Here is a 418,342-nt window from a genome sequence, read left to right on the forward strand (position 1 = left end):
CTTTCGGACCCCCCTAAGCGGTGTTCTTTTTTATACAAAGTCAGCTTATTGCCCCCACAATCCGGGTCCTCGTTTTACCTACCTTGAAAGGATGGAAGGCTGGGTCAACCTTGAGCCTGGTGAGATTTGAACTTACAGTAATTGCAGGCAGCTGGCAACTAAGTGCTACTTTAACAGCACTTAGTCCACTGCGCCACCAAGGCTCTTAGGAGAGCCCGCCGAAGCTGGTTGCTGCCGGAGCTGGCCAAACCGCACTCGCCTGTCAAATTGCACTTATCGCCCCTGTCACACTTTGAGCCTTTCTGCATTTGTGCCTTTTGGAATCTGTAGCAAGAACTGGAAGCTAAAAACATAGGAAGAACGGTTGCAGGAACTGGGCACGGCTAGTCTAGTGAAGAGAAGAGAAGGACCAGGGGAAGACGTGATAGCAGTCTTCTAATATTTGAGGAGCTGTCACAGAGGAAATCAACCTATTTTCCAAAACATCTGAAGGCCAGACGAGGAATAATGGATGGAAACTGTTCAAAGAGAGGTTCGGCCTAGAAATAAGGAGAAACTTTTTGACAGTGAGAACGGTCAACCCATGGAACAGCTTGCCTTCAGAAGTTATGGAAGCTTCAACACTGAAAGCTGTCAAGAAGAGACTGGAGTGCCATCTGCCAGAAATGGTGTAGGCAGGATCTCCTGCTTGGGGGTGAGGGGGTGGGACTAGATGACCTACAAGAGCCCTTCCAACTCTTTTATTCTGTTAAACTTTGCTGTCTACTCCACTGCCAATTTTTATTCTGTCTACCTTTATCACCTAAGAGGGTTTTTATATGTTTAGGGGTTTACCTTGAAGAAGGCAGAGTAAAAAGAAAATGCTGCTTTTACATACAGGGAAATGGAACAGAATAGATATATAGTTTTACTGTAAGTAAGAGTAGACTCAAAGAAATTTGCAAAATTCACATCTTCAGAAGAGAATAAATTAGTTCAAAGATTATGTCTTCTGCCTGGAGCAGTGTGGCAATATGTTTTTCATGTGGTTTGTGTTTTTATGTATTGCTTTATTTCATGCCCAACTTGTGTGACAGGTTTATTTCTGGTTGTATGGTTTTCCAAATTCTCACTTAACCCAAAAGCATTTGACAGTTGCCAGTGGATATATAGTTTCTCACACTTTGTCGCTCATGACATCAAGTGCAAAATCTGTTGAGAAGTAGCAGGTAGGCTCAAAGAGGCATCTAGTGATAGTTTCAACTGATTCAGGCAAGCCCTTTCATTTTCCAGTCCCTGGTCGGCCATCTCCAGAAAGAGCTGGATACAATATTATACTGTAAATGCTGCACTTCCCTGGCTTTGAACAGTTTAATGCAGGGGTGTTAAACTCGATTTCATGGAGTTTGATCCTGAGGGGCCAGATGGGCATGGCTAAGATAGGTGTGGCCAGCTTGACATCACTCATGTTGGAGGCACCTGTGGTGGCCTGAGCGCTTTGCCAGTGAAAATGAAGCTCAGGAAGGCCATGTGTGGCGCTCCTGAGCTCTGTTTTCATTGGCAGAGGATTGCAGGAGGCTGTTGTAGTTGAAAACGGAGCTCGGGAGGGCTGCGCGCCGGCCCTCCTGAGTTCCGTTTTTCGCTGGCAGACACACCATGGGCCAGTCCTTCACTGTTTCCAGGGTGGCCCTGCGGGCCAGATCTAAGCACCCTGCGGGCCAGATTCGGCTTGCGGGCCTTGAGTTTGATACCCTGATTTAGTGCAAGTCATAAATAGCACAATAGGGGTGGTGGTGGGAACAACTCTCCATCCAAAACTTTGTAGAATTTCTCCATCCATGTAGAAATTCAATGGTTAGCCTTTGTTGCCCATAATTTTTTTAAAAGGGAAGGAAGAGAAGATAAATATTAAATAAAAATCTTATGTGTGATTCATCTTCCTGCATGACTCTGATATATTTTCAACTTCATTCAACTTGGATTACAATACAAGATTCAAAAGTCACAACTGCTTAGCTGTTATACACTATTTTTCCAGATATCTACAGCTTTCAAGTAAGGCTGATCTTTCCAGATTTACCATTGTTAATTGCTGAACAATAATCACAACGTTGATTACAGGGTTACACCACTCATAAGGACAGAATTTGTACTGCTCTTCTTTACTAGGGATGCTTCAGAGGGGGGCAAATGTGTGTCTATTGCACCAGTCAAGGTCCGTTTAGGTGCATAGCTCAAATGGAGGTAGCAAAGAGCAGCTTCTGTGTTTGTTATCTTATTCGGTCTTGCTCTCTGTCTGGTCTGAACAGCTCTGCCTAAATTTTGCCTGTCACTTTTTCTAATCAGCTAACAAACTCGGACACAGAAAAAGCCTAAGTTTTATTTTTTGTATTAACAACTACTGTATACTAAGGGTTAACCACTTTCATCAGACAACCCTACTATGAAGGGCAGCTTTGCAATGTCTATGCTGGCTGACATGTGTTTTGTTTCCTTACTGCAGACAGCAAATGGGCAGGACATTGTTTACCTGCAGCTTTTTACATTGGCTAACTGTAAAATCTTCATTGATTTATTGAGCACCTGGAAAGGGGGATTACTGAGAACATTGGTATGGTGGCATGTAACAGTGAAGAAGTCAAAGCTGTTGGGGGAAAACCCCTGCATAGAAATGGGTTATGACATGTTTTCTTCTGAGCCTTGAAAGAGCATATTCTGGGCTGCTGCTGTCAGCATTGGCTTGCGAATAATAGAATATCAGCCTCTTTCATGTAACTGCTGAAGAACTTGTTTTGCAACCATAAAAAAGCTTTGTCTTTTTGCTGACAGCAGCAATTAGTGCAAGGCTGCAAGCTAAAATATAATTTCTTTGGAAATAATTTCATTTTTAAGGGATAGGCTCCCCAAATAGCGAGTTATTTTAGGGTGCAAAACCTCTGTTTATTCAAAGGGTACTTAAAATAATTGTGAAAGCATGCTAGAGAATGATTTATTAATAATTGCATTGAGCTACATAAGATATAAAAGGTCTTCCATTAATGCGACTGTTTTATTTACTTGTGATGCTCAATCTTGTATGTTTACATACAATTAAATCCCTAGGTCCAGACAGTATTCCCCCAAGAGTCCTTGAAGATGAATTTCTGCTGTTTTCAGAAAGTCTCTCACCACAACTCATGACATACTTAGCTTTCATGGGATATAACAGAAGACAGGCTAACAGGTGGTTAAGAAACAGGAAACCGAATAGAAATAAATGTGTATTTCTCACACTGTTGACATGTGCAACGTCTCTGTCACATATCTAACATGCTTTGAAGGGGATGACTTCCTGATAGCAAATGCAATTGGTCCTTGGTTTATTCAACAACCATTCAGACTTTGAATATATCCCATTGCCATTCTGCTGCTCAAGGAGGTGAAAGGTGGCTTAGATATTAAAAGTGTTGAAGTGGAGTTTGCCCTCTTATTTCATTACAAGTTCTCTCTCATGGACAATCAAGTACATGGAGGAGTAGCCTTGGAATTACATAACCCTGATCAACAATCTGCTCAGCTCAAATGTATTGTTGAACCATCCCTTCCCATCCAGTCAAGTTCTGTTCCTGTTATGGAGTTTTAAGGAAGCCCTGTATCAGGTATTCAAAGTCACTTTATTCAAGGTATTTTAAAGATAATATTCACCTATTGATTGAGCAATATAGTAGTTGATGTCTTGGAATGGGAATGATAAGTCCAAGATCATCCCACAAGGTATTTGCTGTGTTTTTCAATTGGTGTGTTTCATAGCAATTAATACAAATTACAAATAACATACAGTACTCTACAGCTTGTAGATTTATAATATAAAATTCCCAGACAAAAGGAATGGGGATTATTATGGAGGAAAAAGCAGAGTTAATTACCAAATTCTGTATATATATAGTAATTTGGAAAGCAGACCTGGAGCTCAATCTTCAACTCCTTTCTAGAGTAAACCTTTTTACAAAGCTCAGGTAAAATGCCAAATAGAACTGTCTCCAGAACCTAAGGTGGGCCAAAATATTTTATAGGATCCAATTTGGGTCAGTCATACAGAATTAAGAGATTTAGTCTTTCAGGCTATCAAACTCATGCTGGAGCCTATCCTCAGATAACTCCTCTCTCACCAGAATGTGTGGGAGAGAACATTCCTCTCTCACCAGAATGTGTGGGAGAGAACATTCCTCTCTCACCAGAATGTGTGGGAGAGAACATTCTGGTGAGAGAGAAGTTCCCTGAGGATGGGATCCAGCATGAGTCTAAACGCTTGGAAAACTAAATCTCTGGTTCCAGTGACCAATCCAGATTGGATTTTGCAACATTATCCTGGCCTTCATTAGTGACAATATTTTATCTTCTGCAACAGAAAATTCCATAAGCATTTGTGCTTGCAATCTAAAATGAAAATAAATCCATAAATTAAGTAAGCAAAAGTTCATTGCAGTTCTACAAGGTCTGTTTCATAGTAAGGTAACTCTTTTGCTCTGGCCAATCTTAGGGTCAGCTCTGTGTCTGTGCAAGATGGGGGGTGGCTGGCTACTCATTCCTCTCCCTCTTATGTGGGTGTTGAATTGGAAGGTTATTAGGCAGTTGCAATGAACCAGAAGTCACATTCCTTACTTTTTTCCAGAATTTTCTCATCCCATCTGTTAGACCCACCCACCCACCCACCCAACTAACTAACCAACCAGAAAAAATAATCCTCTGTTCAACTTTAGTGTCCACATATAATATTTGGTGTCATTCAACATGTAGAGCATTTCAACAGGGAGAAGGGAATACACATTTTCTGTTTAACATCTTTTACAATTTCAGTTATATCACTGTTGGATTTTTGCCTCTTTCCCTCTCCTTCAACTTTTTGGAAATCTCAGAATCTAAGCTTCGTTTTTAATATTTGTTTGATTGCTGTCTTCTATGAGTTGAAGAAACAATATTAAAATTGTTTTCCTCAAAATCCAATTGTATACTACTGAAATCATGAATTTCAGTCTTTATATTTCTAAGGACATCATCTGAAAGCTTTTCTCAGTATAATTTCACCAAGAGCCTTTTTTTTTTTTTTTTAATTTGATTTATATGCCGCCCTTCTCCGGAGACTCAGGGCGGCTTACAGTGCGTTAAGCAATAGCCTTCATACTTTATACACTAAAATACTATATATTTTATACAAAGTCAGCTTATTGCCCCCACAAACTGGGTCCTCAATTTACCTACCTTAGAAAGGATGGAAGGCTGAGTCAACCTTGAGCCTGGCAAGATTTGAATTTACTTTAATTGCAGACAGCTGGTGTTAAATTACAGTGCTTAGTCTGCAAAGCTATCCAGGCTTCTTGGATGCGCCTTGGTGGCGCAGTGGACTAAACTGCTGCTGTTAAAGTAGTACTTAGCTGCCAGCTGCCTGCAATTACTGCGAGTTCAATTCTTATCAGGCTCAAGGTTGACTCAGCCTTCCATCCTTTCGAGATAGGTAAAATGAGGACCCGGTTTGTGGGGGCAATAAGCTGACTTTGTATAAAATAGAACACCGCTCAGGGGGGGCCAAAAAGCCCTACTAAGCAGGTATATACAAAAGTATGAAGGCTATTACTTAATGCATTGTAAGCTGCCCTGAGTCTCCTGAGAAGGGCGGCATATATAAATTGAACTAATAAATAAATAAATTTAGAAAATTTTAAAAATATTTTCAAGTGAAACTTGTCATTTTCTCTCCCTCTTTTTTTCTTGACTACTCAGCAAACATATATGAATCTCTGAATTGTTGTACAACTAAAACCTTTCCCATTCACTCTCCTAATTGCTAACTTCCATTGTATGTATTTTATAGAGAAAAAACCAAGAAGAACAAGCTGAATTTGAGCAGACTGCAATTACCAAATCTGGAATCCCTGTAATATAGCTGGGAATTTGGGCTGATGCAGTTACTTCTCTATCATCCATCCATACCTTTAGGCTGAAAGGAGCAGCTGTCTTAGCCAATAGCTACCTAGTGGCAGGAAAAGGACTATGTTTGTATGTCACTCTGGTAGGCTTTGCTTAAACTGCTGTAGAAGATACTATCTTGCACCCAATTAATTGGGAAGATTCAACTTTATTTTTTACTGTTCAGCTGAAATGAAATCTCTGTCTATGTAGTTTACTATTGCAAATGTGAGCAAAATGTAGATTGCTTCTCAAATCAGTTCTTTATGACAGACAGGAATACCTATCTGTATTCCTGTCTACATTACATTACAATCTACATTACAGTGTTAATTGGAAAGGATTATCTATCTATCATCTATCTATCTATCTATCTATCTATCTATCTATCTATCTATCTATCTATCTATCTACCTACCTACCTACCTACCTACCTACCTACCTACCTACCTACCTATCATCTCCATTTCTTTGGGTTGTACAGTAAATGATTTTATCCAAAGCCCTGTTAGTAACTGGAATTGGTGATATCTCTTTCCAAAGAAAATTGCACTCTTTTAAACTCTTTTATATAGGAAATAGTGGCAGTGTGGTCATAATCATAGAGAGCAGAGAGCTATTAGCAATAGATTCCAATTTCCATGTAATACGTAATGCTTTTTCAATTGCCAGAGCCAAGGCAAGAGGCTATAGGAGAACAGCTATAAATTTATTGCCAACTCATTGAGTCTACCTTTCATATATTCTGAAATCAAGATTCAGATCAATCATATTTTAATATTCTTCACAGTCTTGACCTGAAATGATTTTGCTGTGTATGTAATTTAAGATTTAGATTGCATCCATGTCTGATAAAGTCAAGATAAACTGGACTTAAAAGCACTGTAAGATATTAACTGCAACAGTTTTCAGTCTTAATATTGAAACTAATATTGTAATGTCAGTACTAAATTGCAATAGGCATGAGAAACGAGTGGGTTGATGTGTATTAACACATCAGTGCATTAACTTTATATCTGCTGCTAAGTATTATTTTGGGATGGTATTTTGGGATGGCACAAAAGGCTGCAAGAAATATGGTTGGGTTAACCAACATCATTAACTTTGGACTATTTGTACTTCAGGCAAAGGCATGCTGAAAATCTTTGCTCCAACAGGTTATTATTGCCTTTGTGTTGCAAAATCTTTTGCATTACATGTTTGCTGGCTTTATACTTACAGTATTTTGATCTCTTGTAAAGGTGGTAAGGGGACCAATGGGTTGGGCTGGAACCTGATGATGATATATTATGGAGTAATAAAACTTCGGGGTAATGTTTTACAACATCAAAAAAATCATTGTTTCATCAATCCTTAAAAAGTGGGAAATGCCAGCACTAATCGGCATTTCTTTTCTCCTTTCTTTTTGCTGATTTATGTGCACTCCTTAAGTAGAACCAAATGGCTTGAGGAAACAGTCAATGGAGAGAAGAGGTCTGCCCCAGGGCCCCTCTTGTGTGGAGTGCCTTGGGGCTCACGTCTCTTTCCACTCCTGTTTAACATCTATGTGAAGCCACTGTGTGAGATAATTTTATGGCATTGGGTGAAGTATTATCAATATTCTGATGATACTCAGCTTTATATCTCTGCCCTGGCTGGCCAAATGATGTTTTGGAAGTTCTGTCCCAGTGCCTGAAGGCAGTGGGGTCTAGCTGGGAATAAACTTGCTTCAACAACCCTAACAAGATGGAGTGCCTTTGGATATTGGAGGGTCCTACATCTGGTGATTTCCCATCCTTAGTTCTGGGATGGGATGGCACTATTCCAGAGAGAACTACAGTAGTATGCAATTTGGGGTCCTTCTGGACTCATGGCTCCAGCCACAGTAGGTGACCGTCATGACTAAGGATGGTTTTCTACAACAACTTGTTATGCACCAGTTGCATACTTTCCTGGATGAGGAGGCAGTGGTCATTCATGCTTTGACCATCTTCTGAGTGTATTACTGCAGTGAGGTTTACAAGGGGCTGCTGTGGAAGTATATCCAGAAGTTTCAATTGGTCCAGTATGCGACAGTGGAGGTAATTATGGGTATGCCTCATTAGACCCATGTCACACCTTTGCTTCACCAGCTCCACTGACTCCCAATTTGCCACTGAGTACAATTCACGTACTGGCTATTTCCTATATTGCCCTAAATCAGGGGTCAGCATGTGGAGCTGCATGTGGCTCTTTCATCCCTCTGCTGCAGCTCCCTGTTGCTGGTCAGACTGGTAGAGGAAAAAGGATGCAGCGCTAGGCAGAAACTATGATGGGGGAACCGGACTTCCGGTCAGCAGAGGGAAAAGGATGCAGCTCTAGGAGGAGACTATGATGGGGGAACCGGACTTCTGGTCAGCTCCAGAATTGAATGGGGGCTTCCGGTTAGGACCTTTGTGGCTCTTTTGAGTGTTTAAGGTTTCCGACCCCTGCCTTAGATAGCATAGGACTGACTTACTCCCATTGTTTGTATCCATCAAATTAGGTCTGGGTAGAGGGACAGGATCTGGGTCCTGTCAATTAGGGATTGTCCTCTAGTGAGACTTGGAAAATTTGTCCTTATATAGTATGTCTGCCCTCTGGATTAAAAACTGCCCAACCTTAGGTTGGACCTGGCCCTGCTCAGCTTTCAGAAAGCCTTCAAGTTCTTGTTGAAGAATGATGTCTTCAGCAGCCCCTTTGTGTTTAGTTCATTTTGATATGTATTCTTTATATTGTATTTAGAATGTGAGATGTTTTCAGAATATTTTCTCTCTTTAGTAGCTGGGCTGGTATACTTTCTTTCTCAGCTGCAGTGCAGGAGAAACTGTTCTGAAGATACCATTCAGCTGGAAATATCAGAACTCTGCAGAGCTTGGAGGTGAGTAATTTTCCCATTACAGATAATTCTTATCTCTTCATGCTGACTCCAGCATGACATCCAAGAAAATCCTGTAAGAAAACTGCTGGCAGTACAAAATGAGCAGGAACGAAATTGACAACACTCTTTCAGTATATTCATTTTTAAAATTTTTACAGATTTTGTATATTGTCTGAATTCATAGGCTGTGACTAGCATGTAATTTAAAGTTAATAACCCCCCAAAATATCTCACCTCAGCCTGAGTCAAACAATCATAGCCATAAAACTAGGTGGTAGCCTACAATTTGCTCAGATTTAATGCATTTTGAAATGGCACTTTATTTGTATTGTTTACAGCTAGAAATCACAAATAGGAATTTCTCACCTTAAATAGATTAGAGATAATACAGAAATTCTTGAATTTAAGCCATGCTTCCATAAAACAGTGGTTTACGAACATCATATTTTCTTAATCTGAGGAACATTTTTCAGTGGCTAAATACAGGTAGTCTTCGAGTTACAACAGTTCATTTAGTGACAGTTTGAAGTTATAAAGGCACTGAAAAAAGTGACTTATATGACCACTTTACACGCTTACAATTGTTGCAGCAGCCCCATGATCATGTGAACAAAATTCAGACACTTGGCAACTGGCATGTATTTATGACAGTTGCAGTGTCCCAGGGTCATGTGATCACCTTTTGCAACCTTCTGACAAGCAAAGTCAATGGGGAAGCAAGATTCACTTAACAATCGTGTTACTAACTTAACTGCAGTGATTTACTTAACAGCCGTGGCAAGAAAGAATGTAAAATAGGGCAAAATTCACCTAACAACTGTCTCACCTAGCAACAGAAATTTTGAGCTCAATTGTGGGTGTAAGTTGAGGACTACCTGTATAGGTATCCACCTAATGATAGATAAAGTCAAAATATGCAGGGAAATCTCAAAAAAGTTAAGGTGATATATGTAACTGTGTGATTGAGACCCTGCCCTTTTACTGATGTATAAAGAGAGTGGAATTTTATTATGCTATTGCAGACATCTTTTTTTCTGGTGAACTTCCCCAAAAAAGATAAATGTATAATTATTTTAGAAATAAATGTATTAAAAATTGCCATACCATACATAAATAGCTAGTCTATAATAATGTAATTGTATTTCACTAATTCCAGTTCTCTATCAATTAACTGTACCTTCAATACTCAGTCATGTAAGGGGAAAAGCATTTTCCACTCATGAATTGTGATTATAAAAAGAATGATTTTTCCTATGTATCTCAGTTTTGTAGTTATCCGAAGTGCTGGTTGAGACAATAATTTATAAAGCTTTTTCAAATAAAAAACAAATTTACTGTTGTCATCACTTCAGATATTCATTACAAAACATATAAATTGGCTAAACAAGATTTAGAACAGATTGGAATATCTAGCTATAGTTCTGGATCGTGTGATTACTAGAAAAGATGGTGCAATATATCTAAAGCTTTATTTTTTAAGATTTATTTTGTAATAATACAGGTAAAGGAGATTAAAGTGTTCAGCAATGAACACTGAACCACCTCAAAACCTCTCTTCTTATATTTGCTCTTTGTCTTAACCAAAGTAAGCAGAGGAATATTTATATGGTTAAATAAATATTTATATGGTTAAAATGAGTCACATTGTGACTCATTTTAAGATAAATTAAGCTACTTTTACACAACGTTCTACACGATAATGCAGTCAGCTATATTTTAGCCAAGCTTATTGTCTGAGTTCTTAATCTAGGGTTGAATAAACCATGATTAAATAAATTATAAATAAGTATGTACCAATAGAACTGAAACCAAAAAATGAAGCCAGGCCATTTCAAAGTAAGAGAAATTCATTATATTCTAAGGAATTTGCCATAACTGGAAATAAAATGGGGCATTTGGCAACCCTAGTGCAAAGTAAGATCTTTTAAAAACTATATTAAATCTCTCTTTTAAAGGCGCACTAAAACACTTCTGCCATAAATTCTACATCTCAGATTTCTTGATAACTGTACATGTCGTATTTTTAAAATAAACATATGAAAGTTATAAATTCTCTATATTTTTGGTGATCAGATGCACAATCACTTGAGCAGAGCAGAAATCCACAGTTGCATTAAATATTATCATCTAACCAAATAGCAAACTGAAAATTACAAACTCTCAAAACATATACATCATAGATATAGAAGGCATGCTCATCAACACTGTATTACATAATTACAGAATAAAAGAATAAGAAAATGTTGCTACAGACAACTAATTAAAGGAGAGACTAAAGTGGTATACTGAACCAGCCAGTAACATTTTAAAACTCCCTCTTTTTAGATGAGTTCAAGCTATGCTATAGTATAACACAAAAGGCCTTTGGAACAGACATAGAAAACATGTTTCAACAAAATTAAAACTTAAAACAAAAACTACAAACAACATATAAAATTGTCAATTAATTACCCAGTGTAAAGTTTGCACTGCCAGTATACTAGGAAAGGAGAAATCCATAGCCCTCCAGAAGTTGCTGAATTTGAACTTGTAGCAACACCAGCCAACACAGCCAATCGTAAGAACACTAGAAGCTGTAGTTCGGGGACCCCAGAAAATGACAGGTTCTCCATCTTAAGTTACCTGAATCCATAGAACAGGATCCAGGTCACTATGAAAGGGGAGGGGTTTTGGATGTTTTATCATTAGAACATTCTTTTTATTAGAATTACATTTCCGACAATGGAGGATCTCTACAGCAGAAAATAGTAATCAATTAGATAACCTTATCTAAACAGAGAAACAGAATGGCAATGGGCACGCAAAAAACAAAACAAAGCCTGTGGGAGCTGGAACGACTTCCGACTTGCTGATGGCTTTCCCATTACCTTTTCTTGAAGAACGCTGGCAGGGAGTGTTGGAAATGACAATCACATGACTGTGGCTGACCATGGCAAAGTGGTGGCACAGTAGCACGGCAGCACTGAAACAACCACAACGTTGCCAAAATTTGGGAGTTATGGTTCCCAGATTTTGGATGCATTCTGGAAGTATCTGAGGTATCTTGACTCAAAAATTGTTGCCCTATGATGCACTGTTCTGCTCAACTGAAGATTACAAACAATCAAAAGGACACAAAAATTTTAGTAGTATATAGACACATATAGGGCAACTCTAAAGAATGCTGGAAGCTTTTGTGTACAGTACAGCCAAGGAATTATTTTGATTCTAACCTTATTTCAAGGTATAATAAAACATAGTATAACTAAAATCTACAGGAACACTGTAGGCAGTGTGTGTCAACACAAATATACAAGATTAGTCACTCAGATGTCAAAATTCAAACTATCTTTCTAAAAACTTTTCAACGAACAGGAATGGTATGAAAGGAAAGGAGACGCAATGAAATTACATATTTGTGTGATGTGTAAATTAAACAGAATGTGATGCTGCCTATTCTATTTATTATTTATCACAGAGAGAAGGCTGAGCTACAAATGGAAAGGAAAAAATAAAAATGAATAACTCTAATAATAATTCACATATTCTTTAAAAAGTAAAAAAAATAAATGATACTTTTTACGTCCATACTCTGGAATATTTCTGTCACTATTTCATTTCACTTGCCATTAGTTGTTTGCACAACAAAAGCCTAAATACAGTATTTGTGTAGCATGTACCATTTGTGATTAATAGATTTGAAAAAACTTGTGAACCCTACTCCCTAAACAGATATAGTACCCTTAACTTAATTTCCCTATCATCTAATCAATTATAGCCCTAACAAAAAATACCTCAGAGCCAAAAAGTCTTATTTCAGGTTTGTTGAAAAAAAATGTATATTTATTTTATAAGTCTTTGTTCTTTTTTGAAAAAGGAAAAGAATCCTCGTGTATTTATGAATACCTGTATATGTAATCACAAAAATTGTTAAATGCTAATGTGAACTTGTCTTTATATAGTATTTTAATGAAAGTAAAAGGAGTTTGACAGACCTATTTGATAGATTTTATAATTCTGACAGATTATGAAGGAATCGAAATGAGATAACTTCTTGAAAGCAGCTATGTCTTTTCCAGGGATTATGCTATGAAAGTGGAAGGAAAATATATGATCCAAAGAAAAGATGCAATTGCTTTTAAGAGCCAGAGATGCTTCAAATTACTGAATGTTGGCACTAATCACTATGGTGAGGATTGTGTTTGGGAGTAATCAATTATGTTTTGAATTGGATAGAATAATCAGGTATAGTGCTGAAAGAAAGGGGAGGTATAGTATAGCAAAAGATAAGAAAACATGATGTTCAGTGGTCATGTTCAAGAAGCTATTTAACTGCATCTGAGGTTTAAACAATGCCCAGTAACATTAGGTGATTACTTTTTTCCATTAAGAAGTTCAAAATAGCGTACGTCATGATGACAGACTTTTAGTGCAGATCACGCCACTTCATAAACTTTTTTAGATACATCCTACAAAGCAAATTCTTATTTCAAAGACAGTTCTATCCCTTACTGAATCAACATTATACCCGCATCATCCTCAGTAAAGTTTACATATCTTCTTTAGTAGCCCTGAAATGCACAACTAAATTCTTTGTGAATTATGGAGACAGATTGCCCAAAACACAGTTGTTTATACCATGATTTTCTCTGTTACAGAACCAGGGTTCATACAGGTAAAATTTAAGGCACACGATTTCACACACAGTGATGGCAAGTAAGCTATACCCTGTTCAACTAAGTATGCCTTTTAGGACATGCCTCATTTTTTCAACCAAATGCAGAAGGTTTACCAGCAGTTTCCACAGTGAAAAATATTGATTGAAAGTAGGAAATTTAGAGTCCATAGCTCTAAAAATGAAGAAATAAGCAGGACAGCATGCCAATAAAGTTCAGCTGATGCTATTTCTGTTTATTTTTTTTTTCATTTTTCATTTGTTCAATCCCTTTTTAATATTTAACACATTTATTATTACATGATGTAATAATGCATGCAATGTTATCTTGATGCATGCAATGTTATCTTGAGATAAGCATATACAGTATATATGCATATGTAAATTTATAGTGAGGAACACTGAAAGCAGTGAAGTCAGAGAAACATATGAAATGCAGAAGCTCCAGGTAGTAATTGTTACCATAAAAATGATCAATATCAAAATAGTTGTTGGATGTTATGCATTCTTGCAAATGTTAGTGCTGCCCTAAGATATTAAAGCCTTTGTAAAAGGATGGCAGTCATTCCTTGCTAAATTATTCAAATGTATAAATACAGTAGACATAGGACCAAAAGGCCCAGACCCTTGCTATAATGATCTCTATTTACAAAACAGGCAACAAACAAAATCCAAATAAATATTGCCCAATTTATCCACTAGTTATGCTAACAAGGCTATATTCATGTTTACTGCTGTAGAAGTTGGAAGACTGGAGAAAAGCTTTTTTATTTGCTATGAACAAATAGATTTTAAGAACAGAGATGTTATTTTTGACTATTTTCTAATTCTGTCTAATTCAGGGGTGTCAAACTTGCGGCGTCACGTCATCACGTGACATGCGTGACACATCCGGCCCGTGACTTTGACACCCCTGCACTAATATGTTCATTGGTGGCTTTGGAAGGTGCTCTTGGCTCTATTAATAAAATGTGCAGGACAAACAGCAATTAACAAAGACAAGCATCTCTCATTCTCACCAACTTCATTTACGTAAATATCTTGATAAACATAAAGGTAACTTTAGGTGGCCTTTTACTAATTATATCACGAGTCAGAACATATGGAGGACTTTTAGTACTCTTAATTTTTATATTAATATGTTCCTGCCTAACTTTCACATAATTTTCTCCTTCTTTCATTGGGTTTAAATAAAGCTTACTCAATGTATATATAGTCAAAGCCTGGCTTCACAAAACCATTAATATTAAATTATACATTTATTAAAGGATAATCTTTGGCTAATTAGAACTGCAAAGCACCTAAGAAAGCATGATCATTACTTTCTCTCATTCACTGAAAGGTTTCTGCTGAATTATACAACCCTTAAGAGACTGGATTTCTGGAGTATGATTTTAGGGTTGGAAGGCAATCATGTAACAATTTCTAGATTTATTATACGGCACGATAATCTGAAAAAAGACCAAAATTTACAAGTAGTCCTCAGTTACTGACTGCCTCACTTAGCAATCATTTGAAGCTATGGTGAAAATGCACTTACGACCTTTGTGTCATTAAGTGTCCCGTGGTCACATGACCGACATTCAGGCACTTTACAACTAGTGCATTTTTATGACTGTTGCAGCATCCCATTGTCACATGATTACCATTTTCATGCTTCCCTACCAGTTTGAGACAAGTAGAGTTAATGGAAAACATGGAAAACATGGAAATAAAGTTGTAAATCACGGACAGATTATTTTCACTTAGCAATCACGTGCGTAGTGGCAGAATTCCTGGTGCTAGCTGTGGTTGCTAACACAAGACTACCTGAAGTCAGATCTGATTAATATAATTTCTTATAAATTATATCTTAATGGCCCCAAGATGTTCTGCCAATTTTAACGGTTCTAAGATTTGAAACTGTAATTGGCAGAAGGAATAATCTTGGGGAACAGGAGGACAAGCCAGCAGGCAGATAAAAGAAATCTCAATCTAGGTTAGAAATGGCATTTGAGAAAGCACCTCAGATATGACCCTCCCTAATTCTCATAAGGATAAAAGAAGGGGGGGGAAGCACATATGGATTCCGTTACTACAATCTTATATTAAAGTAGTACTAGTATTTGTAATTCTGGTTTCCTAATCTGGTCTACTTTGAAGGGCTCACACAAACCGGTAGGAATATAAAAAAGCTTTTATTGCTACAAGGTTCTTAATAAACTGCCAATTCCAGATTGAAATGCATCTTCCTATTTAAAATAACAGAGTTGGAAGGGACCTTGGAGGTCTTCTAGTCCAACCCCCTGCTTAGGCAGGAAACCCTATACCACTTCAGACAAATGGTTAGCCAACCTCTTCTTAAAAACTTCCAGTGTTGGAGCATTCACAACTTCTGGAGGCAAGTTGTGCCACTGATTAATTATTCTAACTATCAGGAAATTTCTCCTTAGTTCTAAGTTGCTTCTCTCCTTGATTAGTTTTCACCCATTGCTTCTTGTTCTACCCTCAGGTGCTTTTATTTCGTTGTTCCTTAAATTCATTCTTGCTGTGACAATCTGTAAGGTTCTGGACTCCAGTAATCTAGACTCTAATGAGAGCAATGATTTTTTTTATCAGATCATGTTGCCTAGATCTCTACGTATAGCATATTTTGCCATGGCAGCCTTAACATTAGGGACTAACTACTTAAATCATGGCAAATAATTGTAAAGGGGTATATTTTATTTAATGTGAGGAACATTCTTTATTACTTCTAAGTTTATTGATAGTAAACAAAATGATTGGCCCATGAATACATACCTGAAAAAAACAATGAAACAGATTGAAGAAATTCAAACCACAACAAACAGAACTTCTGATTATCTGTAAATATTACTTCATAACAAAATCCAGCTAATTGTTTAGTTGAAAATACTAAAACAATACTCAATGAAACTGAAGTTTTATAAGTGTTCCATTACTTTCTCAATATTACCATTTCTGCTGCATGATTTGTGCCTATATATTACCTAGTTTGTACAGCAACTTTGTTGTTAATTCTATGGATAATGATAGCAGATAACCATACTGAAAGGTTAGCAAATTTATGTAGTTTTCATACATAAATGATATTATTAGCATATTTGCATTGTAAGAGTAATTAGTGGAGTAGCTTTGTAGCATGTAGCAAGTCAGGCCATGGCTATCAAACATCAAAAACATCTACGAGGCTATCCCACCTCCCTTACATGAACAATCTGAAGCTCTAAGGAAAAATACAATCAGAAATGGAATCAATGTTCAACGTTATCCAAATATAAAGTCAAGATATTGCAATGGAGTTTAGACTGGACCAATATGCCACCCTTATGATCAATGGGGAAAAACAGTGAAGACTGAAGGAATTAAGATGTCCTATGGAAATAATATTAGGAATCTGGATGAAGATTATTATAAATAATAATAATCTGGGTATCTTTCAGGCTAACAACAGCAAGCACACTGAAATCAAAAAGAAGGTTAGTAGTAAAGACATCAGAAGAGTGAAGAAAATTTTAAAATCCAAACAAAATGGCAGAAATACCATCAAGGTGATTAACACCTGGATAACTCTAGTCATTAGAAATACAGTGGATTAGATTACAATGGATGAATGGACTGGATTTAAAATGAGGTAGAAACCCTGGATAGAAAGACCAGAAAAATGACAATGAATCATGCCCTTCCCCGATGCAGTGACATTGACAGAATCTATTTACCAAGGAGCATAGGTGGCATGGATACACCAGATAATTGAAGAAGGAAAAAAAGGCTTTGGAAGAATATCTGAAGGCCAGTGAAGAAGATGCTAGTACACTATGAAGGCTTACTGAATATCAAAGCTACCAAACTGTCCTGTAAGAAAGGCCAAAGAATAGACTAGAATAGACTAGAATGGACTAGAAAAGAATGAGACATGGCAAGACAAAGTAGTATATGGCCAGTACAGTTAGTCAGTTCACTTGCTGACCGTTCAATGTTACAACGGCACTGAATAAAGTGACTTATGACCATTTTTCAGACTTATGACAATTCCAGCATCCCCTTAGTCAAATGATTTACATTCAGATGCTTGACAACTGATTCATATTTATGACGGTTGCAGTGTCCCTGGGTCATGTGATCCCCTTTTGCCACCTTCTGACAAACAAAATCAATAGGAAAACCAGATTCACTTAACAACCGGGTTACTAATTTAACAACTGCAGTGATTCATTTAACAAATGTGGCAAGAAAAGTCATAAAATGGGGGCAAAACTCACTTAACAAATTTCTCACTTAGCAACATAAATGTTGGGCTCAGTTGTGGTCGTACGTTGAGGACTACCTGTAGCCTAGCTGCCTAGGAGGCAGATCAGATAACAAGACTTGGCAGTGGCTAAGAGCAGGAAAGTTGAAGAAAAAAATAGAGGAACTAATTATGGCTGCATAAGACCATACCTTAAGAACAAATGCAAATAAAGTCAGAAAGCAACAGACTGCAAATGCCTTTCCTGCAAAGCAGCTGAAGAAACAGTGGCCCTCCTATTGCAAGAATATTGCAAACTGATTACAAACAACAATATGACAAAGTAAAAAGGGTGCATTGAATATCTGCAAGAAATACCACTTGCCTGTAAGCAAGAACTTGGGAATTCAGGCAATCAAACATCTGCTTGATAACATCCCAGACTTAACAACTGTCGATAGGAAAGACAAAGGTAGACACTGCAGTACCTGGAGATAGCAGCATAGAAGAGAAAGAACCAGAAAAAAAATCACAAATCAGGAAAGTCTGCAAATAGAAGCAGAATAACGATGATGATGAAAGAAAGCAACGCTAGGCAGGAGCCTTGAGTGCCATCCCAAAGTTTCTGAAGCACCACTCAACAACATCAGCATTGACAAAAATCACACCGGTCAGTTGCAAAAGGCAGCTTTACTTCGGACAGTTTATATCCTGTGATGATACCTTAATAATAATATTAATCAATATCTGCCTCTCCCAGGTTCTTAGGAGGAGTAAAGATAAAAAAAAAAAGCCAAATCCAGTCTAAATATCTGGCTGATTGTGCAACTAACCAAAATAAATTAAACTTTCATCTGCTACCTGGCTTTCAGTGATTTAGGGAAGCTCACAATATTCAAATAAAGAAAGTACAATACATGTTGGATACCTTCATTCTAAGGTACAGTTTTTCAGTTTGTTTTTTTTCTTTATAATTTGGAGAAATAGAAACCAGTAGTTTTAATAAAACCAAAAGAGGATTTAACATTGTCCAAGGCCCATTTTGGTTTGTAATAGAGAAGAAACCTACTTTTGTTACTAGAATCACACTCAAAGAGAAAAAAATGTCTCTGTCAAGTTCAGACATTTTATGTCAGTGCTTGTAAATATATTTGTTGTGTTCCACTTTACAGTTAGATGAACACTCACAATACCATAAAAATGGATCTAAAAAAATAAATGTGCAAAGTGAACCCTTTTTTTAAAAAAATGTGAATCATAATTTATTTATTTATTAATTCAATCTGGATGCTACCATATTCCAAACCCTGAATGGCTATTACTGGCACTGAAATGAGCCATATTTTATATTTGGTTTTATATAGAGAACCTGTTTTATAAATCCATTTTAAGGAATCTATTACTCTCTGCGTGTTTTGCCAAGACTGTATAGGAAAATAATGAATGCATCACTTATTACAACTGCTACATTTTAAAATGCTGCACAATTAAATAACATCTAAATGGAGAAGGCTCCATTTGGAGAAGGCTTCTGTTTGTACCACTACCACATCCAAATTATTACAATTCACTGAAATAATTAAAAACATAAAATACATGATTCCCAAATAAGGTTTGTTTCCATTAAATATGAACTTATTGCATGATAACTGGAGACAAAATATTTGCATTATGATGTAAGGAAAACCAGTTGTTTTGTATTAAAATTTACAGAGATTGCATATGACTGTATGAGGATTGGAAATTTTAGGAAAGATAAATGTCTTTTTTTTTTCTAAGTTGGTAAGCAGAAGATTGTTCTGAGCATTTCAAAAGGAGAACATTACGACAGTCTCTTATGCTGCCTCATGAAAGGTGATTACTCCAATTACTGGACATTAACGCCTATGTACAACACAGATGCTTCCTCTGTCGTGTTACTTCTTCTGAAAGTGCCAAATTATTCGAAGCTTGAACTATTTTTCTTTCTTCTCACAACAGTAAAATATTACTATCTGTTCATATTTCTTCTTTTAATATAAAGGTATCCAGTGTTTAAGTTCTTCTATACCCTTCTGTATCTGGCTGTGGTAAAAATCCACATTGGCAGCAAAGTCAGTACAGACTGCAGATTCTGTGTTGCCAAGTGTACAGTATAATGCCGTTCCTCCAATACTAAGGAAGACAGTTGCTACGCACAGTAAGATCAGCAAAATGCAGGAGCCAGCTCCAACGTCCTCTGTAAAAAGAAGATGGATGACACAGAGTGAATAGAATGACAGATAACTGAAATACTTTACTTACCTGTATTGTATACATTCCTCAACGCTGAAATAGTCAAATAAATGCCCAGAACCAGCAACTTTGTCTACCAAGACAGAGCAAAGCTAAAGACAAATATCAATATTGGCCCAAAGAAAGATTTCAGCAATAAGCTTCCTTCTTTTGCTTTTGCAGAAGAAAATGTGCACAATAAAATAATTATTTGTATTCATAATTTGCTACTATAGGTAGTCTTTGCTTAACAACCTTTCATTCCATGACTATTTGGTACTGAATGAGTGGTACTTAGGACTGGGTCTCAGAGTTCCAGCCTTTGCAGAGTCCATAGGGTCATGTAATCTTGATCTAGCTGCTTCAGGACCTGCTTGCAATTAAAATTTTGCAGCATCCCGCAATCATGTGATTGCCATTTGTGACCGTGGCTACCAACTTCTGACAAGCAAAGTCAGTGGAGAAGTCAGTAGAAGATTGCTAGTAGCTTAATCCACTTAATAGCACTTAGCAATAGCACTTAGATTTATATACCGCTTCACAGTGCTTTACAACTCTAAGTGGTTTACAGAGTCTGTATATTGGCCCCAACAATCTGGGTTCTCATTTTACTGACCTCAGAAGAATGGAAGGCTGAGTCAACCTTGAGCTGAGGATCAAATTCCTGGCAGTCAGCAGAATTAGCCTGTAATACTGCATTCAAGCCACTGCGCCACCATGACTCTTTTAATAACGGTATGGAATTGCATAACAATGGCAACCAAAGGTGTAAGAACTACTGGCGCTATTTAGTGTGCTCACAATGTCACACTTTCCAATTGCACTGCTTGGTGACATCCCAATTACCATTTTTAAGTGAACAATGCCCATGCAATTTTATGCCATTTATTCATGGATGGAAAAATAAAACCGATGTATTTTTATGCTAGCTTTTTCCAAACATATTAACTCACACAAATATTTTTGATTCTATTAACGGGCTTTTTAATTTATTGACCTTTTTAATAGTAAAGGTATACACTGCTGTGGGATTGAATTTATGAGGGAGTCTGTAATATTTCAATATAAGATAACATCCCCACCAGCTGCACTAAAAATACTGCATAATAACATTTTATGTTATTCATTTATTTAATAAATTTATATGGCCACCCATCTTATATACATGATTCTGGGTGGATAATAAAACAAAATAAAAATATGACTAATAATTAAAAACATAAATAATACACCCAGCCAAAAATAGGAGCTGAGAATAATGGCAGCACCTCAAAATCAATATAACCACCCACACTAATAGGGTCTCAGGTTTGACTTTGATTTTGCCTTCTATTTTATATAAATATAGATATTTTCTATCTGTCCCCTACAAAGTAAGTATGATCTTAACTGGCAATAAGGATTATTGAAAACGCATATTGCTGAGTAGTCAAGCATAGTGTAGGTCTGTTATTGTTTTAAGCATAGAATTCCCTTCCCTTCCCTCCCCTTTCCCCTCTCCTCCCTTGCCTGCCTACCTGCCTTATTCATAAACCAAGATAATACAGTATATATCTTTTTATTGATTAGCCTATAGGCCATATCAAAGCACAAGGCTCAAACACAGTATATATCAATGATATTATGAAATAATTAAAGAGAATAACAAAAGCCAATTAAGAGATGTGTAAATCAAACTTGGCAGAAAATAAAAAAAGCTGTGGAGGATGCGATTCTAGTGGTAAATTAGATTTGTGGAAAATGCTGGAACAAGGCACTCAACAACTGTTAAGTATATGGAAAGGATAAAACCTGGAGTTGGTTGTATAACAAATCCACTGATTTCTAATAGTCATGGATATGGCTAAAAATTCTGTAACTTTCTAAGATGTTTTAGAATGCTGATTTTGCAGCAGATAATTTATAAATACTGGTTACAACAGGTGGAAAAGCTTACTAATAAATGATTCAGCTAGATCAAAGGACCACATGTGACATACTGGAACAGTCTAGTAATTCTTGGGTCACAAACTCATACATGTGTCCCAGCATATGTAAAGGTGATGCCGATAAGGAATGTTATCTTTACCTGAAGCAACCAATGAGGGTAGGGCATCAAATCACTACAGTGTAAATCCTCTTCTATATGGTGCATAAATGATAAGATAAAAATATCAAGATATAAGAAAATGAGCACTCATGAGCTCATGATACTGAAAGACCTATCCTTTTGGATGTCAAAATCTAAGAGTCTCCACTTGAGCTAAGCCAAAGCTTTATCTGGCCCCTTACATTGCAGACATTTTGTGAAAGTGGGCATAACATATGCTCAATATTTCAAATGTAGCCACCATCTCAAAAAGGGAGTTGGCTCATGGCTCATCTCCCACAAAACAGTGCAACACAATGTTTGAATGAAAGTATATTACCTATAGTTGAGAGCAACCTACCTCTCCATTCATGACTCTTCAAATATAAGCAGATATGGCACATATAGGTAACTTGAATATTTATAGTTTCATATTTCATGAGATTATGCAATTCTGGGGTTAAAGTTAGTGAGGAGAAAGTACCTTGTTCTAATGTTTCTTCCATTTCTTGGAATCTCACTCTTCTTTTTGACTGTCTCAGCTGAATTTGAGCCAATGTATTTTCTTCACTGTCGTCTCTTTTTTTCAATATAGACACAAGGCCCTCTGCAGGAACAGTCTAACAAGAATGATAAAGTAGACTGTTATAAAAACACAGTTTTAAGACTTTGTTTCATTTGCTACGTATACATGGCGTATTTATATAATCCAGGATCTTACACATTACCTTTGAGATATTTTAACTCTTGGTTTTAATCTTCATCATGATTGAAGATTATTAGTTGCAAATATAATTGTTTTATAAGATATTTAACTTTAAAACAGTTAAATACCAAATACCAAAGGCACTATTAATATCTTGTAACATAATGTTCTCCATTGGTTCCATTCGGATAGAAGCTAGATGCTATCATGGATAAAAGGAGCTCAAGTATTTCCTTATTTGGATGTTGGACGTGCAATTGAGAATAAATCTGGTATAATGATGAAACCAAACACAGAATTATAAGACACATTTCTGCAGTGCAGCTATAAAGTTTATATTTTATTCCAAACTGTAGTCTGAATTCCACAAATAAGCATCTTAAAACATAAAATCTCTTAAAATATAAAATCAATAATAAAGTGAATTGCTAAAAGCAGAAGTACTTAAAGTGGAGTTCTTAGTAGCTTCTATCTGCAAAGGATCATTTCAGCTATATTAGTAGAGCCATTACTACTCTATGAATTATTTAATTTTTCAAAGCAGCCAATCTATGGATATGGCCATATTTCAGTTATTGTACTTTTATATTGTCAAATAAAAAAGAAGATAGTTTTGATCAATGCTTTTTGAATTAAATTATATTGCAATACAATCTATAATAAGTGAACTGCAATCTGCACTGAACTGTTATATATAAAAAGGATGCAGTATTGCAGGCTAATTCTGCCAACTGCCAGCAGTTTGATCATGACTGGCTCAAGGTTGACTCAGCTTTCCATCCTTCCGAGGTCAGTAAAATGAGGACCTAGATTGTAATATCTCTTTCCAAATCAGACAATGTGATTGTCTGGATTTGTTTTCTCATTTTGTCTCTCATAGTTGAGGTCTACTTATGATGACAATTACAAGCCTCTCTCATCTTTTTAAGTGGAAGAACTTGCACAATTGGTGGCTGATTAAATACTTTTTTGCCCCACTGTATATAGGTCTAAGTGCTATTGCTATTGCTTTTCAGGACTTTGCAATGCACATACATTCCAAGCAAGCAGCTATATGACATCCATTAAGCTGAAAATTCAATTTCAGCTTCAGTACTCCCATCACTCTTAAATAGTGGCAATGATCATACACATATTTTGATATGAAATGTGAAATGCACATGCAGCAATGCCATAGATAACAGTAAGAATTGAAATAGTCAGGTATGAAAATTTTCTCAAGGTCAAAAACTCATTAAAGGTTATGGAATGGTTACAATCCTAAAGGTGAGTGTGGCATGCCCGATCAAAAAAAAAAAAAATCTCATTCAGCTATACTGATATGCAAGTCACATCAATAACAGCTGAACTTATAATTTTAAGTCACATAGTTGAAAAACAAAGAATTCCAGAATAAAATATAAAGCAATTACATATATTCAACTCACAGTTACTTTCCTTTCTAAACTTCTTAAAGATTATTAATGTATTGAAATATACTATCGGTACTGTAATCGCCTTCAGCAGAACTAAGAAATAGAAACTTCTTTTTCAAATTTATTATGACATAGTCACTTATAAGTAGCACTTTGTGAATCCCTTTCTTTTCCACTATTTTTAATGCCTCTGCAGGTTTCCTGGAGTGTTCAGTTTTCAGAATACACAATGCCCCCTGGAGGCGGAATACTCCGTTGCAGAAAGGGAGGCATCATTAGAAATGATCATCATCATCATTAGAAATAGGGCATCACAAGGAACAACTAAAAGACACCCAAGCTTTTACCTATTAACTGATTTTAATTCTGACTTTAAAAGTATTGACTTCAGTGTTGTTTTTATCCTGTGTCCTTCTATTACTGTAAGTCCCTCTGAGCGACAAAATCACCACTAGACAATCGTAAGACAGCTTTACTTGGAACAGCTTACTTCTGACAATGTCTTTTACACCATCAAACATCCACATCTACCTATCCCAGGTCTTTGGGAAGGACTTGATGGGTGGATAAAGATGCCAAATGCAGTCTGAACATCTGGCCGACTATGTGACAAATCATAATAATATAAAGGAAGCAAGAAAATAACTCTCTCTTAGAAAAGACTAATGCTGGGCAAGTTTAATGCAACTGTAAACACACTGCTGAATTCTGGCAGCTGTAAATCCTGATTTATAATGCATCAAATAGATGGAAGCGACTTCTCCAAAATGCTGACATTTGGTGGTATAGTAACAGAGATGGGTTCCTCCCGGTTTGGCCAAGCCAGTAGCGGTGACGATATGAGGTCACCGAACCGGTTCTTTTTGTTTGGGAGCTGGGCCCTTCTGCCCCCGCCCCCCATGTTATTCTTACCTTTTATTTGGCCCTGCCCCCAATCTATTCGCTGCCTCCCGAGTCCCAGCTGATTGGCTAGAAGGAAAAAAAACTGTTTAAATTCTTGCCGCGGGGCTTCTAAGGGCCGCCCTACAGCTGATCAGTGTTAAAAGGCAGTGTGGTGGTAGACCGGTGCCACCAAAAACGAATGAGTAGACCGGTGCCTCCAAAAACAAATGGGTAGACCGGTACAGCTCTGCAAGTAGTTAAAAGCCTGGTAGACCAGTACCTCTGCTAAATCCTAAAGAATTGTCACATGACCATCAAATCATGCCCACAAAGTAAGCCACACCCACAGAACCGGTAGTAAAAAAATTTAGAACCCACCCCTGTATAGTAACATATGTACTATAATATTCAAGACATTTTGGTAGGAGGGTTGCGGAGGGGCATACAAAAGCTTTGTATATTGTATACAAATACAATATACTTTGTATATTGCTGGCTATAACTAGACATTGGCTTAGGCTATCTCTATGAAATACATTTTTTAATGCATGGCTATGAATTGGGGTATCCATTCTGCTACTTCTCTTTATGCCAAGATGTGTTTTTATGCAAAACATAGACATGAATCCATTTTCATAGATAGCCAATTGAAATATTGTGCCACATTTTATTATAATTGTAAGAGAAAGTCTTTCAGTCCTTTATGCACAACTCAAGATATAGTAAGTAAAATAACCCAGACACCAAGGCGTAGATCAAAGATCAGATTCCTATCAACATGTCAGTAGAATTTTTATTGCCATTTCTGATTGTAATATTAAAATTCAACTCTCCTTTTTGAAACAGAGATCATACATTTCTCCATGATCTGTCTCCCTCTAGGGGGGAATGCACAGCGTTGCTTAGAAGAAAGGGCAAAATAAATGGAAACTATTTACTCCTTCAGTTTTTTGTCAGGACATATGCAGGTAGTCCTCGACTTATAATCAGAATTGAGCCCAAAATTTCTGTTGTTAAGTAACACATTTGTTAAGTGAGTTTTGTCCCATTTTACGACCTTGCTCGTCACAATTGTTAAGTGAATCACTGCAATTGATAAGTTAATAACCTGGTTGTTAAGTGAATCTAGTTTCCCCCTTGACTTTGCTAGTCAGAAGGTTGCAAAAGGGGATCATATGACCTTGGGACACAGCAATGATCATAAGTATGAACCAATTGCTAAGTATCTGAATTTTGATCGCATGCTCATGGGGATGCTTCAAAGGTCGTAACTGTGAAAAATGGTTATAAGTGTTCTGCCCCAGCTACGGACCCCAAAGAACGCAGCACACACAAACTCTATACAAAGCTTATTTTACTCAAATAACTTAGTCTTTATCAACCAAAGGCTGTTAATACTGTCTTAACAGCCTATCAGAATTCTAAGATAAGGTAATCACAGTCTTACTAGAGTTGGCAGAAAGCCCAGAAACAATTTTACAGAGAATCCAGACGTGAAGGAGATTGAACTAAAGTTGTTCCCTACAGCTTGCTGCAAGCAGCGTTCCTCCTTAAATAGGCTAAGGGAGTGGCCAATTAGCCCCAAGCCTTACTCTCGAGGAGACCTCCTCCTGAGGAGCCACTCCTGCCTTTTAGCAGCTCTGCGTGCCCGTGCATTGAGAAGAGGCTCCTCCTCTTTGTCCTCTTCACTTAAAAGAGCTTCTGGAGGTTCTGAAGGCCCTGCTGAATCCCTGCCTCTGGCACCACATCTTCTCCAGCCTCCTCACTGTCTGACTCAAGCGCCAGCTGCATAGGCCACTGGCGCAGCATCACACCAGCCTCCTCATTGTCAGAATCAGCTACAATCTGCACAGGCCACTGACAGGCCACAACAATAAATCATTTTTTCAGTGCTGTTGTAACTTTGAACGGTCATTAAATGAACTGTTGTAAGTCGAGGGCTACCTGTATGTCTGGAGAAAGAACCAGCCAACAATAATAAAGATAAGGAAGAGATTTGGATCAGCAGTGGCTCTGTTCATCAGCAATGGACTTGTTTATTGTAGTACAGCTTAGCAAGTGTCCCATAATACTAAGTCCTCAATTTTAGGAAATCAACATAAATTTTTATATTATCCAATATTCACACCCATTTAATCTTGCACAGTAAACCACTATAGTTCTACTCTAATGAAAATTCAAAAACTCCATCCCATCCCCTTTGCTTTCCCATATTTTACATCTCTTTAAAGTTCGTTTTCCAGCTGACAGAGCTGGAGGAGCAAGCTCCCTCTAGAGACAGCTCATATTATTCCATATTTGGCCTGCAGAGATTGCTGTTGAATGATGCAAGGTACATACTGTGCCCTCTTTAAAGACCAATGTCTCTGTGATAAATTTAGTGCTCACAGAACAGCAACACAGAGCTAAGAATTACATAAGATTTCCCATAAGAGCATTGTATCATCAACTCTTAACACTTACAGTAAACACAAGATGAGAAAGTGAGAAAAACACACAAGTAAATAGATTGTAAAGTGGTTAGAATTGTTAAAACATGGTTTTAGCAAGTTAATGTTTCTCAAATGCATTATATATGTGAAAAACAGCATTGAAGAAGTAGAAGAATAGTGAAAGTTTTATATACAATTTATGTACCATTTAAAAGAACTTTTCAGAAGACTGATAGATAGGGCCTTCTTCATTTTTTTTAAGGAAATAATAACATTTGCTAGATTTTTTTTAAAAATAGAATCTTAGTTTTAAAATTCAGAATAAGCCATCTTAGTTTTACTGAAACTTTAGCAATTACAATGCACATTCTACCAAGTGGTTGGAAATATTATCTGGTATTCTTCTTCCCCAACTAAGATTTGAGAACATCTATATACTTTTCTATATATATATATATATAGAAATTCATATATATTCATTACCCTCTCTCACACAGTGCTAGGACCCATCCATCTGTTAATAATAACAAGTCCTTTCAACACTGAAATGCACACTCTCATAGCTACAAGTTAACCTTTACAAGAAAAACAGGGTTAAAGTTTAAAAAAAGATTTAACAACAAGTTCTTCATTCTAAATTCCGCTTACATGCATTTATTTTAGGAAGATAGGAATTGATTTAAGTGGTGTTAAGAACAATTGCAATAAGTAAACAGACAAACCAGTGACCCTAGGGAAAAGTCCAATGAATAAGTCAAATGAAATAAAGCTTTATTATTGTTGTTGTTGTAGAAGAACAGCTAAATTTCTATCAAAATCCTTTTAAAGATAAACTGATGTTTTTCTTTCTAATTTTTACAGATCAATGCCTCAATCCTAAACTGTAATTTTCTATGGCTGACTTCATAAGATACAGTTAACATTTCCAAAAGCATGAAGAGACAGCAATAAAATCAGTCAGCAATGAAAGAATAGCATGTTCTGTCTTAATATCTAATTCTTTGAAAAGCAATATAAGGAATTTATCAAGCCTAGCAGCTGCACTAAGAAGTTATAATAAAACAAAATAATTTTTAGAGGTTAACAGGAACAATAAAGAATAGCAATAGAAGTGAAACATGGATCTGGAATATCTCAGAATGTTTGTGATCAGAAATAGAAAAATAATGTATGCTAACATGTCTGTTTTCTAGGTGGGAATCTATTTTTCCCTTTTTAAAATATAATTTATATTAAAGAAATATTTTACAAAGTTAAAAGATAAACATGAAAAAGTAGAAAGATAAAAAAGAAGTATTGAAAATAAAAGAAAGTGAGAGAAAAACGGGAAAAAAAAATTAAGTGACTTCAGATCTTTACAGCAGTTATAGAAATAATTAATACAATTTCCATCTTCAAAATTACACAACATAGTTCCCTACTCCTCATCTCAGCTCATTTTAACAGGTAAATCCAGAAGTTCATTTTTATCCATTGAAAAATCTATTTTTTCCAAAGTGCATATTTAATGCTGGGAAAGTCATGCAAGTATCATAAACTTTCTCTTCAGCTGTTTTACAAGCTAAAGAAAATAAATACATATAGTTCCATCATGAATCATGAAAACATGAAAAAAAAGGTTTTTTTTTTTCAGTATTTACCTCTGCAATCTGTATTCGTTTTGCGAGCTCGTCAAGTGAAGAAAAGCTTTCATCTGGTGAATAATCTTCCGATGAAGAATAAAGTGCTTGTTCAAGTGGAATATGTGGAAGAATTTCAGAGTTCTCTTGGGCTTCTAGAAATTTAAGAGCACCCTCTCTAACTTTTATGGTACCATTTAAAAACTGTTCAAAGAAGCCTTCTGGTGCCTCACTTTCACCTTTTTCTTCCAGTACTGTTGTTTCTTCCTGTATCCATTCATATACAACTCTAGGCTGTTTGGACATCTCAGTGTCAAACTGTACATTCCCACTAATGTCTGATGGTTGGTTTTGCACAGATTTTCTGTTATTTTCATAATCAGGCTGTTGCTGCTGTGGCTGATTTACTAGGTTGCTTTCCAACTGGCTACCGGCAATCACCACAGAGCTAGAACAGCTTTTTGTCCTCAGTAAGTTTCTTTCAGATGGAATGTTTTCATCTGTGGCTATAAGATCAGGAGGTATATAATCCGCATCTGTCCAAACTAATGCATCTACCATTGGTTCACTAAAACACGTTGCTGAAGGCTTCTCAGCTGCTGCTTCTATTTTTGCTCCATCCTGAGAGAACTGTTCTTTCCTTCGCTGCAGGCTGTCATTTTCACCAGCATCCCTCAAAGATAAACACTGAGAGAAAGGCGTGTCCAGGGTCTCTGTGGATAAAACAAATGGCTGATTCAGTGTGAGTTCAATACAGCAGAGCTCCTCCTTGAGATGATGTTTCCTTGCAGATAGCTGAAGTCTTTCTTTTTCCTTAATAAGACAACAGCTTTCAGACTGAAAACTTTCATCCCTTTCTCTTTCTCTGTGATGGTTCTTTTTTTTTACTTCAATACTTGGCCAATTCTGAGTATCTAAATGAAACGGAAAAAGAGTTGAAGCTTTTAGAGGTGATTCAGCACAAAAACACTGAGGGGGAAAAAAAGCAACAATAAAACCTCTGACAACACTGTCAGTAATGCTTGAACAAATTATCCTTGGCAACAATGGCTCTGATCCATTAATTTTAATACCAAGATTTAAAATAGCCAGATCCCATTAAAATAACCGAGCCTAACTTTGAATGAAGTGTTATCTTAATGTTTATGCAAACTTCTGTGCCTGAAGTGCAATGTTGGTATGTAGAGTTTGAATCCAATGTTTGAATCACTGTTTACGTTGCTTATAAACGAAATATGTAGAAAACTCATTAGGATGCCTGTGCAGTAAAAACAGAGGCAGCACAAAAGAAGTCAAAAATCATATGCCAGTTATCACAGGATATCTCCCAACTAGCTGAAGGAGAGAATACTGTATATAGTGGTATAATCTTGTATGATTATTTTAATAGCAAAAGAATATTAAACTAGGCAAAGCTAGGCAAATCAATCCAGTGTATCAATTTAGGATACTAGAGAAGATGCAACTTCTGATTAACTGCAAATCCTTGCCCATATATGAATTAAATCAAGGAATGTTTGTGTCTAGAAATACACGTGGATATGAGCTTGTAGTGTATAATGTAAAAATAAGTTCACCGTAGTAGTTATAAGTGTATTTTCTTAACATGCACTTAAAAACAGAGAACTGAAAATATGCTATAAGTTTCTTAATGTTTACAGAATATTTTTCCAACATGAATAAAGGGGTCATGGCAGAAAAATCAGCAAGAACTCAGTGGCAACTTCTGTAATAGAGGTAAATCCAGGCTTGACTTCTTTTTGTCCTTAAATGACTAAATTAGGAGGATATCAAAGAGAGGAGAAAACAGCAATGATGGGAAGGATTTTCACAATGACATAGATAACTTAGTCCAAGGAGCAGAGATTCCCCATCCCTGTTCTGAGAGATCTTCTCCTTGAAGTTATTGACAGAAAACCACAAAAAGGAACTATTTTTGTAGCATCCTAACTGAGGTGTATAAGTATGCTATGGATAATATGTGATAGATTTGAATACGATATTTTAATTTTAATTTGATGTCTCCTATCCAAATTTCCTCTCTAAAAATAGGCTGAATTTTACAGCTGTTCTTTGTGTTTCAGTCAAAAATGATAATCTTTATACACATTTCAAGACAATGTTTTAAAGGCATTAAGAATAATAAACATGAGAAACCTAATAACATTCCACTACTGAATTTTGAGCGAACTATGTAAAAAGCTATACAATGCTATTGTAGGAGATACAATTTCTCCATAATATAACCAAGTATTTATATACTATATATTATAGGACAAATATGGTGCTGTGTACTGAAGGATGTGTTTAGAATTAAAATATAAAATTTCCATCAGCTCACATACTCATTTTAAAACTCAAGTTTATTATTAGTGAACAAATACACTGATAGCTATTAAAGAAACAACAGTCCAATAGTAAAGCATAATTATAAAAGCTCAGAGGTTAAATACTCTGCTCAAAGTAGACATTAGATTTAGAAAAACTGTGCTGCAAACTACATGAAAACTGTGCTGCAAACTACATAAAAAAGCATCTATAAATATTAGATCATTTTTTGGAAGGTATGACTATAATGTGATGAAGAAAACAAAAAGATCTTTTAATTTTCAACTAACAAAATTGGTTTAAAAATCAGATTATGTAAGGAGAGATCTAAAACTCTACTCACCACTTTTGTGACTGACATGACCATGCTACAGTCATGCATTAATCTAAAAAGTCTAATTGCATTCTCTACTCAGCTCCACTTACCGATTTCCAATGACAAAGTTATTATTGCAATGGATGCACTATCTATATTTGGAAAGGACAACTTTTTAATGCTAGGAATTGTATTGTACAATTGGTATATAAAATCGAACCAACAATACAATAATTGTACATTTGAAGAAAAACAAGAGGTATAATGGCTGGACTGATAATGTAGGCCAGAGGTCTTCAAACTTGGCAGCTTTAAGACTTGTGGACTTCAACTCCCAGAATTCTTGGAGTTGAGTCCACAAGTCTTAAAGCTGCCAAGTTTGAGGACTCCTGATGTAGGTGAACCTATGTCATACTTGTGGCCTGAGTTTTCTATTTTGTTTTCCTCTTTTGGTGGGAGCATTTATTATTTTTTAAAATTATGTTAAATCTATTTCAGGGGTTTTCATGTGTTTCCCACCTCAAAATAGTTGGAAATGTGCCACTGTTTTATTTTTGTTGTTGTTGTTGCAACTGTGGTTGTAGCAGCATAAAATTAGTTCAGAGGCAATGTGTAACCTATCTCTGGTTACATCTGCCAAGACCGTCTCCTATAAATTTATACAACTTAATTACTAATGCCATTTATAGGAGATTGTTACCATGAAAAGACACATAAACTTCACAAAAATATATTCAGAAGACACTTTTTCATGCTATCACTCAATAATAACTTTCATCTTTTTCAATTTCCTGCCCAGTTTCATTAATAACTGTGTATCTTTCTCCTGTAATATTTAATATTGGAAAATAAAGAGGGTTCTTTAAAACCATTGCCCATATAGCCTTTTTTTCTCCCCAAAAAAGACGTCAAGATATAATTACATTTTCTTGTTTTGATTTTAAAAGGTTGATTATTCTTCCAAATGAATAATTTTCAAATAATTACGTTTTTGTTTAATTTAAGCTAGAGTAATTTATAGGACAAATACCTGAATCCCATATAGAAGTAATTTGTTCTTTTAAATCTTCAGATGCCATTAAACGTATGAACTGTTCACATCTGAAGGGTATTTCTTTATTTATGAGCTGAAAAGCAAAATAACATTTACATTATAAAATCGTTGTTTTTATGTTTATGTTGCACATGTTATGGGAAGTAAATTCTTTTAAAGACGACCCAATCATTTAATTGCAAAACTATGCCAAGAAAAAAAAAATCATAGCTTACCTTGATTCTGGAGACAAGTGGCCTGTAACCCAAAAACATAAGAAAATTAAAAATAAACAGCAGGTCTCACCAAAATATTCTTCATAACAAACGTCATCAAAACTAGAGAACGAATCAGATCTGTTTTTTCCATGTTCTAATATTAGCACAGGGCTTTACAAGACTGAAATACTATCTATACCACCAGTTTTAAAGCACAGAGCCAGGGCATACCAATATTAATGACATTACTGTATAAATTGTCACTTGATGGCCCAGAAGGCAATGAAAATTGTGAAATGAATATAAGATCTTGTAAGTGCCCTTACCGCCTGTGTTTATTTAAAAATTCCAGCTTTACAAAAATTGCCCTAAACTGAAATTAACCAAGAAAAATTAGCCAAAATCTCTGAATTCTGATTTTCTGTTGGGAAACTGCACAGAGAGAATATACTACTGGCTTAATGTCAGTTCATTCAGTGGCCATTCGAAATTACCAAGGATGCTGAACGAAGGGACTTTTGACCCAAATTATGGCTGTGGCAGTGCCCCCATGACCATGTGACTGTGATTTCGACATTTGGCAACCCATTTACACTTACGGCTGGTTGCCAAGCTCCCTGCGATCATGTGACTGCCATTTGAAAACTTCCCTTTCTCAGAAAATCAATGGCCAAACCACTGCTGCCTGCCAAGAGGACTCCCTCTCATTTCTGGGAAGTGGCTGAAAACAGTCCCAAAATTCAAGCAGGATTTTGGCACAGAATAGTTGCAGAATGCGTTGTTTGCAACCAGCCCCAAGAAACGAGAGGAAGCTCTCTAGTCTATGGGCGCTGACTGAAAAAGGTCCATTTTGAAATCCAAGCAGGATTTGTAGCCCCAGAGTGGAGAGACAATGTGGTAAGGTAAAGAACTGAAAGGTCCCTTAGGATGGGGGAGGCCCTGGTGTGCTGCCCCACTCACTCACACACACACAGAAGTATGGTTTAGAGAGTTTATTAATGTTCTATTAATGTTTAGAACAATTAATCAGTGGAACAACTTGCCTCCAGAAGTTGTGAATGCTCCAACACTGGAAGTTTTTAAGAAGAGGTTGGGTAACCATTTGTCTGAAGTGGTGCAGGGTTTCCTGCCTAGGCAGGGGGTTGGATTAGAAGCCCTCCAAGGTCCCTTCCAACTCTGTTATTCTGTATTCTGTTCCCCAGCAATTCCTTTTACCCAGCCTCAGAACTGTCCCAGATAAATCCAGCCACAAGCAGGCCAAGATTAGTCCACAAGGCAATTGCCAATAATCCATAAAACAATGGAAAGTTGCTCCAACAGATAAGTCCACCAAACAAACTTAAATCCACCAGGTGAAACTGAAATACACACACAAAAGCTCACTTGGCAAGAGAAGTTCAAGGCACAAAGTCAGGCAGGAAGCAAGAGGATCAAACACATACAGCCAGAAACCCAACACGTTGCTCCCAGCAACCCCTCCTGTCTGCCTGTCGTGATAAGTAGGGTTCTGGTGCAGCCCATCAAGGTGGGTGGGGCCTTTTCTCGAGTAATCTGGCAGATTTTACCTAGGATGCCATTTGCTTAACAACCTGCAAGATAATTTAACAACTGCAATTGGGAGTGCCAAGACTGCAGTTGTTGAGTAAAGTGATTACGTGGTATCACATTTAATGACAGTTTCACTCAGTGATTGATATCCCAATCCCAATCCCAATCGTGGTTGTTAAACAAGGACTAAATGTACAGTATCTAAGTGTACATTTAGACACTAAATGTACTTCCAAACAGCAAGAATATCTGGCATCTTGATCAGGAGAGAATTTTGCACCCACATTTCCTATAGCTCCTTCTTGTATTTTATACCAGTCACGTTTTTATAAACAAATTAAAATTATATGGCTAATAAATGACAAATATCCTACACCTGTTGACTTCATGGAAACATAGGCAAGGTGATATAAAATGCAATCCAGTGCTGTATTATCAGATTTGTGTGCAACAAAATACAGTTTCTTCTAGCCACCACCCTACACATTTACTCTGATATTTTATCTTTGTATGTTTCCCCTTCCTTTAAGAAGCTCAAACTGCAGTTCTTTCAAGCAAGTCAGTGAAACAGGATCAGCAGAGAGATATGGTGAAGGATTACACAGTGAGTTACATACTGATAGGATAACTGAACCCAGGGCTCTGTAATTCAACTATCTCATCACTATTCCAGAATGTTTATAAAACACTGCTCCTACATTGGTCCAAGTATGGCAAGGAATTTCAAATATATTGCATGGCTTGAGTTATCTATTGAATCCTCAGATTTGAAAAATAAAAATCAGAAGAATGTTAAATAGAATTGTGTTGCTGAATCTTAACACAATTTAAATCGACTCCTTGTTTGTTTATTTTTAAACTTGCCTTCTTCTAAGAAATTAAGATCAATATATCTAATTCCTTCTTTCCTTGCAAAAGAGATTGAGGGCTGGAGTACCTAAATGTAAAACCAATATGCTCAATTGGAGGATATTAGTGGATAACAACATACTGTGTGAATGTGGAAAGATACAGAGCTCGGCCCATCCACTAGCATATCAGCTACTACCAAAAATATGTACCAATAATGACTTATTTTTGGCCAATGACGAAGCCAAGAAAGTGGCTTCATTCTGGCAGTCTAAAGTTTGATCTAGCCACAGAAGAAGAAGCTGCAAAAAAATTAACTTTAATCCTAAAAAAAAAGATTGAAGTACAGTAGATGAGGTCCAAAATCCCTTCCAATTGATGATTTTATAATCCAAGAGCTTCTGCTTATATTTTAACAAAGTTGTAATCCAATGTTCAGTGTCTTTTATAAGGATGCCAGCATTTCTAGCTTTGAAAACTACTATCAATATACAAATAGTCCTTTGGTTTCATGTCCATTAGAAATTACAGCAGTGCTGAATGAATGGCATTTATGCCCAATCCCCAAAGTTATGACTGTTATAGTATCCTTGTGGACACATATTAAAATTCAAAGTACACTTGGTCTGAGCTTATTTGAGGCAGCTCCTGGCTACACCAACCCTTCTGCCCAAGGCTGCTCATGCTGTTCTCCAAATAGCACAGGATGTTCTCATAATGCTTTGAAAGACATCTGAGGCCTTCTAAAACCTCACAAGAAAGCTGCTCACTCTGTTCTCTAAAATGCATAGATCATTCTCACGATGCTTCAGAAAAACCTTCAGAAAGGTTCTGCCTGCTCTGAACAGCCCTATCTCATGCTTTGCCATCTTATAATCAATTTTGTAGAGTAGGGGTCACCAACTTTTCGGACCTCAGGGACCACTAAATTCATAATTTTAAATCCTGTGGACCACTAATATGAATTTTTTAAAAAGATAAATAGTATTTAGTGCAATATAAAAAATGCAAATAATTTTTCTGCAGACCACTAAAATTTTCTCATGGACCACCAGTGGTCCGCAGACCACCAGTTGGTGATCGCTGCTGTAGAGTATACCAGAAAGTTAAAGAAAATCTAAGTCAAAGAACTCAAAGAGTCAAAAAAGGCAGTAGCAAACTACTTCTCTACAATTGTCAGGAAAACCACATAGTTCTAATAACGTAACAACCAGGAAGTGACTTGACTTGATTTGAGGACTTAATGACTTTATCTTTATTTATTTAATAGAACAATGGTCTGCAAATACAGGACAAGCAAAATAAAAAAAGGTATTTAATCTGAAAATTAATTTTATTATCGTCCTGGACACATTTGGACAGTATCATTATATGGCAAGCTATTTTCTATACACTGTATAACTTTAATACCAATATATATTATTACAAGGAAGTGCTGCTTCTCCAAGGGCGAAAAATATCCAAATTAAGAGTTCACTGGACATATCCAACTTTTGGATGTAGAAGAACTATCACATGTAGAACTAACTGTGAAAAAATGTTGACTAATATTATATAATTTTAAGGGATGCGGTGGCTCAGTGGCTAAGACACTGAATTGAATCGATTGAAAAGTCAACAGTTCAGAGGTTCGAATCCCTAGTGCCACGTAACGGGGTGAGCTCCTGTTACTTGTCCCAGCTTCTGCCAGCAGGAGGTTGGACTAGATGACCTCCAAGGTCCCTTCCAACTCTGTTACTGTTATAACCTAGCAGTTCGAAAGCACGTAAAAAATGCAAGTAGAAAAATAGGGACCACCTTTGGTGGGAAGGTAACAGTGTTCCAGGCATCTTTGGCATTTAATCATGCTGGCCACATGACCACGGATACGTCTTTGGACAGCGCTGGCTCTTCGGCTTTGAAATGGAGATGAGCACCGCCCCCTAAAGTTGGGAACGACTAGCACATATGTGAGGGAGGAACCTTTACCTTTACCTTACTGTATAATTTTATTACATACAAATAACGTTCATCACTTACTCTTGATGAGATGTGCAAAATTCAGCAAGTTTGTCTAGCTCTTCATTACTCAGTTCTTTAGAAGAATTCTTTAGATTTGGAACCTCACTGCACTCTGTTGCTTTCCATTTTGTTTCTATTAACAACACACATGTATGTTAAAAAATGAACTATTTAATATTTCAGAAATATAAATTCTAAAAAAATTAAAAAAACACAAATATTATAGTAGGTCTTTAAATCATCAAAGCAGAACAATAAAAAATGATGCCTCCTTTTATGAAAATTATATGGGATTCTTCCCATCCCAGTAAATGTTCGTTCAATGTGCTCAAAAAGTCATGACACAGTATATTTTTGAGTATTGTTTGTTTAATCAGAATTTCTCATTCATTAATAAGATTTAGGTGAAGTCCGAGTCATAGAACACAATGTAGGCAATTATCTGGCTGGGCTCATAACCTCCCTGTAATCAATGCATTATAATAGGAAATGAAGACATTTCTCAAGTTTTACCAGACATACAAGTTTCCACTATATGACATACTTACCCCATTGCTGCTGAAGGGAAGAGAGATTTGCAAGTAATTGTTTGTGATACAACTGTTCAAGCCGAATGAACGTCATTGCTTTCTCATCTAAATGGAAAATAAAGGAAAATACAGACACGGACTGCCACTCATAGATACATTTTCAAACTACTTTTGTGATAGGAGGAAAATTTGATGTGGGCGCAGACAAGTTTTCCAATATTGCTGATTAGGCTTTGAAACTGATAGGCTTTGAAACTGATAGGCAACACTCAGTTTGCAAGTCCTAGATCAGCAATACTGACAATTGCTTCTTCTTTGGATATGCATGTGATCATAACAGTACTGGCTGTTTAGGCACCTGAAAAGCACAATAAAATCTTAAGTCATAATAAAATTGATTATAGCAATAGCAATAGCACTTAGACTTATATACCACTTCACAGTGCTCTATATCCCTTTCTAAGCAGTTTTACAGAATCAACATATTGCCCCCAACAATCTGGGTCCTCATTTTACCGACCTCGGAAGGATGGAAGGCTGAGTCAACCTTGAGCCAGTGAGATTCAAACTGCTGAGCTGCCAGCAGCTGGCAGTCAGCAGAAGTAGCCTGCAGTACTGCATTCTAACCACTGCGCCACCATGGCTCTTATTATTATGGCAAATTCTGTAGAATGAGAATGCCATGGTGGTTGCTGACTTTGTTATTTCATATATAGCAATGGTCTGGAACAGTCACAAGATCATTTAGCTCCTGTAAATGTAACTTGCAATAATTCATAATGCTCTTCTATCAGGTACCTGAATGCAGAAGGAACATTTTGTAAATGAGCATAACCATTGATTAAGTCATTTCAGGTCACAGCCTTTAGGTATGAAGAATCACAGTTGGTTCCACTTTCAACTGAAAGAGTCAACAGGAATGAATAAAGTCCTTAATTTTACTCTTCCAAGAAGTGCAGAGAAGACTCTTAAAACATTCTGCTATAACAGTCAAAAAAATGAGGGGATGGTGAGCATGTGTAACTTTTGAGCATGTGCAATGGAGCAACCTTCCTGACAAAAATTTCCAGGATGAAGGCTTTGAATATATATAAAACCCATATATGTGTTGAGATATAGAACAGGATATGGAATGATTAATTATACGGCCTGTGAATTTAAATTTAACAGAAAGTATTGTATTCTGCAGTAATGTGTCTAGAAAGGATGATAAGAAGTGCAGCAAAAAAAATCTTGCTACCACAATGAAAGAAGGATCAAATCTTTGAACACGAAATACTTTCTAAACATACAATGAATTTTTACACTGTGCTTTCTTCAATACCACGTCTACATATATTTCAGAAACCAAGGAGCCTTGGTGGCGCAGCGGACTAAAGTGCTGTTAAGTAGCACTTAAGTAGCACTTAGCTGCCAGCTACCTGCAATTACTGCAAGTTCAAATCTCACCAGGCTCAAGGTTGACTCAGCCTTCCATCCTTCCGAGGTAGGTAAAATGAGGACCTGGATTGTGGGGGCAATAAGCTGACTTTGTATAAAAAGAACACCGCTTGGGGGAGCCCGAAAGCCCTACTAAGCAGGTATATACAAAAGTATGAAGGCTATTGCTTAACGCACTGTAAGCCGCCCTGAGTCTCCGGAGAAGGGTGGCATATAAATCGAACCAATAAATAAATAAATAAATAAAATTAGTGTGTGTGTGTGTGTATATATATGCATATTCTTTCTAGCCAGGTTTTACCTACGTAAACTAAGTTGTTCTACAGCCCTGGTTCTGTGAAATCTCATTCACAAGTTTCTGGGCCTTTTTTCTGCTGACAAACTGCAACTTTCTGTTGCTTTCTGGGAGACTCAGATAGCTATTTCTGCCTATTAAGGCGTCATCAGTGAGCTACACCCACTTCTCAGATATCCTCCCTGTAAAGGTACAATGTGTCTACGAAAAAGGAAAAAAGACATATATATATATATATATCCCCCCTAGCATTAATAAATAAGAATAAGTGTAAGAAGTATTTTGGTTTTACGGAATTGTACTTGAAAGTCCACATCTATGTTTGTATTTTGATATCAGTCCACAGTCAATGTTGTATTTTTTAAAAAGGATACATTCTCCATCCTGAAAATAAGTTTCAGCAATCTGCAAAGAAAGAAAAGGGGAAAAAACTTTTAATATATATTTATTATATTTTATACTTGCCTATAGGGACCATAAAATTCATGATGTACTAAAAAAATTATACAAGCTTAAAAAAAACGAAACTAAACTATTAAAGATACCTGGCACACTAAAAAAACAATACAGATGCCAGATATAGTCAATAAGGACATTCAGAAGAGTGCTGCCTTAGGACTTCCGGGTTGGCTCCGCAGCGCCATTGACAGTCTTTTTAGACCGCCGCCCCCGTGATTCCGTTGAGCCGTTCTGACAGCGTTAATCAGCTGTCAAACGGCTTGAAAATCTCCCCTTCGGGAAAAGAAGGGGAGGAGAGCAGGTGGGTGAGGGTAGAGCTCCCCGAAAACCCCTGGATTAATTCCAGGGGTTAGGAGGGTGAGAGCTCCCCGTTCAGCCCACTGAAGCTCCGGATCCGGGGGGACTCTGTTTTTTTTTACAGAGCTAGGCGTTGCGTCCAATTTCTGCTGTCAAACAGAAGATTAAATGATTTCAAAAAAGCAGGCGGAACAGAAGCAGGAGGACAAGCTTTTTGCAAGTATAATACTTAACTCCGGGGATACAATGTTTCTAATTGGATTTTCTGAGCTGGAAGTTAAGATGGCGTTTCTTTGTTGCGATTTTAAAAGTGAAAGTTAGAAAAAGTCTTTGCTAATAGACTCGTGCTCAGAGACTGGCTTTAAGTTGCTGGAATAGATTTTGAAGAGCTGTCTGGGAAAAGATTATTTCGTTTGGTATTGTTGAAAGCTGCTCAAAAGGATGGCTCTGACTTTATGATTTTATGGTTGTGGGAAGAAAGAAAATTTCTTTAAAATAAAATGGCTTCTAAGAAAGGAGATCTTGAAAGTGCTGGATGCTATTTGGAGGTGTCAGAAACGAAACAGTTGTCTGATTTACAGAGTTATAAGGATTTTGATGCAGAACTTACAGAATTTATAAAAGAAGCCATGAATAATCATACTGCAGCTATAAGTAACCAAATAGCAATTCTTAAAGGGATAACAACAGAAATGACTGAGGAAACAAAAACAACTACGGAGCATGATGACCATTCAGGAGATATTGCAGCAGAGAGGGCGGAAGAATTTTCTCAAGAATTTTCGAGCTTATTCTCTGCTCTTTTCGGAAAAATTGATAGAATCTTTCAAAATTATGACTTGGTTTGGAAAAAAGTAGTAAATGACCAGACTTTCGAAGTTTCAGAAGATGAAGGAGATTTGTCAGTGGCATCTATACATTTAATAGAAAAGAAACAACTGAACTTCTTTTCACAAACTCTTGATAAACTTTGATTTTACAGACGAAGGAATGAACTGATTTATATAAGCATGAAGAGGCGATTTGGGGGCTCTAAATCAGAGGAAACTTTCTTAAAAAGGGGACAATCTTTGCAGTTATATCAACCTCAAATTAAAATGAAAAACCTCCTCAAAATAGAAGTAGGAGGGATGCAGAAAGACTGGAAAAAATATAAAAAGAAAGCAAGAATGGAAGATTAACCTTTTCTTTTGGCTTTGTAGTTGTTCTACTCATGGTTAAAAATGATTATGTTTTAGGTGTTATAACTACTGAGGGGGAAAAAGTATAAAGTTAAATATTGATTCTTAAATATGATGTATTAATGGTTGATTAATCCTTTTTGGTTTTCTAGTTTATGTATTAATGGTTAATTATGTTGATGATCATCTTTCAAATTTTAAAAGTTGGAGGGAGGAATAATGAAGGGGGGAAATTTAGAAACTTAAAAAATGTAGAAATTTAATTAGTGAATATCTAAGGTTTATTTTTTGTTATGAGATTTCAAAATAAAGCAAGAATGGAAGATTAATTTTTTCTTTTGGCTTTGCAGTTGTTCTACTCATGGTTAAAAATGATTATGTTTTAGGTGTTATAACTACTGAGGGGGAAAAAGTATAAAGTTGAATATTGATTTTTAAATATGATGTATTAATGGTTGATTAATCTTTTTTGGTTTTCTAGTTAATGTACTAATGGTTAATTATAAAAATGTAGAAATTTAATTAGTGAATATCTAAGGTTTATTTTTTGTTATGAGATTTTAAAATATCTGAACTTTGAGAAAAGTAGGAGGGGGAAAAATGTTTTTAGGTTTGAATGTTTAATATTTGTTAATGGTTTTAAAATTCTTAGAGTTATTGGATTACATGTTACTTTGTATCTATAAAAAGGGAGGTTGATGAAATTGTAAAAGGGGAGTTAAGGGGTCTTGGGAGTTATTAAATCTTGCAGTTAGCTAGTTTATTTTAGCGAATGTTTGGTGAAATCTATGCCCTGTTTTTGTTCTGGGAAGTCGGGGGTGGGGGGTGGTGAGGAGGGGTTGAAGATTGAGTTTACCAAATTGATTTTTTTTTCTTTTTTTCTGATGATAGTTTGAATGATTGTTTATATTGTATACTTGTTTGATCAGAAAATAAAAACTTTTTTATTAAAAAAAAAAAAAGAAGAAGAGTGCTGCCTTATGTATCACCACCCACCTAACCAAGTGCTGTTTCCTTTAATGCAGCACACTTTGCTTTTTTATTTTGAACTACAGACATATTTGGACCAGTGAGATTGTATAAGGACTCACTTGTACAAAAGTCACCGTACTGATCAATTTATCACATTTTGAACTAAACTCTTAGGATGTTTTGTTATCTTTATGGGATCTTTGTGCAGCTTAACTATAGATAAATATTATACAAGAGTTTGGTACTTTGCAGCATGTCAGCTGTTATTATTAATTTAATTACAAAACTTTTTTTTAAAACAGCAATTAGGACAGAGAGCCTAGAGAGCACAAATGAAAGCACATAGGAGCTGCTAGGAAGTGTAATAATTCTTTAGTATTCAGGTAGAGCTGATATCTGCCACTTGATTCTGTTAACAGAAGTGATGGGGAATGAAACTGAAAACTTCAGTATAAACATAATGCTCTGAGCAATACGTTTAGATTCTAATAAGACAATATTTAAAATTACATGCAGAGATTTTATTTATAAATTTTGAAATCAATGTGATAAACACTGTCAAAATCAACAATATGAAAAAACAGGTAAGCAACATCTTCTTACTACCTGGTGCAGGAACAGGGGAAGCACGTTTGAATCCATTTGCTTAGATTCTCCTTGAAGAAGAGAGAAGAGGAATTGTAAAGTTTGAGCTGGTTCTTTCAGAGGATGGTTTGAATTTGTCTTGTTTCCATCTGCCCCTTGCACATAAGATACTGCTGTAAAGTCAGCTTTGTCTTGTTTGACTGTGGAAATATTAAGAGAAATAATTGCTTTTTCTTTTAAGAAAATGTAATGTCAGAAAAATATACAGTATTTCAAATTTCTTACTGTGTTTCCCTGAAAATAAGCCTTCCCCCGAAAATAAGCCCTCCCCTGAAAATAAGCCCTCCCCGAAAATATTTAACCGCATGTGCAGCCGGTCGCCATTTCCTCTGGTTAGGGTTAGGGAGACAGAGCTGGAAATCGGGTAAGATGACAAGAGGATCCCCGTGTTGCTCCACGCGCCCCAAAATAATAGGACCTCCCTGAAAATAAGGCCAAGTGCTTATTTTGGGTTTCAAAAAATATAAGACAGGGTCTTATTTTCAGGGAAACACGGTATAAACATAGATGTGCTGACAGAAACTTTTGTCTCCTTTTAACCCCTGAATTTATTCTAGATGGTCAAAGTTTCCCAGGAACAATGTAGATATGACAGAAAAAAAATCACAGCGGAAAATGAAAACTTTCTTTCTCATTGCCTCCTGAGTGTTTGGCGTGTCTCTCTTTCCAATGCGGTTCATGCAGTAAATCCGAGTTTTTCCTGCAGATTCTATGCCTCACAGAAGATGGCTGATAACAACTGTAGTGGTGAGTGTGGGGCAAAAAAGCCCAATTACGTAAATAATTATGATTGTCCTTCAGATTAAAAGAAAACATGTTGTTGTGCATATCAGCTCTACTTGAATGCTAAAGAATTACTACACTCGGACCCAAAGGTGGCTCCTCAGCCCCAGTCTGGAAGTGCTAATGAATTAGGTTTGGGCTGATATGATTTGCAGATGAAGATAAATTGCACAACAGAAACCTGTGTGTGATGGAGTTCTAAGTGGAACAACTGTTGCACAGGGGCACTCCCAATCTTTTGGAGAAGAGATCTTAATCCAGTGGCATAGTGAAACATTACAGCTGGACACCTGGCCTGCTGCAGTGGGTGACCAAGACATCTAAGCCTCTTGTGCTCCACAATGCTTGCTGGACTTGCCTCCTTGACTCTTGATCAATCTCCTCCAATCAATCTGCTAGGGCCAAACTTCACTTGCTCTATCTCACCAAGAGTTGAAGTCCTGTTAGCTACTTTCACCTGGTTTGGCCCATCTGCTGAGACAGTTTACTAGGGTGTGGCCACTGCATATATGCAGCTACTTGGAGCCACAGGTGAGAGCTAAGCACTAGGTGGGGATCAAGCAGACCTAGTATTGTGATACAAGTACCTCTATTTTCAATTTCTTATTATCCCTAACACACTGCTGACCCTTCCCCCCCCCCAGTGGATACACACTGTGTCAACTCCTTCATTAGATTGTTTACTATTGCTTCAAGATCTCTTTCCTCATCTGTCACTGTTAGCTCAGGTCTCATTAGTTTCTAGGAATAGTTAGGATTCTTAACACAAATGAGCATCACTTTACACTTGCTCTTGCTGAATTACATTTGCTATTTTGATGCCTGCTCCCCCAATTTGCAGAAATCCCTTTGAAGCTCTTCACAGTCTTTTATTGTTTTACCATTCTGAACAATTTAGTAGCATCAGCAAACCTGACTATTTCACTATTCATATCCAGTTCCAGATAATTTATAAATGTGTTAAAAAGCACCAACCCTAAGGTAGAAGAACCTTGGCACACCTAACTGGCTACATATTTCTTTTGTGAGAAATTTTATTCCTTATCTTTCTGTTCTATTCTTTAACCCGCTCTTTAGCCACAAGAGGACTTGCCCTTTTATTCCACTGAGTTTAGGACTAGTGATTGAGAAGCGTTAAGATTATAAACATGGTGGTTCTATTGATAAAGATGAATTGGGTATGTGGAGTGATAGTGAAGTAGTTCTCTTCCTCATGAGAAATGAGAGGGTTCTGCATGCCTTTGCCTTGGCAGTAATTAGATTTTAGTGAGAGTGGGATCTGATTGGAAGAGGAGGAGAATGCATAATGAGTATTGAATTTGGGTGGTAGCTTGTAATGATATGTGGGAATGAGCTTGGGAGGCAGGAGGATGAGCTGTAAATCTGGTTTTTGAAGTTGTTGTTGCTTTAGTCAATCCTCTATATGAGCTTAGACGATGATGGCGAAGGTTTTCGGCATTGAGTGCACAAACTGGAACACATGTGCATGCATGTGCGCACCAGAGTGCCAGAAACCCCAAAGACCAGCTGGCCAGCATGCACATGCCTGTTTTTTGGCTGGTTTCAGGATGGTTTTCAGGCCTTTTTCAGGCAGTTTTTGGCCCAAAAAAGGCCAAAACTGCTGAAAACCAAGGTGGATAAAAATCAATGATTTTTTTTAAAAAAATCAAAAAAAAAATCAGATTTTTTTGATTTAAATCGGATTTTTTTGATTTTTATTGAATTTATTTTAATAAAAAACTTTTGGGGTAAAAATCTATCGTAAGATAGTTTTCTATTTAAGATACATAAATAATTTAGTTTATTCAGCATGAAATGGAGCTTAGTTATGTAGCATGAGGCTGTATATTCTGCAACACTGGGACTATCGGTGAGTCAACAGTGGGTGAAAGGCATAGCAGAGATGACAGTTGCTCTTTAAAAATTATGATTTAAATCGAGTTGATTTAAATCAAGCCTTTTTACTAGTGATTTAAATCATGATTTAAATTGTGATTTAAATCAACTCAATTTAAATCAAATCCACCCTGCTGAAAACGGCCCAAAAAACGACCTGTTTTTTGGGCATTTTCTGGACCATTTTCAGGCCATTTTCAGACCTCCAGCACTTGCGGAAACTAGCTGGCCGGCGCCGGAAACCAGAAGAGCAACTGGTGATGGCACATGTACCCACAGAGTGGGCTCACGCGTGCCATAGGTTTGTCACCACGGGCTTAGACAGAAATTTCTAAAAGAAATTTTGAAGCATTTTTGCCAAGTGTAAGTAAAATGTACAAATACAAAATAGTTCAAGGAAATTGAGCAGAGTTATACCATCAATAAGTGTGTATCTAGGAAACCACTTGCCTTTCCTGCTAGGACTTTTTGTTTTTCTTGGATTCTTTTTTTCAGGACCAAGCTTCTGTGGCATATCTGATTTCAAACTTTTACATGGCCTCTGGCTTTCATCTTCTTGGAAGCAGGATGTAGGGTCTCCACTGTCCTCGTTATTATTAATGCTGTCCTGCTCAACTCTTCCCATTGCATTATGAGAGTTTTTCTCAGTATTATGCTTCCTACTGTTACACTGATTTTCATTTTCATCTGGAGAAGAAGCCAAGCAAGTTTTGATCCTTTCTTCATTTATGTCAGTATGAAGTACATCTTCTAAATTTAAATGAAGATCATTTGTAGGAGATTCCCTATCATCCATTATAATGAACTTTATTTCCACTTTGTCCAAATAACTCTCAGCACTAAAATCAAAATAAAACAATGGAGATGTTAATAATAATCTTCGCTACCAAGCTTTGCTAAGATTGTAGAATGGAGTGAGTTTTCTACCATTATAGATTAGTAGCATTTCACAGTTGTGAAATATAATCATCAGATTTTATAAATATGAAATAGCATTGTCTTGAAAAATTATAGTTATTTTAAAGAAAATGGCTTAAAACTCATATATCTACAGATGTGCATTTGTGAAAATTAGAATGTTGCGATTAGCCAAACACAAACACTAATTGAGAACTGAATATTTAACAAGATGTTTAAACGAAGAAAAGCTTACATTATAATTAGAATAATTGCCTTGCTAGTTCTTACATTAAGCAATTAATTATCCATCTGAGATACACTTTGTAAACCTTAAACTCCACATCTTTTATGATGTAACTTTCGTGTCCTTTCTGAAATGGGGGAAAATTAAGTAGAAATACTTAATATTTGCCTTTCAAAGATGAAATCTGACAGGCTTGTATAAGTGAGCATCGGTGGTTAAAATAATGGAACACATGATAAATTTGAAAGTTAAATTATTTTCACTATGATAAGAGGTATGACTGGAACTGTTTTCAAATTAAAGTCACTAATTTCTTAGTGAAAATACTTCCAGTCATAAATAGGAGAAGATTGTTCATATATTATTTATTGACTCCTATCAAATTAAGTTTCCAACCTTTTAAATTCAGAAACAGGAGAGCACAGTAGTAAGAGCTAAATTACCTGCTGCCGTTAAATCAAGTTTCCTTTGAGTTCAGCTCAAGTCTTGGTAACTTCATAGGTATTCCATATGTTTTCTGAGCAAAAAGACAAAATTGATTTGCTATTGGTTTCTTCCAGGTTGTTAAATTGTGCATCTTTTTGATTCATAAAAGGTAAAGTTATTTGAGTCAAATTTGGTTCCTGATGATTGCATAGACATGTCCATGTTGTTTTCCTGGCAATAATACAGAAGTGGTTTGTCACTGCCTTGTTCTGCAATGCTGTTTTTTTCCAACTTCCCTGCCTAGCCTACAGCGCTAGCATTTCCTGATGGATTTCTCATCTAAGTAGCAACCAGGCCACATCCTGTTTAGCTGCCAAGCCCAGACAAGGTAGGCCAGTAGAATTATAAAAACGTAACATTATAGCAACATATGCAGAGTCATACTAGATGTGAGGCACTGGGGGAGGCTGAGAAAATAATGGAAAGTTGACATAAACAGTCAAGAGATAGAAGATGAGTTCATTGGTAGCTGACAAGAAACGGGGAAAAAATGTTTCAAAGAGACTCTGCCTTAATGATTACACTATAAATACAGGTTAGAAGTTACTGTTATAGTTTCAAGACAAAAATTAACTATTGAGTCCCACATTGCTGGATAAGATCAAAGAAGCAAGAAGTACACAGCATTCAGTAAAGGTGCCTTGGGCAAATAACAATTTTGGAAACTTATAATCAACAATAAAATCTAAACCAGTTATTAATTTCATTACTGAGTTATTCTGATAATTGTTTTGTAGTAATATTTCTTTACCCACCTAAGTATTCAAACTGAAAAGGCAAAATGCTTTTTTAAAAAATCATTTACTCCATATGATACTTTCTATTTAATTCAATAACTTCATGCCAATTTTTGATACAAATTTTGATCATGTAACCATGGGGATGATGCAACGATTGTAAGTGTGAAAAACTGTCATGCCAATTTTTGGTATGCTTTGGTATGCCAATTTTTGGTATGCTTTAAAAATACTGCTTCTAACCGGATATGTTCAATATTTATTAGTTTTTGTACTAAGACTTATTTAATCTTATTTTTCTTCTTCTAACTTTTTTTTTTTTTTAATTTGATTTATATGCCGCCCTTCTCCGAAGACTCAGGGCGGCTTACAATGTGCTCAGCAATAGCCTTCATCCTTTTGTATATTTATACAAAGTCAGCTTATTGCCCCCACAACTGGGTCCTCATTTCAACACTTTTATGTTATCTTCTTTCCTGTAACTCCTCATTAGCCAAGGAGACAAGTATTATTTACTGAACAAACAGTACTTTGTTAAATCTGCTGTTCAAGATAGCTTACAACCAACCTATCTAAAAGTAAGTTTAATTTGACAAAAGTTTGTCATTTTATATTCTGTGTTCATGTCATAAAAACATGCCAGTTGCCAAGCTCACAAATTTTGATCATGTAACCATGGGCATGCTGCAACGATTGTAAATGTGAAAAATTGTCATAAGTCACTTTTTTCAGTGTCACTGTAACTTCAAATGGACGCTAAATGAATAGTTGTAAGTCAAGGACTACCTACAGTGTGAAAATAGATCCAAATAGCATTGGATCTCTCAAATGCTTTCAAAACAATTATATTCTAAATGCGCTGCATTTAATTTATTTTTCTATGAAAACCACCCAGGTCCAGTCTGTACAAATGCCTGCAGTCCAGATACTCATTCCAACATTAAACAAACCTCCAATGATTAAAACCTTAACTCTTGTTTAGTATTGGTGAAAATGTTACACTATGACATATATAGTTTATAAGAAAAAATGAACAAAAAAATAACGGAAGCTTATGCCTCTGTGACTTGCGTACCAAGGTAGTAGCATACCTTTGAAGACTGTCCTGTGGGGATGACTACATCATTTCAGGAAAAAGACTGAAACGTGTTAAATTTTTAATCAAAATTTTGTTTCACAATCTGAGGTATATTTTTACAGCCAATTATTAACTAGTCAAAATAATAAATTGGACTGCGTATAATGTATGCACTTGAATACAGGAATTATTTTCATATAAGACTATTACTATCACTAATATTGAGAGATGCTACTTAGAGTTACTTATGATCTCTGCATGCATTCTTGTAAATATCTAGCTGAATGGAAATATTATTTCCCTCTATCAGGGGTGAAATCCAGCAGGTTCTGGAGAACCGGTAGTGGAAATTTTGAGCAGTTCGGAGAACTGGCAAATACCACCTCTGGCTGGCCCCAGAGTGGGGTGGGGAATAGAGTTTTTGCAATATCCTTCCTCCAGGAGTGGGGAGGGAATGGGGATTTTGCAGTATCCCTCTGCTGGAATGGGTTGGGAATGGAGATTTTGCAATATCATTCCCCTGCCACTCCCACCAAGCCACGCCCACAGAACCGGTAGTAAAAAAAATTGGATTTCACCACTGCCCTCTATGATGTGATTATCCATTCTTCTCCTGTCCCTGCTCCCATATATGGTGGCAAAAAAAGGTTTCCAGGTATTAGCATTAAAATGAGTAAGGGAGTAGACAAAGCAGTGAAAAGAAAGAGCAGGCGGAAAAACAGGTACTTTTGTTGTTGTTTAAACAGAGATGTAAAAAGGGAAATGATCAGTTATCTGGGAAATAAACATATTAACTTATTTATCTAATAGTATTTATATTACACTACAACCTGTTGCACATGTACCTCATAATTACATATTTCTATAGGTATGTAGAATTAAACATTTATCTTTCAAAGTATATGTTTTTTTTATCTTTAACAATTACACTAATAGAAAAACCAAAATTATTTTTTCTTAAATAAATGTCAAGAATTATTTTTTCTAAATTTCCTTAGAAAATCAATTAAAATTTAAAGCCACATTCCTGGAACAATTGCTTATCTTCCCACTGTTCGACTTCTATTAAATTGAATTTGAAAAGCTGCAATGTATTTTTGGTCAACAAATCATTTTCTGCCACAGCAAATGAAATTTCTTCTAAAAAAAGGTAGTTCTTGTTTATCAACCACAAATGGGACCATCAACTTGATTGTTAAGCAAAGCAGTCACTAAGTGAAACCATGACTGTGTTTATAATCTTACCTCAATTATCCTTTGCTTTATAGACCTGAGAGGGTCATAAATGCAAGGACTTCTTGCAAAGTTATTTCTTCGTTAGTGTCATAATTGTAAATCACTGCTACACAAGGCAGTCACTAAAAGAGGACCACCTGTATTTGACTTTTTTTATTTCAGTTAATCTGTTTCTTTCAATCAATACACAAATTCTAATTCATTTTAACAGAGTAATCATTCAAAAGACAAAATAGTGGAAATTATACACTGATATCATCTCCACAACTTTTTGTTCCTTATAAATCATTTAATATACTGTCAGTTGTTCTTTAAATTTCTTACCTCCTTTTTGAGAATCTCATTGACTCCGTCTAGCCATGGCTTTTTCCTTCTTCCGTTTCCTCTCAATTAATTCACTCTTCCTTCATATATATAAGGGCGTAAACTGGAAAAGGGGCAACCAGTGCTGATCAAGCCAATCAAAACTGGCTATGTAACGATTGAGGTGCTTCCCAATCTCAAGGCTGGGAAAATAATGACCAGAAGTCTATTAACATGAAAGAGTGAGAAGAAAAGGCTTAGGACTTAAATCCTGCCAGTGAATGACCAGGAGGACAAGTTTTGCAATTCATTCTCTCTCTATAACTAAAATGCCTCAATATATTTCTAGCATTCTGGTCACTCACTCTGACATCAATCTACATTCATTCAGTACCCATTTATTCTTGACTTTCTTTCCTTCTTGTTTTATCTTAGCTATCCCATTCCCACTAACTTTTCTTTCTTCTGACATATTCAACTCTAATTCTCTATAATAAATAAGGCAGAAGCATACTTTTGTTTGTTGCACTGATCACTGAACCAAAATGTAGATTGTTTCTTGTTTTAAACAGCATGTATGTAGGTATTTGTTGCCCATCTCACTATCCAATGATCCTGAGCATTAGCATTAGTTTATTTTGATTAATCTACATTAAAAACCCTTTTAATTGCTTCATTAGAAATGTTGGCTTGTAAGTCAAACCACCTAATTAACTATGTTTTGTTGGATATATCCAGGGGTGAAATGCTACCGGTTCGCACTGGTTTGGGCAAACCGGTAGCGGTGGCAGCAGGTGGTTCAGAGAACTGGTAGCGGCGGCAGCGCAAGGTTCCGTCCATCCACCTGGATGTCATTACCTGTTTTTTACCCTCTGCGCATGTGCAGAAGGCTTTGCGCATGGGGTCCAAAATCGCACGTGACATCCGCGCGCGGTACACGCACTTCCGAACTGGTAGGGAAGGTAAGTAGATTTCACCCCTGGATATATCTCACTCTTCCTTTTCCTGCTTGTTGTTGTGATTCCGACCCCCAAGCCCGTCTTATCGGAGGGAGAAGACTCCGAAAGTGAAGGAAAGGAGTTGGCAAGGCCTCCCTCTCCAGGACCCTCCTCTCTGGCAATGCCTTAGGTGTCTTCCGAAGGAGAAGAGATAGGCCAGGAGCCAGGCACTTCCGAGCAGCCGCAGTTAGACAGCGACGGAGATAAATCTTGGCTGGATCCCCGACAGCATCGGAAAGACAAGCATGCGCAGCAGAGAAGGAGGCGTGCCAGAGATTAAGCTGAGTCATTGGACCACACCCCACAGGGGATAAAAGGGGGTATGGTGGCCATTCAGGCTTTGTGACGGACAAAACTGTACAGCTAGCAAGTCATACTGCATTTCTGGAACTTCGTTCTATGCCTTCCTTGGATTTATTATGGACTGGATTTGACAATTCTTTGGCTTTGTGAACTTATTTTGGTTTATCTGACGGAGGAGGAAAACCTCCCTTTGTGAGTAAAGTTTTTGGCAAGCAGCTACTGGGTTGCTGCCAATGCTGTTATCTCAAAGGAATTCCTGACTGCTGGTTTTATTAACTCCTGGCTGACTGTTTGTGTGCGTGTGTGAGACGGGGACAGAACACTTGTGCATCTACAATAGAAGAATGCATACAACTTTACACTAATTTCCTCTTCTATTCTTTTACCTCCCCCTTTTCAATATAAAATCTGTCATAGACAATTCAGAGGAAGGTGGAGTACTATAAAGGGGGGGGAATTATAAAAGATATCTCCTTTCTTCTTCTATCAATGGGATCTTTTAGTGGATAAAATGTTCTCTGTATTTTTTTACTCTAATTTGAAAGTTATTGTTATTTATGTATTTAATTATTTACTTGATTTTTACCTTGTTGCACTGTTCCAGCAAACCTTAAAATTGGCTAACAAAATTTAAAGCAAACATATATATTCATATCCCTACAGAATTCCAAAACAGTAAGAAAGTGATAGCTGGTCCTAATACTCATGCCAGAGGCACTACTCCTGACAGCATCTTTAAAGGGCCTACCTCACAGGGTGGTAGCTGTGGGGGGAAACTGGAAAAGGATGCCTTATGTATACCACTTTGAACTCCTATATGAAAGGTGAGCAGAAAGGGAGATACGCTAGCACTCTATTTGAAAAAAAAATGTAGCACAGTGGAAGGTTAAAATCTAAATGATGGACATGGAGTAACAAGTTTAAATTTCAAAATGACTCCAAATGAATATTAAAAAAAATTCTTAAGAGAGTTGGGAAAAGGCATTTTAAGGGTAGTTTGTCAGGGGAACCAATGATCTAAAAAGGATGTCAGTCACTTTTGTTGAATGTGATCATGTAGGGCAGTGGTCCCCAACCTTTTTATCGCCGCGGACCAATCAGCCTTTGATAATTTTACCGTGGCCCGCTGAGCGCGCGCAGGGGTGGGAACTTTGGGCCACACGTGCGTACCTGCTCGGGGCTCTCTTCCCTGGAGCCTTTGCGCACGGCCCAGGAGCCTTTGCGCACGGCCCAGGAGCTTTTGCGCACAGCCCAGGAGCTTTTGCGCACGGCCCAGAAGCCTTTGCGCTGCAGCGTTCATGTCCCCCGGCCGCTGCGCGGCCCGGTGCCAGGTACTCCACGGCCCGGCACCGGTCCGCGGACCGGGGGTTGGGGACCACTGATGTAGGGGATGGAGAATATGTTCCCAAGATTGGTTTAATTTGGATTCCCTACTAAGTTTGAAATTGAATTTGATAGCTTAAATCTCTCCTTTCTAATTCCGATTCTACATATATGGCTTTACAGTTTGGATTTCCAACATGTGGACTGGGGCCTGATGTAAGATACATAATCTTCTACAACATTATTACAGATATGTAGTCAAGTGTGAATCCTAGTAGGTGCATTCATAACCGACAGATGCCCAGCAACTAACCTTCCAATTTAGGCAGGGTATGGCTTCAGGGACTTCTCAACCTTCACAGTTCCCACATTCTATCTCAATTAATATTTTGTATTTTACAAACAGAACACTACATTTGCTAGTAATAGCTTAAAGAAGTTAATACTTTGTTTTAAAATGAAACATTATATTGAATTATCCTTCAATTTCATCTGCTGCCAAAAGGATTTATAAGTCACTACCCATTTATCAGTATTTTTAATTAACAAGATAATATTTTTATGATTATTACAAATTCCAATTTCCTTCTGTAAAAATAAGATGTTCGTGCTTCTTTATATTAAAAATAATAATCTGAATGTCCTTAATTGCTTTAAATTCTATTTATTTCCATTTTAAACAGCAGCACTTACCATATCTGTAAAAGTAAAATGCTTCTTAAACATACTGCAGGGTAAAGGAGATTATCATTTTAGGCACAGAGTTATCTAGCTTCAATTCTATCTGCCAAAAAAGTAAGAAATATAAATGTTAATACATTAAAATAATAAATGCCTTTGTTAGAAATCTGCCACAAGAAGATCAGAATTAGTGGAACATAGTGCCAATTCTTTTTGATTTATTAAAATGACATAAACTTTAGTCTTCATAAATTACTGTAACTTTATTGACTTTCTTCAGAAAGCAAAAACCTTTCTAAATAAATAACCTATCTAAAAAAAGAAAGAAAGAATGCAAAGCATTAAGGATCACTCATCTCCCCACCAACTGAAAACACATAACTTGATCATAATCATAATGTGAGAAGGGCAGGTCTTTGTAAAAGTGCCAAGGTATGAAATTCTTTCCTTTAAGGAGACTATCTTGTTACATAATAGATTTTTGTTTTGATGGTAGAGCAGTTAACTTAAATCCATTTTTTTCAGAATATAAAATTTAAAATTGTTTATCAATGCAGTTAGATAAGTACAGGTAGCTGTCGATTTACAACAGTTCATTTAGCAACCTTTCGAAGTTATAAACAGCACTACAAAAAATGACTTTTGACGGTTTTTCACACTTATGACCGTTGCAGCATTTCCATGGTGATGTGATCAAAATTCAGACTCTTGGAAACCGACTCATATTTATGATGGTTGTAATAGCCTGGGGTCATGGGATCACCTTTTGTAACCTTCTGACAAGCAGAGTCAGTGGGGAAGCCAGATTCACCATCCTACTAACTTAACAATTGCAGCAATTTCCAACAATTGTGGAAAGAAAGGTCGTAAAATGGGGCAAAACTCACAAAATGTTTCACGTAGCAACAGAAATTTGGGGCTCAATTGTCGTAAATGGAGGACTACCTGTAATACATATTTTATTAATGTTTGAGAAACTGTGGCTGATTGCAAAATTTGAGCTTTCCAGTTTGTTTTTTTTTACTTGAAACTTTGGAAAATTACTATGTCACACGTTGTTTTGGAAAAGTTTGTCTGCTTCAACAATAGTTTGCCATGTGGCTCTAGGCTGGAGGATGCTGTTCAAGAAGAAGAAAGGAACTTGCATGGAAAAATAAGTGCTGGTATTCTCTGGGTCCCAACCTATATTCATTCTGCATTGAATAAGATTATTACAACCAATATATAGGAATGTTGCTGGTTGAGGAAAAAATGGATTTAAGTAGATACAAGAATATAATCAAATTCTTGGACTGAGCTGGTGGGGAAGGAATCACCATTTACTAGATTTCTAGTATAACTTATATGTCAGATATTTAATATCTTTTTTTCTTAAAGGTCTTGCTGAACTTCCCACCTTAATGCTAATATGGCTGTTATATTTATAAAGCCTAATAAATATTTACTACAGTTTTAATTATTGCCACAGGATACTTATGAGATAGCCTGTAAAATACTGCAACATGCAATAATATACCCTATGCAATAGAATGAACACAAAATTTGCTTCACTGTAAAGACAGAATAAATAAAAAAGGAACATGAGGTCAACCACTGTAAATCCTACTATTCACAAGTAATAATCCATTTGTGGATTCCCCTTTAACAAATATTTTAACTATGAACAAAATGAATCAGTTAGCTCCAGTCATCGAATACACCTTAAATATACATAAAACAAGACCAAGACACATATCATACTCTACCTCAAGATTATTGTCAACTCTGAAACTAAACTTATTTCTTAATCAAATATGAAAGCTTCAAATTAAAAAAACAAGATCTATGTCAAATATTTGGCACATTTATACAAGTTATATGGTACAACAATCTCCAAACTTTTATAACATACCATAAAGACAAATACAATGTTCACAAATGGTTTATCCATTTAGCAATGCCACCTTACAAACATTTTTGGTTTTAATTAACCTTAAAATTGACCTAGCAAAGAAGAAAATGCCAACAAAAGAAATCCTCAATGGAAGTAATACAGGATTGTGAATAGTTTTCAAGGTAATTGAAACAGCCTTTTAATAAAGTACAAAGTTTACAACGTAGTGGAGGTTAGTAGAAGAAAAATTAAAAACTCCACCTGCCTTCCAATAAACCACAGCAGTTGTACAGCTTGATATAAGGGGAAGGGATTTCCTTTTCTATAAATGTTTTTTGTTTTTGTGCTAGACCCAAAAGTAGGATCAGTCAGAAGGGAGCAGAAGGCCATTTGTGGTTCCATAAATCTGAACAGTTTTGTATCTATTTTTTTACATCAAAAATATTCAAATTATGCTCACCTTTTCTTGGTGCCTTATTTTAATTTTAAAAATGGGAAGTAGCCTGAGCTTCTCTAGACCTTTGAGAAAGCCTGCACAAAGGAAGGTCTACATGTATAAACCTTTTTTGCAAAATGCTCTAAACCAGGGGTGTCAAACTCAAGGCCCGTGGGCTTGATCTGGCCCATGGGGCTGCCCTGGAAACAGCGAAGGACCGACCCGCGGTGCCTCTTACAGCAAAAACTGAGCTCAGGAGAGCCATGTGTGGCCCTCCTGGGCTCCATTTTTGCTGGCAGAGGGCTGCAGGATGTCAAGCTGGCCACACCCACTCGCCCCCCCCCAAGGACAAACACAACCCTGATGCAGCCCTCAATGAAATCGAGTTTGACATTCTTGCACTAAACCATGATTAAGTCTACTACGGATTACTAAATTAATCAATTGGTCGGATCAACACATCATAATGCATCATAAACCGAAAACACTGGGTTCCCATGATACTCTGAGTTACAAAGTAGCAAACTGCCTTCGAGCTTAACATTTTTTGTGAACTCTATTAATACTTCATTCGCCAAAAGCTAGGAAATGAATATATAATTCAGGACTGAATTATAGTCTCCGTTACTGTTCCCTATGTTGTTCATGTTTTCGAATAATGATTCATGCAGAAGTACCCCAGTACAATGAAGTGTGTGCACTTGAACAATATCAACTGTATGTGTTTATGTTTGTATGTGTGTGTGTTGTGTGTATCTCCTTCAACCTAAAGCCACTGTCTTCTTCATATACCCTACTTTCATTAAAACAGGCATCTGCATTTTCTGCGTACCTTTTGGAAATTGGTTAGATAAGCCTCAGATGTATAATCAGAATAAGCAACCATTAATTTGTCATCCAATTTTGTACGCTAACGGGTTATCATAGACTCATAGTACTGTAGGGTTGGAAAAGACCACTAAGATGATCTAATTCAGCCCTCCATCCCCAGGAGACATACTGTACTGATCTGGGGGATAACAACCCCCCACAGTCAGCCGTCCTTATGACCTCTGGAGAAAGAATGAGTCACAAGTATAATAAAGAAGACAGTCGCCTTATCCGGGCTTCAGAGTGGATTGTCCCTTACTCCGAATACTTGGAGAGAGAGAGAAAAAAAAGTCTCTCTCTCTCTCTCCTGCCAACCCAAACTGGAAATCTATGTTGATATGCGAGGAGGTCGCAGATGCCAGTCCCAGGTACACGGACTGCCTTGAAACCACAATGAATAGCAGACCGACAAGGCAGGAGCGGAGGGACAGAAGGTTAAGAAGAGCGGAATCCGACACGTTCAACCGTAATGTTTTCTTCTTTATGCAAACATCCGGCTGCTCTTCCTAGTCCTGTAGCGCTGATAACCAGCTTTCCCGTGAGATTCCCAGAGATTCCCGTGACATCCCCGACCACGATTAATGATCCGATCCGGTGTCTCGGTCCCCCTTTACGGCCGGGATCAGCTCTACTTCACCAAGACTTCAGATGCAACACGCAGCTAACACGCGACCTCACTCTTGCCCACCCACCCAACCGGCTCGCCCGCCCGCCCGCCCGCCCGCCCGCCCGGGGCTGCGGTAAACTCGGCAGAGTAGCCTCGTCGCTTTCCTCCTCTCACCTCAGCCTGAGGCCACCTCGCCGGGCAGCCCCTCGCTCCGGCACAGCCAAAATTAAGATCGGGATGGAAGCCGGAGAGAAGGAACGGGACGGAAAGAAACCAGAGACACCCGCCGGGGGGATTCCCGAGCGCAGCGCCCAGAAGCCAAAGGTGTGCGCCACCGAGTACCAGATGCCTAGAGAGGAGCTTGCCATGAAAACGGAAGGCTAGAACGTCAACCCCGGCGACAGCTCGTTAACGCTCGGAGGAAACCGGAATCCGCCGGTGGGCGCTCCGACGCTAAAATTGTCCGGGTGCAAACTGCGCTCGCTTTTCGAGTTCTGCAAGGTCGTCACGTGAGGGTTTACGCTCGCCTTGAAAAAAAAAAACAAAAATAAAAATCAGCGCTAAAGCGAGAAGATGACTTTCGTTGCGTTGGTTTCCCCTCTCTTCGGGGGACGGCAGTTGACCCTGGCCGCCTCGACTTTACGCTCTGGCCTGCGGTTCTCGGTGCGGCGCCTGAAGGGTCAGAGTGTAAGACTCGGACTCCACAACCTGAAAAAACCCTCTTTCGTGAGAGCTGACATCGCCCAAATGGTCGCGACCATGGATTCGACCTCAGATCGAAGGTTTCTCGTCTGCCCCGTTTCAGCGCAGAAAGTGGCCTCCCAGCTGACGAGGGGGCGAAATTTTGAGAAGTCCAAAACCTTCCTGCTGGAATTTGAGGCAGGTGAGAGTTACTTAAGGGGACCTTTTTTTAGGGTAAAAGTTAAGTATGTGACCTCGAAGGTGATGTGATGATAATAAAGTTGACATTAAGCTGCGAGGAGGAATCCACCAGATTTGTTGCAATACCTGTTAGAGAAAGGGTGTCTTCTAGGTGTTTAGCATCTGTGCCATTGTGCTGCAATAGCAATCAGTGTGCGGCAGATTATGTTTTTCAATAGAAGAAAATATCTGTACCGTAGCTCAGAATAGGACTGTGGAGTCGTTGGTGCTCTCTGATCTTTTTGGCTTGCAGTCATTTAATTAGCCAACCAGAAAACATTATCACTGAAGCATTGATGTTACCTAGTTGGGTAATGAACACAAACAACCAAGCTGAGAAGATCAAGAACTTCACAGATTATAATTTTTAAAATGATAATTTTATATTACTAAAAATTCATATTGTGTACTTCTTGAAGAATCATATCCTATATATCCTATATAATATAATAGTATAATTTAATATAAGATAAGATAAGATAAGATATACCCCAAAGTATATAAACCCCTGTTTTAGGCCCAGTACTCTTCAACATCTTCATCAATTTAATTTAATTTAATTTAATTTAATTTCGAATTTATATACCGCCCTTCTCCCTGAGGACTCAGGGCGGTGTACAGCCAAGATAAAAAACATAGAATACAAATATTAAAACATTTAAAAATATATATAAAATTTGGCCCAAAAAATTAAAATCGCAGACTAATTAAAAGGATTTAAAAATTTTAAAAATTTCTTCTTAAGCCAACCCGGCTTGCTGAAAAAGATAGGTTTTCAGGGAACGACGGAAGGCATTGAGGTCCTGGATTCTTCTTATCTCCGTGGGCAACTGATTCCAGAGGGTGGGAGCCCCCACAGAGAAAGCCCTCCCCCTGGGGGCCACCAGCCTACATTGTTTGGCTGATGGCACCCTGAGGAGGCCCTCTCTGTGGGAGCGCACGGGTCGATGGGAGGTCATCGGTAGCAGCAGGCGGTCTCGGAGATAGCTAGGCCCTATGCCATGGAGCGCTTTAAAGGTGATAACCAACACCTTGAAGCGCACCCGGAAGACCACCGGGAGCCAGTGCAGCTCGCGCAGGAGTGGTGTTACATGGGAGCGCCATGTTGCTCCCATCACTACCCGCGCTGCTGCATTCTGGACCAGCTGGAGCCTCCGGGTGCTCTTCAAGGGGAGCCCCATGTAGAGAGCGTTACAGTAGTCAAGGCGAGAGGTGACGAGGGCGTGAGTGACTGTGCACAGGGAATCCCGATCAAGAAAGGGCCGCAACTGGCGAATCAGGCGAACCTGATAAAAGGTCCCCCTGGTAACAGCCGTCAGATGTTCCTCCAAAGACAGCTGCCTATCCAGGAGGACTCCCAGATTGCGAGCCCTTTCAGTGGGGGCCAAAGACTCGCCCCCAATAGTCAGTGATGGAGTCAACTGACTATATCGGGATGCCGGGAGCCACAGCCACTCAGTCTTGGAAGGGTTGAGCCTGAGCCTGTTCCTCCCCATCCAGATCCGCACAGCCTCCAGGCACTGGGACATCACTTCAAGGGCATCGTTGGGGTGGCCTGGGGTGGAGATGTACAGCTGGGTGTCATCAGCGTACTGGTGGTATCTCACCCCAAAGCCACGGATGATCTCGCCCAGTGGCTTCACATAAATGTTGAACAGAAGGGGCGAGAGGACCGATCCCTGCGGCACTCCACAAATGAGAGGCCTCGAGGTCGACCTCTGCCCCCCTGCCAACACAAACTGCGACCGGTCGGAGAGAAAGGAGGAGAACCACCGTAACACGGTGCCTCCCACCCCCAACTCTTCCAGCCGGTGCAGCATGATACCATGGTCGATGGTATCAAAAGCCGCTGAGAGATCTAATAGGACCAGAACAGAGGAATAACCCCTGTCCCGAGCCCTCCAGAGATCATCGACCAACGCGACCAATGCCGTTTCCGTGCTGTGCCCAGACCTGAAACCTGACTGGAACGGATCCAGATAGGATGTTTCCTCCAGGAATTGTGGAAACTGTTGCGCGACCACACTCTCAACAACCTTCGCAATGAAGCGAAGGTTGGAGACAGGACGATAGTTAGCCAATATTGCTGGATCCAGGGACGGCTTCTTGAGGAGAGGCCTCACCACCGCCTCTTTCAGGGCAGCGGGGAAGTGACCCTCACTCAAGGAAGCATTAATAACGCCCTGGAGCCAGCCTCGTGTAACCTCCCGGGAAGCCAGTACCAACCAGGAGGGACACGGGTCCAGTAAACATGTGGCCGCACTAAGTCTCCCCAAAATCCTGTCCACATCATCGGGAGTCACAGCATCAAACTCCTCCCAGATAACATTCTCAAGACTGTTCCTCGTCACCCTGCCCTGATCTACCCAGTCAGAGTCCAAATCCCCCCGGATCTGAGCGATTTTGTCATACAGGTATTGTCCGAAATCCTCCGCCCTGCCTTCTAAGGGATCCTCCCGCACTCCCAGATGGAGCAGGGCGCGGGTCACCCTAAACAGGGCGGCCGGACGATTCCCTGATGACGCAATAGAGGCGGAAAAGTAGTTAGACTTTGCCGTCTTTATCGCCACTAGGTAGGCCTTAATATGCGACCTTACCAGTGTTCGATCAGATTCAGCGAGACTGGCCCTCCAACCGCTCTCCAGGCGTCTTTTCCGGCGCTTCATTTCCCTCAGCTCCTCAGTAAACCAAGGAGCCACCCGGGATCGGCATCGGGTCAGAGGCCGCAAAGGCACAACTCGGTCCAAGGCCCCACCAGCCGCCCGATCCCAGGCGGCTACCAGGTCCTCGGCCGAGTCATGTGCTAGATCCTCAGGAAATGGCCCAAGCTCCGTCTGGAACCTATCAGGATCCATCAGGCGCCTGGGGCGGATCCATCTAATTGGGTCCGCCTCCCTGCGGCGAGGGGTCGCGGTTCGAAGATCTAGGCGAAGGAGTGAGTGGTCAGTCCATGACAAGGGTTCCATGTCTATATCCCCTATAACAAGACCACTCAACCACTGGCCAGAGACAAAAATCAGATCCAGAGTGTGACCTCCCCTGTGAGTAGGGCCATGAACTAACTGGGTCAGGTCCATGGCCGTCATGGAAGCCATGAACTCCCGAGCCACCTCAGACGTTTCACCGACAGATGGCAAGTTGAAATCACCCATGACTAAAAGCCTGGGTGTATCTACTGCCACCGTGGCTATCACGTCGAGTAGCTCAGGAAGGGCTGTTGCCACGCGGCAGGGAGCCAGGTACGTAAGCAACAAGCCCATCTGAACCCCACGGCCCCACCTCACAAGGAGGGACTCACATCCGGCTATCTGAGGCACAGTGGTCTCCCTCGGATCCAGATCCTCGTTAATAATAACCGCCACCCCCCCCGCCCCTCCCCTGGGCCCTCGGCTGATGGAATGCTCTGAAGCCTGGTGGGCACATTTCAACCAGAGGGACGCCACCCTCCGGGCCCAACCAGGTCTCCGTAATACCCGCCAGGTCCGCTCCTCCCTCTTGTATAAGATCGTGAATGAGGGGGGCCTTATTAACCACGGACCTGGCATTGCATAACATCAGCCGAAGGCCCAGATCCTGAGTATCTAAGCCACCTAGTCTCCAAGAGGAGCCATGGGGACCGGGGCAAGCAATTGCTCTCAAACAGCGAGTGCGAGCCCCCAACACATGATATGGTCCCCTGCTCCCGCCATATCTGCCCCTCCCATCTACCGTGCTGATGGTACAAACCTCATAGGTATCGTCCCCCATCCCTTTCCCAGTCCCTCGACCAACACCTCCCAAATCGTTACCCTGTGCCGGGCTCGGCTCTGACCCTGGTGGATTTCCCCCCCCATCCCCCAGAGTCTTCTTCCCAATTTCTCTAGAAAGATCATTACAAACCCCCCTCCCAGAACCCCTTAAAATCTTAAAAAATTTCCCTAAAAAACCCCACAAATTCTTCCTTGCTCCATGCCATCTCTCTGGACTCCAAAGTCCGTCATCGAGATAGGCCCTCGATAATGTGGAGGGCCAAACCTGCGAGTGGGGAGAATCTCGCAGGGCGAGGAGTTCCGACACCGAATACATTTGTTACTGGGAGTAGTTATGGCTTATAACCAGGGGATCAACCATGATGATTTAAGAGTCCAACGGAAAAGTATATAAGTCTTAGGTAGTATACATTGGAAAACGCCACTGCCTTCATGGCAGTGGGAGGAGTCCAAGAATAGTCCAGAAACGATGGAAATAATAGCCGAGGCTGACTATCAATGATTGGATGAGGGGATAGATGGGGAACTCATCAAATTTGCAGATAACACCAAGCTGGCAGGAATAGCCAACACTCCAGAAGATAGGCTCAAGATACAGAAGGATCTTGACAGACTTGAACATTGGGTGGTATCTAACAAAATGAAATTCAGTGGTGAAGAAAGTAAGGTTCTACATTTAGGCAAGAAAAACAAAATGCACAGGTACAGTATTGGTGGTGCCTTGCTCAATAGTAGTAACTGAGAGAGGGTTCTTGGGAGTCCTAGTGGATAACCATTTAAATATGAGCCAGCAGTGTGCTGCAGCTGCCAAAAAAGCCAACACAGTTCTAGGCTGCATAAACAGAGATAGAATCAAGATCATGTGAAGTACCACTTTATAATGACTTGGTAAGGCCACACTTGGAATACTGCATTCAGTTTTGGTTGCCATGAGGTATAAAAGATGTGGAGACTCTAGAAAGAGTGCAGAGAAGAGCAACAAAGATGATTAGGGAACTGGAGGCTAAAACATATGAAGAACGGTTGCAGGAACTGGGTATGTTTAGTTTAATGAAAAGAAGGACTAGGGGTGACATGATAACAGTGATCTGATATCTCAGGGGTTGCCATAAAGAAGAGTCAACCTATTCTACAAAGCACCTGAAGGCAGGACAAGAAGCAATGGGTGGAAACTGATCAAGGAGAGAAGCAACTTAGAACTAAGGAGAAATTTCCTGACAGTTAGAACAATTAATCAGTGGAACAACTTGCCTCTAGAACTTGTGAATGCTCCAACACTGGAAGTTTTTAAGAAGATGTTGGATAACCATTTGTCTGAAGTGGTGTAGGGTTTCCTGCTTAAGCAGGGGGTTGGACTAGAAGACCCCCAAGGTTCCTTCCAACTTTGTTATATTATATTATATTATATTATATTATATTATATTATATTATATTATATTATATTATATTATATTATATTATATTATATTATATTATATTATATTATATTATATTATATTATATTATATTATATTATATTATATTATATTATATTATATTATATTATATTATATTTATTATATTATATTATTATATTATATCCTCTGTGTAACTTTACAATCTTATAACAGCTTCATTTGAACATAATTCTCATTGAGTTGAAGGGATCTCCATCCAGAAATACATAGCTAGTTTATTTATTAACCAATATATTTTTGTCTTAATCTTATTGTATTTTAAGTGGCTTACATCATCGTACAATTATGGAAAAGGCAAAGTTCTTTTTTATAAATCACTTGAAACCTGTCCTGACAGGTCTCATGAACTGACTTGCATAAAAATATTATTTAGTAAAAAATTGTAAAACAGAGGAAGAAAATTATATTGGAAAAGCTGTTTCCAATGATCCTTTAGTTACATAAAAAACAGCCAGCAACCTTTTCAGATATTGTTGCGTGCACTAAAAATTAAAATGAAAAAGTGGTTGAAATATTATGAAACTGCTATATCTTGCTAGCTTTCATGAAAAAGAATTGAGAGCTAGTGAGATTTGTCTATTTCATAGACTTTCAGTCATTGTCAGACTGTCTTTTTAAAAAGAAGATAATTTTGGGGTTTCATGAACACATACCGGTATCTGGGATAACACAGGCACAAAAGCTATTTCTCTGATGGCAGATTGAATTGGGAGTCACCACTTGGAGGAATAGAACAGCAAATAGCACTTTAAATAGTGTTACTCTTTCTTGATCATGGTTGATTTTTTCAAACCAGGTAGATACCATTATTGGCAGCTGAATAATATTTATCTGTTTTCTCCTTTTAGGATTAGGCAATACCTGATGTAAACTTTCAGTTAGAATATTTTGATTGATATTTCTCTTTTAAACAAAAACAAAGCTTTTTAAATAAATTCTAGAGTATTAAACAATGGCTATTTTTAGGTCCTGGAGTATTGACTCAAAAGTTGCTTAATACTGGAGCCCACGTCATAGCTCTGGAGAGTAATAAATCTTTTCTTCCTAATTTAGAGGTAGGTATTATCTTATTCCTAATATAAATTCCTATATTCTCATCTTAAAGCAAGGCTGGGAAACACTTCTGATATTTCTGGATTATGACATCCATTGGTCCTGGGTCATTGTGAGCGATAGTTAAAGGGACACCAACAGTTTAAGCAGAAAGTAATCAACATGAACAGAATAGCCCAGAGAAAGGCTATTTCAGGTGTTTTGGTTAACCTCTAGTTGTATGCTTGTATTTAGTCTCTAAAGAAAGAATTTGAAAGCCAATTGGAAGTGGTTCATTCCAACTTCGTAAAGTTGGATACTAATCCATATGCATTGTTGAAGGGTGAATTATGTTCTGAAACACTTTTTAACAACCTGAAAATCTTTGAAGTTCCTTGGACATCAGGTAAATTATCATACATGTATGTATATTGTAAATTTAAATTGTATATTCACTTTTTCTTGATCATATGAATTTGAGGTAGCTCCCATTCAAACAGAATTGTTTAATTGGATCACTTCAATATGAAAATTATAACATGCAGAGTAATATGGCATTTGTTAAATTACCTTCACATTGGTCTCAAATATATTTAAAAAATTCTGAAGCAGAAACTATTAAGACTTTAGTATAAAAAAATCATGCTAAGGAAAGATTATATAATTTCTTTTGAAGTTAACAAAATTTGAAGGCTGTCTATAAACATAAAATAAGCAGTGAAAGTGATGCTATTTCTGCTTGCCAATTCAGACTCTAATAGGGCTTTTGATTAAAAGGTGGGCTTTCATGAAAAAAAGCATAACTTGCAAGATGAAAGTCCCGAAGCTAATAGTTATATTGCTGATGCTATGCTTATATGCTTATAATAATTTTTAATTTAATACTAGATTACTGACTCACGGTATTTGCTTTAATTTTCAAACATCTTGATTCACTTTAAAAACAGATGTTCCTCTAAAAGTGGTTGGAATTGTCCCCCCTAAAAATGAACGGACCTTTATTTGGAAATTTACTTATTTTTTATATGAATGCAGCTCTATATACAATTATGGAAGAATAGAATTGAACTTGTTTGTCAGTGAAAGAATGTACAAGGTTCGTATAAAAAATTTGCTAATATATCAACTTTGAAATTGTATTTATTTATATTCCACTTTTTTATTTTTATAAATAACGCAAGGCGGTGAACTTACATAATACTCCTTCTTTCTCCTATTTTCCCACAACAATCCTGTGAGATGTGTTGGGCTGAGAGAGAGTGACTGGCTCAAAGTCATCCAGCCGGCTTTCATTCCTAAAGCAGGATTAGAACTCACAGTCTCCTGGTTTCTAGTGCTGCCTTATCTACTAGACCAAATTTTTAAACAAAATGACATTTTAAAAACAATTCTAAAATATATTGATGGATTTATAATGTTTGTTTTGAATTTTGAATTTAGGATTTGTTGCAATATGTTGTCTTTACTATAGCATTAAAAAACGTATTGTTATACAGGTAGCTATTGCTTGACAACCGTAACTGGGACTTACAACTCTGTTGCTAAGCCATGTGATCATAAAATGCAATGTCACAAAGTGTTGGCTTACAACAGGAGTTGCAACAATTCCAGTTGCTGTCATTAAAGCAAACTACATGTGATTTTCATGTGATCACCATTTGCACCCTCGTGCCATCTTTCCCATTGACTTTGCTTGTTGGAAGCTGGCAGTGAAGGACACAAATGGTGATCGTGTGCAGGATTCTATGATGTCATAATTGCAAGACAGTTGCCAAGCACCTAAATCTCAATCACATGACCATGGGAACACTGCAACTATGAGGACTGGTCATTGGTATCCATTATTCACTGCTGTCATAGCTTCAAATGATAACTGAACAGGTGGTTAAACAAGGAATAAGTAACTTTTTATGAGTTATCTTAGAGATATTCTGAGATAAGAAATGATATAGAAATAAGGTACAACCTTACCTAATCTATTTTACATTGGCAATAGAAACTATGGTTTATAGTCAAGGGGTGTAAATCAAATGTTGATTTTTCATATTTAAGAAACATTTAGAAGGATCTAGCAATATTCACTGGCCAGTATAACCATTTGAATTGCAAAATCCATTTATTCACTGCAGCTTCTGCCATGTGGAATGAGAAAAAGGAAAATCTCTTTGTGAGATACTGAATGAAAACTATTGTATTTTCAGTGTTATTCAAATAAAAAAAGGCAATATTTTTCATAATCAACTTATTTTACTGGTTGTTTCTGCGCTGAAATAGGCAAACACAGGAAAATGTATTCTGCAAATAACTGGAGGTATTTTAGAGCCAAGCTCTGATACTGAATCCAGACTATAAGAAATTAAATGACACTGTTAAGCTATGGCAGATTTCTGAAAGATAATTAGTCAGTTCAAACTCCTATCAATTCAAAGATAGTCTGTTCAAGTTAATGTTTAAATAATGAACTGGAAAATAAGCTATCATTTCTAGTTCTATTCCAAATGATTCTCATTTTCTCGTTTAAGTTATTCTAGAACTGTAACTCTTATTTCTAAGAGTTTGATTTGCTGAATACTGCTTTTAGTATTTGTAGTCACTTATTGTGCAATTATAGCTATGACATTTTGTTTTGGCCACCAATTATGCTACCAACTGGACATTCGATATTATTTGTGATTTATGAATGAATCCCTTACAAATGTTGACTGTATTGATTATTATAATGAAATACAGTCATCCTTTATTGAAACTTTTGTAGCAAAATTATATATGCATATACACAGCTTTTTAAAAATTTGTTTTGTTTAATAAAAGGCAAAATATGACAAGACAAGGAAACACAGAAATAAACTTCCTATATTTCACCTGAAAGTAGGTAATTCAATTGATTGGTAGATTGATTATGTGCCATCAAATCTTGCTAGATTTTATCTTTCTTGGAACATCTTTTCCAGAGTGTTCACTGCTAATCTAATAGTTGCCAGAGTAGCAGTGTAGTTCTTGACTGCTGAGTTGGTAATAAATTCTAAAAGGCAGAAAGTATTCATGAGTTCAATAATGAAGATACTGAATGGTCATCTCAAAGGTGCTTTTTCAAAAGGCAACTGGACTTTATTTTTTCCTTGAGGAAGACGTTTTGCTTCTTATCCAAGTGAGAAGTGAAACTTTTTTTCTCAAGGATAAAAAGTCCTTTTGAAAAAAACACCCCATATGACCTGCATGACTGAGAATCTTCATTGATATATTGAATAGTCAGTTCTAAGGTTGGTTGCTGTACCTGTTGTTGTTGTTAGTTAGTTCTTCTTTAAATTTAATCTTAGTCTCAATTTTTCACTATGTCACTTGATTTTTACTGCTAGAGCTTGCAGATCATTTGCATTTTCAGCTAATTCAGTTACATAATTAATATAGAAATAATTAGACTATTATACTCTACACAAGTTTTTGTATCTTTGGAACTGTAATTGATTTCTATAAGAAAGAAGCTAGGAAAATATTACCAAAAAATAAAGTTCATTTATCACCTATTGCCAAGAATACTGCAGGACTTGTACGGACAATTGCAAAGAGTCTAATGACTTTAAGGCACACCCACCCACACAAAAACAACATATGTTACATCTGACATAATCTCCAACAAGTTGTCTTGCATACCTTGATTCACTTTTTAGCATTTCTTGCCTCACAGAGGTTTTCAAGTTCAGGAAATTCAGGATTTTCATAATAAAATCAGAAATATAATGTAAAATTACTGCTTCTGCCTTTGCCAGGTTTTTGTTGCAAAACCTCCAGATAAAAAATGTTACCAGCCACTAAGTGTACTTTGGCAAACAGCTTGTGATATTCATCTTCTACACAAGGTGAGCATTTTGTATATGCAGCGATTAATAATAGAAACCTGCTTGTCTTACACATTTATTACTAACTTGATACTAAAAATTTGAGACAGGTTATTGAAATGAATGAGATGTGGGAAGACAGTATTTTTATTATCTCAAGTGTTATATAGTAATGTGGAACTTGACAAATTATAATATCCACCTTACCCCATCTCCTTTTTTGTGTGCTCATGTGTGGAGATGCTACAGTAAGATGTGGCTCAGGAAAGTCTCTTAACCTAGTTAGTGTTTTCAAATGCAGTGAGCTATGCAGTGAGAACATCCCATATAAGAGAAACTCACATGTAGCACTTTAGCTATCACTCCCTGCATTTGGCAAGTTGCTGTACATTCTGAAACTGTTTTTGTTAATAACAAAATACTTAACTTCTTAGTCTTACACTATGTTTTATTTATGATGGGGGATTTCTGTACACTGAAAATTAACCGCTGAAATCTATGGGAAGCAAGATAATAAAAAATAGACTTCAATTCTGTGTATAAACCTATTGTCAAAATCTCTTTTTAGGACACCAACATTCAGAATGCTGAATATATAATTGATTTTAGTGCTTCTTCATTCTTTCATATCTTGGCCCTAATATTTTAAAGCTACGCTAACTTTCATTGTTTCCTCTCTTCTAGATACCTTGCTCTTCATTTTTAACTACTTCAAGAAAAAAGTCATCGGGATCAAATAGTGTGGTGAGATTTTAATATTTGTCAGTCCTAAAATAAATGCAGTGTGAATGTCTGGGTGATGATTTACCTAGTTTGGATAATGAAACATTTGCAAGAAAACAATGAAGCTCAGAGAGCACCAGGGACTCCACAGGTTAATTTGATTGTGGATGTTCAAGATGCAGTAAATTCTGCCTCTGCAGACTCATATAATTGAGAGACTTCAAAAGTAAATGTCCAATTTGTTTTAAGAAGTTGTATGTTAAAGATCAAATAATGGATTTGAATGTCTATTTAAATTACCTAGTTCTCTATTCCAGAGAAAAAGAGATAGTTTTTATTTGCACTTAATTATCAAATTTCAGTTTTCAAAAGTATTTTTTGCATGAGTCAAAACCTATATAGGTAGTCCTCACTTAACAACCAATCATTTTACAACTGTTGGAGGATATGATAGCCATGGAATAGATGCTTTATGGCCCATAAACCACCCCAACCATCATAAATAGTTCTGCCACACCCCCACAATTGTCAGGCAGGTCACCTTTACAATTGGTCATGACATTCTACAGTAACAACTGCTATTTACATGGAAGTCAGCAAAAAAATGGTCATTCAAATGAATGGGTTTGCTTAACAATGTTGGTATTTTCTTAATGTTTGCTGCAAGAAGGCCAAAAAATTATTTCTAGTCACACGGGTACCATGACATATGACCACAACTATTTTCGACTATAATTCCGGGCTCAGTTACAATCATAAATTGAGACTACCCATGTTAGGAGGGTTCCTACTAGGAATTGTTATTGCAATCTTTCCATGGTTTGCTATACTTTAACCATAAACGTCATATTCATTGCCATGGAGAGGGGAATGAAGATATTCATAGTCCAAGAGACACCACATGTATATTTCAATACATATTCTGGGAATTACTGCAGAAAATAGGCTCAAGATCCAGATGGATTTCAAGACTGAAAGGTTTTTCACAGACAAGAAAAGCCAAACAGGTATAGATTAGGTGAAACCTGGATCATTAGTAGTAATTGTGAGAGAAATCTTGAAGTCCTAGTGGACAGTCACTTAAATATGAGCCAGCAGCATGTGGTTGCAGCCAAAAAAGCCAATGCAGTCCTAGGTTTCATTAACGGAGAGATTGAATCAAGATCATGTGAAGTATTAATATCGCTTTTTATAAAGCCTTAGTAAGACACACTTTGAATACTGCATCCAATTTTGGTCATATTATAAAAAAGATTTTGAGACTCTTGAAAGACTGCAGAGAAGACCAACAAATATGATTAGGGTGGCTAAAACATGAAGAATGGTTGTAGGAATTGGGTATGTCTAGTTTAGTGAAAAGAAGGACTAGGGAGACATGATAACAGTGTTCCAATATTTGAGAAGCTGACATAAAGAAGAGGGAGGGTCAATCTATTTTCCAAAGCATCAGAGCAAGACAAGAAACAATGGATGGAAACTAATCACGAAAAGAAGCAACCTAGAACTAAGGAGAAATTTCCTAACAGCGAGAAAAATTAACCAGTGGAATGGCTTGCCTTCAGAAGTTGCTCCATTACTGGACAGCCTCTTGTTTGGTATGGTACAGAGTGTCTTGCTTGAACAGGGGGTTGAGGTAGAAGACCTCCAAAGTTCCTTCCAATTCTGTTATTCAGTTATTCCGTTAATTAGGCAACATAATGCTCAGAGTCACCTTGAACCACGAGATGGGTGGCAAATAAGTGATAATCATGTTACCATCGGCATTGACAAAATGACCACCAGTCAATTGCAAAAGGCAGCTTTATTCAGAATCCTTACATCCTGCGACAATATTTTTAACATCTACCTATCACAGGTTCTCGGGATGAACTTGAAAGGTATATAAAAATAGAAATCTAGTCTGAACATCTGGCTGTGTGACAAACCATTATGATAATAGTAGGTGGATAAAAATATCAAATCCAGTTAAAACATCTGCCTGATTTTATAATGAAACATAATAAGTAGTTTTTGGCATTTCCGAATGCAAACTCTTGGTCATAACACACCAGATTTAACTATGGTTGAAAGAAATGGTAGATAATTGATGTGGCAATACCAGGAGATAGTACAGTAGAAGACAAAGAATTGGAGAAAATCACAAAATATCAAGATTTGAAAATCGAAATTGAAAATTTATGGCATAATTTGGCTGTGGTGGTCCCAATGGTTATTGACACACTAGGTTATCGGCAAATCTTGGATGGCAGTTAGAAAATCTATGCATTGAAAACATTTCCATCTGTCAATTGCAAAAGGCTAGACTGCTTGGATTTGTTCAGTATATCATTATACTGATAAGTTATGAAGTACTAGCTTTTTGGGAAGAATTGAATGTGTATGAAGGCCAACGAACATAGCTTACACTAAAGAACTGTTATTTCACATTTTTCTGTATATAATAATAATTTAATAAAATATATGTGCATAGGCATTCTTTTTAACAAATTCATAATGAAGTTTTCAGAAAAGTTTAATCTGATCTACAAGTTCATAAAAAAATTAACTTGACTAAAATGTATTTGAGTTAATTGTTAAATTGAGATGTTTTTTATTCTTCTACCTTCTGCAGAATGAACTCTTATATTTAGTACAACTAACACCACGCAAAGATTTATTTACAGACTTCTTGACAACTGCTAATTCAAAAACATTTATTATGATGGTAAAGCAGTGTTTTGGTAAAGCCTCAATTAAGCTACATAACAAATTGAAGTAAGTAAAATTAAATTTCTTCAATTAAAAAACAACACAGACTAATTTTTAATACAATGTGACATGTGTCAGAAATACAGTATGTATAATGGTATGTAGTTACCATTACATATGTGCATGTATATATTATACATGTTAATGATAATCCTCTCCAGCAGCCAACATAAGGAGGGGTTGTTGTTGTTGTTGTTGTTGTTAGTCGCAAAGTCATGTCTGACCCATCGCGACCCCATGGACAATGTTTTTCGAGGCCTTCCTGTCCTCTACCATCCCCCGGAGTCCTTTTAATAAGCTCACACTGACTGCTTCAGTGACTCTATCCAGCCACCTCATTCTCTGCCGTCCCCTTCTTCTTTTGCCCTCAATCGTTCCCAGCATTAGGCTCTTCTCCAGTGAGTCCTTCCTTCTCATTAAGTGGCCAAAGTATTTGAGTTTCATCTTCAGGATCTGGCCTGCTAAGGAGCAGTCAGGGTTGATCTCTAGGACTGACCGGTTTGATCGCCTTGCAGTCCAAGGAGTCTTCTCCAGCACCATAGTTCAAAGGCCTCAATTCTTTGGTGTTCAGCCTTCCTTATGGTCCAACTTTCACAGCCATACATTGTAACTGGGAAAACCATAGCCTTGACTGTACACACATTCGTTGGCAGGGTGGTGTCTCTGCTTCTTAGTATGCTGTCTAGATTAAGGAGGGATTAACACCAGACAAACAAACAGAAAACAATATCCTAATAATAATTACTCTAATAATCTCTCTCTCTCTCTCTCTCCCTTCCTCCCTCAAAGAAATTTGAAAATTTTAGAGTACAGGTAATTCTCAATTTATGACATGTCACTTAGTAATGATTCAAAGTTATGACACCACCACCCCCAATTTACAACCCATTTCCAAAGTTATATCTAGGTTCATTCACCCTTACAACCAACCAAAGAGTTGCTGAAACACCCTCCATCTATTTCTCTCCCATCCTGTCCTATTAGGTCCCCACAGTCTTTGCCAGTCCACTGGGTTCCATGTTTCCACCCTCATCACTACCTTGCCTAGAGCTCAAGAGGTTGGGTTATGGAAGGAGGATAGGTCATTTCATTGCTGGCCATGTGACAGAATTTCACAAGCAGATGTCTTTTTCTGAGGTGCTGATGAAGCTTTTGGCTTTCCTTTCCTTCCCAAGGTATTAGCATAGACTGCTAAAGCTTGGAGGGGGTGGGGGAGCAAGTGCATGCAAGGAGAAATCCTCTCGGTTTTCGTTCCCTTCTAAGTTGCTAGAAAAATGGCCACTTGTGGAATTCCAGGTTCCATTGTGATCATAATTCGGGATTACCTGTCTGCCTAACAGTATGCTGATGATAAATTTAATTTTTCCCCTACCATCCCCCTAACTTTTGGAAATGTGCTCATCTGCTCTGGGGGGGGGGGAGGGGAGGGAACAAGCATTGGCTGAAATTTTTATTGTCAAAAATTGTATCTGGATCTATGGTGGATTTCAAAAAAATTCTTGCCAGTAAGTAGGATACATGAAACTGATGTTTTGTTTAACCTCAAGTTGGCTTCCATTTTAGAAATTAAAATAAACTAAATAAAATTAGGTGAGCCATTTAGGCAATTGCTAAGGCAGATGTTTGTAAGCATACTGATACTTTCAGGTATTGTTGTGACACAGGCCCAAATAAGTAGTAGGAAAATCAGTCAGTGAAAAAACAAACTTTATTTCAATTATTTCATTCCCAGCGTTGTTCAACTAAATTAAAGCAAATTCCTCCCAACACAAATTGCTCAGTTCTATCGCAAACCTTGATCCAATTAGGCAAACTGCCAAAGGCCTTTCTTGGCAAACATTCAGAAGTCACAGATACAAAAATAAATGCAAGACGTAGATGAAGAAGACGAAGCTACCAACGTTGTTTTCCGGCAAAGCCCAAACGCCATTGCTGGTCTGTTTTAAGCCTTATGGGAGGGGCCAATCATCTCTTGGCCCTACTCCCAAGTTGTCCTTTTTGCTTGAGCTGCTCTTGCCTTCTGGCAGCTCTTCTCATGTGTGCATTAGGAACAGGCTCCCCGTTCCTCTGCTTCACTACTATCAGTCTCTGGAGGCTCTGGAGCCTGCACCTCACTCCCCGATGGCCCTGGCCCCATCTCTGCCTCCGACGCAGAGTCCTCATCCGGGCCTTCCCCAGCCTCCAGGACTGGCCCATGTTGTTCCTCAGACTCATCACTGTCCGACTCCGCTGCCAGCTCCGCAGCCTACTGGCAGACCACAATAGGTATCATTGGGAGGCAAGGTTTTAAGAACATATTGAGTCCACTTGATTGTTAACAATTAAATTATATCTAATTTTCAATGATTTTTGTTTCAGTTTATGGACTTATGAGAATGCAAAGAACTTGCTGAGAGAATTGGGGATTCCAGAAGATGTTACAGCTGGTGGTTTATACCCAGAGGCATACAAATCTCTCTTTGAACTTATGGAACAATCTAATCGAATTGATCGGAGTTTGTTCTGTGACATTGATTTATTGGCAGATGACAATGTAATTCTTTAAAATTAAGACTATTTAATTTGTTTTTTTTAAAACTGAAATACAATACAGAGGACCACATACCTTGGAATTTTACAAAGAAGATAATCCCTATGTGTATGAGGATGACAATTCTAGAAAATTTAAATTATGCAAACAAGGAAAATATAATGGATCCCAAATGATCAACTCTGAAGTTGCTGTATCTTGGAAACTACAAAGATTGGAAAACAATATGTACATCATCAGTTCTGTGTAAAACATATACAGTGGGGCAAAAAAGTATTTAGTCAGCCACCAATTGTGCAAGTTCTCCCACTTAAAAAGATGAGAGAGGCCTGTAATTGACATCATAGGTAGACCTCAACTGTGAGAGACAAAATGAGAAAACAAATCCAGACAATCACATTGTCTGATTTGGAAAGAATTTATTTGCAAATTATGGTGGAAAATAGGTATTTGGTCAATATCAAAAGTTCATCTCAATACTTTGTTATATATCCTTTGTTGGCAATGAGAGGTCAAACGTTTTCTGTAAGTCTTCACAAGGTTGGCACACACTGTTGCTGGTATGTTGGCCCATTCCTCCATGCAGATCTCCTCTAGAGCAGTGATGTTTTGGGGCTGTCCCTGGGCAACACGGACTTTCAAACTCCCTCCAAAGGTTTTCTATGGAGTTGAGATCTGGAGACTGGCTAGGCCACTCCAGGACCTTGAAATGCTTCTTACGAAGCCACTCCTTTCATCTGACCATATGACATTCTCCCAATTCTCTTCTGGATCATCCAAATGCTCTCTAGCAAACTTCAGACGGGCCTGGACATGTACTGGCTTAAGTAAGGGGACACGTCAGGCACTACAGGCCTCTCATCTTTTTAAGTGGGAGAGCTTGCACAATTGGTGGCTGACTAAATACTTTTTTGCCTCACTGTATATTATATATTATTATATAAGACTTGGCATTTGTCACTGTTGAAATTTATCTTGCTGGTTTCTACCCATTTATTCCGATTTGATAAGTTATCTCCTAAACCTTGATATTGTCCTCTGTTTATTTTCCCTTTTTGCCTTTGTGTCATCTAGATTGATTTTATTTCCTAACCCTTCATCCAAGTTATATGTTCAGGGGCACAAGCCTAGAATGGAGCCCTTGTGTAAGCACTCAGTTCTTTCCAACTTAATGTGATTTGCTGGGTATGTTTGTTCAACTCAATATTCATCCAATGATATAATAATCCAGTTCATCTTTTGCCATGTTTTCTTCTAGTATTTTATTGGAGACTTCGTTGAATACAAGTTAAACTGTCCACTGTCTGTTTCTAGTTAATTAAATTGTCATTGTATCAAAAAAGACAATTATGTTGATTTGTCATGATCAGTGTGTTTCCCCATACCAGAATAATATAAACTTTTTTGAATAAACTAAGAAAATTAAGTTGAAAACTTGAAGTTCCAGGTTCAAGATCCCTTTTGGTTTAGTATATTAAACTGCTACTGTAATTCTAGCTTACTTAAGAATAAGGCCATACTATCTCAAGTTTATCAATGAATACCATTAATATTTTATTTAGAGATGGCCACATTTGCTAGCTACAGTCTGTGCTTTTGAGAAAGTAAAGGCTGAAGTAGGTGATATATAATGGATGGGATTTCTGTATTTTCCTGGCTCTGGGAGAAAATTCTTTTTCTCCTTAATTCTAATTGGGATTTATTTGTGCGATTGGGAGAAAACCAATGTTGCTATTTCCAGGAAGCATCAGAGTGAGTTTTGGGGCCAAAAAAATGAGTGTCTTAGGGAGACATGCAGACCTTAAGATTCTTAGGTTTCTTTAGCTCTGATTTAAATTAAATGCTGATAACTATTTGAGTCATTTGGATGACTCTTAAAATAGGTCATCCAAATGACGCCTCCAATTTTTTTGGCTCTTCCGTTAGTTTCCTTAAAACGTAAGTAATTAAAATAAAAATAATTAAAATTTGGATTTTTTTCAGGACAGATGCAAATAAGGCAACCATTAACTAAAACAAAAAGGTAATTGGGTTTTGCTATTGCTTATAATCCAAACTCTTACGTACATTTAGTTCCAATGTTTCATTTCTCTTTGCTTATTCTGAATTAGTTGCTATTTTAATACTTACTTTCATGTTTGAAGAAAACTTTTTACAACTGAGATTCCCTTTTTGAGACCTTCATAATTTGATCGTTAATGTTTTCATTTTTAATAAAATACTTTTTAAGTTATTCCTTATTGATGAAATACTTCTTTAATTAATTTAATTAATTCAATTTATATGCCGCCCCTCTCCGAAGACTCAGAGCGGCTCACAATACATTCCAAAAAATCATTATAAAAAAATTTAAAAATTAAAAACATTAAAAACTCATTCACGCCATTCATGGCCGGATCTCGCCAGATCACAACAGCGAGATCAACGGCCCCAGGCCTGCCAGAAAAGCCAGGTCTTCACCGCTTTTCAGAAGGCCAATAGGGTGGGGATGGTCCGGACCTCAGGAGGTAACTGGTTCCAGAGAGCTGGGGCAGCCACAGAGAAGGCCCTCCCCCGCGGGCCCACCAGCCAGCATTGTTTAGCTGACGGGACCCAGAGGAGACCAACTCTGTGGGATCTTACTGGTCGCTGGGAGCTATGTGGCAGAAGGTGGTCTCAAAGATAACCTGGCCCTGAGCCATGTAGGGCTTTAAAGGTAATAACCAACACCTTGAATTGTGACCAGAGACCAATAGGGAGCCAGTGCAGCTCGCAGAGAATTGGTGTAATGTGGATGTATCTAGGTGCACCCACGACAGCTCACGCAGCTGCGTTCTGGACCAACTGTAGTCTCCGAACACTTTTCAAGGGTAGCCCCATGTAGAGTGCGTTGCAATAATCTAACCGTGAGGTGACAAGGGCATGAGTGACTGTGAGGAGAGCCTCCTGATCCAAGTAGGGTCGCAGTTGGTGCACCAGGCGAACCTGTGCAAAGGTCCCCCTCTTCATCCTTTTCTTTTATGACTAAGCACACAAAGTAGGGAAAAAGTTAAGACAAAGTCCATATCAGTTATAAGCAGCCAATGACCCCTGAAATGTTTATCTGCAAGGCAAGAATTGATAAAAGGAAAAAAAGTATACATGGACAATCCATGCATTGCTTTTCACAATAGAGCACACACTTAAATAATGAGAATGAATTCAGTTGATATTAATTAGGGACATGGGAGGTTAAAAAAAAAGATGGTACCCATGATGGAATGAAACTTCACTCCTTTTCCATTCTTTGCATGCAAAACAAAGGGAAATATGGTTATGTGATAGTCACCTTCTTGACTTTTTAGCTCACCCCTCCTATGGAACCTCCTGTTGGGAGCAAGGATTGTTTATCCAGTCATTGAGCCATTGTGAGCCATTGGTGAGGGTGATGAACAGCCTTCAAAAGCTACCTAGGCAGACTACCTGACAGATATAATTGAAATCAAACTACTTGTAAAAGGAGTGTGTTTTTAAAAATTGAAAGTCCAAAATAAAAGGCAATATTTTCAGTGGCCATGATTGAGATCAAATGATAGCAATCTTCAAGTATCTGAAAAGATGCCACTTAGGAAAAGAAAATCGATATTTTTTTCTTGTTCCAGATAGCAAGTTAATAGAATAAAGGATTTAAAGCTACAAGAGGGCAGATTTCAACTGAATGATAGACTCTGAGAACAGTTCAACATTGGAAACATTTATCAAGAGAAATAGGGGACTCTTCTTTCCATATTCAAATGAAGGTTAGAGAGCTTTCCATTTGGCATACTTGAACTTGGAACCCTGCCAGGGTTAAGGTTACGATTAGGGTTGAATTGTTCCAATTATAGTGTGTGATCTTAAAGACAATTCTAAAAACAATAAGTTCTAGTAAGAAGTATACAAGAACCCAGTGAAAAGTAGATTTTAAAATCTCTTTCTAGGCACTGATATTTAGCAATACATTTGTATCAAAAAGGGTTGCTTTTTAAAAAAATCCTTTTGAGTCAATGTTGTCTCCTAACAATTGCCAAGTCTACAGCTTTCTTGACAAAATTTAAAAAGTAGTTTGCCATTGCCTGCTTCTTAGGGATGAGAAAGGGTGACTGGCCCAAGGTCAACCAGCTGGCTTTGTGTCTAAGGCAGGACCAGAATTTACACTCTCCCAATTTCTAGCCCAATGCTTTAATCACTTCACTGAACTGGCTATCTCAAAAACTACAGGGATTTATATTAATACCTGGAGTTTTTTTAACCTAACAATCTTAATTTAGTGTTTTAGACTTCCTATCACTTCAGCGAGACATGCATTGTATAATTGGCTATTGGAGTGGAATTAGGGTTTTTTGTTTGTTTGTTTGAAAAATAAACACGTTTAAAAGCAAGAGACAAAATTGAAATCGTTAAAGCCGAATTAACTCTTATCCACATTAATTTCAGGAACACAGAACACTTAATACATAAATATCTCGTCCTTAACAGTTTGTCATCCGCAGTCATGTACACTCCACGTAGCACTATTTAAATACTATTTATAACAATCCTTTTCTGAGTTTTTAATAACGGGGTGAGGAAAGGCTACACCGGGGAACGTAACGAAGGCGGGCTCTTTTCTTTTCCTTTTTTTTTTTTTGCTCGAAGGAAAGATGATTCCGGTGGCGGGCAGAGCAGCGTCACGTGAGGATCGAGGCGGGAAGCGTGCTGGTCTGCAGGCCGTTCCGTTTATTCCCTGCTCTGCGCGCGGAGCGGCAATGGAAAAGTTTGCAAGCCCGGGCAAAGGCAACGGCTTGCGCCTCTTGAAAGCGGTGAAACCGGGCGAGTTGTTGTACCGGGCGGCGCCCTTCGCTTACATCGTCAGCAAGAAGCGCCTCGGAGGCGTGTGCGAACATTGTCTGCGCAGGTATTGGCTGAGCCTCCTTGCTGGGACTCTAACGCGGCGCTTTCCCCTTCCGTTTCTGCCTCCTGGCAGCGAAAAAAAGCCGGCCGGGTTCTCGTCCCTTTGAGTCACCATATAGTTCTCAGCCGTTAACACTTTAGATAGCACGACTCAGCAAGGCAGTAACCTTAGACAGGAACAGGATAATTCTGCATTGCATTTTCGGGGGGGTGGAGGAAGCCTCATCGGTTGAGTTTCTGCTATCTTTAAATCTGGGAAGTGGCCTATGGCAGGATACGGAAGAATGTTTGCAAGCACGAACTCCCTGGAATAGGTTGTCCCAAAGGTGCTTTTTCAGGAGGCAACTGGACTTTGTTTTTGTTTTTTTCTTTAAAGACGTTTCGCTTCTTATCCAAGAAGCTCCTTCAGCTCTGACAGAATGGTGGGGAATGGAAGGATTTATATTTTTTTGCAGACAGCTGGTCATTTGCATCTTTTTAGAGGGTCGATGAAGCACTTGGAGGTTTATCTCTGTGCACCTGAGGACACCTGATAAACCTCCAAGTGCTTCAGCGACCCTCTAAAACAGTGGTTCTCAACCTTCCTAATGCTGCGACCCTTTAATACAGTTCCTCATGTTGTGGTGACCCCCAACAATAATATTTTTCCTAAAACCATTGAAAATAAGTGTTTTCCGATGGTCTTAGGCGACCCCTGTGAAAGGGTCATTCGACCCCCAAAGGGGTCCCGACCCACAGGTTGAGAACCACTGCTCTAAAACAAAGCTGCCAAGTTTGAAGACCTCTGCTCTAAAAAGATGCAAATGACCACTGTCTGCAAGGAATATAAATCCTTCCATTCCCCCTAACCTGTCAGAGCTGAAGGAGCTTCTTGACTGAGAAGCGCAACATCTTCAAGAAAGTCCAGTTGCCTCCTGAAAAAGCACCTTTGGGACAACCATGACCTGGATGACTGAGAATCTCTACAGTCCCTGGAATAGGTGTTTTTACCTTTGGGGGGGGCAACTTTAAGCCAAGTGTTTCCTAACTATATCTCTCAATCATGGAGATTTATGCACAGAATCACAAAGATGCAACTTTGTAACTAAAATATTGGTGTAAACCACGAGTAATTATCTCCCGGACATAGATAAGGAAGCTTATGCATCCAGTATAGCAGGGACATTTTCATTCAGTAAATATTTTCTTCCATTACTTTTTGTAGCAAAGATAATAATTTCATATACTGTATTAAACCATGAAGTGGTTTAATTTTACATTAGTGTGTTGTGTGAATCCTGATTTAAGAAAACTGGTTTAGCTTTTCAGCTACTATGAATTCATTGTATAGGTCAGTGATAGCTAACCTTTTTGTCGTGTGCTGAAAGCGCATGCACACTACAGTGCATGTGCGTGTGTGCCGGCACCCATAATGCAATGCGTCCATTATGCTCTCACCCCCACACACCCACGTATGCACACGACCACCCCATGCTCCTCCACCCCCATGCATGTGCTTGAGACCCCCTTGCACTCCCTTGCTCCCCACGCATGTGCACATGACCTCCCCGTGCCCCGTTTTGAGCCTAGCAGGCATCCCTGCAGCCTCCTGGGACCAAAAACGGGCCATGGGGGGCGGTGCACCGCACCCCACATGCCCCGTTTTCAGCCTAGCAGTCCTCCCTGCATGCACGGCAGAGACCCAAAAATCAGCTGGCCGGTGGAAGCCATGGCCACATGTGTGGTGGAGCTGAGCTGGGGCGATGGCTTGCGTGCCCGCAGAGAGGGCTCTGTGTGCCACCTGTGGCACGCGTGCCATAGGTTTGCTATCACGGGTATAGGTAATCCTCAGTTAACTATATTTAGTGTGCATTAGGAGTTAATGGTGGCACTGAATGAATCTACCATTCATCGCTGAAGTAGGCCCAGTTCCTGAAGTTACGGCCATTGCAGGATCCTCATGATCATGCATTAAAAATTCAGGCCCTTACCTAGGCTTTCTTGCAAAACTTCAAAGCGTCAAGAAGGCCACTCACAATTTAGACAAGGTGGGAAGAAGTATTGGAGGAAGAAGACAGTGGAGATCAATTGAGAGTTGCAGGATGGCAAAAAAAAAAGAAAAAAGAAGGGGAAAATAGTCTTAGAAGATTAGAATATTAGTCCTAGAAGATAACATTCCTGAGATGTAATAATTGTAAGGAATGAAGATGATGTAGGAAACATCAATTCTCAGAAAAAAGAGAACTATTACATTAACATAGACCAGGTGTTTCCCAATGCCACCAAGAGAATAGCTCTGCTAAGATAACAAGGTAGAGGATTTATTTATTTAGCATATGGCTGGTCACACACAATATTAAAACACTTCATTTTTACAGGTTAAAACAATTAAAAAAAGAGCAGTAAGAAAACCTAAGAGGAAAACAGAAACAACATTTCAGAGTTTAATGTTGAGTTTGGAGATCCAGTCAGTAGCTGTTGTTGTTACGCAGGGAAAGTCCCTAAAATTTATTGGATATCTTAGAGCATTCCCTCACTATATGTTGGATAGTCTGTCGGGGGGGCCCGCAATCGCATTGTGCTGAAGGTGTCTTTCCCCATTTATACAAGGAGTCAGCACACACCCCATGAGTCGTTCTAATTCTATTGTATGTCACCCATATGTGTCGGGGTAGATTAAATCCTGGAGGTATACTATTAGGATTAATATGCTCAGAAATATCTTGGGGGGAATAGCTACTCCACGCTTCCATCCACTTTTGTATGGTGTTCTGATGATTGTCCAGCAGCTTAAGCGCTGTCAAGAGTGGTGGGTTTCTTGACTTTAATCGGCATCTTAAGAGATCAGGAATGTAGCCATGAATAGGTAGAGAGGAATTTAACAGGATCTTACTATACTCCCGGATGAGAGCTTCTTGTCGTTGTAAGTGGGGGGGAAGTATGTGACTAAGAACTGGTACCCAGTAACTAGATGTAGATTTTATGCACCCAGTAATTAGCCTCATTGTATGGTTGAGTTGAACATCAATAAGTCCTGTATGTGAGCTGTTTATCCATACAGGTGCGCAGTATTCCACTGCAGAGTAGCAAAGCCTGAGGGCTGCACATCGAAGAGTTGGGGCTGAAGTTCCCCAAGTTGTTCCGCATAGTTTTTGTAGAATGTTATTTCTGCTGTTAACCTTGGCAGCCATATTCTGAATATGTTTTTTAAAAGACAGAGTCCTGTCTAAGGTGACCCCCAGATATTTTGGTGTTGCCTCATATGGGAGCAGTTTGTTGTTTAGGTATACATTGAGTTCTCTTTTTGCCAATTTGTTGTTAAGGTGAAAACATGATGTAAAGGTAGAGGAAAAATTCTAGAACTAAAACCCTGAAACCCTGGCTTATATACACTGAAAGCTCTGATGTTTGTTCTACAATGACTATATCTTCTGTGTATATCTTCCAAAATTTCCAAAAAAATCCAGCCCTGGGTTAGATACCTCTTTTCTGCTGTGTAAAAAAAATTCTAGATTTTGGGAACAACCCTGTTAAAATAACAATTTTGTTTAAATGGAGAGAAACTTGTAGGATTTTCTTTCAATAAACCTCCACTGGATGGCAGTAGATGAATGCTGAAAAAGAAGTTTATTATTATTATATAACTGCAGTATAATGGATTTGAATAGAGACCTAGGTTTTAGTCTTCATTGTGGTCATTTGTCCTGGTCTGCAGTAGGCCTTCAAGGACCTTCCCCACCTCTGATGAACCCCCTGCTCCATTTAATGTTCATGTTCATTTAAAGAGCAGGGGGTAGGGGTTAAATGAGGCTGTCTTGCTTAACGGCCTTCACAACATGTGACCATAATGGGCAGGCTGCATTATGGTCCTATCTCAAAGTATCTATATAGGGTACTCAAGATACACAGTATATGCAGTGCTGTCTCCTAAGAGAGAATGGCTGGTTCCTAGGCCCTCAGTGAATTTCCATTGCTGAGGATGGAGTAGAAGCTGGGTTTCCCTGTTGTCATCCAGCACCTCACCAGTTGTGTTACACTTGTGGGCAGCAGTTTTCTGTACCAGTTGCAATTTTGTAAATTGTCTTTACGGGTTTTTACATCTTGTCAGTGATCTGTAGTGATCTGAAATATAATTAAGAACCCATTGGAGTTGACTGGCTTATAAATTCAAAATAACTAAAGAAATTGTAGATATAGGAGGCAAGGTCTAGTTCATAACTATAATTGGCCAGCTGGTTTAAATGTTAAAATTTTCACTGTTGAATTTACTTGGTTAATGCAGAATTCAGGAAAAAATCCCAAATTGCAGACTCTTCTAACATCTTTTCCACACTTTCATCTGTGTAAACTGTGCAATATAGATATACTGCTTTATTTCAAGGCATTTTAAGTTGAAACAACTTCCTTTTGTTATCCCTTTGATATGAGGTGAACATTTGTAAAATATTGGGTTGATACTTAAAAATTTTAAGTGGTGGGTTTCAGATTTCAAAAGTTTATAAATTTTACCTTTGTCCTCAAAATATATAGGTATGAAAGATCAGAATTGTTACTGCAATCTTCCAAAGATGACAGATGCACAGATGAAAGTGAGAAAATAATTGGGCATAAAAGACAGTTCAGGAAAAGATAGTTTGTATCAGGCTCCTTGTCCTGTTTGACATAAATAAATAAAAGCAAAGCATCCACCTACTTCCTCTATATTTCTTTCAAGAATAGTGCCTAATAGGCTTTTGTGAAATGTGAAAATGTTGGGTGATTTAGGCCACAGTTGATCTGGAAATGTATCTATAAAAATATGGATAGAAAAGATAGGCTGATGATTATCAAGGCTTCTCTAACAAAGTGGCAGAGAGTATTTTCTAGTAAGTAGATATTTTATGCTTCATAGTGCCCAACATTTTGTGAATAGGATGCTCCATCAGCCTGCTTTCAAAATTTCAAAAAGATAAACCCCTTAGGGTACATTATTTTGTACATCATGATTTTAGGTGCTGCACTGCTCAAGAAAAGGATGAAGTGTTTGTTTTCAGTGGTGCTTTTTTTTGCTGAGGGGTAAGCAATTCTGAGTATTAAACTACTGTTTAGGTAGAAAGTGATTTTAGAAGAAAAATAACATTTATAGCCAAAACCAAGCATGCTGTTTTCTCAAACATTCAACATTTCTAGTTATCAGTATTAATATGTGACAAACTTAATCATACAAGGAAAAAACACATAAGAAACAATAGCTACCGGTATATGACAAGGGTTTATCCCCCTCGCCTTTTAAAGGAGAAATGAGTCCTTGATTTATGATCATTTGTTTAACAACCATTCAAAGTTAAAATGCTGAAAAAAGTGAATTAGAACTGATCTTGCACTTATAACCATTGCAGCGTCCCTATGATCACATGATCAAAATTTGGGGGCTTGGCAACTGGCATATATATTTATGATAGTTGCAGTAACCCAGTGTCATGTGTTCACCATTTGCAACATTCCCAGGGGGCTTTTGTCAAGCAAAATCAATGCGGGAAGCTGGATGTAAATGTTGTATGAGGGAGAAATTGACATTAAAATATGGGCAATAGTTATTGCAATATGCAGTTGCAAATTAGTTTCTGTTTATTGTCTTGGGAAGATAAAAGGGATAATTTATGTACATTCACTGAAAGTTTTACCTTAGGTTACATTACAATAAGCGTACGTATATAAATTCATGTTGTTAGCTTCTCTGGCCTAGAATAATTTTCTTATACAGCTTTAAATATTTATGTATCGGTTTTATTATAATATCACTGGGACTTAAACAGCTTTCATAAAACACAGCCGTTCAATATACATAATTTTACTAAAACAGAATTCCGTATATTGTCTTCCATTCACATGATTTCTAGGGATTAAAAATGGTGAGAGAGAAAAATTGCAATGAGATCCTTTGTTTAAACAAAAATATTAGTAATTCCATTGGGAGAAGTTCCTTTGTTACCCATACAATTATTTTTATTTTGTACTCAACAGCTGAAAGTTATTATTATTAATATTATAACTATATAGTACTATTTCTAATCTTTCCAATAAACAATTATGTCAAAAATATAATTAACAAAGGAATCTATAATAAAAATATTTAAGCACCACTAGTGAAATATAATATCGGCACACAAAACCAAAACCTGGTGATAAAATATCTTTAAAAAGGAAAATTTAATCTGGTGCTGAAAATATATTGGTATGCTTTCAGTAGGTATGCTTCCGGGATAGAGGTTTAATTAATGGGACCCCCTAAATAATAATGTTTTCTTCATTGCTGTGATTTGCCTAATTTTACTTAATGAAGCAGTACTGTATGTGGAGCATTACTACACCCTGCATATCATCTAAACTCTTTCCTCTAGCTGAAGCAGAAATTTTCAACCATTTCTACACCTTTTGGTTTATACATCATGTTAAGCCAATGCAAATGTTATCATTTGTGTAATAAGCAATTGGTTGAGCATACAGATTGTGTTAAGCTCTAAGTTATAGTATAAAAGCCACTGTGGACGGATTCAAACAGTGTGATAAGCCAAAATTAAATAAGTCCTATAGTTTTGAGTGATGCATGAGCCTGGAGTTAGCTTTTCTTCTTATTTTAGACAAGAAGCTTGAATTATTCACACAATTAAAGGCTTGGAAAAAAGGAAGACTCTAATCACATATTAATATAATATAGTCATCTGTGGCCTCAAAGATCCTTTTTTGTGATTATCAGAACCATCTCTAACCATTAAAAAGTGATAGTTTCACATGATTTTGCGATGGATGAAACTATAGCATGAATCCTAAATACATACTACAATTAAAAAACAAAAGATTCCTGAAACACACAGACTCACAGGCACAGACACGCAACCTGCTATGTAAACTAAAGTCTCCTCTCCCACAATCAAATGTTAAGTATGGCAATTTCTTTTTTGTCATAAGGTTTCTAAAATTAAGATAAATATAACTGGAATCGATTTTATGTGTTTATAGTTGAAATATTTTTAAATAATTAGAAACCAGCAAATGCGTTTTAAAGTAATTAATAGATTTTTCTGTGCGCTGCTCCCACTATCCATGCATGGGTTAATCCTTCAGTGCTTGGCAAACAACTGAGTGAAAACAAAAGACTTTTCCTCCCCTTTCCGGCTCCCAAGCCACGCCTCTGTTCCCATGATCCCCCAGTCTTCACTCAGTTGCTGGCAAACACTGTAGTGATTTTGGGAGCTCCACAGTTTTCCAGGAAGGTATTGTACCTCTGTGGGGATAGTTCTCTCCTTTGTTTCTAGTTTCTAGTTTCTTTAATCCTCCCTTTCTTTAGGGCGTCTAGGTTTTTTTTGTTAATTTTGAATAGTTTGGTTTTTTTCGCGGCTCCTTCCCTTTTACAATTGTTTTCTGCTACGTGCATCAAGAAGAGGGGGGGGGGGAGAGCGGAGCTAAGCCTCTCACGCCGCCTGATCAGCTGGCTTAAATTTAAAAGGCAGCTCCTTTCCCGCCCTGGTAACGCTGCTCTCAATCGTGCTCCCCAGCTGGCCGGCAGGCTCAACTCAGCGCGCGCCCCTCTCGCCCACCGCGCGCCGCGCTCACAAGCGGTTTTGCGCTAATCAGCTGGGCGTCGGGGCCGGAGGCTCAGACCACGTGGCGCAGACTTGCAGCGCTACTTTGGGAGCAGCGCTTCGCCGGAGAGGCACGGGACAGAAGCGCGAAGAGGAGGAGCGAGGAGGAGGCAAGCAGCCTACCCCTACGCTACAGAAAGAGCCTGCAAGGGGAAACGCGCGGCGTTTGGCGGACCCTTGGGCCGCCATTGTGAGTCCGTCGCAGAAGACTGGCACAGTGGGTGACCGCACCACGTGCCAGCGCCATTTTGACGGACCCTCGGGCCGCCATCTTGGCTAGAGCCTTAAGCCTACGCCTCCCTCCACCACCAGGGAGCAGGCTAGCCCCCCCCCCAATCACTCCTCGCCCAAAGGGAGTTTTATCATCAGGGGACAAGGCTCAGCGCAGCTCCAGGCCGGCTCTCTCATCGCAGAAGCAGCAATGTCTCGCTCCCCCCCGTCTTCTGATATGGAGCTGGAGCTCACCCCCCCACGCAAAACCTCAAAGGGGGGGAAAAAGAAGTCCAAGAGGAGACACGAGAGTGCAACCAGCAGGGCCGCATCGGAAGGCTCCCTACCCATCCAGGACAGGGACGCCTTGAGAAGGCACAATGCACTCGAGCGGCAGTGGGAGAGAGCGCACAAGGCGTCTTCAGGAGCCCCAGCCAGGGAGTCTGGGCCCTTGGGACCAGCACAGGCCCCCCCAGGGGACACAGAGCCAGGACTCTCTTCAGTGGCCGACATTGCAGTCACGCCAAGAACCCCAGATGCGACCAGGCTGGGGCACATGACCCCCCGTCGCGAGACAGGCCCAGGCCCCGGACCGGAGGCCGCAATGTCTCCTTCTCCAGCCCAGTTGTTTCGGGCCAGGGAGGCAACCCCCACCCCTTCAAGGGCAGACCAGCAGCCCCAGGGGGGGGCAGGGGTGACAGCCCCAATGGATTTCCAGGCCATGTTTTCGGCCTTTTCGTCCTTTCTCACAGCAAGTATGCAGCAGGCTTCCCAGACACAGGTCCAAGCCGCACCGGCCCAGGCACGGCAGCACCACCTGCAACCGCGGCCTCTCCCAGATCAAGGACAGGTCTCGTCGTCTGAGGAATCAGACCAAGCGGAGGAGGGGCCTGAGGGGATGGAGCTATCGGAGGACGAGGGCCTGGCACCGGACACCCCGGCATTTACTGGCCTCTTTCGCCCGGCGCTATTCAAGTCCCTACTCCACAAGGCGCGGCTTACAACCAACCTAGGAATTCCAGGGGACGTCGCAACTACTACCCCGCAAACAACAGGTCCTCATGACGCTCTTTTCCAATCGTCAAAACCACAAAAGGACTTCATCCCTTGCCCTCAGCTCTTTACGGAGGTCATTCAGAACCCTTGGGCGCAACCGGCCTCCCTGGCAACGCCCAGCAGCCTGGAGAGGAAGCTCTACTGCTCAGCCCCGGAATTGGAGGACCTTCTGGCGCTACCCTCAGTAGACCAACCAGTGGCAACGCTATCCTCTAGCTCCTTGGTCTCCACCGACCCGCTAGACACTCTCAAAGCAGAGGAGAAGAGAATGGAGGGGGCTTTCCGCAAGGCTCATCAGGCAGCAGGCTGGGCAATCAGATCCGCGACCGCCTCATCCTTCTTCAACAGAGCGTCCCTCATTTGGCTCCGGCACCTCCAGGACAGACTCCCGCCGGAAGACACTAGGCTGCATCAAGATCTTAACAAAATAATAGCTGCCACCGAATATACAGCCGACAGCTCTCTGAACTCTGCTAAGTTCGCTTCTAGGGCTCTGGCCTCAACCATTACCGCCAGGAGGCTGTTCTGGCTTAAGCCATGGAAAGCCGACTTTAAAGCAAAGTGGAAGCTGACCACTTCCCCATACAAAGCGCCAGAGCTGTTCGGAGCGGCGCTTGAACCCCTACTGGTCGAGGGGAAAGACAAGAGGAAGATTCTCCCCTCGACATACCGGCGCCAGGAGCGCAGATACACACCTTACCCGCTCCAGCAGCCCTTTCGCGCCAGCACCGGACCCAGGGGGTCCTTCTCTCATCGCTCCCAATACCAGGGAGGAGACAGATTTCACGACAGGCAGCAGTTCCGAGACCGAGGACGACAACAGCAGCCTAAGCGCAACTTCCGGGGAGCCGGCCCTAAGCCCGCTAGAAGGGGAAAATGACTCAGGGCCCACGGGACCCATAGGGGGAAGGCTCATCCGCTTTCATCCCCAATGGGCCAGATCGACGTCGGACTCCTGGGTAAGGCGTACGATCTCTTCAGGATTATCCATCGAATTTGCCGGTCTGCCGCCCCACCGGTTCGTCCGTTGCCCAACCCCTCAATCCTCGGAGCTTCAGGACTTAATGTCACAAGAGATTGCCCACCTCCTAGAGGTCGAAGCCATAGAGCCGGTCCCGCACAGCCAGTGGGGCTCAGGTTTCTACTCAACCCTCTTCCTGGTGCCCAAGAACTCCGGGGGTTGGAGGGCCATACTCAATCTAAAGCGCCTGAACCTGTCCGTTCAATACCGCAGGTTCAAAATGCACTCCCTCAAGTCCATCTTAGCGGGGGTGAGACAGGGCGACTTCCTTCAGTCGGTCGACCTCAAGGAGGCTTACCTCCATGTGCCCATTCACCCGCATCACCGTCGCTACCTGAGGTTCGAGTATGCGGGCCGGCATTACCAATATCGCGCGATGCCATTCGGCCTCTCGTCGGCCCCGCGCACCTTTACCAAGCTGGTAGCGGTGGTGGCGGCCAGGCTCCGAGCCGTCCCGATCCGGGTTCTCTGTTACCTGGACGACATTCTTGTCCTGTCGTCCACGCCCCACCAGGCCTCCAGAGACATGAAGATGGTGATGAAGATCTTCCAGGATCACGGTTTCACCATAAACCTTGCAAAGAGTCAACTTCAGCCCACCACCAGACTTCTCCACCTAAGGGCGGTGATAGATTCATCCAGCGGCCAGGTGTTCCTGTCACCGGACAGAGTCCAGAGCATCCGAACTCTGATCCTGCAGACCCTGTCGGGGAGGAGAGCTGCACTGTGCCACCTCTCAAGCCTCCTTGGCAAGATGGTATCCTGCTTCGGCATCGTACCGTGGGCACGCAGACATTCGAGACCCTTGCAATGGTTCCTCCTTCCCTTCCAGCGAACGGGAAGGGCCAACTCCAAGAAGGAAGTTCGTCTCACTCCCCAGGTCCGCCGTTCCCTCAGGTGGTGGACATCGCCATCGCTCCTCAAAGGGTCCAGCTTCCTAGAGCCGGACCGCCTGATTCTTACCACCGACGCCAGCCTTCGGGGGTGGGGAGCCCACCTCCACAACCTAGTCACGCAAGGTCAGTGGTCGCCTCAAGAACGGCAATGCAGCATCAATCTCCTAGAGCTGCGGGCGATCAAGCTGGCTCTGCGCAGCTTCCAGCCGACGGTGCAGGGGCATCACATCCTAATCCTGACCGACAACATCTCGGCCAAAGCGCATGTCAGCAGGGAGGGGGGCACAAGGTCTCGTACCCTGATGCGGGAGGCCGCAGACCTGTTCAGCTGGGCAGAGAGACACCTACTCTCGATCAGAGCAGATCACATTTCGGGCGCAACCAATGTGAGGGCGGACTGGCTCAGCCGCGAAACAATAGATCAAGCGGAATGGCAGCTCCAGCCTCAGCTGTTCCAAGAACTCGCCTCGCGCTTCGGAAACCCGACGGTAGATCTCTTCGCGACTCCAGCCAACGCCCAACTTCCCCGCTTCATTTCTCGCTACCCAACACCACAGGCGGAGGACCACAATGCGCTACGCTGCAGGTGGCCCAGGGGTCTCCTGTACGCATTTCCACCAGTCCCGCTGCTTCCACGCCTCATCCGAAAGCTACTGGCAGAAAAAGCAGACCTACTCCTGGTAGCCCCGAACTGGCCCCGGAGACCATGGTTCGCCGACCTGGTGGCACTGTCCGTGGAACAACCATGGGTGATCCCACCACAACAGCTCGTCCTGTGCCAGGGAGCAGTCACGCATCCAGAGCCCCAGTGGCTGCAATTAGCCGTCTGGCATTTGAACGGGTCATCCTGAAGAAGGATAACCTGCCAGACGAGGTAGTTGCCACTATCCAGGCGGCCAGGCGCCCGTCTACGACACGCATCTACGAGTCATCATGGCAGGCTTTCTGTCGCTGGAGTGCCAACCAGCACATCGACCCCACGTCAGCTACTACTCGGGACATCCTGCGGTTCCTACAAGCTGGTCTAGAAAGCGGCCTGGCCCCGGCAACCCTACGTAGACAGACAGCGGCTTTGTCAACAGTCATCACATGCCCGCCGTACCAATCCCTCGCGCACCACCCGCGCATCAAGGAGTTTCTGCATGGGGCCACCAACCTGCGACCCCCCACAGTACACCGTTACCCTTCATGAGATTTGCCGCTCGTGTTGCGGGCACTGACCGAGGCCCCCTTTGAGCCCCTAGACTCCAGCTCGCTGAAGTACCTATCATTTAAGGTGACCTTCCTACTGGCGATCACCTCAGCGAGAAGGGTCTCAGAACTAGCAGCTCTTTCTGTCCGCAAGGACTTATGTATCTTCCACGACTCAACCGTGACGCTACGTCTGGATCCCGCCTTTATCCCAAAGGTCAACTCGTGGTTCCACCGAGCCCAGGAGCTCATCCTGCCAGATTTCTGCCCTTCACCTCGTGATCCCAGAGAGAAGAGGTGGCACACTCTAGACGTTCGACGCGCCGTCCGCATTTACATTCGACGGACCGCTCCCTTCCGTCGTACGGAGGGTCTCCTGGTCTCATTCAACCCGAAGTCCATGGGTCAGAAGATTTCAGCAGCCACGGTCAGCAGATGGATCAAGGCCTGCATCGCCTTGGCATATGACCTGTCCTCCAAACCGGGTCCCGGCAAGATCCTACCGCACTCGACTCGCAGCGCGGCCACCACGGCGGCTTGGGCCACTCAAGCCTCGGTCGTGGACATCTGCAGAGCTGCGACGTGGTCGTCCCTCACACCGTTCATCCGACACTACAAGATCGATGTGTTCAACTCGGCTGAGGCATCGTTTGGCCGCAGAGTACTGCAGAAGGTGTTGTCGGAGGAGGACTCTGGAGGCAGTCAGCTTCCCACCCAGGGAGTTTAAGCTTGGGTATATCCCATGCATGGATAGTGGGAGCAGCGCACAGGAAAATGGACGTTGTCTTACCTGAACGTCCCTTTTCTGGGCGCTGCGTACACTATCCATATCCCGCCCATTAGGGCCGACTGCCCCTGTTTATGACTGAGACTAGCTCTCTTTTTCCATTACGTTAATTTGAGTTAATAAAGTTGAGTTATAAGTTACTCATAGTGTGGTTTCTTGTCTGCTGCGCCTTCGTTCAGACTGGGGGATCATGGGAACAGAGGCGTGGCTTGGGAGCCGGAAAGGGGAGGAAAAGTCTTTTGTTTTCACTCAGTTGTTTGCCAAGCACTGAAGGATTAACCCATGCATGGATAGTGTACGCAGCGCCCAGAAAAGGGACGTTCAGGTAAGACAACGTCCATTTCATCACTGACTCTTTCAAAATGTGAGTCTCTAAAATCTCTTGCACTAATTGATCTGTACTCTTTTTTCTGTCAATTAAAATTGTTGTTTGTCCAAACATCCAGTCTTTTTACCCTTGCCTTCAAAGCATGTCACTTTTCAAAATCAATTTATACCTAATGTGATTTATTTGTAATGTAATTTACTATCTGCCTGGACTATACATGTGCAATATCTACTGTAGTTAATAGATGGGGAGGTGCCTCAAGGAAGAAACTTTGCTTTTAGGCCAAAATATGACAGGATGTATTAGTTTAGATTCTACAATTAACAAATTTAGTCCTTTGTTGTGCATGTGTATAGTTACTAGTACTAATACAGAGTCAAAAAGTTATATTTTGGACTGATAGTCCAAAATATGCTATAATTGCTTTATGTTATAAAATAAAGCTATCCTGGCTTCTAAGATTAGTTATTTTAATTTGAAGTTTGGATCAGTCTTTATATTAAAATGAAGTTCCCCCTCCCACACCAAAGTAGAATAAAATAATATATTTTCCATTGTTATTCTTTGGCCTTATCTAAGTTCTTAATGAGTTTTCACAGTAATTTTTATAATAGCAATAGCACTTATATACTGCTCCATAGTGCTTTACAGCATTCTCTGAACAGTTTACATTGTTAGCATATTGCCCCCAACAAGCTGGGTCCTCATTTTACCAACCTCAGAAGGATGGGAGGCTGAGACAATCTTGAGCCACTCAGAATCGAACTCCTGGCTATCAGCAGCTAGCCTGTAATACTGTATTCTAACTACTGCATCACCATGGGTCTTATGTTTTATACAAAAAATTATACTTGATAGCACAGATTAATAGACACTATGTTTTATCATGCTTTGGGAGGAATTATGAGAATATCAGAAAGCAATTTTCAATTGAATGTCACTAGGAACTTTATTGTAAATAAAATGTTGAGTATTGGTATTGTATAACAAAAAGAGTCCTAGTTGGGTTTGTCCATCATTGTTGCTGTAAGGAATACATTGTTTCTGCAGTTACTGACCCTTAAAAAAATGAAAAATGTTAGCCCCAAAGTTTTGTCATGATTTCAATAAATAGATTCACTTTGTATACTTAAAGACTTTTGTAAATTGTTTAACCAATTGTTCATGAAAGCTTTTCTGAAACCGATATCCCATTCATGCTTATGCTGCATCTGGGCATAAAATAGGCTGGATGTAAAATTAGTCTTCTCAGACTTTTAAATTCATACTACGCTTCTTAAGTGGTATGCACCCAAGAAATTTGGAACCATAGAAAATGCAGTGTAGATGGATGTACAAAAGCTAAAGAAGACATCTAATCTCTCATTAAAGTAATTTTCCTGTTTATCTTAAGAGAGAAAGATAATTTTATTGTAAGCAATGCAGAATAATATATAATTAGTGGTCGTAATAATAGTAGTTAGATCCACATATGCATGTCAAAATATGATGTACTTAGTCTAATCCACTAGGTGGATCGCACCAATGTGACTTGTAAACCACAGTGTGAGCCAACATCTACTGGGTCGGGGACATGTTAAGCACTGTTACGTATAATTTTCATTCGAAAGTGTTTTATTACCTGCAGCTTTACTTGGAAGTGTTTTCAATATTGTTAGGACTTCTTCGCTTCATGACCAGCTATATACCCTGTGCAGCTATAGAAAGTGGTTCCAATTTCCTTCCAGTTTCGTGGACTGGATTATTAATTCTGTAAAGTTTCAAACCTTAGCAGACTTTTGTTTCTGTTGTGTCCACTAGGTGGAGTCCAAAACATTATATTTTCCCTCAGATATGTGCTACAGTGGGCCCAACCATTATAATCTAATATCATTTAAAAATATTTGTAGATTTATATAATTAATATTCTGCTTCAAAATAATTTACATTTGAGCCGAAGACTGCAGTTGACTTTTGAGTGTAGCATCAGGAGTTATATTCTTAAAAGTAAGTTGACCAGAAAAAAAGAATGAACTTAAGCAAGATAAATTTATAGTTGATAAAATTTAATTTCGGCTAACATAATTATTTAATGCTTTTATATTTAAAAAACAGGTAAATGTTCCAACTCCTAAATTCTTTCCCCAAGGGGTGGATCGTTAAGGGTGAACATTCCTAGTGAACCTGTGAAGCGGTGCTAATACCTTCATCAGAATCAGCATTATACCTTCATTTAAAAGAAAAAGGACATTCTTTTGAGAACAATAATGTTCACAATTTGGACAGGGAAAGCAGATAGTTTGAGAGAGGAATGAAGGAATCAAAGTGGAAAATCCTTCCCTCAATAGAGATGGAGGCTACAGATACAACTTGTCCCCCATTTTTTATGCTCCTCTTTCATCAGTCCCCAGGAAGATTAAGACCACGGGTTCATTAGGGGGGCCATATCCACCTAGGGGAAAGGATTTAGGAGCTAGAACATTTACTTCCCAATAACTCTCTGCCTACTTATCTAATCCAGATTAGGTGAGAAATGAAACCACCCTGGAGGATATATATGGGGTCCCTCTACCAACTTGCTCAGCCTGAAGAAGCTACTTGGATAAGCAGTGAAACGTTTCAAACAAAGAAGAAAAGTCCAATTGCCATGACTCAACTTCCAGATAATTGTCTACATTATTGCTTAAATCCCAAATAATTCAAATTATAAATTTTTCCAAACCAACATTTTATTTCTTTCAGTTTCTTGCGAAAAGCCTAAAAGTGGTTTCCAAGTAGAATTGGTCAAAGTCTTTTCTTTAATAAAAGCTGTCAATTTCACTATTTCTGCCAATTCCATCAATTTCACCTTCCATTCTTCCATTGTAGGTATTTGCAAGCCGTTCCCCCTTTTGCATATGAAAGTCTTGCTACTGTTATATATAAAAACAAAATTCTGAAAGATGCTACTATTGGTTTGCCCACGAAACCCAAAAGAAAAGTCTCTGATTTTAAAATCTAGTACAAACGAACACTTAGCTCTGATATACTTTATGGTATGCAATTTATTTCAATTTCACAGTGTTTCAGTAGATATAGTAGCTTCTTATCCTGTGCACTTATTCCCCCAGTAAGTCATTTTGTGTGAGTCAGGGCTTCAGGGGTTACCCATGTGGAACAACTTTCCTTCAGGCTAATTAATTTCTTCAGTTCTACTACTTTTTAGCCCTCCCTTTTTATATCAAGTTATAAGTTATAGCTGCCTGCACAAGCTCTTTATTACTTATGAAAATGTGAGGGCTGATAGTTTATTTAGTATTTGTCATGCGTCCTTGCATTCAGATTTTAATTATAAAAATAACTGGAAGTGTGTTTTCACTGAAGAGTTGTAGTCATTCATTTTAAATATTTATAGCTATAAACATTGCATTTTCAGTAATAAAAGTATGGACATTAAATTCATACAAATTATTAAATTAGAATTTTTCAGACACATTTTAAATGTTGATCTATTCCAAACATGATGCACTTAAGAAAATACCCACTTTATGTTCAAAGTAGAGAATTGGCTGCACTGAAAATATTTTTGAATCCATTTTGCTATAAATTCTGTGGTGCATGAAATAGCCTGTCAGTTGTCTACTGAGTTCAGATTTCAATAAACGAATATCTATTATAGCCATAAATTGTAATTAGTATGTAATATAGTCTTTCAGAATATTTACTTCTAAGATAGTATCTAACCTAATTTAATTCCTTGGGTAGTATATTGTACTACATTTCTTCCCTTGATGGTGGAGAGCGAAGGAAGAAGAAAATGTATTGTACATTTTTCTCCTTCGCTGTCATGGTCCTTCTTAGTGTGGAAACCTAAAGTCATTGGAATCAGATCAAACTAGAGGCCAAGTTCTGAATCCTGTGGCAGGCAAAGCCATTATAATGTAAACAGGGCATAAATCTGACATATCAATTTAATACAAATCCAACTTTAAGGAAATTCAGAATGTGGAGTCAAATATTACTGTAGCAATTAGCAAAAAAACAAAAACAGCAAGAAAACATCCTAGGGTTCCAGCCTGCTGTGTCATAAAAAGTTTAACAGCTGTAAAGAGGAAAAGCCATAGCAATTGTACATTTTTGTATATAACCACCACTATTTTTTGCACAATCTGAGCTCTCTGGGAATGGCAAAAATAGATATTGGGTATGTGTGTTATCCTTGACATAAATTTTAGTATAGCTACTGTCAAGAAAGACAACAATTTTTGGATTCCACTTTGATATTATATTATTGAAGCCTATATCAGGCAAAACTCTCATTTCTCATTGATTGTGGGTCCGGTGGTCATCTCTATGGGCATGCTCCTCCGATGATGACGGATCGGGTCTGCAAGCTAAGAAGCTCCTCCCCTTCCTCTTGCTTCCCAGCTTTCAGACTCGATCCGATTAGTTTTTTTGAGTCCTGACAGTCTAAAATTCGCTTATTTGGCTAATTGGCTATTCAAAAATTAATTTAAAATTATTCTAAATTGTTTCCTGCCTCGCTCCCCTTGGTTTGAGCACGCCAGCGCGAACGGCTTAGGCCCAAGACCGCTGAGGACCGCTTTGCGGTGGGACAGGTCCCCTTTAACAGAGGGCCTTCCCAGCGGCTCAGCAATTTGCCGCCAAAGCAGCCGATCGGCAGGACTTCTTCTCCCGGCCGTTTGGCTGAGCAAACGGCTGGGCGGCTCAGAGCTAATCTGCTCCGATCGGCTGCTGAGCGCCGGAAGGCGCAGGAGCCCTGGTGAGCCTTTAGGAGGACGGAAGAGCCGCGTTTCAGCGTGCGGCGTGCTCCCAGGCTCCTAGGAAACCACGTGGCAGGGCGGTTCGGCTGCATCGGCAGCGGAGAGTCCAGCGTTTCCCTGGGCTTCGCCCACATGCCGCAGGAGGTTTTGGAGGTGCGCTGAGCGTCGGAGGCATGTAAGTTGGTGGGAGAAAGGGGGGTAAGGGCCCTTCTCCTGATTCCCTCTTTCCATCTGTTGGCAGGCCTCCTGTAAGGGTTCCTGGGTTCTCCTCATGGCGGGCGCCATTTTGGGGGCCGTGATTCAGCCTTTCACCTCGCCCGCCATTTTGGGATTCTACTCTCGTGGGGATTAGAGGCCTATCTTCCAGGATGGCATCCAGACACCCCAGGCCCAAGAAGCAGGCCTCTGTCTCTGACCAGCCTGAGGTTCATGCAGCTATTCCAGTTAAACGAGCGAAGAAATCCTCTGCTAAGGATTCTGACTCTAGATCTAAGGAGGAAATGAGGCTGCACCAAGCCATTGAACACTCTATTCAAAAGGCACTGAAGGATGCCTCCATTAGGGAGACGGATACCTCTGCTTCTGTTCCAGTGCAGGCCTCTTCTCCTGCAAGGCCTTCTCCAGCCCATCTGTCTCAGCCTCCAACCTTATCTCCTGATGGGGATGGGAATTCCTCACAACCCCCTCAACAAGTGAATGAATCTTTATTCGGGACACAAGGGGACCCAGCTTCTGGGGCCCTTAGCCAAAGGGAGACCTCAGCTCCTCCTGATCCAGATCCCCTAGGTTCAGGAGAGGAAGTCCAGGGATCCTCAATAACCCCTGAGTTAGTGGCCTTCATTCATCCGGCAATTCAACAAGGTATTCAGGCAGATAGGCAACGTAGGACTGCCTCATGGGTTTCGGAATCCCCCTCGCAAATTGATGTAGAAGGTTCCTGTTTTTCTGGGGACAGGGCCCAGTTGCCCACTAGGGTCCATTCCACAGCCTCCTCAGTGCAGGGCTCTTTGGCGGGGGAGGATTTGAAGGAAGCTGAATTATCTGAAGATGAGGATCTGTCTCCAGATCAACCTTCCTTCATCGGTCTCTTTAAACCACAGATGTTCAGGTCCTTGTTACATAAGGCCAAGCTCACCACAGGTCTAGGAACACCCCGTCTTAATCAGGCAGGGGAAGGGACGTCAGTGTCAGTGCCCTTATTTGAGGAACCCATTATTGAGTCTGAAGAGATTCCAGGCCCCAAGTTGTTTAGAGAGGTCCTCACCAAGCAATGGTTAGCTCCTTCCTCGGGGCCTAAACCCAATGCCCTGGACAAGCGCATTTATAATATGGCCCCGGAGATTTCTTCCCTCCTGCAGGTGCCGGGGATCGATGCTCCGATAGTGGCTCTTTCGGCTTCGTCTTATACCACTGGCCCACCGGAAGAGAACCTCCGGCCCAAGGAACGCCGATTGGAGCACGCACTGGTCAAGTTTCATCAAGCTGCTGCGTGGTCGGTGAAATCTTCGATGGCGGCTTCTTCAACCGGGCCTCCATTTTATGGCTTAAACAGCTTCAAGATCGCCTCCCTCTTTCTGACTCTTGCTCTCAGCAGGACATTAACAAGGTAATGGCGGCCTTGGAATTCTCGGCTGATGCCACCCTGAATTCATCCAGGTTCTCGGCTAAGGCCATGGGAGCTTCTATTTCGGCCTGTAGACTCCTTTGGCTCAGACAATGGCAGGCTGACGCCAAGTCCAAATGGCGTTTGGCTTCCTCTCCCTTCGAAGGTTCCCAATTGTTTGGGGCTCCCTTGGAACCTCTCCTAGTAGAATCCAAGGACAAGCGAAGTATTTGCCTGCTACCTCCCGTAAGTCAGACCCTAGAACTTTCCAGTCCTTTCGTCCCTTTCAGGGGTCAGATGGCAATTTCTCCAGCCACAGGAGTCAGAGGGTCTTCCAGTCTAGACAATCCCATCCTTCAGACCGTCAAGGGTTCCAACCTCAGCGGGGCCAATTCAGACGCCCGTTCCGAGGGGATTGTGGGCGTTCCGCCCGCAGATCCCGCTGACGGTGCGACCGGCCTTCCCATAGGGGGCCGCCTGGCCTTCTTCGCCAGCCAATGGGAGGCCACGTCCTCAGATGTTTGGGTCAGGGAGACGGTCAGGGTGAGCCTCTCCCTCGAATTCCTCTCCACCCCCCCGACCAGATTTCTCAGATGCCCCCTCTCTCGGGATCGGGCTCGCCAGCTCCTGATGGTATCGGCCATCCAACATCTCCTCGAAATCCAGGCCATCGAGCCCGTACCTCGGGAGCTGCACAGACAAGGCTTCTATTCCCGCCTGTTCGTAATCCAGAAGTCATCGGGGGGCTGGAGAGCGATTCTGGACCTCAAATCCCTGAACCGACGAATCGTCTATCGTCGGTTCAAGATGCAGTCCCTCGCCTCCATCTTGGAAGGCATCAGACCCGGGGACTTCCTCTCGTCAATAGACCTAACAGAGGCCTACCTGCACGTCCCCATTCATTTAGAGTTCAGGAAATTCCTTCGCTTCTGTTATGCGGGTCGTCATTATCAGTATCGTGCCCTCCCATTCGGCCTATCCTCGGCTCCACGAGTTTTCACCAAAATCATGGCCGTGCTAGTGGGCTACCTCCGGACTCTTCCTGTAAGGATCCAGGCCTATCTGGACGATCTTCTCGTCCAGTCGACTTCGGAGGTTCTAGCGCGCCGGGACTTGGACACCACCCTCCAAGTCCTGGAGAGCCACGGGTTTTCCGTCAACATGGCCAAGAGCCCGCTGGTACCCACGACCCGCATACAGCATCTGGGGGCCATTATCGACTCTGTGGAGGGAAAAGTGTATCTTTCTCAGGAGCGCCTGTCCAGCCTGCGGTCTCTGGTCAGGCAGTGTCGTCAGGGAGGCCGGTCTCCCTGGAGTCGCTGTCCCAGCTCCTGGGAAAGATGGTCTCCTGTATAGGGATCGTCCCTTGGGCGCGTCTCCACTGCAGGGACCTGCAGTGGTTTCTGCTCCCATACCAGAAACAACAGCTGGGGACATCCAGCCGCAAGGTCCTACTTCCCCGCAAGGTGCTCCTGTCCCTCCAATGGTGGTCCTCAGCAGCAGTCCTCAGGGGAGGGGAATTCGGGGTCTCCCAATTTCTGATTCTGACGACGGATGCTAGCCTTCAGGGCTGGGGGGCTCACCTGTCATCTTACATAGCCCAGGGCAGTGGGTCTCAGTCCGACTTGTCCCACAACATCAACTGGTTAGAACTTCGGGCCATCCACCTAGCCCTCCGGGTATTTCAGGACAAGGTGACGGACAAACACATACTGGTTCGGACCGACAACATAGCCACCAAGGCTCATGTAAACCGCCTGTGGGGGACCCGGTCTCGCCATCTCATGGAGGAGGCCGAGAATCTGGGAGCCTGGGCGGAGACTCACCTGAAGTCCCTTCGGGCATCTCACATATCGGGAGTGTCGAATTCCCAAGCAGACTGGCTCAGCCGGAAGTCAGTGGACCAAGGGGAGTGGACTCTGGACCCGGAACTGTTTCGAATGATCACCACTCGCCTGGGCTCTCCTGTGGCGGACCTGTTCGCCACTCGAGCCAATCGTCAGACGGAGAGGTTCTTCTCTCGTTACCCGGAACGGGGCAGAGGCCGTGGACGCGCTTCACAGCGATTGGCCGTCCGGCCTCCTCTACGCCTTCCCGCCTCTGCCTCTCATTCCCAAAGTCGTCAGAAGGATGCTTCTTCTCCGGGCGGAGTTGCTGCTGATCGCCCCGTTCTGGCCTCGTCGGCCTTGGTTCGCGGATCTTCAAGCCCTGTCCATTCGTCATCCCTGGCGTCTTCCTCGAGACAAGGTGGTTCTTCGGCAAGGGCCTCTGCTTCACCCGGACCCAGCGTGGCTTCAGCTAACCACCTGGCGGTTGAGCGGAGCTTGCTGAGAGTGGCCAGGGTCCCATCTCGGGTTGCCAGCACCATCCAAGCAGCCCGCCGCCCATCAACGACCCGAATTTACGACTCCACCTGGTGTTCCTTTGTCCCATGGTGCAACCGTCGATCCATAGTCCCTACGGCGGCCACCACTTTGCAGGTACTGGTCTTCCTTCAGGACGGGTTTGAAGCGGGACTGGCCCCGAACACTCTCCGCAGACAGGTCTCTGCCCTGTCCACCATTTTGTGTTGTGGTTCCAAACGTTCCCTCTCGGGTCGGTCCCTTATCCGTCTCTTCCTCAGAGGGGCTTCAAACCTTCGCCCGGGGCCAATCCATAGATACCCTTCCTGGGATTTGCCCCTAGTGCTGGACGCCCTTACCAGGGCTCCCTTTGAACCTCTTAGGACGGTAGGTCTCTGCTTCCTTTCCTACAAGGTCTCCTTTTTGCTGGCCATAACTTCGGCCAGGCGAATTTCGGAGTTGGCAGCGCTTTCCATTAGGGCTGACCTTTGTATTTTCCATGCGGATAGGGTGGTCCTTAGGTTAGACCCCACGTTCCTCCCTAAACTTAATTCCCCGTACCACCGTTCACAGGAACTAGTCCTCCCGAACTTTTGCCCACGTCCCAACCGGCCCTTAGAACGAGCCTGGCATACTTTGGACGTGCGTAGACCACTGCGGATTTATATCCATCGGACTTCTGACTTCAGACGGTTGGAATCCCTCCTGGTCTCCTTCCAGCCATCCTCTATGGGTCAAAAGGTCTCCTCCATTACGGTGGGACGTTGGATCAGGGCCACCATAGCCACAGCTTACGGGTCCCAAGCCTTGCCAGTTCCACCTAGGATCACAGCCCATTCCACTCGCAGTGCGGCCACTTCGGCTGCCTGGGCTACCCAAGTTTCCTTGGAGGAGATCTGCCGGGCTGCGGCCTGGTCGTCCCCTACTCCCTTCATACGTCACTATTGCCTCGACCAGTTTGCATCTGCGGATGCAGCCTTTGGACGTAGGGTCCTCCAACAGGTCCTCCAGCGGACCACCCCATCGGCCAGGGTGGATCTCTCCCTATAGGTACCTGCTTTGGTATGTCCCATAGAGATGACCAACCACTGGACCCACAATCAATGAGAATGGGCTTTGACTTACCTGAAAGCCCTTTCTGATTGTGGTGGGTCCGGTGGTCAGCCCCACCCTGCGGAGGCCCAGGGCCGAATCGGTGTGGTCCTGGTGTCCTGTTTCCTTCCTTGCAGCTCACCATGTGGGTCTGCCACAAATCGTCTCTCATCGGAAAGCTGGGAAGCAAGAGGAAGGGGAGGAGCTTCTTAGCTTGCAGACCCGATCCGTCATCATCGGAGGAGCATGCCCATAGAGACCCACCACAATCAGAAAGGGCTTTCAGGTAAGTCAAAGCCCATTTTATTAAATTATTCCTTCCCTATAAATAAAGATGGTCAACATATTATATGGTAAAATGCAGAGATAGTTATTTTGATAAGATACTGAACCATCTCCTTTTTAAAGAGAAAAGCAGTTTTCTCTTTTTTCTACGCATTTAAAATTAGGAAGTAAAAGGCAAGTCTTGACCTTTTTTCTGTACAGATTGAAATCTCGGGGCCCTTCATAATAAAACCATGAAGCACCAAGTGCCTGTAAAACACAATCTTGACAACACATATTGATACATAAACAACTCCTTTTTCTCCTTCAGCATTTTTTAAAAATAAAAAAACCAATATTCCCTAAGCAACATGCATGTGCATGTTTATACACACACAAAGCTTTTACTTCATTGCAGGTTAAATCTCAGGAGTGACATAACAAAAAAGATGGTATTGGATAGATTAGGGATCTAGGTAGACCAAAATCCTTTTCCTTTAAACGGTCAACTTGATGGCCAAATAGAAAATGACACAAGTGCTATGACTCTTCTGCTTGAGCTTTCCAGCAACGGGTTTACACAGGCTTAATGTCTCCTGATACTGGAAAGAACTATAGCCATTCTGATTAATAGCCATTGATAGCTTTAATCTCCCCAGATTTTATCTAATTTTTTTAAAGCCATCCAAGTTGGCACACATGGCAATATATTTTAGCTAATGCTATAGCTTGACATTGTGCTGTGTGAGGAACTTCCTTTTAGGTATCACAAATCTCCCACCATTTCTTATTGCAAAAGAAGGGGAAAAACAACATTTTATATGAACCGAGGTGGCACAGTGGTTAGAGTGCAGTACTGCGGGCTACTTCAGCTGACTGCTAGCTGCAGTTCGGCAGTTCAAATCTCACCGGCTCAAGGTTGACTCAGCCTTCCATCCTTCCGAGGTGTGTAAAATGAGGACCCAGATTGTATGGGGCAATATGCTGAGTCTGTAAACCGCTTAGAGAGGGCTGTAAAAGCAGTATATAAGCGGTATATAAGTCTAACTGCTATTGCTATTATATCAATTCTTTATACATATTTCAGTATTTATACACTTCTGTTCAATTCCCTTTTATTTTAAACCAAAAGAATAACCCAAATACAGAATTATTTCTATACCTTTATCCCATAATTGTTCCAGGTCTCTGATAATTTTGGCTGTAGAAAATGTAGTGACAGATTTGGGGGAAAAAATGCACCTAAGAGTCCTGATATCATAAGCTTATGTAAAATAATTATTTTTGGTAGTTTTATTTTTGGTACCTTTTTAATAATAATGTCAGCATATTTCATGTCAGCATATTTGTTGAGCTATACTAATCAGAGTAATATAATTTTATACCATGGATATTTTAATTATTTAATTGATTATCTTACGGCTGTTTTGTAAATTTTCCAGATTTTATTGATTGCAGCAGGGAGAATTATATTAAGGATTTATTTCAAATATTTTGTTCCTTTTTTGATATGGCTTAAGGTACCAGTTAAAACACATGTATAGTATTACAAGAAGTCTCATGTTTAATTCCTGGTTATTTTCTGGATTGTTCGATATCATTTTCATGGCAGCAATACAGAAATGGCCTTCAGCTGCTGATTTCTAGATTCCTCACCCCCCAACACCCAAATTCACAGTTCTAGTCTACAGCACTGCTATTTCATGGTAATCTCACATCTTGCTCAATGTTTAAAGATCAGCCAAGGTCCACATCTAGTTAGGTGTGTGTATTATACAGTGGCCTAAATAATTTGAAATGAGCTATTCCAAATATTTTGGAATGCAAATTGGCCATTTCAATCCCAAATACCTATCTCAAGTTTGAAATAGTTCACAGTTGGATAATTTTACTTTCAATTGTGAGGGCCAAATCTGGCTCTAGGTTCTGCCTCAGTTTATCTTTTTCAATAAGCAACCAAATCGGAAGATCATTTAAAAGCAATTTTATTAGAGTACTTTGATAAAGTGCGGTCTCCCTATGAAAACGGGAAACCCAAGAAATGGATTACATTTACTTTTATAGTTAGAACAACAAAGAACTTCAAAGCAAAAGTTGATTGGTTTAGAAATAGTCATCTGTTCAGTTACATCACAAGAATTACATCATAGCCATAGAAAAGAGCATTGTATTCTGAATAAAAGTAAAATAAACATTTGAAAAGAAAAAACATCAAAATGGATTTGGGTAAGATACATTCTCGGCGTTTTGCAAGGTTGGCTTGACTGTTTTCTTTGTTCACTGAGTCTTGAGGACAGCTAAAAACAAAACTGTTAATCTATAATGTACTGAATGCTCTCCTTGTCCTGGTTTCTGAAAGAGTGGCTTTTTCTTGAAAGTTAAGGCTTATTGGAAATTATCAGCAATACAATTGAAAAGCAAATTTAAAATACTAGCAATACCGTGTAAATTAGCCAGTGCGACAGTATTACAAAAACCATGTTTCAAGTATTACAAAGTCCATCCTCTGTGGCCCTCAATTGTTTATAACGGGCTCCATCTGGCTTCTCTATCATGTTGTCATCAAGAATACTAATATTCTACTAATATACTAACTAATAATTTAGTTTTCTACTCACACAATAATAATAACTTTATTTCTGAATGAATTCAAACCTTTATTTTCTGATCTTTGTGATAGAGCCATACAACAGAACTGATGCTAGGAGTACTTTGTAGTATTATGAAGTAGGAATACCCCTACTTCAGTGGTGGGTTGCCCCTGGTTGGCACCGGTTCTATAGAACCGGTAGTAAAACGAGTGGGAGGCTCCGCCCACTGACCCTGATGTCATCAAAACGCTTCTGCGCATGCAACGGCCCCGTTGCAAACCGGTAGTAAAGGTAAGTAGAACCCACCCCTGCCCTACTTCCACAGCAAATGAGGTGATAGTCTGATAGCTGTACTCTTGTGGGCTACCATAAAAATACAGAATGGTTTTGAAAGAACTAGTTGATTAGTTCGGATGTAATGAATTAAAAAAAAATAGGTTTACAGAATAATCTTTATTTGTACCTGGAATTACACTGTGATAATATAATGCATAATATTTCACTCTTGGTATTTCTACAACAGTTATTAACTTTGTGGAATACATTTTATACCATAGACATGCCTCTGAACAATGCTTTTTATGGGCAAAACCTTTGGTTCATTTGGCTCAATTAGAATATGCATTAACTATATAATAATAATAATCTGATCATCTTAGTTATGGGAGAAAATGTTTAATGAGACTTTGCCAGGCAATTTATGAGTGTGCTTTTAAGATCACTGAACTTCAGATAATATTCTGTCTTAATGCTTTTCAATTTAATAGCATAAGACTATTTTTTTTCTTGCCCCCAACACATGCAAACTTGAAGGCTGAAATAGGAAGTACAATTTAAAAAAACCTCTTGAAATCAAACTTTTAGTGAACCTGTTACTTGAAATTGTTAGTTACTTATCTATTGAAGACAGAAAAGAGCAAAACATTAAACCTGTTCCGGCTTTCCACTGAAAGACTAGTGGTGGCAGATAAAAATCTTGGCCCAAAGTAATGCAGGATAACCATTGTTACAGCATTTTTCCTTATCATTATATAAGAAAAAACTTCCAAAGATTAGTCATCCTTATCACATTTAAATCCTGGAGGGTGAAGAACTGCAAGAACATTACTTTGTTAGAATTGCCTTGAGCCACACAGTGAAAAAGGCACTGATATGTTTTTGCTCCCAAGCAACAATCTAAAATAGCAATCCCTATCTGTCACATGATAGCCCAAACTTTTAAGTTCAAGTTAGAAGTGCATTAAGTAAGAATAAGACATAAGGCAATATAATTGGTGTGCTCTTATCATGATATATATGAAATCTATTTCTGGCTACTCTCTTTCTATGCATAATCAAATGCATACATATGATTGTATACCATAAAAGACTTGAACAAGATTTTTTTTAATGAGGTGTGCTATATCCACAGGCAATCAGAAAACCAAATGGTTAAAGTGGTTAATGAAGAGTTAATTCCAATAGCCATTCATACTCACTAGTGGAGACGAATTATTATGTTCAAAAAGTATATATTTTGAAGAAGATGTACATGAACAGTAATAAACAATTTATAGAAAAAGATAAAATAGGTTAATGTAGCCACCATCTATCACAGCAGTGGGCAACAGGCAGCCTGACAGCATCCCATTTGCCGGGCCCCAGCATCTCAAGGTCATGTTGCTAAATTTTGATATCAAATTCACATATTTTAGGTGATGAGATTTCTTGTTTTTCCTGCCTCAAAAATAGTGGGAACTTTCAGCCATCTGTTTTGGTGATATCACTGTGCTGTTGCATGACATCCTGCTGCTCTTACGCAGTTTATTGAAGTAAATAGTTTCAACCCCATCTAACATTTAATTATTACACTAATCTCAATAATCTTGATCTAAGATTAATAAAACAAAGAATGGGAAAATAAGAACAAAAAGAAGGAAAGTAGGATTACATTGTTACTTGGATTGCTGGTTTAAATGGTGAACTGGCTCAAATTTTATACTTTTGTGTACAAATATTACTGATCTAAGAGCTAAAATACTTATCTTTGCTTCATAATTCTAGATTTAAGTCCACTTTTTATATTTACAAGTTGCCAGTTCAGGTTTCATTTGGATCAGGTCCTTGCTGTGATTATCAAGAAGTTTTGCTCTAATGCAAATTAGTCTTTTCTTCCTTGATTAGAATATGCATGGCAGAAAAAACATTAATTTCAGTATTTTCTATAGGCATAGTAGATATATTGCAGTAGTATATTATATAATTGTAAATATAATAAATACAATGGTGCTATCACCTTTGGCAGTAAATTGAAATCAGAAATTATAGCGGACTCTTCAAGGAGCACTTATGTATTTTAAATACAAACACAATTTAAATGTTCAACTTCATAAATTTTTATGTTAATTTACTTTACCATTGATTTAATTATAACTGTCTTCATGGCAGGTATATTACAAAATTAGCAAAATATACTACATACTGAGTTTTGAAGTGCAGAATTACTAGACACCAGAATGAATATTGCCTATAAATCGTATTGTTTGTTTGTGGTTTCAGTATCAATGATTACAAACATTTACAGTATAATAGAATTTGCATTGATTTTGGTGAAGTAATCTAAGGACTCTGTCTTTAACTGGCAGTTGTCACTTCTTTTGCACTCTATGGAACTAAAATCTTTCATCTAATGATTTTAGATTCATTACTGATTGAATTATATGGTGTGTTTTTTTGTATTAAACAAGATGGTGAAGTGGTGAAATTCTATGAATATTTTGTTAGGAATTAATACCTACCTTGTGAACTAATATATATAATATATAAGATATTTATATATATATCTTTGCAATATATTTTAAATAATTTATATTTTAGTCTTGTTTCTTATAATTTTTAATTTTTCCTACGTTACCTATGTGGTAATGTATTTTGTTCCTAACATTTGATTGATTACATGCCATCAAATCATTTTCGATTCTTACCAACCACATAGCAATAACAATCTATCCGTAATCTAGTCTTTCAGATCTTCCAATGGTGCTTCCATTGTCACTGTAACTCAGTCCATCCATCCACTTTGCTGCTATTCATCCTCTTCTTCTCTTCTTTCTCTTTCCCAGTATTAGAGCTTTCATCAGAGAGCTAGGATTTTGCAGTGCGTATCGTTTATGTGCTGGTTAATTTCCATATACTGCAATGTTTTAAAAGTTATTGATTTTTAAAGATTTTTTTAAAATATGTGTGTATCAGAAAAAATCACAAGGCCTGGATATGGATGCAAGTTCAAGAGTGGAACTACCACCAACCATCTATACATGGATAAAATCAAGTTGTATGCTAAGAGTGAATGAGACAGCAACTTGCTGATCCACCTGATACAGATCTACAGTGAAGATAGTGGGATGTCATTTGGACTAGAGAAGTGTGGACGGATGATGGTTAAGAGAGGAAAAACAGTTAAGACCAATGAGGCGGAATTACCAGTGGGCCATATAGTAAATATACAGTCCGGTTACAAGTACTTTGGTATCCCTTAGTCACATGGGAACTAGTTTGAGGAGGCAAGGAAGATAGCAACATCCAAGTATCACCAAAGGATCAGACAGATCCAAGAGTTAATTCAACAGGAAGAACAAGATCCATGCCATCAGCACATATGTCCTTGCAGTTATTAGATACTCTGCCAGTATAATGAGCTGGCCAAAGAAAGATGTAAAAGCTGCTGATGTGAAGACCTGGAAGCTCCTTCTCATCTTGGTAGTTGATGGGAAACAAAAGACACGTGCCAAGTGACAGCAACATGAGGAAGAAGGAGTATGAGAAGCTGCAGCCAAAAAAGCTAATACAGTCCTCAGTTGTATAAACAGAGGCATAGAATCAAAATCACGTGAAGATTAGTACAGCTTTATAAAACTTAGTAAAACCACACCTGGAATATTGCATCATGTTTTGGTCATCATATTACAAAAAAGATGTTGAGACTTCGGAAAAAGTGCAGAGAAGAGCAACTAGGATGATTAAAGGCCTGGAGACTAACACGTGAAGAACAGTTGCAGGAACTGGGTATGGCTACTCTAGAGAAAAAAAGGACTAGGGGTGACATGATAGCAATATTCCAGTATTTGAGAGCTGCCACAAAGAGTGGGTTAACTTATTTTCCAAAGCATCAGAAGGTAAGACAAGAACAATGAATGGAAACTAATCAAGGAGAGAAGCAACCTGGAATTAAGGAGAAAGTTTCTAACAGTGAGAACAATTAACTACGGTAGTAGAATGGCTTGCCTTCAGAAGTTGTGGGTGCTTCATCACTGGAGGTTTTTAAGAATAGACTGGACAACCACTTGTCTCAAATTGTATAGGGTCCCCTACTTGAGCAGGGGGTTGGATTAGAACTCCAAGGTCCCTTCCAGCTCTGTTCTGATTGATTGGATCAGACAGGTCCTAAAGAGTCAATTCAATAAGAACAAGATCCATGACATCAGCACATAACATCCTTCCAGTTATTACACACACTGCCAATATAGTGAGCTGGTCAAAGAAAGATATAGAAGCTGCTGATGTGAAGGCCTGGAAGCTCCTTCTCATCTTGGTAGTTGACAAGGACCAAAAGACACCAGTGATTGATGTAGGAGTGCCACGTGACAGCAACATGAGAAAGAAGGAGTATGAGAAGCTGGAGAAGTACTGGGGCCTGAAGGAAGAATATTGGAAAGGCCAAAGTGGAGCCTATGTTGATAGGCATGGAGCTTGGAGCTGTGTCTCCTAAGCTGGGAGAGTGACTTCCTAACAACATCAGAGCTCTTTGTCCAGAAGAATACAGTGCTAGGTTCAGCTAAGAGGTATACCACCTACACGGGTGAGAAGAGAATTTTTTTAAAAAATAATTATAATAAAATATTTTTAAATATATTTATCTACAATAGTTAGTTTTATTGTATCTTACCTTGTTTATTATTATGCAGCTTTCTGATACTTGGGCGATGAAGGGAAAGTATAAAACGTATAAAACACCATAGCAGTTTGAAGTGTTATTTTTGACTCAGATTGTGATTATTTTGCACTTGAGTTCTTATAGTATTTCACCTATCAAAGACAGATCTCCATTTCCAGAATAAGTTGGTTAGTACAGTTTCTAAGCTTAATTATGAGGCAACAGTATGTGAAAATTGGTTTATTATAAAAGGTTTGTGAGCTTTCCTGACAGTAGCTGAATGCATGCTGAGAAGCAATATGTGCCTGAAAATGACTTTCAAGGACATTTTGAGGGCAACATCTATCCACAGTTTCTTATTGAACTGACATGAATATACGTTTTTACAAACTGTTCAGTCAAATAAAGAATGAAATGGTAACCGACTTGCTAATATGTGTACTACTATATATACATATGGGCATATATTTTCAGAAATACACTTTGGCCTACCATATGTATTGAAAATTCTATTTATTCATCTGCTTTTTCAGGGTGATGAGAACATAATCATTAATTTGTTGGCAGAATCCCTCTTCCTCCATTTGTTTTGTCTTTTCTTAGGCAGAACATTTGACTTTCAAATAATGTAGTAACTTGTGTAATCATTTCAGGTGTAGATTTTATTAGTGCTACTTTCCTGTCAATTTTTTTGAAGTCCCTTTCTTTTTCACTTGATTGCTTCCTCTCTCTATTGTTCAGGCAAGTAACTAGTGCTCTCTACTCAGTACATACTTGAACATGGCACCTGTTTTCTTGGGAATTGGTTAGACAACTCATTTCTGACTCTTTCACATTCTTCTATGTAAATATGCATACATGATGTACCAGTTGCACTCAAGAGATTGTCCCTAGTTTCAATAAGGGAGAAGAATTCCCTTTATGGTAATGCAGATACAGAGCAAATGGAGGGAAAAGAAAATGTTACCAAGCACACCTTTGAAGGATAAATTCTATTATAATGAATGGCAGTAGTATTATTGCAGTTAAACTGGAAATTTGCCTAAATTGGACTCATGTAATTAGGACTGCTTTAAGAAATCTAGGGCCCAGTGTAATGTGGGATTTGAAGGCTTTCAGAAACCCTTGACTTAATTCTGAGATTGATGTTTGCTATTTGGTGGACTTTCTCCCCATTTTTGTCTGCATTATTTAGCTAACATTTCATTGGATATTATTCATTGCTGCATAATTTACTGCTTAGAAATAGCAGGAGCAGTTTCATGCAAAAAAGAAAAGTATATTTGCTGCAGGTTGTGGAAGCAAAATAAATAATAGAATTCATACATTGATCTGCTTTATATATAATCATCATAAATGTTACTGTCAGTTCTAGCACTGGTTTACTTGTGGCTAATTCTTAAATCAATCATCCAATTTATGTAGGCCAACTAACAGCAAAGCATTTATTATGAAATCATTGGTTATGAAGATCATTTTTAAACGACAGAGTTAGAAAACATAATGTAGATATTTTAAAGGGGAACTTATTGAAGATGTCATTGCTGATTTGCACCAGAGCATTGTGCAGTCTTCAGGCACTCATTTATAATATATTAAAAATGTCATTTCTTTCTTTTTTGGGGGGGTTGAATTACAAAGATAATGATAAAGATAACCCGTGGTGGGGCAGTGGTTAGAATGCAGTACTGCAGGCTAATTCTGCCAAGTGCCAGCATTCTGCTGACTGCTGACTGTCAGCAGTTTGAGAATTTGATTCCCACTGGCTCAAGGTTGACTCAGCCTTCTATCCTTCCATAAAATGTGGACCCAGATTGTTGGGGTCAATATGCTGACTCTATAAACTGCTTTGAAAGGCCTGTAAAGGACTATGAACCAGTATACAAGTCTAAGTGCTATTGCTATGATGTTCGATACCAAGTATTATTAAAAAGTGTTATTAAAATTTATTAATGTATATTGTGTTAACATATAATTCATTATCAAAATATTTCTCTATTAGGGAGCAAATTAAATAGCCAAATATAGGGCTTACATTTATTTTTGCTGTTCTATAGCAAGGTCAGAGAATGAATTCCTACAGTAAGTCATTTATAGAATTATTCTTTCATAGCCTTTTCCTTCTTCCAGAATAATTTATTTCCTTATCTACAAGACAGTTTATTTATGTGCTCCCCTTGTCCTTGTCTCTATTGTTTGTGATTTCTTTATGAAAATTTAAATTGTAATTTTTATTTTTCCTACATACTGCTCTATCAATGTGAATATGAAGTCAGTCTTTTTTCTTTTTTCTAAAAAAGAAATACTGGAATAGCAGATTAATACACTTAAGCATATCCTAGTGAACTGAGTTCCTTTGTAACTGTCCTTTCCCCCATATTATTTAATATTTATTTACATGAAACGTCTGGGGAAGTTGTTCGGAGGTTTGAGTTGAGTATCATCAAAATGCTGATGACAATCAGTGATACATTATCACATGATCTGAGCCAGAAATGTTGTACAAGTCCTGAATGATGCCTGGAGGCTGTTTGGAGCTCTAGCAGGGGGGAAATAAACTCAGATTAAATTCTATCAAGACCAAATTACTCAACAGACTTCTTGGCAATTGAGTTCAGCAGGGCTTGGGGTGGTTGCTGCTGGGTGTGTGAGGGTGTGTGGCAGGCTGCTGCGAGCAGAATGGAGCAAGGAATAGCACATTGGGGTTACAGATATTATCATGTTCATGTTAACACTTAAGGTCATTGTGTTTGAGCTTTGAGGAGAAAGTGTGGAATACAAAATAATTAACAGATTTTAATTACAGGTGGTCCTCGAAATATGACCACAATGGAGCCCAAAATTTCTGTTGTTAAGTGAGACATTTGTTAAGTGAGTTTTGCTCCATTTTACGACCTTTCTTGCCACAGTGATTACGTGAATCACTGCAGTTGATAAATTAGCAATCTGGTTGTTAAGTGAGTCTGGTTTCCCCATTGACCTTGCTTGTCTGAAGGTCACCCCAAAAATGATCACATGACCTTGGGACACAACAACAGTCATAAATATGAACCAGTTGCCAAGCATATGAATTTTCAACACATGACTTATAAAAATGCTGCGAAGGTCGTAACTGTGAAAAACTATCATAAGTCACTTTTTCCAATGCTGTTGTAACTTTGAACGTCACTAAATGGATTGTTGTAAGTTGAGGACTACCTGTGCTTAAAAATAAACATATTAACATATTAAAATATCTCTAAAACCTGTTGCTGGGGTCTGTTTGAAAGGCGTTTTTCAGATTTTGTTGAGTTATTGGTGTATCAGGAGATTGTTAGTGGCAAGAGATTCTCAGTGCATGAATATGAGTCGAGGTGGTGCAGTGGTTAGAGTGCAATACTGCAGCTACTTCAGCTGACTGCTAGTTCAGCAGATCAGCAGATCAAATCTCCCCGGCTCAAGGTTGACTCAGCCTTCCATCCTTCTGAGGTGGGTAAAATGAGGACCCAGATTGTTGGGGGCAATATGCTATTTAGTATACTGTCTTTGGTGTAAACCGCCCAGAGTCTTCGAAGAATGGGCGGCATAGAAATATGACTAATAAAATAAATAATAAAATAAATAAAATATAAATGTGCAGCTGCCATCATCTAGTGTAAGAAAGGTAAAACAGGAAATCTGATACACAAGATGCCTGGAAAAGGGAGCACTACATTTTAATTTTAAAAAAGGTATAAATCAGGATCAGACTATGAATGTCAGCTGTTTGTATACCATAGCCATACCATACCATTTATTGTTTGCTACAATAAAAAATTAGTTCCTAGCTATGGAGATTCTCCATTGGTTATGCTTCCCAAGGACAACCAGACAGATGTTGATGTTTCAAAATAATAGCTTTAAAACTTACATTAGTTGGATCTTGATCCAATTCAAATTGGCATCTCTCATATAAAACATCTAGTAGTATTAAAAAAACTAACTACCATGAATATCTGTATTTTTATTAGTCATTGCATTCAGATAATCATGTTCAGAGTATCTTGATGAAATCTGTTCACGGGAGATAGGAGTCTCAGAATCTAATAGGAATTAAAAATTAACAGATTTCATTTTTACTGAACTCTTGTACACCTTGAGATGCTTTAGAAATCTCAATAGCTCTTCAAACTACTGTAGTTCTTTTATCTCACCTATACACTTGCGTGAACTGTTAGTACTGTGAAAAGAGAGGTTAGGCATGCAGCAGAAGATTCTATTTAGGTAATTTTCCAATCTAATCTAGTCTTCCCTTGAGTAAATACAATGAATATGAAGATGTGCTGGTACCTGTGTGATAACTGATAATGCAGAGCAACAGGCAATCTAAAGGTCCAATCTGACAGATTGAAGAGGTGAAAAACACTGGGTTAAAAACAAGAATTTTGAAAATTTACCGATTTTATACCTAAATTACGTTTAATTATTTACTAAGCTACCGCACAAATAATCCTGGCTTTCATCAAGTAGGATGGACCAGAAGGACAGTAATTACATCAAAAATGACCTCAGGATTTGATAATTGAAGGATTCATCAAGTTTAATGGCATACTGTACTAATCAATGGATTTTAGAGGAAATTGTTGAATTCAATATTCAAAGCAATATGTTCAATTATGTCAGTTTATCAAAGACCAGGATCCTGTAACCAGATGTTTTTTTATAAACACATAAATAGTTATATTGCAAAAAATATAACCTAGGACTTTTCATTGAAACATGGTCTAAACCAGGGGTGTCAAACCTGAAGCCGCAGGCCGGATGCATCACTTGCTGGCCACGCCCACCCCTGTTTTAGTAAAGGGGGAAAAAGTCATGATGTGTCACATGACGACAACATGATGACGTGAATTTGACATCCCTGGTCTACACAAAGCAGGTCCAGCAGCTTGCTAATAAAGATAATAAATATATATTTGCCATGAATATTTCCAAAAAGAAGGCACTATGAAACCAGTTCTATATTTCTGGTAACAGAAAAGGAAATGTCATAGATGGGCAAATGAAATTAATCATATCAGGAAAGAAGCTAGAGAAATGGTGAGGCTAGATCTGCAGGCTCCATAATATGGAATACTGTCTTGGCAGCCCATTTCAACAGAAAGCAAGTCTCTCCCAGTTTCTTTTAACATAATTTATTGAAGGGGAATGGAACATTTTATAATTATTTTAATTTTGGTTTATCTCAGAGATTACTAAAATACAAATAGTCCGTGGGTTACGACCATTTGTTAATTGACTGTTCAGATGGCCCTGAACAACTGATAACTGGTTGCTGCAATAAGTTGCAGTTATTTCAGCATTCCCATGGTCAAGTTGTCATGATTCACGCACTTAGCCACTTGATGGTTGCAGTGTTTTGTGGTCTCATAATGACCATTTATGACCTTTCCTGATGGCTTCCCATAAGAAAAGTAAATGGGAATGTTGGTAGAAGGTTGCAAGTCACTCCTGCCACTTTATTGCCTATCCATTCCTATGCTCCTTAGTGTCTAACCCCAGCACATGGCCACATGCCCATGCATCGTGGTGCCCATCTGTGACATCCATCTACCCATAGCTTTGCCTGCAACTCTTCCTCATCCCATATTACATCCTATACACGAGGACTTAACAACCCACATGGTCTTGGGGTTACAATGACAGCTGGGATTGCCATTGCTAAGCAGTGCTTTCATGTGACATCATGATTTATGGCCACATCGTTCCGCAATGGACATTCTTATCCCAATTGTTATTGTAACCTGAGGTCTACCTATAGCGACCTTTGTTTAAAAAAAATATGTGAACTGATAGAGCTACTTTCTTAAACCTGATTAAGGAATTTCTAAATGTGTGCTCTGTTTTGAAATATTAAAATAATGCTGCTGCTGCTTTCATTAATAGCATTTAATAAGCACTAGTAATTACTAAGAAAAGATGATGTATTTGGTCAAAGACTGAAGCATTTCTTCTGAGGCATTTTTGAAATGTCCACAATTCTACTATGAACACAGCTAAGATAATGGAATAAAGGGAAGAGAGTAAGGAACAATTCTGTTCTGTTCCAAGATATATTTGCTTGAATTACATCTAAAAATGAAGAATACTAAGATATCTAGGAATAGACAATAACTGTACTAAATCCACAAAATCTTGTGAAGCAAACATTCTGGCTCAGGTGTTTAGGAATTTGTTTCATTTTTAATTTTTTTTTCTTATTCCCCCTCCAAAAATATTAGGTATTTTATCTCATTGCCATAAACTATTAACTTTTGTTTATTTTAGGCAAAGCTCTAATTGACAATACACATTTTGCAACTGTAATCTTGTTTATATCTGCTCTCTGAGTTAGTGGATTTTGTTTTGTAAAAGATATCATGTTTTTGACTCCCTGTAGCAAATTGTAACTAGCTGTGTTGTTTACTACAGAACTGTTTGGGGATTCTACTGTGTTAAATAGAGCATTTGACTTCCTGTTTGAAACCAGAACAAGAAAATTAAAGTGTTATTTCTTCTACTTACTATCTCAGCAGAGAAAAGTGAAATGTATCCTGCTCAGATTGCAGCATTTCAGTTTGTATCAAATATCTGCTTGAAGGGTTACTATGAATATTACAATTTTTTTTACATGTAGTCAGCCACTCAGTAGAAGAAAACACTTGGGATTTTATAGCTTTTTGACTGCAGTTTTATACATACACATTTGAGAATAAATCTCACTGAATTTAAAGGGACTTCTGAGAACAGATGGCTTGTACTCAATCTTGTCATTCTTTTGTTCTTCTGGAAAGTAAATTACTTGACAAACAGTTTTATCTATATACCACTAACATTCTCAGTCACGGAGGAAACGCCGGTCACGAAAGGGTTACAACCCATCCAGTAGCTCTAGGACCGAGTCCACCAACAAAAGAAGTCCTGCCTCTTCCTGTATCCAGTTTTTTTGACTCGGTCCGGTAGAGGACAGTCGTGTCTGTTTAGTTCTCTCTCTTCAACTCCACGTGGGAGAGTTTTTTTGGCCATTGTTTGCTTATTTTGACTTATTCTGCTCATTTCTGCTCAAATTGCTGGCTTTGCAAGAAAAGCGGCTAAACTTAATTGAAATCAGCTGGGGAGCGCTAGAAACGCGCCGGCGGCCGTGAGCAGCCCCATGGCAGTGCGCACGTGCGTTTGCACCGCTGCGCCTATTTGCAGCAGTTTTCGACGTGTTTGAGGCTTTTGGAGAGGTTTCCCTGCCTCTTGCTGCTGTTGGATCCTTGTGGCTGCAGATTTGTGGCGCGAAGGCTTTTACACGCCTAATTTTGCCGCGCCTTTAAGCCATTTGGCTAGCGGCCATTTCCAGCCTCCTGTGTAACCATCCTGGCTCCTGGATTACTCTTTGCTTCTCTCCTGGCGCAGTGAGTTACCTGAACCACCAATTATCACCTGTGGGTGGTTTTTTAAGGGTGTTTTCCCTCCTTTGCATTTATTTCTGAGTGTGAACGTAAAATTCCTGCTCCAAAATGGCGGATGCTAGGGGCAATAAATCCCAAAGCAAAGGAAAAAGGGGCCATTCTTCTGATCCTAGGGAAGGTTCCTCAAGGGATCCTGTTCCTCCCAAGGCAGCCAGAGTTTCTACTAGATCCACTCACTCCAAGAGTGCTAATTCTGCTGCATCATCGAGGGAAAAGACCAGGAGGCATAAGGCCATGGAAAAGGCCTTTCAAAAAGCTGCTTCAGAGGCCTCTAGAGTTTCATCTCTTGCTGTGGGGCCTTCTAAATCTCCTGCCCTTCCCACTTCCAATGTGGCTGTTCCCTCTTCTCAAATTCAAATTGAACATGATTTTTCTCCTGATCAGTCTACTCTGGGTCAGAATGTGGCTGCTGATGCTTCTTCTGTATTTCCTGCTGATAGGCCTCTATCTCCAATTGTTTCTATTCAGGCCCCTCCAAGGCAAGAACCTCCTGAGGCTCAAGCTCAATCCAGCATTCAGGGGGCTGAGGCTCCTGTGAGTTTAACTCCTGCCCTAGCTGAACTTATTTCAGTTTCAATTAGGCAGGGTATTGCTGAAGGCCTTCAGCAAAGGGCCTCCTCTGAGGTCTCCAGTTATGTGAGTCAGCAGAGTCGTTCTGTGAGGGCCCAGGCTGTTGCTGATCCTGTGCAATGTGAGGAAAGGGTGGATTCCCAGGAAAATGCAAGTCAAGGTTCCCTGTCTGAAGGGGAAATTGCCCCTGATCAAGATCTCTCAGATGATGAAGGTCTAGAACCAGACCAGCCTTCCTTCATTGGACTTTTCAAGCCTCAGTTATTCAGATCCCTTTTATATAAAGCTCAAAATGTCACTGGCCTGGGAACTTCTTCTGCTTCTTCCTCTCAAGGGGCTTCTACATCTTCTTCTCAGCATCCCTCTTCATCATTATTATTTCAGGAACCTTCCATTCGTGCAGAGGTCGTTCCAGCTCCCAAGCTGTTTTCTGATGTCATTCAAAGACAGTGGTCTTCTCCTAGTTCTGGCCCTGTTCCTAATGGTCTAGATAAAAGATTTTATAATATGGCCTCTGATTTTGCTAACATACTTTAAGTTCCTTCTGTAGATGCTCCTGTTGTGGCCCTCTCTTCTGCATCTCCTCTTACTTGCCCGTCAGAGGAATTCCTGCACCCTGAAGATAAGAAGTTTGAACGCTCCTTGGTCAAGGACCACCAGGCCTCAGCTTGGTCCATTCAGGCCTCCTCGGCCGCTTCCTTTTTTAACAGGGCTTCCATCCTTTGGCTTCGCCAACTACAGGAAAGGCTGCCTTCTTCTGATGTGTGATCTCACCAGGACATCAACAAGATCCTAGCTGCTGTTGAGTTCTCTGCTGATGCTACTCTGAATGCTGCCAGGTTTTCAGCTAAGGCTATCGGGGCTTCAGTCACTTCTCGACAGCTTCTGTGGCTTCGTCAGTGGCAGGCGGATGTTTGGAACAAGTGGAGGCTGGCATCAGCTCCCTTCTCGGGGAACAATCTCTTTGGCTCAGCCTTGGATCCACTCCTCATCGAGACGAAGGATCATCGCAAGATTCTGCCCTTCTTATCGAGGAGATCTGATCCTCATCAGCAGAGTTCCTTTCGAAGCCATTCCTTTCGCTCTGACTTCTCTTCCTTCCAGTCCAGGCCTCAGCGGTACTCTCAGCCCAGGGGCGGACAACAGCAGGATTTCCAGGTCAGGCAGGGGTCCCGTTTCCCTTCCCGCAGATCCTTCCGTAGATTCTGTTAGTTCTCCCTTACCTATCCCTGACTCCTTTATTGGAGGTAGGTTAGCATTCTTTGCTGGCCAATGGGATATTTCAGTTTCAGACCCCTGGATTAGACGTACAATTAGATTTGGTTTGACCCTTGAGTTCTCTTCCGTTCCTCCTAGTTTGTTTGTCAGGTGCTCTGTTTCACATGTCAGGACCAAGAGGGTTCTGCTAGATGAGGCTATTCAACATCTTTTGGAGATTAGGGCTGTTCAATGTGTTCCCCAAGAGGAAGTTGGTCAGGGATTTTACTCTCGTTTGTTTCTAGTTCCCAAGGCTTCAGGAGGCTGGAGGGCCATATTGGATCTTAAATCCTTGAACAGATATATAGTCTATCGTCAATTCAAGATGGAATCCCTCCAGATCATTCTCCTTTCTATCCACCCAGGTGATTTTTTGTCCTCCATCGACTTGACGGAGGCTTATCTCCACGTGCCCATTTTTCCGGACCATCGGAAATACCTCCGTTTTTGTTATCGGGGTAGGCATTATCAGTATAGGGCCCTTCCCTTTGGCCTTTCCTTGGCTCCTAGGGTCTTTACAAAGATCATGGCTGCCTTATCAGGCTATATGAGATCTTTTCCTGTCAGAGTTTTGTTTTATCTAGATGATATTCTTATTTTGTCTAGTTCTGAGGTTAGGGGTAATGAGGATATTCAGGTCACCCTTCAGACCCTGCAGTCTCATGGTTTTTTGGTTAATCATTCCAAAAGCAACCTAGTTCCCTCCACGTGCATTCAGCACTTAGGGGCTGTTATTGATTCTGTCAGGTTGCAGGTTTCCCTTTCTCAGGAACGTCAGGACAGCATTGTTGAGCTGGTAGGTCAGGTTAAGGCTTCTTGCTCTTTTTCCCTCCTGGGGCTTTCCTGCTTGCTAGGGAAAATGGTTTCTGCCTTCGGGATCACTCCCTGGTCTCGGTTTCATAGCCGGGAACTTCAGTGGTTTTTACTTCCGTTTCAACGGTCTCGCAGGAGCACGTCAGAGGCCAGAGTCCCCTTGACTCAAGCAGTTCTCCGGTCCTTGGCATGGTGGACCTCTCCGGCTCTTGCTCAGGGGTCCCTGTTCAGAGTGCCTCAGCGCGTGAGCATCACCACGGACGCGAGCCTCTTCGGATGGGGGGCTCACCTGGCGTCTCAGCTGGCCCAAGGGCAGTGGTTGGTCCAGGAGAGGGGACTTCACATCAACATCTTGGAGCTCAGAGCCATCTTCCGGGCCCTTTGCAAGTTCGCTCCTCTCCTTCGGGGTCTGGATGTCTTGATCAGAACAGACAACGTAGCTGCCAAGGCCCACATCAACCGGCAAGGAGGGACCCGCTCCAAGGCTCTCATGAGGGAAGCATCTTGTCTCTTCAGGTGGGCGGAGAGTCACTTGGCATCCATTCACGCCTCTCACATCTCAGGGTCATCGAATGTACAGGTGGACGCTCTCAGTCGCTCAGTGGTGAACCAGACGGAGTGGAGCCTCGATCCACTTCTGTTCCAGGACATCGTGCATCGCTTCGGCCTTCCAGCAGTGGACCTCTTCGCGTCCGAATCCAACCACCAGCTTCCGAGGTTTTATGCGAGGTTTCCTGTCCCGGGAGCCGAAGCTGTGGACGCCTTGATCAGCCCGTGGCCTTGTGATCTTCTTCTCTATGCTTTCCCACCTCTTCCCCTCATTTCTAGGGTTATCAGGAAGCTGTTGCAGGAACAAGCTGAGCTCATCCTTCTGGCTCCCTTCTGGCCCAGACAACCGTGGTTTGCGGATCTGATGGCTCTCTCCGTCGCTCCCCATTGGCAGATTCCGGCCGACAAGATATCTCTGTGGCAGGGCCGTCTAGCTCATCCAGACCCTCAGTGGCTCCAGCTGACTGCCTGGAGGTTGAGCGGTTCCTCCTGTCCTCAGCCAGGGTTCCTTCGGAAATAATATCTACGATCCAGGCCTCTTGTCGAGGGTCAACGAATCGTATTTACAATGCCACTTGGATGGCCTTCTCTGCCTGGTGTCGACGTAAGAAGGTCCTTCCTACTGCTGCTTCCATTCTTGACATTCTAGGTTTCCTTCAAGATGGCTTGGGTCGATGGCTCAGGGCTTCCATTTCTTTAGCTTACAAAGCTCAATCGTTGCCAGTGCCTCATGGTGTTACGGCCCACTCTACCAGGAGCGCGGCTACTTCGGCTGCCTGGTCTACCCAAGCTTCACTCAAGGAGGTCTGCCGAGCCGCTACCTAGACGTCTCCATCTCCATTTATCCGGCATTACTGGTTGGATGTTTATGCATCGGCAGAAGCCTCCTTTGGAAGACGTGTGCTGCAGCGGGTATCTTCCCAGGACCAGGAGAGGCGCCGGCCTTCTCCCTCCCAATAGGTACATAGGCTTTGGTATATCCCTTTCGTGATCGGCGTTTCCTCCGTGACTGAGAATGGGCGTTGGTCTTACCTGATATGCCACTTCTAGTCACTAGGAAACCCCGGTCACCCCCTCCCGATTGGTCCGGCACCTCTCGTGCTGGATTTCGGCTGTTGACGGAAGCGGGTGGGTCCTGGGGATTTTTTACCTCTCCTTTATTTTTACAGACACGACAGTCTACCTTTCGTCCTAGTCTCAAACTGGATACAGGAAGAGGTGGGACTTCTTTTGTTGGTGGACTCGGTCCTAGAGCTACTGGATGGGTTGTAACCCTTTCATGACCAGCGTTTCCTAGTGACTAGAAGCGGCGTATCAGGTAAGACCAACGCCCACTCTCTTGTCTGTTTATCTGTTTGTAATGTTCAGTTAGCCCAAACAATGCATCACAATGCAAAAATCAAGTATCAATCAAAAGCAAGAATGACATACTCAAATGAATCAAGTACTTTAAATCTGCTAACTTAAAGAATGTACACAAAATCCAGAACCCATTACTCCTATGTAATTGAAATTTCAAGTATCTTCACAGTACTTGTATTCTAGAAATTGTGCATGTTGCAATATCGCCATGGTCACATGATTGTGATTTCCCACAGTCCCTGCTAGCTTCCCAGAAGCAAAGTCACTGGGAAAGCCAGTAGGAAGTTGTTCCTGCTCTCACTGCTCTCACTGCATTTTTGCCTACCTCTAGTCACTCTGAAACTGTTTAGACAAGATATATCTCTTAAAGGATAACCCAATGAATCATGGGCTGTCTAGTTATAATTAAGTTTGCAATTGTGAAATATACCAAAATATAAGTGCTTTATGTTCAAGGACATATGATTATAAACTCATTTAATTCTCATATCTTTTCCTACAAACTGAGATTTAAAAAAGACAAAATTACATACACAATTACATCAACAACAGATCACACTTTCCTATCCTGTTTGGGAAGCATGAAATCAATAAAGGGGAATATTTTCCTAAAGTTCTCAGCTTTCATGTCACCCCACTTTTTAGCAAGAGGTGTGATCTGTCAGCATCTCTTCACTGTCCTCCAAGAAAGCAGGTCCCCAAATTGAGCCAGCCCCTCCCTCCCTCCCCCCCCCCTCTCTCTTTCTTTCTTTCTGGAGGTTCAGTGGACAAGAGAGGCTCATTACATTTTTCAACTCACCCATTTTTCAACAGAATTGTTGAAGTTGGTCACACTCACATTTCAACTCTGACCTTTGATATACTATTCAAGACATGATTTGACTCTTGTGCTTGGTAGGAAGATACAAACAGTTTAGATATCAAGCTGTTTAGTATACTTGATATTTGGTAATAATGGGTTTAATTATGAGAAGAACAGGGAGTTGGATAGACAGAAGTTGTTAAATTTGTAATTCAATTCTTTTTGAATTTTGGACTATTTTCTTTTTAAAAAGCCGTGCTAATTATTTCATAAATCCATTATTATTTTATAAATTTAATACAAAGCAGAACATTGATGGAAAGACTGTGAGCTGCATAAATCTTACAGATAACATAGTACTGTTATGCCCATTTTCAGGGGAGCAGGAGTGGTATACGACAACTCTTCAGAGTGATTTAGTATAGTGAAAGCTGACTATCCAAGGAACTGAAGGAAAGTGGTCAACATACTGTACGGAGGTGGTCAACATACGGAACAACTGTACTGATATGTACATGTGGCTTATTTTATTGTACAGCTTTTATTAGAGAATATCATACAAAAACACACATAGTGAACACACAGGAATGAATATCTTACCCAGCTTTCTTATGGGCAATTTTTTTCAAAGGAAGCAATAATGGGTGCACGTGCTTGTGTGAAGTAATCTCTGATCGCAATGAAATTTATTTAAGACCAATACATTTACTGTACTTTTGCTTTCTCTTATCTTCTAGATGGCACCTTGTTAAGCAGGAGTGTCAAACTTGTGGCCCACGGGCTGGATATGTCACATGCTGGCCACAGCGACCCCGAGTTTAGCGAAGGGGAAAAAAGTCATGATAGTGTAAAGATACACGGTTTTTTGCAGAGTAACTAGATAGCATAGCCTAGGAGCATTATGACCAAGTGTTTGAAAGAACCCATAGAAAATATCCATCCATCCATCCATCAAATTGATTGATTGAATAAATGTTATACTATCGTTAATAAATATTAATATCAATGAATCAATATATGATATAGATTGTATAATTATATGCATGTTTGTGTGTGTGTTTGTATAAATACAGTATCTTGTATATTTTCTTTATGCAGATTTGTTTCTGGACAAAAATATAAATCATATTGTTACTCTTTCTTCACCACTTAAAACAGGGATGGGTAGACCAAGACTCAAAGACTGAATGTGCCCCTCAGTCCATTTTTTTTGTGCCCCTCCCCCCAAGTTCCACTTCATCTACTCATTATTTCATCCCCAATAATTCTTGTTCATAAATGATTCATGGTCACCAAAATTTACCCATTCCTGTTTTAGAAAATTTAATTGCCATGGAAGCTCTGTTGGCTAGACTTTATTTCACAAAGTAGTTTTGTTTTGGAAGCCTCACCAATTTTTGTAGATGCTCATTTTCTTAACTAATCAAAATATAAATAATACAACAAATATACTCTCACAAAATAATCTGTAACTGATAAATATGTACATTTTTACCTTTTCTTTTTGCAAACAAAACAAAGGGTTGTAACTGAATTAAAAGAAAAAAAATGTAAATATATAAACATAACTTTTGCTTTTTAACAAGTGTAAAAAATGTATTTTTCTAGGATTGTGATCTAGAATCTTAAGCCAGCAAACTGCATCAGATAAACTGAGTATGGGTTATAAATCTATTTAATGGACATTTTATTTTCTTTCTCCCTCCCTTCCCTCTCCTCCCACTTTAGAAAGGAACGGCTACTGAGGTGTTCTCAATGCAAAGTTGCAAGATACTGTGATGCACACTGTCAGGTAATTATTTTAAAACATAGATGGACAATGCAATATTCAAACTTTTTAACTAGTGAAATTGTTTTCTAATTACATAGTCCTATTTGAATTGGGGTACTGTCAGGCCCAAAAAACCAAGAATGACATGTAGAATTACTTCTGAGTAATTCCTTTATTGTTGTTCACCAAGGGTGAAATCCAGCATGTTCTGACCGGTCCTGGAGAATCGGTAGTGGAAATTTTGAGCAGTTTGGAGAACCGGTAGTAGAAATTTTGAGTAGTTCGGACAACCGACAAATACCACCTCTGGCTGGCCCCAGAGTGGGGACGGAATGGGGATTTTGCAGTATTGCCACACCCACCAAGCCATGCCCACCCAGCCAGACCACGCCCACCAAGCCATGCTCACAGAACCGATAGTAAAAAAAATTGGATTTCAACACTGTTGTTCACCTACAAACAGAATCTTGCCAAACTAAAGTAATTTTCTGCAAAAACCTAGATAGATTTTTGGATTTTTGGATTTTTTAACCCATAGATATATTCTGTGAATTGCTAGAAATGGTCCAACTTTGCTCTTTCTACTCATTAGACAGTTTTTGCTTTACTGTCCCTTTGTCTTCTTTCCCAGACTTTCCCAGATTCCCAGTTCCCCTGTGACTCTGAGGTACATTCCACTAGAAGTTTCCCAAAATAGACATGGTATTCCACATGGGGTCTGGCCAGGGCAAAGTGGAATAGAAGAACTGCTTCTGCAGCCTATATTTTATGTATCTGTTCATACACCCTAAGATAGCATTTGCTTTTGTAGCAGTTGCATTTCACTGTTAGCTTACCACTCAATTCTGAATACATTACTAATGATGACTTACACAACTCTTATTTGTATTTGTTAATCATATTCTATACAGTACATTGCAAATTATATCCTTATACTCCATGTGAAATATCATTTAAAAAAACAGAGATGGGAGTAAAACATTGAAGGAGGAGATCATTTTTTAAAAAAGTACTAACTATTAAAGGGAAAATAATTTCTTTTCACTCCTAGAAAGAAGCTTGGCAGGACCATAAACGGGAATGCAAATGTATTAAAGATATTGATCCTAATTTTCCTCCTGACTCAGTGAGGCTTGTCGGCAGGATTATTTTCAAAATAGTAAGTTAACTTTTTATATATGATTAATTTTTGCAAAATATATCTACTCCACTTCTGTTAATGTGAAAACAGATTGTGCATTTCAGAGTTCAAGCGATCCTTGAGATGGGGCCTCTTGAAGAAGAAGTTGAGAGAAACCTTCACTCGGTCAGATTGCCCCATGTTTTTACTTTACAAATATCTTTGTACTATAAAGTGCCTATAGCAATGAGCTCAAGTGAGACTTGATGAATTGATTTTCTAACCTATGCTGGTTACAAGAGAAAATAGGAAAGGAGCCAATTTACTTCTTTGAGTCTTCTTTCCTTGACTTGTATATATTTGACCTGGTTTTTATAAGAACTGTATGATGTTAAGAATTGTTGCTTGGGTTTGCTTGTTTGTGTCTTCTATTGTTTCTCTTGTGTTCATAATTGTCTTTTGGAATTGTACTCTTGAGGAATAGAATTAACATGTATTTTATTACTTTATGAGATCCTCTGGGTGTCTTTTGGGTTGAAAAAGCAAAGTAAAATGTGCTGTGCTAAGTGAGTATGTATGTGTGATTGTGTGTGATCGCTGTACAGTAATCAGCAGGAGTAAAGGTATTGTCTCTTCACTTGACTAGCTTTTAAGTTGATGGAAAAAGAAAATTAAGATAACTAGAGGCACACATTTGTATGCGTTAGGCTATACAACTAATAGTTGGATGTGGTATGAAACAATGTGCCTTTGTGTAAAGTCTTTTGAAATTATTTCGACTACATTCTTGGGCATTTGGGCAGAAATTAGAAATAGGACAAACCAGGCAAATAAATGTAATAAATCAATCCACCGTGAGTATGGTATCAACATATACAATTTTTTGACATTAGAGATATGATTTTATAGTTTCAGTTTCTAAATGAAATTCTACAAAAATTGCTTAAAATTAAAAATTGTATTTATGCTGTTGGCTTGAGAATCAATCAGTTTGATCTTAGGCTGATACCAAATCCCATGTTTACTTCATTTCTTCAAAATGGTTAATATCTCAGATATTTATGAGAGGTTGGTCTTTTGGCACCAATTTCAAAAGGGAGTCCTTAAGCAGAATTCTTAAATTTCATGTGCACTTTGATGCAGTGGGTGAATTTAAAAAGACTTGTTGCAACTATTCTAGCAGTGAAATAGATAAAAATAATATATAAAAATGAAGAAAATGGAGAATAAATTAAATGAATAATAAAAAAATGCAGATGGTAAGATATAAAACTCTAATAATGTTTTTCCAATCATAAAATAGCCAGAAATTACTTTATTTCAGATGATTATTGTTTTTTATATTTATGTATATCAGGTTTAAGAGCCAGGGTGCTGCAGGGTGCTGCAGTACTGCAGGCTACTTCTGCTGAGTGCTGGCTGCCAGCAGTTTGGCAGTTCGAGACCCTGGCTCAAGGTTAACTCAGCCCTCCATCTTTCTGAGGTTGGTAAAATGAGGAGCCAGATTGTTGGGGGCAATATGCTGACTCTATAAACTGCTTAGAGAAGGTTGTAAAGCACTGTGAAGCAGTATATAAGTCTAAAGTCTTTTAAATTTGTTTTTGGCCAAAATATTTAATAATTTTAATGGACTTTTAATGTTTGTATTATCTGTATTTTATCTTGGCTGTTCACCGCCCTGAGTTCTTCGGGAGTAGGGCAGTATAGAAATTTGATAAATAAATAAATAAATAAATAAATAAATAAATAAATAAATAAATAATAAATAAATAAATAAATAAATAAATAAATAAATAAATAAATAAATAAATAAATAAGTGCTATTGCTATTATAGCTGTTTTTTTTAACACTGAAACAATTATCCAAGGTTATTTTTATTGATTGATGTTTTTAAATTCTTACCAGTTAAAACAATCGGTATGCCCATCTGAAGAGCTGTATTCTCTTTCTGATCTTCAGTCAAGTAAGTATTTTTCTGTATTTTCTCAATTTAAATGGACTCTACTATGTTAAAGGTGTGTGAGGACACATTATTATTTAAATATTTTATGCAAATTGGTTCGCAGCTTCATGCTGAGGATTTCTGTGCTCCCTTGAATCTGATGAAGAAACTACTGTTTGTAGGCAATACATATTGTGATAACAATAATGAAGGTAGAGGGTCTCCCAGTTAAATCAGAAGGTGTTAACTGACTCAGTGCAAATTAAAGGATAATTTTGGAATCTCTCTGCTCCCATACCAGATATTTGATCTTGGAATATTAATGAAAATTTTCTATTCTAAATTATGTATAGTGAGATCAAAATATTATTTTATTATATATGTCTTAGCAATTGCATTTATTTTAGAGGTTTTTTAGTATTTATTTTAGTGTGTGGGGTTGTATTTGGACCAAATTCTGAGACTACATTGTTAACCCTTTCAAAAGAAAACCTACAGGTGAATGTCACATTTTCATATTTGGATGAGACTTTCCCCCCCTGCTGAATCTGGGGATATAAATAATCATCAGGGTGCCTGCAGATGCAATATTAATAAAAATTATAGATTACATTGAGCTAGAGCGGGGTTAGAGTGATTTATGCACTAGTCCCCTGCTTTCTTTCCTGAATTACCAGCATTCATTCGTATGCACAGAGGGTGAATGAAAGGATTCAAAGATTCTTTTGGAATAACATGTAAAAATGTTCTATATGTGTAATCTTTTTTTGTAATGTTTCATTTTTCAAGGATTATTTTTTTAACTCCAGAAAATTAAAAGAATTTATTTACTTGATTTCAGTTCAGTTCATTTGCTATTTTTTTCGGTTTCATGTGATATTGGAACTGAATTTTTGATCACTTGCTGTACAATTTTTATTGGATGTTTCTTCCCAGGCAATAGTTAATTGTTCCAGTACAGATAATTCTTTTTTTTTTTTAAATAGTCTTTATTTACATTTCATTTAAAAAGAAAAGACAAACAACATAAAGTGACAAACATAACAATACAACAATAAATATATAGATTTCCATATAGCACCTTAATATACACGTATTTGGTACTATAACTTTAAGTTATATTCCGGAGAAGGCAGAACATCTTATATCTCTTAATGCATCATTTAGGTCTATCCGACCACACTTGTCTTATATAGTATATATTTCTCTTCCAATCTCAGTCCTCACCTAATGTGGGTTATAAATTCCTCTTTTCTAACCAATTATAGAATTTGTCCCAAACTAAACCTACTTGTGATTGCTCTCTTTCCTGTAACTTTTTAGTTAGCATATCCGCTTCCGCACATTCCAAATTTTTTTTTATAATAGCCTCCTCTGTTGGGATATTTTGGTTCTTCCAAAATTGAGCATATATCAGTCTCGCCGCTGTAATGATATGTAATGCCAAATACCATAGGTCCTTTTTTATGTTTTCCGGTTTGGAGCCGAGTAGGCATGTCTCTGGTCGCCAGTCAATCTTTAACATTAATATCTCGTTAAGCCATTTTTTGATTTCCCCCCAAAATATCACTGCCTTCGGGCATGACCACCATTGGTGATAGTAAGTACCATGATCCCCTCCACATTTCCAACAATCCGCCGATTGCCCTGGGAACATTTTTGCTAGTCTATTAGGCGGTAAATGCCACCTATAGATCATTTTATAGATATTTTCTTTATAGGCCATAGATACAACAAGTTTCAAATTATCCCACCAGATCTCTTGCCATTTATCTAGGCATATTGGCTATCCAGTACAGATAATTCTATTCTATACAATACCAGTTTATTATCATTATTGATACTTCAAATTCCTCCCAAAATTTTGGATGGATATAGAGTTCTATTTTGCAGCACCCCCATGGGTCATATGATCACAATCCAGGTCTTGGCAACTAGACTGCTTTTCTATCTGTCTCAATGTCCTGTGGGCACCTGATCACTATTTATTACCTTACCTACCAGTTTTTGGGAAACATGAATAAAATAATTTCTCAGAGACATCCACATGGCTACTTTGGGGACAGACTATTGAGCTAAAATATAAAATGTTTACCAACATGGTTGCTTCTTTGTTTTCACAGTTGTATTTATCTTATTTTTGTTGATTTACTCTCCCCATCCCCCATTTGCTCTAGGATAATTAATCCTGCTGTTTCTATATCAAATACAAAATGATAGAAATTGAAAGAATTATTAAATGAATTAAAATAATTATTAATAATGCCAGTCAAATTATTGTAAGATACATTGTAAGAGCCATGGCAGCCCATTGGTTAGAATGCAGTACTGTAGGTTAACTCACTGCTTATTACACAAATTCGATTCTCACTGGCTCAAGGTTGACTCCGCCTTCCATCCTTCCGAGGTTGATAAAATGAGGACCCAGATTGGGGCAATATGCTGACTCTAAACCACTTAGATAGGGCTGTAAAGCACTGTGAAGCAGTATATAAGTTTAAGTGCTGTATCTATCTATCTATCTATCTATCTATCTATCTATCTATCTATCTATCATAAATCATCTGGTGAGAAAACAAATTATCAAGAACACTCGGTTAATAATTAATGGGGGAATACTAGATTTCTAATTGCCTAACAGTAATTGTGATTGCAACAAATTTCATAACCTTTCTCTCCAGAAATATCTTCATATTTAGTTATCTGTCAAATAAGTGAATAATCTTCCCCAATCTTCCATATCTGTGGATTAAAAAAGGCATTGATAACTCAACTTGTTATATCATATAAAAGGAGTATCATATGAAGTTATTTGAAAGTTTCTGAATCTTATATTACCTGGATAAAATTGCAGAGGAACACTCTGAAATTTTCCTTTTAACAGAGAAGCTAGTAACAGGGAAGCTAGTATTCTGGGTGAAATAAAAGTCTCTTCTATGGATTTGGAAAAGGATGTTTGCTATGTATCTAGGATGAGACAGCAGTCTTCCATACATGCTGTTGTGAACAAAGAAGATTTTTTGACTAAACCACACTGAATGTCAGTATTAAGTGTCCATTGTTACAAATTCAACCCGACATGGATTATATTTTAATCTGTATGTTTCTCTTTTCATTCTATCATCTCATTCTTTATCTTTTTAGCTAATTGTTCATTTTATTAAAGGACAAGTTATTATAAACAATTAATTTGCTATGGATTGACAGCTAGATTTTTTTAAATTACTACTGCCTACAGTCAAATTGCTGTCTCATTCTATTTTAAAAAAAAAAACACACACATATACCACTTAGGTATGCAATTTTCCACTTTTAGAGCATACTTCTGATTGAAATAAATCGAAGTATTGTCATCTTCCTTTGAGAAAAATATTTTGAATGAAATAAAATTACTATTGTTACGGTAAGACACTTAACTGATTTTCTGTTTACCGTCTCTTCGCGCATCTGTTTTGGCCTAAGATTTTGCTTTTTCATTCACATAATATTTGTACAATTTGGCAATATCAACCTAGTGTTGAGAAGTTCTGTCAAAAATAAACTAGGATATCTTGTCTTTTTGGAGTTTGAAATGTTCACACTGCCAAGCTGATTCTAGATTGCTTAAAGATGTTGGCACAAGATAATCCTCACACTTTAATACATTTCCTCTTTTTAAAAGATGTTGATGAATTAAGTGAAGACATGAAAGAAGGTCTCCGGCACCTTGCTAAGACTCTGCAGCTGTATTTGAAGGTGGAAATCCAAGATGTTTCTCAGCTTTTGCCGGCCTTAGATATTTTTCAGATCTTTGCAAAAGTAAGTGTTAAAAGAGATTTCTGAAAACTCTGAAAATATGTAGTCACTATTCATATTTTTTGTGCTTTCATGTTCTTTGAAAGAGCTATTTTAAACCATAATACACTGCCAGATATCGGGACTGAGTGAACAGTAAATTTATATACCACTTCAGCAATTACAGATTCCCCTCTCAAGGTCAGTTTTTTTTCCCCATTAGAAATAATCAGCATTTTTTTTAAAAAAAAGAACTATGACAAATTACACAATGCTAATATTGAAAAACAACACAATGTTTTAAAATTACAAATGTTTATGCTTCTGAAAACATGGCTTATCCATTCCTTTTTGTTTGAAATTGGTATCTCTATTGAAAAAATAATGTATCACAATGTATATGCTTACTCACTCTGATGTATGCCTTGAACTAGACTTATTTGTTACCCAGCATTAGAAATTTAATTATTTTTTTCATCCTGATATAAATGTCAGGGGAGGTTAATAATGTTCTGTTGCATTTATTATCACGTACTATTTGCTTAAAATAACTGAAAGGGTGACTACATGTAATTTTTGTAATTTCCTAGAACAAAATATTACAGCTATAATCCACTGTAAAGTGACTTTACTTTGTGTTTTACTTTTTACCATTTTCTGCAAATCTAGTGGCTAATTTGCATGGTTTGTGGATCCATCATGATCCACATGAGAAGCTTGTAAATTCAACTGACTCAATTTCAGATTTCTTTTCACTGGTTTGTAACCATCTAATTTCTTCACCTAGTATACTTGCATTTGCAAATGGTTATGTAGTTTTAAATAATTTGTTGATTTTTTTTTTCCCGATAATGAATGAATGTGTTTGAGTTTGGCTAAAACATAGTGCTTTATGGGATAAATGTTATCTGCTATTTTAATTATTGGTTTTTGTGGGATAAACAATTTTAAAAATTGTTCCAAATCAGTGTCCTTGGTTTTGCTATAAAAATAAATAGGAAAATCTCAGAATAAGAGTATTCTTTAAAAAATAAAATAAAATTAATGTCTGAATTAAAGCCATTAAATATGCCTTCCTCTGTGACAAATACAATATTACTACACTAATTGTATAGTATGAAGGACATAAAATTGTCATAATCTATAAACTTTATATTTAGTTCTTTGGATAGATTTTGTATATATTTATTTTGTATTTATTATTACAATTTTCATTTATTATTTTATTATTTTGTAATAATGAATTTTATACTATTATATATCAGCTTTAAATAATTAATGGTAATTAATTAAGAAGTCTATTAATCTCATATGCATGAATCTCTGCAATGAACAGTTAAAATAATATAAAAACATAGTAAAAAGTAACCAAAATAAAAAATAACAAAAATAATGTAAAATAATGTGAACTTTCCTTTAACAAGAAATGACCAAGAAATGCGCCCACCATCATTACATCTGATATAGTTATATTTAGAAATATACTGTTATTGTAGTCATTTACTTTGTTGCTAATAATAACTGTCTGCTTGGAAGCTTTAGATTCAATATTATGGTACAATTTCCTACCATTCATTAGCAATTTATTAACTTTTTAATATACGAAAAGAAAATTATTTGCAAATTATCTTCTGTTAGAGAAAAGATTCTGAAATATTTTCGATGGCTTTAGATTATACTGAATGGAAAGCAGATGTGGCCAAAAATATTAGTACCTCCATTTTTACCCAAAGAATCCCAATTTGTTGAAATAAATTGAAACTGGCCCAAATAATTCTTGGTAGAAAAGTATTGGCTGCATCTATAAATTATCACAGAATAAAACAAAACTATTGTAAAAAATAATAATCAGGTGTTCTGTGTTCTTTTCTGTGCATTTCCTAGGCACGGGATACGTATTCTACATTTGAATGCCGTTCTTTCATTTATGAACAGTTTTTAGTAATTTGTATAGTAAACCATACAGGTCAGTTACAGGCTGTTTGATGTAGGTGCTTCAGGAATGAGAATAAATCTATAGCAAGATGAAAGAGAAAAATAAGCAGCCCTATACAAAGGTTACTAATTCCTGACATATTTTAGAAAAGTATCTATCAAATAGAGATTACAATGAATCTACTTTAACCTCCCCCTTTTCTTTTATCCTTAATAACACTCAGTGTTATTATTATAAATATGCTTAGTTTTGCTGCTATACCAAGAAGGTCATTGGAAGCTCGGAATGAAGCATACAAAAATGAAAGTTACAAAACAGACTTGTATTCATGATAACATGATAATTAATAATACCCTGAAAGAGATACTATCTATCTCCTGTGGAATTTAGTATTGCTGGTTGTTTGTAACAATCAATTATGATTACACAAATTTTTCTTTAAATACATGGTAAGCATCAGAAAAGCTAGTTAGAAAATTCCAAAATAATTTGTTACTGTAAGCATTGAAAAATATCAATAAAATGAAAGTTCAATTAAGGAAAGCTCATTGATTTTTAACTGTAATACGGTTATAATTTCAAAGGAATGGTGCAAAAGAAAGTAAGCATTTTTAAACTAAGAACATTATATAAAGTTCAGTTGAGGAGAGAAACCAATTCATTCCATGCTCACTTCTTAGAATATAGTGGTTCATAAATATATTTTACATTTTAATTTCACTATGGGTATTTAACAAAATTGCTTTGTGTGTACTGTAAGTGTGGTATCACTACTCTTCAAGAATAAAAGTAATTTAAAATAATAAAAGTGAAACACTAGATATTGGTTCTATTTCTCACAGCATGTACCTACATGCAGAAAATCCAGGATCTTTAGCATTTCCTAGTAAACTTGCAAAAGATGTCTGACTGAAATCCTGTCCCCCTGCCATATAGACATATGTAGATGCTTACATCTCAAAGGTTCTCAATTTGTTTTTCCATCTTCACTAAACATTTTATCAAGGTAAATTCCTTTATTTTATTTTTTTAGTTTATCACTGGGTAACTTGAAATTGGAAGACTGTCGCGCAGCAGTCCCAAAGTTTTTGACAACAGAGACCAGTTTCATGGAAGACAATTTTTCCATAGACTGAGGAGGATAGTTTTGGTTTTGCTCACTTATCCACCGCACATCTCCAGTTGTGTGGCCCATTTCCTAGCAGGCCTATGGGTTGGGAACCCCGCTGCGGCATATATATAGGTTTTATAATTGTATATAATTTGCATTGGCTATTAGGAGGCAATATATGACCAGATTCATTCTTATTGAAACTTGTTAAATATACATGGCCTGATATTATTCTGTGGGTTTCAGTCATATTCTGAAATTGAACTCATGAATTATTGTGTTTTAATTAGATAAAGCTCATGAATGGTGTAATGTAAGCTTAAAAAGAGGTAGAGTGTATACCATTTTGATAACATCTCTTATCATTTGGAATTGTTCACTCTGCTATCTCTGTCACATATTAACTACCTTTTTCTTGATACATGAATTGGACTATCCATGCTCCTATTTAACATAATAACATTTAAAAAAATTCCTAATTAAACCTGTATCTTCACTTCCATGCATGTATTTATCAACTACAGAAAATCACTTTCTTCAGGTCAATTTTAGTTTATATTATTATGTGGAAATTAAAATCTTTAATTTAGAGACTACTTTGAATGTCAACATAATGCTGCTCTCATCCCACCCATTCAGAAGTACAGTACATGATGTGTGTTGGCACAGTTAAATTATAAAGCCATAAGTATAAGAAATATGGAGGATGCAGTAATCCCATTATGCTTGTATATGTTGTTGTTTTTTTATAAGATCACTAGGTATGCTTATCTTCAAATGAGAAGTAAATTTTGTTCTGATGTGGGACAGTAACATTAATCTTGGGGCTATTTTTTATTATGTGTATCTAGATCTCCCCCCATCCTCCAGTGATTTACAGCTGGAGGTACGGGTGTGCTTGTGTGTGGAAATCAGGATTTTCATAGTGTTGAAATTAACCTTTTTGGTACTATAATTAATCTTAGCTACTGTTATTCATTATAACATATAATACAAACAAATGAATCACTAAGTTGGAATAAATTGCAATTTAATTAAAAGTTCTGAAATTGCACTTTGAAACTTTCATGTACTCAAGACATAGCTGAACTATATGAATCTTCAAGATTATAAAGTAAACTGTCTTCAGAATGCAGAGGAGAATTGATTTATTTGTGCAGCATAAAAGAGGATAGATTGCCTTAGTCATGAAGATAAGGGTTCTTTGTGTATATGAGAAATAAGAAAGTTCTTTGTCTAAATGAGAAATACAAGATCTTTTTTAAACCTTAGAGGCCATCTTTTCATAGCATTCCATGTTGCCTTTGAGACAGAATGACTTTGATCACTTTATATAAGGTTGATCAACATTGACAACTTTAAGACTTGTGGATTCTAACTACCAAAATTCCCCAGCCAGCACCCCAGCCAGGAAGAGTGCTGACACTATTGATTTGCCTGGACATATGTGCTCTGTAGTATATTGTGTAACCCTCAGAAGCTTCTCTTTACCATTCTTCCAAATTCAATGACTATACTATGTACTTCTAGTTTTATATTTAACGATAAGGCTTTCAGGGATTGTGATATTCTTTTAATTTTTAAAAATGTTTTGTAATTCACTTTTATATCATAGATCCCCAACCATGAAAATATGAGCTCAGGTCAGAAGCAGTCTCCCAGTGAAGCCCAATGAAAGGTTCCCCACATCTGGTTTAGTAGCTTCTTAACAGGGGTGAAATGCTCCTGGTTTGGACCAGATCAGGTGATCCGGTAGCGATTGTGGCAGATGGTTCGGAGAACCGCAAGCGATGGGGGCACAAGACTCCACCCACCCGCCCGGGTGTCATTACTTCCTGCTTTTAAAAGGTAAAAAAAAGGTTCTGAAGATTGCGCGCCACAGTGATTGTCAGAGCCTTTTTTTTACCTTTTAAAAGCATTTTTTTACAACCTATTTGTGCGAATAGGTTGTAAAAAAATGCTTTTAAAAGGTAAAAAAAGGCTCTGGCTGTCGCGAGGCACAGCTGTGTTTGTCAGAGCCTCAACAAGCCACGCCCACAGAACCAGTAGTAACAAATTTTACATTTCACCACTGCTTCTTAATACTATCTATAGTGATAGTATCTATAGTATCTTCTAAGAGAGGAAGCTGTTTTATGGAGGCTTTATGCCTGTGAGAATATGTTATCATCTGAACTCTGCAAGGCCTATTTGGAAAGATTTTGGCTATGGAAAGAAAACAGAGAAGATTGAAAATGGCAATTTTGTGAGTGGGTACTCAAATGTCATAATCATGAGTGGGTACTCAAGTGCCCAGATCACAGACACATGATCATGGGGTTGTGCAACTTCAAGATTTCATCTGTTATTTATTATTTTATTCTAGAATTCTTAATTGGATATTCACTGAATGTTTTTATTTGTTCTGGTCTCTGGTCTATGATTGTAATAAACTGAACTGAACAGTTTTTAAAGGCCTTGCCTATTTCATAGTTCTATTGTTGATAGCACTAGTACTTAGGGATAGGAATCTGTAAAAGCAAATATGCATTATTAAATAGTAGCTTACAAATTCCAGTTTCAATATGAATCAGTCATAAAAGATTGCAATCAGTTCTATTTTATATAGTACCTCATAATGTCCACAATATTCATAAATGGTTTATCTTTATTTAAAATGTCAACTAGGACTAATTAATAAAAGATGCAATCAGGTTTCCATTTAGCAACAGTTTAAAGTGACTTAATTGTTTTGAGCCTCTCTTTTTCACCATTATTCAGAGCAGATAGGGTTTTTTTATGATTTGCAGGAGTGAGCTGTAAAGACTTGGCTTACACTTTTTTAATCAGGCTTAGGAAAATAGATGGGTATTTGCATACAAAGAGTTCTTTATTCAGAATTGTATCCAAAGCCTGCTTCTCAGTAACTGAATTATGCTATAAGAAGCATCTTTTGTTTCTCATTTGCAGGGCAAACCTAACTTCCTTTTTTGCTTCTGCTGCTTAAATTGACATTGTTTTAGTGACAAAAAAAAAAAAAAAGAAATGGAATTTTACAAATAAGTAAAGAGATGCACACCTTCTATAAAAGTTTAATTCTCATCCCATTAATTAATTCAGTTCATATGTAATGCTTTTCCATAGAAGTCATAATAACCTATTTCAGTCTTCTAATTTGGTGCCATTGGCCCTGTTATCTGCAGCTGATAATAACATTCTAAAACATCTGCTAAATCGAGAAATTGTAGTGGTTATGCCAGTATGGATAAACAGAACTTTATTTTCTTATTAATTTCCATCAGCCCCAACCCAGTGGTCATACTACTTTTAGTTCTATGTTATATATATTTGAAAAAGGTCTTTGCAGTGTGAGCAAGAAGCTATATGCACCTCCTTGAAGTGGCTTTAAGGTTTAAAAGTGTCATCTAGCTTCTTTGAGAAATGCTTTAATCAAAGCAAAGAAACTGAACAACATGTACAGGTGAAAACAATCTGGAATACTTCCTGAAGCAGCTGTCTAAATCTTGTGAATGACTTTGTGGCTTTAATTATTTACCACTTCCATAATTATAATCAGCATGGCGTAGTTTGTTAAGAAGTTGGAATTTGACCAGTGATTCAGGTTCAAATTGGCTGTCACCCATTGAAACCCTGGTTACATATTTTGCCATCCTGAGAGTTTGTCTATACAACTGCATGATCTATAAGTTGATGGAACGCAGACAATAGTGTGTTGGCTATAAAATGGTCTTTAGATTAGAAATTGTAGCTTTCACAGAATAATGATAAAACTGGCCTATGATTACCCTAGTGATACTGTACATTGATCCAAATGTGCACAAACTGGCCAGAACTATTATTGTTAGCAGGGAGTGCTATGTGTGACATAATGTAAGCACCATTGTCTACATTTTTGTGTTTGCTAAAAGGCATTATCTGAAAGACTTAATTGACTCAAGGCAAAATGAGTAATGGAAATTAATATTCACAGTGGTGAAGCCTTTTGAATTTTTAATATTTCTGCCTAAATATGACCTAAACTATGATCTGTTCTACAACCAAGTCCTAAAATTAGATAAGGATAAATAGTTTTGGGTCATTTTCCTCATTGAATACATTAATAAGTATAATGTTTTTGACTCCCTTGTTTAACTGGGTTCTCTTTATCTAATTTTAGAATTTATATAGAGATGAACATTATAAATATTCTCAAGTACTTCTGGGCTCACAGTTATGACAGTTGGGCCTTTTCTTATTTTGAATCCTTTGCTCTGTTTCCTTTATATTCTAGATGTTTGCCGATATTAACTTAATCTAAAATTCATAAATTTAAATGTCAGCATTCTACATGGTTTTTAATTTTTGGCAAATTTCAGAATGAGCTTGAGTAACTGTTTCATTTTCTCTCCTTTGCTTCAATGGTAACTATGAACAATGAACTCAACACTTCCTCCAAGTTTTAATTTGTAATATTTAATTTCATATTAAAGATTAGAATTGTATCTTTATAAAGGCACTGACGATATTACATAGTTGGGCAAGCTAACAACCAAGCTTGAACAAACCTTGTGTCAGGGTTCCAAGTAACACCCCCAACGAAATAAATCTCCGAGGCTTGAGTTTCCTCAAAGTGCTTCCAGGCCTGACATCTTGAGCTACATATATTCCTCTTCCATTGGAAGAAAATATTTCTTTCATTAATGTATATGCCTTAAATGTGTGCTTTGTCTTGGATGTTTTGTACAAAGAAAATGAAGAACAAAATTAGTATCTTCATGAAGCAGCTGAATTAAAATAAGCATACATCATTTCTACAGAATAAAATCGTTTTGCTTTGTAAGAAAAAGCTTCATTTACCATTGCAGAGTGTTTCCTAACTACTACCCAGATGGGCTGGACAGCACATCTATAATCTAGAGCACAAATATGTAATGAAACATCAGGTTTCACAGAAAAATAATTCCCAGATAGGGATCACCATTCCATAATAAGGTTGTTTCTGCAAGTTTTTAAATTGAACCTATGTCAATGTAAATATTCTAATAACAAATAAGAAATGGCTGGTTTGAAAAAGATCACATTTTAATTAAAATTAATAGAACAAAAAACTTGTCTATGGTACGAGGCACATGAAATGAATTGTTAGCATCTATGTTATTATTCACTCAATAATGCTGTAGGCAAGGTTTTAGATTATTTAATTAGCATTGCCATTACTGTAGTGTTACTAATTAATTTTTTCACCATAATCTTGGAGTATAATAATAACCTCTGAGTTATTAATGTTTTGCACAACAATTAAGCTGGTAATATAAAATATGACTGAGAACTGAAAAATAGAAATCAGTCCTTTTTAGATTCACAGTGTCCATAGGACAACATGAAAGAATCTGATGAAATATAGAACCCTATAGATTTTCTGGTTTATTTTGTTTGTGACTCAAATCCTACATTCAATATCCATATCCTATTAAAATGATTAATGCTCCAACTTTATATGAACTGTAGAAATGTTTAATATGGAATGCCAAGAAAGATATGGAGGGTAGCTCTCCTCCCACCAATCTTTACATTATATGAAAGCCCTCCAAACAAGATCCAATAGCGAGTGTGACTTTAAAACCTAGCAGTTGAATGACCTACTATATATATAGTACAGGATGGGCAAATGTGGCCCTTTTACAACCTGTGGACTTCAATTCCCAGAATTCCTGAGACAGCTTGGCTGTCTCAGGAATTCTGGGAATTGAAGTCCACAGGTTGTAAAAGGGCCACATTTGCCCACCCCTGATATAGTATATGCCTTGCAGCATTAGCACTAGGGTTTTTTAAAAATTTTAATAGATTCAAGTCTCAACCAAAAGCTCTTTATTCTTTTCATGCCTCTTTGAGGTTGCCCTGCTATTGTTCAAAATGTTGGGAAATCAGAAACAACATAATGTTCTTCGATGCTACACAGTCTTGTTCATTTCACTTTTTCTGTAATTCTGGAATTTCTCATGATCCCCACATTTTTATTTTGTCTATAGGACATGGATGGGCTAGGTTGGTGTAGTGTTTAAGGCACCAGACTACAATGAGGAGACCATGAGTTTTAATCCTGCCTTAAGCACACAGGCAGCTTGTTACTTTGGACCAGTCACTCTCTCTTAGCCCTAGGAAGGAGGCAACAACAAACTGCTTTCAAGATCCTGCCAAGAAAACTGCAAATATTAGTTCAGGCATAGGAGTCAACACTGACAGGAAAGAAGGAGGGAAGGGAAGGGAAGGGAAGGGAAGGGAAGGGAAGGGAAGGGAAGGGAAGGGAAGGGAAGGGAGAATAGAATTAAAGTCCTTATAGACTCATCTAATATTCTGCCAAGAACTTTATTCCTTAATTATATTATTGCATTTAAAATACTACTGTCACATGTTGTTACTGGAGAATCTTTACCAAAATCTATGCTAGCAACTTACCAGGTTCAAATAGCACTTTGTACTCATTACTGTAGTATAGCTAGAGTTGGTTACATTTTCCACCTTGGGCAATGTATTGAGAAATGTATCATGGAAGATAGTTGGATGGATGGATTTTAAATTATATACTGGTATTAATTGCTTTCTTGTATTACACATTATATCAAATTGACTTTTGAAATACTGAGGAAGATTTAGAGAATATATCATTAAACAAATTGTTTTTCTCTTTAAATAGAAACAGAATAGTTATAGGATATTCTTGACCGTTTTAACAAGTGGCAAGAGTAGAATTGTCTTGGATTTAGAAGCTAAAAAAATCCAGGCTTGGTCAGACTACCAGCGTTGTACATTCTGCTGGAAAATAAAAGTAAGAAAAATATAGGATGGTATACTCTCACTCACCAGGACTTAAGATCGGTCCAAGGGCACTTCCACATTTTTTATTCCTAATAAAAGGAATAAAGGTCCAATAAAGTTGATTGCGACTAAGTGATTAAATTCGGTGATGATCCTACTATACCTCAGTAATAATAATGTGTAGTTCACATACATTGTATGATGTGATGGCATTGCAGCAAGTTATTGTTCAATGAAATGATAATAAAATGTTCCTAGTCCTTTTCTTTTTATAGCAAACTACATATCATTTCTTTTAGCAAAATGTATATCTGCATATTTATTATATGAGCCACAATAGTGAAAAGTCTGTACAGAGATGGCTAATGATTGCTATTCCATTAATTTTTGAGAATGAATAATAATGTATAGAGAACTCTTACATATCAGCCGTATCTACAGTTTTTCAGCAATACATATCCAGCTTTCAGCAGAACATATTAAACCTAACCATCCTGTGAAAAATACATGCAGGCCCAAGCACATTGGAAAATCTTCTGAAATTACCATTATGTTGTTTGGTGTGTGGACTGTGATTCTTTACTCTGTCTCAGCCTGCAATACAATTGCAATGTGATTTCTTTCCAGATGGAAACTGCATCAACTGAACAACTATGACATAATTCTTATTTCATGCTTCACAAGATCCAGTTTATTATTATAAATTATAGGTAAACCATTGGAAGATATTGTTGGGAGGGAGCGAAAACTATGTTTTTACCGAGATTCTCGTTTTCAGACTCAGAACTGCCATTAATTTTATTATTAGTTGTTGCATGAAGAGACTTGGGTTTGCAACCAGTTTTGGTTTCCTTTACATTTAAATGCTTTTAAACCAATAAAGAAAAAATAACCTTTTATGACACTGAGTTACTAGACTTTATTTTGTCCAGCTTGTGCGCACACATGTATGTATAGTAGTACCTTGGTACTATTTGTCAATTGGTTCCAGGAGGTGCAATGAGTACCAAAAATGATCAGTACCAAACAATTTTTTTCCATAAGGAATAATGTAGTGAGTCACAAGGCAGCCAACACTGACAGGTTCTAGCTTATATGTTGAGTACCAAACAAACGATGAGTATTAGGACAAAATGCCCATGTCAAAATGCATTGAGTACCAAATTTGAACGGTTTCAAAGAGTTGAGTACCAAGATATGATTATACTAATAGCATTAGTAGTGTTACCCCTTTACAAGTAAATAGTGTTTCCAATATAAATCAGGCATATTCATATGAACTCACAGGTGAACGTATTCTTTTCTCCTCAAGCATTTAAATGGTAGTACATATATGTAGTCTATTCTGCTATATCACTGTTCCTTTGAATATTATTTACATGGAATAGTAAAAATATTTTCTTGCAGATTCAAAACTAGAATTATATTCATTTACTGATTTGGTGAATTTACTTAAAAAGTGTTCTACAGGAAATTAAGGTTTAGAGAAAGATATTAGATAATATGTAGAATTGCAAAAAAATTAATCAGAGAGCAAGAAATAGTTAAATTTAAAAGAGGAAGAGAAAATAAAAATAATAATAAAATGCAGTGGGACAAATGGAATTAAAATAAAAGTGATTATATAATTTGGGATAAAACTGAAATTGAGACTGGTGGAAGGAAGATTGTACTGATTTTTATTGGAAAGACAATTTACCATGTCAAGGGGTAGCACTACTAGTGCTATTAGTACTAGTATCTACTAGTAATACTACTAATAGTAAATCTATTAATACTAGTGTTCAAGAGGAAAATAATAAAAAAGAAGTCAATATTTGTGTGAATGTTGCAGAGATACAATTTCAGATGGTAAAACTGGAGAAATTATAAAAATGAATATGATTCACAGTGCACCCACTCTTGACTTGTTTATTGTATATATGAAGGCTGTATCTATGCCTCATGATTGAAGGAATTCTGTTGTTTTTTTCCCTGAATCGAGGGAAGGTAGTAACATACTGTAGATTGCAAAAACTATAGAGGATTCATTTGCTGGTTCTGTGGGATAATGTATTGGATAGAATTCCAGTTGAAAAAGTATCAAAGATTCCATAAACACAATTTGGGAGGTGCAATATAGCAGTAGGAAGGGAGTGTGTAAAACAGATTTTTGCACTTTTTGACATTCAGCTCATTAAGAGAAGTATAAATATGGGAGAGTTGCGTTGTACTATTGATTTAAAGAAAGAGTCTGGTAAAGAAAATAGTTTTGAAGTAGGGAGTCTTTTGCATGACTATAGAGGGGATTGATGGCTGCTGAATGCAGTAAGAATATTATATCATTGAAATAAAGAGTGTGAGAGAATAAATGAATACATAGCAAATAGTTTAACATTGAGCAGGGAATAATACAATATTGTTTATTGTCCCCTTAGTTATTTAATGCATTTATAGTCAAAAGTAGGCTTGTATTGATGGTAAAAGTATGTTGGTCTGGGATATGAATGTACATGTACACTTATGGTATATGCAGATGATAATGTTTTGTTGGCTGGGATCCCTGTTGCAGAAATGTTAGACAGATTGGTTGGAATAAATTGATGAGATCTTTAATAAGAGAGATGTAATTTTTGAAGAACAAAAGACAATGCATGAATTGGTATGTAAGTATAGTGGAAACATACTGTACATGATTTGCAAGGATAGAGAGGCATTGTGAATGTGGTTAATGTAAACTAAATAGTTAGATATCCTTTTATCTCCTGCCTTTACTTTGTTTTGCTTACAATTATTTACTCTTGCTTTGTACTTTTCATAATATTGCTTGCCTTGAAAGGAAATAACAGAATGGATATGAATATATGTAATTATTAATATATTTTTCAGCCTATTTTACAGAATTTATGGACATTGCATTTCTTTTTTTTTATGATACAGCAGTGGTGAGCCCTGTATACCCATAATTATACACTGGATAGTTCAATTTTGAGAAATGATGGTGTTCTTAGATTATTGTGAACTGTTTCAATTCAGGGTTTTGCAGTATTTTCAATCCTACCTATGACACCATTTAAAGATTTATGGAGCAATATCATCACCCTTCTGGTTCCTTTGTGACTTGTTTTAGAATTTATATTGTTTAATACTTTGAATTTGAATGAAATAAGAGCTTTAAATAACTGTTGACAGCTTGATTTTGTAAGAAAATTTATTCTGCCAAGTGACATAGAAGAAGCGCTATAAACCTGATGCTTGGAATAGGTGAGATTTACATTATTGGCAACTTTGAGAGTGTGATGAAAAATCCAGTCATTTGATTTTGCTATGTTTAAATAGTGCTTCTAAGTAGAATTTCACAAATGCCCAAAACAAGCACAGGTGGATTTTTTTTTCAGCAGTATTTTAGGATTTGTAACATGGAGAATAACTGTAATCAGAAATATATGTTGTATAATATACACATTAGCTCCAATTTAAACATTTGATTAACATTAAACCAAAGACTGGAATTTATTTAGTTATTGTTAAAGATTATTAAGCGCAATCAATTAAATATAAGCAATACAATTGGAATTAAATAATGACTCAGTAATAAAACATGCTGGAATCTCTAGGTGTAGATCTGGGAAAATTTCCCCAGATATCCATGATCAGTTAGGATAGATATGGAATGTATATCTCTTCCTTTTCCTTTCCTTTCCTACAAAGGCTGCCCTTGGACTTGGAAGAACATACCCAGAAATACATTTCAAAAAGCAAGAAATTTAAATCTAATTAAATTTCCATTTAAGTAAGAAAGTTTGTATGGTTGATGCTTAAAATACATATTTTTATAACAAAGTCCATTCTCTTAATTGCAGTTATTATTGATTTTTATTGATGCAAGGATTCACATTTCTTTTGAAACATTCCATGACTTGGAATCTTTTTCTTTAGTATCTGATGCGTTGGACGTTTGTATAGTGCATTTATTTTTATAGATTTCATTTTCCTTTTTGGTGGAAAACTGCTTCTTCTCTCAGGGATCTTTATTTTTGTAATGTGGACACTGTCCTTTACTATTATGACATATATTTTAGAAATGCCTTTCAGATAAGTATAAAACTTGTTTGAAAAATGGAAAAGATTTGAAGTTAAAAAAAAAAATCAAACTGAGATGACAAAAATATGCCTCATGTTTAATGTGTGGGGTCTTATACTGCTGTTTGTGTCTGTTCAACTTCCAGCACTCATTTTGTTTTGTGAATTCACATCCCTTTTGGTTTTGTTGTCATCTGAATTGCTTAGTTATTAATCTTTTAGTCTGTTGATGTTGTGGTTTCGTGTGCTATTGGTGTCAAGGTCAACATCTTTTAATTTTATAGGTAGAACTCCACCATAACCTCAGAATCTCCTGCTATATATTTAAATGCTGTCACTTGTCTAAAATGACAGTGTCTTGGGCTTATGTCCGCCAGCTTCTTTATTGAATTCTTGGGCTATACTTCGTCTCAGCAGCCTATAAACATCATGATTTCAAAATTGATTTTTTTGTACTGACATGTTTTACTGACATATTAAAGCCGACATATTTAATATTGGGATTTTCTTATTAAAATAAAAAGTTTATGGTGCTAAAGATTTCTAATAGTAACTGATTGCTAAGAATTAAGCTGATCTTTTGCTGCAGATTTTGGGCATAGCTATGACCAACATAAACTGTTTGTTATTTCAAAATAATTATGTTAAGGCATGGAATAAAATCAAGATGGATTTATCAAGGTGGAAAATTTATAGTTATCATTGCTGGGAAGAATTTCTGTGCTAGAAATGAATGTGTTATCTAAAATGTTTTTATTTCAGACAATACTATTTTTTTAGATCTTTTATCCCACTTTTATTATTTTTATAAATATTTCAAGGAGGTAAAAATACCTAATATTCCTTCCTCCTTTTATTTTTCCCAAAACAAGAGCCCTAAGAGGCGGGTTGGGCTGAGAGAAAATAATTTGCCCCAGTTGATTTTCACACCTAAGGTGGGACTAGAACTCACAGTCTCCCGGTTTTGAAAAATGATGCACCTTTTAAGCAATGGCAAAACAGATATATCCATATTTATATAACAGAGAAATAAACAAAGGGTTAAATTTCAGATTCTTCAAGATGGAAAGGAAAGAGGAGGATTAGGATTGCCTGATTTTAAATTGCAATTTGCAGTTTGCCATGAATGAAGAAATGGCTGTTGTCAAGAAATTAAGAGAATGTTGGAATTAGAAACACATGACCTGGTTCAGTAGATGATTTTCTCTGTTTCTGAATTTTGCTTGTTTGAAAGTGAAACATTGTTGTTTTCACTAATGTTATGTTTATATTGGATAGGGCAGGGAAAAAAAACAGTTTTCGAATGTGTGACATTTTGTAAACTAGCAATTCTTGAAATAAACTTTCTAGTTCATTTTTAAAACTTTAAATAATGACACAACTTGATTCAAAGTAACGTTTGATTAATGGAGAAGACAAAATTACATCCAATCAGGATTTCTTTTATTTGTTAGGAACTTGATCCAGACCAAGTTAAACACACTTGTTCCTATGGAAATAAATCTGGTGACAAATATAAATCACATTGATTTGAATATGATGTTAGTGCCTCTAGCTTGGACTGGAGCAAATCCACTGAGCCACTTTCTGATGAAGGTAATTTATATCCATTGTTAAAGGATAGGTAATTGAGAAAATTAAATACATGTAGTTCAAAAATGCAATTAAAATCAAATGTTGATGCAAGGAAGAATATAATATAATTTAAATATATCATTTGTACAAGGTCAAAAGACTGAAAACTGATTTTTTGACTTATTTCCATTGGATGTTCTATTTATTTACTGATTGCTCTGCTATTTACAAAAACACATAATGTAGAAATTTATTTTTGAGAAATAGATGTACTCTTCCAGGACTCTACTCAGTTATGTTATTTTTCTCTCCTAAAAATGCATAGGTTTATTTTATGGTGGCCTTAATTCATTTCCTTATAAATAACTTTTCCACTTGGGTGCTTAGAATATTTGCCATCTGGAAATGAGGTTGTTTATAATGCACAGCTGGAATTATTTCCCCCTCTCCTCCCAGGTTTATTGCAAACAAGAGTTTGCAACTTCTGTAATTGTCTTTCATTACATTGAGCAATAATCCTTTGGTAGTGGGGTGGAGACTCAACACCCTGACTCATCAAACAAATAAGTGAACCTTATATATTTTTGTCACTGATTTAAAAAATTGCTTACGAAAGTAAAATATAATGATTTGTCTTGGTTAAAATCAAAGTTCTTTTTCATTATATTTGTAAATAAAACATATTGCCTGTTGACTTTTATTGCAGATGTTTGGAAATTTTCAAACCCTTAAAGAAAACCTTGACATTCTGATATCATGCTAATAGTTTTCTGAGTGCATGTACCTGGACATCAGTAAAACCTTCAGTACAGACTAACTGTCAAGTTCCGGACTGACGCAGTGCAAAAAGACTCCAAACAACTGTTGTCTTTGATGTAGAGAATTCTTTATCTTGCGTTCTGGCACAATCCAACCATCACCCATGAAAAGTGAAGTATTGTCAGCACTATTACGCAGTATTGCAGATGGCCTCGATGCCAACGAGAGTCCAGGATCTCTGCCACCACATAATGTCGTTTTCCCCTGACGTTGATAGGGGGCGGTGGGGGAGGAGGGGTGCCCCGTAATGAACACATCCTGAGCTGATGTAGCTGATTTGGAAAACCAGATGTGTCTTCCCCAATAAAGGCGGGAACTGTAACCGCACAGTGACAGGATTTATGACTTTTACTATTGTAAATGGTCCAATATATTTGGATGTGAGTTTTTTGCAGGGCACCTTCAGGTTGAGGTATTTGGTGGATAGGTATACCTTTTGGCCCACATGGAAGGGGGTCTGTGGCCGTCTCTTTTTGTTAGCCTGGGATTTATACTTTTGCACCGCCTTCTGTAAAGCCTTTCTGACCCTCTCCCATACCCGTTGCATTCAGGATATCCATCCCTGCAATCCCAAATCTTCAGGCTCCTGTTGGGGACTAACAAACTTAGTCCCTGTGGCTACCTGGAACGGGGTAAATCTGATGCTGCTATGGCGGCGTTTTTATATATCACCTCCATGAAGGGGAGCAAGTCCACCCACTCCATTTGCTGGTGTTTAACATAGCACCGGATGTACTGCTCCACCATTGCGTTGGTCCTTTCAGCCGCTCCATTGGTAGCCGGGTGGAATGCTGAGCGGAGCTTCTGGATTGACCCTATCATAGCCAGGAATTTACACCAAAATTTGGCAGTGAATGGAACCCCCCTGTGAGACAGAATCCTTTGCAGTACACCATGTAACCGGTATATATGTGTGATGAATAGCTTAGCCAATTTTCTGACCGAGGGCAGCCCCTCACAGGCCACAAAAGGGGCCTGTTTTGAGGAAAGGTCAATGACCATTCAGATCACTGTCTTCCCCTGGCTGGCCATCAATGAAGTCCATAGCTATTTCCTCCCATGGCTTAAGAGGAGACACCACGGGCTGGAGGAGGCTGGGGGTTTTTCCCGGCTGCTTCCCGGATGATATTTTCTTTAAAATGATACTGCAAATTAGGGAAGACCTGGTTTGGCAGTTGGCATATATAGAAAGGGCCTGGGTGTTCTATACAAGTTAGAAATAAGCTAGCACTATGGTGCAGCTGTTAAAAAGACAAATGCTATTTCAGTGTGCATTAACAGGAACATAAGAGTCTGGCTCATGGAAAGTAGTTAGTCCACTATACTTAGCAGTAGTCAGACCCTACATATAATATTGTGTTCTGGGTATCGCAGTTCAAAAACCACAATGACCAACTGGAACACATTCAGAGAACGGCTATCAAAATAGTGAAGAGTTTGGAAGCCAAGTCTTATGAAGGATGATCTGAATATGTTTACAGAAGATTTAAGGAAGCTCAAGTTAGACATGAAGACAGACTTCTTGGCGGTATCAGCTATTAACCAGTGGAATAGGCTGCCACATGATATGGTGTGTTCTTACTGGAAGTCTTCAAATAAAGACTGACTGATCATTTGTCAGAAATGCAGGAGTGGATGCTTTCCAACTTAACAGTTTTTGCTGTGCATCCCCTATGTACATTTATATAAATGAATGCTATGCACATTTCTGCTTTACCTAAGCTGTACAGGTAGTCCTCGACTTTCAAAAGTTCATTTAGTGACTGTTCAAAATTACAATAGCACTGAAAAAGGTGATTTTTGACCATTTTTCACACTTATGACCATTGCAGCATCCCCATAGTCATGTGATCAAAATTCAGACGCTTGGCAACTGGTTCATATTTATAACCATTGCTGTGTCCCAAGGTCATGTGATCCCCTTTTGTGACCTTTTGACAAGCAAAATGAATAGGGAAGCCAGATTCACTTAACAACTGTATTGCTAACTTAACAACTGCAGTGATTGACTTAAAAACTGTGGCAAGAAATGTCATAAAATGGAGCAAAACTCACTTAACAAATGTCTCACTTACCAATGCCCCGCACAAACCCCACACATGTGCACGCGGCCCCTGCGCGGCCCCATCCCCGTGTGTGTGCATGGCCACCACGCATGTGCCCTACCCCTCTGCACATGCACTCCCGGGCCCCCCACATGCACCCCCCATGCATGTGTGGCAGAGACCCAACAACCAGCTGGACAGTGGAAGGTGCGTGCACATGCGTGGCAGAGCTGAACTGGGATGACGGCTCGTGTGCCCATAGAGAGTGCGCTGCATGCCACCTGTGGCACACATGCCATAGGTACGCCATCATGGGTCTAGGATCATTTAGCTTTAATTACAGGATGCTAGGAATGTAAATTATTGGCTGTGTAATAGGTTTCATCTTAAAATAACATCTGTATTTTTTGAATTCATGTCGTCTCATATTTTCAGTGTAACTAAATATCACAAAAGCTAAACTGGATATAAATGTTTTCTGGTTCTGAAGCTTCTTGCTGCTGAATCTTTTATATTCTAGTCACCTTCTCCATGTTATCTATAATCCTTATACGGCAAAGTGCACTCAGAAGAGAATCTGGCTTGTTGTATAAGAACTTAAAACAGGTGCAGTAGCTGTGTGAGTCATTCATTTTTTCTGGTAACATTTTGAATGAATATCTGAACCCTCTAAAGTACCTTTTTGTACTGGCCTCACTAGTCTCATTCAAACTGCAGTAGGGCCAAAGACAGTGTTTCCATTTTTTTTACTTAGTATTTATCTAAGGCAGTGTAAATTATCATTAGCTATTTGAATTGCAGACATATTATTGATTCATATTAGATTTGTTAATTGTTATATTCTCCAGATCTTTCTCAGATGTGTTGCAATTTAGCAACTCACCATTTTGTATTTTTCTCAGATAGACAAGCTGTTAACTGAATTGACTTTGTTCAGCAAAATACAAATGAAGTCTTATATTATCACTGTGGTGATGGTGATTATTATTACTGATACTATTTTGTAATATTTTGGCTCGGTTTGATATATTTTGCATTAAGATACATTCAGTGTGCAATTATGGCACAAAGCAAGTATTTATTTTTTTTAATTTTCCTACTTAATCTACTTAGTTTTATGGCTTAAGCAGAAAGTTTTTCTGTCAGGGATCTCACATAATTTTACCTGCTAGCAACAAAGGTAATAAAGTATTTAATACAATTAACGGTAATTTGGCATTTGCCAGATTATTTTAATCCAGGTATTTTCAAGGACTGGAATTCATTTCCAGCAGGGGGCACTTAAATACCAATACAATGTACATATGTAAGGGGGGGAAAGCTTATGTACCATATATAATTTTAGGAAAGCTCTTGAAATAATTATTGTACTTTTCACTTGGGTTTTGGATTTCAGAGAAACAGATGTACTAGCTTTGCACAGAAAATGTTAATATTTTATTTATTTGTACAATATTATTTTACAGCACTGTTTAGTATTAGTTTATAAGTCTGTATTCAATTGAATAACAAGGAATGTTTTTTTTAATGTGAAATAATATTTATTTTATTTTCATCTTCGTGATTCTTAAACAGGTAGTCCTCAATTTATAACTACAGTTGAGCCCAACATTTATGTTGCTAAGTGAGAAATTTGTTAAGTGAGTTTTACCCTTTTTTTACGACTTTTCTTGCCACATTTGTTAAGTAAATCACTACAGTTGTTAAATCAGTAACACAGTTGTTAAGTAAATCTGGCTTCCCCATTTACTTTGTTTGTCAGAAGGTTGCAAAAGGTGATCACATAACTCCACTGCAACTGTCATAAATGTGAGTCAGTTGTCAAGCATCCAAAGGTAAATCATGTGATCGTGGGAATGCTGCAATGGTCATAAGTGCGAAAAATGATGATAAGTCACTTTTTTCAGTGCTGTTGTAACTTCGAATTGTCACTAAGGAAACTGTTGTAAGTGGAGGATTACCTGTTTTATAATGCTAATTGTGAATGTAGCCATCATGGTTTATAAACCATTGCTTAGTAAGTTTAAATAATTTAGTCAATTGTGATATGTAAGTTTATGTACCATATATAATCTTAATTGTAATTTATTTATTGAAGTGTGGTTCAAGGCAATAGCTTGATGCTGTATATCAATATATGAATCCAGTCCATAAACATGTGCTTATTTGGTATAGAGTCACTAAAGAAGATTGGATTTCTTTGGTGGAAAGCAGTGGTGGGTTTCAAAATCTTTTATTATCGGTTCTGTGGGTGTGGCTTGGTGGACGTGACATGGCTTGGTGGGCGTGGCTTGGTGGGCATGGCAGGGTAAGGATACCGTAAAATCTCCATTCCCACCCCACTCCAGGGGAAGGATACTGTAAAATCTCCATTCCCACCCCACTCCAGGGGAAGGATACTGTAAAATCTCCATTCCCTCCCCACTCCAGGGGAAGGTTACTGCAAAATCCCCATTTCCTCCCAATCAGCTGGGACTTGGGAGGCAGACAATAGATGGGGGCGGGCCAGTCAGAATTTTTACTACTGGTTCTCTGAACTATTCAAAATTTCTGCTACCGGTTCTCCAGAACTGGTCAGAACCTGCTGAAACCCACCTCTGGTGGGAAGTAATTATTTCTGTTTTATAAACCTCACTCTTTCCATTCTATCTTACTGAATATATAAGTATATTCTCCATTGAGAGCCATTGGATTGGAATGTGTCTCCAGAACAACTTGTCTTAGCATGATTCCCATCATATGCATTGGCGCTATAATTCAAAAGACTTTCCAACTGGCATTAGTATTGCTGACAAAAAAAATCTGGAATTTTCATGTTCAAGAGAGTTGTGCTCAGTTAAGGAACATTGCCCCAGTCAACATTTCTTTGTGCATGTTTTATAAGAAAGAATTAAAATGGAATTGATCAATTTTTTTCTTGTACTAAATCAGATTGTTCCTCCATGTAGCTCAATAATATCTACGCTGACAGCTGTTTATATAGAATTACAGTATTTTCCAAAGCTTGCATGGTGACTTTATATTGACCTTGTATTCTCTATCATTGAGCTACAAAAAAGGCTATTTTCTGTCTTTGAGTTCTGGCCAGTCAATGGGTAGAATATTTTTCTTTCATTTGATTTCTCAGTGTAGGATCTTGGATTATATCTACTTCTACTCTATTATATTTTATGGAAGTCTAATGTACTGCTTTCTTTCTTCTGCATATGAATGTATGTGTTTGTAATCTGCACAATGCAAACACAGTTGTTTATTCCCCAATACAATTATATTGTACCCCCACATTGGGAAAGCAAATTTTGATACTGCAGCCTTATACATATATGGGAAAGATAGTTCTGAGCAACAATTACTTTCAATTTCTTTATCTCAGTTTGGTGCAAATTGATATTGCTTAACTATTTCATTTATATGATTTTATCAACTAGCTGACTTTATGGGCAAAACATTTTAATTTCTATTATTCAGGAGATTCTTCTGAAAATTACAGCTAACCTCTATGGAGGAGCTAATCAGTTACTCTTTGATAGTAATTAGCACTTTTGTCTGAGTCTAACTTTAAGATATAATAAGATTGAATTGTCGAATAGATTCCTGAAATTGCGCTTTGTAATTTTAAATCCTAGATCTAATTAAGAAGTAGAGATTGTGCATATTATTTATTTTGGAAATTCAGTAACTTCACATTTTCAGTTAAAATCATCTATTTTCAGGCAGCAATTTATGATTTTTTGTGTAATAAATGGACAAGTGTCTAAATGCATGTTTTTGTGATAAATGAACAAGTGTCTGTATGCATATATATATTATGTACATATATCAATGTAGAGTTGTACGCAGCTATATAAGCCATTATATAAAATCGTTGTATGCAGCTATATAAGCCATTTTTTAAAATCACTAACTTTGTACTATTTAATGAAGAGAGAGAGAAAGAATTGGAGATCTTTAGTTTTAAGAAAAGACTGAAGGGGTTATTATGATAACACTGCTCAAATATCTCAAAGCATGTTACAAAGAAGAAGGACAAAACATGTTTGTTTTTATTTCAGAGTGCAGCCCCTGAGATAAAAGTTACAGGTGGGTGGTTGATTCTGATTGAATATTAGAAAAGACTTTCTAATAATAATAAATAATAATATGAGAGTTCCTGCTCCCAATGATTACAATGTCCATTACCAAAACAGTGCAGACTGTACTTCTTTAACAGAAAATAAGGCAAACTTTTGTCCTGTACAAAGAAAAAGTGTGAGGAAATGTGTTTTGTCACCTAATTGCCTATATATATATAGATAGATATCTCATTTGAAAGTAGAGTACTCTGTGATGTTCTTGTGGCATAACCTTGTTCTTTCTTCTGATAAATGTCATTAATCAGAAGTTTGTATTCTCATTCCTTAATTGCAAACTGTAAGGATGCAATTAAGGAATGAGAATACAAACTGCAAGGTGCAAACTGTAAGGATGAAAATCTAACAATTTGACAGAGGAACTAATTACCCTGAGGATGGTGAGTTCCCTGCAGTAGATATATTTGGTTAAACACTGGACAGCCATTAATCTGTTTGGGATGCTGTAATTTGGATTTCTGCACAGGGAGGAGATTAGACTTGATGGCCCAAATGTCCTTCCTAAATGGAATTCTTTGATAAAGAAAATCACATATCTTAAACACTTCTTGAGTCTTCTTGAATTTCTATCTTATATCAGTTGAATGTTGTAATGTTGATTTCAGTCCAAATTACAACGATTCATGGCATGATTTGGATACTATAATCAGTTAGATAATTTTACATTAGATAAAGTGAAATAGACAATGAAAACTGAATTATTTTGATAGTTTTGTTCATTAGCTTATTACATTAACATTCTTGTGTGTATATACAAACACACATACACACATGGGTCTGTACAACTTACTAATATTCATTTTTTGAACTGCTTCATTGTTCCTGTCTAAACTATAAAATATGAGCAGTTAACTAGGGGTATAATCTTTTTTTCTGATTTTTTTTTAAAATAAGACTATGAACAGTAGGAGAGCTTGAGGGAAAATGGGATGTTAGCAAAGCTGAACTGTTTCTTGTTTAGTCCTCACTGTCTTCAACACAATTGGACACAAATTAAAAATCAATTAAATTATTATATTCATTATAAATACCTCAGGTCTTAATTGGAAAAGGGAATCTCATTTCAGAATTAACTGGCAGAAGATTGCAGTATCACTTGTTAGCTCAAGTTTACTGCAAGATGACATGTTGCCACATATAAAATAAGTTCTCTTAAAGCAACAGTCCCCAACCTTTGCAGCTTGGCAGCCTGGCGGGGGGAAGAGGGGAACTAGGCTCCTTGAGTGGCCGGCATGCATGCATGCGTGCTATTATGTAAGTTGAGCTACACACATGTGTACATGTCCACTGGCCCGCCACTTGCACAACTTGAGCTGCATGTGCATGCCAGCCCACTGCTCATGAGGCCCGGTTCTGTATAGGCCACAGCCCAGTAGTGGGCTGCAGCCAAGGGGTTGGGGACCCCTATCTTAAAGAGCAATTCTCTTGATGTTGATACTATACTGCAACTACAGGTTCTTGGCTACTCTATATAACACATCCATGAACAAAAATATCTGTCTGTCCATTTGACTATCATTCAGAGCAGCTTTTCAAAAGCAGATGAGAGCCTCTTCCCTTTTCCAACAGTTTGAATATAGTGGAAGTTCTAGTGCAAAGAGGTATTGTTTAGCTATTTCAGCTGCACTACATTACAACAAAAATGATATCAGAATTTTTCCCTTAATCATAATTTTGTAAATGATTCTTGGATAGATATCTTCAAGACATACTGTGATGCCTTTCAATTAGATTGATCATTCTTGTATTCAAGTGAATTAAATGGGATAATACTGTGATGTAGACAGAATCACCCATAAGAGACCTGATTTCTATTAGATTTTTGGGAACTTCCACCTCCAGACTCTTCTTAAAGCTTGGTTGTAGTTTCACTATCTCTGAAGGACAACAGGCTAGAAAAATTTAGTAATTGATTATTGCAAAAAACAACAATACCATTTTCTCTAAACTTTCTATAAAGTACAACAGTTGGTAATAGTTCTCTCCAATAAGTACTGATGACCTGTCTGTATACAAAGTTTTCCTTTTTACTCATCAAGCAAGTTATTGCTATTATTATTACAGTAATACTGAATGTCATGTTATCCTCACCCCACCTGACCCATATCACAGTCTATTCATAGATGGAAGCTTGCGCTTAATGTTAATTCTAACTGAAGAAAAAAATCTTGTAGATCAATGCTATTTTATATGTCAGCATTGTTCCCAAGCTGATGTCATCTAGATAAGCTGGACAGTCACTAAGAATGATGGAAATGGTAGTCCAACACATCAGGAAAGGTCTAAATGTTCCCCTGATGTGTTCTCCAGATGTTGGGAAAGGTTGATCCAAACTATCAGTCATTTCTAATGCTATTTTCTAAAGCAGGGGTGGGGAATGATGGCCCTTTTATGACTTGTGGCCTTCAACTCCCAGAATTCAACACCCAGATGAGCATAGATTAACTCCAAGATTAACATCAGACCAACAATCAAGAAGTAAACAATACCCCAATCAAGGAACTGCCAAACAAACTAATAGCAAACAGCCCTGCCAAAGAACCTCCAAAACATATGAAGAACTGTTGCAGGAATTGGATATATTTAGTTTAATGAAAAAAGTACAAGGGGTAACATGATAACAGTGTTCCAATATCTAAGGGGCTGCCACAGAGAAGAGAGGGTCAACCTATTTTCCAAAGCACCAGAAGGCAAGACAAGAAACAATGGATGGAAACTAATCAAGGTGAGAAGCAACTTAGAACTAAGGAGAAATTCCCTGACAGAACACTTAATCGGTGCAACAACTGGGCTACAGAAGTTGTGCCTGCTCCATCACTGGATGAACCTCTGAGATAGGGGATATAGTCATCGAGCCCTTGTCATGGTCGGATCACTCTCTCCTTCGCCTTGACCTTCGAACCGCGGCACCCCGCTGCAGGGAGGCGGAACCGATAAGATGGTACCGCCCCAGGCGCCTGATGGAACCTGACAGGTTCCAGACGGAGCTTGGGCCAATTCCTGAGGTTCTGGCTCACGCCTCGGCTGGAGACCTAGTGGCCGCCTGGGATAGGGCGGCCGCTGGAGCTCTGGATCGAGTCGTGCCTTTGCGGCCTCTGACCCGGCGCCGATCTCGCCTGGCTCCTTGGTTCACCGAGGAGCTGAGGGAGATGAAGCGCCGGAAAAGACGCCTAGAGAGTAGTTGGAGGGCTAGTCTTTCTGAATCGGACCGGACACTGGTAAGATCTCATATTAGGAATTACCTAGTGGCGATAAAAGCAGCAAAATGTACTCATTTTGCTGCTCTTATTGCATCATCAGATAATCGCCCGGCCGCCCTGTTTAGGGTGACCCGCTCCCTGCTCCACCAGGAAGCGCGGGAGGACCCCTTGGAGGGAAGAGCCGAGGATTTTGTTCAGTATTTGCATGACAAAATCACTCAGATTCGGGAAGGTCTGGACTCTGACTGGGTAGATCCAGCGAGGGTGACGGAGGCAGGTCTTGAGACTGTTATCTGGGATGAGTTTGATCCTGTGACCCCAGATGACGTGGACAGGATTCTGGGTAGATTGAACGCGACCACATGTTTGTTGGACCCGTGTCCCTTCTGGTTAGTGCTGGCTTCCCGGGAGGTGACGCGAGGCTGGCTCCAGGGGATTATAAATGCTTCACTGGGCGAGGGTGTCTTCCCCGCCGCCCTTAAGGAGGCGGTGGTGAGGCCCCTCCTCAAGAAGCCTTCCCTGGACCCGGCAATATTGGCTAATTATCGTCCAGTCTCCAACCTTCGTTTTGTAGCGAAGGTTGTTGAGAGTATGGTTGCGGGACAGCTTCCCCAGTACCTGGATGAAGTGTCGTATCTGGATCCGTTCCAGTCGGGTTTCAGGCCTGGGTACAGCACGGAAACAGCATTGGTCGCGTTGGTTGATGATCTCTGGAGGGCTCGGGACAGGGGTTGCTCCTCTGTCCTGGTCCTGTTAGATCTCTCAGCGGCTTTTGATACCATCGACCATGGTATCATGCTGCACCGGTTGGAAGAGTTGGGGGTGGGAGGCACTGTACTAAGGTGGTTCTCCTCCTTTCTCTCTGACCGGTCGCAGTCTGTGTTGACGGGGCAGAGGTCGACCCCGAGGCCCCTTATATGTGGGGTGCTGCAGGGATCGATCCTCTCGCCCCTTTTGTTCAACATTTATGTAAAGCCGCTGGGCGAGATCATCCGTGGTTTCAGGGTGAAGTACCATCAGTACGCTGACGACACCCAGCTGTACATCTCCACCCTGGACCACCCCAACGATGCCCTTGAAGTGATGTCCCAGTGCCTGGAGGCCGTACGGATCTGGATGGGGAGGAACAGGCTCAGGCTCAACTCATCCAAGACCGAGTGGCTGTGGTTTCCGACGTCCCAATATAGTCAGCTGGTGCCATCGCTGACTATTGGGGGCGAATCATTGGCCCCAATGGATAGGGCTCGCAACTTGGGCATCCTCCTGGATTCACGGCTGTCTTTAGAAGAGCACTTGATGGCCGTGACCGGGAGGATTTTTCATCAGGTTCGCCTGATCCGCCAGTTGCGTCCCTTTCTAGATCGGGACTCCCTACGCACAATCACTCATGCCCTCGTTACCTCTCGTCTGGACTATTGCAGTGCTCTCTACATGGGGCTCCCCTTGAGGTGCACTCGGAGGCTCCAACTGGTACAGAATGCGGCCGCGCGGGTGGTTATGGGAGCGACGTGGAGTTCCCATGTTACACCTCTCCTGCGCGAGCTGCACTGGCTCCCGGTGGTCTTCCGGGTGCGCTTCAAGGTTCTAGTTATCACCTTTAAAGCGCTCCATGGCTTAGGACCTGGTTATTTACGGGACCGCCTGCTACCACCAATAGCCTCCCACTGGCCAGTACGCTCCCATAGAGAGGGGCTCCTCCAGGTGCCGTCGGCCAAACAATGTCGGCTGTCGGCCCCCAGGGGGAGAGCCTTCTCTGCACCTACGATCTGGAACAAGCTCCCCCCGGAGATATGGAGGATCCCGGATCTGCGCACCTTCCGCCGCACGCTTAAGACTCTTCTATTTCATCAAGCTGGCCTGGCCTAAATCTTCCCCCTTTTAATGTGGAAATTTTAAATTTGTTTTAATTATAGGGTTATGGGTAAGGCATTTTAAATTGGGGAGCCATTTTGGATTTAATTTTGTTTTAAATGTATTTTAATGTTTATATTGTATTTTTTTAATCTTGGCTGTTCACCGCCCCGAGTCCTTCGGGAGAGGGGGCGGTATAAAAAATAAATAAATAAACAAACAAACAAATAAATAAATAAATAAATAAATAAATAAATAACAAACAAACATTTGTCTGAAAAGGTATAGGGTCTCCTGCTTGAGTGGCTGGTTAGACTAGAAGACTTCTAAAGTCCCTTCCAACTCTGTTATTCTGTTAAATAGTAGTTTACAGTCAAATAAAGGACAAGGACGGATATAAAAATGAAACCAGAAATAAATAACAAAACCGAAATACAATAAATAATTAAAATGTATTTGTCTTTGCCTCGTGCAGGAATGATATAGAGAAAGACTTTAAAAAATTCCTCTTTACACTCTGGCTTTCTATCCCCCAGATGCTATTTTCAGCATTTTAAAAAATAATTTGTAGTGAATCCCACCACTCATTTATTGAGAAATGTCTACAATTGGAAAATAAATATTTAACAACTGTGAAAATAATAAGCTTGAAAACTAATTATTAAGCTAAGCTTAACTAAAACTAATAAATGGATAAACTACTTTAGGAAGGTGAGAACAACTCATTCTAAAATGATTTGCCTTTAGCTTAGTCGTTATTTTTTATATACTGTTTTTGTAACATAATGGATGGGAAAATTATATGAAATGGCTCTTTAATTGTAAACAGCACTTTGGGGGAAATAAAATGGTCCAGCTAATGTAAGTTAATTGCTTCATAATTTTGGCACAATGTCTAGTGAAAAAGTATGGTCCCACTTGAATGTTGAACTTGATAAGGTCATATAATATTTTCTAATTCAGTTTTATAGTTGTATCTTAAATATTATATATGTTTTCTTCTTAAATGGGTTTTTATATTTATAGATTAAAAACAACCAACCAATGAAATTATTTATGAATTAAATAATTAGCATTACCAATAGCATCAATTCAGTCAAATGTTTTTCTAAAATATGAGGTTTTTAATAACTTGCAGATAGTGTGGGGGCTGAAATAATTTTTGAGGAAAGTTACTCTAAAATCTATATTGACAGAAAAAGGTCTGTCTGTCCGTCCGTCTACCTATATACCTGCCTACCTACATACGTACATACATACCTATCTCCATATACACATACACATTTATTCTTTATTAAGGTCAAAGATCAGTCTATAAAACAAATTTTATACATAAAACCAATATTAATTATTTAGGTAAGCATATCAGTGAAATTATTATACATCTTACATGACAACATTGGGATACAGTTAAAGAAATTAAGTCTGAAAATAAGACTTTTAAATACAAACTGATTAAAATGACTAGGTTTCATGTAACCTGCCCTGGAGAAATGCAAGATCTATGTGAAAAGTGGGGCTTATCACAATGCTGAGGTTTGAAACCAGCTGGTGTTGCTGGGACTTGAGGCTAGCTACCATTAGAGTAACTTGAGGCTGGTGTTGGGACTTGAGGTCAGCTGGTATTTCTGGGACTTGTCAGGGTATGGGGCTTGAGGCAGTCTAGGCTGAAGTAAACTGAAGTAGGGAAATGGTGATGGCTGAGGTTGTTAAAGCCCTGTGCTCCCTAGTCCTCACCTATGGCACCTGCTGAGGGCCTGTAACCTAGCCTGTTTGCCTAGGACTCTTACCTTTTCTCATGCTGCAATCACATGAGGTTCTCACAATGACCCACACATACCTGGGATTATTAAAGCAACTGGGATTGCCACGATTTCAGATGTTAAGTGATACAATCATGTGGCGTTGTGCTTTTTGACAGCATTGCTTAGCCACAGAAATCCCGGTCCCACTTGCTATCATTACCTGAGGACTACTGTATGGGCATCCTCAAATCTAAAAATGTCCATATAAGACGCCATTAATGTAACAAATCTCTATGTACAAAAGTAGATGTTTAGCAAAGAATAACTGCCATTGTTTGTTTTATAAACATAGTTTCACCTGAAAAAGTAAATACAAGAAAATAATTTCAAGGTTTAGAAAAAATAAAATATATACAGATAAGGAAAACTCTCTGACATTTTTAACAAACATCATAGATTCCTCTCCATGAAACACAAATATCTGCACAAAATATATTGCTGACTGTTATTCCAAATGCCATGATGAAAATTATTAGGTACTCACAGTGATTTCTTACCTCAAGGATTTCTACTTAGCTTTTTTTGTGGGACAGCTGTCAAATCTTTTATAGACAGATTTAGTGAATTTGGCTGATGATTTTTTTTATGTTGCAATGTCTAGGTTTATTATCAGAAAGGATGGACAAATAATACAACTTTTTAATTACATATAAGACTTGGGAAATAAAACTAAGGAAATTTTTGGTCATTGCTTCTTCTGCCCTTTGAGATACTTTCAAATCATTGATTTATTTAAAACAAATACCTGAAATGTTGCTTCTTTTGAAGTTCTTTGGACCTCAGATGAACACAGCACATCTCTACTAATCATTAAGGTGACTTGACTTTTAATATGTTTCCGTGCATGCCTAAAATAGATGCTGTTACTTTAAGAAAACCTCACATTAAAGTTAATATGCCTCTTAAAGCAGAGGCATTTTTTTTCAGGAGATGGGAGCCTGAAAAATATCTTGTTCATTGCATGAATAGGTAAGAGTGCTATTTTCTCCTAATTATGTTCAATGGTAGTATTTTCTCTGACATGTACTGTGCTCTTGTATTTGTGTGGATTGTTTCCCACCTCACTTAACTTGGTGAGCTAATTCATTAAGATAGTTTTTAATTCAATTTCATATTTCTGAACCTCTGTAGTCTGCTAGTTATGATATAAATACTTATTTTCAGACATGTTTATGTATCAAAAAAATAATCATTTGAAATCCAGATTCCACTGAAATTAAATTGCATGTAACAATAACGGGCAGCAATATAATATTACTTGAAAAAAACATGTATCCATAGTAATTTGTTATATTGCCACTTTGAGATAATTAAGAGGGACTGTTTGTTAAGCAAATGTGTTCTGGAAGATGTAGGGAGGGAAAACTGATTAAAGCAGCTACCACTAAATATCTTACTGATATATTTAACTTACCCTTGATTGCTGTTGTGCAAATTAACAATCAAGTAATAAAGTCAAAACCTTCAGTCTCCAACAGCATTACCCTAAAAGATATTTGAAAAGATGGGGGAATGGGAAAACAAAGGAGATTTGCAATTTCATCATTTCTCTTCTTGGAGTTACATATATACCTTGAAATGCCATTACCTGCTATAGCTAAGCAGAAGGCAATTTGTTATACGGAACAGCTAATTTTTCATTTTGTTTCCACTGATGCAAAGTACAAAGTAGTTCAGTATCGAATTCAAATCAGGTAGGTTATCTGTTGACATCTCCCAGTATCTTTAAGGCCAGAATCTGCTTTCAGATTCATTTTTGAAGTTTTCATTCATGTTTTTCTATTTCTATGATCACTGCAACACTTAATGTGTTCTGCTGAAGCTAGTGCAACATTACAACATATCTTTTATCCTCCAGACACAAGGATTTTAATCAAATTTGGCAATGCCAAGTTTTACAACAGGAAGGAGACAAAAAGAGGACTTTTTACTATCATACAGTAAACTGACTGACCTCTGATTATATAATTACAAGCAAGGAAGCATCTAACACAAGCAAACATTAAAGCATTCCCAGATGCAAAGCCATATACTTGCCATCAGGAACCACCGTGTATTGTACTGTCAAGTTCAAAGCATGATTATGCTGTTGCAGCCATTTTCGCTTCTCAGCTTGCCACAAATCCAGGAGGGAGGGAGGACTAGGTTCAGAATGCCAGTTCCAGGCAACAACAAGAAATCATCCTGTAGGAACCAAGGTCATCTAACCAGATGGTCGGCGAGGGCTTGGACAGGTTTCCATAACAATACCTAGACATTTAATTGGACAACATGAGCTGCACTAATGGCGGGGAGGGAAGAAACTGTTCTTGAACTGCGAAAACCGTAGGTTTTGCTTTCAATCTGTGCCAAAATGATGTATTAAATAAAGTTTTGCATATAGAGATTGAATCATCTCAACAGTGCTTGCTTGCTTAGATTCGTCAGTTAGAACCCTGACATGTGCTTTGTCTTTGTGGATGGGCAAAAAAACTTGGCTGAGTAGCAAACTGAACTGATCTAACCACTAAGGATGGCCACAGACACTTCTTAATAGGAAAGCTATTAAGACAGTGCTGTACCTGAAATTGGAAGAATTCACTATAACCTCAATAGAATGAATGTATTAGGAAACACATTGCTTAGATACTTTCCTCTTATGTACCTGTCAGTGATGGCACTTCTCTTTTTATGTTTCTCTTTTTGTAGTTTAAATGAAATGATAAAGTACAAGAATTTACTTTTCTCAAACCATTGTCCAAGGGTTAGACTATAATAGCTATTTCAGATACAGTAAAGACTTCATCAGGGCTATAACACATGTAAGAGAAATGTTTAATCCTTTTCTTCCCTGCTGTGATCCTGTGAAAATCCTTTATGGATGGATGTAAAAATGATACATCTTTGAAAGTTTCAACTGGGAAATGAGCTATTCCAGTCTTTTCAAGGTCAGGATGGCTTGTTTTGAATCAGATACTTCCAAAACTCATGAAGCACCCTGCTCCATAGTTGAAAGAGCTTTTTTGGGGTCAGAACTAATTTATACACCATTATTCCTTGTATAATTGAAAAAGAATCTTCCCTTGATACTTAATTCGCCCCCCATTCCTATCATTAAACTTTAAAATTTTGATATAACTCTTGATGATGCAATTAGCAATATGCATAATTTGACAGAGCAATATGTTAATTTAATTACTCTTCATATGAATTGATTTATGTTTTATGAGAAAATAATAATTATGAAAAGTTCCAGTTGGACTTTTGACACTTGTTGAATTGTTTTCTCAGCTCATCCATAATAGCCATAAATATTTCAGGTAAAGGCATCTTTCTGACTGTGGATAACACATTCCATGCTGGAATTTATTTTTGTTTCATCCTGTTTCTAACTTTACTGTAAGTTTTCATCTCAAAAAATAATCATGATAAATATCATTTTGGAATTTGTATTGTTGCAGGAAAGCAGGATATATTTTATAATCTGGTAATTAATTGTGGAAAAGCTGAAACTTTTCTTATTCTGTTCTTTTTAAATTTCTTCCCTCCTCAGCAGCAAAACAGCATCTTTAAAACTATTTAACGTTTAGCAACCACTATCCTATCTATGGAGGATTCTGTAGCAAGTAGTAATTAACTAGGATAACTTGGATGTGCTTTAATGCAAACTAAAGGTAGGCAAGGAAAAAAGTATAGGATTAGACATAGAAACAGCAAAATTATATGCTCTAGGAATTAATGCATGTAAAACATTTTGTAGGTAGATTTACAATATGTTCCATGACCCTAAATTCCTCATTATCATCCATTACCTGACACAACTTTATAAATAATTTTATACAATGTAAAACAAAAGATAAGGGGAAAGTACTGCACATTCCGTGTTATTTGAGAAAATTAACTAAGCTACCAATCTTGATAGCTGTGAGACACAATGATAAGTCAGGCCCTGAAGATGGAAAAACCCTAGATTTCTGAGAGAGATTGTGGGAAGTTTGGGAAAGGAAGAGAAATAAATATAGTTGTCAACAATCAAGAGTTTTGGAAAATCCTATTGCAGTTTCAAGATTCTGTACTTATACAGACTGACATTTATTACCTTATTAAAATATGTGTAGTTCTTGCTTCCATGATCTTGCCCAGCTGAATGTAGGACTTGATATCGATCTTGGTAACTGTAATAGGAATTTCCTAGCCTTATTTATAATGAATTAATTAAGATGGATTCTCTCTTGAGTGATTTGAAATGCTTCTTCCAAGATTTCTCTATACCTGAGCTAAGTTCCTATTTTATACCAGATAAGCACAGGGGTGGGTTCTACTTACCTTTACTACCGGTTCACAACGGGGCCGCACACGCACTCTTCTGTGCAAGCATGCGCAGAAGCATTTTCATGACGTCAGGGTCAGTGGGCGGAGCCTCCCGCCGGTTTTACTACCGGTTCTATAGAACTGATGCGAACCAGGGGCAACCCACCACTGGATAAGCAGTCAACTGACTTGCCCACTATCTCTTGATTATTTATCTCGGTGTTCTCTTGCCTTCTTCTCTCAGCCTTCCCACAATCTTTCATCACTTGCAAAACAATACTCCAAGTGACCCCACAGTGTACAACTGCTTCTGAGTCTTAAATCTTATCCATGAAACCAAGATATTTAATAAGAAGTAACTTGCTGAATAAGGGCAATATAGTTCAACATTTTGATTCTAACACAAGTGAACACCAGATCTTTCACGAGCAGATGTGTTTAGCTGAAGATGCCCCTATGTTTGTAAAATCTATAAAGCTACAAAACTCACAAATCTTCCATGATTTGATTTGTTAGTTTAAAAATAATAATGGAGCTTGTGGCCATCACCATAATTAGGTAATTATGTATCATTGAGAAATTGCTCTCAAGTCTCTCCTGGAATCTACTACTAATTAATTACATTCAGTGACTTTTCAGTCTACTGTAATATTATATGATGGAGGAAAATGCAGCCTTCTAATATCTGACATGTCCCCTTCAGTTATCCTTTCTCACTACAGTATAATGTTTTAGTTTGTTCTCACAGTGAAGCAATACTATTCTAATCAGTATATTTTGGTGATATAGAATGTCCAAAAATGAATGCAGTGATAGAATTGGAAATTTATATGGGCATATTCCAATAGTTTATAGTTTCCTTTAGTTTATACTTTCCTTTTAATTTCTTTCCTTTTAATTCTTTGTGATAGAAACTAAAAGTTAAGTTAAGAATTATGTACTCTAAAGGACAGGTAGAAAACAGTTCAGAAATTTTGTGGAAGTTATTACCAAATAACTGGAGCCCAGAAGGGGGTGGAACAGGAATAGGCCATTGGGGTGCATGGTGTTAGGAAATAAAGTACTCAGATGATTGAGGAAAATGGAAGTTAGGCCTAAGGCTGTTGGTGATAATGCTGTGGTTATTGTAATGCAATGCTTTCTTGTTGATTCTTTGCTTTGCGCTGGTTTCTGTTCTACTATTTTAATGGTTATTGAAAATTGTCCAGATTCTAGAATAGGGCAGTAGATGTCTGTTTGTATGAATAAATAAATCTGTTCTTCCATGTAGCGTTTTTTGAAGTCTCTATATAGATAACACCCAAAGTACTGAAAATAAAAAAAGAAAAGAAGTTATCCAAATTCCTATTCCACTTGGACACTTGTTTTCCAAGAGCTACTGCTTAAATTTCTGAGCTTAAATCAAATAATATATAGATTGTAGTTTGCTGCATAGTAGATTGCACTAAAAAAATATTTAAAATCTAAACATTAATTTGCATTGCATCCTGCCAATTTAGATATGCCTTAGTTTGGTTTCTTGGTTCTTTAAGTGTCTTTTTTATATACTACCATAATCTGCATGGATTCCTGGCGGATTATGGTAGTATATCCTTACAATAATAAGACAGTAAAACTATATGTATGTTGTGTCAGCTGCAGTTTCCAAATGTTCTTCTTCTACATGCCATATAGATTGCAATAATTCAATTATGTGATGTGATTCACCTACTCATAATTATTAGAAACTTAATCTCCAAGTAGGTCTACAACTAGTACACAGATAAAACTGGACAAATGGTCTCCTATCCAGGGAAAGATTCTTTCTACCCAGAGCAAGAATACTTACAAATAAACAGTAACATGGTCTTACTAGGGTTCAACATCTGCCTACTGTTTCCAGTAGCCTTCAAATATCAGATCAGAATTTCTACAGCATATCTAGCTCAGCCTATATCATCAGCAACAAACTATGAGATGAACTCTCCCAGTGGTTTCATGCAAATATTAAAAATTGGGGGAGAGAACTGAAACCTGGGATAGCATAAAGACTGATCTGTCCCCGTCCACACACACACACAAACACAGCTAGCCGAGAGTTAAGAAAGTACTTGGCACGCACACAGGTCGTTATCTCAAACTTGGCAGCAATATAATCACCGTCTGCCAAGAGCTTTTACTGCAACAGATAACATAAATTACATACATATTGCAAATAGTCCAGCAAAAACAATATCCCTTTCGGCAGCTTCAGACGTTGTTCAAGTGACTAGCCAAAGTTCGTTTTTGTTCGTCACGGGGTTTTACCAGCCACCACCCTCTCTTATATAGTCTCTGGGGTGTGGTCCAGTGACTCAGTTCTAATCCCTAGCACGCCTCCTTAACTGCTGCAACCGTTTATCACGCCTTCGTTGGCGTGCGTCCAGGAATGACGGCTCTCCTTCGCTCTCATCCGAGACACCTGGCTCCTGGCTAATCTCCTCTCCCTCGGCCGGCACCTAAGACAGTGCCAGAGGGGAGGGGCCTGGAGAGGGAGGCCTGGTTGACTCCTCTTCCTCATCTTCGGAGCTTTCTTCCTCCGATGAGATAGGCTCAGAGGGCGGGGCCACAACAAAGACCTGCTTCTGTTCCCCACTGCCATGGACTTGATCTAGGAGGAGCAGAAATGCAGAACAACACAGTGATTAGTGGTACTGAATGCCCTTAAAAGCTCTAAGAAGACCAGAAAGACCAATAAATGGACACAGCACAAATCTTTGAAAGGCAGGCAGATTTCTAACTTTTTAAAATTACTTTATGTTATGCCATAGCAATGGATTGCTTTCCATAAAAATAGCCACATATTAAACCAGAAGTTAGTTTCTCCATCCATATTCATAAATGGAATGGTCTCACAAACAGAACATAATCGTCTCTAAATGTTTTTGGGATGGTGAGTAATGGAGTAAAATAAGATAAGGGGATTTTGGGAGTGGTGTTTATAGGAGAGCAATGTGAAAGTGAATAATAAAAGAAGAATCCATTGGCCATCTTTAAGTCAATGCATTTTTTAAAAATTCTGCAAATTTCTTTATTGCTGAAATTCTTCCAGTTTCACATGAAAGAAAAGATCCCCCTGGGGAAGTACATTTCACACAACTGAGATTTGTGTTCAGGCTATCTTTCAATTAAACGCATTGCATAGAAAGCATGGTTTTTCTACTTCCATTTCCCCATGCCAATTGTTAGACACTTTATTTCTATAAAGTGTTAATAAGACAGGGAAAAAATAGCTGAGCAATCTTGTTTTATTCCTGAGATAGGTAGATACAAATATACCATAAGAAAGGCGATTTGCTATTTTATGCTATTTGATGGATGTCATGCATATAAATCAAATATAAATAAAAAAAGAAAACCCTGAAATTGATTAAGAAGATACAGAATTCCATACAGATTCTTTTGTGACTGAAGTAGTTGGTGTCTTGGTGATCAATTTGCTATTGAAGAAAGGGTACTTTAGTTTTTATGTGTTTTGCTTTTCTGCCTCCTAATACAGACTTAGTATAAAGGAGGTAAAATTGTTTTTTCAGTATAAATGTGTTTTTTCTTCTTTCATTTATCTGCTTAGTCAGATAACTGTTGGGCTAATTGATAATTCAGCTTTAATGAATCCTCTAGTTGTAGTGCAAAATCGAAGTGGGAATCTTCGGAGTATGTTGAATTCTCAAGTAAAGTGAAATTGGTTTTGAAAGAATAGTTGTTTATACAGTGATCTATCCAGATGGAAGGTTTAAGAAAATCACTCTTCCTTCCTGAAGAACCACTTGATAAATCAAGGCTTTCTTTTATACATATTACTCTCTCCATGACTAGGTAAGGAGGTAGTTATGCAAATAGGTGGCACTCCAATCACGGCTGAACACCTGGTGGAACATAATCAGTACTCATAACCAATTACCTTAATATCCCTTTTGTTATAAGATTGATAAAAATGTTTGGAATTCCTAGAAAAAAAATTCTACAATATATATTTATTGTCTAAACAAAAGAAACCGGATCCAATTCTAATAGGTTAAGAAGATGACTGTGTAAGAAGTAAATAAATTGCCAGCATTGTGGCAGCCATTCTTATTTCCAAAGACCTGTCTTTTCAAACCAGAATGCATATTTCAGAGTTATTGGCACTTAAGCATGAAGTAGAAGTCCATTTAATTGTTCTGACAGGTTTTTTTAAAATCACAATGGAGTATAAGTTCATGTATGCTTGAAATATGAAACACCAATGGTATTCGATGTCAGCATTCCATGTCCCCCAACTCCAAGAAAAGACTCTGAAGCAAGCATTTTTCAAAGTTCTATTTACTAGAATAGGTAAACTGGCACATCTGGGAAAACCCGAATCTGAGAGGTCCAGGTTTTCCCTCAGTAAATCAAAACCCCCCAAACCATCCCCTCACTCCTCAGTCGATTACATGCTCCAATCAACCACCGTCCCACCTCGAGACATCACTCTGACCACTCCTTCTCCAGATGCAGGATTGCCCTGACCTTGACGGACAGGAAGAATGCTATTATGTCTACAAACCCTCTACTAAATCCCCCCTCCTACTTTCCCACACATGAGAAGGTGGCAGCACGGAAGCTTCCAGCTTAATATGGCTTCCAAAGCTGACATTAGATCTAAAATGAAGCAAGTAGAACTCCATTTGGATAACAAGTCTTTCTTTCCAGTTCAGTTTCCTGTGCCTCCTCAATTCAAAAGATCTCTTAAGATCTGGCACAAGTAGTTGTAGAACAAAAAGGAACTGAAAAAAGTAGCCTCCCTGCTTATACAGAACATATGTATGTTTGAAGTATATGTGGAACGAATGCTAGGCCATCTCATACCTTGCTTGTTTTGGGATCAGCAGTGAGGGTGAATGCAGCTGTTCCGGTTTAATATGTGTATTCAAGCTTAATCAAACATGGTTTAAAATCTATAATTGTAAATTTCTTTTTCTTTTTTTAAAAAATAACTTGATTTTAAGTGGATCAAAGTGAGATTGTGACTCTATTATTTGAATTAAGAAGAATTTTATGTTTACAAATGCTGTTATTTACGCCTTGGGAAGGTAAAATTCTTCAGCCTTATTCCTGCCAACTGTTATATTGTCACACAGACACAAACTAATACCAGTATAAAAACCATGGAAGTTTGTCAATAGTTTGGTGTGACTCCTTACTCAGTATTACAAGCTAGTGAACCAGAATGATATTCAGATTTTGAACAGGTGACTCAAAAGATTAGTCAGTATGGCACTGGAAATGAGTATGTTTTCTCCAGAGGTATATCACCAGCAATCCATTGTACTCAACAAGGAAGCCTAGAACATGAGCAGGAAAAGATATGCAGGTTTTACACACAATAGAAAGTTAAGCAGGGTCCTCAAAAGAAGGAGGCAATTAGACTTACCTGTTTTAGTCTATACAATAAGGGTTGAGGGGAGAGGTGTCATACTTAAGTTGGCAAACCTTTTTCCAAACTCAGATCTGATTTTTTTTTTTTTTGAATAGATGCTGTCCCTGATTATTTCATTGATTTTTGGGTTGATATAAGAGATCACTCACTCTGATTCTAGGTCTTGGATTTGTCTGCATGGAACTATGGAATCTAAAGTATGTTTGTTTTGTAAGCTTGTGCATTCCTGCCTTAAGGTGAGATTTTTAACTGCCTTATAGAACCTTATAGTTTGACCCAGGGGTGAAATGTAAAATTTGTTACGTGGGTGTGGCCAACTTTTTTTTTTTTAAACTTTTCAAAGCATTTTTTCTAATGCTTTGAAAAGCCTCTGCCAATCAGGAAACTCAGCTGGGATCGTCAGAGAGGCTTTTTAAAAAATACCTCTCTGCTGATCAGACAACTCAGCTGGGATCATCAGAGACTTTTCAAAGCATTTTTTTTACCACTTCTTCGGCCAAGAGGTTGCAGAAAAATTCCAGGAACCAAGAGATGGATAGTACAGGATTGAGATCTTTTTACCTCGTCAACCACCTCCAGCAGTGGGCCCCAAGGAAAGTTTTAATATCCTTCTGGAAAACCATAAAGGGCGGATGCAGTTCTCACCTCCAGTGGTAGAGTTATTATTAGAATTAATCTTATTATTATCTCATTCATATCTGTCCTCTTCAAACCCCATTTTATCCACATGCCAATTCTGTAAAGTAGATTCTAATAAATACACAATACCTCGTGCTCAATTATATATGCATTTTTCAAAAGGTTTTTGTTTGGAAATACAAAAAATAGCAGTAGAAAGACTATATATAATAGAATTTTATACTGAGCTGAATTTTCTTCCTGATCATTGCCTTCAAGGTTCCTGATGTTGAATGCAACAGTTAAAATTAATAATGAGTATGCATGATTTTGCTGAACTTTATTTGTATTATACTATATCTTGTAAAACAGTTTGAAATTCTGTTTTGCATTTATTGCTCTTCTGGGAAATAGATGTCAAATTCAGGGAAAAGGAAAATGTAATTTTTAAGTGTGCGGCTACATAATTGGTAATTTACATGCTCCTAAAGAAAGAGAGTATATGTCTTTTCTGTATACATACGTGCTTTTTAAAGAGAGCAATCACTGTTTTTCTGGTCATTATAATTCACGCTGCGTCTGCCACTACTGGAAAACTAATGAAAATGCTGGGAGAACAAGGCTTTATTTTACTATTGAGAATTCTCAGTGGTTACAATATGATAGTGTGCCTAATTCTCATAGTTTTGCATTTTTTTAAACAATGAATTTTATTTTCAGCCCAGTCATCCATTTCATTAATTAACCCTCTAACCACCAAGTGCATTTTTAAAATACTGTAAGAGAGCTTTCAAAGAAATTGGCATTTGCTGAATTAAATATACATGGAAAAAACCTGTCCTGACAGTCAAAACGTGGAGTCATATAAGCATTGTTAGCATTGAAATAAAACTATTTAAAACTAGTGTTCTTAAAGGGAAGCTCCAATAAAATGAAAGTGCTGGGGTGGGAAATGAGGATGGGATTGTGTGTACCATAAAGAGTGTGATCTAATGCAGTGCAACTGTTGCCATAGTAAAATATTGTGTTGAATAAAACGTAAGCTGTACCACCGAGACAAATTAAACAGGTAATAAACGGTTAATACAATTTCTGTCACTTCTGCTTTCTCTGTTTGAAGCATTCACCTTATATACTGAATGCTCAAAGTAAATAATTATTTTCAAATATACAAAAGATATGTCTTTAAGGGTATCAGTTTATGAACAATGTTATTATGTCCATAGAGGAAAATAATTGTTGACAGTTCCCCTAATTGTCTAAGGGCAATGATTTCTACATTGGCATATACAGCTAATCCTTGCTTAATGACTGGTTGCTTACCAATCATTTGAAGTTACAATGGATCCCCCAAAAGTACTGTGAATCAATTCCTGAATTCTGATGGCGGCATCATCCCCACCTTGGTCACATAATTGCATTTGGGGCACTTGGAAATCAGCTCATATTTATGGCAGTGGTGAAATCCAATTTTTTTTTACTACTGGTTCTGTGGGCATGGCTTGCTGGGCGTGGCAAGGGAAGGATAGTGCAAAATCTCCATTCCCACCCCACTCCAAGGGAAGGATACTGCAAAAATCTCCATTGCCTCCCCACTCCTGGGGGAAGGATATTGCAAAATCTCCATTCCCACCCAACTCTGGGGCCAGCCAGAGGTGGTATTTGCCAGTTCTCTGAACTTCTCAAAATTTCCACTACTGGTTATCTGAACTGCTCAAAATTTCCGCTACCAGTTCTCCAGAACCTGTCAGAACCTGCTGGATTTCACCCCTGATTTATGGCTATTTGTAGTGTTCGATGGTCACCTGATCGTGATTTTCAATGCTTTTTGCCGGTTTCCAGCTCTGACTTCCAGTGTCCAGGAAAAAACACCCTTCCAATAAAAATGGATTAATTTAACAATCATGACATTCATTTAACAACTGCCACAAAAAAAGTTCTCAAATTGGGTGCAATCCATTTAACAGGTGCCATAACTTACAACCCTAGTTCTGGGTTCAATTATGGTTGTAAATTGAAGACTATCAGTAGTGCAAACACATAGCATTATTCTTATGTTGGCTTTACTAAAAATGAGCCCATTCATGATAATACAAAGAGCCATAGTTTTTTTACCGTATTTTCTGGCGTATAAGACGACTTTTTAACACATGAAAATCTTCTCAAAAGTCGGGAGTCGTCTTATATGCAGGGTGTCGTTCTCCTGTAACCAGGCAGACCAGCCCGAAAGGCTCTGACCATCCAAGCCCTGACGATCTGCTAATCAGGCAACTCAGCTGGGATCGCCAGAGCCATGGGGAAGGGAAAAAGTTTTCGCCCTCCAGCTTGCTTACCTTAGCTGCTTGACTTGCCTTGCTTCGCTTGCCTGAATCCATTCCATCAGCAAGCAACTCCCTGCCTGCAATCAAGTAGGCAGGGAGTTGTGGACTTCAACTCCCAGAATTCCTCAGCCAGCAAAACAAAGCTGGCTGAGGAATTCTGGGAGTTGAAGTCTACAAGTCTTAAAGTTGCCAAGGTTGGAGACCCCTGTTCTATTGGTTAAGTTTTTTCCCCCTTTGGGATCTTTAAAAAAAATAGTTAATTGGGGTTTTTTTTAGTTGTTCTTTTTTAGACCTAGCCATTTAAAGTTTAGGAAGTTTTAAATTTAGCTTTCATATAAAAATAAAAATAAAATAAGATACTTGATGTGTATATAATGTATATATGTAATCGCACGATACCTCAGATGTTACCTGAGATTTGATATTTTCTTTTTAAAAAAACCTTTTTTTCAAAAATCAATAAAGTATTTATAAAAAAAATAAATAAAATAAAAATAAAATAAAATAAAATAATATTTGTGCAGCTTTCTGAGATTTAGTATGTTTTTGTAGTGTTTCACTCTAACTACACAAACACACAAAATCTCACAAAGCTGTATGTGGAATTTTGTGTGTGTAAAGTGTGAAAGTTGGGTTTTTGGGCTTTTTGTGGCTGTGTGAGGTTCCTGCTTGTTTCAGGGGCCACTTTAGGTCTAGCACAGCTGCTTTTACATTGTGGGTGAGCCAGTTGTGTTGTGTTGTGTTGTGTGGTGTGTGTGTAAAGTGTGAAAGTTGGGTTTTTTGGGCTTTTTGTGGCTGTGTGAGGTTCCTGCTTGTTGCAGGGGCCATTTTGGGTCTAGCACAGCTGCTTTTACATTGTGGGTGAGCCAGTTGATGTTTTTTAATTTTTATTTGGTGTGCGTTGGAAGAGGGGTAGTCTTATACGCCCAGTCGTCTTATACGCCGGAAAATACAGTATGCTAAGTCCGGGAACAAGAAAAAAAAAAGGAAAAAGAAAAAATAATAACAAAATCATCTCATTATATGAATTTGGAACTCAGCCTTATACAACCTAGTATTCAATCTAGTATCCTCCAAATTATCTATAGACCTCAGCCTGCATGCCCAATGTCAAGGAGATTTATTTCTTTACTTATTTCTTTGTTTATTTTGTTTTTACTCTACTCTACTCTACTCTACTCTACTCTACTCTACTCTACTCTACTCTACTCTACTCTACTCATCTCATCTCATCTCATCTCATCTCATCTCATCTCATCTCATCTCATCTCATCTCATCTCATTCAATTTCTATAGCTGCCCAACTCAACCAAGTGACTCTGAATGGCTTACAATTTTAAAATTCTAAAACAATTAAAACAATTTAAAAGACATGAAAAAAATTTTTTTCCACAAAATAAGTATAAATTTGATGATTAATCTACTAATAGTAAAGCCAGGTAATAGGGTCCTGCATACATTCCAAGCCCCTGACGGGGTACATAGCCAAATTTTTAAAGCTTTGTGGAAAGCCAACAGGATTGGGGCCATTGTCATCTCTGAGGGGAAAAAGATTCCATAAGGCAGGGGCTACAACAGAAAAAGTCCATCTTCTAATTCATGCCAGTTGATACTCTTTGGCTGACGGGATCTGCAACATACCTAATTGGTTGGATCTGATCGGATGAGTAGAAACTATTGGAAAAAGACTTAATAAAACTGAAATATTCTGGAGTTTCAATATGTTCAGCAGCTTGGAACTGATTTTCACAACAAGCACATATGGAAGCCAAACTGAGATTATTGAAGTTTAGGAAGTGGATATCTACATAACAAAATAACATTTCAAGAGAAATCTACATTGCAGCTGTAGTTCCTAACTTCAAGACATTTTTATGGCAGCCCACAAAGCATACCTACAGTATATTCTGAGACTGTCCAGTCTCAGAACAACTGGATAAGGCATTTCATGAATATTAATTCAGTGCAACATATGTAATGCAGTCTAACCTGCAAATCTATGATAAATTGCAAAATGGCTTTAGATTAATAAATGCAAAAATATTCTGTCCTTAGGTTTACAAAATGTGTGATTGTCTCTACTGTAGAGACACTCAAGAGAATACATTAACAGATTAATAACACTGAAACATTAACAGCTCGGAAGTCCACAGAAGTTTGAACAAAGTGGGGGGGGGGATTGTTCCATTTTGCAAACACCTCTAGTAGTTTCCACATCAGTGTCTTATGCTCCTTTCAATTATTGAGATATCCCAAAGATTCTAGGAAGGAATATTGTATTTATCCAAAACAAAAATAACTCAAATCCTAAAGAAGACAGAAAAAAAAACCACAGTAAAATTCTGAACAATGACATATTTCGCATGTTATAAAATTCTGATTGGCAGCTCCAGCTAAAAGTAATACTGCAAGTTCTTCCTCTTCCCTCAATAAATAAACATAAGATATACTTGAATATGTATATACATATGTCTATCTGCCTGCCAGATGCTCATTCCCAAAATCAGACCAGCACCAGGATAAAGTTATAATAATTTAATGATTAATGACTGATTTGTAAATTTGAGTACTACCTGTACATATCAACTGACACATAGGTGCAAACACAAATTTCTCCTTCCAGCAGGCTAAGCGAGATAAAAGGATTAAGAGGATGGTATAGCTATATTGGGAAAAGGAAGAATGAAACTAGAAGGAATTCAAACAAAGAGTAATTGTGTAGAAAGAAAAAAGAGCCTAATATATTATATGTTTAAGTATTACAGAAAGGATAGGGATGTGGTGGCTTAGTGGCTAAGATACTGAGCTTGTTGATCAAAAGGTCGACAGTTCAGCGGTTCGAATCCCTAGTGCTGCGTAACTGGGTGAGCTCCTGTTACTTGTCCCAGCTTCTGCCAACCTAGCAATTCGAAAGCATGTAAAAAATGCAAGTAGAAAAATAGGGACCATCTTTGGTGGGAAGGTAATAGTTTAGTCATGCTGGGCACATGACCACGGAGACGTCTTCAGACAGCGCTGGCTCTTCGGCTTTGAAATGGAGATGAGCATCGCCTGCTAGAGTCGGGAATGACTAGCACATATGTGCGAGGGGAACCTTTACCTTTTATTACAGAAAGGAGAAAGGGTTAAATGCAACAAGCAACCAAGCCTTTCCCAAGCAACATCCCTTTAGCATCTAAGCTTTCCAATAGCAATGTCTGCAGTTGTCCCAAAGGTGCTTTTTCAAGAGGCAACTGGACTTTTCAGTAGAGCTGAAGAAGCTTCTTGGATGAGAAGCGAAACATAGAGGGATAGAATTGCAGCTGAATATATAAAGTCAAACTCTTGATTGGAGGTTTCTTGTTCCAGCAGCCTAATTTAGTCACAAAGACCACTCTTCTTGATGCCAAGGAGTAACCCCAATCAATAACCATTCTAATTTTTAAGAAAGATGCCAAGACTGGCCTGGCAAAATGTCATCTAACTGGGGTTTTAGATATTATTAATAAACTTCATGCCAAGCATCTACATGTGAAATACGTAGACTGGGTGATTAAAAGAGAATTTACTTGTTATGGAATAGGCTGGAAACAGATTGACAGCATTTAGCAGAAAAATAATCTAGCTATCCTTGAGGTGTTCTTTATGTCGCACTCATCAATTTGAAGGTAGCATTTGATTTGGTTTGAAGGGAAGGGTTAGAGGCTAAGACAACATTTTCTACAGTATATTGAAGATTATTACAATGAATTATTATGCTAAATGAAGGTCAGGCATGCTTCTCCAAATTGCCTGCCTAACCCAAAGCTCTCCAAAAATGAGGCAAGCAAATATCTACAGTACTTAGCACAAATATTTAATTTCTCTATTACTTTTATTGCATATATTTTAACAAAAATGAGTTTCATCCTCTGATATTGGCAAACATGCTTATGTATACCTCTTCTGTTCTATTTTTTATTTGCAAGTATTAGCAACAGACTGTAGCAATGAAAGTTAGATATCAATTACTTCAAAATGAAAATTGTGGTCTTCACCAAGAGATGCAGCAATTTCATGTATAATTGGAAGATAAATAAGATAAATTATCACTGAGCAAGTGAAGGATTTTTAATGCATACAAATTATCCTCTTTAACATAGAACCAAATTTTAAAAAAATGTGTATGAAAAGTGCAATAACTCAATTTGCCAGCTGCAGAGGCAATAGTTTTGTTCCAGCAACAATAAAACTCTTTAAAATAAAAGTATTAATATTTTATGATGCCCAATATCTTATAAATCCTGTATAAGAACTTGAAAGCATTAGAAGTAGTTCACACCTAACTTATAAGATTGATATTTTGCATGCCTATTTTACAAATATGTTTTTGAATCTGGAAATTATTCTCTCTTGTTACTCCTTTCTGAAACTAAATGGTATGAAAGTCCCTTCTTACCCCTCATTCTTATGGATATATTCTTTTTTTTCTTGGAAGTAAAGCATAGATACAAATCACTGTGTCTTTTTAGCTCAATTTTATTTCAACCAGGTTATGAAAAAGCTTCACTGGAGATAAAATAGTGTGCTTGGCTCAAATTTATGACCAGTTGTAGCCTCCCCTAGTCACATGATTGTGATATTTATGTATTGATTTATTTGCTGTTTTCCAGCAAAAAATGCCCATTGAATATGCTGGATTTGCTTAACAACCACATAGTTCACTTAATGATTAAGGTGACTTGCTTATACCACTGTAAAAATGGTTATAAAATCAAGCCTGGTCATGTGGTGCCTTGACTTACAACCTCAATGACTTACAACCAAAATTCTAGACCCCACTGTGCTCACAAGTAAGGGACTATATGTAGCCAACTAAATTGGCTAATTTGATATATAAATACACTTTTCAGGAAGAATGGCAATTTTAAATTCAGCTGTTTCACCAAGCAGTTATAAAAAGGTATGTTGCTATGACTAACTTCTATTTCAGTCTTGAGAAGAGGCTCATAATTACGTTTCTTTTACTGCTTTCAGTTCTTTGTAATAATTACTCGAAATATTTAATTCCCCTTAGACTGATTTGAAGTTTAATAAGTTCCTGTAAAGAATTTATTTAATTGCAATTGAGTTATAGCCTTCTTTTTAAGAACAATGAGCCAATCATCTGTATACTGATTAATGTAGATTAGTTTCTACATTAAGCATCTAGATATTCTGGTTCTTAACGTTCTGTGCTTATATTTTGATAACCGTATTGAACAAATTCTGAGAAAGCTGCCATTTTTCTTCAAGAGAAGAAAAGCTCCCAAAAGATTTCTGTCTATGGCAGAAGTAGGCAACCCTCACCTCACTGGCTGTATGAAACTTCTCTTCTTTGCTACCCACAATACCTCCCCAAATCATGATGTTTGGCAGCACAAAGTCAAATTCAATGACTTAGTTCTTTGGAGATGGTGATGCTCCTTCAAGATGAGTTTAATATTCATTCCCTTAGCTGACCATACTATTTTCGATTTTTTTTTTAAAGCAACAGAAGCAGCAGCAAAAAAAAAAAAAAAAAAAAAAAAGACTGAATATTTTATTTTTATTTATTTATTTATTTTTATTTGATTTGATTTTTATACCGTCCTTCTCCAGCAGGACTCAGGGCGGTGAACAGCCAAGGTAAAACATAGCATACAAAATTTAAAACAATTTAAAAGATATTAAATGGTTTCGGCCCACAATTTAAAAACACCCCAATAAAATCAATTTCGAATTAAAACCGAAAGATGGGATCAAGCCAGCCCGGCTAGATGAAATAAGTGAGTTTTAAGGGCCCGACAAAAAGTCCGGAGATCCGGGATCATACGTATCTCTGGGGGTAGGACGTTCCACAGGGTGGGTGCCGCCACAGAGAAGGCTCTCCCCCTGGGGGTTGCCAGCCGACATTGTCTGGCTGATGGCACCCTGAGGAGGCCCTCTCTGTGCGAGCGTACTGGCCGGTGGGTGGCTATTGGCGGCAGAAGGCCGTCTTGTAGATATTCAGGCCCTAAGCCATGGAGCACTTTAAAGGTAGTCACCAACACCTTGAAGCGCACCCGGAAGAGCACCGGAAGCCAGTGCAGCTCGCGCAGGAGGGGTGTCGCATGGGAGCGCCCCGTCGCTGCGTGGCCGCATTCTGGACCAGTTGGAGCCTCCGGGTGCACCCCAAGGGGAGCCCCATGTAGAGAGCATTGCAGTAGTCCAAGCGGGAAGTGACGAGTGCTTGAGTGACCGTGCATAAGGAGTCCCGATCCAGAAAGGGACGCAACTGGCGTATCAAGTGAACCTGGTAAAAGGCCCACCTGGCCACGGCCGTCATATGCTCTTCTAAAGACAGCTGTGCATCCAGGAGGACGCCCAAGTTGCGAGCCCTCTCTGTGGGGGCCAATTACTCACCCCCAATAGCCAGCGATGGCACCAGCTGGCTATATCAGGACGCCGGAAGCCACTGCCACTCGGTCTTGGAAGGGTTGAGTCGGAGCCTGTTTCTCCCCACCCAGGCCCGCACGGCCTCCAGGCACCGGGACATCACTTCAAGGGCATCATTGGGGTGGCCTGGGGTGGAGATGTACAGCTGAGTGTCATCAGCGTACTGATGGAACTCCATCCCAAAGACACGGATGATCTCACCCAGCGGCTTCATATAAATGTTGAACAGGAGGGGCGAGAGGACTGATCCCTGCGGCACCCCACAAACAAGGCGCCTCGGGGTCGACCGCTGTCCCCCTGCCAACACAGATTGCGACCGGTCAGAGAGATAGGAGGAGAACCACCGCAAAACGGTGCTCCCCACCCCCAACCCCTCCAACCAGCACAACATGATACCATGGTCGATGGTATCAAAAGCTGCTGAGAGATCTAACAGGACCAGGATAGAGGAGCAACCCCTACCCCGAGGCCTCCAGAGGTCATCCACCAACACGACCAATGCCGTTTCTGTGCTGTGCCCAGGCCTGAAGCCGGACTGGAGCGGATCTAGATAGACAGCTTCATCCAGGTACTGCGGAAGCTGCCGCGCCACCACACTCTCAACAACCTTTGCGACAAAACGAAGGTTGAAGACTGGACGAAAGTTAACCAAAACAGCCGGATCCAGAGAGGGCTTCTTGAGGAGGGGCCTCACCACCGCTTCTTTCAAGGCGGCTGGCAAGACACTCTCACTCACTCAAGGATTAATAATCCTCTGGAGCCAGCCTTGTGTAACCTCCCGGGAAGCCAGCACCAACCAGGAGGGACACGGGTCCAATAAACATGTGGTCGCGTTCAGCTGTCCAGAATCCTGTCCACGTCCTCGGGAACCACAGGATCAAATTCCTCCCAGATAACACTCTCAAGACCTGCCTCAATCATCCCGTCCGAACTTACCCAGTCAGAGGCCAAGCCTTCCCGAATCTGAGGCGATTTTATCATGCAGATACTTCACAAAATCCTCAGCTCGACCCTGCAAGGGATCATCCCATGCTCCCAGATGGAGGAGGGAGCGGGTCAACCTAAACAGGGCGGCTGGGTGGTTATCTGCTGACAGGATAAGAGCGGAAAAATAGCTAGATTTTGCCGCTTTTATCGCCACTAGGTAGGTCTTAATATGAGACCTCACCAGTGTTCGGTCAGATTCGGAACGGCTGGTCCTCCAACTGCTCTCCAGGCGTCTTTTCCGGCACTTCATCTCCCTCAGCTCCTCGGAGAACCAAGGAGCTAGGTGAGTTCGGTGCCAGGTCAGAGGCCGCAAAGGCACGATGCGGTCCAAAGCCCCAGCGGCCGCACTATCCCAGGCGGCCACCAAGTCTTCAGCCAAGTCATGAGCCAGAGTCTCAGGAAATGGCCCAAGCTCCATCTGGAACCTATCAGGATCCATCAGGCGCCTGGGGCAGAACCACCTAATCGATTCCGCCTCCCTGCGGTGGGGTGTAGCGGTTAGAAAGTCAAGTCGAAGGAGCGAGTGGTCAGACCATGACAAGGGTTCAATGACTATATCCCCTATATCAAGGCCACCCGACCACTGACCAGAGACAAAAACTAAGTCCAGAGTGTGTCCGCCCATGTGAGTAGGGTCATGAATTAACTGAGGCAGGTCCATGGCTGTCATGGAAGCCATGAACTCCCGAGCCACCTCAGACGTTTCACCAATGGATGGCATCTCATCCATCCAAATTTTGCTCTCATTTTTCCGATGATATCATCAGATAGGCTTCCAGAGCTCCCAAAACTTTTTTTAAAGGCAGAGTCAGGCTACAGAAAGTTTGTTTCTTCCTTTCTTGGATGATGCTGTTTGGAATACCCCAGAGGCTGGCTTTATTTTCATTTATATCCTATCTTATTTTACACTGAATGTATCTGCAGCTGTTGGGAAAGAAGTCTTATATCAGAAGTCTTATATCAGAAGGTTTTTCCTTAAGTTACTCTATGCAGTTACTCTACACATCTGTAGATTTTAAACTTGAAATTCAGATGAATAGATGCACAATGTCCTTTATACTAGATTCAAATCCCAGCTCATCTGTGCAGTAATTTGGATGCCTTTGACAAATTATTGTAATTCAGCATTATGTGAGAATAAATAAAATAAACAAAGCTCTTATCTACAAAAAGAGTTAGTTGCCAAGTACTGGTCAAAAATGATGATATGTATGCCTATTTTGACATTCCAGACAAAAGTGATTTTCCATGTGTGAAGATGTTTGGTTAGGATTTGCATGTCTGTTTTGGTTTTTACATTTGATCTCATAGTACAGTTATTCATTTTCTCTGCAGTTTGCAAGCTGCACACATTTTTCCTTTCCTAATGAAAGCTGAAATCTTTCCTTAACGACAGCTTGGCCTTGGGAGAAAAGCAAAATCCAATCATGAGTATTGCAATGACATCTGGAATTTGACAGGTCTAGGAGCCATTTTTAATTTCTTCTCCTAGCAATACTTTCCTTACCCAAAAACATAGAAAAAATGGCCCTTTTTTTGTAATGAGGAGAGTATTGTTATGCAGTTTCCTAAACTAGACAATATTTCAGGGAAAGAGATTCCTAGATAAGAGCCACTGAAGACTTGTTTATAAAATTAAAATCAATCCAGTGTGACAAATTAGGCCTAGGGAGATGCCATTCAATCATGAAGTTAACTGTATGATTTTGTATGTTTACTTTATGATCCTGACCCAATTTATAGAGTTGTTGTGAAAATAAAATGGTTGTGAGCCAACGTGTATATTTTATAGCATTTCTAGAGGAAAAAGTGGAATAGTCATATCATAAAATTAATTAATAGTGATGCTTATCCACTAAGGCACACCTGAGATTCACTTCGCATTGAGTAAATACTTAATATCTAATCTGATATTTCTGAAATATTTTTGTCTGTTTTATAGATATAGTGTTAGAAATAACAGTAATTTTTCAATGTATGTACTTCTTTTTAGGAAGTGGAGGTTTTTTTGTTTTTTTTTAAAAGTTATCTCAGAAAATCTTAACTACTACGAAAGTTCTCTAGGGAGATTACAGTATCATTTAACACTAAGAACAAGGGGAAAAGAAAAATACAAAACAGTGATATTAATAAATAGCAGAGGAAAATATATTTATATATAAAAATCTTGGTATAGTGCAGGCAGTACATTGAAACCATATTTTAAATGGCAGCTGGTTTATATTTCCTAGTTTTAAGGTTTATTAAATTTTATTGGTTTAATTCTTTTCAGTGCTCTTCATGCATACTGACTTTTAAATGTGATTTTAAATACTTTCACCAGAAACTTTTTTGATGGGAGAGAAAAATAAAGTCCATTGAATAAACAATTGAATAACTGTAAGTTTGCCAAAGATCCATGAAAAATTATCTGCAGCTATATAATTTTTCATATTTAAGAGTGAGACATCACATTCATAGAGGAGCTTTTCATTTATCTCTTCCAGCAACAGCTTCTTCTCTTCCTAGATAAATCACTGAAGGTTGAGAAGCTTTGAATATAGAGAGGCAGGAGGCTACTACTAAAAAAAGGAATCCCTCAGCCCTCTCCCTAAATCTTCCTAAATCTAAAGTTGAATAGTTGGTGCATTTGCTTTGAAACATAAGATGATCACCAGGGATGATTATACCTTAAACAAAAGTCTGTGGTTTGTCTATTCTTATGTTAAAATATCAGCTATAGCAGTACTTAATATTATTATTACATACCAGTTTTACATGGTAAAAATCCTCCTATCTTTAAAAGAGAAACAGATAAAACCCTATTCCAAATAGAATAATTTTCCTTCTTCGAAGGGTAAATGCTTTACCATGGTAGTAAATTTTTTTAAATTTTAAATACATTTGTGCAAATATTTTGAAGATTTTATTTATTCAGGCATTATACAAATTTGTATTGCCAACCATCTTAATCAAATTAGGAAGTTAACAAGCATAAAAATAGAAACATAAATATAAAAATATAGAAAAAAGGAATGAAAGGTACCAAAAAATAAATAACAATTAGCACAGGGCAAAAATATAAATTGGGCTCCACTAACAACATGGCCCTAAAAGCTGGGGGGAAACAACCAGAATTTTAAGGTCTTCCAAAAAGCCAACAGATCTATCCAAACCTCAGACAGAGGCTGTTCTATAAGGCAGGTGCTTTGACAGAAAAGGAATACCTCTTGGATCGTCTGAAGGGATACAGCAGGGACGAGAAATATATCCATCCCACCTGATTTGATAGGATGGCTGAAATCACTGGAGAAATGTGATTTCCTCAAGTATTTGGCTCCATGCCATGTAGGACTTTATAGGTGATAAGCAATATCTTGAATTGCACCTGGAGCGAAGCAGCTCACGTACTAGTGGTGTTCTTTAGGCATATTGTGTTGCCACTGCAGTCTGACATGAATGACCATGAATCAGAGGATCCTGATTGAGGAATGGGTGCAACTGCATACAAGATGCATTTGTGCAAAGGCCCCCTTGACCACAGCTGCCATCTCCTCCTCAAGTATGTGCTTAGAGTTGTTAGGACTGACACTCCTATACCGGAGGCACAATTGAATAGATCCTTTATTCTTTTTATGGAATCCCTTTATTTTTCTTGTATTCTTTCTATTATTTTTTTTTCTATTTCCTTTGATATAACAAGCTGGGATAACAAGAGGAATAAATCTGAATTTGTTACTTGTGAAAAACTTTTAAAACTGAGCTGGTGACTACAGATGACCTTACGCTCCAGGTTACCCAATCTTGAAATACTGAATTTTTAAATATTGGCAAATTCAACAGAAATTCTAGCTATATAAAAATGCTAAATAAATGTAACTTTGTAGTTAATGTGACATGACCACTAGAAAATGAGACCTCAGTTTATCAGTTATCTCAAAAACGGAAAATGTACTACTCTCTTATCTCTCCCTGCTAAATATATTCATTAACTTGATTGTCTCAATATCAGTACTGTCAATATCAGAATTAATGCAACATTTCCTATAGAGGCATATGGTGTTAATTAGCTGACTGAATGGTATTTTTAAAATAAATTAAAATAATATTTGGATCATATTGCAAAAATAAATTAAACTAACACTTGGATCATATTGCCGCAAGAGACTGTTAATAATAATTAAATGTTTAAAATAGTTCAATATATCTATTAATATTTTTCCTTTTGTATAATTCGGACTGGAAGCATTCATAATGAATCCTGCTTTTTTCCCCTTCTTTTTTTCCTTCTTATTTTTAGTTTGCATATCTTGATGCCAACTTTTCACCCTTAAAATTTGTATTCACTCAGTCTCCATACTAAGAATATCAGGAAGGAATACAAAAGATATAAACAATCCTTCTCATTAGGTAGCCAAAGTATTTGAGTTTCATCTTTAGGATCTGGCATTCTAAAGAGCAGTCAGGGTTGATCTCCTCTAGGACTGATTGCCTTGCAGTCCAAGAGACTCGCAGGAGTCTTCTCCAGCACCATAGTTCAAAGGCCTCAATTCTTTGGTGCTTAGCCTTTCTTATGGTCCAACTTTCACAGCCATACATTGCAACTGGGAAAACCATAGCCTTGAATATACGTACTTTTGTTGGCAGGGTGATGTCTCTGCTTTTTAGTGTGCTGTCTAGATTTGCCATAGCTTTCCTCCCTAGGAGCAAGTGTCTTTTAATTTCTTGGCTGTAGTCTCTATCTGCGGTTATCTTGGAGCCTAGGAAAATAAAATCTGTCACTACCTCCATTTCTTCCCCATCTATTTGCCAGAAATTGAGAGGACCGGATGCTATGATCTTAGTTTTCTTAATATTGAGTTCAAACCAACTTTTGCACTCTCCTCCTTCACCCTCATCAAGAGGTTCTTTAGTTCCTCTTAACTTTCTGCCATTAAGAATGGTATCATCTGCATATCTGAAGTTGTTGATCTTTCTCCTGGCAATCTTAATTCCAACTTGTGATTCATCTAGGCCCATCTTTCTCATGATGTGCTCTGCATATAAGTTAAATAGGCAGGGCGACAGTATACAGCTTTGCCGAACTCCTTTCTTAATTTTGAACCAATCAGTGGTTCTATGTCCAGTTTTCACTGTTGCTTCTTGACCTGCATATAGGTTTCTCAAGAGACAAATAAGATGGTCTGGTACTCCCATCTCTTTAAGAACTTGCCACAATATGTTATGATCCACACTACCAAAGGCTTTAGCATAGTCAATGAAGCAGAAGTAGATGTTTTTAGGGAACTCCCTAGCTTTCTTCATGATCCAGCAATTTGTTGGCAATTTGATCTCTAGTTCCTGTGCCTCTTTGAAATCCTACCTGTACTTCTGATAGTTCTCAATCCACATACTGCTGGAGCCTAGCTTGTAGGATTTTGAGCATAACTTTACTAGCATATGATATGAGTGCAATGGTGTGATAGTTTGAACATTCTTTGGCATTCCCTTTCTTTGGAATTGGAATGTAAACTGACCTTTTTCAGTCCTGTGGCCACTGTTGAGTTTTCTAAATTTGCTGGCAAATTGAGTGTAGCACTTTTACTGCATTGTCTTTTAAGATTTTGAATAGCTCAGCTGGAATACTGTCACCTCCACTAGCTTTGTTATTGCTCAGATTTCCTAAGGCCCATTTGACTTCACATGCTAGGATGTCTGGCTCGAGGTCAGTGACCACCCCATGTTGGTTATCAGGGATGTTAAGTTCATTCTTGTATAGTTATTCTGTGTAATTTTGCCACCTCTTCTTAATCTCTTCTGCCTCTGTTAGGCCCCTGCCATTTTGGTCCTTTATCATGCCCATCTTTGCATGAAACATTCCCTTCGTATCTCCAGATTTCCTTGATCCAGTTGTGTCATCGTCCAGATATGGCTGCTTCAGTCGGATCTGTTGCTGGCTGAGCCATAGTTTTTTTGACCACGCCCCTTGCTCCTCCCTTTGGGGCCCAGTTTAGGCTCAGTCGGCCTGAGAGTAACACCTCCTACAGATCTGGCTCTCAGCCCAGGTCTGTTCGATTGCATTTAAATTGTAAGTTTTTTTGACCTTTTATTTTCTTATTTCTTTCATTTATTTTCCTATTTAATTTTTTCTTGTAATTTTCAGAGGTTCCGGTCTACTAGGCTAGTTAAGAAATATTTTTAGTTTTATTTTGCATATAATAGCCTACCGGTATACCTCTTATTGGAGCAGCCTGTTCTATCAGGCTCTTCAATAGATCCAGGCGGCGGCCATTTTGGAAGCCTCTTCCCGGGTCTTTTTAAATTTTTTTTTTTCTTCCCTTTGGTGGGGTTTTTTTAAATCTATACCACCAACAACACCGCAGGGGGCTTAAACCATTGTACCACCACCGTTTGTAGTGATATTCTGGGACAAACCCCAGAATCGCTAAAATAGGCCGCCGCCCCCCGCCCTCAGCTCCCGGGACAGCAGAACAGCTGTAGGGCGGTCCTTTGAAGCGCCGCGGCACTTTGGAGAGGTGATAATTGCCGCTTTGCCACCAACGAGTCAATAGGAGGCTTTTTAACCCTTTTTTAGCCAGTGATCCTCCTATATCACCAACGGAGCTTATACAGGAGAGCTGTAAGGTTTCCTTACACTCTCCACGTGGCAATATTACAGCCAGGGTTTTTTTGTGGCTGTAAAGGCGCTTTATAGGGGCTGTTTCTAGGTTTCCTGGACAGTCACCTCTAGAGCAAGTTTCTTCTGCTCACGTGTTACTTGGCAGCCAGTGAGCTAATGCCAGATCCTCTGCTCTTGTTTACCTTACCACGTGGCGAAAGTGAAACTAAATCTTTGCAGTCGACATCTTGGTCGCAGTGAGTATACTATTGCAAGGGCAGAGCGTTCTTCCCACGGGGAGGGAAATACCATGCCTCAGGGGAAAAAAGCAGATTGCAAGCGCAAGCACTCTTCTAAATCAGAGGAAAAAGACTTGCAAAGGAGGCATAAGGCTTTAGAGAAGCAAATTTCAAAAGCTATTCCCAGTAAGGAAACCTCTCCTCCCCCCGCTACTCCCCCCCTTCCTGTTGTTGAAGTTCACCAAGCTTGGTCTTCAGAAGGTGAGGGAGGGGTTCTTATTCAAGAAGAACAGAGCACTCTGCAAAATCCATTTGCAAGTCAAATAATTTCCCCGGCTTCTCCTGCTCCTAGCAGAAATGTGACACCAGCTCAGGCTGCAAGGGAGTTTCCCTTGCAAGATCAGATTCCAGAGGACCCTTTTAAAAATCTGCCAGAAAACTTACAAGTTTTAATTGAAAGGGCCATTGCTTCTCGAGTGGAGGATGCCTATAAAAGACATCATTCTGGATCAATAATTTCTGAGCATTCCACTCATGCTAGAGTATCTCCTGCAGTTAGTCTTACTGGCTCTCATTCCCCTACTGCTTCAAGGGCTTGTGAATCCTTTGCTTTGGAGATGGATCACCATTCTGATTTATCAGATGATGAGGGCGTAATTCAAGATCAACCTGCCTTTACAGGGTTATTTCCTCCACACAAATTTAAGTCTCTGTTACATAAGGCACGCATTACTGCAGCTCTAGACAATGATGATTACATTAAAGAATTGCAAGAAGATAGCCAGGGTCATAAAAAGGGACTTTTTGCTGAACCTACTCCTGAACAATCCTTTGTTCCAATCCCTCAATTATTTACAGACGTGGTTAAGAAACAATGGTCTAGCCCTGCAACCTTGGCCTCTGCCCTTGCTTCAGATAGGAAGTATTATACGGTTGCACCCAAATTTGCTCAACTGTTGCAAGTCCCCCCTGTGGACAGTCCTGTAGCAGCTCTTTCGTCTCCCTCCTCCTATGTGACAGGGGATACTTCCGAGGGTCTACGACCAGAGGATAAAAAATTAGACTTCCTGTGCAAGAAGAACCACCAGGCTGCTGCATGGGCAATTCAATCGGCTGCCTCAGCCTCCTTTTTCAACTGATCAACCATCCTTTGGCTTCAGCAATTGCAAGCAAGAGTGCCCCCTAGTGAGGTTCGCCTCCATCAGGATATTAATAAAATCATAGCTGCTACTCAATTCTCAGCAGATGCCACTCTAAATTCGGTTAAATTCGCCTCTAGGGCCCTAGCCTCTACTGTATCAGCCCGCAGGATGATCTGGCTCCGTCAGTGGCCAGCAGATCTTCGGGCCAAATGGCGTTTGGCTGCAGCTCCATATTCTGCAGTGAAATTATTTGGTGAGTCACTTGAGCCCCTCCTCATTGAAACACGGGACAAGCGTAAGGTTCTTCCTTCAACATCTACACGTGTTGACAGACGATCTTATCCTTATTACAAGAGGGCATCCTTTCGTCCCTATTACCATGGAAACACCTCCCAACAGGGCTTCCCTCAGGGATCAAGCCGGTCTTCGGACCGTCAGTCCTTTCGGGATAGGGGCAGACAATTCACACAGTCCAAGCGGCCCTTTCGTGGCTCCGGCTACCGCCAGTCCCGTGGCCGTAAGTAATTCATCACCAAACCCTCCCATTGGAGGCCGCCTGGCTCTCTTCGCAGACAGGTGGAAAGCCTCTACCCCAGACCTCTGGGTCCTATCCATAGTAACATTTGGCCTCCCCCTAGAATTTCTATCCACACCTCCGACACGTTTCATTCAATGCCCACCTTACAGCAGCAAGTCCAGACGCCTCCTGATGGACCAAGCGGTTCAACATCTCCTGCATATTCGCGCCATAGAGGAGGTCCCTCAAAGCGAATGGAAACAGGGATTTTATTCTATCCTGTTTGTGGTTCCAAAACGGTCGGGGGGGTGGAGGGCAATACTGGATTTAAAATCTCTCAATTCTTACATAGTGTATCGCAGATTCAAAATGTGTTCACTAACCTCTATTCTTCAGGGGATTCATCCCAACGACTTTCTAGTTTCCATAGATCTCACAGAGGCCTACCTTCACATCCCAATACTTCCAAGGCATCGGCAATATCTCCGATTCAGCTACGCAGGAAAACATCTACAGTACCGGGCCCTTCCCTTCGGCCTGGCGTCCGCACCAAGGGTCTTCACAAAGGTACTGGCAGTAGTAGCAGCTCACCTGAGGCAACAACCGGTAAGACTCCAGGCTTACCTGGACGATATTTTGATTCTAGCTCCATCTCACGACCAAGCCTTACACGATCTACACATCACAATTCAAACCTTGACCGAACACGGTTTCCTAGTCAACTACAAGAAGAGTCACTTAGTACCAACCCACAGACTCGTCCACCTCGGGGCCATCATAGATACACATCAAGGCGCAGTCTACCTGTCCTTGGAACGCCGAGCCGACATCAAAGACATGATAGCTCACATTCACAAAAACCCTTCTGTTCCATTGGCCACCTTGTCAAAACTTCTAGGCAAAATGATCTCTTGCATTCAGATCGTCCCCTGGGCACGCCTTCACGCCCGACACCTGCAGTGGTTTCTACTGCCTTTCCAACGAAAGCAACAAGCTCACACCATGGCCACTGTCAGAGTCCCACTATCAGTCAGGCGATCACTACACTGGTGGACATCGCCTTCTCTAGACGGGGGATGTCTTTTCATGGACCAAAACAGGATCACCCTCACGACGGACGCCAGTCTTCATGGCTGGGGAGCGCATCTCGAATCGCATGTGGTTCAAGGTCGTTGGTCTCCATCAGACCTGTCCAACCCCATAAATTGGCTAGAACTGAAGGCCATCCGCCTAGCTCTCATACAGTTTCAACAGCTTGTTCAAAACCATCACGTTCTGGTGCTGACAGACAACATAGCTGCAAAAGCACATGTCAATCATCAAGGGGGGACTCGATCGAGACGTCTCATGGAGGAAGCCTTTCGTCTAGGCAAGTGGGCCGAGCAACATCTCCTCTCCATCCGAGCAGATCACATAGCGGGGACAGAAAACATCCAAGCAGATTTCCTCAGCAGGACTCAGATAGACAATGCCGAGTGGCAGCTCCATCCGGACATTTTCCAAGCGATATGCAACAGGTTCGGGTTTCCACGCATAGACCTCTTCGCAACGAATCTGAACACTCAACTTCCTCGCTTCTTTTCAAGGTTCCCGACTCCGGGAGCGGAAGGGATCAATGCTCTCCGCCTCACATGGCCTCCCGGTCTTCACTATGCCTTCCCACCTCTGCCTCTGATCCCAGCTCTGCTCCAGAAGGTGGTCGCCGACAGGGCGGAAATAATCCTGATAGCTCCGCACTGGCCACGGCGCCCGTGGTTTGCGGATCTGGTCAATCTCTCCATATCACACCATTGGAGGATTCCATCGGACCAGATCATCCTGAGGCAGGGAGTCCTGACCCATCCGGAGCCTCAGTGGCTCCAACTGACTGCTTGGCACTTGAAAGGGCCCTCCTAAAGCGGGACATGTATTCAGATAGGGTGATTCCTACTGTACAGGCTTGTAGACGCAGGTCCACGGTTAGGATTTACAATATCACCTGGGTAGCTTTTGTACGATGGTGTAGGTCCCACCAGATCAATCCTCTGCTAGCCTCCCCTCCTCAGATCCTAGACTTCCTGCAGGATGGCTTGGACCGCGGTCTGGCCCACAGCACCCTTAGAAGACATGTGGCGGCACTGTCTACGGCCCTATCCAAGCCCTCTGAACAGCCGCTCACTCACCACCCCGTTATTAGAAAATTTCTGAGAGGTGTCAGGCTCTTACGGCCTTCCTCGATTCATAGGTATCCCACTTGGGACTTACCCAGAGTCCTTGACGCCTTGACGGCATCTCCCTTTGAGCCCCTCCGCACGGTCCATCTTCGTTTCCTCACCCTTAAGGTAGCTTTCTTAGTGGCCATAACTTCGGCTCGCCGTATCTCAGAGCTGGCAGCCCTCTCTGTTAGGGAAGATCTATGCATATTCAGACCCGACACAGTCGTCTTACGACTGGACCCCTCCTTTATTCCTAAAGTTAATTCACTATTTCATAGGACTCAGGACATTATTCTTCCCAATTTTTGTCCTAGACCTTCCCATAACTTGGAACGGAGGTGGCACACCTTAGATGTGCGGAGGGCTCTGAAAATATACATTACACGAACTGCCCCTTTCAGAAAATCCGAGGCCTTGTTTGTCTCTTTCTTGCCAAGTTCCTTAGGGAATAAAGCTTCATCTGCAACGGTTGGTCGCTGGATCAGAGCATGTATTGCCTCGGCATATCAAGCCCAGGCGGTTCCTATTCCCAGTCAAATTACTGCTCACTCCACCCGGAGTGCGGCTACATCGGCGGCCTGGGCAACTCAGGCTTCCCTTGAGGAGGTCTGCAGGGCGGCCACCTGGTCCACCCCCTCGCCATTTATTAGACATTACAAGTTAGATGTCTTTGCTTCTGCGGAAGCGACATTTGGCAGGAGGGTTTTGCAACAGGTGCACCGGTCAGGGGTCTCCCCAGGCCCTTCGTCATTCCGCCCTTAGGACTGCCAAACTTTGGTATGTCCCATATCTGGACGATGACACAACTGGATCAAGGAAATTAGGCATTGGTCTTACCTTGAAGGCCAAATTTCTTGATAGTTGTGTCATCGTCCAGCCCCTCCCTCTGTCTCAGGGCCTGTACAGTTTGTTTTTTGTTAATGTTAAAGAAGTTTATTTCCAGTTGTCCCGTTGGACCAGTTTCTATTTCTGAGGATGATGGTTCCTGTTGGAGCTTGTTCCTGTGGCCTTCTTCGCCAAACTGGGCCCCAAAGGGAGGAGCAAGGGGCGTGGTCAAAAAAACTATGGCTCAGCCAGCAACAGATCCGACTGAAGCAGCCATATCTGGACGATGACACAACTATCAAGAAATTTGGCCTTCAAGGTAAGACCAATGCCTATTTTCTTGAAGAGATCTCTAGTCCTCCCTATTCTATTGTTTTCTTCTATTTCTTTGCACTGTTCATTTAAGAAGGCATTCTTATCTCTTCTAGTTATTCTCTGGAATTCTGCATTCAGTTGGGTGTATCTTTCTCTTTCTCCCTTGCCTTTCGCTTCCATTCTTTCCTCAGCTATTTGTAAAGCTTCCTCAAACAGCCATTTTGCTTTCTTGCATTTCTTTTTCTTTGGGATGGTTTTAATTGCTAGCTCTTGTACAATGTTGTGAACCTCTGTCCATAGTTCTTCAGGCACTCTGTCTATCAGATCTAATTCCTTAAATCTATTTGTCACCTCAACTGTATATTCAATAGGGATATGATTTAGTTCATACCTGAGTGGCTTAGTGGTTTCCCCTACATTCTTCAATTTAAGCCTAAATTTTGCAACGGGAAACTCATGATCTGAGCCGCAGTCAGCTCCTGGTCTTGTTTTTACTGACTTTATAGAGCCGGGATGGCGAACCTATGACACACGTGCTGGAAATGGCATGCAGAGCCATCTCTCTGGGCACACGAGCAGTCATCCATTACTCTTCCGGGTTCCGGTGTGCTGGCCAGCTGATTTTCAAGCATGGGGGAGCGCCAAAAACTGGAAGAGCAGCTGCCTGGTCTGCATGTGTGGGCGGGGAAGATGATCTTCCAGTTTCCAGCACGCCAGCCAGTCTTCGCATTCACATGCGCGCCAGAAACCAGAAAACCAGGTGGTCGGTGCATATGCGCACACCAGAAACCGGAATATCAACTTCCCAGCGCGCGCATGTGCACCAGGTGACTGCTCTTCCAGTTTCTGGCACACGTGCGCATGTGTGCATCCCTGTTTTGGCATTCAGTGCCGAAAATATTCACCAACACTGGTATAAAGCTTCTCCATCTTTGGCTGCAGAGCACATAGTCAATCAGATTTCTGTGTTGACCGTCTGGTGATGTCCATGTGTAGAATTGTCTCTTGAGTTGTTGGAAAAGAGTGTTTGCTATGACCATCGTATTCTCTTGACAAAATTCTACCAGCTTGTGCCCTGCTTCATTGTGTACTCCAAGGCCAAACTTGCCTGTTATTCTGGTTATCTTTTGGCTTCCTACTTTAGCATTCCAATCCCCAATGATGATAATGTCATTGTTTTTGGGATAATGTCATTGTTCTAGGAGGTGTTGTAGGGCTTCATAGAACCGGAAAACCCCATGGACAGTACCAAAAAAAAGGGGGGGGTTTACTTAGTATCAAAATAATAGTAGACCTGATAGTTGTTGACATTTCATAAATGGTATCATAGAGAAGGATTTTCTTCCTAATTCTTGTACAATTAGGTTTTTCTGGAAAGATGCTTTCCATTATTTGAGCTTGAAGTGCTTTAGAACTTTAATGCATATTGCATTGGTCTTTGATGTGAATAAGAAACCAGACATTTGGGGGGGGATTCCGGTTGATGTCGCAGTGGAAACGGACTGGAAAATAGCGGACTCTGATGAGCCACATGAAATCCAGCTGGACGAACTGCTGCCGGGAGGCTTTTGAGCCATAGCCGTCTTGTAGGGACAGTGAAGAAAAGAGAGGCATTTCATGGACCACGAGGAATTGGCAATTTCCTTGCTGGAACAGAAACAGCTCTCCCGAAGCGGCAGCGGGGGTGTCAGCCATCTTATGGTGGCCACCTTGAAGCTGGGACAACCGAACTGAAGAATTGTGCAGGAGTGGCAATTGGACGGAGTGCCAGAACTGGGTGAGATAAATGCCAATTTATATTAAGAAAAATCAAAATTGAAGTTTTAAAAGAATTTCTGAGCTTGGACTAGCAGCTATCTGGCATTTTTTGGGGGTGGGGGAACCATACATGTGAAACAAAGAGAAGGTGTGGACTGTAATATAAAGAATCTAAGAGAAAGTCTTGGATTTGGAAAATTGGGAAAAGCAAAAGATTTTTAAAAGGAAAGAAAATGATTTTCAAAAGAAAATAATAAACTATAAGAGAACTTTGAAAAATTATTGGACATTTTGACAAACAATTGGATAAAATAGCCTGTTTTGTAATGAAGTAGAAACAGAGTGCTAACTGCTGGAGGAAAGAAAAAGCACTGTAACATTCTATTCAAATAGACAAAACAGAAGAAATAGCAGTTGGAAATTTTGACCTTGGCCATAAAGAAGATGATAATTTGGACACTCTGAGAATATTTAAAGAGTGACTGTGTTTTACATCTGGGTGGTTGTTTTATTTTTCTTCTCTTCTGGAAGATAGTTTTGTAACTGGATTTGACTGTTGCTGAATTGGGACAATAATTAATAATTGAGAAGAACATTTTAACTTTAAAGAACAAAGGAATAATTGAAGAAGAAAAGAAGAAGAGATATAAGAAAATTATACAGACTTAAAATTTTGGCTAAGTGCATAGAGATATAATTGGAGAGGTATTAGTAACTTTTTAAATTGTCATAAAATGGAGTTGCAGATGTATGAAGAGTTACTTTTGATGTTTAAAAGCATGTGTGAATCTTTAATAGGCAAAAAAGAAATGGAAAATTCGTTTAAATATACAGAAAAAGAAAATGAAGAGAAGTTGGAAGAGGGAAATTTAAATGAGAAACAAGAAATTAACAATTTTGAAGAGAAAATATTAAAAAATAGAAATCAGATAAAGAGCATTATAGAAATGGTTGGGAAAAGAGCAGAGAGGAAAAGGGGAAAACTTCCCCTAAAAAAGAAACAGGCAAAAGGAAAGAAGGGGAAAACCTGGAAGAGATAAGGAAAGCTTTGGTGAGGGATGTTCAACACAACAAAAAAAGATAAATGGAGGCCAGAAGATGAAACGTAACATACATAAAAAAATAAAAAAGAGAATTGAGAAGTTAGAGTGAGATAAAGGGTCGTGCAAAAAATTATTAGAAAAGAGGATGCTAAAAAGATTTAGAGATGATGGTTAAAGATGAAGGATGATGGGGTAAAAATTGGCAAATATAAATGAGGTAGATCAATAAACGGGAATGGGAAAGTAGACAATATAATAATAATAGTATTTTTGATGGTTTTTAAAATTAGAATGGAATTTTAATTGTTATAGTAGTGATAAGAGAGAAGAATTATAGGATATACTGTGATGTTAGCTAGATGAAAGCATTGAAAATGAAATGATAAATAAATATGTAACAATAATATGGTAGAAGTTGAAAAAATATATGGTGGAAAATGATTATAAGTGAATATATGATAAAGAATGAATAGAGTTTGTCTACACTAAATCTCAATAGATAGAAATGTGAAAATAAGCAATTTGACAATATTATTAATTTTGATATCAATGTAAATTAAAATGAATATTTAAAATGTTAATTGTAAAGAGAATAACAATGTTGAAATTATGAAAGTGACTATTTTTGCAAAGAAGGAATAGAACATGTTTGTGATAAACCACAGCAGATAGAAGGGTGAAAATAAGTAATCTAAGAATACCATTAATTTTGATAACAATGTAAATTAAGATGAATATTTTATTGTTAACGATTGGGTAGAAAGATAAGGTGTAAACCTTAATTTAAATATAAAATTGAAGATGATAAAAATGATGGAAAGAAAATAATATGGCAGAAATTGGAATAAGAAGAGATGGAGAAAAAGGATAAATTTGTGAAAAAGGATACACAAAAGAGATAAATATTGGAAAAAACGGGAAGATTAGGATATATTATAATGATGATTTTGATTATGTATAAGATGTATAAGATGTGACCTGATCAACACTCTGTTCATAAAATATGGATGATGAAAGGAATTTTTTAAAAATAAAACTTGTCTAAAAAAAATAAGTAAGAAACCAGACATTTTTTAAGATCACTGAAATATGTTCTTTTTGACTATGTTAAATAGACAGCTGCTGTGCATTCTGCATTGAATGCACTCCCAGCTGCTTTTGAGTACAGTATTCATATACAGTATTTGAGGACAGTATTCATATATGTCCAACATGTACAGTAATCAGGAAGATTTATTCCCTGAATTAATATACTCTTTAGTAAATAGCGTATAACTCCACCCATTTTTGAACTTGTGTATGATATCATATACAAGTAAGTAAAAGGCAGAGTTTATGACATCACCAAACAGCACATTATGTTATTTTAACAAAACCTCTAGTTTACGTGGATTCTCCAAGACATTGCATCAGCTTCTTCTCTGTTTGTGTTTTGTTGGCAATTGAAAACATTTTAAAATAAGCAATTGTATCTGCCTCTTAATTTCATTTAAGGACAGCTTTTTCCTTTCTTTATTTTTGCTTAGTGAGATTTGGGGGAGGAGGCAGGTTTTGCTGCTACTTTAATTTGCTGTTAATGTACATTAATTATTGATTATTGTTTTTAAGCTACTTATATATGATAAGCCACTTTGAGCAATTCCCTGCTGGAGGGAAAAAGTAGAGCACACTTTCGAAATATCTTGCTTTCCTCAACATGCATCACTCCAGGTATTATTGCTTGTCATCTTCAGCCATTATGTTCAGTGGTTAAGAAGAACAGATGTCATAGGAAGAAATGTTTACAATAGCCTACAAAATATTAAATGTATAATTCTCCTCCCCATCAGCAGACTGAATTGGTAACATTAAGTAAAAAATTGTTATATACCATATTTTTCGGAGTATAAGATGCACTGGAGTATAAAATGCACCCACCTTTTTGGGTGAGGAAAAGAAGAAAAAGAAGTCTCCCTCTGCCTCTGAGCAATTTTGCCTTTGCAGCAAGCAGCAAACAGCCTGCTTTACTTTCATTTTCGTTTGCAGCATAGCTTGATTAGCACAAGGAAAAAAAAAATCTGCTCCAGCAATTTACCTCTTTGCAGCAAGCAGCAGAGCCCTGCACAAAACAGCTGAGAGCAAATCAGCTGAGAGTTGGGAGGCCGATCCAATCAACTTGTGCTAATTAGATTGTGCTGAAACTGAAACTTTCTTTCAAGCTGTTTGCTTGCAAGGAGGTAACTGCTGCAAGGCAGAGGCCAAAGGGTGGGGGCCAGTGGGTTGGCGGGGCTACATTCAGTATATAAGACGCACCTAAATTTTCACCCCCCCTTTAGGGGGGAAAAGGTGCGTCTTATACTCTGAAAAATACAGTACTTTTTCCTTGAACATTTGGCTCAGATCACATTTAGTAAATTTAAAGAAATATACAGCATAATAGATTTGGCTGTCATTAATAAAAGATTGAATTGCTTTGTAGGGCTGGAGACTGAGAGTCATATCAATATCAATTAATTAATATAAAGCATGATTTTGCATTTATATATGTATCTGGATCCATAGAACATGCTAGGCCAGACATAAAATAATGACAAAGCATAATGGTGACATTCACACAATTATTAAACCAAAACTGGTTACATTTCTGCTGCTTGTGATATTTGAACCATAATGTGACCAGTCAATATGAGTATTAATCATTAATAGATGGAGGGGATTGACATCATTCTAATTTAAATATAAAAGGAAGTATTTAACAATATTAGATTGATTCCTGTTTTGAACTTTTCTATGGTGACATATATAGTCTTAATTTGGGAGCTAATATAGCCTCTTAAGATTATCGACAAATATAAAACTAATAAAAAATTACCCATCTGTTTAAATGTCAGCCAAATTATTAAGTCACATTAAAATAGCAAGCCATAACATAATAAGAATCATGATATAACAGGTGATAACATTAAAATTCAGAAGAAAAGAGCAATACAATGGGCATTATGTTAACTTTAAAAAGAATAATCTTATTCATTTCTAATTAAATACAGTAGGAGATCTGTTGAATTCCACAGCAGGAGGCACTTGGAAACTGGATGGACTTTTGGAGACAATTCACCCTTTGCCTTAAGCAAAGATGGTTAAGTTGGTTTAATAAATACGATGCAGTAGTCTGTATTCACAGAACACGCTAAGCTATAGAATGGCTTACAAATTACAATGGCTATGTAATGCATATCAACATTATGATTATGCTGATGTGTTGATCTGGTCTTTGTTTTTTGTACAAGTTCTTTTTATATCGTTTCTTAGTAATTCTTCAGCTAGTTTTATTAGCCTTGAAATATGAGCAAAAGCTATATAATATGAATTGTGTCTTATAGTAATTATCTTTCATTGGGTTCATGCATATTATTTATCTTGCTTTGCTAGTTAAGTTTGCATCATCTGCTCATATAATCTGTTGTACTTTTTTCACTGAATTTGTAGGAATACTTACTTCTTTTATTGCTAGGCCTCCTAATCTCATGTTTCAGGAACAATTCTCCTTTCCACCTGTAGCTAAATATATGTACCTGCCTACCAAGGATATGATCGTAGGTTCCATCATAATATTTTTATTAGAATGTAATGTGCTACAGGCTTCTACTGATTTTATTGTAATAGACTAACATAGTTCGGGCTGCAAATCGGATTCCCTTGAGAATTGCACAATGCAAGAATATCTGATGCAGAAACTTTGAGAAAAACAGTTCAGCTTTAATGAAAAGTTTCTCAAACATATGGCTAAGCATAACTATCTTGCACAGATATGTCGTGTATTACTGAATTTTCACATAGGTACTGAACTGTTGAAGAAGAGACCCTGAATTTTTGATTGAACAGAGTAGTTCAGCAGGCCATTCATTAAATGAATAAGACAGTCTCTGTGCATGCTGAGAGAAGATTCATAAGGGCAAAAGCTACCATTCATTAAGATCCTTTATATTATAGGAGAGATTACTAGTGTACAACAAATACCTGTTTTCTGACATGCAACACCATACATACACATGTGAACTGCTAGTTTCTAATACTCTATGAGCTGGATTTGACTCCCTATAGCCGTGATGGCGAACCTATGGCACAGGTGCCACAGATGGCACATGGAGCCGTATCAGTGGACACGCGAGCGTTGCCGTAGCTCAGCTCCAGCGCACATGTGTGCTCCGGCCAGCTGATTTTTGGGCCTTTCGGTCCCACCGGAAGTTGGGAAATGGCTGTTTCCGGCCTCCGGAGGGCCTCCGGTGAGGGTGGGGACGGCCGTTTTCACCCTCCCCAGGCTCCTAGAAAGCCTCTGGAGCCTGGGGAGGGTGAAAAACGGGCCTACCAGGCCCACTGTGCCATCACGTGCTAAAAGCGGGGGGGGGCGCATGCACAGGGGCAGGGCACATTGAATTATGGGTGTGGGCACACACATGGGTGACCTCCCCACGCTCCCCACGCTTTTGGCACGCGATGGCAAAAAGGTTAGCCATCACTACCTTATAGGCTGCTACTTCGGAAGGAAGAACAATACTGTATTTCTGCTATTTATTCTTTCTTTCATTTTAGCTAAATGATTAGTTATAGGTGGGTGTTAGTATTATTTCAAATTTGTAATCATAGCTGATCAGAATTGTTACAAATATTGTTTATTAAATAAATCATTGTAAGTGGTACATTTTGTGGTGGTTCAGTGACTGTTCTGCTTGCATTTATTTCCATATTTCACTTTTATATTTTAACATGTCTAGATAAGACATGTTCTGTACCTCCTGGCAGTAAATCATACCTTCAGATATGGAAGAATGATTATACTATTTCAAGCAAGCTGGTTTATGTATTTCTGGTTTCTCATTTTCTGATGACTCGAACTCTTAAAGGAATACTGGCTGTTTATTTCAAATACTGTTTGTGATTTTATGGCAAATACCTGCTGCCATGAAAAAAAATAAAAAGCAAGAAGGACAACACATATAATGGAAAAAACAATTACAAATACAAGGGCCAGAAGTTCTGGACTGGATAAATTCAGACTAACTGGTAAAAGATTGCAAAAATTAAGGGTTTCATATATATATATTTTGTTTCTATCAGATTTTTGCATATCAAATCTGGTACCTGTACAAAAAGACATTATAGAAGATCTTAATGCATCAGAATCTGCAGGTTGATACAGGCTTCTAATGTGTAGAAGTTTCATCTCCATTTTGGCTCCTTTTCTTTCATAAATATCCCTAAAGCATAATGTGTACATTATTTATTTGGTAAACAAATCTTACCTAAGGGATGGTATGCTACTCTTTGTAATATTGAAACAACACTAAGGATGTCCTCTCCAAAATCATCTAGGGAAATGGAATTGCACCCAAGGCATCTATTATTATAATTGCTTTTATTATATACATAAAAATGTGAACTCATGCTGCCAGTTGTTTAGGGTTTCATTCATGTTGAGTTCTTCTCAAGATGACATAATGTAGTGGCATACTATAGATGTGGATCCAAGCAGTGTGGCCTTTTGCAGTTTACAAATAAAAATCTTGTACTGGTTTATGCCATAATCTTTTAATTTCAAATTTCCCACAATTTCTTCTTTTCAAACAGTTATATTTGGTATGTTATGAGCCAAAGTTTTATCAGTTTGTATTCAGAAATGCTGCAATATTTTAACCTGCTTATTTTTGACTACTTTTTCGACTATATATTCCCAGCAAGTTTTCATTACTTGAAAATGAAATATTACCAGATGTCCCAATGAATCATTTCGGTGACTGTGTTATGCCTTTATTTATAATTAGTTTGATTGTGCAATCTCCTGAGTATATGATCTGTTGTTTCTTCTGCCTCGTTGCACCATCTACACCTTGAATCATTTGATATTTTTTAAATTCTGGCTTTGATTGCATTAGTTTGAATAGCTTGTTCTTGCACACTCAAAATCAAGCCTTCAGTTTCTTCTTTATTGTTCCAGTTGTTGCCAGGTTTTATCTTTATCTACTTTCCTCTCAATATTTTGTAGAAATTGACATGTAATATTTTTCCTTGCCAGCATTCTGTGTGTGTGTGTGTGTGTGTGTGTGTGTGTGTGCATGTGTATGTATGTATGTATGTATGTATGTATGTATGTATGTATTTATTTATCCATCCATCCATCCATCCATCCCATTTCTATATCACCCATCTCACCTATTGTTCTGCCCCAGCTATGGACCCCAAAGAACGCAGCACACACAAACTCTATACAAATCTTATTTTACTCAAATAACTTAGTCTTTATCAACCAAAAGGCTGTTAATAAACTGTCTTAACAGCCTACTAGAATTCTAAGATAAGGTAATCACAGTCTTACTAGAGTTGGCAGAAAGCCCAGAAACCATTTCGCAGAGAATCCAGACGCGAAGGAGATTGAACTAAAATTGTTCCCTACAGCTTGCTGCAAGCGGTGTTCCTCCTTAAATAGGCTAAGGGAGTGGCCAATTAGCCCCAAGCCTTACTCTTGAGGAGACCTCCTCCTGAGGAGCCACTCCTGCCTTTTGGCAGCTCTGCGCGCCCGTGCATTGAGAAGAGGCTCCTCCTCTTCGTCCTCTTCACTTAAAGGAGCTTCTGGAGGTTCCGAAGGCCCTGGCTGAATCCCTGCCTCTGGCACCACATCTTCTCCAGCCTCCTCACTGTCCGACTCGAACGCCAGCTGCACAGGCTGCTGGCGCAGCACCACACCAGCCTCCTCGTTGTCGGAATCAGCTACAATCTGCACAGACCGCTGACGGGCCACAACACTTATGTGATTTTGGGTGGTTTACAGTAAAAACATAAAAAGTGGTATAAAAGCACAAATAAAAAACAATTTAAAACACAGTTAAGAACAAAGTTAAAATTAAAATATTACATATTAAAATGGTAAAGGGAGTGCCCTCATGTCACCAACCAACCCCAAGTTGCATATCAATCTTTGATCCCCATGCCAATTGGCAAAGGCAGGTCTTAACACTATTTAGAAAGGCTAGAAGAATGGGGGCCCTTCTCATCTCTGGGGGTAAGAGCAGGGAAGGCTCTCTTCCTTTGATCCTGCCAGTCAAGGGTATTTAATTGATGGTATCTGTAACATATTCTTTGTGCCTCATCAGGTGAGACTGGATAATGTAATTCGGAAGAAAACTTTTCTCAAGTAACCTGGTCTCATGCCAAGAAGGGCTTTAAAGACAATGACCAACATCTTGAATTGGACCCGGGAGCAAACTAGCTCTGAGTGCTCCTGTATAGCAGAGATATTATATGTGCAATGTGAGAGGCACTAAAAACTGTTAACATCACTATTATTATTTTGCACCCCATAATGCAATATATATGATTTGGTCTAGTGGATGAGGCACCAAGCTAAAAAGCTGGACACCATGAGTTCAAGTTCCACCTCAACCTTGAAAGCTGGTTGGGTGACGTTGGGCCAGTTACTCTCTCTCGGACTAACTCCAAGGGTTGTTGTTGTGGGAAGAAGAGGAAGGTATGTCGGAGATATTCACTGCCTTGAGTTATTTGTAAAAATGTGATACAAATGTGTGATACAAATAAATAAATACATCAGGATAAAAAGATAAATTCAATCTCAGAATTAATATGCATAGTAATAAAAAAGAAAAAAAATGAAGTAATTTGCCTGAAAACTATATTAATTCTTTTTAGCAGTATTTATGCAGTATTTATGCAAAGCATTGTTTAATGCATTATTTAGTTAGGTAGCTTATTTGGGCATTAGTGAAGCCAAACATACCAGAATATCAGAATGTCATGCTTGTTTTTATTACATGTGGATTCTGAATAACTTTTTTGGAGGACTTAACCATCTTAACAAAGCAGTGTTAATTATTAGTTTTCCTATTCATTTAATTTTAATGACAAAAAGTTTTAATTCAACTTCTTGGAAGTTGACCCAATTCTAAGAATATGTTCTTTAAATTTTGCAAAAAAAATATTTCTGTGAGACAAAACATACTTTTATTGCTTATCAAAAAAAGATACAGACCATTTTTCATTGTGGAGAAACCGTGCATGTTCTTTTTGCAATAAAAAGAAATTCTTGAACTGGAAGGGTACTTAACTGTTAAGGTGAGAATTGAGTTGCCCAACTGAAAGCAAGATATTTGCTCGGCCTTTTGAAATTCCAGATTAAGAGAGAGAGGTAGCAGCTGCAACTTCTTTTACTAAGTGGTATACCTGATATTAAGACGTGAGAGACAAGGGGGGAAAAAGTCCAAGGAAAATTGGATGTGAAAAATCAAGACTGCTGTATTGTTATGTGACAGAAGGCAAAGTAAACATTTGTTTAACTTTTGCACCTGTATCATTTTACCCACCAAATGGTAGTATTCAGTTAGTGTATTTCAAAATTCAAAGTATACTGTCAAGTTAAAATGAGTATGTCTAGAAGGCAAACTATAGGATAAATAGGATTTGTATGCATTATTGATTTGTTTCACACACCATGAACACAGAAAAGAAGATGTATGCAATCTAGTTTTTTTAAACTAAGTATTTGTGTTAATTTTTCAGTTTTTAACAAAGTAAACAATAAATGACTGCCAAACATTTATAAATCAGCCCTGAAAGCAGAATCCAACTTAACTTTGAACACTCATGTATTTTAAAATGTCAAAGGATGTCACAGTAGTAACAAACAATGAACTTCTTACCCCAGATTGTTAAAAGATGGAATGTGTCATATTTTGCTAAATTATTTTATTAGTGCAGTTAAAGAATGGGATTTCCATACAATCAACTAAATATTGTGTCCCATATGTATGACTTGAATTACAGAACCTCCAAGTAGACTAGAGTCTACTTAATATAAGGTGTATTTATCTTTTCCTTTTAAGATTTGGCAAGAAGGCATTTCTGCAGGAAGCTTGTTAAAAGTTGTGAAGTACTTAGGGCAGAAAGAGTAGCACAAGGTTTAGGTCTCTCACAGCTACTTTCCTGAGGTGCTGACAGTGCCCATATGCAGTAGTTCTCCACTCCCCATAGTGTGATGTTGCCAGCTGATTCCCATGGCTTGTAGCAGCATTCCTGTTCTTCCAAGTATCCTTTTTCTGTCGTGACACAATTGATTGAAATAAAGGAGCCAAGTCATTGCCCAAATGCAACTGAAGCAATTTCTACACTGTCCAATGAAACAGTTAGTGCAACAAATTGCATAGTTAAGCTAAAAGAAAAAAAAAGATGCTAGTTTCCAATGGGAGCAGTGAGCCCATTTTATTTCCTTCCTCTCATTCAGAGCATTATTGCAGCAGCCTGTGCATGCAAAGAAACAGACTGATTGTCACTATATTTCACTGTCCTGATGAGTAAATCCAACATAGATGAGTGGAAAAGAAACAATGTGAGATAAGAATAAATACTATACCTTCCTGAGGGCTTGAGCTATTGACAGCTGGCATTGATTCTGATATCTGGTAGGGCATAGACACTAATATGAATAAAACGAGTATTAGAAAATGGAAGCAAGGGATAACCAATCTTTACAGAAAAATTATGAAATTGCTTATTGTTCCACAAACAAGTACTCTTACTGTGGTTTTACCTTTAAATACGGTTGACACTATTTAAAAATAATTATTAAAAATGGCTTTGCTTAGAGATTAAAAGCAATTAAATTAGGAACATGCAATAAAAATCATGATAATCAAAACAGTTTGTTGGGCTAAATGTATTTCTAGTATGCTTATTATGAATTTATATACAGTTAATAAATGCTTTTTAGGGATTCCTTATAGGATGCCAAATAATACACTTTGTTGCCCCCTGACAGTTGAACAAATGAATTTAAACAATTGTAATTATAACAAATATAAATGGTAAATATTATTGTTGAAATAACTTTTGGACTTCATAGAAAAAGGACCCCTAAGATACAAAATGTTCTGGATTTTGCATTCAAAATTAGGACAGTAGAAGGATCAGAGCATGTTTGCGATAAAATTAATTAGAAATTAATGAGTGTTAAATTTTGAGCAAGTCTTGTTTTATAGTAGTATGAGACCTCAACAGGATCAGTCTCAAAGCTGTCCCCTCCTGTGAACACAGGATGTGCCTATCCTGCTTTCCTTAAAATATGACATCCCCTGATAATAAACCCAATCGGGTTTTTGAGCGCATGCGCTAAAATAAGCCCCCTCCAAAATAAACCCTCCCTGAAAATATTTAAATGCATGTGCAGCCAGTCCCCACCATTTCTTCTGGTTAGGGTTAGGGAGACAGAGCTGGAAATCAGGTAAGATGGCAAGAGGAGTCCCGCCTTGACTACTGCAACGCTCTCTACATGGGGCTCCCCTTGAGGAGCACCCGGAGGCTCCAGCTGGTCCAGAACGCAGCAGCGCAGGTAGTGACGGGAGCAGCATGGTGCTCCCATGTAACACCGCTCCTGCGCGAGCTGCACTGGCTCCCGGTGGTCTTCCGGGTGTGCTTCAAGGTGCTGGTTATCACCTTCAAAGCGCTCCATGGCATAGGGCCTAGCTATCTTCGAGACTGCCTGCTGCTATCGACGACCTCCCATCGACCCGTGCGCTCCCACAGAGAGGGCCTCCTCGGGGTGCCATCAGCCAAACAGTGTAGGCTGGTGACCCCCAGGGGGAGGGCCTTCTCTGTGGGGGCACCTACCCTCTGAAATCAGCTCCCCCCAGAGATAAGGAGAATCCAGGACCTCAGTGCCTTCCGTAGTGCCCTTAAAACCCATTTTTTCAAGCAAGCCGGGCTGGCTTAAGAAGAAATTTTTAAATGTTTTTAAATGTTTTAAATGTTTTAATTGGTAGTGAGTTTTAATTGGGCCAAATTTATATATCTTTTAATTTTTTTTTAATATTTGTCCTGCATGTTTTTTAATTCTGGCTGTACACTGCCCTGAGTCCCCAGGGAGAAGGGCGGTATAGAAATTCAATAATAAATAAATAAATAAATAAATGCGCCCCAAATAATAAGACATCCCCGAAAATAAGGCCAAACACTTATTTCAGGGTTCAAAAAATATAAGACAGGGTCTTATTTTCGGGGAAACACAGTATCTACCTTCAGTAGTGTGTATAGATTTCTCATTTTGAAATTGTAAACAGATATCAGGATTAGATTGTTTTGCATTAAGTACATAGATTCAGGCCTCTTTTTCTTTTGATGTGACTGTATTCACTAAGCGTGAGACAATGGTCTGGTTTGGGGTTGATGCATGCAATAATTTATTTATTTATTTATTTATTATATTTCTATACCGCCTTTCTCCCGTAGGACTCAAGGCGGTGTACAGTCAAGAAAAATATAGACACACAAACATCATAAAATTGCTAATTAAAATTATTACTTAGTTTGGTCAATCAAATAAAACCCAGAATTAGATAACATTTAAAAAATCATTCAGATGTTCGTATGTTTAGCCCCGCCTGTTGGAACATCAGGGTCTTGAGGGCACGGCGGAAAGCACGGAGATCAGGAATATTCCGTATCTCCGGGGGCAGTTCATTCCAAAGGGTTGGAGCCCCCACAGAGAAGGCCCTCCCCCTGGGAGTCGCCAGTCGACATAATTTGACTGACGGTACCCTGAGTAGTCCCTCCCTGTGAGAACGAACTGGTCGGTGGGAGGCTATTGGTGGCAAAAGACGGTCTCGTAGGTACCCAGGTCCTAAGCCATGGAGCGCTTTAAAGGTGATAACTAACACCTTGAATCGCACCCGGAAGACCACCGGGAGCCAGTGCAGCTCGCGTAGGAGAGGTGTTACATGGGCGTAACGAGCTGCAATAATGAGCAAGTTTTTTTTTTTTAATCTATTGCCTTTCCTTACTTTGGGCAAGAACTGATTATCAGATGTTGGTCCACGACAGGTTATCAATAAGGGGAAGGGAATAGAATTCCCATGTAGAAATAAGTCGTAGGAGAATAAAAGCAGAAGCAATTGTCATATTTAGGAGAAGGATATTGTGGAGGAGTGAGACCAGTGGTGGGTTGCTACCGGTTCGCCCCAGATCGGGCAAACCGGTAGTGGCAGCGGCGGGACGTTCCGTCGACCCGCCCAGATGCTTCTGTGCATGCGCACCCACAAGTGAACCAGTAGCGATGGGTTTTTGAAACCCACTACTGAGTGAGACCCAGAATTCCATCCATAATCCTCCCCAATTTTGCTATTGGGGCATAAGGGTAGCTTCTGTGTAAAATTATAGGGAGGCTGTGATTTTGCGACAATTATGTGCTTCTGAAGTTCACATAAAGAGTGAACAAAAGTATTAAGATCTGCTTTAAGAAAGCAAATCTAGATGTTCACATGTAGGATATTTAGAGCTACCTGGTAGGTATACCTATAAGAGGGAAAGCAGACAATATTGCTATTCATAAGCTGCAGGAAGTTACTGCAGTGCAGTATATGGTTTTACAGTGTTTCTGAAGGAGAAAATACATTTGTTATTCACAGTTTTCTGTGCTGAAAAACTCTGATCCAGCACAACGGAGAGGATAGTGCTTGTCAGCAGTCTTCCATACACCCACATTCCCTTTTTCTTAAAGCACTCAGGGACTTGTTTAAACAATTTGGGAGGTTAATCAGGGAAATGGAATATAGAAAAAGCAGTGCCCGAAATCTACTCTTTCCCTGTTTTGTTGATGGAAACAACTGAATCAAAAAGGACAGCCAACAGATTGTACATTTTGCACCTGGATTGTTTGAACCTGGATACTGAAACGTATCTAGATAGAGGTTTCAGCTCTGCCCAATTACATTTCCTTAATATTTATTAACTCTTGGAATTTTGGCTTTAAATAGATTTTTTTTGGTTTCCCCCCCAATTATACATAATTTCATTTTAGCTTGCATACATGTATACAATCAATGTATACATGAATGTGTGTATTATTAATTAGTATTTATAACTGGCAGCAAGGAAGCAATTGTATTATACCAAATGGCTGCTGTTCATAGAGATTTAAGAAATCTATGCTAGTCTGGTGTGATTTCTTTCCTTTTGATCATTTGAGTCTTAAACCATATTGCTAAGTTTTATGAACTTGAAAAAGAAGTTTGTCACTTTCCTAGTTTGTTGGATACTAGTCATTTTAATCTAGCCACATGACAAGACAATTTGATTGGATTGAGATAGGAATCTATAAAAGTTGAGTATATAAATAAATATAGCCTGCATGGTGCTTTCCAGTGGGCTAAACTTTAACTTGTGTTTGCTGGGAGCAGCAAATACTGTATTATTTGTTTATGAAATGTGTAATTTCTAAATATTCCAGTGATTCAACAGTGATAAAATGCCTAAATATATATACAATTTAAAACATCTATATTAAGCAAACAAATAGAAATATAATACAGAACAATACAATGCATAGACAGCATCTTCCCCAGTTATTCCTAAATGATTTCCTGAAGAGTTTTGTCTGAAACATTTTCTGGACCTGATATCCAGGGACAGGCTGTTCCAAAGAGTAAGCGCTACCTTTGAAAAATGGTATATCTGTCTGAGCCTCAGTTCTTCCTCTACCATCCACTTCCAAAAATGGTGAGGAATCACAAGCAATTTTTCTGGGAAGCACTTATAAAAATATCTTCTTGTATAAGCAAGTTATCATATCTTGCATCATCAACAAATAATCTTTTCCTAAATAATGCTTTCAATGTTACCGTCTCTATTTTTAAATTTTGATTTTTAGAACAACAGGGCAGAAATGTGCGTATTCTTGATGGTGCTTACATGAGTCCCCTCTATTGACAGATTAACAGCACACAAAAATGCTGTGTCCCTCCTACTCGCCCTCCCCTCCAAATATATCTGCATTATAGTATAACATCAAGAAACATGTTGAGAAAATGTTGCCGTTAAAATTCAATAATATATGACCTTTTCCAGGAACAGTCGCTCCCTATAACTATTGAGTTTGAAAATTCTGAATATCTCATGTTACTTTGTAAATTTTGCATTCCAAATGATAATTTGCTAATGTCTTCAAGTTCCCATGGGGATGCTGAAATACTATAGATGCTGAAATGGGAGAAATGAGGGTGTAGCAAATAAACTCAATGAGCTGTCAATTTTTTTTGTTTCTACAGGAAAGATGCTTTTCACTTGATTGGTGCATCATTTACTGGCTTCCTCAGATGTCTTCCTTAACTAAATGTGCAATAGTTCCCAGTTATATTCGTTATTTTGTTTTTAAAAAAATCGGTTTGGCTTTTGAAATTTTAAGGTGTATGAATATTGTTGTAAGGTTTCTCTTAATATGCCGTGGCATAGTGAGGGCAAAAATTCTCTTTCCAGTTGCTTAGCAACCTTTTTTTTTTTTTTTTTTTGGTTAGCAGATGCACACAGGACTCCTGATTGCTTAATGCCAGACTCCTGGCTTTTGTCAACCTAAAACATTGGCTGCAAAAGCAGCAGTAAAAAGTTACATTGAACCATAGGTAAGAAAGGGAATCAGCATTACTTTGCTGATTACTGCAGTTGACAGCTGGCTTCTATTGAGAATGTGTAGCGTTTCCCCAGTTTCTGGCTATGCCTGAAGGCTTCAGACAAAGAGAGTCATTTTTATAAAATGATTACCTAGAAGCAGTAACTCAAGGCATGGACTGTAAAGACTACGTATTTGACACCGTCTGATATACCATGAAATAGCAAGAGAAAGGACCGCATAAAATAGTTAGAAGGTGCCAAGGGCAGAGCATTCCTGGTATATAGCAGATAATTTATTTCTTAACAGTGTGATCCTATTCTTCATTTTGCCATGTGGGTAGCTTGGAATTTGTATGTGAAAGTGATCTTCCCATCTCTTTTGACCACACCGCACATATATAGATATTTAAAGTTTAGAGGAAGTATGAATTTAGCATTTTGGACTGGATTGCTTGTGACAAAGAAATTCTGCTGCAGCCAAGTGCGGACTCCCAGTTAGTTTTTTAAAAATATGTCCATTTAATATGTCAATTTTTAATATGTCCATTAACTATAATTGTATAGGTGAAAGATATGCAATAGGTGAAAAGGAAGGGAAGATTTACTATTCTGCCTTCTCTCTTTTTAAGGCCTCCTGAATTCTGCTAAAAAGCACTTCAAAAGATTGTTGCAACTTTTCAAGTTTCCAGTCTTGTAATACACATGACAAGAGGACTCTTTTTCTAATGGCAAAATTATCAACAATATTATGTATATGAACTGATTTATAGATGCTTCTTTGCATATGGTTGTAATCTCAGTTAAGAAGCTTTGAAAATCTTCCATTCACTAATAGTGCCTGTCTGGGAGATGCAGCGCAAATCTTGTTTCAGTGTCTGGAATCTGTATGGATCTGCATGAAGATATCAGAATGAGTCTGAATTTTCAAAAGTGAATGTGTGTTCAGAAATTAACTGAATCTGCAACAATACCCATGTTAGCTTTGATGGTTGTGCTTAGTTGTGCTTCCCAGAAAGTAGACTCTTAGCTCCTGCTGGAACAGCAGGTGGAAACTGTATCCTGAAGGGCCTAGGGTTCAGTTACTGGAGTAAAATGTATTGACTGTGGTGACTCATATTCTTGTCATTTTATGGATGGACTATTGTAAAGTGCTCAACGAGGTATTGCTCATGAAAAAACATTTGGAAGCTGCATCTAGTGAAAAATGCATCTGCCTGCGTGTTAACCAGGACAATCTGATATTGTGATGTAATGTCAGAATTATGATGATCTACAGTACTATATTTTTAAGATTATAATATTATATTGTTGTCTATATTGTTGGATTTTCTGATAATTTATTTGAGCAGTGCATTATAATGTATTTGCATGTTCTTGCATATAAGCCATTTAGAGTCAAATGTTTGAAGAGTATTAAAGCATTTGAAGTAAACAAGTTAATAAAGCCATACATTTATCACCCAATAAAGCACTGTATTATAACGCTACACATATAGGAGTTAACAGCTGTGGGCTTGTTTGTTATTTGCTATGAGACAGCACTAAATCATACTTAAGTTGGGCCTATGAAAGTTATAACATATTTTGGCATACACATAGCTTGCTAAAATGCTAATATGAATACATATACTCTAGGTGTCACATTGTTTCTGAAACCACAGTTCTATCTACTATCTATCATATCTACTTCTATGGTTAAGGATGCCACATGGAGAACCCGTCATGTTCAGTTAGTACTACCCTGTGTCCCCAAAAATAAGACATCCCCTGATAATAAGCCCAATTGGGCTTTTGAGCACATGGCAATAAGGCCAAGTGCTTATTTCAGGGTTCAAAAAAATATAAGACAGGGTCTTATTTTCAGGGAAACACGGTAACTGAAATCTGAAACCAGCAGTTTCTATACTTCCAGATTCCAATTAGTGGTATCCAGAAACAGTGGCCACTCTGTTTTACAGACCATTGGAAACAAGTTATGGAGGAGCCATTTGAAATAAGAACAGCATAGTAGCAGGTAGGTTAAAGTTAACTAAGTTAGTAACTTAGCAGGTACTTTGACTGCATCTATTGATTGAAATGATATCACAGGTGAGGTTTTCATTATTAACAAGTTGGTATTAAATATAAAGTGTCAAGGAATTTACAGAACTGAAATGACACAAATAGACTTTTTAACAATGATGCTTCTGACCTCACCTAGATGATATCAGCATATTTTGAAATGAAACTTGGGAGAACGTATTTTTTTTCAGAATTGCTATCCAAACATGAATACCACATATGATAATTCTGGCTTCTGCAAGGTTAGTAACAAGTGCTGAGACAGTGCCCTTGTGTCATTAAAAATATTCTGTAGATTAAATATAATATTGTTATTTCATTAAATGATAATGGGATTTTAAAGCTTTAAATATTGTTATTCATTAACTGACTATACAATAAATGTATTCATTATTCAGTTCCTAGAATTAACTTTGAGGAGCATTTATACAATTAAAAAAAAAGTTAAGTTTGTCCTCTAATTTATTGCTGCTGTTAAAACTCTTGACCCTGTTTCTAATTATCTTTTTGACACAGATGTGCATTATGTAGTGTAATGCAGATTAGATCAAGTCAGTAATGCTTTATAAATGCTTGCAGTAATCAAACAATTTATCTGTGTACTTTGAAATGGAGATACATGCCTTTAATGTACATTTTTCATATCATTATTCCAGTTAACAATCAACATGTTTGCTATCTTTTCCTGAACTGTTTTGCTGACATTATTGGGGAAGGGAGTGGGGAGAGAATGTCAAAAAGCTCAGAAAAAGAAAAAAGTTTGAGAAATTTGCAGACTTTCAAAAGCAGTATTGAAAGGAGTTATATAGCCATCAACATCCAATAATCACCTTAATCTCAAATATATATTGTATGGATCATAACCAGTATATGATATACTAAAGAATTGAAGGGGTAGGTATTAGAAATGAGTTCTTGGAAATATGCCAAATATGCCCTCTCTCTGGTTCCACATTTCTTTGCTTGCTCTGCTGCTATTAGCTGCTTTATCCTTCAAAATTAGCTGCCTTTACCCCTTCTATGACTGCTTGAATTCTTCCTTAAGCTCAAAAAGCAGGAAGAGGAAATTTATTTATTGCTTTTTAAATGATTAATAGATGGTGCTGCCCTAGGACTCATGCAGGGTCCTTTATATTCAGTTTGTCAGGATATTCTAAAAGAATATGGCATGAAAACAATTGAGATAAACTAAGCCTTGACTGGCATGTCCAGTCATCTTAGTTACAACCCATAATAACTATTGTGAGAACATTTCATTAATATACGACGTGTATCAATTGATGACTGCATTACATAGTTTTATTACATTGACATCTGCTTATTTACTTTGCAGAATATTTTGGGGGAAGTGCATGTACATTTTGGTCTAATACTTAGAATTGAGGATTAAAGCATGATGTATGCAGAGTTAGAATCAATATTCTTTATTTTAATACTGTTATGGTGATGTAATGTTCCTTTCACTTTATTGTCCTCACATTAACAGCAGCAACAAAACTCTTTAGTTGTAGGATTAGATATTTAAAGAGAGATATTTATGACTTAATATAGCACAAAAAAGATTTTATTAAAGTATTATTCATATATGTGCTTTTTCTGTAGTGGTGAGTTTCAAAAGAGCGATATTCCAAATAAGTTATATTAATTTCTTTCAAAAGTTTTTTTAAAATATATATATATATGGTTGCTTCACGTGTTTCATTTAATTCTCCATTGAGAGTGGAGACAGCAGCCAGCGTGGGTAGTGCTCATCCAATCAGGTTGAAGGACTGAGCCTGCCAATTTTTCTTAGTCCCGCCCTATTGCCGGGCATGCCCAGTTTTTGGCTCAGTCCTTCAGCGCTGGCTGGTGTGTGGGACTTCTCCCTGGCTAAATTCTCCTTTCTATCTCTTTCGTTCTGATTTCTGGTTTTTTCGTGACTTGGACTGTTTGACTGTGACTTGGATTCCGATTTGGACATTTCTGATTACTCCTGCTGATTTGGACCGCTGACATCGAGTTTGTGAGTTACCCAGAACTTCGTTTGCCATCGGTCTTCCCTGACCTGGTTAGGGGCGTGGGGCTTCCCTGCCTTAGTTCCCCTCAAGGGAAGGCTGAGGATCGTTTGATCTTCGAGGGACATTTCTTGGTTGCTCTATCCTCGCCCTCTGCATTTGGCCACTTTCGCCTCTCCTTTCTGTCGGCGGTTGCGGCGGGCGTTTTAAAGCGGCGCCGGCCATTTTGGGCTGCTAGTTTTCCCGCCATTGGAGAGAGCACTTATTTCTGCAACCGGCGATCCCCGATTAAGATTTCTTCCGCCTGAGGCTTTTTCGCTCCGAAACGACTCTCTCTCAGCCGCTCGCCTCAGGCTAAGTTTATTGGAGGAGAAGCGTGGTTGGCTGAGTGGTTATTTGGTGGAGTCTTGCGCCCCCTCTTCTGTGCTGCTGTGGCCTTTAACTGCCGGCCATAAATTAACCGCAGTTCCTTCTCCTCAGGCTAATTAATTACAAACCCACGTGTTGCCTGAGTTTCTATAGCTGAGGAGCTTCGCGCCCCCCTCCTGCGGCCAGGGGCCCGGATCCGTGGGAGCCTTGAATCGTGCCCAGTGGAGCTTCGCGCCCCCATTATTTTACTGCAGCAATTGTTTGTCTCTGCGCTTACCTTCGTTATTTGATAGTGGAGCTTCACGCCCCCACCCTTTTTTCTTTCTTGCTTGCAACGGCCACAGGACTGTGGTCTTTATTGCCTAATTTATTAGTTGATTGATTGCCCGCCTCTCACCAACGCCTCTAATTTGCCTTGGGCCTTACTCACCACACTTTCCAGTTTGTGGAGTTTTTTTTTTACGCTCCCATCCCTTTCTGTCTGGCATTTGATTGGTTAAAATTTAATTGTCAATATATTCGAGGCTGCCTCCTGTGGAGTTCCTCTCGCTCCCTTTTATCTACTCAGATTCTATTTATTGAGGCGCAGTCTGGTGTGTGGGGTTTCACATTTACCCCTTTTTGTCTGTCATGCCTAAGGCCCTTTCTAAATCTAAGCACGGCCGGAAGGCTAGTGCAGCGGAAATTGGCCAATCAGACCCTGCGTCTGTTACCCAGCAATCTGCCATGGAAGAATCCAGGTCTCTTCCCAAAGCTTCTCAACGTTCACGCTCCCACCACAAGTCTTCCTCAGATGTCTTGTCATCTTCTTCTTCTAAAGTAGAAAAACGTAGAGACAAGGTTTTGACCAGGCTATGTGACAAAGCATGCGCCCAGTTACCTCCTCCCACCCCTCCACAGTCTGTTCCTTCTAATCCACCTCCTGTCACCGTGCCCCATCCGCCTTCTCCTGACCAGATGTCTCTGCAGGATTGTCCAGTGACTATTTCCGATGAGAATTTGTGGGGTCCTGGAGCAGTTTCTCAGCAACCGGTTCCTGATCCAGCAACACTACAGGCGGCTCCTTCCTCTGAATCTGTACCTGCGCGCTCTTTGGATCCATTCGTCCCTCCAGATCAACTGCAGCAGATGATTGAGGCTGCGGTTCAAAGATCCTTGGCCGCCCGTTCGGGCCCTTCCAGTCGACACGGGTCGGTAAGAGAAGCCTCCCCCTTTTCAGCAGGCCACATTGAGGAAGGTTGTTCACATTCAGTTCGCTCCGCTTCTCCTACTTCTTCTCACTACAGTCACCTTTCAGCTTTGATTGACGAAGGAGATCCTGATTCTGATCTGTCGGAGGATGAGAACCTTCCCCCGGATCAGCCGGCCTTCACAGGTCTATTTCCTCAAGCCTTGTTCAAATCATTGCTCTTCAAGGCTGTTAATATGGCCCGTTTATCCTCACCAAATGCAGATCCGATTCCTCCTTCATCTTCCTCTGGATCTTTAGACCCGATGTTCGCGGAACCAGCTAGGCCTATAACATCAGTTCCTACTCCTCCTCTTTTTCTGGACGTTGTGAAACGCCAATGGGAATCTCCGGCTTCTGCTCCCCTACCTTCGGCTAATGACAAGAGAAACTTTCAAGTATCCTCGGATCTGGAGGCCCTCCTTCAAATTCCTTCGGTGGATGCTCCAGTTGCAGCTCTTCTTCCTAACTCCAATGTTCCGGGCGAACCGGACGAAGGTCTCCGTCCTGATGAACGCAGGTCTGATCAAGTCCTTCAAAAGGCCTTTCAAAGCTCCTCCTGGGCGATTAAAGCCACCACCACAGCATCCTTCTTTAACCGAACAACGTTGCTTTGGTTGCATCAGTTACAAGAAAAGTTAGCCCCCGGGGATACTCGTATCAGACAAGACCTGAACAAAATCGTGGCGGCCGTACAATTTTCAGCCGATTCTACTCTGAATGCTGCAAGGTTCTCTGCAAAGTCTTTGGCTTTGGCAGTCACGGCTCGTCGTTTGCTGTATCTCCGTCACTGGCAGGCAGATGCCAGACATAAGTGGCGATTGGCTTCGGTTCCCTTTAAGGGCACAAAGCTTTTCGGGGACGCTTTAGAGTCTTTCCTCACAGAAACCAGAGACAAAAAGAAGGTCTTAGCTGCTGTCTTCCGGAGAGGAGCACCCCGTTTCTCACCTTACCCTTCTCGTTCTTACTCCAGAGGTGCGGATGGGGGGTCCTCCTCTTCTCCCTTCCCCACTTTTAGGAGAGATGGGTCTTTCAGCAGGCAGCGGGGTTCTTCTGATAGGTCATTTAGAGGGCGTCCCTTTAACTTTAGACGGCCCTTTCGAGGGGGAGGAGGTCGTTTCGCCCGTCGCCGTCGCTGATTGCTCCTTTGATCCTCCCGTTGGCGGTAGATTGGGCCTTTTTGCCGCTATCTGGGAAGAATCCACCTCGGACAAGTGGGTCCACGCCACCTTAAAATCTGGGTTGGCCATTGAATTTATTGCCTCCCCCCCTCTCTCCTTTGTCTGCTGTCCGATCTCTCGTAATCCCGTCAGGAGGTCCCTTATGGATTCTTCGGTCCAGCATCTCCTGACTATCAGGGCTATTCAACCTGTGCCTCCCGGTCAGGAGGGTTCGGGATTCTATTCAAGGGTGTTCCTGGTCCCTAAATCATCGGGGGGGTGGCGTCCCATTCTGGACCTCAAGCGTTTGAACAGATACGTTGTGTACAGAAAATTTAAAATGCAATCATTGAAGACTATTCTGGACGGTGTTCGGAGGGGCGACCTCCTCTCCTCCATTGACCTAACCGAGGCTTACCTTCATATCCCTATCCTCCCATCCCATAGACAGTTTTTGAGATTTTGTTATAACGGAGCACACTACCAATATAGGGCTCTCCCATTTGGCCTTTCTTCTGCCCCTCGCACCTTTACGAAGGTGCTGGCTGCCTTGGCGGCTCAGCTCCGTCTCCGTTCAGTCCGTCTCCTGTGTTATTTAGATGATATTCTGATATTGTCCCCTTCTGTGCAGCAGGCTGCCCTAGATATTCGTTTGACGGTTGAGACGCTAGCGGCTCATGGTTTCTCTGTTAATTTGGAGAAGAGCCATCTTTCCCCCTCCACTAGATTAGTGCACTTGGGTGCTCTGATTGACTCTGTTCAGGGCAAAGTTTTCCTTTCTCCCGATAGGCAAGCTAGTCTGCGACAGTTGGTTTCCCGGGTTGAAAGGAGTCGGGTGGTTTCCCCCTATGTCTTGTCTCAGCTCTTAGGTAAGATGATATCTGCGATAGCTATTGTTCCCTGGGCTCAACTTCACGCCAGGGAACTCCAATGGTTTCTCTTACCTTTGCAGAAGGCTGGCAGGGGCACTTCATCGAAGCCAATTCCTCTTCCTCCGGCGGTACGAAGATCCCTCCGGTGGTGGCGTTCCCCCGCTCTTTCGGCGGGTTGCTTCTTCCTCGAGCCCACGAGGGTGGTGGTGACGACAGATGCCAGTCTCCTGGGCTGGGGAGCCCTTTGCCAAGGTCAGCTGGCTCAAGGGACTTGGGACCACTCGGAAGCTCGGCGTCCCATCAATTGGCTGGAACTGAAGGCTGTCTTCCTAGCTCTAAGGTCATTCCGCAATCTGGTCTCCGGAGCCCACGTCCTCGTCCTCACGGACAACGTCGCTGCAAAGGCTCACTTGAACAAACTGGGGGGCACCAGATCGAAATCTCTTCTGACCCTGACAATCGTGTTGGGTATCTGGTCAGAGCGCCACCTGTGTTCCCTTCGGGCGGAACACATCTCCGGGGTTCAGAATGTTCAAGCGGACTGGTTGAGTCGCCGACAGATAGACAATGCGGAATGGCGTCTCCTTCCGCGCCTCTTCCAGGATCTGTCTCTTCGCTTCGGCCGTCCGGTGATCGACCTGTTCGCGACTCACGAGAACTCTCAACTTCCGCTGTTCTTTTCTCGATACCCCCATCCTCGAGCGGCCGGCGTCGATGCTCTTCGAATTCCATGGCTGTCGGGCCTTCTATACGCATTCCCCCCGACGGCCCTCCTTCCCAGGGTCATACGCAAGATTCTATCCGAGCGAGCGGAAGTGATCCTTGTGGCACCTCATTGGCCTCGGAGACCCTGGTTTGCGGACCTGGTGTCCCTATCGGTGGCCCCATCGTGGCGCATTCCTATCTCGGACAATATTCTCTCACAGGGCTCCCTGCAGCATCCAGACCCGGCCTGGCTCAATCTAACCGCCTGGAGATTGAGCGGTGCTCTTTGAGGGAGGTACAAGTCCCGGCAGATGTTGTGCATACCTTGCTATCCTCCCGACGGCCTTCTACGGAACGCATTTACTCTGCCACCTGGCGGAGCTTCTACAACTGGTGTAGTCAGGTCGGGGTCTTGCCTCTTCAACCGTCTATTATACATATTCTGATGTTTTTGCAGAAGGGTCTCTCCCAAGGGCTCTCCCCCAACACCCTCCGCCGACACATTGCAGCTTTATCTTCGGTTCTTACCTGCGGCTCCTTGTCATTTCTAGCTCAGCACCCTTTGATCCGGCGTTTTCTTCGGGGAGCAAAGAACTTGTGCCCTCCTGTTCTGCACCGTTACCCGACCTGGGATCTTCCTCTGGTTTTGCAGTCTCTTACGTGTCCCCCGTACGAACCACTTCGGATGACCAGTCTCAGACTTCTCACCTGCAAGGTTGCCTTCCTGGTGGCCATCACTTCGGCTTGCTGCATATCTGAGCTCGCCGCATTATCCACTCGTCTGGACCTTTGCGTTTTCCACACAGACCGGGTGGTGCTCCGTTTGGACCCGACATTCATGCCGAAGATCAATTCCGTGTTCCACCGTGCCCAGGAGCTTATCCTACCTAATTTCTGCCCCCGGCCTACTCACCCTCGGGAACGTCGTTGGCACTCCCTTGATGTCCGGCGGGCACTGTGGGTTTACCTGAAGAGGACGGCTTCTTTCCGTCGTTCGGAGTCTCTCTTTGTATCTTTCTTACCTACTTCTCAAGGCAGTAAGGTCTCGTCTTCAACCATCGGTCATTGGATTCGCCAGACTATCGCCACAGCCTATGATGCTAGATCCCTTCCGCGTCCTTCAGGATTAACAGCTCACTCCACCCGCAGCGCAGCTACGACGGCAGCTTGGGCGACACAGGCTTCGTTACTGGAAATTTGTAGGGCTGCCACGTGGTCTTCTCCTAGCCCCTTCATCAGACATTACAAACTCGACCAGTTTGCGTCAGCTGAAGCTTCGTTTGGTCGCCGGGTTCTGCAAAGAGTTGTGGCCGGGGAGGACAATGCGGTCCAGCGTGATCCCCCCCTATCTTCGGGACAGTGAACTTGGGTATGTCCCACGCTGGCTGCTGTCTCCACTCTCAATGGAGAAGGATCGTTGGTCTTACCTGATACGTTCCTTCTCGTTGAGTGGAGACAGCAGCCAGACCCTTCCCTGTTTTTTTTTCTCACGCTGGACTCGAAAACTTTTTTCATGCATTTCTGTCTTGTTTCCTTTGTCCCACACACCGAGTCTGTCTTCCAGTCTTCGCCAAAACTGGGCATGCCCGGCAATAGGGCAGGACTAAGAAAAATTGGCAGGCTCAGTCCTTCAACCTGATTGGATGAGCACTACCCACGCTGGCTGCTGTCTCCACTCAACGAGAAGGAACGTATCAGGTAAGACCAACGATCCTTTTCTACCATGTTTGAAAATTATTTGTTATAGACATGTGTCAGTGTGTCTATATTTTGATACAAGGATTTTTAATTAATGCATTTGGCAAGTTTAGATTGATGTTACATTTTTATGAGCTTATCCTGTCAAATTATTCAAATAAACTGAAGTTGGTGAAGCTACATGGGCTATCATTTATGAATAATTAACATTTTAATGTTTCTCCATATGTGTTGTTACCCTTATATCCACAATTGATATCAGCTAAATAAGAATATCCCCACTAGGGGATATTATTTTCTATGTCTTTAGTAGATAAATAAGCTTGCCTTCAATCTGCCTTTTTTGGAGGAGGAATGAGATACAGGTCAGGAGTTCATGGTTACTATGATTCATTTTGAATACTGTGCATTTGATCAGATGTTTGTCATGGAGCAGATATGATAAAAGTGAGAGGAATTAATATTAACATTAGCACCAATATTATATATTGGTTAAGGTCTGCGACTAAGAACAAGATTCTCAGATTCTACCCTTAGCCGTGAAAGCTCACTGAATAACAATTGCACTTTCTCAACTTAATGAACCTGGGAGTCTTATTCTTCAAAAAAATAGAAGGAGGGAGCATTATATACACCCTTGTATTGAAAGTGGAATATAATTAAAAAAGAGCAAAAGCAACATTTTGTTGTGATCTAGGGAGGGTGTCTGATATGTCTTCTCAAGTTAGTTTATTGAAAAAGCATTGCTTATCTGATCATCGCCTTGGTAGCCGCTCTTTCTCTTGCCCTACAGAGTCATTGCCTATGCCCTCTACATTCTCCCTCAGCCTAATCAATTATACAGGGTTACTATTGCAGGGATAACATTAAGGGAACTGTCTATGAATTCCGCCTTGAGTTTCCAAATTAAAGGCAGAAGATAAATGCTAGGGCTGAACAAACATTTGGAAAAGTGTTAAAGATTCCTATGTATATGCGGGATCAGACAACATGGAGAAGTTCTCAGAGTTGTCATGCTGAGTGATAGTAAGTTGTAGTATTTTAATATTTTGGGCTGGAGCTTCAGAAGGAGCACAGACTATTTACATGATAGTATAATTAACTTAATGTTTCCAATCTCATTGCAAACATCTTCAAACACTTTTGTAGAAATGAGCTACAGTGCTGTGCATTATAATGAGCAAAAGCGTACATGCTGGATATTAATTTATTATTTATTACGATAATTTGTGTCCTGCCTCCCTGCAAGAGCTGAGGTAGTTCACAGCACAATAAAAACGATGAAATACAAACATTTTTTTAAAAAATAATCATTATACTCGTTATAAAACTTCCCATCAATCAGTGATAAACCCCACATTAAAATTAGACACCCCATGAGTTGTTTTCCAAAATTACTTAGTATCTTAGGTTTTGAAGGCTCTGTGAATGATCTTAACAGGCTTTCTAAATATTAATAACAAAGAAGGTAAAACAACAGCATGTATTGATGGGTGGGTAAAAGCTATTTTAGAAATGGAGTCTAGCTACCTTCAGAGATGCACCCCTGCTCACATTCTAGGGATAGTGTATCTCAGCATGCTTTCTCAGCCAATTTCAACAAACAGATTCTACACAAAGCAGATATTCCCAAATATGATCAAATCTGGTTGTTAGATAATGTAGTGAAACTACTAGTCTTTTCTTCACCTTCAAAATATGAGGGAGTTGTCAGTCTGTAACCAATATAGACCGAAGTCTGATATTTTGGTCAACTATACTGCAATTACATGAAAGCTCTCTTTATTTTACTCCAGAGTATTGTGTATGTATATATGAAGTTCCCACACAATGTATCATGGGAAACTGTGTCGAAGAGAGGTGTAGTTGGGCATCTACTCAGCACTGTTACCTAGGGGGTGGATCAGCACTGAAGTTTGAAGGGATGCATTGGACTGAAGTTTTTAGTTCATTTGTCTTTGCTTCTTTCATATCACAGTGTGCAGTGTCTGACATCTTAGTTTATGTCCTGTAAAAACTAAATCTTAGTTGCCATTGCTCCATTGTTAAGAAATAGAATTTATTTTGTTTTTGCAACCAGACCCTCAGGAATACTGTAGCTATATTGCTTTGTGGTACCAAAATTAACAAAGTACTTTAAAGATTATTAACATTAATATTATATTAGTTTCAGATATATGAGGTATTCTCCTGAGTTAGAAAAAGACAGCAATGCTCAATGGGAGAGTGAAACAGAAGTCAATAGAGGGAAGTACTTTCTGTATTTTGTTTTTTTGTGAACCCCATCCCCAAGCATATGTTTGTGTGTATCTGAATATAGCTTAATACATCCATTATAGATACAGATATATAGATTAGATATATAAATATAGATATATAACCACTTAAATAGTTGTTGGTGTGCCACATTTTCTATTTTATTTTGTTTCAATTTTGCTTTTAACTAGAGAGCTTTACGATTAATATTTTAAAAGCGTAAGAAGATAGAAATGCTTGATTAATAAAGACTTCCTTCATTTTCTCCTTTTCAGATCATAAGTAAACTTTTGGGATTTTATCTGTTTTTATCACCTGGATGATTTGAATGTTTTTCTCCTTTATTAGAGTGTACAACATCTTTTTTATATCTTTAAAACTTCTGTATTTCAAAATTTCAAGATCCCTAAACATTTTTGCTATAATATTAAAATTATATTTTTCCATCATCCTGATATTAATAAAGAGAATGGACAGATCATAGTAAGATCAAAGACAAATAGTGAGATGAAAGAAGCTGGCATTATTGATGAATGATATATTGAGTGCCATCAGTTGTTAGATCAAAGTGTTTTCAAGTTTTGTCATACAGTTTAGAAAATTCTATGTTGGTTTTATTAATCATCTTCAGTATTGCCATGTCTATAATTTGTTTAAGGTTGCTATCTGTGAAGGTCATGAATATTATGATTATAGATAGTTGTTGTTAAAGTCAGAAGCAGTAACCAAAGGGTAACCTCAAATAATAAAGAGTATGAAAGATCTGTTTTTTTCTATTCAAATAGGGCCTAACTGGAACAGAAGAAAGTATTTCTGGACTTCTTCTTGTCCAGAAGGCTAAAGTCTCCAAAAGCAAAAGGCTAGTTAAGGGTATAAGGCTACTGAATCAGCTTTATAAAATTTTCATTGACACAACATCCTAATCAGTGGTGGGTTTCAAATTTTTTTACTACCTGTTCTATGGGTGTGGCTTGGTGGGCGTGGCCTGGTGGGCGTGGCAGGGGAAGGATACTGTAAAATCTCCATACCTAACCCACTCCAGGGGAATGATACTGTAAAATCTCCATTCCCTCCCCAATCCAGGGGAAGGTTACTGCAAAATTCCCATTTCCTCCTGATCAGCTGGGACTCCGGAGGCAGAGAATAGATGGGGGTGTGGCTAGTCAGAGGTGGTATTTACTGGTTCTCCGAACTACTCAAAATTTCCGCTACCGGTTCTCCAGAACTGGTCAGAACCTGCTGAAACCCACCTCTGATCCTAATGGCTCTAGTTTCATGCACCATAAACTTCTAATTTATTTATTTATTTATTATTTGTATTTCTATGCCTCCCACTCTCCGAGGACTCTGGGCGGCTTACACCAAAGACAGTATACTAAATAGCATATTGCCCCCAACAATCTGGGTCCTCATTTTACCCATCTTGGAAGGATGGAAGGCTGAGTCAACCGTGAGCCAGTGAGATTTGATCCGCTGATCTGCTGAACTAGCAGTCAGCTGAAGTAGCTGCAGTTCTGCTCTCTAACCACTGCGCCATCTTGGCTCTTTTATCTAATAATCTCAAGGTATTCTTTGCCTGTATTTAAAACTTTGGGAGTTATTGCTGACAATTGGCATTGAAAATTTTTACTGTTATGATAATTGAAGGGTGATATATCTGGTTAGTGTCTCTTTCCACCTTTTTATGCTCATAGATTTAATTCTAAACAAAACAATCAAGAAGCAGAAGATGGGAAATATGTTTAGTAATAACCAACCCTAGGTTACTGTGTTTGTTATGAAAGACAAGGCGATGAAAGTATTTGTCAGTGAGAGAAGTCATGCATATTATATTGAGAAACTGTTTTGGTCATAATATATAATGCACTGAACATAAAAATCACATGAAATATTTTAGCCACTATTTTTCTCTTTGTTAACATTTTTGAAAATGCATTATGAACATTATTCTACTAATTTGTCTAGTTATTGTCTAACAATTATTAACGATATCTTGGTTTCTAATAGTAATATATCTATAATGCTAGTTGTGAAGGATTTTTATTCAACAATATACCAATTTGTTTGTCACTCTTACCTTTTTTTGTATATTATGATATACTAAATATAAAATTGCTCTGATATTTTTTCAGTTCATGAGTCATTTCTATTCAAACTGAAAATCTATTTCTCTATAATAATGCTAAGGTAGGGATGTGATAGTAGCATTACCTTTTCTTCTTTTTATGGCCCTGAAATCCCTTTTATTGGAGTGGAGTCAGGGCGACTGATGGAGCTGAGCATTTACTGGGCGGATGCCCTTCCTGATGCCTATGTGGATTTCACAGCAGATACTTTGTTTGCAGAAAATATCCCGATAGAGAAACATCTGCCATTGCCTAGGTTTGAACCCTCCACCTTCCAAGTGAGAGGCAAGCATCTTCCCCTGTAAGCCACCATGCTGCTAGTAGCATTATCTAAATAAATCTTTGTAGTTTTATATAAATTATGGAATATACGTTTATACCAAAACTGATTCTAATATACGATTATCCCAACTGGTAGTAATGTATTACCTCAAAAGAAATCTTCATAGATTGATTAAGCCACATGTACAACAGACATAGGAAGCAAAAGTATCAATTTTTTTTAAAAAAAAAATCTTACAGTTCAGTGTATTTATTGTGGTATAAATGCACGTTACATGAAGCATTATAGTGAAGTGTCCTTGATTCTCTCTGAGCTTGATTGTTTTTCTATAGGCATTTCATTACCAAACTAGGTAACATCACCAGTACTAGTAGGCAGTGGGGTCTTCTCTTATTTTATATACTAATGGCTTACCCTGTCAGTGTTGGGGAGTGGTCTTGCTGGTTCCTTGATTGGGCTGTTGCTTATTGTTAGCTTGTTTGACGGTTCCTTGATTGGTGTATTGTTTCATTCTTGATTATTAGTCTAATGTTACTCTTGGTGTTAATATCTGCTCATCTGTGGGTTGAGTACTGGTGAGGTGTTTTTGTTTGTTTGTTTCCGTTTTAGCTTTTTGATTGTCTCTTTTGGATGGTTTTTTGTCTGTGTGCCTGTGGATGGCTAATTTATCTGATTGTCAGACTTCCAGGAATTCTCCTGTATTTTTGGACTTGGCTTGCTCAAGGATACTCAGTTTCCCATTGAAACTATGGTTAAGTCCTGTTCATGTGTTGTGAAATTAAGGATTTTCATTATCTCTTCTGGCTGCTGATTGGTGTTCATGGATGCGATCTGCTAGTCTTCTGCCAGTTTGTCCTACATAGTGTCTGTTGCAATCTTTACACTATATGTTGTAGATGACTCCTGTTTTTTCTTCTGAGGCCTGCTCGGTCTTTTGGTTTACTTCAGATGTTTTGGAGAGCTTTAGTTGGTTTGTGTGCTCTGGTGATGCCATATGGTTGCAATAGTGTGTTGGTGGTTTCTGAGATATTTTTCATGTATGGCAGTTATACAGCAAAGAAAAGAAACAGATCACCTATATAACATCTTCCAACAAATGACTATCCACATAACTTCATCAAAAAATGCCTGACCACTCAACCCAATATAGCACAATCAACACAAGCTGTGAAAATGATAACACTACCTGATGATCTGTTTCCTTTTGCTGATGTTCAAGGTTGTGCAGTGTGTTTGTGCTTGTCTAAATAGTGTTCTTACATTGCTTCTCTTGCTGTGTAACTGCCATGAAAACTGTTATCCTTTGTTCCCAGTGGCAACTTATTGTTTTAAGAAAGACTATAAAAATATGGAAGTTGTAGTTTTCTGCAGCTATTGCTGTCAAGTAACTGATATACTTACAACATATTGAATGTATACATAAAGATTCCGACTTCCGGTTGGAGCCGTTGTCGCTGTTAGACGGTCCTTTCAAGACCACCAGCCCCGTTGCTTGTAAAGAGCTGCCTCTACAGCTGAGAGACGGCTTGGAAAACTCCATGATCCGGAGGAATCGGGAGAAGAGCCGGCGCGACAGGTAGAGCCCCCTTTGAAATCCCCAGATCGTTTTTTTTAGCGTCTGGGGAGGAAGCAGGGTGAGGCTCCCTATACAGCGCGCTGAGGCTCCGGGTTCCGTGGGCGACTGCATAATTGCAGAGCTAGGCGATGCGACCAACGAAACGAGAGAAAGCTAAGAAAATTGTTAAAAATAAGCAGGGTGGGATCTGGACTTGAAAATCAAACCGCAAGTATTTTCTTTAGCCCTGTGAATGAATTTAGCAACTGAGAAGAAGTGAAAGTTCTTTTAAAATGGCGCCTGGCTTTAGCAATAAGGAATGCTGAAAGCGAAAGTGTAATTGTTTGAGCTTGTTTGCACTACAAAGTAAAAAAAGTAACACTGCTGGCCAGAAGAAAGAGGAAAAGTTTTTTTTAAAAAAACTGATTTGACTTGTTCCCTCTCCCCTGGGACTTGACTAAAGCTGGGGAAATTCCTGAAAGGCTTTTGTGGTGGAAAGGGAGAGAGGATATCCTTTTTAGAAAGAGTCAGGCTGCGAAGAATGGCTTCAAAACAAACAAAGCCAGCTAAAGCTGCTGGGGGGGGGGCTCCCCCACTCATAAACCAAAAGAGCAGCCTTTGAGTTCACAGAAACAGACCCAAACACAAGAATCTGGATTTAATGATTTGAAGGAATTTATTGCTGGGGCTTTAGATCAGAAATTTGAAAAATCATAGCAGGAATTTAAAGAGATGGTTCAAGAAAAGTATGACAAGATGAAACGGGAAATACTGACAGTTGTGACTGGTTTGTCAGAAGTAGTGCTCCAAGTTGATAAGAAAGTGGAACATCTTAGCTCAGAAGTAGAATCTAAAATGAAAGAAGCTGACCAAAAACTTTCTAATGTTGATAATAAAACACAAAGGCTTGAAAATGAAGTGACAATGATGCAATTCAGATTTATGGAGTTTGCTGTGAGGCTCAGAGGTATAAAAGAGAATACTAGAGAAGATTTGAGAAGGGTTTGCGCTGATGCTCTGGCTGTAATGTTAAAAGTTGACCCTGAGGAAGTTTTTTGTAAAATTGATAAGGTCTATAGAGTGAACTCCTGGGTGGCAAGGCAAAGGCAACTGCCTAGAGATGTGGTGATCTACTTTACAGACAGAAGAATAAGAAACGATATTTTGCAAAAATCTTTTGTTTCTACTATTCAAGTGGATGGAAAAGAGATTGGGATCTACAAAGAACTGCCGCCTAAGATGTTGAGAGATAGAAAAGATTTTGGATTTGGATTCAGATGGGACACTCCAGTTGGCATAATATTGAGGTATCAAGGAGAGAGATATCAATTAAATACTCCTCAAAAAGCGGATGAATTCTATTTCAGTGTTTTTAAACCTGGTACAGCATCTCCACGTACTTCCTCAGTTATAGCCATAATGGAGGGTGAGAAGGATAAGCAATTTGAACAAGAGTTTGAAGAGCAGAGGAAACAGACGGAGAGGGAGGCACTAGAGACTCAAGGAGCGGTAGGGGGCCTACCTTTGGATCTTCCCTTAGAGTCTTTAGTTGAACCACCTAAAAATACAAGAGAAGTAGCAGCGGATCTTGATTGGATGTTGCATAGTGCCAAAGATCAGCATATTACTCGAGCAGCTTATAAACAATTCTTAGAGAAACAACAACATCAGAGCCCTAAGCTACCACAAGGCGAACAGGGAGTTAATGGTAAAGCACAAAAATCCGAAGCTGTGGGAGGAGCTAAGCCGAAGACCAATAGTGTGGAACAGAAACTTCAGCAAATGCTTTTATCGCTTCAAGAGCCTGCAGATGACATTTATCTTGGAATGTGAACGGATTGAATTCACCACAGAAAAGGAGGAAGATATTTCATTTCTTGAGACAATCTAATAATGATGTTATTTGCTTACAGGAAACTCATATTAGAACACAAGATCAAAAATATTTGATAAATTCTAGATTAGGAACACAGTTTATAGCTTCAAATTCAGAGAAAAAGAATGGGGTAGTGATTTATACAAATAAAAGATTGCTAACAAAAATTATAGAAGCAGATGATTCTGGAAGATACATAGCAATAGAACTTTTTACAGATAATGGTCCGATCTTGGTGATTGGAATTTATGCTCCTAATCAGCAACAAGAAAATTTTTACAAGTTATTGCATTCTAAAATACTACAATGGGATTATAGATCTATTTTACTTATGGGAGATTGGAATGGAGTAATAGATCCTAAAATAGATAAGAAAGGCTTGGCAAAATCATGTGTCAAACTACCACAGTTTTTTTTTTTTTTGATTTGAAAGAAGATTTGGAATTGAAAGATATTTGGAGAGTGCATAACCCAAAAGAACTGGACTTTACTTTTTATTCAGACAGACACAGATCCTTTTCCAGGATTGATTTTATTTTACTTACAGTTGATTTACTCTCAAAAACAAAGAAAACAAAGATATTCCCGAGAGCTTTATCAGACCACAGCCCGGTATGGATAGAAATAGAAATGGGAAAAAATGAGAAAAGATCTTGGAGAGTAAATAAAAATTTGTTTAGATATGAAAAGAATGTAAATGAACTTAAGAAACAAATGAAGGAATTTTTTGAAATGAACTTGAATAAGGGTACCCCTATTGAAATTGTTTGGGATGCGAGCAAAGCATATATGCGGGGGGTACTGATTTATATGAATTCTAAACACAAATCAAATTGGCAAAGAAAAAGATTAGAATTGGAAGGAGAGGGTTTTTCAGTGGGGGAAACAAAATTGATACTGTATATGGTGACAGCAGCTAGGTTACTGATTGGTCAATATTGGAAAAGGGATGATATGCCTACAATTCAAGAATGGACTTTGAAGATGGCCAGCTTTGCAGAAATGGTGAAGATATCAGCATACTTAAAAGATCGGACTCAAGAGACCTATGTATGGGAGTGGAAGAAATGGATAGATTACGTGCAGAATAAATACCAAACTAGGAAGTACCAGATAGCCTTTAGCTAAATGTTGTGTAGAAATGTATAGTTTATAGAGGGCAAAATAGCTTATTGTCATGAAGAATTGTATAGTACACAGGGGGGAGAATAGAGGGGTGGTAAACTTTGATATAATAAATGTGGATAGATTTCACCTTGGGGAAGTCATGGGGGGTGGGGAGGGTTTGGGGGGTTAAGGGAGGGAGGGGGAGGGGAAAAAATGGGGGAAAAATTGATGTTTGTAAAACTTTTTCAATAAAAAAAAAAGATTCCTACAATCATCACTTCTTCTAATACCAGAGTCAGGTGTTTGTACCATCAGATAGACAGAAGAAAAATGTTTCCATTACATATTTCAGAGACTCGAATATGCAAGTGTATGAACATTTGTAAGTTTAAATAAATTTAATAATACCTCCAAAATGGGCAGATGAGGTCCTGTGAATATTGAGTTTTCATTGGGGAGATTTCATTGGGAAGGATTGGGGAGCTGTGTGTTCAAAACCATCTCTTGTTCTCTTTGAGGCTATCTCAGGAGGATGGAAAGGAAAAGATATGGAATCTGTTGCAGCCTTTCACAACCTGATGCTCTCCAAATATACTGGAATTGCAACTGGTAGGAAATTCTGGAAATTATAGTTCTGACATATCTGAAGGTCTTAAATAGAAGTCTAGTTCAACAGCAAACTATTGATTAGCTGTTATAAAGACAGATTGATGGCAGAAGGTGAGCAGCAGGTGGTACATTTAGTTCACTAGTGAAAAATGAGTCAGCCTGTTGTCAAACACTGCAAATGCTAAGTAAACCAACTGTAATAGGTGATATCAACACAGCAGGAAACATAATGAATGGCAGAGATGAGGAAAGGCAAAATAGTGAAGGGAGAGGAATCTGGGACGGATCATGTCATAGGATTGAAGGCAAGAATGAATAGATCGCAAGGAGAATAGGAGAAGGTAAAAATATGTGAAGTTTTCCACATCTATGGAGATATTTAAGCCTCAGAGATCAGTACTATCACTTATTTGTGGAATAGAATAGGAATAGGAATAGAGAGTTAGAAGGGACTTTGGAGGTCTTCTAGTCCAACCCCCTGCTCAGGCAAGAAACCCTATATCATTTCACACAAATGGTTGCTTATCTCTTCTTAACTTCCAGTGTTGGAGCATTCACAACTTCTGGAGGCAAGTTATTCCACTGATTAATTGTTCTGTCAGGAAATTTCTCCTTAGTTGTATGTTGCTTCTCTCCTTGATTGGTTTCCATCCATTGTCCTGCCTTTGGGTGTTTTGGAGAATAGCTTGACTCCCTCTTCTTTGTGGCAACCCCTGAGATATTGGAACACTGCTATCATGTCACCCCAGTCCTTCTTTTCATTAAACTAGACATATTCAGTTCCAGCAACAGTTCTTTATATGATTTAGCCTCCAGTCCCCTAATCTTTATTGCTCTTCTCTGCACTCTTTCTAGAATTTCAAGATCTGTTTTACATCGTGGCAACCAAAACTGGATGCAGTATTCCAAGTGTGGTCTTACCAAGGCATTATAAAGTGGTATTAACACTTCACGTGATCTTGATTCTATCCATCTGTTTATGCAGCCGAGAACAGTCTTGGTTTTTTGGCAGCTGCAGCAGACGGCTGGCTAATATTTAAGTGATTGTCCACTAGGACTCCAAGATCCTTCTCACAGTTACTACTATTGAGCCAGGTACCACTTAGGCTACACCTATGCTATACACCTATGCTAATGTGCATTTGGTTTTTCTTTACTTTTTAAGTAAGGTTCAAAATTTAGCAAATTATTTTTCCATATTAATCTTGTGTAGCAGCAAGATAAGTTAAAGGTTGAAGAACTCAAACATCTTTCTTCCATTTGCTTCAGATCTCTGCTCACTGATCCTTTCAGGGTCATGAATTAAAACAATTGAAACTATCTCCTCAGTTAAGGAGGGATACTTCTGGGATGGCAGCCATACCTCTTGCTACATCATAAGGTTATGTTTGGGAGACACAGGAATAAGTATTTCTTGCCTGGGGTCAGCTGACATTCTTACAAATCTTAGATGTCACTGCAACAAGTTGTTTTTCATCTTCCTCATTTTTTATGACAAAACTTGTAATATTGAAAATATATTAAAATTGAAATCATGTTTAGAATTATTGTAAAAGACAAGGCACGACTGTTTTGTGGTCAAGCAAATAGTTTTGATAAGTATTGCTATTTCTTGCTTTCTGCCAACATTTTTCTTCTAGCAAATTCTTCCTTTCTTAAGCAGCACAAAACCAAGAGCAAAAATTGAGAGAAAGAAAAAAGAAACTGTTTGAATGGAGAAAGATGTATTCTTCCATCTGGGTTGTCTACATTTCCCAAGGTCATTAGCTAGAACAGCTGGTGGAGTACTGCTTTTGTTGGCCTAATTAAATGTTTTACATAAAAATTCATACACCATCTGTTTAGTTTATCATTCTAGTATCCAAAGAAAAAAGCAAAACTATGAAAGTATTCAGCTCTAATATTTATTTTAGAATTAATGACAGTTGCCTCTTTCTGTTGGTAGCTCCTCTGCAGAAAGACCTAGTCATATCACCTCAATTCATATATGCATCATCAGCTCTCAAAGTCACAATGCCAACTGCACTGTGGAAATGAGAAGGCATCTATTTCCCCGCTGATCACCATTAGTCCACATGACAAGTGGTACTGGCACAAAAGGAAGAGGTTGTGTTGTGCCAAAACAGTAATACTAACTCTACATTTTTGCCATCTACTAAATAGCCTGAGCTTTTATAGGCTCTCTAGCAGGTGGAATTCAGTAGCAGGTGAGATTCAGCAGAGGATGTGATCAAAACACTGAATTTATGGTTGTGACATGCATTACCATCTGCATTGTGTTTAGTAATTATGGTTACCTCAGGAAGAGCCAGCACAAAGTGGCTTCTCTGCTTTTCTGTTGAGGAATTCTTAAAAGCCTACTGAAAATAGTTAACTGGTTTCTCGGCAGATGCTAGTTGATACCATTTCTAGTTCTGCATAATAAATAAATGTTGATGAATTGGTTAAAAGCAGCATATGAATATATGAATAATATATATTCATTTCATAGCAGCTCTCAAAGCAAACAACTGTTATTAATAGATTGGTTTTCTGTTTTATGATGAGATTAGCATTTGTAGCCATAGTCTTAGGTCTCAATAATTTTCTTATATTGAAAGCTTCTAAAAATCTGTCATGTGACAATCCCTTTAATGACTAGTAATTTAAATATTTGGCAAAACTTACTGAAGAGGCTGTGATGAATATTCAATTTTATGGCTTCTATATTAAATCATGGCAAATGGTTTAACAGTCTCTAAAGTTTCAGTTAATAAATTGTAGCTTGAGGATATTTTGAAAAAAAAATCAGTAAAAATAAGTTAGCCAGATAAAACAAAAAACAAAGATAAGATAAAATGCATAATCGATTGATCTCAGAATTGTACATTCCTTTATTTTAGAGTACAAATAGCACTATACAGAAACTTTACAGAATGATAACAATAAAACTAAGTAAAACAAATAGCTACAGATTTGAACATTCAGGAAAATACTGAACTGTAATCCAGATGGGAAGTTACCAGAGCATGGATTATTGTGGCTAAACTATCACTGCCCAGGGATAATCACAATTGCTAGGCCAGGCAGGCACAGCTGGCTGACTATACTGTGAGCCTGGGAAGCTTCCAGAGCCTTAAGTGACAGTGTAGAATCCAATGCAAAGCCAATTTCATTGAAGTCAAGTAAATCGATATTTGATTGTTATGAATGGCAGGAGCAGATATTTTGCTATATTGGCTTCATTCAAACCTGCAATAACTCATCTGAATCAAACTATGACTCGTGATGTCATGTCATGAATGTTACCATCTAGAAAGAAGAGGTTTCTAACCATACCTGAAAGAAGCCTGACAATGTCCTCCTTTCCTTTGGCTTTCCAACCTGGTTTGAGGTTGGACCACCAATGTCCAGACACTTCACCAAGGCCATACATGCGAATTGCAAACATTCAGTCAAACGAAGATTCTCAGAACAATCTGATATTTAACGCAACAGTTTTGAAAGCTAGAGGAAAGATGAAAACACAATAGCTATCAAGATGCTTACTAAGAGAAGTTACTCTTCCTCATGAGGCTGGTGATAACGCTACAGAATATTAATAAGATTATCCCAAACAGCTGGAATGAGTAAATTCTTTACAATGTTCTCCCAACCTATAGGCAATAAAAGGAGTGAAGATGGAAAGACACCTGATCACAGTCTCCATGCTTCTCTAGTACAGCAGCAGAATATAGCATAGCCCTCTTTTCAAGTTACAGATCAGTTGTAGGCAAATTCAAAAAGCACCTTTGGGACAACCATGAGCTGGATGACTGAGAATCTCAATACAAAACTGGTTGTCTAGGCAGCAATTCAGGAATACTCAATGCTGAAGCATTCCTGATAAGCCATTCCCCAGCCATGCACAAAGGACCTCCGCTTCCTCTGGGCATCTATTTATACCACAGAGATATACTTATATGTCTATAAGTGGCTTCCATTCAAACAAAACAACATAAACTTTTTTTTTAAAACTTAAAATATGAAATGTGTAATTTTCTGAAAAATATTTATCATGTCCCTAAAACGGGCTTTGATATCTGGGTCATGGTAGTATATCATCAATATGCAAAAATGTTTTGGGCTAGATTGGAAATTTCAGAAAATTACAGACCAATTAACAGCATATATTTTAGGTAAATTGAGGAAAAAAATTAAAGAAAATACTTTGTGTGTGTGTAATCACTTATCTACATGTTTTTGACATGCTCAAACAAAAGCTAAGTGAGATAGTTATATATGTGTGTGTGTATATAATTTACTTTTATAAAGTAAGAACTATCTCACTTAGCTTTTATAATGTTTTAGCATGTCAAAATAAATGATAGACACTTAATGTAGATGTTCAAAAAGCTTTTGATTAAGACCCTCATCAAAGATTCCAGAGGAACTTACCAGTAATTAGATAAGTAGTCCTCTTGGCAGAAAAACATAGGAAGTGGAGAATATGAATTAATACGTAGGTCTCTAAATGAAAGAGTGTAAACAATAGACCCTCTGAGGACAAGTCGGTTTTTAATTTAAGACAGAAAGCAAATAATGGGAGACATGATAGAGGTGAATAAAATTAAGTGTGTTTGAAAGTTAAAGTTTACCTTCCAAGATCGGTAAAATGAGGACCCAGCTTGGTGGGGGCAATGTGCTGACTCTGCAAACAGCTTAGAGAAGGCTGTAAAGCACTGTGAAGCGGTATATAAGTGCTACTGCTATTAACACAGAAGAAATTTTCCCCCCATGGTTCCTAATGCTAAAACTGAGGTTATGCAGTGTTGAGTGATATGGAGGTCCTTAGGCAAAGCATACTTGAATGAAATTTGACTATGTAACATAAATTTTACTGTGAAAAGATACATTGAGTCCATGATTTGCTTTAAAGAGGAATCAGACACTTTTTTTGCAGCACAGGGCTATCAGGTGCCTGGGTGTTCCTTGGCAAGGTGGAAAACATATAATTAAGAAGTACAGTGACTTCTTGACTCAGAAAAAGATATATTTATGCTGTAATCAGTATTCAATTTATTTTGCCAATTCACCAACCTCTATAGGAAGAGAGAGGTAGTGTCATCTGTTCCTTGTTTTGGTACCAGATACATCAGAATAAAACTGTTTGCTTTTGACCATGAAAGAGCTAACACTTCAGTAAGCACATGTTTTGAGAACTATATGTTGCCTGTAATGCTGCAAGCAGAATTCCTCTAAGTACTATTTATGAGGGAAGAGAAGAGTTAGCTTGCTTTCATTTCCTGACTTTGGGTTTCCAATAGTCTTCTAGATGGCCACTATTGGAACAGAATGTTGATCTACATAGGGTTCTATAACATTGAGTTGGTAAGTTTACAAAGATAGAAACAATAACATAAAGATAAAGTTTCAGAAAGCATGTTTTAAGCATGCTTTCAAATTAGGTAGGAGCTGAGAATTCACCTACACTATACTGTCTGAAATTGCTGTCAGCTGCCAGTGTCAACTCCACACCATCTGCAAATGCTTTAATCATATTAGTAGGTACATCTGTTCTTGGGAAGGGGACACATCTTTCCTTTGAGAACAGTTACCTGGCTGTAAAAAGGTTTATTTTTCTATTGTTACACAGAATAGCATGTCACAATTACTAGAGACTGCTGGACCATGATAAAAAATAATTCAAATGCCTAATTTGAATCTCATTTTTGGATTTTAAAAATTAATGATTAAGTTGTAAGGCACGATGCAATTGAAGTTGATGTGCCCAAAAATTAATACGTTTGATTTCACTCCCAGTTAACTTGATTTGCAGTGTTTTTTCTCTTTCTTCCTTTTTTTCCTATCCTAACATCTTTTTCCTATAATTCAATTTTAAAACAAAAACATCTGACACAAGCATCAGAGAAATTCTTATCCTGGTTTCTGAAGAAACACAATGATGTAGCTGATTTTTTTTTAAAGTTTTGCTTGCTGATTAACAAAAAACCTGCCCATTTATTTAGGAATATCAGTGTTCTTAGTGATCCCGAGCTACTGAGGCTTATTTTGTGTCTTTTAACATCACAACAAAAAGATATGAAAAAGAAGGCGAATAGTCAGATTCTTGCAAGAAACATTGTGGGATTTATGGCTAGTTTTGGCGTGGGTATCTATCCAATTCCCAAATTGTCTTGTCTTTTTTACCTCTCAGGCACCAGAGGAAGAGAGGACATACCTTCTATTTTAAAATCAAATATTTTATTTCACTATTCTTTGTTTTGGGATTAGAGCTCCCAAATGTACTCCTTTTCACCCATAGTACCTTAGTAAAATATATCATGATCAGAGACACAATTTAAAAATTACTATTAACAGTTACTTTATATTTTAACATAATACAGTGGATAAAAAGCAAATTCAAGTAATTTTCTATTTTTTATTATAAAAGATGCACATTCATTTGAGTGAGAAAAAAAGAGTTGGTGGAAAACATGCCAGTGACTTCTTACTACACCAATTACTAGCTCAGTGTAAGAGTTTTCTACCAATTCTTCCCTCAGACCCATTTTTTTTCTCCTAATCTATTTTACATGTTAGTGAAAAACCAAGTGATTTGAATTTCTCCTATGTCCCATAAATCTCTCTGGAGAATTGTGAAGTTTCTGGAACAGATTTGGATGTTAGGAAAGGTGACACAAAGAAGAAAGGAAGAGAATGTGTGAATGAGATATCTTCACATGGCAGTAAATTTAATGCACTATTTTTATTTAGATTTTTTCATAAAATATATGTCCGTAAATTTAATAAATATGTATTAGAAGAAAGTGGGCATGCTTAAGGTTCTGTCCTTGAATCAGGCTTTTCAATAACTGTGCATATTATATTGCATATATTTAAAAATCTACTTCAATCTTTCACTGCTGTGAAACAACAAACCTTAGAAATTATAAAATGTGCCCCAAAGGCCTCCTATGCTATAATTAGATTTGCTAGTTGTAATAGTAATAACTTTGCCCCTGCAATACTTACAATACTTAAAGCCAAGGTGTTATGTCTGCTGTATGACACACAATTTCTCATAAAGATAAAATGCCCTTAGAAAGAATCCAGCAAAATGTATAAGAACTATGTTTCAAGTTCCTTGATTTGTGCCAAATGTTCTTATTCTGCAGGAACTGGGTTGTGTCTCTGTGGATACCCTCTTGAGAATTTGTTGTTTGGCATGCTGGCTGAAAGAGGTAGGATGAGTTTGTCTCCCGGTGTATCTTTGCTGCTAAGTTTATTTTCTCTTGGAAAAAAATACAGCCTTTTGATTTACCTTATTTTTGATCTCTCAGTCCAATCTATATTTTTGACCAGAGAAAGCTATGTTAGAGGCCAACAGAGCCTGGACCTGCAGAACAACAGATCATTTTTAAAAATTTCTGTTATGGGCTTTCTGTCGTAGATCTTTCACTATTCCTAGTTATTTTTTCCAGTAATCTCCATCTTGCATAGAGGGAATTTATGCTAGCGAGGTTTAAAGTCTCATCCTTAAATGTGTTGGAGAAGAGACACAATACTATGGCATATTCAGAATATCACTGTTCAGATGAAGGTGTTAAGACAATTTCACACATTTTGCATGGCATGATAACCAGTGTGGCATTAAAAAAAATGTAATGTTCAACATCTTCTCTAACACAAGTTCATCAAAATTACAGGGAAGGATAGAGGTCAATTACATATTCCAGAACAGGGGTCTCCAACCTTGGCAACTTTAAGCCTTGGTGGACTTCAACTCCCAACCTTTGAAGTCCTCCAAACTTAAAGTTGGCATGATTAGAGACCCCTACTCCAGAATGTCCACTGGATGGTTGCAAAACTTCTTTCCTCAAGGAAAGAGGAATACACAAGCATTTGTTGTGATAGAGTTCCCCCCAAAGGGAGAAGGGAGATGATTTGGAAGTCCCCTAAAACTCATCTTTTTTTAGCTTATACTTATTGATCCTGTACCTGCTGAGCATCAGTTTGTTTCCTTCAGTTGATAGGAATGCCTATGGGAGGGAGTATCAGCATAGTTCAATATATGAAATTGTTGAATAGATTGATACTTGCCATTCAAAGCAGTAAAATCAATCCAAATATAAATTTGAATAGTTACTTCAAAAAACTGGAATCCCATGCTTTCTTGTTTACTAGTACAGTGTATACAACCACACTTAGCCAATAAATAATTCTACTCTACTCTACTGTACTGTACTCTACTCTACTCTATGCAAAAAGTGAGAAATGTGTTGACATAGGATACAGTGAGAAGAAATTGGAGTCAGTTTCAAATTAACATATGCTTTCTGGGCATCTTTCAGAGATATCTTTAAAAAGCCCATGAACGTTCCAGGTTTCCAAATCAATTCTGTGACAATTAGCTTGAGATGCTACATATTTATGAAAGCACACAATATTTCAAATGAAAAATTCCTTTTATATTGAAATCTGCAATGATTATGCATTGTAAGAAGGCAGACACAATTGAATATATATATATATATATAAGTAGCCATCTCCTCACCATCACTATTATTTTAAAGCTTCATGTTAACAGTTTCTATTTGCTCATTTGTTTTTGTTTTTTTAAAAAACAGAGGCTATTATCAATTTCATGGCAGAGATAGCATAAAAGCCAGATCTCATAATAAAAAGAAAATCCATAACACCAGAGAGAATGATGCTAATAAAATTTTCATGGCAAAAAAAAAGAAGAAGCTTTCATATATAGAAGCAGACACACCCATATTCAGACTATGTTTTATGATATTTAAGTTTCCACATACAATATGGTACATGGTTGCCTGTAACATCTAGTAAATATACTGAGTGTCTCCTATAGATGTTCCCCTATTTCTTTTATAAAGAAGATGAAAACAACAAATGTACTGTTCTTACTCTGTAGATGCTTCTTCCAGGTGTAAATCTACCCCTTTTGCTGCTACAGGGCAAGCATCATAACTGACAGGTCTTGTAGTTTTACTATAATTGTGAGCCTTACTTTCAATCACTGTGTCTTTGAAACAGCAGGAAGTGTTGATGTATGTTCAGTTTTAAAACAGCAAAGGGCATCACTATGCCAGCACCTAATAAACCATGAAAAGATATATACTGCTGTGGTTGCATTTTCCCCGCTTTCTTTTTGCTTGACATCATGCATTTAATAATACTACAATTTAAGATTTCAGCAGAAATCTCTACATCAGGTAGTTGTGGGGTGGGAGAAAAAACTCAAATGGAGTAAGATTGTAATTCTGTTACACATTTTAATTATTAAGGAATAATTGATGAAATTCAGAATTAATAGTACTAACATAATTTAATTACATTTGATTTAAGTTATGTTGTTTGTAATGGCTCTCCCTGAAGTGAATTTTGATTTCTTTCAGTGTTTTGGAATTGATTATTGATAACGAAGTATATGAATTTACTTTTGTTAGCCATTTTAAGGTTGTGCATGTGTGCTGGGTACAATTTTGACTAGAGCTACAAAAAGTTATTGAAGAGCAGCGAAAGGTACAAGAAGAAAGCAGAAATTATGAGGGGACCACAGGAGAAACCTCTACTATCTAGAACTTTTAAGCACGGAATAAAAATGGATTAGAAGAGACATGATAGGGTTTTAAAACTGTGCATAGTAGGCAAAATATCAATAAAAAATTTCTCATTGTCTCATGTTAGGACTGAAGAGTTAGTCATAAAAAGTAATTCAGGAGGATTCAGGATCAATAAAAATAAAAATAAGTTACATATGCAATTTGTTATTGGGCTGCAATTTAAATTGGATAAGTGAGAGCTGAAAAAAAGCAATGGAACAGTGGCTAACAGTGGACTTGGAATAATTATTTCCTTTAGAACTACAGGGAACATATGCTAAACACCAGTTGTTGGGGATCCAACATAGCAGAGGGCTGTCTCCCTTCTGTCCACATTTGGAGCTTCCAAAATTCATCTAATTTGTTACAGTGAGATCCAGAATGCTGAACTAGATGGACCTATAGCCTGCCTGATTCAGCATGGCTCTTCTCTGTCCCTATGAAGCTTCAGAATAAGATCTCAGTACATTCATTTAATGGTCTGTTATTTGATTAATTGAGAAACATATTAATTAATACATAAAATGCATGGAGCCCTAAAACGTAAACAGCATACGCAAAAAGCCTTTGTAACCATAAAATAGATTTTCAAACTTCTGTATAAAATAAACTGATCCAGGGCTTCGCAAATAAAGTCTTTTTTTTTTTTTTAGTATTGATGTTTAAATGTTATATTTATTTTATTATGGGCAGAAAACACTAGTATTATAAGAGTTATATGTTAAGATAGTAATTGACATGCTTCAGGACTGATTTAGGAGATCTGAAAATCATGTTCACAGTTATAATTTTAAGGACAATTAAACTTTTGGTACAAGATTGTAAAATGTATCAACTCACTGGAAAGTTTTTTCAAGCGGACCATTTCCTCACTTTGCATTATTAGTGTCTTAGATTCAGAGTAGAGTTCCTACCATTCCTGGAAAACTTCTGAACAACCAAGCATTTTTCCTGAAGAATCTGGGAGCAAAGAGGGGGAAAAAAAAGCTCCTATTGTTTTGCAAGCAATTCTTAATATTCCCAGTGTTGCTCCTATCAGGTAGCTCCCAATCCACAGTGAAATCCCACTTTGACTATCTTATTAGTAAGAAATTTTGAGGTTAAAAAGTATAAATAGAATTAAAATGAATTGAATTCTTATTCTGGGATGAAGTGGTTGCATTAGAAGCAGCTTTCCACTCTGGTTCACTATATCTCTTCTGCTAGTTGTCCACCATATGCATCCAGGGTTGATGATTGTCTACTCTTGGCAGAAATTATAATGGGAGTTTGCCAACCTTGATCTGAAAGCGAAAGTCATATTTTCTTCTTTTCTCTAGCTTTGTTCTAAATTTGCTAAGTTCAGCATCTGACCCAGCCTACTTTAAATAACAGGTCTGAACCTGAACACCTACAAAAAAGTAATAATAAGGAACTGCAGCAGACAAAAGAATCTTCCAGATTCCAAATGACTTAAATTTCAGGTTATGTAGAGGATGGTAAACAGAAAGGAAGATAAGCTCTTAGTAGATATAAACAGGCTGACTCAGCCCATTATGAGATCTTAATTAGGTGTGAAGCTCAACAGAAGAGCGCCTGCAGAAACCTTTGTATATGAAAACCGTACAGTAGGCTTCAAGTTTGAGAGTGAAAGGATCAATCCATATGGGTGAACTGAAAGTTCATTCAGTATTGAAATGAGCTTCAGCACAGTGCAATGGTTTCTTCCTTTTTTTAATTAGCCAGATTCCTGCACTTCATAAGTTGTAAAAGGGAGATACTTGGTTAGTGTTTGTTGTCAGAAACAATTTAGAATTGCTCCAGGCAAAATCAACATCTTTCTGTATTGCAAGATCCCTTAGAAAGTGAAGAATTGTTGGCAAAGAACTATTTATCAGGATTCTTGTAGCTTTGCATTTGATCATCCAAAATTATTTTCTGCAATGGTCTTCTATAAATTACATGTTCCATCAATTAGTTAATAACCAAATATAGTAGTGCTCTCAGGTCTTTCCCAATCTTTAATCTTTAATCTTTATTCAAATTTCTATACCGCCCTTCTCCTTTCGGACTCAGGGCGGTGAACAGCCAAAAAATAAAACATTTTATATACAAAAGTTAAAATAAATTTAAAATAATCAAATAAATTTGGCCCATTAATTTAAAACATTCCAATTAAAGACATATCAAAATTATTAAAACCAATCATAAAATCAGGACAGCCTGGCTAACTGAAAAAAATAGGTTTTGAGAGCCCAACGAAAAGTCCGGAGGTCTGGGATCACTCGTATCTCGGGGGGTAGATTATTCCAGAGGGTGGGTGCTACCACAGAGAAGGCTCTCCCCCTGGGGGTCGCCAGCCGACATTGCCTGACCGACGGCACCCTGAGGAGGCCCTCTCTGTGGGAGCGAACTGGCCGGTGGGAGGCAATTGGTGACAGGAGGCGGTCCCGTAGATACCCCGGCCCTAAGCCATGGAGCGCTTTAAAGGTGATCACCAACACCTTGAAGCACACCCGGAAGTCCACCGGGAGCCAATGTAGCTCGCGCAGGAGAGGAGTCATATGGGAGCGTCCCGTCGCTCCCATAATCCCCCACGCGGCCGCATTCTGCACCAGTTGGAGCCTCCGGGTGCACCCCAAGGGGAGCCCCATGTAGAGAGCGTTACAATAGTCCAGACGAGAGGTGACGAGTGCCTGAGTGACCGTGCGTAGGGAGTCCCGATCCAGAAAGGGGCGCAACTGGCGTATCAGGCGGACCTGATAGAAGGCCCCCCTGGCCACAGCCATTGTATGCCCTTCTAAAGACAGTCATGCGTCCAGGAGGACACCCAAGTTGCGGGCCCTTTCCGTGGGGGCCAATGATTCACCCCCAATAACCAGCGATGGTGCCAGCTGGCTATACCGGGACGCCGGCAGCCACAGCCACTCGGTCTTGGAAGGGTTGAGTCGGAGCCTGTTTCTCCCCATCCAGACCCGCACGGCTTCCAATAAAAGCAGTAGCTCTTTGTATTTGCAGAAAATAGCCATTTATGCAATTCTTATTTTGAAACAAATCAAAAATTTGAAAAGTATCTGAATTAGCAAATTAATAGAATTGAGAAATTATATTAGTTGTATTTTAACTAATCATTTAGTTTACCTTGAATGTATTTTTTTACTGTTGCTTGTAAGCTTTCCAGAAACATTAAGGCAGTGGATAGCATATACATTGACTGAATGAGTGGATGAATAAAAAAAAAGCATTGGCGATAAATTTAGCATTTTAAAAATATTTGTATGCTCATGTTTGTATAGCAAAATGTATGACTTGATAAACAGAAAATTATATATTATCCCACTAAATTCTGCTTCATTATACTGATATATCATGTGGAATCATAGTTGCCTGAATAAAGTGTTTTTCAATACATTTAAGAACTTTGTGCTCTTGAAATGATTATGATGCTATCCATTCAATCAGGTCTGATTCTTGGAGATTCTGTGGGACACCTTTCTCCACCTTTTGTAATCTTGTATGGTTCCTTTCAGTTATTTTATGCTCTGGCTTGGCTCTGATGGTGTCATATTTTGGGAGGAATAGCAGATTTCAAAATGAATCTAGAACCCTTATTTTTACTCTTATTTTTACTGCATGTCTGAGCGTTTTGCTCATTATAGAATGCAGATGAAGACTGACTTACTATTGTCCCTCTCTCTTCTTGTTACATTTTTTAAACAGGCACTAAATTACATTTTTAATTTGAAACTTACTTCAGTTTCTTACTTCAGCTATTTTGAGAATTATTCCTCCTTATTAAATTGCTGAGAGGAGGGAAATTACATGTGAATGATTTTTGGGGTGGAGGGGAGACAGAGAGAGAGTTACATTACATATATTTTATCGTTTTCTGACCTGGTTGTCTTCCCGTGATTACTTTCAATTAACAATGTTCCATTTCAAGTTGTGGAAAATCTAGGGATATAATTTTCCTAATCTTGAAACATTGCGACATTGTTCTTTCAGATATTAGGGCACATATTCTTAATTTTCCTTTTCCTATGTAGAAACAAAATGTTTAAAGTCTCTTATTAAATACTAACATTGCAGTATGACATGGGACAAAGCTAGGTTTGTATATGTATGATGGTACGGGGATAAGATCTTATCCAGGGGTGGGCTTCAAAAATTTTTAGCAAGGGGTTCTCTGCCTGGTTGCTGGGTGGGCATGGCCATGGTGGACATGGCCTAGTCAGCCTCCTGCACCACGGTGGGGGGGGGCAGCATTTTTGCCATCCCCAGGCTCTAGAGTCTTTCCTTGAGCCTCCAGAAGGGCAAAAATGGCCACCCCAGGCTCTGGAGGCTTCCCCAATTTCCAGTAGGCCTGTTTTTTGCCCTCCCCAAGCCTCCGTGCACGTCCTGCACTTACCTGTATCCAAAACGGGCCGTGTGGGGACTCCTGGGAGGGGCGGGATAGGGTGGGCGGGGCCAGCCAGGAGTGGGATTTGGGGGTTCTCCAAACTGCACAGAATCTTACCTAGAGGTTCTCCCGAACTCCTGTGAACTCCCAGCAGCCCACCGCTGGTCTTATCACATCAACCATCTCCAGCGTTGAGCATCCCCATAGCATCCCCAAACTAACTGGCAAAACCAAGTTTTAACCAAATCAGGATCCTTTGGAAAATTAATTGAAACATCATTTGCCTATACTAAATTAATCCTTTAAAAAATAATTTCAGAATTAAATACAATGCATATATAATGGTCTCCCCTTAAACGCATGCATACATACACACTCTTAATTTGTACACTTCTGAGAAACTGTATGGGATCTTACTAGAAAATTATATTTCTTACACAGACATAGAATCCTAATTTTCGATGACCACAAATTCTAAGCTCATAGGAATGTTTTAATGAAGAAAAGGTTGAAGTATTTTGGCTTGCTGAAAACCATTCTTTTTCCAATAACAGAGATTTGAAGTTAATTTAGAATATGCAAAAAGAACACTGTTGGGGATGACAGAAGACCTATAGTTGGTAGTCAGATGCTTTCAAGTCATGTTTCCTAACTTGCTGTCTTTAATAATGCTAGAAATATCGCATAACCTCCTTAACTAATAAGCACTGGCTGTCATGTTATATAATTCATTCTTAACCAGAAATATCCTAGGCTTTGTTGGCTTTCCACCATCTTAATTCAAGTAGTCTATCTTAATTATGCTGTGGTTTGAAGGAAATGTCAGTTATTAAATTACTGAGTAGTAAGTAAAAAGAATTGATTATTGTAGATCCAGGATAATACATATACTGAGCCACTCAACTCAGTAATTGAATTGAGATGGGTGTTGAATTTTATGACTGCTTTTGCACATACTTTCAACAAAGTTCAAAAGAATGCTCACAGGGGCACAAAGGGCGGTCATAATGCTTCTCTGTTGCCTAAGGAACTGAACAAATCTTCAATTTTTTTGCATTGTGTTACTGGATAATTGTATATTAAATCAGGAAACCTCAAAATGTAGGGATGTACATTAAAGCCTTATCCCCCAAGACTTGTCGGTTCCAAAATTGAATGTGAACAGTGGTATTACTAAACCTGGATCAAGATTTCTGAATTCAAGCAATGCATTTTTATTTGTCTTAATTGGGAAAAACACAGTAGAAAGAGCTTTCATTACATTTATTACACGATGCTTAATTAGCTACAGCTATATGTTTTTTAAAGTATATAAGATAGTAAGAATGTGCAGTGCTTCATATTTGAAGGTGAAAAAGTGCTTCAAATTGTCCAGAGATGTTCATAAAGTACTTTCAGGAACTCTTTTAACAGCTGTGTCTTTTCGTAGATTTCAGCACAAGCTCCAAAGATACAGTAGGTTAAGGAGGTGCCAATAGGAGATATTCATGTCCTCCAAAACATATTTTGCCCTTTGACTGTGAAGCATCATACAGCCCTAATCAAGAGTACTCTAAAACAGGGCATTTTCAGGGTAAAACCAGCCTGGGGTTGGAGAGAATTGTGCACACATGCACCTATATTTGGTATAAGGAGGTCCTAGCATACTTTCTGTTTACAAAAGGCAAGGAGAATTCAGTTCATCGATTTCTTTTGTATCATCCCAATTCCCACATGGAGAATTATTATTCATTGCCATATAAAATAAAACTTAAACTGAAGGGGTAATCCAGAAGATGCAGATAGACCTCCCCCCCCCTTTTTTTAAAAAAAGATAAATAATATAATTCCCACTGCATTTGTAGTAGAGTTCTGGAGGGACTAAAATTCCATTTTACATGCAAACATCACTGTATGCATAAGCATTTCCAGCCTGTAAAGCACAACAATTTAAAAAAATAAATAAAGAAAGAAAAAAGGGTTGGAATTAAACAAGGGAGTTAACTACAACTTTACTGAGTTTGGAGAAGCAGTGCCAACTTATTACAGTTCTCAGTGGAGTCCAGTACATAGAAATGAGGCAGTTCTTTTGAAGTCCCATAACACGAGGGTGCTTCTTTTGGCTGAATGGGAGTCTGCTTTTGCCTGTTGGCTGATGACTCTTGCCGTAGCACGTAAAAAGCATTTTCCTCTCAAACTCGCTGAAGCTTTTTGTTTGCAAACCACGCTGTATTTCATTCATTTCTACTTCCTAAGTATGGGAATGCATGTGGTGAGATGGATGATAGTAATTTTCACAGTTTAAGTCACCACTTTATCACCAGGAAGTAAATAGACCCTTATGATGTACAGACTATGGAAGAAAGAAGGTTTTTTTCTCTATAGCATTAGGCTACTGCTAGACCCTGTCAGGTTTTCTTTATGGTATCTTACATTTCAAGTGCTATTTATGTTAGTTCCAGGAGAGTTTACAACTCACTTTTAAGCTTCATTTAAGGGCACGAGACTCTAATCAAAACTAACTGGTTGTTGATTATAACTATGAAAAATATATTTGATTTAAAAAAAAAAAAGAGTGAAGGCAAGCTTAAAACAATTTTAGTCTCTTAGTGAGATTACAGGGAAGAAAATTGAGAAATAAATAAATAAATTGCACTCCTAGGATCCCCCCCCCCTTGCAGAGTCTTTCCAAAGAGCTAAAGAATGCCTACAGACTTCCTCACGGTTTTACTATATTTGGCAAAGCTGGGTACAACAAAATATTTTTTTTATCTTTTTTTTTTATTAGAACTATATGTTACATTTCGGTTTCTTTATTCAGATAAAAGAAAAAAAACCTTTTCCATCAGTTGCAGAGTATATTATACTTGAAAACAATTGAGATGCAGTACAATAATACCAAAAAATCCTTTAAAAACCCAAAAGCTTCTTAAGAAGCAGAACTAGCCTGAATCGTAATGCTTTCAGCTATAGCATACAAACACATAAAATGGAACCTTTTCCTATTTCTTAGCAGAGTCAATTCATCACTGAAATCGGTCAAAAATGGCAAGATAAATATATTGCTAAATCTGTTTTCAATTCCTCCATTAGTTTTTAGAAACAATGCCTCATTCTTCATCATTTTCTCATAATAAACATTTGTCTGGTAGACCTTTAAAATCAATCAAAGCCTTTCTTATGGTCAATGACCAAATGTAGGTACAATTCAATAACAATATTACAGGAGTAAAAGGGGAATGGGGTAAAGGTAGTTAACCAATTTAGACAAAAGAGAGAAAGGAGAAAAAAGTAAAAAGAATCAATAAGAACATGAGTTCTTAAATATTTAAGTCAGTGAAGATTGCAAGGGAATCTTAATGATGTATATACAAAACTGTATATACAACAGTCTAGTAGAATATTAAAATACCCAATATATGGAAATATTTAGATAATTCAAAATTTGCTGGTAAAATATGAAAGTGTAAACTAAAATAATACAGGTAATCCTTGATTTGCAACTATAATAGCGACTGGAAAAACGCATCATTAAGTCTGCTTCATTAAGTGGTGCAATCATTAAGCGAACAGGAATCATCTACAACATAGAGTATAAGGCCAGTAAGAGTTACTGTGTAGACAGACAGGCAAAAGACTAACAGAGCATGTTCATGAACGCCAACTAGAAGTCAGAAGACACAATGAAAACTCCTTAATTTGACAATACATTTACAAACTTAACCATAGTTTTAACTGGGAAACAGCATCCTAGACCAGGCTAAATCCAAAAACACTAGGGATTTTCTGGAAGCTTGGCACCCGACAGCCATTCATTTTCATTCATATTATATGTCAAACAAGTAACAACAGGCAGATAGAGATAAACAATATTTATGCACCATTCAAAAGAGACATTAAAAAAACATAAAAAGGAAACAACAACAACAACAACAACAACCCAGAACATGTCCTCACTATCAATTGACTCCCAGATAAGCAGGGATTAACACTAGGCAAGCAATCTAGCAATAAAATATCTTAATCAAGGAACTACCAAGGAGAAAGCAACACTCTCAATATCACTGACAGGGTTCTGTATATAAACAGAGAGAGCAAACCCTTCTGGCCTGAAGATGTTGCCTAATCAGGTAAGAAAATGTCTGCAAGCAAACAGAAAGGATTCCACAGAAAAATAATGTGAAAACCAGGAGGAAAATACATCATCCTTAGTACGGAATCTTTAAAGCAATCTCGGTCTCAAATTGTCATAAACAGATTGCATTTCTAAAACTGCTTCAGTATCATGTTAGGATGCTATAAGTGAAAAGAAGAATTTATAGTGCATATAGGTGACTTTTATCCTGAGGCTGGGTTTCTATAAAGCATATTGTCAAACTGAAAGCTTCACACTCCATATTTATGTGGCTTTATAGTTGTAAAGGAAAGCCCAAAGGCAGCCTATTAAATATCCCCATCTTAGTGTGATTTATTATATGATGGATAGTAGATTTGATACATTTTCTTTATGTTTGGTCTGCTTTATTAAATTGATTTATGACAGGGTAAATGTAACAAAGCAACACAAAGCAAAACAATACCAGTCCTTTATAAAACTAAGCAGTAGGTTAGTATGTAGTATTCAAACCACATTTGGATTTGGATTTCAACAGATACTTGAAGCAGTTCATTTTCAGCTAAAGGTAAAGCCTCCTTTGAGACAAGCTTGATTCCTAGTGAGCGCATGGGCACGTCCAAGCAGTTTTCTTGGCAATAATACAGGTCCCACATTCAAATTAAATGTGTTACGCATAAAGTTTCTCTGCATAGGCCTCTACTTTTAGCACCTTGGATAAAAAAGATGCAGTACTTTTCCATTCATATTATATGTTAAGCAAGGAACAATTAGTGATTAAAACTGAAGGCTAAACGGGGTGTTGCGGCACATATTTGTATTAAGTATGGCTTAGGAAAACAGTAAAGAGAAAACCTGGCTCATCCTGTAATTAGTGATGGGAGCATGTTTTTCTGTCAAAGACAGCATTCACTTAGAGTTAATCTGTTGGCTGCAAGTAGATGGTGGGAGGGAAGAGTCAATTTTGGAAAAACCAGCTGGGTTTACTGATGATCTTGAATCTCCCTCTTCCACCCCCCTGCCACCTTTATATTCTCCCCAAAGGATGTTCTCTTACAGCAGGGCTGTCAAACTCCTGGCCCGTGCACCGGATGCATCACATGCTTGCCACGCTCACACCCGGTTTAGCAAAGGGGAGGGGGGAAGTCCCAATACATGTGATGCTGCCGTGATGTGATGCTGCCGTGATGATGTGAATTTGACACCCCTGTCTTACAACAGTCTTAGAGCATTCTTGAAATTATGCTATAAAGGTCACAGGGCATTTATCAAAGGCTACAGAATGGCCATATATTTTGTAAATCTTGAATGTTGCTCATGGTAAATCATGAACTACTTTGTTCATTCTTTAGTATTGAAATAAAGTGGAATGATAGTTCTGATTTGCACTTACCTGACACTAACCTAGGTGCATTTCTCTGCGCCTAAGTTAAATTAGAACTGCCAAAAACTCAATAGCAGTACAAAGGAATTGAGCTAATTCAACTGGCTTCTGTAATATTATTAACATCATTGATAAACTCAACTTTTAGCACTTTTCTATTGGGGTAACACATTTGGAAAGAATATTTTGAAGGCTCAGAAAGTAAAATGAATTAGGTCCCTCTAAAGGAATTAAACATGTGATGTGTGGCTTACAATTAATAAATAATATTTTTCCAAACAATCTAGATACTATCCCAAGTAAACTTTGGAATGTTATAGTTCAGCAAATAATGTTAAAAACTTTTTGATGAAATGGAGCACCCAAGAGCACTGAAAACTGAGTCACACTTTAAGTGTAAACTGAAAGAGAAAATTGATGTTACATGACTTCTCAGCATTGTTATCAAGATGTGACTATATTGTTGTAGTTCATTGACTCTCCAACTTACAATTCAGCTTAATATTTTTTAAAGAATCGGGCAAAGGGAAATTTCAAATAACTCAAGAGGGCAGAATTTATTTCTGTTGTTCATTAGAACATGTTATTACCTTCAGCTGTGATTAAGTCTCTTAGCTGAAAAAAACAAACCCTGAAGACAAGTCAAAGACATTGCTGTTTCCAGTACTATAATGGAGGACTCTAGAAAGTCTATTCCATCATTCATATTTATGTAGTTGAAACTGTCTTTTTAAAAATCTATATATAAATATTTGCGATAGATATGTTACATATTTCTAAAATAGTAATATCAGCATGAAGACTGATTTAATATAAATATTGTCATTTCAAATATTTGAAAAAGGATGTAGAAGTTGATAGGAATATGTGTATATGATAGGAAATTGTTTCTCACATAATGTGGTAACATAAGACTGATATGTGCAAATACAATATGTGCTTAAAATTATATTAATTGTCTAACAGAACAAGGCTGTCCTGAAGAGAGGTGGTTGATCTGTTGTTCATGAACATTTGGGATTTGTTGGATAAAATTCAAAGGAAATTAAGCATTTAAGTAAACAGGCCTTAAGACTACAATCTCTAGTGTTTATCTTGTGCCTGTAATGTTGTGGCTGTTGTTGTTAAATATAATTCTCTCTTAGTTTAATGGATGTTTCTGCTAGGTAAATAATTTTACAATGTAACACAAGAGTCAGTTATAAGCTTGCAATCTGAATTTTCAAGCACAAGATGGTGATGTACTCCAAAAAATCTATAATATTATTTTTACTTAAATTTTGTTCTATAATTCTGATTTTTTTCCCTGTCAGCTAGAAATATATTCTCACATTTCAAATTGGGATTCTAATTAACACTGCAAGGCATGGCATTTCTTGTATTCACAGCTGACTTATGTCAAAATGTTTGTTATACGATGGAATACAAATTCTGAATTTTGCTTGATGCATATTTTGTTGATCATTTCAAAACCCAATGTTCATGCATCCTGTTCCACTGCAATTACAGCAGAAGTCTCACAGCACTCTTGGAACCAGCCCACAACTGTGTGCAAGAAGCTAGCAGGATTAGCTATTGAACCTTTCCTCAACACTATTGATGGATGAAGGGTAGACTGTATGCTAACAGCTGGCTTCTTTCAACATCTTGTTGCTCCCTCTCAGCATCTGCTACCTAATATAATTGCCTTACTGCCCAATAGGAGGACTGTTCTTTGAAGAAGCTCATGATCCTTCCTCCCATCCCAATTGTTTTCCTCACAACAGCTCTGTGAAGAAGACTGTGGAGAAATGTACAATATTTTTATTTCACTTGTTAGATATAATACTTTAAAGCTGCTAACATCCTTTAAAAAAAATATGTGAGCTTGTGGCAGTGGGTGGGGTAGAGGATGAGGAAAATCTCATCCTGCTTTCAACTTATACACTAAAAAGAGAATCAGAATCAGAACAGAGCTGGAAGGGACCTTGGAGATCTTCTAGTCCTACTCCCTGCTCAAGCAGAAGACCCTATACCAGTGATGGCTAACCTTTTACGTCACCGCGTGCTGGCCTGCATGACAGAAATGGCACACAAAACCATCCCACCTGGATCGTGTGGCCTTGCTGGCCTTCACGTGCTCAAGTCTGTCAACATCTTTTTGGATCCTGAGCTTGTCTTCCTGGGTGTTGGCTATTCCTGCCAGCTTAGTGTCATCTGCAGATTTGATGAGTTCCCCTTCTATTCCCTCATCTTAATCATTTATGAAAATATTGAAGAGTATTGGGCCTAAGACGGAACCTTGTGGTACCCCACTGCTTACTTACTTCCATTTAGATGTAGTACCATTAAGGACTCTTCGTTGAGTACAGTTTGTCAGCCAGTTACAAATCCATCTGATGGTGATGCTGTCTATCCCATATTTTTCTAGTTTATCAAGAAGTAGGTTGTGGTCCACCTTGTTGAATGCCTTGCTGAAGTCTAATTTTACTAATGCACAAGAAAAGAGGAATTGGTAAAGGAGAATACAGAAGAGCAAGATAGGTTTTCCAAGGTTAGAACAAAGTTAGAAGCCAAAAATTATTGTCTTCTTAGAACAGGCTGATCTAGACTGAGGTGAGGGCCCTTTGATCTCTGGCTGATGGCAGAGGTAAAAGGCTCTTTTGTTGTTTTGGATGGGATAGCTGCCAGTTGAACTCATTTCTTTTTTTGTCAGAGAGAGAAGCTGTCATAGTGATTGGCCCAAGGTCTCTCAATGAGCTTTATGGCCAACCTGTAATTTGATTGTTTTAACTTGCATGCAATTTTCTTGGAACAGTTATATATGCTAAACTTGGCTGCTTTACATGTGAAGATTTGCCTAGCTATGGGTTTTGTTTTGCTTTGATTTTGACTTAAACAAATGAATTGGTATTATTGAAGTTAATTCTAGCTTACCTAAATCGTGTTCCCAATCTTTTAATGGCTTTTAAATAGAGGGTTTTAAAAAATGGTATATTTCAATAAAGCTTTATATAAATTTGATAAATTATCCATTATACTGAGATCGTATTGAAGCCAAGGACACCTGAACCTGAATGCATATCACTAAAGCTCTTAATTGGCAGGAGCCAGACCAGACAGTAAATATCAGTTTAAGCATGTTTAGATCTCCAAATCCAAAGATTTATATATATGCACAGAGACACAGCTTCATCCTTTTTTTGTTTGAGCTGAATCATTTAGTGGAAATGGGATTGAAATGACTTCCTCCACCAACACTAATACAGAAAATCTTACTGATGGAAGAATTCCATGGAGTTCCACTGTGCTAATCAGAATGCTGCTTAATACTAAGATTAGTTTCAGAGAACAGTTTCTCTCACTTCTTATGATTATATTTCATGTTTTGTAAAGGAGTGGCAACTTGTAAAACAACATGCCCTAGCATTATTTTCCAAAGCTCACCCTCTTGACTGGGATCTAAATTACAACCCACACATAAACATTTTAGCATAATGAGATAAATGAGATTTTTAAAAAAGTTTAAAAAAACTTTTTATCTGGGAGAAAAACATACTTTATATCTTATGGTTATGGTAGAAAATGCAATAAATCTTCATTTAAAATTAGACTATATGTGCTAACTCTCCTTAAGCAATTTCAGATAATGGCCAGTCTCCTTTTTGATTTCTTACACAAATAAAGGGGTGAGATTTTGTAACTAGTAAGAGGGGAAAAAAGAATAAAGAGCAACTGACTTGGGAAGGTAATTCTCAGTCTTCTTCAGACATTATCAAACACTCCCTGACCTCTACTGCCCTCCCTTAGGCACCAAGGAGAAAAATAAATCATCTTGGACACTTATATTAGACACTGTTCAATACTACTGATGTTTTTATTTCATTCTATATATTAAGTCCAGTTCTTAAGATTGTTTTTTTTAAGACAGGTGGCCAGTAAATGAAGATAAGATATGGACAGTTAGTTTAGCAACAACTGAACGCAACTGTCTAAAGTGCTACCTTGAAAGTCTTAGTTGTGATTTATTACATCAGAAAATCTCATAGTAGTACAGAGAGATAGTATTAAGGGCTCTGTCTCTGCTATATATTTCATACTAAAGCAACTTTAAGTGTGAATATGAATTTTGGTTTCTAATTTCAGCACAAGAATATAATTTTCCTATAGCCAAATATTATAGAATAGAATAGAATTTTTATTGGCTAAGTATGATTGGACACATATGGAATTTGTCTTGGTGCATATGCTCTCAGTGTACATAAAAGAAAAGATACATTCATCAAGAATCATAAGGTACAATACTTAATGATAGTCATAGGGTACAAATAAGCAATCAAATCATATTAGGAAGAGTCAATATAAATCATAAGGATACAAGCAACAAAGTTACAGTCATACAGTCATTAGCGGAAGGAGATGGATGATAGGAATGATGAGTAGATTAATAGTAGTGCAGACTTAGTAAATAGTTTGACAGTGTTGAGAGAATTATTTGTTTAGTAGAGTGATGGCGTTCGGGAAAAAACTGTTCTTCTGTCTAGTTGTTCTGGTGTGCAGTGCTCTATAGCGTCAAACAGTTTATATCCAGGATGCGAGGGGTTTGTAAATATTTTCACAGCCCTCTTTTTGACTCGTGCAGTATACAGGTCATCAATGGAAGGTAGCAATTGTTTTTTCTGCAGTTCTGATTATCCTCTGAAGTTTGTGTCTGTCTTGTTGGGTTGCAGAGCCAAATCAGACAGTTATAGAGGTGCAGATGACAGACTCAATAATTCCTCTGTAGAACTGCATCAGCAGCTCCTTGGGCAGTTTGAGCTTTCTGAGTTGGCACAGAAAGAACATTTTTGTTGTGCATTTTTTGATGACGTTTTTGATGTTAGGTGTCCATTTTAGATCTTGCGATATGGTAGAACCTAGAAATTTGAAGGTCTCTACTGTTGATATTGTGTTGTCTAGTATTGTAAGAGGTGGAAGTATGGAAGGGTTTCTCCTAAAGTCTACCACCATTTCTATGGTTTTTAGTGTGTTCAGTTCCAGATTGTTCCGGTTGCACCACGAGGCTAGTTGTTCAACCTGCTGTCTGTATGCGGATTCATCATTGTCTCGAGTGAGACCGATCACTGTTGTGTCATCTGCGAACTTCAATAGTTTAACAGATAATAATAATAATAATAATAATAATAATAATAATAATAATAATAATAATAATAATTTTATTTCTATACCGCCCTTCTCCCGAAGGACTCAGGGCGGTGTACAGCCTATTTAAAGACACAAGACAAAACAGCAGTTAAAAATTAAAATAATTAAATAGATTTGGCTCAATTTAAAACCCCAGAAATTTAAAATACCCCAATTTAAAATTATTATGTTGATAGGCCAGCCTGGCAGAACAACAGGGTCTTCAGTGCGCAGCGAAACACCCGGAGGTCGGAGATCTTACGTATTTCCGGGGGCAGTTCATTCCACAGGGCTGGGGTTCCCACAGAGAAGGCCCTCCCCCTGGGTGTCGCCAGCCGACATAACTTGGCCGATGGCACCCTGAGGAGACCCTCTCTGTGGGAGCGGACTGGCCGGTGGGAGGCTATTGGTGGCAGAAGACGGTCTCGAAGGTACCTGGGTCTTATGCCATGGAGCGCTTTAAAGGTGGTAACCAACACCTTGAATCGCACCCGGAAGACCACTGGAAGCCAGTGCAGCTCGCGCAGGAGGGGTGTCACGTGGGCACAACGAGTTGCGCCCATAACCACCCGCGCGGCCGCGGGTGGTTATGGGATGGATAATGGATTAATGGATCGTTAGAGATGCAGTCATAGGTATATAGAGATGCAGTCTATAGTATATAGAGAGAAGACAAGTGGGGAGAGCACACAGCTGTTTTGGGGGCCCCTGTGCTAATTGTACAGGTATCTGATGTGATTCTGCTTAGCTTCATCTGCTGTTTCCTGTTTGTTAGGAAGCTTATGATCCACTTACAAGTGTATTCCGGTACCTCTAGCTGGTTGAAGTCATCCAACACCAAAAGCCTCCAGCCATCCAGAAAGGTATTCCTTGGGCATTGGAACAACTTATTCACTAGCAAGAGCCCTAACTTGTTTTTGTAACCCTAACTAACACAAAGGCAATCATGCTTCATTAGAGCAATAAATCATATATTTGAAATCTGGAATTACAAGAATTTGTTAGCCTAGATGAAAAAGGTAATATAGATTACCTTTAATAAACAATACACAACAGTCATAACAGAGATCCTCCATGATCCTCTTTTGGTTCTCATTGTGGAATACAGAAAAGTCCCAGAGTAAGAAATAACTGAAATGTGCAAAATATCAGATCTTTCACATGCCTTAGCTATTAACTGTAAATGAATGTAAAATCTAGACAGGCAGCCTTGGTAGGCTGCCAGCTGCCTAACACAATAAAATTTTATTGCAAGGCATATGGGTATCAACACTTCGATAGCAACTCTGATTTAACAAGAGTATACACATTCATTCTTTTTTCTAAATTTTTTAAGAAATGCACTTAAATTCTTTGTACAGTGGACTATATAATGGATATGTGAATAGTATCACCCCATATGACTCTACCATGGGCACAACTTGTTTCTTTCATAGCATAAATATAGATAAATTTGCCCTTGTTGTTAGTTTATAAATCTTTTAAGCAAATTAAATAAAATCAGTATGCAGAAGCATTCCAAGTTCTCCTTTGTCTTGAAATACTATGAAATACTATATTGAGTGTCTCATATAAACATCTCCTTCCTTTTTACAAGAAGGTCATCTTCCAGTATTTTGTCACTTTTATCCATAGAAGATCCTGAAAAGAAGAACTACTTATACCATTTATGGAATATAATTTATAGATTAAAAGAAAAAATAAAACATGTTTAAATTGCATGTTATCCTTCTGGGTACCCTTGACGTATAAATTTAATTCCTGTGGGATCAATTGCAAAATTCCCTCACATTTTGCTTCTTTCACTATTAGGGTTAAGCAGATGGGTCCATAGATATAATAGATTAAATTAGCTTTATCACTCAGTGATTATTAGCTAGACAGAGACAGGAATTACATTCTCATGTATTTAAATGAGCTGTATTTAAACATTACATCAGCAGGGAATGTTCTGTAATTCCTTGTAGCATTCAGTAGTTCCCATATAAACATAGAATGAACCAGTGCAGATACTGTTTTATTAATCTCTGTAATCAGCATTGACCTTTTTGTATTGAGAGTCTGTATTAATTAGCTGTGCCCATCAAAAATGAATTTGATAGACATCTTGTCAAGCACCGAGACTTCTCATTGTCTTCCCAGCTCTTTTTAGAGGATGTATGAAGTTATGGTACCTGTACTATTGAAAATCTACTAGAAAGAGATTAAATGCTGCATTATTTTGCAAATAATAGAAGAACAATTGGGGGAATAAAACTCTAATATTAACCAACCAACATACCGGTGTTAATTTTAAAAAAGCAATCAGTCTTGGCATCCATATTCTAGCCATTACTTATGTGAAAGTCAATACATCTATATCTTGCAAATTTATGAAATTCTTTTTTCTATAGCTAGTCTTCTAGGAAATGGTAATCTTCAAAATACAATCTCTTTTTCAGTTAACAGTTTCTGGAGAATTGACATATTAATTACAGAGGCTAGATTTTTCATGAGGAACTCTGTGAAATAGTGTTCTGTCTCATCCTATCCTAAACTGCTATTATATGGAATAATAAAACTGCATTGCTTATAATGAATTATTAGATGCTGTGAAATATAAATATAAATCCAAGATTACATGATCAGTGTTTACACAACAAGTCTACCATTAGCTTTGGTTAAGCAGGTTCATAACCAGAGAAAGCTGTCTAGAGCTGCTGCTTTTGGTTCCCATTTTAAAAATCGATTCATGACTGATTTGTGTATAGATACACTTTAGGATCCTTATTTAAGATCTTTCAAATTAGTGGTTGTTTTAAATAAGTGGATAAGTTTGACATGATTGGTACCGCCTATTAAAAATCTTAATAGAGCATGATTAAAGGATAGATCTATCCAACTAGGTAGCATCTCCTAGTTGGCCTTGACTGACCACAAAAAGGTAAGCAGGTGTGATGTAATGTGGTGCAGAATTACAGGGCTCTGTGTGTGTGTGTGTGTGTGTGTGTGTGTGTGTGTGTGTGTATTTCCCAAGGAGTGAGGCAAATCAGCCTAGTATATAAGAAAAGGCCCACTGGACCCTTTCTAATCTTCCATAAAATATATCTAATAGTTATGCAAATTGTGCTTTAGTCTGGTGATATTCCTATCTATAGGCATGCAACAATAAAGAAACTGCTCTAAGTAAATTCTTGTGATGTTCTTGGTTCCTTGGACCTGACAACAGAGTTAATGCTGAAACTGTTAATGTCGGGATGGGAGACAACTAAAAAGTACCAGAGCTATAAAGTAGATTAGGAAATTGAAAAAGCATTCTGGAAGAAGGCATCAGCAAATCATTTTTATTTAGCTGCTAAGAAAGCAACATGGGTAAAATCTTAATTCATAAAGTCATCAGTCATTGAGCTGATTTAGAGACTTTGCCTTTAAAAAGAAAAAAAAGAACTAATTTAATCCAGAGATTTACCTTAATCAAAAAGTTACAGAGCAGGCAAATTTATCTCTGGGCTAATTGAGGTGTCACCATGCAAGGATCATTGAACAGCATAACATCCCATATATACCCTTTGATGTTGCTTAACTAGCAGATACCATCTTTCCAATGTAGAGGACTTCGTTGGAAAGATTAAAAAGAAATTCTGAAGTCTTCTGAGGACCAGAAGGAAGTTCCTAATGTTATATTTGTAATTGAAAGAACAAGTACATCTTGTTAATTGCAACACAAAAGACTCCAAATGAAAGCAAAAGATTTCAGGCTAGAAATGTTCCAACTTCAGAAAAACATTTTGAGTGTTCCAAGTTCAGAACCAGAGCCCTTTTCCGGCATTATGTTTTATAATACATATGTTTTATATTTTAAAAAATTGTGATCCAGGATAATGGAAACCAAGCATTTTATAAATTATCCAGTGAAGACAATGAGATATTCTAATACTCGGCTGGGTCAATTCTGAAATGTCCACAATTTTCTTATTATCTTGTTAAAGCAGTTTTGTTTATGCATTATGTGTTTCATTAAAGAAAAGCTACCCTTCTGGGAATACTTATTTAATATATTCATTTATCATATTCAAGAACTGCCCATTGTACAGAGGGATTCAGAATGGTATACAACAAAATATTAAAAGCATAAAAAAGAGTATGTAAAACATAAAAAACCAGGAAAAAAACCAGGAGCCTGGTTTAGCTCAACAGACAGAAGCACTGTAATTTAACACCAGCTGTCTGCAATTAAAGTAAGATCGAATCTCGCCAGGATCAAGGTTGACTCAGCCTTCCATCCTTTCTAAGGTAGGTAAATTGAGGACCCAGTTTGTGGGGGCAATAAGCTGACTCTAATGTAAATAGTACAAAAGTATGAAGGCTATTGCTTAATGCACTGTAAGCCGCCCTGAGTCTCTGGAGAATCAAATTAAAAAAAAAAAAAAAAGAGGCAAGGAATGTTAAAAATTGATTAAAAGGCAGGGAGGCCTTTAGGGCACTAACCAACCCCATGGCTCCGTGTCCCTTAGTGTGCCATAAGCAAGGCTGCCGATATCTCTTAAAGCTTTACACCTTTACAATAGGCTAAGAGAGTGAGAGCCTACCTCACCTCCAGGGGGAAAGAGTTCCACATGGCGGAACAACTGCAGAGAAGGCTGTTTTCCTGGATCCTGCTAGTCAGAATTCAACTACACTAAATTGGCAGTATTTGTGACTAAAATTGGGGTCTTAATTTCCCTTTTCTGAGTTTTGTTTTATTACTTCAGTCAAATTCAATCAAATCCCATTTCAGAGTAAGCAGTCAATAGGAACCAATGACAGAAGGGCATTAGGAGGATAGGATCAGATTATAAATATCTACACACCTGAACTGGATGGCAGACATTTTAAAATCAGTTGATTAGCCTTGTTATGTGTGATTTCAATTGAAAAAAAATATGAACATAAGCATATATAGATTGTGGTCAATAATTTAAGACGATTCTTTTTACAATATGGAAATGTTTTCTATTTGGAGGAATAATACGACATGAATGAGAGCCAGTAATTAATGTGCTGGACTAGGAATAGGAAGACCCAGGTTCTAATTCTCTCTTAAGCATCTGACTCGTCTGGGTGTTTTGGGCCAGTCCACATCTCTTAGCCTTAAATAAGAAGTAAAAAGAATATTACTGGACATATGTACTAGATTATGGGTCATAAACTTCAATGAAAACTATATCTTGCAGTGAGCTTTTTTGAACTGTTCATCATGAACTGGCATGTATCTAATGTTTGATTCTTTCTTTGCAGGTGAGTACAGGATTCTTCTTTAGACTCTAGGTTTTGGTAAGTATATCTTACTAGTAAATGATATATTTTAGGAAATACCAATTTCAGATCTTTTGAATTGATTGTATGTCATGATTGTCTGCAATACAAATTTTGAAAGTATTTCTGTAATAGTAACAAATTACCAGATTAAACAAATTTGCTCTTTTGTCCTCCTATATAGTGAATTTTCTATTTTCTTATATTGGTAAATGTGGAGATTTCCTATTTTTTTTTCTAAATAAAAGGCATACATATTTACAGTCCTTTTAGTTCGTGATGTTTGCCCTAGCAAATATTTAACCATAGTGGGTGAAAATTTATAGAAAAACTGGAAGCACTGATTTTGTTGCTAGCATTGTCAAATTAACTGAAAATTCATATATATGTTTATTTAGAACACCTACTAAGTTTAATCAAGCATGTGTTTTAAGAAACTTATTTCAAGGAAGGGAGGATCAACTGATGAACTGAAATATTAATAGTTATTATGCATTAATATGTATTAATACTGGCAAATTAATATAAATATTAATTTGTGTAAATACCCGCCTGATTCAAGTAATTTTTTCTCAAAATAATAAGCAAAAATATGCATGAGAATTCTGATTGCTGAAGTTGCCCTTTTATGAAGGTTTTAAAACACTGTATAAAACATCCGGTACAAAAACCATCAAATTAACCATTGTTTGAACTGGAAGTATAAAGTTATTTATTTCAGAACAAAACAAGTTATAAAAACATGATTTTAAGGTGGTTTAAAGCATCGCCTCTCCCAAAGCCAATAATGATAATTTCCATTTCTGGTGAAGTATGGTTATAACGCTAACAGATTATATGGTTTAAAGTGATATATAAAGTGAGCAATTTGTGAATGTTTTTACTTAATCAGTGAAGTTCTGATAGTCCAACCTTGCCCATTGATTAGTTGAGACAGATTTTTTTAAACTGAATTAACAAAATGTACTTCAAGTCTGATTCAAATCCTGAGTTGGAAGCAGTTTTTCTATTTTTTTTTCCTGATTAATTGATGTCACTGCAGAATGCATATTAACTGAAGCTGAGAGACCTACATGGCCAATTTTCAGTATTTTAACAATGATTAAGGGAGTTGCAATGTTATGAGTACTAATACCTATTGTGTATATTTGGCTTCCTTAGTTTAATAGCCAGGATTTCTAGGTGCTGCTTCTCCAGGTGGAAGTTGCATCATGGACTGTACAATGATTTCAGCCTCTTTAGAATTCAGAACTGAGTTTGAGCTCTTTAAAGCAAACCCAAGATAGATCAGATGGCAATATTTTCTGAAGGTTTTTAATAGACAAAAATCTCCTGACTTGCCTATATATAGTAAAAGGCACAAGCATAACATAGACCAAAGTTGTTAAAGCAAGGGAAATATTTTCATGTAGAACTCAGTCTCAAGTTTGTTAAAACAAATAGTCTCTCAGAGCCACTTTGCATGTACACATGCTGCTTAATTATTTATCTTTGTTCTATGAATAGGGCATTGTGTAAACCGGTGCCTCATAGATACCCTTGTGAAATAACCATCAGACTGTTTTTGTTCTAATGTGTCAGACTAGTTTTACCATTCACATCTTAAAATGGTGTTCCTCTGAAGTTTTAATGGAGCATAAGACTTAATCCTCTCAGGAGTGTTTGTGTAGTCTTTAGATTTTATCTTGCTTCCATTTCTTACATAGCCTGAGCCTGAGCAAAGCTATGAATCACTTCTAATTCCATGTAATTTTATTTAGCTTTTAGCTTTTTCCTCCCTCATTAAGTTTTTTTGGTTCCTTTTCTGCCCTAGTTGGATAACAATAGATTAATTCTTGTAGACTCTATTTTTTTTTTTAAATGGGGAATTCATTGAGAATGCCCTGAGGAGTGATATGTATCATAACAATAGCAATAATGAATTGATGGAAGGAAAACTCCATTGAGTATTGCTCCTGTACAAGTGCCATTAATTTTAATGAGATCTGTTGGTAGCAACATCTGGTGATGTGCCCTCGAATGTTGACAAAATACCACACTTTCAAATGTTTCTGATTTTCATGACACAAACAGACCACATTTCTTAGATTACACTATATGATTTCTCCTTTACTTATTTATTCCTCCCTTCTTTCTACACATATATACAAACACACAGTATTTACCATAATTAAAGAACCCATTGGAGCCTTCTTCTGTTTTTATATTTCTAGAAAAAAATTAACATTTCAAGGTTTTGTGTTTATTATGTTATTTTGTGATGTAGTTGCAAAGTGGAGATAAACTAGTTTTTGTTAGTAGGTGACAGAAAGTCTGAGGATACCTTTTACATGTTATTTTTATTTCCTTTCATTTTAGGTTCTTCATTTAATCCATCATGGATGGAAATGTAATGGAAAATACTGTGGGCTTAAATTGGTGAAATTTAACACTTGTTGATTAGGATGACATTAGAACAGAAGTCAGCATCATCTGTAAGTATCCTATTCAATCTATAACAGTCAAAACATTAAATATGTTTCTGCATGTGATGAAAGTAAAATTTTGTTTTTCATCAGTTACTTAATAATTTCAATTCCAATTCCTGTCATCTCTAATATCTCTAGAGACTAGTAATTAGTGTAATTTTTTTTCAAAATGTATTTTAATTAAGTTTTTTAATACAAAATCCAAAGAAAAAAAGGAACGAAAAGAAGGAATAATACAATAAAAGACAAATTAAAAGGAAAGAAGTGAATAGCTGATATAGAAGCCATTTGTTTTGGTAATTCCACAGACAATAGAGTTATTTGTTTGATTATGAGATCATACATAGCGTATCATTTTGGTATCATTGTGTTTTGCTGTGGATTCTGCTGAAATTATGCCATAATCTAAAGTAGGGTAAGATCAGAATGCTAGTTTGTACATGATTCTCTCCCCCCCCCACCTTTGAGTAAGGTTTGACTTTCAGATCATTGACCTTGCTGTTGGTCATTCTCTTCTCTTTCCTTTCCTTTCCCCTTTCCCAGCATTAGAGCCTTTTCCAGACAACTGGGTCTTTGCATCTGTCCAAAGCTTGGTCCTTTTTGCCTCTCTTTTTGCCTCTCTTTTTGCCTCATTTTTGGCTTACTGAAAATAGGTTTTGCATGAATACAATGAAATGTTCTGAAATGCCTATTTTTCTAGACACATTTCACAGCTTGGCATGATAAACACAACTGACACCATTTCCGTCACCTGAAATTTTGGTATTCCCTGGCTGTTCATTTACTTAAGAAATTAATGTGGCTGCCCACAATAAAAAGGCTGCTGCAAAATACATAGATAATAACCATAGAATACAAAAACTTGGCATAATTAATGCTACAAAATATATAGATAATAAGCAAAAAAAGCAAAATATGAAATACAAATTAGCATTTTCTCAATTATCCAGCAGGCATTAGCAATAATGTCTCATGTTCCTCAGCCTTTCTTAAAGGCAGCTTGAACATCTGGCATTTCCCTTTTCATGTAGGGCTTTCATCTGCATTGAATGGTCTTTAGGCATTACTTTGCTAGCATATGAAATTAAGGTTGGTATTGTTCCGCAAGTTAACCTCTTCCAATGTATTGGCTGCTGTTATTCTCTAGATTTGCTGGCACACTATGGGTAAGACCTTTACAGATCCTTTTGTTGCTTATCATATTTCTGTAGCCCGTGTTTAATGTTATCCTGTAATTTGTTTGGACTTTGCTTTATGCAATGTGAAAAAGTATGGTTATAAACAATAGATTATTGTTTAATATTAGTGGACCAGATCACTTGTTTTATTGAAGTGTTATACTATTATTAGAATCCTGCAGCAATTTAAAATAAAACCAGTGTATTAAAATTAAAAATTTAAATGTAAACTTTAAATTTCAGAAAGGTACATTTTAAAAACCTTTTTGAAGAAAAGGAACAACAGATCCTTTCAAATCCAAAACCCTAGGCAGCCATAGAAAGGGTTTGGTGCTAAATTACTCCCAGATCTGCCTGTGGCATGAGCCATGGTGGCACAGTGGTTAGAGGGCAGTACTGCAGGCTACTTCTGCTGACTGCTGGCTGACTGCCATTTGGCAGTTCAAATCTCACCAGGCTCAAGGTTGACTCAGCCTTCCATCCTTCCAAGGTGGGTAAAATGAGGACCCAAATTGTTGGGGGCAAGAGGCTGACTCTGTAAACCTCTTAGAGAGGGCTGTAAAGCACTGTAAAGTGTTATTGCTATTGCTATCTGTAGACCAGCGCTTGATAATCCACCTAAAGAACTGTTCGCAGTTTCTGTACAGTTTTCTGCACAAGAGTGATTTGATTTCTTTGAGTATTTCCAAAGACCAGCCTGGCTGCCAAGTTCTCAATCAAGTGAAATTTCTAGATGTAAAGAAAGTCATACATACATTGTAATAATTGGGCTTGAAGTTTATCAGTGTGTTTGCCCACCATGTTCTGGTCATCCATTTTATCTTTTCATAAGAATTAAAGTGTCGGTCTTCCGTTGCTGGTTGCAAGCTATGAAGAAAAGAAATCCTCAGTCTTTCAAAAAAGGTTTGACGATTTGTCACTTGTCTTCCTCTAGTAAACCATTGGCAGAGAAGGCTTTTTTATAAATAAAGTTACTGGTGGCATCACTATCTATTTGGCTGTTCCCAGAAGTTATGGGAGGGTGTAAAAGGAGTTTGGGGCTCAGACTGTGTACATTTGTTCCCACCCCAGCCCCCATTATCCAGGGAAAGCTAGTGAGACAACATCTGGTTGTTGCCTCAGTTTAGAAGGCAACTCCACACAGGGCAAACATACCCAATAGATTTCTCCTAAAAATCTTCTCCAGCTGTTTCATGGAGATACTGAAAAGCACTGGAAAGAGAAATCCTAAAAAAATAATTCCCATTTCAAAGAGCCCATTTTGTAAATTCCCATTTGAAATCTATATGACAAAGAAGATTGAAATCACTGCAAAGCAATGCCTCCTATTTGCCAATCAATGTGAAAGTTTATCATTGCAAAGAACAAAAGCTATTGAAAAGAAGAAGCAATAGGATCACATTTCCAGCATTGAACTCCAACCTAAGATATCCATCCGTTCAACAAGGCAATGACAACCCTATAGTTCCATTCTGAAGTTTGTGTTATGCATCTTCAGCATATATTTGGTTAACAACATTATTTATTAATGTGATATGGGAACCATAGGCATGAGTATAGTGTGAATATTTGGTTTATGAACTGCAAAATGAAATCATGCAGCCCTATAACAGCTATATTAGATCATTACTCATCCGTTTTTGCTCTTAGACATAAAACTACATGAAACATGATTCTCATTCTTCATTTATATTAACCTTCATTCACTATGTGTTAGTGCAGTATAATCTCATTTGATATCAGCATCCTAATGGACTCAAACAGGTTTTTTGGCTCAGTAAAATTTAAGAATTTTGACAGTCGGAAGGTCTTTTGTAATCAGGCATGGAAAAGTTCGTCAAGTTAAATTTCCCTTGGTCACATTACATATATACATACATAGGTTTTGTTTTTCATTTTATCCTGTTTATAATATATTCTTAATGATGCCTTTAGATACACACACAGAGCCCAATTTTATTTGAAAGTGAGTGATTTCACCCTGTACTTTTGCTTGATTGTTTTGAAATGACAGTGATGCCTTTGTCTTTGTGCCTTTCTGGTTTTTTTCTAGATGGGCACATAAAGTTCAGTTCATCATCATCCTGTCTGATACATCTAGGATGTGTTTTGTCAGAACAGCAAAAACCTCAAGCTGAATGATTTCATACCCTGGATCACAGCATGCTAAATCATGCCTTACCTCAGTAAATCAGGCAGATTATAAAAGTATTAAATTAATAATAAGAAAACCAGCTCACCATTGCTTTCTTCACTCTTTTAATACATTTTACACACTTCATATATTTGGTAACCCTTTCCTTGCTGCATGTACCCTTAACTGAAATGATAATGCAATAATGGGATTCATAAAATCACAGTGCTAGGATTTTCTTTCCAACCAACACATGCTTCATATTTCTTTTACTTACTTGGCTAGAAATGCATATAAAATATATGATCTACAAAGTCTCAGACCTTTATTCCTCTCTGACTGCACAAGGGCATAAAAAGATAAGGAAGCCAACCTCCTGCCCAAAAAGCTGCTTCATTCAAGCATCGACTCTTCCTCGTGCAAAATATTCCCTACCTCTCAGCCAGCCCCCATTCTGTCTACCTGAGATGTAAGGGGAGATAGAGAATTCCATTGGCTCAGCTGAGGGCCGATAGTGTTAGGGTTCCTTCTCTATTCCAGCTGTCACAAGACAGCCAACAATCTCTGGCTGTATTACTCTTACTAAAGCAGGGGTGTCAAACTCAAGGGCCAGTCTGGAAATATGAAGGGACTGGCTGTGGTGCCTCTGGCAGCTTAAATGGGCCGCATGTGCCCCCCCCCCCATGCCTCATTTTCACCTTCAGCACTCTGTCGGCTGAAAAGCAAGCCCAAAACAGGCCAAAAAATGGGCCCAAAACAGCCCAAAAACCAGGCTGAAAAAAGCCAAAAAATGGCTGGCAGAATGCTGCAGGAGACATCCGTCCCGCCCCCCTGCCACACACATACCCAGCCACCGGCCTGCAGAGAACTACGGTGCTGATCCAGACCTCGAAGAAATCCAGTTTGGCACCCCTGTACTAAAGCATTTTAGCTGAATTAAATTGGGCTGTAGTAAGAACCAATTCTTGACTTTTATGCTTCAACCAAATACTGTTTTATCTTAAGTAAGCTATTCTGGAACTTTTTTTGTGCTGAAGTAAATAAACACTGATTTATCATTTAACATGGTTTATTAGCTATTTCATCAACAAATTTATTTATTTGTTTACTTACTTACTTACTTACCTACTTACTTCGTATATGGTGAGGTTATATCAGCCAAGAGACTACAGTGCTAATACAAAGTAATTATTTGGCTGCTGATAATTCCTAGTTTGTTCAGTACATGCTCACACACTTATCCAGAGTGTATCATAGAAGGTGAACTAGCTCCATATTCAAAAGGTTTGACAGTGTTCTGCAGGGGCTTCTGGGGCACTTCCCACCCCCAATATCATCTCGCATTTGTGCATCGCATTCAGGCAGGTCTGGCACTGTGGAAGCTATGCTGCTACTCAAAGCACTGTTTTTTCCGACCAAAGTGGTACCTATTTATCTATTTGCATATAACATACTTTCAAACTTCTAGGTTGGCAGAAGCTAAGGCAAGTGACGGAGCTCACTCTGTCATGCAGAGCTAGGACTTGAACTGCTGGAGTACAGACCTTCTCCAGTGTCATTCAGCCACTGAGCCACTGCACCTGTAATAATCAAGAAATGATAAAGAACTATAAAATGTCAAACCTATTCTGTAATGTTTAGAAAGCTATTATGGGGCACCTCCATTATTTTGCTTCGAGTGCTCTATCCAAGCACTTTTTTCTGTGGAAACTTGTATCCATTAGGCTATAAGAATAGCCCTTCTGGATCAGTCCAAGGTACATATCAGTCCAGCATTTTGTTTCTAAGAGAAGCTAGCATTCAGTCTTTAAGATTAATAGCCCATTATAAACCTATCCTATACTGACCATCATTACTGAATCTTGTATTTACATAGTCCAAATGTTAATTAAATGCTGTGCGAAGAAGTGCTCTTTTGTGTATTCTAAATGTCTTTCCAATAATCTTCATTTGATGGCATGCTGGCCCAACCCCAAAATAACAGTCTTTGCTATTAATAGCCCTTGATAGAGTCAGCTTCATGATTTGATCCAAACCCCCTTTAAAGTCATCAAGTTAATGGCCATTTCCTCAACACTTGTCCTAATGAAGTCCACAGATTTTATGCTCTATGAAGTACTTTGTGTGTTCTAAATCTCTTTCCACTTAATTTCATTGGATGACTCTGCTTTTATTATTTGAGAGGAGAAAAACCTATCTTGCCAATAAATGCATGACTTTATATGCCTTGAACATGTCCCATTCATTTTTTCCAAAGCTAAAAATCCCAAATGCTATATCATTTTCTCACAGAAAAAATGAGTCTGTTGATAATTTTGGAAGTCTTCATCTGCACTTGTTCCAGCTCTGTTAATCCTTTTTCAAGTGTGACATACACTGTAGTACAGACGCATCATAAATTGGGATAATTGCATTACTAATGCTGGCATTACAAAAAGTTTTTATTATACACACTTGGCTTGTCCCAAAACATTTCCAGAGCTTAACAAAACTAAATCCCCTTTTCTGGTATGAATCCATACACTAAGACCTGTGAGCTTTGGCTTTTAACCTGAATCAGACAAGTATCATTTTTTGAGAAATTTACCTTGGAAGTCCTGGAATTCAATCTAATACCTAAATTTAGCTTTGAAGATTGCTTGACTACATTTCCCAGTGTGATTTATGCCAACCTTCTTCCCAGCTCAATCTGCTTCCTCCTCAGGACTATCTAGCAGTTTATCCAGCAAATCTCTATGAATTTTATGCATGTATCACCCAACCCCTCTGTGTTTCTAATGACTAATCATCTGCATCCATATACTCTCTGGCTCTTGGATTAATATCTTCTATATAAGATTATATAGGTTTATCACTCAAGGATTGGTTCCCCCACATCTTCAAAATGACTCCCTCCTTTCCCAAGGCCTTCCTTTTCCTTGACAACAAAGAAATTGTCGTCCTTGGATTGAGAAGTATCTATCGTGTCCTATTATTCTTTGGCTGTCTAGGCATGTCCAGTTCAACTGTCTTCATTTCATTGCAATGGACTTGTTATGTGAAAATAAGGAGCTATTGTATTGCGCACAATAATTGAAACAAGAAGACCTTGCACTTGTTATGGGTAATGATATATTGACAGTTTTCCTTTTCTGCTATTTACTTGATGAGTGGTCATAGTGCTGTTTCCCTGGTCTCTTTTTGCCATCTGTTGTAAATTGTAATTCTGAAATTCTGAAAAATCTGAAGAATTACAATTAACTTTCAATAATTCTACTTGTACCATTTTTAATGGATATAGAAAAATTATCTGAACATCCTACTTTTTAAAACATCTCTTTGCTTGTTTTTCTGATTGGTTATGAAGGCAAATATCGAGTTTTCCAGAACTCTTCATTAAGCGAGTGACTACAAAACCAGGGAATACAAAAAAATCAAGAAATCAAACTCAACCAGTGTTTTAAGTCATAAAACTTAAAGATTGTATCTTTAAATCAGTGATTTTATACACTGAATCCATTCATCAATAATGTGTGTTGAGGTTTCCAGGAGAGGAACAGCAGATTTATGATGTCTTTGTGAAACAGTCAGTGACAGCAATGGCGAACAAAGAGCTGGTGTTTAGACCAGGTCTTTGGAGCCTTTTCAGATAAGATAGGAGATTGCCTACATGTACTCCAAACAGCTGTTCCTCGAACAGTCTCCATGCCAAGTGCAGGACAACAGTCCCTGCAAGTTTGAGTATGTCTTGTTCAAACTCTCTTACACTCAGTTGCTAGGTGAAAATAGCAATTTACTCAAGACTGAATAGATAAATGCAGACAAGGAAAGGAATGTAAATCAAAACAGACCATCTGGGAAAGAAAATTTCCCTGAGTACTTTCATTTTCAGTTGGAATCAAAATCCAGTTGGAACAGCTTGCCTTGAGAAGTTGTCGGTACTTCATCACTGGAGGTTTTTAAGAAGAGACTGGACAGCCACTTGTCTCAAATTGTATAGGGCTCCCTGCTTGAGCAGAGGGTTGGGCTAGAAGACCTCCAAGGTCCCTTCCAGCTCTATTCTGATTGGGACCTGCAGAAGAGAAATCAAATACAATCCAAAGTTTAGATAGCCAAGTCAAGTTTATGAGCCAATTCAGAGGTCAGGGTTTCATGAATCATGAACAGAATCACTGGAAAAATATACCAGAGCAGAAAATCAGATGATTGTTTCCAACAGAAAAGCATGGGTCAGGGCTGCCTCTTAAATCAGGGTGCAGCCAGCTGTCGTTAATTAAGTGTTACTCCTTGGTCAGCAAGAAGCCTCACTGATTGTCTTTGCTCTCCTCTCCACTCCTTACTGAGTTCAAAGGCTTGGAGGCTATGCATAATAATCTGAGTGTTCCAGCTGTACTGATGGTATCTGAGTTTGATCAGCCTGAGGTGATTCCTGGCTTGATGTCTTCTGAGGCTGATATATTCCACTGGTTTAGCTGGAATAATTTCTTCAGAGTCAGAGAATGAGTCCTGGGCCATGACAGAGTGCTGGAAGACAGCAAGAATAGCCATCTCTTGCTCTCAATTGCAGTTGGTGCCTTTTAAAGGAAGGTTAAATTTGCTAATCTCAGTTGCTAACCACTTTTGGAAATTGCTCTTTAACTACTTACTTCTTAGCTGTTTGAGATCTTTGAAATGAAAAATTTGAAAATGCCATGTGAATTTGCCTTCAATCCTGAACTAAAGAAAAAGGTAATCATAAGCGTAAGAATTTAAAGAATCTGAAATAAATAGCAAAAAACCAAAATAAAATTTTGATGTTAGGAAGTTATAAATGGAAAGCTGTAAATAAAAGGTCCTGATTAATTTTGAATATTGAAACTTTTACAATGAGTCCTGCTTTCATTTTTGCAAGACATAACAAATGTAAATAATTTCATTATTTTAACATCTGGACACTACAAAGAACTAAAAAGTTTAGCGGGGGGGGGGGGAATAAACAATTTTGAAAGCCTATTAGAGTTTCTCTCCACCAGTATCAAAATGGAATTATTTAGAATTTCTTTCAATAATTTCCTAGGATTGATTACTTTTCCATTTATAATGGCTCAAACATCCCTTCATCAGTATATCTTCATTCCCTTACAATACTCTTAATTGAATAATTAGAAACTAGGAACACTAAGCCACACAACTGGTAACTATAAAATGTTTGTTCTGCAAATGCAACACCTGTGTTTTTAATTGAATTTTAATGATTTTTTCTCACTAATATGAATTGCAATCAGCCTGCCTTCCATAGAAGACCTGTATATTGTGTGGGTCAGAAGGAGGGCTGAGAAGATATCTGCAGACCCCTTACATTCTGGACATAAACTGTTTCAGGTTTTCCCCTTGGGACATCGCAGGCCAAAACAACTAGACACAGGATAATTTTGCCGTTGTGCCATCACTTTACTGAACAACTAATTCCCATAGTGCTAACGTCTATGGGTATTTACCCATGTACTATGGCTGTATATTATTATTATTTATCTTTATTCTCTTTATTCCCCCACTATTGGTATTATGATTATCATTCTATTGCTTTGCATGTACACTGAGAGTTTCTCCACAAATTCCTTGTGTGTCTAATCACACTTTGCCAAATAAAGCATTCCATTCAATTAACTAATCTATTACTCTAAGTTAAGAACCTTCTGGTAGTTAAGATGTTTTCCTTGGCAAACATCTTCCTACGAACAAGTTTTTGTTAATCTATTCCAAACATCCGTTTAATTTTCAAGGCCAAGAAATTATGCCTTGTGTATAGATTTCAGGGGCTATATGGTTCTAGTGTGTCTGTCACCAGAGGAAGGGTATAATAGAGAGGTTTTCTATAAAAGCCAACTATCCATTTCTTTCTCCTAAATGTTTCCTTTTTCAAAGGTTGTTAGTTATGCAAAACATATGATTAAGGTTGGTGCCATGAAAAATGCCAATTAAATGGGATATGCAGATTACAAATCAGAATTAACTAATTAAGCTATGATACATTCCTTCCATTAGTAGAGCCATGTAATCGAGAAGAAAGACAGGGATAAAATATGTGCAAATTGTAGAAGCAGACTTTGGGATAGAAGTGCAATGTAGCATTCCTACTTTAATAATTAAGGACAATAAATTAATAGGTGCCATATGTAATTTAAACAGAAGTGTCTGTTATTAGGTATTCCAGGGTATAATTAATCACTTGCAGCTGCATGTTTTGGAGTCATGATATACAGTAGCATTTCATTAAAAACTCACTTAGTAAACATGGGTCAGATTGTCGTCGTTTCTTAAAGAGTCAGAAGCGAAACACATACTGCTTAATTTCATTGGCTTGTTGCATCAATATGCAAAGTGAGGTAAAATCAGAATCCACCTTCCTAATTGCTTCATGTGCTGCCATTTCTGAAAACCCTGGGCTTGACAGCAGAATTGCACACATGGATGAGAGGAGGTACAATGCTCAGTTCTTGCGTTTGGAGAATGGTCTTCTGAAGCCGGATGCAAAGCAGTATTCTTGCAGAAGATTTTTAAATTACTACTGAATATGCTAAGAGTGTATATTACTTTTCAAATTGAGATTATTTTAGTGATGTGATGTCACAAACTAGTAAAAATAATTAAGGCATTTGTAATATATAGCTGAATTTTATGTATCTGTATAGTACTTGCAAAATTCAATGAAATGTGTGTTCAACAGCATGCATTCAAGATGTATAACACAACTCTAACATGCAATTAGAAGAGATTGCAAAAGAGTAAGGCACACAAATAAAAGCAGTTACACCATTTTGTGCCTGCTTACTCTCTTGTAATCCCTTCCTCTCTAATCTCTACGGGCAAGGAGAAGTGAGTCAGGCACGGGAAGATTGCCTACAGAGATGAATTGTTTGTTTTTCTTCCCTTAAACTCTTGTTTAATCATCTGTCTGCTCTTTTTTTCTGCTCTGTGTAAACTATAGCAGCCATTTTTAAATTTCTAAGTTTGTAATTTTATCCATACAGATTCTCAATTTTTTTATATTTATACATAATTTATTTTCTTGTTTTTGATATAAAAAAACCAACAGAACCCTTGTCTGGAAACTTTAAAAATTATCCAGGTGGAATTGAATCAACTTTGAGTAAATTATATGTCATTTTTGTCAGCCATTCAGTCGTGTCCAACCTTCAGCCACTCTATGGCTCAGCACTCTTCCATGCCCCTCTGTATCGCACCACCTCCTTCAGATCTACCATGGTCATCCCAGTGTCATCTTTTATAGGGTCTAACCAGCACTATAAAAGGCGCTAGGGCAGCCCCTTCTTTTTCCACTGATCACTCCCAGCATGATTGATTTTTTGAGTGAGTTAGCTCTCATGACATGACCAAAAAATAACAGCCTTTGTTCAGCAATCTTGACTTCAAGTAATATTTTTGGTGAGGTTCAGTCTAGGATTTTCTTTGTTTCTTATTTTTGCTGTCCATGAGATGTATAATCGTTGCCTCCAGCACCACAGTTCAAAGGCTGTCTTTTTCAGAGTCCAAGTTTCACAGCCATAAGTAGCAATTGGAGAAATTATTGCATTAACTAACCTGCATTTGGTTGTGAGGTTGATGTCTTTTTACTCTTCCAGATGTCATTCATGCAGACATTTACAGTTCTTTCAAGAGTTATATGACTTCTGATCTCAGGACTGCAGTCACCACTTTGGCCCAGGAAGATGAATTCCTTTACTATTTCAAAGGTCTCATTGTCAATCTGCTGACCTATGTGTTCTCTGCAGTTGTCATTATCTTTGTTTTCTTGATGTTAAGGGCAGGGGTGAAATCTAAAAAATTTTGCTACCGGTTCTGTGGGCGCGGCTTAATTAGTGGGTGGGGCTTGGTGGTAAGGTGACTGGGTGGGCATGGCCAAGTCAATGTCACTTCCTTGCCCTTTTTTAACCTACAAAACACAACACAACACAACTGGCTCACCCACAATGTAGAAGCAGCTGTGCTAGACCCAAAATGGCCCCTGAAACAAGCAGGAACCTCACACAGCACAAAAAGCCCAAAAAAACAACTTTCACACTTTACACACACACAAAATTCCACATACAGCTTTGTGAGATTTTGTGTGTTTGTGTAGTTAGAGTAAAACACTACAGAAACACATTGAATCTCAGAAAGCTGCACAAATATTATTTTATTTTAATTTATTTTTATTTTTATATAAAAGCAGCTAAATTTAAAACTTCCTAAACTTTAAATGGCTAGGTCTAAAAAAAGAACAACTAAAAAAAACCCCAATTAACTATTTTTTTTAAAGCTCCCAAAGGGGAAAAACCTTACCCAATAGAACAGGGGTCTCCAACCTTGGCAACTTTAAGACTTGTGGACTTCAACTCCCAGAATTCCTCAGCCAGCTTTGCTGGGAGTTGAAGTCCACAAGTCTTAAAGTTGCAGATAGAGCTCCTCACCGATGAGCTTAATTGCAGGCAGGGAGATTCAGTTGCTTGCTGATGCAATGGATTGCAGGTATTACAGCAAGCGAAGCAACAGCAGCTAAGGTAAGCAAGCTGGAGGCTGGCGCGGGGGGGAGAGAAAAACAGAAACCTTTTTCTTTTAAATGGCTCTGGCGATCCAAGCTGAGTTGCCTGATTAGCAATCAGAGCTTGGCTGGTCAGAGCCATTTAAAAGGAAAAAAAGGCTCTGATGATCGCACGGCTCAGCTGGGCATGGGGGGCGGGGGCAGGGATTTTTGCTACTGGTTCTCCGAACTGCCCGCCGCCATCACTACCTACTTGCCCGAGCCGGTCCAAACCGGGAGCATTTCACCCCTGGTTAAGGGGCAGTCCAAATTTTTCACTTTCATCTTTGACACTCAGGATTAACCACTCCAGATCTTCCTTACTTTCTGCAAGTAATGTTGTATCATCTGCATATCGGAGGTTGTTGATATTTTTCCTACCGATTTTAACCCCAGTGGTAGATTCCTCCAAATATGCATTTCTTATAATTATTTCTGTGTATATGTTGAATAGTATAGCTCAGGGGTGGGTCTCAAAACCCGTTGTACCGGTTCGCTCATGGGCGGGCGCAACGCTTCTACACATGTGCAGAAGCATCCAGGTGGGTGGAACCTCCCGCCACCGCCACTACCAGTTCACCCGATCCGGGGCGAATCGGTAGCAACCCACCACTGGTATAGCTGACAGGATGTAACTTTGTCACATGCTGTTTTCAATTCTGAACCATTTTGTGTCTCCACATTCTGTTCTTACAGTGGCTGCCTGAACAGAGTACACTTGTTTATTTCAGGTTTATGAATTTTGGAATTTATGAATAGAACATACAGATATTTTTCCCTGAATTAACCAAACTGAACATCTTGCTTCTACCCCCACAACCCTTATATTAGAACACCTGTTTAACAAGCCTAGATTAGAGGATAGGATCCAATTCAATAAGCAACACCTTTATTTTTTAGTCTAAAAATATTAATTTTATGGCAGAGACCATATTACTCCTTGACTTCATAGAGCTTTTCTTATCCCAGTGAGTATCTGCAATGCCATATTAAATGAAAAAGTGATAATTACAGAAATGAAAAAAGGATTTCTGAGGGTAGAGGAGAACAAAAAAAATACATTCAGGGGATATTCAAAGCTGGTTTAATAGAAAAGGCATTTAAGGAAAGAAAATGTGACAGATATCTTATTATGATTGCTATCCCCCAATCCCTATAATTTAGAGAGATAGTTAAGGCTCATCAGACCAACTGAGGCAAGAAGTGTTAGCAAGTGTTCTGGGAGGACAATATATTGTGTTTCACAATATCAGAATGTCAATATTTAAAAGAGCTATATTGGATTACAATGCATTGCATATTTGCAGTTTGATTGCTGTACACTGTGGAATTAACGGGTAAAAAGCTGACTATATCTTGTAGCTAAAATAAATCCATATTTTCCTATGGATTATAAATAACCTGAATAATTTGGCACATTTCCCTCCAATTTGTGTGCTCTGTCCTTGCTACCATATGCTAGGTGCCACAATGTCCCTCCCTTTGTGAATAAGTGTTTGTCTTACACTATCTCTCCCTTTGTGAAAAATTGTTTGCTTTACACTGTAGCCTTAAGCTAAACTTGCATTTATTAAGCCTTTTAAATATGCAATTGCTAATTTAAATTAGAGCAGCAAACAAACACGAAAAGCTCTTCTCATTTAGAATATTTATTATGTTGTATTTTAGTTGTTAAACAACTCTCATTGCTTTGTCCCGTTAACTAAATGACCACATATATCTATTTCTCAGCTGGAATTCAAGATGATGGATGTAGTGGTACTATAGTCCTCATTTTGAATTACATAGTCATTTTTAAAAGCCAAGATTTAAATCTGGTGTTTATAAAGTAATTGTTGCTGATCAGATTTATGGAAATGGAAGATATATGTGTAAAGTTCTTCATTAGTTCTACAAACCTCTTAAATAAGTCACTTTACACAATAGCTATTTGGGTCCTAGTCCCAATGAAAAATAGTAATAACAGGATATATATATTTTCCGAGTCCTGGTTAATCTATTTTGTTGAATAGATAATTTTAAAAAAAATCAGTTCTGAACTTTTTAACTATACGCATTTGTATAAAGAAACATAATTTCAAAAACGTAATAGTGATGGCTATAGCAATTTGTGTTTTGGCCATCCTTCATGATAACATATTTTTGTAGCTGTTTCTGAATAGTTTCAACAACATAATCTCCATGATTCTCTATACAGTTTATGATCGGAGCTGTATCACTCAGTTTTGCCTTATGCATTTATTGATAAAAGAGAAATAAAAATAGATTTGCATCAGGGGTTTCAAACTCAATTTCATTGAGGGCCGCATCAGGGTTGTGTTGGGCCTCGTGGGTTAGCGTGGCCAGGGTGGGGATGGCCAGCTCGACATCACTCCTGTCGGGGGTGCCTGTGGTGGCCCCAGTACTCTGCCAGCAAAAACAGGCTCCTGAGTTCCATTTTCGGTTGCCACGGCCTCCTGCAACCCTCTGTCAGTGAAAACTGAGATTGGGAGGGCCACATGCGGCAGAGGGTTGCAAGAGGCCGTGACAGCCGAAAATGGAGTTCGGGAGCCCGTTTTCGCTGGCAGAATCACTGCGGGCCTGTCCTTTGCTGTTTTCAGGGCAGCCCCGCGGGCCAGTTCTAAGAACCTGTGAGCCAGATTCAGCCCCCAAGCCATGAGTTTGACACCCCTCATTTACAAGATAAGTTATTCAATATACAAAATATGCATATATGCAGTATAGTCCAATAGTTTCCCTAAAGTCATCTTCCTAAAGTTCTGGGAATAATCATGAAAAATAGTATGATTCAACTCTACATTATTTTAGGAATTGTGGAGGACCGGTGCATAGCGGTTAAGTTTAAGATGTGGATTAGAACCAGAAAGGCCAAGTTTAAATCGCCCTCAGTACAAATTCACATGATGATCATCTAGTCATTCATTCTTTATCAGTTAAATATTGGCATCTTTATCAGTTCATACGGATACTGTAAAAGACTGAAAAAAAGCTTCTGATTTAGCCACCCAGGAAATAAATTGGGATCTGAAATGAAAGTTATATAGTTGATGAGATTTGTTTAATTTTAACTTATTCTCATTCAATTAATCTTCTTAAAAGTAAAGCCAAATAAACAGAAGGCATCTTGCTTTTTGTTGAATTGATCTTCTCAAAACCTGATGCAAAGCAACACGTTGGTTTTAATCTGTAATGTCCTTTATGCTTCAGTCTCTTAATATTTGATCCCATTTGAATCTTTTATCCATTAATTCTTTAGAAATCGGTATATGGTACATTGTATGCCTGTGGTGTTTTCTCTAGCCAAAGACAAAATGAGTCGGTAGTAACCAAATGGTTTGTCTTCATTTTTCTTTACTTGCAGCTTTATAAAACTCTATGAACTATGAGCTAATGATGGATAAATCAGTGCTTTTCTCTAGGTGATAGAATTTGTTGGTAGAAGCAGGAGAGAACAGTTTTCTTTCTCTCATTAGCTCTCTTTTCTCTCAAAGCTATTCCAGAGACTTGGAAGAACTTCAGAAGAAGGTTTTGGAAAAACAGTCATCCAAAATGTGGAAACTAGGCACATACCTGCCTAGGGTTTAGGTGCCCTTAGAAGGGTCAACTACTCACTAACAAGCTATATCAGGGTTCAAAAAAGAATATGTTCTGAAAGAAAAAGTGATCTTCAAATGGGCTCAATGCTTCTTGAAAGATGAAGACATATTGCAAAGTCAAGTTATTTTACCACTTGGCTAATACCATGATTATGGGCTCCTATTGCTGCTTTGCTTTTGTAAGTTCACGAATTGCTTTTGAACAGACAAATGTTTGAAAAAGCAAGCTTTTAAACTAAAATCGCAGTTTCATTTTTAATTGTGGAATTTTTCATCATCTTTCTTCATATTGGAAATAGCTTTAATAATTGTAATAGCAACAAAATCAGTAATAAAAACAATTAACAGCAACTTTTTCCCAGAAGAGAATTAGGCACATAGCACCACAGCATCTTTTTAAAAATGAAGTCTTCCCTCCTAAATTGCACCGGATGGAGATATTTATTTGCCCTTTTATTTATTTATCTTTTGGTCCTGTGAAATATGCTTGTTACAGTACAATTACTTGGAAATGAGCATAAAGAGAAATAGAATATTGAAAGAAATACTGTCATAACCTTATGGGTAAATTAGATGTCACAATGATGGGTCGAAATGCTTATGTAGATTAGTCTCTGCTTCTCCTTACAATTGTATTACAGTAGCAGCATCTATTGTAAATATGATTGCTTTTTTCAGATTCATTTCTAAGGTCCATTTTGCATACTATGTTAAAAATAGAACATGTCCAAGTTATTTACACATCCTCTTTTTGTGCATCTGTGTATGAGGTAACAAAAAAATATGAATATAGGCAATTTGCAGATATATTTAGATCAGAAACAAATTATTTTAAATACCCCAAATGTAAAAGATGATGCATATGAAATTATGCATTTGTTGGATTTCTAGAGCAATGAATCTATGCAGTGTCACAGTGGCTTATAGCAAAAATCCACAAATTAAAAAGTCCATGATAGCCACATAATATTAAAATATCCATAATAAACAATTTGAAATAATAAAAGTATCATTAGTAAACCATATAACATCCATGGCAATTCTTCTTATCTAATTTTAGGACTTGTGTGAAGAGCAGATCATATTTACATTATATTTATGCAGAAATATTGAACATTTGAAAGAATTCACAAACTTTAAAGTACTATGAAAAGTTTTAACTAATTGTGCAGAGGGGGAGAAGGAAAATGGTAATTGTATTCTTTATTATTATTACCTATCCTCCATTCCTACCCATATTTTTAGTTAATCAAAATATAAATGTACAGTTCCCCAAACTACTAAACAAGAAAACAAGTAGTATAATAAACAGCTTTCAAGACTATTGTTTGAGTCTCAAATATCAATTTATATCAATTGACATGTACAAATTACAGCATTATTTGTGTGCTATTTAACCTGGGCTTAATTTTTTTCCTTCCATTTTTTACTGGTTACCCTGGTTTAAAATTCTATCGAACATATGTGCCATTGGGCAGTCACAGTATCAAAGAAAAGGGTTACAAGAGTAAATGGGGAATACAAGGATTTCATTACACAATATCGTACCATTTTGAATTTCTTGTTCCAAACATTTTTAGTCATGAAAATATTAGTCCCCCAAATTGATAAAAGCCTTTCAGTGTACAGTACAATACAATCCTTGATGCAGGTAAGAGATTGTTATTTCTAACTCTATTAATGGAAATTTTAAAATGATTTGTGTATGAATGTCATGATGCTGATATATTTTATTTGCAAACCTAAGGGCCAAAGGAATATTTTGCTATCCATTCCAGTAATTGCATCCTTGTATTGTCTTCTTGGCTCGATAATTGCTAATTCCATTTTTAAACAGGGTAGTTTCACTTTATGCCTCCAGAATACAAATGACCAGATCAGCAGGAAGAAGCAGATGGATGAATGTTACTAAAGAATGTTGTCCTTTTATTAACTTCAACTAGTTATTGATTTTACCTGCAACTTATCAAAGCAAGTATACCCATAACTTCAGCTGAATGCTGGCAGATAGAGCGATTCTTAATACTTTGTAAAATAAGACTACAGTTCTTTGTTGGATAAATCCCAGTATGGGTGATCTATAATGCAAACATAAAGACTACTTTTTCTGCTATTTAACTAGAATAATGGAGAAACTCCAAAAAATGGAGTTTTTGTGCTTATATACTGCTTCTTATTCTAGCATAGATATGGCAGCTTTAGGGAGAGGTACAGGCATGCTGGATTCTATTTTGGTTAACTATATCCTCTTATTTCACTATGCAGAATCCAACATATTGTGGTTGGTTTTGATTATAATTTGAAAGAAACCATACCTCAAATCTTAGGTCATTGTTTCAACAAACCATCATTACAATTTTGTTCAATGGAGACATTTGAGTCATTGGATTATTGATTCAATGAATGAGATAAAAGCTTATCTTTTGTATCAATCCAGGTGTTGATTTAGCATAAAATTCCACTTTTTTCTCGTTAATGGCAATGGATATTCACCTCGTAATTAATATATACATTTTTTCCTCTCAAATTGATTAATTTAAGTATTGACAAACTGTTAGAGCAGCTTTGTATATGAAAACTCATAAAATATTTTCAGCACATTTAAAAAAATGTGCATGGTCAACAAGATAATTTTCATTGGTATTTTTTAATTGTGTTGTTTTTCTAGCATCCTGCTCCAATTGAATGCTAATTATGAAATCATAAAATCACAGATACAGCTTTCAGTCCCCTGAGTAGCAGGTAAACAAGCTCCAAAAATAATGAGAGTCAGTGATAGCTTTGCCGTTTTTAATACCTTTTTAATAAATAATTCAATATCAACTCTCATGCATATCAATAATTGGCCCATTGTTAAATGGATCATAGTATTAATTTATCTTGTGGTTAGCAGCACTAAAGGATGAAAAAGTATAATGGAACAAAAGGGATTTTTGTTCAGGATTAAATATAATGACATCCATTAAAAGTTAACTTCCAAATTTCTCTGATCTAGAAGATTCAAGATGCTCAGAATTGGATTTTTGACATCACCCCACCTTAACTTTCTTGGGACACTTCCAAACAACCAGTAGGCTTTAGCTATTCATTTTTTTAAAATTTCTAAGTAAAATTTCTTTGGCCATGGAATATGGTCGCAGGGAATTTTTTTTTTAAAAAAAGATTATGCTATGCATAATCCTGTTGTTTAATTTGGAGAATCTTTTACAAATTCAAATTAGTTGGAGTTGGCAGGCTGGTGGGCATCAGCAACAGTGCCTATGGGCATCAGATTGCCTAATTTGGTGCTGTTGTTCTCAAGACTTCATTCAATTAGATACAAATAATTGCTCATTTTAAAGGGATAAACATAAAAACTGCTAGTATCAAAGTTTATGCTTTAGTTCCAGTCTTGTATGCTTAGGTAGGTGGAAATGAGCTGATCACAACATGGTTTGGACAGGGTTTGGATTCAGTTAAACCCTGGTTTATGCTGACAATTTTTGAAGTATTAGCCAGGACATTCAAAGCTGAAGCTTTTAGAAGGATTTTTATTTGACGTTGCTAGGCTAAATATTAAAATAGATATACCTACAGAGAAAGTTTTCAGTATGATCCTGCTTTTTGTGCTCAAGCCCAAAGCATGGAGAATACTTAATCCCATTAAGTGAAATGAAACTATTAGAAAATAAACAAGCTTCAGTTTTATTTCTGGTTGAAGAGTTTTATTTAGCTTTTAATCTAAACCAGTTCCTTTGCTATCTGTGTTCTTTATCTTTATTGGCACAATAACGGCAGTGCCTGCAGAACAAACATCAGAACCTCTGGGGAAACTTTGAATATGAATAGGAATTGGGATCAGATAGACAGTTTTATGACTTCTACCCTTTATAGAAACCTAGGCAGGAATCTAAATGTGGTTATCCATGAATACCCCGAGAGAACCTTAGACGGCTGAGCTCTTTTCTAATAGCAGCATCCTACAGCAGTTTTCCCATTGAAAAGAGAAGAAAAGGATAGTCTGTAGCTATAGTTTTCTTCTATTGATTTTTATTTCCCCTATGTTGTCGTATACAGCATTAGCTTTAGCTTAGGAACAATGAGCACAAGTTTCTGCATGTTTCTCTGAAGTAGCAATGCAGTTGGAAACATGCCACTCGCACCAATGGTTTTGTATCACAATAAAGATGTATTTTCCATAGCCTTAGATTTACCGTAATCCTATTGTGAACCAGGGGTATGTATGTATGTACCCTGTTTCCCCCAAAATAAGACATCCCCTGATAATAAGGCCAATCGGGTGTTTTTGAGCACATGGCAATAAGGCCAAGCGCTTATTTCAGGGTTCAAAAAAATATAAGACAGGGTCTTATTTTTGGGGAAACACGGTATGTATGTACCGTATTTCCCTGAAAATAAGACCCTGTCTTATATTTTTTTGAACCTCAAAATAAGCGCTTGGCCTTATTTTTGGAGAGGTCTTATTATTTTGGGGTGCATGGAACAAGATGGGGCTCCTCTTGCTGTCTTACCTGATTTCCAGCTCTGCGTTTAAATATTTTTGGGGAGGGCTTATTTTCGGGGGGAGGCTTATTTTAGCAATGCACTCAAAAGCCCGATTGGGCTTATTATCAGGGGATATCTTATTTTTGGGGAAACGATATGTATATGTACACACACACACACACACACACACACACACACCCATAGACAGTATCACAGCAATAAGACAAGATTCATATGCCAGTGTTATCTACATATCTTCTCTAGAAATAACATTACAGTATCTTTTAATGTCACTCCACAGGATCAGATTCATATACTTGCTTTTTTTCACCTATGTTATATGCCATTATTTGTCAGCAATTCCCTACTGTATTCTGGATAAAAAGGATGCATGTTGTCTGTGCAAAAAAGAAAAAAACAATCATCAAGAACAAAAACCAAGCACAAATTGGATATGAGAAATGTAACATCCAGAAACTGATGGGAGAATTTGTTAAATTTGATGTTTTATTACCGACCTCAAGGTGGCAGCCAAGAATTGAAAAATTGGGGGGAAAAAAAGACTGTCTATGAAACAGCTGAATGAACATTCATCAAAATATTTGACCTTATTTCTTATGGATTAAATGGAGGGTTTTCCCCCCTCCTCATACAGTATTTATCATCTCATCAATGACACCATAGTGGAAGCTATTTTGGTGAATGACCATCACCAGGAGGATAATTCTTATTAACTGGGTTTGTTTGTATTTATTTCCTTCATTGTTCCTAGTGTTCTCCTTTGGTCATGATTGCATGCATACTGCACGTAGCCAATGAAGTGGAATAGAAGCTTGAAGTGATAACATTAAGCTGTGCCTTCTAGATCTGTTCGATTACAACTTGCATCATCACTTGTAATTATACCTTTATGTGTATTTCGGAATAGGAGATTGAAGCATCTGAGAAAGCCCGGAGATCCGATATCCTTCGTATCTTCGGGGGCAAATTGTTCCAGAGGGCAGGAGCTGCCACAGGAAGGTCCTCCCCTTGGGGGTCGCCAGCCGACATTGCCTGGCTGACGGCACCCTGAGGAGTCCCTCTCTGTGGGAGCGTACTGGTCGGTGGGAGGCTATCGGCGGCAGAAAGCGGTCCCGCAAATACCCAGGTCCTATGCCATGGAGCACTTTAAAGGTGGTAACCATCACCTTGAAGCGTACCTGGAAGACCACTGGAAGCCAATGCAGCTCACGCAGGAGAAGTTCACATGGGAGCGCCCCCTCGCTCCCATAATCCCCCACGCAGCCGCATTCTGCACCAGTTGGAGCCTCCGGGTGCTCCTCAAGGGGAGCCTCATGTAGAGAGCATTACAGTAGTCCAGGCAGGAAGTGACGAGTGCCTGAGTGACTGTGTGTAAGGAGTCCCGATCCAGAAATGGATTGGGACTCAGAATATAGCCTTAATACTAAAGTAGAATAACAATTAAGCAATTGCTACAAATGTTTTCAGAATTGAATTTGTTAATGATTTGTATATTCTTCAGGGGGTGAATCATGAATAGGATTTTTTTTCATGATCCATTTAATTGCTGCTTAAAAAGGTGCTCAGTGCACCAACAATGGTATATTTAATCCTTTTAGTAAATTTTACCTTTAATGCGCCTTTACCACCACCATCATCTTAATGGGGATTATAGGTTATAATCCTTGATTAGGGCATTGTTTTCTGTTTGATTATTTGTCAGATGTTAATCCTTGCTTATTTAGATGTTGCCCGCTAAAAACATGTGTTCTGGGATTTTTGTTTCCTTTTTAGCCTTTTACTGTTTCTTTTCAATGGTGTGTAAATATGATTAATTTTGATGTGTCTATTGATGGCTGACTTGTGAATGCCAAACTTCCAGAAATTCTCTAGCTTGTTTTGGATTTCCTTGTTCTCAAGGAAACTGCATAGGCATGTCAGTTAAGTCTTCAACAAAGAAGTTCAACTTAAGGCAACTTTATTTTTAAATTTTTACTTGATGATAGTGATGATTTTATGAAAGGTTTTAATTTCTTCACTGAAAAACAAGTCATAACGCTCTATATTTTTTCAGACAATAGTAACACCAAACCTCTCATGCTCAAATTTTCAGTGGTCTAAGTCTGGAAAAATAGAGACTGAAGTCCCAGATTGGCATGTTCTTTCATATTTAATGTTCTTATATCCCATCTTTTTAACATCATGTGGCACCACACGATTTCAAATGACCTCCATGTAGCCTTGACAAGGTGGATGAATGACTAAACTGGGCAACTGTGGCTGCTTGAGGCCATTTTGTGTATGGAATCTTCTGCTGAATTTTATTTTCCTACAATTCGTTTCAAGGGGGAGGGAACATGAAAACTGTGGTATAGAAAGGGAGCAATTTTAGCTCAAATTTTATGAGTAGAGGCAAATCTGATGTATTAATTTGATTTTTAACAATTTTAATTTTAATTTAGGAACAGAAAAACATGTACATGCCAAAATACTGAAATCGGTGTATGGAACTTGTGGCTTACATAATATTTTCAAAATTTAGGTAATATTCTACACATTCAAGAAACATGGGACATCATTAAAGAATAACTATTTGTCTTTACTTATCAGAATATCTGTGTCTACTTTCGGTTTAGAACAAGCAAGTAGCCTCTTAATAATAATTTATAGGAAGAAACAGAGACAGGAGGTTGTTGCATTCATAGCTCCCATTTGGTCTGGCTGGCCATTGTGGGGAAAAGTAAGTCTTTGGTCTGATATATCTATTGTCTCACTAGTTTATTGGGGAACATTGGCATAATTGGGCAAGAAGTGACTTAGCACAGTAAATGGGAGTGAGCACATTTTTACATTTGAGCAAACGAAAATCGAGAGTTTGTGGAGAAGAGGTAGCATTTGTTCTTTTGTTGGAGGATGGCAAAGATTCTATGGCATTTGAGGAATCACAGGATTTCCATGTACTATTGGAATGATGCCCAGAATATCTGCCATGCTCAATTTTGAAAAGATTTCCAGGCACACAGTAAACAATATCATTCACTAATTAAACAAATCCAACAAAATGCAATTTCTGCCCAATCTTTGGAATTATCATTCACCTAATCCATTAAATATAAGATCTCTGACAAATTGGTGAAATTGACTGAGTTAAACAAAGCATTAGCCTAATTCATGGGACTGGCAGTGAGAAAGCAGAAGAGAAAGCAGTTCATTGGCCAGGCACTGGAATAGCTGTAATACTCTTTTTTTTAAAATAACAAAGTAAACAGAGTTCCAAAGATTAGCGGAGTAGTACTTGAGAGCCCTTCATCATTCTTCTAGAATTGGAATACCATGTGGAAAGAGAGAAAGGGATCAATGAGCTGAGACATAGAAGTGGGCAATGATTTAGGGCAGGATTTGTTTATTACCAAGTGGGGTTTGTATTGAACTAGGAAGCTTCAGATGATTCGGTTTTACAAAAAAAATAAATAAATCCAAAAACAACTTAAAACTCCCTGCAAACCTGAACATAGTTGCTGTCAGCTGCATACCAAAAATAAAGTGTATTTTATAATTTCACTTTCCGTCTTTGTACTTATGAATGGGGCATTGATGCAGACTTCCATGGAAAAGTTGCAGGATGATACTTTTGAATAATCAAGTTGGTTGGAAGAATATTTAGTCAGAGGTTTTTAATTTAGAAGTCATTTGCCTATGTTTTCCTGGATTTATCTCTGTCGCTCAAAGCCTAATTTACCTTTAGGATTCAATCTTCCTTTGTACTCTTAATTTGTGCCATGTATTTTAGGGACACAAGAAGCTACTCTATACTGAATCAGTTCTTTGGTCCATCTGATCATGTTGCTATTAGAGTTGATTGGCAACAGTTCTCCAGGACTTCTGGAAGTTTTATGTGCAGATGCCATGGATTGAAACTGGTACCTTCTGGATGAATACTATATTCACTACCAGCGAGCTGTAGTCACATATCCCTAGTGACAAATTTGATTTGAAGCTGAATTTCCATCTTCCATTTACCCGTTTTAGCGGTAAGGTTGTTTCTTTAGATTGCCTATAATTGTAGTATAAGACTCAACTCTTTTATTAAACACAGGAGATATGGTGAAATCTAAAGTGGAAAACACAATTACTGTATCTATTGGCTACACATATCAGTTGGATGACATGTGATTAAGCAACAATAGGGAATCCTAATGATCCCCAGTGAGACTCGTGATCTTACATTGTTCTCATTTTCTGCTTTGCAAAGTAGAGATGACAAGCTAACATGAATTAAGACGCGGCTAATTACAAGTCTTAGAGAGACAGATTTAAAAATTATTTTCATGTTAACCTAAGAACCTAACAGTGGGCTAAGCCGCAAATATCCAGGGGAAAGAACATTTTGCTCCCGTTCCCCAGCCTTGGAGCTGCTTCTTACAGACATATTCTGTAATGATCTCAAATAATTTCTTTTGTAGATAGTCATGTTCTTTACAACTTTCCACAACTCAGGAGGTGGTTTCATTGGTAGCAATACTGAGCTGGAAGAGTACAGGGGGCAAATTAAGAAAAAAAAGTGTAGCGCTTGATCACTCCACTTCAAACAGTCTGTCTGAATTTCTGTGTTACAACTTCAGCCTTCTAGCGCCACACATTGATTTTATATTCAATAGATTTTATGAAAAAAGACCTGTAGATGAACTGCAAATACTGGTTTGTTAGCTCTCTCTGGCAGATGGTTTTTTTTTTTTTATTCCAAACCAGCACGTTCTCTTTTAAAAAGCCTTGCATCTAATATGTAGATTGGCATAATCTACAATACTGTACATGACTTTCACTGCTGCAGTTGAAATGTTCTTTTATTTATTGGATCAATGGATGAATACCAACAACAATAATAATATTTACTTGGTATTAGAGGTTTCTAAACAGGTCTCAAAGGAGCCTTGGTGGTGCAGCGGACTAAAGTGCTGTTAAAGTAGCACTTAGTTGCCAGCTGCCTGCAATTACTGCAAGTTCAAATCTCACCAGGCTTAAGGTTGACTCAGCCTTCCATCCTTTCGAGGTAGGTAAAATGAGGACCTGGATTGTGGGGGCAATAAGCTGATTTAGTATAAAAAAGAACACCGCTTAGGGGGCCCCGAAAGCCCTACTAAGCAGGTATATACAAAAGTATGAAAGCTATTGATTAACACATTGTAAGCCGCCCTGAGTCTCCGGTGAATATAAATTGAACCAATAAATAAATAAATAAATTTAAAGCATTAAAAGCAGTAGAAGCATAAAAACAGTAAAATCAATTAATAAGTAATAAAGGAAAAATAAAATATATACAATTTAATATTATGGTTTTGCAACTAAGCTTGCTGTGTGTCAAACACTGGCAAGCACAGTACAATATCTCAAAGAATAATTGAGATTCTTCCTTCCCTGTCTTTTATCTGCCTACGTTTTGATAGAGAAAATAAATTAAATTTGGTAGAAAATATACCATTATTTGCAAATAATCATTGTTTCCTTTTGTGGACAGGGTAGTGGACTTTGATCAGAAGAGATCTTGCTCTTGCTAGTTGTCGTGTGTGATACAGAATTGTCACCAAAGGAAACTAGGAGTGAAATTCAGCTTCTATACTTTTTATCATTGCAAAGTATCCCATCTTTCTGTTAGCAGTCCATTTCCTGAGGAAAACTTCTTATTTGTCTGGATTTTTGCAGAAACTTGGATTGAAAGGGAAATGATAAAGAATCTCAGTTCTTTATGAATAAAAAGTTTTCAATAAAATAGATAGCATCAATTCAATCAAAGGTGCATACAATGAATGGTGAATAACAACTGAATTCCACCAAATGCTCAAACAGCAAATAAAAATACGCTACTACTTCAATTTTTGCATAATTTATATGTGCAGGAAGGTACTTTGCCATTCTGGTATAGTCATGACAATTCTAGTAACCCAACATCTGCCATATGAAAATGTTTTATTTGACATAGTTATGTTAGTTTCATACAATTATTTAATAGTGCATTTAAGAATGTATGCACCAAAGAGCTGTATCAATATTTGTTGTTGAAATTATTAAGGATGGAGCTTACAATTCCTAAGGAGTAGATAATTTGGATGCTCAGCAAAAAATTTCCCAACTTGGGTATTATAAGCAAATATTTTTTTAAAGGCCATCCATTCCATTGTATATAAGAAAATCAAGGCAACACACTTCTTGCATAAGGGAAAACTGAATAAAGAAGTCATTAAATTCTTCAGTCATTTAAATGCTATCTGCTAATCAGTGCTGAGCCTACAGTGTGGCAATAATTCGTACAGTAGCTGACTGAAACAAAGAGCTGATGAAGCACATTAAAGGTACTACTTGTTAAGGTAGCTGAACACATACAATTTCCCCTCTACTTAATGGATTTCTTCTTGTTTTTCATGTGCATACAGCTCAGGATATAGACCTTTGTGTAGGAACTTGAGAATGGGCACAGCAAATTGCTATCAGTTGATCACTGGAGTGCAAAAACAACCTTAAAGTATTACTTCTGGCATCAGTGAAACTCATGGAATACAGAGCAATAAATCAGGGCCTCATTACATTTAAGGAAACTAAATGAGAGTCTGGTGAATGCTATCCATCATGATGTAGCACTGTGCACACAAGATGACCAAGATGTTTATAGAAAAAGATTTTTTTTTAGCAAGTACTCAAGTCCCAGTTAAATTGCAGTGTCTGCTTCAGGAGAAATAAAATAATTGATCCTAGGAGTAGCAATGGGAAAGTCAAAGTTTCTCATATTAGTGAATTCCTCAGTTGTATTTCAGCAGGGAGGCTATTTATTGTTTCACAGACCGCTACAATGAGATTACTAACTTGCATTCATATCATAATATTCTACACTACGCAGAAGGTAGTCCAAAAATTCAAGTGCCAAGGTTATACAAACTAAAAGAATGTTCTTCATTTCCATATGTCACTTTAGATGCAGAAGAGTATGATTATTCTCTGCTAATGATCCAGTGTGGGGAAAAGATTAAATTCCCCCATCTGGTAGAATGTTTTATTTCACAAGCTCTTAAGTTTGGGTCTCAGTTATAATTTATGAGGCCCACACCATGATTGACTGCAGCTTTTCATTCTCCCATACCATTCTGAAAAAAGGGAACTTTCCTAAGAAGTAAAAGCAAAGTCTTCAGTGGCGCAGGCTACGGATCTGAACTGCAAACATCCAGACAAATCCTTAGTGGTAGCAGCCTTTTCTGGGTCTCCCTGCTGCTCTCTAGTGGTTGTCTGGAGTTCTTCAACTCAGATGTGATTATAATGGAGTTTATTGCTGAGTAAAAATATTTAACTATGTATTGTAATTCTTCAGAATATTCTCTCAACACAAAGCAGGAAATGTTTTGCATCAGATAGCATATATACATTTCTTATTTCCCCAATACTCTAGGAAGCATTACCCATTCATACCAAGGTTAAGGCAAGGAAGTTTAAATTGCTGTCTATATGAGCAAGGCTCATTCATCCATTATATTCGTACAGATGTACAATTATTTTACATTCTGTATGCCATGTATTAGTTTACCTTTCTTTTAAAAATGAAGTTTATCTTGTAGGATATAATTTGGCTTGTCAGGAATTGTCCATTTCAGGAGGGAAAACATGAATTATTTTCTTACATGTGGAGAGATGGATGGGGGGAGAGAGAGGGGAGTGGGGAGAGAGAGGGAGAGAGAGAGAGATCTGCTGAATCTTAGAACATCTGGTTATATCTAAGAGGAAATGAATTCTCCCCAACTTACTGTGACCCATGCTTCTATAAAACTTCTATCTTTTCATTATTTGTATTTCAACATATCTCATCCTACCTCTGTCTGTATCCTTTCTTATCTCATCTTTTGCCCAGGCATGACTTGTTATGCTACTTTAAAAGACCCAATTCTTAGGTCAAATCAGTAGAGCTCATTTATTGTTTAAATGTTCTTCTCATGTTTCAGCAGGACATTAATCTTTCTCATTTTATTATTTTAGTACTGCCACTAAAAGTCCACAACTTGATGGCATGTAATTATCATCGCCATTATCAAAGTGAAGTTAGGCACCTACAATGGACATAGAACAAACTAACACCTTTCTTGTTAGTAAATTGCAAACAGCAGTGGAATGCTAGATCTTTGCTTTTTTGCCTGTGTTCTCAAGCGGGAATGAGGAACTCTAGAAATTTTCACTGGACTTATTCATACCTACTCACAGTGTAATTTCATTGTGGTTTTTGTCTCAAAATGCAGTGAATTGCAGCCATCACAGTTTCCCCATGATCAAGTAATTGTGATTTGGGTGCTCAAATTCACGATTACTACGTCACAATAAGCCACTATCATGAGATCACTGTTTGTAACCTTCCTGCCAGCTTCCCACAAGCAGAGTCAATAGGGAAGCCAGCAGGATATGCTGCAAGTCACTTCCATAAGTAGCTTCTGTCACTCCCCCGAGAAATCTTGCTCTGATATACAAGATCCCAGGTCCCCCACTGGCCCACCCACAATGCCTGCCAACCTGCCCACCAAACAATTTTTTTCTTGCCCAGAATATTTAGTTACACTTATAACCCAGCAAACTGAAAATTTGTTCCAATTCTTTTTTAGTTTTTCTTAAAGGAACCCTTATCTGATTGAGTTAAACAATCATGGCAGTGCATAGTGCCACGTTTTTAGAGGAACAATAAGCAAGAATAACTATGTTACCATTTTGGAAGTAATATATTGTCTGCTCATCAAGCCTCTGAGGATTAAACAAATGCCAGTGTTAACAAGACATTGCTGCTGATTTGGCAGTTTTACATAGCGCCTACAGGGATAAAATGTTATAAAAACAAGTTTGTGAATTAGCACCATGTGTCCATGCTCACTGTTAAAAACGCACACACACCAACACTAGAAAGAGAGAGAGAAAATGTGCAACCATGTTGAACAAAGTTCAGATCTAGAATTTAATTAATGGGAGGTGGTTCTCCAATCTATTGAACTGTTCAAACCTGTGCTGGAAGAGATTGTTGACACTTTTCCAAGTTATATTATAGGAGAGCTATAGCTCACAGCAGCTATCAAAGTGATCAATGTTCACTCTGGTGAATTATGGAGTTTAGAAAATTTTCTCAGGGATTTGGACATAAAGCTAAAATATACAATGTAATTTGTGTCTATAGCATATATATATAAACACCTGTCATTGCTACAGCGTACCTTCCATTTTAATTTTGTTTGAGCCATTTGATTATTTTTCACCATTTTTATAATTCTAGCCATTTCATAGGGTTTTTCAGGAGAAAGGTCCCATGTCCAATGCCAGGATTATAAGAAGCAGCCTTACATCAATTCCTTGTTTATCAACCTCCATGTTGTTCGTGATGCTTCCTGCATTTGCTATGGAGCAAAGTTCAGATCTGAAACATTTTGTATGCCAAACAAAACCACCGTGATGCAGTTCTTCCTTCATCATAGGAACTTTAACAAATGTTTTATACAACTTGGCTTCCTCCAAATTTTTAATTCAGCTGGCCAGAGGAATTTGATTTGTATATGGAATTTATATCTTTGATTCTTAGTAGTATGAGATATAGTACAGGAGTCATTCGGTGACATGGGCAGCCATACAAATTGAACAAACAAACAAATATAAACATAGGGGGGAAAAGAAAAATAGTAAACCATCTATAATAAGATTAAATCACAAGCAACATAAAGGAAAATAATTCATTGTCATCAGAGTTGACATTACCTGGATGGCACATAATCAGCATAAAGGTAGAACACAAATATATTAGCAATACATTTACTGTAACAGTACAAATAGAAAAATAAAAGATGCGTAGTAATTACAGATGACTTGAATGCTGTCTGGAAAATCTTAGTTATAATGACCCTTCAGAAGTCATCATGGCACAAACACTAGCCTGCTTCCTGCTGGACAGCCATTCCATGGTATTGCCTTTGCCAAAGAAAAGCGGTATGCCTACAGAATAACTTCATGAGAATAGTCTTCCTCTTATAATTGACACCATCAGATTTCTGTGGAACATGCATGAGTAGAGGTGAGTCAATATTTCAAATCATTTCTCACCACATAAGAAACAAAAATATAAAAAAGAAACAAGGTTACCTTACTCTCTCCAGGTGTTTGTAGCTGGGGCAGAATTCTTAAATATTGCTTAATTCTTAAATCTTGCTTAAGAGTTGCATAAATATATTGGGTCGTAGTGCAACTTTTCTAGTTTGAGAACTTGATCTTAATAGCAATATAGTACAAACTTACATACCGCTTCAGTGCTTTACAGCCTTCTCTAAGCGGTTTACAGAGACAGCTTATTGTCCCCAACAATCTGGGTCCTCATTTTACCGATCTCGGAAGGATGGAAGGCTGAGTCAATCTTGAGCTGGTGAGACTTGAACTGCCAAATTGCTAGCAACCAGCAGCCAGAAGAAGTAGTCTGCAGTACTGCACTCTTAACTACTGTGCCACCATGGCTCTTGAATTATACTTAAAAATGATCCCATTTGGAATTAGTTGCTGAAATAAGTTGGAGCTGGCTTCCTTGAATGGTTAATACTATTGCTATGGTGAGTGCTAACTAATTTCATGGGGATTTATTTCTGTTAAAAACTGTAATAGATTTCTACTTTTTTAAAAAAGATTGTACTATAGGTTGGTTGAATGATTGCACTCTGATTACTTTATAATGATTATTTTTTCTAGTAAATGAGTAATCTTCTCCTTGTCAGAACTCAGGTTTATGCCCTTGGTTTTAGCATTTGTGTATTTGTGTATTTGTGTTTTTTTAATTAATTATTTTGCTATGTTTGGCTATGCTGTGTTGCACATGCATGCAAAATACATGACATATTATGGATAAAATTTTCCTAAATGACAGGCCCCAGTTACTCTTCAGTAAATATAAAAACTGTCACACTCCTGCTTGGATTTCAGCACAAATTCTTTTCAGTCAGTCCCCAGGGACCAGAGGGAGACCTCTCAGGAGGCAGCAGTGGCTTACAACCTTCCTTGCAGCTTCCCCATTGACTTTCTGGGGAAGCCAGCTGGAGAAAATGCATATGGTGATCACATATTTATGGGACACTTGACAGTCAGTCATAAGTATGAACAAGTTGCCAGATGCCCAGGTCACAATCACCAGACCATGGGGGCACCGCAATAGCCATAACTTTGGACACAAGTCATAAGTTCCTTCATTTAGCTCTGGCATAAGTTTGAATGACCACTGAATAAATAATCATAAGTCAACCTGGACATAATAGGTTAACTATATGGTTAATGTTTACACATTACAAGAGAAAGGTAAAGCACCTGTAATAATACCGTGATGGCGAACCTGTGGCACGCGCCCTCTCTGATGGCACGCGAGCCGTTGCCCCAGTTCAGCTCTGCTGCACATGCGCCTCCCGCCGGCGAGCTGGTTTTCAGGTCTCTGCTGCACATGCTCTGGGGTGGGGTGCATAGGTGTGGGGCAGCGGGGCACATGCAGGTGTGTGCGTACATGCGCATGTGGGATGGGGCGCATGTGCAGGGCCACACACATATTGCATTTTGGGGGTTCGGGTGCACACGCGCACATTCGCTCAGGCAGGCATGCGTGCTTTGGGCACTCAGTGTCAGAAAAGGTTAGCCATCACTATAATAATATAATGCTTAGGCTTTAAGTCTTAAATGTCTTCTAAAAAGTATTTGTCTTTGAAAAAGGGGTGACAAGCAAAATGAGAAAAGTGGGAAAGTGTATGTATATACACATACTTACCCTGTTCACATTTTGCTTACTAGTTAGTTACTAGTTCAATAATTAGGGTTCAATAATTTATTAGAAATTAACCATAAAATATTAAATCACATCAAAGTACATTAAAGTATTTTAACAACTAGGGTAAAAAATTTAATCTCTGAGTTAAGTAATAAAATCTCCACTCTTTGTTCTGTAAGAATGTAAAGAAAGAAAAAAAACTTAAAACATCACCAATGAATATTAATTTCTGACATCTTCTTTGTATTGTGCTTTGATAATCTATTTCTGGACATTTAGAACTTTTCGTGTGTCTCTGATTTCAATTGTCAGTTCTTATGCCTCTTAAAAAATCATCTCTTTTTTTCTGAGCATGAATAGGATTTTTAAAAAAGACTGTGATTGTATCCAAAAGTAAAATCTCATTATGAAAGCCTCTTTAATCAGAGGAGGCTTCCATGGAGGGCAGGTTATTTTTCATGGATAATAGAATGTATCTACTGCATAATGACAGTCATCATGGACACACATTTCCTCCATTGTGTCTGGACTCCAGTAAGTGGGGGTCAATGAAATTGAGGCATTACTATATAATGAAATTGGTATATTCTTCATGTTTGCATTCATCGTGGGGCACATAATTTTTGTGCACCTAACATGGGACCTCCTTCTCCTACGAAGGTGCCCCAAGTTTGTGCCATGGCATTTGTATTATGGAAAGGCAATATGGTTTGGATCCATTTTGTTTTTCAGTAGAATTCTGTTCTTGATTTCATCTTACTTTTGTGTTTTCTAAAAGCTGTTCTGGAGGATAACAGAGATTCTTCAGAACCGAATGGGAAATATTTGGGAAGTTGCAGGGGAAGGAAAAATTGTCTCCCACATTCTCTAGTATCTTCATTGTATCCTACTTCCTCTTGTGAATGAAAGGAATTCTTTCATGCAGGGAAATGTCTTAATGATACCCACTGAATTGTTCAATAATAACTCAGATAATACCTGTAAGATGCTACCAGATCTGATTCTTTCAAGATTCACAGTATAAACTGTATCTCATACATCTATTGTTTTCTTTATTTGGGATCCTTTTACTTTCTTCTCAGCCCAAAGAAACATTAGACAATTAGAAATGCCTAATCTTATCACATCTTTGCCCATATATTCAACAAAAGGCGTACACGCCATGTCCTACCATAGAAATGTACAGTCTCAGGAAATATCAACACTACTAATATCGACAGTTTTCTTGAATGCCTGTAAGCCATTAAGAATGGAAATAAATCAATATTTGAGTAAGAACAGAAGGTAATCTGCATATATGCTGATGAAATAAATAGAGAGAAATCTCAGTCTTCTTAGTACATATCATTATTGATGTTTGCTCGAAGGAATGAATATCCATAAGTTTAAATGGTGTTCTGATGTGGTTTTTTTATTTCCTATGAATTCATGTATAAGTGACATGAATTCTTCAGAAATGATGGGCAATTGAATTAATTGATTCTTGGCAGGTTATGGTCTGCTAGAAGTATATCTTCTTCCCCTCCAGCTGCCTCAATTCTCGAGCCATGATGCCCTGCTCCATGTTCTTGGCAGCCCACTAATCAGCTATTTTGAAATCTGTAGGGTCATATTGAACAAAGATCATTATTATGATCATCATCCTATGAGCCGCGGTGGCGCAGTGGTTAGAGTGCAGTACTGCAGGCTACTTCTGCTGACTGCCGGTTGCCTGCAATTTGACAGTTCAAATCTCACCAGGCTCAAGGTTGACTCAGCCTTCCATCCTTCCAAGATGAGTAAAATGAGGACCCAAATTGTTGGGGCAATAGGCTGACTCTGTAAACCGCTTAGAGAAGGCTGTAAAATGGTATATAAGTTTAAGTGCTATTGCTATGGCCTTACATGCTTCTTTCCCAGCTTATGGAGGATCTGTATCTGTGAAGATGGGTGACTTCTTATTCTCCTAGAACCTGTTCAGTGCAAGAATAAGGCAGAGATCTTTGCCCTCTCTACATTGCATTGCATGTGGCTCTTTTTCTCTATGTAGTATTTTGTTAGGAAATATAACATTCTTTTTTATGGGAACATAGGTAGAGCACTGCAAGTCACAGTGCTGGCTTTTGTTTTGTTATTTGTTTTACAGCTATTATCCAGTTCTTTGGATGATTTAACACTCAATTTTTAAACTATTGCTAATGCCAATGTGTGCAGTTGATGCAAACGAGATATCATCTTAAGGTTTAAATGTAGATCACGTTTGTCTCTCTTCATTTGTTTATTTGCCTTTTTGGCAGTGTTTTCTTTTACTGCTTGCATATACTTACGTTTTTTTTTAATGTCCTTGATACAATTATGCTTACAATGTATTGCCCTTGTGACTACAGTACTGAAAAAAAAAATCTGTGTGTGCCCAATGCTCTGTACAAAATTCAGATATCAGATGTATAACAGAAAAAAATTCTTAAAGCTTCAACCTCACTTTGTAAACCAAAATAATTTAGACTGAGGAGAACTTTGGAAACATCTCTTGTGAATTTTAACAAAGCATTAGTGAGAGAAGATGTAGTATGGTGGCCATGACACATACAAGGGAAAACATAAATTGGCCTGGTACACAGGTTCTATGCTAGAGACCAAGACTGGCAAACTAGAACCTTTCATATGTTTTGGATTACAGCTCTCATATTTGATTCTATGCTGTCTGAGACTTATGTGAGTTATAGCCCCAAATATCTAGAAGATCTAAGATGTCTGCTTCAGACACAGTATTCCATGAAGTACTGCATTGTAACTGAGTTAGTCAGCAAAAACTATATTTTCAACCATGAACAATATTACAACAGTGAACTACATTTACAATAAATTTTTGTATGCTCTTTAAAAGTGACGAACTGATATATTCTTTTTCTTAAGCTATATTTATTATTCCCCAAAGGCACATTTATGGCATTATGCAAATACTACAGAGGTATTCATGAATTCATACTGTCAACTCCATACTTTGCATCTGAGGCAGCATTAGCGTTTGAACTGAAACACTTCCATCAAAAAAGTGACTTATTAATATTGCCTTATCAGCTTGTGAGAACATTATCCATCTGGATGTGAAGTCTCCAAAGGAGAATTTGTTTTGTAAGTGAATATATTTGGTGCAGGGAAGAGTAAAAACATCTACATGAAAACCTTCACATCAGGCTATGAAATATCATATCTGAGGATGCTTCTTATGAAATTCTACTCTGCCTTGCTTTTTTCAAAGGAAGAACTGATCATACAATAAGTAAAACAATGTAAGCAATTACTTCATATAAAATTGTTAAACAGAACACTAGATCATAAGAACACATCAGGAACCCTAATAGATCAGATCAGGTTTTCACCCAGGTTTTCACTCTGTTCCCTTCACGTTCCCTTTTCTGTTCCCTTCTCCCCAGGCTCAAGGTTGACTCAGCCTTCCATCCTTTCTAAGGTAGGTAAATTGAGGACCCAGTTTGTGGGGGCAATAAGCTGACTTTGTATAAATATACAAAAGTATGAAGGCTATTGCTTAATGCATTGTAAGCCGCCCTGAGTCTCCGGAGAAGGGCGGCATATAAATCAAATTAAAAAAAAAAAAAAAAAGTGGGCAACCAGACATCTATGACAATTTCACAAGCAGGGAAGAAGTGTTGCTTTCCAGCATTGGGAATTAAGCAGGATCTGGGGTTTCTGAACCTGAAATTAGTCTTTTGTAGCCTTATTCTTTAGAAATGTTTCAGTTGAACTTAGTATTTTGCATGACAATTCTGTTTAATTTTCCTTAACCTTCTAGGAGGAGGAATGTGTGTTGATTATGTTTGCCACCATGAGTTGTTTGTAAAAATAATAAAGGTAGGAAGTATGTATGTATGTATGTATGTATGTATGTATGTATGTATGTTGCAGGAGTAGGCAGTTTCCATCCAAAACATTATTGGTTAAAAAGGCATTGTGAAGGCAGGATAAGAAGCAATGGATGGAAACCAATCAAGGAAAGAACCAACCTAGGTTTAGGAGAAATGTATTGACAATTAGAACAATTAATCAGCGGAGCTACTTGCATCCAGAAGTTATGGGTGTTCCAACACTAGAGGTTTTTAAGAAGAGATTGGACAACTATTTGTCCCAAATGGTATAGGGTCTTCTGCCTGAGCATGGAGCTGGATTAGAAGACTTCGGACACTGTTGTCCTGTCTTCTTTTTCTCTATAAGGATCTCTATATATCAGAATAGTGTGGGGCATGATCTTCAAATAAGAACAACATACTCTAGACTGTACTAATGTAAAGATTCTGGGGATGGCTGAAGAATTGCATGTCTGGAACCTATTTAGAACTGAAAATTCTCTATTAAGATCCCCTCCCCATTTCATCCCTCTCCTCCCTCCCAATTTCAGGACTTTTAAATGCTCCTTCTTCTATCTAATAGTGGGAAGATTTTGACATAATCTTTGCAACTTGCCTTAACCTAGTAGGTTCAGCTCTCCATTTATTTTGTATTTTGAGTAGTCGTTCCTAAAGAGTGACTTTTTCAAGTTGTTGTAGAATAGTCTCAACAGAATATTCCAGTGGGATTCTTTTGCCTACTCCAACATAACAACTGAAAAGAACATTATTGCTATTTCTTCATAGCTATTACTTCAGTGCTGTCACAACATTCTCAGCCTAGATTTGATTTTTTTTTCAATGCAGTATTTTTAACTGGTGAAGTATTCTTTTCCATGAAAAAACAATATTGTCCAAAAGATCCCATGGAGTCAGTTTTTATCAACGTGTTAGCATGTACGTATTATACATGAAATTCTTTCTGTACATCTAAAGGAAAAATCATGACAGATATGATTTTTGTGATCTCCATACATGTTAGATGGGAGTGAAACACCCAGAATTCCTAGTTAGCAGGAGAAAAGTGCCAGAATGGCTTTGCCATATCATACATAAAACACATTTTTTTCCTGCTGTTTTCAGATATTTCCAGCAAAAAGGCAATGGAGAAAATATTGAAATCAAACTAACACAGACACCTTGAATGCTGAGAGAATGTAATAGCCATCATCAAAACAAATGGTTAATAGGATATCCTATCCTATTAAAATTAATATTAGTAGCAGTAACTCATGTCAAAACTTGATTTAGAGGCATATGTGACCTAAAAGATATAAATGTATGGACATGGGTATTTTGTTGTACCTAATTGTGTTCGTATGCTATGCAATACTGCTTTCCCCCCTTCTTCATGTATAAAACAGTATAGCGAGTGCAGAATAGCTGTTCACTATGGGAGGAATAAAATAAGAATATGCATTGCATGAAGAAAACAATAGACCTGAAGTGATTGAATGTCATGAGCTACTGAGAAAGGTTAATTAAAACAATGATCAACATGAAGAATATGGTTATCTGGGTCATATCTATGTTTCCTAACAGGTGAAAATGTGAGATTCTTAGTCTTTGATGTTTGAAGAAGAAAGACAATAAATTGAAATGAAAGATTGTTTTTGCCCGATTGTCTTTTCCATTAAATTAATTGAAGATTCTATGATACAGATAAAACTAATACAACTACATAATACAGAAATACATTTATTTTAAAAAAAATATTATAAAATGTAAGAAAAGAAAAAAAGGTAAAGAAAAAGATTCTTTCAACCAAATCAAGAAAATAAGCTCTGGCTGTTTGCAAACTCTTTTTTACAGCACAGAGGGCTTATACATACAGCATCACAGGGCCCTGCACCCTTTTGTTCTTTATAATGAAAAGCTGCGACAGAAATGATTGAGATATGATTTCCTCCCATTTCTAGACTTTATCCCAATATACATGGCTTCTCAATAGACAGTCCATTAAAGTTCAAAGGGATAAATGAGCAAGGAATCTTCCAAGAAATATTTGAATATTAATCCTTTACAAATCTGCTAAAAATTAAAATTAGATTTTAAAAAACCCTGTAGACTACTTTTGTATTTTTAAGAAACAAAGACCTCTGTTTTTGAACATCCAATTTACATCGTTCTTCATCCTTAATCACAAAAGGAAGAGAAGAGATGTGGATGATGTAGAACCTCTTTTCCGTCAAACAAATTTCCAGAATACTTAAAGCATTCAATTGGAGAAGAGGCCACATGGAGTAGGCATGTTTCTTAAGGCTGCATATCTTTATATTCACTTTAGCCTGATATTCACTTTATATATCTTTATATAAAGTGAATATCATGTAGAATGGGACCTCTGTGTGTACGGGGGTGCCCTCACATTAGCCAAGATTTGATATAGATTAAGCAAAACTAGTAAGTGGCCATAGCTAGATAGACGTAGTTGTCTATATCATGATCCAGTCTATTGATAAGATGAGTAAATCTTTAGTAGAGATGCCTTTCTTGTTCAGTGGCATTTACTTAGCGATACATCATGTTGAGCAATGGCTCTGCATGCTTTGGCTGACCTCTATTTCCTTTTCTGGATAAAGATATTCTTGCCTTTATAACTTCACAATTAACAATACAGCTAGTCCTTTTTTACTGACTGCAATTGGGACCATTAACTCTGTCATTAATTGATGCAGTCATAAAGTGAAACATCTAGTGACTATTCCAGATTTAGGAATCACTTCTGGCTTCAATTGTGAAACAAATCACCTCTGGTTGTTAGGAACAATGTCACATGACTGCAACTCGTGACTTCCTGCTTGTCTTTGCTTGACTTTGCTTGTCGGAAGCTGGCTTGGGGAGATCATATAACCACAGGATCCCCTCATTGTTGTAAATACATGTGTATTGCCAAGTGTCTGAATCGCAATCACATGGCTTTTGAGACACTGCAACACCCACAAGTTTGAGGACCAGTCATAAAAATCCTTTTTCAGCATGGTCATAACTTTGAACACTCGCTGAACAAGCAGTCAGTAAGAGGACCATCTGAATGCCCTTGAAATGGAATGAAAGATGCAACTGAGGCACTAAAGAGGAATTGTGTGTCATAACCTTTATGGCACTGCTTTCTCAGTCTGTAATGACTAAATTGTGAAGGTAATGATACTATTATATAATTCTCTGAAATAAGGCTATTTCAAAAAACAGTTATCTTCTCATTATCAGCCCATATGTGCTTTGATACTGGCTGGAATGTTCTGCTTCTGGATCCATGTATAGCTTGATAGTCTAAAATGATATCATTTGAATAGTAGGATTGGATTATTATTTCCTTTGTGCTGGAAATTCAATGCATGGTAATAAAAAAAATGTGTTTATCTTGTTTTGGAGGTGTTTCTTCATAGTTCCCCTGCGAAATGGCCAAAAGTGAAGTCTCCACTTTATTTTGCTCTGAGTTGCTAAGTAGTCTCTGTGCAGGTCTCTTACTTGTTGAATTGTTAAATTAGGGCAGCTGATTGAGGAAGATCAGCAGCATTTGAGTACTTTGCAAAGGCAAAGTCTTTTCCGTCTACAAAATACAGCATCTCAGTGAATCATATCCAGGACAATACACAGATCTCATGAAGTGTTGATTGCATTTTAGGAGAGAAATGCTTGTGTGAAATAGCATATCTGGCTCTAGCCTTGTACTTCAGTTAAATATTTGATTTTTCTTTCCCACAAATGTAGATGCAAAGTAGATAGAAACAGTCTTTTTTGATGAAGACATTCTTTGCATGAGTAGAAGCAATTATAAAAATATATTACTTATGAGTGTTCAGTTGTCTGTATCTGGATACATTAAACACAAAGCTTTCATTCCCTCATTTGTCTAACTGGAAACAGCATCTGATTGGAAAGGATATGAAAAAGTCCCTGAAGTGAGAAATAAAAGAGACATACTCTCGGCTTGTCGTTCGTTCAGAACTGCGATAGGAAATAATCACCAGTAACACACAGAGAATCAGGGTTTACTTTGGCAATGATAAGCTTGCAGTCAAAAGTAAAGTACAAGTCGGTGTTTTGGTTCAAAGTCAGCGCTGGGTGTAATCACACCACAGCGCTATTTAACAAAAACTCAGCCCCTTAAACATACATCCGGTGATTATCAATCAAGCACCCCCCACTCCCTTAACAGTAACAGCTGCGAGCAGCGAGGACAGCAGAATCGGAGAGGCCTAGCAACGTCATCAATCATTGCCCTGAATGCTGCTATCCAGGAACTGTTTGTGTGTTCGCTGTGGCTGCTTATCTCCACTCCTTCGTCTCCCACACCCCCCATCGATGGCGAGCTCCGGCAGGACTCGACAGGCGGCCCCCCTACCAGGAGCTCACCTATAAATAGAAAGCATACAGATGTTAGTCACTGTTACGATCCTGCATTAGGTTTGTCTGGGTATTTCCGATGGAACCGTTGTATCAATCGGGCAGCGTGAACATCGGGTGCTGCCACCCACGAGGCCTGTGTTACAGGGTATCCTTTCCACCGCACAAGATATTGTAACATCCCCCTACGAACCCTGGAGTCCAATATTCGGTCTATCTCATATTGGTTGGTATGCACGGGACCCGGTGGAGTAGTTGAGGTACCTGGCCTTTCTATCGTCACCGGTTTCACCAAACTGCTATGGAATACGGGATGTATCCTACTGAACAGAGGGGGAAGTTTAAGAGCTACGGTTACAGGATTGATGACTTGTGTTATGGGAAATGGTCCTATATATTTAGGTCCTAATTTTTTACTGGGCAGTCGGAGTTTAAGGTATTTCGTAGATAAGTATACTTTGTCTCCTATCCGGAATGGTTTTGGATCAGCTCTTTTCTTGTCTGCATATTTTTTGTACTCGTCTGCTGCCTTTTGTAATGCTGTTTTTACACTTGGCCATACATTACTAATTTTATCGGCCCAACTGCGTGGCGTGTCACCGTCTATCATAGGGGGATCTAACTCTGGAATGGCTGAAAACTCTCGGCCATATATTACTTGGAAAGGGGAGAACCCAGTACTGCGGTGGGGTATGTTGTTATATGCCACTTCGGCGAAAGGCAGGAGTCCTGACCAATTCGTCTGCTGGTATGAAACGTAGCATCTGATATATCTTTCGACCATGGCATTGGCCCGTTCAGCCGCCCCGTTAGTGCTCGGGTGGAATGCTGAACTTAACCCTTGAGAGGACCCAATTAAACGGACAAATCGTCTCCAAAACTTAGAGGTGAATTGAACACCGCGGTCGGATATAATCCTCTTAGGTGCTCCATGGAGACGATAGATATGTTGCAAAAAGAGTTCGGTTAATTGTCGCGCGGATGGTATGCTTTTACATGGCACAAAGTGGGCCTGTTTCGAAAACAGATCTACCACCGTCCAAATTACAGTGTGGCCATGGCTAGGGGGGAGATCGACTATGAAATCCATAGCGATCTCTTCCCAAGGCCTGCTAGGATTCGCGACTGTCTGTAATAGTCCTAACGGTCGTCCAGACCAGGGTTTGGCGGTTGCACAGGTTGTGCAACCTTTTACGTATGTTTCTATGTCCTTACGCATTCGTGGCCACCAGAATTGCCTCCTCACAAGGTGTAGAGTTTTTAAATACCCAAAATGGCCTGCTGATTTGGCATCATGGCACCTGCATAACACTACGTTCCGTAAACGTTCTGGAACATATATTCTATTCTCCCTCCACGCTATTCCATCATTATAGCTAACCATAGAGGGGTTTTGGATTACCCATTGATCCTGTTGTAAAGCTGTTTTAAACTCGGTACGTAAGTGACCATCTACTTCTGTAAGTCTTAATAGGGTTTGGGAAGGTGCAATTAGAGGTTCTATCACTTCCTCTCGCTTGCTATTATACTGTGGCATCCGGGACAGCGCATCAGCCAGGAAGTTTTTCCCAGCAGGAACATACCGCAACCGGAAAGAGAAACGCTGAAAATATTGTGCCCACCTTATCTGTTTGGGAGATAGTCGCCTGGGCGTTTGTAAGGCTTCTAAGTTTTTATGGTCCGTCCATACCTCAAAAGGATGAGACGCCCCCTCCAAGAGATGTCGCCATGTCATCAACGCCCAACGGACCGCGAATGCCTCTTTTTCCCAGATCGCCCATGCCCGCTCTGTCGTGGTTAACTTTTTAGACGTATAGGCACAAGGTTGTAACCCTCCCTGCTGTGTTCTTTGTAGGAGTACTGCTCCTACAGCCACGTCGCTAGCATCTGCTTGGACTACGAATGCCTGCGTTGGGTCTGGATGCTTGAGTACTGGTTCTTGAGCAAAGAGTGTTTTTAACTGCTCGAAAGCCATTTGACACGCTGACGACCACGTCAACGCTTGTCCCGGCTTTGGTTTAGCTGTGGCCGGTTTGGTCCGTAACAGATCCGTTAGTGGTAGGGCTATTTCAGCAAATCTGGGAATGAACTGCCGATAGAAGTTTGCAAAGCCTAGAAAGCTCTGTAATTGCTTTCTGGTTCTTGGGGCCTGCCATTCAAGCACTGCCTGGACTTTTCTGGGATCCATCTCTACCCCGCTCTCTGATATTCTATAGCCTAGATAATCTATCCTCTTTTTGTGAAACTCACATTTGGATAATTTCACGTACAGCTTAGCAGCTAATAATTTGTCTAAGACCTGTCGGACCAGAGATATATGTTCCTCTTCAGTTTGCGTGTAAATTAAGATGTCATCCAAATATACAAGGACACCCCTGTACAGATGTTCATGCAGCACTTCATTGATGAACTGCATGAACACCGCAGGGGCGCCCTGTAGTCCGAACGGCATGACCTGGAACTGATAGCTTCCCAAGGGACAATTGAATGTTGTTTTCCACTCATCCCCTGGTTTGATTCGTATCCTATAATACGCTTCGCGTAGGTCGAGTTTCGTAAAGATACGACCGGTGGCTAGGGCAGCTAACAGGTCCTTCATTAAGGGAAGTGGATAGAGGGGCTCCACACACACTGCATTGAGACCTCTGAAGTCAACGCATAAGCGTAAACCCCCGTCTTTCTTCCCACGAAACAGGACAGGGGCAGCCATCTTTGATCGACTAGGTGTGATAAAACCCCGGGCCAAGTTCTTGTCTATATATTTTCGTAATTCTTTTAGTTCGGGTTGTGTCATTGAATACATCCGGGGCTTGGGTAGCTTCGCCCCGGGTATTAACTCAATACTGCAATCCGTAGGCTGGTGAGGGGGCAGGGTCTCACATTCCTCCTCACTAAAGACTCTGGCGAGATCCCTATACACATCAGGATACGTCGTGTCTACTGGTGAGCTCTCTGCTCCTATTCCCCCTGCTGGCTCCTTTTCCTCCTTGGTAGGGGGAGGTCCCAACGGTAATCGAAGTTTGCGAAAACCCCCTTCCCACCATATCGTAGGAGCCCACTTGTCCAACCATGCTAATCCTAAAATCACTGGTTCTAACATTTTCTCCACTATAATAAACCGAATAGTTTCGGTGTGCTCCCCAATATCGAGGTGCACCTTTTCTGTTATATGAGTCACTGGTGCCCCTCCCAGCAATGAACCATCCATTTGTTCAAAGGTAATAGGGGTTCTCAACCGCACAACCCGCAGCCCAAGTTCGTCAACTATCGCCCTACGAATTAAACAACGAGTACACCCTGAATCAATCAATGCCTCATATCGGCGTCCAGTGGTGGCCCGTGGGTTTCGGAGTACGACTGGTACCACAAAAGGTCGGATGGGGTCGCTCACCATCGGGTCATGTGGGTCCTCATCGTTGTCATCACTATCCCCAGCCACAATCGGGAACTTTTCCGCCACCACTTTCTTAGTATCTGTAGCCCGGGGATCCCTCTCCATACAGGATGTTCGAGTCATTTGGGACCGTTCGGATGTTGGTCGGCCTCTGCCTCTCAACACAGCTCTAGGAGGGGGGTTTTGGTCCAAGTTGCGGGGCATGGGATGAGGACAGTCGGCTGCTCGATGACCAAGGCGATTACATCTGAAGCAACGAAACGCAGGCCGCTGGATCCTTTCCCCCAAGCCGGAGCCAACATTCGGTTTAGTCTCCTTGGGTGTTTGTGTGCGTTCTGCTGGTCGTTTTCCTTGACTTGCAACCCCTTCACCCCGTATACGGAATTCTCGGAGACCGACGTCCAATTCGATGGCTGCCTTGTACCACACACTCAACTTGGGGGGCAAGCCCCGGTACACGCAGGCTTGCCGTAAATCACGGTCTAGTCCTTTATGGAATTGGTGCACCAGAAGACGTTCTGGCCACCCCACCAACCGAGCCGCAATCTTTCGGAACTCCTGTACATATTCCTTTGCTGGTACGCCCCGTTGCTTAAGCGCAAACAGATCCCCCTCTGCAACCTGGGCGCTTGTTTCGTCTTCAAATCTGGCACGAAGAGCCTCCAGAAATCGTCCCAGGTCCACGAATTCCCTTGCATGTTTAGCATGGAGGCCTGCCACCCACTCAGCCGCTTCTCCCGTCAGGACCCCTGTAACAGCAACCACCATAGCCCACTGGGAGGGATACCACTGTCCATATTGGTCCATATGGCTTATCACCTGGCTTAAGAAAATAGCCACTCGTTCAGGGTTTCCGTCAAAGGAAGTCTGCAGGGCAGGTGGTCCCCAAACGGCCTGCGGGACCCACAGCCCCGGCGGGGCCCCCGGAGGCCAAGGCATGGGGCCTGGGGTCCTCGCTGCTCCAGTCGCTCTCCTGTCCTGCCTAGGTTGGTCCCTCGTCGCCCCGCGACCCCCAACAGGTAAGCCCCCTGCCAATTGCGTTGGTTGGGGCTCAGGACCGGCTCCAAGGTCTCCCGACGAGGCACCTTGGTCTTGTTCTGGAGGGGGTTGGTCCATGGATCGTCTAGAGGTCCGCTCCATCCTCAATTTAGGACTTGTGAGCCGGAATTGGGTCTCCGAAGCGGTCACCCCTGTATCCTGCCAAGAAGAACCTGGAGGCTCCAGCCCTGCAACCCAGGGCTGCCAGGATGGGGCGTCACGAAATCCAGATTCCCCAAAACGCTCACGTAGCGTATCCATGGTGCTGGGACCGGATGAGGCAGGATACCCCCAATCCTCTTCATCCTCCTCAGTCCATCGTCTTTCCCTCCAGCCCTGGAAAGATGCTCCCAAGCGAGGGGGTGTTGGCATCCGTGGCCCGAGGAGAACAGAGCTGTGCCACCAATCCCCCGTCCGAGCCCGTTGTCCTGGAAAACTCTCCTCCTCCGGTCGGGGCGGGGCGCTCTTGGGTTGCTTGACTTTTGGTTTCACTGCCAACTGTTCCACACTCTCCTTCACCTCCTCTATCAGTGGTTCCTCCCCCTCCACATCTCCACCACACTCCTGCTCTTCCAAGGCCGTCCCTTCTGCCATATCCCCCTTTGCTGCAAAGCCACAGGGACTCCTCACCTCTTGCGAAAAGGAACCAAGCGCTGACTTTCTCTCGGCTTGTCGTTCGTTCAGAACTGCGATAGGAAATAATCACCAGTAACACACAGAGAATCAGGGTTTACTTTGGCAATGATAAGCTTGCAGTCAAAAGTAAAGTACAAGTCGGTGTTTTGGTTCAAAGTCAGCGCTGGGTGTAATCACACCACAGCGCTATTTAACAAAAACTCAGCCCCTTAAACATACATCCGGTGATTATCAATCAAGCACCCCCCACTCCCTTAACAGTAACAGCTGCGAGCAGCGAGGACAGCAGAATCGGAGAGGCCTAGCAACGTCATCAATCATTGCCCTGAATGCTGCTATCCAGGAACTGTTTGTGTGTTCGCTGTGGCTGCTTATCTCCACTCCTTCGTCTCCCACACACCCCATCGATGGCGAGCTCCGGCAGGACTCGACACATACAAAGAAACATAAAATGTATTGTATTATGACAGCCTTATTTTGAGAAGTAATATTTTGAAAAGTTTGAAGGATAGTGTATCAGGACAGTGTATACACCAGTGGTGGGTTGGTTCCGGTTCTGTCCGGTTCTTCTGAACTGGTAGTAAATGTGGCGGAAGGCTCCGCCCACCCACCCAGATGTCATAATGGATGATCTGCGCATGTGCAGAAGTGTGCAGTCCCGTTCCGAACCGGTAGTAAAGGTAAGTAGAACCCACCCCTGGTATACACATAGATTGTTGATTGGAGTATCTGGTCCTGCATATCCTACATTGTTGCTGAAACGCATGTACTGGCTGCCAGTTAACTACTGAATTTGATTCAAGAACTTGCTCTTGATATATAAAACCCTAACAGCTTGAAACTGACACATTGCCTGATAAACCAACAGCTTTGGTTGATCCTTAAAATCATCAGAGGAGAACTTTCTGAATGGACTGAGGATAAGAGAGTGCAACCAAGTGGTTACTTATGGATGGGCCTTCTCAGGTATCTGCACTCTGGATTTGCTATGGCATCTTTAGGTACCTGTGGAAGATATTTCTCTTCCATTAGGCAATTCCTATATGAGTTGCATGAATGCTTCTGCTTTGTCTTTGCTTTTTTAAATTTCTTCCATATTTTTAATGAGGTTATTATTTCATTTTAGAATATTATTTGTAAACTGCATCAAGATTTACAACAATGGGAAGCAGTATATTACTACAGGTAGTCCTCAACGTATGACCACAATTGAGTCCAAGATTTCTGTTGTTAAGTAAGACAGTTGTTAAGTGAGTTTTGCTCCATTTTATAACCTTTCTTGGCACAGTTGTTAAGTGCATCACTGCAATTGTCAAATCAATAACACAGCTGTTAAGTGAATCTGGCTTCCCCTTTGACTTTGCTCGTCAGAAGGTCGCAAAATGTGATCACTTGACCCCAGGACACTGAAACTGTCATAAGTATGAGTTACTTGCCAAGCCAAGCCAAGCCAAGCCACATGCCAAGCATTTGAATTTTGATCACATGACCATGGGGATGCCGTAACGGCCATAAGTGTGAAAAACGGTTATAAATCACTTTTTTCAGTGCCATTGTAACTTCAAATGGTCACTAAATGTACTGTTGTACGTACAGGATTACCTGTATATTCAATGTATTGAAGAAATGTATTAATAAAAATCACCCTGATAGTAAATGATACTTCTGAAACAATAGTTTGAGGAATGTGATCTTAAATTTAGTTTAAGTCTGCTGGACAAATTACTTCTTATACTAAATTAATTGATTTGAACCTATGTTAGGGCATAATCAGCAAAGGCAGTGAGATTTGGTTTATAATAAGGAGTAAGAAATTATCTAGTAAGATAATGTCATATTCTGTTACCTTTTGGAGGATGACTAAATATTGGAAAATATTATTTTCCCTATTTCATGCTGGTAGTCTTGTTTTCATCGAAGAACTTTGGTTTTAAAATAAAGAGACAAGGTTCCCAGGCTTAGTCATTTATGGGTCAGCAGACATGAGGAATGAATCATAAACCATTTAAGATCCTTAGTGTAATACTCTCTCAAGTCAACGGCCACTTAATAAAACTGCATCAGTTTCTGCCTTTTCCTTAAAAGGTGAAAAGTTATGTTGTCATTCTGCATGAATGCAAATGGGTTTGGTAGCAAAGTCAAAGAATCAGATCTTTATTCTAATATAGTATTTTTAGCTTTATAGGTATTATGTATAAGAACATTCAAATAGCCACAACAATAATAAAAGCACAAGTTAAGCAATAAGGTATAGCCAGACTTCAATATTTGATACATAGCCAAGTATATGATGTGCAGATCCTGGAGCTTTAGCTTTAAAATGTGACATTTTATTATATATCATTTTTATTTTACTCATACATGCCCTTTTGTTCACCCCTTGCTAAATGCTTTGTAAATACCGAATATATACCTCCTCCTTTTTATTTTACAGTCTGTTATGACTGATGTGAACAAAATTATATGGTAAGATAGTGCCATTGTGAAATACGTTCAGGACAGAGTAAAAATGAAAAGCTTCAAAAATAAAGTTTTGTTAAATAATACTTATATACATAAATCTTTATAAACCTGAAAGCAGAAGAAGAGTTTTAAAGACCCCATTTGGAAGGAGTGGAAGGTTTTGCCAGTTTTCTTTTTAAACAACTGTAGATAAAGACTTTTTATATCTGGAGAAGAACTAGATGTGGTAGACCACTACATATACCTTGGCCAATGGATCTCAATGGAAGAACGGAAGGAAATTGATACAATAAAGGAAATTGAATGGCATGTTAAAGTGGTTGGCAGGCATTCGGCAAGCTAAGCATAATTTTCAAGAACAACCTCCCCCTATGCTTGAAGAGAAAAAATGTAGATCAGTGTGTGCTACCTGCTCTAACATATGCCAGTGAAACATGGACACCAAGCTCACAATTGATACAAAAGCTACATGTGTCCAAAGAACCATGGAAAGATACATGCTCGGCATTACAAGACAAGACAGAAAGACCTGCACATGGATTAGAGAACAAATGAAAGTATATGATATCATCTAGAGAGTAAAGAATTGAAATGGAAATGGGCTGATCACATAGCAAGAAGAACTGATGGCAGGTGGAGCAAGGCGGTCATAAAATGGCCTTGCTTGATAAAAAAATGGCCACTTGATAAAAAGCATCCACAAAAGAGACCTAAAACAAGATGGATCAATGACATCAGCAAATATTGTAGGCCCAATTGGCAAAAGAAAGCTCAGGACCGTATAGGTTGGAAACCTGTGGAAGAGACCTTCACCCTGAAGTGGATAGATAATGGCTAAAATGATGTCAAAGGCTTACATTGAGCAACAAAAAATGCAATTTTCAGTCAAGAAAGCCATCCGATTTTTAAAGGATATTAGGTCAGAAACCTCTATAATACATATTAAATTTAGTCTTTGATCAAGATAAACACATTTCTGGTAGGCTTACAGTAATTTTCTTTTAGATGTTTGATATTTTCGGTCCTGATCCAGTAAAGCACCAATAATTTATCCAAAAAACCCAACCCCAATTCACTCTTATCAGTGATATCATGGATCAACCATCGCTAGCAGTTATTTTTCTTATTTTTCCTGCTTTTGTTTTGAATCCTCTTCTCATATGAGGAGATTTATATTAAAGCGGAAACATAATATGTGAAGTTAGATCAATATTTTATGAAAAAGGAAATGTCGGTAGTGTATTTATTCTAAGTAATCTTAAGTAATCGTTTATCTCTCCTGTAACAATAAAAAAGAGTTGCATAATATTTGAAACAGTCATTTGTAATGTGGAAACAAAATGATGGGGGCATTTATGGATCAAAGCCTCACACCTTTATATATGCATGAACATATAGATCCTGGGTGTCAAACTCGATCGTGTCACGTGACATATCATGATGTATCGCAATGTTTTTTGCCTTTGCAGAACCGGGGTGGGTGTGATGCATCTGTGATGCATCCAGCCCATGGGCCGCCAGTTTGACACTCCTGATATAGATGTACGAACATTGTACAGGTGATCCTTGACTTGTGACCACAATTGGGTTGGAACTTCTGTTGCTCAGTAATACAGTTGTTAAGTGAGTTGTGCCTGATTTTACAATCTTTTTTTGCCATGGTTGTTAAGTGAATCATTGTGATCATTAAGTAAATCATATGGTTGTTAAGTAAATCTAGGATCCTGCATTGACTTTGCTTATTGGAAGCCCCTGGGAAGATCACAAATGGCAATCACATAACCCTGGAACTGCAGCCATCATAAATATATGCCAGTTGCCAAGTGCCCAAATTTTGATCACATGACCATGGGGACACTGCTATTGTCATAAGTAAGAGGACTGGTTATAAGTCTTTTTTTCAGTACAAATTTTGAACATTGTTAAACTGAGGGTCATAAGTTGAGAAGTACCTGTATGTATATACAACCCCCCCCCTACACTTTTAATTTAGTTGGGTGAGATCCTTTTGAAAAATTAAATACATTTTCCTTGATTTATTCTTAATTTTATCAAAGTAGATACATTTATGTATTTAATGAGCAGTTAATGAGCATATATGGATACCCATCTCATACATACTGTATGACTTTGGGTGGCTAACAATTAAAAGCAAATTAAAAACAGGATAAAATAATCACAATTTAAAAAGCAATACTACTAGCATAGAACAACTACCAAGAATATTTCATAACATAGTCATTGGGTTGATGGGCCCCAAATCTTCTTCTTGCTTTATTTTTCTTGCTGTACATCAGCCAGAATCCTTTGGAATTTGTGTGGGTTACCAATACACACACACACACACACACACACACACACACACACTGAATGAATGAATGAGTGAAAATAATGGAAGCAGGGACGATCTACGAGAAAGGGGATGATATGGAGGAAAGGTGTTAGGATGAACTAGATTTAGTGAGATATTCTTTTTTTTTCTTATTATCCCCTGCATACTACAGCTTACCTTTTTGGAGGGTGGGTATCAGTGGTGGGTTTCAAAAAATTTTACTACCGGTTCTGTGGGTGTGGCATGGTGGGTGTGGCATGGCTTGGTGGGCTTGGCTTGGTGGGTGTGGCAGGGGAAGGATACAGCAAAATCCCCATTTCCTCCCGATCAGCTGGGACTCGGGAGGCAGAGAATAGATGGGGCCGGGGCTAGTCAGAGGTGGTATTTACCGGTCCTCCGAACTACTCAAAATTTCCACTACCGGTTCTCCAGAACTGGTCAGAACCTGCTGAAACCCACCTCTGGTGGCTATGCTTTGCATACAGTAGCAGTGCTTGCCCAGAAAGAAAATATGTATGTATCTAGTATATCTGCCAATAAATACTTTTGTGCTGATTTTCTGTTGAAAAATTCTTAGCCATCCTAAAAATATTTCTCAGTGTGACAAGTGTTTTACATGTTTTTCTGGAAAAAAAAATAAATCTAAAGACAAATATGCTGTCCAGGACTTACTGCCCTGGAAGGTAACTCTAATATAAATGAATGATGAGCCCCATCATCCTGAAAAATTCCAGAATATTCTGTCGGGACACCAATCACCAAACTCTTCTTTGATATATGTATCATATTTTTTATTTTTTTATCAAACTGGTGTGCTGCTGACTTCAAATGGCTTTGAGCTCACAACAATCAAAGTAAGGAAATTATAAAAACAATTATATGGGAGTGGGGGAAAGATAAAATATATTCTTATGTGCTTACTAAGCAATAAGAAGAATGGGGGTAATCAACACATTTCATACAAATGTAATGAGTTTCTTGTAATAACACACATAGTATGTTCTTGGTATACGCTAAACGTATGGAATGTTTTGTGCATATAAAGTAGAATTGTGTTTGTGCAGCTTATCTCATTGTTCCATACATGACGATTTTAAAATCCTGTTTTTGATCTGTATAGAGTTAAATGGCTTGAGACCTACTCAGTGACCAGACTGGCTTTTTAAGTTGTGCCTCCTCCATCTGTAGAATTCTCTCTCTGCAAAGTTCTTTGGTCTTCTTATTAACCAGTATAAATGTTATACTCCCAGGGTGATTTTGTAATGATTTTTTTCTTATTTTTTGTAACATGTTCCACTTTTTTGTTTTATAATCTTATTCCATTTGTAGGTTCTTCTGAGAGCTTCTGATAAAGAATGGTTAAAAAGATTGTTTATATGAAAATATATTAAATAAAACACTCTGCATATATTGATTCCCCAATTTTATGTAGAGGGTATTGGGTTTTAGGTCAAGGGTATAGCTCCTAATGTTCCCCTAATATATACTCTGGGTCTCAGGTTTTATGAGTACGTATAGCTGATTAAATGCAAGTTTGGATTATTAAAGCAAGGGCTTTTAGATATCATTCTGTAATCTCAGATCTTCTTACATAGAGTGCATATGAATTGGAGCTTCCTTTCCTCCTGTTATCCCAAAATAAAAGAAAATGACAAAGAATTTTTAATATGCTTCAGAAATCGAAACTAGCTTTCATACATTCTAAAAGCAAAATAGGAAAAGTTAAGTATATGAGAAAAATTATTTGGTGCAAATCATTTCCTCGGTGCTAATTAGGCTAAACATTTTTATTCATTCAAATGAAAAACAACTGAGCTGGCTCAGATGTGGATTAATTCAGGTCTATAGTAGTTACATTCATTTGTGAATATTTTTAACAACCGATAAATAGTAAAGGCTGTTACTATGGATACTTGGATTGCTAGATGTGTAGCTGCTTGGGTAACATTTCTGCTAAAGGGCATATTCCTACATCACAAACCTTGTTTGGCATAATACATAAATATCCATTGCATTAAAATACACACTTTCCAGCTGAATATGTTTAGAATTTTTTCAAATTACTATTGTTGCATTAACTTTGGATTTATCACTATTATATACTGTATGTGTACTATAGATATGTATGTATACACACATACAAACATATGTATGTATATGTATATACATACATATGTATACTCTATATGTTTGTGTGTGTAGGTGTGTATGTATATACAGTATATATAGTGTTGTGAAAGAGATTTCTAAATTAAATAACTTTATTTTAAAAATCAAAATCAATCCTCACTTAGTGCTTTCCATGTATAATGCAGCTGTTTTGTGAATTATGTTGTTACAGTAGCAAAAGCAGATTATCAAATTAATTGTGGGGCTTTCTGATAAAAGCTCACCCACTTGGATTGTTCTACACTTCCTTTTTGATTCAGAGAACTTTTCTAAGATTCATTCTAATCTTTGCTCTTCAAAGTTGAAGCTTAATTTGTTGCAGAATGATGAGTACTTGCAGCTTTCCATTACATCCACTGGCAGTACCCGGGTGGGGAGCACAGATATGAGAGATAAGAGTCCCCCAGTGTAGTTAGTTCATCTGGCTGAAGGAAAAGGGACTTAGTCAGGCATTCTTTGTAAGCATCTCACATAAATATTTGCTGCATTAAAATGAATCATCGCTTGAGCCACAAAGCTGACTGCCCTACAAAAACTGCATCTCAGGGCAGCCTCCTTCCAACAAATGCTTGGTTCAACAGACCGTCTCTGAAGAACTTACGTGGTATTTTTGTGACATTAGAACTTTAGAAAGTTCTTCAGAAAGGGTCTGTTGAACCAAGCATTTGTTGGAAGGAGGAATTGTGCTGAATTGAAAGTCTGAGGATGTTGAGGATAAGTAGATTGAGAAAAAGGATTAGGGTTTGTGCTGCTTTTTTTAAATCTGAAGTTGTGTGCTGACTGTTGGTTTTTACATTTATTTTATTGTTTTTATTTTTTATTATTGCTTGTGAGACTCCCAGGGTTATGTTGCATAAGATGAGTGGCTATACAGATCTGGTAGGTAGGTAGGCGGGCAGGCAGGTGGGCAGACTGATTAATTGATTTCCTAGGCCATATGACATTGCAGAATCTAAGAAAAAAGTCCTATAGAGCCAGGACTTCTCCCAACATAATTTGGCAAATCATGGCAACATTTCGAGCCAGCTTCATATAAATTCTACCCCAACTTAAAATGCAGTTCTGTGGAAAATGGTATGTTATCCTTTTCTTGTTGCTAGCTCACTGGAAAGAATGTAAACAGTGGAAAACATATATTTACATATAAGAGGTATATCAATTGGAGAATGCTTCACATCTGAAGCATTCAAACAGAATTTCCAACAAAGACTGCATGATGGTGTGGGAGTATTGCAGGTGAACATAGGAAAACAAAGTGCAGGCATTGGAAAAAGTGATTCAGTAAATCATAACAGAAGACATTTTCTTGAACTCTTGCAGCTAGTAGCAAACCATGATCCTGGAATTCAAGGGTGAAATAGTTTACCTTGCAATACAAGTATACACATCATTGACTTCAAGATGAATAGTTAATTATCATTTGCAGAATGATTTTGCAGTTAATTTCCCAAAAAGGTAAGGAAGCTAGGTGTTTTGTTTTGTTTTGTTTTTTTGCATTAGTTTTTGGTGTAACATATAAGCAGAGACAAATCATTTATACAGAAATAACATATTTTAAATATTATATTGTGTTTATTTAAAATATCAATGTCACTCACAGGATCCCACTAAATTATATAAATAACAACTTGGTCTGTTGTGGCATAGAAATAAAAGCCTGCATAGTACAAGTCTATGATGGTACTAGTATAACAAATGGAACACTAAATGGTATGCAGAGTTTCTGAACAATAAATGTAAAGTTATTTATCTCCATTGCTACAATAGCAGTTTGAACTTGGCATTTGCCTTTGCCTGTGAAAATTTGGATAGAATTGCAAATTTCTTTATTTTTATCAAAAACACTTTCCATTTATATCACATTCTTCTCCAAATTCAGATTTTGAATTGCAAAAAATCAACATCAAAAAGCATACAGCAGAATTATTATCTTGAATAAATTGTCAGATATTCACTTGGCATGACATACTGCATTGTGCTTAGTTGTTAAATCAACACTTTCAATAACTGTATTGTTTCTGCAAGCAGTATGCAAATTCTGCAGTATGTATAAAAGTTAAACCAAGAGAGATAGATAAGCTTTGTATTTTATCTGAAGTGCTTTTTGAACTTGAGGTGCTATCAGATTACTGTAGAAATTAGATTATGGCAGGGCTAAACTTGCTTTCTCATTAACTCTTTGAGTGGTAAACTGCATAATCTGTGAGATCATGAGGAGAATTTCAACATTGTGACTAGTGTAAATGTCATTGCAGAAAATGTTGCAGAAGAAAATTCCATCAAATAAGAAAAAGGGAATCTGCTGTATGTTCCCCAAATTTATGATTGCACCATTTATGCATTTAAGTGATGATTTAAATTCCATATTTAAATGGAGCCAATATAGGCAGTCTGAAATACCATTACTTTCTTGATCATTTACAAAATATTGTAATAGTGATATGGATGGATTTGAAGCAGTGGTGAAATTCAATTTTTTTTTACTACTGGTCCTGTGGGCGTGGCGTGGTGGGCGTAGCTTGGTGGGCATGGCTTGGTGGGCGTGGCAGGGGAAGGATACTGCAAAATCTCCATTCCCACCCCACTCTGGGGCCAACCAGAGGTGGTATTTGCCAGTTCTCCGAACTACTCAAAATTTCCGCTACCAGTTCTCCAGAATCTGTCAGAACCTGCTGGATTTCACCCCTGATTTGAAGCCAAAATCTTTGATTAGATGGCTGCACATCAGAAGTTTGATGTGGTGCCATGCTTTGTTGTTTTTAATAGTTTTTATGTGCTTAGTTTTATAATTGAACTATGGCTTTTATGCTGTTTCAACTCTTGATTGGGAGTCACCCAAAACGGGTTATAAGAGGGATGGCTATATAAATGTTTTAAATAAATAAATACATGTTCCTCTCTATCTCAATTATTGCCCTCCAGATCCCAAGAGGATCTAGTTCAGAAGTTGCTGGAAAGACTAAATTAGCCTCATCTCTCTTTTTAGCCTTTCTCCCAATTTCTGCCATAGAGACAGAGATACGTTTTGCGGTAATCCCCCTGTGTACATGATCTTCAACCAAGTTTCAGTTGACTTGATGTGAACAGAAACTCAGATATTGCTGAATGTGGAGCAGGGACTTGTATCTCCATTCACTCCATTTTGTTTCTATGTCAAATTCAGACCTATTTGAGGAATCGTCTTGGTGATGAAAACCTTTATCATTGTTGTCCTGGAAGCAGAAAACAGCCTTTCCTAAAGAATTGGAGACTTTAACTTCATCTATGTTTGGCCTTCCTTTTCCTTGTCTCTGATTTCCCACTTGATCACCTTGACCTTGAAAAAACACTAGCAGTGTTGGCCTTTGAACCTAGCCAGAAGTTATCTTGTCTCCGTTTTCTTTGCTTGGATGTGTCTGTACTAGTAGTAGTTCCAAAGTAAGTGACTGCATTTTCAAAACAAATCCATTACCAGTGTCTTTTGTTCTGCCAAAATTATTCATAAAGTACTTGTATAATATTTGGCTTGCTTGTGAGTTATTTTCCTTGTAATTTGGAATTACACACTTATATGTCACCTAACATCATTTAAATCAGTAGAAAATTATTCCAGAAGGCACAAGTTTAGAATGAAATCTACTCTGCTTCCTCTCTATCACTTTAGAAACATTTCTAAAGTTGCTGCTCTTCTTAGAAGTAGCTAATTATTTTTCATTCTTTCTAGAACTTTATCTCTTTCTTCACAACCTATCCTGAAATTCTAAGTTTAATTTATTCTCTCTATTAGTGTTCTCATCACATTCATCACATTCCTTAGCTTTCCCACACACGCCCTAATTCAGTCCATAGACGCTCAAGTCAAAACAATGAGCTAGATGAACTTCTCTCACACCTGTGGTTTGCTCAGGACCAGCATCACAATTTAGGCAGAGTGAAGAGGCTGCCTCAGGAAACTGATTCTGGGTGTTATGAATGTTTTGCTTGTTGTGAGCAAAATTATTAGTTATTTCGTTGATGTTACTGCCCAGGCTAAGGAGAGATAACTTGGCCATCTTTACATGAGAGGCTGAAGGATGACGGCCCTGTTAAATATATTAAGATGGTCCTTAATCTACTCACCCTTCAATACCCTACCAGGCAAAATATAGATGTGGTTTGAAATATGCAGTAGCTATGTTTCAGTACCTGCTGTTTTCTCATTGGTTGCTAGGAATCTAAATGTAGATATTTTGAAACTTTCATCTAGCAAAATGATTTATCATAAAGACTGCTAAACAATCCGTAGTGTACTATTTCCTAGAAATAATGTAGCCATCGAGAATTCTCACATATTTTTAACAATGTTAAAGGGAGGAATCATCTTAAGCATTTACTACAAACGTAACAAAAACAAGTTAAAGCTTCTTAGAAATGATGATATAAAAAAATCTTCTTAGGCTTTTTGATTTTCATTTTATCCAGTATCCAACCTAAGAGAGACCTTTTGAAAATAATGGGAATTGTTTTTTTTTAAAAGTAAAGTATTAAATATTTAAGATTTACAGTACATTTTTTTAAAAAAACCAAGCCATATGCTACCTTTTAAGAAGTCACTTGAAAGTCTATTTTTTCTAACCACAAAAAAATGTAAAAAGACTTGAATTGATAATTATTAACAAGTCAGCACTCAATATTCTGTAAATTGTAGCATAGCCAAAGAAATAAAAATTAGAACAAGTTTATACAAAGATATCAGTGGAATTAGGTAGCAGCTGATGGATTTCTCAGTGGTTTGTACTACGTTCAATGAGAGAAAATAAGGACTTGCAGTCTCTGTTGTGGTAAATGCGGCTGAGTTCTGATGCAAGTGTATGCGTATGTCTTGTCCTTCATCAGAATTTGGGCTAGGAGTGGCAGTGTTATAATTATACCATCTAAACTTTAATTCCCCCAAGAGTTACTCACAGCCAAGGTGACACAAAGAAGAATAGTCAATTAGTCAGTGTAGAAGTGAAAAATAAAAACAGTCCAAGTCCAAGGTTTTTTCTTTTAAAAAAATAATCTGTATTTTTCTCAAGGATAATCTTATTAAAATGTCCACAGCTACCGGTAACAGTCTGTCAAAAAATAAAAAAAAATAAAAAGATGGGCAATAATCGGTGCTCATGGACAAGTTCTTGGAGAAAATTGAATATTTAAAAGGTGGTGTTTTCTGTTAAAGAAGACCTCGGCATTTTAGACATGTCAGCTAAAAGGAAAACATGAACCCATCATTGTAATGGAGACAAAAGACAGTAATTTACAGCAGAGTCAGCAGACTGTCCAAGAATGCATGAGGATCAACAAGTATCAGGTTCCAATGTCCTAATGTCCTAATGTCAAAAACTATAGTATGAGCAATAAGGTTGCTTCAAAATTATTACAAAGAACTAAAGGAAGATGCTGCTTCCTGCCCAAATAATACTGAACCATCCATTAAGTTTCAGAAACAGCTGCAACTTCCTTTCTTTCTGTATTTCTGGACTCCCAAACACCTATGCTACTTCTCAAAGTCAAGCTTGCCTCCCAAGGAAACTGGGTAAACTATGTTTTCACCAATAATCTCATAGTCCACTGGCCCCTGCACCCAGTTTCCTTGGGAGGCAAGCTTGACTTTGAGATTCCTATACCTTCTGCCTCTGGTTTTAAAATATGTGATTGGACTTCTAGACTGGTCTTTCTCAGAATGTCCAGTGCCAGTGGAAACATCAGCACTGAAGGAATTTCCTTGTTCTAATTTTTCTAATCATATTTTGTGGTAAATAATTTAACAATCCTAATTATTTATATTTCTAGGTTTTAAAACCCTGATCTTTTAATTAGATTATCATTAGCCCCATTGTTTAGAAAGAATACCAAAACAAACATTCACATACACACAAAGACACAAAGGTACCTTTAAACTGGCCCTCTGAAATGATTTAATTTCAGAGTATGTACTCTGAGGATATATATTGTTTTAAATATTCCTCTGCATTTCATTTTGTTGTAGCCGCTATAATTATCTTGGTCAGATGGAAAAATGTGCTAGAAAACTAATAAAACAAATGTATAGGCTATACAATTGTATAAGAAATCAGCAGCTAGATTACACCTTAAACTCTGCAGTGGCATGTTATTAGTGAGATGTTGCTTATCTAGTAAGATAGCTCAGAAGTCACCTTCCTGTAGGAAACATGACAAATGTTAACTCAGTACCTTCTTTAATGCTTATTTTTCCTGCTTTATCTATAATACTCTGGTTGCAGGCAGCTATGCATTAGTAGTCCCTTAAATCGAGAACATTTGAACAAAAATTGGCTTTAAGGAAGAGAGGTTAAATAATTTGAATATATTTGCTAAAATAAAAAATTCTTGAATAGTCATCCGACCATTTCTGATAACAGTGAATGAACTTGATAAAATAAAATTGGGAAAGAAGGAAGTATGTAAAGTTTCTTATTAGGTAGTAAACAGGGTAGAATTGGATTTGGAGTGGTAATGAGAGAAATATTTCCTTAAGAATTTCCTGTAGATAGTGATTAGATACAGATCTCTGAACTTCGATAGTCTACCCGCAAGTATTTGAGCTTTAAGCTTAACATAATGTTTGTCTAACTTAGATGTCATTTTTGTTATATTTCCAAGACATCTGGTGGAAACACTTTAGAATGAAATATATTTTCTTTCCTAGCTGGAACCGATCAGTTAATGTAGATAAGAGAAACAGCTATCCATCTCCTTTTCTCTTTTTATTTTCTGTATTTTTACTTCATGTAAAGTAACCTAAAAGTTCAAGGCAACAAATAAAGCCTCTGTTGTTTTACTAATTGTTGTTAAAAGATCTGCATTACATCTATATCTCAGTTCTTATTTCTGGGTCATCATCCACATATTTAGCCCAATAAGAATTTATCTAATGGCTAACAGATGGATTTTCTGCATTTTCCTTAGGTCAGCTGGGGAGGACAGAACCACTCTTGGTTGAAGAGTTGAGTGATACACTCCTCCCAAAACATCATATAGTTCATACCTATCTTACACTCCCATAATACATAAAAGTAGCCTTGTTTAATAATAAGTTGGTTAGACATTCCATAGAAATTATCTCTCCAGAAAAGAGGTACTCTGTAAGAACATTATTCTTTCCTACATAGCTTATTTGTATAATAATTTCTTTCTGCTGGCTGTTGAGGTGGGCTGAGAACAAGAAAACAACTTTTAGTCACATTGTAATGATTTTCCAAAACTGTTACAGAGATTCTTATCCAAAATAAAAAGAATTATGTGTCTATGTAAACAACCAATTATATATTGCTGCTACAGGCAATACAAAATAAACTGAGTCATCCTTCCACAAGCATAAAATAATACCAATTGTCAATGACACTTGATAAAATCAATGCTTATTGTAGAAATGCTTGTAGTACCCCATGTTAAAGTGCAGAATTCCTAAACCTTATATAAACCTTACCAGGCCAATATTCACTTACATAAACATAGCAGATTTTAATCTAGCCAGAAATTTAGCTCCAAGCCTCTCAGAATGAATAACTTTTTTAAAAAATCTATTAGTTGTTTCAAATGTATTTTTTAAGTGAAACTATATTTTCAAAAGTGCAAGGCTACTCATTAATGTCAGCTAGATCTAGATCTGGGCTTCAAATCCTTTAGCAATGGGTTCGCTGCCCCGTTTCTGGGTCGGTGTGGCCATGTGGGCGTGGCCTAGCCACCTGCACCATAGGGGGTGGGCATTTTTCACCCTCCCCAGGCTCTGGAGGCTTTCCTCAAGCCTCCAGGAGGGTAAAAATTGCTTCCCCCAGGGTCTGGAAACCCTCCGGAGGCCAGAAACAGGCCCATTTCCAGACTTCTGGAACTTCTGGGAGGCCCATTTTTTGTCCTCCCCAGGCTCTGGAGGCTTTCCTTGAGCCTCCAGGAGGGTGAAAACAGCTTCCCCCGGGGTCCAGAGGCCCTCTGAAGGCTGGCAAGAGTTTCTGAATTTCCAGAACCTCTGGTAGGCCTGTTTTTTGCTCTCCCAGATCTTCCGCGCAGCTCCTGCACTTACCTGGAATGATGAACAGGCCACATGGAGACTCCTGGGAGGGTCAGGGTGGGAGGGTCAGGGTGGGCATGGGCAAGGCCAGCCAGGGGTGGCATTTGGGGGTTCTCTGAACCCCGGCAATCCTTGGCTATAGGATCTCCCGAACCCTGTCGAACCCCCAGGAGCCCACCCCTGGACTTGCCATATCTAGACTGCAGGAATCAGATGACTGCTGAATGACAATATCCTATTAGAGTTTTCTAGGCCTCTTTTTTGCTATTTGGTAGTGATCTGATGTTTTGCTGCCCAGATATGGTAGCCCTATATGTGCCCCTCATAGACAATATTAGAACATAAAAATGCTGGGTTGCTGCAGATCTTTGTCTTCTGAAGTGATTGGTGCTTGAGTATTCCCATTAAGCAACCGTTTTAATGAAGAGGATATTTTCACAAAACGGATATCATGACAGGAGGCTATCATTGTCAGCTGCATAATGAATATGCTCACCAGACTAAAAATTATTGATTATCCTGGCTGGTATATATGTTCATTATTTTAAAACATAAAATTATTTCAAAGTGGCTTAATGATAATAGCAGTAAACATAGTTTAATCCAACTGATAGCCATCAGTTACCAGTTAATCACAAGAGTTTTGTCACACTAAAGCTAAGTCATACCTGAAGGCCTTCCCAAAGTTTTTTTCTTGAATTTGCTCTTCCATAAATTCTACCTCGCCTGGTATGTTAGGCTTGTAACTCTGAAGATTCTGATAGTTGTAATCCTACTGTATCTGGAGGCACCAGGTTGGAAAAGAGCTGATCTTGGCCAAACTCCTGAATTTAGAAGCATTCCCAGCAAATTAATCCATGCTACTGAAAAGGAAAGATAGTAATTAACCAGAGAGCCTATATACTTACTTGAAGTCTGAACTCAACCCATGTTAAAGGATAATGCTAAACATGCTGTTCATTGTATGTAGCTAAAAGAATAATGTGGTAGATCATTGCTGTACTATGTACCATAATATATATGTACTATGTACCATAATACATACACCCCTAGGGTGGAAGGGGAAGCAGTCATAAATCCTTTGTGAGATCAGGAGTGTCTTGCAAGGAAAAAGTGGAATATTAGAAATTGTGAACTTAGCTTTTTGTCATGCTAACATGCTCTTTGCTTTATTTTTTCCATGGGAAAGATTTGAATAAATCATACACTGCAATCTCAGTTGGTACTCTTCAGGAGTTACTCAGTTGGTAGATGAAGTCTTTTTAAAACTGAGAGAGTTTAGAATGTCTTAAAATGCAAAATAAATGATTCTGCTTACTCTGTAAAGTAGTCCATTACTGAGATGAAAATGTGTTATATTCTCAGATACCCCAAGCTCAAAATTTTGGAACAAAAAATATTTCCTTATATCTTGAAGGGGTTTTAAGGTATGTGAGCTTAGGCTTCTTTTATGGTGAAAGAGTCATGTTATCAAAATTATATTCACATATCAACAAAAGAACACTATCCCTGGATCAGACCAAAGTTCTTTTTATGCAGTATTTTCTTTTTCATCATGGCCAAACATCTGCCTCTAGTTCAGGGTTTCCAACCTTGGCAATTTTAAGCCTGGTGGACTTGAATTCTGGACTTGAAGTCCGCCAGGCTTAAAGTTGCCAAGGTTGGAGACCCCTGCTCTAGTGCTCACATTATGTATGTGAGCACTGTATGTATGTATGGAATGGGACCATAATTATTGTTTCCTCGTAACTAATATTTGACGGATGCTACCCCCTCTACTATGGAAGTAACATTGAGTCATAGCCCTTATGGATCTGTCTTCCAATCTCCTTTTAAAACCATTCAACAATTGTGCTTGCTTTTGCCTGTTCTAAACTCTTTGCAATCAGCTTCAATGGATGGCCCCTGGTCCTAGTACTTTGAGAGAAAGAAAAACTCATTTTTTACAATATACAATGATTTTGTATATCTCATTGGTGTTCTCTGAGCTTGGTTGTTTACTTGCAGACATGTCATTAACCAACTAGGTAATGAATATTGTAATCAGTAATATTGAAATGTCTGCAAGCAAATAATGAAGCTCAGAGAACACAAAGAACTCCACAGCTCAAGCCTGAGCTACAAATATTCTCTTCTATTTATGTAACTTGGTTATGCCCTTCTTAGGCTGCCTTTAAAAAGAAAATGAGAGAAAGAGGAGGAAGAGAACAGGCATTTTGCATAAAACAACTGGTTTTTATCAATTAAACCAAAGCAACTAGATAACACTCCTGTTCCAATATTTTGTAATATGTTAGATTTTATTTTACATTCAGAAGTCACTCTATTCATTCATGCTTCATCTTGTATATTATACTCCTATTATATCCATGTTTTCAAACAAGTACTCTTATTTCCTCATCCTGGCTTAAAAATTTGTAGCAGTGCAATAGAAACACCAAATATTTTCACAATCTCTTTGTCTCCTTTTCCTCTCTTGATTAATATGTCCACCTATTAATTTATTTTAAATGCTGGTCCTATCCTTTTCACATGATTCAGAATAGAAATATGTAGCCTGTATATCATCATAGGCTAACTAGACTTGGGTTGCTTTGAGACTAAACAGGTCTACTGTTAATAGAATTTCAGCCATGAATTTTTGTTTAAACTACTGCCTAATGGAAGCAAGATATCTCACAATTCAGAAACTAAACTGTAGATCAAATGTATTTTGGTTTTAGGAAAGCCTCAAGAGCTGATCTGGGATGGTAATTATATTAACAGTTCTTCTTAACTTTCTTAGAATTATTGGCACCGGCATCACTAAAAAGCAGCTTATTTAAATGTAATAGTTCCTGAACTCAGTACAGGCATTTCTTTCATCATGTGTATAAGGACTGAATTTAAAACTGAAAGAGAATCTAAAAACTAAAAGAACCAAGGGGCCCATTTTACTAGTTTGAGGCCACTGGAATCTATTCGTTAGAAAAACATGAAACCTGAGTATCCTACTTCCCACATTTTTAAGGTTCCCATGCTTATCTGTATCTGTAATAATTACAGTGTGTCTATAACAACTAAGCCTCATACAGAATATTATTTAAAACATCACATTACTATCTAAATTAAGATAAATTTAAAAGAAAGAAAAGAGACAGACAGAAAATGTAAGATGCAAGTGATATCCAAATATCAAGTAACTGAAATTAATACATTTAACCTGCTTCTTGAAGCCCAGAAGATATTAAAATACGGTGGAGATCAGAAGGGAGAGAGGACTAAAAATCAGAGCAATAATGGAAAACTATGAAAGTGAGAGAGAAAGGGAAGAAAACCCTATTTAAAAAGACAGGAGGTATACAAAAGATTGATGGGTGGAAGGAATGAAAGGTTGAATGGGAAACTAAAATACTACTAATTTCATTTTCATGTACGCCGATTAGTGTATATCTAAAGTGACAAAATTAGACTTAGACTTATTCTAAGTCTACGTTCTAAGTCTACTGTGAAAAACATATAACATTATGCCTTTCCCCTTGCCTGGATAGCTACTTTATAATTGAAAATAAAATATGAAGAAACTCCAAATACAAAATGTATAGAATAGGACCTACTCATGATATGGAGGGAGGAGCCAGCAAAAGATAGAGTTTGAAATGGGCCAAATCAGACCAGGAAACGAGGGGGGTGGGGAAATCTAGGAAAAGATCCTCACATACTTACCTACTGTATTGAAAAAAAAATCCTTGTTCTGTTTTTAACATTTTCCTTCTAACTTCGTGGTCATAGATGCAACTCACCCTGATCTTCTCAGTTCACATGCACATACAAAAAATGTTGCACTATTCTGTATGCTTTCCTATTATGACCATCAGCTTATGCACTTTTATTTGGTGCATAATTAAATTGAGCCACTTATGGCAGGTCTTGGATATGCCGGTTATCTGGTGTATATGTTTTTAAAAATGTGTGTGTCTGTCTCCCGCCTCCCCATCCTAAACAATTCTACAGGAGAAAAATAGAAACAGGCCTAGTATTGATTTAATGTCATTATAGTTCAGTGTATAACTAATCTTTGATGGGGTTTGATTTTGAGAATGAGGAGAGATTCAAATGCATAGTATAATGGATTGTAAAAATGGATTGTATATAACAAACAGCTATGTAAAAGAAGTACATGATTATGAATAAGATGAATTCCATGTTTTGTTTTATTTTAAAGAACAGTGGGAAACATTTTTGTGTGTATTGAAAAATGTCACAAAATTAAAAAATAAAATAAAAATGATGACGTAGCATTTAAAATATATAGGGAATACTGTAAATTGTTTCCTTACAGAAGCCACAGTTAGCTTTATACTTTCTGAGGGATCCAAGAACAACCAAATAAAAAATAGAAAATGGATTATGGCCAACTGATTTTTCCTGCATATTTAAAGCAGTATATGCTTAAATAAAACGGTGTATTAGGAGAATGTGAATCTTATGCAGATAACATAAAAGGGAGTGTAATCAGTCTTTGAGAAATCAGTGAAGGGCAGGATACATTTTAGTAGCTGAGAGACTACACTTGAAAAAAAAATGGCAGCCAAAGACTCAGTAAGCAGAACAGAGGGTTTTTGTTCATTTGGGGATGCTTGGACATTTGGGGTTTGGTATATTAAATCTCAATGAAAGTTTATTCAGCAATTTGTCTCATCCTGCCAAAGTTAATGTCTCTGACTCTGGATGGGGCAACATTCACTTCCACAGATCTGGTGTGCAGTTTGGAAGTCCTTTTGGATACACAGCTCCTGCTAGAAGAGGAGAGGGGCAGCCATAGCCAATTCATCTTGTGCACCAATTCCTGGACTGGGAGGCTTTACCCACAATCACTCCCGCCTTAATCACCTCCCATTTGGATTACAGGTAGTCCTCAATTTACAACAGTTCATTTAGTGACCATTCAAAGTTACAACAGCACTGAAAAAAGTAACTTATGACTGTTTTCACAGTAACAACCTTTGTAGCATCCCCATGATCTTGTGATCAAATTCAGATTCTTGTCAAGAGGTTCATACTTTTGACTGTTGCAGCATCTTGGGGTCATGTGATCCCCTTTTACGATCTTCTTTTGAAGGCAAAGTCAATTGGGAAACCAGATTCGCTTAACAACCAGGTTACTAACTTGTCAACGGTAGTGATTCACTTAACAACTTGGGCAAGAAATATCGTAAAATGGGAAGAAAGTTTGTAAGATTGGGCTAAGGTTGTGGTAAGTCGAAGACTACCTGTACTGCAATGCGCTCTATGTGAGGCTTCCCTTGAAGACCATCCAGAAGCTACAACTGCTCCAGGATACATGAGACACTGCAGTTTGAGTGTCACCAAAGCAACACCATTGAAATACTGGCTCCCAGTTGCTTTCACGTTTACACAGCATAAGGTTGGTTATTTTGGGAGTGCCACTCCCTGAAGGTGTTTCCTATTAGGTTAGATGGGGTGGGTGCACTCCAGATTACCTTTTTTACAAGTTGCCACCTGATGGACCTTGGACCTATTCCTTCTTGGTGGCTTCCAAGTTGTTTGGAACACTCCCATCTGAGATCCAAGGGATACCTACCATTTAGCCTTCTGGAGGGCTGAGCCAAGCATTGAGCTAGGATGGGGGCTGAGCTGCAAGGATAGATGGCCTGGCACCTGGGGGAAAGCTACTTTTGTTTTTAACTCTGTTTTTTACGGGTTGTTATGAGCAACATAGAATCATCATTTGAGGTAGACAGCAATATAAGTTCTGTAAGGAAATAAATATCCCCCCCCCTTCAGTGATCTGATTTATAAGTGTTCCAAGAAGTACAAAAAAATGGTGTGAATAGAATAGAATAGAATAGAATAGAATAGAATAGAATAGAATAGAATAGAATAGAATAGAATAGAATTTTATTGGCCAAGTGTGATTGGAGACACAAGGGATTTGTCTTGGTCCATATGCTCTCAGTGTACATAAAAGAAAAGATACGTTCGTCAAGAATCATAAGGTACAATACTTAATGATAGTCATAGGGTACAAATAAGCAATCAAATCATATTAGGAAACAGTCAATATAAATCATAAGGATACAAGCAACAAAGTTACCATCATACAGTCATTAGTGGAGGGAGATGGGTGATCAGAACGATGAGACGATTAATAGTGCAGACTTAGTAAATAGAAAAACTAGTGAGGCCCCTGTAATAATGTGAGCCCAATTCCCCATCTCATGCAATGTGTGAGTAATCTCAATTAAAAGTTCAAACTTTATATGTATAATATTTCTATATACAGAAAGACCCAAGATAGGAGCTCATGGAATGTAAGATACAAGACTGCAGAACTGCAAGCTTACCATCAAGAAGCAATTAATTTATTTTGCTCTATAAGGGTAAAGGCAAAGCTGCATAGAAGGCTCTGCCTTGTTTGCAGTATTTTTTAATCTACAAAAGAATAAAGTAATTAGAATAAGGTAATTATTAATTAATAAGCTACAGTCAGAAAAGCCAACTGGTAACATTCTTAAATCACAGTTTCTTCCACCTGAATCTCAGCAGGTCCACTTCCCCTTCAGGTAAAAAGAAATGCTTTCAAGAAATGATTCTTCAGGGTCTTTTCATGTTACAGCTCAAAAAATTTAATTTAACCAGTAGATTGCTTACACCGTTCTTTCTCTTTGTTCTTTTGTGTTCAGTTTCTATTAATATTTCATATTAGTGGTTGGCCACGGCAGCAGTCTTTTGGGACATTGGCAAAGAGGGCAGCTGTAATGTTGTACAATCTGGCTGTAAAGTGGCTCTTGTTTTATGAACCGCAAAACAGTGCTTATACCAGTAAGACATTTGGGTTTGTTCTTCAAAGATTATATGTAGCCAGATGGTCAGAGAACAAGATTTTAAAGAGAAGTGGACTCTATTCCCAATTCTATTGTAGTAAGCTATCATCTCCTTTAAATGTGCCATGTACTATATTCTGCTCTACTAGTTGAAATACTCAGGTTACACTTCTATGTGTTGTCTCCCATAATTCTGAACTGCTGAACTACTAGTGTTAAATGCAATCGGATTTTAAACCTGATAACAAAATCCGGGTTGTTTTAACTATTTTGCGTGCTTTGTACAAATTGTATGCACACTTGATGAAGTAGGTTGTATAAATTTGATAAATGTATTTTAAAGTTGGAAAAATTTAAACATACTCGCTAAACGTTTTATTGTATGTTGGAATGAAAAAAAAGTAGGAAATGAAAGTCCTTATTGGGTAGGCAAACAATGACACTAGAGATAGATTTTCTATTAATGATATCTTTGGAAATTTAGTAAGATCTAAAATTTTAAATACCTGGATGCATATAAAGCAAACAGGCAAGTAGAAATAGTCAGGAATCAAAAATAAAGAATCCAAGAGAGATGGCTACTTAACCCCACACGTCAACCCTCTCAAAGTTAATTCGTTCAACTTTGAATATCTTCATAATCTCTGATAATTCTTGTTATTCTTCTCTGAACTTGTTCAGGACTTAGTACTCAGAGTAGGTTCTGTTCAAAGCAGAACAGAATCAAACATTTATTTCTCATATTTTGTAAACTATACTTCTCTTGTCATAAACTAAATAAGTGTGTTCTTCATTTGCATTACATCACACTGCTAAACATATTTACTTTGTGATCAACTACCCTTTCAGTACATTTTTCATGACCAAATGAATGTTGAGTAAATCAAGGACTACCTGGAATCTCTTATCTTTATTCTATTTTTTTTTTTTTTTTATGATTCTAGTCAGCTTTAGGCTTTTAATTCCCCTCTTCTCTCACATTCATTAACATCTTTGTCCCACACTGGGAAATTTAGCTTCCACATTATTGTACTCCTTATCTTATTATCCTGTTGGCCATTTTACTGCTCTATTATTGGTTTATTTATTTTCTCTCATACTTTATTACCTTCTTACCTCGTTCTCTCTTGCTTCCTCCCCAAAGTCACCCAATTACTTTTCCCAGTGTCTTTTTTCAAGTATCTAGATGTAATAATAACTGAGGATAGTTGCCACCCATTTTCCTGAATGAAAAATAACTAAAACAACATAGTACTATTCACTTGCGGGGCCGGCACAATGTGCAATAAGTTCACATGGTGCAATAGGATTGGGTGATTGTTAGCAGGATTCACTGGGATAGGATTTTTTTTTGTCTTCCACTGTGAATTGTATTGTGCTGGGTGCACGAAGGGAGGCTCAGCCAATCTCATAGTACACATGTTGTACTCTGACAATAAAGGTTTGAAATGAATTTGAATTGAATTGAATTTTCCTTCTCATAAGTGATGGTGTTTCTCTGAGCCTTCATTCTTCTTCTGAAGGTCTCTGGAAATTCTCCCCCTCCACTTCCAGTGCCTGATATTTCCTTTCCAGTCAAAGAGTCAAAGAATGAGAGTAGGATTCCCTCTCCTCTTGCCTTAGCCCAGGTGGATTCTAGTCAACTGCTTTTCACTTCCTTCATGAAACCTATCTGAATCACTTTTTCTCTAGCCCCTCATAACTGATACCATTCTTGGGCCTGCATAACAAAGTTCTTATATGGACGCCTCCAAATACAAAAGCCAGATCTCTCTCTTTCTCCATCCAATTGTATTGCAGCCAGGAATCCCAACCTACAACATTGCAAAATAACTGACAAATGACCAACTGATTGACTGACTGACTGACTGACTGACATAGATGAAGATGAAATCATAGTCTCATTTGGCATCACAGCACTCTTCACTTCAATAGACCCAGAACTAGCAAAAGAATCCATGACAGCACTACTCCGCAGCAAATCTGATCTAACCAAATACACCAAGATTGAAATACCCAGAATCATGGACCTTATCAACCTTCATTGACCACATACTTTCTGTTTAATGGATAAATAGCACAAACCTTAGCATAAATACAATCTCTCTTTATAATATTCGGTGCAGAAACTCCTGCTTTGAATTATAGCAGGGATTAGGTTTATAGGCTGTTTAAACTAAAGATATGAATCTACTTTGTTGACCAATGTTTCATCAATTATTCCATCATTGTGGCCAAGTTATGCTTAAAATGCAGTTTTAAATTACATATATAATCCATGGGTATACTGTGTATACACGTACAATGACAATAAAGTTATTTATTTATTTAACAATGCATATCACTACAGCATCAGTACAAATTAGAACAGTTTTGCAGGTCAAACATAAAATTAATGAGGTGAACTGAGAAAAAAGGTATAATGTATGTTCTTGTATGAAGTATAAGATACTAAAAATATAAAATATGTTTGCATGATAATGTCTATTATTTTACATGTCCTCCTCTGAATGATTCATTAATAAAGTATAGCACAATACATATTTTACAACAATGTGTATGTTCCCTACGCATGAAGGAAAATGATTTAGCATTTTTTACTTCCCACACCAAACAAAATATTATATATTGGTATGAGACCTGGTTGTTGTTGTTGTTGTTGTTGATGATGATGATGATGATGATAGGCACAAGTATCTCTGGCTTGTTACTATACATGTAAAATACATGTAAACTGAGAAACTCATCCCCTACCATGTAAACATGAGCAGTGTGATGTAGCTACTAAAAAAACAAATGCTCATGGTGCATTAATGGAACGAACCCAATTCACGGGAAGCAATTGTTCTATCTAGTCAAATCCCATTTAGAACATTGTGACCAGTTTCAAGTACCACAATTCAAAAAGGACAGCAACAAATTAGAGCACATTCCAAGGGGGAAAGATCTCTCAGAATAGGACATTCTAAATAGTGAAAGTCTGGAACCTATGTCTATGAGGAAGGGCATGTTTATTAAAAAAGACATTTAAGAGGGGAATATGACAGCATTTTAGAAATATCTGAAAAGCTATTACATAGAAAAAGATTTATTCTATATTCCTCTAGAGAATAGGACCAGAAGCAATGGAATAAAACTGCAAGAAAGGTTCTTGATAGATGTCAGGAGGAATCAGTGACTATACAGGGTGACAGCCAGTGGATCAGGCTGCCATGAGAAGTGATGAATTCTCCTTTACTAGAGATCTTCAGTCAATGGTTGGATAGTCATCTGCCATAGATGCTGTAGTGAGTCCTGCACTAAGGAAGTGCATAAATTAGATGAATTTCAAAATATATTTCACTTCAAACTACGATTATATGAAATTAATAGAGAACCTTTTATCTGTTTTTTAAGGGTTAGATACTAACTTATATAGGCTAGCATCTCTGGATTGCTTGCTTATCCTTAAATAAATGGAGTAAAGGGGGGAAAAAATCTTTAACAGGGCAAAAAATCCCACAGATGGGGTAACATGTTATGACTGGGCTGCTTCAGCCAGCTATAAAAATTGCAGTCTTAGAAGCAATACCATAAGTAGTGTTATGCAAATTGTAAGAATACATTAATATCCGAGGTGCCTCACATGCTAATTAGCAGAATTTTCTTTTCTTTATTCACAGTAGGTATAAATCATTAATAGCCCTTCTACTTCTGCCTCCCTTAATAGGTGGCTCATTTACATATCTACCTGGTAGTCCAACATTAAGCTCTAATCTTAATTTTAGCCATCTGCATATGGATTGCTATTCTCTCCTTTGACTTAAAATATGGGAAGAAAGCACATAGATCGATATGCTTTCATTTGCTTATGCTTGCAACAAATCTTAGAACATAATTTAGTACTCAAGTGAGGTCAAAGCTTTAATAAAATTCAGAAAAGTAGTGAGATCACAACCTGTCCTGTTCCTCCTGTGAATATTATGGCCAAACAGACTTAAATCTGATTTATCCATATTCAAAGCCCATTTTCTAAAGATCATGCTATAGTGAACTCAGGTTAAAAATATATTTTCCATTCTTGGATTTTGTTGGCTATGTACATTTTACCTTGTTCATGAATTCACACTGATTTGGGTATCTAGGCAATTCTTTTGAAACTCTAGCCATGTAGACATATAAATCATGTCCATATAATGAGAGGCAGCCAGGCAGCAAATATTAAATACAAATCCTTCCTCCTTTCTCTGCCTTGCAGCATAGGTTGCACAAGAAAAGTGAGATCTCACCCAGTCAGTTGTTTCCTGAAAACCTTTTTCCCTTGCTCCCATGCCTTCTCTTGAGTTTTGCCTCCAGTAGTTGATTGAGATAAGATGGCAGTAGCTGCATAGTTCTGTCTTATCTCCCTTGTTTGCTTCCCCTAGGCACAATGGCAAAGGAGATTGGTCTAGGAAAGTAGATAGGTCTGCCAGAGTGTTTGGCTTCTTCTTTCTTTCTTTTATTAATTAATTTTTATTAAAGAAAAGTTTAAAGAATAAAAACAGTACAATTTTTTTAAAAGTTTAAAAGTTTAACTTTAAAAATAAAGTTAAAGAAAAGAAAATAATCAGTAAATGAGAAAGAAATAAAATGAAAGAGAAAGGAAATAAATAGAAAGTTATAAAGGAGTGACCAGCATTTATATTTTATCCCCTCTCTAAGGTTAGATTGTGGCTTCCTTCTTTCATAGCCTACTTTTGTAATCATTCGACTCATAAAACACAAGTTCATTTTTTTCTATTTTCAGCAAAAAGTTCATAAAGGGTTTCCAGTTATTGGCAAACGTAGTTACTGAGACCTTCTGTTTCTGATCAGTGAAGCAAGCAGGCACCTCATCATCTTACTCACTGAACTTTGGCCCTAGCGATGGTACTTTGGTGTGCATAGATTAATCAAATTAATCAAAGTGACTAAATTAGTGGATTGGGAAAATACTATGGACATAGTTTACTTAGAGTTCAGTAAGGCATTTGACAAAGTAGACAACAGTCACCTCCTTGGTAAAATAGAAAAAAATGTTCTATAGGATGGACTTAAAACTGGCTGACCAATCATACTCAGCATGTAGTCCTCAATGGAACTACATTTACATGGAAGGAAGCATGAAGTGGGGTACCTCAAGGCTTTGTCTTAGGCCCAGTACTCTTCATCATCTTCGTAAATGATTTGGATGAGGGGATAGAATGGGAACTCATCAAATTTGCAGATGACACCAAGCTGGGGGAAATTGCCAACATCTTAGAAGATAGACTGAAGATTCAGAAGGATCTTGACAGACTTTATTATTGGGCTCTATCCAACAAGATGCAGTTCAGTAGTGAGAAAAGTAAGGTCCTGCACCTAGGCAAGTAAAATCAAATGCCCAGGTATAGAATAGGTGGTACCTGGTTCAACAGTAGTGAAAGGAATCTCTGTGTCCCGGTGGACCACCACTAAATATGAATCAGCAGTCTACTGCAGCTTCCAAAAAGCCAGTGCAATCCTAGGAAGCATCAACACAGGGATAGCATCAATATCACGAAAGATGATAGTGCACTAGTGAGGCCACACTTGGAATACTACGTCACGTTCTGGTTGTCACAATACAAAAAGATGCTGAGGAGGTCCTACAAAGAGTGCAGAGAAGAGCAACAAAGATGATAAGGAGTCTGGAAACTAAACTGTATGATGAACAGTTAAGGAAACTAGGTATGTCTGGCCTATCAAAGAGAAGGATTAGGAGTGACGTGATAGCTGTGTTCCAACACTTCAGAGGTCGTCACAGAGAGGCGATCAACCTAGCCTCCAAGGCATCTGAGGGTAGGACAAGAAGTAACAAACTTTTCTGTAACAGTGTTGTTCCCTCTGCCATCCATCCAGTAAATTCGCAAGATTCATTTTTCTCGCCATGTACATGTATACATCCAAACTAGACTGTGTTGTTTCTCTGTGTCATGTAATATATGTCGGCATATGCATAATTTTGTATGTATTTATTTATTTGGCCATGTTTATGTAGTGCATAGTAGTAACCCTTTGAGAGCTGTATGCAACAAAATTTCATTTTATGCCGATTAGTGTACACTCAAAGTGACAATAAAGTTATTCTAAATCTGAGTCTAAGAAGTAGAAGATCATCAAAGAGAGCTACCACCTAGAACTAAGGAGAGATTTCCTGACGCTAAAAACAATTGATTAATGGAACAACTAGTCTCCAGAAGTTGTGGATGCTCCATCACTGGAGGTTTTCAACAACAGATTGGACAGCCATTTGTTTGGAATGGTATAGGGCCGTGATGGCGAACCTATGGCATGCGTGCCAGAGGTGGCACGCAAAGCCCTCTCTGTGGGCACGTGCCCCATCACCAGCTGTTCTTTTGGTTTGGTCTTTGCACATGCTGGCGCACCAGAAACCCAAAGATCAGCTGGCCTTTGCGCATGCGCTTATGCAGGCCTAGACTATTCATATGTGCACCGGCCAGCTGGTCTTTGGGTTTCCAGTACTCTGTGTGCATGCATTCCAGTTTGGGCACTCAGTTCCGAAAAGGTTCACCATCACTGGTATGGGGTCTCCTGCTTGAGCAGGGGGTTGGACTAGAAAACCTCCAAGGTCCCTTCCAAGCCTGTTATTCTATGTTATTCTCTGTATCTCCCAGTAAACAGAGGATAAGGCTTCCCATTGACAAAGTTGCTTCTTAGTTGGCCAAGCACAATTCTTCCCATTACATCCTCTAGAGAAATTAGATGCAGACAGAGTGGAGCTTTCCAGCATTGCTATGCTTCCTTGAGTTTTATTTTTCTCTCTGCAAGTGACCTCCTTTCAGACAAGCAAAGAGGCATGCACACAGGAGACAATCATCCTCTTTTCATTTCTCTTACTGTTAAAAAAGAAACTAGGCGGTAGAAAAAGAGAATGCAAATAGCACCCTTTGCTCAATGACTAGTCACCGCCACCTCTGCTTCTCCATGTTTTTCTGTGTAAAGGATTGGTCATAGCACGAACTGACATTTTATTCTCCCATTTCCTTCTGGGCAACAGCATGTAGGGATTCACCTCAGTGTATCGAATCTACCATAGTGTGCCATTCTGAGTGAGCACAGGAAACCCACAAAGAACAATCTTCCTCTATGTGGTCAGTCTCGCCTTCTACCATAAGGACTAAGCACATGATGGTTACAATATTTCCAAATGCACACTTGCCTTCTCCTTCTGCCAGACTAGCATCAACACAATGTGCTTTTTGCCCAAGATAAGGGACAAGCTTTGGATTCCTATCATGCCACTGTGTGCTGGTTCAACCCTACTCAACTCTGTTGAGAGTATCATTGGGTGTATTGATGTGTAGCAGGCTAGTTTAAAGGGTGAATAGGCCACCAACAGCATTCAAACAACTACTACAGTACTCCCCTCAAGGCTCCCTGGAATATCCTGCTTCTGTCAATCACTCTGTGCTAGCCTGCAGCATTTTATCTGCTTATGTATAATAATGATTTTAAGGAAATGAAGGTATATTTTTTTCATATCTCCTTCTGGGTTTCTTTGGAATTTCAGAAAAAATGAAAACTTTTCTCCCATCTGCAAAGAGCTGCTCACCTGTGTTCTGAACAGCAAAGTCAATATTTTTGTAGCCAATATTTTTGCTGCTTAAAATGAAAAAATCAGAGCTCACAAGTCTTGTCTGGAATTATGTTTCCAATAGCAGTAGGAGAAACATAATTAAGATGTATAGCTTTTCTAAATGATAGGGATTGTCTGAATGGGTTAAACTAGTGACATACTAATTAATGTAATTTAAGAAGAAAACAGAGTGTGTTTGTGTATATGTATATATATATATGTGTGTGTGTATATATATACACATATCCATTTAAATTAACTCCGCTGCCAAAGCATTTGCAATTACATTGAGGGCAGATTTTATTTTAATTTATGATTAATTTAATTTTGCAAGCATCCATAGACTGAAAGTATTTGTGTACTTTTTACATTAAAAATAAATTAATTTTCAGCATGTCATTGAAGACACTAGCATTTCTGTTTCTAACTGGTTTATTATAAAAGTCGTGTCTCTGCTTTATATATTGTAATATGAAAGGGTGTTATTTATGTTGGAGATAAATATTCTGGTTATTTGGCTTTTGTTTTAGCTGCCTTCTCTTACAACAATGCTTTCATTAGGTGAAGACATTTTTAAATTATTCTAATAATCCTAATAATAGATTTTAACCTTACTGGTTTTTACAGGTGACCAGTAACTGTTTCAGCATAAGCAATGGAGAACTGCAAGATGTTGGTGTTGGACTTTATCCCAGGTACAGTGGACAAGCATTACTTTTGTGGTTCTAGTGGTATCTCTCTCCCCCCCTCCCTCCCTCCCCCCTCTCTCACACACACATTCTCTCTCTCTCAAACACACACAGACATACATTCTCTCTCTCTCCCTCCCTCTCTCACACACGCACGCATTCTCTCTGTCTCTCCCTCTCCCTCTCCCTCCCTCCCTCCCTCCCTCCCTCTCTCTCTCTCTCTCTCTCTCACACACACACACACACACATTCTTTCTTCCTCCCTCCCCCTCTCTCTCTCACACACACGGACATACATTCTCTCTCTCTCCCTCCCTCCCTCCCTCTCTCACACACACATTCTCTCTCTCTCTCTCTCTCTCTTTCTCTCTCTCTCTCAAACACACACAGACATACATTCTCTCTCCCTCCCTCCCTCTCTCACACACGCACGCATTCTCTGTCTCTCCCTCTCCCTCCCTCCCTCCTTCCCTCTCTCTCTCTCTCTCTCTCACACACACACACATTCTTTCTTCCTCCCTCCCCCCCTCTCTCTCACACACACATTCTCTCTCTCTCTCTCTCTCTCAAACACACACAGACATACATTCTCTCTCCCTCCCTCCCTCTCTCACACACGCACGCATTCTCTCTGTTTCTCCCTCTCCCTCCCTCCCTCCTTCCCTCTCTCTCTCTCTCTCTCTCTCTCTCACACACACACATTCTTTCTTCCTCCCTCCCTCCCTCTCTCTCTCACACACACATTCTCTCTCTCTCTCTCTCTCTCTCTCTCTCTCTCAAACACACACAGACATACATTCTCTCTCCCTCCCTCCCTCTCTCACACACGCATGCATTCTCTCTGTCTCTCCCTCCCTCCCTCCCTCCTTCCCTCTCTCTCTCTCTCTCTCTCTCTCTCACACACACACACACACACACACATTCTTTCTTCCTCCCTCCCCCCTCTCTCTCTCTCACACACGGACATACATTCTCTCTCTCTCCCTCCCTCCCTCTCTCTCTCACACACACATTCTCTCTCTCTCTCAAACACAGACATACATTCTCTCTCTCTCCCTCCCTCCCTCTCTCTCTCTCTCATACACACACACATTCTCTCTCTCTCTAACACACACACACACAGACATACATTCTCTCTCCCTCCCCCCTCCCTATCTCTCACACACACACATTCTCTCTCTCTCTCTCTCTCTAACACACACAGACATACATTCTCTCCTTCCCACCTTCCCTTTCTGCCCAATTCTTGGCGACTACTTGGACAAGTCCATGGAGTTTTCTTGGCAAGATTTTTTAGAAGTGATTTTCCATTGTCTCCTTCCTAAGGCTGAAAGAAAGTAACTGGCCCAAGTCACTCACCTGGCTTTGTATCCAAGGCCGGACTAGAACTCATGGTCTTTTGGTTTCTAACCTGTTGTCTTAATCCCTAAACCAAACTGGCTCTCTTTGCAGTATTAAAAAGCATATTTTCCCCTATGTTTAGCTGTATTCTATTCCAGGAATTTACAAATTTCCAGGGAGCATGACTACAGCTCGTTCAGCAGAGCTTTATAACTGTTTAGCAGTTATAAAGAGTTCTGGATGAAGAAGCCAGACTGTCTACTCATGCTCTGTTGAGCTTCTGCTCATAGATAACAAGAAAAGTCCAATAGCTGTTTCTTTTTCTCATGCTCCTGTAGTAATGGGAGGCAGCAACAGTTTTCTCTGCTTTTTGGAAAGACTTCAGGATAGCCTGAACCAGAAAGAGCTGCAGATAGGAGCCTATCGGCTGAAACTAGGAATGAGAGCAGCAGCAATGTAAAGAAGGATCCACACATGTGAAGAAAGAAAGAGAGCTCAAAATGAAGCACCTGGCAAATAAAAGAGATTATCTGGGGGAATCACTCTGATGAATAAAAATTGAACACCTCCCTTCTACCTTGTATTCTGCAACAGCAATATTCTGGCCTGTGAGATCCTAGAAATTGTAATTTTCCAGGATGCCTGAGTTCTTCTAAGAAATATTACATGTCTTGGAATGCATTTTCCCAGAATCCCTTAGGATTTATTATGCTGCTGATCGACCTTTTTCTGGATTTCCCCAAAATCACTGCCGACAGTTGAAAATGAATGGGACAACTAAGAAATCTTATTTTTGGCTTTGAGTGGAGGCAGTAAAACCCTGATAGTCTTATGAGGATATCAGGACAATGGGAAAAATTAAATTTTTGAATTGCACTCAGAGAAAGAAAGGAGGAAAAAAACTATTCCGTTATTCACGTTTTTCCCCTCAGGCATTTTAGAATTCAGATCCAGATTTTAAAGATAATTTCAATATCCATTATCAAACAGCTAGTTTTACTATTCTTGTGTTGATTGTTTTTATTTTTTTATATATCTAATTTCTGTAGCTGCTCATCTCAGTCAATGACCGTGGGCAACTTTCATTTGTAAAAATAAAAAAATGAGGTGTCCTTGATGCTCTCTTGAGTTTGGTTGTTTTCTTGCAGCTGTTTCATTAGGCAAGCTAGGTAACATCATCCGTACTAGTCAGGAGTGGGGTTTTGCTGACATGTTATATTCTAGTGCTCTGCCCTGTCATTGTAACTGGGAGTGGTCTTGTTGATTCTTTGGTTCGGCTGTTTATTGTTAGCTTTGGCAGGTCCTTGATTGGGATGTTGTTTGTTTCTTAATTGTTGGTCTAATGTTAATGTTGGTGTTAATCCCTGCTTATCTGGGTATTGATTGATGGCAAGGGGTTCTGGTACTTTTGGTTTGTTGATTGTTTTTTTTTTAATGGTGTATAGAAGTTATTTATGTCTATGTGCCTGTTAGCCAGTTTGTCAGAGTGCCAGGATCTTGCATTTTTGAACTTGGCTTGATCTAGGATAGTCACAGTTTCCCAGTTGAAACCACAGTTCAGCCTGTCCATGTGTTGTGAAATTAAGAAGTTTCCATCATGTCTTCTGACAGCTAGTTGATGTTCACGGATGTGCTGCTAATCTTCCATCTGTTTGTCCTACATAGTTTTGCAGTCCTTACACCAGGGGTGTCAAACTCACGTCATCGCAATGGCGTCACGTGACGTATCGGGACTTTTTCCCCTTTGCTAAACCAGGCGTGGGTGTGGCCAGCACGTGACGCATCCAGCCCAAGGGCCAGGAGTTTGACAGCCCTGCCTTACACTCTTTGTTGTAGAGGTCTACCCATGTGTTATGAAATTAAGGAGTTTTCATCTATAAACAAAAGGCATCAAGCCCATTCTAACCCATAGAGAATGAACAAAACACCTACAATGATTTGTGGCTTATATTTTATGATGGAGATAATTGTAATTCTTTCTTAACAACTTCTATAGTTTATATATATTTAAAATGTAATTAAATTTATCGAAATTTAAATTTTATTTAGTAGAGACCTGCATGTAGAGAACTCTCTGCATTGTGTTGTGATAATTTTATTGTGCTTCTTTTATGCTTTTCTTTATTGTTATCCACTCAGAATCACTAATTTAAGGTGGGCAACCTCATAAACCAATCAATCTTTGAGTCCCTCCCTATTCAATTTCTAGTATCAACCTGAGAGATACTAAGCTAGATAGATTTGTAGAATAAATACTTTCCTGTATATCTATTTCTTACCTGGATTTTTTTTTCTTCATTAGCATGTCCTTGTTGAACAACAGTTGTGATCCTAATTGTGTGGTCATCTTTGAGGGTCCCCAACTCCACCTTCGGTCCATTCGGGAAATGCAATTGGGAGAAGAGGTAATTAATTTGTTGTTTCTTCCATACCAGAAATCTGCAGATTGAATATCTTGATAATATATCTTGATGTTATTTCTGTTTCATAGCTTTCAGGAAAAACATAACAAAATAAATCTTTTCTTCAAATAGTATGGTCCCCTCATCATTGCAGTGCTGCTTATAAACAAAACCAAAGAAAAACTACATGTGGGTGGAATTCAACATGCAGTAAATCACTGCAACTGTAAGCATTTGTCAGACTAAAGCCATGCTGAAGCAGTAAACCTTTCCTGCAAGGAACGTATGAGGCAAAAGTTGTTTTCTCGTATGTTTTATTTAAAAAGAATTACCCTTCTAAACGATTTGTGTTTTTGTCAGAGAATTCTTCATACCATTTTCTTTTCCTTTTTTTAAGATGGCCATATCGAATGATCTGAATTTATGAACAAAATAGAATATGGTGTCTGTTTCTCTCCCTCTGTGTGTGTATGTGTGTGTGTGTGTTATCTGACAGCCTGTTTCTAATTAAGAGGCTCCTTGAGTTTCAAATCTAATCCAAATTATACCGAAACAATTATACCACTTCAGTCCAGCAGCAGCAGCATAAAACTTCATTTTTTTCCCCCTGGCTTTTTTTCTATATTCCTCTCCAGTGTTAGCTTTGGCAAGAGGGAAAAGAGGCAAAGAATGTAATGTAGGGACAGAAAACATTGGTTACTGGGAGATAGGATTAAATTTACAGGTAATTTTGCTGATTTTATAGTTCTGCAGTTCTGTTCATTTTAGAAAGCAGCTTATCGGAATCTCTTGATGTGCTGGATTACAGTTCCTGTAGCAGGTAGAAGACTGGTATATCGGCATTTTTAGCTTATAGTGTTCATATATATATATATGTATGTATGTATGTATGTATGTATGTATGTATGTATGTATGTATAAATAATTAGATTATACTGTAATGCTTGAGAATTTCAAAGCTAACAGCATAGAATTAAAACCTATTAAATAAATCTTGTCACATTTCATACCTTTAAATTAATAGTCCCTTTGAATCATCAGAGTTGATCGCCTCAAACAAGAAGTTTACCACCAAACCACTTATGATTAACCCTTTTCTAGCAAGTGCCATAATTAAAAAAAAAAACCGGGAGCCTTATATTTTATGAAATTGAATCTTATTAGCACTGCAAATAAACTTTCAAATTCCTGGTCTTCTCAAGAAATGGACCTCACAATAGAAATATTTATGAAGGATGACAGAAGTTGGTTTCCTAAATTGTAAGCACACAATCAAGAACTTTAATCAGGATTTATTCACCTATAACAGAGTGGGCAAGCTGTGACCTCAGAAGCATTTGGTCTTCAGCCTAATTAGAGAAGATTTTTCTCATAATATATTCAGTCCTCTGGCAAAAGTAGGGGATTTAGTAATCCCCTAAACTCAACTGAAGATGTTACCTAGCCTGGTAATGAAACGTTTGGAAGCCAGTCCACAATCTTGGAGTACGAACCTCCATGCTCAAAGTAATCTGTTTTGCCATCAGCAACTAACTGAATAAAGAGTTACCTCTGGCTCTACTCAGTAGTAGCTATTCCATGCCCAAAATATGGCCCCAATAGTTCATGCTTCAGGGATTGTTGACAGCCCATTCTGATCTAGAGTGTTATGATGGGTAGTCACAAATCACTAGTGTTAGGTAAAGTTTTATTCAAATGTTGTACTTATTTAAACCTTGCACCATCCTGTTATGAGATGGGCAGCACTGTAAATAATTTAAACCAATAAATAAATCATTAAAAAAAATAGAACACATGAATGCAATGAGATATCATTAACATAAAATGTATTTCTTCATCTCTGAGTTCATTTGAATATAAAACTAACCTGTAGGTTATCATTAGGTGAATAAGACTTAGGTATTCTCCTACAGTATAACAATGGTGACTAAAAGCATTTTTACCCACCCATAGTTTAGTGTTGTGTCCAAATCTCAGGAATCTGTGTTTAATTGTCATTTGGGAAAGATGGAGAATATATTCATTTTGCATTGGCACCTACCAAATATATAGAATAATCGGAATGCATACATACTTACAAACACTCTAAATTTTGAATTTTTCAGAATTCTACAATGTTATTCACAACTAATTGTGCACAACTTTTTGTTAACCTTTATCACAGTTTGAGGTTAAACATGAAGGTTAGTAGAAAGGAAGTAAAAGTTTCCAATGTCCTTACAGATGCACCAGAAGAGGAAAAGTGAAATAAGTGTAAGACTCAAGATGCATTATCTACTATAATAATGGACCAAGTATAAACTAAAGATAAGCATGGACTTTGCAACTCATTTTGTGTTTACAGTTCATTATGAGTTAGTTTAGTTTGACAGTCAGCAATGGACATAGTTCTATATAGGTGAAAAGATATTTGAGCCATCCTTTATCTTTCTGGTTCTAATTAGACACTTGCCCCATTGAACATGCTTGATTTTTCTTTGTATTACATATATATGTTCCAGAGGTCATCTCTCAGTCTCTGAGTTGAAGTACAGTAATTCTCCCTGACTCTATAGTCTTCACTGGAAATTTGCTTCAATATAGAATTATTAATTATGTCCATATAAATTGTTTACGGTTTAAAATGATTACCTATTTTCTAATCTAATGTTGAAAAAATGTTCTGCTGTCCTTCTTAGATGATTACCCAGAATTTTAACCTGGGGGGGGGGGTGATTTTGTTGTTGCTATTCCAATGACTGCATAAGTTTAACATGCATTCTTTGTCAAAATATGTCTTTCTGGTCTTTGTCACATGCAGCTCACCATCAGTTATACTGAAACTGTAATGCCCACTCCGGAACGTCAGCAGAATCTGAAGCGTCAGTATTGTTTTGAATGTGATTGCGTCATGTGCTCCACACAAAGCAAGGTGAGTCAGCTAAATTTGTCTTTTGACCAGGTAATATGGGTCAATACTTGTCCTAAGAGTAGAGATAGCTTGAAACAAACAATAAAAGGAACAAAATAATGAGAATTTTTTAAAGCATGCTCTAGGAATTCTTTTATTTCATCACTTTTTCTTAGGTGTCCTGGAATTTTATTATATTTTGGAACCAGAGTTCTTTATTCCTATCCTTTCTTCCCATCTTTTTAAAGAGTTTGTAAGAGCAAACAGTTATATATTTTTCTTAACCCAACTTGCTTATTCATAAAAACACAGAATCTAGAAGTGCTACATAATCTATAGCAATAGCAATAGCACTTAGACTTATATACCGCTTCACAGTACTTGACAGCCCTCTCTCAGCAGTTTACAGAGTCAGCATATTGCCCCCAACAATCTGGGTCCTTGTTTTATCGACCTCGGAAGGATGGAAGGTTGAATCAACCTTGAGCCTAGTGGGATTTGATCTGCCAAACTGCTGACAGCTGGTGATCAGCAGAAGTAGCCTGTAGTACTGCATTATAACCACTGTGCCACCGCAGCTCTTAATATATAAGCATTTATATGTTATAAAATGCTATAAAGCATTTTTGTATTTGCTTGGATGTATAGTCTTTCTCCTTCCAATAGCCACTCGTGCCTTTTTAAAATGCTATTTATGAATATTCCATTGTATACTGTCTCATCAGTCATTCTGTGAGGCTTTAATCAAATTGGCTTAAGTGAGTTAATTTGTACAATTTTATTCAAGAATTAACGATTTGATTAATATTTTTGTTTTATATCTGCATGTTGATCCCATTGTTGTTTACATTTTTTTCTATTGTCGTCGTTTGAAATTGTTAAACTTCTTGTCTATTTGACATGTTGAGAGAGTTTGAGTATAATCTCGTGAAACAGCCACAGTTAAGATAGTTTTGATGATGATGATGATGATGATGATGATGATGACATCAATACATTGAATCCTTCCTTTTACTTGAGAAAAAGAAATGAAATCATGAGTCGAAAAAAACTGTGTGCATATTTATCTTTAAATGAAACAATGGATGGAAATTAATCAAGGAGAGAAGCAACCTGGAACTAAGGAGAAACTTCCTAACAGTGAGGACAATTAACCAGTGGAACAGCTTGCCGTCAGAAGTTGTAGGTGCTTCATCACTGGAGATTTTTAAGAAGGGACTGGACACTCACTTGTCTGAAATAGTAGGGTCTCCTGCTTGAGCAAGGGGTTGGACTAGTGATCTCCAAGGTCCCTTTTAGCTCCATTCTGATTGAAATCCTTGAATTATTTCTCAGTTGTTTGAAGATGTTTGTAGTTATACAATAATCCTGTAGTCATATTAAATCAAAATGGAAAAAGTCAATATTTAAAAAGTATGGTGTAGTATTTTTGACATATGCAAATGCATTTTAAAAAGATGCATGAAGTACATTACCACTGACTGGGTAATATTCACAGAGTACTGCATTTTCTCTGTTATTAGTTCTGCTCCGTGAACAAATCTCCCACTTTTGACACATTGCGTCTCCTGTTTCTATCTCCAAACTAATAATCAGTAGTCTGTCCAAGACAAAAGCAATTGGTCAAAAGCCAGGAAAGCAATCATGTCTGATCTTCAGAGTAAAATATTACAGAAACTAATACTCAATGATCTGAAAGACCAAGCCAGAAAATTCTGATGAGAATTTTACAAGGTATGAAAATTCACAGTAGGGTTTATACTGCCCAATTTAATAAAGGAGGTTTTTATTTCCAGCGCTTGAAAAATTTATAATGTTGTGGCATAGTCCCTAATCCTACTAAGTCTTTGTTTATGGCATCCTCAAACTTTTATTCATATCCTTCAGTTTCATGTGTCTTTTTGTGTTAAGAAAATGACAAAGAATAGGAGATTCCTATTGCATTGTCTGTAATGTTTCTTGGCCTAGACTCTTCTCTACCTGAAAGTTGTGATTCTAACAAGGTTTTATGGACTTCCTTCATCTCTTGCTCTTCTTCAGATGAGGAACTGCCAAGAATATCTTATGCATTTTTAAACTGTTTTTTAATTATCATCATGGTTGCTTCCAGGCAAATGCCCCAGATTGTTACCCGTCCAAGAGCCATGTGCACCTGTTATGTTTTTCCTTCCTTAACTTATAAAAATTATCATCTGAATTCCCATAATTTCTGGACCCATTTTGGAGGGAAGCACTGCAAATTGTGCCTAATATTGAACAAAGACTATTCTGAGACATGGTGCACATAGACGGTAGATTTTAGCCCAAGGCTAAGGGCTAATTTGGAAGAAAATTTTAATTCTGTTAGTGATTGTGTTGTTGAATTTTAGGGATCCTTATTTTTTAATCCCCACTTGATCAGATAAAGAAAGTTGAAAAGCCATTCCCTGAAGTTACTCACATTACATTTATTAACACAAGGTACATTTTCATTTAATGAAAAGTAAACAGTCTTCTAATTTATCTTCCAGACTCACTTCTCAATGTGTATCTTCTCTGTCTACAAAGAAAAATTAAACTTATCTAGAGATAAACTATCCTGAATCTAGTACAACTGCAAGATGTTTTGCAAACTTTAATAAAACTTTAGTAATACTGCTTTACCAATTATTAAGGAGCATAGGTTCAGTGCCATTGTTGTTCAGAACTTAGACAAGTTTAACCTCAACTAATACCTACTTTTCTTTAGTAGTTACATATCTCCTTTATTCAGTTGCCTGAAAGTATTTCTGTAATCTGCACTGCGAATCAACTTAATATATATACATATATACCTCTTATGCTTTAGAGTAAGCAACATTAAACAAAGTTCATAGAACGAATAAAAAGTTGCAAACAAAAGAAAGGGAAAGGAAAGGAAATACCATTCATAAGACCTCATTATTTTTGCAGTCCTTGCTTTCATTTGTCCATATACTGTTTCATGCAGTTCCTTTTGTTCAAAATTCTCTCTTTTGGGGAATCTCATTAACTCAATCTAACACAACTTTCTTAGTGTTAGATTTCTACTCATTTTTCTTCTGTCACTTTTATTTTGAGATTTAATCCTTTTTCTCTCTGTGATAAAATAAGTTTTACATATTTTTCTATTGGTCATTCGCATTGTATTCTGTCCACATTCATTAATCATCCATTTATTCTTTTCTTATCTCAATAGTCTTGTAATGTTGAATTATTTGCTAACCATAGATTTTTTTCCTTTGGATTATATTTATTCAGAATATTTTACTTTTTCTTCCAAAACTCATCCCTGGTTATTTCATTGACATTAATCATTGGAATATAATATGCAACTATCATCATCTAACTGAGTCCTTTTTTCATATATGCCCAGAACAGTATAGAACAGGGGTGTCAAACTCAAGGCCTGAAGTCCAGATCCGGCCCACTGGGTGCTTAGATCTGGCCAACGGGGCCGCCCTGGAAACAGCAAAGGACCCTCCCAGGCTCTGTTTTCGCTGGCAGAGGCTGGAGGAGGCCATCGCAGCCAAAAACAGAGCCTGGGAGAGCCGCATGTGGCCTCCTGAGCTCCATTTTTGCTGGCAGAGGGCTGCAGCAGGATTTCCCAGCCCCACTTGGGCCACCACAGGTGCCCCTGACACAAGTGACGTTGAGCTGGCCAAGCCCACCCTGGCCGCCACCACCCACATCCCCAAGGTCAAACACAACCCTGATGCAGCCCTCAATGAAATTGAATTTGAGACCCCTGATACAGAAGTTCAGCCCTTCTGAACATGGAGGTTAGTCAAAAAAAGAGGTACAAACCAAGAGTACTAAACTATCTTTATTGTAAAGTTACAATAACAGAAACCTGCAAGTCTGAAAGCATCACTCCCCTCTCTTACTTTTATTTTCTAGAAAATTAGGGGAGGATCCCTTCTGAGATGCATCCCATACTCCTTTTTCTTCTGTGGACTGAAATATATTTTGCATAATAGTTGTCTAGACCAAGGTTCCCCAACCTTTCGGACCTCAGGGACCACTAAATTCATAATTTTTAATCCTGTGGACCATTAGTATGATCTGCCTAATGACTGGTTGGGTGGGCGTGGGTAGGTGGTCATGTGACTGGGTGGGCGTGGCCAACTCAATGTCACTCATGTCGAGGGGCGCCTTGCCAGCCTGTACTCACCCCTCCCCTCTCAGCCACTCCTCGCCTCCCCACCTGGGCTCCTTAGGCCCCCTACAGGAAGCAGTTGTTGGAGCTAAGCAGCCACCATGAGAAAGAGTTGGCAAAACAGCTGGCTCAGTTCAAATTGGATCTGGCTGAGAAGGAGGCTCAGCAGAAGCACCTCACTGAGGACTACGAGCATAGACTTTCCAAGCAGAGGGAAGACCTACAGGAGTACAAGGCCAGGTGCCAGTGCCTGGGGGCTCAGCGGGCTGAGATGGTCAGCCAGTTTCAGGCCATGATGCAGTCCCATTGGAAAAAGGCCCTCCGGTTCTTTGCCACCAGTGGTGCTTCCTTCCAGCCTTTGCCCAAAGCCTTGCACCAGGAGGCCGAAGCAGACCCCAAGTCGGAATTTCTGTCTCCCTCCGATCTACACAAAAAGACCCTGAAGGGGGAGACTCTCTGCAGCAACACAAACATTCATTGTACATATCTGTCCCAGGGGCTGTAGTTTGAAGACCCCTGATTTAGTGCAATATAAATAATTTTTCTGCAGACCACCAAAATGTTCTCGCAGACCACCAGTGGTCCACATACCACCAGTTGGTGACTGCTGGTCTAGACTGTGTGGCTCTTCCTCCTGTGTCCCAAGGTCACAATCCATTCCATGATAATATCAATTCATATTTTCTGACCATTAGCTCTTTCATATTTATGCTTCCTGGAATCAGAGTTTTTGTGCAGTATAAAAATAGCATAAATAAATAAGCTTATACCTTCGCTTCCCTGTATTGCGTAACTCCATTGAATGAATCAGATTGTTTTCTTTCAACTTTACTACATCCTTCCCCTTTATTTCAGTTCTACAAGCTCACAGGGTATTTTTTTTCTTTATTTCATTCATTAATTCCACTTACATGTAAGTCACAGTTTTCCATATATTCTGATCATCAACAAATGAATATTGACCCCAGTACACATTATGTCTTTGATCAACTGAGTTTTCATATAAGATAAGGAAGTCACCAGTCTTATTCATTTCCACACTGTAATATTAGCACTATTCAATAAAATATTTTGGTTAATATGCCAAAAGTTCAACCAAAGCCCAATTTTATCTTAAATATAGTTTTACTATTCTATATTTTCTAAGATTCATGACTATCCTGCAAGGAAACATACTGTTGCCCACATCCCACCAGCTAGAATATAAATACAATGTATTGTATACTCGGGATACTGCAGCCTAAGTATACTGACAAAATACCAAGCTTCTAGTGAAATTCTGTATCGTATTCTTTTCCCCAGACAAATTCTCTTTATAGTCCTTGATTATCTCTTTTGGTGATATCTTAGTCTCCTGTGCTCACCTGTTGTATGCCCTCTGTGGGCAACTACAGAATGTCATTAAAACATTTAAAACAATTTCTTCCTACAGAATAGTACTCCATGGACTATGGATTTCATAAAGCCGTCAGTTATTTTGTCTGTATACAATATCTTAGGCCTGAACTCTTCTCTACAATGATAAATAGATTTATTTTTGTTTTTCAACCAGATGCCTCCTCTCCTCTGGGGAAAGCTGGAATTAAACATACTAGTCTCAGTAATGTACAGTTTTATGAGTGAATTCATACTTGTGGCTGTTGAAAAATCAATTTGTAACCATTTCCTTTCATAGTTGCTTTCTGACTATGATACACCTGCATTTAATATATTCATTAGGACCATTTTTTCAAGAAAATTGCAATGGTATGGTTTAAAATATTTGAAGACATATTTATAATTATTTCCATAATTATTAACTTGGGTGCATTACTAGTTCTTGTGCAATAATGATGAAATACTTTTACTACACAATCCTGAGCAACTTTCTTAGAAATATTATATTGGAGAAAGCACAGTGGTACAATTTTTTGTTAAGCAATTGAAAACAAGTGGTGTGATTGAGGAACCACTGCTGTTCAGAATCTTTAGCCCTTATTGTTAAAGAAAAGTCATCTTCAGTTTGAGTTCCTGCAAATATTCTTAACTGCACAATTCTAATTGTTGCCACAATGAAAGGAATTGTAATCAATATGTCAGTAATGCCATTTTCAAGTTGGGAAAAGCTGTTTTAGAAAAACATTGCAAAACATAGAGAATGTGATTACTTAAATGCTCAGTGGAAGAAGTGGACTTCCTCAAATTATCTTAGAAGGTAAACATCCAAATAGTACTGTCCATCACTCAGTCCCAGTATCAATTCCACTCATTCTTGCACTTAATAAGTGATTTATAATTATTTGATTATGTGCCATTGAGCCAGTGTCAACTCTTGGCAACAGCATGGATAGAGCCTAACTCTTGAGTTCTTTCCATCATCACTGCCATCAAGTCCATTCTCCTTGTTGCAGGTGGTCCTCTTTTTCTTTTTCCAGCTACCCTTCTCAGCATTACCAACTTTGCAATAGAGCTAAGTATTCATATAATTTAGTAAAAAAAAAATCTGTTAACTTTAGTTTCGCCATTTCTGGCTTGAGTGAGAAGTCTACATGGATTTGTTTGATGATTTATTTTTGTTTTATAGACTATATATTCACAGGAGTCTTTTCTAACACCAAATTCAGAAATATCAAGGTTTTTTATCCTGCTTGTGTAAAATCCAATGGCTGCTTCCATACAATGTTATGGGGAAAACCATTGCCTGCATGATTCTGACCATGGTAGGCAAAAAAACATCGTAGTACAGTATCTAAATATCTTTTCCAAGGCCTTCATTATCCCAATACCAAGTGTTGGTTTATGATGTTTCTTGACTGCTGATTCCTTTACTGCTGATCCTAATACAGAAGCTAAGTAACATTTTAGTATTTTCATTGTCAGGTTACTATAACTGCTGTCATTACCTTGGTATTGACATATATTTTTAATCTTAATCCAATTTTTTCACTATACTCTTTGACTTTCATTAATAAAAGTTGCAGTACATTTTCATTTTTAGGTATCAGCATAAAACAGGTTATTGCTGTTTTTTCCTCCAATTTTAAAACTACCATCCATTTATTTCAGCCCACCCTTTCTTGATATACATTCAGCATATAGGTTGAATGTACTTGATATACATTCAGCATATAGGTTGAATAAATTAGGAACAAGTATACAGTCTCTCTCCTTTGCCAATCTGAAGCCAGTCTGTTTTGCCATATTCTATCCAGACAACTACTTCCAGTCCTATGTATAGGTTTTGTATGAGGACAATGAATTGTTCTGGGATGTCCAGATGTCCACAATTTTTCAGATTTTGTTTTTACCTCACCTTTATTTACCTTTATTTTTATTAAAAATTCAAGACTGTGAACATATCTCACACTCCTTTCACCTCTTATTTTCCCCAGAAAAATGGGAAAATGAGTTGGGCTGAGAGAGAGTGACTGGTCCAAAGTCATCCAGCCAGTTTTTCATGCTGAAGGCACAACTAAACTACATCCTAGATCCACAACTAGCCTAGGCTAGAACTGGCTCTCCACAGTCTGACATAGCTCTAGACTCTTTACAGTAAGTTTAGAACATAAGAATCAATCACATCAACATGGCAACCAAAGACTACAATCAAATGTATAGTTCATCCTTGCTCAACAACCAGTAGCTTAGCAATCATTTGAAGTTACAATGGACCCCTCAAAAGCTACTTGGTTCCAGAATTCCAACAGTTGCACACATGCTCCTAGTCACATGACCACATTTTGGGAGCTTGGCAACTGGCTTATCTTTACAGCTGGTTACAGCACAACTACGATTTACTACATTTTTTGAGGGTTTCTGGTTTTTTGGGCTATTTGCTGGCAAAAAAAAAATGCCAATAGGAATACACTGATTTGCTTAACAGCATTGGCTTAATGACCACTGCTTTCACTTAACAAATGTGGCATTCACTTAAGGATCACTGCAAAAAAGTCATAAAATAGGATTTGATTAAGTGAATACCTTGTTTTAGAACCATCATGACTTACGATGGAAGTTCTAGACTCCATTACAGTTGTAAGTCAAGGACTACCCATAAAGGATAAAACATGATAGGCTGTTTATAGTAAATTGGCAAAACCCACCAAAATCATCCACCAGACACTCAATTTGAAGACTGTAAAGTACCCTACATAGATTTATCACTGCCAAATTGTTGATCTAGGATTTTTATGCTAAAATTAGAATGAACAAGACTGGCATGTTCAAGATCCCTTTAAATAACATAATTATGTTATGGATTCATTAAATAACATGTCATTTTATGGAATCCAGGAAACATGTCAATATGCCTGCTTTGTAGAACTCCTCCTGTAGATCCAGATGGCCCCAGCAAGTTTCAAAGAGCTGATTCCTTCCCCCAGCATTGGGCAGGATGTTGCTTGAATCTGTTCAGTGTATTCCAGCTCAATATTTTTTTTACTGATATTGTATATCTTGTTATTCTATGTGAGCCATCCAGGGTTGCTTGGTGAACAGTAGTATGCATGCATTCATACATACATGCAGCATGCATAGATAGATAGATAGATAGATAGATAGATAGATAGATAGATAGATAGATAGATAGATATTCGGTTTCCTCCAAAATAAGACATCACCTGATAATAAGCCCAATCGGACTTTTGAGCGCATGGCAATAAGACCAAGTGCTTATTTCAGGGTTCAAAAAAATATAAGACATGGTCTTATTTTCAGGGAAACACGGTAGATGATAGATAGATAGATAGATAGATAGATAGATAGATAGATAGATAGATAGATGATGGACAGATCTAATCCGATTACAAAAATATTCACAAAATTAAAGCAACACATTTTATCCTAGTTTTCAACTTAATAAAAAGATACCATTCTATGAGAACTATGATCTTTGAGTAACTGTCACAATGCTTGATTTATATCTTACTAAAATAGAAATCCCACAGATTTTAAAACATTTTTGTGATTACTGCAGTTTTTATTTTCTCCTCCCCAACATTTGCCATGAGGACAGTTGTGGATCAGAAGTTCTGATACTTTGGTTGTGCAGCTTATCAACTAAAGAGTTACAGAACATTAATTTGAGTTTTCTCTCATTGCTCTTTTTTGTAAATACCATTAATGGGGAAAAAAATAACTCTAAGCTTGTAAGGGAATACTGTTTTCTCTACAGTTAGACCATTAGATACTTAGGTTCCACAGCATTATGGGATTGTCTTTCATAAAAGGGATAAGTCATCCAAATCACATTAGGAAACCACCCCTCTTGTCAGATAAGAAATCATTGCATTCATATGTAGGAAAAACCTCCCCCTTACCTGTCACATTCTGTAGCGGTTGACAGGCTAGTAAGTTCATTAGTCTGAAATTATATAACTTTGTGGTCTCATGTGAGTGCCACCAAATTATGCTTGCAGTCTGAAATGTAATAATATAGATCAAGCTTCATCTATTTTAGCCCACCCTTCAGGTTTATTGTTTCTGCGAAGAAAAGGCAAAAACCTCCAACTATTGCAAAACTATTGCTGATTATTGGGCCTTAGTTGCAATACCTGTATTATATTTCTTTTAATCATTTTCTGTATCTTTTATCTTTATCTCGCTAATGAAACACATCAGTGATGAACAGTAATTAGCATAATAGCTCAGGAATCAATTAAGACAGGAGATAATGCAAAATTTTAGAAACCAAAAACAAAAAATCATAGCTGAAACAGTTATGGAACACATGAGTTCTGGACAGGAGGCCATGTGAATGGAGGAAAACTGAAGTATAAATATATCAAATATGGCAATAGGCAGTAAGACAGACTTTTATTTGCATATTTATTGAATGCACCGATCTTTAAATCTATTGCTAGCTGTTAAAGCCATTCTTATTGTGAAACTGCCAGTGAGGAGAGATCTACATTGCATTTTTCCTTAATGATTGTATTTTTGTCATCAGTAATAATAGTTAAGAAAGCCTCTCTTCAATGGAAAAATGTGTATAAGAAATTTTGTTGGAGTATACTTTCCCATACAATCTTTTGTTTTTGAAGCCGCCAACCTTCCTTCAGGACTCTCCAACTGGCTGTCCAGGCTAATCCCCCTCTCCTGGGTCAATCATCCTCATTATCATTATTGAGTGAAAGATAAAAACTTGCCAGCTTCTCCCTACCAAACCTAAAGAAGTTGTGTTGTGTTGCAGCTTCAACTGGTCTGCTCCCTGGAGGATGCTAAGAGTTTCATCAAAATGGTGACTGACTTGGCATTCCATCCCTCTCCCAGGATTCCCAAGAACAAGAGCTAGTTCCAGCCAATATTTCCTCAAACATTGCTGGGGAAATAAGGCAGAGTTTTTGCTCTGCTGGGACTGAAGAAGAAGTTGATTCACAAATAGAAAACAAAAGATGTAAAATCCAATTTTTCAAAAAAATACTCATCCAGAAAATGAAAAATTTTAATTGCAAGTTGTTAAACCAATTATCCATATGCTACATTGTCAGGGCTTGGTGAATTGTTAGCTATCTAGAGCCTTCTGGGATTGGCGTATACAGTAAATAAAGAAACAAACAAATAAATAAGAGCCAGTTTGGTCTAGTGGTTAAGGTACCACTACAAATTAAGGTACCACCCACAATTTCCAATCCTCTCTTTGGGCAATCACACTCTGTCAGCATAACTCACTTCACCAGTTTGTGTGAGGAATAGGATGAAAGACCATTATATATACACTATCTTGGTTTGTACAAAATAAAGGGGAAGGAAGGAAGGAAGTCTTATAAAGGCCTTCTGCAGAGTAGAAATCCCTGCTGAGAAGATCTCCTTCCTTTTCACTAGCCGCTGTGCTTCAGATGGTAATGGAGTCTGGAATCTTAGATATTGATCAGAATATGTGTGAAGAAACATAGATGGTATTTAAAAATGTGATGGGGTGCTGGTTAAATATTGCTGAACTAGAACTCCTAGCATCTCTTCTCATTAGTCATGCTGGCCAGAGTTACTGAGAATTTTAATTAAGTAGTATATGAGGTGGTAACAATTCCCATCCCTGCCTTCAGTGCAGCTTCCTGAACTACATGCAGAAGTAAATTAGCAATCAGTGTGATTAAACAAACTGAATATAATATGTCCCCAACAGTTCAGTTTTATGGCAACTGTTCACAATAATTTTATTGCAAATAAATTTAAATGCTTTAAAACTGATAAAAAATTGCAATCTTGGCAATATTTAGCATCCAGCATATCTGAGAGTTTACTTTAAATGCAATTTAATATTAGCTTACAGTATAATGGTTATAATGACTGATCCTGTGTAAGAAATATTATGAAATCTGTTCCTTTTAATCTACTTCTTAATACTTTAGAACTAGGGGGAGATCATGCAAAGTCCAATATAACCTTCGCCAATTTGGCATATTCCACATGGCCAAAGCTATGGTTAACTGTGAATTCTGGGGGATACAGCCTCATTATATCTGGAAGACTCCAAATTGCAAAAGATTGCTCTCTGCATTATCCGTCTGTGAAATGGACATTACCAAGCTACTCACATAATTCCTGTTTCCTAGCAACTATTGTTAGCAGCTCCCTGGAAAATAGCAAAGAGAGTAATTTGTAAAGGCTACCCTGCAATATCCTTCCTGGAGTAAATGATTTCTGAAAAGACCTTAATTAATGTATTGAAAATGTTTACAAATATAATAAACTTACTTTTGGTTAAGAAATATGCCGGGTTTTTAAGAAGTGTAATGCTTTTTAGTAAGAGACAAAAAGTATAGATAACACAATGCTCATTGCTTTCCTGATGAGCAAGAAAGCAAGAATGGCACAGGAACAGGGGAATCATCTAGTGGGAGGCCATGTCAATCTTGCAAATATTTCAATCCAGGCAGGATTTCTGAAGATGGCTTACATGGTAATTATGGATATACCATAATGTTGGTTAATTGGGCAATCTTAAACTGACCATTTCACACAGTTAACATAATCGTGCAAGACTTATTTAACAAATATATTTTATTTCTTAGAGTCAGAAATGACTTTGAAAGCCAAAGAGTCATTTCTAAATTTAGGTTTTAGTAGTTCATAAATTCTGGCTTTATAGCGTTTGCCTGATAAATGAGAACTTGATGAGGGACACTGAGACTGTGAGGGATATTTACCTTATTCAGTTGCTTGACTGGTTTCCTTCCTTCCTTCCTTCCTTCCTTCCTTCCTTCCTTCCTTCCTTCCTTCCTTCCTTCCTTCCTTCCTTCCTTCCTTCACCACTGCATTTTTGAATAGCTTAAATAGACAGGGATGCCTTCAGTGCACATAAAACAAGTTGAAGTTCACCTAAATTAATGAGACCCCTGAAAACTGCCCGAAGTTCAGTTTCAGAGGAAACTGGGAATTTATATCGATATGGTGTGACAGTATCAATTTGGAAGCCTCTCTGTGCTGACCCGCTGGAATAGGTTTGGAATACAACATTCTTGTGAGAGGTGAGCCTTGCGGTCAAGTGAGAGGAACTGAGCTTCATTACTCACCAAGCCAAGAGGCTAGAAAGAAATGTAACATTCTTGATAGATGATTTAACCAGACTATATTCCTCTGTGTTTCTGATGGAGCCTCAGGGTTTTTCTCAAAATTGCTAGCACCATAAAAGTTTTACATGCTTGGCAACAATTAATTTCCAGCTCCTGTTTATCCTAGATAAACTTGGCAGCTCCAAAAAGTGCTTAGAGTCCTGACTATCCAAACATTTTGGGCCAGTGAGTACAGTACAAATTTCAAGAGCATGTTTCAGTATCTCACAAAATGGTAACCAGGATGGATGTAGCCCGCCATTTATCCAGTTTACTAGCAGCAAATTTCATGAGGTTGTTCCTCCCTATGTCCCCAAACTTCCAAAAGTTATTGTCTTGGTTTCTCTAAGCTGTTACATGAATAACAGCTTCATTTTATGCTTGAGACATATTTGAGAAAGCACTGGGTTGCAGTCATCCATCATATTTTTTATGAAAGCCGCTGGGGCCTAATTAAGGCCTCGATGTAGGAGATGACTAGGCTGAACCTGAGGATGGGATCAAATACATCATCAGTTTGGAATCACTATACCTTTTTAAGAGACCTAAGTCCTACCCCACCCCCCTCCCTTTGAAGTCTGTTTATTCTTATTTGGCACCAGTTTGCCTTGATGTTAGTAGATCAGATTCTTATGCATAGGTAGCATGAAATAATTTTTTTAAATTCTATCCCAGCTCCTCGTTTTTGCACCTGACTAGAGACATTGCTGGAAATACAGGTTATACATAAAGCTGTTACTCTGCAGAATGCTAGTTTCTCATTTATTTATTTTTGATTAAATGAATGTTAAACAAAGGCAGTAAAGCCTGACCCAGAGTCTGCTGTCCATCAGACAATACAGTCTTCAGGTTCCAAGCTGACCCTATCCCAAGACTTGGGATATGTTAAGTCATTGTGTGTGATTAATATAGTAATCTGGATATCATAATGGGGACAGGAATAAATTGGATTTTGATTCTCTGATGTTAAACATATTGAGTACATGCCCATGTTTAGATAGAAAAGGATGTTTTCTAAAATGAAAACAATAAACTAAGCATTGGTAGCTAAATACATGCTGGCCTGAACAGACATACTGTAGCATTAGGTTCTGATACTCCAATACACCAGTCAGCTCAGATATCTGTGCTGAATTAGTTTCCCTCATCAATGCCTGCTTTCTGAGGCAACATTGGGAGAATTGAACTTCAGCCCTAAGGTCCAGCCTGAGGTGCAACTTAATAACAATACTAAATAACCACTAATGAGTACCTGTCTTTAGAAGCGAGACCTTACCTTGAGGGAACTAATTAGATTAAATGGATGCTTTGTATTATCAGGAAGAGTCAGTTCAAAAAGATTGGAAAACTTGGACTGCTATTGAGTTGCTTGAGAATAATAGAGAGCTAGGCAACCTACTACAGAGCAACTCCTGAAGGCAGCTTCCTACATAGAAGTAAACCTGTTTAACCCAGGTTGTTTTTTCTGGTGGGCCAGCATGAGCAGGACTAAAATTATAATCTATAAATTAAAGAGGAATTTCTTATTCTCTTTTGGGTTGGCCATAATCAATAATATCCTGTTCTAATCTATAAAATAGCTGATCAATATCCCTGTCTGCAACATTAGATTAAATAATAAAATAAATGAGTGACATCTTCCTCCCGTCAATATGGATAATCTTTTAATCTTTTCACTGACAGATGAGACAGTTGTCTGAAATCTGTTACATGCTAATAATATCTGGATAAAGCTTTAGTCATGTATTCATTTTAAAGAGATTAGCGATGAGGCTCAGAGGCTCTCCACCTCTTGTTTATTGATCAAGGTTATGTCATATAAAAATGATAAAGCAACAAAAATACCCTAGACCCTCAGTAACTGGTTAGTGTTTTCTTCTTTCCGTGGCCACATGCTTTAAAATTCTTAATTAACTTTTGCATTGTGGATGTAATATGAGATTCCAAATAGTTATTATTTATGTCCTAGTCATATAATAGCAATGTCACAGATAGCAGCCTATTAGTATTTAGAGCATGTAGTAACACTTCTATTAAAATGAAAATGGTTATCTTGCTATTTAACAATTAAAGGCTGGCGGAAAAGGTCAAGCAGCTTACTTAAGGACACATGCACATGTCAGACATATGCATCTCTCCCAATCTCCCTCTGTCTTTCAGGGGTGGGGGGGGGCGGGAAGAGAGAGAGGGAGGGAGGGAGGGAGAGACTATTACCTATCCAACTACTTTTTTTCTTTTACAATTGAGGGATGAAGCTCTCCATTAAGAACGGATTCTGTCCATTGTGTTATGAGCAAGGATTTGATTACAATATAATCCTTGGATTGGAATTAGAATAATTGTAAAATCAAAGTTCTGACACTTAATCCAAATTACATCCATTTTATGTTTTGAAGTCTGCACACAAAAGTGTCACTGCTGTACCGGTCTAATATTAATACAGTTGGTGATTCTTGCATATTCCGGGTCCTGAATGTAGAAAGGCATCTACTGGCTCAGCTTCTTCAGTGGCATTATTACCTGAGATCAGTTAATATATTAAAAGGAAAAAAATATGAATGGACTAAACCACCATGTACTTAGTTAATTAACATGGGAAGTCATGTATGGAAGTTTCTGTACAAATAATGAGCATTGATCTAGGGGGGAAACAGAGCATGATAGAATTACAGTGCTATTTAGAATGCAATACATTCATTTGGTTATGTAAATATTTTGGTAGAAGAATCAGGCTTGAGATATGACTCAATTACATGCCGGTTGTAAGAATAGCGAGAAATACATAGCATTTTGCTGATTAAACTGATCAGCTGCACAAGATAATTAAATTGTCTACCCAAATTGTTGTGTTGTAATGTGAATGTATGTTTAATATATAACTTCATTTACAAAGAATTGAACTATTTATGGTTCCTTGACTGACCACTTACTGTGAATCAGTTATGGAACAATAATAAGCTATATGCAAATATTCTAAATATTAAAAGGCTCATTATAAAATAGGATGTGATTGTTGGAAGTGTTTGGTGGAGCAAATTGAAATAAAAATATTCTTAGGACATGTAAAACAATCCATTTTAAAATATTATGCTTGATAATTTGACATAAAATTTTCACAGTGATTGAAATGAATAGAGGAATGTAGTTGCCAAAACCCACCAAAACTCTTTCTCTAAATGTTTACTTTTCATTTAATATTACATTTCTTTTTATTTCCTAATGAATAAGGAAAATTGTGTGAGCTGTACTCAGAATTCTCATTTTGGTCAAAGATTCTGTGAAAGATTAACCACTCTTCTCCCATTACTTCTGCCCAGCCCACCAGAATGAGAAGGCAGGGTATGTCCATCTAATAAGGATGGTCTACCTGGGAAGACCATGAAAAAAGGTCTTCTTGGTCGTGGCCCCTTCTCTATGAAGCATCATTCCCTGGAGGAATGATTGTCCCTCATCTTCTTTTTCTAAAAGGCCCTAAAGACTTGGTTTTGTCAGGGCACCCCTGGGGATCTTAAATGAAGATGGGAATGTTGTTGCTGCCATGGGGTGGGGTTAATGGTTTTATGTCAAACCACCTGGAGTCACATGGGTATGAGTAGGGCAGCTATATAAGTTTGATAAACAAACAAACAAATAAATCCAAACATTCGGGAACTCTGATATAAGGAATACCCAATCTACCCAAATTGCTAAGAAACAATTTTTTTCTGGTTCAGAAATTCTTGCCATTAAATGCAAAGAAAAATATTGGAAGCACTCTTCACTTAATTTCACCGCTTTGTAGTATTTTTGATGCAAATCAATTCATTCCTTTAGCTCAGTTCCTTTCCTAGAGTGGTTTGTAATGCTACTTAAAAAGAAGAACCTCCATGAAATAAAATGTATAGCAGAAATGAACAATTACAGAAAATGTGAAAGAGAGAGCTCCAAACTTTAAAAGCTTAATATTGCAATTTTATGCTCTCTGGGAGGGCTTTATGTCAGATTGCTACTCCAGGAATGGAGAAGAAGACAGAGGCTTTAAGGAGGAAATCCAAGCGTGGATGTTATCTCTCAGTCTCCAGGGAGCCTTCTGAGCTTTTAAGAGAACCATTGAGCTCAAGGTAACTCACTAGAGTCATGCTTGGAAACAGTACAAAAAAAACCTATTTTAAACACATGAGGACATCTGCTTTCCAGTCCCCAGGTCCCCAAATCATATCAAATGATTGGAATGAAATTTTACCTTTAATATTATGAAGGTGCATCTTCAATAATCAGCTTCTTTGTAGCTAAAAATGGAAGGTGACTTTGAAATTTTCTTTATGCTGATGATTTATAGCCCACTCATAGGGCGCTCAAGTTTCCTGACAGACTAAGCTAAATATGAGCAATTAATAGTCAATGAAATCAATTAAATAGTTAGTTGTGTTGACTCCTTTTCTGAAAATGGAAAGACTGGAGGCTAAAGGCAACTCTTAATGGATTGTATTCTTTGTAGCATTGAAGCTTCCCTTAGCCTATGGGCATATCAGCAACTGGCTGTCCTTTTGGCTTACTCTAGCAGAGACATCACTCTGCCAACAAAAGTGTGTATAGTCAAGGCTATGGTTTTCCCAGTTGCGATGTATGGCTGTGAAAGTTGGATCATAAGAAAGGCTGAGCGCCAAAGAATTGAAGCCTTTGAACTATGGTGCTGGAGAGTCCCTTGAACTGCAAGGCGATCAAACCAGTCAGTCCTAGAGGAGATCAACCCTGACTGCTCTTTAGAAGGCCAGATCCTGAAGATGAAACTCAAATACTTTGGCCACCTAATGAGAAGGAAGGACTCATTGGAGAAGAGCCTAATGCTGGGAAGATTGAGGGCAAAAGAAGAAAGGGACGACAGAGAATGAGGTGGCTAGATGGAGTCACTGAAGCAGTAGGTGTGAGCTTAAACGGACTCCAGAGGATGGTAGAGGACAGGAAAGCCTGGATGAACATTGTCCATGCGGTCACGATGGGTCTGACACAACTTCTCAACTAACAACAACAAAGCCATATCACCGTGATGGTGAACCTATGGCACGCGTACCACAGATGGCACGCGGAGCCATATCGGTGGGCACGCGAGCTCAGCTCTGGCATACATGCGTGCACCAGCCAGCTGATTTTTGGGCTTTCTGGGCCCACTGGAAGTCAGCAAACAGGCCATTTCCAGCCTCCAGAGAGTCTCCAGGGGGGTGGAGAAGGTCATTTTCGCCGTCCCCAGGCTCCTAGAAAGGCTCTGGAGCTTGGGGAGGGTGAAAAACGGGCCTACCGGGCCCGCTGTGCCATCACATGCCAAAAGCGAGGGAAGCGCGGGGGATTCACGCACACATGTGCGGGGCGGGGCGTATAGAATTATGGGTGTGGGCACACACACGCTCTCCCCCCCGCTTTTGGCACGCGATGGCAAAAAGGTTAGCCATCACTGCCATATAAAAAGTAACAGAATTACTTGTATTTGCTCTTCTCTCTTCTCCAGTAGTTTACTGGATATCATCTGAGCTGGGGAACACATCTTTCAGTATCATATCAATTCTGTCCTGGTTGAGAATGTGCTTTTGGAATGGGTTGGATTTTTTTTGAGGGTGGGTGGGTGGGAATAATGAAATGAATGAATATAGCCTATTTTCTTGTCCAATGGACTATATTTATTCTGATCCTTTACCTGTGACCTGTCTTTCATGGATAAACCTGGTAATGTACAGTGTCGACAGTATAGCTTATAGAATCATTGGGATGTACAGTACATACTCCTTCGTTACTAATATGTAGCAATCCATGAAGGGGAATCTAAATTTCATGTGCCTAACTGTAACCTCTAGGCAGTTAAAAGATGGACCATCTCTATTCTTTCCAGTATTTATTTTGCCAAATTATGACTTATAGGGGAGGAATGGGCTATTTGTAATAGCTGGCTGCCAAAAAGAAGAAATTGCAGTTTATGTCTGGCAGAATGAGAATATTTGGGGAAGGGAAGGGAAGGGAAGAGAAAGGCCTCACCTTGGGAAAGCAAAACAATCCTCTACCTACCTAGCGGCATTTACATCTCAAAACATTCAGAACAAAAGGTATTCATGAATCATATTCACATCCTTGCTCAGCAAAACAACTCTTCTTTTTATACTTACAGTGCTAAAGGGATAAACAGATAAACCAAGAATTAAATTCAAGTATGCCTTTGTAGCCAAATGCCCCACGAACCTGCATCAACATTGCACAAGAGCATGAACAATGCAGAATTCTTCACATGTTTAAGTCTGTACAAATAAAAGAGCCAAGACAAAGCCTGGAGGATGTCACAAAGCAGGAGAAACTGCTGATACACATGAAAACAGGCTCAAGCTTTAAAAAGATCTTGATACACTTGAACATTGGGCCCTATCCAACAAAATGTTGTTCAGTGTTAAGCATTTTAAGGTTTTATACTTAAGCAATTGAAAACAGATACACAAGTATAAGGTAGATGGAACCTGGCAGTAGTACTTGCAAGAAAGACCTGGGATTCTTGGTAGACCACGGATTAAGGATGAGCCAACACTGTGCTGCTGCTGGCAAAAAAGCCAGTGCAGTTTTGGGCTGCATCAATAGAGGTATAATATCAAGATCATAGAAAGTGATAGTACTATGCTGCACTAGTCAGACCACAACTGGAATACTGTGTTCTGGTCACCACAATATAGAAAGGAAGTTGAGGAACTGGAAAGAGTGCAGATAAACAAATATGGTAAGGGCTTTGAAGGCTAAATTCTATGTTTATTTTATTTATTTTATTTTATATCGAATTTATATACCGCCCTTCTCCCTAAGGACTCAGGGCGGTATACAGCCAAAGTAAAAACATAAACTACAAACATTAAAATACAATTAAAAAGATATATATATATATTTGGCCCCATAATTAAAAACAATGACAAAACAATTAAAAACATTTTTAAAAACATTTTTTCAGCCCAGCTTGCTGAAAAAAGAAAGTTTTAAGGGCACGGCAGAAGGCACCGAGGTCTTGGATTCTCCTTATCTCTGGGGGCAGCTGGTTCCAGAGGGTAGATGCCCCCACAGAGAAGGCCCTCCCCCTGGGGGTCACCAGCCTACATTGTTTGGCTGATGGCACCCCAAGGAGGCCCTCTCTGTGGGAACGCACAGGTCGATGGGAGGCCGTCGGTAGCAGCAGGCGGTCTCGAAGATATCTAGGTCCTATGCCATGGAGCGCTTTATTTATTTATTTTTTAAAAAAAAAATTTATTGAAAATTATTAAAAAATACAGAAAAAAATATAATAATATGGATAGAATTGCAGAGAGTAATATAATACATATAGAGTTTTAAAGTATCAATTTTTGCCTGGAGAAAGTACAAACTTCCATTAAGTTAACTCATCAAAAGAAAGGAAGGTTTAACCAGAAAAAAAATTCTCAATCGTCATGCAGTACTCCTGGAAGTATTTACCCACGTTCACATTAAGGTTAATATTTTTGTTCTTCTTAAGATTTCTTTTTTTGCAGCCAAGCATACCATCTGTCCCAGCTCCTATATAACCCCGATTCTTGTCTATCTCGCAAAAGTCCAGTAAGCTTGTCTGCTTCTGAACAGTCCATGATATTTGCAATTAACGTAGCCTCCGATGGGATATTTTTGGATTTCCATTCTTGCGCGAACGAGATCCTGGCTGCAATGATGATGTGGAGAGCGAGATACCAATTAGATTTGTTTAAGTTCTCTGGTTTCATGCCTAGTAAAAATGTTTCCGGGTTCAAATCTATTCTACATCCTATGATTTCTAAAATCCATTTTTGAATTCTAGCCCAATATTCTTTTGCTCGGGGACAGGTCCACCAACTATGAAAGTAAGTTCCCATAGCGGCGTTGCATTTCCAGCAAACCGGAGAGGTCCCCGGGAACATCTTCGATAATCTAGCCGGGGGCAGGTGCCATCTATATAGCATTTTGTATATATTTTCCTTATAGGAAACTGACATTGTTAATTTTAAGGTTGTCCCCCAGATTTCTTCCCATTTTTCAAGTTCAATCGAGTATCCCAAATTTCTCCTCCAGGCAATCATTGAGTCCTTGATGACCTCCTCTCCAATCCAGTCCATTAAGAGGAATTGATAGAGTTTGGATAATACCTTCTCATCCTTCCCCAACAAGATCTTATCAAGTTCCTGTAGAGAATTATAAATTCCTCCTTTATTTTTATCCTGAGCTGTCCTAGATTGGATCTGATTGTATGACCACCAATCTAGCTCATAGCCTAATTCCCCCAGCATATTTCGAAATTTTACTTTGCCTGAAGGATCCAACAGAGCTTGGTAGATTAGTGGTTTATTTCTGTTGTAAAGAGTCGGGTGTGTCATTGCCTCTAAAGGGGAAAGCCAAATCGGAGTCATCAGGTAAAATTTATTTCTTATTCGATCCCATATGGTCATCAAAACCTTTCGAATAAAGTGGTCCATAAAATATTTATGTTTTTTGGGCCTTTTCTGACTCAGATAATAGTGCCACCCCTGTTGCAAATTGTGGCCTTCCAAGCTAAGGATTCTCCTCCTCCTCAAGGCAATCCAGTCTCTGATCCAAGTTAAGACAGCTGCCTGATGATAAAGCTCCCATTTAGGTAGGCCAAATCCTCCCCTGGAAGGGGATTCTTGAAGCATTTTCAATTTAATCCTTGGTTTTTTATTCTGCCATACAAATCTACGTATACACTGATCTAAAGAATGAAAAAAATTTGTATCTACTAAAACTGGGGCTGTCTGAAAGAGAAAAATCCATTTAGGCAGGATATACGTCTTAACTACTGCAATTCTACCTAATAATGATAGCTGTAAACTTTTCCATCCTTCCAACATTTCTTTAGTTTGACTAAGTAGTTTTTGATAGTTGTCTTCTTTAATGGTCGAGCATTTAGATGAAAGCCAAATTCCTAAGTATTTTAGTTTTTTGACTATCTGGATCCCTAGTTCTTCCTCTAACTGCGCTTTTTGATTCTTCGTCATATTTTTAATTAGGATCTTGGTTTTATCTTTATTTAATTTAAATCCCGCTACTTTCCCGTAAGCCTCCAATTCCTGTAGCAAAATTGGTCCCGATTCCAAAGGTTCTTCCAAGACAAATATCAAGTCGTCCGCAAAGGCTTGGAGCTTAAACTCTTCCCCTCTGTTTCTTAGCCCTCTAATTCCTTGATTTCTTCTGACCTCATTCAATAATAACTCTAGAGTTAAAATAAATAAAAGTGGAGATAATGGACATCCCTGTCTAGTACCTTTACTTATATCAATTTTTTCAGACTCCTCCCCATTAATAAGTATTTTCGCTGTCTGTTTTGCGTATACTGTCCGGATTGCCCTGGTAAATCTTTCCCCGAATTCCATTTCGCTCAACTGTGCAAAGAGAAATTTCCAGCTCACTCTGTCAAAGGCTTTTTGTGCATCCACGGAGACCAGGGCCACCTGTTTATCAGAATTACACTCATAATATTCTAATATATTCATTATAGTTCTCACGTTATCTTTCAATTGTCTATGAGGTAGGAAGCCATTCTGGTCTCCGTGGATGTACTCATTCAGGAAAATTTTTAGTCTCTTCGCTAAAATCGCAGAGAATAATTTATAATCGGAATTAAGCAGGGAAATTGGTCTGTAATTTTTAATCAGAAGCGGATCAGTGCCTTCCTTTGGAATTAGTGTAATATATGCTTCAGACCAGGAGGGTGGCATTTGACCAAAGACCAAAACCTCATTAAATACTTGAGTCAAAAATTCCCCCAAAGTCTCAAGGAGGGCCTTATAAATTTCTACTGGCAGACCATCCGTACCTGGGGTCTTTCCCCCTTTTTGTTCCCTTAATACTAACTCTACTTCCTTCAAGGTAATCTCTGCATTCAATATTTCTCTCATTGGGAGTGGGACCTTCCGGGAATCCGCTCTAGCCAAATACTCTCTAATCTCCTGGTCCTGTTCATCTCCAGCTGAATACAAAGCAGTAAAATATTCTTGTATTATTTTTCCTTTCCCTTCCTTATCCGAAACAAATCTTCCCCTTTGGTCCTTCAAACAACCTATCCTATTTCTCTCCTGTTGCTTCTTCAGTCTATAAGTAAGCCATTTTCCTGCTTTATTTGCATGCTCAAAATGCCTTTGTTTTGCCCATCTAATTTTAGTAGCCAATTCTTCCTGATCTAATAGGTTTAACTGGTGTCGGGTTATTTTCTTCTTCTCAACTAGTTTTAAGTTCCCTGGGTCTGTCTGCAACCTCGCTTCCACTTTCTCCAATTCACACCTCAATTTACTCCGTTTCAGTCTTTGGGTCTACATTGTTTGGCTGATGGCACCCCAAGGAGGCCCTCTCTGTGGGAACGCACAGGTCGATGGGAGGCCGTCGGTAGCAGCAGGCGGTCTCGAAGATATCTAGGTCCTATGCCATGGAGCGCTTTAAAGGTGATAACCAACACCTTGAAGCGCACCTGGAAGACCACTGGGAGCCAGTGCAGCTCACGCAGAAAAGGTGTTGTATGGGAGCGCCATGCAGCTCCCGTAACTACCCGCGCGGCCGCATTCTGGACCAGTTGGAACCTCCGGTGCCCTTCAAGGGGAGCCCCATGTAGAGAGTGTTGCAGTAGTCCAGGCGAGATGTTGGGTGATTAAAAGAGTTCGTTATGTTTAGCTTAAAGAAGAGTAAGCTAAGGGGTGACATGGTAGCAGTCTTCCAATACATGAAGGATATCACAGGGAAGACGCAGTAGATTTATTCTCCCCAGCACCTGAGGGTAAGACAAGGAGCAATGGGTGGAATCTTTACAGTGGGAGATCCAAACTTGAACCAAAGGGGAGTTTTCTGACTGCAAAAGCTATTAAGCAGTGGGACAGCCTGCCTTCTAAAGCTATAGGTGCTCCATCACTGGAGGTCAAGATCAAGAAATATTGGATTTGCCCATAATGATATGAGGATTCCTGCACTGGTTAGGCAGATGGACTAGAAGAACTTCCAATTCCCTTCCAACCCTATCACTCTTTGAATGCACAGAATTCAGTAAATGCCACAACACAATCAATCTGCCAGAGTTATTCTTTGTTTTCTCAAATGCGCTTGGGGTCACATTTTCCAAAAGAGTCACTATTTAAGCAACCACCCAAGCTAAGCCATGCTGTCAACAGAGAGCACTTTAGGAAACCAGATGAAATCACTGGTCAACACTAGCTACACACTTGAAACAATTTGATCTGCTTTCATTTCTCCAGTGTCTAAATATTACAACTTATCTTCCTTTAAATCCAAAGCTATCCAATCCTTAACAAAAAAAATCTAGTCTATTATACTTTTTAAAAACACTATTACATTTTGTAGATACCATCTCTGCTATTTAGCAACACAATACTTTTAAGCTGCTGCATAGAAGACAGCTGCTTCATATACAGTATTATTGTTTTACTATAACATTACAAAGTGTAATGTGTAAAAGATATCTCTTTCCTATTAACTTTGACAGTGCACTCCTATAATATTTACTTAGACATAAGTCTTGTTGGGTTCAGTAGGGCATTGGGGTACAGGTTCAGACGTCTGTATACACTCACGACGTTAACAAAAAGTTAAGTTGCTTTATGATTCAGGATCGCAAAAATTATACGTCTTTGGGAGCTTTTATTAATACAAAAGATATAATCCTTCCATTTTTTCTCCCAAGGTCTGTCAACAGGTTTAAATACCAAATTTACTGTACATGACAGGATTAGATTCCTCCTTATTCAGATCTTTGCTCTGTTACAGCTTGTTACTGAAAATTGCTCTCCTTCTTTCTCAGATTCATTTTGTAATTGTGATAATTCCCTAGGTATATTTGCTTGAAAGTACACTTATAAGTGGTTATACAGTGACATATTTAAAATTTGGAATTGGTATTAGAGGTCAAGATGGGGATCTTTGGTCCCAGGGCTACGTTGGGCTTGCTCTAGTATTCCTTGGAGAGGGAGGATGAGGAAGTTAGGGTTAGAAGATAGGTTAGAAAGTTAAAATTGCCATTTCAAGGTGCCCAGAGTTTTAGAAACACCCTTCAGAGCTTTGCATATGCTGGCCTACCAACTAGTAATGTGCTTTGAAACAGGGTCATGAAGAAGCAGCTCTTTTGTCACCTTTGTTACAAAAATTCAGTGCTGAAAAAAGTACAGTTCTATATTTAGACAAGAAAAACTAAATGCACAGGTACAGTATAGGTGGTACCTTGCTCAATAGTAGTAATTGTGAGAGGGATCTTGGAGTTCTAGTCGACAATAATCTAAATATGAGCTAGCAGCATGCTGCAGCTGCGAAAAAAGCTCTAGAAAGAGTGTAGAGAAGAACAAAGATGATTAGGGGACTGGAGGCTAAATAATATAAAGAACTGTTGCTGGAATTGAGTACAGTGGTGGGTTTCTACCGGTTTCCCCCAGTTCGAGTGAACCGGTAGTGGCAGCAGTGGGAGGCTCCGCCCACCCACCCGGATATCATCACGGATGCTCTGGCATGCACAGAAGGTTCCAAACCGGTAGCGAAGGTAAGTGGAATCCACTACTAATTGGGTATGACTAGTTTAATGAAAATGAAATGAAAGAGCCCTGGTGGCACAGCAGACTAAAGCACTGTTATTAACATTCAGCTGCCTGCAATTACTGCAAGTTCAAATCTCACCAGGCTCAAGGTTGACTCAGCCTTCCATCCTTTCTAAGGTAGGTAAAATGAGGACCCAGATTGTGGGGGCAATAAACTGACTTTGTATAAATATACAAAAAGGATGAAGGCTATTGCTTAACGCATTGTAAGCCGCCCTGAGTCTCTGGAGAAGGGCGGCATATAAATCAAAAAAAAAAAAAAAAGGAATAGGGCTGACATAATAGCAATGTTCCAATATCTCAGGAGTTACCACAAAGAAGAGGAAGCCAACCTATTCTTCAAAGCACCTGAGGGCAGGACAAGAAGCAATGGATGGAAATTAATCAATGAGAGAAGCAACCTGGAACAAAGGAGAAATTTCCTGACAGTTGGGACAATTAATCAATGGAATAACTTGCCTCCAGAAGCTATGAATGCTCCAACACTGAAAGTTTTTAAGAAGATATTGGACAATCATTTGTCTGAAATGGTATAGGGCTTCCTGCCTGAGCAGGGGGTTGGACTAGAAAACCTCCAAGGTCCCTTCCAACTCTGTCATTCTGTATTCTGTAATAAAAAGGTAAAGCTGTTCTGGTCTTAAGTGTGTAACACAGGAATACTATGACTCGTGCAACTGTACATGTACTATATCACGAAGTAAATTCTATGCCTGCAATACTTTCATGTGGGAATAAGCAGGGCAGTCATGGTAGCCACAGACCATAGTTCTTCCCCACTGTAATGTTAACCAGAGAAGTTCCATATTGCATTCAACACTGTTCAGAACAGTTTGCTGCTATATTGTCTATTAATATACTTAGGTTGCAGTCTTAGCACTCTGAATTTCAAGTAAGCATGTCCAAACACAATGGGACATATTTCTGAATAAACCCACATTGAAAAAATACAATTGTAAGTATGTTTCCAGAAAGGAAATCCATGGAGCTCAAGGGGACTTGTTCCTCAGCAACACTGCTTAAGGCAAAGCTTTAAATGTAATGTATTTTGATGCTGGCAATTTCCGCACTGTAGTTATCCATCTACTTTCCATCCTCCATTTTTGAGAACAAAAATAGAATACTGCTTGTTTCAGTATCTTTTTTTTTTTTTTACTAAAATAGAACAATGGCCTCTCTGGAGCTTATGATGTATACTTGAACAAAAATGCCATATGTAGGGGGGAAAAATCCACTATTCAAGGAATTTGTAATAATTCTGTTTTTCCCAACTACGAAGAAAATTTTGTATATTATTTCTGAGCTCGTTGCTTTTCAAGGAAAATAAAGCATATATGTATGAATATGCAAGTGATACAGCAGGCTCTCACAACCAAACAGTTGGCAGAACTGACACTTTTCAAATATCAATGCAATGTTGTAAAATAAGTGTCTCCCAGCCCTCTTCACTTAGCCATATTTTTTTTTTTTTTTTGCCATTTTGGCATATCAGCTACCTAAAAGAGGCTGTTGTAGTTAGGGAAATCAATTTCCACCTGCAGTTTACAATTGTTTCCATGCCTTATAACAGGTTTCTTTTTTCTTTACCTAAGGCATCTATTCAAATAGTTGATTAAAAGCTGGGCAGCTTCTTCCCTAGCATATCTAGTTAAAGATTCTACCAGGTGAAAAATTCTACTTATTCTCAGGCTGAAACAGCATTTTTCACCCCTTACCTCCTAATTTTTCTGTTTCTTCTTTGAATGCCTAAAGGTTTAGTTAGAGTCTTAACCTAGAATGTAATTTGTTGAATGAATTCTTTCATATTTTACCCTACCTATAATATAAGCTGCTAAATGAAATAAATGTATTTAAAGCCGTTATTAATATCTGCAATAGGTCTCTGCAATTTCTAGTTCAGGATCATTTTATATTTGTAGCTAGAGTCATATCACATGGCTCGATTTTCTAAAGCACATCTAGTGAAACCATTTATTTGTATAGAAGTCTTGTTCTATAAAAGATGAAATTATTCTTTCACTGACTGTCTCCTGTGGTTGCTTTATAGATATAGAATTGAAGTGACAGTGGTTCTTTGCTGTGCTCATGAATGAAACCAGCCGCTTAATGCTAACCCTGTTGCTTCAATTGCATGCTGCATTATGGAAGGGTTGAAGTATATGCATTTTTATTGGAAAATAAGAACAGGATAAAATTTTAGCAGCAAAATAAATTGTTAGCAGGAGCTTCTAGGTAGTCAGAAAAGGATATTTTCAAGTATTTTTAATCATCAATGGTATATTCAATCATTTAGATTTTTATAGCAGTACCGCTCATCTACATCATGGATATTCCAGATAAGACTGCAGCTAACCTTTCAGAGGCATGCTAAGGGATGTTCTGCAAGTATTCAAGGTCCATGGTGTTGACCTTCATTTATTTTAAATTAATTAAATATGGCTGATTCACTTATTCTGTCTAATACGCTAATATGAACCTTGTATGATCTTGAAAAAGTTGAGCAGGAATTAAAACCCTTCCTAATTTTGTTTATCTCTTGTGATATTGTAAATTGATTCACCATACTTGTTGGCCAAGAGATGGCACTATACAAACTATTTTAACTTTTTCATTTTGACTTTTCAATCACCAGAAAAGCAATATGAACTTCGACAATCCTGTGTTTCATGCACTAAGGTTAGAGAAGAATGCTAGGTGAGACACCTCTATTCTATAGGTGGTGGCAACAGAAACTACCAAGGCACTACCCTAAGCCAGAAGGTAGGGCTAGAGCACGAATCTTCAGGGTGCTTCTGGGAGAAGAGTCTTGAAATCTCTAGCCTTTCACTATGCCTATCTCAGCAAAATCACTATAAATGAAGAGCCATGTTAGTCTCTTGTAATAAACTCTTGTAAGCAGTCAGTCCTAGAGGAGATCAACCCTGACTGCTCTTTAGAAGGCCAGATCCTGAAGATGAAACTCAAATATTTTGACCACCTAATGAAAAGGAAGGATTCACTGGAGAAGAACCTAATGCTGGGAAAGATTGAGGGCAAAAGAAGAAGGGGACGGCAGAGAATGAGGTGGCTGGATGGAGTCACTGAAGCAGTAGGTGTGAGCTTAAGTGGACTCCAGAGGATGGTAGAGGACAGGAAGGCCTGGAGGAACTCTGTCCATCAGGTCGCAATGGGTCAGACACGACTTCACAACTAACAACAAAAATAAGAACAACAAATGCTATAACTGATTAATATTACAGAGAAGCTCAGATATGGAGAAATATTACAATATTTAATTTTTCTTGGCAATCTCACCAGTTATATTTTAGAGGGTTTTTTTTTTTTTTTTCTGAATAAGGTAATCCATTTTGGGAAAACCTACTGGGACTACCAGGGAGAAAAGGCTATCTCAGGTATATGAAGTAGGAGGTAAATTGTAGTGAAGTGTTTAGTTTTGGGTTAGGACTGAGAACACTCAGGGTCAAGTCCATTCTTAGTCACGGATACTTACTGGTTGACATTTGTATCAGGTCACTTTCTCTCATTCCAATCTATTTTAACGGTTGTTGTGGGAATAAAATGTAAGTGATCCTTGCAGAAGCCAACTTAAACTCCCAGAAGAAAGGCAATATATAAATCTAACAAACAAATCAATAACCTTGTTGCTAATGGTATCTGGTAAAGCACCCTAATTTGCCCCGGGCCTTTCAAGATATAGACAAGGTGGGAAATCTGCATTGATCTCTGTGCTTGATGTCTTTTGACTATTACACAAGGCCTTCTCTAGCAACAGAGAAATTAGGGTGCCTAAATCAACCATGTACATAGAGAAATTAGAAATACTGCCTAAAGCGTTAAAGAAGAATGTATGTACAGTATGTGTGGTAGAATGTCTTCTTCCTCATTGATAAGAATACAAACGTCAGGTATTATTGTATGTTTCATAACTGAAACTTGACTTGCCACTCATACATTCTAAAAAGATAATTTCTTTTAGTCTGGTATTAAGGATGAAAAAATTGTTTGGCATCCTTGGCATAAGCTATCATTTTCTCTTCATTTGATGGGACATAGTTTACTTAGGGTTTTTTGCTTCTGCCTAAGGAAACAGCAGCTATATTTCTTCTTAACCCCACCCCTCCTCCAAGTTGTATGAATGGACAAAGAGTTCCTGAAAAGCTTTCTTGTTCTGCTACCTTTCTAGTGGCCTAACAATAATATTGCTTTAAAATATAATTGTGCATCAGAGAGATACAGTGGAAGGAAGCAAACTTCTCTACCTGTTTCCCAGTCACATGGAGTTGATGCTGTATTCATAATCTCCTCCACCCAATTATTTGGTTGGGGAGACGATGTTGCGGGGTACAGGAAATACAGAGAAGGGGACAGCAGATGTAGCTACATCATCTACAGTATACAGCTTCTGTGAAAAATTTGTAGAGTCAATTGCATGGTCAGAAATAATTAATTAAGATTCTTGATGCTGTTTGTGGCTACCAGATTTAGATGAAAGCAAAAAATATCGGAAACGGGGAGGGAGGGAGGGAGGGAGGGAAAGAAAGAAAAGGAAGAAAAAATGAAGAAAGAATCTCTTTGTTGCTATTTAGTGCCCATCTAAATTTTACAGCCCAACTATGGTAACTCCATTGTCCTCAGATAGACTGTAAATAAGCTGATGAAAGAATCACTTTGTAGGATATGTCCCAGTAGTGTTTTTCACTTATCTTTGCTACCGGTTTGGAAATGTGAGCTTGCGCGCGGCACTTCTGCACTTGTGCAGAACCTTCTGTGCATGCACAGAGTGTCCATGATGACGTCCGGGCAGGTGGGTGGAGCCTCCCGCCGCTACTTGTTTGCCCAAACCAGGGCGAACCGGTAGAAACCCACCACTGATATGTCCATTTTAGACCTTAGTTCCCTTTGTTGGTTGATCATGCACCATGTAGATCTGGCTTTCTAGTCTTTCAATTACAGTACATTTCCTACATGTCTTCTCAAAATTAAAAAAGGCACATTAAATCAAGACCTATGTAATTAATCCTGTGCCCTTTGAAGGCAGCATAGTTAGATCACGGCCAAACTTGACTCATCCCTGTTATATGCAAAGTTTAACATGTCTGAATCTGTACGATTAACATAACTGACATAGGTACTTCAGCATGAACTTTATTGTTCTATTGCTGACCTTTATGTGCTTTCATTCTGTACAAGATTATTTCCAGGTGAACATATTGCGATCAGATTGTTTATGTTTTGGCAATTCCATTTGCAAATTTTAAAAGGAACACTACTTTCTTTGTAATTCCTTACGTATAATATAATTGAAGCCTGAGAACCCATTTAATGCAATAAACTGTTGAGATAGTATAAGAGTTCACCTATTTTCCTTCCATTTGGACCTCTATAGTAGGCAGCACTAAAGCTACACATGGAATTAATATGAGCTCCGGGTGTATATTTCCTCCTTTTTGGAATGCACAATAATTAACTTCACTGTGTGGAAAATGCAGATTAAAACCTCTTAACTTTTGTGCTCTTGGGATGATAATTGATATGAAAATTGGTTTGCCATCCCTAAGCTCCTTTGTTTAAATTATGGTACTGGCAGAGAAGATGTTTTTTTTTTTTTTAGAATTTTATCTGCTGTAAACCTCACATGATCGTCATTCATGGATTATTATTTTCTGCTGACAAGCAGAGCAAGTTAAAAATCCCTGCTAAAGCAAACAAAGCTAAGCTTTGTCAAAGAACTTTCTCCTTTGGTTTTAGTAAGTTTTTTTTTAACTGGTTGCCTCTCTTAATAGTGACTAATGGTGTTTCAGAGACGTTATGTACAATATAGAACAATACATTAATATACACTAGTAGGGGTGCATTGTCTTTAGTGTATCCGTGATATTTCAATACCTGAAGTATCATCCTTGTCTTTCTTTAAGTCTCTCATAGCTACTCTACTCTCATAGCTTAATCTACTGACATAGATTATGTCAGTGTATTCTGCCAATTCTTCAGTCCCATGACTACTCATTTTTTCCTTGAGCACTCCTATTCATCTAAAACTCTTCTTAAAACCCTGCTTCTTCCATGCCAACATTGGAAAACATTGGAAAGATAAAATATATTATTATCCCTTTTCTCAACTTCATCCCATTTTACCACAATCTTTTCTGTTTCCTTTACTTCATCTTTGTTTTCTTCTTTTACCTCCCAAAATGTAGTTTATAAGCTCTTTTAATGTGGATATTGTATTTATTGACCCCTTCCTTATAATGTAAGTATATAATACAAATATATAAAATCCAACTGTCGGTTTTGTTATTAATGTTGCATGTAAATTATTTTTAGAATTTTCTTGGGTTGAAACATTGAAAACCTGAGTTCCAGATTCAGTTTTAATAGAACATTCTGGTATTCAATGTTACTTAACATCTGTGATATTAGTTTCCCTCTCTTTTTTAACCAGATGCCTTTTGTTTGTTTGTTTGCTTGCTTGCTTACTTGCTTTTATTTCTGTCAAAGCAGGATGCTGATATGTTAGCAGGTGATGAGCAAGCTTGGAAAGAAGCCAAAGAAGTTATAAATAAAGTAGGAGCACCAAAGTCACATGAAGGTATCCTTGATCCATAGTACACACATTTCCATTCAGATCAGGACATTATAACAATCAACTTGTTTTCTTGTCTTTGTTAAATTCATACTCTTCCTGCCTATAATATGTATTTTGTATTTTTCAAATAATACCATATTTAAAGGAAAAGAAGCAGAAGGTAAATCAAATCAAAATGTGGTCTGGGTTTCCTCAGCCTTTGTATCTTTAAGTTTCGGACCAATAGCAACAGCACTTAGGCTTATATATACACTTCGTTGTGCTTTAAGCATTCTCTAAGAGGTTTACAGAATCAGCATATTGCCTCCAACAATCTGGGTCCCCATTTTACCAATCTCAGAAGGATGGAAGGCTGAGTCAAGCTGGAGCTAGTCAGGATCGAACTCCTGGCTGTGGGCAGAGTTAGTCTGCATTCTAACCACTGTGCTACCATGGCTCTTAGCAGCAGAAACTTTGCTTTGGCCTTGCAGAACAAGATGACAGACACTTTAAATATTTAAATATTAATATAGTTTGAAGAGCCAAAAGAACACACACACACACACACACACACACACACACACACACACACACCCCTATATATTTAATAAAGTTAAACTTTTGGTCATCTAAATGGTCACTAACTTATTGAGATTTCACTACTAAGTATTAAACCACATTTCATTCCATTTTCAGTATAAAATCATTCCATTTATTCAGTATAAATCAAGTTTAGACATCTACACTATTTTGCTGTCTTTAATAACTCTGAGATTTTTTTCTAGTTTTTCATTACTTCTCCCCAGTCCCATCAAATGTTGTTCTCTGTTTTTCTTTAGACCAGTTTCTCTCAAAAGTCGTATGTTTTAAGATTAAGTTATGTCTGCAGAACTATTTTTTTCCTATTATTTCTGCTTGTCCCACAAGATCTGTCAGCGTGGGCATGCTCTGAACCCTTACATTAAACCATGCCATCTAGTGGGAACCTCGAAAGCATGCTGTCTCTGTTGCCACTCCTATCCTATGGAATAGCTACCATTCCTACCCCTGAGATTCAGATGTCAGCAATCAGCTGACCATATATAAAGTACTAAAGAACTGGCTTTCCCCATTTAGCATTAATCCAAGTTATGGAGCAGGTCCATCTTGATGTGATGATTACATGTTTTGGGAATACTCTATTCGCAATGTATTGTGCGACCCAGAGTCACATGTCTATTGGGCACTCATAATCAATTGATAAATTCAGATTGTTCCTTGGCTGGTATTAACTATGTTAAATTGGGAATATCAAAGTCAGCTAAGTATCTTATGAATGTCGATTTAATCATAGCAAAAACTCATAAAGAGTTCATATTAAAATGAAGTTCTTTTGTCTTCTATGCTACATCCCAAAGAAGATTGTCAGATACGTTTAATAATGCTGGGCACCGTATAGAGTCCCTTTTTCCTTCCCCCATTCCCCTCCCATCCCCAATCGTGTAATTTTCATCTGGGAAGAATTCCTTTTGCCAAAATTGTTACATTGAAAAAATATTTCTTTTAATTTACAAGATGAGTTTTAAACTAGAAAAAGGTTACGGGAAATATGTTGTTTATTTTAAGAAAATAATGCTTAAAAGAAAACTGACTATAGCAAAGTTAGTTGTGGTTTCATATGATCACCATTCATGTAGTTTGCTTTCATGTTTTGTTGGTTTAAAAAAATGAAGCTTTCTATGGAAGAGGATTTTGTAGAATAAAAAACTGCAGTGTTTTAACTTAATGTTTTGTCTTTTGATTGATGCTTCTGTCATGGGTTAATCCTTAACACAAATAAATGTCAGAGTGGGAGCAAGTTCTGTTGTCCTGCCAGACGTTACTGAAGAGTAACACCTCTCGTCTCCCAGACACCAACATCTATCAGCTAAAATTACTTGACCTTGCCATGGATGCCTGCATAAACCTGGGCCTTTGGGAAGAAGCTCTGCATTATGGTAACCGAACTTTGGAGCCCTACAGGTGAGAGCTAGCGTTACTGTGATTTATTGCAAGGGCCAGGATGGTGAGATGCAGTGTATATTTTCTGTGTTGGGCTGATACAAGAAGGTGATAGTTTTTCCCATAGAAGCTGCAAGAAACTACTTTGCAGATATAATAAGGCAATTTGTACAGATACCTTTTTCATTCTGAAAACAGAGAATAAATTATTTTACAGGCGTAGGGCAAAAGAAACTGTTTTATATTTATTGACAATTATGTTATACGGAGTAAGAAAACCAATTTCTTTTCACCACCACCCCCAGGCCCCCCAAGTTCCTTGATCATCACAGCATCCTAGGTTTTTTGCTCTGTAGGGTTTTTTTTTCCTTATCCATTCAGCTCTTCAGCTACTTGTATCGATTTATATGCAAATGTACACCAATCTTAAGAAATTGCCATTTTCTCTGGCTCTTTACATACACATAGGGTAGGAATTACCACTCTGATAAAGAGAGGAAACAATGACGTTATTTGCAAGTAGTTTTCACTTACTCATCATTCTTTGATGTAAGATTAGCTGATCAATAAGTGTTGATGTCCTCTTTCTCATTGGCACATCCAACTTTCCAACTGGACTATTTATTTTCTGGACAAAAAATGATTGAACAATAGACTTGCCATTTCAACTTTTCCTGAGGCTAAAATCCACCATACTTGAAATGGGAAGACTGGTTATTCTTTTTATGACATACATTTCCTTGGAAAGTTCTGGAATGTTTTGCGTTAGGTTCCTAATTTTACTTTTCAAAACCTCCCAGGTACCTGTTAAGGGAATAGCATCGTGTCTTTGATCACTCTTTTTCTTCGTCCATGTTTTTAACCTGTCACTAATTAATTTTGATTCTCAGAGTTTGAACAAAAAAGAGCTTCTTCCTTTGAAACAGAGAGTAGTTATAGATGCTATAGCTGCAAGGGCGAAAGAGCAGGGTGATCAAAGAAAATCTCTAACTTTGTATTCTTTCTCTCCAAGTTTCTTTGGGTCACAGAAATACAGTTTTTTAAAAAAGAAAATAATGATGGGCAGCCTCAGTAATAGTATCTTCAACTACTAGTGGCATTATATCTCTTCTTATCTATTTACACAATGAAAACAGGCACTTCTTACCATTCAGTGGAACTTGGTTGTGATAAAGAGCATTTCACAGAGTGAATTTTAATTGCTATTCTGTTTCCACTTATCTTAGTCACGTGCTTTCATTTTTTATTACAGACCCATATTTTATTGAATATTCAAGTTCTAGAAAATTGCTTTAAATATCTGAATCTACTGTATTATTTGGATCCTTTTAAATTTAATTTCAGGTACTTATTACTTATGAAGGACAATGATATAAAAATCTCAATCCTCTAGAGTCTAGACCAGGTGTATCAAACTGGCGGCCTGTGGGCCAGATGCGTCACACACAGACCACGCCCATCCCAGCTCCACGAATTGGAAAAACATTGTGAAACATCACGTGACGGCAACGTGATGCAGTGAGTCTGACACCTGTGGTCTAGACAGATGAAGATTGCCCTGTTTAAGATACTAATTTAACCAAACAATGGGTCAATGCCAAAATTGCCCCTTAGGCACTTAATAATTAAAAATAAAACATAGTCTGATTTGTCAACACAACTGCAGTATGCAATTTGCAATACGCAAAATTGCAGTATGCAATTTAAATTTTTAAATCATTTGATTTGTTTTATAAATTGGGTGTTTTAATCTGTGTTTCGGCCAAAATATTTAATAATTTTAAGGGATTTTTAATGTTTGTATTATCTGTATTTTATCTTGGCTGTTCACCGCCCTGAGTCCTCCGGGAATAGGGTGGTATAGAAATTTGATAGATAAATCAATCAATCAATCAATCAATCAATCAATCAATCAAATTGTTAGTAATTTTCAAATTTCAAAATATTGGCCTTCATAATCATTTTATTGAAAGATACTTTATTATTTAAACATCCATAAAAAGTATGCCTCATATTTTCATTGTTTTCATTGTTGTTTTAAGTAAACCATGCTTTTCTACAAAATTGGTGAAAATAATGTGATAGTCCTGCTAGGCAGAATCCTCTCAAGTTTAACGTTCTGTTTCTGTGGCCAATAATTAGGATCCAGTGGAGGACCCAAAGCAGCGGATGAATGTTCCCAATTGGAAAAGCATTGTCTCTAGAGTCTAGATAGCCTGATAAGAGTTATCGATAGGCTTTTTCTCCACAATTTTCTCTAATCTCTCTCATCAAAAATAACCTTTCTATTTTAATTACTTGCTATACCTTTTCAGTTATGCTTCTATAACATTCAAAAATTGGTCAGAAATACCATATAGGTACAAAAGAGTTGCAGCAGAAAGCAATTATAAGTTTATCAAATCATTTCTCTGCTTTTTTTGTGTGTGTCATACTTATTATAGCCAAGTTGTTGCCCTTGGTCCTGTTGTTGTTCCCCCACAGTAGAGATACATACAAGTGTATCTTTTTCATTGAAGGTTGCTGGCTTGCAAAAGCTCTCGATCTCTCTTCTACCTTGAACTGGGCGTCATAGTCTTTCCATGTGCAAAAGCATTTTCTGAGGAGAGACATTTTCAGTTTGAGGTCTTGTTATTTGAAGGTGTTTTTTTTTTTTTTTTTTTACCTTCAAGGCTTCACTACAAGCTTTGACGCTCTTGACAAAAAGTCTTCTGTTTCTCATTACAAGAAGTTGCGCCTGAAGCAGCAGGATACCAAATCCTAGGGAATCTGTTGAGCTGCATTGAATTTCTCCAGTTGAATCAATCTACTGCTTGACTGCTTCCACAGTTCCATTACAGCTATCTATTTTCCTTTCTCAGTTCTGAGGGAAAAGAAATATTCATATTGTTACCTGCGGGAACAGGGGAATAACCTGAAAAACAAGCCATCCATACAAATCGGAGGTGGTAGGTCTTCCTTTAAAGGGGTTTAAAGTATTGGACTAAAATCATTTTAACTTCAGTATTTACTGTGAGTATTTCCATTAAGTGATCAGTGGGGTGCATTTCCACTATAGTGTGCTAAGTGCAGTTTTTGAACTTATGTTTTCATTGCAGACATTGCTGGGCTTTCAGTGTTTATTTAAAGGCCATACTAAACTATCACTCAGGTAAATGTAATGATGGACTTTGTGGTGTAGATTTACCCTACAATGCACTGGCAAATTGATTACCGATATAACTTGGTCCAGAAGAGTTCTTTGTAGTAGTTCAAAACCTAGAATTCCACTTGCATGAAGCATACTAAAAAGAAGCCCTGTAGAATTTAGAAATCCAGGGGAAAAAGTTAATTGCATTGATTTTTACCACAATGATAGTGGCTGATCATGAGTACTTGGAAATTTTGACATTTTCCCCTTATAAAGCTGTTTATTATGAGATCCTTTTATATTTTGGCTGTTATCCACAAACTAACATTGTCAACCCAAGCCTGTAGAATATCTCTTTTAATATAGAGGGAGAAAAAAATAATAATGTTGTGCTCTCAGATATTTTGCCACCATATTGGAATTATTGAGAACTCATTTATATTCATAGGAAGATAAAAAAGAACAGGTTTTACACAATGAATCTGATTGGATTCTGATCACGCAAAATCATCCATACTGGGAGTGATAGCAAGAAAGTCCACGGCACTTATCTTCTTCTTTTGAGGCTTGAAACACCACTATTTGAGTAAATTATATACACAACAGAATACATTTGGAGACTCTATAAAAAAAACAGTTTTTATTCAGGAAGTTGTGCATACAAAATGATATTAGGATTAGTTATATTGAATGTATATATTTTAGGTTAGCAATCCAGTTTTGAAGGGCAGCATAAGATGAAACATGTGGGGCTGGACTTACGTGCTTGCCTCTCACATCTGCCACATGAACCTGGAAATATCTATGTGTGGTTTAAGATTTTTCCACAAATTCTGTGCATATTCCAAACTCAACAAGAATTCTAATGCAGTAAGTGGGTATTTCTAGTTCCTGTTAATTGAAATTGTTGGAAAGGAATTATTTGTGAATATTATTTGTGAATATTAAAATGCCAAATATGATAGAAAAGGTAAATCCTGTGCTTGAAATGATGTATTAATTAAAACTGTTTTTCAACAGAGCTGCACGGGTTACCAATAGGTTTCCAGGTGCAACTCAATATGCTGGTGGTTACCTATTAAGTCCTAGTTGGCACAGAGGCTGGATATTTGTGCGATGCAATCAATAAACAGTTCAAAGCTAAAAGAGAAGCAAAAGGCTTGGGAAAATATAAAACAGACAAATTTAATTTTGTTTAAAATAATTTTCTTTATTTTATTATTTTTGTTGATTATAAATAAAATTTACAAAAAGAATCAAACCAACCAGAGCCTTTATAACTCTGATTTCTCTTTAGGTCATATAAATCTTTCAACTTCCTAAAAAGAATGGGAAACCCTTATTCTTAAATAATTACCATATTTGAATCTGTATATTTGTCACGATAACCATATAGTTTGTCCTTAACTTACGGACACAATTTAGCCCATAATTTCCATCGCTAAGCTAGGCATGTCCCATTTTATGACCTTTTGCCATGGTTGTTAAGCGAATCACTACAGTTATGAAGTGAATCATGTGGTTGTTAAATGAATCTGGCTTCCCCATTGACTTTGCTTGTCAGAAGCTGCCTGTGAAGGTTGCGAATGACAATCCCAGCACTCTGGGATGCTGCAACCCTCATAAATACATGACAGTTGCCAAGCACCTGAAGTTTGATCATGTGACTGTGGGGATGCTGCAATGGTCATAAGTGTGAGAACTGGTCATAAGACACTTTTTCAGTGCCATTGTAACTTAGAACGGTCATTAAACAAATGGTTATAAGTTGAGGACTACCTATATCTGCTTGTGGAGAAGTAGACCTTAGTATGATTTGTGATGTTAATTTAAACAAATGTCAGATATTTGTGACAGGGAATTGAGGAGCTTTTGTGGATAGTGGAATAAAACATTCAGTATTAAGTGATATTTTGGCCACATGGAAATGTTTCACATCAACTAAATCTGTTGCAAAATAAATAAAAGGCAAAGGAAATTGTTCCTAAGAGTAAATGAAAGAGAAAGTACTCTTCTTGCTTGGGATTTGTATAATCTATTTCTTATTTATAGTCTGCAGTGAAAATGTACAAGTCATTAAATGCAAGAATGAACAACAGACTAGAGTGGGAAGTTATGTAGGATCTCATCTCACAAGTTACACAATGAAAAATATGTGTCAAAAATACTTCTTATGAGAAAACATGTTTTGAATTCACCAAAACAGATTTTGAACTGAGCTAAATGAAGAATGGATGTGTTACTATCCTAGAAGACACTGATCTTTTTATGGAGCCAGGTTTTAAGCATACGCTTAAAATCCCATTTTCAGTCTCTGACATTTCCAGCTAAAAGATCTTGGATAGAATAGTTGGAGAGGAAAATATTCCTCTGTCATCTGCTGTCAGCTGGAATAAATGATACAGCAGTAGATGGTAGCTTCTCCTGTGAATGGAAATTGGCGTGCTACCCATAATTTAATTCTGGAGTTCTCTTTGTTCTTTCTCCCATTTGTGAACAAAACCATAATTATGAGAAATAATTCTTGAAATGTTCATTGTTGCTGAAATGACAGAAGCCTTTTCATCACTTCATCTCCCATTTGCTTTTGCGCCTCATGGGAGAGGTCCCAGAATATTTGGAGAATTCAGCTTGTCTAAAAATTTGGCTGCCAATAGTTAGAAAAATAAATTGTACTCTTAATAATAATAAGCTTTTCTGATAGCAGGATATCCCATTATAACTGAAACAAGTATCAATTCAATAAAATCAATTCTAAAATGGAGAGCAAAACTGTTGCATCCTGTTTTACCCCAGGGTTTCATTGCATAAAGCCTGAGGCCTTTCAAATCACATGTCATTTTTAGGTCATTTTAAAAAAGGCCAGGGCTGCCCACCTCTCTTTCTCCAGTAGCTGCCGCTTTTTTCAGTCAACTTTTAAATTGCACAGCAGTGCTGCCCAATTGGCATTTTAGGATAGAGAGCATGTGATATCTTTAAGAAGATAATATCCTCCCAACATAACCTTGTGCTTATCTCTGCCCTGTCTGGATTCTGAATGACCGGTCTGCATATTCTCTTTGTGGCATGTCTGCCTTCTAGGTAACATTCCCAGGTTTGGACCGATACCAAGAAGAGTTGAATTGCTATAAATGGCTATAAAGGCAGACAAGTATTGCAGTTCTTCTCTACCTGCATAGCCAAAAACTTTCAATTTTTTTGATATATGTTGAAAACCAATAATTATCTCAGTGTGATTGACATATCATATTAAAGAGAATTTAATATTTTAATATTAATAATAAGAAAATAGTAATAAAATAAAAAAAATATTTTAAAGAGAAAAGCTCAGTGTTGCATTTACAGAAGAACGTAATATTATGCAGATTGACAGACTTATTCAGCACTTTTTTGTAGTGATGTGTTAATTGTTAGTGATGATACAGTAAATAATGTATATATGTAAACAATATGAAAAATTCACAGCTATATTCCTTGGTAAACACTGGGTTCTTGAATTCAACTTCCCTGGTTCTTAAAAATGGCTCAGAAATGAGAAGAGCAGCAGATCCCGGAGTTCTATTTTTCTTAACAATGTTCTCATTGTGAGAAGAAGAGCTGAGATTTCTCACTGTGTTGATACTCAGTGTCCTTTTAAAACTGACTGGAATTAAAGTAGACCTCAAGCCCTGTATTTTGTGAATTTCCAGGTCTATTCCCTCCTTACTTACTTGTTCCATTAGCAGTTCACTAACAAATCTTCAGCAGACCTTGTTTATATCTGATTTACAAAAGAGACTCATGGCAGCACTGGTGACAGTTATGTTTTATACAGAGATACCTTCATCTGATACCAAAGTGAAGTTAAGGCATTGTTTCTGTACAATAGCATTGCCCAAACTTGCGATGAAGTGGTTACTGAGTTCCATTTCCTTATAAGAACATGTGTAAGAACCGAAGAATGTATACCTCAAGTGAACTAAGCATTAATCTGTCAGCAGCCTAAGTGTGTTTAGGATAGGGCAGTGGAAATATGCAAAAGGGTGACACTGAGTATATTTTCTGAGAAGCAATTAGGAGCAGATGGAAGTTGTAAGGAGACTGATTCATCAAAGTATTTAGTGTACATCTCTTTCATTAGTTGAATCTTTCTTTGTATGTGCTTAAACATGAGCACACAATTGTGGATCTGAAATAAAACAAAAGTAACTAGTTCTGGAAAAGGATTAGTTTGTGTGCTTAAGCAGGGCTATAATAATTGTTTTCTTATAAAATATTTTCTTCCCTTTCTTGAAACAAAAATCGGTTCTAAAGGGCAGAGTGCTTAAGAAATCCTGTTTTAGAAAGATGAGATTTTAAAATGGAAGTGCACCCTTTTGCATGCACGAATTACCTTCAGTAAATAAATAAACCATATCTAATTCAGTATAATTCAATAATTAATTTTGTGTAAAAGATTTTGGAAATATAAAGTTTTTTTTAAATGGCTAGCTTAAATTCTTCCCATACGATTATGTCATGTCCAAGAGGGATCTACATTGAAGAAAAGGGTAATATCCATGACAGTATGGAAATTTCTATTGTAATTCTGCTTCAGTTTTATAGTTGAAGAGCAAAACCTAGGGAGGACAACATAGAAGGAGTTCTGTGTTGAGGTAAAAGAATAAAAGTAATTAAATTGAGTTTAGAGGACACAATCTCATACGACTGTATGAAATTTAAAAAAAAAATGTGGTTGCCCAATATTTTTAAAACTAGTCACAACTTTTCATTTGTTAATCTCTCATCAAGATTTCATTTGGAATAGGCCTGTTCCTTGCCTTCTGAACACCATGTTCTCTTTCTCTTGTTCTCTGTTATAATTTGGATATTATATTTAATTATTTGGATATTTCAGAATGTGAAAAGGAAACCTACGTCAGATGACGTGCTAAGCTTTAGCAGGAACACATAACTTTCATCAGCTTGTGGGCCATGCCAGGTTTTACAGAGCATGATTTGGGCAAACTCCAGAGGGAGTGAACCTGAGGCCAGTTTTTAACATTTTGGCATTTTTATTTATTTTATTGCAATATAGGGTTATTTTAATTTTAGTTTATTTCTTTGGAGGGTAATACTATTTTTGTTAAAACCCTGCAACTTTGTTTTCCATAAAACAATGGAATATAAGGATTGTCATCCAGTTCAAATACCTCCTGCAATGGGGAATCCACCCCTCCAAAGGAAATCTTTCCTACTACTGAGCAGCTCAGAGCAGAGCTTCCATCTGCTGATTTAAAAATGTTGCAGTTTTTACTTTCTTTTGGAAGAGAATGTTTGAAAGAATGGATCATTCCAAGAAAAACCCAAACTGGCAAAAAAAGTGGGAAATAAAGCAGGGGGGAGGGAATAGGTAGTTAAGGAGACAACAGAGGCAGCAAATAAATCAGGATGTCCCAAGATCAAAGCGTATCAAGAATAGGAAATAAGGTAAGATAAAATAGTTTAGTTGAGGAGACTTGAAAGAGCAGTTTACATAGGAAAGAAAAGCAAAAGTGAGGGGAAAGCATTGTGGAGAGGTAGAAAGGGGTAGGGAAATTGGAAGACTGTGATTCTGGAACCATCAACAAGATTGGGAATATTACAGATTATCCTAGATATTTTTATATTCCTGTCTCAAAGAAGCTGATGGATACAAAAAAAGTAGGGAACAATGTCTACCGCAGGGGTGTCAAACTCAAGGCCGGATCCGGCTCGTGGGGTCCTTAGATCTGGCCCGTGGGGCGGCCCTGGAAACAGCAGAGGACTAGCTCGCAGTGCTTCTGCCAGTGAAAGAGGCTCCCAAGCTTCATTTTCAGCTGCCAGGGCCTCCTGCAACCCTCTGCCAATGAAAATGGAGCTCGGGAGGGCTGCAGCCTTCCCAAACTCCATTTTCACTGGCAGAGGGTTGCAGGAGGCCCGGGCAGCTGAAAACAGGGCTCGGGAGCCTGTTTTCGCTGGCAGAGCTCTCGGGCCACCACAGGTGCCCCCAACAGGAGTGACACCAAACTGGCTACGCCCATCCCAGCCACACCTACCCCGGCCCCCTGAGGTCAAACACAACCCTGAATGTGGCCCTCAATGAAATCGGGTTTGACACCCCTGGTCTATTCTCGCTGAGATTCCCTGAGATCTCCCTGAGATTCTCAGTCCTCCAGGTCATCCAGAATGAAAGACATTTTTCATGGAAGAGAAGCAAAATGTTTTCAAGGAAAAAACCAAGAAAGTTTGGTTTCCTTTTGAATAGCACCTTTGGGACAAAGGGAACACATGCAGAGCATGGCTTCAAGGTTTTTTCCATTTTTTTACCAGCATTGACCATATGTTTGTGTGTAGGTGTATAGTAGGAAGCAGAAGATGGGCTGAACACAGTCTGCTCTGAGTCATGTGGCCAGGAGCAGAGGGTTGTGTCCTTAGAATGGAAACTTTAGTTGCAATGTATTTTTTCCAAAGCCCCTGGATTTGATCCGGTCCATTTTCAAACTCCATCTTTGTTTTGCCAGCTTCTCCCCAAACAGCAAATCTGGTTTTGTTATCTTCAATTTACAGAGAGCTATTCTGCCAAGCAACAGGTAGACAGACAATCCTGGGCCTCTTTACAAAATCCCTTTGGATTGGAAAGAATAAAATTGTATGGAAGAAGGATGAGGACTTCCATATACATTTTGAATATGCCTTAAAATAGTATATTGCTCCACATTCTGTCAATGTCAGACTTAATACCTTGGCTTAGAAGTAAATCACAGACCTTAAGACACTTAACTTTTAATTCACCTGTTGTGACTAGACTGGCAGAAGAATCCCAGGTTCATCTTGGCTAGTAGAGAATCTGTATTCCAAGCAAGGATGAAGCCTTAACATGACAGTTGATTGCTCACTTTGCCTCAGCCTTTAAACTTTTATGCTGCTTTCCAAGGTAATAGTTGCTTGGCAGTTTCTTTTGGGGTCTTGTGGACCATGTTTGAATAACAGTTCTCTCTAGCTTGGGAATTGCCTGTCCACACCTCATCTGCTTTAGCTTTAATAAACAATCACATTCGTGAGATGAGCAGCTATATAAATTTGATAAATCAGTATAATTAAGCATATTAGCTAGTACTCTACATCATTATGGTTTATTAGTTATGGTATTAGACTAGCCTGGGGAGTTTTAGCTTCAAATTACCTGAATGGAGTTTATTGAAAAATGATAATTTTGCATCCGTCATAATTTTTTAAAACTTCATTAGAGGGCTGTTGAGGGGATAATGTGGACTAGAAGAAAAATTGTGTATAGCACCTTGCTCTCTGGAGGAAATGTGAAGTATAAATTCCAACATAACTGTAAATAAAGATGTGAAAGAAATATTGCATTAAATATTCAGTATTTGTTATTATAAACTGTGGTAAACAGTCAATATATTCAAGAAATGTACCTAATGTACCTTTCTGTAATAAACAGTGCATCTGTCTTACATATTCCACCCATGAAGAAGCAGGAAAGCAACCCCCAGCATATGCTCACAATCGATAACATAATTTTGACACGTAAGTCAAAAGTGTCTAATGTTAATAGTGCCTCCTTTCTGACCAATCCTGTACTTAGAAAAGAAAAAGAGAGAGAGAAAGGAACAACCCCCCACTCCCCATCTTGTCTAATAATGGTAATAAAATATAATCCTGTCAAGGAAATGTTCTAGGGATAAGAACATAGGTGTTGTTGTTTTTTTAATCAACTTGCTTATCTGTACAGGCAAGAAAAATGTTACACTGGCTGGATGAAACAAAAAGAGGTGTATAATTAAACATTTTCTACAACTATGTAAATATAGTAGTTTTCTACTGACCACAGGGTAGAATGACAGCTATAATTGATGTTTCAATTCATCTGCAATTACTAACCTTTGGATTACATCCTTCCAAGGGTCTTTCTTTGTGAACAACCTCTGGCTTTCCGTCTAGCATACCAATATAGTAGGATCCTGGGAGTTAGTTGTTCAATAATACCTGGAGGGCTATAGGTCCCCAGCATCAGCCCCAGACAATCATCTTCAAGCAATTAGCAGATGACCTAGTGACATGTGATTTATTAGGAAAATATCTCTGCATTTCTCAGGTTTCTTACTTTGCTGCTTTGAGCTGATAGTTTTCCAAAATTGTGTAAAACATCTTATTCAATAAACTTGTTCTACAGCAGATAGATGTTTAAAATTGGGCATCCAGCGGCATCTCTCAAGAGAACTGTTTCTCTTCTTTACATTTAATTTTGCTTTTGGTAAGCCTCAGAGGTCCCCGGTGTAACATCCATAACTACGCCAACATATATAAACATTGGCTAAAGAAATCTACTCGATGGGAATTTTTATGAACATTGCTACCTTAAAAATATCAAAGACTATAGTGCCTAAAAGGCAGTGTTTGCTCTAGCAGCGTTCTTTCTTTCATGGCCTTTAGGCTTGGTAACACATCTATCCCTCATGAACCCGAATGTGAGTAATTCCTTGGACAGACTTAGAACTTTATAACTCTCTTATTGTATACATAGCATTATCCAAAAGAACATGAAAACCAGCTCTCACTATCAGAAGGAGTCTAGTAGAATCTTTCTGACATACTTTATTAAAAGGCATAAGATCTTGTGAACTACAGCTAACTTCATCAAATGTGTGGAGTGGTTAAACTGATACGAGAATGAGACATGGAGGGAAGAACAGGACAGGGGAAAGGAAAGGAAAAGAAAGGAAAGGAAAGGAAAGGAAAGGAAAGGAAAGGAAAGGAAAGGAAAGGAAAGGAAAGGAAAGGAAAGGAAAGGAAAGGAAAGCCCATTCATAATACCGGATTATTTTTGCAGTCCTTGCTTTCATTTGTCCTTATACTGTTTCATGCAGTTCCTTTTGTTCAAAACTCTCTCTTTTGGGGAATCTCATTAACTCAATCTAACACAACTTTCTTAGATTTTCCTTCATTTCTACCTACTCATTTTTCTTCTGTCACTTCATTTTGAGACATTAAAAATCTACTGTTTGTGTTGAGATTTCCTAAAATAGCCTTTTGATGGAGTAGGAATTGAACCATCTTTTACTCAGTTGTGCTGATAAAGGTGTTTTTTTTTTTTTTTTGCTTCAAAACAGCTACTTTAAAATCTAATAGAGTGTCTTGGGAAGCTAAAATGGTCTGTGATTACCTTACCTTTGTTTTGTGTCCATAATTCATTTGCACAAAAACTGATTGGCTATTCCAATGTAGGATCCATAGGAGCATTGCTGGCTGAAGACGCTACATATCACATTGGAGTAAAGTTGTTGCAGTTTGTGATGATGCTGTTGGTAAACCTCTGGGGGCAAAGCAAACATCTTTGCAGGGCCTGGTTCTCATATTTGCACAGTTATTTTGTTATTTCTTTTGCTGCTTCAGGATGGGTGGTTGTCTTTATGCAAACATGGTGAGCCTCTCACCGAGTGCCTAAGAAAGTACAGTATTGTTGTCCTGTATGGGTTGTAGCTTATTAATAATGTCTTTGAGTAGTTTGAGCTATGAGCTGTAGATGACAACCAGTTTTGTTTTGCTGTGGTACTACCAGACTCCTACTTTTCTGCTAGCATAAACTAACATGGATTTTCTCCTAAAATAGTTTTCATTATATATTTTCCTTTTTCACAACTGTTCTTAATAAATATGTGCCACTAATTTTACAAAAATAATTTTAAACATTTGCATTATCTAATGGGGTAATATTTCATTGTTTTTCTATTTCCCCCCCAAAAAGAATAGAATCATTTATTCTAAGACTTGCTTTTTTCTCCTCTAAGTGACAAAAGCAGTACTAAAAAGAAAAGTATAAACCAATAAACTTCTACAAGTAATAAAAAAGTAATACTAAACAACTTTGCTACAATACATTTCCAGTTGTTTCAGCAGGGCAGACTAATTCTGTATGTAACAGAAGAAATGTTTAATGTTATTGTTTCTGTTTTGTCTGGGCAGCTGTGTTTTTAACAGTGTTTTTAAAATATATATTTGAAATATTGTAAATTGCCCAGAATCTTTTCAGAATCAGACAGTCCTAAAAATCCAACAAACAGAAAAAAAATTATCAAATTCAGTAAGCCCTCAAAGTTCTCTGAAATGATTACAGCTGGTTTGTTCATTATGTAATAATAGAAAGCTAGTAATATTTATTTCGGTCAGGAATTCATTCCAAAGTTTTTGTGTTACTAGAAAAAAAATTATTACCTGCCAACAATCTCAAAAGTCAAAAAGATCAAAGCAAGACTTATAGGAAAAAAGTTTATGGGAGATCTTACTTTCCCATCCTATTTATTCATTTATATTTGATTTATAGCCTGTTTTTGTACTCTACTGAGTAGTCATGACAATTTGGCTTCCATTCTTTCTAATCCCAGAAGACTCTTAAGGAATATATAATGCTGGTTATTTAGGGCAGGAATGAAAGATCTACTGTCAATATCTTTCTGAACTAGTTAGTTAGTTGAATTTATTAGCTGCCTTACTCCAAAGGACTTTGGGCAGCATACAAAACTGGAAAATCCATAAAAATGGACAAAATATCAAACCAAGCAGACAGCCTGACTAAAATAATCAGATACAATTACAAGTTTTAGCATTGGCCATCCTGTGTAGAAATGCTTGGAACTGAAGTTTAATCCCTGATTTAGATTTTTGATGAAAGAAATGCAAACTTCTTGAACTATGTGTGGTTGTTAACTATGAGCCAATAAAACTCTTTTAAATTTGGATCATACAATTACTGTGAATAGCTCTAATTAACACCATATTTTTGAACCTGTTGTGCTGTAATTTCTAATGTAAGAATTTTCCAAGACAAACAAGCATTTCAACATGTTATTGTAATCTCATCCATTAATGTCAAAGACATTAATAATAATGAATTATTGTCTCTGCATGTGTGTATGTGTGCAATTTTTAAAGGCGAAAACAACTATTAGTGTGAGAGTTTCACTTTGTGGTTCAGCTTTAATTACAGTGACATAGGCCCACAGCTAACTTGTATGACTTTAATAATTAATGGAAATTACAATTTAATATTCAACAAGAGGGATTATATTCTGCCCATCAAAAATGCTGCTGGTTTGACTGTTGAATATAGAAGATTGTCTGGTTTATTTGAAGACAATCTGAACTGAGGTTAGGATTTTTCCCATTGTAAATGGGAAATTGTTCATTCTTGCTGCTGCTGGGACTGGTTTGTCCATTTCTGTAGGGTTTAGCACAGAAATTCTTATAATAAAATGCAAGGGAAAGTGTTGTGTTGGTCAGTGTTGATATATTCAGTCGATCATCAGTAAGATTGCACCGTTAATAAATCCCACGGTTCAGTGGAGCTCATTCCTAAAATAGCACCAACTGGAGACAGCATCTTTAGTTTCATCAATTTTTGGATTTTAATGTAGGATGGCTGTGGCGTTAATGAAATAAAACGGGAGGATGTGATGCACTTGTGCTGGTTGATTGTTCCTACCACAGCCAGGAGATTAACACTCTCTTTGTGAACCCATCATTCCTTTATACCTCAGTGAACAGAATGACTTCTGCAGAGAGCCCTGTTCCTGTTTGTTCATTCACAGGCTGCCCACTTTGAACTTGTTAGGTCAGTAGCCTCACAGCTGTAAATCAGAGAGTGAAAGAGCTGCAAGCTCACTAGAGTGTGTTCAGAAGAAAGTCTGCTCCATGTGCAGTCAAACGTCCATCTCAATTGCTTTTGCATCTGAATGCCTCTCTAGTGTAGCTCCATGTCTGTGTAATTCTGCACAAGCAGAGCAGAATTTCAACTGATTTAAATAAGCAACTGGTACAACTTTGATAGGTTGTTTCAAAGGAGAACTCGGGAAAGTCACTGCGCGTGAGTTGGAAAGTCATATATATTTGTTTAATAAATAAATAAACAAACAAACTATTTCTTATTTTAGGCATGAAAACTTGTTTTATAAACTGATTTAATTAGAGTTACTGTATATCAAGTCTTATATGCCTGCACAAACTCATATACAGTGATGGAAAGATGTAGAAATGAAGATAATTTTTCAGTGTTATGACTATATGTGTCATAGTTCTATGCACTTCATATTCATAGAACTATCACATAAATTGTCATGAAACACATGATAATTTATATGGTATATGACAGAAAAGAGAATAGCTTCTTGGAACAAGCATCCAGATCCAAAATTTCTAACTACATTTTTAGAATGTTTGTATTTTTTAAATTGTTTTATATCTTTGCAAAACTGTATCAAAAATTTCTACTGAAGAATATCAGTCCATCTGTTCATCAACAAACTGATGTCTTTCAATAAGACAGTTGTTCCCCAAAATGCAAGATAACAAATGAAAAGCAAAATCATGCCAGGAAGTGAAACTAGCAGTTTAAAAAACTGAAATGTTCCTGAGCTGAAGGAATTTGTGGAAAAATACAGATAGTCCTTGATTAACAATAATAATTGGGACTGTGATCACATTCCTTAGCAATGGCAGACCCCATTGCCACCATTAAGCAATGATCATAGGTTGTTAAGTGACGACCTCCTTGCAATTCCTGCTAGCTCCCAACGAGCAAAGTCAGTGGGGAAGCCAACAGGAAGCCGCAAGTCCCAGGTGGCTTACAAGCAGACTGATGGGTGAATAAGTGATTGCTTCAATTTAGTGGGTAAGAGGCTGCTACAGCAATGCCAGGGCGGCTGCTGCCAAAGGACATGCAAGCAGCAACTATGGTGCCACAGAAGCACAGCTGGGCCAGAGGTGGGTGCTACTGGAGGCAGGAGGACATGAACGCTTCAGGAAGGTTGTACACAGCTCCAAAAGGAGTACATGCAGTCATGGAAACAAGGCCTACATGGTCAGCAGCTGCCTCCAAAGAGGCAAGGCAGGCACATGTTGTCAGCCACAGGAGGAAGAAGATGATAGAAAGCTGGAAACAGCAAAGATGATAGAGATAGAGTACAGGGTGGCAGGGTAGCAGAGCAAAGGGCAGAGGTAGAAGGGAGATTAGGCGGGTGGGGAGAAGTTGAAGTGCACTTTGCAATTGTATATGTGGAGAGTAAGGTTCACATGATGTCATGCTTTACGGAAATGTTGCTTAGTGATGGAAATTTCAATCCTAATTACCATAATTAACCAAGAACCACCTGTATTTTGTTCACAAAATCAGTGAAGCAAGCCCAAAACATTGATATCATTTGATCATTCAGACTTACTTTATGTATCAGCATGAAGCTCTGGTAAAAATTCTCTGCAAAAAATAGGAAAATCATAAAGGATAAATACTTTTTCTACAGAAATGTAAGCTCGTTATTACTTGATTAAATATTTTGTTCTTAGTTGTGACTACATAATATTGCTGGAGTCAAGAGACAAGATCATCCAAAATTATGCCAGAAGCATTTCAGGTAAACAGCTGGAAAACTAGACTCCAGCCAAAAACAGGTGGAACAAAGCAGAGAAAAAACTGCATTGTAAAAAGGTCAATGAAAGTCAGTCAGAATCTAGCAGTGTGTATGTTCCACATCTTTTTTGGAATGTTTGCAGACAATCCAGGGTGTACTAGCCAAGAAAAAACAATTGGCAAACCTTTGTTGCTGGTGAAAGAATAAGATTTCTATTCAAGTGAACTTCAGTAACAATTGTTTAATTACTGCATCTGGGCTACAAAAATCTGAATGATCAAAAGATGGCAGCAGGAATCTAAGTTTTTCTGTATTTTTTTCGCTGTTCATTTAGGGTTTGTTGGCTTATTTTTGTCCAAATGTGATTATCATAGATTACAAAGAAAGAATATTTGCAAATATCAGTATTGGTGTTTGTGAGAATGAGACATTAGATTACCATACTGTAGAGTAGCAAAATTGGTTGCTTAGAATATCATTTGTTTCAGGTCTTTAATAGCCCTTTAAATACCAATAATGAGAATAATTTTAAAAGGATTATTGATAGGTGATTAGGGAAATATTTTGCATATAGGGAAGATATCTTTGCAATTACTTCCTTTTTTTTTTTTTTTTTTTACAAAAACAGGAACATGAGTACTTTCAAACTCAGTTTTAAAGAAAGTAACAGGATAAAGTCAGTTAGAAAGCAGGGACACTAAAATTAGAAAATATGAATGCAGTAAAACCATATTCTAAAACCTGATTTAAGACTCATAGTTATACTGGCCCAGAATTTGAATGTTAGTCACTGTTAATATCCTGTCTAGACGGTAACAGTTTATGACAATTTAGATTTTTTAGTATTTTATTTCAATTCTTCCTCCATTTATAATTTTCATATGAGCAGAAGGTAAAGCAGACTTAAGGCATTAAGCAATTCTTTTATAGTGCAGATTATGACTGCTTTCAAAGACATTAGAAGCCACACTTTTTTTGAGAGAGAGCAGAGTTGTTATAATGGAAGCATTTATCGGTTCAGCATTCATTGAACACACTGATTAATGATATCTAAGAATCTTACACAAAAAGACTTTATGTAACAGATTTTTTAGGCTTCTAAACTATGGTTATAATGTTTTCAATAATTCTGATAATTCTGACTTGTTCTCTTAACATGAGTTATGTGCCCTACTCAGATTAATAACTTCACCTGTGGATAAAGCTCGTCTAAATTGAAGGGCTACAACAGTGACTGATGAGTATGTCACGCTACCCAGAAGAAAATATTGCTGCGAGGGTCATTAGGGGGAGCATCTTTGGAAAATTTTGCTTGATTTATAAACAAAGTAAATTTACCTTCCCCATCAAAGAGAGATTGGGAGTGCAGTTCCCAGAATTCCAGAAGTTTAATTCCCAGGGGTGCTAATTTGTAACATGGTGAACTAGACATCATAGCTGTCAGCAACTGAAAACATGAGCTATGCCCCTCTTCTTTTCTTCAGTAACATTGATTATGCAAAACGCATAGTGAATAATGGATCTCCCTCCTGGGGAAACGGTAGGTAAAGAGGGGGTGTGGCTGTTATTATCAAAGAATCTCTAGTAGCCTCCAGAGGCACTGCTCCACAAGTGCCCGGCTGCGAGACCCTTTTTCTTAGGTTAGGCTCAAGGGATCAGGTGGGATTGCTGCTGCTTTACCGGCCTCTCTGCTTCCCTATTCGGGGTCCTGGACCTCGCCGCAGGACTGGCGGTGGAATTCCCCAGGCTTATAGTTCTCCCATCCCTGGGGGCGGGGTCAGAGGTAGACCGAGATTTCATGGAAAACATGACTTCCATGGGCATATCTCAGGTTATCCAGGGCCCAACTAGTAATAGTGGTCACACACTCGATTTGGTGTTCTTGTCAGAACACCAAAGTGACCTGGAATTAGTGGACCTGTCCTTGGTCCCCTTGTCATGGTCGGATTACAGTCTGGTGGCAATTAGTTTCTCAAGAACTATAACCCTCCCCCCCCCCCGGCAGGGAGGCAGGACCTATTGGATTGGTCCACCCCCGTCAACTAATGGACCTAGATGGGTTCCAGAAGGACCTGGGGGTTATAACTGCAGATCTACTGTGCAGTCCAGCCGAGCTCTTAGTCACCGTTTGGAATAGGAAGGTGACTGAAGCTCTGGACAGGATTGCACCCATGGGACCTCTCCTCACCCGTAGACCTCTCTGTGCCCCGTGGTATACAGAGCAACTGAGAGGGATGAAAGGCATGAGGACATATCATTGGCGGAAGACGGGATGAACTCAATTGAACACTGGTAAGAGCTGCTACTAAGGCCTACCTCATGGTGATTTGTGCGACGAAGTGTAAATACTTCTCCACACTAATTGCATCTGCAGATAATCGCTCAGCGACCCTCTTTAAGGTGAGCCACCTCTTCCTAGGGAAGGAGGTAATTGAGGTCCACCTGAAGGGGCGCACTGAGGAATTTGCAGATTTTCTGGAAGACAAAACTGCTTGACTTCGTTCCCAGTTACATTCCTGGTGTAATTGCTGGTCTGGTGAAAGTCCCTGAGATAGCTGTGGCAAGAAATGGGGCAAAACTCACTTTTTCTCACTTACCAACATAAATTTTGGGTTCAATTTTGGCTGTAATGGAAGGCTAACTATCTATATAAGTGAGGTATTTTCATACAGTCATTTTTGAATCAACTCAGTGCAGATGCTGACCAAACTATTTGTATCTGTTTTACAAAATGAATCAATACTGGGCAAAGTAGTAGATGCGTGCATCAGAAAAGAAAAGCGTATCGTGAACTCTGCAGCCTGCCTCTCATTCTAATTCTCCTCTTTGCTCATGTTAAACTAGTTTACAGACACTTGTTTAATCGCCTCCATTTGAGAGACACCCCAAGCAAAAGCTGAGATTGAGTTGATGTGATGCTTTGATGAACTCTGTTGAAAATCTACATTTTTTCTGGATTGTTTTTTTTTTTTTTTTTACAAAATAATCAGATTTTCTACACCCACCAGAACCTGCAATTCAATTTTTGACTTGGGATAGCTGTTTGTTTGTTACATTTCTTTGTGAATGTTCTTTCATAAAGGATCAAGCAGTGAAATGTTCAGATAACTAAAAGACAGAACAAAAGTTGTAAAAGAGCTTACTGTGCCCTTCATTACATAGTGGAAGGTTGTATGAAAAAACAATTGTTAATGAAAAAGTTCAGATTGTGAGCTAAACCTTCTGGTTACGTTTCTGTTATTAATCAGATGACTGATCCCTTTCCAGAATTTTCCGGAAAATGCATTAGTTGCTATAGAAATCCAACATATTAGAAGTATTCCTACATAATTTCTATTCCTGATAAAATAAATCTGTGCGGTATGATTCAGCCCTACAGTTTGTTTTCTACATTGCCACGTTGTGTGTGAAGTTTCAGATTAAAATTATGAAAGACTATCTCTGAGCAGAGACTAACCATTTTATCAGCTTTGCTTTGTCAGCACCTGCACACAATGAGTAGAACAGCAGGACAGCTACTATGCAGGGACAAAAAAAATGATCTGGAAACACAAGATTAAACTAAGAGTGAAATGGTAACCAGAAGAGATACGAGAGGAAGAAAAGAAAAGGGGTTTTTAAAAAGAGGAGATGGGGAGAGAAAGAATGAAAAAGAATTTTACACTCAGAAAGACCACTTGAAAGAAAAAAAGATTATAAGAAATCAACAAACTGCAGTAGGAAAAGGTTCTTTAATTTGGTTTTTATTTAGTTGGATCAAAAGTAAACAGCCTTCTAGTTATGTAGAGCAAACAATACCAAATGTCTCAGGAAAATAGTGATATCTTTTTTTGGCTTTCTCCAGTATGCTTCAGCTACACAGCGTTAAAAATCCATTAGAAGGTCTCTGATATTTGTGTTCGACTCACAATGAACCATCTGAACTTCTTGTCCAATGAAAACTTCTGTGTTTCTTTAAAAACCGAGCAACGGTTATTATATCTCTTCCGATTCAGAGTGCTCAGAGTGAGTTCAGAATCCAGGGTGACAATATAGCGTTGTTAGAAGCTCTGTGCTATGCTGCTCAATGAAGGTCCATTAGTTGGTACTAAAAGTATCCATTAACTGAATATTATGTGGAAGATAAGAGATCATGTAGTTATAATAGTATAATAGAAGTAAAAAGTGTCCATTAAAAAGTTGGGCTGTAAAAATGTAGGTATTTTGATAAGAATGTATTGGTCGTTTACCTAGATGCATTATTTAATCAAGAAACACAGTATATAAATATCCAATAATTACTACGTAAATGTATAATTCTTGATGATATCTAAAAAAACAGTAACTCTATTTTATTTATTTTTGAATTCCTGTAGGGGTTTGTATATGCCCTGCAGAGCAGACCTAGTGGTCAAATTACAGGTAGTCTTCAACTTACGACCACAATTGACCCCAAAATTTATGGTTAAGTGAGTTTTGCCCCATTTTATGACCTTTCTTGCCACAGTTGTTAAGTGAATCACTGCAATTATTAAGTTAGTCAGAAGGTTGTTAAGTTGACTTTGCTTTTCAGAGGGTCACAAAAGCTGATCACATGACCCCAGGGTGCTGCAACGTCATAAATATGAACCAATTGACAAGCATCTGGATTTTGATCACATGACCTTGGGGATGCTGCAATGGTCGTAAGTGTGAAAATCGGTCATAAGTTACTTTTTTTCAGTGCCATTGTAACTTTGAACAGTCACTAAACAAACTGTTGTAAGTCAAGCACCACGTGTATAAGATTTCAGTATGGAAAACCACACATTAGGGTCACCGCAGACAATACAAACACTTGTGCCTTGACTGTGGTGTTTGCTGGCTGATCTTGGATAAGAATCAAGATGTACAATATGCATCTTGTTTCTCTTTTGGTTAATTACCCAGTGTCAAAAGGAAAGAGCACAACAATACCCCCAAATGACACGTCAGCCAAAATGCAAAGCTTGCAAGCATATGAAGTTATGAATATAGAACATCTTATTTCAAAACCCGCACCACAGTAGACAAAAAGCAATTTTCCTGACTTTTGCTTTCAAGCAAATTAAGTTATAGACATACCTTGGGAGAACAGTATTCGAGTATTTGAGAGGCTGTCAAATGGTGGTTTGGTTATTTTCCAAACCATCAGAAGGCAAGACAAGAAACAATGGAGGAAAACTAATCAAGGAGAGAAGCAACTTGGAATTTAGGAGAAACTTCTTAACAATGAGGACAATTACCCAGTGGAACAGCTTGCCTTCAGAAACTGTAGGTATTGCATCACTGGACGTTTTTAAGAAAAGACTGGACAGCTACCTATCTGAGCAATGATGGCTAACCTTTTCCAGACCAAGTGCCCAAAGCCCGCCCGAACCCCCAAAATGCAATGCATATGTGCCCCCCCGCAGGCGTCCCCCACATTTGCTCCCCCACGCGCGCCCCGTCCCCCTGCACATGCACGCGTGCATGTGCGGCAGAGACCCGAAGACCAGCTGGCCAGTGGGAGGCACGTGCACACACACAGCAGAGCTGAACTGGGGCAAAGGCTCACGTGCCCACAGAGAGGGCGTTGCGTGCCATAGGTTCACCAACACGGATATATGGTCTCCTACTTGAGCAGGGGGTTGGACTAAAAGACCTCCAACATCCCTTCCAGCTCTATTCTGATTAACACCAAAATGTCTGCCTAGACAGCTTCTGCTCTTTTATGTTTTGTGACTTGATTCAAAGAACAGAGGTAATTTAATATTTTCCCATTTTGTTTGATTTCATACAAGTGGGTGGTGATGTATGTGATTATTTATTTATTTTCCCTTCCCCAATGATGCAAGCTGTGGATTTTTACTACTACTATTACCTAATAGTAGAACTACTAAAAGTTCTACTATTAGAACTTTACTTGACCAAGCAACTTCAATTTTACTTGAATTACTTGACCAAGAAGTAAAACTTCTTGGTTAAGTAATTAGAAAATGTAAGTTTATAAGGTTAATACATCCCACAAACCTTATTTATTTTATTTATTTATTTATTAAATTTTTATACCGCCCCCTCTCCCGAAGGACTCGGGGCGGTGAACAGCCAAAATTAAAAACACACAATACAAATATTAAAATACATTAAAACAGAATTAAATTATCTTAGGCTTCTCCAATTTAAAACCCCGTTACCCATAAAATTCACCAATTAAAAATTTTTAACCCAGCCCGGCTTGCTGAAATAAAAACGTCTTCAGGGCCCGGCGGAAGGTCCGGAGATCCGGGATTAGTCGTATCCCTGGGGGCAGCTCATTTCAGAGGGCGGGTGCCCCCACAGAGAAGGCTCTTCCCCGGGGGGTCGCCAGCCGACATTGCCTGACAGACGGCACCCTGAGGAGACCCTCTCTGTGGGAGCGTGTTGGCCGGTGGGAGGTTATCGGAGGCAGAAGGTGGTCTCGTAAATAACTGGGTCCTAAGCCATGGAGCGCTTTGAAGATGAGAACCAACACCTTGAAGCGCACTCGGAAGACCACTGGAAGCCAATGCAGCTCGCGCAGGAGAGGTGTCACGTGGGAGCGCCATGCCGCCCCCATAAGTACCCGCGCGGCCACATTCTGCACCAGTTGGAGCCTCCGAGTGCTCCTCAAGGGGAGCCCCATGTAGAGAGCATTACAGTAGTCAAGGCGGGAAGTAACGAGGGCATGAGTGACCGTGCATAGGGAGTCCCGATCCAGAAAGGGGCGCAACTGGCGTATCAGGCGGACCTGATAGAAAGCCCCCCTGGCCACGGCCGTCAAATGCTCTTCTAAGGACAGCCGTGCGTCCAGGAGGACACCCAAGTTACGCACCCTCTCCGTGGGGGCCAATGTCTCGCCCCCAATAGTCAGCGATGGCACCAGCTGACTATATCGGGACGCCGGCAGCCACAGCCACTCAGTCTTGGAGGGATTGAGTCGGAGCCTGTTCCGCCCCATCCAGACCCGCACCGCCTCCAGGCACCGGGACATCACTTCAAGGGCATCGTTGGGGTGGTCTGGGGTGGAGATGTACAGCTGGGTGTCATCAGCGTACAGATGGCACTGCACCCCAAAACCACGGATGATCTCGCCCAGCGGCTTCACATAAATGTTGAACAGGAGAGGCGAGAGGACCGACCCTTGTGGCACCCCACAAACCAAGTGCCTTGAGGTCGACCTCTGCCCTCCAGCCAACACAGACTGCGACCTGTCGGAGAGATAGGAGGAGAACCACCGTAAAACAGTGCCTCCCACTCCCAACCCCTCCAACCGGCGCAGCATGATACCATGGTCGATGGTATCAAAAGCCGCTGAGAGGTCTAATAGGACCAGAACAGAGGAGCAACCTCTGTCCCGAGCCCTCCAGAGATCATCAACCAACGCGACCAATGCCGTTTCCGTGCTGTACCCGGGCCTGAAGCCGGACTGGAACGGATCTAGATAGACGGTTTCCTCCAGGTACTGGGGGAGCTGTCGCGCAACCACACTCTCAACAACCTTCGCCAGAAAGCGAAGGTTGGAAACTGGACGATAGTTTGCTAAAACAGCTGGGTCCAGAGAGGGCTTCTTGAGGAGGGGCCTCACCACCGCCTCTTTCAAGGCGGGAGGCAAGAACCCCTCACTCAAGGAAGCGTTTATAATCCTCTGGAGCCAGCCTCGTGTAACCTCCCGGGTAGCCAGCACCAACCAGGAGGGACACGGGTCCAATAAACATGTGGTTGCGTTCAACCTCCCCAGCATCCTGTCCACGTCCTCGGGAGTCACAGGGTCAAACTCATCCCAGATAACCGTCTCAAGACAGACCTCGGACAACCCGCCCGTACCTACCCAGTCGGAGGCCAAGCCTTCCCGAATCTGAGCGACTTTATCGTGCAGATAATGCGCAAAATCCTCAGCACGACCTTGCAAGGGGTCTTCCCGCGCTCCCAGATGGAGAAGGGAGCGAGTCACCCTAAACAAGGCAGCTGGGCGATTTTCTGCCGACGCGATAAGAGCGGAAAAGTAATTACACTTCGCCGCCTTTATCGCCACTAAGTAGGTCTTGATATAAGACCTCACTAGTGTACGGTCAGATTCGGAGCGACTGGCCCTCCAACTACTCTCTAGGCATCTTTTCCGGCGTTTCATCCCCCTCAGCTCCTCGGAGAACCAAGGAGCTGGGCAGATTCGGCGCCGGGTCAGAGGCCGCAAAGGCACGACCCGATCTAAAGCACCAGCGGCCGCCTTATCCCAGGCGGTCACCAGGTCCTCAGTCGAGTCGCGTGCCAGAGTCTCAGGAAATGGCCCAAGCTCCATTCGGAACCTATCAGGATCCATCAGGCGCCTGGGGCGGAACCACCTAATTGGTTCCGCCTCCCTGCGGTGGGGCATAGCGGTCAGGAAGTCAAGTCTAAGGAGAGAATGGTCTGACCATGACAAGGGTTCAATAACTATATCCCCTGTATCTAAGCCATCAGGTTCCAGGTATGATTACTAGATTTCTTGATCTTTTTATCTGTATCAAGCATGACCAATGATCACATTAGCTAGAAGATTAATGAATCAGATAGGGAAGGCTGACTTACCTCAATAATACAAAGCAGCTGCAAGGTATCATTACATCTATAGTGGTAAGTTGATAGATGCTGTTTTCTAAATGTGAAAGCATAGCTTAAGTTCGTATTCCTGTTCTTCAACCTGGAATTAACCTCAGCTTCAATTGCAAACATGAAATGTATTCATTAAAACAAAATAAAAATTCTCCCGTTAAGAAGTTACAGTCCGTATGACCTTGGTAGTCAATCAGAAGATCTTAAAAGAAATTTATTTCTTGGTCTTTTTCATTAGTATCCATATGGCAAATTCAGAGTTTATCTTAGTTGATATTTTATAGATTTTACTTTTCAACAGATTCACAGAATATAAAATGAAACAAATGCCTATAACATAACCAGTTTGGCATTAATGCCAACAAAATTGATATTAAAGTCATTGTAAAATAATAATGTAGCTTCACTCTGTTTAGTATGGTCAATTTAATAATTGTCATAACAGAATTCAGAACATAGTAGAAATGTGGCAGAATATTTGTCATTTAAAAGCTACTGAATTTTTAAAAAGGGCAAAGAAAATTACTTTGTTTAGAACAAGAGGGACAAGATGTAGAAAAATTTATAGACAGGTAGATTATGAACAGCATGGACTAATAATTACTAATGGTCCTATAATAATGGCTACTTTTTTAAAAGATCATTTTTTTAAAGATAACATTTAATTTTTTAATGGAGTTCACAACACATTTAATGAATAAATAGTAATCATAACTATGAAGTTAGAAATAATACTACGGAATTAAAAAAGAATCCATTTGTCATGCCATGAAAAATGAATTGTAAATATGATACTAATGTCCCTACAAGGTAAAATGAATTCCAGCATTAAGAATAGTACAATAATGTTTTGGGTATCTTGCATTTCTATTGTTGCTGGAATCCAATTTACTATTTAAAACGTCTGAACCTCTGTTTTGGAAACTATGAGAAGAATGTGTAATTCCTTTTTAGTGTTCAGAATTTAGGAACATTTCCCCAAACTTCAATCATTGTAATTTAAATCAGATAGATCCCTGATAATTTTCTTCCCATCCTGTCTCTTTGGGTAGTCTTTAAGGACCTTGATGTTCCAAAAGTGTTTCAGCATTTGACACTGTGTATATTTAAATGTGTCACACACATTGAGGGAAAAAAATATGGAAAGATAGGAATTTTGTTCCAAGATTATACACTCTTTGAAGATTTTGCCATCTCTGTTCCTGATATTAGTCTAATAATTGCATTTTGAAGGCATGTAACAGAGTTGAATGTGTGCTACTTATAGTAACAACCAGCATTGATTTGCTGTCAGAGAACATAATGAATGCCAAGGTTATTGTTACATCGTTGCTAAAGTACATCTTCCTTTGAATTGCTTTCTTTCCAGTTCGTTCCTTTTATTTTACGTTAGTCTATTTCCTATTCTGGACCTGAGTTTATTTTAAATTGGCACAGAGTTCATAGATTAGATCTAGTGATATAAAATGTTCTGCTGCCTATGAAAAATACCAAAATACTGTTATTATCCTGATATTTATAAATAGTTGCTGTAGTGATATAAGAATTACTGAATTACAGAATTACTAAGTCTACTGAATTAGTATTGTATAGTCTACTGAAATCCTTCTCCTCCTGCTCCTTCTCTTTCTCCTCCTCATCTCCAGTGAGGTACTACCTTGACATGGCTGTGGAGCTTTTGTGCTCTGAGGAAGATGAGAGTTATGCCAGAGGTTCAGTCATACCTGACAGGTTTTATCAGAGGAACCAGATGAAGTGCTTCTTCTATAGATTACCATTCAGGAGGGAGGGTATGTTCTGGATCGCATCAGTCAAAGACTTTCTACTGATGGGATCCAGGAAGAAAGTTTTCTTTGCTGTTGCCTCCATCCATTCGGACATTTTACCTCCAGATTGAGTCAGCTTCCCACCCCCCACCCACCCCCACCCCATTCTGGCTTTCTGAAAGAGTTCTAAGTTCTTGCTCTGCCAATTGGCAGGGGAGGCCTGAGTGGGATGCCACTCTGGGGGTGCTCTGCAATGATTGTGTCAGTATGTGTGGTAACCACTGCATGTAAAACAGTGTGTGTAAATACTTCCCCTACAAAGACTTGATGCAGTTTGCATGGATGTCTCAAGGAGAGAATAGTGCAGAATTGAAAACAGGGTACCAGCCAGGGATGAAATCCAGCAGGTTCTAATGGGTTCTGGAGAACCGGTAGCGGAAATTTTGAGTAGTTCGGAGAACCGGCAAATACCACCTCTGGCTGGCCCCAGAGTCGGGTGTTAATGGAGATTTTGCAATATCCTTCCCCTAGGAGGGGAGTGAATGGAGAATTTGCAGTATTCTTCCCCTGGAGTGGGGTGGGAATGGAGATTTTGCAGTATCCTTCCCTGCCACGCTCACCAAGCCACGCCCACAGAACTGGTAGGGAAAACTTTTGGATTTCACCCCTGGTACCAGCCCTCATTTTTCTACAAAATCCTTGGCTTAACTGCTATGGCTGGGACTGGAACTTCTGTTGCTAAGCAATGTAGTCATTAAATGAGGTATGCCTGATTTTTTCATTAAGTGAGGTATGCCTGATTTTTTTAAATCACCTTTTTGCCACAATTGTTAAACAAATCACACAGTCATTAAGTGAATCCAGGCTTCCCCCATTCACTTTGCTTGTCAAAAGCCCCCTGGGAAGGTTGTAAGTGTTGATCACATGACCCCAGGATGCTGTAGCCATCCTAAACACATTCTGATTCTCAAATGCCCAAATTTTGATTATGTGACCATAGGGAGGCTGCGACAGTTGTAAATGTGAGGACTGGTCATATGTCACTTTTTTCACCACTGTTGTAACATTGAACAATTGTTAGTGCATGGTCATAATTTAAGGACTACCTGTACATGTTTTACAGTGAACTCTTTTTCTGTTGACCCTTAAATTTGATTAATTCTTAGTCAATTTCAATAGTCAATAATTATATTCTTAGCTACAATATATTCTTAACTGCTGACATGAGATCCATTGTTTCATTATAGTTCTTGTTGCTTATGACTGTATGGGGTTAAACATGAACTGGGATGAGAATCATGGCCAGTGATGAGGCACTTGTGGTACTTTCTCTTAGAGAGTGAGAGCCAGTTAAACTAGTAGTAGCACTTCATTCTATCTAGGTACTCTGACTTGACTGGAAACCAATATATATCTGAAATATATTTGAAAGCGCCTTAATCCTTTTATACGTATGTCAGTCTCTTTTTACTTTTCTGAGATAGCCTTAAGATTCTAGTCTTTGGGGAGCTGAATTTAAGTATGTCATTCACAAATTGAACTGTCCCCATGCTCTCTTCTTTTTGAAGTTCAGTGGGACCCAGCTGTTTGGACATTCCTTCTCATTTCTCTTCCCAGAGAATGCAAAGAAATTGTTAGCATATGTCCCATGCAAAGAATATTCAAATGATTTTACAAACATTGTTACAGAAAGTAATTAATACCAAGCAGCTATTTTAGGTGTCAGATTTAAAGCTAATGAAAAGCCACTAAGCCCATGCATGAAACAAGTACATAAATCAGCCCAATAAAAGAGCTTTGTAAATATTTATGTTCTCTGTACACTCCATTTCATGCTTGCTTCCTTTACCTTCACCTCTTGAATTTCCTGTTTTTAGATTATTCCTATGACCAACTTTAGTTATCTACCTGACATTGCTTAATTAGTTACTACTTCCTCTGGTATCATTTACCTTAATCCTAAATCTTTACAGACTCTTAAGTACATTAGGAATTGGATGTAATTTTTAGAGAAGCTTCAGTAGGATTGATGTGGGAGGACTCTGCATGATCAATTTCCTGCCGGAGACATTGACCGGGCAGCCTGGCAAAAGGCCAGTCGGCACTATTGGTGAAAGAGCTCAGGAAGCCATCTTCTTGACTTTCCTGACATCAGTTGCTGTTACTTCAAGTGGCTTTATGCTCAGTGGCCCAGATTGTCAGCCATTCTTGTTTCTCTGAGGCATGGAAATAGTAGCATTTATGAGGACAGGATATTTAAATAGGGTTTGGCAGAATCTAAACAAAGAGAAGACAGTTTTGGGAAAGAAGGCTCGTTTTTAAATTATTTGTATGCATATTTCTCACCTGAGTAAAATCTGGCAAGCCATGCTTTGCTTTGCCTGCTTGTTCAGAATAATTTAATCTGCCTAAAACATCTGTTTCTGCCAGAAAATAATGGTTAAAATGACATATTGGACATGACTATTGTTATTTGTAGGAATAGTCATCATGTTTCCAACAGTCTTCAGGAATCCTAATAGCACCACTGTTTTTATTGTGTTCCTACTACATACAGAAGGCTAAAAGTGTATTCCTTTCTGGAATTCAGTTACTGAATTCATATTTGAAGAAAGAATACTTTATAGCTCACATTCATCTCTTCTGCTACAACAGGTTTCTTGGGCCTCATGGTTTCCACTAGGAGTGGGAAAGCTGTGATTAATTATTTCCTGTGTTTCTCTGTGTGCACACTCTGTTTTGAAGGGACAAAATCAATGCCTTCACATTAAGAATGAAGAGTTCTTTCCCTTTAATTTCTACCACACCACCCCCAAATGGGTTAAACATTTCAGTCCCACCCATTCCATGGATATCATCCATTGCAGCCAAATTCTCTACACTTTTCAGCCAGGGAATCCAATTATTAATTGATTTTAAGAAAAGTGCATCTTTCACCACAAACATTATTCCCCTCCTTGACCTTTTTTGGTCAAGATGGAAAGATGCATCTCTCCTGGTGCATCTCACCCTGTCAAGGCCATTGCCATAATTCCTAGAAATTATGGCTGGAAGATGCTAGGATAGGAAAGTCTGGCTTCCATAGGACAAATTAATTTCCCCTTAGTCACTTACATATGCATATTTTATGAGTCACATGTTAGGAAGTATAAGTCTCAAATAACTCACAAGATTAAAGCTGAGGCAGTTTCTGGGAATATGAAGGTTCAGGTCCTACACTGAAAAACTGAAAGACTGAATGCTTCTTTGTTGGCTATTGCATTGTCTCAGGAAGGTGGGGAATCCTACCCTTGTCACTTTCTAACAGGATAACATAATAACTGTTCCAAGATTAAAAATAATACTTTATTAATAACCCCTCAGTATTCCACACTCCTCAACCCTGGCTAATTTTTCCCTAATACCTCATTAAAATTCACAGTGGCTTTGTAGTCCTACTCTAATGGCTCTCCACTGAGGCAAGAACGGTGAAGGTAAGAACTGACAAATGGATGTAATTTTCTTCCTGCCCTTCTTTCAGGTTTTATTATCCCGGCTTCCATCCTTTGAGGGCTATCCAGATGATGAGAGTGGCCAAGTTGCAGTTCCATCAGGACATGTCCTCTCAGGCCCTTGAAACCTTGAAACAGGTCAGTTTTGCTCACTGGTTCTACATTCTCTTTCCTCCTAATTGTTTCTCCTTGACTGCATTTCTATAACCTCCCTGCTCACCTCACTTTCCACATGTCAGTCAGCAAGCACTCTCCCACTTTTTTATATCTACGCCAGCCCCAGAGGCAATGGCTACAAAGTGAGCTGCTTACAGTTTCCAAGAGAGACTTACTTTAATAGCAGTGGTTGGTAATTACTGTTCAGTATCTGAGGGGGTGTCATTAATCACCCCAAACCTTGAATGGCAAATAGCTATTAAGTTGGATGAACAAGAGACTGTTTCAGTACCTTAATCTGCGTCTTCTTTTAAAATATTGATCATGTTCTGCATCTCACTGAATGGAAAAGGCAAGGTAAATAGTAGTGGAAATGCTTCCTTTGATCATGAACTAGTAAGAATTCTGAAACTCACCTGAAATATTTGGGATGGAATGTGGATGAAAAAAATAAAGAGGACAATCAAAATCTGGATGCATTAAGTAGCGAGTGCATTTAATTCAGAGCTGATCGCTGCAAAGAATGTGTATTATTAAAAGATCTGATTGGAGGAAGTATCTTCATATGAATTATTTGTGAGCCAGTTCAGAATAGCAATATATTTTATATACATAATCTGCTCATCATCATCAAAGGAAATACATTAGTAACTAACTTGTTTCTGAAAGCAGCATGTGTTTTCCAGTTATATTATTTATTTTGTTAACAGTTTTTTCAGCTCAATAGCATTCTGAAACCAAATCTGTGAAAGTACTTAAACAAAATAACTTCCTGTGGAAAAATAAGTTACTATAGGTAATTAAATCTGTTAGTTTATTTAAACTTTAAAACGCATTTGGGGAGAGAAAGATATAAGATTTTACTTATGTGGCATAAAACATGTTGGTTGCACATGAATGATGTCCTATATATATATAAGTTCATTGCATGCTGACCTGAACCTGTCTCAGCTGGCTGCTCCTTATTTGGAGTTTCTTCTAAATTTGTGATAGATTTATAAAATGTACAAGACCTTCTGGAAATGTCACTGTATATATAAAATATATTTGCTTGAGTTACAGTACATAGCTTTTTGACAGCTGCCTTATGTAATTCCCCAACTGATTCTTTGTAAAGTTTCACATATTGTAGTTTAAGTTCCAGTTTCCTGTTTAAGGATGTAAAAAAAAAAGTTTCTAAAATTCAACTAAACTATTATAATGCTTTATCTGATATTGAACACCAATTGTTATCGGATTCCTTTTATGCTTCTGTCTTATTTGTTAGGCTTCTGGCCTTTCTCTCACTGAGCTTAAAATGGTGTGTTTTCTGCCCCATTACAAGTAATCATTTAAAAATTAGCAGTATTAAGCCATACACTTCTTACATGTATATATGGGTGCACGCGCGCACACATACAAATGAACACATATAAATATAAGGGTTTTTTGAAGTAATTGCTGAAGTAGTTTAGGGGTTAAGATGCTAAACTACTAATTGCGTGATTGAAATTCCAATGCTACCTTGGGCATAGATGCTCGTTTAGTGGTATCTATAGTGGCATAACCTTTATTGGACCAGATTACAGTCCATAATCTTCAGTGAAGATGCCTTCATGCTTCAGCAGAATGATTCAGGATAATAGTAGTAATAATACTAACAATAATTATATTCTTGAAAGCTGATTTTGAGGTGTAAATATCTGTGATAAAGTATTATAATTAAAAATAAAGTTTTTGGTTAATTTCATGTTATTTCATAACTGTTATTTCTTTCTCATTTAATTGATTTTGACATCTAGTTGCTTCATTTATTTATTTATTTATTTATTATTTTATTAGTTTGATTTATATGCCGCCCTTCTCCGGAGACTCAGGGCGGCTTACAATGCATTAAGCAGTAGCCTTCATACTTTGTTATATACCTGCTTAGTAGGGCTTTTTTTGGCCCCCCCTAAGCGGTGTTCTATTTTATACAAAGTCAGCTTATTGCCCCCACAAACCAGGTCCTCATTTTACCTACCTTGAAAGGATGGAAGGCTGAGTCAACCTTGAGCCTGGTGAGAATTGAACTTGCAGTAATTGCACGCAGCTGGCAGCTAAATGCTACTTTTACCAGTAGTTTAGTCTGCTGCGCCACCAGGCTCCTTTTGACAGAATTGTTGAATTCTAAGTCTGACATGGTATTATTGAGTGATCATTTCACTGCATCCCTGGAAGTTATCCGTCCATGTCAATGTTGCAGTCTAGTTTGCCTATGATTAGAGAAATAGATTCCTTGCACACCTTCTGGAGATTAAACTACTTTTTATCTTGAGTTTATCTTCATAAGTCGTACACTGAACTGTAACCTCCAAAGACTCCCTACAGTTAAAGATATTTTAATTATAATTTTTCAAACTTCAAAAGATTAGTTTGATGATCCAAAATAGACAAAGGGCAGATTTTATGTTTCGATACTACTAAGACCCTTAAAAAAAACCCTCCGCAAAGTGTACAGAAAAATGGAGGAAATCAGGAAGAAGTCTGGCCTCCAAGAATTTTATATCACACAATATACCAAGACTATTAAAGATGATTGGAAATTTGTAAGAATGCAGTAAGTCCTCCGCTGAGACATTAAGCTCTTACGGTCTTATCCCAAAGCATGTATATTCCACCTATATTAGTTCCCTGCTATAAAGGGACATAACCTAGATGTATCTGTCCTAGAATGACAGGCATCCCTTTTCATATAGATTCAATTTGAACTGGTTCCTTCCAGTTTGCCCTATACATTATTTACTGTGTGTGTGATGTAAATAACATGAGTGTAGCCTTCCTTGGCATCTCTAAGAAGCCTTCATGTAATTGAGGGATAAAGTAGAAACCGAAACAATTTCCTCAATATCCTGGCCTTTGCTTTGGAGCCCATTAGTAGGATGGACTTTGCTTTCTCCTTTCATCATGACTGAGCAGAAGAGAGGCATATTTGCATACCATTACATGTGTCTCTGATGTTAGGTATCCTGTTCAATCCAAATGCAAATTAGACATAAATGAATGTGCTGGGCTTTTACTTGCACTTCCTTATCAATTACCTAATGAGTTTTATATTCTTGGAGAGAGAAGCAGTGTGGTTTTTTTATAATACGTTGAGTATCCTATTTGTTCGCTCATGGTAGCTCATAGTTAAGTTCTTTCATTATTTGGCACTGTTCATTCTATAGATCCCAATGCTAACTGAAACCTTTTTCAGATCATGGAGAAAACACACAGCAGGACCAGTTCCATAATGCTGCTCTTATACTACAAAGCTGAGTTACCTTGAAAGGTGCACATATTTTTAACCTAAACATATCCCAAAACACATGGCATTTTAAAATTTATAGAGGCCAAGTAAACGAGCATTCAGAGCCGCAAATTTCATAGCAATCTGGATAAACTGGCAGAAAAGAGCTTGCATTGTTATGAAATATATGAAGAGGCAAGCTGAAGTGACAATCAATAGCTAGCGAAGTTGCAAATTGTTTTTTTTTAGAAATAAAATATTCCAGATGGAAATATTTAGAGGCATACCATCAAGGATAACAGAATGTTTTACTTCTGTATTTCTTCTGCATTTCAGACTTACGATCTTATGAAAGTGACTCATGGGACAGAGCACAGCCTCATGCAGAACCTGATGATACTTAAAGACGAGGTGGAGGCTGGCATGCTATTAAAATAAAGATGATGTGCAAGAGACAACCTAGCAGAAGGACAACAAAAAGGAGACTCTGAAGAAAACATGTATCTCTCTCAACCAGACATATGGCAGTAAAATCGACATATAGATGGAGTAGATTTCCTTTGATCTGAACATTGCAAAGAAAAATAGTCTGGTTGTTTTGCTATGTAAGATGCGCATTATTACTTTTGCTAATTCTACCAATGAAAATTTTCAACAGTCAGTAATTCCAGCAGGAACTGCTTCCTGCTGAGAAGTGGGTTGAAAAGACACCAGGAAAATTCCAAGCTACAGTTTGATTGTAATTGAAAGAATACGAAATGCTCATTTGTATAAATCCATTATTAGATGGGTATAAATTAAGAATATACATCCAAATACATTGCAAATATTTGAATTTGGTTTCATCAGTGTCCTTTTGTCCTATCCTAAATTGCTCCCTCTTCTTCGAAGTGTGCTCATCTCCAGATATGCAGTGATTTGTTTTGTTTATTTTAGATTTAGTTTTATTCCACATATATTGTTTTTTAAAAATAACCCAACATGATGAACATACCTAATATTTCCTTCTCCTGTTTTCCCACAACAACTCTATTAGGTGGTTGAGAGAGAGTGACTGGACCAAAGTCACCCAGCTGGCATTCATGCCTAAGGCAGGACTAGAACTCAGTTTCCTTGCATTCCATAAGCCTTGCATATTTGCTGCATAACATATTTATTGTTAGATTATTAATCAGGGAAATTGCAGATACAACTGAGATACAAACTTCTAACAGTGTCATTTGTTAGCTGTTAGCTGAGTGATTCTGCCTGAGTGATGTATCAGCATCAGAGAAGGAGGAGAGAGGGAGGAAGGGAGACAGATAGATCAACAGAATCAGTTTATTCCTGAATCATTTGCATTCTTCCCATCTTGTAATACTGCAGTAATGTTATGCCTCCAGATACAAAAGTTCTCAGAATGTCAATCAGCCAACAACAATTACAGTTCTCTGTATGTTTCCTACTGAAGACATTCCATTAAATGGGAAAGTTTTTATTTCTGAATAAGTATACCTATAATTGTGTAGTTAATTTGTCTTTCCAACACTAAGTGCTCAGTCTTGCATTCTTGTCCAATTTTGTCCATCTTGTCCAACAAATTTTATATTCATTTATTTTGGAAAAAATGGGCTAGTTCTTACCAGATGGAAGAAAATATGTACATGATTCCTATTCTGACAGTAGTCGGTTTTAATTTCGGCCACTACCAGTTTGCTCGTGGGTGCGCACGCGTGACACTTCTGCGTATGCACAGAGACAGGTGGACGGAGCCTCCCGCTGCCGCCGCTACCGGTTCACCCAATCCAGGGCGAACCGGTAGCAACCCACCACTGTATTCTGAGCAGTGTTCTTTCTAGATTTGACTTGAAGCAAATCTCCAGAAGAGCAGAGATTCTCATAACAGAATTTCTTGTATTGAACAATCCTGTGACTGAACTTGACATTGTACATGACTAGAAACTGAATCTTACGTTCGGAAGAATGTGCAACGCATCCTGGAAACTGCAGTGTATAATGCATGTTCTGAAGGCAGATCATTGCTTGCTTTAAACAAGAACATTGCTATCTACTTTCTTCCCCTCCTCCCCCCTCTTCCTTCCCCCATCCATTTTCTCACTTAAAATGCACACTTCAAATCTGCCAGACAAAATCTGCTCACTTAAGTTTCAGTCCTCTGAAAAGAAAGCTGTAGCTCATTAGTCAAAGACATGCTTTGCGTGTGGGAGGTCCTAGGTTCAATTTCCTGGCATTTCCAGGAGCATCAGAAAAAATTCTTGCCAGAAACCCTGTAGAGATTGTTAGCATTGATGTTGCTGAGCAAGATGGCTCAAGATTCTCACTCAAGTATCAGGCTGTTCAAAAGTTCCCAACAATCAATTCTTGGAAGGATTACAACTTTGTGACAAGAGTGAAGTTTTGGGGGCCTTAATTTTTAATTCTTAAATGTCATGATCATTCAATCAGTAACTTGAAAGCATTTATGACAATACAGTGAAAATACATTTCAGGGGAAATGAGCACTCTGGATATAATTCAGAATGGCAACTCACAAATGCCAATACAGGAGTGCAATTTCTTCTGAACTTTTGAGTGAGTTAGAGCAAAGGAAGTTTCATGCACTTCCTTCAAATTTGGGATCTTCAAATTTGGCAGCTTTAAGATTTGTGGACGTCAATTCCCAAAATTCTCCAGCCAGCTTTGCTGTCCACAAGTCCACAATTGAAGTCCACAAGTCTTAAAGCTGCCAAATTTGAAGACCTCTGCCCTAGCCCAACATATGCATGGCTCTTCTGGCTGCGGAGCAGAGTATAATCAAAGACTGGGTTATGTTAGCCACCCCGTCCTAAGCATATTTCTTTTTAGCACAATGAACATTATTAGGAGAAAAACCCAGATTGGGTTATGTATGACTGCACTTGACATGCAGATAATTGCATGTACATTTAGTCCTCAACTTAACAACCATTTGTTTAGCGATCAGAGTTACAATGGTAGAGAAAAAAGGGACTTACAACCAGTCTTTCATAATGTTGGCACAATCAAATGATCACAATTTGGGCATTTGCAACCAGCATGCATTTACAATGATTGCAACATTTTTGTGATTATTGTTTGTGACTTTCCCAGCTGTTTCCAACATGCAAAGTCAATGGGGAAAGCCAGATTTGCTTAATGACTGCATGATTTACTTAACAACTGTAGTGATTCACTTAACAATCATGGTGAAAAGTCATAAAATCATGCACAACTCACTTAACAACAATGGAAATTCTGGTCATAATTGTGCTATAAGTTAAAGACTACCTCTATGCAGTTAACATAGATACATTGGAGAGGTTCTGAGAGAAGTAAGAACATTTTGTGGAGATAACCTACATATAGACAGTACAGTCTTCTTGAATTCCTTATCTATGTAGACCAGGAGTCACCAACTGGTGGTCTGCGAGAAAATTTTGGTGGTCCGCAGAAAAATTATTTGCATTTTTTATATTGCATTAAATCAGGGGTCCTCAAACTACGACCCCCGGGCTGGATACGTGCAATGAATGCTTGTGTTATTGCTGAGAGTCTCCCTCTTCAGGGTCTTTTTCTGCAGGTCGGAGGGGGGCAGAAATTCTGACTTGGGGTTTGCTTCAGCCTCCTGGTGCGGGGCTTTGGGCGAAAGCTGGAGGGAAGCGCCTCTGGTGGCGAAGAGCCGGAGGGCCTTGTTCCAGTGGGACTGTATCATGGCCTGGAACTGGCTGACCATCTCAGCCCGCTGAGCCTCCAGGCACCGGTACCTGGCCTTACATTCCCGCAGGTCTTCCCTCTGCTTGGAAAGCCTATGCTCCTAGTCTTCAGTGTGGTGCTTCTGCTGAGCCTCCTCCTCGGTCAGATCCAATTTGAACTGAGCCAGCTGTTTTGCCAACTCTTTCTGATGGTAGCTGCTTAGCTCCAACAACTGCTTCCTGTTGGGGCCCTAAGCAACCTGGGCAGGCAGGCGAGGAGTGGCTGGGAGGGGAGGGGTGAATAGAGGCCAGCAGGGCACCCCCTCGACATGAATGACATCAAGTTGGCCACGCCCACCCAGTCACATGACCACCTAACCATGCCCACCCAGCTGGTCATTATGAAGATCATATTAGTGGTCCACGGGATCTAAAATTATGAATTTAGTGGTCCCTGAGGTCCGAAAGGTTGGTGACCCCTGATGTAGACCACTCCAGGAAATTGACTTGAAAGGAAGGCTAAAATTAGTTTTATTGAGATTGGTTATATAACAACACAATCTTGCAAACCTGATTGTGCTATACTTCCTCCTCCTTATATTACAGTGAATTAGGAAGGCACCTGCCTGAGTGGTTTCCAAGTATTAACTCATTCTGGACTTTAAAAATGCTTCAGCCACTTTGCCTTGATTCCCACATATCTCCATGAAGTTCATCTTACTTTCTACACTTCTAGAAATCAGCATGGGGAGAAGAGAACAGATTTGTTATGGGATGTTGCCTTGCATTTGTGAAATGCTGGGCTCTCTCATGCAGTTCAGAAGTTTCCTTGAAGATAACTGCTAATCCACAAAACAAAAAAATCAGAAGGAATCTAGTAGCATCTTTTCAGATTAACCAATTTGATTAAAAGGTATAGTCCTTTGTGAACCGCAGCTCACCAGATATACAGATAAATACGGTGATATAGGATTTTAAGGGAGGTGGGTGATTTTTAGTCTATAAAAGTGTTATCATGCTCCTCGTTTTAATATACCTCTCTTCATACAATGTCTGAAATGGAATAAATTAAATTAGACATCATCCCCTCCCATTGATTCTGATTGAGTAACAGGCTGAACTGCAGGTCTGACTTTCATAGGCTGTCAGCTTGTTTCTTGTATGGAGGTCATCCAAGCTTCACACCTTTTGTATTACTTTCCATTGATTATGTGTGTTTTTTTTGTGCTTTTCTCAACAGCAGCAGTAAATGGAAAGGGCATTTATTTTTATTTGAGAGTTATTTGTTGGACAGATTAATTTATGGACAGTAAGAGCTGCAGAGTAGATGTGCTTTGTGCTTTTCTCCCATTAGGAGAGATGGGTGCAAGGTAAACAAAAAAATGGGGTTTCATAATTCAGTGAGAGTTAAACAAATGAGGGTGAATCAATTCAAGGAGAGGCAAAGGACTTCTTCCTATGTCAAGATCCAGATAAGTGCAAAATATTGAGAGATTTGTAAAGTCTAAGTAAGTTGCAGTTGGTCTATTTAGAAAACATTAAAAAGAATGAAGGATCATCCATTCTTTACATGAATTTCATATGTGCAAAAAAGCTATTTATATCCAAAATACTCTCCTAGTTGATATGTACCCTCAAGCCAGCCACAATTAATTTATTGAAGTTCCAGTAGCTACAGTATTTAGGGAGTTTATTTAAGGGCATACTTAGTTTTTCAAATGACACCATTGAGAATTTGGTTTGTTTTTATCTAATCTCTCATCTAGCTATATCTTCTAGCTATCATCTAACATCTATCTATCTATAATCTCTATCAATCTATCAGCTGTCAGCTATCTATCTTTCTATATACACACACATACACACACCTGCATACTACTGGTAGTAGCCATACATACATGTCAATTTGCCTAGCACAGTGTCTGAGGAGCAAAGTACAACAGATTACATTTCTGCCTCCATCTTGGTTTGGCACTCATTGAGGCAACATCCTGTACTATTGTAATGACTGAAATTTATGTTTGTCTCACCTTACGATGCATCACCCCCCCAAGGGAACACAAGCATTAAAATTGCATTATTTGATTCTGGGAGAATGGATTTTAGGTTATTTGATAACAATCTGATGCCAGATCTTTTTTCTTGTTTGTGTTACAGGATTTTAGTATCTCCCTGATTATTAGATTGCTGGGCAATGCATAGTAAGCAAAAATAGAGAAAGAAATCACACACAAATATATAAAACAATATTTAACAACGAAAACAATAAGGGCATAACTATAATTTGAATATAAGATCAGAAGATTGTCAAATTACATCTTGTTCACAGACTTCACTGAATGTCAATTTCCAGGAACAAGTGTCTAGATCCTTTGTGTAAGAGGTATACCTCATTGTTTTAAACTGCCGTGCAACTAGGTAAAAGATTTGCCTGCACTTCACATAACTTTTTTCCTCATCACACAGAAGTTTTACAGACACACAATTTTTGTTGTATTTCATCTGACAGTTTCTTTCATATTCACAGCAGGCTAATATCAGTGAAAACCAAGGGAGTCAAAAGTCAGAAAAATTGATTTGTTGCAAGATTGGAGAGTGGCAGCAAAGCTCTGATATGACTTGTCAGCAATAACATCACCTAAAAAATATTTCTGGTTTGGTGTCAGCATTTCTTAACAGACCAGACAGAAAATATAACCAGATGAGCTAATGCTATTTTATTGTAAGGCTACCTTAACAGAACTTTGCAAATCTGAGCGTACAAATCAC

General features: G+C 38.4%; 3 protein-coding genes and 1 long non-coding RNA gene across 6 annotated transcripts; 2 read left to right on the plus strand and 2 right to left on the minus strand.

The window, feature by feature from the left end:
* Nucleotides 1-18,917: 18,917 nt before the first annotated feature.
* On the minus strand, nt 18,918-46,644 carry CNST (consortin, connexin sorting protein). 2 transcript variants are annotated; one of them, XM_070950446.1, is made up of 10 exons: nt 46,299-46,644; nt 43,131-43,309; nt 39,990-40,020; nt 37,899-37,985; nt 37,369-37,483; nt 32,971-32,992; nt 32,732-32,828; nt 29,079-29,971; nt 22,488-22,623; nt 18,918-19,900 (listed from the first exon to the last, which is right to left on the minus strand). In XM_070950446.1, exons 1-10 carry the CDS (start codon nt 46,642-46,644, stop codon nt 19,695-19,697), a joined length of 2,112 nt encoding a protein of 703 aa, XP_070806547.1. In that variant the 3' UTR covers nt 18,918-19,694. The 2 variants fall into 2 exon arrangements, with proteins under 2 accessions (XP_070806547.1, XP_070806556.1); XM_070950455.1 differs by having other exon boundaries at nt 29,079-29,770; nt 46,299-46,529.
* Nucleotides 46,645-46,664: 20 nt separating this feature from the next.
* LOC139321666 (uncharacterized) lies at nt 46,665-54,184 on the minus strand. The gene is made up of 4 exons (XR_011600810.1): nt 54,150-54,184; nt 50,854-51,058; nt 47,436-47,509; nt 46,665-46,687 (listed from the first exon to the last, which is right to left on the minus strand). It is a non-coding gene; the product is annotated as an uncharacterized lncRNA (long non-coding RNA).
* Nucleotides 54,185-58,432: 4,248 nt separating this feature from the next.
* TFB2M (transcription factor B2, mitochondrial) lies at nt 58,433-77,153 on the plus strand. The gene is made up of 8 exons (XM_070950476.1): nt 58,433-58,806; nt 65,017-65,105; nt 65,338-65,488; nt 66,030-66,178; nt 68,850-68,939; nt 69,603-69,662; nt 72,253-72,395; nt 74,748-77,153. The coding sequence occupies exons 1-8, from the start codon at nt 58,497-58,499 to the stop codon at nt 74,932-74,934; spliced, it is 1,179 nt and encodes a 392-aa protein (XP_070806577.1). The 5' UTR covers nt 58,433-58,496; the 3' UTR covers nt 74,935-77,153.
* A 2,426-nt stretch (nt 77,154-79,579) lies between these two features.
* On the plus strand, nt 79,580-412,404 carry SMYD3 (SET and MYND domain containing 3). 2 transcript variants are annotated; one of them, XM_070950489.1, is made up of 12 exons: nt 79,580-79,813; nt 124,981-125,044; nt 126,075-126,182; nt 128,050-128,107; nt 131,748-131,884; nt 337,601-337,668; nt 341,306-341,408; nt 344,206-344,316; nt 376,062-376,152; nt 377,955-378,129; nt 408,508-408,616; nt 412,221-412,404. In XM_070950489.1, exons 1-12 carry the CDS (start codon nt 79,665-79,667, stop codon nt 412,320-412,322), a joined length of 1,275 nt encoding a protein of 424 aa, XP_070806590.1. In that variant the 5' UTR covers nt 79,580-79,664; the 3' UTR covers nt 412,323-412,404. The 2 variants fall into 2 exon arrangements, with proteins under 2 accessions (XP_070806590.1, XP_070806598.1); XM_070950497.1 differs by having other exon boundaries at nt 376,065-376,152.
* The last annotated feature ends 5,938 nt before the right edge of the window (nt 412,405-418,342 follow it).

The sequence above is a fragment of the Pituophis catenifer genome, unplaced genomic scaffold, assembly GCF_029215685.1.
Source record: "Pituophis catenifer annectens isolate HBS135680 unplaced genomic scaffold, rPitCat1.0.hap2 SCAF_1, whole genome shotgun sequence".
NCBI classification, from domain to species: domain Eukaryota; kingdom Metazoa; phylum Chordata; class Lepidosauria; order Squamata; family Colubridae; genus Pituophis; species Pituophis catenifer.

Excerpts from the sequence above, each read along its gene's own strand:
- TFB2M (XM_070950476.1), top strand. The coding sequence starts at position 58,497 with ATGACTTTCGTTGCGTTGGTTTCCCCTCTCTTCGGGGGACGGCAGTTG. Across the intron at positions 65,106-65,337 it reads CTTTTCTTCCTAATTTAGAG|TCTCTAAAGAAAGAATTTGA; the intron begins GTAGGTATTATC and ends GCTTGTATTTAG. Across the intron at positions 65,489-66,029 it reads TGAAGTTCCTTGGACATCAG|ATGTTCCTCTAAAAGTGGTT; the intron begins GTAAATTATCAT and ends CTTTAAAAACAG.
- CNST (XM_070950446.1), bottom strand. The coding sequence starts at position 46,644 with ATGGATGATAGGGAATCTCCTACAAATGATCTTCATTTAAATTTAGAA. Across the intron at positions 40,021-43,130 it reads TTCCCCTGTTCCTGCACCAG|ATTGCTGAAACTTATTTTCA; the intron begins GTAGTAAGAAGA and ends CTTTCTTTGCAG. Across the intron at positions 37,986-39,989 it reads TTATTTTCAGGATGGAGAAT|ATGAGAAAGCAATGACGTTC; the intron begins GTATCCTTTTTA and ends TTTTCCATTTAG.
- SMYD3 (XM_070950489.1), top strand. The coding sequence starts at position 79,665 with ATGGAAAAGTTTGCAAGCCCGGGCAAAGGCAACGGCTTGCGCCTCTTG. Across the intron at positions 131,885-337,600 it reads TTTTTCAGATCTTTGCAAAA|GTGACCAGTAACTGTTTCAG; the intron begins GTAAGTGTTAAA and ends TGGTTTTTACAG. Across the intron at positions 344,317-376,061 it reads TGTGCTCCACACAAAGCAAG|CAGGATGCTGATATGTTAGC; the intron begins GTGAGTCAGCTA and ends TTTCTGTCAAAG.